Genomic DNA, 576716 nt, shown 5'->3' with positions numbered 1-576716 from the left:
CCAACCTGTCCAAACCCGTCAGAATTTTAAACGTTTCTATGAGGTCTCCTCTCACTCTTCTGAACTCCAGTGAATACAAGCCCAGTTGATCCAGTCTTTCTTGATAGGCCAGTCCCACCATCCCGGGAATCAGTCTGGTGAATCTTCGCTGCACTCCCTCAATAGCAAGAATGTCCTTCCTCAAGTTAGGAGACCAAAACTGTACACAATACTCCAGGTGTGGCCTCACCAAGGCCCTGTACAACTGTAGCAACACCTCCCTGCCCTTGTACTCAAATCCCCTCGCTATGAAGGCCAACATGCCATTTGCTTTCTTAACCGCCTGCTGTACCTGCATGCCAACCTTCAATGACTGATGTACCATGACACCCAGGTCTCGTTGCACCTTCCCTTTTCCTAATCTGTCACCATTCAGATAATAGTCTGTCTCTCTGTTTTTACCACCAAAGTGGATAACCTCACATTTATCCACATTATACTTCATCTGCCACACATTTGCCCACTCACCTAACCTATCCAAGTCACTCTGCAGCCTCATAGCATCCTCCTCGCAGCTCACACTGCCACCCAACTTAGTGTCATCCGCAAATTTGGAGATACATTTAATCCCCTCATCTAAATCATTAATGTATAATGTAAACAGCTGGGGCCCCAGCACAGAACCTTGCGGTACCCCACTAGTCACTGCCTGCCATTCTGAAAAGTACCCATTTACTCCTACTCTTTGCTTCCTGTCTGACAACCAGTTCTCAATCCACGTCAGCACACTACCCCCAATCCCATGTGCTTTAACTTTGCACATTAATCTCCTGTGTGGGACCTTGTCGAAAGCCTTCTGAAAGTCCAAATATACCACATCAACTGGTTCTCCTTTGTCCACCCTACTGGAAACATCCTCAAAAAATTCCAGAAGATTTGTCAAGCATGATCTCCCTTTCACAAATCCATGCTGACTTGGACCTATCATGTCACCATTTTCCAAATGCGCTGCTATGACATCCTTAATAATTGATTCCATCATTTTACCCACTACTGAGGTCAGGCTGACCGGTCAATAATTCCCTGCTTTCTCTCTCCCTCATTTTTTAAAAAGTGGGGTTACATTGGCTACCCTCCACTCCATAGGAACTGATCCAGAGTCAATGGAATGTTGGAAAACGACTGTCAATGCATCCGCTATTTCCAAGGCCACCTCCTTAAGTACTCTGGGATGCAGTCCATCAGGCCCTGGGGATTTATCGGCCTTCAATCCCATCAATTTCCCCAACACAATTTCCCGACTAATAAAGATTTCCCTCAGTTCCTCCTCCTTACTAGACCCTCTGACCCCTTTTATATCTGGAAGGTTGTTTGTGTCCTCCTTAGTGAATACTGAACCAAAGTACTTGTTCAATTGGTCTGCCATTTCTGATAACTTATATATACCCATGAGATTTTACGTATGCAAGAATCGTGAGGGAACAATATTGGGGAATGATGTAATGAGGGAATTTAAGGCCCTGATTGATTGCGGCAAGGGGAAACTGACATGGCCAAAGGCGGAGGGCAGTAAGGGAGATATAGGACAGATAGCCCACCATGTGGAAAGTATAGGTGTAGCTACAGCCACAAAAACTGACTGGCTTATTGGGACTGGAGGGTATGGAGGCATATGTGCCTCTGTGCCCGGGGTCTGGGCACAGACAAAATTGGATACTGGAAAGGCGAAGATGGATCCTATTAAAGTCCCTGGACCACCTCATAAACCACACCGACAATACCCTATAAGACCTGAAGCTAGAACAGCGGTTGTAGAAATAGTGAAAGGGCTAATGGAAAAGGGTATCTTAAAAGAAACAGTTAGCACCACTAACTCCCCAACAAGGCCCAGGTAGGGAAATCCCAGGTCCTGTACCTAGGGTACTGCCTCTCAAAGGAGCTGAAAGAAATGCCCTCGAATAGGAAAAAGGCTGTCAAGTAATGGTAAGGGGGGTGAGGAAGGTACTGGGCCTCTTTAATTACAGCCGAAACTTTATCCTTGATTTTGCAAAAATTGCTGAGCCAATACAAAGATTAGTGAAAGGGGGGAAACCGGCCCTAGACCTCAGAGTGGGGCCCTGAACAAGAACAGGCGTATAGTAAACTCAAGTCAGAACTAGTCTCCGCACCTGGATTGGGACTGCCTGACATAGGTAAGGATTTCCACATCCACTGTAACAATGAAGGTGGGTTCTATATGGCCATGGTCACCCAAGATCACGGGGATAAAAGGAGACCTATAGCCTATTACTCTACCACCGAAAGCTCGGTGGTGACTGGGTTATCCAGATGTATAGCCGCGCTAGATTGCGCAGCTTGGGCGGTAAAAATGAAGCGAGCCTGTGGTGATGACTGGAAACATCATTCTCCACACTAAACACACATTGGTAGAAATGTTAAACACAGGAAAACTGAGAACCGTATCTAATATGAGACGGGCAAAGTAGGAAGCAGACCCAACAAAGCGGTAACCATAATTAGGGATGTAGGAAACAATCCCGCAGAAGGTATGATGGGTGAAGGGGAACCCCACTTTTGCGAAGAGGTATGTGAGGATATGGAAGAGGATAGAATAAAAGACACCCCCCTTCAAACCGCAGAACAAACCTTGTTTGTGGACGGCTCACGAAAATACGTAGAGGGACTACCTCGTACCGGATGGGCCGTAGTTAACCAGAGACAGTTGAATCAGGGCGAATTAATGGGGGGTCGTCAGCTCAAGTGGCAGAACTGGTAGCCCTTACCCAGGCACTGGAATTATCGGAAAATAAGATTGTTAATATCTATACGGACAGTAAATATGCATTTGGGGTAGTACACGATTATATGACAGCATGGGGGAGAAGGGGTGTTTGCGATGGATAAAGACATAACTTACTAAATACCAGTTGATATCAGCTGTGAAAAAGATATTGGTTTAATTGGAAAAAAAAAAGAATTTGAAGAGGTAAAAAAAACACTCTCCATTGATAATGATTTTAAATTATTAAAATTAAGTCAGTGCCGCTGGGGCCCCGAGACGAACAGGTAGGTATTGAGAAACTACACCAGGACACTTCCGAGGAAGAAATAGGTATGTGGACAAAGCAGGGAGCAACGCAAGGGAAGGATAACGTTTGGAGACGAAACGACAAGGTAATGGCGCCTGAATGCATACAGAATACCTTATTGGAGTTGCATCATGGCCTGTCTCATTCAGGACAAGAGGCCATGACCGGGAGTCTTGGGAGAGATTGGTGGTGGAAAGGGATGGCGAGAGATATTGCCAAATATTGCCATCGATGCATTACGTGCGCACAATATAATCCAGGCAGGCCCATTAAAATTAAAATGGGACACCAGCCCCGTCCACGGGGGCCATGGGAACACGTACAAATTGATTTCACAGGTCCTTTGCCCCCATCCCATGGAAAAATATACTGCCTAGTGATTATAGATCAATTTACCCGGTGGGTGGAAGCTTTCCCCACACGTGATTGCACTGCCTCAACAGTGGCAAGGATATTCTGACCAAGGCACCTACTTCACCGGAAAAATTGTAAAAACAATATGCCAGCTGATGGGCATAAAACAAAAATTCCACATCCCCTACCACCCGCAGAGTTCTGGGATGGTAGAGCGCATGAACCATACCCTCAAGAACGCCCTGGCAAAGGCCATGCAAACGTCAGGAAAAACGTGGACAGAAGTATTACCCATTATATTGATGAAGTTAAGAGCCACGACAAACCGGACAACCGGATTAACTCCTTATGAACTAATGACAGGAAGGGCGATGCAATTACCAGAGAACATCATAACAGGGGGGGCAGATGTAGGCCCATTAAAAGACAAAATAAAACGGTATGTTTTGGAATTAAGTACTCAATTAAAAGGGATGCGTAAATTAGTTAGGGACAATCAGGAAGAAAGAGACGCGGAAGCAGAGCTTACAAAGCTCCCTGAAGTTCCGTTGGCGGGAAGTCGCGTTATGGTAAGGGTCCTCCCGGGAAAACCGGGGTTTGCCCCAAAAATGGATAGGACCATATGAGGTTATAATCAGCAGGGACACTTGTGCCTGCATCGATGTTAAAGGGAACGGACAATGGAAGCATTGGACCCAGCTTAAAGTTTTTGAACCAGCCGTTTAGCACACGTATTAGTTGTTGTTGTTTGTCTATTTACAGATTGACAGCGAGAGATTCTTCAAGCAAGCCATACGGCCATTTTGCCTTTGACTATTTGTTAATTATAGAGTAATAAGATGAAACTATATATTGTGATCGGTGCGATTATCACAGTTCGTGTTCAGTCCGGCCTGCTAGCTAGACCGAAACGAGAGTTACATGTGAATACCTTTTTGTACATGTCTTATGTTTATGCGGAAAATGAGAACTTTTCTAGTTGCTGGGTATGTTCGCACATCCCCATACATATCAAAGGAGGCATCCCTTTGAGGTCAATCTCCCTTAACATCTCGGAAGTAGCAGAGTGGGTAATGCGACAAAACGGTACAGGGGAAGTAAATGATACTTGGAACCAGAGTGGGGATAAAGAAACGTGGAGATCGGGGGGTTACCTTTTGGATGCATTTGACGGATGGTACCAGCCGGAATACAATAGGTCGGTACGACCCCCGTTCCTGGTTTTGACCAATACCTCAGGAGTTGGAAGGCCCACCGATGACATTTGTTTCACTAGAAACATGACCGGTGAGGAAACCGGTTTTGTAGCAGGATACTTTAACCTCGCCAGGTGGAACATAATAGCCAGCGAAACAACAAACCAGGGGTTCTTTGAAATAGAGGGTTTGAAGAATCAGACAAGTAGCCAGGACTGGGACCCTAAGATTAGGTGGCGACGGGGGCTGAGAGAGAGATTGGGATCGAATCTAACAGCATACAATGGCACTTATTTTGTGTGCGGGCATAAGGCCTACCCGTGGTTGCCACAGGACTGGAGGGGGTCCTGTTATTTGGGATATGTGGTCCCCTTTTGTCAGATGGGTACGTACTTTAGCAGAAGTATAGACACCAGGTCGACTAAGACGAGATCTTACCCCGGTAGAGAGGCTATTTGGGGTCATGATGCTCCCATTCGGGATAGGACACACCATGGATGAATTACGTAACCTAGAGAGGGTACTGGAACAGATAGTTAATGACACTGCTGAAGCAATGGAGGGCATAACGGCTGAAATGGTAGCCATACGCACAATGTGCCTTAATTGGAGCTGAATGTTGCACTTACATTCCCGATAATTCAGAAAACATAACCAACCTCGCTGATCACATAAGAAGGGAGGTAAAGAAGTTATCCACAACAGCAGGAGGATCTGGCTGGTTTGACTGGCTGTTAGGGGGATCCTGGGGGTCCTATCGTATGCATGGAGTAATTATTCTGGTTGTAATAATTACTTGCTGCCTGATTATCGGGCGTTTTGATATCTGCTGTAAAGTTATGATGGCTCGACTGAGACAAGTAGCCAGTGTAATCGCCGAAGAAGAAGCACACCTGATGGAAATACCTGAAGACACCAAGGATGAAGAAACAGACGACGTTGACATCGACCACTATCTTTGAAGGGTAGCCTAGAGCTACAGGCAAGGTGGACATACGGAACATCAGGGAAGTAACATACCCCAAAGGATGAATATATGACAATATGATACTATCATTGTGGTCATCTGGATTTCGTGAACATCATCCAGGACCAAAAGGGGGAATATTGTTGGAGCGGATTTTTGGACATATACTTGATTAGTATATGGGACCAAACATTTGTTTTATTTTCCCCTTTAATGAACTTTGTCAGGGACAATACTGATGCATTATGTTTTATATAAAAAACACAGTTAGACTTCAAGGTATGCTGGCCTTGAGTTATGGAGATAGGAAAGTGAGATAATGAACACTGGAGAGTTAAGTGCTGGGTATGTTTGTTTATACCGGTGCCAAAAGCCTGCACTTGTTTATACTGCCCTGTCACAATGCAGGATGGTTTATATCAAAAGCTTAGCCTGCGATAGTAAAAGCTTTGTAGTGTTAAAGCATGTGTTGTAAAGTGACGTAATTTGTAAGATAAAAGAACCTCACTGAAGATACCAATTTGAGAATTGGTTCAAAGACCCCTGTCTTTAACACTTCTCCCAAAGCTTTGTCTCCGATTTAATAAACCTCTCTTTATATATTATACAGTCTCGGAAATATTTTTCCACAACAACACTAAACTGGGTGGCGGTGTGAGCTGTGAGGGGGATGCTAAGAGGCTGCAGGGTGACTTGGACAGGGTAGGTGATTGGGCAAATGCACAGTAGATGCAGTATAATGTGGATAAATGTGAGGTTATCCATTTTGGGGGCAAAAACACGGGCAGATTATTATCTGAATGGTGGCAGATTAGGAAAAGGGGAGGTGCAATGAGATCTAGGTGTCATGGTTCATCAGTCATTGAAAGTTGGCATGCAGGTACAGCAGGCAGTGAAGAAAGCAAATGGTATGTTGGCCTTCATAGCTAGGGGATTTGAGTATAGGAGCAGGGAGGTCTTACTGCAGTTGTACAGGGCCTTAGTGATGCTCACCTGGAATATTGTGTTCAGTTTTGGTCTCCAAATCTGAGGAAGGACGTTCTTGCTATTGAGGGAGTGCAGCGAAGATTCACCAGACTAATTCCAAGGATGGCTGGACTGTCATATGAGGAGAGACTGGATCAACTGGGCCTTTATTCACTGGAGTTTAGAAAGATGAGAGGGAATCTCACAGAAACGTATAAGATTCTGATGGGACTGGACAGGTTAGATGTGGGAAGAATGTTCCCGATGTTGGGGAAGTCCAGAACCAGGAGACACAGTCTTAGGATAAGGGGTAGGCCATTTAGGACTGAGATGAGGAGAAACTTCTTCACTCAGAGTTTTTAACCAGTGGAATTCCCTGCCGCAGAGTGTTGTTGATGCCAGTTCATTGGATATATTCAAGAGGGAGTTAGATATGGCCCTTATGGCTAAGGGGATCAAGGGATATGGAGAGAAAGCAGGAATGGGGTACTGAGGTGAATGATCAGCCATGATCTTATTGAATGGCGGTGCAGGCTCGAAGGGCCGAATGGCCTACTCCTGCACCTATTTTCTATGTATATATTTTGATCCTCACATAAGTCAATAAATTTTAAGCCACCAATCTGCAAACGATATTTTGTAGGGTGGGGGGGCAGGCAGAGGGAAATAAATACAGATGATCAAGTAACTCAATGGTTCCTATAGCATTGGGATCACAGAAATGTCACCTGTAGAAACAAACGCTGAGGGATGCATAATGTAGGTTGCAAGAGAAGCCTGATATTCTAGGCTTTTGGTTGACTACCTTCAGAGGTGGGGATTTTTTTTCAGAACCATTCCATCAGAAAATTAAATATGTTTGGTAGTGTCCCAAAAGCCTTTTCACGCCATGCTTTGCATTCTAATTGTGATCTGGCTACTTTTGGGCTGTACAATGGCATTGCACATTTGACCTGCACAAGTGCAGCTGAATATACCAAATAGGCTGACTTACAACTCTGTTGACCTTCCTTTCTCAACTAGATAGTGCGAGTGGAAATAGGATCAACTACGTCTCCACCAGACTGCAACTGTACTCCTGGTAACAAACTAAGAGGCATTGGATTAGCCCATTCCCCTTTATTAAAGATTTCTCAGAGAAAAATGGGATGAAGATGGCTGATGCCCTTATTAATGATCATATACCATGGGGAAAATACACACACAGAACAAACCTGGCGTTGCATTCAGATTTTGCACCAAACGATCATCTGATGAGATGTTGTCTGTTCTTAGGAAAGAGGTTGGGATATTGGCACTCAGTGTTGTTAACCGTGACTGTGTTCTTGTCGAATTCAGAATGTCTTCATAGGACCTGCGCAGATGGACTGAAGGAAAAAAGGTATTTTAAATACGGTTTAACAGAATTTCTGCGTATACATGAGACAGTACCTGCAAGTTATTTTGCTTCCATTATTTAAAAGACAAAAGTATATGCCATAGGCAGCCAACCAAGCTTCCTGGCAGTCTTGTACTGCAGCAAATGTGTGATCCTGGGTGGATAAAAGAAAACTAGTTGTTGAAGATTTTTTTTTAAGTGAATACCTGTATTACTCACTATGGCATATGCTACATATGCACTTGAACCATGCACTTCATCATAAGCAATAGTTGTGTTTTAAGTGACTTTTGCACAAATGGCAAAACACGTTTCCCCCTAGAGGCACTAGTTCAAGATGATCACCAAAAAAAAACACAGGGAGGTTAGAATATTTTTAGTTGTTAGTACGTTTAATACCCTATCAAAAGCAGAGGTGGAACAAAATCCACAATAATTTATAAAATAAAAAAGACAAATTAAAAATGTACAGGAAGGACAAGAGATTGGAATTAAGCAATAATCTTTCAGAAAGCAAGCAGAAACATGATGGGCCTCCTCCCATGTGGTAAAATTTTGTGCGCGTTGCCATCGAGGATGATAAACTGGATGTTCAATTTACAATTTCCTTGTAGGCCGTCAGTCGGAATATTGCCTGCTGAAGCTTAAAACCCATTGTAAATGTGACTTTAATCAATCATTTATTTATTTAATCAGGTAGGCAATGAAGACCTACCAACAGGGGTCTCACGATTTGTCTAAAAGGTTAGCTTTAAGGATTAGAAAAAAAAACTAAATCATATAAAATTCACACTCAAGGTTTAAAAAATAAATCTATTTCTCCGTACTTCACGTTTTTGTACCCAAAATGTCTCGATCAGATCATACCTAGTCATTATTGGCTATGCATTACACTATAAGATAATACATTATATTGGTCAATATAAACAAACAATCAATACAGTATACATTTAAATAGCTGTCACAGAACAAAAGTTATTTTTTTAAATCATGATGATATTTAAATAGTGACACCCTTAAATTGCTGGCTCACGTTTGGCGCCTACTGGACCTTCTATTTCCTCCAATAGTGAACAACACCCTCAAATTATTTCAATTGATCAACCAACGTTATAGATTAGATTTGTTTACTTGGTTTATATCTACAATATTTTCTATTTTTAAGTTTAAAGAGAGATATATTTTGTATGAATATGCAGGATGGTGAAAACCGCTTTCTCATCTGCCCGCCAATATCACAGCAGAACAACTCTCCGTTTAAAAGCATGTAACTTATATTTTTCTTACAAGATCGGCACAGATCGATAGTTTAACTTCACAGACACAATACTTTGTGTATATTACCACTGTATTGACTTCCAACAATGTTTGAAACTGGCAAACGACAGCAGTCTCCTTCCCTCCCCCATCACCTCGTCTCAGTTCAGCGCCTTATTTTTTCCGCGTCTATTTAAAAATGGGTTTCTACTCACCAGCAATTTTCGGCTGCGGATTTGGAATTTCCACTAGAACTCGCCTTAGGTTTACAGCAGGAGCCATTAACAATATAGAGGAACCCGACCTAAATTGCCCAATTTTGGGGGGGGGGGGGAACTAAAAATTCTTGAACTATTAAAAAGCTCCTGGATCCGAGCTCAGTTTTTCTGCTAAATAAGTGCTTGCTTCGATGTGAACAGCACTGGATAAAAGAGGATGCACTTTTTTTTATATACCGTAAATGTTCACTGACTGATTTTTGAAATTTGGTGGTATTTCCCCCCTCCCCTTTCCCCTTTCCCCTTCCCCCAGCCCTCTTTCTTACTGTCCAGCTGACTGCCCTGCACTAAATGACTGATTCACTAAAATCTTCCCGTCCTCTGGCTGCAATGTAACAAAGTGGAAATTGCCGCGCGGGCGGGGCTTCGACAATTTCACCCAATAGCATCGGCGCACCGTACCCCACCGTATCCTATTGGATACTCGTCAGTCCTTTTAACCGGAACTCATTTGCCTGTATAATACTGTTGCAAACAAGGAAGACTTTATGATCACCTTGGGCTAAAGATATACGTACACTTCGAAAATTGTCGATTTATGAATTAATTATACACGGGCAGACACTGAGAAAGGTGATCATGACTTTTCAGGAAATAGATTAAAATTTAGGATTGAAGCACATTTGCTTCATACAGGACTGTGGATTCATACAGGAGGAGCAAACTCAAGTCATTTTTGCTCATATCGCGCCTGACCCGAACACACGAATTTAAAGTATTTTCAGAGAAAGCTTGTATTTATAACAACACAAGTAGAGAGTAGCACAAGAAAAATCACATTGCGCATGCTTAGAAATCTGAACTAGAAACAGAAAATGCTGGAAACACACAGCAATCTGAGGAAAGAGAAACAAGAGTTAACACGTTGCAGGTCGATGACCTGTCGTCAGAACTGGAAGATGTTCGAGTTGAACAGCTTTTAAGCAATTGCAGAGTCTGGGGAAAGAACAAAAGGGAAATGTCTATGATAAAGTGGAGGACAGAAGTAATTAAATGACAAAAGGAATGATGGCGCAAGGCAAAAGGGGACGATAATTGGATAAGTAAAGAAACAAAAGATGGATTCAGAGGAGCTGTAGATGGTAATAGCAGAATAGTCTCTGAGGCAATCCCTTGGAGTCGAGGATGGTTAGATGCAGGAAGAATGTTCCCGATGTTGGGGAAGTCCAGTACCAGGGGTCATAGTCTAAGGATAAGGGGTAAGCCATATGGGACCAAGATGAGGAGAAACTTTTTCACCCAGAGAATTGTGAACCTATGGAATTCTCTACCACAGAAAGTTGTTGAGTCTATTTCGTTGAATATATTCAAAAAGGAATTATATGTGGCCCTTACGGCTAAAGGGATCAGAGGGTATGGAGAGAAGGCAGGAGTGGCGTACTGAAGTTGCATGATCAGCCATCATAGGCAGTCCCTCAGAGCGAGAATGGCTTGCTTCCACGCCAAAAAGGAATGAGTTCACGGGTGTTTCAATGAAAGACCTAATATTCCAGATCCCGATCTTGGCGGGTGGAAGATGCCTGTGCTTGGATTTTTTTAACACGTGGTGGCCGTTGCACACCAGCCATGATCATATTGAATGGTGGTGCAGACTCGAAGGGCCGAATGTCCTGTTCCTGCACCTATTTTCTCTGTTTCTATGACTTGCTTCCACATTAAAAATGAGTTCTCAGGTGACTGAAGAGTCCAATGGGGGACCTTCAGTCTCTGTCACAGGTGGGGCAGACGGTGGTTGGAGGAACTGGAGGTTGGGGTGCCTGGGTTGCCGCGCACTCCTTCCGTTGTCGATGCTTGTGAATAGTAGAGGGGGAGGGTAGCATGGAAAACCTGACAAAGCGAAGAGGCTCCCGTGGCCCAAGAGAGACTCCAAAGATGCAGACCATCCTGCTGGCCATGTGCTGATAGGAGATCCTCACCCCAAGCACCAGCCCACACTTCCACTCCAGTGGCTCATAAGAACATAAGAAATGGGAGCAGGAGTAGGCCCTATGGCCCCTCGAGCCTGCTCCGCCATTCAATAAGATCATGGCTGATCATCAACCTCAACTCCAATTTCCCGCCCAATCTCCATATCCCTTGATTACCTTAGACATCAAAAATCTACCTATCTCAGCCTTGAATACATTCAGAGACTCCGCATCCACAGCCCTCTAGGGCAGAGAATTCCAAAGATTCACAACCCTTTGAGTGAAGCAGTTCCTTCTCATCTCTGTCATAAATGGCCTACCCCTTATCCTGAGGCTGTGCTCCCTAGTTCCAGACACTCCAGTCAGCGGAAACAACCTCTCAACATCTACCCTGTCAATCCCCTTCAGAATCTTGTATGTTTCAATGAAATCACTTCTCATTCTTCTAAACTCCAGAGAGTATAGGCCCATTCTACACACCTCCAATCACCAGATGGCTCTGGTGAAGCCATCCTCTGACTTCGACTGACAATGGTCTGAGAGAAAATGGGAGCAGTGGTTAAGATCTAAAGTTAACAAACTCAATGTTAAGGCTGTAAAGTGCCTCATGGAAAGATGAGATGCTTTTCCTCAAGCTTGCATTGAGCTTTATTGAAACAGTGCAGGAGACCAAAGGCAGAGATATCAGTGTGCAAGTAGGACGAAGATTTAAAGTGGCAAGCGACATAAGCTCAGGGCCACGCAAGCGGACTGAATGGAGGTGGTCAGCAAAGCAATCACCCAATCAGCTTTTGGTCTCTCCTATGTAGAGGAGTCTACACCCTGAACAGCGAATACAGTATACTAAGTTGGATGAAGTACAAGTAAATCGCTGTTTCATCCGTAATGAGTGTTTAGGACCCTGGACAGTGGGAAGAGAGGAGTTGAAAAGGCAGGTGTTGCATCTCCTGCACTTACATGGAAAGGTGCAGGGGGAAAGGGAGCAGGTGTTGGGGTGATAGCAGAGTAGACCAGAGTATGTTGTGGAAGGAACGGTACCTTTGGAATGCTGATAGGGGAGGGGAAGATGTGTTTGGTGGTGACATCGTGCGGGAGGTGGTAAAAATGATGGAAGAATTAGCCGTTGAATGGGAAGGCTGGCAGGGTGGAAGATGAGGACTTCGGGGATCCTATTATGGTTTCGGTAAAAAGGGAAGGGGTGAGGACAGAAGTGCGGGAAATGGGATGGACACAGTCAACGGCCCTATTATTTATGGTGGAGGGGAAACTTTGGTCAAGGAAAAAGATGACATTTCGGAAGCACTGGTATGGAAGATGGCATCGTCAGAACAGATCCAACGGAACCAGAGAAACCAGGAGTAATGAGTAGTGTCCTTACAGGGAGCGGGGTGGGAGGAAGTATAATCAAGATAGCCGTGGGAGTCAGTGGGCTTATGCAGACATTGGTGGACAGCCTATCCCAAGAAATGGAGATAGTGAAGTCAAAGAAGGGAAGAGAAGAATCGGAGATGGAAGATAAAGGAAGAGTGGAAGTTAGAAGCAAAGTTGATTACATTTTCCAAATCAGGATGAGAGCAGAAAGTGTCACCAACACATTCATCAACATACAGGGAAAAGAGATCAGCGATGGGACCTAAGTACGACTGGAACAAAGAATGTTCCACCTATTCCACGAAAAGGCAGGCATAGCTCGGACCACTACTGGTTCTCATGGTAACAACATTTATTTGGAGGAAGTGAGTAGAGGTAAAGGAAAAGTTGTTCAATGCGAGAACAAATTCAGCCAGGCGGAGGAAGATAGTGGTGGATGGGGACTGTTTGGGCCTCGGTTCAAGGAGAAAGCGGAGGGTCCACAGGCCATTCTGGTGGGGGACAGAGGTGTAGAGGAATTGGACGTTCATGGTGAAAAGGAGATGGTTAGGGCCAGGAACTGGAAGTGGCGGAGCATGTCAGAAGACTTGTGGATGGAGGTCAGAAGAGACTGGACGAAGGGCGAAAACATAGAGTTGAGATAAGAAGCAATAAGTTCCCTGGGGCAGGCTGAAACAACGGGCATAAACGGACAGTCCTGTTTGTGGAAATTGGGAAGGAGGTCAAGCGGTCTGTGCGAGGTTGGGGACTGCGAGGTTGGAGGCCATTGCAGAAAGATCTTCAGAGGAGATGAGGTCAGCAATGGTCTGGGCAATGATTGTTTGATGTTTGGCAATGGAGTCATGGTGTAGGAGGAGGAAATGTCAGAGTGTTGATGTTCAACCTCCGCGAGGTAGAGATCTTTTCACCAAACAACAACAGCACCTCCCTTGTCAGCAGGTTTAATGGCAATGTCAGGGTTGGACCTGAAAGAAGGAATGCTGCAAGTTCAGAGGAGGTAGAGTGAGGGGAGGAGAGAAATTAAGACAGCTGATGTCATGACAGCCATTCCCAATGAAAGGATCAGGAGGGTAAGAGACTAGAGGAAGTGGTTCAGGTGTAATTAGAATCCTGAAGACAGGAGAATTCCCCACATTGTGCAGGGAGAAGCGAAGGTGGCGGAAAAAGAGCTTGGTATTATGCCAGGCTCGAAATTCATTGAGGTGGCGGCGTAATGGAACGAAGCTGAGGGCTTTGTTGAGGACTAAGTATTCAGGATCAGAGAGGGGATGGTCAGAGGGATAGAGAAAACATGACAAAGGGTAAGATAGGAATGATGGATGGGGTCATAAAAAAAAGTTAAAGGAAAGAAGGATCTGGAAGGGCACTGGTATCTAAAAGTCATTGAAGCTTGCGATCCTTGAAAGGAAGAAAAAACGTTTTTGTTAAACCACCAGATGAGGCGAAGGATGAAATGGATCTGAGTACTAGGACAGCTCTGAAATAAAGAGAGTTAGTGCTGTGAAGTGAAAGTTCGAGAGCGTGCATGTGGCAGCACATGGAGTTAAGCATGGATCTCAGAATGCGGCGAGAGCAGTGCTTAAAGGAATGCTGAATATCTGTGATTAAGGGTGGATCCGAAACATATTTATACATGCAGTACTAATATTATTTAGCAGCTGACTAGATTAATTATGGGCTTTCTGAAAATGTTCTCCTTTCTCTCCCTTCCACCCAAGGGCACTGACCTTAGCTGGTGTATGGTTCCATAGGTGTCTGCAGCCTCGAGTATGTCGCTCAAGTGGCGATTCATGTATTAGCCCAGTCAGTGAGTAGTGACTGTTGTGTATCTGTAAAGCATGCACTCCCATGTTCCGCCACCAGCGAGCTCATCCCCTGAAGTCCCAAGGGATCCCAGCATCCCTTTGGAGCAAGGTATATAAGCCGGCCCCTAAGGCCTGTTCCTCATTCTGGAGTGTCTTATTAAAGACTGAGGTCACTGTTACTTTAACCTCCCTGTGTGCAGCCTCATCAATGTTAGGAGTTTGATGGCTACCTGGAGCAAATGCTCAGAGACTTTTTTGTACTGGGCATTGGCCACGAGACCATCTGACAAAAACATTTGACTGTAGAGACACTGACTCTCAGTAGGACCATTGCAATAACACAGGCATTTATGTCCACCAGTGATAACACCAAACAAATCTCTCAGCACACAAGTGCTAGCAATGTTCATAAATTAACTGGAACTGTGTTTGCGAGCAGAAATGTACAGGGCAGAACCCACAAGTCTGCAACTGCCAGCAGGCCTCAGGTGACCCAGATGACTCAGAGTCCCCAACAAAGGATGAATGCAAGGCAATTCGCACCTTGTTGGCGTTGTGGAGGCTTCCATTCAGCCTATTCATGCTGCTTCAAAGGGTATGTTTGCAAGAGCTGTGGAACAATGGGGCACCTCCAACGAGTTTGCAAACGAGCTGCAAGCTCTGCAAAACCTGCTAACCACCACGTGGCATAGGAAGATCGGTCCATGGTGGATCAAAGCAATTTCGAGCCTCAGAGAGAGGAGGCAGATGCTGAAGTACACAGGGTGCACACATTTTCGACGAAATGTCCACCTATAATGCTAAACGTAAAATGGAATGGCTTACCCATAGCCATGGAACTGGACACTGGTGCTAGCCAATCCATCATGAGTAAAAAGATGTTTGAGAGACTGTGGTGCAACAAGGAATTCAGAACAGCCCTGAGCCCCATCCACACGAAACTGAGAACGTACACCAAAGAGTTTATCACTGTCCTGGGCAGCGCCATGGTCAAGGTCACCTACGAGGGCACGGTGCATGAACTGCCACTCTGGATTGTCCCGGGCGATGGCCCCACACTGCTTGGAAGGAGCTAGCTGGGCAAAATCCGCTGGAACTGGGATGACATCCGAGCGCTATCACATGTCGATGAGGCCTCATGTACCCAGGTTCTTAACAAATTTCCTTCCCTTTTTGAGCCAAGCATTGGAAACTTTTCCGGGGCAAAAGTGCGGATCCACTTGGTCCCAGAGGCACGACCCATTCACCACAAGGCGCGAGTGGTACCTCACATGATGAGGGAGAGAGTGGAAATCGAGCTGGACAGGCTGCAACATGAGGGCATCATCCCCCCAGTGGAATTCAGTGAGTGGGCCAGCCCGATTGTTCCAGTACTCAAAAGTGATGGTACGGTCAGAATTTGCGGCGATTATAAAGTAACTATTAATCGTTTCTCGCTACAGGACCAATACCCGCTACCTAAGGCAGACGACCTATTTGCGACGCTGGCAGGAGGCAAGACATTCACCAAGCTCGACCTGACTTCGGCCTACATGACACAGGAGCTGGAGGAGTCTTCGAAGGGCCTCACCTGCTCAACACGCACAAGGAGCTGTTCATCTACAACAGTTGCCTGTTTAGAATTCGGTCAGCTGCAGCGATCTTCCAGAGAAACATGGAGAGCCTATTCAAGTCGGTACCACACAAAGTGGTCTTTCAGGACGACATAATGGTCGCGGGTCGGGACACCGCCGAGCACCTACAAAACCTGGAGGAGGTCCTTCAGCGACTGGATCACGTAGGGCTGCGGCTGAAGAGGTCGAAATGCGTCTTCGTGGCAACAGAAGTGGAGTTTTTGGGGAGAAAGATCGCGGTGGGCGGCATTTGGCCCACAGGCGCCAAGACAGAGGTATCAGGAATGTGCCCAGGCCACAGAACGTCACGGAGTTGCGGTCGTTCCTGGGACTCCTCAACTATTTTGGTAACTTCCTACCGGGGTTAAGCACGCTCTTAGAGCCCCTACATGTGTTATTGTGCAAAGGTGAGAACTGGGTATGGGGAAAAAACCAAGTAATTGCTTTTGAGAAAGCCAGAAACATTTTATGCTCCAACAAGCTGCTTGTCTTGTATAACCCGTGTAAAAGACTTGTGCTCGCATGTGACACGTCGTCGTACAGAGTCGGGTGTGTATTACAACAAGCTAACGTTGCAGGGAAGTTGCAACCTGTCGCCTATGCTTCCAGGAGCTTGTCTAAGGCCGAGAGGGCCTACAGCATGATTGAGAAAGAGGCATTAGCGTGTGTGTTCGGGGTAAAGAAAATGCATCAGTACCTGTTTGGCCTCAAATTTGAGCTGGAAACCGATCACAAACCCCTCACATCCCTGTTCGCTGAAAACAAGGGGATAAATACTAATGCCTCAGCCCACATACAAAGGTGGGCACTTGCGCTATCAAAGTATAACTATACCATCCGCCACAGGCCAGGCACGGAGAACTGTGTGGATGCTCTCAGTCGGCTTCCATTGCCCACCACGGGGGTGGAAATGGTGCAGCCTGCAAATTTGTTGATGGTGGCGCAGCCCACAGACTTGTTGATGGTCATAGAATGATAAATGATAAATCACCTGTCACGGCCTGCCAGATTAGGACTTGGACCAGCCAAGATCCTCTGCAGTCCCTAGTAAAAAACTGTGTACTGCTTGGGAGCTGGGCCAGCATCCCCATTGAAATGCAAGAGCTAATCAAACCATTCCAGAGGCGAAAGGACGAGCTGTCCATTTAGGCAGACTGCCTTTTGTGGGGTAACCGTGTAGTGCTACCAAAAAAGGGCAGGGAGACATTCATCTTGGATCTCCGGGTATAGTAATGATGAAAGCAATAGCCAGGTCCCACGTGTGGTAGCCCGGCATCGACTCTGACTTAGAGTGTGTACGGCAATGCAGCGTATGTGCTCAGTTGAGCAATGCGCCCAGAGAGGCACCACTAAGTTTGTGGTCCTGGCCCTCCAGACCATGGTCGAGGATCCATGTTGACTATCCGGGCCCGTTTCTAGGTAAAATGTTCCTGGTGGTGGTGGATGCTTTTTCAAAATGGATTGAATGTGAAATAATGTCGGGAAGCACCGCCACCGACACCATTGAAAGCCTGAGGGCCATGTTTGCCACCCACGGCCAGCCTGACATACTGGTCAGTGACAACGGGCCATATTTCACCAGTGCCAAATTTAAAGAATTCATGACCCGCAATGGGATCAAACATGTCACCTCGGCTCTGTTTAAACTAGCCTCCAACGGGCAGGCAGAGCGGGCAGTACAAACAATCAAATAGAGCCTTAAACGAGTCACAGAAGGCTCACTCCAAACCCGCCTGTCCCGAGTACTGCTCAGCTACCGCACGAGACCCCATTCGCTCACAGGGGTGAAAAGGACACTTAAAGCCAGACTGCGCTGGTTCACCCCAACCTGCATGATCAGATAGAGAGCAGGCGGCAGCAACAAAATGTAAATGATGGTCGTGCCACTGTGTCACGGGAAATTGATCTGAATGACCCTGTGTATGTGATAAACTATGGACATGGTCCCAAGCGGATCGCGGGCATGGTGATAGCTAAAGAAGGGAATAGGGTGTTTGTAGTCAAATTAGACAATGGACAAATTTGCAGAAAGCACCTGGACCAAACGAAGCTGCGGTTCACAGACTGCCCTGAACAACCCACAGCCTACAACACACACCCAAAGGATCAACGACACCACGCCAGACCAGGAAATCGAACCTATCATGCCCAAAAGCCCAGCAAGGCCATGTTCACCCAGCAGCCCTGCAGGGCCAACAACACGCCAGCCCAGCGAGGGCATAACCAACACACCAGAACAGACATTTGTACCGAGGCGGTCCACCAGGGAAAGAAAGGCTCCCGACCGCCTCACCTTGTAAATAGTTTTCACTTTGACTTTGGGGGGGGCGGGTGATGTTGTGTATCTGTAAAGCATGCACTCCCATGTTCCGCCACCAGGGAGCTCATCCCCTGAAGTCCCAGGGATCCCAGCATCCCTTGGGAGCACTGTATATAAGCCGGCCCCTAAGGCCTGTTCCTCACTCTGGAGTGACTTATTAAAGACTGAGGTCACTGTTACTTTAACCTTCCTGTGTGCAGCCTCATCTGTGTTAGGAACACAGTAGTGACCAGTTATGCAACCAGGAAGTGTATCACAGCCAAGCCCAACCCAACTCAGTCCTGCCTTAATGTCCAGACATGCACTTTTCAGCAGTGATCAGAAGAGGGTATCTTGCTGATTTTTTTCATCACTAACAGGTTCACTAGGTTGATTCCGGAGGTGAGGGGGTTGACTTATGAGGATAGGTTGAGTAGGTTGCGCCTGTACACATTGGAATTCAGAAGAATGAGAGGTGATCTTATTGAAACTTATAAGATAATGAGGGGGCTCGACAAGGTGGCTGCAGAGAGGATATTTCCACTCATAGAGGAAACTAAAACTAGGGGACATAGTCTCAGAATAAGGGGCCATCCATTTAAAACTGAGATGAGGAGAAATTTCTTCTCTCAGAGGGTTGTAATTATGTGGAATTCTTCGCCCCAGAGAGCTGTGGAGGCTGTGTGTTAGATCTCTTAATTTCCAATGAAATACGAACTCCGATGGTAGTTTTAACTTTTTAATACTGGCAGAGAGCAACAAACTGCTTGGCTTCAAGCCAGGTCTTTGTTCTTACTGAGACACATGGTCAAAATGGCTGTACTTTATACCTGGATCAATTTACAGAAAAGAACTCACCTTCTTTGACCTTATTGGCTCAATTGAAAATCTTTTAACGTTTTTATTGGCTCGCTACCCAAGGTCCGAAAATGTCAAGTTGATTGATGAGTTAATGCAACATGCTGAGCAGCACATAGCAGCCTTGACTTGGGGGTCTGTGAATTTTCACAGTCTGTCTAAATGAGCCTGTTTGACTACTCTATCAATCCCCCCTTTGAGTCTTTCACAAACTGAATCATAAAACTTCAGGTATCAATGGTTATACTTTCTACAAAATAATTGCATACATGTTAATAGAGTTTCCTTCCAAAATTTGTTGATGTGTTTCGCCACATGTCCGGACTAGTAGCTTCCACACAAATTTACACCAACCCGAGTTCCATCGTGGCCACAATGGAAGTCTGGTTTTAGTAGGTTAATTAACCTTATTCCAATTTAATCCAAATCAATATCTTAATTCAACCAGTAAACCACCTTTCCTTAAGCATAACATAAACAAGCAATTTCCCTTTGGTGCAGAGGGTTGGCTAGTAAGAAGTAGGCCTATGCCTAGAATACCTACAATCAATACTACAGTAAATTTATACATTTTCGCAAAATGTTATTGTCCTTATTAGATTTCAGCTTCAGTTACGGGTGCTCGTTTAACGTGTGAAGCGTGGATCCAGGCTTTCTTTCCTTGGACTTTAACAGCTGCCTGGGTGGTCAATAACACTTGATAAGGTCCCTCCCACTTGGCACCCAAAGGTTCTTTATGCAACTTTTTCACATAGACCCAGACTCCCGGGATGATGTCGTGTCCTCCTTCGGGTGGATTACCCCAAGCTGCCAATACCTGTCGGGAAACAGAACTAATAGCATTGGTTAGGTTCTGACAGTATGATAACAAAGTGTCACTCATTAAGTGAACATCAGCTTTCCGTAAATCGATAGTTCCTGGCAGCGACATGGGTCTTCCTGTTATAATTTCAAATGGGCTTAGACCTGTAGTTCTGTTCGGGGTTGCCCTAATGCTACATAGCACTATTGGTAGTGCCTGGGGCCATGGTGTTTCTTCTTGGTGATATTTGGCAAGCCGTTGTTTCAGAGTTCGATTCATTCACTCTACTTGTCCTGATGATTGTGGATGATAAGGACAGTGTAAATCCCACGTAATGTTCAGTAACCTACAGACTTCTTGGCAGACAGCACCTGTGAAGTGTGTTCCCTGATCTGAGTCAATGCTACTCGGAACTCCCCATCGGGGAATGTAATCCTTACACAAGACCTTTGCAGTGTGATTGTCTGTGGCTCTTTTAGTTGGGACAGCTTCTACCCATCTAGAGAATCTGTCGACCATGACAAGAATGTTAGTGTATCCTTGGCATGAAGGAAGAGATATATAATCAACCTGCAGATGCTGGAATGGTCCGACAGGGGCAGGGGGCCTCAGTTGAGGCATTACCGTGATGGGTCCAGAATTATTTTTCTGGCAGACCACACAGCGGTCTGTTACCAGCTGGGCATGTTTTTTTAAATCCCCGACCCCACCAGCTTTTCTGGAACCGTGCCGTCATCTGTTGTGAGGCCAAGTGTCCCCACGAGTGGATCTGTTGGGCTAAAAAAGGCATAAGCACTTGTGGCGCGACTGGCTTGTCGGTAACTCTTTGTCTCCAGACACCATCTTCGTATAGCTTAATTCCTGCCTCGATCCATGTCCATTTTTCCTCTCGGGAGCACTCGCCTTGCATTGTTTGAAGGTCTCGTGTCAGAGTCCTGAGTGCTTTCAATCTGCACATCTGTGTTGGTTCTTCTGGAGGAACGCCCTGTGAGGCGGCATCTTTAGCTGCCTGGTCGGCTAGGGCATTTCCCTGTGCTTCTGTGGTATTTTCCTTGGTATGGGCCTTACACTTCAGGATGGACACTTCCTGAGGTAATTGTATGGCCTCCAGTAAGTCTTGAACTTCTTTTCCATTTCGGATAGGTGGACCAGCAGCAGTGAGGAATCCTCTTTTTCGCCATAACATACCAAAGTCGTGAGCGACTCCAAAAGCATAACGCGAATCTGTGTAGACGTTAGCTGTCTGTCCTTCTGCTATTTGACATGCTTCTGACAGGGCCCGTAACTCGGCCTGTTGTGCTGACGTTCCTGAGGGTAAACGTCCTTTTGCCACTACCTCATATAAGGTTGTAACTGCCCATCCTGCTTTTCTGGTACCATTGTCAACAAAGGAGGAACCATCTGTAAACAGGATGAGGTCTGGGTTGTGCAGAGGCTCCTCTGCTGCTAAGGCTGCTTCTTCTGTTTCTTTTAAAATCTCCACGCAGTCATGCTCTTCACATTCTCCCCCCTCTTGCTCCCTCGATTCTGACATCGGGAGCATAGTTGCGGGATTAACCGGGCTGACCCGGACGATATGGAGATTAGGAGCTTCCAAAACTGCTGTCCAGCGGGTCCATCTTGCTGCTGTCACCTGAGACATTCTATTCATAGACAGCAAAGCGTGTACGGTGTGGGGACACTTGACAATCAGCTTTTGGTCGAGGACTAGACCCGCAATGATCATTACCGCTCGACATGTAGCTTCCATGGCCCTTAGGCAACTTCCCCATCCGAGGGCTACCGCATCCATTTTGCCGAATAATAGCCAATAGGTCTTTGCCGATCCCCATGTTCTTGTGTCAGTATAGCTTTCATATATCCTTCTTTCTCATGAACAAACAGGGTAAATGGCTTACCACTGTCGGGGATTCCCAGAGCCGGTGACGAATACAAACCCTTTTTCAAACTCAGGAAGGCCTCTTGCTGTTCTTTAGTGAGGGTGATGGCTTCTTTAGAGGCACGTTTCCCCTTTAAAATATCATTCAGTGGCTGAGCAAGCTGTGTGAAGGAGTCAATCCAATTTCTGTTAAAGTTACACAATCCCAAAAAAAGACCTTAGTTCCTGAATAGTGGTGGGTTTTTTTAGCAGCCCAAATGGCTGCAGTTCTATCCTGGGTAAGTTCTCTCTTTCCTTGTGAAATCTTTTGTCCCAGGTATACAACCTCTTCTTGGGATATTTGTGCTTTGTCGATTTTATGTCCTTTCAGCCGAAGGTGATCCAGCAAAGCTCGTAAATCATGTTCATGCTGTTCTTCCGTGTTTGAAGCTAGCAGGATATCGTCTACATATTGGATGACTGTGGATGACAGGGGAGGTAATTCTTGCAAATGGCTTTGTAAAGCCATGTGGAATACCGTAGGGCTGTTGTGGAAACCCTGCGGTAACCGGGTCCAAGTATACTGTTGTCCTTGGACCGTGAAAGCAAACCACTATCGAACCTCCGGTGCCAGAGGCACCGACCAAAATTGTTGCAACTACACCCATCCAGGCAAGTGAAGACTAATCCATCACACCCCTGACTTGTCCCTTGTAGGAGTTGGAGAGGCTTTGGGGAGTCAAGAGGTACAGAACACCTAGCCTCTGACCTACTCTCGCAGTCACAGTGTTTATGTGGCTGGTCCAATTGAGTTTATGGTCAATGATGGGGGATTTGGTGATGGTAATGCCATTGAATGTCAAGGGGAGGTGTTTAGGCTCTCTCTTTGGAGATGATCACTGCCTGTCACTTGTGTTACTTGCCACTTATCAGCATAAGTCTGAATTTTATCCAGTTCTTGCTGCCTGGGGGCATGGACTGCTTCATTATATGAAGAATTGCAAATAGAATTATACACTGCAATCACCAGCGAACAGCCCCACTTCTGATATTATGATGAACAACTGGTCATTGATGAAACAGCTGAAGATAATTGGGCCTGGGATGCTGCCCTGAAAAACTCCTGCAGCAATATCTTGGGGCTGAGATGATTGACCTCCAACCAGCACAGCCATCTTCCTTTATGCCAGGTGTGACCCCAGCCAGTGGATAGTTTCCCCCTCTGAATCCCATTGACTTCAGTTTAATTAGGGTTCCTTGGTGCCACAATTGGTTGAATGCTGTCTTGATGTTAATGACAGTCACTCTCAACTCATCTCTAGATTTCAGGACTTATGTCCATGCATAACTTAGTGCTATATCAGACGGCCTTTTTGCACTAGATCATTGGGGAAGCTACCTGAATTTTTAAAACAAATTTTGAAAAAAAATGTGTGGGTACTTTAAGTAATAGGGTGCAAGATTCACCCTTACAATTAACTACATGACTGAGTCCTAACTTTGGTTGGGGTCATCCTTGAATGAAGGGGTTAAACTGGGGGGCAAGTTAATCAACTGGCCTATTCAAAATGGGATTGGAAGAAGGCAGAGGACATGTTAGCTGTCCACTTATGTTTTTTCAACAGTTTGGTTTTCACATTTTTAACAATTTTTTGTACACCTCTCTTGAAGGCACTGATGCATGCTGGTATTTGGTTTCACAACAGCAACAGTCTTCCCTACCACCTTGTGTCTGGGGGAGGTGGGAGGCCCCAATGGAGGACTCTCTACATGGGAGTCCACCCCTCCACTATTGAGGATGTGAGTGGAGAGTTTTACATGAAGCAGTCCTGACAAATAACATTTTAAATCACTTCATGGACTCTCAGGCCATCTGCAACTTTTGCGATCTAGTTGAGTCCATGTTTCATGTGTATATGGTGTGTGAGAGGTTGCAGCTCCTGTTCCATTGTTTGAAGAGGCTGCTCCTCAACTTCTGGCTCCACTTCAGTCCCACGCTTCTGATCTTTGGCCACCTGGTGTGGAGGGGGTGGGCAAGTCGAAGGACCTCCTGGTGTGTCTGCTCCTGGGCCTGGGCAAGGTGGTCATCCACAGGTCCAGGATGGTCGATCCGGCTGCCTGCCTCTTCCTGTGGCCAGGTGGCCATGGAGAAGGAGCTCGCAGTGTCTGTTGAGGCCTTCCGCAACCGGTGGTCATCGCAGGGAGTGGAGTGGATAAGGGAAATAATGTTATTATTTCATTTGTTAAGTTTTCTTTCTTTTGTATGATTTGGATTGTATTATTTATGCCCCTCTAAAAAGAGGGCACATTTGTTAGATTTCTTGTATTTCGATGGCTGACACTGGGGCAACCCAGTCTCTCCTTATGGGTAGATCAAAAGAGACAAAAGTCTTCCCATGAGTGTTGGCATGGTAATCAACCATGGGAGCTTATCACATCCCAGCCCAATCCTGTTCTTAATTAACATTCACACATGCATATATTGTAGCAGGAGTCACTGAATATCAAGCAGGAATGTGACCCTGTATGATTTATCATCCCCATAACCTTTGAGAGCTGAGACCAACCCTCGTACCCTTACCATCATGATGATCTAATCTAATGCTGAACGGAAATTGAGACTAGAGCCTCCTTCGTCTCCACTCTTTCATTCTAAACATCGGTATGGATCAACCTTCCCCAAATTTATTGCTGAATAGCACCATCTCTATAGCTGCTGATATCATTACCTTGTCCACCTCATACACTGTCTGATTTCATTCCAAGGGTTTGAGCAACCATACTCTTCTTTTCCATTTCTCAAACCTGTTCATTAGCAATCCTTCCCTCATACTCCTTCAGCTACTTCTCCTCAGTTTGATCGAACAGTCTTGAGCAACCAAAAAATAAACCACAAACCATAATCCTGGTAGGGCCAGCCCCTGAGCTTACTTGGTCCATGCACCAGGTCCCCTGAGATTGCATTGTCTCTGCACCAGATGCCATTGAGATTACATTGTCCCCTCAGATTACAATGTCCCTGCATCAGCCACCACTGTCCCTGCATCAGCCACCACCATCAACCCCCCTCACCCCACCCACAAACCCCCATGTTCAGGGAGATGAAATTGTGGCTGATTTGAGACTGGATGCCAGCCATAATCATTGAGTTGAGAGAGGTGGTGGAGAGGTAGAGGTGGGTCTCATCGGTGTATGTGTGCATGTCCGGCATTCTGTCAGTTGATCTTGCAGCTCTGTTATCACGTCATCCAAAAACGGGATGGAGATATCCATCTTGTAGCAGTATGCTGAATTTGATAGTGTTGTTGCTTATTTGTCTTTCACAGATTGTTCTATGAATGCAATCTGCCAATCATTTTACTTCTCCATTTATTGAACCAAAGCTTGGACTATCATTCTCTGCCACGCTTTTAAGAGTTTGGATAATAATTGTTGCTTAATCAGATGCCTAAAGCAAGTCAATGTCGACACAATAAGAAACATAAGAAACATAAGAAATAGGAGCAGGAGTAGGTCATTTGGCCCCTCGAGCCTGTTCCGCCATTCAATAAGATCATGGCTGATCTGATCCTGGGCTCAGCTCCACATACCTGCCCGCTCCCCAAAGCCCTTTACTCCCTTATCGCTCAAAAATCTGACTATCTCTGCCTTAAATATTTTCAATGACCCAGTCTCCACAGCTCTCTGAGGCAGTGAATTCCACAGATTTACAACCCTCTGAGAGAAGAAATTTCTCATCTCAGTTTTAAATAGGCGGGTTCTTATTCTAAGACTATGTCCCCTAGTTTCAGTTTCCCCTATGAGTGGAAATATGCTTTCTGCATCCACCTTGTCAAGTCCCCTCATTATCTTATATGTTTTGATAAGATGACCTCTCATTCTTCTGAACTCCAATATGTATAGATGCAACCTACTCAACCTATCTTCATAAGTCAACCTCTTCATCTCAGGAATCAACCTAGTGAACCTTCTCTGAACAGCCTCCTTAAATATGGAGACCAAAACTGTATGCAGTACTCTAGGTGTGGCCTCACCAATACCCTGTACAGTTGTAGCAGGACTTCTCTGCTTTTATACTCTATCTCCCTTGCAATAAAGGCCAACATTCCATTTGCCTTCCTGATTACTTGCTGTACCTGCGCACTAACTTTTTGTGTTTCATGCACATGGACCCCCAAGTACCTCTGTATTGGAACACTTTGCAATTTTTCTCCATTTAAATTATAATTTGCTTTTCTATTTTTTTTGCCAAAGTGGATAACCTCACATTTTTCCACATTATACTCCATCTGCCAGATTTTTGCCCACTCACTCAGCCTGTCTATATCCCTCTGCAGATTTTTTGCGCCCTCCTCACAATTTGCTTTCCCATCCATTTTTGTATCATCAGCAAACTTGGCTACGTTACACTCGGTCCCTTTATCCAAGTCATTAATATAGATTGTAAATAGTTGAGGACCCAGCAGTGTTCCCTGCGGCACCCCACTAATTACTGTTTGCCAACCCGAGAGTGAACCATTTATCCCGACTCTCTGTTTTCTGTTAGTTAGCCAATCCTCTCTCCATGCTAATATATTACACCCAACCCCATGAGCTTTTATCTTGTGCAGTAACCTTTATGTGGCACCTTATCAAATACCTTCTGGAAAACCAAATACACCACATCCACTGGTTCCTCCTTATCCACCCTGCTCGTTACATCCTCAAAGAACAACAGCAAATTTGTCAAAGATGATTTCTCTTTCATAAAACCATGCTGACTCTGCTTGATTGAATTATGCTTTTCCAAATGACCTGTTACTGTTTCCTTAATAATGGACTCTAGCATTTTCCCAACAACAGATGTTAGGCTAACTGGTCTAAGGTTTCCTGCTTTTAGTCTGCCTCCTTTTTGAAATAGGGGTGTTACATTTGCGATTTTCCAATCTGCTGGGACCTCCCCAGAATGCAGGCTAATTTTGGTAGATTACAACTAATGCATCCCACCATCATAGGCAGTCCCTCGAAACGAGGGTGACTTGCTTCCACGCCAAAAAGGGATGAGTTCACATGTGTTTCAATGAAGGATCTAATATTCCCGATCTCGAACTACATGTTGAAGGGCGGAAGATGCCTGTGCTTCGATTTTTTTAACGTGTGGTGGCTGTTGCACACCAGCTACCACACGGGCTTGACAGAGCTAGGTCTTGGGCCAGTGGCAAGGATTACCCAAGACTAACTGGAGACCAGCTCTGCTGCACAGATCGAGCGGCACACATATCGCAGTGTGGGCTGGCTCGTGCTGCCCCTGGGCTCTCGCCTCTTCTGCACCCTAGATTCACGCCTCTCCTGGGCACCGGTCACTTCCCTCTTGCCATTCCTTCGCCCCTCCTGCTGTGCCTGCCTGCACTGTAATCAGCGACCTGGCTCCGTAGTCGTCCCCTCCTGCAGCAGCACGCGCTGCTCCCTGCGGTCACACACACACACACACACTGTCTCTCAAACCCTCCCCCTCACACACACACACTGTCTCTCTGACATACTGAGACACAGTCACACACACTGAGACACTCACTCACACAATGTGTCAGTCACATTAACACACTCACTCACAAAAAATCTCTCAGTCTCTGACAAACATAACTCACTCTCACATGGTCATACAAACTCTCTTCCTCACACACACACACACGCACACACACACACACACATACACACACTGTCTCTCCGACAGTCTCTGCAGCCACCTCTTTTAAGATGTAAGCCATCAGATCCAGGGGTCTTGTCCGCCTTTAGTCCCATTATTTTCCCGAGTACTACTTCATTGTGATAGTGATTGCATTAAGTTCCTCCCTCCCTATAGCCCCTTGATTATCCACTATTGTGATGTTTTTAGTGTCTTCTACTATGAAGACTGATACAAAATATTTGTTCAACATCTCTGTCATTTCCCTGTTCTCCATTATTAATTCCTCAGTCTCATCCTCCAGGGGACCAACACTTACTTTAGCCACTCTTTCGCTTTTTATGTACCTGTAGAAACTCTTACTATCTGTTTTTATATTTCATGCTAGTTTACTCTCATAATCTATCTTCCTTCTCTTTATCATATTTTTTGTCGTTCTTTGCTGGCATTTAAAAGTTTCCCAATCTTCTGACCTCACCCTTTGCCACATTGTATGCTCTTGTTTTCAATTTGATACCTTCCCTTATTTCCTTAGTTAGCCATGGATGGTTATCTCTTCTCTTACAGTCTTTCCTTATCATTGGGATATATTTATGTTGCGAGTTATGGAATATCTCCTTAAATGACTGCCACTGCTCATCAACCGTCTCACACTTTAATCTATTTTCCCAGTCCACTTTAGCCAACTCTGCCCTCATACCTTTGTAATCTCCTTTATTTAAGCGTAGGACCCTGGTTTGAGAACTAACTTTCTCACCCTCCAACTGAGTTTGAAATTCAACCATGTTATGGTCACTCATTTCTAGAGGATCCTTTACTATGAGATAATTTATTAATCCTATCTCATTACACAGTACGTGATCCAAGATAGCTTGCTCCCTGGTTGGTTCCGCAACATACGCAACATATGGATCAACCTTCCCCAAATTTATTACTGAATAGCACCATCTCTACAGCTGCTGATATCATTACCTCATCCACCTCATGCATTGTCTGATCTCATTCCAAGGGCTTGAGCAACCATACTCTTCTATTCCATTTCTCAAACCTGTTTGTTAGCAATCCTTCCCTCACACTCCTTCAGCTACTTCTCCTCAGTTTGATTAAACTATACATCAACAGTCTTGAGCAACAAAAAAATAAACCACAGACCAGTATCCTGGCAGGGCCAGTCCCTGAGCTTACTTGGTCCATGCACCAGGTCCCCTGAGATTGCTTTGTCTCTGCACCAGGTGCCATTGACATTACATTGTCCCCTCAGATTACACTGTCCCTGCATCAGCCACCACCACCAACCCCCCTCACCCCACCCGCAAACCCCCATGTCCAGGGAGGTGAAATTGTGGCTGATTTGAGACTGGATGTCAGCCATAATCATTGAGTTGAGAGAGGTAGTGGAGAGGTAGAGGTGGGTCTCATCAGTGTATGTGTGGAAGTTGACCCTATGTCCGGCATTCTGTCAGTTGATCTTGCAGCTTTGTTATCACGTCGTCCAAAAACGGGATGGAGATATCCGTCTTGTAGCAGTATGCTGAATTTGATAGTGTTGTTGCTTATTTGTTCCACAGATTGTTCTATGAATGCAATCTGCCAATCATTTTACTTCTCCATTTATTGAATCAAAGCTAGGACTATCATTCTCCACCACGCTTTTGAGAGTTTGGATAATAATTGTTGCTTAATCAAATGCCTAAAGCAAGTCAATATCTACATAATGTAGGTACAAATGGAGAGGATACGTGAAAATAATGGGATACTCCGAAAATACTAAAAAACATAGGATTACGTTACAAAGGATTTACATCACAGAAACAGGCCATTCGGCCCAACCAGTGCATGCCAGCGTTTATGCTCCAGTCGAGCCTCATCCTGTCTTTCCTCATCTAAATCTATCAGCATAACCCTCTATTCCTTTCTTCCTCATATGCTTGTCTCGCCTCCCTTTAAATACATCTCATTTATACTATTCACTTCAACCACTCCCTGTGGTAGCGGGTTCCACATTCTCACCACTTTTTGGGCAAAGACGTTTCTTCTGAATTCTCTATTGGGTTTCTTGGTGACTATCTTATATTGATGGCCTATAGTTATACTCTTTCTCACAAGTGGAAACATTCTCACTGTATACACACCATCAAAACCATTCTTCTACTGTGAAGACCGATACAAAATATTTGTTCAACATCTCTGCCATTTCCCTGTTCTCCATTATTAATTCCCCAGTCTCATCCTCTAGGGGACCAACATTTTCTTTAGCCACTCTTTTCCTTTTTATGTAGCTGTAGAAACTCTTAATATCTCTTTTTATATTTCGTGCTAGTTGACGCTCATAATCTATCTTCCTTCTCTTTATCATTTTTTTTAGTCGTTCTTTGTTGACTTATAAAAGTTTCCCAATCCTCTGGCCTCCCACTAGTCTTGGCCACATTGTATGCTCCTGTTTTCAATTTGATACCTTCCCTTATTTCCTTAATTAGCCATGGATGGTTATCCCTTCTCTTACAGTCTTTTCTTCTCATTGGGATATATTTATGTTTCGAGTTATGGAATATCTCCTTAAATGACTGCCACTACTCATCAACCGTCTCACACTTTAATCTATTTTCCCAGTCCACTTTAGCCAACTCTGCCCTCATACCTTTGTAATCTCCTTTATTTAAGCGTAGGACCCTGGTTTGAGAACCAACTTTCTCACCCTCCAACTGAGTTTGAAATTCAACCATGCTATGGTCACTCATTTCTAGAGGATCCTTTACTATGAGATAATTTATTAATCCTATCTCATTACACAGTACGAGATCCAAGATAGCTTGCTCCCTGGTTGGTTCCGCAACGTACGCAACATATGGATCAACCTTCCCCAAATTTATTGCTGAATAGCACCATCTCTACAGTTGCTGATATCATTACCTCATCCACCTCATGCATTGTCTGATCTCATTCCATTTCTCAAACCTGTTTGTTAGCAATCCTTCCCTCACACTCCTTCAGCTACTTCTCCTCAGTTTGATCAAACTATACATCAACAGTCTTGAGCAACAAAAAAATAAACCACAGACCAGTATCCTGGCAGGGCCAGTCCCTGAGCTTACTTGGTCCATGCACCAGGTCCCCTGAGATTGCTTTGTCTCTGCATCAGGTGCCATTGAGATTACATTGTCCCCTCAGATTACACTGTCCCTGCATCAGCCACCACCACCAATCCCCCTCACCCCACCCACAAACCCCCATGTCCAGGGAGGTGAAATTGTGGCTGATTTGAGACTGGATGTCAGCCATAATCATTGAGTTGAGAGAAGTGGTGGAGAGGTAGAGGTGGGTCTCATCAGTGTATGTGTGGAAGTTGACCCTACGTCCGGCATTCTGTCAGTTGATCTTGCAGCTCTGTTATCACGTCGTCCAAAAACGGGATGGAGATATCCGTCTTGTAGCAGTATGCTGAATTTGATAGTGTTGTTGCTTATTTGTTCCACAGATTGTTCTATGAATGCAATCTGCCAATCATTTTACTTCTCCATTTATTGAACCAAAGCTTGGACTATCATTCTCCGCCACGCTTTTGAGAGTTTGGATAATAATTGTTGCTTAATCAAATGCCTAAAGCAAGTCAATGTCGACACAATGTAGATACAAATGGAGAGGATACGTGAAAATAATGGGATACTCCGAAAATACTAAAAAACATAGGATTACATTACAAAGGATTTACGTCACAGAAACAGGCCATTCGGCCCAACCAGTGCATGCCAGCGTTTATGCTCCAGTCGAGCCTCATCCTGTCTTTCCTCATCTAAATCTATCAGCATAACCCTCTATTCCTTTTTCCCTCATATGCTTGTCTAGCCTCCCTTTAAATACACCTATACTATTCATTTGAATCACTCTCTGTGGTAGCGAGTTCCACATTCTCACCACTTTTTGGGCAAATAAGTTTCTTCTGAATTCTCTATTGCGCTTCTCGGTGACTATCTTATATTGATGGCCTATAATTATACTCTTTTCCACAAGTGGAAACATTCTCAATGTATACACTCTATCAAAACCTTTCATGATTTTAAAGAACTCGATTAGAACACCCCTCAGGCTTCGATTTCCAAGAGAAAAGAGACACCTAGCCTGGTCATCCTTTCCTTTGTATACCCTCTCATCTCTGGTGTCATCAAACAAACAAATTGATGTTGGAATGGGAAAACAAAAACATCTCTGCTTCAGAGAAATCTTCTTTCTTGAAGGTTTCAAGAGTGTTTTTTTCCAATCAGCTGACAAAATGATATTTCTGGTCTTGAGTGCACATTGCGAGGCTGCTTGGCTCCGACCTTTGGGGGCCGAAATTGCTCCCCACTTTAAGGTCCATTACCGCATCTAAGAGGGGCGGTAATGCCTTTCCAACGGGGGGCAGACATATGAGCATGACCCATGTGAAATTGCCTCTGGAATGGGGGCGGCAGAAACGGGTTTGCACCCCGCCCGTGTTCCCGCCCTGTCGGGCACTCGTCGACTCCTTTCCACCCTGTGAGGGAAATTGCCCCGCGGGAGCGGAGCCGCTGCCGCTCGGTGCCCCCGACAGCTTTTCCCGGCTGGAAGCTGCCAGTGGCTGGGCAGCGTGTTCGCCCTTAAAGGGGAGGATGGACTGCCACGGCCACCATTTTATTTTAATTGTTGGATGACTCTGAAGTCTGCCCGACAATAGTGGCCACGGATTCAGCCAGGCCGCCCACAGGCAGCCCGGCACTACCTCTTGGCCGCTCGCCTGGCCGAAACCCTCCCTGGTGGCCCAGTGGGCGCCACTAAAGTTTAACTGAAGGGGAGGGACGTTGCTACGCCCGCCTTCTGCCCCGCTTCCCAAGCACTTCGGCTCCTCAGCTGCCCCAAACACCGCCCGGATAAATAAAAAAAATTTAAAGATGCCAATTTCCACCATTCCCCAGCCCATGGATTGGGGCGCAGAATAATCATTTAATTCGAATTGTGCGCCCCGTTTGGGGTAGACGGAGATTTCAGCACCTGAGTGTTTTCTGCTACAGGTAAGGAAGTATTCCTGTCTTCTACCTCATCATTATATCCCTGGGAATAATTATCAAATCTTTCAGTTGAGCAAGATAAATATTGCATAACATTGATGAAGATTTCAGTACTATTATATTAGCTTTCTGGAGGGTGGGAACATTTTTGCCTTCTGCAGCAATACACATCAGTGCACAATTGCAGTGTTCAGGTCGTGAGCTTTACAGATGCAGGATATTACTTCAGGAACAACTACATGGATAAGTGTCTGAATACCACTGAGCCTTTATCACAGATTTGTCCTCCAACAAACTGTCAATGCCTCTTACTGTCAACCGCGGTAGAAAAAGTTCTGCAAGATGTCTCCTTATTGTATTAAAAGCTCCTGCAAATTCCAAAAATCTTTATAATTTTTTGCCTGCCCATTTTCATTCTCATGTACATAATGCACAGCAAATGTAACTTGCGCTTTGATGCCAATGTCTGTAGTGCCATCTGATATTAAAATGAACATTGAAGCTCTTACTCTCTATAAAACTTTCTGTTGCATCTGTTGTGATATTATCCTAATTGGTTCATTGAATCTGTGGTGATGTGTACTGTTAATTATGTGGTGTCAATTTTAAATACTCCATCAGCAAGGGATCCATGTTGGCAGTATAATGAACATTGAAGTATACAGCATAAAAGATCCTTTTAATTGATAAGTTTTGTTTGCCACCAAAGCAAATACTTTGAAAATTCTGTAATTACTTTGAGAATTCTTCTCAGTGAATTCTTAGTGTGTTCTGTAAGCTGTCTATCAGACTTGGACAATGCCTAGGATGCTGTCTCCATTCTTTCTTTACAGATATCTGCAGAAGCATCTTTGTTTGCAACTGAATTACATGCTCTTTCAATTTAAGATGTTTCTCGGCATTTGACCAGTCTGTTATAGACTGACACCAACATAGACTTTTTGCTGTTATTAAAAATAAAGCAATTACTACAAAATATGCACCTAGGTACTTAGAATACAAGTACAAAGTTAGCTGGGTTTCCTGATCTGCTACCATAACTTCAGCAGGAGTTTGACGGAAAGCCTAGAGGAATGGCCTTTTACATCATGTCTCCTGTGTTTCTATAAATGTTCTAGTGGGAGATCAGGAGAACCTCATGGAAATTCTACCCCATTTTTTTTTTATTGTCCACAGTGATTGCTCTTGAATTCTGTAAAACGTCACTAAGAGTTATGGTCAAATGATCAGTATTAGGTGACATTAATAGAAGATGAGGCTCAAGAGGTGGTGTGTTATAAGTAGCTATTAGAATGCACATGAGAGAGGCTGAGGAAATTCTAGAATATTAACAATTTCACAATTTTTGCCTTTGAATTTGAGAGACAATATTTTAAATCCAGTCAAAAAACTCCAAGCAATAAATCAGGTCTGGTATGGGTGAGATACTAAGAGCTGTGGCGGAGAAAAGGGAATTAGGTGTCTATGTACATAGAAACATAGAAACATAGAAAATAGGTGCAGGAGTCGGCCATTCGGCCCTTCGAGCCTGCACCATCATTGAATAAGATCATGGCTGATCATTCACCTCAGTACCCCTTTCCTGCTTTCTCTCCATACCCCTTGATCCCTTTAGCCGTAAGGGCCATATGCCTCTTGAATATATCCAATGAACTTGCATCAACAACTCTGCGGTAGGGAATTCCACAGGTTAACAACTCTCTGAGTGAAGAAGTTTCTCCTCATCTTAGTCCTAAATGGCTTACCCCTTATCCTTAAACTGTGTCCCCTGGTTCTGGACTTCCCCAACATCGGGAACATTCTTCCTGCATCTAACCTGTCCAGTCCTGTCAGAATTTTATATGTTTCTATGAGATCCCCTCTCATCCTTCTAAACTCCAGTGAATATAGGCCCAGTTGATCCTGTCTCTCCTCATATTTCAGTTCTGCTATCCCGGGAATCAGTCTGGTGAACCTTCACTGCACTCCCTCAGTACATAAATCACTGAATGGTCGTGCACCAGATTTTTAAAAAAGTAATCAAAAAAGCTATTGAAATGGTGGCCTTTATCTCAAGAGGATTGGAATTCAAAAGTGAGGAAGACATTACAAGTGATGTTTCAATTGTACAGAGCCTTGGTTAGACCCCTATCTGGAGTATTGCATTCAGTTTTAGGTACCGAGCCTCAAGAAAAATATATTAGCATTGGAAGAGGTACAGCGTTGATTCACCAAAATTATACCAGGGTTTAATTGGTTAATTTATGAGGACAGGTTGCATAAACATATTTCTTTGAGATTAGAAGGATGAGGGGAAATCTAATGATGTTATTTAAAATTAGATAAGGTAGATACAGGGAAATGATTTGCTCTGGTGACGGAATAAGAACATAAGAATTAGGAGCAAGAGTAGGTCATACTTTCACGGAGATAAGGGGGTGAGGTTAAAGGTAAGACCACTGACTAACTAGGCCTTTAGAGACTGTGGGAAGCTGTCATACACATTAACAAACCACTTTTACAGCAGAGAGAGAATGGAAAACGACCAGCAGCTTGATTGGCCAGTGAGAACCATATAAAACCAGCCATTTTAGTAAGTTTGGGGATACAGTCCAGAACCCCAGAAGGATATCCATGGAGAATTAAGCCCTCAGTCTCCTGAAGCAGGACTTCAACCATTCTGAGCTTCGAGCTATACTTCTAACTAAGGTTGTAAGCTTCTCTCCCTGTAAAACTATTGTTTTTTAAAGTTAATAAAACCAATTGTTAGAAAAGTTTAGAGCCTTGGTTGATCTTCCTGCTGAGTTACCCAAAAGAATAAAGAGAGAGTTAAAATAAACCCAACAGAACCTAAGACTCTGGTCCATTTGGGTCTTGGGAGACACTTCAGGCAGAGTGGCATGGTGCTCCTCCTCCGTACCAGGGCAGATTGGTCTGGGCAAGGCTACGCATCACTGATGCCACCTTGCCGGTGCCAGCGGCCCACCTTTCTATCAAATGACCCTGTCCCCAGGAATTATGGTCTTGAGCTGGCCTCACGAATTTCTGGTCATTATTATCACTGCTCTGAAAAGCAAACCATTCACACTTAGCAAGAAGCAAAATAACTGCAAATGCTGCAAATCTGAAAACAGAACTAGAAAAAGCCGAAAACACTCAGCATTGTAAAGCTTTTAATTGTAAAGAATGGTATCTGTGGCTCAGTGCGTAGGATGCTCGCCTCTAGGTCAGAAGGACGTGGGTTCAAGTCCCACTCCAGAGGCTTGAGCACAAAATCTAGGCTGACACTCCAGAGGTGTTGGAGGTGCCATTTTTCGGATGAGATGTTAAACCGAGGCCCCATCTGCCCTCAGATGGATGTAAAAGTCCCATGCCACTATTTCAAAGAAGAGCAGGGGAGTTCTCCCCAGTGTCCTGGCTAATATTTATCCCTCAACCAACATCACTAAAAATCAGATTATCTGGTCAGTATCGCATTGCTGCTTGTGGGAGCTTGCTGTGCGCAAACTGGCTGCTACGTTTCCTGCATTAAGACAGTGATTACATTTCAAAAAAGTACTTAATTCACTGTAAAGTGCTTTTGGATATATTTCCAAGTTAGGATGGTGTGTGACTTGGAGGGGAATTTGGAAGTGGTGGTGTTCCCATGCGCCTGCTGCCCTTGTCCTTCTAGGTAGAAGGCACAGCTTTGAGAGGTGCTGCCGAAGAAGTCTTGGGGCTAGAGCCTCCACTTTTGAGCTTATCACCCAAAAATGGGCGTTATTTCCGGCGTGGGTGGTAAAAAAGGGTTTTCAGATCGCCAGCTTCTCGCCCATTCTCAGTTTACATTTTTGAAAATGGGTGTTACCGCAAGCGATATCAAATGGGCGGTAGCGTTAAATTTTTTTGACCTTCTGCCGTAAACGATTCCCGCGATTCTGGAGGTCAAGGGTGTAATGTATGTACATAAGGTCTGCCCACCACCAGGGGGCACTACCATCGGAATTCCTAGGGTCATAGGTACACTCGTGCTAGGCTTGGTATATAACTTGAACTTCACCTTTGTATCTTCACTTCTGGAAGTTGTGATGTATTTGCAGCCATGCTCTGTACCATGCATTGTACCATGTAATTACATGTAACAGCCAACAGATGGGGAAAGCCCGGGAGGCACACATTATTGCACCTCGTGCTGCCTCCCTATATAAAGCAGGCTCCTCCTGCAGGTTTGACTTTTGGAGTTTACATTAAACCGAAAAGTCACAAGGTGATCAGATCCAGCAATGGGCCATGTGTGATTTATTATAGTGATAAGCATATGTATCAACTGGCGATGAGGCTGGGATGCTAACATGCAGCTATGGCCACCATTGACTACATCGAGTGATATTGTGTCGGGGAAGATTGGGATGACTTAATTGACCGGCTGGATCAATGCTTTGTCGCAAAATACTTAAAGGGAGGCACAAATGCCAGCAAACGCAGGGCCGTCCTCCTCACGGTCTGCGGATCATGGACATACGCATTGATCAAGAACCTACTGCCCCTGATGAAATCTGCTGAGAAAAGTTACAAAGAACTGTGCAAGCTAGTGTTGAAATCACCTAAAGCCGAAAAGCAGTGCGCTCATGGCGAGGTATTGTTTCTACACCCACCAGCACGGGGTAGGCCAAGACGTGGCAGCGTTCATCGCTGAGCTAAGGCTTCTTGCTGGGCCATGCAAATTCAGGACAGTTCTTGAAGAAATGTTAAGAGACTTCTTTGTTTTGGGAATCGGACACGAAGGGATTTTCCACAAATTGCTGGCGGAGGAAGACTTGGACTTAGCCAAAGCCACCCTGATTGCTCAGGCATACATGGCCAGAGAGGAAGAAACAAAGCTACTCTACTCACAACTTCGGAATCACCCAGGGCCAAACACTGTGAATAAGCTAAATTCATCGGCAGACAAGAGAAGTGACCCCAGCTGGGCTAATGTGACCTCTGCTTGAACTGAGATGACTCACTCACCACAACAATGGACTAATGCGAAGAGATCAGTACCTGTGAATGCAAGTCCATCAGCAAGCTGTTGGCACTGTGGAGGAGCTCATCGCGCAAATCAGTGCAGGTTCAAACAATATGTCTGCAAGAGTTGCTCAATGATGGGGCACCTCCAACGAATGTTTAAACGTGCTCCAACTCGATATGAAGCGGAGGATGGGTGGTCAAGCGTAGATCCTGAGGATCGTGCAAAGATGACTAAGGAGGAAGAGGTACATGGGGTGCACGTGCATACTTTTGCCAACAAGAGTCCCCCGATTATGATGAACGTTAAACTGAACAGCATACCGGTACCGATGGAACTGGACACGGGTGCGAGCCAATCGATCATGAGCCAGAAGGCCTTCGAGAAGTTATGGGCAAAGAAGACACACAGGCCCAAGCTGAGTCCGATCGACGCGAAGCTGCGCACCTACACCAAAGAGATTATCCCAGTCCTCGGAAATGCAATGGTTCAGGTGCTGTATGATAGTTCTGTGCATAAATTGCCTCTATGGATTGTTCCCGGTAATGGACCCACGCTGCTTGGCCGAAGCTGGCTACAGAATTTTAACTGGAAATGGGGTGATGTAAAAGCATTATCGTAGGTGGAGAAAGTCACGAGTGCGCAGGTCTTAGACAAGTTTCTGTCACTGTTCCAGCCTGGCATCGGCAGCTTCACAGGGGCCAAGGTGACAATTCACCTCAGCCCAGATGCGAGACCCGTTCACCACAAGTCCAGAGAGGTCCCTTACATGATGCGGGAGAAAGTAGAAGTCGAGCTAGATCGGCTTCAGCGCAAAGGCATTATATTGCCAGTGGAATTTAATGACTGGGCCAGTCCCATTGTCCCAGTTCTTAAAAGTGATGGGACAATTAGAATCTGTGGGGATTATAAAGTAACCATAAGGATAAGGGGTAAGCCATTTAGGACCGAGATGAGGAGGAACTTCTTCACTCAGAGAGTTGTTAACCTGTGGAATTCGCTAACGCAGAGAGTTGTTGACGCCAGTTCGTTAGATATATTCAAGAAGGGAGTTAGATATCGCCCTGAGGGCTAAAGGGATTAAGCGGTATGGAGAGAAAGCAGGAAAGGGATACTGAGGTGAATGATCAGCTATGATCGCATTGAATGTTGGTGCAGGCTCGAAGGGCCGAACGCCTACTCCTGCACCTATTTTCTATGTTTCTATGTTTCTATAAACCGAGTAGTGTTACAGGACCAGTACCCGCTACCCAAGGCGGAGGATTTGTTCGCAGCCCTGTCGGGCGGAACGCTGTTTTCGAAATTGGACCTCACCTCGGCGTACATGACCCAGGAGCTGGTAGAATCGTCCAAAAAGCTGACGTGCATAAACACACACAAGGGGCTGTTCGTATACAATCGGTGCCCCTTTGGGATCCATTCAGCAGCTGTGATCATCCAATGAAACATGGAGAGCCTGCTGAAATCTGTCCCGAGAACGGTTGTCTTCCAAGAAACTATCTTGATCACCGGACACGACACCGATGAATACCTCCATATCCTGGAAGAGGTGCTAAGCCGACTAAATCGAGTAGGTCTAAGATTGAAATGAACCAAATGCATCTTCTTGGCATCAGAGGTGGAATTCCTGGGAAGGAGAATCGCAGCAGATGGCATCAGACCCTCAGACTCCAAGATGGAGGCGATCCAGAAGGCCCCGAGACCACGCAACACGACGGAGCTGCACTCGTTCCTAGGAGTACTGAACTACTTTGGTAACTTTCTGCTTGGGCTGAGCACTTTGCTTGAACCATTACATGTACTGCTCCGTAAGGGTGATAACTGGGTCTGGGGTAAAAATCAAGAAACTACCTTCGAGAAGGCCAGAAACTTATTGTGTTCAAACAAACTACTGGCCCTTTATGATCCCTGTAGGCATCTTGTTTCAGCGTGCGATGCGTCATCCTACAGGATAGGGTGTGTGCTTCACCAAGCGAACGTGTCGGGTAAGCTGCAACCTGTAGCATATGCGTCCCGCGGCCTTTCTAAGGCTGAAAGGGGGTACAGCATGGTTGAAAAGGAGGCCCTAGCTTGTGTGTACCTGGTAAAAAAAGATGCACAAGTACCTATTTGGTCGACGATTCGAACTAGAAACTGACCACAAGCCGCTCACATTGTTATTCTCTGAGAGCAAAGGCATTAATACCAATGCGTCAGCTCACATTCAGAGGTGGGCATTAACGCTGTCCGCTTACGACTACGTGATCTGTCACAGACCAGGCACCAATAACTGCGCAGATACGCTTAGCCGGCTCCCGCTCGCCACCACCGAGGGTGAAGCGGAGCAGCCCACGGAACTAGTCATGGCCATGGAAGCCTTTGAGGGCGTAGGGTCACCCGTCACGGCACGCCAGATAAGAATCAGGACCAGCCAAGACCAACTGCTGTCCCAGGTAAAAAACTGTATATTAAGTGGAAATTGGGCAACCACGTATGGAGAGATGCATGCTGATTTTAAGCCGTTTCACCGGCCCAAGGATGAGTTATCCGTTCAGACCGACTGCATTTTGTGGGGAAATTGTGTAGTCCTGACCAAGAAGAGCAGAGATTTATTTGTCAAGGATCTCCATAGCACACACCCGGGCATCGTAATGATGAAAGCCATTGCGAGATCGCATGTGTGGTGGCCCAGCATCGTACGCCGGTGCAACACGTGCGCGCAACTCAGCAACACACCCAGGGAAGCCCCCCTGAGCCTCTGGTCCTGGCCCTCCACATAGACTCCGCGGGTCCCTTTCAAGGAAAAATGTTCCTGGTTGTAATTGATGCTTATTCTAAATGGATCGAATGAGTTATAATGTTGTCCAGCACATCCACCACCACAATAGAGAGCCTTTGGACAATGATCGCCACCCATGGCCTGCCCGACGTCCTTGTTAGTGACAATGGACCATGCTTTACGAGTTCCGAATTTCACGAATTTATGTGCTGTAACGGCATAAAGCATGTCAGGTCGGCTCCGTTCAAACCAGCCTCCGATGACCAAGCTGAACGGGTAGTACAGATCATAAAGCAGGGCATGCAGCGAGTGACGGAAGGCCCCTTGCAAACCCGTCTGTCTCACGTGCTGCTTACATATCGGACGAGGCTCCACTCACTCAAAGGGGTTCCGCCCACCGAACTCCTCATGAAGAGGACCCTCAAAACAAGGTTGTCCCTCGTGCACCCGGTTTTAAGTGAGATTGTTGAAAATTGGCGTCTTAAGCAATGTACATATCATGACCACAACGCTGCGGTGTATCAACGTCGATGATCCTGTTTTCGTGCTGAACTTTAGTACGAGCCCCAAGTGGCTCGGAGGCACTGTCGTAGCTAAAGAGAGGAGCAGGGGATTCGTGGTAAGACTCACTAATGGCCAAACCTGCAAGAAGCACATCGATCAAACCAAATTGAGGTTCACCGATGATTCAGAACCACTGGATGACGACAGTGACATCGACTTCCAACCACAAGCAACAGAACCGGCAGTTCACCAAGAGACAGAACCCGTCGCACCGGACAGTCCGACCAGAGCTGCAGCACCGCAAGGCAGCGACACTCCAGTCAGGCCGCCCACACCCAGCGTCCAACTCAGACGTTCAACCAGAAAGCGCAGACTCCCAGCCAGGCTCGACCTGTAAACCGCATCTAAGACTTGGGGGGAAGTGTTGTGATGTATTTGCAGCCATGCTCTGTATTGTACCATGTACCATGTAATTACATGTAACAGCCAACAGATGGGGAAAGCCCGGGAGGCACACATTACTGCACCTCATGCTGCCTCCCTATATAAAGCAGGCTACTCCTGCAGGTTTGACTGTTGGAATTTACATTAAGCCTAAAGGTCACAAGGTGATCAGCTCCAGCAATGGGCCACGTGTGATTTATTATAGTGATAAGCATATGTATCAGAAGTCATTAAAGACTGACCAGGTTACACCTAGCACTGGCTCACAGTGTGGAGTTCATTGTACCATTTCATACACCACAACTGGCGACGAAACAAATATGAACCCATGCAAAAGTATGGCGAGCACAGCACGATCGAGTATTGTTGTAAATCTTGAGAGATTCATTGAGGGAGAGGATTGGGAGATTTCACAGATAGTCTTGACCAGTATTTCGTGGCAAACGACCTAACCAAAGACGAGGATGCAGAGGAGTGCAGGGCAGTGATAATGGTCCTTGCTTCACCAGCGCAGAATTCCAAGATTTTATAGTTGATCACGGCATAAATCACGTTAAGACAGCACTGTTCAAGCCAGCCTCCAACAGCCAGGCGGAGCGAGCAATGCAAATCATTAAACAAGGCATGCTTAAAATCCAAGGTCCCACGCTGCAGGGCTGCCTGTCGCGACTGCTGCTGGCATACAGATCTCGTCCACATTCATTGACTGGGGTTCCCCCCACGCAACTGTTGATGAAATGGACCTTAAAGACAAGGCTCTCATTAATCCTCCCAGACATGCACGAAATCATCGAGGCAAAGCGCCGTAAGCTAACTGCGTACCATGACCGAAATTCGAGGGGGAGGTGGAATGAGATTGGGGACAAAGTGTTTGTGCTAAACTATGGCAGGGGTCCCAAATGGCTTGCAGGGACAGTAACAGGCAAGGAAGGAAACAGGCTACTGGTGGTGCAAATGGACAATGGCCAAACCTGCTGGAGGCATGTAGACCAAGCCAAAAGTAGATTCACCAACAACACTGCTGAACCAGAGGCAGACTACAATGTGGAACTCGCACCACACCTGGTGGACAGACAGAGGGAACAACCTGAGGAAAGGGCAATCTCAACAGACAGTCCAGGCGAGACACCAACAATCATACTGAATGAAACAGACAGCCCAGGCGAGATACCAGCAATCACACTGAAAGAAAAACAGGCACCAAGGCAAACAACTGAACCACAACTAAGATGCTCCACGCGAGAGCGTAGACCACCTGAGAGGCTGAACCTATAAAGACAATAAGACCTTGGGGGATGTCATGTATCTCACACTACTGTACATTACTGTATCTTACCATGCTATACATGATTGTAACGAGATATGACCTGTAACCACAAGCATACCTTACCACCATGGGTGCACTTGCAGGAGACACTGGATACCTGTTCCACACAGGTATATAAAGACAGGTCTCAGACAAGTGCAACATTCGAGAGCTGTGTAATAAAGGTGCAGGTCCTGAGTGACCTTGACTTCAGCATGTGCCTCGTGTGAGTCTGTACTGCAGGTACAGGACTTTACAGCAACAAAACAGGAACTCCACGGCAAGTACTGTGTACAAAATTGTATCGACGGCCGGCAGAGCTGCACATGGCAGGGCTTACTCGACTGCGTCTGCAAGACCAGGAGCCGATCAAAGTCCGCCATCGGGCGCAAATCCGAGCTCAACGTGTTGGCGTTGCGGGGCAATCACCGACCCCATCAGTGCCGCTTCAGACAGTATGTATGCAGAGGGTGTGCAAAGACGGGGCATCTTCAGCGCACATGTCCGCAACGGAGCAAGCGAGCCGCGACACATCATGTGGATGATGATCAATTCAGCGTGGATCTGGCGATGCAGCCCGAGGCATTTGAGAGCTCCGAGGAGGAATTGTATATCAAACATGCGTTCCTAACAAAGAGCCAACCGATAATGATGGTGGTAAAATTAAACGGCGTGCCGGTATCCATGGAATTAGACACGGGTGCGAGTCAATCGATAATGAGCCAGAGGACTTTCGAAAAGTTGTGGGAGACCAAGGCAGAGAGACCCAAGCTGAGTCCGATAAATGCGAAGTTGCGCATCTACACCAAAGAGCTCATACCAGTAGTGCAGCAGTAAGAGTGTCGTACGAGGGAGCGATTCATGATCTACTGTTATGGATTATCCCGGGCAACAGCTCATCATTATTTAGCAGGAGTTGGCTCGAGAAAATAAAATGGAAATGATACGATATCAAAGCTTTGTCATCAGCGGATGATGATTTGTGTGCTCAAGTGCTGAGCAAATTTCCCTCACTGTATGAACCGGGAATTGGCAGCTTCATGGGAGCCAAGGTGCAGATTCACCTAGGCCCAGACGCAAGGCCCATCCATCACAAAGCCAGGGCGGTCCTGCACATGATGAGAGAAAAGGTCGAGCTTGAATTGGACAGGCTACAACGCGAGGGGGTCATCTCACCGGTCGAATTTAATGAATGGGCCAGCTCCATTGTTCCGGTGTTAAAGAGCGATGGCACGGTTAGAATTTGTGGAGACCACAAAGTCATGATCAATCAAGTCTCGAAACAAGATCAGTACCCGCTACCGAAAGCTGATGAGCTGTTTGCAATGCTAGCCGGGGGAAAATCGTTCACCAAATTGGATCTAACGTTGACCTATATGACACAGGAACTGGTTGAATCATCAAAGAAACTTACGTGCATCAACACGCACAAAGAACCGTTTATTTACAACAGGTGCCCTTTTGGCATTCGTTCGGCGGCAGCCATATTTCAGAGAAACATGGACAACCTATTGAAATCCGTCCCCAGGACCGTGGTATTCCAAGACGACATTCTAGTCACAGGTTGTGACACTGCCAAACACCTGCACAATCTGCAAGAGGTTCTGCATCGTCTGGACAAAGTGGGACTCAGGTTGAAACATTTGAAGTACGTTTTCATGACACCAGAGATCGAATTCCTTGGACGAAAGATTGCTGCAGACGGAATCAGGCCTACAGACGCGAAAACAGAGGCCATCAAAAATTTGCCCAGGCCCCAGAATGTGACGGAGCTGCGTTCGTTCCTGGTTCTTCTCAACTACTTCAGTAACCTCTTACTCAAATTGAGCACAGTACTAGAGCCTTTGCACAAGCTGCTCAGGAAAGGAGATGACTGGGCGTGGGGTGAACTTCAAGACAGAGCCTTAGAGAAGGCGAGAAATCTGCTGTGTTCCCACAAGCTACTGGTACTGTATGACCCATGCAAGTGTCTAGTTTTGACCTGTGATGCGTCGTCCTATGGGGTTGACTGCATACTCCAGCAAGCCAATGAGTCAGGCAAACTACAACCATTTGCATATGCGTCTCGAAGCCTGTCCAAGGCGGAAAGAGCCTACGGCATGGTAGAGAAAGAGACTTTAGCATGTGTTTATGGGGTAATAAAAATGCACCAGTACCTGTTTGGGCTTCGCTTCGAGCTGGAAACCGATCATAAGCTGCTTATATCGTTGTTCTCGGAACATAAAGGTATCAATACCTATGCGTCATCCAGCATCCAAAGGTGGGCGCTGTCATTATCTGCCTATGATTATGTCATTCGCTATTGACCAGGCACCAACAACTGCGCTGATGCATTGAGCCGGTTACCGTTGTCCACGCCGGAGGTGGAAACGCCAATGCCCGCAGAGCTATTCATGGTCACGGATGCCTTTGAAAGTGAAGGGTCGCCTGTCACTGCAGACCAGCCAGAATCCAACCCTATAGGTTGTAAAATGTTGTGTTCTTAACGGGGACTGGTCGACCATTCCCAAGGAAATGGGTGATGAAACCAAACCATACAGTCATCGCAAAGATGAGCTTTTCATCCACTCCGACTGTTTACTGTGGGGTAATCATGTTGTAATGCCCAAGAAAGGCAGGGCGAGATTTATACGGGAGTTACTTAGTACGCATCCCGGTATTGGCATGATGAAAACCATCGGCAGATCCCATGTTTGGTGGCATCAGGATAGGAGTGGCTAATATCAATGCTTTTCCTATTCTGTTAATAACTGGTTAAATACTTTTATGGTTTGATCTTTTACTTGTTGACAATAAAATAGCCACTATAAACAATATAATGTGTCTTGAGCCATTCGTTCTTTCCTCTGCAAATTAAGGAACCACAGGTGACCCACAGGATGTTGATGGTAATGCCATTGAATGTTAACGGGAGGTGGTTAGATGCTCTCTTGTTGGAGATAGTCATTGCCTGGCACTTGCATGACACGAATGTTACTGACCACTTATCAGCCCAAGCCTGAATGTTGCCCTGTTATTGCTGCATGTGGGCACAGACAGCTTCATTATCTGAGGAGTTGCAAATGGAACTGAACACTGTGTAATCACCCCCACTTCTGATCTTATGATGAAGGGAATGTCATTGATGAAGCAGCTGAAGATGGTTGGGCCTAGCACACTGCCCTGAGGAACTCTTGCAGTGATGTCCTGGGGCTGAGGTGATTTGCTTCCAACATCCACAAAACATCTTCCATTGTGCTAGGTTGTTTCCCACATTACACCAGTGACTACACTCCAAAAGTATTTCATTGGCTGTAAAGCGCTTTGAGATGTCCGGTGGTCATGAAAGGCGCTATATAAATGCAAGTCTTTCTTTCTTAGGTTTGACTCTAGCCAGTGGACAGTTTTCTCCCTGATTTTACGAGGGCTCCTTTATGCCACACTCAGTCAAATACTGTCTTGATGTCAAGGGCAGTTACTCTCACCTCACCTCTGGAATTCAGCATGATTAAACCAAGGCAGCAATGAGGTTTGTAGCTGAGTGGTCCTGGCAGAACCCAAACTGAGCATCGGTGAGCAGGTTATTGGTGAGTAAGTGCCACTTAATAGCATTGTTAACAACACCATCCATCACTTTGCTATGATTGAGAGTAGGACCAAGATGTCTATGCTCCTCAAATTCTGCCCTCTTGAACATCCCTGATTATAACTGCTCAACCATTGGTGGCCGTGCCTTCAGCTGCCTTGGACCCAAGCCCTGGAACTCTGTCCCTAAACCTCTCTACCTCTCTTTCCTCCTTTAAGACGCTCCTTAAAACCTACCTCTTTGACCAAGCTTTTGGTCATCTGCTGTAATTTCTTCTTATGTGGCTCGGTGTCAAATTTATTTCTTTTGTCTTAAAACACTCCTGTGGGACGTTTTACTGTGTTAAAAGCAAAAAAAAATGCAAGTTGTTGTTGTTAGTCTGATGGGGCAACAATTGTTTGGATTGGATTTGTCCTGCGTTTTGTGGATAGGACATACGTTGGCAATTTTCCACTTTGTCAGGTAGATGCCAGTATTGTAGCTGTACTGGAACAGCTTGGCTAGAGGTGCAGCTAGTTCCAAAGCACAAGTCTTCTGCACTGCAGCCGAGTTGTTGTCGGGGCCCATAGCCTTTGCTATATCCAGTGCGCTCAGTTGTTTCTTAATATCACGTGGAGTGAATCGAATTGTTTGAAGACAGGCTTATGCGATAGTGGAGATCTCAGGAGGAGGCCGAGATGGATCATCCACTCGGCACTTCTGGCTGAAGATGGTTGCAAACGCTTCCACCTTCATTTTTGTACTCACGTGCTGGATAATTGGAAAAAAAGATATGAAGCAGAGGAAGATACAGGTTTATGGCCGGAGAGTGTGTGGCAGTGGTACCATTTCTATTCAAGAAAGCAGGAAGGGAGAAAACAGGAAACTACAGCTATTTAGCCTGACACGAGTCATCGGGAAAATGCTGGAATCCATTATTAAGGAAGTGGTAACAGAGCATTTAGAAAATCATACAATGCTGGAAATACTCAGCAGGTCAGGCAACATTTGAGGAGAGACTCTCCACAGATGCTGCCTGACTTGTTGAGTATTTCCAACATTTTCGGTATTTATTTCAGATTCCAGCATCTGTAGTATTTTAGCCCAGAATTTGAAGTTGGAGGCTTTCCGTGAGCGGAAAAAAGCAGTTTCTCCTCCCATTCTTGCTGGGGAACAGTTTTTCTGAACTCCCCACCAAATCATTAACCAAGAATGGAATCTCGTCCTCCCACATCTTCACTATTGCTGCATGAGTATTCAGGCTCATAGCCTGAGGTAGCCTCAGTGCAGCAGTACTGTGGTCTTTTCCCTCATAGGGACAATAAGCTATAACCAGAAGCCATGTCAGCAATGCCTGAGGTACAGGGAGATTCGCATTTTCTTTATAAATGAGGAAATACTTTATTGTGTTCCTAACACAGATGAGACTGCACACCGGGAGGTTAAAGTAACAGTGACCTCAGTCTTTATTAAGGCATTCCAGAGTGAGGAACAGGCCTTAGGTGCTGGCTTATATACAGTGCTCCCAAGGGATGCTGGGATCTCTTGGGACTTCAGGGGATGAGCTCCCTGGTGGCGGAACATGGGAGTGCATGCTTTACAGATACACAACATCACTCCCCCCCAAAGTCAAAGTGAAAACTATTTACAAGGTGAGTCGGTCGAGAGCCTTTCTTTCCCTGGTGGACCGCCTTGGTACAAATGTCTGTTCTGGTGTGTTGGCTGTGCCCTCGCTGGGCTGGCGTGTTGTTGGCCCTGCAGGGCTGTTGGGTGAGCCTGGCCTTGCTGGGCTGTTGGGAGTGATGGGTTTGATTTCCTGGTCTGGCGTGGTGTCATTGATCCTTTGGGTGTGTGTTGTGGGCTCGAAAAAGGTGGTGTCTGCTGTGGGTTGTTCAGGACAGTCTGTGAACCGCAACCTTGTTTGGTCCAGGTGCTTTCTGCAAATTTGTCCATTGTCAAGTTTGACTACAAACACCCTATTTCCTTCTTTAGCTATCACCGTGCTCGCGATCCACTTGGAACCATGTCCATAGTTTAGCACATACACAGGGTCATTCAGATCAATTTCCCGTGACACAGTGGCGCGACCATCGTTTACAATTTGTTGCTGCCTCCTGCTCTCTACCTGATCATTCAGGTTGGGGTGAACCAGCAAGAATATGGTTTTAAGTGTCCTTTTCATGAGTAGCTCAGCTGGGGGCACCCCTGTGAGTGAGTGGGGTCTTGTGCGGTAGCTGAGCAGTACTCGGAACAGGCGAGTTTGGAGTGAGCCTTCTGTGACTTGTTTAAGGCTCTGTTTGACTGTTTGCACTGCCTGCTCTGCCTGCCCATTGGAGGCTGGTTTAAACGGGGCCGAGGTGACATATTTGATTCCATTACGGGTAATTAATTCTTTAAATTCGGCACTGGTGAAACATGACCCGTTGTCATTGACCAGTATGTCAGGCAGGCCGTGGGTGGCAAAAATGGCCCTCAGACTTTCACTGGTGGCGGTGGCGGTGCTTCCTAACATTATTTCACATTCAATCCATTTTGAAAATGCATCCACCACCACCAGGAACATTTTACCGAGAAACGGGCCCGCATAGTTGACATGGATCCTCGACCATGGTCTGGAGGGCCAGGACCACAAACTTAGTGGTGCCTCTCTGGGCGCGTTGCTCAACTGAGCACACATGCTGCATTGCCGTACACAGGACTCTAAGTCAGAGTCAATACCGGGCCACCAGACGTGGGATCTGGCTATCGCTTTCATCATTGGTATACCCGGGTGTGTGTTGTGGAGATCCGAGATGAACGTCTCCCTGCCCTTTTTTGGGTAGCACTACGCGGTTACCCCACAACAGGCAGTCTGCCTGAATGGACAGCTCGTCCTTTCGCCTCTGCAACAGCTTGATTAGCTCTTACATTTCAATGGGGATGCTGGCCCAGCTCCCATGCAGTACACAGTTTTTTTACTAGGGACAGCAGAGGATCTTGGCTGGTCCAAGTCCTAATCTGGCGGGCCGTGACAGGTGATGTATCATTTTCAAATGCTTCCATGACCATCAACAAGTCTGCGGGCTGCGCCACCATCAACAAGTTTGCAGGCTGCGCTATTTCCACCCCCATGGTGGGCAATGAAAGCCAACTGAGAGCATCCGCACAGTTCATGGCACCCAATTGAGTAGGCTTTCCATGTTTCTCTGGAAGATCGCTGCAGCCGACCGAATTCCAAACGGGCATCTGTTGTAGATGAACAGTCCCTTGTGCGTGTTAATGCAGGTGAGGCCCTTCGAAGACTCCTCCAGCTCCTGTGTCATGTAGGCCGAAGTCAGGTCGAGTTTGGTGAACGTCTTGCCTCCTGCCAACGTCACAAATAGGTCGTCTGCCTTAGGTAGTGGGTATTGGTCCTGCAGCGAGAAACGATTAATAGTTACTTTATAATCACCACAAATCCTAACCGTGCCATCACTTTTGAGCACTGGAACAATCGGGCTGGCCCACTCGCTGAATTCCACTGGAGAGATGATATCCTCGTGTTGCATCATGTGAGGTACCGCTCACGCCTTGTGGTGAATGGGTCGTGCCTCTGGGATCAAGTGGATCCGCACCTTCGCCCCAGAAAAGTTTCCAATGCCTGGCTCAAAAAGGGAAGGAAATTTGTAAAGAACCTGGGTACATGAGGCCTCATCGACATGTAATAGTGCTCGGATGTCATCCCAGTTCCAGCGGCTTTTGCCCAGCCAGCTCATTCCAAGCAGTGTAGGGCCATTGCCTGGGACAATCCAAAGTGGCAGTTCATGCACAGTGCCCTCGTAGGTGACCTTGACCATTGCGCTGCCCAGGACAGTGATGAGCTCTTTGGTGTACGTTCTCAATTTCGTGTGGATGGGGCTCAGGGCTGGTCTGAGTACCTTGTTGTACCACAGTCTCTCAAACATCTTTTTACTCATGATGGATTGACTAGCGCCAGTGTCCAGTTCCATGGCTATGGGTAAGCCATTCAATTTTACATTTAGCATTATAGGTGGACATTTCATCGAAAATGTGTGCACCCCGTGTACTTCAGCATCTGCCTCCTCTCTCTGAGGCTCGAAATTGCTTTGATCCATCATGGACCGATCTTCCTCTGCCACGTGGTGGTTAGCAGGTTTTGCAGAGCTTGCAGCTCATCTGCAAGCTCATTGGAGGTGCCCCATTGTTCCACAGCTCTTGCAAACATACCCTTTGAAGCGGCATGAATAGGCTGAATGGAAGCCTCCACAACGCCAACAAGGTGTGAATTGCCTTGCATTCATCCTTTGTTGTGGACTCTGAATCATCTGGGTCACCTGAGGCCTGCTGGCAGTTGCAGACTCGTGGTTTCTGTCCTGTACATTTCTGCTCGCAGACACAGTTCCAGTTAATTTATGAACATTGCTAGCACTTGTGTGCTGAGAGATATGTTTGGTGCTATCACTGGTGGACATAAACGCCTGTGCTATCGCAATGGCCTTACTGAGGGTCGGTGTCTCTACAGTCAAAAGTTTTCATCGGATGGTCTCGTGGCCAGTGCCCAGTACAAAAAAGTATCTGAGCATTTGCTCCAGGTAACCATCAAACTCATATTGTCCTGCAAGTCGCCTTAGCTCGGCGACGTAGCTCGCCACTTCCTGACCTTCTGATCGCTGGTATGTATAGAACCGATACCTCGCCATCAGCACGCTCTCCCTCAGGTTAAGATGCTCCCGAACCAGTGTACCCAGCTGCTCATACAACTTATCTGTGGGTTTCACCGGAGCTAGAAGATTCTTCATGAGGCTGTAGGTCGGTGCCCCGCATGAGGAGGATCGCTCTCCTTTTTGCAGCGCTTCCTTCTCCGTCCAGCTCGTTGGCTGCAAAGTATTGGTCTAGCCATTCGACATAGGCTTCCCTGTCCTCACTCTCCGAGAACTTCTCCAGGATGCCACCTTTGTTGCATCTTTGCATTGGATTCGTGTACTCATCACCAGTTACTGTGTTCCTAACACAGATGAGACTGCACACAGGGAGGTTAAAGTAACAGTGACCTCAGTCTTTATTAAGACACTCCAGAGTGAGGAACAGGCCTTAGGGGTTGGCTTATATACAGTGCTCCCAAGGAATGCTGGGATCCCTTGGGACTTCAGGGGATGCGCTCCCTGGTGGCGGAACATGGGAATGCATGCTTTACAGATACACAACATACTTCTCATCCCAAGCTTGCAACTTCTTCTTTGCTAGTTCGCGTTAAAAATTGTTAGCACTTTGGTGCATTGAGTCAAGATTATGAAATGTAGTAAGAATAGCCAGAGTACATCCTCCATACTCTCCAGAGTTTCACATATTGGACCTAAGTTTTCATAAATAATCTGATCTATATCATTATCCAATGGGATTGGGTTCCCTGAGTCTGTGGTGAGAATGGACTATTTCATGATAAACTCCACCATTGTTCTTCCTCCCTCTAGATCTAGATATCTTTCATGGGCCAAGGTACCTATTGTCTCCACAATCAACTTCTTGACATTGTTGTTGTCTCGAAGCGTTGGTTTCAAACCAGCCACAATTTGGACTTTCCTCCTCTCCAATTGTGAAGGGACAGACCTGATAAGGAGCTTGAGAAAACTTAGGGGCCAAAATTGCCCCTTTCTGTAAGAGCTGTGGCCACCTGAGAGATGCGGCCACGGGTCGATGCCGACTGACCGCCCAGTTGGCGCAGAGTGTCTGATGCTCGCAACATTGACCTCGGTGTTTTTTCCAGGGTGTATGTCACTGCCCCGCTCCCCCCACCATTGTTTCACTCCTGCATATGCATCAGTAACAACGCAATCAAAGCACGCACTTTCTTGGCCCCGCCCCAGAAACCAAATTGCCCTGAGATCGGCAGGTTTTTGGGATGGAGCACAGTGTTGGATGAAGATCGCCAGCGTAACTTAAAGGCATGCTACGGTTCCCACCATTGTTGTCGGCCAAATTAATTTTGACGGCTACAAGTATTGAAAGTTGCGTCACTGAGAATGGATTTGTCAATTAGTGGGCCTGCCTTTTCATAGTTAGCAAGTGAGAATGCTTCTTGAGGAGGTTGTGCTTCAACAAGTTTAAGAAAAGGACTCAGTGCTGGCAGCGGAATGCCTCCTCCACATTGTGTGCGGCAGGGAGGCACGCAGAAGAAGGCGGCGCCAGCTACAACGGATGGCGAGGCAGTGGGCAACGGACCCAGATGTCTTGGGTCAGCAAGATGTAAAAGGCCATAGAGATGGCGACAGACCAAAAAATAGAGAGGTACACTAGAAAGGAACTCAAGAAGGGCATGCCGCCAGGAGGTGGGTCAGGCCCGCAGACCCCCAGCAGAATAGAGTGAGGTAGATGGAGAGGAGGCAGCATCAACAGGAGCCACATGTTTGTGAGCACCAGGCTGCAGAGTGTGAGGACCAACATGAGCAGGAGAGAGAAGGTAGGAAAGCAAATTATGAGGAGGACACAAAAAATCTGCAAAGGGATACAGACAGGCTAAGTGAGTGGGCAAAAATTTAGCATATGGAGTATAATGTGGGAAAATGTGAGGTTATTCACTTTGGCAGAAATAATAGAAAAGCAAATTATAATTTAAATGCAGAAAAATTGCAAAGTGCTACAGTCCAGAGGGACCTGGGGGTCCTTGTGCATGAAACACAAAAAGTTAGTATGGAGGTACAGCAAGTAATCAGGAAGGCAAATGGAATGTTAACCTTTATTGCAAGGGGGATAGAGTATAAAGGCAGAGAAGTCTTGCTACAGTTATACAGGGTATTGGTGAGGCCACACCTGGAGTATTGCGTACAGTTTTGGTCTCTATATTTAAGGAAGGATATCCTTGCATTGGAGGCTGTTCAGAGAAGGTTCACTAGGTTGATTCCAGAGATGAGGGGGTTGACTTATGAAGATCGGATGAGTAGGTTGGGCCTATATACAGAAGAATGAGAGGTGATCTTATCAAAACATATAAGATAATGAGGGGACTCAACAAGGTGGATGCAGAGAGGATATTTCCACTCATAGGGGAAACTAAAACTAGGGGCATAGTGTCAGAATAAGGGGCCGCCCATTTAAAACTGAGAAATTTCTTCTCTCAGAGGTTGTGAATCTATGGAATTCTCTGCCCCAGAGAGCTTTGGAGGCACGGTCATTGAATATATTTAAGGCAGTGATAGACAGATTTTTGAGCGATATGGGAGTAAAGAGTTATGGGGAGTGGGCAGGGAAGTGGAGCTGAGTCCATGATCAGATCAGCCATGATCTTATTGAATGGCGGAGCAGGCTCGAGGGGCCAAATGGCCTACTGCTCCTATTTCTTATGTTCTAAGGCAACGAGGTAGCTATCAGAGGAAGACGCCAACACAGACCTGGTGGAGAAGGCTCTATTTTCAAAGGGTCTACAAACAGCAGTTCTCCTACATGGACCTCACTGATGAACAGTGTCTCCGGAGACTGCGATTCTGCAATGACGTAGTAACGGAGCTGTGCAATCTATTGCAGCCAGACCTACAGCCTCAAACAAGCTTGAGGATAGCTCTATCAGTGGCATCAAAGGTCACCATTGCCATGAATTTATATGTCACTGGATCTTTTCAAGCTCCAACAGCAGACAACTCTAACATTTCACAATTTGCCACGCATTGCTCCATGCGTCAGGTCACAGATGCTCTTTATAAGAGGAGGATGGACAACATATCCTTTCCAATGACCAGGCAGCAGCAGTTGGAGCGGCACACTGGATTCGTAAGGATAGCGGGCTTCCCAGAGTTCAAGGCGCCATCGACTGCACACACGTCACTTCGAGGGCGTGGTAGAACAATCCCAAGTTGTTCTGTGACCCTCAATCTCCAGCTGGTGTGCGACCACAGACGCAAAATCATGGCAGTTGATGCCCGGTATCCTGGCAGCAGCCATGTGCTTTCATCCAGGTGTATTTGCTGCCCCAAATCAAGATTGCGGCTGGTTCTTTGGAGACAAGGGCTGCCCACTCTGCACTTGGCTGCTGACTCCCCTTCGCCACCCCAAGACTGCTGCGCAGCAATCGTACAGTGACTCTCATTCAGCCGCCAGGTGCATCATTGAGCAGACCATCGGAATTCTTAAACAGAGGTTCCGATGCCGAGATTGCTCGAGTGCTGCAGTACTCGCCTAAGCGGGTATCCCTATTCGTCATCGTCTGGTGCAAGCTTCACAACCTGGCAATCATGAGCACACAACCACTGGAGGATGAAGAAGCAGTAGCAGCTGAGGAGGAGGACCAGTAGGAGGAGGCGCAGGAGCATAACGCGCAGGAGGAGGAGAAGGAGGAGGAGAGGCACAGGAGGAGCAGGAGGAGGAGGCACAGGAGTTGGATGCAGCTCGGCGGCCAAGCAGGAGGCGGCGTTGCCATGCAGACCCTGCAAGGGAAGTCCTAAACTGTCTCATTGCTGCTTGATTCCGCTGAGTTCATCCACACTTTGACCTTCAACTGTGCATCTCCATGGGCAATCCAATGAGCCCTTTCATACATCATTCCCCACAGTGAAATGAGGGACCTGCAGAGATATTCAAAACCAAAATAAATATTTATTACACAATAATAGTGCCAAAAACCATGAACATTATGAATTCTCACCCTTGTGCAGTTCCTTATAACCCCTCTTACGCCTACCTGTTCGACAACTACGCCTCAGTGTCTCCCCAATGGCTGCACATGGCTCTGGGAAGACTGTTCTGTATGAGCTGTAGAAGCTACAGATGTCCTTCTGCGATGCCCTCGACCAACTCTGGCCCTGGAACGGCCAGCTGCAGATTGGGCTGCATAAGCCTCTGCGCCATCAGTCTGGATTGGCAGGGGCGAAGCCATGGTTGGCAGCAATGGTGGCGTGGGAAGGCTCGGCTCAGGACTGCTGTGATCGTGAGAGAGCACATCAGGATCCTGCTCCAATGACCCGGTGTCACTTCCTTGGGGCAGCACCTCAGCATCCCCACCAATCTGCTGGAGCACAGGTCGCTGGGGTAGGGTGACACCGGAAGATCCCCGGTGCACTGTGGTGGACCCAGCCGCGATGACAGCAGTCAGAGCTCACGAAGTATCCAGCTGTGATTACATGAGAGCAGACACAGTCTCGATGCCACCAGAGACGACAGCAGCAAGACGCCCCGTGGCCTATTGCTCAGAGTGCATGAGAGCATTCTGAGCTTCCAGGCCAGCAGCCATCCACTCCAATAAAGCACTGAGATGTTGGTTCTCTTCCGTCTGTGCTGTAATGGCAGCTGCTACATTGTCCATGGCACGCATCATCCCAGCTGGATCCGCACGGTCACTCTGGGAGTCCGCCATCATCTACACACTGGCAATGATGGGCTCCATGGTGAGCGCAAGCTGTCTGCAATGTGGGAGGCAGACTCCTCCATGATTCTGACCACTTGTGAGAGTCTCTCGGGCACTCTTGCCATTGCCCCCAGCATCTGCAAATGCATGGCCTGTGTTATGCATTAATGCTTGGGGGTCACCAGACACCAGAGGGTGCTGCGGTCGGAGGTCTTCGGGCTGTATGCATGTGGCATGTGTGCTTGGTCATCTGTATAGAAGCTGGGTGTCTTTGTCACGCAGGCACTCTCGGGCTGGAATAAAGATGGATCAGGTTGCACCTGAGTGAGTTTACAGTAACCAGACTCTTGAGTCATTATAGCCTGCATCCTTTTTTCAAAGGCCGCCACATCCGGAGATTTTGCTGCAGCCTGCTAGGCCCCGGTGCATCACCCAGTACAGACCTTTCTCCTAAATTTAACTGCAACGACCACGTACTCCCAGTATCTGAGCTGGCGCATGCGAGTGTAGGAAGCAGTGACGTGGTGCTCGCAGCAGTGTCCCCCTCTTCATCGCCCTCATCGGACATTTCGCCAATCTCTCCACTTGGCTCCAGGGTGACGGTCTGATTCTGGCTCACACTCAGGGTATCATCTACAAGCATAAATGGCACAAGGGTTCCGTGAGGGTGAGGTATCGATTTTGGGAGACACGAGGCCCTGGTGAGGCCTCACATATACCAGTTCTGATGTTGGGAATGCAGGATGCATGGGAGGCAGTGTTGGTGGAGAGAAAAGTAGGGTTGGTAAGTGCACGGCTTCTGTGTATCGATGGGTGGGTGAGTAGGTGGGGCAGAAAACAACTCTGCACAGGCAGGTGGGCCAGCTGTCAAGCACTTGGATGGGTGTGCAACAGCGTAGGAAGCATTTCTTCACATAAAGCATATTGGAAAGCTGTGAGGCCTGGTGCATTGCAACGTCCAGCAAGCAACATGCACACATTTATCACCAATTAACTGATAGGCTTTTGGACATTAAAAGCCTTCATTTACCGATGCTGCCCCAGCAGGATCCACATTGTCTACGGCCACTGGGCAGGCAACATATGGGTCCATTAGCCAATGCACCCTCTCCTCGGTGCCAGTCCTCACAGCTTTTTGGAAGAGTGTTCCAGATTTCCAATATGCTTTGTGTGAAGAAATCCTTCCTACCCTGTTGCACACCCATCCAAGTGCTTGACAGCTGGCCCACCTGCCTGTGCAGAGTTGTTTTCTGCCCCACCTACTCACCCACCCATCGACACACAGAACACGCACACTTACCAACCCTACTTGTCTCTCCACCAACACTGCCTCCCTGCATGCCCGACCTCAGAACTGGTATATGTGAGGCCTCACCAGGGCCTGGTGTCTCACAAAATTGATCTGCTGCACCTCTCATAAATGCTCTTAGTTTCCTAGTTTTAATCCCATTGCTTCTTTCCTTCCACCTTGAACCCCGAATTCGAATGGATATTCCTTTAATTAGGGCTCATTTTATGTGAACCTTCCATTATTGTACCTGCTTCCCTGTGCATCTCCTCTCTGGTTACTTTCAACAATGTCTTATAGATGCACTCTGGTGCATGTAAATTAAGGGGCTGATTCTCCCTGGCTGCTAATGATAGGAGGTAAGAAGGGAGATGATTAATATTGGGCCAGTGATCCATTTACATAACTCCAGAACGACCTGGGCCTTCCCCAAAGGGGCGGTGCTGGGCCTGGACCTCGGCCTCCAAGCGTTCCCATGAAAATGAGGCAGCAGGGAAGCAGTCCCGGCTCAGAAGTCCCATTTCACTTTCCTTGGTTTACTTATTATGACTATTCCTGTTCAATCTGAGGGGAAATATATTCTGCTAGAAGGAAAGAACAAATTACACACGAATGAGACCCCATGAATAAAGCCATAAGGGAACAATTGCGGGGAAGGAAAGAGGCATATATTAAGTACGTAGACAACAGCAGGGAATTGCATGATAAGGGAGAATACAAAGAGATTAGATGGCCAAAATTCCCCTCCGCCCAAAACGGGGCGCACCTACCGATTTTAAAGTGTTCCGTCGACAATCCGGCGATTATCAGCATATTGCTTCTTGTTTCCGGTTGGAGCGATGTTGGTGTTGGGAGAGGGTTGGAAGAGGGGGTGGGTCGGAGTGGCCGTCGCGAGAGGGGCGGAAGTGGGGGCGGGTCGGAGCAGCCGTCGCTCCGAGTCATCAGCGTGTTGCTGATGATGTCAGCATGACAGGGACGGCCGCGTCGTGCTGACACGTCACAACGTCCCACCCCTTCAGTTAAAGGGGAGCGCTGCTGCGAACTCTGCAGCCACTTTAGTGGCAAACACTGAGCTATCAGGGAGAGTTTCAGCCGGGCCAGCGGCCTGACACCCAAGAGGAGGTGCTGGGCTGCCTGTTGGTGGCCTGGCTGAACCCATGGCCACCATTGTCGGGCCGATCTGGCAGTCAGCCGACAATTAAAATAAAATGACGGCTGTGGCAGTGCACCCTCCACTTTAAGTGTGGACGCGCCACTCAGACACAAAAAAGGTCCCGCAGGGAAAAGTTGTCAGTGGCACCGATTGGTGGCTGATCCGCTACCGCGGGGCAATTTCCCATGCAGGGCGGAAACGGGGTCGCCGCTGGTCAGTAAGGGATTGACCGGGGCGGCAACACTGGCGGAACAGAGACGTTCTCCACTTGGAAAATCCACGAGGGCAATTTTCAAACACTTGCTGACCGAGCGGTGAGTGCTTACTGACCCATGGCTGCCTCTTTCAGGTGGCCACAGCTCTTATTGAAAGGGGCAATTTTGGCTCCTAAGAGAGAAGTCCAAAAAAAATTAGAAAGGCAAAGAGGAACTATAACATTAAATTATCAAGGAACATAAAACAAAATAGTACAATATTTCGCTGGCACATCAATCAACAAAGGAAGGTTGGATGGGAATATGGCCATTAAGGGATTAGACAGGATAATACCACAGGTAACGATAGAGCGATGGCAGAAATATTAAATAATTATTTTGCTTCAGTATTTACCAAGTGGACATGACATTAGATGATGAGATTAGTAATGAGATAAGTGCATTTAAAATAAAAAGAGGGGATATATTAAATGAACTTAATCAAATGCAAAGAGGATTAAAGGCCCTGATCTGGATGAATTGCATCCAAGCAGTTTTAAAGAATCTAGGGAAGAGATAGCAGAGGCATTACTATACATATTTAATAATTCATTCGAAAAAGGTATAGTGTCAAGAGGACTGGCAGATAGCTAAAATAATACCTATATTTAAGAAGGGGGATAGAACCTGTCCAGGGAATTATAGACCAGTCAGCTTAATATCAGTGGTAGGAAAAATAATGGAATCCTTATGAAAGGAGAAAATAGAACATCGAGAAACCAAAAATATAATCATGAATCACAAGCATGGATTTCAAAAGGGAAAGTCTTGCTTGACCAACCTCATTGAATTTTTTGAAGAGGTAACAAGAGAGCAGACATGGGTAATGCAGTAGATGTAATTTATCTAGATATTCAAAAGGCCCTCGATAAGGTACCCCATAATAGACTGATGAACAAGGTCAGAGAATGCGGAGTCAGGGGAGAAGTAGCAGAATGGATTGTGTGATAAATCCACAGAAGCACACACTGCACACAAGTCTTTAAAATGGCAGATCTTCCAGAACAGCTTGTGTAACTTCCTGCTTCTTGTCAGGTGACCTATCTTTTATTAAACCCTCGAGTTGCAGTAACACAATATGTACATTGTATGGAGCTACAGTATAGGACATTATACTTCTCTCTCCTTATTAAAGAAGTAATTATAACAACAATCATCATACATAACTTGCATGGTTATACATAACAAAGGATGTGGACTTATTTTGCCATATTTACAAATTAAACTTAACCACTTGTTTTCTGTTTTGATGAAGATACCTTCGCTCTTGAACAGAACCTTCCAAATATGGTGTTGAATTTAAACTCATTCGAAGCTGATCCTGAGGAAAGTTTTCCTCCAAGGCATTCCCTTGATTTCCATTTGAACTTAGTCTAACTTCAGACAGTTTGTTTTCCTGATCGGACTCAAACCTAAATTCTGATTTTCTCTTGGATTTTTTTCCAGTACATGCTACTGGTGTATCAAAATTATCTGATCAGTCAAGAGAACTTTTTTAGTCAGTATGTAGCAAGCCCAACATGAGAGGGAGCGGTCTTGTATTTCGTTTTGGGGAATGAAGCTGGTTGAAGGGGTATTAGTGGGAGAGCACATGGGTGCCAGCGACCATAATTCAGTCAGATTCAAGTTGGTTATGGATAAGGACAAGGATCGGCCTGAAATAAAAGTCCCGAATTGGGGAAAAGCTAAATTTGCTAAGTTAAGGAGTGATTTGGTCATAGTGGACTGGAAACAACTACTTTTGGGTAAATCAGTGTCGGAACAGTGGGAGGCATTCAAGGAGGAGATCCGGAAGGCACAGGCCAAACATGTGCCCTGGATGTCTAGGGACTAACAGAGGAGGATAAAAAAAAAAAGGGACGTTTATGTCAGATACCAATGGCTAAATACTATCGAATCTTCAGAGGAATATCGAAAGTTAAGAGGCAAAATTAAAAAGGATATTAGGAATGCTAACAGAGAACACGAGAAATGCTTGGCTAGTAAAATTAAGGAAAACCCTAAGATGTTCGACAAATATATCAAGAGTAAGAGGGTAACTAAAGAAAGGGTAAGGCCTATTAGAGACCATGAGGGTAATCTTATTGTGGAGGCGGAAGATGTTGGTAGGGTTCTTAACGAATACTTTGCATCTGCTTTCACAAAGGAAAGGGGCAATGCAGATACTGCTATCAAGGAGGATTGTGATATTCCGGATGAAATAAATATAGTGAGAGAGGAAGTATTAAGGGGATTAGCAGCTTTGAAAGTAGATAAGTCCCCAGGCCCGGATGAAATGCATCCCAGGCTGTTGAGCGAAGTAAAAGCCATGGATAACCAAGGAAATAAAGGAGAGTATCAAATTAAAAACCAATGCGTATAAGGTGGCCAAGGTTAGTGGGAAACTAGAAGATTGGGAAAATTTTAAACAACAGCAAAGAATGACTAAGAAAGCAATAAAGAAAGGAAAGATAGATTACGAAGGTAAACTTGTGCAAAACATAAAAACAGATAGTAAAAGCTTTTACAGATATATAAAACGGAAAAGAGTGATTAAAGTAAATGTTGGTCCCTTAGAAGATGAGAAGGGGGATTTAATAATGGGAAATGTGGAAATGGGTGAGACCTTAAATAATTGTTTTGCTTCGGTCTTCACAGTGGAAGACACAAAAACCATGCCAAAAATTGCTGGTCACAGGAAGGTGGGAAGGGAGGACCTTGAGACAATCACTATCACTAGGGGGGTAGTGCTGGACAGGCTAATGGGACTCAAGGTAGACAAGTCCCCTGGTCCTGATGAAATGCATCCCAGGGTATTAAAAGAGATGGCGGAAGTTATAGCAGATGCATTCGTTATAATCTACCAAAATTCTCTGGACTCTGGGGAGGTACCAGCGGAATGGAAAGTAGCTAATGTAACGCCTCTGTTTAAACAAGGGAGCAGACAAAAGGCAGGTAACTATAGGCCGGTTAGTTTAACATCTGTAGTGGGGAAAATGCATGAAACTATCATTAAGGAAAAAATAGCAGGACATCTAGATAGGAATAGTGCAATCAAGCAGATGCAACATGGATTCATGAAAGGGAAATCATGTTGAACTAATTTACTGGAATTCTTTGAGGATATAATGAGCATGGTGGATAGAGGTGTACCGATGGATGTGGTGTATTTAGATTTCCAAAAGGCATTCGATAAGGTGCCACACAAAAGGTTACTGCAGAAGATAAAAGTACGCGGAGTCAGAGGAAATGTATTAGCATGGATAGAGAATTGGCTGGCTAACAGAAAGCAGAGAGTCGGGATAAATGGGTCCTTTTCGGGTTGGAAATCGGTGGTTAGTGGTGTGCCACAGGGATCTGTGCTGGGACCACAACTGTTTACAATATACATAGATGACCTGGAAGAGGGGACAGAGTGTAGTGTAACAAAATTTGCAAGATTAGTGGGAAAGCGGGTTGTGTAGAGGACACAGAAAGGCTGCAAAGAGATTTAGATAGGTTAAGTGAATGGGCTAAGGTTTGGCAGATGGAATACAATGTCGGAAAGTGTGAGGTCATCCACCTTGGGAAAAAAAACAGTAAAAGGGAATATTATTTGAATGGGGAGCAATTACAACATGCTGCGGTGCAGAGGGACCTGGGGGGTCCTTGTGCATAAATCCCAAAAAGTTAGTTTTCAGGTGCAGCAGGTAATCAGAAAGGCGAATGGAATGTTGGCCTTCATTGCGAGAGGGATAGAGTACAAAAGCAGGGCGGTCCTGCTGCAATTATATAGGGTATTGGTGAGGCCGCACCTGGAGTACTGCGTGCAGTTTTGGTCATCTTACTTAAGGAAGGATATACTGGCTTTGGAGGGGGTACAGAAACGATTCACTAGGCTGATTCCGGAGATGAGGGGGTTACCTTATGATGATAGATTGAGTAGACTGGGTCTTTACTCATTGGAGTTCAGAAGGATGAGGACTGATCTTATAGAAACATTTAAAATAATGAAGGGGATAGCCAAGATAGAGGCAGAGAGGTTGTTTCCACTGGTCGGGGAGACGAGAACTAGGGGGCACAGCCACAAAATACGGGGGAGCCAATTTAAAACCGAGTTGAGAAGGAATTTCTTCTCCCAGAGGGTTGTGAATCTGTGGAATTCTCTGCTCAAGGAAGCAGTTGAGGCTAGCTCATTGAATGTATTGAAGTCACAGATAGATAGATTTTTAACCAATAAGGGAATTAAGGGTTACGGGGAGCGGGCGGGTAAGTGGAGCTGAGTCCACGGCCAGATCAGCCATGATCTTGTTGAATGGCGGAGCAGGCTCGAGGGGCTAGATGGCCTACTCCTGTTCCTAATTCTTATGTTCTTATGTTCTTATGTTAAAAGAGGAAATAGCAGAGGCCTTGACCATCATTTTCCAGTCCTCTTTGGATTTGGGCATGGTGCCAGAGGATTGGAGGACTGTTAATGTAGTACCCTTATTTAAGAAGGGAGAAAGGGACAGGCCGAGTAATTACAGGCCTGTCAGCCTAACATCACTAGTGGGAAAATTATTGGAAAAAATCATGAAAGACAGGATAAATCTACATTTGGAAAGGCAGGGATTAATTAGCGACAGTCAGCACAAATTTGTTAAGGGAAGATCATGTTTGATTAACCTGACTGAATTTTTTGAGGAGGTAACCAAGTGGGTCGATGAGGGTAGTGCATCTGATGTAGTGTATATGGACTTTAGCAAAGCTTTTGATAAGGTCCCACATGGTAGACTGGTCAAGAAGGTTAAAGCCCACAGGATCCAGGGCAAAGTGGCAAGTTGGATCCAAAATTGGCTTGGAGGTAGGAAGCAAAGGGTAATGGTTTATGGATGATTTTGTGACTGGAAGGATGTTTCCAGTGGGGTTCCGTGGGGCTCAGTACTGGGTCCCTTGCTTTTTATGGTATATATTAACGATTTAGATTTGAATATAGGGAGTATGATTAAGAAGTTTGCAGACGACACCAAAACTGGCTGTGTGGTTGATAATGAAGAAGAAAGTCATGGGTTGCAGGAGGATATCAATCTATTGGTCAGGTGGGCAGAGCAGTGGCAAATGGAATTTAATTCAGAGAAGTGTGAAGTGATGCACTTTGGGAGGGCTAATAAGGAAAGGGTATACACATTAAGCAGTAGGCCACTTAATAGTGTAGATGAACAAAGGGACCTTGGAGTGCTTGTCCACAGAACTCTTTTTGGGAGGAAACTAAAACATTAAATCATTAAATTGTGTCCCCCCGATCTGGGGGACACACCAAACATTTTCAAAGCCCTTTTTTTTTGTGTTTTTGATTTTTTTTTTTTAGTTTTTTTTTGGGCACTAAAATCATATTTTTTTTCTCCAAGTGCCCCCTATAAAAGGGGAGGGGGACAGTAAAAACACAGGCAATTAAAACAAATTAAACTTTAAAACATAAAATCAAATTAAAATTTGGTTGCCGGGCGTGATGATGCACTCCAGTCCCTCCGGTGCCCACCTCTCGCGGAAGGACATCCTGGCGTGGATGTACGCACGGAAGAGAGGCAGGCAGTCAGGTTGAACGACCCCCTCGACAGCCCGCTGCCTGGACCGGCTGATGGCACCCTTGGCCGAGCCCAGGAGCAGTCCTACGAGGAGACCCTCGGACTTACCCGCTCCCCTCCACACAGGGTGCCCAAAGATCAGGAGTGTGGGACTGAAGTGCAGCCAGAATTTCAGGAGCAGCCCCTTTAAATAATAAAACAGGGGCTGCAACCTCGCGCATTCAATAAAAACATGGAACACGGACTCTTCCAGACTGCAGAAATTGCAGGCGGCCTGGGAGCCCGTGAACCAGCTTAAAAATTTATTGCACGGCACTGCTCCGTGCACGACCCTCCAGGCCAAGTCCCCGATAAATAGTGGGAGGACTCCCGCATAGAGTGCCCTCCATCGGGGACCCCCGCCTCCTCCGGACGGCAAGATGGTACGCCATGGCGTGTCCGGACGGCAGGCGAGGATGGCAAAGTTGAGAGTGTGCAGGAGTAGCCCGTACAGGAAACCACTCTGCGCGGAACTGAAGGGCACAGAGGAGATTTCCTCGAGGCGGCTCAAGTTGTGAGGCGCCGGCTCCCAAGGGAGGTTCCGGGGTTTGGCGCCGATGAGGAATTCCGTCCGGACGGAGGTCAGTTTGGACGGGATTTCCCCACGTGCTTGAGCCTCCTCGACACACCTAACGGAGTCGTGGCCCAGAGCTGTTTTTAGCGACTTGATGGCATCGGCCGCGCGGCGGACGTTGGCAGAATTTAGGCGCCGCGCCAGCACGTCTGGCACCATCCAGCCCGCTCCTCCGCCATCGAGCAGGTCCCTGACCCTGGTCACCTCACCAGCCACAGCCCTCTCGTCCGACTGCCACCTAAAACCTCGGTCGTGGAGGTACGGATTCCCGAGCAGCGGCTCCTGCAGGACAGCCGCCACTCCAGCCGGTGGAGAGCTGCGCTTGGTGGAGACTTTGTTCCAGACCCTGATGAGTTCCTTGTAAAAGACAGGCAGCTCCTGGAAGGCAGTCCTGATGCCCCCCGAGCTCACAAACAGGAGCTGCGTGTCATAGTTGAGGCCGTGCTGCTGGCGGAATAAATACGTCGCCAGAGCACGCCACCTGGGAGGGGGCTCGACGTAAAGGTATCTCTGCAGGGTCTGAAGATGGAAAGTCGCGAGCTGGGTGCTGACGCACACCAACGACTGACCGCCCTCCCCAAGCGGGAGACTCAAGACCGCGGCAGAGACCCAGTGCTTCCTGTTGTTCCAGAAGAAGTCCACCAGCTTCTTCTGTATCTTGGTGACAAACGCAGGGGGAGGGGTCAAAGTGACCAGCCGGTACCACAACATGGCGGCCACCAGCTGGTTTATGACTAGCGCTCGACCTCTGTAGGACAGCACTCGGAGCAGTCCTGTCCAGCGCCCTAGGCAAGCGGCGACCTTGGCCTCCAGCTCTTGCCAGTTCGCCGGCCAGGCTTCCTCGTCGGGGCTAAGGTAGACTCCCAGGTAGAGGAGATGGGTCGTGCTCCAGGCAAAAGGCCTGAGCTCCTCCGGCAGGGAGTCCACCTGCCACTGACCCACCAGGAGTCCGGAACATTTCTCCCAGTTGATCCTGGCAGAGGATGCGGCCGAGTAAATCTCCTGGCACTCACGCATCCTCCGCAGGTCAGCGGGATCCTCTACTGCGAGGAGCACGTCATCGGCGTAAGCCGAGAGGACGACCTCCACGCCCGGCCCTTGCAGAGCCAGTCCCGTCAACCTCGTCCGCAGGAGGCGCAGCAAAGGCTCCACGCAGATGGCATATAAATGACATGGGGCATCCCTGGTGCACCCCTCTCCCAAAGCGAAGGGGCGCCGTCAAGGACCCGTTAACCTTTATCAGACACTCCGCGGCGGCGTACAAAAGTCGGATCCGGGCGACGAAATGCGTCCCGAACCCGAAAGCGCGCAGAGTCCCGAACAGATAGTCGTGATCCACCCTGTCGAACGCCTTCTCTTGGTCGAGAGATAGGAAGGCGACCGACAGACCAGCCTCCTGGGAATGATGGATGAGGTCCCGGACCAGATGGATGTTATCGTGGATTGTCCGGCCCGGGTCCGTGTAGGACTGGTCGGGGTGGATCATGTGGTCCGGCACGGCGCCAAGGTGAGCAGACATCGCCCTGGCGAAGATTTTGTAGTCCGTGTTGAAGAGGGAGACCGAGCGCCAGTTCTTAAGGAGGCGGAGATCGCCCTTCTTAGGCAGCAGGACGATGACTGCCCTGCGCCAAGAGAGGGGCATCTCCCTGGTCGCCAGACTTTCCCCCAGGACCCGCGCGTAGTCGTCCCCCAGGACGTTCCAGAACGCCCTGTGGAACTCCACGGTCAGCCCGTCCAGCCCCGGGGCTTTTCCCCTCGAGAGCCGGTCGAGGCCAGCGGTCAGCTCCGCCAGGCTTAGCGGAGCTTCCAGATTTTCGGCGCCCTCCGGGCCGACCTTCGGCAGGTCCTCCCACAAAACTCTACGCGCTTCCTCGCTGGACGGCTCCAGAGAGAACAAAACCCCGTAATATTCACGGGCCCTGTTGTTGCCGCCCTCTGGATCCGAGACGAGAGAGCCATCGTCGGCCAGCAGCGTCAAGAGCTGCTCACGGACACTCTGTCTTTTTTCCAGCGAGTAGAAGAAGGGGAAGCTGCGGTCCAGATCCCGCAGGAACCGGATCCGCGACCTCACGAACGCACCTCGGGACCCGACGAGCTGCAGGTCCTTCAGCGCGGCCTTCTTCGCTTCGTACACCATCCACAGGGCCGGGTCCTCGACGACTTGACCGAGACGGGACTCCAGGTCGAGCACCTTTTTTTCTAGGCGCCCGACCCTGGCCGCCCGCCTCTTGGTCGACCTCCTCGCGTACTCTTGACAGAAGACGCAGACGTGAGCCTTGCCCACGTCCCACCATAGCCTCAAGGAGGGTAAGCCCCTCTGCTTCCTTCTCCAGTCGGCCCAGAAATGACGGAACCGCATGTCCTCCAGCAGCTGGTTGTTAAAATGCCAGGAAGTGGACCCCATCCTCGCGCGGAGCGAAGCGAGCTCCGCCCACAACAGGTGGTGGTCCGAACACGGCACCGGCCGCATGGAGGCCGCCGGGACGCAGGAAACGTACGGCCGAGACACGTAAAGGCGGTCGACTCTGGACCATCCTACTCCAGGCCTCACCCAAGTAAAGGCGCTGGAGTCGGGATGGAGATTTCGCCAGACGTCCACCAAGTCGAAGGACCCGACGAGGTCCCTCAACTTCTCCATCGCCGTCATGCTCTGCGGGGCACCGGAGCGGTCCCTCGCCTCGAGGGTGCAGTTAAAATCCCCCCCGAGGACAATGCAGTCGCCGACGGCGGACACTTCGAAGAAGCGCGTTTGCTACGGGCCCGGCTGAGGCGCGTACACGTTCACGAGATGGAGCGGCACGTCCCCCAGGCGAACCGTGACGTGCAGCAAGCGGCCTGGCACGGGCTTCTCGACCCCCAAGATCTCCGGCTGAAAATGCGGGGCCAACAAGATGGCCACCCCACAAGAAGTGGTAGTGAGGTGGCTCATGCGGACCTCTCCTTGCCATTCCAGGAGCCACGTGGCTTCGTCTCCCAGATCGGTGTGGGTTTCTTGCAGGAAGCACACCACATATTTCCTCTCCCGCAGGAGCGAAAATTTGTTAAATCTACGGCGTGCCCCTCTGCCGCCGTTGCTGTTGAGGCTGGCTATGGTTATCTTCATGACAAAAGCATAGTGCAACCTCTACCTTAACCTATTGTGGCGGGGGGGGGAGTGGAGTCGTTTGTTGACCTCCACTCCTTCAGCAGCCCAGCGAGGAACCCTTTGAGCTGGCGCAGCTCAAGGCCTTGCGCCTTTGATAAGGGCCCACCCGCAGCCATGGTTTTAGCGGCGGCGCGGACGGACGCGACGAGCAGCCCCGGCTCGGACCATCTTTCCAGGGCCAGATGGGCTCGGTTGCGGCGACCCTGGCTCTGGACCAAAAAGTCCCGGCGTTCCTTTGCAGGAATGAGGGGGGACTCAGCGGCGGGCACGAGGAGATCCACCGCCTCACTGGCGATGGACTCGAGATCTTCTCCCTCGTCCCCCACCGAGTCCCCGTCCCCCTCCGGGAGGTCGCCGCCAGCAGCCGGCCCGTCGACCGCACGAGGTACGGCAAACGGCCCGGCCGCTCCATCCGACCATGGCTCCGCTCCGATCCCACCCCCAGGATCGTCGGCAGAGAATTCTCCACTGGGCTCTTTTAAAAGCGGTGCTGGGTCAGGAAGCGACAGCGGAAGGGGTTCCTCCTCCGCCCCAGGAACCGGGGAGCTCGGAGAGACCTGGTCAAAGAAAAGTTCCAGGTCCTCCAAGTACCCGAGCTCCAAAGTAGGGGGCGAGGGTTGCTTTTCTTCCCCCTCCCCGCCGCCACTCCCCGGCCCAGCGTGTACAGAATCATTAAAATTGTTAACATGTTTTGTTTCTTCCGGGTCGAGCGACTCCCGGGGGGAGTTGGTTAATAGCTGGGAGGGGTCAGGTGCAGCCTTTTCGGCCCCGCCCGCCTCAGTCCCCGGGACGCTCGACCCGGCGGCTACGCATTCCTCCGCTGGCCCCACGCCCCCCACGACAGGCAGATCTTCCACGCCATCCCCGGCAGGCAGAGGCTGGGCAGCCTCGACTCTCTCACCCTCCCCGGGGACAGACTCCTCTCGCCTACGGCGCAGTTTGGGGGCGCTGGTGGGGGATGCGGGACACGCGGCGGGCACCGACTCCTCCGCGGAGGGATGTTGTTCCCCCTCCGCCTCATTGGACTGGCGCCTCCTTTTGTTCCTGGGTGGGCGCGGAGGCAGGGAGACCTCCATGTCTGCCGAGGCCTCCTGCTCCACTCCCCCCTTTTTCTTATCTTGCCCGCGCCCGAGCCCCTCTGTGATATTGGTCAAGGGCTCGGGCACGGGCTCAGGGCACCACGCGCTCGCCGGTGACAGGGTTGGGTTGAGCGCGGTGATCAAATTGTCTGGCGCACTGAGGGGACCCGCCTCGAGATGTTTCGCCTTCCTCCGCGCCTTCTTTCCAATCGGACGCTCTCCCTCCCCCCCGCCGGAGGCCGTGAAAACAAAGGCCCCCGACGATGCCCGAGCACCTACGGCTCCCGTCACGCGGACGCAACTAGGGGGAGGGGTGGCGGCGGCACCAGCCTTGGCTGCCCTCGGTGGTTTGGCGGCCTTGGAGGCGGGGCAGTTCTTACGAACGTGCCCCACCCCCCTACAGGCATGGCACTGCACGCGTCCGACATCCAGAAGACGTGGTAGGCAGTCTCCTCGTGCACCACTTAAAACTATCCTCCATCGTCTCCTCCCGTGCCAGCCGGACAAAGAGCTGGTGGCGGAAGGAGAACACGTGGCGCAGGCTGTTCTCCCTGAGGCCGAGCGGTATGGGGTTGATCCCTGACCTTACCTCCCCCAGTTGGTGTAGGTGAGGGAGGAGGAGCCCAGCGGGAACAAAGGGCGGGACATTAGAAAGGATGACCCTCTGCGCGGTGTACTCGAATGTGTCCACCGGCAGAAACGTCCTGCCCACCGTGAGCCCCTTTTCAAGGGCCAGGGACACCGCCCGCTCCGGCCCCAGGAAGAATACAGCCTTCCCAGACATCTTGGAGGCTGCGACAATGGCCGAGGGGTCGACTACTGCAGCCATCGCCCGCACGCACTCCTCGATGCTCATTGTGGGGAGAGTGTAGCTCTTCACCCCGTGTTTCTTTGTTATTAGTCTGAAAGGTGGCAGGGCAGCAGGAGGCACAGGAGGCGCTGTGGATGTGGACGCCGCCTGCGCATATGTCTTTGCTGGCCCTGCCACCGGCGTGGATGGGGTCGCCATCACGGGGTCCCTTTAAGGGCTACACCCACCCCAAAGTCACAGGCCTTCATGTTCTTAAGTTGGCCTCGTTTAAGTGTATGAGCAGAGGAGCTCTCAATGAGGCACACCTCTCCCCTACTTGAGAATTTGGGAGGGGCCTTGCTCCCTCTACTCAGTTGTCTTAATTGGTTTTTCAATTAGGAGGAAAGGGGCTCTCAGAGAGAGAGGGGAGAGACAGAGAGAGAGAGAAAGAGTGTAGGGGCGGGGGGGTGGGAAAGAGGGAAGCTGCGTGGGCAGCTCTCCCCTCACAGCGATGGGTGGGTGTTTCTTGGGGTGCACCCCCCAGATGGCAAAAAAAACACAGTCTTTGTAGATGGTCTTTGGGTGGGGGGAGAAGATGTCTTCACCTGAGGTAGCTGGAGCCACCCAGGCACACACGCCCAAGCGATGTTAAATCGGGTAATTAATCCATTTTCAGCCAGGTAGCTCCAGCTATCCCAGGCTAGGCAATGGGGGAGCGGTGCCTCAGTGGTGTGTGGGGCCTAGTTATTTAGCAAGACCCCCACACACACTTCCACACACACACACACCCCCCGCGATGTTCCGGCCCTCTAGCAAGTCTTCTTTCCTCCCCCCACCGATATAACAAAGTCTTTAGGGGAATGCACCAAAACACACCCACCTTTGGTTGATGAAGTTTCTCCCTCCTTCCACACTGGATAGTTGTTGTTCTTTTTCCCCCTCTCTCCAACTCTCTGCAGCAGTATTAAAGGTTGTTGAATTTTCTGCTCTCCCCCTCTCCCTCTGGAAGAATTGGAATGTAGAAAGCCCCTTCCTCCTCTTCCTGGGCTGTTTCACAGGTCTCACAAAGGCTTTCCAGGCAGGAGCAACAGCAGGTAGCTCCTTCTCTCACTGCTGCACAGCTCCAAATGATTAGGCCACGCCTCCAACAGCTGTCCACAGAACTCTTTTTTGGAGGAAACTAAAACATTAAATCGTGGCCCCCCGATCTGGGGGACGCACCAAACATTTACAAGGCCCTTTTTTTGTTTTTTTCTTTGTGTTTTTTTTTGTTTTTTTTGGGGCACTAAAATCATATTTTTTTATCCTAGTGCCCCCTATAAAAGAGGAGGGGGACACTAAAAACACCGGCAATTAAAACAAATTAAACTTTAAAACTTAAAATCAAATTAAAATTTGGTTGCCGGGGGTGACGGTGCACTCCAGTCCCTCCGGTGCCCACCTCTCGCGGAAGGCCGCGAGCGTACCGGTGGACACCGCGTGCTCCATTTCCAAGGACACCCTGGCGCGGATGTACGCACGGAAGAGAGGCAGGCAGTCAGGCTGAACAACTACCCTCGACCGCCCGCTGCCTGGACCGGCTGATGGCACCCTTGGCCGTGCCCAGGAGCAGTCCTACGAGGAGGCCCTCGGACCTACCCGCTCCCCTCCGCACAGGGTGCCCAAAGATCAGGAGAGTGGGACTGAAGTGCAGCCAGAATTTCAGGAGCAGCCCCTTTAAATAATAAAACAGGGGCTGCAACCTCGTGCATTCAATAAAAACATGGAACATGGACTCTTCCAGACCGCAGAAATTGCAGGCGGCCTGGGAGCCCGTGAACCGGCTTAATAATTTATTGCACGGCACTGCTCCGTGCACCACCCTCCAGGCCAAGTCCCCGATAAATAGTGGGAGGACTCCCGCGTAGACTGCCCTCCATCGGGGACCCCCGCCTCCTCCGGACGGCAAGATGGTATGCCATGGCGTGTCCGGATGGCAGGCGAGGATGGCAAAGCTGAGAGTGTGCAGGAGCAGCCCGTACAGGAAACCCCTCCGCGCGGAACTGAAAGGCACGGAGGGGATTTCCTCGAGGCGGCTCAAGTTGTGAGGGGCCGGCTCCCGAGGGAGGTTCCGGGGTTTGGCGCCGATGAGGAATTCCGTCCGGACGGGGGTCAGTTCGGACGGGATTTCCCCACGTGCTTGAGCCTCCTCGATGCACCTAACGGAGTCAGGGCCCAGAGCTGTTTTTAGCGACTCGATGGCATTGGCCGCGCGGCGGACGTTGGCCGAATTTAGGCGCCGCGCCAGCGTGTCTGGCGCCATCCAGCCCGCTCCTCCGCCATCGAGCAGGTCCCTGACCCTGGTCACCTCACCAGCCACAGCCCTCTCGTCCGACCACCACCTAAAACCTCGGTCGTGGAGGTACGGATTCCCGAGCAGCGGCTCCTGCAGGACAGCCGCCACTCCAGCTGGTGGAGAGCTGCGCTTGGTTGAGACTTTGTTCCAGACCCTGATGAGTTCCTTGTAAAAGACAGGCAGCTCCTGGAAGGCGGTCCTGAAGCCCCCCGAGCTCACAAACAGGAGCTGCGTGTCGTAGTTGAGGCCGTGCTGCTGGCAGAAGAAATGCGTCGCTAGAGCACGCCACCTAGGAGGGGGCTCGACGTAAAGGTATCTCTGCAGGGTCTGAAGATGGAAAGTCGCGAGCTGGGTGCTGACGCACACCAACGACTGACCGCCCTCCCCAAGCGGGAGACTCAAGACCGCGGCAGAGACCCAGTGCTTCCTGTTGTTCCAGAAGAAGTCCACCAGCTTCTTCTGTATCTTGGTGACAAACGCAGGGGGAGGGGTCAAAGTGGCCAGCCGGTACCACAACATGGCGGCCACCAGCTTGTTTATGACTTGCGCTCGACCCCTGTAGGAAAGCACTCGGAGCAGTCCTGTCCAGCGCCCTAGGCGAGCGGCGACCTTGGCACTCACGCATCCTCTGCAGGTCAGTGGGATCCTCTAAAGCGAGGAGCATGTCATCGGCGTAAGCCGAGAGTACGACCTCCACGCCCGGCCCTTGCAGAGCCAGTCCCATCAACCTCGTCCGCAGGAGGCGCAGGAAAGGCTCCACGCAGATGGCATATAACTGGCCGGACATGGGGCATCCCTGGCGCACTCCTCTCCCAAAGCGAAGGGGCGCCGTCAAGGACCCGTTAACCTTTATCAGACACTCCGCCGTGGCGTACAAAAGTCGGATCTGGGCGACGAAATGCGTCCCGAACCCGAAAGCGCGCAGAGTCCCGAACAGATAGTTGTGATCCACCCTGTCGAACGCCTTCTCTTGGTCGAGAGATAGGAAGGCGACCGACAGACCAGCCTCCTGGGAATGATGGATGAGGTCCCGGACCAGATGGATGTTATCGTGGATTGTCCAGCCCGGGACCGTGTAGGACTGGTCGGGGTGGATCATGTGGTCCAGCACGGCGCCAACGCGAGCAGACATCGCCCTGGCGAAGATTTTGTAGTCCATGCTGAGGAGGGAGACCGGGCGCCAGTTCTTAAGGAGGCGGAGATCGCCCTTCTTAGGCAGCAGGACGATGACTGCCCTGCGCCAAGAGAGGGGCATCTCCCCGGTCGCCAGACTTTCCCCCAGGACCCATGCATACTCGCCCCCCAGGACGTCCAAGAACGCCCTGTGGAACTCCACGGTCAGCCCGTCCAGCCCCGGGGCTTTTCCCCTCGAGAGCCGGTCGAGGGCGCCGGTCAGCTCCGCCAGGATTAGCGGAGCTTCCAGATTTTCGGCGCCCTCCGGGCCGACCTTCGGCAGGTCCTCCCACAAATCTCTACGCGCTTCCTCGCTGGACAGCTCTGGAGAGAACAGAGCCCTGTAATATTCACGGGCCCTGTTGTTGACGCCCTCCGGATCTGAGATGAGAGAGCCATCGTCGGCCAGCAGCGTCAAGAGCTGCTTACGGACACTCTCTTTTTTCCAGCGAATAGAAGAAGGGGGAGCCGCGGTCCAGATCCCGCAGGAACCGGATCCGCGACCTCACGAACGCGCCTCGGGACCCGACGAGCTGCAGGTCCTTCAGCGCGGCCTTCTTCGCTTCGTAGTCCTGGACCCACGCATACTCGCCCCCCAGGACGTCCTGGAACCGCACGTCCTCCAGCAGCTGGTTGGTAAAATGTCAGTACGCGGACCCCGTCCTCGCGCGGAGCGAAGCGAGCTCCGCCCACACCAGGTGGTGGTCCGAACACGGCACCGGCCGCATGGAGGCCGCCGGGACGCAGGAAACGTACGCCCGAGACACGTAAAGGCGGTCGACTCTGGACCATCCTACGCCAGGCCTCACCCAAATAAAGGCGCTGGAGTCGGGATTAAGATTTCGCTAGACGTCCACCACGTCGAAGGACCCGACGAGGTCCCTCAACTTCTCCATCGCCATCATGCACTGCAGGGCACCGGAGCGGTCCCTCGCCTCGAGGGTGCAGTTAAAATCCCCCCCGAGGACAATGCAGTCGCCGACGTCGACGGAGCGAAGAAGAGCGGACACTTATTTGAAGAAGCGCGTTTGCTGCGGGCCGGGCTGAGGGGCGTACACGTTCACGAGATGGAGCGGCACGTCCCCCAGGCGAACCATGATGTGCAGCAAGCGGCCTTGCACGGGCTCCTCGACCCCCAAGATCTCCGGCTGAAAATGCGGGGCCAACAAGATGGCCACCCCACAAGAAGTGGTAGTGAAGTGGCTCATGCGAACCTCTCCTTGCCATTCCAGGAGCCACGTGGCTTCGTCTCCCGGAACGGTGTGGGTTTCTTGCAGGAAGCACACCGCATATTTCCCCTCCCGCAGGAGCGAAAAATTGTTAAATCTACGGCGTGCCTCTCTGCCGCCGTTGATGTTGAGGCTGGCTATGGTTATCTTCATGGCAAAAGCATAGTGCAACCTCTACCTAACCTATTGTGGGGGCGGGTGTGGAGTCGTTTGTTGACCTCCACTCCTCCAGCAGCCCAGCGAGGAAACTTTTGAGCCGGCGCAGCTCAAGGCCTTGCGCCTTTGATAAGGGCCCGCCCGTGGCCATGGTTTTAGCGGCGGCGCGGACGGACGCGACGAGCAGCCCCGGCTCGGACCATCTTTCCAGGGCCAGATGGGCTCGGTTGCGGCGACCCTGGCTCTGGACCAAAAAGTCCCAGAGTTCCTCTACAGGAATGAGGGGGGACTCAGCGGCGGGTACGAGGAGATCCACCGCCTCACTGGCGATGGACTCGAGATCTTCTCCCGAGTCCTCCACCGAGTCCCCGTCCTCCTCCGGGAGGTCGCCGCCAGCAGCCGGCCCGTCGACCGTACGAGGTACGGCAAACGGCCCGGCCGCTCCATCCGACCCTGGCTCTGCCCCGATCCCACCCCCAGGATCGTCGGCAGAGGAGTCCCCACTGGGCTCTTTTAAAAGCGGTGCTGGGTCGGGAAGCGACAGCGGAAGGGGTTCCTCCTCCGCCCCAGGAGCCGGGGAACACGGAGAGACCCGGCCAAAGAAATTCTCCAGGTCCTCCAAGTACCCCAGCTCCAAAGTAGGGGGCGAGGGTTGTTGTTCTTCCCCCTCCCCGCCGCAAACCCCGGCCCAGCGTGTACAGAATCATTAAAATTGTTAACATTTTTTGTTTCTTCCGGGTCGAGCGACTCCCGGGGGAAGTTGGTTAATAGCTTGGCGTGCTCAGGTTCAGCCTTTTCGGCCCCGCCCACCTCAGTCCCCGGGACGCTCGACCCGGCGGCTACGCATTCCTCTGCTGGCCCCCCGCCCCCCACGGCAGGCAGATCTTCCACACCATCCCCGGGGGGCAGAGGCTGGGCAGCCTCGACTGTCTCACCCGCCCGGGGGACAGACTCCTCTCGCCTATGGCGCAGTTTGGGGGCGCTGGTGGGAGACGCGGGACACGCGGCAGGCACCGACTCCTCCGCGGAGGGATGTTGTTCTCCCTCCGCCTCATTGGAGCGGCGCCTCCTTTTGTTCCTGGGGGGGCGCGGAGGCAGGGAGACCTCCATGTCTGCCGAGGCCTCCTGCTCCACTCCCCTCTTTTTCTTATCTTGCCCGCGCCCGAGCCCCTCTGTGATATTGGTCAAGGGCTCGGGCACGGGCTCAGGGCGCCCCGCGCTCGCCGGTGACAGGGTTGGGCTGAGCGCGGTGATCAAATTGTCTGGCGCACTGAGGGGACCCGCCTCGAGATGTTTCGCCTTCCTCCGCGCCTTCCTTCCGTTCGGACGCTCTCGCTCCCCCCCGCCGGAGGCCGTGAAAACAAAGGCCCCCGACGATGCCCGCGCACCTACGGCTCCCGGCACGCGGACGCAACTAGGGGGAGGGGTGGCGGCGGCGCCAGCCTTGGCCGCCTTCAGTGGTTTGGCGTCCTTGGAGGCGGGGCAGTTCTTGCGAACATGCCCCACCTCCCTACAGGCATGGCACCGCACGCCGTCCGACGTCCAGAAGACGCGGTAGGCAGTCCCTTCGTGCACCATATTAAAATTACCCTCTGTCGTCTCCTCCCGCGCCAGCCGGACAAAAATCTGGCGGCGGAAGGAGAACACATGGCGCAGGCTGTTCTCCCTGAGGCCGAGCGGTATGGGGTTTATCCCTGACCTTATCTCCCCCAGTTGGTGTAGGTGAGGGAGGAGGAGCCCAGCGGGAACAAAGGGCGGGACGTTTGAAAGGATGACCCTCTGTGCGACGGCCTCGAGAGGGTCCACCGGCAGAAACGTCCCGCCCACCATGAGCCCCTTTTCAAGGGCCAGGGACACCGCCCGCTCCGACCCCAGGAAGAACACCGCCTTCCCAGACATCTTGGAGGCTGCAACAATGGCCGAGGGGCCGACTACCCCAGCCATCGCCCGCACGCACTCCTCAATGCTCATTGTGGGGTGAGTGTAGCTCTTGACCCCGTGTTTCTTTGTTATTAGTCTGAACGGTGGCGGGGCAGCAGGATGCGCTGCCACCGGCGTGGATGGGGTCGCCATCACGGGGTCACTTTAAGGGCTACACCCACCCCAAAGTCACAGGCCTTAATGTTCTTAATTGGCCTCGTTTAAGTGTGTGAGCAGAGGAGCTCTCAATGAGACACACCTCTCCCCTGGTTGACAATTGGGGAGGGGCCTTGCTCCCTCTGCTCAGTTGTCTTAATTGTTTTTTCAATTAGGATAAAGGGGCTCTCAGAGAGAGAGGGGAGAGACAGAGAGTGACGGAGAAAGAGAGAGGGGGTGGGAAAGAGGGAAGCTGCGAGGGCAGGTCTCCCCTCACAGCGATGGGTGGGTGTTTTTTGGGGTGCACTCCCCAGATGATGGAAAGGCAAAAAACACAGTCTTTGTAGATGGTCTTTGGGTGGGGGGAGAAGATGTCTTCACCTGGGGCAGCTGGAGCCACCCAGGCACACACTCCAAACGATATTAAATAGGGTAATTAATAGTTCTTCAGCCAGGTCGCTCCAGCTATCCCAGGCTAGGCAATGGGGGGAGGGTGCTTCAGTGGTGTGTGGGGCCTAGTTGTGGGCCAGACCCCCACACACACTTCCACACACACTTCCCGTGATGTTCCGGCCCTCGAAATGGTCTTCTTTCCTCCCCCCACCGATACAACACAGTCTTTAGGTGAATGCACCAAAATACACCCACCTCTTGATGATGAAGTCTTTCCCTCCTTCCACACTGGATAGTTGTTGTTCTTTTTCCCCCTCTCTCCAACTCTTTGTAGCAGTATTAAAGGTTGTTGAATTTTCTGCAGCTCCTCCTCTCCCTCTGGATGAATTGGAATTGTAGAAAGCCCTTTCTCCTCTTCCTGGGCTGTTTCACAGGGCTCACTCCAGGCTTTCCAGGCAGGAGCAACAGCAGGGAGTTCCTTCTCTCACAGCAACAGAGCTCCAACTGAATAGGCCACGCCTCCAAAGCTCCACCATTGGTCCACAGAACTCTTTTGGGAGGAAACTAAAACATTAATCCTTAAATCATGTCCCCCGATCTGGGGGGCACACCAACCATTTACAAGGTCCTTTTTTTTGGTGGTTTTTTTTGTGTTTTTGTTTTTTTTAAAGTTTTTTTGGGCACTAAAATCATATATTTTTTTTCTCTCCAAGTGCCCCCTATAAAAGGGGAGGGGGACACTAAAAACACTGGCATTTAAAACAAATGAAACTTTAAAACATAAAATCAAATTAAAATTTGGTTGCCGGGCGTGATGATGCACTCCAGTCCCTCCGGTGCCCACCTCTCGCGGAAGGCCGCGGGCGTACCGGTGGACACCGCGTGCTCCATCTCCGAGGACACCCTGGACCGGATGTAAGAGCGGAAGAGAGGCAGGCAGTCAGGTTGAACGACCCCCTCGACCGCCCGCTGCCTGGACCGGCTGATGGCACCCTTGGCCGTGCCCAGGAGCAGTCCTACGAGGAGGCCTTCGGACCTACCCGCTCCCCTCCGCACAGGGTGCCCAAAGATCAGGAGAGTGGGACTGAAGTGCAGCCAGAATTTCAGGAGCAGCCCCTTCAAATAGTGGAACAGGGGCTGCAACCTTGTGCACTCCATAAAAACATGGAACACGGACTCCTCCAGACCGCAGAAATTGCAGGCGGCCTGGGAGTCCGTGAACCGGCTTAAAAATTTGTTGCACGGCACTGCTCCGTGCACCACCCTCCAGGCCAAGTCCCCTATATATAGTGGGAGGACTCCCGCATAGAGTGCCCTCCATCGGGGACCCCCGCCTCCTCCGGACGGCAAGATGGTACGCCATGGCGTGTCCGGATGGCAGGCGAGGATGGCAAAGCTGAGAGTGTGCAGGAGCAGCCCGTACAGGAAACCCCTCCACGCGGAACTGAAAGGCACGGAGGAGATTTCCTCGAGGCGGCTCAAGTTGTGAGGCGCGGGCTCCCGAGGGAGGTTCCGGGGTTTGGCGCCGATGAGGAATTCCGTCCGGACGGGGGTCAGTTCGGACGGGATCTCCCCACGTGCTTGAGCCTCCTTGACACACCTAACGGAGTCGGGGCCCAGAGCTGTTTTTAGCGACTCGATGGCATCGGCCGCATGGCGGACGTTGGCAGAATTTAGGCACCGCGCCAGCGTGTCTGGCGCCATCCAGCCCGCTCCTCCGCCATTGAGCAGGTCCCTGACCCTGGTCACCTCACCAGCCACAGCCCTCTCGTCCGACCGCCACCTAAAACCTCGGTCGTGGAGGTACGGATTCCCGAGCAGCGGTTCCTGCAGGACGGCCGCCACTCCAGCCAGTGGAGAGCTGCGCTTGGTGGAGACTTTGTTCCAGACCCTGGTGAGTTCCTTGTAAAAGACAGGCAGCTCCTGGAAGGCGGTCCTGACACCCCCCAAGCTCACAAACAGGAGCTGCGTGTCGTAGTTGAGGCCGTGCTGCTGGCAGAAGAAATACGTCGCCAGAGCACGCTGCCTAGGAGGGGGCTCGACGTAAAGGTATCTCTGCAGGGTCTGAAGACGGAAAGTCGCGAGCTGGGTGCTGACGCACACCAACGACTGACCGCCCTTCCCAAGCGGGAGACTCAAGACCGCGGCAGAGACCCAGTGCTTCCTGTTGTTCCAGAAGAAGTCCACCAGCTTCTTCTGTATCTTGGTGACAAACGCAGGGGGAGGGGACAAACTGACCAGCCGGTACCACAACATGGCGGCCACCAGCTGGTTTATGACTAGCGCTCGACCCCTGTAGGACAGCACTCGGAGCAGTCCTGTCCAGCGCCCTAGGCGAGCGGCGACCTTGGCCTCCAGCTCTTGCCAGTTCGCCGGCCAGGCTTCCTCGTCGGGGCTAAGGTAGACTCCCAGATAGAGGAGATGGTTCGTGCTCCAGTCAAAAGGCCTGAGCTCCTCCGGCAGGGAGTCCACACGCCACTGACCCACCAGGAGTCCGGAACATTTCTCCCAGTTGATCCTGGCAGAGGATGCGGCCGAGTAAATCTCCTGGCACTCATGCATCCTCCGCAGGTCAGCGGGATCCTCTACCGCGAGGAGCACGTCACCGGCGTAAGCAGAGAGGACGACCTCCACGCCCGGCCCTTCCAGAGTCAGTCCCATCAACCTCATCCGCAGGAGGCGCAGGAAAGGCTCCACGCAGATGGCATATAACTGGCCGGACATGGGGCATCCCTGGCGCACCCCTCTCCCAAAGCGAAGGGGCGCCGTCAAGGACCCGTTAACCTTTATCAGACACTCCGCGGCGGCGTACAAAAGTCGGATCTGGGCGACGAAATGCATCCCGAACCCGAAAACGCGCAGAGTTCCGAACAGATAGTCGTGGTCCACCCTGTCGAATGCCTTCTCTTGGTCGAAAGATAGAAAGGCGACCGACAGACCAGCCTCCTGGGAATGATGGATGAGGTCCCGGACCAGATGGATTTATCGTGGATTGTCCGGCCCGGGTCCGTGCAGGACTGGTCGGGGTGGATCATGTGGTCCAACACGGCACCAAGGTGAGCAGACATCGCCCTGGCGAAGATTTTGTAGTCCGTGCTGAGGAGGGAGACCGGGCGCCAGTTCTTAACGAGGCGGAGATCGCCCTTCTTAGGCAGCAGGACGATGACTGCCCTGCGCCAAGAGAGGGGCATCTCCCCGGTCGCCAGACTTTCCCCCAGGACCCGCGCGTAGTCGCCCCCCAGGACGTCCCAGAACGCCCTGTGGAACTCCACGGTCAGCCCGTCCAGCCCCGGGGCTTTTCTCCTCGAGAGCCGGTCGAGGGCGCCGGTCAGCTCCGCCAGGCTTAGCGGAGCTTCCAGATTTTCGGCGCCCTCCGGGCCGACCTTCGGCAGGTCCTCCCACAAAACTCTACGCGCTTCCTCGCTGGACGGCTCCGGAGAGAACAAAGCCCCGTAATATTCACGGGCCCTGTTGTTGATGCCCTCCGGATCCGAGACGAGAGAGCCGTCGTCGGCCAGCAGTGTCAAGAGCTGCTTACGGACACTCTGTCTTTTTTCAAGCGTGTAGAAGAAGGGGGAGCCGCGGTCCAGATCCCGCAGGAACCGGATCCGCGACCTCACGAACGCGCCTCGGGACCCGACGAGCTGCAGGTCCTTCAGCGCGGCCTTCTTCGCTTCGTACACCATCCGCAGGGCCGGGTCCTCGATGACTTGACCGAGACGGGACTCCAGGTCGAGCACCTCTTTTTCTAGGCGCCCGACACTGGCCGCCCGCCTCTTGGTCCACCCCTTCGCGTACTCTTGACAGAAGACGCGGACGTGAGCCTTGCCCACGTCCCACCATAGCCTCAAGGAGGGGAAGCCCCCCTGCTTCCTTCTCCAGTCGGCCCAGAAATGACGGAACGAGTCCTGGAACCGCACGTCCTCGAGCAGCTGGTTGTTAAAATGTCAGTACGCGGACCCCGTCCTCGCGCGGAGCAAAGCGAGCTCCGCCCACACCAGGTGGTGGTCCGAACATGGCACCGGCCTCATGGAGGCCGCCGGGATGCAGGAAACGTATGCCCGAGACCGTAAAGGCGGTCGACTCTGGACCATCCTACGCCAGGCCTCACCCAAGTAAAGGCGCTGGAGTCGGATGGAGATTTCGCCAGACGTCCACCACGTCGAAGGACCCGACCAGGTCCCTCAACTTCTCCATCGCCGTCATGCTCTGCGGGGCACCGGAGCGGTCCCTCGCCTCGAGGGTGCAGTTAAAATCCCCCCCGAGGACAATGCAGTCGCCGACGTCGACGGAGCGAAGAAGAGCGGACACTTATTTGAAGAAGCGCGTTTGCTGCGGGCCGGGCTGAGGGGCGTACACGTTCACGAGATGGAGCGGCACGTCCCCCAGGCGAACCATGATGTGCAGCAAGCGGCCTGGCACGGGCTCCTCGACCCCCAAGATCTCCGGCTGAAAATGCGGGGCCAACAAGATGGCCACCCCACAAGAAGTGGTAGTGAAGTGGCTCATGCGAACCTCTCCTTGCCATTCCAGGAGCCACGTGGCTTCGTCTCCCGGAACGGTGTGGGTTTCTTGCAGGAAGCACACCGCATATTTCCCCTCCCGCAGGAGCGAAAAATTGTTAAATCTACGGCGTGCCTCTCTGCCGCCGTTGCTGTTGAGGCTGGCTATGGTTATCTTCATGACAAAAGCATCGTGCAACCTCTACCTAACCTATTGTGGGGGGGGGTGTGGAGTCGTTTGTTGACCTCCACTCCTCCAGCAGCCCAGCGAGGAAACTTTTGAGCCGGCGCAGCTCAAGGCCTTGCGCCTTTTATAAGGGCCCGCCCGCGGCCATGGTTTTAGCGGCGGCGCGGACGGACGCGACGAGCAGCCCCGGCTCGGACCATCTTTCCAGGGCCAGATGGGCTCGGTTGCGGCGACCCTGGCTCTGGACCAAAAAGTCCCGGAGTTCCTCTACAGGAATGAGGGGGGACTCAGCGGCGGGTACGAGGAGATCCACCGCCTCACTGGCGATGGACTCGAGATCTTCTCCCTCGTCCCCCACCGAGTCCCCGTCCTCCTCCTGGAGGTCGCCGCCAGCAGCCGGCCCGTCGACCGCACGAGGTACGGCAAACGGCCCGGCCGCTCCATCCGGCCCTGGCTCTGCCCCGATCCCACCCCCAGGATCGTCGGCAGAGGAGTCCCCACTGGGCTCTTTTAAAAGCGGTGCTGGGTCGGGAAGCGACAGCGGAAGGGGTTCCTCCTCCACCCCAGGAGCCGGGGAACACGGAGAGACCCGGTCAAAGAAATTCTCCAGGTCCTCCAAGTACCCCAGCTCCAAAGTAGGGGGCGAGGGTTGTTGTTCTTCCCCCTCCCCGCCGCAAACCCCGGCCCAGCGTGTACAGAATCATTAAAATTGTTAACATTTTTTGTTTCTTCCGGGTCGAGCGACTCCCGGGGGAAGTTGGTTAATAGCTTGGCGTGCTCAGGTTCGGCCTTTTCAGCCCCGCCCACCTCAGTCCCCGGGACGCTCGACCCGGCGGCTACGCATTTCTCTGCTGGCCCCCCGCCCCCCACGGCAGGCAGATCTTCCACGCCATCCCCGGGGGGCAGAGGCTGGGCAGCCTCGACTGTCTCACCCGCCCGGGGGACAGACTCCTCTCGCCTATGGCGCAGTTTGGGGGCGCTGGTGGGAGACGCGGGACACGCGGCAGGCACCGACTCCTCCGCGGAGGGATGTTGTTCTCCCTCCGCCTCATTGGAGCGGCGCCTCCTTTTGTTCCTGGGGGGGCGCGGAGGCAGGGAGACCTCCATGTCTGCCGAGGCCTCCTGCTCCACTCCCCTCTTTTTCTTATCTTGCCCGCGCCCGAGCCCCTCTGTGATATTGGTCAAGGGCTCGGGAACGGGCTCAGGGCGCCCCACGCTCGCCGGTGACAGGGTTGGGCTGAGCGCGGTGATCAAATTGTCTGGCGCACTGAGGGGACCCGCCTCGAGATGTTTCACCTTCCTCCGCGCCTTCCTTCCGTTCGGACGCTCTTGCTCCCCCCCGCCGGAGGCCGTGAAAACAAAGGCCCCCGACGATGCCCGCGCACCTACGGCTCCCAGCACGCGGACGCAACTAGGGGGAGGGGTGGCGGCGGCGCCAGCCTTGGCCGCCTTCAGTGGTTTGGCGTCCTTGGAGGCGGGGCAGTTCTTGCGAACATGCCCCACCTCCCTACAGGCATGGCACCGCACGCCGTCCGACGTCCAGAAGACGCGGTGGGCAGTCCCTTCGTGCACCATATTAAAATTACCCTCTGTCGTCTCCTCCCGCGCCAGCCGGACAAAAATCTGGCGGCGGAAGGAGAACACATGGCGCAGGCTGTTCTCCCTGAGGCCGAGCGGTATGGGGTTTATCCCTGACCTTACCTCCCCCAGTTGGTGTAGGTGAGGGAGGAGGAGCCCAGCGGGAACAAAGGGCGGGACGTTTGAAAGGATGACCCTCTGTGCGACGGCCTCGAGAGGGTCCACCGGCAGGAACGCCCCGCCCACCATGAGCCCCTTTTCAAGGGCCAGGGACACCGCCCGCTCCGACCCCAGGAAGAACACCGCCTTCCCAGACATCTTGGAGGCTGCAACAATGGCCGAGGGGCCGACTACCCGAGCCATCGCCCGCACGCACTCCTCAATGCTCATTGTGGGGTGAGTGTAGCTCTTGACCCCGTGTTTCTTTGTTATTAGTCTGAACGGTGGCGGGGCAGCAGGATGTGCTGCTACCGGCGTGGAAGGGGTCGCCATCACGGGGTCACTTTAAGGGCTACACCCACCCCAAAGTCACAGGCCTTAATGTTCTTAATTGGCCTCGTTTATTGTGAGCAGAGGAGCTCTCAATGAGACACACCTCTCCCCTGGTTGACAATTGGGGAGGGGTCTTGCTCCCTCTGCTCAGTTGTCTTAATTGTTTTTTCAATTCGGATAAAGGGGCTCTCAGAGAGAGAGGGGAGAGACAGAGAGTGACGGAGAAAGAGAGAGGGGGGTGGGAAAGAGGGAAGCTGCGAGGGCAGGTCTCCCCTCACAGCGATGTGTGGGTGTTTCTTGGGGTGCACTCCCTAGATGATGGAAAGGCAAAAAACAGTCTTTGTAGATGGTCTTTGGGTCGGGGGAGAAGATGTCTTCACCTGGGGCAGCTGGAGCCACCCAGGCACACACTCCAAACGATATTAAATAGGGTAATTAATAGTTCTTCAGCCAGGTCGCTCCAGCTATCCCAGGCTAGGCAATGGGGGAAGGGTGCTTCAGTGGTGTGTGGGGCCTAGTTGTGGGCCAGACCCCCACACACACTTCCACACACACTTCCCGTGATGTTCCGGCCCTCGAAATGGTCTTCTTTCCTCCCCCCACCGATACAACAAAGTCTTTAGGTGAATGCACCAAAATACACCCACCTCTTGATGATGAAGTCTTTCCCTCCTTCCACACTGGATAGTTGTTGTTCTTTTTCCCCCTCTCTCCAACTCTTTGTAGCAGTATTAAAGGTTGTTGAATTTTCTGCAGCTCCTCCTCTCCCTCTGGATGAATTGGAATTGTAGAAAGCCCCTTCCTCCTCTTCCTGGGCTGTTTCACAGGGCTCACTCCAGGCTTTCCAGGCAGGAGCAACAGCAGGGAGTTCCTTCTCTCACAGCAACAGAGCTCCAACTGAATAGGCCACGCCTCCAAAGCTCCACCATTGGTCCACAGAACTCTTTTGGGAGGAAACTAAAACATTAATCCTTAAATCATGTCCCCCGATCTGGGGGGCACACCAACCATTTACAGGGTCCTTTTTTTTGGTGTTTTTTTTTGTGTTTTTGTTTTTTTTAAAGTTTTTTTGGGCACTAAAATCATATATTTTTTTTCTCCAAGTGCCCCCTATAAAAGGGGAGGAGGACACTAAAAACACTGGCATTTAAAACAAATGAAACTTTAAAACATAAAATCAAATTAAAATTTGGTTGCCGGGCGTGATGATGCACTCCAGTCCCTCCGGTGCCCACCTCTCGCGGAAGGCCGCGGGCGTACCGGTGGACACCGCGTGCTCCATCTCCGAGGACACCCTGGCGCGGATGTACGCGCGGAAGAGAGGCAGGCAGTCAGGTTGAACGACCCTCTTGACCGCCCGCTGCCTGGACCGGCTGATGGCACCCTTGGCCGTGCCCAGGAGCAGTCCTACGAGGAGGCCATCGGACCTACCCGCTCCCCTCCGCACAGGGTTCCCAAAGATCAGGAGTGTGGGACTGAAGTACAGCCAAAATTTCAGGAGCAGCCCCTTTAAATAATAAAACAGGGGCGGCAACCTCTTGCATTCAATAAAAACTCTTCCAGACTGCAGAAATTGCAGGCGGTCTGGGAGTCCGTGAACCGGCTTAAAAATTTATTGCACGGCACTGCTCCGTGCACCACCCTCCAGGCCAAGTCCCCTATATATAGTGGGAGGACTCTCCCATAGAGTGCCCTCCATCGGGGACCCCCGCCTCCTCCGGACGGCAAGATGGTACGCCATGGCGTGTCCGGATGGCAGGCGAGGATGGCAAAGCTGAGAGTGTGCAGGAGCAGCCCGTACAAGAAACCCCTCCACGCGGAACTGAAAGGCACGGAGGAGATTTCCTCGAGGCGGCTCAAGTTGTGAGGCGCGGGCTCCCGAGGGAGGTTCCGGGGTTTGGCGCCGATGAGGAATTCCGTCCGGACGGGGGTCAGTTTGGATGGGATTTCCCCACATGCTTGAGCCTCCTTGACACACCTAACGGAGTCGGGGCCCAGAGCTGTTTTTAGCGACTCGATGGCATCGGCCGCGTGGCGGACGTTGGCAGAATTTAGGCACCGCGCCAGCGTGTCTGGCGCCATCCAGCCCGCTCCTCCGCCATCGAGCAGGTCCCTGACCCTGGTCACCTCACCAGCCACAGCCCTCTCGTCCGACTGCCACCTAAAACCTCGGTCGTGGAGGTACGGATTCCCGAGCAGCGGTTCCTGCAGGACGGCCGCCACTCCAGCCAGTGGAGAGCTGCGCTTGGTGGAGACTTTGTTCCAGACCCTGGTGAGTTCCTTGTAAAAGACAGGCAGCTCCTGGAAGGCGGTCCTGATGCCCCCCAAGCTCACAAACAGGAGCTGCGTGTCGTAGTTGAGGCCGTGCTGCTGGCGGAAGAAATACTTCGCCAGAGCACGCCACCTGGGAGGGGCTCGACGTAAAGGTATCTCTGCAGGGTCTGAAGACGGAAAGTCGCGAGCTGGGTGCTGACGCACACCAATGACTGACCGCCCTTCCCAAGCGGGAGACTCAAGACCGCGGCAGAGACCCAGTGCTTCCTGTTGTTCCAGAAGAAGTCCACCAGCTTCTTCTGTATCTTGGTGACAAACGCAGGGGGAGGGGACAAAGTGATCAGCCGGTACCACAACATGGCGGCCACCAGCTGGTTTATGACTAGCGCTCGACCCCTGTAGGACAGCACTCGGAGCAGTCCTGTCCAGCGCCCTAGGCGAGCGGCGACCTTGGCCTCCAGCTCTTGCCAGTTCGCCGGCCAGGCTTCCTCGTCGGGGCTAAGGTAGACTCCCAGATAGAGGAGATGGGTCGTGCTCCAGTCAAAAGGCCTGAGCTCCTCCGGCAGGGAGTCCACACGCCACTGACCCACCAGGAGTCCGGAACATTTCTCCCAGTTGATCCTGGCAGAGGATGCGGCCGAGTAAATCTCCTGGCACTCATGCATCCTCCGTAGGTCAGCGGGATCCTCTACCGCGAGGAGCACGTCACCGGCGTAAGCAGAGAGGACGACCTCCACGCCCGGCCCTTGCAGAGCCAGTCCCATCAACCTCATCCGCAGGAGGCGCAGGAAAGGCTCCACGCAGATGGCATATAACTGGCCGGACATGGGGCATCCCTGGCGCACCCCTCTCCCAAAGCGAAGGGGCGCCGTCAAGGACCCGTTAACCTTTATCAGACACTCCGCGGCGGCGTACAAAAGTCGGATCTGGGCGACGAAATGCATCCCGAACCCGAAAACGCGCAGAGTTCCGAACAGATAGTCGTGGTCCACCCTGTCGAATGCCTTCTCTTGGTCGAGAGATAGGAAGGCAACCGATAGACCAGCCTCCTGGGAATGATGGATGAGGTCCCGGACCAGATGGATGTTATCGTGGATTGTCCGGCCCGGGTCCGTGCAGGACTGGTCGGGGTGGATCATGTGGTCCAACACGGCGCCAAGGTGAGCAGACATCGCCCTGGCGAAGATTTTGTAGTCCGTGCTGAGGAGGGAGACCGGGCGCCAGTTCTTAACGAGGCGGAGATCGCCCTTCTTAGGCAGCAGGACGATGACTGCCCTGCGCCAAGAGAGGGGCACCTCCCCGGTCGCCAGACTTTCCCCCAGGACCCGCGCGTAGTCGCCCCCCAGGACGTCCCAGAACGCCCTGTGGAACTCCACGGTCAGCCCGTCCAGCCCCGGGGCTTTTCCCCTCGAGAGCCGGTCGAGGGCGCCGGTCAGCTCCGCCAGGCTTAGCGGAGCTTCCAGATTTTCGGCGCACTCCGGGCCGACCTTCGGCAAGACCTCCCACAAAACTCTACGCGCTTCCTCGCTGGACGGCTCCGGAGAGAACAAAGCCCCGTAATATTCACGGGCCCTGTTGTTGATGCCCTCCGGATCCGAGACGAGAGAGCCGTCGTCGGCCAGCAGTGTCAAGAGCTGCTTACGGACACTCTGTCTTTTTTCAAGCGAGTAGAAGAAGGGGGAGCCGCGGTCCAGATCCCGCAGGAACCGGATCCGCGACCTCACAAACGCGCCTCGGGACCCGACGAGCTGCAGGTCCTTCAGCGCGGCCTTCTTCGCTTCGTACACCATCCGCAGGGCCGGGTCCTCGACGACTTGACCGAGACGGGACTCCAGGTCGAGCACCTCTTTTTCTAGGCGCCCGACCCTGGCCGCCCGCCTCTTGGTCGACCCCCTCGCGTACTCTTGACAGAAGACGCGGACGTGAGCCTTGCCCACGTCCCACCATAGCCTCAAGGAGGGGAAGCCCCCCTGCTTCCTTCTCCAGTCGGCCCAGAAATGACGGAACGAGTCCTGGAACCGCACGTCCTCCAGCAGCTGGTTGTTAAAATGCCAGTACGTGGACCCCGTCCTCGCGCGGAGCGAAGCGAGCTCCGCCCACACGAGGTGGTGGTCCGAACACGGCACCGGCCTCATGGAGGCCGCCGGGATGCAGGAAACGTATGCCCGAGACACGTAAAGGCGGTCGACTCTGGACCATCCTACGCCAGGCCTCACCCAAGTAAAGGCGCTGGAGTCGGGATGGAGATTTCGCCAGACATCCACCACGTCGAAGGTCCTGACCAGGTCCCTCAACTTCTCCATCGCCGTCATGCTCTGCGGGGCACCGGAGCGGTCCCTCGCCTCGAGGGTGCAGTTAAAATCCCCCCCGAGGACAATGCAGTCGCCGACGCCGACGGATCCAAGAAGAGCGGACACTTCTTCGAAGAAGCGCATTTGCTGCGGGCCGGGCTGAGGGGCATACACGTTCACGAGATGGAGCGGCACATCCCCCAGGCGAACCGTTACGTGCAGCAAGCGGCCTGGCACGGGCTCCTCGACGCCCAAGATCTCTGGCTGAAAATGCGGGGCCAACAAGATGGCCACCCCACAAGAAGTGGTAGTGAGGTGGCTCATGCGGACCTCTCCTTGCCATTCCAGGAGCCACGTGGCTTCGTCTCCCGGAACGGTGTGGGTTTCTTGCAGGAAGCACACCGCATATTTCCCCTCCCGCAGGAGTGAAAAATTGTTAAATCTACGGCGTGCCTCTCTGCCGCCGTTGATGTTGAGGCTGGCTATGGTTATCTTCATGACAAAAGCATAGTGCAACCTCTACCTAACCTATTGTGGCGGGGGAGTGGAGTCGTTTGTTGACCTCCACTCCTTCAGCAGCCCAGCGAGGAACCTTTTGAGCCGGCGCAGCTCAAGGCCTTGCGCCTTTGATAAGGGCCCGCCCGCGGCCATGGTTTTAGCGGCAGCGCGGACGGACGCGACGAGCAGCCCCGGATCGGACCATCTTTCCAGGGCCAGATGGGCTCGGTTGCGGCGACCCTGGCTCTGGACCAAAAAGTCCCAGAGTTCCTCGACAGGAATGAGGGGGGACTCAGCGGCGGGCACGAGGAGATCCACCGCCTCACTGGCGATGGACTCGAGATCTGCTCCCTCGTCCCCCACCGAGTCCCCGTCCCCCTCCGGGAGGTCGCCGCCAGCAGCCGGCCCGTCGACCGTACGAGGTATGGCAAACGGCCCGGCCGCTCCATCCGACCCTGGCTCTGCCCCGATCCCACCCCCAGGATCGTCGGCAGAGGAGTCCCCACTGGGCTCTTTTAAAGGCGGTGCTGGGTCAGGAAGCGACAGCGGAAGGGGTTCCTCCTCCGCCCCAGGAGCCGGGGAACACGGAGAGACTCGGCCAAAGAAATTCTCCAGGTCCTCCAAGTACCCCAGCTCCAAAGTATGGGGCGAGGGTTGTTGTTCTTCCCTCTCCCCGCCGCCACCCACCGGCCCAGCATGTACAGAATCATTAAAATTGTGAACATTTTTTGTTTCTTCCGGGTCGAGCGACTCCCGGGGGAAGTTGGTTAATAGCTGGGCGGGCTCAGGTTCAGCCTTTTCGGCCCCGCCCACCTCAGTCCCCGGGACAATCGACCCGGCGGCTACACATTCCTCCGCTGGCCCCCCGCCCCCCACGGCAGTCTGATCTTCCACGCCATCCCCGGGAGGCAGAGGCTGGGCAGCCTCGACTGTCTCACCCTCCCCGGGGACAGACTCCTCTCGCTACGGCGCAGTTTGGGGGCGCTGGTGGGGGACGCGGGACACGCAGCGGGCACCGACTCCTCCGCGGAGGGATGTTGTTCCCCCTCCGCCTCATTGGAGCGGCGCCTCCTTTTGTTCCTGGGGGGGCGCGGAGGCAAGGAGACCTCCATGTCTGCCGAGGCCTCCCGCTCCACTCCCCCCTTTTTCTTATCTTGCCCGCGCCCGAGCCCCTCTGTGATATTGGTCAAGGGCTCGGGCACGGGCTCAGGGCACCCCGCGCTCGCCGGTGACAGGGTTGGGCTGAGCGCGGTGATCAAATTGTCTGGCGCACTGAGGGGACCCGCCTCGAGATGTTTCGCTTTCCTCCGCGCCTTCTTTCCGATCGGACGCTCTCCATCCCCACTGCCGGAGGCTGTGAAAACAAAGGCCCCCAACGATGCCCGCGCACCTACGGCTCCCGGCATGCGGACGCAACTAGGGGGAGGGGTGGCGGCGGCGCCAGCCTTGGCCGCCTTCGGTGGTTTGGCGGCCTTGGAGGCAGTGCAGTTCTTGCGAACGTGCCCCACCTCCCTACAGGCATGGCACCGCACGCCGTCCGACGTCCAGAAGACGCGGTAGGCAGTCCCCTCGTGCACCACATTAAAACTACCCTCCGTCGTCTCCTCCCGCGCCAGCCGGACAAAAAGCTGGAGGCGGAAGGAGAACACATGGCGCAGGCTGCTCTCTCTGAGGCCAAGCGGTATAGGGTTTATCCCTGTCCTTACCTCCCCCAGTTGGTGTAGGTGAGGGAGGAGGAGCTCAGCGGGTAAAAAGAGCGGGACGTTTGAAAGGATGACCCTCTGCGCAGCGGCCTCGAGAGGGTCCACCAGCAGGAACGTCCCGCCCACCGTGAGCCCCTTTTCAAGGGCCAGGGACACTGCCCGCTCCGACCCCAGGAAGAACACCGCCTTCCCAGACATCTTGGAGGCTGCGACAATGGCCGAGGGGCCGACTACTCCAGCCATTGCCCACACGCACTCCTCAATGCTCATTGTGGGGTGAGTGTAGCTCTTGACCCCGTGTTTCTTTGTTATTAGTCTGAAAGATGGCAGGGCAGCAGGAGGCGCAGTGGATGTGGACACCGCCTGCGCATATGTCTTTGCTGGCCCTGCCACCGGCGTGGATGGGGTCGCCATCACGGGGTCCCTTTAAGGGCTACACCCACCCCAAAGTCACAGGCCTTAATCTTCTTAAATTGGCCTCGTTTAAGTATATGAGCAGAGGAGCTCTCAATGAGGCACACCTCTCCCCTGGTTGACAATTGGGGAGGGGCCTTGCTCCCTCTGTTCAGTTGTCTTAATTGGTTTTTCAATTAGGAGGAAAGGGGCTCTCAGAGAGAGAGGGGAGAGACAGAGAGAGAGAGAAAGAGGGGGGGTGGGAAAGAGGGAAGCTGCGAGGGCAGGTCTCCCCTCACAGCGATGGGTGGGTGTTTTTCTTGGGGTGCACTACCCAGATGATGGAAAAACAAACACATTCTTTGTAGATGGTCTTCGGGTGGGGTGAGAAGATGTCTTCACCTGGGACAGCTGGAGCCACCCAGGCACACACTCCCAACGATGTTAAATAGGTGATTAATAGTTTTGCAGCCAGGTTTCTCCAGCTATCCCAGGCTAGGCAATGGGGGAGGGGTGCTTCAGTGGTGTGTGGGGCCTAGCTGTAAGCAAGACCCCCACACACGCTTCCACACACACACACCCACCGCGATGTTCTGGCCCTCTAGCAAGTCTTCTTTCCTCCCCCCACCGATATAACAAAGTCTTTAGGGGAATGCACCAAAACACACCCACCTTTGGTTGATGAAGTTTCTCCCTCCTTCCACACTGGATAGTTGTTGTTCTTTTTCCCCCTCTCTCCAACTCTCTGCAGCAGTAATAAAGTTGTTGAATTTTCTGCTCTCCTCCTCTCCCTCTGGATGAATTGGAATTGTAGTAAGCACCTTCCTCCTCTTCCTGGGCTGTTTCACAGGTCTCACAAAGGCTTTCCAGGCAGGAGCAACAGCAGGTAGCTCCTTCTCTCACTGCTCCAGGCTCCAAATGATCAGGCCACGCCTCCAAAGCTCCACCATTGGTCCACAGATTGCCTGAAAGTAGCAGGCCAGGTGGATAAGGTGGTTAAGAAGGCATACGGAATGCTTGCCTTTATTGGCCGAAGCATATAAGAGCAGGGAGGTTATGCTTAAATTGTACAATACTTTGGTTAGGCCACAGCTAGAGTACTGCATGCAGTTCTGGTCGCCATATTATAGGAAGGATGTGATTGTACGAGAGAGGGTGCAGAGGAGATTTACTAGGATGCTGCTGGAATGGAGAATCTTAGTTATGAGGACAGATTGGATAGGCTAGGTTTGTTCTCATTGGAACAGAAGAGGTTGAGAGGAGACCTCATTGAGGTGTACAAAATATTGTTGGGCCTGGACATAGTGGATAGTAAGGACCTATTTCCATTGGTGGAGGGGTGTATTATGAGGGGGCATAGTTTTAAGATGGGTGGTGGAAGGTTTAGAGGGGATTTGAGGGGTTGTTTCTTTACACAGAGGGTTGTGGGGATCTGGAACTCGCTGCCTGGAAGAGTGGTGGGTGCAGAAACCCTCACCACTTTTAAAAGATGGTTGGATGGGCACTTAAAGTGCAATAACCTGCAGGGTTACGGACCTAGAGCTGGTAATTGGGATTAGACTGGCTGACCTTTTGTTGGATGGTGCAGTATTACTGGTAAGTACTGCAGGGAATCGAATACGGCCAGGGTGATCTCCTGGACTAGTTTTGATCATCTGGATGGGTTGGAGAGGAATTTTTCCCAGATTTTTTTTCGCCCTGAATTGGCCTGAGTTTTTATCTGGTTTGTGCCTCTCTGGTTGGAGTGGAGTGTAGAATGTTTCAGTATCAGGGGTGTCGCAGTTGTGTGAGGCGGACTGGTTGGGCTGGGTGCTCTTTGCCTTTCTGTCATTGTTCATAGGTTTATATGTAACCTTCAGGGCTGCTGACCAAGGGCTGTGCGGCTCTTTGTCGGCCAGCGTGGACACGATGGGCCGAAATGGCCTCCTTCTGCGCTGTAAATTTCTATGGCCCCAAGTTTCCACATGATTTTTAGGAGCAACTGCTGTCGAACGGAGTATCTTAGAAATCGGAATTCTCGTCATTTAGTTTGCTCCAGTTCTAGTCAGTTAGAACAGTTTCACTTTGGAACAGAATTTTTTTTTCAAAAGGGGGCGTGTCCGGCCACTTACGCCTGTTTTCAAAGTTTCGTCAGTGAAAACTTACTCCAAACTAACTTAGAATGGAGTAAGTGAAGATTTTTGTACGCTCGAAAAAACCTTGTCTACACTTTAGAAAATCAGGTGTAAGTTACAAATTAGGCGTAGGGAATGGTAGGGCGGGGTGTTTAAAGGGAAGTTTACAAACATTAAACACTTCAGTTTTACAAATAAAGAGCCATCATCAATAATAAATGATAAATAAATCAATAAATCAACCAATAAATCAATCAAAAAAAAATTAATAACAAATAATTTTTTTTTTTTAAATCAATAAATAAAACAATTTCTACTTACCGACTGCAGCACCGAGAGCCCTCCAACAGCGTGCTGGGATGCCCCCCTCAGTGTGTCTCTGTCAGTGTCTCTATCTCTCTGTCTGTCTGTGTGTCTCTCATTCTCTGTCTGTCAGTGTCTGTGTTTCTGACAGCGAGGGGAAGGGGAGGAGGGGGGTAGAGGGAGAGAAGGGGGGAGCAGAGGGAGGGAAAGGGGAGAAGAAGGGGGAGGGGGGAGAAGGGGGAGGGATGGGGGAGAAGGGGGAGGGGAGCAGAAGGGGATAAAGGGGAGAAGGGGGAGAAAGGAAATGGGGGAAAGGAGATGGAGGGGGGGAAAGGAGATGGGGGGAAGGAGATTGGGGGGGGAAGGAGATTGGGGGGGTGGGGGGGGAGGAGAAGGGGGAGGGAGGCTGAACGGGCCGGGCCCGAGACTTTGGGCAGGGCCTGTCCCCAGTACCAGATTTACAGGTAGGTGGCGTTGGGTCGGGTCGGAGGGCGGGTGGTGGGAGGGAGGTTGGTTCGGTTCGGGTCGAGGGGAGGGAGGGAGGGAGAGGGAGGTCAGGTCGGGGGGAGGGAGGTCAGGTCTGATCCAGTCCGGGGGCGGGGGGGGGGGGGCGCGGGAGTCGGGTCCGGTCCGGGGGCGGGGGGGGGGAGCGGGTGTCGGGTCCGGTCCGCGGGCGGGGGGGATAGCGGGTGTCGGGTCCGGTCCGGGGGCGGGGGGCGGGGGGGGAGCGGGTGTCGGGTCCAGTCCGGAGGCGGGAAGCGGGAGTCGAGTCGGGTCGGGAGGAAGCAGCCCCAGTGAGGTCATTCGGCCAGGGCTAGGGGCTGTGTGCTTCGGGCCCCTCCCACACAGTTTCGGGCACCTGGAGCTTCTGCACTTGCGTGCCCACTGTAGCGCGCATGTGCAGAGGTCCCGGCACTGTTTCCAGCACAGGGACCTGGCTCCGCCCCCTACAGCTCTTGCTGCGCTGCGCCGAGGGCCAGAGGACCTGCAGGGAGGTGGAGAATCTGGAGGTTTTTTTTAGGCGCACTTTGTGGCGCGAAAAACGGGCGTCCAGGTCGGGACTGCGCTGTTCTAGGCGCGGCTCGAAACTTGGGCCCTATGTTTCTATGTTTCTATTATGTCTGTAGTGTACTGATGAATGACTCCACGAGGCAATGTGTTCTACTCAAACTGTAGTGATTTTACTCATAACTCCAGAGTGAGGGAGCCGCATGGTGGCTCCACTTTTATACAGCCCCTGCCACCAGGGCAGGAACCCACGGTCTCCATCAGTTACAACCTCTAGTGATGCCAGCATGTACATACACAGTGTAAACATAGAAACATAGAAAATAGGTGCAGGAGTAGGCCATTCGGCCCTTCGAGCCTGCACTACCATTCAATATGATCATAGCTGATCATGCAACTTCAGTACCCCATTCCTGCTTTCTCTCCATACCCCTTTGATCCCTTTAGCCGTAAGGGTCACATCTAACTCCCTTTTGAATATATCTAACAAACTGGCCTCAACAACTTTCTGTGGTAGAGAATTTCACAGGTTCACAATTGTGAAGAAGTTTCTCCTCATCTCAGTCCTAAATGGCTTACCCCTTATCCTTAGACTGTGACCCCTGCTTCTGGACTTCCCCAACATCGGGAACATTCTTCCTGCATCTAATCTGTCCAATCCCGTCAGAATTTTATGTTTCTATGAGATCCCCTCTCATTCTTCTAAATTCCAGTGAATACAAGCCTAATCGTTCCAGTCTTTCTTCATATGTCAGTCCTGCCATCCCGAGAATCAGTCTGGTGAACCTTCTCTGCACTCCCTCAATAACAAGAATGTCCTTCCTCAGATTAGGATACCAAAACTGTACGCAATATTCAAGGTGTGGCCTCACCAAGGCTCTGTACAACTGCAGTAAGACCTGTCTGCTCCTATACTCAAATTCTCTAGCTATGAAGGCCAACATGCCACTTGCCTTCTTCACCTCCTGCTGTACCTGCATGCCAACTTTCAATGACTGATGTACCACGACACCCAGATCTCGTTGCATCTCCCCTTTTCCTAATCTGTCACCATTCAGATAATATTCTGCCTTCCTGTTTTTGCTACCAAAGTGAATAACCTCACATTTATCTACATTATACTGCATCTGCCATGCATTTGCCCACTCATCTAACCTGTCCAAGTCACTCTGCAGCCTCTTAGCATCCTTCTCACAGCTCACACCGCCACCCAGCTTAGTGTCATCTGCAAACTTGGAGATATTACATTCAATTCCTTCATCTAAATCATTAATGTATATTGTTAAATAGCTGGGGTTCCAGCACTGAACCTTGCGGTACCCCATTAGTCACTGCCTGCCATTCTGAAAAGGACCCGTTTATTCCTAATCTTTGCTTCCTGTCTGCCAACCAGTTCTCTATCCACGTCAATACATTACCCCCAATACCATCTGCTATACTTTGGCACACTAATGTCTTGTGTGGGACCTTGTCAAAAGCCTTTTGAAAGTCCAAATACACCACAACCACTGGTTCTCCCTTGTCCACTCTACTAGTTATATCCTCAAAAAATTCCAGAAGATTTGTCAAGCATGATTTCCCTTTCATAAATCCATGCTGACTTGGGCTGATCCTGTCACTGCTTTCCAAATGCATCTTTAATAATTGATTCCAACATTTTCCCCACTACCAATGCCAGGCTAACCGGTCTATAATTCCCTGTTTTTTCTCTCCCTCCTTTTTTAAAAAGTGGGTTTACATTAGCTATCTTCCAATCCATAGGAACTGATCAAGAGTCTATAGAATGTTAGAAAATGATCATCAATGCATCTACTATTTCTAGGGGCACTTCCTTAAGTACTCTGGGATGCAGACTATCAGGCCCTGGGGATTTATTGGCATTCATTCCCATCAATTTCCTGAATACAATTTCCTGACTGATAAAGATTTCCTTCAGTTCCTCCTTCTCGCTAGACCCTCAGTCCCCTATTATTTTCGGGAGGTTATTTGTGTCTTCCTTAGTGAACCAAACTATTTGTTCAATTGGTCTGCCATTTCCTTGTTCCCCAATATGAATTCACCTGATTCTGACTGCAAGGGACCTACATTAGTCTTCACTAATCTTTTTCTCTTCACATATCTATAGAATCTTTTGCAGTCAGTTTTTATTTTTCCTGCAAGCTTACCCTCATACTCTATTTTCCCCCTCCTAATTAAACCCTTAGTCCTCCTCTGCTGGATTCTAAATTTCTCCCAGTCCTCAGGTTTGCTGCTTTTTCTGGCCAATTTACGTCTCTTCCTTGGATTTAACACTATCCCTAATTTCACTTGTTAGCCACGGTTGAGCCACCTTCCTCTTTTTATTTTTACGCCAGACAGAGATGGACAATTGTTGTAGTTCATCCATGTGATCTTTAAATGTCTGCCATTGCCTATCCACCATCAGCCCTTTAAATAATCATTCACCAGTCTATCCTAGCCAATTCACGTCTCATACCATCAAAGTTACCTTTCTTTAAGTTCAGGACCTTAGTCTCTGAATTATCTGTGTCACTCTCCATCTTAATGAAGAATTCTACCATATTATGGTCACTCTTCCCCAAGGGTCCTCGCACGACCAGATTGCTAATTAATCCTCTCTCATTACACAAGACCCAGTCTAGGATGGCCAGCTCTCTAGTTGGTTCCTCGACATATTGGTCTGGAAAACCATCCCTTATACACTCCAGGAAATCCTCCTTCACAATACTGCTACCAGTTTGGTTAGCCCAATCTACATGTAGATTAAAGTCACCCATGATAACTGCTGTACTCTTATTGCACGCATCTCTAATTTCCTGTTTGATGCCATCCCCAACCTCCCTACAACTTTTGGTGGTCTGTACACAACTCCCACTAACGTTTTCTGCCCTTTGGTGTTTCGCAGCTCTACCCATCTAGATTCCACATCATCCAAGCTAATGTCCTTCCTTACTATTGTGTTAATCTCCTCTTTAACCAGTAACGCTACCCCACTTCCTTTTCCTTCCTGTCCATCCTTCCTGAATATTGAATACCCCTGGATGTTGAGTTCTCAGCCTTGGTTAGACTGGAGCCATGTCTCCGTAATCCCAATTACATCATATCCGTTAACAGCTATCTGCACAGTTAATTCATCCACCTTATTACGAATGCTCCTTGCATTGAGACACACAGCCTTCAGGCTTGTTTTTTTTAACACTCTTTGTCCTTTTAGAATTATGTTGTAATGTGGCCCTTTTTGATTCTTGCCCTTGATTTCTCTGCCCTCCACTCTTGTTTTTCTCCTTCCTTTTGCTTCTGCCCCCTTTTTACTTCCCTCTGCCTCCCTGCATAGATTCCCATCCCCCTGCCATATTAGTTTAAACCCTCCCCAACAGCACTAGCAAACACTCTGCCTAGGACATGGGTTCTGATCCCACCCAGGTGGAGACCGTCCAGTCTGTACTGGTCCCACCTCCCCCAGCACTGGTTCCAATGCTCCAGGAATTTGAATCCTTCCTCCTTGCACCACTCCTCAAGCCACGTATTCATCTGAACTATCTTGCTATTCCTACTCTGACTAGGACGTGACTCTGGTAGCAATCCTGAGATTACTATCTTTGAGGTCCTACTTTTTAATTTAACTTCGAGCTCCCTAAATTCAGCTTGTAGCACCTCATCCCATTTTTTACCAATGTCGTTAGTACCTATATGTACCATGACAGCTGGCTGTTCACCCTCCCCCTCCAGAATGCCCTGCAGCAGCTCAGAGACATCCTTGACCCTTGCACCAGGGAGGCAACATACCATCCTGGAGTCTCGCTGCAGCCACAGAAACGTCTATCGATTCCCCTTACAATAGAATCCCCTTACACTATAGCTCTCCCATTCTTTTTCCTGCTGTCCTGTGCAGCAGAGCCACCCATGATGCCATGAACTTGGCTGCTGCTGCCTTTACTTGATGAACCATCTCCCCCAACAGTACCCAAAACAGTATATCTGTTTTGGAGGGAGATGACCGCAGGGGACCCCTGCACTACCTCCCTTCCCCTGCTCTTCCTGCTGGTCACCCATTCCCTATCTGCCTTTGTAAACTTTACCTGTGATATAACCAACTCACTAAATGTGCTATTCATGACATCTTCAGCATCGTGGGTGCTCCAGAGTGAATCCATGCGCAGCTCCAGTGCCGTAATTCGGTCTGTCAGGAGCTGCAACTGGACACATTTCCTGCACACATAGTAGTCAGGGACACTGGAAGCATCCCTCATTTCCCACATAGTACAGGAGGAGCATGACACGGGTCTGGGCTCTCCTGCCATGACTTAACCTTATTGATAGTGCATCAGATAAACAAGTATCCATCTTATGCAACTATACAGTGACTACACAGAGAGTATATTTATAGTCTGCATATATAACATCACTCTCCCCCAAGTCCTTTGTGCCAATTACCTTTCCACTATGTGCTCTAGCTTAGCTCTCCCCAGACTTAAGTGCCAATAGCCCTTGCACCTTGGCTGTGCTTGGGTTGGCTCTCTCCTTGTTAACCCCCAAATCCTTTTGCCACAACGTTGGGTAGTGGTTTCCAGTTTGGATGGTTCGATGATGCAACGGAGGTTCCAGTGGGTTCTGGGTGTGATCCATGTGTGTGTCCATGGCTACATACATCCATTTACCTCCCGCCCCCACAGTGATATCATGCAGCTGGCCCGTTACATTAACATACAGGATCAGACACAGTGCCAATACAAAGGAAGAAAAAAATTTTTTTTTCAGTTTGTATCGTGACACCTTGGTTCATTGACTTACATTCGTTATGCTTTATGGTCGTGCACCAAGATTGGGTAGATTGCATTCATGATTCAGTCATGGTCAGTATGGAGGTAGCAGTACAGGTATGCGAGGACGCTAGTTCCAGAGCAACCGGACGGGGTCCTAGTCATCTGATGGCAGCGCTGCGCCCCCTGCTAGCGAGGTGGGCTTGGTTCACTGACCTTGCCAGGACTCAGGGCCTTTGCCATTGCCTAGTGGTGGGCAGAGCCACAGATGTGTGTGGCGTCCCTGTCCTCCTTTGAGGGCTGCAGAATCTTCTGCCTGCTCTCCAATGGCGTTTTCATTTCCAGGTCCGTGGCGAATAGTACCATCGGGTGCCTGCAGCGTGGGATAGACCTGGGGCAGGGTATCAGGATCAGTGCCTTCACCCTCCTGAATTCGCTCGCTTGCTACTTTTGGGGACACTTGATTCCTGTCATCTCACTTCATTTTGTTCTTTACATTCTTAATCGGTTCGTTACATTGATTGCCATGCATACAATGTCTCTTTAAGTTCAGTTGGTTGCAGGTCGCCTTTAAAAGAACCCTGCCACACCACGCTGCACCTCGCTGCAACAGGGACGCCATCTTGCCTCTGTCCTCGAGGTTGACTGCCTTGATCCTTCTCTCCCGCGATTCTGCCACAAAAGCTGGAAGAGTGCCTGTGAATTCGATCTTCCTCCCCAGGAGCCCTGCCACTGGAGCCGGGAAGGTACTTTTAGATCATTCCGGTCGGATCATTGCCAAGCAGTCTTGATGGACGGTCTGTGCCTCAGGTGCTGTGCTGGTCTGTTCTCCGGTGCCTGGCCCAAGCGAAGGTGAGGTTTTGCTCTGCCTGAGCACGGGGGACATCGATTGCTGGAGTGAAGCGATCTTCCCATTTCCACTGGATCTTCCCCATCCACCTTCTTCCAAGTAGCGTTGGACCATCACCTGCAACAATCCACAGAGGCAACTTGTGCACCACGCCATTAAGGATTACACTTACATCCGCACTACCAAGGACTGGGATCAGATCCTTGGTGTAGATGCGCAACTTTTCCTGTACTGGAACCAGCTCGGGTCGTTTTTCATTCCATAGCCTCTCAAAGGCATCCTGGCTCATCACTGACTGGCTCGCTCCTGTGTCCGCTTCCATGAAGACTGGAACGGCGTTTATCTCGACTTCCATCTTCACTGGAGGACAATCGGTGATGCAGGTATGCACTCCATACACTTCTTCTTGGAGCTGAGCTGCCTCTTTAGCCAAATCATCATACTCCCCACTGGATTCAAAGTAATCTACCGACTCCTCTGCTAGAGGCGAGTTGTATTTCTTTTACACATACGCTGGAGGTGGCCCTTAGTGTTACAGGCTTTGCATACGTACTCAGCAAACTGACACTGGTGAGCCCTATGGTTTCCTCGGCAATGCCAGCATGGTGCTACTCGATTAGCACCCTTCGGCGGACTCTGAGTTCTGGAACCCTGAGGTCTGTGCTCTCTGCCCTCGGCAGAGCCATGTTCTAGTTTTGCCTGTGAAATGCAGTACTTGCCGGGTTTGAGTCCACTGGATGAATAATTTGCTTGGTGCTGCAGGTCGAGGTCATGAATGCCTGACTGATGCTGATGGCCTTCTGCAGGTTGACTGTGGTGTCGGCAGATAATAGCTTGTGAAGGAGGCCCTCATGGCTAATTCCTATAACAAAGATGTCTTGCAATGCTTCGTTGAGGTGCGTGCCAAAATCACACGGTGCCGCAAGTCTCCTGAGGTCGGCAGCATATTTTGCAATCTCCTGGCCCTCAGGTCTGCGATGAGTGTAGAATCTGTGCCTGGCCATGAGGATGCACTCTTTTGGTTTAAATTGGTCGCAAATTAGTTCAGTCAGCTCATCATATGTCTTATCCTTGGCCTTCGTGGGTGCCAGCATGTCCCTGACGAGGCGGTAGACCTTGGGCTCACAACTGGTCAGCAGTATAGCCTTGCGCTTCTCCGCCAATGTGTCCTTCTCCCCTGCCAGGTTGTTTGCCACAAAATATTGCTCGAGCCTTTCTGTGAAGGCATCCCAATCATCACCTTGTGCAAAGTCTTTTAGTGTGCCAAAGGTAGCCATAATCACGTGAAAGTCCATATTCTCATCGCCAGTTATTATGTCTGTAGTGTACTTATGAATGACTCCACGAGGCAATGTGTTGTACTCAAACTGTCGTGACCTTGGTCCTTTACTCGTAACTCCAGAGTGAGGCAGCCGCATGGTTGCTCCCCTTTTATACAGCCCCTGCCACCAGGGCAGGAAACCTCGGTCTCCACCAGTTGCACCCTCTAGTGGTGCCAACATGTATATACACAGTGTAAACCTTATTGATATTACATCAGGTAAACAAATCTCCATCTTATGCAACTATACAGTGACTGCACAGAGAGTATATCTATCGTCTGCATATATAACAGTTTCTAAGCATTTGAGGGAGAAGTAAATAAACTGTTATGCTGATAGATTTAGATGAGGAAAGACAGAAGGAGGCTCGAGTGGAGCATAAATGCCAGCATGGATTGATTGGGCCATATGGACTGTTTCTGTGCCGTAGATCCTATGTAATCCTATGAAGTCTCACTGTTAAACCATTTAAATTTGGGTAATTCTCAAATAAGGATTCCTTCTTTCGTTTACTCACAGTCTGAAGTCAATCTTTGTCCCCTCAATGACTTTTGCCCGATATTGTGGAGAGTAATTGGTTATAATTTGATAAATTTAAAAATTGAATTCGGTAAACGGTTTTTTATCTCCACAGAATTGGATCAATTTACGAACTGTATTCTGGAAACAAATGGTTTTGAGTACCAGAGGTCCTGATGAGTTTCTAAACACAGTTGCGTTACCAAACAAGTTTGATCTCCACAGATTCTGACAACTTTGGAAAGCTTTAAACAAATGTTCCCCTTACTTGTTGAGAGCTTTTAGCATCTGCACATCAGCGACTGGTAAAATAAACTTCCCTGTGTGTTGCCATGGTTTTTTCACTGTGATGTCATGCGACATAACCTCCTCAGTTATAATGTGTTGGGAAACTGGTGTGATCCGATTGGCCACCAGAGGTTGTGGAGGTGAGTGGGGAAGAATTTGACAGTGACTGGGGAATGGGTTGTGTTGAGTGGGGAAGGAGTTGTGGTGAGGGGGGAAGGAGTTATGGTGAGTGGTGAAGGCATTGTATTCAGTGGGGAAGGGATTGTGGTGGTGCGTGGGTGCAGAAAACTCGACTAAGTGTTGAAGAGTCTTAGAACTAAAAGGTTGTGTGGTGGAGTGGGGTCTTCAGCATTTGGTGAGTGGGGTGCATGGACAAAGCTATTGTGAAGAGCTTTGAGTAAGGGAGAGAACGACTTAGAGCACTTACAATTCAGATAATGGTGAGGGAAATGGTAGTAGGTTAGGAATGTAAAATGAAAGACATCACATGTCAGATCTCGTCGGTCTGGCCATCTCCCGGTTCCAGTTTGGCTCTTGCCCTCCACTGCCGATGGCCAACCAAAACATGAAATGTACCCTTCAAGGTTTAGTGCAGGAAACGTAGGCAGCGGTGGCTTTAAGTCTGAGCCATTCAGTTTGGGCTGGATTTTCGGCTTTTTGCGTTTTCGCCCATTTCCCGGCGCAATTCGCGGCAGAGCCAAAAGTTTAGCGCCGGGTTAGTGTTAGCACCAGAGTGAGGAACTTTCACTGAATTAAAGCTCACGATGAGCTTTTGCATTAACTTTGACGTTGCACCACTGACTTTGGGCGCCGGAGCCGAAAGTTCCGTCGCTGAAAAAATCGTCTATTTATTACTTCAATTATAAATCTGACACAGAGGGCTAGAACCTCCACGTTTTTTGCATGCTTAACACCCAATTAACACCCATTTTACCGCTGAAATGACGTAAAACGCCCATATATCGCTCATTTTGGCACAAAATGGAAACTGACGGGCATTTTTCGGAAACTTATCACCGAGTGTTACTTTCCCCATGTGCTTAACACCAGAAAAAAATATTCCCGCCCATTCACTTTTTTGGGGCGGAATCATCAGAATGGGCGAAATCAATGCCCATTATATCGCCCAGCGTTAATTTCTGCACTGATTTAACGGCGAGATTCAATAATACCACCCGCCCACTTTTTTTTGTCATAAAGAGCATATTTACCGAAACTAGCGGCCATGAGATCGCCCAGCATCACTTTCACCACCTCGCACACATATCGCCCACAATATCGCTCGCCCAAAAAACCACCCAGAAAAAGTGGAATTAACCGGAACTAATCACAACGTTATAGACGCCATGGTCTAGATCATATGTCGCATCCTTTAAAAGGCTGCTGTGTTTCAACCTCGGCGGAGTTCGGATGTACTCTGCAGTTCATTGGAGTTGATGTGAACATCTCTACAAACATCTTGACCATACTGTGACCGATTAGAATTGAATAGGTGTCTTCGTCAGGACATTTCTTGTTTGTGACCAATCGGTGGAAAACAGAGAGCTACTGCAATGGAGCCTATCCTTTCTCACCCTCTCTTGATGACCAATTACATGCAGCAGACTCGAAATCGCCAAAGGTACGTTCCACTGCATTATGTGCCCAATGTACGACGTGACAGACTGATGAAGAGGACCAGACGTTACACTCCCCTCAAGTACAGGGAGAAGCGGTCTTATCTCAACTTGCTCGACACCACCTGCCTTCAGAGACTGAGCTTCCACAAAGAGGTTATCACTGAGGTATGCCAGCTGATAAAGGGAGATCTGAAGGCTGCCAGCACCATCAGTACTGCACTGTCCGTCGAGGTTAAAGTCACCACGGCACTGTCGTTCTACGCCTCGGGTTCTTTTCAGGCCACAGCTGGAGACATTTGCGGACTTTCTCAGCATGCCACACATCACTGCATTAGATAGGTCACTGAAGCCCTGTACGCACACAGGAAGGACTTGATCAGCTTCCCTATGACCAGGGAGGCACAGAGTGAGAGGGCTCTAGGATTTTGCAGAATAGCGAACTTCCCCAAGGTGCAGAGAGCAATAGACTGTATGCACATCGCGATGCGGGCACCTTTTCAAGATGCAGAGGTTTTCAGGAACCGCAAGGGATTCCACTCCCTGAATGTCCAACTGGTTGTCAACCACCAACAAATTATACTGGCAGTGAATGCTCAATTTCCGGGCAGCATCCATAATGCTCACATCCTGCATGAGAGCACTGTATGTGACTTGTTTAACAATCAGCCACAAGGTCAATGCTGGATGCTTGGTGACAAAAGATATGGCCTCGCCACTTGGATGATGACCCCCCTGCGTGACACCAACACCGAAGCCGAGAGGCGATTCGAGAGCCACAGAGCAACTTGCAATATTGTGGAGAAAACCATTGGAGTGCTGAAGCAGTGCTTTAGATGCATGGACCACACAGGAGGCGAGCTCCAATATCACCCTGAGCTGGTAGCTCAATTCGTGGTGGTGTGCTCCATGCTGCACAACTTGGCTATCAGGAAGAGACAAGAATTGCCTGCTGGGTCTGACAGTCCACCTCACCAGAGAGAGGAAGAGAAGGACGAGGAGGTGGACGCTGACATCGGCCCAGACAATCAGGCTGATGCTGAAGCCATGCCCCCGCCCCCCTGTAGACCGCATGAAAGGGCCCGTGGTGGCATGATAGCTGCAAGAGCCTTACGTCAGGAGCTCATCAATGAGCGCTTTGCCTGAAAGAACATTGGTGTTATTTACAAGGCTGACACATTGCTGGGTGTGCAAGTCATACATTAATGGTGGGCATCACCTTGGTGACAGTTAAAGTTTAAGTTGATTGAAGTTAAGTGTAATTATACCCTTTGATGTTAAGGAATCAGCAGCGTGTAACGGTGCAGCTATCTGAGCCAATGCGCTACAAGGTTTTGTTAAATAAAAAACATTTAAACCGAACATTTGTCTGAAATCATCAGTATTTCTGAAAAACCAACCCTTCCCTCACCCCCCCCCCCCCACCCCTGCTTCTCCTCCCCACCTCTACCCCTTCCCCTTCCCTTCCTGACTCCAAGCTGCCTGGCCGAGGAGGTCCTCAGGTGATGCTTCATTGGGGGTCAGGAGGTGGGGGCGGGGGCGGCGGGAGATGTCAGCCAAAACGCTGCTTGGACAAATACGGGAGAGGATGGACCCGAGGTGGGAACGTGCTCCGAGTCAGAAGCAAGATGTTGCTGCTGGCTCTCATGTGTGGTTGGTAATAGGGCGTGCGGCACCTTGGGCTGCAGTGTTGCGCTCCGGGACCACAGGGAGCCCTCTGCCACCAATGTTCCTGGCTACCAGCTCCAGGGCCTCCTCCATTCCTTCCATGTTATATCTTATTTGTTGGACAAAAACTCGGTGCCAACTATGTTCTTGGTGCTTAGAAGGCTTTTTGCTGCTGGTGAATCTTCCTCGTGCCTCCCACAACAGCCAAACAAGCACACACCACAGCCATACACGCTTTCAGTGCCTCTGAGCTCCCTCTTTCTGCGCATGCCATAATGACCTTGACCTCCTGAATCGCGGGAATCGAGTGTTGCCATGCCATCGCTAAGGATGGCAAAACTTTATGACAGAAGGTCAAAACAAATTAAGATAATGCCCATTTCATATCGCTCGCGGTAACGCCCATTTTCAAAAATGGAAACTAGGTGCTTTGAGAATGGGCGAGAAGCCGGCGATCTGAAATCCCTTTTCTACCATCCATGCCGGAAATATCGCCCAACAAAAGTGGAGCTTCTAGCCCTATGTGTTCTCATGCTGTTGGTGCCTCTCAGCACTCTGTGGGTTGCCTCTAAAAATGCATGACACATAGCTAGGCTTAGTTCGGCACCCTATTTGCCATGAATGATCTTTACACATTATTAAGATTGCTTTCTGAGATCTCATAAGATTGCTCCCCACTTCAATGACCTCCTGGTGAACCACGTGCAACTTCCGACGCCATTAAACAGAGGACTGTATTACATTCAGACAGTACGGTATAAGTGCTTTGGTGGCTATCTGTGCCACAAGAGCAGATGGACCCTCTTGTAACCATTTCCATTTTCATCTTTGCAGGCCAAGAAGTCTCATAATCGCTGCGAGCAGGTGCGGACAGGTGGCAGTCCATCTCAGACCCAGCCACTCACGGACATTGAGGACAGAGCGGCAGGCCTCAGTGTTGTCTCAGGTCAGGCAGCTGCCACTGGGGGTGCTGACCCTCGTTCGGATACTGAGGGTAAGTCCTGCACACTCTCTGGGATAGGTTGGGGCAATGTCCTGCAGTGCCTCTGGACTAGATATAATGGAGTAGCGGCAGTCCTTCAAATGAGCCTGTGTTATGCGACCTTCCTCATGTCACCCTGCCTCCTCCCCTGCTAACCACTCGTCTGTTGATTTCTACTTCCAGATGACCAGCCACAGACTCCGCATCCCTCGAGGGACCACTCCACGTCAGGCCATCGTCTGGAGGAGGAGGAAGAGGAGGATACTGATGAGCCGACTCTGGTGCAGCATCAATCGACCCCTGCTCCACCACCGACACTCCGCTCCTCTGAGGACGAATTGATGTTCTCAGGGTTCGACAAAATAGAGGCTCCTGGGACCAGGGGCATGCAGCAACGCAGTGCTGGGGTTGACTCCCGCAGGCCATCTCTCTGGAGTGTGAGTCGGCAATGTCGGTCTGCTGACAGACAGGCAGATGTGGAACTGGACATGGTGGGAATGTCCAGGGAGAGAGCATCCAGGTCAGCCGTCAGCTCTTTGATGTCTTGGGTAGGATTCCCACGAGCATTCACAGTCTGAAAGCGACCATTACGGAGGTAGGGTCGCATATTGGCAGTGCGAGCCATGATACCAGCGAGGCCATCAATGCCCATACGAGGCTGGTGGCCTCCAGCAGTGACAGTGGAGTCCCGGAGTGTGTGGTGCAAACCCTTGCAGAATATGGCTCCTCACAGGCACAAGCTCCGCTTCAGCTTGGGAAGGTGATGCAGTCCATTCCTGCCGCCATACTCTCTGCATTTCCCATTGTCACACCCAAACCACCCGTGACTGGCAAAGCCGATGAAGAGGCTAGCCAGTCAGAAGCCAGGCTTTCCATGCCATGAGCTGTTCCAGTGTGTCCCCAGACGGCATCTCTATTGTCTCTCCCCCCAACACAGCAGTACTCTGGCAACATTGATGTACGCCATTTTGAGAAGGAGCAGCAGGCAAGGGAGGGTGGTAAGGGGAAGGGGGGCAAAAACCGGTGGGAAAAAGTAGTGGGGCAGGAAATTATGTTGCTGCATTATGTTGTTGATGCTGGATGTATCATATGTTTTATGTTACAGTATTATTGTTATAGATTATGTTAAAGTATCACACCGGATTATGTTGTTGATAATGTTGTTCAATTGTCACACTGCTGGATGCAGTTCATCTTAATTCATTTAATTTTATTTAAATCTCACAATTAAGGTTACAAAGTTTACAATGTTAAAATGTTTAATACATTTTTTTGTTCACCGTAACCGTTCCTGTGTAGTGTCTCATTTGCAGAATAAGAGGGGGAATAGTCAACATGGTGGGATAGAGTGACCAGGCAATGCTCAAACGTGGCGTACATTCTGCAAGCAAAGCCTGCCGATGTAAGGCTTTCGCAGCGGTGAAATCTCCACGATGCCTCCCTGTAGTTGTGGTGGTGGCATGGGTTCCTCGCCAGGCTCCTCTTCCTCGTCTTCCTCCTACTCCTCCTCCTCCCACCCCTCTCTCCTGAGGTGGTCCTGCAATCCCCATTAGCAATTCCTGTCCTCTCATGATGGCTAAGTTGTGTAGCTTGCAGCACACCACAATGAACTCAGGGACCTGCTGAGGGGAGTATTGCAGGCAGCCTCCAGAGTGACCCAGGCATCGGAAGCACTACTTGAGCACTTCAATTATCTGTTCGACGACGTTGTGTGTGGCTGCATGGCTCTCATTATAGAGATGCTCAGCTTTTATCTGAGGGTCCTAGAGTGGGGGTCATGAGCCAGGTGGCGAGGCCATAACCTTTGTACCCAAGCATCCAGCTCTGGTCTTGTGGTTGACTCTGAAACATGCATGAGACACTGCTCTCATGTAAGATGAAAGCATCATCTTGGTTGGCAATCAGTAACTAGTAGGTGCTGCAAGGATCAGTGCTGGGACCCCAACTATTTACAATCTATATTAACGACTGGAAGAACGGACTGAGTGTAACGTAGCCAAGTTTGCTGATGATACAAAAATGGGAGAAAACCAATGTGTGAGGAGGACACAAAAAAATCTGCAAAAGGACACAGACAGGCTAAGTGAATGGGCAAAAATTTGGCAGATGGAGTATAATGTTGGAAAGTGTGAGGTCATGCACTTTGGCAGAAAAAAATCAAAGAGCAAGTTATTATTTAAATGGCGAAAGATTGCAAAGTGCTGCAGTACAATGGGACCTGGGGGGTCCTTGTGCATGAAACACAAAAGGATAGTATGCAGGTGCAGCAAGTGATCAAGAAGGCCAATGGAATCTTGGCCTTTATTGCAAAGGGGATGGAGTATAAAAGCAGGGAAGTCTTGCTACAGCTATATAAGATATTGGTGAGGCCACACCTGGAATATGTGCAGTTTTGGTTTCCATATTGACAAAAGGATATACTTGCTTTGGAGGCAGTTCAGAGAAGGTTCACAAGGTTGATTCCGGAGATGAGAGGGTTGACTTATGAGGAAAGGTTGAGTAGGTTATGCCTCTACTCATTGTAATTCAGAAGAATAAGAGGTGATCTTATCGAAACGTATAAGATTATGAGGAGGCTTGACAAGGTGGATGCAGAGAGGATGTTTCCACTGATGGGGGAGACCAGAACTAGGGGGCATGATCTTAGAATAAGAGGCCGCCCATTTAAAACTGAGATGAGGAGAAATTTATTTTCTCAGAGGGTTGTAAATCTGTGGAATTTGCTGTCTCAGAGAGCTGTGGAAGCTGGGTCATTGAATAAATTTAAGACAGAATTAGACAGTTTCTTAACTGATAAAGCTTTATGGGGAGCAGGCAGGGAAGTGCAGCTGAGTCCATGATCGGATCAGCCATTGAATGGCAGAGCAGGCTCGAGGGGCCATATGGCCTACTTCCTGCTCCTATTTCTTATGGAGCATACATATGTTCTTATGTTCTTATCATGGATGCTCCATGGATATTGGGCATTGACTGCCATGATGCATTGAGTATGCTCACAGACAATCTGTACATTCATGGAGTGGAATCCTTTTCGGTTTTGGTAAATCTCTGCATTCTGTAATGGTGCTCGCAGGGCGATGTGCGTACAGTCAAGGGCATCCTGAACCTTGGGGAAGCCAGCAAATTGTCCAAAACCTACAGCCCTCTCATTTTGGGTCTCCCTGGTCATTGGGAAGTTTATGAAGTCCATCCTGCGTGCCGACAGTGCAGCAGTCACCTAGCGAATGCAGCAATGCGTAGCATGCTGCGAGATGGAACATATCTCCTCTGCTGGTGCCTGAAAGGAGCCGGAGGAATAGAAGGCAAGTGCCGCAGTCACCTTCAGGTGGATGGGCAGTGCAGTCCTGTTGCCGCTGGTAGGCTGTGGTTCTGCCTGTATAAGCTGGAATATCTCTGTAACCACCTCTTTTCGAAAGCGCAGCCTTCTAACGCACTGTGCCTCAGAGAGCTGGAGGTATGAGCGATGTTCCCTGTAAACTCGTGGAGTGTACGGCCTCCTCCCCATACATTAATGACCTCTTCGATTACGTTGCAAATGATCAACAATAAGCTTTCTTCCAATTTGAAGCCGTATGGCAATAGCAGCCAGAATAGCAGCTAGCATGGCCCCCAACTTTTAAAATGTCCTTAAATATCCTTTATAAACTCACATAAACTTCACAATCAAAAGTATGCAGTAATGTAGTGTTCTTCTCCCAATCCTTTTAATCACTCACAACTGCACCTTTCTCCTCCACTTTCAACATGGCGCCGTTAGCGCCTGGTGTGCCCTGGGTCCGTCTGGTTTTTCTGGGTGGGTTCTCGGGCAGATAATAAATCGGGCGAAATGCTCAAAAATTCTGCCCACGGCACTAGTGCAGCGATGCATGACGATTTACATCATCCAAACAGTCAAAACAATGGCAAGGTGATAAGTTTTAGTATCGCCGCAAAACCGTTGGCGAAAATTCTGCCTGGCCGCAAAATCTTGTGCGCCTCATTTCACATCCAAAAAATCATTTTTGTGCCCCGCCGAAGTGCTAAATGGGGTGCAAATGTAACCCATTTGATGGGGCTCCGTTCCAATCATGGTCCCCGAGTAGATTCAGTAGTAGGCCAGTTATAAAACGAGAATGGCTGATCCCTGATCATTTAATGAACTATTTTTGTATAACTAAGGAACATAGGAGCTGGAGTAGGCCACTCAGCTCCTCGAGCCTATTCCACCATTCAAATAGATCAGGGCTGACCTGCTTGTCAACTGAATAATTCCGCTTTGGTTCCGTAACCCTGAATACCCTTGCCCAACAAAAATCTATCAATCTTAGTTTTGAAATTTTCTATTGACCCTCAGCTTCAACAGCTCTTTGTGCGAGAGTTCCAGATCTCCACTGCCCTTTGTGAGAATAAGTGCTTCCTACCCTGTTGTGTACCCATCCAAGTGCTTGACAGCTTGCCCATGCTGAGGTGTTTTCTGCCCTACCTAGTCGCCCACCCTTCGACATGCAGAGGTTGGGTGAGTAGGTAGGGTAGAAACCACTTATCTTCGCCACTTGTCTCTCCACCCATACTGCCTCCCAACCTCCCTGCATGCCCGACCCCAGAGCTATGTTCCACTGGTATATGTGAGGCATCACCAGGGCCTGTGGTCTCCCAAAATCGATCTGTGGTACCTCTCATAAATGCTCTTAGTTTCATAGTTTTTAAATCCCATTCCTTCTTTTTTTTTCTGCCTTCTATCCTGAATTCCAATGGATATTTGTTTAATTAGGGCTCATTTTATATGAACCATCCATTACTGTACCTGCTTCCCTGTGCACCTCATCTCTGGTTACTTTCAACAATGTCTTATTGATGCCCTCTGACTCATGGAGATTAAGGAGCTGATTCTCCCTGACTACTAATGATAGGAAGTAAGAGTGGAGACGATTAACACTGGGCCAATTACACATTTACATCATTCCAGTATTACGTACGCCTTCCCCAAAGGGGCGGACCTGGGACTGGGACGTGGCCTTCAAGCGTTCCCATGGAAACGAGGCAGCAGGGAGGAAGTCCTGGCTCAGAAGCCCCATTTCACTTTTGTTATGTATGTTAACTGGGTTTTACCTGCCACCGGAGGGCATGACTGTCGGAGTCCTAATGATCACTGGCAGACACGTGCAAGCCATATATATAATGTTGGCAGCCATGTTGAATCCTCACTTTGAGAATAAATAAACTGGAGTAAGGTCATGCCTGAACTAGCTCATCGTACTTAACCTCATAGAGTTATTCGATACTTAACAATTGGCGACGAGTTAAAAATATGAACTTTCACGCAACCATGTCTGTTGGAATTTTGGAGAGATTCGTGGAAGACTGGGAGGATTTCACTGATTGCCTCAACCAGTACTTCGTAGCCAACGGATTGGAAGGAACTGATAACGCAATTAAGCGCAGGGCGGTTCTCCTCACCGTTTGTGGGTCAAAAATTTGTGGCCGTATCAAGAATCTACTCTCACCGACTCGATCAATGGATAAGACCTACGATGAATTTTGTACATTGGTTCGGAACCACTTTAAACCGAAGGAAAGCATCATTATGATGAGGTATCGTTTCTATACGCACAATCGCTCCGAGGGCCAGGATATGGCGGATTTGTCGCCGACCTGAGACGTCTCGCTGGGCCATGCAACTTTGGAGCTGCATTGGAGGAAATGCTGCAGGACTTTTTCATGCTTGGCCTCGGCCACGAAGTTATCCTTCGAAAGCTGTTGGCTGCTGAATCTTGAGACCTGAGCAGGGCCATCACGATCGCCTAGGCATGCATGTCCACGGACAAAAACTCGAAACAGATATCTTCCCAGCATCGAAACTCACCGGCAAGTACTGTGCATAAAATAATATTGTCGGCAGACAGAGCTGCACATGGTAGGGCCTACTTGTCCGGGTTCATACGACCTGCAACTGCTCAAAGTACGCTATCGGAGGTGAATCAAGTCTCGCCTTGTTGGCATTGTGAGGGCTATCATCGGGCCCATCAATGCCGATTCAAGCAATATGTGTGCAAAGGCTGTGCAACAATGGGGCACCTTCAGCAAATGTGTCTGCAACCGAGCAAGTGTGCTGCGACACACCACGTGGCTGAGGATGATCGATCCGCTGTGGATCAAGCGGCACAGGCTACTCAACCTGAGGTACAGGACGAAGAAGTGTATGGGGTACATTCTTTTACCAAAAGTCCTCCGATAATACTGGAAGTGAAATTAAATGGGGTTCCAGTATTCATGGAATTGGACACAAGTGCGAGTCAATCAATAATGAGCCAGGGGGCTTTCGAAAAGCTATGAGACACTAAGGCAAAAAGACCCAAACTGAGCCCAATCAATACGAAGCTGTGTACCTACACCAAAGAGCTCATACCAGTCATTAGCAGCGCGGCAGTAAAGGTATCGTACAATGGAGCTGTGCATGATTTATTGTTATGGATCGTTCCAGGCAATGGCCCAATGCTGTTCGGCAGGAGTTGGCTTGAGCAAATTAAAGGGAACTGGAACGATCGTAAAGCCTTATCATCAGTGGATGACGCTTCATGTGCTCAAGTGCTGAGCAAGTTTCCCTCGTTGTTCGAACCAGGCATCGGCAACTTCACGGGAGCCAAGGTGCAGATCCAGCTAGGCCCGGATGCAAGACCCATCCATCACAAGGCTCAGGCGGTTCCGTACATGATGAGGGAGAAGGTCGAGATTGAACTGGACAGACTTCAACAGGAATGAATCATATCACCAGTCGAGTTCAGCGAATGGGCCAGTCCAATTGTCCCGGTGTTGAAAAGTGATAGCACGGTCAGGATCTGCAGCGACTACAAGGTAACGATCAACCGAGTCTCGATATAGGATCAGTACCCGTTACCCAAGGCAGATGACCTGTTTGCAATGCTAGCAGGGGGGGGGCGGGGGGAAGTCGTTCACCAAATTGGACCTGTCCTCCACTTACATGACACAGGAGGTGGTCAAATCTTCGAAAAAACTGACATGCATCAACGCGCACAAAGGACTGTTTATATACCACAGGTGCTCTTTTGGAATTTGCTCGGCAGCAGTCACATTTCAGAGAAACATGGAGAGTTTGCTGAAGTCCGTCCCGAGAACCCTCGTATTCCAAGATGACATCCTGATCACCGGTCGTGATGCCACCGAACACATGCACAACGTGGAAGAGGTTCTATGTCGTCTGGACAGAGTGGGACTCAGGCTAAAACGCTCCAAGTGCATTTTCATGACACCAGAAGTCGAATTCCTGGGGAGAAAGATTGCAGCAGACGACATTAGGCCTACAGACTCGAAGACAGAGGCCATCAAGAATGCACCCAAACCCCAGAGTGTGATGGAACTGCGTTCATTCCTGGGTCTTCTCAACTATTTTGGTAACTTTCTACCAAGTTTGAGCACATTACTAGAGCTCTTGCACATGTTGCTGAAAAAGGGTAATGACTGGGTTTGGGGCAAATCTCAAGACAGAGCCTTTAAGAGGGCCAGGAGCCTGCTATGTTCCAATAAATTACTGGTGCACTATGACCCATGTAAGCAGTTAGTGCTGGCCTGCGACGCCTCATCATATGGGGTCAGTTGTGTGCTCCAGCAAGCCAATGTATCAGGCAAACTCCAACCAGTTGCATATGCGTTCAGAAGTCTGTCTAAGGCTGAAAGAGCTTATAGAATGGTAGAGAAAGAGGCTTTAGCATGCATATAGGAAAATGCACCAATACCTGTTTGGGCATCGGTTTGAGCTTGAAACAGACCACAAGCCGCTCCGTTCATTGATTTCTGAGTGCAAAGATATAATGCCTCATCCCGCATCCAAAGATGGGCACTGACATTATCCATTTATGATTGTCATCCGCCACGGACCAGGCACTGAAAACTGTGCTGATGCGCTTAGCCGGCTATCATTGCCCATAACCGGGGAGGAAATGGCGCAGCCCGCAGACTTACTACTGGTCATGGATGCCTTCGAGAGCGAGGGGTCACTCCTCATGGCGCGCCAAATTAGGACCTGGACCAGCCAGGATCCTGTTCTGTCAAGCGTAAAAAGGTGTGTTCTAAATGGAAATTGGTCTGCCATTCCCAGGGAAATGCAGGATGAAATTAAGCCTTATAGCTGCTGCAAAGATGAATTGTCTATTCAGTCTGATTGTCTGTTATGGAGTAATCGTGTTGTTATGCCAAAGAAAGTCAGGGAAACATTTGTGCGAGATTTACACAGTACCTAAACAGGCATTGTCATGAAGAAGGCCATTGCCAGGTCTCACGTTTGGTGGCCCGGCATTGACTCGGACTTGGAGTCATGCATGCATCAGTGCAACACTTGCATGCAACTGAGTAACGCACCTTTGGAGGCTCCACTGAGTCTGTGGTCATGGCCATCCAAACCGTGGTCAAGGATCCACATAGACTTTGCTGGTCCCTTTCTTGGCAAACTGTTTTTAGTGGTAGTGGACGCTTACTCCAAATGGATTGAATGCGTAATCATGTTATCCAGCACGTCCACAGCCGCTATTGAAAGCCTCTGGGCCATGTTCGCCGCCAATAGCCTGCCTGACGTCCTTGTCAGTGACACCAGACCGTGTTTCAACAGTTCAGAGTTCCACGAGTTTATGACCCGTAATGGCATCAACATATCAGGTCTGCCCCTTTCAAACCCGCGTCTAATGGTCAAGCGGAGCAGGCTGTCCAAACCATTAAGCAGAGCTGAAAATGCGTGACTCACGACTCCCTACAGACCCGCCTTTCCTGCATTTTGCTCAGTTACCAGACGAGACTCCACTTGTTCACTGGGGGTCCCTCCTGCCGAGCTGTTAATGAAGAGAGACCTCAAAACCAGGCTCTCCCTTGTACACCCGGATCACAATGATCACGTCAAAACCAGAAGGCAACGGCAGCAATGGTACCACAATCACGCGGCCGTATCACGTGACATTGCTGTTCATGACCCTGTGTTTGTCCTGAATTATGGTCATGGTCCAAAGTGGGTTGCTGGCGCGGTTTTGGCCAAGGAGGGGAACAGGGTGTTTGTAATCAAACTGTTAAATGGCCAAACCTGCAAGAAGCACATCGACCAAACCAAACTGCGATTCACAGACAACCCAGAACAAATTGAAGATGACATCATCATCGACCAACCAACACACATCCAACCATCAGTTGACCCTTGTGTCATTCACGAAGACGAACCTACCATCCCCGACAGTCCTGTCAGACTGACTGCTCCGCAATGCAGCAATGGTCCTATTAACTCACCCATGCTTGGGTTCGAACTGAGAAGATCAACTAGGGAACGGGAAGGCCCCGGACCGTCTCAACTTGTAAATACAACCTGTACCAAGGACTTTGGGGGGAATGATGTTATGTATGTTAAATAGGTTTTACCTGCCACCAGAGGGCGCGACTGTCGAAGTCCTAATGGTCACTGGCAGACACGTGCAAGCCGTGTATATAATGTTGGCAGCCATGTTGAATCCTCACTTTGAGAATAAATAAACTGGAGTAAGGTCATGCCTGAACTAGCTCACCGTACTTAGCCCCATGGAGTTATTCGTTACTTAACAACTTTCCTTGTTTTACTTGCTGTGACTATTTCTGTTCAATCTGGAATAATTCTCAACTAAGGATTCCTTCTTTTGTTTACTCACAGTGTGAAGTCACTCTTTGTCTCCTCGATGAGTTTCCCTGATATATTTTGAAGTATTATCTCTTTGGTTATAATTTGATGAATTGAAGAATTGAATTCTGTAAACAAACATTTTGTGATCTCCACAGACTCGTATCAGTCTACAAACTGAATTCTGTAAACAAATGGTTTTGTGCACCACAGATCCTGCTGAGGTTCAAAACAGAGTTGCGTAAACAAACAATTTTGATTTGGCAGATGGAGTATCATGTTGGAAAGTGTGAGGTCATGCACTTTGGCAGAAAAATATCAAAGAGCAAGTTATTATTTAAATGGAGAAAGATTGCAAAGTGCTGCAGTACAGCACTGGGGGTACTTGTGCATGAAACACTAAAGGATATTATGCAGGTACAGCAAGTGATCAGGAAGGCCAATGGAATCTTGGCCTTTATTGCAAAGGGGATGGACTATAAAAGCAGGGAAGTCTTGCTACAGCTATACAGGGTATTGGTGAGGCCACACCTGGAATACTGCGTGCAGTTTTGGTTTCCATATTTACGAAAGGATATACTTGCTTTGGAGGCAGTTCAGAGAAGGTTCACTAGGTTGATTCTGGAGATGAGGGGGTTGACATGAGGAAAGGTTGAGGAGGTTGGGCTTCTACTCATTGGAATTCAGAAGAATGAGAGGTAATCTTAGTGAAACATATAAGATTATGAGGGAGCTTGACAAGGTGGATGCAGAGAGGATGTTTCCACTGATGGGGGAGACGAGAACTAGAGGGCATGATCTTAGAATAAGGGGCTGCCCATTTAAAACAGAGATGAGGAGAAATTTATTTTCTCAGAGGATTGTAAATCTGTGGAATTCACTGCCTCAGAGAGCTGTGGAAGCTGGGACATTGAATAAATTTAAGACTGAAATAGACAGTTTCTTAAATGATAAGGGGACAAGGGGTTATGGGGAACAGGAAAGGAAGTGGACCTGAGTCCATGATCTGATCAGCCATGATCGTATTGAATAGCAGAGCAGGCTCGAGGGGCCGCATGGCCTACTCCTGCTCCTATTTAAACAAACTTGCCTCTTACTTGTCGAGAGCTTTTCAGCATCTGCACTTCAGCTACGAGTGAACCCCACTTCCCTCTGTGTTGCCATGGTTTTCACTGTGATGTCATGTGACATAACCTTCTCTGTTATAATGTGGAGGGGTGATGCACGCCCCTTGTTGAGCGCCCATATAAGGACTGAACGCTGTTGGAGGCTGACTGGGGTTGAGCACAGACCTGAGACAGATTGTGGACAATATTAATCCCACTCTGGTTTTGCACCCCGACAATCTCACTTTTGACTGAAGTCAGTGGGGCCAAAATTCAGGGTCCGGATAAGGTCCGTTACCACTGTTTTGCGGCAGCAGCCATGCGGCGGAGTCGAGTGGCCGTCATGTTGCAGTTGATTGGCCGCCACGACCCAAATTCAGCTCGGGGATTTTTCGGCCTGTCCCCACTTCCACCCCACCGCTGCCGACCGCCAAAAGTGCATGAGCAAAGCGCGCACCGCCGATCCCCCGCACCTCTAGCACACTCTGCCCCAAATTTACCTGCAAAAATCTTTTCTCCACTGCGCGGTGTTCCTGACAATTTTTTCTGTCGGTGCACCTTGTTCTGTGTGTGTGCGGCATGGCAGTGTGGCGGCCCTTCAAGGAGAGGGCACGATGCCGTGGCCGCCATGTTTCTATTTTTGCCGGCCAACTTCCCGAGTAGCTGGCCAATTATTGCCCTGGGTTCGGCCGGGCTGCCAACAGGCAGCCTCGCATCCCCATTTGGGTGCCAGGCCGCTGTCCCGGCCAAAACCCTCCCGGTGGTCCAGTGGCCGAACTTACAGAATCGACGATTCTCTCCCCTTTAGATGATGGGAGAAACGTGGTGGCACACACGTGCAGTGACATCAGCACCGCTCCACCGCTGAATGACAGCGGCAGAGACTCGGTCCCGCCCCTTACCAGGACATACCGCCGCACTTCCGCCCCCATTATGACCGACTTACAGTCTTGTCAAAAAAAAAACGATAAAGACCTGAATATCGGTCAGGAGGCGACCTCTTCCCATGCGGCGGTAAAACCAGGTTTCTGGCATGCTTGAATTTCGGCTCCAGTATGTGGAGCATAAAACACCAGCATAGACTTGATGGGCTGAGTGTCCTGTTTCTGTGCTGTAAATTCTACATAATTTGATGTAAATGTTGATTCATTTCCCCACATCATGGACTCTGGAGTAGCCCATTTTGTGAAACTGATGATGTGGAGGAGGGAATGGTGAGCTGTTAGCGCAAATCTGGCTAAAGGGGAATTAAGCTGATTGCCCACAGTCTGCCGTGTCAACTCATTTCAAAAATTACCATAAGATCCTGGCATCGTTTTGGGTTTGTGACAGAACCTGGTGTAATGTGGAATGCGAGAAAGTAAGCTTTAGCTCAAATTTAAAGGGGTGCACCTCCTGAATGGCAGGTGATCTTTACGGGAAGGGGGTAATTTTAACCTCACCCTCCCATTGAGAAACTGATGTGATCCGATTGGCCACCAGAGGCTGTGCTGGTGAGTGGGGAAGCTATTGATGGTAAGTGGGGAATAAGGTTGCTGGTGACTGGGGAATGGGTTGTGGTGAGTGTGGAAGGGGACGTGATGAGTGGTGAACAGGTTGTGTTGAGTGGGGAAGAGGTTGCGTTGAGTGGTGAAGGGGTTCTGTTGAGTGGGGAAATATTTGTGCTGAGTGGAGAAGGGATTGTGTTCTGTGGGGAAAGGATTGTGGTGGTGTGTGAGTGCTGAAAACTCGATTAAATGTTGTGAAGTCTCAGAACTAAAAGGTTGTGTGGTAGAATAGGGGCTTCAGCCTTTGGTGAGTGGGGAGCATGAACAAGGAGCTTTGAGTAAGGAAGAGAGCGACTTAGAGAAGTTACGGTGAAGAAAATGGTGAGGGAAAAGCTTCAGGAAATTGAAATAAAACACATCACATACCGGATCCCGTCGGACTGGCCATCTCCTGGTTGGAGCTTGGCTTGTGCCCGCCAGTGCCGAACGCCATCCAAAACGGAAAAAGTACCCTTAAGGTTTAGTGCAGGAAATTTAGGCAGTGGTGGCTTGAGGACCGAGCAATTGGATGGGCTCCGAGCCAATCATGGACCCCGAGTAGATCCAGCAGTAGGACGGTTATGAAATGGGAGTGGCTGATCCCTGATCATTTTGTCAACTATTTTTATATTACCTATTAGGAAGGAACATATGAGCAGGAGTAGACCATTCAGACACTCGAGCCTATTCCACCATTCAATTGGATTGTGACTGACCTGTTTGTCAACTGAATAAACCCGCTTTGGTTCCATAACCCTGAATTCTCCCCCAAAATATGTCAATCTTAGTTTTTAAATTTTCAATTGACCCTCAGCCTCAACAGCTTTTTGTGCGAGGGTTCCATATTTCCACTACCCTTTGTGAGACGTGATTCCTACCCTGTTGCACACCCATCCAAGTGCTTGACAGCTGGCCCACCTGCCTGTGCAGAGTTGTTTTCTGCCCCACCTACTCGCCCACCCATCGACACACAGAAGCCATGCACTTACCAATCCCACTTGTCTCTCCACCAACACTGCCTCCCAACCTCCCTGCATGCCCGACCCCAGAGCTTTGTTCTATGTGTGAGGCCTCACCAGGGCCTGGTGTCTCCCAAAATCGATCTGCTGCACCTCTCATAAAGGCTCTTAGTTTCCTAGTTTTTAATCCCATTCCTTCTTTCTTGCTACCTTCTACCCTGAATTCCAATGGATATTCCTTTAATTAGATATCATTTTATGTGAACCTTCCATTACATTACCTGCCTCCCTGTACACCTCCTCCCTGGTTACTTTCAATAATGTCTTATCAATGCCCTCTGACGCATGGAGATTAAGAGCCGAAATTGCTCCTCTCAGAAAGGCCTGTTAGCGCCTCTGAGAAGGTTTTCGCCAGGTGCGGCAGCCAATGACACCCCCCAAAACTGGCCCCGGGGTTCCGGCAGCAAAAAGTGGTTTGCGCTGCTCTCCGCGATTAATGTGCCAATGCGGTCCACGCATGGCGATGACATCATCGCCGTACCCGCTGACCCCTTATCGCCCAGCGCCGACCTCGGGGGAAATTGGCCAGCGGGACGCGAGCTCGGCATGAGGCAATGCCACCGACAGCTTCTTGGTGTGAAAAGCTTTGGTGGCTGGGATGCCCCGAACTCCCTTTAAGGGGAGATGGTAGTTCCAGGCCCACCATCTTTTTTCTGTCAGACAACTTTTCAGTCGGCCAGACGATGGTGGCCGCTGGTGTGGATGGGTTGCCAACATGCAGTCTGGCACCCCCTCTTGGGTTCCAGGCTGCTGGCCCAGCCAACACCCTCCCTGGTGGCTCAGTGGGCTCCACAAAAGAGGCTGTGGAGTTCGCAGCGGCCCTTCCCTTTAAAAGAATGGGTGAGAAGCTGTGACATGTCCCGCGACTGTCCTGTGAATGTCTGGTTAATGCCCCACACATTAAGTGGCCAATTCCGCGCCGGGGCCAGCGCTTCCCGCCCTGGCGCTAAAATATCACTTAATTCAAAGTGACAGCCCCAAATCCAGTGTGGGGCAATTTTAACCTGCAAGGGGCTGATTCTTCCTGGCTGTGAATGATAGGAAGTGTCATGTATTCAACTGTCATTGTAATCCATGTATAAACTGACCTAAGTTGTACACCGTGAGAACACTGACTACTAGGTGGTGAACTTGTGGGAGATACTCCTAATCTGGACTTTCAGGTATAAAAGGGGAAGCTCCACCCACCTTCTACACTTCAGTGCTGGAATAAAGGTTACTGGTCACAGAGTGACCTTCTCTCAAGTATGGGCCTCGAGTGCATTTGTACTGTATAGTAAGGACATATCATTGGCGACGAGAAACTGGGATTTAAACCACACGAGCATGGCCACTAGCAGCACAGGCGAGAGGTACTGTGTTGGTGATGATTGGAATGACTTTATTGAGAGACTACAGCAAAGTTTTGTCACTAAGGAATGGCTGGGACAGGATACGGCCGACAAACGCAGGGCTCATCTCCTGATGGTTTGTGGATCCAGGACATACTCCCAGATGAAGGATCTTTTAGCGCCAGAGAAGCCGGCGGACAAGACTTTTGAAGAGCTCAGTAAGTTGATCGGGGAACACTTTAAACTGGCAAGCAGCATGCACATGGCGAGACATGGTTTTACATGCACCGGCGGCGAGAAGTGCAAAGCGTTCTAGACTTTGTGGCAGACCTCCGGCGACTGGTGAGCCTATGTAAGTTCCCAGATGCATGCAGAGCGGAGATGCTGCAAGACTTTTTTATTGTGGGCATCAGGCACGCTGGGGTTTTCAGGAAACTGATTGAGACCAAAGACTTGACCCTGGAAACGGCGGCATTGATGGCCCAGACATTCATCTCAGGGGAGGAAGAGACCAGAATGATGTTTGAAAAAAATCTTGGTTTAAATGCAGCAAATCGACAGGGAGACAACACTGTTCTCCAGGCAGACAAGGGCAATCGGACATGCCCGAGCATGTAGTCGAACCCAAAGGGGGAATTCAACAGAAACAATGGCTAGCTGAACGGCGATTCATGCCATCGCAAGGGACAATGCGGCCAGTAATGGGGCCATCAACACCTGTCAATGGTGTGTTTAAGGACAGTCAGAGACGATCGACTGGTAATGGACCTTTTGTTTCCAACAACGGCTCATGTTGGAGGTGTGGAGGCAAACACACAGCCAGAGCTTGCAGGTATCAGCAATATACCTGCAGAAATTGCAACGTCAGCGGTCACTTGGCGCGTATGTGCAGGAAGCCTGCAGCCAGGTTGATGTACAAGGAGGACGGGCCCGATGTAAGCCCTACGAGGCCAAATGGACTTGGGGGAAATCGTTGGAAGCTGAAGTTCAGCGAGTTCATGTGGAGCACATATACAGTTCATACACCAGGACGCCACCGATAATGATGAAAGTGCTCCTCAATGGCATCCCAGTATCAATGGAGCTAGACACGGGGCCAGCCAGTCCCTGATGAGTATCAAACAGTTCAACAAGTTGTGGGTGTCCAAGGTCAGGAGGCCAAAATTATTGCCAACTGACGCACAGCTACGGACATACACAAAGGAGATCATTCCGGTGCTAGGCAGCGCCACGGTCGTCGTGACCCACAAAGATTTGGAGAACAGGTTGCCACTCTGGATTGTCCCGGAGGACGGTCCAGCATTGCTGGGGAGGGGTTGGCTTGCTGTCATGAACTGGAAATGGGGTGATGTCAATGCAATTTCTTCCGTGGAGCGAATATCACGTTCACAGGTTCTGGACAAATTTGACTCACTATTTCAACCCGACATTGGCACTTTCATGGGGACCAAAGTAGTGATTCAGATAAACCCGGACGCTAGGCCAGTACACCATAAGGCCAGGGCGGTGCCATACGTGATGCGGGAAAAGATAGAAGGCAAATTGGACCGCCTGCTGAGGGAAGGCATCGTCTCACCAGTCGAATTCAGTGACTGGGCGAGCCCGATTGTGTCGGTGCTCAAGGCGGATGGGTCAGTCAGGATATGTGGTGATTACAAGGCCACCCTCAATCGGGTGTCACTCCAAGACCAGTACCCGCTACCGAGAGCAGAGGACCTCTTTGCGACGCTATCCGGTAGAAAACTTTTTTCAAAATTGGACCTGACCTCAGCTTACATGACCCAGGAGCTGGCGAGTGAGCCGAAGAAGCTGACCACCATCACGACACACAAGGGGTTGTTTGAGTATAACAAATGTCCGTTCGGGATTCGCTCGGCCGCTGCGATCTTTCAACGAAACATGGAAAGTCTCCTCAAGTCGATTCCAAGGACGGTGGTTTTTCAAGACGACATCCTCATCACGGGTTGCAATACTGAAGAACACCTCCACAACCTGGAGGAGGTGCTACGCAGACTGGACCGGGTAGGTCTGCAACTGAAAAAAGGCGAAGTGCGTCTTCCTAGCTCCAGAGGTAGAATTCCTGGGGATGAGGGTAGCAGCAAATGGGATCAGACCTACTGAGTCCAAAATGGAAGCGATCCAGAGAGCATCCAGACCCCGTAACACAACGGAGCTGCGTTCGTTCCTGGGGCTCCTGAACTATTTTGGTAACTTTCTTCCGAATTTGAGCACGCTGTTAGAGCCGCTACACATGCTCCTACGCAAAGGTCACGAATGGGTCTGGGAAGACAGCCAGGAAAGGGCTTTTGATAGAGCACGCAATTTGTTATGCTCCAACAATCTGTTAACGCTATATGACCCATGTAAGAAACTTGTTTTAACGTGTGATGCGTCGTCCTATGGTGTCGGGTGTGTGTTGCAGCATGTCAATGCCAAGGGTCAGTTACAGCCGGTAGCTTATGCCTCCAGAAGTCTGTCCCAGGCAGAAAGGGGCTACGGGATGGTAGAAAAGGAAGTGCTTGCATGTGTATATGCAGTAAAAAAATGCACCAGTACCCGCTTGGCAGGAAATCTGAGCTGGAGACAGATCACAAACCCCTTACGTCCCTTTTGGCCGACAACAAGGCCATAAATGCAAATGCGTCGGCCCACATACAGAGGTGGGCACTCACGTTAGCCGCCTATGACTATACAATTCGGCACGGACCGGGCATTGAAAATTGCGCCGATGCACTCAGCAGGCTCCCACTAGCCACCACCGAGGGGGCAACCGAGCATGCTGCTGAGATGGTCATGGCTGTTGAAGCTTTCGAAAGCGAAGGCTCACCTGTGACAGCCCGTCAGATCTGGACTAATAGAGACCCGCTACTGTCTTAAGTCAAGAAACGTGTCCTGAATGGGGACTGGGCAGCCACATACGGGGCATGCCCTGAGGAATTTAAACCATTTCACAGGCGCAAGGATGAACTCTCGATTCAGGCCGATTGTCTACTATGGGGGAACCGAGTAGTCATGCCCCAGATGGGCAGAGAGGCATTCATCCGAGAACTCCACAAGGAGCACCCGGGCATTGTCATGATGAAGGCAATTGCCAGGTCACACGTTTGGTGGCCAGGGATAGATGCGGACCTGGAACTTTGTGTTCGCAGGTGCAACATGTGTGCCCAGCTGGGCAATGCGCCCAGGGGAGCTCCCCTTAGTCCCTGGTCCTGTCCCGCCAAGCCATGGTCACACATCCATGTGCACTACGCAGGTCCCTTCATGGGAAAAATGTTTTTGGTTGTTGTAGACGCCTACTCCAAATGGATCGAGTGTGACATTCTCAATTCAAGCACATCCTCTGCCACGGTAGAAAGTCTACGGGCAATGTTCGCCACCCATGGTCTACCGGATGTCTTGGTCAGCGACAATAGCCCGTGCTTTACAAGCATTGAGTTCCAGAACTTCATGGCAGGAAATGGTATCAACCATGTCAGAACGGCACCGTTCAAGCCGGCCTCAAACGGCCAGGAGAACGAGCAGTGCAGATAATCAAACTGGGAGTGCTCAGAATCCAAGGGGGTTCCCTACAAAGCCGCTTATCATGCCTCCTGTTGGCCAATAGATCCCAACCACACTTGCTCACAGAGGTTCCACCCGCAGAGCTGGTAATGAAAAGGACGCTCAAAACCAGGTTATCCCTCATACACCCCACCATGAAAGAAATTGTTGAGAGCAGGCGCCGGTCACAATGTGACTACCATGACAGGAATGCGAGGGCACGATGTATTGATGTCAATGATCCTGTCTTTGTCCTCAACTACGCTGCAGGGCCCAAATGGCTCGCAGGCACTGTGATTGCCAAAGAGGGGAATAGGATTCTGGTAGTTAAACTTACCAATGGACAAATCTGCCGCAAACACGTGGATCAAACACAAAGGAGGTTAAGCAACCCCATAGCAGAAGCAGAGGAAGAACATGATGTAGAGTTCACTCCACCACAGGTGACCGAACACAGGAACCAAGTGGAGGAGAGCCCAATCACTGTGGGCAGTCTGGACAGGCCTGAGGCACCGCAAACAGCAGACACTCAGGCCAGCGCCCAACAACCGGAGCCCCAACTCAGGCGCTCTACAAGGGAGCTTAAACCACCAGAGAGACTTAACCTGTGATCCCAATAAGACTTTGTGGGGGAGGTGATGTCATGTATTCAACTGTCATTGTAATCCATGTATAAACTGACCTAAGTTGTACACCGTGAAAACACTGACCACTCGGTGATGAACTTGTGGGAGACACTCCTAACCTCGACTTTCAGGTGTAAAACGGTAAGCTCCACCTACCTTCTGCACTTCAGTGCTGGAATAAAGGTTACTGGTCACAGAGTGACCTTCTCTCAAGTATGGGCCTCGTGTGCATTTGTACTGTATAGTAAGGATATATCAGGAAGTAAGAGGGGAGATGATTAACACTGGGCCAATGATACATTTACATCACTCCAGGATTACTTGGGCCTGGGCCTTGGCCTTCAAGCATTTCCATGGAAACGAGGCAGCAGGAAAGCAGTCCTGGCTCATCAGTCCCATTTCACATTCATTGCTGTAACTATTCCTGTTCAGTCTGAAGGGAAATCTAACTGTCAAACCATTGAAATTCTTTGGAAAATTCTCAACTAAGGATTCCTTCTTTTGTTTACTCACATTCTGAAGTCACTCTTTGTCAACTCGATGACTTTTCCTTGATATTGTGAAGAATTATCTCTTTGGTTATCATTTGATGAATTGAAGAAGTGATTTCTGTAAACAAACAGTTTTTGATCTGCACAGACTCGGAGCAATTTACACATTGAATTGTGGAACCAAATGGTTTTGAGCACAACAAATCCTGATGAGTTTCAAAACAGAGTTGCGTTAACAAACAATTTTGATCTGAAGACTTTGGTAAGCTTAAAACAACCTTACCCCTTACTTAATGAGAGCTTTTCAGCATCTGCACTTCAGCTATTCATGATACCCACTTCCCTCAGTGTTGCCATGTTTTTCACTGTGATGTCATGTGACATCACCTCCTCAGTTATAATGTGGAGGGGTGATATAAGGACTGCAAGCTGTTTGAGGCTGGCTGGGCTTAAGCACAGATCTGAGATGAATTGTGGACAATTTAATCCAATGCGGGTTTTGCACCCAGCCCAATCTCACTCTAAACTGAAGTCATCATGTGGAGCATAAAACACTGGCATATACTTGATGGGCTGAATGGCCTGCTTGTTGTGCTGTAAATTCTATGTAATTTGATGTAAATGTTGATTCATTTCCACATATCCTTGGCCCTGGCGTGGCCCATTTTCTGAAACTGATGAAGTGGAGGAGGGAATGGCAAGCTGCTAGCGCAAAGCTGGCTAAAGCAGCATTAAACCGATTGCCCACGGTCTGCCGTGTCAGCTCATTTAAAAAATTCCATAAGATTCTGACGTTGTTTTGGGTTTGTGATAGTAGCTGGTGTAATGCGGAATGCGAGAAAGTTGGCTTCAGCTCAAATTTAAAGGGCTGCACCTCCTTACTCGTAGGTGATCTTACTGGAAGAGGAGGTAATTTTAACCTCATCCTTCCAGTGGGAAACTGATGCAATCCAATTATCCACCAGAGGTTGAGGTGGTGAGTAGGGAGGAGATTGATGGTGAGTGGAGAATGAGGTTGCTGGTGACTGGGGAATGGGTTATGCTGAGTGGGGAAGGAGTCGTGATGAGTGGGGAAGGGGTTGTGGTGAATGTGGAAAGATTTGTGATGAGTGGGGAAGGGGTTGTGGTGAGTATGGAAGGGATTGGACTGTGTTCAGTGGGGACGGGATTCTGCTGGTGGGTGGGTGGTAAAAACTCGATTAAATCTTGAAGAGTCTCAGAACTAAAAGGTTGTGTGGCGGAGTGGGGTCTTCAGACATTGGTAAGTGGGATGCATGGACAAGGCTATTGTGATGAGCTTTGAAACACATCGCATGCCAGAACCTGTTGGACTGGCCATCTCCCTGCTCTCGGAGAGGCAGTCGGGACTTCGGCGAGAGGCCAAAAAAGGCACAGCAGGGAGTCCGGGGCCCAGCGACGAGGAGATGTGTGGAGAGGCAGTCGGGACTTCGGCGAGAGGCCTATAAAAGGCACAGCAGGGAGTCCGGGGCCCAGCGTCGAAGAGGTGTGTGGAGAGCAGTCGGGACTTCGGCGAGAGGCCAAAAAAGGCACAGCAGGGAGTCCGGGGCCCAGCGACGAGGAGGTGTGTGGAGAGGCAGTCGGGACTTCAGTGAGAGGCCAAAAAAGGCACAGCAGGGAGTCCGGGGCCCAGCGTCGAGGAGGTGTGTGGAGAGGCAGTCGGGACTTCAGCGAGAGGCCAAAAAAGGCACAGCAGGGAGTCCGGGGCCCAGCGACGAGGAGGTGTGTGGAGAGGCAGTCGGGACTTCGGCGAGAGGCCTACAAAAGGCACAGCAGGGAGTCCAGGGCCCAGCGTCGCGGAGGTGTGTGGAGAGGCAGTCGGGACTTCGGTGAGAGGCCTATAAAAGGCACAGCAGGGAGTCCGGGGCCCAGCGACGAGGAGGTGCGTGGAGAGGCAGTCGGGACTTCGGTGAGAGGCCTATAAAAGGCACAGCAGGGAGTCCGGGCCCAGCGACGAGGAGGTGCGTGGAGAGGCCTGGCTTGTGCAGCTTACAGGGAGAAGGCAAAAAAGAAGTAGAAAGAAATAAGAAGGTGACATCACAGCCAAGGGGGTAAGTGATTGGCTGGTGTTTGGTGAGTAGTTTTTCTTTTTTCTCTTCTATAACAGCGAGTAAACTTTAGCATTGTTGTTGCCAATTTAAGTGTATCTAAGGGTTAAGTCATGGCAGGAGAGCTCGGTCATGTGATATGCTCCTCCTGTACCATGTGGGAACTCAGGGACGCCTCTGGTGTCCCTGACAACTACGTGTGTGGGAAGTGTATCCGCCTCCAGCTCCTGACGGTCCACGTTGTGGAATTGGAGCTGAGGGTGGATTTACTCTGGAGCATCCACGATGCTGAGAATGACGTGTGTAGCACGTGTAGCGAGTTGGTCTTACCGCAAGTGAAGTGTCCACAGCTATATAGGGAATGGAAGACCAGCAGGAAGAGCTGTGCAAGGAAGGTAGTGCAGGGGTCCCTTGCGGTCATCCCCCTGCAAAACAGATACACCGCTTTGGATACTGTTGAGGGGGATGACTCATCGGGGAGGGCAGCAGCAGCCAAGTTCATGGCACCGTGGCTGGCTCTGCTGCACAGGAGGGCAGGAAAAAGAGTGGGAGAGCGATAGTGATAGGGTATTCAATTATAAGGGGAATAGATAGGCGTTTCTGGGCCGCAACCGAGACTCCAGGATGGTATGTTGCCTCCCTGGTGAAAGGATCAAGGATGTCTCGGAGCGGGTGCAGGGCATTCTGAAAAGGGAGGGTGAACAGCCAGTTGTCGTGGTGCACATTGGTACCAACGATATCGGTAAAAAAAGGGATGAGGTCCTACGAGACGAATTTAAGGAGCTAGGAGCTAAATTAAAACGTAGGACCTCAAAAGTAGTAATCTCGGGATTGCTACCAGTGCCACGAGCTCGTCAGAATAGGAATCGCAGGATAGCTCAGATGAATACGTGGCTTGAGCAGTGGTGCAGCAGGGAGGGATTCAAATTCCTGGGGCATTGGAACCGGTTCTGGGGGAGGTGGGACCAGTACAAACCGGATGGTCTGCACCTGGGCAGGACCGGAACCAATGTCCGAGGGAGAGTGTTTGCTAGTGCTGTTGGGGAGGAGTTAAACTAATATGGCAGGGGGATGGGAACCAATGCAGGGAGACAGAGGGAAACAAAATTGTGACAAAAGCAAAAGACAGAAAGGAGATGAGTAAAAGTGGAGGGCAGAGAAACCCAAGGCAAAAAACAAAGGGTCAAAGTGTAATAAAAAGGCAAGCATGAAAGCTCGGTACCTCAATGCAAGGAGTATTCGGAACCCAGGAGAGGGCTCTGAGCTAGTTAGAGTGGGTGAGAGCTCAGATGAACAGGACCCCAAGAAAGAATGCAAAAGGCAGGAGGCAACAGAGCAGAGTAGCACTGGGGTAAGTGTAAACCACAAGGTGATAGGAAGGGACAATATGTCTGAATATAAAGGGGCTGCAGGAGGGGTCAAAACTAAAAATCATGGTTTAAAAACTAGTATTAAAACACTCTACCTAAACGCACGCAGCATTCGAAATAAAGTAAATGAGTTGACGGCACAAATCATTACAAATGGGTATGATTTGGTGGCCATTGCAGAAACGTGGTTGCAGGGTGACCAAGACTGGAAATTAAACATACAGGGGTATCTGACAATTCGGAAAGATAGACAAGAAGGGAAAGGAGGTGGGGGTAGCTCTGTTAATAAAGGATGATATCAGGGCAGTTGTGAGAGACGATATTGGCTCTAGTGAACAAAATGTTGAATCATTGTGGGTGGAGATTAGAGATAGTAAGGGGAAAAAGTCACTGGTGGGCATAGTTTATAGGCCCCCAAATAATAACTTCACAGTGGGGCGGACAATAATCAAGGGAATAATGGAGGCATGTGAAAAAGGAACGGCAGTAATCATGGGGGATTTTAAACTACATATCGATTGGTCAAATCAAATCGCACAGGATAGCCTTGAGGAGGAATTCATAGAATGCATACGGAATTGTTTCTTAGAACAGTATGTTACAGAACCTACAAGGGAGCAAGCTATCTTAGATCTGGTCCGGTGTAATGAGACAGGAATAATAAATGATCTCCGAGTAAAAGATGCTCTCGGATTGAGTGATCACAGTATGGTTGAATTTGTAATACAGATTGAGGGTGAGGAAGTAGTGTCTCAAACGAGCGTACTATGCTTAAACAAAGGGGACTACAGTGGGATGAGAGCAGAGTTGGCTAAACTAGACTGGGAACACAGACTAAACGGTGGCACAATTGAGGAACAGTGAAGGACTTTTAAGGAGCTCTTTCATAGTGCTCAACAAAAATATATTCCAGTGAAAAAGAAGGGCACTAAGAGAAGGGATAACCAGCTGTGGATAACCAAGGAAATAAAGGAGAGTATCAAATTAAAAACCAATGCGTATAAGGTGGCCAAGGTTAGTGGGAAACTAGACGATTGGGAAAATTTTAAACGACAGCAAAGAATGACTAAGAAAGCAATAAAGAAAGGAAAGATAGATTACGAAAGTAAACTTGCGCAAAACATAAAAACAGATAGTAAAAGCTTTTACCGATATATAAAATGGAAAAGAGTGATTAAAGTAAATGTTGGTCCCTTAGAAGATGAGAAGGGGGATTTAATAATGGGAAATGTGGAAATGGCTGAGACCTTAAACAATTATTTTGCTTCGGTCTTCACAGTGGAAGACACAAAAACCATGCCAAAAATTGCTGGTCACGGGAATGTGGGAAGGGAGGACCTTGAGATAATCACTATCACTAGAAGGGTAGTGCTGGACAGGCTAATGGGACTCAAGGTAGACAAGTCCCCTGGTACTGATGAAATGCATCCCAGGGTATTAAAAGAGATGGCGGAAGTTATAGCAGATGCATTCGTTATGATCTACCAAAATTCTCTGGACTCTGGGGAGGTACCAGCGGATTGAAAAACAGCTAATGTAACGCCTCTGTTTAAACAAGGGGGCAGACAAAAGGCAGGTAACTATAGGCCGGTTAGTTTAACATCTGTAGTGGGGAAAATGCTTGAAGCTATCATTAAGGAAGAAATAGCGGGGCATCTAGATAGGAATAGTGCAATCAAGCAGACGCAACATGGATTCAAGAAGGGGAAATCATGTTGAACTAATTTACTGGAATTCTTTGAGGATATCACGAGCATGGTGGATAGAGATGTACCGATGGATGTGGTGTATTTAGATTTCCAAAAGGCATTCGATAAGGTGCCACACAAAAGGTTACTGCAGAAGATAAAGGTACGCGGAGTCAGAGGAAATGTATTAGCATGGATAGAAAATTGGCTGGCTCACAGAAAGCAGAGAGTTGGGATAAATGGGTCCTTTTCGGGTTGGAAATCGGTGGTTAGTGGTGTGCCACAGGGATCGGTACTGAGACCACAACTGTTTATAATATACATAGATGACCTGGAAGAGGGGACAGAGTGTAGTGTAACAAAATTTTCAGATGGCACAAAGATTAGTGGGAAAGCGGGTTGTGTAGAGGACACAGAGTGGCTGCAAAGAGATTTAGATAGGTTAAGCGAATGGGCTAAGGTTTGGCAGATGGAGTACAATGTCAGAAAATGTGAAGTCATCCACCTTGGAAAAAAAAAACAGTAAAAGTGAATATTATTTGAATGGGGAGAAATTACAAATGCTGCGGTGCAGAGGGACCTGGGGATCCTTGTGCATGAAACTCTTTTGAATCCCAAAAAGTTAGTTTGCAGGTGCAGCAGGTAATCAGAAAGGCGAATGGAATGTTGGCCTTCATTGCGAGAGGGATGGAGTACAAAAGCAGGGAGGTCCTGCTGCAACTGTATAGGATATTAGTAAGGCTGCACCTGGAGTACTGCATGCAGTTTTGGTCACCTTACTTAAGGAAGGATATACTAGTTTTGGAGAGGGTACAGAGACGATTCACTAGGCCGATTCCGGAGATGAGGGGGTTACCTTATGATGATAGATTGAGTAGATTGGGTCTTTACTCGTTGGAGTTCAGATGGATGAGTGGTGATCTTATAGAAACATTTAAAATAATGAAAGGGATATACAAGATAGAGGCAGAGAGGTTGTTTCCACTGGTCGGGGAGACTAGAACGAGGGGGCACAACCTCAAAATACGGGGGAGCCTATTTAAAACCGAGTTGAGAAGGAATTTCTTCTCCCAGAGGGTTATGAATCTGTGGAATTCTCTGCCCAAGGAAACAGTTGAGGCTAGCTCATTGAATGTATTCAAATCACAGATAGATAGATTTTTAATCAATAAGGTAATTAAGGGTTACGGGGAGCGGACGGGTAAGTGGAGCTGAGTCCACGGCCAGATCAGCCATGATCTTGTTGAATGACGGAGCAGGCTCGAGAGGCTAGATGGCATACTCCTGTTCCTAATTCTTATGTTCTTATGTTCTAGTTTGACTCGTGCCCTCCACTGCTGATCGCCATCCAGAATGGAAAATCTACCCTTAAGGTTTCATGCAGGAAATTTAGGCAGTGGTGGCTTTAGGACCAAGCAATTGGATGGGGCTCTGAGCCAATCATGGACCCCAAGTAGATCTAATGGGACAGTTATGAAATGGGAATGGTTGATCCCTGATCATTTAGCCAACTATTTTTATATTACGCTTTATGAATGAACATATGAGCAGAAGTAGGCCATTTAGCCCCTCGAGCCCGTATCACCATTTAATTATATCATGGCTGACTTCTTTTTCAACTCAAACAACCCTCTTTGGTTCTGTAATCATTAATACCCTTGACCATGAAAAATCTGTCAATCTTAATTTTTAAATTTTCAATTGAGCCCCAACCTAAACAGCTTTTTGGCCGAGAGAGTTCCAGATTTACACAACCTTTTGTGTAAAGAAGTGTTTCCTACACCATTGCGCACCCATCCGAAGTGCATGCAGGAGTGGCGAGAGGAACGGGATCAGCGGCGCTATAAAGAGCCTTCAAAGAGAAAGATCAAGGAGTGACATCGCCAGGCAGCAGATAGCTGTTTGGTTGGTGAGTACTACAGTTTTTTGAGTCTCTATGCTAGCTAAGAATCTGTAAATTGCCGTAACTTTCCTTTATTGAATTAGTAACAAAACTAGATGAACCAATCAAGTCATAAAACAAAAATAATTGGAAGAATAATAATGAATGAATGAATCAAATAAACAAAGAAGGTTCGATAGACATGGCAGGGCAGGTGGTGTGCCGTAACTGCAGCATGCGGGAGTTTGTGGAGACTAGCGAGATCCCGAGCCACCACACCTGCGGTAAGTGTCTGCAGTTCGAGGAACTTCGGCTCAGAGTTGTTGAGTTGGATTATGAGGTGCAGACATTGCGGGGCATCAGGGATTGGGAGCGTTACCTCGATACTTTGTTCCAGGAGACAGTCACACCTCTTAGGTTAAGTCGTACTTTAGAGTTCGTCAATGGTCATGAACAGGAGGGTGTGACAGGAAGGTATGGGCACCCAGGATATTGTGATAGAGGAGCCTCAGCCCTTGACCTTGTCCAACAGGTACGAGGTACTTGCTGCCTCTATGGATGAGAACAAGGGATGCAGGGAGGATGGGCAAACTGACCATGGCACCATGGTACAGGAGGCCATTCAAGTGGGGGAAGTAAAAAGGAATGTGATCATGGTAGGTGGCCGTATTGTCAGGGGGATAAACATTGTTCTCTGCAGCCATGACAGGGAGTTCTTGCCCGGTGCCAGAGTTAAAGATACCTCCTCACGACTGAAGAAGAACTTGGAGTGGGAGGGGGAGGATACCGTTGTCATGGTCCATGTAGGAACCAATGACACAGGTAGAACTAGGAATGAGGTTCTGCTGAGGGAGTTTGAGGAGCTAAGATCTAAATTAAAAAGCAGAACCTCAAGGGTAATAATCTCTGGATTGTTACCTGAGCAATGCCCAAATTGGCATAGGGACCTCACAGATTAGAGGTTTAAATGTGTGCCTCAAAGAATGGTGTGGGAGGAAGGGGTTTCAATTCATGGGGCACTGGTACCAGTACTGGGGAAAGAGGGAGCTGTTCTGTTGGGATGGGCACCGCTTAAACCGGGCTGGGATCAATGGCCTGGAAAATCGAATAAATAGGGCAGAAGACAGGGCTTTAAGCTAATGAAGGAGGTGGGGGCATGGGAGGATTCAGGAAGGAGTAAATTTTAAGAGCAGCATGAAAAATGTCAAGGCTTTAGAGCAGAGTTTTGAGTAAAAATAAGCAGAATGGGTCAGGAAGGGACAGAGTGAATAACAAAGATAATACGGCATCAGTGACTAAAGAGACATCATGGAAAAATAGAAATAAGTCAAAGCTAGCGGCGCCAAAATTGAGCCCCGCCCCAAACGGGGCGCACTCACCGTTTTTAAAAGCTTTTCTAACAGAAATTCAAGTTTTAGAAATTTTTTCTCCAGTGGGACGGTGTTCCGGACGGGTGTGGGGCGGAAGTAATTCAGTCGGGTCGGTCGCCCTGCCCAGTCATCTGCGCTGCGCCGCATCACACTGATGCGTCACAATGTCCCTCACCTTTAGTTAAACAGGAGGGCCGATGCGAACTCTGCATGGGGTTTAGTTAGGTCCACTGAGCCACCAGGTTTTGGACGGGCCAACGGCCTTGGCACCCAAGAGGGGACGGCAGGCTGCCTGTTGGCGGCCCGGCCGAACCCATGGGCACCATCGACAGTCTGACCTGGCAGCCGGATGAAAAATAAGATAAAATGGCGTCCATGGCAGTGCGCCTCCCCTTTAAGGGTGGACGCGCTGTCCAGGCACACAAAGCTTCCCACTGGGAAAAGCTATCAGGGGCCGATCTGCTCCCACAGGGCAATTTCCCGTGGGGCAGTTTCCCACGCGGAACGGAAAGGGGGTCGCCGCCGGTCGGTGGGGTTTCCGCGTGTGCCCGATGGGGCGGGAGCACGGGCGATGTGGTCACAATTTTTTTTTTCAAACAAATACTTTATTCATATAAAATTTTCACAATACACTGGAAAATAGCTCAGTACATTGCAGTCAGCAATTCCATACAATTCGTTTGGATGCTGACAGCAGTTCTGTGATGTTATGTATTGATGTGTGTATCGTCCTGGTACTTTAAATGTAATATAAGCACAATGGTACACCACAGAGGGCACTGTGGTGGGAAACCTGGAAGTACCTGCAACAGGCACTATAAAAGGCTGACCACCACACCTGAGAGGCACTCTGGAGCTAAACAATAAAGGACGAAGGTCACAGCAGTTAGATTAACACCAGACCGTGTGGAGTCAGTGATTTGTGTGCTACATACACCACACATACAATGCACTAGCATGCATTTCATTTCAAGGTACAGTTTAGTACATTCTGGTAAATCACATTACATGTAGTACTGTGCAAATAAGAGCATTACATGCAGCAGATGAGAACTGGTTTACATTACATTCCAGGATACATTTCAATACCGATCATGATTCACGTTACATGTAGCACTATGCAGATGAAAGCAGTACACGGAACAGATGGGGGTACATTTACATTTTCTTTACAAGTTACTAAACAGTGCAGAGACTTTCATTATACATGGCACAATACAGGTGTTTTTCTGTACATGGTGCTCTATGTATACAAGCAGCTTAACAAGTACAGCCCGAGGCGGGTCTGATTTCATCCCCTGGATTTACCGTGGCGGAAGGGCCTTAAATTGTGCCTTTGCGGCAACTGCACCAATCCTTAGTGCGTCCCTCAGCATGTACTCCTGGACCTTGGATTGCGCCAGTCTGCAACACTCGGCCATGGACACCTCCTTGCTCTGGAAGACCAGCAAGTTTTGGGAAGACCAAAGTGCGTCTTTCACCGAGTTAATGGCTCTCCAGCAGCAAATGATGTCTGTCTCGGTGTGCGTCCCTGGGAACAATCCGCAGAGCACCGAGTTCTGTGTTACGGAGCTGCTTGGGATGAACCTCGACAGCAACCACTGCATCTCCTTCCAGACCTGCCTTGCAAAGGGGCAATCCCGAAAGAGATGGATGACAGTCTCGTCCGCACCACAGCCAACTCAGGGGCAGAGTGCCGTGTCTCTGAAACCCCGGCTGTGCATGTAGGATCTGACGGGTAGGGCCCTTCTCACTGCCAACCAAGCTACGTCTTGGTGCTTGTGTGAAAGCTCTGGTGATGAGACATTCTGCCAAACGAGTTCGACAGTCGGCTTGGGGAACCGTCCGACAGGATCCATCATCTCCTTCTTTTGTCGGGCGTCCAGGACCTTGCGTACCGACCACTACTTTATGGCCTTGTGGTCAAAGGTGTTTTTCTTGAAAAACTTTTCCACTAAGGTCAGGTGCTGAGGCATGGTCCAACTGGTTGGAGCGTTCCGCGGCAGCCTGGCCAGACCCATCCTTTGCAACACCGGGGACAGATAGAATCTCAGCACGTACTGATACTTGGTGTTTGCGTACGAAGGATCTATGCACAGCTTGATGCAGCCGCACACAAAGGTGGCCATCAGGATGAGGGCCACGTTTGGAACGTCCTTTCCCCCCTTGTCCAGAGATTTGTACATTGTGTCTCTGCAGACACGGTCCATTTTCGATCTCCAGATGAAGTGGAAGACGGTTCGGGTGACTGCCACGGCACAGGAGCAGGGTATGGGCCAGACCTGCGCCACGTACAACAACACCGAGAGCACCTCACTCCTGATGACCAGGTTCTTTCCTGCAATGGAAAGTGAGCACAGCTTCCACCACCCCAGTTTATTTTTGGCTTTAGCGATATGCTCCTTTCAGTTTTTGACGCATGCCCTGTCCGCTCCAAACCATATCCCCAACACGTTCAGATAATCTGACTTCACGGTGAAGAAAATAAATGATCGGTCGGTCCAGCTTCCAAAGAACATGGCCTCGCTTTTGCTGCAATTTACCTTCGCCCCTGAGGCCAGTTCAAACTGGTCACAGATTGTAAGCAATCCGCGGACTGACTGCGGATCCGATGTCACGCCGGTGTTCTTCTCTGACCACTGTCTCCTACTGGCCAACTGCCTCCCACAGGAAGACCAGAAAGTTGGCAGGGGGATATGGAAGCTCAACGTGAAACTGTTGACCCCGGAAAACGTTGAAGAACTCAAGAGGGATTACAAAGGTTGGAGAACCGTAAAACCCCTCTGTGATTCCCCGATGCACTGGTGGGAAACAATCAAGACAACATCAAGAGGTTCTTCATCCTCAAAGGTGTTCAGGAAGCGAGAGGGAGACAGAGGGAATTGTCGCAACTCCAGGAGAGTATGCAAAACCTGCTCCTGCTGCAGTCGATGGGGGTCAATGTCGCGGAGGAACTCCAAGAGGTGAAGGGCCAGCATGCCTCGCTCTTTGCTGCAGGGTCCTCCAAAATCATCTTCCGCTCCAGAGTCCGCTCCGTCGAGCAGGATGAGACGTGTTCGCGTTTCTTCTTCCAAAAGGTACACAGGGGGAGCTCTGTGATCACCAGCCTAAAGGAAGAAGACGGTTCTGCGCCGTCTTCGCAGCCTGACATGCTGAGGATCAGCAAATCCTTCTATGCCGGGCTGTACGACGTCAAGCCCACAGACCGCGCGGCCTCCCAGTTTTTCCTGTCATCTATCTCAGAGGTCTTAGACAACAGCGAACGGGAGAGTCTAGACCACCCGCTAACTCTGGACGAGCTGACAAAGGCCATCCGGTCCCTCGCGATGAGTAAAACTCCTGGAAGCGACGGCTTACTGGTCGAATTGTATTCGGCTCTGTGGGACTGGATGGGCCCAGACCTGCTGTACGGGGGTATGCTTCTGGCCGGCAGCATGTCAGAATCAATGAGGAAAGGCATCATCGCCCTCATCTACAAGCAGAAGAGGGAAAGGGAGGAAATCAAAAACTGGCGGCCTATTTCGCTGCTCAATGTGGACTACAAGATCCTGTCGAAGGTCATCGCAAACAAGGTCAAGTCTGCTCTGGAGCTGGTGATCCACCCGGAACAGACCTGCGCTGTCCCCGGCAGGAAGATCTCTGATAGCCTCACGCTACACAGGGATATGATTGCCTATGTGCGGGACAGGAGGGGGGACACCTGTTTAATCAGCTTGGACCAGGAGAAGGCCTTTGATAGGATATCGCACACGTACCTGATGGACGTGCTCTCCAAGATGGGGTTTGGGGAGGGTATCCGCAATTGGATCCAACTGCTCTACACAGACATCAGTAGCACAGTACTAACTAACGGGTGGGAAACTGAAAGCTTTCCGATCAGGTCTGGAGTCAGCAAGGCTGTCCCCTCTCCTCTGTCTTGTTTGTGTGCTGTATCAAGCCCTTTGCCGAGTCCATCAGGAAGGATGCGGGCATTAGTGGGGTGACAATCCCAGGCAGCGGAGGCGCTCAGGTCAAGACCTCCCTGTACATGGACGACGTCACCGTCTTTTGCTCGGATCCGCAGTCGGTCTGTGGATTGCTCACAATCTGTGACCGGTGTGATAGCAATTACCACTGCAAAACCCCGGTAAGGCAATTTAAAAAGTGCTCCTTACTGCCTACTGACTAGGCAGAGAGTCATTACCGACCCATGGCCGTCTGTTTGAGGCGGTAGTAGCTCTTAAAGAAAGGGACAATTTTGGCCCCTATATCTGAATGCGCAAAGCATTCGCAACAAAATAGATGAACTAATAGCGTAGGTAGAAATTAATAGGTTTTATCCAATAGCCATTACGAAGCCGTGGTTGCAAAGTGACCAAGGTTGGGAACTAAATATTCCAGGATACTTAACTTTTAGAAGAGATAGGTCAAATGGAAAAGGAGGAGGGGTAGCCCTGATAATAAAGGATGGGATAAAGACAATAGAGAGAAAGGCCCTTAACTCTGAAAATCAAGAAGTAAAATCAGTTTGGGTGGAGCTAAGAAACAGCAAGGGGCAGAAAACATTGGTGTGAGTTGTTTATAGGCCCCCAAACAATAGTTGTAATATAAGGCAGAGTATGAATCAGGAAATTAGCAGCGCATGTAACAAGGGTAATACAGTAATCATGGGGGACTTTAATCTACAAATAGACTGGGGAAACCAAACTTGCAGTAATAGTGTGGAGGATGTATACAAGATAGTTTTCCAGATCAGTATGTTGAGGAACCAACTAGGGAACAGGCTATTTTAGATTTAGTGTTATGCAATGAGAAACGGTTAATCATGAGGGGTCTGGACAGAATAGATCGAGAGAAACAGTTCCCATTGGTGGAAGGATCAAGGACCAGAGAACACAGATTTAAGGTGATTGACAAAAGAACCAAATGCGCGCAAGAAAAACGTTTTTACACAGCAAATGGTTAGGATCTGGAATGCACTGCCGGAAAGGGTGTTGAAGACAGACTCAATCACTGCTTTCAAAAGGGAGTTGGACCTGAAAGAAAAACATTTTCAGGGCTACAGGGAAAGTGCAGGGGAATGAGACTAGCTGAGGTGCTTGTGCAGAGAGCCAGCACAGGCCTGATAGGCCAAATGTCCTTCTTCTGTGCTGTAACCATTTTATAATTCTATGATTCTAATTAATAACCTTTTAGTAAAGGGGTCTTTAGGGAAGAGTGAACATAATATGATTGAATATTAAATTGAGTTTGAAAGTGATTTAGCTAAATCCGAAACTAAGGTATTAAATCTAAACAAAGGAAACTACTGAGGTATATGGGATGAGTTGGCTCAGGTAGATTGTGAAACTACATTAAAAGGTATGACCGTAGAGTAGCACTTAAAGCATCAATACATAATTTGCAACAAATATACATTCATTTAAGGCACAAAAACTCCACAGGAGAAGTGGTCCAACCATAGCTAACAAGAGAAGTTAAAGGTAGTATTAGATCAAAGGAGGCGAGTTATAATATTGCTAAAAAGAGCAGTAAGCATAAAAATTGGGAGAATTTTAGAATTCAGCAAAGAGGAACCAAGAAATTGATTAAGAAAGGGAAAATAGAATATGAAAGTAAATTAGCAAGAGACATAAAAACAGACTGTAAAAGCTTCTATAAGTATGTAAAAAGGAAAAGATTAGTGAAAGTAAATGTGGGTCCCTTAAAGGCTGAGACAGGAGAAATTATAATGGGGAATAAGGAAATGGCAGAGAAATGGAACAAATACTTTGCGTCTGTCTTCATGGAAGAAGATGCAAACGATTTCCCAGAAGTAGTGGAGAACCAAGGGTCTAGCAAGAATGAGGAACTGAAAGAAATTAGTATTAGTAAAAATATAGTACTAGAGAAATGAATGGGACTGAAAGCCAATAAATCCCCTGGACCTGATGGCCTACACCCTCGGCCTTTGAAAGAGTTGGCTATAGAGATAGTGGATGCATTGCTTATCATCTTCCAAAATTCCATAGATTCTAGAACGGTTCCCACAGATTGGAAAGTAGCAAATGTAACCCCTTTATTTAAGAAAGATGGGAGAAAGAAAACAGGGAGCTACAGATCAGTTAGCCTGACATCAGTAGTGGGGAAAATGCTAGAATCTATTATTAAGGATGTGGTAACAGGGCATTTACAAAATAATAATAGGATTGAGCAGAGTCAACATGGATTTATGAAAGGGAAATCGTGTTTGAAAAATCTGTTATAGAGTTTTTTGAGGTTGTAACTAGCAGGATAGATAAGGGGGAACCAGTGGATGTTGTGTATTTGGATTTTCAGAAGGCATTTAATAAGGTGCCACACAAGAGGTTATTAAATAAAATTAGGGCTCATGGGATTTGGGGTAATACTAGCATGGATTGAGGATTGGTTAATAGACAGAAAACAGAGTGTCGGAATAAATGAGTCATTTTCGAGTTGGCAGGTTGTAGGATACCGCAAGGATCAGTGCTTGGGCCCCAGCTATTCACAGTCGATATCAAAAGTCATCTGACCTCGATACAGTTTAAAAAGAGGCAGCTCGTGCAGAGCACGGAGTGCAGCAGCATAGAGTGGCATTCGTGAGTTTGGTAAGTGGGTGAGTTCGGGCAAGTGGGTGGCAGGTGCTGCTTTGACTTGTTTTTTCTACCAGTGCTGACACTAGAGCAGCTGATAAGGAGTGCGAGAGTAGGAGACAGAGGCCCAGAGACCAGCCCAACCAGCTGCAGACAAAGATAGAGGGATGCGAAATCGAGAGGTGATGTCACAGCCAAGCTGGTAAGTGGTAAGTATAACTCTCTTTTAGACTGACTTTTAGATTGGTTTAATTGGCAGCAAACTACTAAGTAGCTGTTTGGTGTTTAAGTAAATTTTAGTAAGTAAATTAATTTAAGGGTTAAGTCATGGCAGGAGAGCTCGGACCCGTGTCATGCTCCTCCTGTGCTATGTGGGAAATCAGGGACACCTCCAGTGTCACTGACTACTATGTGTGCAGGAAGTGTGTCCAGCTGTAGCTCCTGACAGACCGCATGACGGCACTGGAGCTGCGGATGGACTCACTCTGGAGCATGCGCGATGCTGAGAATGTTGTGGATAGCACATTTAGTGAGTTGGTCACACCGCAGGTAAGGGTTAGGACAGATAGTGAATGGGTGACCAAGAGACAAGACAAGAGAAGGAAGGTAGTGCAGGAGTCCCCTGTGGTCATCTCCCCCCAAAACAGATATATCATTTTGGATACTGTTGGGGGAGATGACTTACCAGGGGAAGGCACCAGCAGCCAGGTTCATGGCACGATGGCTGGCTCTGCTGCACAGAAGGCGGGAAAAAGAGTGGGAGAGCTATAGTGATAGGGGGCTCTATTGTAAGGGGAATAGATAGGAGTTTCTGCGGCCGCAACCGAGACTCCAGGATGGTATGTTGCCTCCCTGGTGCAAGGGTCAAGGATGTCTCGGAGCGGCTGCAGAGCATTCTGGAGAGGGAGGGCGAACAGCCAGTTGTCGTGGTACATGTAGGTACCAACGATATAGGTAAGAAGCGGGAAGAGGTCCTACAAGCTGAATTTAGGGAACTAGGAGTTAAATTAAAAAGTAGGACCTCAAAGGTAGTAATCTCTGGATTGCTACCAGTGCCACGTGCTAATCAGAGTAGAGGGAGCAGGATAGTTAGAATAAATACGTGGCTTGAGCAGTGGTGCAAGAGGGAGGGATTCAAATTTCTGGGACATTGGAACCAGTTCTGGGGGAAGTGGGACATGTACAAAAGGGATGGTTTGCACTTGGGGCAGGACTGGAACTGATGTCCTGGGGGTCACATTTGCAAATGCAGTTCGGGAGTGTTTAAACTAATATGGCAGGGGGATAGGAACCTATGCAGTGAGACAGGGCAAAGTAATATGGAGTCAGAAACAGATGGTAGAAAGGTAAAAAGCAACAGTAGAAGGCCAAGTAAACAAAGGCAAGAAACAAAAAGGGCCACACTACATCATAATTCCAAAAGGACAAAGGGTGTTAAAAAAACAAGCCTGAAGGCTTTGTGTCTTAATGCAAGGAGTATCCGTAATAAGGTGGATGAATTAACTGTGCAAATAGATGTCAACAGATATGATGTGATTGGGATTACAGAGACGTGGCTCCAGGATGATCAGGGCTGGGAACTCAACATTCAAGGGTATTCAACATTCAGGAAGGATAGAATAAAAGGAAAAGGAGGTGGGGTAGCATTGCTGGTTAAAGAGGAGATTAATGCAATAGTTAGGAAGGACATTAGCTTGGATGATGTGGAATCTATATGGGTAGAGCTGCAGAACACCAAAGGGCAAAAAACGTTAGTGGGAGCTGTGTACAGACTTCCAAACAGTAGTAGTGATGTTGGGGAGGGCATCAAACAGGAAATTAGGGATGCATGCAATAAAGGTGTAACAGTTATCATGGGTGACTTTAATATGCATATAGATTGGGCTAACCAAACTGGAAGCAATACGGTGGAGGAGGATTTCCTGGAGTGCATAAGGGATGGTTTTCTAGACCAATATGTCGAGGAACCAACTATGGGGAAGGCCATCTTAGACTGGGTGTTGTGTAATGAGAGAGGATTAATTAGCAATCTCATTGTGCAAGGCCCCTTGGGGAAGAGTGACCATAATATGGTGGAATTCTACATTAGGATGGAGAATGAAACAGTTAATTCAGAGACCATGGTCCAGAACTTAAAGAAGAGTAACTTTGAAGGTATGAGGCGTGAATTGGCTAGAATAGATTGGCAAATGATACTTAAGGGGTTGACAGTGGATGGGCAATGGCAGACATTTAGAGACCGCATGGATGAACTACAACAATTGTACATCCCTCTCTGGTGTAAAAATAAAAAAGGGAAGGTGGCTCAACCGTGGCTATCAAGGGAAATCAGGGATAATATTAAAGCCAAGGAAGTGGCATACAAATTGGCCAGCGAACCCGGGGACTGGGAGAAATTTAGAACTCAGCAGAGGAGGACAAAGGGTTTGATTAGGGCAGGGAAAATAGAGTACGAGAGGAAGCTTGCAGGAACATTAAGACGGACTGCAAAAGCTTCTATAGATATGTAAAGAGAAAAAGGTTAATAAAGACAAACGTAGGTCCCCTGCAGTCAGAATCAGGGAAGTCATAACGGGGAACAAAGAAATGGCAGACCAATTGAACAACTGCTTTGGCTCAGTATTCACTAAGGAGGACAAAAACAACCTTCCGGATATAAAAGGGGTCAGAGTGTCGAGTAAGAAGGAGGAACTGAGGGAAATCCTTATTCGTCGAGAAATTGTGTTGGGGAAATTGATGGGATTGAAGGCCGATAAATCTTCAGGGCCTGATGGTCTGCATCCCAGAGTGCTTAAGGAGGTGGCCTTGGAAATAGCGGATGCATTGACAGTCATTTTCCAACATTCCATAGACTCTGCATCAGTTCCTATGGAGTGGAGGGTAGCCAATGTAACCTCACTTTTTAAAAAAGGAGGGAGAGAGAAAAACAGGTCAGCCTGACATCGGTAGTGGGTAAAATGATGGAATCAATTATTAAGGATGTCATAGCAATGCATTTGGAAAGAGGTGACATGATAGGTCCAAGTCAGCATGGATTTGTGAAAGGGAAATCATGCTTGACAAATCTTCTGGAATTTTTTGAGGATGTTTCCAGTAGAGTAGACAAGGACGAATCAGTTGATGTGGTGTATTTGGACTTTCAGAAGGCTTTCGACAAGGTCCCACATAAGAGATTAATGTGCAAAGTTAAAGCACATGGGATTGGAGGTAGTGTGCTGACGTGGATTGAGAACTGGTTGGCAGACAGGAAGCAAAGAGTAGGAGTAAATGGGTACTTTTCAGAATGGCAGGCAGTGACTAGTGGGGTACCGCAAGGTTCTGTGCTGGGGCCCCAGCTGTTTACATTGTACATTAATGATTTAGACGAGGGGATTAAATGTAGTATCTCCAAATTTGAGGATGACACTAAGTTGGGTGGCAGTGTGAGCTGCGAGGAGGATGCTATGAGGCTGCAGAGTGACTTGGATAGGTTAGGTGAGTGGGCAAATGCATGGCAGATGAAGTATAATGTGGATAAATGTGAGATTATCCACTTTGGTGGTAAGAACAGAGAGACAGACTATTATCTGAATGGTGACAGATTAGGAAAAGGGGAGTTGCAACGAGACCTGGGTGTCTTGGTACATCAGTCATTGAAGGTTGGCATGCAGGTACAGCAGGCGGTTAAGAAAGCAAATGGCATGTTGGCCTTCATAGTGAGGGGATTTGAGTACAGGGGCAGGGAGGTGTTACTACAGTTGTACAGGGCATTGGTGAGGCCACACCTGGAGTATTGTGTACAGTTTTGGTCTCCTAACTTGAGGAAGGACATTCTTGCTATTGAGGGAGTGCAGCGAAGGTTCACCAGACTGATTCCCGGGATGGCGGGACTGACCTATCAAGAAAGACTGGATCAACTGGGCTTGTATTCACTGGAGTTCAGAAGAATGAGAGGGGATCTCATAGAAACGTTTAAAATTCTGACGGGTTTAGACAGGTTAGATGCAGGAAGAATGTTCCCAATGTTGGGGAATTCCAGAACCAGGTGTCACAGTCTAAGGATAAGGGGTAAGCCATTTAGGACCGCGATGAGGAGAAACTTCTTCACCCAGAGAGTGGTGAACCTGTGGAATTCGCTATCACAGAAAGTTGTTGAGGCCAATTCACTAAATATATTCAAAAGGAGTTAGATGTAGTCCTTACTACTCGGGGGATCAAGGGGTATGGCGAGAAAGCAGGAATGGGGTACTGAAGTTGCATGTTCAGCCCTGAACTCATTGAATGGCGGTGCAGGCTAGAAGGGCCGAATGGCCTACTCCTGCACCTATTTTCTATGTTTCTATGTTTCTATATCAATGATTTGGATGAGGGGACCAAATGTAATGTATCCAAGCTTGCTGCTGATACAAACCTAAGTGGGAATGTAAGTTGTGAGGAGGATGCAAAGAGGCTTCAAGGGGATATAGACAGGCTAAGTGAGTGGGCAAGAACATGGCAAATCGAATATAATGTGGAGAAATGTGATGTTATGCACTTTGGTAGGAAAAATAGCAGAGCAGAGTATTTTTGAAATGGTGAGAAATTGGGAAATGTTGGTGTTGAGAGGGACCTGGATGCCCTTGTACACAAATCACTGAAAGTTAACATGCAGGTACAGCAAGCAATTAAGAAAGCGAATGGTATGTTGGCCTTCATTCGAAGAGGTTTTCAGTATAAGAGTAAAGACATCTCTCTGCAATTATATAGGGCCCTGGTCAGACCATACCTGGAGTATTGTGTACAGTTTTGGTCTCCTTATCTAAGGAAGGATATACTTGCCATAGAGGAAGTGCAACAAAGGTTCACCAGACTGATTCCTGGGATGGGGGGATTGTCCTATGAGAAGAGATTGAGTAGACTAGGCCTATATTCTCGCGTTTAGAAGAATGAGAGGTGATTGCATTGAAACATACAAAATTCTTACAGGGCTTGACAGGGTGGATGCAGGGAGGATGTTTTGTCCTGGTTGGGGATTCCAGAACCAGGGGTCACAATCTCAGAATAAGGGGTTGGCCATTTAGGACTGAGATGAGAAGAAATGTCTTCACTCAGGGGGTGGTGAAACTTTGGAAGTCTCTACCCCAGAAGGCTGTGGAGCTCAGCTGTTGAGTATATTCAAGACAGAGATCAATAGATTTTTGGATATTAAGGGAATCAAGGGATATGGGGATAATGCAGGCAAGTGGAGTTGAGGTACATCAGCCATGATCTTATTTAACCTTGAACTTATTGAAGCACTGACCACACTAGATCAGCTCCGCTGGGCAGGCCACATATTTCGCATGCCAGACACGAGACGCCCAAAGCAAGTACTCTACTCAGAACTCCTTCACAGCAAACGAGCCAAAGGTGGGCAGCAGAAACGTTACAAGGACACCCTAAAAGCCTCATGGATGAAGTGCAACATCCCCACTGAAACCTGGGAGTCCCTGGCCAAAGACCACCCTAAGTGGAGGAAGTGCATCCGGGGGGGCGCTGAGCACCTCGAGTCTCGTCGCCGAGAGCATGCAGAAATCAGGCGCAGGCAGCGGAAAGATCGTGCGGCAAACCAGTCCCACCCACCCCTTACCTTCAATGACTATCTGTCCCACCGGTGACAGAGACTGTGGTTCTCCTATTGGACTGTTCAGCCACCTAAGAACTCATTTTAAGAGTGGAAGCAAGTCTTCCTCGATTACGAGGGACTGCCTATGAAGATGATGATGATGATAATAATGGGGAGCAGGCCTGAGGGATCGAATGGCCTATTACTGCAGCTATTTCTTATATTCTTATGTTGCCAGCTAGCCTGCCTGCCTGTGCAGAGTTGTTTTCTGCCCCACCTACTCACCCACCCATTGAATCACAGAAACTGTGAACTTACCAACCCCAATTGTCTCTCCATCCACATTGCTTCCTAACCTCTCTGAATGCCCAACCCCAGAGCTTTGTTCCACTGCCTGTATGTGAGGCCTCACCAGGGCCTGGGATCTCCCAAAATCGACCTGCTGCACCTCTCATAAATACTCTTAGTTTCCTAGTTTTTAATCCCATTCCTTCTTTCCTTCTGCCTTCCACCCAGCATTCCAATGGATATTCCTTTAATTATGGCTCATTTTATGTGAACCTTCCATTACTCTACCTGCTGCCCTGTACGACTCCTCTCTGGTTACTTTCAACAATGTCTTATAGATTCCCTCTGATGCATGGAGATTAAGGGGCTGTTTCTTCGCTAATGACAGCGAGTAAGTGGGGAGACAATTAACACTGGGCCAATGATACAGTTACATCACTCCAGGATTAATTGGGCCTTCCCCAAAGGGGCGGACCTGGACCTCGGCCTGCAAGCATACCTATGGAAATGAGGCAGCAGGGAGGCATTCTTGGCTCATCAGTTCTACTTCCCTTTCCGTGTTTTACTTGCTGTGACTATTGCTGTTCAATCTGCAGGGAAATCTCACTGTTAAACCTTCAAATTTGGGGGATAATTCTCAACTAAGGATTCCTTCTCACATTTACTCACAAGGCTGGCGTCACTCTGTCTCCTCGTTGACTTTTCCCTGATATTGTGAAGAATTATATCTTCAGGTACAATTTGATGATTTTAAGAACTGAACTGTGTAAACAAAGAGTTTTTGATCTCCACAGATTCGGATCAATTTACAAACTGAATTCTAGAAGCAAATGGTTTTGAGCACCACAGATCCTGATGAATTTTGAAACTGAGATGCATTAACAAATAATTTTGCTCTCCACAAATTATGACGACTTTGCTAAGCTTTAAGCAAACTTGCCTTTTACTTGTCAAGAGATTTACAGCATCTGCACTTCAGCTACTGGTGATAGCAGGAATGGGGTACTGAAGTTGCATGTTCAGCCATGAACTCATTGAATGGTGGTGCAGGCTAAAAGGACCGAATGGCCTACTCCTGCACCTATTTTCTATGTTTCTATGTTTCTATACCCACTTCCCTCTGTGTTTCCATGGTTTTCAGTGTGATGTCATATGACATCACTTCCTCAATTTCAAATGTGGAGGCGTGATGCAGGGACTAGGTTGAGAGCCTATATAAGGATTGTACGCTGTCTGAGGCTGGCTGGGGTTAAGCACAGACCTGAGATAGATTGCAGACAATATTAATCCAACACTGGTTTTGCACACCGCCCGATCTCATTCTAGATTGAAGTCATCATGCGGAGCATAAAACATCGGCATAGACTTGATGGGCTGAATGGCCTGTTTCTGTGCTGTAAGTTCTATGTAATTCTAAGTGAATGTTAATTCATTTTCCCATATCCTGAACTCTGGAGTGGCCCATTTTATGAACCTAATGATGTGGAGGAGGGAATGGTGAGCTGTTAGCAATATTAAGCTGATTGTCCACAGTATGCCATGTCAGCTCATTTCACGAATTATCATAAGATCCTGACATCGTTTTGGGTTTGACAGTAGCTGGTGAAATACACATGTAAGAAAGTTGGCTGCAGCTCAAATTTAAAGGATTCTCTTTCTTAATGGCAGGTGATCTTTTATGGGAAGAGGGGATCATTTTAACCTCATCCTTCCTTTGGCAAACTGATGGGACTGGATTGTCCACCAGAGGTTGTGGTGGCAAATGGGGAAGGGATTGATGATGAGTGGGAATGATGTTGGTGGTTGTAGAGAATGGGTTGTGGTGAGTAGGGAAGGGATTGTGGTGAGTGGGGAAAGGGTTGTGGGGAGTGGGGAAGGGGTTGTGGTGAGTGATATCGGGGTTGTGGTGAGTGGGGAAAGGGTTGTGATGAGTGGGGAAGAGGTTGTGGTGAGTGATAATGGGGTTGTGGTGAATGGGGAAAGGGTTGTGGTGAGTGGGGAATGGGTTGTGGTGAGTATGTTGTGATGAGTGGGAAATGGGTTGTGGTGAGTGGGGAAGGGGTTGTGGTGATTTGGTTGTAGTGAGTGGGGAAGGGGTTGCGGTGAGTGGGGAATGGATTGTGGTGAGTGGGGAATGGGTTGTGGTGATTTGGTTGTGGTGAGTGGGGAAGGTGATTGTGGTGAGTGAGGAAGGGGTTGTGGTGAGTGGGGAAGGGATTGTGGCAAGTGAATGGTGAAAACTTGATGAAGTGTTGAAAAGGCTTAGAACTGGGGCGGGCTGGGACCTTCAGAATTTGCAGAATTTGATAAGTGGCAACCACGGACAAGGCTAATGGGATGAGCTTTGAGTAAGGAAGAGAGAGATTTAGAGCAGATACGAAGAAGAGAATGGCGAGGGAATATGTAGTCATTCAGGAAATTGAAATGAAACTCATCGTATGTCAGATCCTACTAGACTGGCCAGCTCCTGTGAATCTTTAACTGTCCAACCAAAATGTTCCATATAAAGTCAATCACATTTGAACAAAAACCTATTAAAAATAGTCTGACCTGAAATTGCAATTTTGGCAATTTTTGGGCCAGGCCCAATTTTGACCACCTGCTGCAGAGTGTGTCTAGAACACAACAGCTCGTGCAGAATTCATAACAGGAACTGAGGAAGGCCAATCATTCCAACTACTGAAATCACTAATCTTGGAAGGACTTCCAGACACATAGAAGTTGAAATTCCCAGCACCCCTCTTTGGGACAGGCTTAATAGGCCCAGATTTGGTGGGCTGGTGCCAATTGAATGCCTGTCATACCCCCTCATTGCCGACCCGCCGCCTGGCAGGGCTGGGCACTTGGAAATGGGGAGGCTTACCGCAGGGGCAATGGCTGCCATGGTCAGGGCCTTCTGGCTTCTGTGCAGATCCATGCTCGATGTCCCTTTAGGGCTGTTATATCCCCCATCCTGCAATCGGAGAAGGCCTGCACATCCCTCCTCATCGTTACTTGACTAACGAGGGAAGGAGAAAATATTGTAGCATGGTCAGGATTATCCCCTCCCTTTTTTAAATGATTGTCCCCTGTCAGCCTATTGCAGGTAGGGGTGGACTGTCCTAAAATTGGGAGGAAATAGCCAATTTTTCAGCTGAGAAGAAACGTCCAAACAGAGCCAATATCGAGCAAGCATGGCAGGAGGTGACCGATGAAGGTGGTCCGTGAGAGAAAGAAGTTCTCTGGACTGAGGAAAAGTGCCAAGGTATGGTTGACTAATGTCTGCTCAATCAAGGGAAAGAAATGCCTGTACGAGTGGATGTAATAAGCATGGAAAGAAAGAAAATAAAGAATATGCATTTATATGGCGCCTTTCATAACCTCACGACATCCTGAGGCGCTTTACACCTAATTAGTACTTTTTGAAGCATGGTCACTGTTGTGTGGGAAGTGACGATGTGTGGGAAGATGCCTCATTACGTCATTACTCAGATGTTTCCACTGATAGGGGAGATTAGAACTAAGGGGCATAATCTTAGAATAAGGGGCTGTCCATTCAAAACTGAGATGAGGAGGAATTTCTTCTCTCAGAGGGTTGTATATCTGTGGAATTCGCTGCCTCAGAGAGCTGTGGAAGCTTGGTCATTGAATATATTTAAGACAGAGATTGACAGTTTCTTAACCAATAAGGGAATAAGGGGTTATGGGGAGCGGGTGGGGAAGTGGACCTGAGTCCATGATCAGATCAGCCATGATTTTATTGAATGGTGGAGCAGGCTCGAGGGGCCATATGGCCTACTCCTGCTCCTATTTCTTATGTTCTTATGTTCTTATGTAAGTGTGGCAGCCAGGTTGTGCACGGCGAGCTCCTACGGGCAGTGGTCTGATAATGACCAGATAATCTGTTTTTTGGTGATTTTTGTTGAGGAGTAAATATTGGCCAGGACACCGAGAAGAACTCCCCTGCTCTTCTTCGATATAGTGCCATGGGGATCTTTAATGTCCACCAAAATTCCCATGACTCTAGAATGGTACCAGCGGATTGGATGGTAGCAAATGTAACCCCGCTATTCAAGAAAGGAAGGAGAAAACAGGAACTACAGACTAGTGAACCTGAGGTCTGGAATCCATTATTAAGTAAGGGTAACAGGGCACTTAAAAAATAATGATATGATTAGGCAGAGTCAAGATGGCTTTGTGAAAGGGAAATCATCTTTAACAAATGTATTTGATTTTTTGGAGAATGTAACTGGCAAGGTAGATAAAGGGAAACCAGTCAATGCAGTATATTTACATTTCCAAAGGGCATTCAATAAGGTGCCACATAAAAGGTTGCTATGCAAGAAAAGGGCTCATGGGGTTGGAGGTAATATATTAGCACGGATAGAGGACTGGTTAACAGACATAAAACAGAGAGTAAGGATAAACAGGCCATTTTCCGGTTGGCAGGCTATAACTAGGTGGGTGCTTCAAGGATCAGTACTTGGCCTCAGCTATTTACAATTTACATTAATGACTTAGATGAAGGCACGAGTGCAATGTATCCAAGTTTGCCGACGATACAAAGCTCGGTAGGAAAGTAAGCTGTGAGGAGGACACAAAGCCTGCATATAGACAGGTTAAGTGAGTGGGCAAGAAGATGGCAGATGGAGTATAATGTGGGGAAATGTGAGGTTATTCAATTTTGTAGGAAGATTATAAAAACAGAATATTTTTAAATGGTGAGAAATTATTAAATGTTGATGTCCAGAGAGATTTAGGTGACCTCATACAGGAACCACTGAAAGTTAGCATGCAGGTACAGCCAGCAATTAGGAAGGCAAATGGCATGTTGGCCTTTATTGCAAGGGGTTGAAGAGTAAGGAAGTCTTACTGCAATTGTACAGGGCTTTGGTGAGACTACACCTAGAGTACTGTGCACAGTTTTGGTCTCCTTATATGAGGAAGGACATATTTGTGTTAGTGGCAGTGCAACAAAGGTTCACTAGATTGATCCCTGTGAATGAGAGGGCTATCCTATGAGGAGAGCTTGAATTAGATCATGCCTGATCTGTACCTCAAAAACATTTACCCATTTTATATTCTCTGGACTTTAGAATGAGAGGTGATCTCATTGAAACACATACGCGATACTAAAGGGCAGTGACTGGGTAGATGCCGAGAGGTCATTTCCCCTGGTTGGAGGGTCTAGAACTATGGGGTATAGTCTCAGGATAAGGGGTCAGCCATTGAAGACTGAGATGAGGTGCAAATTCTTCACTCAGAGGGTTGTACATCTTTAGAACTCTCTACCCCAAAGGGCTGTGGATGCTGAGTCATTGAGTATATTCAAGGCTGAGATAGATAGATTTTTGGACTCTCGGGGAATCAACGGATATGCGGATTGGGCAGGAAAGTAGAGTTGAGGTCGAAGATCAGCTATGATCTTTTAGAATGGTGGAGCAAGTTCGAAGGGCCGCATGCCCTACTCTTGTTCCTAATTCTTATGCCCTTATGTTCTTATGTGGCCCCTCGAGCCTGCTCTGCTATTCAATATCATGGCTGATCTTCAACCTCAACTCCACTTTCCCACCCGATCCCCATATCCCTTGATTCCTCCAGAGTTCAAAAATCTAGAATCCAGAACAAGAGGGCGTAATCTTAAGATTAGAGCTCAGTCATTTAGGAGTAAAATTAGGGAGCACTTTTTACACAAAGTATAGTGGAAATATGCAACTGGCTCTCCGAAAAGAAGTGGATGCTGAGTCAATTGAAATTTTTAAGTCTGAGATCGATACCTTTCTCAGGAGAGAATATCAAAGGATATGGATTAAAGGTGGGTAAATGATTTTGAAGTACAGATCAGCCATGATCTAATTTAATGGTGGATCAGGCTCAAGGGGCTGAATTGCCTATTCCTGTTCCAAATTCTTATGTAACTACTAGTGGCGCATATGTGTCATTACACATGGGGAGTCAAAACACAGAGCAATTTTTACATCAAGCAGGGTTAGATCATAGCGGGAAGAGGAAAGGTTGATGACTGTAGGGAAGGGGCAGTAGTGGAATGGGGAGAGTCAAAAGAATGTCAGATGGGTGGATGGGGAGAGGAGTGCTAGTCAGGGGTAGGAGGAGTAGAAGAGTGGCAGCATGGACTAGGAAGGATAAGGAAAATACTGTGGATGCTAGAAATCTGAAATAAAAGCAGAGAATGCTGGAAATGGTCAGCACGTCAGGCAACATATGTGGGGAGAGAAAGAAAGCTTACATTTCAGGTCGATGACCTTTCACCAGCATAAACTAGGAGAAGTGTGGTCTTGTACCTGTGATAACTGTGGAAACAATGTGCTTTAACAGGAGAACCAGCATCTACAATCTTCCTCGAAAAATATGGTTTAAAAAATTCTTGCTATTGCTCACACATGTGAGCCTGCAGCTGCATTGGATGGAACAATGCTGGAGGTGTGAGCAGAGTGGGGCTCAGGGTTTGGCCATGTGCGCAGAGCCAGAGCACAGCACCCCCCTCTGGCCGCTCACTTCCTGCGTCCTCCCGTTCCCCTGGAAATTACTCGTTTCATGTTTAGCGTAGCAGTTTCAACATTGATGGCAGGCGAGGGGACTTCGAATACATTCAAAAAAAAAATCAATCGGTCTCAGGATGGTGTCAGCGAGACTCGGAGCTTTGCGGTTGGCCTCTTTGCACTTGCCCGCGAATTATAAAGTTAAAGTTAGAGCGCTGGCCGGGTTTGCGCGGAATGTGCTGCCGGGTGGAGTGTGGGCGCCGCGCTGTCCGGAGAAAGAGAGAGAGAGAGAGAGAGGAGAAGGACCCCGGGACTGGCACTGGCACTGGCACTGAGACTGAGGTACCGAGGGGGGAAGAGAGAGCGGTACCGGGACACGGTGCCGGGGAGGAAAGGGTCACACTCAGCGACCTAGAAGCTACCGTCCCGTGTCTCGGGGAGTGTGTTGTGTTTAACTCTCCTGCCCACGATGTGTGTCAGAAGCGCGGTTCCTGAGCGTCTGCCTGTATCTGGCCGGGGCCCGGGACCAGCCCAGGTGCTGCCCTGAACCTGATGTTCAGAGATTACACCTGTGTGTGTGTGTGTGTGTGTGGGACCCCGCGCCAGGTTAACCGGCACCTTCCATCTCCGCTCCGGCTATTGCAATGTTTAAAAACATGTGCTGGCCGTGGAGGCGGCTAGCTCTCTTTTTTGAACGGACCAATGGTTACAGGGATGAGATGGAACAGACTGCCCATCTGAACTGTTACTGGGATAACTGTGGCGAGGAGTCCGCCCACTTCGACTGCACAGCCAATCCCTCCTATGGCAACAAAAGGAATTGTGAAGGCTGCGACCGGTGTGTGTATTAGTCTGGTATTGTAATCTTGCGCTGTAATAGACCTCAAAAGTTGCAGATGACACGAGAACAGCTGAATCCAAGTGCGGAGTTTCTTTCCACGCTTGTGGTTGATTTTGGTCTACTATTGCAATACTGATACAACTGGTTTAAAATAAATCAAAATTCAACGCTGTTATTTTTGCATTTGTTGTATGCATGTTGTTGAAATACAAAAGCCTCTGGTGACTGTTCAAACCTTGTCTTCGTGGTAGATATTAACCTTCCCAGTAAAAGCCATGTCCCGCACACTGTCGGAAGTTCGTTTTAAACCTGGAATCTTCTATCAGGAAAGTGATGTCCTGGAGGTGCGTAGAAAACTCAGGCATAAATCACAGAAAACAATAGGGCATGTAATTTCCATGTATAACAACACAAGAAAGCAAGCTTTTCTAGTGTCTATTGGTCAAGATGTGTATAAGTGAGCAATGTATACCAGAAGGCCACCAGGTTTGATTCTTGCTCAGTGACTCTCCGATCATCACTGTATTCACTCCTGGCAGGTGCTGCTCTCTCCAAGCTCATCTCTTCCATAAGTTCCAGCTCCTGATCTCTTGATTCCTCTGAACTCAACTCCTGATGACTTAACTATCCCTCTGGCTGACAATGTTAATGGCTCCGTTTACACTGTACATTAATGATTTAGATGAGGGGATTAAATGTAGTATCTCCAAATTTGCGGATGACACTAAGTTGGGTGGCAGTGTGAGCTGCGAGGAGGATGCTGTGAGGCTGCAGAGCGACTTGGATAGGTTAGGTGAGTGGGCAAATGCATGGCAGATGAAGTATAATGTGGATAAATGTGAGGTTATCCACTTTGGTGGTAAAAACAGAGAGACAGACTATTATCTGAATGGTGACAGATTAGGAAAAGGGGAGGTGCAAAGAGACCTGGGTGTCATGGTACATCAGTCATTGAAGGTTGGCATGCAGGTGCAGCAGGCGGTTAAGAAAGCAAATGGCATGTTGGCCTTCATAGCAAGGGGATTTGAGTACAGGGGCAGGGAGGTGTTGCTACAGTTGTACAGGGCATTGGTGAGGCCACACCTGGAGTATTGTGTACAGTTTTGGTCTCCTAACCTGAGGAAGGACATTCTTGCTATTGAGGGAGTGCAGCGAAGGTTCACCAGACTGATTCCCGGGATGGCTGGACTGACCTATCAAGAAAGACTGGATCAACTGGGCTTGTATTCACTGGAGTTCAGAAGAATGAGAGGGGACCTCATAGAAACATTTAAAATTCTGACGGGTTTAGACAGGTTAGATGCAGGAAGAATGTTCCCAATGTTGGGGAAGTCCAGAACCAGAGGTCACAGTCTAAGGATAAGGGGTAAGCCATTTAGGACCGAGATGCGGAGCAACTTCTTCACCCAGAGAGTGGTGAACCTGTGGAATTCTCTACCACAGAAAGTTGTTGAGGCCAATTCACTAAATATATTCAAAAAGAGTTAGATGAGGTCCTTACTACTAGGGGGATCAAGGGGTATGGTGAGAAAGCAGGAATGGGGTACTGAAGTTGAATGTTCAGCCATGAACTCATTGAATGGCGGTGCAGGCTAGAAGGGCCGAATGGCCTACTCCTGCACCTATTTTCTATGTTTCTATGTTTGCTCTGGTACCATTTCAAAACTGCCATAATCACTCCCCTCCTCAAAAGGTTTCTGTTGTGTATCTGTAAAGGATGCACTCCCATGTTCCGCCACCATGGAGCTCATCCCCTGAAGTAAGCACAGTATATAAGCCGGCCCCTCTCAGGCCTGTTCCTCACTCTGCAGTGTCTTATTAAAGACTGAGGTCACTGTTACTTGACCCTCCCTGTGGTCGGAACAGAATAGTTTCAGCTCACCTAATCACAAGCTACCACCTTTCTCCATCCTCTTATTCGTTTCTAAGGTCTTTGAATATGTTATTGCCTCCAATGTGTGTCCATCTTCCTTAAAACTAATCCTTTCAGTTCAGCTTCCACCTTGCTCATAGTACTGAAATTGCTCTGGCCAAAATCATAAATGACATCTGTCAGCAGCTGCTGCAGTGAGTATCCCTCTTTGTTCTTGACTTTTTTGCAGTGTTTGAGATGGTCGACTACACCATTGACCTCCATTGTCACTCCTTCATTACCCAGAAGATATGTAAAGTTTAGCATTTTTATATTACTTAGTTGTTTCCCTTCTGTTTCAGGAGAGTGCGTTCTCGTATTTTGAATTTGGGTATCAGTAGTGCTGGACTTTGCTGTGGAATGTGGATAATCCATTGCTTTATCAGAAATATGGGGACAAGCTCCTTGCGTTTACTCAATTGAACCAAGCATCCTAAATCCAACAGCATATCTGTAGAGCCATATTTTTGATGATGTTTGTTCCATGATGCGGAGAGTGTTTATACTTCTAGAATGCAGCTGGCCTGTTTATGTCCTTTTGGGCACATTCCTATAATATAAATGTACCGGAGAGTGGACTGTGCCAGATTTATGAAGATGAGGACAGAAATGCTATAAAATTGAGAAATTTCTTTCCAGAGTTTCTTTCCACACTTGCAGTTGATTTTGGTCTAGTATTGCATTACTGCTCTACTATTTACATTACTGGCCAGATTCATGAAGACGAGGACAGAAATGCTATAAAATTGAGACATTTCTTGTAAAAGGAAGCTTGAAAGCACTTGAAAGCATAGGATATAGTTCCATGGACACAAGCAGCCCTCCACTGTTCCCTGCGTTTAGGACACATACCTGCTGCACTTCATCTCCCCTAAGTAAGTCAAGTAGCTTCCTTCCACGCTGGAATAGCAACATATTGGAACTAACCATATCATTTAAAAAAAACTTCCATTTCTCATTAGAGATTTCACTATCCCAGTCTATTTTTGGATAAGTTAAATTTCCTATGATTGAGATTTATTGTTAATATACATCTCTAATTTGTCTACAAGTTAAATCCTCAATTTCTGTCAAGAGTATTGTGGCTTATTCTACCATGTGTTGGCCATGGCTCCATGTTAGCACTCTTGCCTCTATGAGCACAAAATCTAGGCAGATACTCCAGTGCAGTACTGAGGGAGTGCTTCACTGTCATTGGTGTCATATTTTAAATGAAACATTCTGGCCAATATTTAATCCCTCAACCAACATCACCAAAACAGATTATCTGGTCATTATCACATTGCTGTTTGTGGGACCTTGCTGTGTGCAAATTGGCTTTCACGTTACCTATAATACAACAGCGACTGTAAGCAGCAAAAGTATTTAATTGGCTGTAAAGCACTTTGGGACATCCTGAGGTTGTGAAAGGCGCTATATATATAAATGCAAGTCTTTCTTTCTCTTTACCCGAATTTAGAGTCAACTTCCTCTACAGTCTCTCCCTCTGATCTGTTTTCGTTAGTTTATGCATAGTTGTCAAATACTCGCTTTTTGAAAGAGCGATCTGTGTTTTGGCTCTCCGTCAATGTGACTCGCATGAGGTTCTTTTCACCCACTTATTCTGGGCGCTTTAAAAACCACTCACAGCACTTTGCAAATGATCTCTTCTGCACATGTGTGATGTTTCAACACCTGCAGAAAAGAGAATGCGCAGTCCATTATGTAATTGTTGCCTCCCCCCCCCCCCATGAAATTAGATCCATTATGTCCTGCTTCAGAGCAGATATGGGAGTGATTAAAAAGCTTGGAAGAGGATTAGTTGAGACATGACATGAGAATGGTGGAGCGAGACATGTTTGTCAGAGTCTGAACAAAGGCAATGTTTGGGATGCAGATCCTTTCTTAGAATCTATACGACTGATACTTTTAAAATAAATATATAACTTTATTCACTAAATTAGCTTCTGGAGAGTATCTGACAAGCTCCAATTTGCACGCAGCAAGCTCCCACAAACAGCAATGAGATAAATGACCTGATTATCTATTTTAGTGATGTTGGTTGAGGGATAAATGTTGGTCAGAACACAAGGAAACTCCCCTGCCATGAGATGTTTTCGGTCCACCTGAGAGGGTAGATCAGTTTAACATCTCATCTGAAAGACGGCATCTCTGACAGTGCCGCACTCCCTGAAGTGTCAGCGTAGATTATGTGCTCAAGTGTCTGGAGTGGGGCTTGAGCCCACAACCTTCTGACTGAGGTAAGTGCTATCTCTGAGTCAAGGCTGACTGATTTTGATTCGGAATGTGCACTGCTGTTGATCCAACTTGGAAGTGCACATATATTTTTAATCATTTGTGCTGTACTGACTTTTTTCTCGCTTGTATTACCTTAATCTGGGAATATGCTGAAGGAATTAGTATCCTACATAATTTTAAAGAAAGAGCAATTTGACATACAATCAAATGAATAGCAGAGAAAATCATTGAAATATTTGCTACTCAAAGACTTACTGGAGGTGCAATTATTCAACAGCAGTAGTGCAAAACAGGTTGATAGAGAATTGGTAGCCTGTTTTACACCGCGCTCAATTCTCTTTTCTATTGACTTGGCCCTTGTCTGAGAGCAGCTAAGCTAGCACAGACCAGGACCTTCCTGCTCTGTAAGGTGTGCAGTGAGCCATACTGGTGTTCTGATCAGGTGTATTTGCATGCATTTCTAGTTAGTCAGAAATAACCTTCATCCTCCAATTCTCTACCCTTCAAATAGCTTCTGGATTTCATTTGCCTGCTACACCTGTCTCCCACTTGGACAGCAGTTCGTCGATGCTCCATGCCGATTCCATCCTACCTATATCAACTTTTACCCTCCATGGGACCTCTGACTTCCTGCTATTGTCTCCAACCTATTCCCTGCTACTACCAGGAAATATGTATCCCGGCCTAGGCCTATGGATCCTGAGTTTGTCCTTGTGTCGATTCGCATGCACTTTGGCTGCTGCCCCGGACCCGAGCCATTCACTTCTATTTTCCACTTTTTTCTCCCCCCTTTTCCTTTTCTCTCTATCCCTCCCTGACAGCTCTCTCCTGTTGTCATGCCTCCTTTCATCTGTCCTCTCTCGGATACACTGCCCTCCCAAATCCCTATCCCTTCATTTCTCTTCGACCGTCTTACTCTTCTGCTGCCATCCCTGGTTTGTCTCCCTCTTAGATAAGCCTACAGCTTTCCTCTGTGCCTCTCTTGGCAGTCTCCAAAAGGCCCACCATGGCACTCATCGCTGCCTCCTCACAAGCAGCAACCCCAACTGTCCCAACATACTCTTTCGCCAACCTTCTCGCCCAACGCACCCACTGGGGGCAAATCTTGCCAATCTCCTCCCCGTTCAACTTGCCCCTCCCAGCACTGACCCTGTGGACGCTGGCAGTGGGGCAGCTATCACCGACCCTCTCCGCATCTCCCTCCAGAATGTCTGTTCATTTGCAAACCAGTTCCTTGCCATTCATGAGCTTATTATGGATGATTGCATTGACATCGAGGCCCTGATGGAAACCTGACTGAGGGGTGATGACACCTTACTCTTAAATGATGCCTTCCTGCCTGGCTATATCTTCCACCACTTGTCCCGCTCAGACCGCCGTGGTGGCGATGTGGCTCTTATTACTAAATCACACCTTGGTCTGTCCCCCTTCAATCTCCATTTCAATTCATTATGCTCTCCTTTGTGTTCACTACCCTCCTATCCCCCCCCTTAATCTCTCCCTCCAAGTAAACTCCCCAACCCATATTCACGGACACCTCCTTGACCTTGCCATCTCTTGTGGCCTCGCTACTCCCATCGTGTCAATCGCAGATACGGCCATCTCTGACTGCTTCCTCATATCGCTCTCCACGCCCCCCCCCCCCCCCCCCCCCCCAACCTACTTCCTTCTGTGTGTGCCCCGGAAAAAAAACTCTCCCAACTCTCTTGCAACTACACTTATCAAATCCCAACTGTCCAGCCTTTGGCCCTCCATTTACCACGACATTTCTGCAGCTACTGACCTGCCCAACCACACCCTCACCACCACTTTTGATACCATAGTCCTTATTTTTTTTTTTAAATTGCCCTCTCTCACCCTGGCCGATCCCCCTGGGTACGGCCCTCACCTTCGCTCCTTTAAGTCTAAGGGACGCAAACTTGAATGGATATGGCAGACATCCTGTTTAGTCATTCACTGCCAGATCTGGCTGGACCACATAAAGCATTGTCGGATCCTGTTCTCGTCTGCCAAAATTGCTCATTATTCCAGGATCATTCTGGAATGCAAAGATAAACCGTGGTTTCTATTCTCTACTGCTAGCCGTCTTCTTAAACACTTCTCCACTGTCTCCTCCACACTCCGCTCCAACAATAAGTGTGAGGAGCTCATGGACTTGTTTGTCTCTAAGATTGAGGCCATCCATTCAGCTGCCTCTGCCACTTCCGTTCCTTCTCCTAGTCCACCGGACCAAACTTCCTCTGAGGTTCCCACCTGCCCTAGCCCTGAACTCACATCTTTCTCCAGTTTCTCTCCAATCTCTCCTCATGAACTCTCTGTCCTCATCTTGTCCATGAGACCCACTTCCTGCTCCTTCGACCCTATTCCCACCAAACTGCTGACTACCCAACTTCCTTAATGTTAGCTGACATTGTTAACGATTCTCTCTCCTCAGGTACTGTCCCCCTCTCCCTCAAATCTGCCGTCATCACCTCTCCTCAACAAAAAAAAAACAACTCTTAACCTCTCCATCCATGCAAACTACCGCTTCATCTCCAACCTCCTTTTTGCCTCCAAACTGCTTGAACGTGCCCATCTTTTCCACAACACCATGTTTGAATCCCTCCATTCAGGTTTCCTCTCCTGCCACAGTACCAAAACGGCGCTCATCAAAGTCATAAATGATATAAAAACAGAAGATGCTGGCAATCTCAACAGGTCGGACAGCATCTGTGGAGAGAAAAACAAAGTTAACGTTTCGGGTCGATGACCCTTAGTCAGAACTGGCGAATGTTCGAAAAGAACAGATTCTTAAGGTGCACTGAAAGGGGCAGGGAAAGAAAGAACAAAGGGAAGATCTGTGATAGGGTGGAAGGCAGGAGAGATTAGAGAGACAAAAGGGATGATGGGCCGAGTTGAAATGGTAATGGTAGAAGTTAGAAAAAGGTTAGTCTAGATAGTGTTTAAATGGCGGAATAATGACCAGCTGCCATTGGAGACAAAGAGGAAAAAAAACATCAGATTGGTCGGGGGTGGTGGGAGGTGGAGGGAAGGGATATTATCTGAAATTGTTGAACTCTATGTTGAGTCCAGAAGGCTGTAAAGTACCTAAACAAAAGATGAGGTGCTGTTCCTCGAGCTTGCGTGAGCTTGATTGGAACAGTGTAGGAGGCTGAGGACAGAGATGTCGGAGTGGGAGTGGAGCGGGGAATTAAAGTGACAGGCGACCGGAAGCTCAGGGTTACACCTACAGACTAAATGGAGGTGCTCCGCAAAGCGGTCACCCAATCTGCATTTGGTCTCCCCAATGTAGGGGAGACTACATCGTGAGCAGTGAATACAGTATACGAAATTGAAAGAAGTACAAGCAAATCGCTGTTTCACCTGGAAATAGTATTGGGGGCCTTGGATAGTGGGAAGGGAGGAGGTAAAAGGGCAAGTGTTGCATCTCCTGCGCTTGCACGGGAAGGTGCCGTGGGAAGGGGAGGGGGTGCTGGGGGTGTCATCCTTTGTGACTGTGACAAAGGTAAAATATCCCTCCTCATCCTTCTCAACTTGCCTGCAGCCTTTGACACGATTGACCACTCCATCCACTCTAACTCCTTTCCACCGCCGTCCAGCTGGGTGGGACTGCACTCGCTTGGTTCCATTCTTATCTATCCAATCGTAGCCAGAGAATCACTGCAATGGCTTCTCTTCCCGCTCCCGCATCATTACCTCTGATGTTTCCCAAGGATCTATCCTTGGCCCCCTCTTATTTCTCATCTATGTGCTCAACCTTGGTGACATCATCCAAAAACTCTATCACGCTCGACCTCACCACTACTTCTCTCAACTCCTCCACGTTCTCTAAATTGTCAGACTGCTTGTCCGACATCCAGTACTGGATGAGCAGGAATATTCTGCAATTAAATATTAAGACCAAAGCCATTGTGGTGGAAATTGCAGTTGGAGGCTTGCCATGGGCGAACGCCTCCTACCGCGAAAAGGTATGCACCTACCTGATTTCTCCGGACCATCAAAGACTTGCTCTCCATGGCCTGCAGATGTACGCATGCGTAAAGGCCCACGTATCCCAGGGGCGCATGCGGATCGCAATCGTCCCTGGGATCACGTGGGCCTGCCCAACCAGTCACAAAGGGGGATTCCATTTACGTACGGAATCCCCATAAGCATAATATGAATCCCTTAAAAACACACTTTCACAGCACTTAAATAAAAATAAATTGTCGTGTTCAAAATTAATTAAAATACAATTTAATTAAACATTTAAAACAAAAATTAAATGTTTTGAAAAATAAATGTAAACATTTTTAAAGGAGCCAAAAATAACCTAAACTAATTGTAATGGTTCTTGAATGTTTAAATTATTTAAAGAATGTTATTTTAATATTTATTTAAACACTTGCATGGTCAAAAAAGCCCTATGCCTGCTTTCACCAGGCTAAAGAATTTCGTGGGTATCGCTGGGCAGTAGTTGGGCAAATATCCAACCCTGCACCAGCGAATGTCCATTTCTTGCGGATGCGGATGATCCGTTGAGCAGAATCTTGACAGGTCGCAGGTTCTGGGTTTCTGTGCATATGCCTCGCGTGGGGAAACACGGAACTTGCAGGGCACTTGTGACCGTGTACGCTGTTGTTTCGGGTCATTGTTTTCAGTTCTTGCCACAAACTCCATTCCCTAGTTACTGACTCCATCCCTCTCCCTAACATCTGTCTGAGGCTGAACCAGACTGTTCGCAACCATGGCATCATATTTGACCCCGAAATGAGCTTCCGACCACATACCTGTGCCATAACTAAGACCACCTAATTCCACCTTCATTACATTGCCCCTCTCTACCCCTGCCTGAGCTCATCCGCTGCTAAAACCCTCATCCATGCCTTTGTTACCTCTAGACTTGACTATTCCAACCCACTTCTAGCTGGCCTCCACGTTCTACCCTGCGTAAACTTGAGGTTATCCAAAACTTGGCTGCCCATGTCCTAACTTGCACCAAGTCCCGCTGCGCTTGCTGAACTACATTGGCTACCGGTTAAGCAAAGCCTCAATTTCAAAATGTTCATCCTTGTTTTCAAATCCCTCCATGGCCTCGCCCTTCCCTATCTATGTAATCTCCTCCAGCACCACAACCCCCCTGAGATATCTGCGCTCCTCTAATTCTGCCCACTTGAGCATCCCTGATTATAATCGCTCAACCATTAGTGGCCGTGCCTTCAGTTGCCTCGACCCTAAGCCCTAGAACTCCCACCCTAAACCTGTCCACCTCTACCTCTCTTTCCTCCTTTAAGACACCCCTTAAAACTTATCTCTTTGCCCAAGCTTTTGGTCATTTGCCCAATTTCTCGTTATGTGGCTCGGTGTCAAATTGTTTGTCTTGTAAAACTCCTATATAAATACAAGTTGTTAGCTGTTTAAATGCAATCTAAGCAAATTGTGCAGATATGACAGTTTCTGGGAAGCTCAGCCTTATTTAGCTTTGATGTCCTGTGGGTGTTTGACAGCAGTCATGAGAGATCAAGTTTGATTTATTTTATTCCAGATGGAATAAGATACTGTGAAATATATATTGGGAAGACATGCCCCAATTTTTCAGTCTCTCTTATGCCAGGAGACTCCGTGGGGAATCATGAAATAAACTACATATAAAGCTCTTGTTGATGGTCTTTATCAGATCCAGTTTTACAATGTGTTTTAGTGAAGGAACCATGACTCTTTGTTATTTCCTATCTTCTGTGGCATAATAGTTGTGTTCTGTATATATTACTGTAAATCTGCTGTTTTGCTTTGCTGCTTGTTGTCTTAGCTATATTATGAATACATTCCAGTCTTGTTGTGCGAGGCCCCTTGGGGAAGAGTGGCCATAATATGGTAGAATTCTTCATTTAAGATGAAGAGTGACACAGTTAATTCAGAGAATAGGGTCCTGAACTTAAACAAAGGTAACTTCGATGGTATGAGACGTGAATTGACTAGGATAGATTGGTGAATGATATTTAAAGGGCTGACGGTGGATAGGCAATGGCAGACATTTAAAGATCATGTATATCCCTGTCTGGCGTAAAAATAAAACTGGGAAGGTGGCTCAACCGTGGCTAACAAGGGAAATTAGGGATAGTGTTAAATCCAAGGAAGAGGCATATAAATTGGCCAGAAAAAGCACCAAACCTGAGTACTGGGAGAAATTTAGAATTCAGCAGAGGAGGACAAAGGGTTCAATTAGGAGGGGGGAAATAGAGTATGAGAGTTAGCTTGCAGGGAACATAAAAACTGACTGCAAAAGCTTCTATAGATATGTGAAGAGAAAAAGATTAGTGAAGACAAATGTAGGTCCCTTGCAGTCAGAATCAAGTGAATTTATAATGGGGAACAAAGAAATGGCAGACCAATTGAACAAATACTTTGGTTCTGTCTTCACGAAGGAAGACATAAATAACCTTCCGGAAATACTAGGGGACCGAGGGTCTAGCGAGAAGGAGGAACTGAAGGAAATCCTTTAGTCAGGAAATTGTGTTAGGGAAATTGATGGGATTGAAGGCCGATAAATCCCCAGGGCCTGATAGTCTGCATCCCAGAGTACTTAAGGAAGTGGCCCTAGAAATAGTGGATGCATTGGTGGTCATTTTCCAACATTCCATGGACTCTGGTTCAGTTCCTATGGATTGGAAGGCAGCTAATGTAACCTCACTTTTTAAAAAAGGAGGGAGAGAGAAAATAGGAAATTATAGACTGGTTAGCTTGACATCGGTCGTGGGGAAAATGTTGGAATCAATTATTAAAGATGTAATAGCAGAGCATTTGGAAAGCAGTGACAGTATCGGTCCAAGTCAGCATGGATTTATGAAAGGGAAATCATGCTTGACAAATCTTCTAGAATTTTTTGAGGATGTAATGAGTAGAGTGGACAAGGGAGAACCAGTGGATGTGGTGTATTTGGACTTTCAAAAGGCTTTTGACAAGGTCTCACACAAGAGATTAGTTTGCAAAATTAAAGTATATGGTATTGGGGGTAATGTATTGATGTGGATAGAGAACTGGTTGGCAGACAGGAAGCAGAGAGTCGGGATAAACGGGTCCTTTTCAGAATGGTAGGCAGTGACTAGTGGGGTACCGCAGGGTTCAGTGCTGGGCTCCCAGCTAGTTACAATATACATTAATGATTTAGACAAAGAAATTGAATGTAATATCTCCAAATTTGCAGATGACACTAAGCTGGGTGGCAGTGTGAGCTGTGAGGAGGATGCTAAGAGGTGACTTGGACAGGTTATGTGAGTGGGCAAATGCATGGCAGATGCAGTATAATGTAGATAAATGTGAGGTTATCCACTTTGGTGGCAAAAACAGGAAGACAGAATATTATCTGAATAGTGACAGATTAGGAAAAGGGGAGGTGCAACGAGACCCGGGTGTCATGGTACATCAGTCATTGAAAGTTGGCATGCAAGTACAGCAGGCGGTGAAGAAGGCAAATGGCATGTTGGCCTTCATAGTGAGAGGATTTGAGTATCGGAGCAGTTGTACAGGGCCTTGGTAAGGCCACACCTTGAATATTGTGTACAGTTTTGGTCTCCTAATGTGAGGAAGGACATTCTTGCTATTGAGGGAGTGCAGCGAAGGTTCACCAGACTGATTCCTGGGATGGCAGGACTGATATGAAGAAAGACTGGATCGACTAGACTTATATTCACTGGAATTTAGAAGAACGAGAGGGGATCTCATAGAAACATATAAAATTCTGACGGGATTGGACAGGTTAGATGCAGGAAGAATGTTCCCGATGTTGGGGAAGTCCAGAACCAGGGGTCACAGTCTAAGGATAAGGGGTAAGCCATTTAGGATCAAGATGAGGAGAAGCTTCTTCATTCAGAGAATTGTGAACCTGTGGAATTCTCTACCACAGAAAGTTGTTGAGGCCAGTTTGTTAAATATATTCAAAAGGGAGTTAGATGTGACCCTTACGGCTAAAGGGATCAAGGGGTATGGAGAGAAAGCAGGAGTGGGGTACTGAAGTGGCATGATCAGCCATGATCATCTTGAATGGTAGTGCAGGCTCGAAGGGCCGAATGGCCTACTCCTGCACCTATTTGCTATGGTTCTGACGTAGTTCATAGCCTTAGTCACATTCAGATTAAAATTAATGGAAATGATTGTGCTCATGTCAGATGTGTGCTAACACTAGAGACCATTCTGGGGACGAAAAGAACAACATGTAGTCAAAGAAAAAGCTGTTTTTGTCCTGAATGTGTACCACTATAAAAGTTATGCAGTAATATTTAGTTGCCAAAAGGTGGTGGTGTTGTACTACATTTGGAAAGTGTGTTGTAGCCAAGTACTCTCAGAACATTGGTACTATAACTTTAATAAATGTGGAGAAAGATTATCTTGAGGATTTATGTGCAGGCAGTAATTCATATTTTCTGATTTAATCTCTTGCTAAATTGGCAAATGTTGTTTTCAGAAGTCAAATATTGTTTGCAGCTGATGCAGTTTATTACAATCTGAAGTGATGCTAGAGGGTGTGACTCAATGCCCATATATCCACGTTAACTTTTCAATCGTAGCTGTGCCATTGTGGAGAAGCAAGGAGCATGGGTGAGTGGATTCCAAAGTGGATAGCACCGATATCAAAAGAAATATTATCTGTCCATTCATAGACCTGTTAGGGTCTGATTTAAGAAACAAATTGATGTGGTCATGGTGGCGTATCACTACAGCCCTGTAGACCACAAGCTTGGTGCTAGATTTGAGGGCCTGGTCTTCAAACACTCTCTTCCTCAGGCGACCGAAGGCTGTGCTGGCGCACTAGAGGCGGTGTTGGACCTCGTCGTCGATTTCTGCCCTTGCTGATAGTAGGTTCCCAAGGTATGGAAAGTGGTCCATGTTGTCCAAGGCCACGGTGTGGGTTTTGATGACCGATGGTCAGTGCTGTGTGGTGGGGTGAAGTTGGTGGAGGACCGTTGTCTTGTGGATGTTTAGTATAAGGCCCATGCTTTCATACGCCTCGGTGAAGGTGTTGATGATGGCTTGGAGTTCAGCCATCCACCATCCACCTTATCAGCGATGGATGGGGTGTGGTAAGAGGAGGCTAATAGAAATGAAATGTTTTGCCAGTGGCTCAGCATTTTTGCACGTCTTTTACAGATTGTTGTGATGAACAACAATTTGGCTGAGAAACTGGTGAGCTGCCACCAGTTTAATATGAATTGCTAGTTTCTGGAAAGGAGTGTCAAGGAGAAAATAATTGAGAAAAAATTGTATCTAGAAAAAGAGATGGCTGTTGCAAAGTAACTGGGAGTTAAAATTCAGCCCAATTTGTACGGAAAAGGAAGAAACTGAAAAGACTCAATGGGCGAACTGGCCTCCTGCCGTGCTGTAAACTTCTATGATTCAATGAGTCGGAAGTCATTGTTTAATTTATCAACAACAAATATTAAAATGTGAAGTGAAAGTAACATAACATTTGGAAACTTTCTTTTTAACTTAAAGTACATTACAGTTGTGCAAACAGACCCATAGGTATGAATTGAGTCACAAACAGAATTTTTTGTAATCTACAGTACATGATAATTTTAGAACCTTATTTGCTGCCTGCCATTTTGTCTGTTCCCTCCCACAGTGATTTATCGTGCCCATGATGTCTAATAACCATCTTCAATTTGAGTTATCCAGTGCATTTTCACCTCTGCATTATTTGATAAATCCACATTTCCATAGTTGCTTTTTGTGCTTAAATACATTTGTCTGTGAATTCCCTTTTTCAGGATTTTACATTGGAAAAACTTCCCACTTTGACGCAAAGGGCCTCTATTCAATAACAGATTAATTCCTAGTGGCAGTCTGCTATACTGCTGCATTGAGAGTGGCTGCCTGAATTTCTTTCAGTTTTAAGATCTTGTCTGAGTTGGTTTACTTGGAACCATCTGCTAAATTTACACTGGAACTAGAATGAAGAGGTCAATGATGTAATGATTTCATATATTCATCATGGTACTATATCCTTTCTTTGGGACAGTTTCTAAAGCCAGAATGCTACAGTTCAGTTCTTTTCAGCATGAACATTGCCAACCTAACTCCAGGGAGATTTCAGCCTGGCACCACATCATTTTAGGAGCAGGTCTGGAATTTAGCATGGTCATAAGAGATTAGCAGATAACTCCTTTGATCTAATTTCTCTGCGAGGTTATCACCTCTTGATAAACTGTGTGCACTGTAAGATTATGCAGAATGATCATTTATCAAGTTGATTTTTCAGGCTGGCGACAAACTGTTGCAGCTTTCTTCACACATTGTGGAAAACTCAAACTCACATCCATTGCAGATTCAAGTGAATACAAAGGACTGTGCAGCCTATAGCACCTTGTTATCTATTCATTCTTTGCAAAAAGAAAAGCATTTTACATTTTGCCAAAAGCAGCTTGCATATTGAAGTTGGCTGTAATGCTTGTTGCCTGTTTTCTTGCAGCTTGTGTTTCTGATTGTAGCTCAGATTTGGAGATGAGTCCTTCAGGCATCTTAAACAACTTTATTGTACTGGACCTTGGTTTTGGGATGCGAGTTGGAAATGAACGTCGGACTACATTCTCCTGTGCAACCTGAAGGAAAAATGTGCAGAACAAAAATTAGGATTGAGAGATAGCAGCAGTATTTATGTGTAACTTAGTTGGAAACGGTTTGAAATGAACCCTCTTGAGTACTTGGTTTCCTTTGAATATCTGATGCTGAGCTGCAGGGGAAATAATGGGAGGGATACCAAATAAAGCTTTTTGTGGTGATGTGCAATCTGAACTGTTGATTCACAGTTTCATTGTATTGCGACAATTCAGATTACACTTCACCACTGGCAATATATGAAACTTGTTGACGGGTATTGTCGTTTTTATGGGAATGGATGGCAGGTTGTAATTTTTCTGGTGACATCACTGAAGAGGAGTGTTGTTTTGTGTTCACCAGTGTCTCCATTGCAAACCATGAGGAACCTGACTTCATTTTGATTTGAGGGCAGCTATAGGACAATCTAACAGAGATTATGGTACAAGTTGATCTTCATATTAACAATAAATGTTACTTTTACTTTCTTAAAAAGTTAAAAAAAATGCTGATTCTTATTTTCTTCTGTAAAAGGAGAAGCACTTGGAAAAAATAATTCCCCCAGACCTTACTTTCATTTTTAACAATATAACTTCAAAATGTTTGTTCTTTCACAGTAGCTTGCTATTTCTTTGTTTTAATCAGGCACTGCGTCTCTTGGAAAAATAAAACTGCTATAAATGACTCGTGCCTGTCTTGTGTACCTATCAACAGTGCATTTTATATAATTTTCCTTGAGGGTGATACTTTATTTTAAGTAATTTTCTCCCCTTATCAGTTTTGGACACCCCCATAACATTCATCACCTAGGGCTCCACCAGTGTCATTGTGAAACCAGCTGCTTGGCACACAAGAATGGCATTAGGAGGCATCTTCCAATTCTATGCCCTTCCCTTGAGGAAATTTGCACAATTCACTTTGCTCAGTAGGGCTTGTTTGACTGAGATTAGGGCTGTGATGCATTAAAGAGTGACCTTTACTTTTGCCTCCTACTTGGATAAATTTGAGAAAACCTCAGTACTGACATTTAATTTTTCAAAATTATAAATTTTAACGACCCCAAATCAGTTACTGTGAAGCATATATTTTTCACACTCTGCTCGGGTCTATCCTTGGGGCCCCTTCTATTTCTCATCTACATGCTGCCCCGCAGCGACATCATCCAAAAACTCAACCCCTCCACTGTCTCTAAATTGTCAGACTGTGACATCCAGTACTAGATGAATTCTCATCTCTCCATGGCCTCTAATTTCCTCCAGCCCCAGAACCCTCCGTGATATCTACGCTCCTTTAATTCTGGCCTCTTGAGCATCCCCAATTTCAATCGCTTTACCGTTGGCGGCCGTGCCTTCAGCTGCCAAGGCCCTAAACTCTGGAATTTCCCTCCCTAAACCTCTCTACCTCTCTTTTCTCCTTTAAGACACTCCTTAAAACCATCCTCTTTGGTCAAGTGTTTCGTCATCTGCCTTAATATCTCCTTATGTGGCTCGGTGTCAAATTGTATTTGATGTTGCTCCTGTGAAGCACTATGGGATGTTTTACTACATTACATTCAAGTTGTTGTTGAGTGGCTCTGAAGATCTTATCAGTAACTTTGAATTGCTATCTTGAATGTACTAGCACACATTTCCTATTTCTTTGTAGTTAAAAAAAATATTGTGTTAAATGCAGTAGAGATGGTACAGTATAACATAAAAGGAAAATTATTTTGACAGCTGTATATTATGGTATCACATATCTGGTACAATGCCAATATTTTTTCTAGCAGAATATAGGTACTGTACTGTGCACTACATTAAAACATATCACTGTTGATTGGCTTACAATTAATTGCAAGAATCCAAATTAAGACTATTGTGAAAGGTACAGTTAATGTATTTGAGATTTACGGTACATTGACCCATTCAACTGCTTGATGAGTATACTACCAATGCTATTAATAGGCCCGATATATCAATGGCCCTGAATTTGCGTTTGGTATGATGGCGTACTCAGTACGCTACCATGCCGCTGTTGAAATTGACCGAGAGTTCGAACACATGCGCTAAATTCCTTGTGCATTGGTTTTGCTGCACGTTTCACCTACCCATTCAAATCAACATGCTGCCGAAAATTTGGGCTAATTGCCCACCTCCTGCGCATTAATTACCCTGAACATTTTTACGTCTGGTGCAAACAGTCACAGGAGCCCGTTGTACAGTGTAAGGAGAGGGGGATGAGAAAATTGTATTCATTTCTGCTACAGCCCATAACAATGAGGCACTGGTTTGTGTCTGAGCCGATACAAACTTTGAAATAAATTTTAATTTGTTCACGTTTGAAAACAAGACCTTTTTGTGTCACGTCTCTGCTGCCCAAAAGCCTTTTGTAGTTTCGGTTTAATTCCAAACTTCTATTTAAATACGATTTACCGTATATACTCGCGTATCATGCGACTTTTGAAGACCTAAATTGTAACCTAAATTTGGGGGGTAGCATGATACGCGAGATACAAAATTTGCGGGTGTGAAGTGCTGGCCAAGATTAGGCTGTTAAGCAGACCGTATCCACGCTGAATCTCGGCAGGTATCTCCTGGGCTGGATTGCAGCCTCTATTGTCACTTGTACTGTATCTTTGCTGTGGTCTAGAGATCGCCACCCACAACTCCCTCTGAAGTTTGCTGCATTATTAGAGGCTTTAACAATCAAATCTCCATCTATCTCAGCCCATGCTTCTTTTACCCGCAAACACAGTAGAGGCAAATCCGGAACCTTCATATTCCCTCCCTTCGTAAATGATTTCTCTCCTTCCATCATCCAGTCATTCCATTTCTTTCTTATATTGTCTTTAAATGGCTTATTATTGGATACGTCAAGTGGCTGAACGACGCTAGTCAAGCCAGCTGGAATGATTGCTATATCGGTGTTCGATTCGCGAACAGCTTTCACAACAGAATCCACTCGATGTTTCATGATTCGGTTGTTAAGGTCTGTATTCGATCGTTGTTATGTGTTAGGGTACTTGTTACGTGTTGGGTACTTGTTAAACATGTTTGAAAGCCTAGCCTAGTGGCATCTGGTATCTCAAAAAAGTGACTCGCATGATACATGAGATATATGATAAAACCATGTTTTGGGGACGAAAATTTAGGGGTCGCATAATACATGAGATCGTAGGATACGCGAGTATATACGGTAATTCACTTTCACGATTTCCTCATGTTATCAGATATTTAAACTCGATTTTTGATTGTTTAAATTAATCAAAAGTTAATCTAAAAGAGGAGAAACTAATTGGATAGGACTGTAATTATAGGTTTGTGTATTATAATCTTGGTTTGTCTATGAAATACTATTGGAATGACTGTAATTTATTAATAAAATAGCATTTCTGGTTTCCATATTAATTAAAATGAATTGTAGGCAAATCAGCAATCTCCTCTGTTTCCTGATTGGCTAAGAGTCAGGAAGTGAAACGAGCACCCCCACACGTGATCCCAGGTTTGCGCACACACAACGGTGCGCCCCTGGGATCCATGGATCACTATGCTGCGCACAACTCTGTAGCGTTTGAAAGCAGCTTTTCAAAGGGGGGTTCACACAAGGCAAATGTGGATTTCCTTCAGATGTTGGTGGCATACTCCTTAGCTAAGCTGCTGACCGCAAATTCAGGGCCAATGTTTTATTCATAAGTGGTTATAGCTTAATGTCACAAAGAGTGGAGTGTATTTTGTTCAAATCTATTTGTAGGTTGTGTTCATGAATGGTAATAATTGTGTTGGTATGCACATTGACTTGGCAACTTCCAGGTCAGTTGTCCAACTGCTTTTGTTCTTCTGAAATTTTAATGGCATCTGTGAAAGATGGTACACAAATTAACCGGGACCAGTAGTAGACTGTCAGTAATGTAAGTGCTTAGTTTTAACTCGCTGCACTTCGTGTTATGACTGCCAAATTGGTATGTGTTTCAGTTGACTAGTTGCCTTTCTTCTTCATGACTTCACAGAGAGGAAAAAGCTCAAAGTTTATTAAAAAATCCGGCTGTCTGCCTTAAACTTACAAAGTTTACTTATAGATCCAGCTGTGATACATCAAACAAAAAGAAAGTATTTATTGGGTTTCTAATTATGATGTCATTTGACTTTGTGGTTATTTCTCCAGGGCACGACTGCTGCACTTCATGTAATTCTAGAAAGACTGAGACTTCAGCACAATGATGTCACAGTCTCAATTTCTTTCACTCTTCCTCCCGATTTGAAGATTGTGTTGATTATGATCCAGTTACATGATTTTCATGCAACTCCGATTCAAAGTATTCACTCCAGAGTTTAGATTATAGGACCCCAAGGCTAATTGATGTCAACTGTAGGAGCCCAAATCTTTAAAAAAAAGTTATTGTGTGGAAGACTCAGCCTGTGCACGACTTACAGCTATTATATACGTATCATATAAATGTAGCACGTGGTTGCGTTCCTATGTTTTTGTAAGTTTGTGCGAGCAAAAAAGGAAGTTGGGGAGATGTTTTCCACTTTTAGAAGCTGGATTGCCAATCTTGCTATGCTTTCTTCCTTTCAGTAAAATTTACAAATGTTGATTACTTTTCCATTTGGTAACTTATTCTACAGGATTTTATTTGTCTTACTGGCAGAAACCTGATCAATGAGGACATTCCTGCAATAATATGCATTTCAAGTCTCTTAAATGACTTAACCACTTAACTCTGGCAAAATCACTGGTCAACATGGATCTTGTTGCAATTGATATATTAACTGGTTCCATTAATGAGAACAGGGTGCTGCGTACTGCAGGCTCCATAGGAGAGGAACCCACCTGCTCCCACCAGCTTTTTAAACAGTTTACTTTAGACTTTAGTTGCACTAATTGGTGCATTAATTAGCAAAGCAGCACCTGACCCAGGGGCACTTTAAACAACTACTGAACAGAAAACTGGTTACAGGTCTGTGAGCTGTACTGGGAGTAATTTGAGGTGATGTTCGAAGAGTAAATGCATAAGAGACAAAGGGCCACAGCATTAAGGATTGATTTGAAGTGCGATTTTTTTTTCCTTTACTGTTTAGTACCAATATGCTAAATAAGCCAATTGACAAAAATATCTTTGGTGATAATGTCATGGAAGAAAATCCTGTTTAATTTTAAATCAAACAGTCTATATTTTGAGATTGGTGCTGATAGTGAAGACTCACGATTCAGAGTTAATGTCAGTATTTTTTGTTTTGACATTGTATTTCGTAATAAACCTGTGCTTTGGCTCTCTCGAAGGTAAAGGCTCCATTCATAAATGTAGGAGTACAAGCTCAATCTATAAATGGTAAATTTCGGACCAATGTCAAGAAATACTACACACACAAATCAAGAATTAGAATGGACTTTGCATAGAGTAGTGGAGCAATAATTCTGGAATCATTTAAGAAGTACCTGGAGGCCCTGATGAGGTACTGTACTGTAGATTTTTTTTCTAGATGGATGAGCCTGGATAAGTCAAATGCCTTCTTCATCTATCTTTCTTATGTGCGAGCAAAGATGAAAACAGAAAATCAAGATGCATGGCTTGATGGATGCCACAACATCCCAGGATTGTTTACATTTTGACATTCTGATTAATTAGGCCTAGTTTTACTTGGGTAAGATATTTGTTGGTGACTATAGGCATTAACAAAAATATACTAATTGTCAAAAATAACGCTAATACCTTTAACAAATTAAGGGATTCAGATAATATGAAACTGCAGGAATGAAGCTAAAGTGGCTAATTTCCCTCACCTCTGTCCTGAGATGTGTTATCAGTTTTATTGGAAGACTGCAGCCACTGGCAAATGTGTGGTTTTGCTGCCATTGACTGAATTTATAAATATAAATTACCAAATCTGTATTGTAGCAGCACTTTTGCAAGCTGCCACCAGATTGACTGGTTTCATTTCTGGCTCAGTTGGTTAATTATACCTGATGTCATGATGATAACTCCAATCCGGCCAATTACCTCCCCATCAGCCTACTCTCAATCATCAGCAAAATGATGGAAGGAGTCGTCGACAGTGCTATCAAGCGGCACTTACCAATAACCCGCTCACCAATGCTGAGTTTGGGTTCTGCCACGACCATTGGGCTCTAGACCTCATTGCAGCCTTGCTCCAAACATGGACAAAAGAGCTGAATTCTAGATGTGCGGTGAGAGTGACTGCCCTTGACATCAAGGCAGCATTTGACTGTGGCATCAACGGGCCCCAGTAAAATTGAAGTCAATGGGAATCGACTGGAGTCATACCTAGCACAAAGGAAGATAATTGTGATTGTTCGAGGTCAATCATCTCAGCCCCAGGACATTGCTGCAGGAGTTTGTCAGGGCAGTGTCCTTGGCCCAACCATCGTCAACTGCTTCATCAATGACCTTCCCTCTGTCATATGGTCAGAAGTGGGTATGTTTGCTGATGATTGCACAGTGTTCAGTTCCATTTGCTACTCCTCAGATAATGAAGCAGTCCATGTCCACATGCAGCAAGACCTGGACAACATTCAGGCTTGGGCTGATGAGTAACACCTCGCCACACAAGTGCCAGGTAATGACTATCTCACGAGAGAGTCTAAGCACCATCCCTTGACATTCAATGGCATTACCATTGCCGAATTCCCACCATCAACATCCTGGGGATCATCATTGACCAAAAACATGTCTGGACCAGTCACAAAAATACTGTGGCGACAAGAGCAGGTCAGAGGCTGGGTATTCTGTGGCAAGTGTCTCACCTCCTGACAACCTAAAGCCTTTTCACCATCTACAAGGCACAAGTCAGGAGTGTATGGAATACTCTCCACTTGCCTGGATGAGTGCAGCTCCAACAATACTCAAGAAACTTAGCACCATCCAGGACAAAGCAGCCCGCCTGATCGGCAGCCCATCCACCACCGTAAACATTCACTCCCTCTATCATAGCGCATTGTGGCTGTAGTGTGTACCATCTGCAAGTTGCATTGCAGCAACACGCCAAGGCTTTTTCGGCAGCATCTCCCAAACCCATGAACTGTACCGCTTTAGAAGGACAAGGGTAGCAGGTGCATGGGAACACCATTATCTGCAAGTTCCCCATCCAAGTTACAAACCATCTTTTCTTGGAAATATATCACCATTTCTTCATCAAAATTCTGGAACTCCCTCCCTAACCACATTGGGAGTACCTTCACCACAAGAACTGCAGCGGTTCAAGAAGGCGGCTCACCACCACCTTTTCAAGCGCAATTAGGGATGGGCAAAAAATACTGCCCTTGCCAGTGGCGCCCACATTCCAGGAACGAGTAAAAAAAAAAAAGTGTTATGGTGCAAAACTGTTGATTGGAACAGAGACCCACAATGATGTGTTGTGCACATGTGGTAAAAAACATTGGCTGCGACTTTGCTGACCTTGGCGGGTCCATGGTAGGCGACGTCGGTGGCGGGTCCTGACCCCGCTGCTGTCTCAATCCCTGCCTCTGAAATGGATTTACTTTAATGGGGCTTGTTAAGCCCGCCAGCGCATTTCCCGGCCAATTAGAGGAAGTGGGCCTGGTGACATCATTTGATGACACGTCATCAGCCGGTTTCCTTAAAGGGATCATGGCCAACTTTATCTTGATATTTGCTCTGTCAGTGTTTTACAGCTTGGAGATGATGCAGACACTGACAATCACTGCAGGGCTGCACCCTGGCTCTCCCATGACTCCCTCCATATTCTAATGAGACATCCCCAGGAGACCAACACAGCCAGGATGCACCTTCCTGAGGAGGGCACAAGCAGTGATGTGGTAGGGAGGACCTGGGTGCAGTGCTGAAAACGTTTCAATGATCTCAGTAGATCACTAAACATTGGTACAAAGCCACACTCACCCTCATCCTGCTGTGCCTCTCGTCACATCCCCATCACTCTGCCTTCCCTACCTTACTACTGCACATCCTTACTAACACCAACTTACCTTGCACCTCCACCCATCCCTCTCTATCTACATTATTACATCCCCATCTCACTAGCCATCCATCACACTCACCCACATCCTAGTGCAACCATACCAACTAACCACACAAGGGTAGGCACTTGGGTGTTTTATGCAATGTTCATGTAAAGTTTCTGTTAATGTGGTGTCAAGCATTGAAACCTTATTTTTAACACTTTGCGCTATTGACCAGATTTGTGTGCACGTTTGGACGGGGCTTAGTGAGTTGCAGTGAATGGTGAGACTTAATAGTGATGACTGTGAAAGGAATGGCTTGGGCATTATAGGGATGCTTTATGGAGTTGGTGTGTGGTGGTGCCAACCTGCTGCATCATGTGGCAGCCAGGGTACATAGCGTCAAGTGAAGTAAATGTGGCTAGTGGTGAGGCCATCTCTGGCCTCCCGGGCAGCAATATGCTCAGGTGCTGATGTCCTTTGTTCTGTGCAGCATCAGTTAATTGCGGAGATCAGACTAGATGGAGACTTGTGTAAAGACTTTCAGCATGGTGAATCTGTTGTGGAAATGCAGTGAGGAAGAGCTTGTGGCTGAGGAAAGATATCTCTGTGTAAGGGGTAAGCTTTTACTGTACATTTGAAGCTGTCAACTCAACAGCTGATTTAATGGCCACTGAACTCCCGCCTCCACTTGATGGATGTGGTCCACGACCAGTGTGGACCCTGTGGGCGAGCTGCCAAATGCAGAAGGTGAGCTCAAATCCATTCTTAAGTGGCTTTAAACAAGCCACTAATTATCTGAATTTGATCCTACGCTGTGAACTCGCCGCTGCATGTTGGGTCTGCTCAGCGCTGTCAGATCTGACACCGGGGAAAGGCGCACGGCGGCAGGTTCACAGCGGGGTCCCCACCCGCTGGGCAAAAAAAAAAACACTTTCCAACTCAATCCGCCACCGATCGTGCCAACTGACCTCCCCACCCCCGCGAAAAATCCAGTCCATTGTGTATTCCCAAAAGCATCAGTAATGCAAAAGCATGCTTGAAAGTTTATATATAATTTACCAGAACTTAGCAAATTCTTATTATTTCAAGAATCCTCTTTTTCTTTGCAAGGTGGGGTGTCTTGCAGATGACCTGATTGAATCATGTGGTTTGACGAGCTGTGTTCAGAGGATTTATTTTCATCACCATTACATGGTATATAATATTTGCATAAAGAAAAAAGCTGCATTTATGTAGTTCCTTAGGATGTTCCATGCGCTTCACATATAATTAATTACTTTTGAAGTTTAGTCACTGTTATGTAGGTAAATATGACAACTACTTTGTAAACTTCATTATCCCATAATGAGCATATGAAAAATGATCCATTACTCTGTATATATTATATATCTGTTATGCATAATTGCAGATTCACCAGAATTAAACTCCGAGTTAAATTATGAGGACTGGTTGCATAAACTTGGCATGTATTCCCTTGAGTTTAGAAGATTGAGGAGTGATCTAATCGGATATTTAAAATGATAAAAGGGATTCGATAGGGTAGATACAGAGAAATTATTTCCTCTGGTAGAGCAATCGAGAACAAGAAAGCATAATCTTAAAATTAGAGCGAGACTATTTTAGAAGTGAAATTTGAAACGCAATGGGTGGTTGAAATCTGGAACACGCCTCCCCAAAAGGCTATGGTTGATGAACCAATTGACATTTTCAAGACTGAGAACAATAGATTTTTGTTAGCTGAGGCAACCAAGTGATATGGAGCAAAGGTGGGTAAATGGAGTTGAGGTACAGATCAGCCATGATAATTGAATGGTGGAACAGGCTCCAGGCGCTGAATGGCCTACTACTGTTCCTATATATTTTTTCTTCTCTTCAATAGAATGTTAAACTTTGAAAAAAAAATTAAATGTTATACTTGTTTGTATGTTTTCATTTTTACCGTTGCATAAAATGAAATGTAATTCTCCAAATCTTAATGTCCATGGTTTGATCACTTTGACTTGTTTTTTTTAAACTATGATTACGTTGATTAATTATTTTATGTATTTGCTTGTGTAAGCAGGAATATTGTAATACTTTAGACAACATTGTCTTGTTTTTTATTGTCATTGTGGTTAACCACTATTAATTTTATGTAACTAATAACAGAATGAAAATGTAAGTTATTTATACCACTTCATATCTAATTGGGACAGAAATGGATATTTATCAGAAAGTGGGGAGATAAGAAGTGCTCCGTAGCATTATACTGTGATGGAGTCGAGCCATTATTTTTTCACTTTGTGGTTCTTGTTGCAATGGACAAGTAAATCATGGTCGTTGGGGAAGGTACTAGTTTTGGACTGAATGTGAAAGTGAGATGTAGAAATAGGCTACACTAGAACTTCTAAGTAGAATTGTTCGTTTCAGAAACCAATAGAACGGATGATCATCAGATGTTCAAAGTTTTGCTGCCTATATGGGGGATAGAAACAATAAAAAATTTGCTTCAGTTAGGCTGTTGGTGCAGTTTACCCAATCGCAGCATACAGAAGTATTTAAACCCAACCACCACCAGATTATAGTTAGGCTGTATGTCATTCATTGTCCAATTTGTACTTTACGTGTATCATAGAATCATACAGCGCAGGAGGCCATTCAACCCATCGTGCCTGTGCTGGCTCTTTGGAAGAGCTATCCAATTAGTCCCATTCCCCTGCTCTTTCCCCATAGCCCTTTCTGCACATTTTTCTCCTTCAAGTATTTATCCAATTCCCTTTTGAAATTTAGTGGCCCAGAAATTCGGAGGCGGATACCTCCGACCTGAAAAATGTCTACGAATCTACCTGGTGGTACGGGAGGTTCGGAGGCTTGTGGTCCCGGGCCTCTAAGTAGAGTCCCACGTCTTCCAGGGCCATAGGCACATTGTAAGCATCCCTGGGATCATGTGGGTCAGCCCAACTAATCCAAGTAGGGGTATTCCGATTCATACTTGTGGTGAGCTCCATTTGTACGGAATCACCATAAGTATGAATGGGAATACCCACAAAAACACACAAACACTGAAAATATATATTTCTTAAAAACATCAAATATTTGAAATTAAACAAAATGGGATTTAACTAATTATTTAAAACAAACATTACATTTTTTGAAAAATAAATTTACATATTTTAAAGGGTCTAAAAATAAACTTAACAGGATTTTAAATGTTTAAATTATTGAAAAAAATGTCTTTTCTGTGCTTTAAAATTCTTGAGCTGATAAAAGCAGGCCTTATGCGAGATTAACGCTACTGCTATGTATGGAAATACTAAAGACACATTAAAGCAGCAATCATAGAAAGATAGAAATTTACAGCGCAGAAGGAGGCCATTTCGGCTCATCGTGTCCGCGCCGGCCGACAAAGAGCCACACGGTCCTCGGTCAGCAGCCCTGAAGGTTACATATAAACCAATGAACAATGGTGGACAGGTAATGAGCATCCGGCCCAACCAGTCCGTCCCACACAACTGCAATGCCCCATGTATTGCAACATTTTACACTCCACCCCACTCGTAGCCATGCGATCTCCTTGGAGAGGCAAAAAACCAGATAAAACTCCAGGCCAATTGGGGGAAAAAAACTTGGGAAAATTCCTCTCATACCCATCCAGGCGATCGAAATTAGTCCAGGAGATCACTCCAGCCATATTAGATTCCATGATGTACTTACCATCGTGTCTGCGCCAGCCTACAAGAGATTATCCAGTCTAATCCCACTTACCAGCTCGAGGTCCATAACCCTGCAGGTTACGGCACTTCAAGTACACATCCAAGCACCTTTTTTAAATGTGGTGAGGGTTTCTGCCTCCACCACCCTTCCAGGCAGCGAGTTCAAGACCCCCACAACCCTCTGCGTGAAGAAGCCCCCCTCAAATCCCCTCTAAACCTCCCACCAACCACCTTACCCTATGTCCCCTCATAATTGACCTCCTCACCAAGAGAAATAGGCCCTTGCTATCCACTATATCCATACACCTCAATGAGGTCACCCCTCGGCCTCCTCTGTTCCAAGGAGAACAAACCCAGCCTATCCAATCTGTCCTCATAGCTAAGATTCTCCATTCCAGGCAGTACCCTCATAAATCTCCTCTGCACCCTCTCCAGTGCAATCACGTCCTTCCTATAATACGGCGACCAGAACTGCACGCAGTATTCCAGCTGTAGCCAAATCAGTGTATTATACAATTTGAGCATAACCTCCCTGCTCTTGTATTCTATGCCTCAGCCTATAAAGGCAAGCATTCCATATGCCTTCTTAACCATCTTATCCACCTGGCGTGCTACTTTCAGGGATCTGTGGAAAAGCACTCCAAGGCCCTTTTGTTCATCTACACTATTAAGTGGCCTACCGCTTAATTGATACAAGAGTTTTCTTCAACTTCAGTAAAGACAGGTAATTTTCATGATTTAAAAATGCTAGCTTAGAAATTACTGGTTGAAAGCTTAACATGCTTGTATAATATTCCCCGTCTGCTGTTTTACCCTTCTAAAATAAACAAATTAATAACTATGTTAAAATCGTGGACAGAGAAATGCTTGTCCACCAATATTGCTAACTGTCATTTTTAAACTACTGTTTTTTTTATTGTTAAATTTGTGTTAGATTTGGAACAGTGAAATAGAAATAGCCCAACAAAAAGTGCTGAGTAGGGCATAGGTCCTTCCAAGGTTTCAGCCATGGCAGTGGTAGCACTCTGGCCTCCAAATAGAAAAGTCATGGGTTTAAGCCCCTCTCTGGCCGTGAGCACATAATTGAGTGCAGTACTGAGGGAGTGCTGCATTGCCAGGGGTTTCATCTCTCAGATGAGATGTGAAACCAAGGCCACATCTACTTGTTCAGGTGGATGTAAAAGAATATTGCGGCACTCTTCAAAGAAGAGCAGGAGTGGTTTCCCGGTTTCCTCTAACATTTATTTCTCAATCAACACCACCGGAACAGATTAAGTGATCATTTATCTCATTGCTTTATGTGCGACTTTGTTGTATACAAATAGCCCACTGCATATGCCGATAATGAAATGCTTTGGCATATCATAGGATGTGAAAGATGCTATATAAGTACAAGTTATACAAGAGCTGGATCTTTACACTTTAGAGAAGCTTAGATTTAGCAGTGATTAGATAGAGGTTTATAAGATGATGTAGGGACTAGATTATGTTTGGGTAGATAGTTTATTTCAACTAAATAGGTTAGGGAGGACCACGATAAGCTCAAGTTATGTAAAGACAGAAATAGGTTGGATGTTAGGAGGTGGTTCTTTTCCCAGAGAATAGTGGACTTGTGGAACAGTCTGCTGGATGGTGTGATGAACATTGATTTACTGAGTTTCTTCAAGCGAGAGCTAGACCTGTTTCTGGCTGGGGCAGAGATCACCTCGTGTAAGAGGTAAGTACTGTATAACATGAATCAGGGCCAGTGTGGTCACCTAGTCTAGTTTTGATTGCTTAAAGGGGTCAGGGAGGAATTTTCCAGATTTGTTTCCCTAATTATCCTGCGTTTTTTTTCCGCCTCGGGTGGGGAGTGTATGTATTGTGATGCACAAGACATCACATTAATGTGGGACAGGCTGACTTTACCAGAGGGTCTTTTCCTGTCTGCCATTTTTCATTTTATATTCAATTTCTTTTACATTGGGAATCATCAGTAAAAATAAACTTCTAAACTAAACGAATGGACTAATTTTAAAAATAGGCATTTAAAACATTTCATAAAAATGTCACATAGTGCATATATGAAAGAAGAACTTAACTTTTAGGGTGGTAGCTCTCTATCCTATGGATTTTTTGACAGCATCCTTTCTTTTCGAGGTACCGCCTTGCATTTTGATCATAAGCTATTTATTTGAGGTCACATAATATTTACAGCTCAACAGCAAGAATTACGCAAAAAAGGAAATACATTTAAATAGAGTAATTGTTTCCTAGACATGTAATTAAGTCCATTTTTCAAATGGAGTAATAACCTTGGTAACAGGATGTTAAAACCCATGCATAGGGAATACTGCAAAAATGATTAAAAGGATTATTTGAATTGCATATCCTTTATTCTTTCCCATTTTACTCCCAGGTTAGTCAAGTAACCACAGTATTATCTTTCACAGCAGGATACCATCCTTCTGTTTCTGAATATCTTTACTAATATTTTCAAAGGGTTTCTCCCAATCTGACCAGTTTTACCTCTCTAAGCTTGAAAATATGATTGCTGTAAGCTGAAAATCTGTAAGATACTTTAAACTCTGAAAGTACAACTGTACAGATTTATTTTCAGTTCATAAATGTTGATTGAGGTTGTCTCTTGCGCCTGTAGTTCCTTAAGTTTCTTCTTCGCTTCTGAAGGAATATAATTCCACGGATGCTGGCAACTCTGTGGTACTTCGCCAAATACTCATTCTCCACAGTTAAGCTGAGATGAAAAATGTTGGCAAGCTGTTTTATAGGATGTTCCTGACCTCCATAAATGCACTTTCCAGCAGGAGAATCTGCATAGAGATGAGGAGTAAGAACACTAACTGGTATTCACCCTCCCATCTTCGCTAACCTAGGAACATTGAGGCCAGTTGCAATGCTCCTACTGCTATCCTGGCACAGATCAGGATCTAACCTAGGATAATTTTGGTTGATGTGGTCCCATACTACACCACATGGTGCATTTGCTTCCGATGGTACCACAAAAGCAACTATACTTGTGCGTGGATTAAAATTGATACAGACAGTGGATTTGAATTGGTTTCAAAAGGATCGATTTGAATTGTTGCTCATCTTTATTCTCTACATACATCACACTAGCACTCATCATAGGCAGTCCCTCGAAATCGAGAAAGACTTGCTTCCACTCTAAAAGTGAGTTCTTGGGTGACTGAACAGTCCAATACGGGAATTACAGTCTCTGTCACAGGTGGGACAGACAGTTGTTGAAGGAAAGGATGGGTGGGACTGGTTTGCTGCATGCTCCTTCCGCAGCCTGCACTTGCTTTCTGCATGCTCTCGGCGACGAGACTTGAGGTGCTCAGCGCCCTCCCGGATGCTTTTCCTCCACTTAGGGCGATCTTTGGCCAGGGACTCCCAAGTGTAGGTGGGGATGCTGCATTTTATCAAGGAGGCTTTGAGGGTGGTCTTGAAACGTTTCTTCTGCCCACTTTGGGCTCGCTTGCCGTGTAGGAGTTCCGAGTAGAGCGCTTCCTTTGGGAGTCTTGTGTCAGGCATGCGAACAATGTGGCCCACCCAGCGGAGCTGATCAAGTGTGGTCAGTGCTTCGATGTTGGCCTGATCGAGAACGCGAACGTTGGTGCGTCTGTCCTCCCAGGGGATTTGCAGGATCTTGCAGAAACATCGTTTGTGGTCTTTCTCCAGCGATTTGAGGTGTCTACTGTATATGGTCCACGTCTCTGAGCCACACAGAAGGGCGGGTAACATTACAGCCCTGTAAACCATGATCTTAGTGCCAGATTTGAGGGCCTGATCTTCGAACACTTTCTTCCTCAGGTGGCAGAAGGCTGCGCTGGCGCCCTGGAGGCAGTGTTGAACCTCGTTGTCGATGTCTGCCCTTTCTGATAATAGGCTCCCGAGGTATGGATATTTGCAGATGACACTAAGATTAGTGGGAAAGCGGGTTGTGTAGAGGACACAGAGGCTGCAAAGAGATTTGATAGGTTAAGCGAATGGGCTAAGGTTTGGCAGATGGAATACAATGTCGGAAAGTGTGAGGTCATCCACCTTGGGGAAAAAAAACAGTAAAAAGGAATATTATTTGAATGGGGAGAAATTACAACATGCTGCGGTGCAGAGGGACCTGGGGGGTCCTTGTGCATGAAACTCTTTTGAGTTTACCTGCAAAACATAAAAACATTAAACGGTGCCACCCGACCTGGGTGACACTCCAGACATTTACAAGGCCCTTTTTTTTCCCCCCCTTTTTTTTTGTGTTTTTCTTTTTTTTTTTTTTTTTGGGCACTAAATTCACAATTTTCCCCAGTGCCCCCTATAAAAGGGAAGGGGGACACTAAAAGCACCGGCAATTAAAACAAATTAAACTTAAAAAACGTAAAATCAAATTAAAATTTGGTTGCCGGGCGTGATGATGCACTCCAGTCCCTCCGGTGCCCACCTCTCGCGGAAGGCCGCGAGCGTACCGGTGGACACCGCGTGCTCCATCTCCAAGGACACCCTGGACCGGATGTAAGAGCGGAAGAGAGGCAGGCAGTCAGGTTGAACGACCCCCTCGACCGCCCGTTGCCTGGACCGGCTGATGGCACCCTTGGCCGTGCCCAGGAGCAGTCCTACGAGGAGGCCTTCGGACCTACCCGCTCCCCTCCGCACAGGGTGCCCAAAGATCAGGAGAGTGGGACTGAAGTGCAGCCAGAATTTCAGGAGCAGCCCCTTCAAATAGTGGTCCTTGTGCATGAATCCCAAAAAGTTAGTTTGCAGGTGCAGCAGGTAATCAGGAAGGCGAATGGAATGTCGACCTTCATTGTGAGAGGGATGGAGTACAAAAGCAGGGAGGTCCTGCTGCAACTGTATAGGGTATTGGTAAGGCCGCACCTGGAGTACTGCGTGCAGTTTTGGTCACCTTACTTAAGGAAGGATATACTGGCTTTGAAGGGGGTACAGAGACGATTCACTAGGCTGATTCCGGAGATGAGGGGGTGACCTTATGATGATAGATTGAGTAGACTGGGTCTTTACTCGTTGGAGTTCAGAAGGATGAGGGATGATCTTATAGAAACATTTAAAATCATGAAAGGGATAGACAAGATAGAGGCAGAGAGGTTGTTTCCACTGGTAGGGGAGACTAGAACTAGGGGGCACAGCCTCAAAATACAGGGAAGCCAATTTAAAACCGAGTTGAGAAGGAATTTCTTCTCCCAGAGGGTTGTGAATCTGTGGAATTCTCTGCCCAAGGAAGCAGTTGAGGCTAGCTCATTGAATGTATTCAAGTCACAGATAGATAGATTTTTAACCAATAAGGGAATTAAGGGTTACGGGGAGAGGGCGGGTAAGTGGAGCTGAGTCCACGGCCAGATCAGCCATGATCTTATTGAATGGCGGAGCAGGCTCGAGGGGCTAGATGGCCTACTCCTGTTCCTAATTCTTATGTTCTTATGTTCTATTGGTCCACGTTGTCCAGGGCCGCGCCATGGTTCTTGATGACTGAGGGGCAGTGCTATGTGGTAGGGTCAGGTTGGTGGAGGACCTTTGTCTTACGGATGTTTAGTGTAAGGCCCATGCTTTCTTATGCCTCAGTGAAGATGTTGACTATGACTTAGAGTTCAGTCTCTGTGTACGCAGACGCAAACGTTGTCCGCGTACTGTAGCTTGACGAGAGATTGGGACACTCAGACTGCCAGGAGGACCAGGAAACTGACTCCCTTCGTTGCTGAAATAAAAACTAATATAATATTAAAGGTATCCAAATGTTTGGTGTATCTTTGATTTTTAAACATTTTTTCCTGGGCAGTGGGCATCACTGGCAAGGCCAGCAATTATTGCCCAGTCCTAATTGTCCTTGAGAAGGTGGTGGTGAGCTGCCTCTGGAACCGCTGCAGTCCCAGTGGTGAAGGTACTCCCATAGTCCTGGATGGTGTCGAGCTTCTTAAGTGTTGTTGGAGCTGCACTCATCCAGGCAAGTGGAGAGTATTCCATCACACTCCTGACTTGTGCATTGTAGATGGTGGAAAGGCTTTGGGGAGTCAGGAAGTGAGACACTCGCCTCAGAATGCCCAGCCTCTGACCTGCTCTTTTAGTCACAGTATTTATGTGGCTGGTCTAATTAAATTCTGATCAGTGGTGATCCCCCTCAGGATGTTGATGGTGGGGGATTCGGCGATGGTAATGCCGTTGAATGTCAAGTGGAGGTGGTTTGACTCTCTCTTGTTGGATATAGATAGTCATTGCTTGGCACTTGCGTGGTGTGAATGTTACTTACCACTTATCAGCCAAAGCTTAAATGTCATCCAGGTCTTGCTGCATAAGGGCACGGACTGCTTCATTATCTGAAGAATTGCAAATGGAATTAAACGCTGTGTAATCATCAGCGAACATCCCCATTTCTGAACTTATGATGGAGGGATAGTCATTGATGGAGCAACTGAAGATGGTTGAGTCTGGGGCACTGCCCTGAGGAACTCCTGCGATGTCCTGGCGCTTTGATGATTGGCCTCCAACAACCACAACCATCTTCCTTTGTACTAGGCATGACTCCAGCCAGTGGAGAGTTTTCCCCCTGATTCCCATTGACTTCAATTTTATTAGGGCTCCTTGATGTCACACTCGGTCAATGCTGCCTTGATGTCAAGGGCAGTCACTCTCACTTCACCTCCTGGAATTCAGCTCTTTTGTCCATGTTTGGACCAAAGCTGTAATGAGGTCTGGAGCCAAGTGAGCAGGTTATTGGTGATCAAGTGCCGCTCGATAGCATTGTCGACGATAGCTTCCATCACTTTGTTGATGATTGAGAATAGATTGATGGGGTGGTAATCGGCCAGATTGGATTTGTCGTACTTTTTGTGAAAAGGACTTACCTGGGCAGTTTGAACAGCTTGGCTAGAGGCGCAGATAGTTCTGGAGTGCAAGTCTTCAGTGTGACAGCTGGGATGTTGTCCGGGCCCACAGCTGTATCCAGTAAGCTCAGCCATTTCTTGATATCAGGTGGAGTGAATCGAATTGGCTGAAGACTGGCTTCTGTGATGGTGCGGACCTCAGGAGGAGGCCGAGATGGATCATCCACTTGGCACTTCTGGTTGAAATTGATTCAGCCTTGTCTTTTGCACTTGTGTGTTGGACTCCTCCATCATGAAGGATGGGCATGATCATGGAGCCTCCTCCTTCTGTTGGTTGTTTAATTGCCCACCTCCATTCACGATTGCATGTGGCAGGACTGCAGAGGTTTGATCTGATCCGTTGATTGTGGAATCGCTTAGTTATGTTTATAGCATGTTGCTTTGTACTGTTTGCAACCTTGGTGTCATATTTGACCCTGAAATGAGCTTCCAGCCAGATATCTGCGGCATAATTAAGACCACCTCCATAACATCGCCCGTCTCTTTCTCCCCCCATGCCTCAGCTCATCTGCTGAAGCCCTCATCTCTAGACTTGACTCCTGGTTGGCCTCCCATGTTCTACCCTACGTAAACTTGACGTCATCCAAAACTCGGCTGCCCGTGTCCTAACTCGCACCAAGTCCTATTCACCCACCCCTGTGCTCGCTGACTTATATTGGCTCAGAGTTAAGCAATGCCTCAATTTCAAAATTCTCATCCGTTTTCAAATCCCGCCATGGCCTCGACCCTCCCTATCTCTGTAAATCTCCTACTGCCCTACAAGCCTCCGAGATATCTCTGCTCCTCTAATTTTGCAATCCCCAAAATCCCTCCCTTCCATATCATCCAGCTTTTCCCATTTAAAGGATAATTTTTTTATATATATCAAAATATCTCCCTTGCATTCATTGCCATTGAATTCCATCTGCCATTTTGTTGTCCATTCCACCAACTAATCAATATGCAGCCTCCTTTGGTTCTCAATCATTTACTATGACTCCTTTTTTCATATCATATGCAAATTTGGACATCATTCCCTATAGCCTTGTATCAGATCGTTGATGTACACTGTGAACAGAAATGGTTCTCGAACGGGATCCTGTGGGAGGAAATAGAGTAGGGCATTTTCTCAGCTACCCATTTCTAGCCATGCTGAGATTCTGCCTCAACACTTGCTCTGTTTCCTCCCTTCTAAATAGTTTTAAATGAAATTTGCTACCCGTCGCCTAATTTGATACCCCTTTATCTTCTACAGTAGTCTCCTGTCTGGTACTTAAATAACTTAGATGAGGGGACCTAGAGTAATGTATCCCAAGTTTACTGACGATACAAAGTTAAGTAGGAAAATAAGTTGTGAGGAGGACACAAAGAGGCTCAAAGGGTTGTGAATCTTTGGAATTCTCTACCCATTGGAGCTGTGGATGCTCAGTCGTTGAGTACATTGAAGACAGAGATCGATAGATTTTTGGATACTGAGGGAATCAAGGGATATGGAAATAGTGCAGGAAGGTGGTGTTGAGGTAGATCAGCCGTGATCTTATTGAATACAGGATCGAAGGGCCGATTGGCCTCCTGCTTCTATTTCTTATGATCTTATGTACCTTGTCAAAGGCTTTCTCAAATCAATGGAAGTGAAAATTGAGTGATTTCTGTAATGGGTGGTTGATTCACAACATCTATTTTAAGTCTGTATGGCAAGTTGAAAATCTATACCTATGTTTGATTCAGAGTTCCAGTCTGCTTTGATCTAAAATTAATCAAATTACAGGTTTTTTGGAATTACCAAAAGTATTTTAAATGCTAATAATAACAAAAAAAGCTGAAAATACTCATCAGGTCAGGCAACAACTATGGAAAAACAGCAATCTATATTTCAAGCCTTTGCTCATTCCTCTAGTCTTGAGCCTTTGCTCCATATCCTTTGATACCCTTGCCTAACACAAATCTATCGAGTTTGATCTTGAAAATTTAAATTGACCCAGCTTCCCATATCTTCTGGGGAGACAATTCCAGATTTCCACCACGCTTTTTGTGAAAAACTGCTTATTAATTTCCCTCTTAAATAGCCAAGTTCTAATTTTAAAATTGTGCCCCTTGTTCTGGATTCCTGTACTAGAGGAAATCATGGCCGCGATTTCGCCAATGGGTGTGAGTTGGGTGTGGGTGGCATCGGCAGCCCGCCCTCGAACAGCAATCTTCCGTGGCTGGGGCTTGTTAAGCCCACCCTGCGGGTTTCCCGACCAATTAACTGGAAGCGGGTTTGATAATGTTATCTGATGACTGGGTATCAGCCGGTTTCCGTAAAGGGACCATGCCCAACTATTTTTTGACATTTTATCTGTCAGTTTTTCGCAGCATTGAGCTACTGCAAAAACTGACAAACACTGCATAAAGGTGCATGGCTGCACCGAGGCTCTCCCATGACTCCCTCCAGATGCTTATGGAGGGAATCACAGAGGTTTTCTTCCATTCCTGAGGCTCTGACTCTCTTTCCCCCCCCCCCCTCGGCCGGCATGGGGCCACGGCTGTGGGGAGAGGGAGGTTGGCTGCGGGGAAAGGGAGAGGGGCTGCGGGGAGAGAGTGTGAGAGTGGGTGCAGGGAGACGGAAAGTGAGAGTGGCTACAGGGAGAGTGAGAGAGACACTGGAGTGGGTGGGAGCGGGCGAAGAGAGACACGGGTCAGGGGAAAGATGGATCACGTTCTTCCAACCCCCTACAAGGGACATCGTTGGAGTGGATGATATCCAGAAGTCACAACACTGTCACTATTCACTTCATAAACCTGTTAACAATCCGTACACAATGCCTGCCCCATCTATGGTATGGGGGGGGGGGGAGGTGGGGAGGATGCACTTGCGATGGGGTAAGGCATTTCGGCTGGGAGAGGCATACACTTGGACTGGGGTAAGGCACTTATCTGGGGGAGGCATGCACTTGGACTGGGGTAAGGCACTTTGGCTGGGGAAGGCATACACTTGGACTGGGGTAAGGCACTTTGGCTGACCCTTGCTGTCTTCTGGGGAGCTCTATCATCTCGCTTCAGGAAGTCAAAGTGGATCGACTTTGCAAAGTCAGTGAGACCTTGGGATGGGCGGTTTCAGTTACACATTCCAGTGAAACTTCAGGGTGTGGCTTATCTTCCAAGGGGACCAATCGTAGACAAAGAGTGGAGCTTGGCAGCCATTTTGGCAGTACAAATAAGCACATCTATAAATATTAACTAGGACACTGATGTAACTCACCTGCTCTTCTTCGAAATAATGCTATGGGATTTTTATGTCCACCTGATAAAGCAGACAGGGACTCGGTTTAACGTCATATCTGAAAGACAGCACCTCTGACAGTTCAGCACTCCCTCAGCACTGCACTGGAGTGTCAGCCTCGATTTTTGTGCTCAAGTCTCTGCAGTGGGACTTGAACCCACAACCTTCTGACTCAGAGGCGGGAATGTTACCCACTGAGCCACAGCTAACACTGTAATGTGATTTATGTAATACCTTTGGAAAATTGAAACATATCATAGTGATCCACACAACAGTTTACTTTTGTTGTGTCCCTTGTTAAATCAGCAAATACGTCAGCCAGCGACATCCCACAAGTGTGCAATGAATGGTCAGTTAACCATTGCTTTTGATGATGTAGGTTGCGGGAAGAATGTTGACCAGGACACTGGTAGACCTCCTTAATGCATCCAATGACATTATATCACTAAGGCATGAATAAGGCTCTTAGAATCACAATGTTACTGCATAGAACAAGTCATTCAGCCCAAGGCAGTGCTGATGTTTTTTTTCTCTGTGAGCTACCTAGCCTAATCCCCCTCTCCTGCTCAGTTTCTAAAACCTTTAATATTCCTTTTTTTTCCCCAAAGAAAATCTAATTCCTTTTAAAAATAATGGATGAACTCTGCTTCAGCAATGTTTAGTGAAAGAAAATGTAACATTTTAACTACCCTCTATGAAATGATTTATTTTCCCCTAACTTTTTGTACAGCGTCTGAAATTTGTAACGTCTTGTTGCCATTACACTGACCAGTGGGAACAATTTAACCTATAATACTCCCTCATAATCTTGAAATAGTTCATCAAATTACCCCTTAACCTTCTCGACTCTAGTGAAAAAAAACCCTCAATCCTGAGTAATACCCCAGTAAATCTACATTGCACTTCTATTGCTGTTCTATCCTTTCCATAATAGGGTGCCTAAACTCTACATAATACTCCAGCTGCAGCCTAATTAAAGTCTTGTACAAGGTCAACGCTATCTCCTTGCTTTTGCACTCTGTACTACTAGTTACAAAACTAAGCATTCTAATTGCTTTTTTATAACTTTATTACTTGAACTGTCTTTTATGAACTGTGTATCTGCAAAGTCCCACTGCTCCTGTACGCAATTTGAAATCTTACCATTTACAGTATGTTTCCTTGCCCTATTCTTACTACCAAAATGCAGCTATCTGCCCATCCTCCCAGTGTACTTATGTTCTGCAATCTTGCTATTTGGGAAAAGTGCAGTACCCTCCTGCTGTTGATGATTTATCCATGGGAAGGGCGGTGTAGTTACTTGCTCGGGGAACAATGAATGCATCTGTCACCTGCTTGATACATTTGTGCACTAAAGATTGATTGATGTCTTCTGTAGAAACCGGAATGAATCTGACGCAGAGAGTTCAGAACTAAAGTGACCTTGAAAAGCCACAGACGATATTGTGCTTTGGTGAGAGTTTTGGCTGTATGTCCGATTGCAGCATGTAACCTAACACTGTCATAGCTTTCCGAATGATTATTCGCTTATGCCGAGTTCCTTGACAAATCAAGGTAACGAACGTTCTGCCTGTATATACGGTTTTAAGGGATCATGATGAGTATCACAGTTAGAAACATAAAAAATAGGAGCAGCAGTCGACCATACTGCCCCTCGAGCCTGCTCCGCCATTAAAATAGATTATGGCTGATCCTCGACCTCCACTCCACTTTCTTGCCCATATCCCTTGATTTCCTTAAAGCTCAAAGATCTATCTGTCAGCCTTGAATATACTCTACAACTGAGCATCTGCGGCTCTCTGGGATAGAGAATTCCAAAGATTCACAATGAATGAAGAAATATCTCTTTATCTCATTCCTCAGCCCTTCCCATGTACAATCATCAACAACATGAGGGTACTGCACTTTTCCCAAATAACAAGATTGCAGAACAAATGTCCGACCCCTTATCCTGAGACTATGATCCCTAGATCTAGACTCTCCAGCCAGGGGAACAGCATCTCGCCAACTACCCTGTCCAGCCCTCTGAACCTTATGTTTCGATAAGATCACCTCTCATTCTTCTAAACTCCAGAGTGTATAGGCCCATTCTACTAAATCTTTCCTCATAGGATAGCCCTCCCATCCCAGGGATCAATCTAGTGAATCTTTGTTGGACCATCTCGCAGGCAAGTATATTCTTCCTCTCAGGCAAGTACATATTGCCTATTTCCACCTCCGTAACTTTGCCTGTGTCCGCCCCTGCCTCAGCTCATCTGCTGCTGAAACCCTCATCCATGCCTTTGTAACCTCTAGACTTGACTACTCCAACACATTCCTGGCTGGCCTCCCACATTCTACCCCACGTAAACTAGAGGTCATCCAAAACTCGGCAGCCCGTGTCCTAACTCTCACCAAGTCCCGCTCACCCATCACCCCTGTGCACGCTGGCCTAAATTGGCTCCTGGTTAAGCAACGCCTCAATTTCAAAATTCTCATCCTTGTTTGCAAATCCCTCCATGGTCTCTCCCCTCCCTAGCTCTGTAATCTTCTTCAGCCTCACAACCCCCCGAGATGTCTGCAATCCTCAAATTCTGCCCTCTTGAGCATCCCTGATTATAATCGCTCAACCATTGGTGGCCATGCTTTCAGCTGCCTGGGCACTAAGCTCTGGAACTCCCTCACTAAACCTCTTCACTTCTCTATCGTTCCTCCTTTAGGATGCTCCTTAAAACCTTCCTCTTTGACCAAGCTTTTGGTCATCTGCCTCAATTTCCTCATTTGGCTCGGTATCAAATTTATTTGTTTTGTTTCTTAACACTCCTGTGAAGTGCTTCGGGATGTTTTACTACATTAAAGGTGCTATATAAATACAAGTTGTTGTTGTTGTTCCTTGGGTAAGGAGACCCAAACAGTACACAGTACTCCAAGTATGGTCTCACCAAAGCCCTGTACAATTGCAGCAAGACATCCTTGCTCTTGTAGTCCAACCCCCTTGCAATAAAGGCCAACATTTGCCTTCCTAATTGCTTGATGTACATGAATGTTAACTTTGTGTTTTGTGAACAAAGTCACCCAAATTCCTCAACACCAATATTTAATAGTTTTTCATCATTTAAAAAATATTCTGTTATTTTACTCTTCATACCAAAGTGAATAACCTCATGGGCCCAAGTTTCCACATGATTTGCGCCTGATTTTTAGGAGCAACTGGTGGAGAACGGACTATCTTAGAAATCGCAATTCTCCACATTTTTTTTTCTGCAGTTCTAGTCAGGTAGAACAGTTCTACTTTGGAACAGAATTTTTTCTTCAAAAGGGGGCGTGTCCAGCCACTGACGCCTGATTTGAAAGTTTCCACAGTGAAAACGTACTCCAAACTAAAGTAGAATGGAGCAAGTGAAGATTTTTGTAGAACTGAAAAAACCTGTTCTACACATTAAAAAATCAGGCGCAGGTTACAAATTAGGCGTCCAGAACGAGGTGGGGGGAAGGGAACTCATTAAATTCTATAATAAATCCTTATTTATACTTCTACAAATATTATACAAATAAATCCAACCTGAATAAAAATTTATAAGCAAAGAAAAGATTAAATAAACCATCTTCCTACCTGTGTGAAAGTGCTTCGGGCACAGAGAATTTTGCAGGCGTTCGTTCCCGCGGAGGGGAGGGGGAGGGAATTGAACAGCCGCTTCGTTCCCGCGGAGGGGGGGGAAGGGAACAGCCGTTTCGTTCCCGCGGTGGGGGGGGGGAAGGAGACAGTGAGAAGGCTGCAAGTGCTAATGTGCTTTTATTTAAAAAATGTTAAAAAATTAAACAGCTACAAAGAACTACAAAAATGGCCGAGTGCCAATGTTTTTTTCACACTGAGCATGCGCGAATGCTCCAACGCGCACGCGCAGCGTTGCCGGCAGGAAAAAAAACTAATTTAAATAGTACTCACCCCCTCCCACAAAATCCGCGCGAGTGTAGGCTCCGCCCCCCTGGGCGCCGCGCCAGGCAGACAAGGAGCTGCAGAACGCTCCAGAATTGCGAGTTTTTTTTTAGGCGCCGTTTTAGGCACGAAAAACGGGCGCCCAGCTTGGAGGGGCGCACGTTTTTTATCCTGTGGAAACTTGGGCCCCATGTTTCCCACTTTATACTCCATCTGCCATCTTACTGCCCACTCACATAACCTATCTATATCCCTTTGCAGTCTCTTTGCATCCTCATCACAACTTACTTTGTATCATCAGCAAACTTGGATGCTGCAAGCTTAAATAAAGGAGACTACAAAGGAATGAAGGCAGAGTTGACTAAAGTGGAATGGGAAAACAGATTGAAGTGTAAGACGGTTGATGAGCAGTGGTGGACATTTAAGGAGATATTTCATAACTTTCAACAAAAATATATTCCAATGAGAAGGAAAGACTGTGAGAAGGGATAAATATCCGTGGCTAACTAAGGAAATAAAAGATGGTATCAAATTGAAAACAATGGCATACAAAGTGGCCAAGCTTAGTGGGAGGCCAGAGGATTGGGAAGCTTTTTAAAAACCAGCCAAGAATGACTAAAAAAAATAATGAGAGAGAAGATAGATTATGAAAGTAAACTAGCAAGAAATATAAAAACAGATAGTAAGAGTTCCTACAGGTATGTAAAAAGGAAGAGAGTGGCCAAAGTAAATGATGGTCCCTTAGAGGATAAGACTCTGGAATTAATAATGGGGAACAGGGAAATGGCAGAGCTTTGAACAAATATTTTGTATCGGTCTTCACGGTAGAAGACACTAAAAACATCCCAATAATGGATAATCAAGGGGCTATTGGGAGGGAGGAACTTAAAACTATCACGAAAGAAGAAGTATTCGGTAAAATAATGGGACGAAAGGTAGACAAGTACCCTGGATCTGATGGCTTACATCCTAGGGTCTTAAAATAAGTGGCTGCAGAGATAGTGGATGCATTGGTTGCAATCTACCAAAATTCCCTGGATTCTGGGGAGGTCCCAGTGGAATGGAAAACCGCAAATGTAACCCCTATTCAAAAAAAAGGAGGTAGACAGAAAGCAGGAAACTATAGACCAGTTAGCCTAACATCTGTCGTTGGGAAAATGCTGGAGTTCATTATTAAGGAAGTAGTAGCAGGACATTTGGAAAAGCATAATTTTAGTCAAGCAGAGTCAGCATGATTTTATGAAAGGGAAGTAGTGTTTGACAAATTGGCTGAAGTATTTGAGGATGTAACAAGCAGGGTGGATAAGGGGGAACCAGTGGATGTAGTGTATTTGGATTTCCAGAAGGCATTTGAGAAGGTTAAAAGGTTATTGCACAAGATAAAAGTTCACGGGGTTGGGGGTAATGTATTAGCATGGATAGAGGATTGGCTAACTAACAGAAAACAGAGAGTTGGGATAAGTGGGTAATTTTCCGGTTGGCAAATAGTAATTAGTGGGGTGCCACAGAGATTGGTGCCTGGGCCTCAACTATTTACAATCTATATTAATGATTTGGATGAAAGGACCGAGTGTAATGTAGCCAAGTTTGCTGATGATACAAAGATGGGTGGGAAAGGAAGTTGTGAAGAGGACACAAAAAATCTGCAAAGGGATATAGACAGGCTAAGTGAGTCGGCAAAAATTTGGCAAATGGGGTATAATGTGGGAAAATGTGAGGTTATCAACTTTGGCAGAAAAAAATAAAAAAGCAAATCATTATTTAAATGGAGAAAAATTACAAAATGGTGGAGTACAGAGGGACCTGGGGGTCCTTGTGCATGAAACACAAAAAGTTAGTATGCAGGTACAGCAAGTAATCAGGAAAGCAAATTTAATGTTGACGTTTATTGCAAAGGGGATGGAGTATAAAAGCAGAGAAGTCCTGCTACAACTGTACAGGGTATTGGTGAGGCAACACCTAGAGTACTGCGTACAATTTTGGTCTCATTATTTAAGGAGGGATATACTTGCATTGGAGGCAGTTCAGAGAAGGTTCACTCGGTTCATTCCTGAGATGAAGGGGTTGACTTATGAAGAAAGGTTGAGCAGGTTGGGCCTGTACTCATTGGAGTTCAGAAGAATGAGAGGTGATCTTAAGATATATAAGATAATGAGGGGGCTCGACAAGGTAGATGCAGAGAGGATGTTTGCACATGGGGGAATCTAGAACTAGGGTGCATAGTTTTAGAATAAGGGGTCACCCATTTAAAACTGAGATGAGGAGGAATTTCTTCTCTCAAAGGATTATAAATCTGTGGAATTTTCTGCCCCAAAGAGCTGTGGAGGCTTGGTCATTGAATATATTTAAAGCGGAGATAGACAGATTTTTGAGTGATAAGGGTTATGGGCACGGAAGTGGAGCTGAGCCCATGATCAGATCTTATTGAATGTCGGAGCAGGCTCGAGGGGCCAAGTGGCCTACTCCTGCTCCTATTTCTTATGTTCTTGTACATTCGACTTGGTCCCTTCATCTAAGTCATTAATATAAATTGTAAGTAGCTGAGGCCCCAGCACTGATCCTTTCGGCACCCCACTATTAACAGCCTGCCAACCTGAAAATGATCTGTTTATTCCTACTCTATTGTTTTCTGTCCCTTTAACCAATCCTCTATCCATGCTAATATATTACCCCCAACCCCATGAGCCCTTACCTTGTGCAACAATCTTTCATATGGCACCTTATTGAATGCCTTTTTGAAAATCCAAATATACTACATCCACTGGTTCTCCTTTATCCACCCTGCTAGTTACATCCTCAAAAAACTCTCAGAAATTTGTCAATCACGTTTTCCCTTTCATAAAACCATGTTGACTCTGCCTAATCTTCTTATGATTTTCTAAGTACCCAGTTACCACTTCCTTAATAATGGATTGCTGCATTTTCCTGACAACTGATGTCGGTTTCCTCTGATGCAGTCTCACCTGCCTAATGTCCCTCTGTTATTCCTCCTTTTTCTTTTTTTAGAAAACATAAATAAAGTGGGATTCCCACCTGGTTTGGAATAAAATCAGTTGGCGGGATACGAGTGGGTTTCCAGCGGGTAAGTAACCTGGGGTAATTTAACTGCCCAGTTTCTGCCAGGTGGGCAGGGTTCAAAGCACTCCCATATTCTAGCTTTGGCTATATTGTCCAGTATTCTATTCACTTTGTTGATTGCTGTTCTGCATTAGGCATGTTGAGCATCTAGTCTACTAAGACTCCTAGGTCTCTCTCAACTTCATCCGTAGCTATTTCAACCTCACTCATGTGTTGACCTTTTGTCCTTGATATGTACTTCACACTAGTCTGCATGAAATTTCAAATGCTATTCTACCTACTTGCATATTTTATCGAACTCATTGTGTAATTTCTGAGCTTCCTCCTCCGAATCTATTATTCCTTGTTCTGTCATATTATCTGCAAACTTCATTTGTCTTTACAAATAGTGGATATATAGGTGTAAATTCAAAGCAGCAAACTCATCTCGGGATTCACTTTTACAATCTAACTGATTTTAACTTTATGATACTGTTTTATTCACAATTGAAATGACATTTAAACTTCCATGCAAAGAGGTAACCATGTGTAAGGAGTGGGAGGAAACATTCGAGACAATTCTGAGATTTGGAATGAAAGGTGACTTAACCTATGAAAAAATAGAGGGATTCGAGTCCTCTTTATAGTTGTCCAGTAGTTTCACATTTGGCTGCAAATAAAGTGTTTTGCAACGTGAAGGATGGGTTGATGGCAAAAGGGCGCTGCAGAAATGTATTTGTATGGATCATTGGATGTGATTTGTAGTATGTTATAGAAACTTAGTAATAACATTACATTTATTAGTGCTGTAAGACTTGTGTGGGCTTTGAGGTTATATCAACGTCATGTTAAAATTAGTAGATTACTACTTAATATTTGCTGGCATTTCTTGAAACTCCATATTGATTATAATTGTTTATTAACAAAAGGCCGATATTAGAAGCTGTTTCAAAATAAAATCGCATTAACTTTCAGTTAAACTACTTTTGTAATTTTACCAAATGATTATAAATAACCACAGAGCTCTAAATTAACACATCCACCAAACAAAATACTTTTATTTACACAGATGCATACCAGTAGAAATCCACTTGGTTAAGTGGGCTGGTTGACCTAAATTTGTTGTCTTGTGTTCATTTCTAAACTGAAGTAAAGCTTTTGGCAAATACTTGAATGTCATGGGAAGCGTATTTTTTTTTTTATAATGTTGCACGAAAGGTGGTGTTTATTTCATTCGTATTGCTGCAGACCTGTGACTGTTGGAATCTACCAGCACTGATAGTCAGTGGTCCTGGAGCCTTGCAAAGGGAATATTATTAAAAGGGAATATTATTTGAATGGGGAGAAATTACAACATGCTGCGGTGCAGAGGAACCTGGGGGTTCTTGAGCATGAAACTCTTTTAGAGTCTACCTGCAAAACATAAAACATTTATCCGTGCCACCCGACCTGGATGACACACCAGACATTTACAAGGCCCTTTTTTTCTTTCTTTTTTTTTTGGGCACTAAAATCAAATTTTTTCCTTTTTCCAGTGCCCCCTATAAAAGGAGAGGGGGACACTAAAAGCACCGGCAATTAAAACAAATTAAACTTTAAAACGTAAAATCAAATTAAAATTTGGTTGCCGGGCGTGATGATGCACTCCAGTCCCTCCGGTGCCCACCTCTCGCGGAAGGCCGCGAGCGTACCGGTGGACACCGCGTGCTCCATCTCCAGGGACACCCTGGCTCGGATGTAAGAGCGGAAGAGAGGCAGGCAGTCAGGTTGAACGACCCCCTCGACCGCCCGCTGCCTGGACCGGCTGATGGCACCCTTGGCCGTGCCCAGGAGCAGTCCTACGAGGAGGCCTTCGGAATCCCAAAAAGTTAGTTTGCAGGTGCAGCAGGTAATCAGGAAGGCGAATGGAATGTCGGCCTTCATTGCGAGAGGGATGGAGTACAAAAGCAGGGAGGTCCTGCTGCAACTGTATAGGGTATTGGTGAGGCCGCACCTGGAGTATGCGTGCAGTTTTGGTCACCTTACTTAAGGAAGGATATACTAGCTTTGGAGGGGGTACAGAGATGATTCACTAGGCTGATTCCGGAGATGAGGGGGTTACCTTATTATGATAGATTGAGTAGACTGGGTCTTTACTCGTTGGAGTTCAGAAGGATGAGGGGTGATCTTATAGAAACATTTAAAATAATGAAGGGGATAGACAAGATAGAGGCAGAGAGGTTGTTTCCACTGGTCGGGGAGACTAGAACTAGGGGGCACAACCTCAAAATACGGGGGAGCCAATTTAAAACCGAGTTGAGAAGGAATTTCTTCTCCCAGAGGGTTGTGAATCTGTGGAATTCTCTGCCCAAGGAAGCAGTTGAGGCTAGCTCATTGAATGTATTCAAGTCACAGATAGATAGATTTTTAACCAATAAGGGAATTAATGGTTACGGGGAGTGGGCGGGTAAGTGGAACTGAGTCCACGGCCAGATCAGCCATGATCTTATTGAATGGCGGAGCAGGCTCGAGGGGCTAGATGGCCTACTCCTGTTCCTAATTCTTATGTTCTTATGTTTGCAAGCTATTTAAACCACTTGAGATTATGCTTCTATTAGTGTGCAGATATTGTGATGGTGTTACCTAATTCTTGCTCAAACCCTGTTGATTCTGTTCTTTGATGTGCTATTTTGTTTTCCGCTATCTTTACGTTCCATTGAACCCGTTTTATTTTGCATATCTAATTTTTCTGCAGGGCGAATAGATGGTAACTTACAGGATTAATTAATTTCTTTTTGTGTTACAACAAAGGAAATAAGTCTGCTTCCCCTATGGGGAACGTCTTTTGTGAGATTCTGTGATTGTCGAGCTTCATTCTCTAGCAAATATATTTTGTTCACTTTATTAGGTAATGGATTTTTCATTATTGAATTCTGATCTGCTCAGTCCTAGAATTTTAAGTGGCTACTTTTCTGGTGAAGTTTGCACTCTGTGGGATGTTAACATTAGAAATTGGAACACTTTCTCTATTCTTGTGCAAATAGCGAGAGCACCAATCTCTCCCGGCTTAAATGACAAGCACATCTTTTACTCTGTCCCAAGATGTGCCTTAACCTCAATATCAAAAGACCATGCATTCTGCACCAGTTTGAATTTTTCATTCTCTCACTAATTGCTCTTACGGCTATCTGAGTGATATTGCTTGTTTGTCTTGAATTGTTGACAGTTTTGTGCTGTGAGCCGTCAATTACGAGAGCCTTGAATTTACACCGAGATAATGGTATGAATGCTTAATGCATTTGTTTGAATTTCCTCTGTTATTTTAATTGAGGCATTAAGCCGTTTAAAATAAATTGGTTAATACTTCGACTAAAATAGCAGAGAGGAATTTCAGACGAATATGTTGAGTTGAGAAGCTCATCACCGACAAAAAGGCACTTTAATGTTGACAGCGATATGTAATGGGTAGAAGGTGCATTCTTGACAAGCCAGAGGGGGTAGGCCTTTATTTGCCATAAGTATCAGACGTAGTACTTGTTTCGCTTAATCTATGCTGAGACTTTCACTCTTTTTAAAAAAAAAATATAAGTATCAGACTCAGCATTTGTAAAGGAGCACTATACATTGTGTTGTTATTTAAAAAAAAATTAATTGTGTTATTTCAATGTGCCATTTGTATTCTTAAGAATTACTTCAAATTTTATTTTGTCAGGGTTGTGTTACATCAGTTAATGATGCAATTACTCCTGTTCTTGTCGACCTGCATTGGCTCCCTAACCTCTAGCACAATTTAAAAATTGTTCTCCTTTACTGCTCCTCCCATGGATTTGTTCCATGCTACCTCCGCGATCTCCAACAGCTCTTCCTTCCAGAATCCATCTTCTGCTTTTCTCACTTTAGTTTGCTGTGTGTCGTCCCACTCTACATTACCATCAGTGGCAGAGCATTCAGCCACCATGCTACTGCTGTCTTGGATTCTCTCCCTAAACTCTTCGACCTCATTGCCTATTTATGTACTTTCAAAAGCTTCAGCCCAGCACTGACTTTGCCTTTGAGCACTTACAATGACTTCTCACTTAGTTCCTGCCCAACATTCCCAGATTTCCTGTAAAACACATTGGAACAATAGTTGCCTAAAATGAACTATGTACGGTGGTAAGTGAAGTTGAAAGCGAGAATTGGTTCAATCTAGTGTACAATTTGACAATTAGCTGATGTAGCATGAGTGGATGACTGAGCTGGTCTCTTGTGTACCTAAAGCATTGGCTGTGGAATGGTTGTGAAGGAAGATTTTGCAGGGGGAAAATGTTAATTTTTATTGTAACGGCCAAATGCGTTTCCTGTCTGGGAGTTTATATAAGAACGTAAGAAATAGGAACAGGAGTAGGCCATACGGCCCCTCTAGCCTGCTCCACCATTCAATAAGATCATGGCTGATCTGAACATGGACTCAGCTCCACTTCCCTGCCCGCTCCCCATAACCCCTTATCCCCTTATCGTTTAAGAAACTGTCCATTTCTGTCTTAAATTTATTCAATGTCCCAGCTTCCACAGCTCTCTGAGGCAGTGAATTCCACAGATTTACAACCCTCTGAGAGAAGAAATTTCTCCTCATCTCTATTTTAAATGGACAGCCCCTTATTTTAAGATCATGCCCTCTAGTTCTAGTCTCCCCCATCAGTGGAAACATCCTCTCTGCATCCACCTTGTCAAGCCCCCTCATAATCTTATACGTTTCGATAAGATCACCTCTCATTCTTCTGAACTCCAATGAGTAGAGGCCCAACCTACTCAACCTTTCCTCATAAGTCAACCCCCTCATCCCTGGAATCAACCTAGTGAACCTTCTCTGAACTGCCTCCAAAGCAAGTATATCCTTTCGTAAATATGGAAACCAAAACTGCACACAGTATTCCAGGTGTGGCCTCACCAATACCTTATATAGCTGTTGCAAGACTTCCCTGTTTTTATACTCCATCCCCTTTGCAATAAAGGCCAAGATACCATTGGCCTTCTTGATCACTTGCTGTACCTGCATACTATCCTTTCGTGTTTCATGCACAAATACCTCCAGGTCCCGCTGTACCAAGGCACTTTGCAATCTTTCTCCATTTAAATAATAACTTGCTCTTTGATTTTTTTTCTGCCAAAGTGCATGACCTCACACTTTCCAATATTATACTCCATCTGCCAAATTTTTGCCCAGTCACTTAGCCTGTCTATGTCTTTTTGCAGATTTTTTGTGTCCTCCTCACACATTGCTTTTCCTCCCATCTGTGTATTGTCAGCAAACTTGGCTATGTTACACTCAGTCCCTTCTTCCAAGTCGTTAATATAGATTGTAAATAATTGGGATCCCAGCACTGATTGCCAACCAGAGAATGAACCGTTTATTCCGACTCTCTGTTTTCTGTTAGTTAGCCGATCCTCTATCCATGCTAATATATTACCCCCAACCCCATGAACTTTTATCTTGTGCAGAAACCTTTTATGTGGCACCTTGTCAAATGCCTTCTGGAAGTCCAAATACACCACATCCACTGGTTCCCCTTTATCCACCCTATTCGTTACATCCTCAAAGAATTCCAGCAAATTTGTCAAACATGACTTCTCCTTCATAAATCCATGCTGACTCTGCCTGACTGAATTATGCTTTTCCAAATGTCCTGCTACTGCTTCTTTAACAATGGACTTCAACATTTTCCCAATTACAGATGTTAGGCTAACTGTTCTATAGTTTCCTGCTTTTTGTCTGCCTCCTTTTTTAAATGGGGGCGTTACATTTGCAGTTTTCCAATCTGCTGGGATCTCCCCAGAATCCAGGGAGTTTGTCTCAAGATTTATGATATGGTGGGGTTGGCATGACTGAGAAGATCAGCCACGATCTTATTGAATGGCAGAGCAGGCTCGAAGGGCCAAATGTCCGACTCATTCTCCTATTTCTTAAGTTCTTATGTAATATACTTGTGCTATGTGCTATTATTCCACAATATAATTTCAAGGTCTAAGAATTGGAGAGGATTCTTACAGTCGACAGAGGGAGGAAACTTTAATTCCATCAGCACAACTGAATTTGAACTTGGATCCCAGAGGTGAAACAATCTGTTGTAGCTCCCATTTCAATAACATTTGAGACAGTTTAAGCAGAGCTCTTATTATACGAAGACAATTTCAGAACAGCACATCTCCAAAATACTTTTTCCAGTGATAAAATATATTGTAAACATGCAAAAGAGAAAAAAAGAAACTCAACAAACAAACTCATTCTAATGTTTACTGCTACTTTTGAGTTGTTTTTCTCTTACAATTTGTGTCTGAAAATCTTTTTTGTCCTTTAATATTTGAAGCAAATACAGTTTTTTGTTTTTATACAGGTGCAGATTAAATGGTGATTGACCTTTTAATACAAGTCTTTAATGTTGTGGAGTTACAGTTTATAATATGTACACACAGTATTGCTAAACACACAAATCCAGAAGGATATTGATTAGGTGCAGGGTTTATACATAACATGCACAAACCACTCTCAAATTAAAACAAAAGATGCGGGTAATGTAGGTGGATCTTCTAGTACTGAAATTAAGAGCGCTGTTATTTTCAATGGGGTTTGGGTTGGGGAAGGGAGGTTAATGATAGACATTACTTACTGTAATTTGTGAATGGCGTGGGGCAGGAGTGGCTGTTGGTGTAATAGTAATACTGCTGGTGATTTTATTGGTTGACTTATTTGGTGTCCCATTAGTTATAGCTGGAGTTCTGATCTCCTGGATTGAGCTGCAGGGGCTCATTGGTCTTGAGACAGGTGTAGCTGTTTGGATGTGGGGATTACCTAAGTGGATATGGATTTTATTGTCTTCTGTGGTAATTACATTAGGACTTGTGTTTGACTTTTGTATCTGACGCCCTTGTATCCTTTCAGGTGATACTCTAAAGATTGTATGAGCTGTAGCAGCTTCCATTGGCTCAGGGGACAGGACTCTTTCCGGTGAGCTTGTGGAGCTTGCAGTTACAGCAACGATTTGAATTGGTGACATTGTCCGTTCTGGAGTCATTGAACCACAAGAGTCTGGAGTTCTGGATCTCGACATTGTAGTCCTGGTAAGGGGTGACCGGGCAGGCTCTGGTGTGGAGTATCCATCCAATAACTTCGATTTTACAGGTGTGATAGAGGCATTCTGAATAATGGTGATTCTTTGCTTTGGAACACCACAGTTGGGGATAACTGCTGTGCTGGTGTAGGAGAATGAATTTTCTAAAGTGGGGCTAGTGATTTCAAGAGTAGCTGTGCTGTGCCCATGGTCTGGTGTTACTTTTATGTGAAGAGGTTGGCCTTGTTTCTGAGTAAGCACCATTTCGCCTGGCTGCACCAGATTTCCATTTTGCTTGGATATGGCTTTTCCATTTTGTCTACAACTTTCCTTACTCTTCATCCACGGTATCCATGACCTCTTATTATTATTGACACTGTTTACAGTTAATGAGTTGTAGTTTACTTGCAAGGATTGATCATCATCTTGAGTACTGTAATCAGCCTCTTCACTTTCTATGCATATTTTTCCATTCACGACTGCTTTTTCTAGAGGGATAAGGCTTCTGTAATCAGGTGGTTCACTGTCTAATGCATCAGTCTGGATCTCTTTTGAGCAGAGCTGTAATTCACCAAATCTCCTGCCATTCATGCCAGGCCGAAGGCTCTTGCTGAATCGTCTGTACCTCTCCAGTTCTTTGGTAAGATTTTCTGTTTCCCTTGCTAGTTCTTTGTTTCGGTTTTCCTGTTGAGTTAACTTTTTTTGCAGTGATGTCTGCTCTGCTTTAAAATGACATAATAAGTCTTCTGTTGCCATATATTCATGAATTTTGTCTTTGAGGGCTTCCACTTCCCTTGTAAGATGGCTTGATTTTGCCTGTTCCTCACTGAGTCTGTCAAACAGGATTTGTTCATGGGTTGATTCAACCTTTTCTGCTAGCTTATATCCGGCCAGTTCCTTCTTCACAGCCTCAAGCTCCCCTGACAATAATTTCAACTGTTGTTGCTCATCGTAGTACCTATGCTCCAGCGAATCAAAGTCACCTTCTGTCTTCATTAGATCATCCTCTACAACCTGCATATCTTTTAATTTGCGTTTAAGCCGTTCAACCTCATGAGTTAATTCTCTGACTTTATTGTCATCCTGTTGTAAACATGCAGGGGCTTTGCCATACTCTTGTTTTCCTTTGTTTTTGAGGTACTCCTTTTCTACTGCTTCAAGGGATTGGAGTCTCTTCTTCAGCAGGTTAGACTTGGACAAAAGGTCACTTCCTTGCTCTTCCTCTGCTTTTAGCTTCTTTTTAAGTTCATCTCTTTCCTTAGTCAAGATGTATGTTTTCTCTTCCAATTCTGCTTTGGACTTCAGTGCCTTTTTACTTTCCTCAATTAGTTTTTCTGTCACAACAGTAACTTTATTTTCCTCGATTTGAAGTTGGACATTTGCATTTTGAAATTTGCCCTCTGTCTGTCTCATTCTCTCTGCCATATTTTTTCTTTCATCAACCAACATCACGGTTAATGTTTTAAGCTTGCTTAGGTCCTCCTTCATGGCCAATTCTGTTTTCTCCAGTTTGTTTTCAATGGCTTCAAGCTCCTTTACTCTCACTTTTAAGGTTTCCAATTCATTTGCTAATTGCTTAGTTAGAGTTTTCTCTTTCTCCAGATTACATTTAAGCACATAACATTCCTGTTTACTTTTACTGAAGGCATCCTCTAATTTTTCCAATTCCATTATCCTCCTCTTCAATTTCTCTACCTCAGTTTTTAGGTTCCTACTGTGGCTTTCTTCCTTTTCTAATTTTCTATTGAGATCCCTGCACTGGTCCTCCATTTTTAGGAGCTCCTCATCTTTTCCTTCCATTTCCAACACGCGTTTCCGCAGGTCTTCCACCTCTGCCATCAAGCTGGAATTCCCACACTCGCCTCGGTTTATTTTTTCCCTCAAATCTTGTAGTTCCTCTTCCGCTTTTTTCAATGATTTATTAGTCTCCTCCAATTCATCTATCTGTCGGCTGAGTGTGGCCAGTTTTAGACGGAGCTGTCGATTCTGGCTTTCTTCATTGGTCAATTTGGCCATCGTTGTTTCCTGTTCCTGATAAAATCTACTGGCTTGTGCCTGCAGTTCAATCTCGAGAGCGAACACTTTATGTTCTTCTTCTATTGTCCTTTCCTCAAAGGCTGTTAATTTCTCCTGAGCTTGCTGTGCAGTGACTGACAGCACTTGGGCTTTTTGACTCTGTTGGTTAAGCTGCTCTGAAAGCCGTTGCTGTTCATCTACAAGTATCAGTGCAAATGATTTCAGCTTGGTAAGCTCTTCCTTCAGCTTTGTAATTTTTTTGACATTTTCTTGTTCTTTTTTCACCTGGTAGGCCTTTTCTTGGTCAATTAGCTTTTTCAACCTGAAGGGGGGAAAAAAGCACTAAATAAGAAATGCAGCTTGACTCAAAGGAGAGCAATTGGTCTGTTTGTTTAATCACATTAATTTCTCTGATGCACGTATTAAAATTTGAAGTACTTGGAATAAAATTATCCGGTCAGTTGCATAAGCAAAAGTAATTTTGAGTGCTCAACATTTAAACTTTAACAGCAGTGTTGGAAATCTGAAACATAAACAGAAAATGCTGGAAACATAGCAGTTTAGTCCGCATTTATGGAGAGAACAGATTAGTTAATGTTTCAGGTGTAGACCCTTCTGTTCTCTCTATAGATGCTGATTGAGCTGCTGAATGTTCTCAGAATTTTGAGCTTTTATTTAAACTTTAATGTTTGGCTGTACTCTGAAAACGGTTTCATTCATAATCTTGGCAAAAAAGCGATTAGCTCTAAAATATGCAAGTTGAATTAGAAAGGAGAATATAACACGTGTGAGGACCCACAGAACTGTTCCTAATTTGCAGCAGTTCCTTGAATTAAAATCTGTAACTCTACTATATTTTTCTATAGGGATCAACAGAAATATCCAAAAGTATTTATTATGCACAATGTGCCAAATTTTCCTGTAGGTGCAAAAGTATAGATATTACCACGTATTAATTTGGCCTCACACCCTTTTGTTCAGCCCACTGATTTTCTTGCATCATGAAGCTCATTAAAGGGAAAGAAAATCTGATGGGTACTCGCAAAGTGATCCACTATCTTTAAATAAATGATTATTATACCTGGGAAGAAATTGAGATCTGTACTGTCAATTTCGAGCCTCAGAGACTTGCCATTTCAGTCTTATTCCCTCCAATTCACATTTGTTGACCTATACATGATATGGGAAGCCTGCCTGCATACAGTGTGGTTTCATTGATTTCAGTGAGAACCAGCACTTCACACCCACCTGAGCTGCCTGATTCTGGCACGTCCTTCAACAGACAGTACCAGTATATCGCAATTAGCTTTTAAACAATCATCTCAATCCATTTTCTGCATTAGTACAGCAATATCGTTGTTGTTCTCCAAGTATTTGACATATTAGGTACCCTTAATATACTTATACTTATTTAATATGCAATCTGACATATTAAATAAGAGCCTGAACCTCTGGAAATTCGGTTATTTGTAACCACTAATCTCAGGTGGGAGTATTGTCCTGCCGGAATTGCTCTGGAATTTCCTCCATACACCTCTCCGCCTCTCTACCTTGCTTGACAAATCTTCTAGAATTTTTTGAGGATGTAACTAGTAGAGTGGTCAAGGGAGAACCAGTGGATGTGGTGTATTTGGATTTTCCAAAGGCTTTTGACAAGGTCCCACACAAGAGATTAGTGTGCAAAATCAAAGCACATGGTATTGGGGCTAATGTACTGTTGTGGATAGAGAACTGGTTGGCAGACCGGAAGCAAAGAGTCGGGATACATGGGTCCTTTTCAGAATGGCAGACAGTAACTGGTGGGGTGCCGCGGGGCTCAGTGCTGGGACCCCAGCTATTTACAATATACATCAATGATTTAGATGAAGGAATTGAGTGTAATATCTTCAAGTTTGCAGATGACAAGCTGGGCGGCGGTGTGAGCTGTGAGGAGGATGCTAAGAGGCTGCAGGATGACTTGGGCAGATTAGGTGAGTGGGCGAACGCATGGCAGATGCAGATAATGTGGATAAATGTGAGGTTATATACTTTGATGGCAAAAACACAAAGGCAGAATATTATCTGAATGGTGGCAGATTAGGAAAAAGGGAGGTGCAACGAGACCTGGGTGTACATCATGGTACATCAGTCATTGAAAGTTGGCATGCAGGTACAGCAGGCGGTGAAGAAGGCAAATGGTATGTTGGCCTTCATAGCTAGGGGATTTGAGTATAGGAGCAGGGAGGTCTTACTGCAGTTGTACAGGGCCTTAGTGAGGCCTCACCTGGAATATTGTGTTGAGTTTTGGTCTCCTAATCTGAGGAAGGACGTTCTTGCTATTGAGGGAGTGCAGCGAAGGTTCACCAGACTGATTCCCGGGATGGCAGGACTGACATACGAGGAGAGATTGGATCAACTGGGCCTGTATTCCCTGGAGTTTAGAAGGATGAGAGGGGATCTCATAGAAACATATAAAATTCTGACGGGACTGGACAGGTTAGATGCTGGAAGAATGTTCCCGGTGTTGGGGAAGTCCAGGACCAGGCGACATAGTCTTAGGATAGGGGGTAAGCCATTTAGGACTGAGATGAGGAGAAACTTCTTCACTCAGAGAGTTGTTAACCTGTGGAATTCCCCACCGCAGACAGTTGTTGATACCAGTTCATTGGATATATTCAAGAGGGAGTTAGATATGGCCCTTACGGCTAAAGGGATAAAGGGGTATGGAGAGAAAGCAAGAAAGGGGTACTGAGGGAATGATCAGCCATGATCTTATTGAATGGTGGTGCAGGCTCGAAGGGCCAAATGGCCTACTCCTGCACCTATTTTCTATGTTTCTATGTTTACCTCTCCTGCTTTAAGACACTCTTTAAAACCTACCTCTTTAACCTGTCCTAATATCTCCTTATGTGGCTTGGTGTCAAATGTTACTTCTATGAAGCACCTTGGGATGTTTTACGACTTAAAAAAGCAAGATGCTGTTGAGATGGATGTTATATTGGGCATTTTTTTAACAACACTTGGAAAAAAAACCAGAATTATGTTGACCCCAGAGAGTTGTATTATCAATGCTCTCTAATGGTACATCTTTTTGTACATGGTTTTGATGAAGTATGTTTTGTCCTGTGTAGACGAACAGCTGAAGCACTGACAGCCACAGTACCCAGAAATAGTCCTGAATGTGGCTTATCAGTTAATGCCCAGATGTAACAATTTGAAATGAACTATCCTTTACAAGGTTTAATTAATTTATTATCCAGTAGATCCATGCATCTGTTACCTGTAGACTTGACTATTCCAAAGCACACTTGGCCGGCCTCCCATGTTCTACCCGTCATAAACTTGAGGTCATCCAAAACTCTGCTGCCCGTGTCCTAACTCGCAACAAGTCCCGTTCACCCATCACCCTTGTGCTCACTGACCTACACTGGCTCCCAGTTAAGCAACGCCTTGATTTTAAAATTCCCATCCTTGTTTTCAGTTCCCTCCATGGCCTCGCTCCTCCCTATCTTGGTAATCTCCTCCAATCCTACGACCCTCCGAGATATCTGCGCTCGTCCAATTCTGGCTTCTTGAGCATCCCCGATTTTAATCGCTCCACCACTGGCGACCATGCTTTCAGCTGCCAAGGCTCTAAGCTCTGGAATTCCCTCCCTAAATCTCTCTGCCACTCTATGGGGCCGATTTTCATCAAGGCCTCCGCCCACCCAAAGTGCCGCCGATGGCCCGGATGGTACTTTGAGCGGGATATTCATCGCCGGGGTCCCTCGAAGATCGGCGGGCGGCAAATGGACGATATACACCGCCAATCTGGGCGGCAGCGGGCGGGAGGTCTCATTCTCGGCGGCAGAGGCGCTTGCCACCCAAGTGCCGCCGAGGATGGAGTCGGGCCCACGGAGGGTCGAAGACCTGAAAAAAAACAGTAAAAAATAAAAAAACTATCTGAAGACCTTCACGGTCCATCCGAAGACCATCCAGGTAAGTCGCTGTTGAAATTTTTTTTACAAGGTTCACATAGCTTTTTTTTCGGGTTCTTCAAACTTACCGTCGGGGACAGACCAGCCTCCAGCCAGCGGTCCACCCCTGTTCTGCCGCCGACTCCCGCCCTGTGAAATCTGGGAGCTTGGCGGGCAGGAGCTCAGTTGCGCCACGAGGCCGTCCGCTGACATCAGCGGGCGGTTCTCGGCAGCTCTCTCCTCCTGCCCGCTCCAACCCGCATCCAAAGTGGCACTGGGCTGATCTTCAGGAGGAATTTCGGTGGCAGCGGGAGGTGAGTGATGAATTTTGACTTTTATCTCTCTTTCCTCCTTTAAGAGGCTCTTTAAAACCTACCTCATTATCTGTCCTAATATCTCCTTATTTGGCTCGGTGTCAAATTTTGTTTGATAATGCTCCTGTGAAGCACTTGGGATGTTTTATATGTTAAAGACGTTCTATAAATACAAGTTATTGTTGTAGGTCCAACTATTCAAAGTAAGAATGAAAGTTGCTACTTGTTATTACATGCTCCTCTATTGCAGTGCTGTACTAGACACAAGGGCCCCAAGTTTCCACATGATTTGCTCCTGATTTTTAGGAGCAACTGGTGGAGAACGGAGTATCTTAGAAATCGCAATTCTCCACATTAAAGTTTTCTGCAGTTCTAGTCAGTTAGAACAGTTTCACTTTTGAACAGAATTTTTTTTTCAAAAGGGGGCGTGTCCGGCCACTGACGTCTGATTTGAAAGTTTCCACAGTGAAAACGTACTCCAAACTAACTTAGAATGGAGCAAGTGAAGATTTTTGTAGGCCTGAAAAAAACTTGTCTATACATTAAAAAATCAGGCGCAGGTTACAAATTAGGCGTCGGGAACGAGGGGGGGAGGGGGGAGGGGGGGAAGGGAAGTCATTACATTCTACAATAAATCCTTAGTTATACTTATACAAATATTATACAAATAATTCCAACCTGAATAAAAATTTATAAGCAAAGAAAAGATTAAATAAACCATGTTCCTACCTGTGTGAAAGTGCTTCAGGCAGGGAGAAGGCTGCAGGAAGCCTCACAAATTGAGGCAGCCGTTCCCGACGGCAGGGCGGGGGGGGGGAGGCAGTAAGGGCCCGACCGACCGCAGCGGGGGGCAGGCAGGGAGGAGGCAGCCGTTCCCGACGGCATTGGGGGGGGGGGGGGGGGAGGCAGTAAGGGCCCGACCGACGGCAGCAGCCGTTCCCGACGGCGGGGGGGGGGGGGGAGGCAGTAAGGGCCCGACCGACGGCAGCGGGGGGAGGCAGGGAGGAGGCAGCCGTTCTCGACGGCAGGGGGAGGGGGAGGCAGCGGGGGGGAGGCAGTGAGAAGGCTGCAGGAAGCCTCAGAAGTTGAGGCAGCCATTCCCGATGGCAGGGGGGGGGAAGGCCCCCCTGCCATCGGTCGGGCCCGTCGGGAAACGGCTGCCTCAAATTCTGAGGCTTCCTGCAGCCTTCTCACTGCTGCAAGGAGCCCCAGTGCTGATCATGGAAGGGCAATGTGGTTTTATTAAAAAATGTTAAAAATTGAACAGCTACAAAGAACTACAAAAATGGCCGAGTGCCAATGTTTCCTTCACACTGCGCGTGTGCGAACGCTCCAACGCGCACGCGCAGGGTTGCCGGCACGCAAAAAACTCATTTAAATGGTACCCGCCCCATCCTACTTACAAAAGCGGCGCGAGTGGTAGGCTCCGCCCCCTAGGCGCTGCGCCAAGCTGACATCGAGCTGCAAAGCGCTCGAGAATAGCGCGGTTTTTTTTCAGGCGCCGTTTTCGGCGCGAAAAACGGGCGCCCAGCTCGGAGGGGCGCCTGTTTTGCCGCGTGTGGAAACTTGGGGCCAAGGAGACGCAAGTTTGATTCACATTGTGGACTTGCATCTATTGTTTTGACTTTGTTAGTCTCAAACAAGGCAGAGAAAATGTAAACTTGTGTACGCAAGAATTCCTACAAATTTGAATTTAGTGATATTGGCAACACCCATGTAAGATTACTGACCATAATGTTTCTGAATACCGATATGAAGAATAAGGGAAACAAAATGCCCTTGGAGGACCATAGTTATTGCATTACCATGTAACAAGACAACTGCTTCGCCAGGCAAATAAACACTGTGGGGAAAGAGAAGATTATTAAACAATGTAAAAAAAAAATGGAGATTACGTCACTATTCAATGAAAACCGAGCCAATACACAAAAGCTACCACTATGACTTTAATCAGTAGTACATATTGTTCTCCAGGCCGGCTGCATAACATAATCATAATATTTAACAAATATTGTCTGTTGGATCAGTTACCGTATTGGCCATTTGAGTTTTTACTGTTTGCCAGTTGTTATTTTAAGTGAATTCCTAAGCTAACCACGTGAGTTTCTAAAAAAATTCTGACTTATATTTCATATTAAAACAATGATTTTTAAACCTTTATTGAATGACCTTTGAAGTTGTTGAAATGTGTAAAGTTTTTTTTAACGTGCAGAAAGGTATCACTGCAGCAAAATAAGTTTTTTAATTAACCATGTATCTGAAATATAAAATGATGCATCACTTTCACCTGCAGAAGGGCGAAATTGCAACCAGTGAACATTGTCGTATTTATTTTTTAGTAATATATTGAAACAGTTTAAACTGGATGGAGAATGTGGTCAAAATGGACTCACTACCTTACCACTTGTGTGTTATTAGGTCTAATGTTCATTGTGTGTTTTATGGGGGAGATTAAGCAATCTTTAACTAGCTCAAGCAGTATTGCAAAACTACCAATACACAACCTCAACATAGCATCTAAATAGTATTGTCAAATTGGTGATTGATGTTCTTTTCTGTTGCTGCTAACTATAATGACTTGAATGAACATAAATTCCCATTTATATCAAATATTTCTATCTGGACAAGAAAATGGTTTATCCTCTGGCACAAGCTGTGTGCACCATGTACCAGATTTACTCTATGTTTTTAAACATTCTGTTTTATTTCTGTCACCTTGTATAGCTTCCTCTCCTTTGCCTCCTATAGACATTCTTTGTTACCTAATTATAATCTGCATTTGCCCAATAATGTCAAATGTAAGTAACCAGCTTCATTGTCCTTATTTAATGCATATATACAGTAGGCACATTACAACCATAATTCAATGACTGAAGTGCTTTGGACGTCCCAAGATCATGAAAGGCACTTTATCACATTGCTGTTTGTGGGAGCTTGCTGTGTTGAAATTGCCTGCCGCGTTCCCTATATTACAACAGGGACTACATTTCAACCGTACTTAACTGGCTGTAAAGCACTTTGGGTTGTCGTGAAAGGCACTATATAAATGCAAGTTTTTCTTTAACATTGACTAGGTAGGCTTATACATATACAGGGATCTTCTGGTCACCCTGGAACTGTACTTAAGCAACAGTCAGTGCATTTAGGAGAAAAGGAGGAGAAATATGGGCAGAAAGTTGATTCACCCAACCTTCTTGTAAATAGCATCATTATGAAAGACTTGTAATATATGACCCCTGGGATTTTGAGTTAATCGATATTGCATACATTCTCAAAATAAAAAGCTTTCATTTTTCTTCCTTATGATTTTGGTACAGAAATGTTGCTGTGCTCCAGGTGGCTGTGAGAAATGTGGCTGATGTTGCATTGCTAATCACTTGAAGTTAATTTACAAGTAAAATGCCACTCATTATTCCAGTTGCAGTGTCAGGATGCATAGATTGAGGAATCAGAGGGGAACAGAACAACAAAAGGTAGATCCATGCAGAAAATAAATTTACAGGGAAAAGCAAGAGCGTTTGGGAAGAAAGTGGTTAACAGTCATGTGGCAAACTCAGCTGGAGGAGATTGTTGAATTAATAGTTAGGTTATTGGCCTTTATTGCAAAGGGGATGGAGTATAAAAGCAGGGAAGTCTTGCTACAGTTGTACAGGGTACTGGTGAGGCCACACCTGGAAAATTGCGTGCAGTTTTGGTTTCCATATTTGCAAATGAATATACTCTGTTGATTCCGGAGATGAGGGGGTTGATTTATGAGGAAAGGTTGAGTAGGTTGGGCCTCTACTCATTGGAATTCAGAAGAATGAGAGGTGATCTTATCGAAACGTATAAGATTAAGAGGGGGCTTGACAAGGTGGATGCAGAGAGGATGTTTCCACTGATTGGGGAGACTAGAACTAGATCTTAGAATAAGGGGCCACCCATTTAAAACTGAGATGAGGATAAATTTCTTCTCAGAGGGTTGTGGCTCTGTGGAATTCACTGCCTCAGAAAGCTGTGGAAGCTGGGACATTGAATAAATTTAAGACAGTAATAGACAGTTTCTTGAATGATAAGGGAATAAGGGATTATGGAGAACGGGCAGGGAAGTAGACCTGAGTCCATGATTGGATCAGCCATGATCTTATTGAATGGCGGAGCAGGCTCGAGGGGCCGTATGGCCTACTCCTGCTCCGATTTCTTATGTTCTTATGTTACAGTAATGTAGTTATGGTACGGGACTAACAATTCACAGCTTGTGATTTCAAATCCCAACAATTCAGTATGTGAAATTAAATGTGTGGGTTGGCATCAAATTGATAAGGAAAGCTGATGTTTTGTTGCAAAACCCAACTAGAGCAGGGAACCTGCCACTCCAGCTGGACTGTCATATAATCCTCAAAAGGCTGCTGGTCCATCACCACCTAATCAGGGCAACAAGGGATGGGCAATGAATGTAGCCTTGCCATTGTTGCCCACATCCGGAAAAAATAATAATTCTAAGCCTCTGCTGTGTAAACCTTACATGTGCAGTATAAAATACAGTACAGGTTGAACCTGCCTTATCCAGGGCTCCCTTATCCAGCACCAACCCTCGTCCGGCACCATTCCCGGCCACCGGGTGGTGCATGCGCAGAACTCCGACATGAACAAATTGAAGTCCTTCTTCGCTGCCGACTCCCGCAATTGCTTACCTGACCCCGCGATTCACCCCCTCCCCCCCCCCCCCCCCCCACACACGATCACTCTGCTGCACTCCAGCCCCAAGCCAGCCCCGATATCCCCTTGCTCAGTACCTATACCATCCAATTTAACGTGACCATTCCTCATCCGGCAAAATCCCTTCTTCGATACAGGCTAAGTCCCGAGGGTGCCGGATAAAAGGGGTTCAACCTGTATGTAGTTAACTAGCAAGGGCGTTGCATGTCATGTAATCTTTCAACTGATCTGCAAACATTATAAAATTACATAGGCAATCCTTCAAGTTTTTTTTTGTCCCTCCAGTTTTTTCTCCTCTCCTGTAGACGCGGACTCACATTGAGATAAGATTCCACGGGCACAGGCTGCTCTCTGGTACCTAGTCTAAGTGACCATGTTTTTGTGCATGGGCCTAGTCAGTGAATGCTAGCAGCGCATTCACTGTTGCCTGACATCCACGCACTCTTACTTTCCAACAGGTGCCGCTGGATAATGGTTAGAATTAGTCTTTTGCCCCTCTCCTCTCTCTAGCTCATGGACACAGAGAATAATTGTATTGCTATTGTGTTGATATTCCAGCTGAGATCCATAACAACAATTAAGGGCTAGACCTGGGACTTTCTTGGTCTACATGGTATGGTTACATACTGGGCAGTAAATTTACCGACATCCATTGGCGGGGGGGGGAGGGGGCAGTTATCATAGAAGTTTTTAAATTATAAAAAATGAATGGAATATCCGCAATTTAAAATATATACAGGCTTTTTAAAATTATTCGTACCTGGGATGTAGGTGTCGCTGGCAAGACCAGCATTTATGCCCATCCCTAATTGCCTTTGAGAAGGTGATGGTAAGCCACCGCCTTGAACCACGGCAGTCAGTGTGATGAAGGTACTCCCACTGTGCTGTTAGAGTGGGAATTCCAGGATTTTGACCCAATGACGATGAAGGAATGGTGATCTATTTTCAGGCTAAAATATTGAACTATGTGTAAAGAATAATGAACTAATATTAATTTTGATTGCCTAGAAATATGACATGAATATGACACAATTAATTCTTAATCCGTGGTTTCATGCATAATTTCTGTATTTAATTGTTGAAAATTGTATCCTACAGTGTGATGTTTCTCCACTAAGAGCATTTTATCACAAGTGGCATCCGCTTCAGTATATATTTGTGGCAGTGTGAGAACATGGACAATACTGTGATACCTTATTTTACTCATGCATTTTGACTATTTTTCTGTCCTCCATGTATTTTGTTACTTGTCAGAAAACATTTGTTAAATAATACAGTTCCACTTCACATTTCCACTTCACTCTTGATCTTCAAAGAAGTTGGCTGTAATGCACGGGAGTAATTATTTCACAGTTAATGAAAATATTGTAGCCAAATTATTCCAACCGTAATCGATAAGGTAAATTGGATGGTTGGAGAAAAATTGCTAAATATAACTAATTGTTATTCATTTTAAGTAGGAATTTTCCTTACCTCAGTATTTATGTAAAAACATTTTCTGATTCTGTTTTCTTTGGAGTTATGGAAGGTGTAAATAATTTTGTTTGTGTAGAGTCTGCACTTCAGTTAAACGTGCATTGTATGTATGAAAGAAAATGAAGATTAGTGTTCAATTTCAATGTGGTGCAGAAATATTGTAATTATCAAAGAGTTAATTATTTCAGTCAAGGGTCTGATTAGAAATATGGAATGTACAGGACTCGAAGAGACCATTGTAATCCATCTGGCTGGATCCAAAGATTGAACGCTGCCATATATTCTCTTTTTTCTCTCTCTTTCTCTCTCTCTCTCTCTCATATTCCTCAATTACTTTCTCTGCCAATTATTTACCATCTTGAATTTGCTGGCACTATTCACTTCTGCTGGGTTGTCTGTTCCAAATATTCACCACCCTCCTATGTAATGTAGTTTAAATCTGGACAGCGTATTTACCTTCTCTTTTCCAACATTCAGTCCATGTCCTCCTCTTGTAGAGTTTCTGTTTGGAGTGAACATAGTCCAATCTATCTGTTTCTTACAATCGTAAACACATCAATAAGGTCCTTGAGCCTTTTCTCTGAAGCGTAAAGGTTCCTAGTTTCTGTAGCTTCTCCTTTTGGTACCAATGTCGAATCCAAATATCAATTTAGTTACCCTTGTCTGTACTCTCTGCACTGCTATGATGTCTCCTCTTTAGTACTCCAGGTAAGGCCTGATCTGTGTTTTGCCCAAATTGATTATCACTACATGAAACTTTTGTTTTATTCAATGTTGCTACATACCCTGCAGTTTTGTGTACTTTTCATACAGTGTAGGGTTTCAGTGCTGTTCACAAGTACCTTCAGAGCTCCCTCTCTTTGTGTCTGGTAGACTAACACAATTTATCTTGTATTCCCACTGCATTTTGCCCTGTCCAACATTAAACAACATCTAACACACACCAGCTCAGCTTCCTGCCCCTCCTTCCAAATTGTTTCTAACTGATCTTATCCACATCCCTCTGTATTTGGCGTACTTGTTCTGTTATTTGCAATCTCCAGTATCATCAGCAAATTTAGACAGCCTTATTTCTACACCCACTTGAAAAATCATTTATATAATTGCACATAGCCAGTGCAGTGCTGAGGGAGCGCTGCATTGTTGGAGGTGCCGTCTTTCGGATGAGACGTTAAACCGAGGCCCCGTCTGTTCTCCAAAGTGGACATAAAAGATCCCATTGTACTATTTCGAAGAAGAGCAGGGACTAATCCCTGGTGTCCTGGCCAATATTTATCCCTCAATCAACATAACAAACAGATTATCTGGTCATTATCACATTGCTGTTTGTGGGAGTTTGCTCTTTGCAAATTGGTTGTCGGGTTTCCGACATTACAACAGTGACTATACTCCAAAAGTACTTCATTGGCTGTAAAGCGTTTTGAGATGACAGGTGGTCGTGAAAGGCGCAATATAAATGCTTTTTTACATTTTTTACATTTCATACTGCCATAGCACACATCTTTGAAGCACCCCGTTAGTCACCTCCTTCCATTATAATACACCATGTACAACTCTCCTTTTGTTTCCTCTAATAATCCCATCTCTGCCTAATGTATTAATGAATATTCAGTTAGGAATACTTTTTTGATTTCAGTTAGTATGTTTTGAAAATAGATTTGTATATTAAATGTACATTATCCAAGTATTACTGTAATCCATGAACTCCTGTGTCCAAGGTGACGTTCCAGTGATAGAAAAACATGTTTTTAGAACTACCTATTCTTCAAAATTGCAAACTGAAATGTGTACCTGTGTACCAGTTGTTTACGAACATATTATAGAAGCATATAATCTTACAGCACAGAAGGAGGCTATACGGCCCATTGTGCCTGTGCCAGCTCTTTGAAAGAGCTATCCAGTTAGTCTCACTCCCCTGCTCTTTCTTCTGCAAGTATATATCCAATTCCCTTTTGAAAGTTACTATTGCGTCTGCTTTTGTTTCGAGCAATGCATTCCAGATCATAATAGCTCAGTGCATAAAAAAAATTCACCTCACCTCTTGTTCTTTTGCCAGTTACCTTAAATCTGTGCTCTTTGGTTACCGACCCTTCTTACAGTGGAAACAGTTTCTCCTCATGTACTCTATCAAAATGCTTCATGATTTTGAACACCTATGTTAAATCTCCCCCTAACCTCCTCTGCTCTAAGGAGAACAATCCCAGCTTCTCTAGTCTCTCTATGTAACTGAAGTCCCTCACCTCTGGTATCATTCTACCACACTGCAAGGCCTTGACATCCTTCCTAAAGTGTGGTGCCCAGAATTGGACACAATACTTAGCTGAGGCCTAACCAGTGAATTATAAAGATTTAGCATAGCTTCCTTATTTCTATGCCTCTATGAAGGAAAGAGTCCAATAGTAAGTAATCAGAATTTGGCAAGCTCACTACGTGGGAAGCACACAGCCTTCTTATCTTGTCAGTAATAGCTGAATCATGATAACTGGCTAGTTTTCACAACTCAAAATAAAAAGGTTCTGTCCTTTCCATCCATATTTTGTGGTGGGTGTGCACAGAAGGTTGAAATTTACTTCAGCCATTCCTTATATTAAAATATGACCAGAGCTTCAAGAGGCCAGAAATATCCAGACGTGCTTGCTACAAGAGACACATGAAACTGAATTTTGAGGACTGAAGTTGAAATCTTTTAAATTAGATATTTTCTTGCTTTATATACTTGTAAACTTTATGCCCAAACTCCAGAATAAATTAACTGAATTTAAGAGCAAACAATAGAAAAAAGTGATCTGGCTACAATAACAAACCACACAGATATTTATTTTGATGAGGGGTAATCATAGGATACTTTTGTTTTCAAATAAAAACACAAAATGCTAGAAATACTCGGCAGGTCAGGCAGCATCTGTGGTGAGAGAAAGAGTTAACTTTTCAGATCGATGACCCTTCGTCAGAACTGGAAAAAGTTAGAGATGTAACAGGTTTCTAAACAATTGTAGTGGCAGGGAAAGGGGGAGGGGAGGAAAGAACAAAAGAGAAGTACTGTGATAAGGTGGAAGGCAGAAGAGATTAAGAGACAAAAGGGATGATGGTGCAAGGCAAAAGGAGATGGTAATGGGACAAGTTAAGAAACAAAAGATGAGTCTAGAAAGGGTGTAAATGGAAATGGCAGAATCATCAACAGCTGTCTTGGGAAAGAGTGAAAAAACACAGAAAAAAAGAGAAAATAAAATAGGGGCAGGGGTTACGGTCAGAAATTGTTGAACTCGATGTTGAGTCCAGAAGGCTGTAAAGTGCCTAAACGAAAGATGAGGTTACGTTGAGCTTCATTGGAACAGTGTAAGAGGCCGAGGATGGAGAGATCAGAGTGGGAGTGGAGCGGAGAATTCAAGTGACAGGAACTGGAAGCTCAGGGTCACACTATAACGCATTCTTCCCCTCTCTCCTTTCCCTGCCCCTATACTTGCTTAAAAACTTGTTACATCTTTAAACTCTTTCCAGTTCTGATGAAGGGTCATCGAGCTGAAACATTAACTCTGTTTTTCTCTCCACAAATGCTGCTTGACTTGCTGAGTATTTCCAACATGTTATGTTTTTATACCTGATTTTCAGCATCTGCAGTATTTTACTTTTACATACTTTTGTTTACAGTTAGCATGGAGCTTAAAAAACTTATTGCCCAGGCTAAGTGACAGTAATATTTTAATGATTAGCCACAAAAACTCCTTGTTTTTTCCCTTGAGAATGTTTAGAACATGGCAATTGCAGCATACATTTTGTACAGTTGTCCGCATTCTGTTTCTAAAAGAGAAGCCCAATTTTAACTAAGCTGGACAGCAAACCGTCCTGACATTGGCAACCAAGGGTCCCTCCCAAAACTGGTGAGATGACAGCTAGCCAGTGGTCAGGAGCGAAATGTTGAGGACCAGGAGGCCACTGCTGGGACCGAAGGAATCGTCCTCTGCATTTTGAAGTGGTTTTGGAGAGCCTCACAGTCGGAGCAGGGGTGAATCCCGGGCTTGGGAGGCCTAAATTTTCCCTGTGGGGCCCGGAGGAGCACTCTTACTCCTGGCCTCATAGGGAAAGTTTTATTTTATTTTTTTAAAAAGGAAAAGCACTTCTGACCCCGCCTTCTCTTCCCGCTGGTTATCTGGTGGGGAAGGCACAATGGCTTCCCTGCGCAGCTCTCTGGTTTAAAATTGCAGTCGGGCCCCAATTACTTTCAGAGCCTAGTTTGCATTTTTATTCGAATGTCACTGCTGTCTTCTGGCGGGTGTCCCTCTCGCCTATTCAGGAGCAGGTTAAAATTTCAACCAGCGAGACACTGTCGGGTAAATCTCATGAGCGGTATACACTGGGCAGGTAGCATTAAAATCAGACCTAACGTGTTGTGGACAGTCTAGACTTTATATATAGGTTCTTTTTTGTTTCCTAAATTTTATATCTTTGCTGTAAGGATTGTATTTGTCCTAGAAATTTATTTTTAAAAATTGCTTCCTATATAATGCTTATCCAACTTTCATGCAGATTTTTAGATCTTTATCTTTGCAGTTTGTAAACTTGTCTTATCAATGAAAGATATAAATAAACTTTAAACTCAATAGACTGACATCAATGACTATAACAATTTCTGAACTTTGCAGAAACTTTGTTTTAAACCTTGTTTCAAATATTTCCTCACTGAATGCTTTGTAACAACAAATGGTTTAAAACTATAGCATTTATCTGTACCTTACTGCATGTTCTTCAGAAAGCACAAATATTAATAGAAGGACAAAATAGAACTAATTGTACTTGGTATAACTGTTACTGAGAACGAGCAACTTTTGAAGTGCTGGATACATTTTTCGTGTTATTGTACAAAATTAGAAGAGAAAAACCTACTGTCAGAAGAATGTTCCCAGTGAATGGAGTAATTGCAGCTTATTGGCTGTAAGTGATGTCATGCTTTCAGTAGATGGTTGTAGCCTGGTTCACATTACAGTTATTTTACTAACGTTCTGGGGTCAATTAGCAATTTAACCTCAGAACATTGGGGAAGAAATTTCCAAAGTGAACAGGGCTTTTACAGGGAATGATAGGGGAGGAAAATAAACGTAATGTGAATGAGATGTGTGGGAAAACACAAGTTTGGTTCCCATTTATAATTAACATGTTAAAAGCTCGGAAAAGTCATTGCAACAAAACCTGGGTGATTTTGCCTGACATTGGAATTTGCAAGATGAATGTTGTAATGGTAGGCAAAATCTGAGGTTTTGCTTACTGATTTTCCTGACTTTGTGCCGGGTTTAAATTGTAATGTAAATGAGGCATATATGCTATTTCCCTCTTGCCAGATTACTGTTATTTGATGTATCCCCAAACTAATACTGTTATGATTTAGTCTAAGAGGTAATGGGCTGGCTTCCCAACCAGATGATTACAGCTTTAAATCCCAGGACTGCTTGTGTGTTATGATTTTGTCTTGTGCATTTCGGAATCGTTATGTCTTCATGATCAGACTGCAAAAGTTGTTGATTGTGAAGCCCACTACTTAAATGGGAGGAAAATCACACGCACTTGGTTTGATTTGTCTCATTTAAAAGTACAAATTCCTAAACATCAGCCGTGGCCATCAGAACATTTCCGAAAAAGAACTTCTTTGCCATCCCATTTAATATGTTTGTGTGGAGACTAGTTTGTCATTTCGGAATTCTTCCCCTCTTTAAAAACCACTGGAGCATTTTATTTTTAATAGTTGTATTTGTAAATTACTGCTGAAACCATAATTTAAATTTGGTTTCATGTGAGTTTTATTATTCCAGGAGAAATATATGTGGCAACTTTGAAATACAGTAATAAAAAGTCATAACAGCCTTATCTGCTCATAATCTGTTGGTTATATTGACAATTGATTACTAACATGGTTTTTTATATGTGCATATGCTTCCCATTTGTTGCTTTTTTCTGATGCTATTTTTTTCTGTTTTTTAAGTGTGATAATAGCCTTGATAAACCATGATATTTTATGTGAAGTCGAGTACTTATACAAGCTTGTCTTGAAATGTTGTGTGAGTAATGTCAAAAAGCTATGGCAGTATTAAAAAAACCATGTGCACCATTTAAGGCTGCTCTTTTTGTGATTTAAGTAACTCAAATGGACAAGGCTTTAGAAATCCAGGCAATTGGATCTTTAGCGAGTATTTGTTTTGTTGAAAGTTAATTCCCTGAAAATGAATTGCACAACGAGGAACTGCACAATCTGGCTCAAATACCATTAAGTAGCACTAATGGTTAGAAAATATCTGCAGTATTATGATTTGTAAAAAAATAATCTAAAAAGAATGAAGAAAATTGAGTGTCCAATAGTGGAATTCAAAAGCTTAATTTGGTAGCCCTAATTTAAGCCACTAGTTGCTTACTGTAGTTGACAACCAGACACTTTACAGCATTTAGTACACTGAAGTAAGTACACGTTTGTCAAAGGTGAGAACAATTGGTCGCTTAGTATATATTATTGTTTATTTAAAAAAATAAACAGTTCCATAGAAAACAGGGGAAATTGATATAAAGTTTAGATTCATTACATTATTACTTTTATGTAGTCCAAAAGTTTTGATGTCATTTTTTAATATTTCATGCTTTATTCTGCAAACATAAAAGTGTGGTGTCATCTAGGTTTGATGGATTGATAAGTCGCATGAGATACTAATGTCGATAAAGCGACTGCGAATTGCACGTAAAATGAGTCTTTTCGGATTTAAGATGCTGTGAGGCAGGATGTGAAATGTTGTTTTATCTTGTTTTATATGATATTCCTTTTGATGAGAGCGGTATATCTGTATAGTTTCCTACATGGATTAATAGGGTTCTGGTTTAATATTTTGATTGTTGAATTTTTTTGGCAGATTTTGTCTTCTCTCATCAGCAGGAATGATTTGTTTTTTGTATTTCTGAACCAGATGCTTATAATTAGAGGAATACATAAAATTACAAAAGATTGCTTAGTTCATAGCCTGCTTTGAACAATGTGAAGCTTTCAGCCTCTTATTAGAATTTTAATACAAGTATAATTAATGCTTCTGAGGATTGAAGTTAGCATAATTGAGCTACCTTGTGACTTTTTACAAGTGCTAACATGGTTTTTATTGATTTGAAAATGGTTTGGGAAATGTTGTTTTATAGTATGGATGGACTTGGTTATTAAACTCACCTAAACTGGGAGAGGGTAGTCTTTTAGTATGCATGTATTATTCCAAGTGCTAACACTAAATATTTGGAAATATTTTCTTAACTATGCTAATTCTGTGTCCGACTCCATGATTGGTGAATGTTTGTTTGTCTAGACCTGGGAAGAAGCACACAAAAGTGCACATTTAAAAAAAAAAAGAAAACTTTAAACACCCTTAGTGGAGTAACCTGTGTCTTCCCGTCTTTTAGTAACTCTCCTGATTTTCATGGAACTTAGTATGTAGCGGCACAAGAACAAGACCATGTATGAATGCAGCCAAAATGTTAAAAGAAAATCTGAATCTGGTCTACACTATTAGTAGCCTACCATCCACATGTAATGTACTTACCAAGATCACAAAGAGAAAGATTATCACTTGTAATTCAACTGCATGATAAATAACTAACTTTGATTTACTTTGCATTATTAAAATAAACTTATTTTATATTTCTCAACTATCCGTTTCCAATTGATCTTTATTGTAGTTTTTGTGAATTCAGTATTTTTTTTATTATTGCAGCTCTATGCACATGACATATATAGTTTTGGTTTCCCCCTAGCTGGTCACTTGCTAAATATACTTTGAATGAGCCTTAATTGTCCCCGCCCATTCCAGTTGAAATCCAACATAAGTTTTGAACTTTTTTTTTCTAAAGATTTTTAAAGCCTTGACTCGGAAGTCTGTAATATTCCTTACCACAATGATTGGGGGGGAAATGGTAGCTTCAAAAATGTACTTGTAGGAGTTCAAATCTGTTAGAATTATAGCTCTGAAGACTGAATTAATTGCAAACTGGCTCGGGTGCTGTTTCTACCCAGAATGGGACCAGTGCACAAAGGAGATCGAGAGCGTCGGGTACACTTCTGCTGAAAGTCCACTTTGAACTTTTGGCGCGAGGCTTTAACCTCATTTACATTTGATGGTATCTTTGCAGATGTGTATTTAATAAAATAAAGTATGAAATCGCAGAAGGAGATTCTATTACTGACCTTTGCTGATTAATTTATACCATGTACTGATAGGGAGTTGCTTGGTAAGGTTGCCATGTGTTTACTCCTTATGTACTGTTCCGTGGTGTTGTTAGGATCATTTTCAGATGGTAAATGCCAGTTTTACTAAGTTAGTATTTTATTCTGGGTATCCTTCCCCTTTGACTTTGGGATTTTCTTGCTGCATAATGTTTTCCATTTTTATGTAAGGTATGGATCAGTAGCAGTAGATGGAAAATCATTATCTTGGTCACTAGAATTAAACCACACACAAAGCACATGCTTACTGAGAACAGTTGAAACGTATAACTTTAAGAATGACTACTGAAAGTGTTTTGAAAACCATGTTGCCTTCTCAAGAAGTGACTCCTTTTTACATTTTATTGTTTATCCTATATAGTTTTGTACATTGATATTTCTAAAACCAGATGACACTACAGTCAATATATTCTGTTAGTGTAGCCTTTGGAAGCACTTACAAAATAACTACAGAAGTATTTTTTACTGCTGAGAAATTGTGCCAAAAACCTTCTCTTGTATGTGTAAGATGTTTTTTCAAAAATGATGAGCAATTAGGAGAAACATTTCAAATTTGTGCTGCCAAGACACTATATAAATTAAAAATTTAATTGTTTCAAAACAGGACATATGAAATGTGAGTTTTCTTGATATATTGCCCAGGCTAATGAGCATGATATTTAAAAAATATATATTTTTAATACATATGTATGTGCTTTGCAGGAAGGAAATGAGTTTTAACTCTTGGGGATGGACTTTTTGTTGAACAAATCCGTAAGGAAAAAAGTGCTGTTCTAAAAAGAATTATGGAACATATCTGTTATAAAAAGAATTATGGAACATATCTAACATTTTAATTAAGAACATGCATAAGAGGAGTTGCGACAAAATATTCTGTGTGTTATGAGAACTCTAACCTTCAGAGTTCAACGTCATTCTTAGCTAATTAGACCATATGGCACACTGTCATGATACTAATATATAGGAGCTGACTTGTTTTCTAAAATTAATATACTTTATATTACAAAAGGTTTGGTGCACAGTAACTCACTATGCTTAATTTAAAAAGAGTTTAGTGCACTGTACTAAGTTTATATCACTTAACAACACACTATACTAAGTATGCTGCTGCTTAGTAACACACTGTGCTAAAAAATGTCAAGGACCTGAGTGCTCACAGGTGAAAATTGAACAGCACATTACTGATCAATTAACATTAAAACAGAAAATGGATGACTTCCATCATTAGTTAACATTCACAACATTCTCTAGTGAGTTCTGTAAGTTTGCATGCTTTTGAAAAGCAGTCAAATCTACAACTTCATGAATAAAATTATTCATGAACGAGTTGAATTCAATGTATTTTTTGGATGTTTCCAACTTTTTAAATAAATAATTTCATATACTGCTAAGATCATATACCGCCCCCCCCCCCCCCCCCCCCCATCACTTTCTTTTCATAAGCTAAGTTGGTTTTAACAGGGTTTGACTGTAGAACAAAAACGATTTTGTCAGTTGTAATTCTGGTTTTACTGTAAGTTTAAAATTTAGAGAATCATTTTGAGAATAAAAGTTTATCACTCATAACATTGTTTCTCCCCTACCTGAAGCCTGCAGCTTGTGAAGTTCCATTTCTTGTCTGTGGGAATAAGAGCACTGAGGGAATAAGATGTTGCGATTCAGCCTTTCACTCATCAGCGATGTGAACATTCCAACAGTAACACCAAACAATGAGAGATGTGCTCTTTGCATCCTCTAGCCAATGGCCCATTACGTCAGATCATTGCCATATATGGTGCTCTGTTGTGCAGACCTGGAGTGTCTGACTGCAGCTCTCTGATAGCCAGAACTAGGAAGCTTATTACTGCACTTTGGCTCCAGCTGACGTTCAAGCCTCTGTGAAATAATGTGTTTGTCTACCCAGTTCTCAGCCAAGAAGAATGTGCGGAAGGCTTTAGGTTACAGAATTTCCTTCTTGTCATTGATTGCTGTGTCATTATTGGAACTGTTGTTAATGGTTTTACTAGTTTCTTTGGCTTTTTTTTCTAGCCTAAAAAGACATTCTGATGTTGAACGAAGGATTTATCATATGGTTATGAATTTAATTTAGTCGTTTTTTCAGTTCACTGTGGCTAAGTAGGAAGGCTGCAGTGCACTGTCAAAGTTGCACTGTTTAGGCTTCAAATTAGTTATAATTCAACAATAATTTCAGAAACAGAACTATATGCTATCAGTTGTGAATCTGGGACTGCATGATTTCAGAGGAAGCAGATTTTAAATGCCAAAAAAGCAGAGCTTGCCTTTTTAAGGAGGGTCATTTTTTTTAAAAAAGTGTTCCATATCAAAATGCGTGAGCGAGAAAATATATAGAAATTCCTCTGACATCATTTTAACCCACAGGCAAAATGATGTTATGGTGGAAGAAATTCTGGTGTGAGCAACAGCCTATGTTTTGCACCTTTCCCAAAATTCCTCCTTCATGTCTAGAATAATATTGTAGATTCTGTGGTTAGCTGCAGTTGAGCTTGTAAAAAGGTCAGTTAAGGGGACATGCACAAAATGTCTCTTTCACTTTCCACTGAATCTGGATAGTTACTGTCTATTCAGTGCTGGAAATAGAACAGTGGAAGTAATAGGAAGGTATATAAGATGAGCTGAAACATTTAAAGAATGGGACAGCGGAGCAGTGAGACAAATGCATACAGTGGCACAGAACAAAAGCCAAATGGGAATGTGCCCCAAATATCTTGTGGGTTACTAGGGCATATTGTTATCATTAGTCAAGTCCATTGGTTATGTTTCTGTGATACTTGCATTCCTTTACCTGAGAAGGCAGAGATAAAGAGTCAAGGACACAATTCCATATATATATCGGGATTAGTGTGTTTCCAACTGGACTACAGAAATGCTCTAGATCTGCTGACATTTAACCTTCATTGCAGTGTGATTGCATTCTAATTTTCCACAAGAAGCAGGCATTCAAATTCAGAGGTCATAAAGGATGCCTGAATTTGCGATGTGTCAAAATAACACTTTCCAAAGTGGACGCAGAAATTGGCTTCTGCTAATGTAACTACCATTGCACCAGCCTCTAACAGTAAACAGTTGTTCAAACTGTGTAGTGGTTAGCATATATAGGTATTATTCTGTAATGACAGCTTTTTAATGTGAGCTATGTTGATCTTCAATGATGTAATTGTGTTTTATGAAATGCGTAGAGGAAGATATTACAGGAGTCAGGGAAAGTTGTACAGGAGCTAAACTTATCAAATAGACAGCAAGGACTGTGCACCTAAGCAATCATTTTAACTTGGGCAGTAATTTATTTTATTTGTGAAAAGCAGAAGGGGATTACCCTTAAGAGGCCGAGCGAGTGGAGGGCTTTTTGGAGACATCAGATTTGCCACGCTTTCAGCTAAAGTAATTGGAATAAAAAGCACCAGAGGCACAGCAGCATCAGCAAAGTTTTGCAGATTTCAGCTCTTTTAGGGCATCGTTAGCATCTAACTAGTGGCTCAGCATCATTGTTGAAGACATAATATGAGTGGCTGTTTACTTGTGCACCCATGACCGTGCATTCAAACTTTCATGAGCACAAAAGAGTATGATAACCAATTGAAGTTTGTAATGTCAAACTTATGAAAATCAAAAGTAACCCAACATTTACCCATATGCGGCAGAAATACTCGACAAACTTTTCACGTGTTCATACTTAGTTGGTTATATTTGATTTTTGCTTATGGAACTGGCGATCCAAAGTTAATTTTTCAATTTAAATAATTGAAGACCTAGAATTGTTTGCTTTTGTCTTAATTAATCTTATGTCACTGACAGATATTGGAAAAAAAGTCAAAAGGGGAACTGGTTAAAAATGGACACCCTCAAACTAAGTACAGACATTTTACTGGACATTGTTATTGAGTGATGATTCATTACAAAGAGCTTGCTCTCATAGGATTTTATTATTGGACGATCAAGATGAACGCAGCCGCTATAGATTTTGAACCTTTTAGTTTTAGTAAGGGTGTGAGTCCATGGAGAATAGTCATTTTTCCTTTCCAGATTATATGATTTCCAGAAAGATTAGATTTGGATGGTCAGATAATAAATTGATGCGTCTTGCATTTGTCAAAATGTTGTACGCTATTAAGAGTACAGTGTGTAACACTTTGTTGTGACAGAAACTCAGTTCTTTGGTGCCTTATACTTCTAGGTTTGACCTATTACACAAGTTAACTGTAGTAAGAGCTTCTTAATGTATTTACACTATTAAATTTGAACAGGATTAATAATAAAGCAATTCAAGACATTCTTGCCAGAGCTACTTTGGAGTATATTTGATGTCAAAACTTGACATAAAGCCAAGTAGGAGCATAAATGTTTCAAATATACTATCTTTCCATAGATCTTGAGGAATGGGGGAGGGAGGATTGATATATTTTACTTTACTTAACAAATAAATACCAAAGTTTTCATGATCTCTCAGTGGAGAGTCAAAGTTTGAATCAACTCCCAATGGGAACATTAAGTTTCCATTTTTCTTCTATTTGTTTAACTTGATTCTTTTCTTCGTATAGATATATACTAAAGGGATGATGTAGATTACTGGTGATGGTTTAATGTTGCTCCTTGTTTATTTATTTTTCCTCCCCAGTGTCTGAACATAGCTGTCCTTCTGTATTACACAAGATTTCTGACCTTTTAAAGGTTGTAAAAATGTGTTCTTTTAAAATGGGATCACAATGCATTCTTGTGAAGAAACTACAATACTTGTACAGTGCAGTACCTGTACTTTAAGATGTATGTGGTCTGTAATTCCTGGGTCCCCGCTCCACTGCCAGAACTGCTGTGGGGTCAGACTGTCGGACACCAGTTTATAGTGCCCCGATCCCTATTTTAAATTCTGGGGTCAAGGTCATTTACATAGTTTGCGGACATCCGATCCATTTCCACCATTACTGGGGTGTCCCAATACAGTAATTCTAAGTTGCAGTTTTCCAAATGGCAATCGATTGCTCTGCGATCAATTGCCATTGGGGAAACTAGCATTTCAGGCAGCTGCAAGCTTTATTTCTTCCATGATCTGATCCCAGTGTAGATTTACTTGGCATTGGAAGCAAGTCAAGTGGAACTGTTAGGATATCTGGCAACTGATCATTCTGCCTTTTCAAGAGATGTCCATGCGGGTTGAGGGTTGGACAAGTGGGCACAAGAAGCACCTGCTCATTTCTTAAATTTTGAACGTTAAAATAAAAGTGGAGACCTGTCATCTGCCACAATGTATTTGCAGGCTCTAGCCAGTAGGTGGCTTTGTGGAACGAATTTCTAAGGTCTGTCTCCCAACTTTGTAATCATCTTGTATATATAAAAGACTTGTATTCATCAAATGACTTTTGGCAACTTCCTCCTTTCCCTATATGTTTCTTCACATTTTTATCTCGTCCCATCTTAAATCCTGTGATTGACTTAGCTTCAACAGCTACTTTTGATAACGCATTCCAAATCTTTGTTCCAATGTTTTCTTTTTCCTAATACTTTTCATTCATGCTCAACACAAAAATCAGCATTTATAGCTAAGTAGGTGCTTCCTATGAACCAAAACCCAACACATGTAAGTACTGCACATAGGAATGAAAAAAATAAATGATTAGAGTTAATGGAAACGAAAAAGCTCAGGATGAAGGTGAAAGAGATCTTGAAGGCTTAGTAGACTCCATGCTCAACATGTCCAATCAATGCAGAGCAACCACCAGTAGAGTCAACAGCATGTTGAACTACATAGTCAAAACAGTAGGTTACAAGTCAGAGGAAGTTATAACCAAACTGCATAGTTCCCTGGTCAGACCACTTGTTGAGTATTGCGTCCTGTTTTGGTTGCCGAGGCAGGGGGACAATCAAGCTTTGGAGGCAGTACAGAAAAGTACCACAAGACTGGTTCCTGGTATCGATGGTCTGAGTTATGAGGAAAGACTGGAGAAATGTTGGCTTTTTAGCCTGGAAAGGAGACCGCAATGATCATCTAGAGATATACAAGCTATTAAAGGAATGGAAAAGGTAAACCCAGAATATTACTTCAAGTTAAATAACAAGCATAGAATAAGGAGACACAGATTCAAACTATTAAAAGGTCAATTTAGGATTGATATCAGGAAACACAAGACACTGATCGAGTGTGTAGTTCATGTTTAAAGACTACTGATTCACCTTTAATAAAAGTGGAATCAGAGAAACAAGAATAAATCACATTTTTAAAAACTGTTGATACAGTCCTTCTGCATCAGTTGCTTTACAATAGTTTTTCTCAAAGTAAAATAGTAATGATTTCTGGAGGGGCTTTTATGTCAGTGCGCACTGTTGTGCCAATAGGAGTCCTACCTCAGCTCGGCAAACTGCACGTGGGATGGAATGCATGAACTGATCTAAAGAACTGGATAAAGCTTGCCATAATATTTCCCAAATTCTGGTAGTTTTTGGTTGCAGAAATGTCAATCGAGAATCAGTGCCAGGGCCCATCATCAGGTGATGACTTTCATAATGTACTGATTGGCAGCAACATCCGGCAGCTTTTTAACCAGGAGAAATTGTTTCTGATAATATGCACCTGACCAGCTTTTGAAAAATAGATGGTTCTAACATTGAGGATAACAGCTCTTGAAGTGGTAGCCTTAACTATATTAACATATCACAAGCCTGAGGTGTTTGGACAAGTATTCTAAGGTTGATGGGGACTGTTATAAACAGAGGTAAACCGATTAGCTCACACTTCAGTGCCGACCCCAGGGCAAGTTGTGCATTCCCTTCGTCCCAAAGACAACAGAAATCACCTTCTGAAAGAAGTATATAATGTGACATCGTGGGCCGCCCCGATCTGTGTGAGAACATCACCCGCAGGTTGGGGCTATAAATAGAACTGGAGCGCCAGGCCCTGGAACATCGTGGCGGAGGTGCGGCGAATGAGGGTACGGGGTCCAGAAGAGCCGAGGACCTAGGGGCAGCATGGACCTGCCCACACTGCGATATGTGCGCGCACTAGGTCCGTGTAGCAGAGCAGGTCTTCAGTCATCCTGGTTAATCCTTGCCACTGGATAAAGGCCTAGCTCTGTCAAGCCCGTGTGGTGGCTGATTTGCAACGGTCACCACACGTTTAAAAAAAAAAAAAATTCACGTACAGGAATCTTCCACCCCGCCAACTGGAGTTCAGGACTGGAACATCGGGTTCTTCATTGAAACATCTATGAACTCTCGTGGAAGCAAGTCATCCTCGTTCGAGGGACCTCCTATGATGATATATATAATATAGATTCTTATGATCTGAAATTGGACAGATCTTAAGGCACATCATAATCTGATGACCATTTGTGTAGAAAAAATCCTTTTAACTTCTATTTCGGGAATCTAGTAGCAATTCTATGTTCCTTTCACCAATCGGTGGAAATAATCTTGTAATATAAACTTTTTCAAACTTTAAATGTTTTGAACAGTTCTGTTGGATCCCTCCCTAGCCTTCTCATCAGCAAGTATCATTGAACGTTGTTAAAGTTTTTCAGCATAACTGTCCACTCATTTGTGGTAACATTCTAGTAAATTTCCATTGCTCCTATTCAGTGGCTCTTATTCCATGGCTCCAGTATCCTTTCTCTAATGTGCTATCCAAAATACTGTAGCTGCATCCTAATCTATGTCTTTTCCACATTCATCATCATAAATTCAATGCTCTTGTATTCAAAACTCTCGTATATAAAACACAGACTCTCATTTGCCCTTTTGGGCTTTTTCTATCCGCAATCCTTCCTTTGAAGATTTTCTTTTAGTCAGCTATGTGTCAACATACACAGATACCCATTACCAAATGTCTCCAAATCAAGTTGCTGAGAAATCCACACACAAGTATAGTTTTTGTTTATCTGATATTGCAGGGACATATTTCCACCATCTACAAGGCACAAGTCAGGAGTGTGATGGAATACTCTCGACTTGCCTGGATGAGTGCAGCTTCAACAACACTCAAGAAGCTTGACACCACCTGTTATATATGTAAACCTGTAAATACCTTGTTTAATGGCCAGAGGGCTCATCCCCTGGAGTCCCAAGGGATCCCACAATCCCTTGGGAGCACCTGTACATAAGGAGGCCTCACAGGGTGGAGAGGCACTCTGGCGACCTGTAATAAAGGACTACGGTCACACCTTACTTTGAGCTCACAGTATCTGGTCAGACTCTTCATTCAATACATAACAACTGGTGACAAGATACAGATGATGAACTCTACCGCAACGATGCAGAGAACAGTGGGCATTCTGGAGAAATTTTCGGAGGGAGATGATTGGGAAACATTCGTGGAGCAATTCGACCAATACGTTGTGGCCAACGAGCTGGAAGGAGAAGCGAACACTGCCAAACGAAGGGCGATCCTCCTCACCGTTTGCGGGGCACCAACATATGGCCTCATGAAAAATCTGCTTGCTCCAGCGAAACCCACAGAGAAGTCGTATGATGATTTGTGCACAATGGTCCGGGAGCATCTAAACCCAAAGGAAAGCGTTCTGATGGCGAGGTACCGGTTCTACACGTACAAGAGGTCTGAAGGCCTTAAGTTGCAAACTATGTCGCTGAGCTAAGGCGCCTTGCAGGACATTGCGAATTTGAAGGACGCTTGGAGCACATATTCGGGGACTTCTTTGTACTTGGCGTTGGCCATGAAGTAATACTTCACAAACTGTTGACTGTAGAGATCCCAACCTTGAGTAAAGCCATAGCGATAGCCCAGACGTTCATCGCCACCAGTGACAATACCAAACAAATCTCTCCGCATACGAGTGCTGCTGCAAGTACTGTGAACAAAGTAATATTGTTTTCGAATTGTAACCTACAAGGCTGGAGCTGCACGTCCACAGAGAATGCAAGGCCATTAACACCTTGTTGGCGCTGCAGGGGTGATCATCGTTTCCATTCATGCAGCTCCAAAGGATATGTTTGCAAGGGCTGTGGAACAATGGGACATCTCCAACGTATGTGCAGATGAGCTGCAAACCCCGCTAATCCTGCAAACCACCATGTTGCAGAGGAGGACAGATCCACGGTGGATCACGACGAACCAGAGCCTCAGACCGAGGAGGCAGAGGTATATGGGGTGCACACATCTACCACAAAGTGTCCCCCGATAATGCTGAAGGTTGAATTAAATGGACTCCCGGTGTCAATGGAGCTGGACATGGGTGTGAGCCAGACTATTATGAGCAAAATGATTTTCGATAAGTTGTGGTGCAGCAAGGCCTCAAAGCCAGTCCTGACTCCCATTCGGACTAAACTGAGAACATACACAAAGGAACTGAGTCCCGTAATCGGCAGTGCTACTGTAAAGGTCTCCTACGATGGAGCAGCGCACAAGCTACCACTCTGGGTGGTACCGGGCGATGGCCCCACGCTGCTCGGCAGGAGCTGGCTGGGGAAGATACGCTGGAACTGGGACAACGTCCGAGCGCTCTCGTACGTCGATGACACTTCATGTGCCCAGGTCCGAAAGACGTTCCCCTCGCTGTTTGAACTAGGCATCGGGAAGCTCCAAGGAGCAAAAGTGCAGATCGACCTGATTCCGGGGGCGTGACCCATGCATCACAAGGCGAGAGTGGTACTGTACATGATGAGAAAGAGGGTGGGGATCGAGCTAGTGCATCATTTCGCCAATCGAATTCAACGAGTGGGCCTGTCCGATTGTTCCAGTCCTCAAGGAAGACAGCACCGTCAGAATCTGTGGTGATTCCAAAGTAACTATCAATCGTTTCTCCCTGCAGGATCAGTACCCACTACCAAAGGCAGACGACCTATTTGTGACGCTGGCGGAAGGAAAAACGTTCACGAAGCTGGACTTGACCTCGGCCTACATGACACAGGAGCTGGAGGAATCATTGAAGGGCCTCACCTGCATCAACACGCACAAGGGTCTCTTCATTTACAACAGTTGTGCGTTTGGGATTTGATCAGCCGCGGCGATATTCCAGAGAAACATGGAAAGCTTACTGAAGGTGGTCCCACGCACCGTGGTCTTCCTGGACGACATCTTGGTTACAGGCCGGGACACCATCGAGCATCTGCAGAACCTGAAAGAGGTTCTTAGTCAGCTTAATCGCGTGGGGCTCAGGTTAAAATGCTCTAAGTGCGTTTTCCTGGCGCCTGAAGTGGCGTACCTTGGGAGAAGAATCGCGGCGGACGACATCAGTCCCACTGGTTCGAAGACTGAGGCAATCGAGAACGCACCGAGACCACAAAACATGACGGAGCTGCGGTCGTTTCGAGGACTCCTGAGCTACTTTGATAACTTCTTACCAGGTCTTAGCACACTGTTGGAACCACTGCACTCTTTACTGCGTAAAGGAGATGAATGGGTATCTGGTAAAAGCCAAGAAAATGCCTTTGTAAAAGCTTGAAAACTGTTATGCTCAAACAAATTGCTTGTGTTGTATGATCCATGTAAGCGTTTGGTACTAGCATGTGATGCATCGTCATACGCTGTCGGATGTGTATTGCAACAAGCTAATGAATCTGGGAAATTGCAACTGGTTGCTTATGCATCCAGAAGTTTGTCTAAGGCTGAGAGGGCCTACAGCATGATCGAAAAAGAAGCATTAGAGTGTGTTTATGGGGTAAAGAAAATGCATCAATATCTGTTTGGGCTCAGATTTGAATTGGAAACCGACCATAAGCCACTGATGTCCCTCTTTTCTGAAAATAAGGGGATAAATACGATTTCATCGGCCCGCATCCAGAGATGGGCGCTCACGTCCGCATACAACTACGCCATCCGCTACAGGCCTGGCACAGAAAACTGTGCCGATGCTCTCAGTAGGCTGCTATTGCCCACCACACGGGTGGAGATGGCACAGCCCGCAGATTTAGTTATGGTAATGGAAGCATTCAAGAGTGAGCAATCACCTGTTACCGCCAGATTAGAACCTGGATGAGCCAGGACCCCTTACTGTCCTTAGTAAAAAAAACTGTGTGCTCCATGGGAGTTGGTCCAGTGTCCCATTAGAAATGCAGGAAGAAATAAAGCCGTACCAGCGGCGCAAAGATGAAATGTCTATACAGGCAGACTGCCTCCTAGGGGGTAATCGGGTATTGGTACCAAAAAAGGGCAGGAACACTTTCATTAGTGATCTCCATAGTACCCACCCAGGCATTGTAATGATGAAAACGATAGCCAGATCCCACGTGTGGTGGCCTGGTATCAATGCAGACTTATAGTCCTGCATGTACAAATGTAACACATGTTCCCAGTTAAGCAATGCACCCAGGGAGGTGCCACTAATTTTATGGTCTTGGCCTTCCAAACCGTGGTCTAGGGTCCATGTCGACTATGCAGCTCCGTTCTTGTGAAAAATGTTCCTAGTGGTTGTAGATGCGCACTCCAAATGGATTGAATGTGAGATAATGTCGGCAAGCACGTTCGCTGCCACCATTGAAAGCCTGACGTCCTTGTGAGTAATAATGGGCCATGCTTCACCAGTGCCGAGTTCAAAGAGTTCATGACCCGTAATGGGATCAAACATGTTACATCTGCCCTGTTTAAACCAGCGTCCAATTGTCAGGCAGAGAGAGCAGTGCAAACAGTCAAGCAGAGCTTGAAGAGGATAACTGAAGGCTCACTGGAGACTCGCCAATCCCGAGTCCTGTTTAGTTACCGCACAAGACCCCACTCGCTCACTGGGATTCCCCCCCGCTGAACTCATGAAAAGGGCACTGGGGGAGGTGGGACCAGAACAAACCGGATGGTCTGCACCTGGCCAGGACCGGAACCAATGTCCTAGGGGGAGTGTTTGCTAGGAGTTAAACTAATATGGCAGGGGAAGCTATGCAGGGAGACAGAGGGAAGTAGAATGGGGGCAGAAGCAAAAGCTAGAAAGAAGAAAAGTAAAAATGGAGGGCAGAGAAACCCAAGGCAAAAAGGACCACATTACAGCAAAATTCTAAAGGGGCAAAGTGTGTTCAGAAGACAAGCAATAGTAAGGAAGGACATTAGCTTGGATGATGTGGAATCAGTATGGGTGGAGCTACGGAATACCAAAGGGCAGAAAACGCTAGTGGGAGTTGTGTACAGACCACCAAACAGTAGTAGTGAGGTTGGGGACAGCATCAAACAAGAAATTAGGGATGCGTGCAATAAAGGTACAGCAATCATCATGGGCGACTTTAATCTACATATTGATTGGGCTAACCAAACTGGTAGCAATGCGGTGGAGGAGGATTTCGTGGAGTGTATTAGGGATGGTTTTCTGGACCAATATGTCGAGGAACCAACTAGAGGGCTGGCCATCCTGGACTGGATGATGTGTAATGAGAAAGGACTAAATAGCAATCTTGTTCTGCGAGGCCCCTTTGGGAAGAGTGACCATAATATGGTAGAATTCTTTATTAAGATGGTGAGCAACAGTTAATTCAGAGACTAGGTTCCTGAACTTAAGGAAAGGTAACTTCGATGGTATGAGACATGAATTATCTAGAATACACTGGCGAGTGATACTTAAAGGGTTGACAGTCGATAGGCAATGACAAACATTTAAAGATCACATGGATGAACTTCAGCAATTGTACATCCCTGTCTGGAGTGAAAATAAAACGAGAAAGGTGGCTCAACCGTGGCTAAGAAGGGAAATTAGGGAAAGTGTTAAATCCAAGGAAAAGGCATATAAATTGGCCAGAAAAAGCAGCAAACCTGAGGACGGGGAGAATTTTATAATACAGCAGAGGAGGACAAAGGGTTTAATTAGGAGGAGGAAAATAGAGTATGAGAGGAAGTTTGCTGGGAGCATAAAAACTGACTGCAAAAGCTTCTATAGATATGTGAAGAGAAAAAGATTAGTGAAGACAATCGTAGGCCCCTTGCAGTCAGATTCAGGTGAATTGAGAATGGGGAACAAACAAATGGCGGACCAGTTAAAGAAATACTTTGGTTCTGTCTTCACGAAGGAAGACACAAATAACCTTCCGGAAATACTAGGGGACCGAGGGTCTAGTGAGAAGGAGGAACTGAAGGAAATCCTTATTAGGCCGTAAATTGTGTTAGGGAAATTGATGGGATTGACGGCCGATAAAACCCCGGGACCTAATGGTCTGCATCCTAGAGTACTTAAGGAAGTAGCCCTAGAAATAGTGGATGCATTGGTGATCATTTTCCAACAGTCTATCGACTCTGGATCAATTCCTATGGATTGGAGGGTAGCTAATGTAGCACCACTTTTTAAGAAAGGAGGGAGAGAGAAAATGGGTAATTATAGACCGGTTAGCCTGACATCGGTAGTGGGGAAAATGTTGGAATCAATTATTAAAGATGAAATAGCAGCACATTTGGAAAGCAGTGACGGGATCGGTCCAAATCAGCATGGATTTATGAAAGGGAAATCCTGCTTGACAAATCTTCTAGAATTTTTTGAGGATGTAACTGGTAGAGTGGACAAGGGGGAACCAGTGGATGTGGTGTATTTGGACTTTCAAAAGGCTTTTGACAAGATCCCACACGAGATTGGTGTGCAAAATTAAAGCACATGGTATTAGGGGTCGTGTACTGAAGAGGATAGAGAACTGGTCGGCAGACAGGAAGCAGAGAGTCGGAATAAACGGGTCCTTTTCAGAATGGCAGGCAGTGACTAGTGGGGTGCCGCAGGGCTCAGTGCTGGGACCCCAGCTCTTTACAATATACATTAATGATTTGGGTGAGGGAATTGAGTGTAATATATCCAAGTTTGCAGATGACACTAAGCTGGGTGGTGGTGCGAGCTGTGAGGAGGACGCTAAAAGGCTGCAGGATGACTTGGACAGGTTAGGTGAGTGGGCAAACGCGTGGCAGATGCAATATAATGTGGATAAATGTGAGGTTATCCACTTTGGTGGCAAAAACACGAAGGCAGAATATTATCTGAATGGCAGCAGATTAGGAAAATAGGAGGTGCAACGAGACCTGGGTGTACATCATGGTACATCAGTCATTGAAAGTTGGCATGCAGGTACAGCAGGTGGTGAAGAAGGCATATGGTATGTTGGCCTTTATAGCTAGGGGATTTGAGTATAGGAGCAGGGAGGTCTTACTGCAGTTGTACAGGGCCTTAGTGAGGCCTCACCTGGAATATTGTGTTCAATTTTGGTCTCCTAATCTGAGGAAGGACGTTCTTGCTATTGAGGGAGTGCAGCAAAGGTTCACCAGACTGATTCCCGGGATGGCAGGACTGACCTATGAGGAGAGACTGGATTGACTGGGCCTGTATTCACTGGAGTTTAGAAGAATGAGAGGGGATCTCATAGAAACATAAAATTCTGACTGGACTGGACAGGTTAGATGCAGGAAGAATGTTCCCGATGTTGGGGAAATCCAGAACCAGGAGACATAATCTAAGGATAAGGGATAAGCCATTTATGACTGAGAAGAGGAGAAACTTCTTCACTCAGAGTTGTCAGCCTGTGGAATTCCCTACCGCAGAGAGTTGTTGATGCCAGTTCATTGGATATATTCAGGAGGGAGTTAGATATGGCCCTTATGGCTAAAGGGATCAAGGGGTATGGAGAGAAAGCAGGAAAGGTGTGCTGAGGTGAATGATCAGCCATGATATTGAATGGTAGTGCAGGTTCGAAGGGCCGAATGGCCTACACCTGCACCTATTTTCTATGTTTTAAGACAAGGCTCTTGTTAGTCCACCCTCATCTACACAAACAGGTAGTGAGCAGGCGGCTTCAACAGAATACATATCATGATCACGCAAATGTGTCACGCGAAATCGAAATTAATTATCCTGTATTTGTGTTGAACTATGGACAAGGTCCCAAGTGGCTTCCCGGCACTGTCGTGGCCAAATATGGGAGTTGGGTGTTTCTGTTCAAACTTTCAAATGGACTCACCTTCAAGAAACACTTGGACCAAACCAAACTCAGATTCACGGACTATCTTGAGCAACCCACAATAGACTCTACCTTTTTTGACCCTCCAACACACACATCGGTGGCAACCGACCCAGCGGTTGACCACGAAACAGAACCCATCACCCGCAGAAGCCCAGCAGGACTCCCCACGCCAGGCAGACCAGCAAAACCAGCTGCACAGCAACCCAGCAGGGGCCCAACAAACGACTCACCAAAACCAGCATTTGCACCGAGACGATCAACCAGGTAAAGAAAGGCCCCAGATCGACTCACATTGTAAATAGTTACACTATTGACTTTGGCGGGGGTGAGGGAGGGGGCGGGGTGTTGTTATATATGTAAACTTGTAGATAACCTTGTTTAACCACCAGAGGGCTCATCCCCTGGAGTCCCAAGGGATCTCTCAATCCCTTGGGAGAACCTGTACATAAGGAGGCCTCACAGGCTGGAGAGGCACTCTGGAGACCTGTAATAAAGGACTACGGTCACACCTTACTTTGAGCTCACAGTATCTCGTCAGACTCTTTATTCACTACATAACATCACCCAGGACAAAACAGCCCGCTTGATTGGCACCCCATCTACCACCTTCATCATTTATTCCTTCCACCACCGGTGCACCGTGCCTGTCCACTGCAGCAACTCGCCACGGCTTCTTCGGCAGCACCTCCCAAACCCGTGACCTCTACCACCTCGAAGAACAAGGGCAGCAGGCGCACGGAAACACCATCACCTTCAAGTTCCCCTCCAAGTCACACGCCATCCTGACTTGGAAATATATCGCCGTTTCTTCATCATCGTGGGTCAAAATCCTGGAAGTCCCTCCCTAACAGCACTGTGGGAGTACCTTCACCACAAGGACTGTAGCGGTTCAAGAAGGCGGCTTACCACCACCTCGAGGGCACCACTCTTGAGGGCAATTAGGGGTGGGCAATAAATGCTGGCCTGTCAGGAACGGGAAAAAAAAATCCATTTACTTAAATCCAAAGAGTTTTAAGTACAGATTGATAATGTGCTATATATTCAGAGCTGGGTGCACATCCTCATTGGGTTGCAGAAAGGTACTGATAATAATTGACCATCCAGCCTGACTCATTAATGCGACCTGCAAGGTGAGATTGGGAGTGGTGTTCTTCCAGTGTGTATTTCAGTGTGATAGACCTGCACGTATCGATTGATTTCTGTCGTTGTTTTGCAGTACTACAATACTTAAAGCATTATTCCTGATTGTTGAAATCAGTTAATTTTTTTTTAAGGTATCACAGGAAACCTTGTTCTCCTTTATAGGCTCTAACTTAGCCATGGCTCTTGGTTGCAGTGTACTTTTACCAACTGTTCAGCCAATTAGATATGGGGTAGGCCATTTAGGACTGAGATGAGGAGAAACTTCTTCACTCAGAGAGTTGTTAACCTGTGGAATTCCCTGCCGCAGAGAGTTGTTGATGCCATACATTGGATATATTCAAGAGGGAGTTACATATGGCCCTTAAGGTTAAAGGGATCAAGGGGTATGGAGAGAAAGCAGGAAAGGGGTACTGAGGTGAATGATCAGCCATGATCTTATTGAATGGTGTGGTGCAGGCTCGAAGTGCCAAATGGCCTACTTCTGCACCTATTTTCTATGTTTCTGTGTTTCTATGTTTCTATGACAAATTGGGTCTAGTTCCAGAAATGGGGAGATGAGAGATTGATTTTCCATTTATAGTAGCAAACAGAAGCTAAATGAATTAATTGCTTGGTCCCCAAACTATTAATGGAGCAAATTCCAAAACATCTCTTTGCAAACCAACATGGATGTCTTATCTAAGCTCTCCTGACCTTCCTGTAGAAACATAGAAACATAGAAAATAGGTGCAGGAGCAGGCCATTCAGCCCTTCTAGCCTGCACCGCCATTCAATGAGTTCATGGCTGAACATGAAACTTCAGTACCCCCTTCCTGCTTTCTCGCCATACCCCTTGATCCCCCGAGTAGTAAGGACTTCATCTAACTCCCTTTTGAATATATTTAGTGAATTGGCCTCAACTACTTTCTGTGGTAGAGAATTCCACAGGTTCACCACTCTCTGGGTGAAGAAGTTTCTCCTCATCTCGGTCCTAAATGGCTTACCCCTTATCCTCAGACTGTGACCCCTGGTTCTGGACTTCCCCAACATTGGGAACATTCTTCCTGCATCTAACCTGTCTAAACCCGTCAGAATTTTAAACGTTTCTATGAGGTCCCCTCTCATTCTTCTGAACTCCAGTGAATACAAGCCCAGTTGATCCAGTCTTTCTTGATAGGTCAGTCCCGCCATCCCGGGAATCAGTCTGGTGAATCTTCGCTGCACTCCCTCAATAGCAAGAATGTCCTTCCTCAAGTTAGGAGACCAAAACTGTACACAATACTCCAGGTGTGGCCTCACCAAGGCCCTGTACAACTGTAGCAACACCTCCCTGCCCCTGTATTCAAATCCCCTCGCTATGAAGGCCAACATGCCATTTGCTTTCTTAACCGCCTGCTGTACCTGCATGCCAACCTTCCAACCTTCAACGACTGATGTACCATGACACCCAGGTCTCGTTGCACCTTCCCTTTTCCTAATCTGTCACCATTTAGATAATAGTCTGTCTCTCTGTTTTTACCACCAAAGTGGATAACCTCACATTTATCCACATTATACTTCATCTGCCATGCATTTGCCCACTCACCTAACCTATCCAAGTCACTCTGCAGCCTAATAGCATCCTCCTCGCAGCTCACACTGCCACCCAACTTAGTGTCATCCGCAAATTTGGAGATACTGCATTTAATCCCCTCGTCTAAATCATTAATGTACAATGTAAACAGCTGGGGCCCCAGCACAGAACCTTGCGGCACCCCACTAGTCACTGCCTGCCATTCTGAAAAGTACCCGTTTACTCCTACTCTTTGCTTCCTGTCTGACAACCAGTTCTCAATCCACGTTAGCACACTACCCCCAATCCCATGTGCTTTAACTTTGCACATTAATCTCTTGTGTGGGACCTTGTCGAAAGCCTTCTGAAAGTCCAAATATACCACATCAACTGGTTCTCCTTTGTCCACTTTACTGGAAACATCCTCAAAAAATTCCAGAAGATTTGTCAAGCATGATTTCCCTTTCACAAATCCATGCTGACTTGGACCTATCATGTCACCATTTTCCAGATGCACTGCTATGACATCCTTAATAATTGATTCCATCATTTTACCCACTACTGAGGTCAGGCTGACCGGTCTATAATTCCCTGTTTTCTCTCTCCCTCCTTTTTTAAAAAGTGGGGTTACATTGGCTACCCTCCACTCCATAGGAACTGATCCAGAGTCAATGGAATGTTGGAAAATGACTGTCAATGCATCCGCTATTTCCAAGGCCACCTCCTTAAGTATTCTGGGATGCAGTCCATCAGGCCCTGGGGATTTATCGGCCTTCAATCCCATCAATTTCCCCAACACAATTTCCCGACTAATAAAGATTTCCCTCAGTTCCCCCTCCTTACTAGACCCTCTGACCCCTTTTATATCCGGAAGGTTGTTTGTATCCTCCTTAGTGAATACCGAACCAAAGTACTTGTTCAATTGGTCTGCCATTTCTTTGTTCCCCGTTATGACTTCCCCTGATTCTGACTGCAGGGGACCTATGTTTGTCTTTACTAACCTTTTTCTCTTTACATACCTATAGAAACTTTTGCAATCCACCTTAATGTTCCCTGCAAGCTTCTTCTCGTACTCCATTTTCCCTGCCCTAATCAAACCCTTTGTCCTCCTCTGCTGAGTTCTAAATTTCTCCCAGTCCCCAGGTTCGCTGCTATTTCTGGCCAATTTGTATGCCACTTCCTTGGCTTTAATACTATCCCTGATTTCCCTAGATAGCCACGGTTGAGTCACCTTCCCTTTTTTATTTTTACGCCAGACAGGAATGTACAATTGTTGTAATTCATCCATGCGGTCTCTAAATGTCTGCCATTGCCCATCCACAGTCAACCCTCTAAGTATCATTCGCCAATCTATCCTAGCCAATTCACGCCTCATACCTTCAAAGTTACCCTTCTTTAAGTTCTGGACCATGGTCTCTGAATTTACTGTTTCATTCTCCATCCTAATGCAGAATTCCACCATATTATGGTCACTCTTCCCCAAGGGGCCTCGCACAATGAGACTGCTAATTAATCCTCTCTCATTACACAACACCCAGTCTAAGATGGCCTCCCCCCTAGTTGGTTCCTCAACATATTGGTCTAGAAAACCATCCCTTATGCACTCCAGGAAATCCTCCTCCACCGTATTGCTTCCAGTTAGGCTAGCCCAATCTATGTGCATATTAAAGTCACCCATTATAACTGCTACACCTTTATTGCATGCACCCCTAATTTCCTGTTTGATGCCCTCCCCAACATCCCTATTACTGTTTGGAGGTCTGTACACAACTCCTACTAATGTTTTTTGCCCTTTGGTGTTCTGCAGCTCTACCCATATAGATTCCACATCATCCAAGCTAATGTCTTTCCTAACTATTGTAGAATTTACTGGTGTGGTTCTTCCTTCCAGGTCAGGAAGCATGTCGCATGCGTGCCCATATAGTTCGTGCACAGTGGCCCATGTGCAGCTTAAAAAAAAAACTTGTTAAATTTCACAACTTTCTATAGTTCCTGAGAAAGTACTATGCTGAGAAGAGCTCATAATATGACTACACTGTTGGTATACCTTTTGACTTTGTGCACTACACACCGTCGGCTTGGGGAGCTGAATTTAAGCTCGTGACAGTCGGAATGTTTGGCTACCATTTTTACCCTCCTGCTGATGAAACCGTCCTGCACTGTAAATAGTGTGGTTTCACTAACAGGAGGGTTTTGTATTGTAAATTGGATTTTAGAATGCCGTCAATAGGAACAAAGCAAAAAAAAAGTAAAATTAGTCATGGACACATTTTTACTCTAAAGCTTGAAATCCAGATATTTGAAGACACCATCACTGACTTGCAATAGAGGACATTGTTATATGCTGAATGTTATTAAATTGTATCGATGTAGTATATAAGCCAGTAAAATCACACAAGTTATTAAAACACAACTGCTATTTACTATACACAATTGAAATGATTACAATAATGGGAGAATCTGAAGGCCCTCTCACAGCATTGGTTAGGTAGCACTTCCACCAGGGGCAGTAAATGGAAGCTTTCAGAAGCTCAGACATTTCTTTCTCCCAACTGCACTTCCATAAAAACATATATGGTTGATATTGTGTGGTGCAATATGAGCACATCAGCATATTAATTTGTTTACATGAGATTAGAAGAAATTGGTTAATATCTTCATTAAAATAGTGAATAGATGAATTTCATACAAATGCATTGACATGTTTATATATCAATATTGCACATTGCAATTTCATCTTGATAGTATTGCAAAGATGTATTTCATTTCAAATTAAATAGATTTTATTTCTAATATCTATTAAGTATGTTCATTCCTATGCATGTAAATAAATTATTATGCTTTGCCTATACTCTACTCTATGAAAAACCTGTAACAATTTACTGGTGTTATTTCAGCTCAGCAATTAACTCACTTAATACTCAAATTGAAATAAATTACTGGATGTGTTTCAATCAGCAAGTCCAAAGAAGTGAAACAAATTATTTCAACTCGACCATAAATGTTTACTCTGTTGTCAAATTAAAAAATACACTAGACTAACTAACTTTAAAAACAAGTACAGTAATCCAGTGAGCCTGCAGGTGTTAATGTGCATCAAAGAATGGGTTCATGTACATTGAATTTAATTTAGAATAATAAAATCCTACCAATGCTATAAAGTTGTCTGGTTGCCTCATAAGTTTCTTCTGACTTTTTAAATATGTTTCCCTGAATACCATTTGAGAGCCTAATTCAACATTGTTTGGTGGTAACCAAATGATGCAACCAAAAATATTTTAAGCAGTGAAAGTAGCTACTCCAGTCTATCAATGTAACTGAAGTCCCTCGTTCCTGGAATCATTCTTGTAAATCGTTTCTGCACCTTCTCTAAGGCCTTCACTTCCTTCCTAAAGTGTGGTGCCCAGAAAATTGACACAGTGCTCCAGTTGGGTCTGAACCAGTGTTTTATAACACTGGTTCAGCCCCAGTGTTTCATCATAATTTCCACATTTTTGTACTCTGCCTCTATCTATGAAGCCTAGGATCCTGTAAGCCTTTTTAACTGCTTTCTCAACCTGCCCTGCCACCTTCAACAATTTGTGCACATATACTCCCAGGTCTCTCTGTTCGTGCACCCACTTTAGTATTGTACCATATACTCCTTCCAAGTGAAACAGCAATTTACTTATACTTCTTTCAATTTAGTATACTGTATTCGCTGCTCACGATGTGGTAGTCTCTACCTTGGGGAGACCAAGCGTAGATTTGGTGACTGCTTTGTGGAGCACCTCCGTTCAGTCCACAAATGTGACTCTGAGCTTCCAGTCGCCTGTCACTTTAATTCTCCAATGCATTCGCACTCTGACCTCTCTGTCCTCAGTCTCCTACACTGTTCCAACGAAGCTCAACGCAAGCTCGAGGAACAGCACCTCAACTTTCGTTTAGGCATTTTACAGCCTTCTGAACTCAACATTGAGTTCAAAAATTTCAGAGCATAACCGCAGCCAATCTTTGGCTCCCTTTCCCTCTCCCGCACCCCTCAGAACCTGTTTCTTTCTTTTTTTTTCCTCCTTGTCTCAAATGGAAGTTGGTCATTATCTCACCATTCACACCCTATCTTGACTAATATGTTTCTAATTCCTGGCATTACCATTTGAATTTGGGCCGTCATCCCTTTTTTGTCTCCTATCTTCCAACCTATCACAGACCTTCCCTTTTGTTCTTTCTTCCTCTCCTCCTTTCAGTGCTTGTTAAGAATCTATTCTTTTCGAACACACTCCAGTTCTGACAAAGGGTCATCGACCCGAAACGTTAACTCTGCTTCCTCTCCACAGAATGCTGCCTGACCTGCTGAGATTTCCAGCATTTTCTGTTTTTATTCCAGATTCCAGCATCCGCAGTATTTTGCTTTTGTATTAGAATTGTACCATTTAGTTTCTATATCCTCTCCTCACATTTTGGCAGAAAGAATATCACCACACTTTTCTGCGTTAAATTTCATCTGGCACTTGTCCGCTCATTTCACCAGCCTGTCTTTGTCTTCCTGAAATCTATCACTCTCCTCATTGTTCACTATATTTCCAAGTTTTGTGTCATTTGCAAATTTTGAATTTGTGTCCTGTACACCCACGTTCAAGTCTTTAATATATATTAAGAAAAGCAGTGGTCCGAGAACTGACCCCTGGGGAACACCTTCTTCAACCATTCACCACTACTCTCTGTTTCCTGTCTCTTAGCCAATTTCGTAATCATTCTGTCACTGTTGGAGCAGGGAAGATTGAGAGGAGATTTGATAGAGATTTGATAGAGATGTTCAAAATCATGAAGGTCTGGGCAGAGTAGATAGAAACTGTTCCTATTGGGAGAAGGATGGAGAACCAGTGGACACAGATTTAAGGTGATTGGCAAAAGAACCAAAGACGATGTAAGAAAAAACTTTTTTACGCAGCAAATGGTTGGGTTCTGGAATGCACTGCCTGAAAGGATGGTGGAGGCAGACTCAATCTTATCTTTTAAAAGGGAGTTGGCTAAGTATCTCAAAGAAAATAAATTACAGGGCTACGGGGAAAGGGCAGGGGAGTGGGACTAGCTGAAAGTCAGTACGGGCTCGATGGGCCAAATGACCGCCTTCTGTGCTGTAACCATTCTATGATTCCTCCTTCTCTGAAGAGGCTCTGTGCCTTGCTCTTCCTGCAGTTCCAATCCTTGTCGCTGCGCTTTGTTGTGCAGTCTGCAGCAAACGATGATTCTGGAGACCCTGGCTGGCCCATACTGAAAGGCTCCTCCAGATCTGTCAAAACATCTGAAGTGCATCTTCAGCATGCCTATTGCTTGCTCTGTGGCACATCTGGTAGACATGTGGCTCTCATTATAATGTTCCATGGCCTCAGCACTTGGCGTCCTCAAGGATGTCATGAGCCACGTCTTCAGTGGATAGCCCATGTCTCCAAGCAGCCAGTCAGTAAGTCTGTTTGGAGGTACGAAGAGCTGAGGGAGGGTGGACTGGCGCAGTACGAAAGAGTCGTGACAGTTGCCAGGGAATCTGGCATGCATGCATGATTATCTTTTTATGGTTGCAGACGAGCTGCACATTGAGGGAGTGTAAGCTCTTGCGGTGCACAAACACTCCTTGGTGATGACAGGGTGCCTTCATGGTCACGTGTGCAGTCAGTGACGCCCTGCACCTGTGGGAAGCCAGCCAGAGCCGTAAAGCCGAGACACCCGCTCATGGCTTCATCAGTGGCATAATTGGCTGACTTGTCAAACTTGTGTGGTGCATCTGTGGGTGGCCGACTGTGATATCCCGCAAATGTCTGCTGCAGTGACGTGGAGGGAGTCTGAGACGAAGATGGTGAGGGCGGTGGTGACTTTTGACAGCCATTGATAAGGCATGTCCACCAGGTCCTCTGGGCAGCTGGTCTTGTTCTAGCAAGCTACAAATGTCTGCAACAACCTGGCATCATAGCCTGAGCCTCCTGAAGCACTGCTGCTGAGTCATGTCCAGGAAGCTCATCCTCTGCCTGTATATCCTGTGTTGGGTGTATCTCCTCATGCGTGCTGCAGCCCTATGGTGCTCACCCCCCACCCCTCCTGTGGAGCATCAGGTCGTTGAGGAGAAGGCTGCTGTTGTGGTTGATGTGGCTGGAGTTGTTGGTGGTTGGGCTCATTTTGATCTGATTCTGAGGTCCAAAGTGAGAGAGCATAAGCGGCACCCATGTCGATTTACTAGATGGCAGGTAAAGTGGAGACAAGAGGCCCAATCCCTCAATGTTGTGATAGTGACTGGCAATATGGTGAGAGTGGCTTCTGAGGTTGAAGAAATTACCTGCAAACTACGAACAGCTAATTCTCTGCATAAAATGGAGTCAGCAAGAGCCTTTCCATTAGCCAAGTAATCAGGTTTAATGTGGGAGTATTTATGTGTTTTCCTTAGCTCTTAATTAATGCACTTGCACAATAGCAACTGAGCTTCCGCCTCCCCTTCACAGGCGAGGTTCCCAAGGTGGAAGTTGCCCTCGCTCCTGAAGTTGAAGTCAAAAGCTGCTGTTAAAAACCCTCTTAAGGGTCTTTCAAAAAGCAGCTTTTGACTTCAACTTGAATGAAGTCCTTGCCTTTGCCGAGCGGGTTCGTGGCACGCTGGGACATGCGCCTGAGTTAAATGCGGATGTCGGTGGGATGACAGCGGATTCTAATTACGCTGGCAATTTCGGCGATTTTTATTGCCAACCTGTCCCCAAACCCCCACACTCGGCAACGGGACAATTCCAGCCAAGAACTTCCTTTCCTGCCCACCATTTGTAAACATAAGCTTATTAATTAATTTCTGAACTTTCACTTCCTCTTTCTGAGAAACAAATATGCTGTATCACATGCTCTTGTTCCTCCTTGTATCCTTGTTGTATTGCAATCATAACTCATTGCACTGTCTCTTTCTCGAACTCATTCTTTCAAGACCTTAAAACTGGAACTCTTTATTTCCCTCTGCCTTTCCTCCTGTTCAACAGTCTTTAGACTTTTAAAACCCAAACTTGGCCTAACCTAGTACAGGTTGAACCTCTCTTATCCGGCACCACCCCTTGTCCGGCACCATTCCCGGGTGGCGCATGCGCAGAATACAGCTGATCAAAATCCTACTCACCAATATAATCTTTCTCCTTGATCGGCTGCCTCCTCCTCGCCGCCCTGCTGGAACTCCTACAGCCACAGTCCTTGGGCCGGCCGCTCCTCCCTACAGCACTCCTTCCGGGGGGTCAGGCCAACACTTTGAGGCCTGCCAACACTTTGGGCCCTGCCGACTCTTTGGGGCCCATGCAGGCCGTTGACCTTTTCCCCTCCCACCCCCCCCACCCCCACCCCCACTGACCTCAGAAAAGTAACCAAGGAAAAGTAGTGTTTAAATAGAATCATAGAATGGTTACAGCATCATGCTCATGCCAGCTCGCTGCAGGAGCACTTCAGCGAGCCGCACTCCCCTGCCCTTCCCCTGTTGCCCTGCAATTTTTTTTCCTGCAGATATTTATCCAACTCCATTTTCAAAACCACAATTGAAACTGCCTCCACCACCCTTTCAGACAGTGCATTCCAGATCATAACCACTCTGCATAAAAAAGTTTTTCCTCATGTCGTCTTTGGTTCTTCTGCCAATCACTTTAAATCTGTGTCCTCTGGTTCTCGACCATTCCACCAATGGAACACAGTTCCTATCTACTCTTTCTAGACCCTTCATGGTTTTGAGCATCTCTATCAAATCTCCTCTCAACCTTCTCTGCTCTAAGGAGAACAACCCCAGCTTCTCCATTCTATCCACGTAACTGTAGTCCCTCATCCCTAGAATCATTCTTGTAAATCTTTTCTGCACCCTCTCCAAGCCCTTCACATCCTTCCTAAAGTGTGGTGCCCAGAATTGGATACAATACTCCAGTTGAGGCCAAACCAGTGTTTTATAAAGGTTCAGAACTTCCTTGCTTTTGTACTCTATGGGCTGGAAATTCGGCAATTTTGTGACTGGGTTTTTGGTGCTATTTCAGCTTTTTTGGCAAAAACACGGTCGGCGGAAATTTCGGTGACGTTTTGCGGTGGCGGTTTTCAAATACCGCTGGAGAGAGACCGTCGCCGTACAAGACTCAAACTATCGCTTTCGCCAAAAATTTGGCTCTGTGTGCACCAGTATTTTGCACAAAAAAGACCAACAGAAAAAGCTGCATTGCAGTCCTTGGAGCAGCGGCATGTATGAAGACCTGCAAAAATGGTAAGTTAAAGTTTTTATTAATTCTTTTGCAGCGATTCGCCAGATAAATGTCTTGGAAATGTTTTGTGAATTTTTTTCCAAATTATTTTTAGGTGTTTTCTGCTCCCCCTAGGCCCAACTCGCAGTGGTATCGGCCTCGGACTAAAGTTGCCGAAATTCGCAGTTTACACCACGAATCCTCGTGCAACACTTATTTTTACTGCTGCGCAAATTAAACCTTGAACTTACGGCCTCATAGCGATAATGGTAATCATGGCGAAAAAATACTGTTATCGCTGAGAACTGAATTTCTAGCCCTATGCCTCTATTTATGAAGCCCAGGATCCTGTATGCTTTTTAAATTGCTTTTTCAACCTGCTCTGCCACCTTCAACAAATTGTGCACATATACAGCCAGGTCTCTCTGCACCCCCTTTAGGATTGTACCCTTTAGTTTATATTGACTCTCCTCGTTCTTCCTACCAAAATGTATCACTTCACACTTTTCTGCATTAAATTTCATCTGCCACATGCCTGCCCATTCCACCAGCCTGTCTATGTCTTCTTGAAGTCGATCACTATCCTCCTCATGGTTCACTATACTTCCAGGTTTTGTGTCCTCTGCAAATTTTGAAATTGAAAACCATTTCTGTGATATTTCTACAGTATTGATCACAATGATCGCAAAAAAAGGTTATTCAGTCATTATCTCATTGCTGTTTGTGGGAGCTAGCTGTGCTGCCACATTTCCTACATTATAACAGTAAACTACTCTCTCCCTCCCTCAGTTTGTGTTGCTCTCTGAGGACACTTGAAATTTCCAGGCGATTTTTGTTGGCTCCGATATCATCATCCCCACAACCAGCAATGAAGCGGGGATACCAGGAGAGAAAGGGAGAATAAGGAGGGAAATGTTCTGGAATACATCTCCTCTTGTGGGAATCAACCTATTTATTGCTTTTCCTCATTTTATTATGTGCTGTACAATGTAGGTACTGGCAGTGTAAAGCCTATCACTATCCAGAACTGCCCAATGTTGGATGTGTTGTACTGTCTGTGGTTGAGAATTTGTCTCAACTTGTATACCACTTCCTGCATTGGTGCCTTATACGGACGTTCCATGTTCTTGTCCATTTAAATGAAGTTGCCTTACATTAGATCATTTCCTTTATTCTTAGAGAAACTATTAGCTGACTAGTTATTTTTCCTATTTAATATTTGTTTCAGGAAGGTACAAATGGTGTAATGTATGTACAGCTTTTTCCTTTCACTTTACTACTCCCTCAGGAAAACCACAAATGAGAACGTTTTGTAAAATCTTGGAGCTTCTAGGTACTGTGGAACTGCAGATAAAAATGTTCTATTAGTTGAGACAAAGACTTGAATTTATTTTGTAAATACAAGAAACAGTTGTTGGGAATCAATTTGTACTCCCATCTAAATGTTGGATCACAATCGCTTGTGCAATTCGCACACACTAAGTGGTTGTATTGAGTTGGTTCATTCGGAATGCTTCGAGCATAGCAAATCCTCCGGTTTCACATATAATTTGCAAAGCTCTGATGCTGGTTTCACACTAACTTCTAAAGTCTGATTTAGATCCCTTTTGGGTCAGATTGGCTGTGTTAACTCCTGTAGTATAGTAGTTACTGCCAGTCTGATTTCACCTTATGATTATTTTACCCAGACCAGAAGCTCCTTTAATTGTGCGAGGACAAGAAATGAGACTAGGGTTTTTTTCCACTTCAACATTATCAAGCCCTTATCCACTTAGCAAGGTGGAGTCATTTATCCAAGTAAGAGTCTACACGAATGGGTGTAGCATAAGGAATAAAACAAGTGAGTTTGAAGCACAAATTCAACTTAAAGGGTATGATGTAATAATCATTACAGAGACCTGACTACAAGATGGGCATGACTGGGATATAAGATCTTTTGAAAGGACAGGAACATTGGGAAAGGAGGAGTAGTAGCAATATTAATAAACGACACATTTACAGCAGTAGAAAAAAGGGATTTCAGTAGGGTGAGTAGACAGTGGAAACCGTTTGGGTAGAATTAAGGAACAGCAAAGGATGTGGTGGAAATTGCCTCTAGTAATGATGTAGTGATGGGATGTATAAGTACAGAAATCAGAGAAGCATGTAGCAAAAACGATGCGTTGGAGGGTGATTTTAATTTGCACATAGATGGGGAGAAGCAGAACAGCAAGTTGTAAAGGCAGCAAATTTCTAGAGTGTATTCGCGACAGTTTTCTGGATCAATATGTTTTTAGCACCGACAAGGGAACATGCCATACTAGATTTAGTGATGAGTAACAAAACCAAAATAATTAACAATCTGAGGTAAGGGAACATCTTGTGAATAGTGACCATAATATGATCGACTTTGATACCGAGAAGGGATAGTCATAAACCAAAGTTTTATATTTAAGTAAGGCAATCTTCGAAGGGATGAGACCTAAAGTGATCAAAGTGAACTCGGCTGACTGTTAACTGGTAAATCTACAAACAGTGGGAAGTATTCAAAGAAGTATTTGGTACAATACAAAACCAGTAGATAACCCTAAAAGGAAAAAGCTCCACTTGTGCAGTTAAGCAACCATGGTCAACAAATGAGGCTTACACAAATGCAAAGAAATCCAGCAGACTGGGAGAGCCTATTAAAAGCAACAAATGGAAACAAAGAAAGTATTAAGAGCAAAAAGTGAATATGAAAAAATCCTTGCAAAGGATATCAAAGCTAATGGTAAAAGTGTTTATAAATGTATTAATCGCACACTCTGAGGCCGATCTCCAAACTATCGTCAACATCTTCACCGTAAGATAAGAGAGCATGGGCCTTACTCTAAACATCTGTAAAACAAAGGTCCTCTATCAACCTGCCCCCGTCACACAGTTCTGCCCCCGATTATCAAAATCCACGATGAGGCCTTGGATAACGTGGACCAATTTCCATACCTCAGGAGCGTACTGTCAACAAGGGCAGATGTCGATGACAAGGTCCACACCGCCTTCAGTATACCAGCGCAGCCTTTGGTCGCCTGAGGAAGAGCGTGTTTGAAGACCAGGACCTCCAACTTGGCACCAGGCTCATGGTCTACAGAGCAGTAGTGATACCCGCCCTTCTATATGCTTCAGGGACATGGACTATTTACAGCAGGCACATCAAAGCACTGGAGCAGTACCATCAACGCTGCCTCCGCAAGATCCTGCAAATCAATTGGCAGGATAGGTGCACCAACGAGGTGTTCTCGCTCAGGCCAACATCCTCAGCATCGAAGCATTGACAATGCTCGATCAGCTTGGATGGATGGGCCACATCGTCCGTATGCCCGATACGAGATTCCCAAAACAAGCACTCTACTCAGAACTCCGACATGGCAAACGAGCCCCAGATGGGCAGAGGAAACATTTCGGGGACACCCTCAAGGCCTTGAAAAAGTGCAACATTCCCACCAACACCTAGGAATCCCTGGCCCAAGACTGCTCAGAGTGGAAGAAAAGCATTCGGGAAGGCGCCGAACACCTCGAGTCTCTTCGCTGGGAGCAAGCAGAAGGAGTGCACGACAACCCAAGCACCCCAACCAACTGGCTCTTCAACCAACATCCCCTCAATCACCTTCTGGCCCACCTGTGACAGAGACTGTCGGTCCCGCATCGGACTCATCAGTCACCTGAGAACTCAATTTTAATGTGGAAGCAAATCATCCTTGACTCCGAGGGACTGCCGAAGAAGAAGAAGAAAGAGGAGAATGGGGAATTTGGGTCAATTAAAGGGACACAAGTGATACTGTAATCAAAAATAAGGAAATAGCAAACATATTGACTGAGTACTTTGTACTCATTGTCTTCACAGTAGAGGAAGAGGATAAAACAAGGGAAACTAAAATGGTCATTTCTGAAAAGTCCTGGAGTGTGATGTGTGACCAGTGAGACCAATATACTGAATTTTGCAGCACTTAAATAATTTGGTATGCACGCTACACCAGGATCACCCTGGAATGCAAAGATAACCTTGGGCTTCTTTTCTCCTTTACTAACCGTCACCTTAAACCCCTCTCCCTGCCTCCCTCCACACTCACCTCCCAGGAGCTTGGATTTATCTGTCACTAAATTGAAACCATCTATTCAGCTGCCACATCTCTCCCTTCCTCTTGACCACCTTTCTCCAAGGGTCCCCCCCTTACCTAACTGTGAACTTGCATCTTTCTATAGTTTCCCTCCTATCTTGACTATTGCAGTGTTCTCCTAACCGGCCTCCAATCTTCCATCCTCCATAAAAGTTCATCAAAAACTTTGCTGCCAGTATCCTAACATGCACTAAGTCCCATTCCATCATACCAATGCTCGCTGTCCTACATTGGCTCCCGGTGCATCAGTGCCTCAATTTTAAAATGTTTATCTTCACTTACAGGAAAGACGTGCTTGCACTTGAGAGGGTACAGAGGAGATTTAGGAGGATGTTGCCTGGATTGGAGAATTTTAGCTATGAGAAAAGATTGGATAGGCTGAGTTTGTTTTCTTTGGAACAGAGGAGGCTGAGGGAAGACCTTATTGAGTGTATTAAATTATGAGAGGCCTAGATAGGTCCATCCTACCCACTCTTGTTTCCTTAGCAGAGGGGTCAATAACCAGGGGGCATAGATTTAAAGTAATTGGTAGAAGGTTTAGAGGAGATTGGAGGGAAAATTTCTTCACCCAAAGGGTGGTGGGGGTCTGGAACTCTCTGCCTGAGGCCGAAACCCTCACCACATTTAAAAAATATTTGGATGTGCACTTGGAGGTGCCGTAACCTACCCAGGGCTACGGACCAAGAGCTGGAAAGTGGGATTAGGCTGGATAGCTCTTTGTTGGCAGGCATAGACATGATGGGCCGAAATGGCCTTCTTCCGTGCTGTAAATTTCTATGATTCTATAATTCAAATTCTTCCATGGCCTCACCTCTCGCTATCTCTAACTTCCTCCAGCCCTACAACCCTCTGAGAACTGCATTCCTCCAAATTGGGTCTCTTGTGCATCCTCCCATTTGTTCACCCCATCCGCCGTGCCTTCAGCCGTCTAAGCTTAAAGCACTGAAATTCCTTCCCTAAACCTCTCCGCCTCCACCTCTCTCATCTTAAAACCTACCTCTTTGATGAAACTTTTAGTCACCTATTTCTAATATCTCCTCTTTTGGCTCAGAGTCAATGTTTGTCTTGATTATCTTCCTGTGAAGCACCTTGACATGTTTAACTACGTTAAAGGTGCTATATAAATGGAAGTTGCATAGATAGAGACGATTGATTGTCATGTGGAACATGGTTAGAATCATAGAAACTATGGTACAGAAAGAGACCATTCAGCCCATCGTGTCTGTGTCAGCCAAAAAAGAATTAAGCTGCCTAATCTCACAGGTTCTTGAGCTGCTGGGAAATGTCCTATCTTGTAAAATAGCTAGTCAAAGTTGAATTGTGCAGTCTCTTAAGTTCAGATAAATATTATAGAGTTTCATTGAATTACCTGTGAAAGGCAGAGCAATACTTTGCCAATCCTATCTCAGGAGTTTAAATACATTCAGTCGGGTCAATGATGAGACAGAGGATGTACCTGGATTGTAGACTGAACAAGCTTGATGCAGCAAATGAATGTTTCTTCTTCTGTGTAAGTGATCTTAAGTTTATGGATGAGGCCGCGTTGCCCAATATCTAACTCTATGATGTGTAACAATAGGACCCCCTTGTGTTACTAACCAGATAGCAGGTTTTTCACAAGATGGACTGAAATAGATACGAAAAGGCCAGATACGAATCGACAGACAAGAAGTGAACATGCAGAGTAACAAAGTAAATTCCAATTTCTTAGCTCAGTTTCGCTTCTCTCCTTGAGAATATGGAGAAATTAATAAACGTCACGCACTGTCCCATCTATCGGCTGACTTGTTTTTGGCATTACCTTTCTTTCAGACTACTTCCAACTGATCTCTTGCATTTTATTTAGCTTCCAACTCGAGGCCTAGGGTTTTGTACCACAATCTCTTCCTTAAAACCTGTCTGCCCATATGGCCCTTTGTGTCCACAGCCAAGGGGTGGTAGATACCAACTTCCTGTACTGATTTGCTAGTAGGCCTGTTGATGAAATCAACTACTTCTCCAATCCCCAAGGGGTATGAATTTTAAAAAGGATATTTTCCACAATTCTCAATGAATGGAGGTCGCCCTGGCTAACAGGTCTGAAATGAGACAATTGACTCGTATTGCATCATTTTGAAGCAGACAGCCTAGCGATTTCACAAATTCACATGTCTGGTTTCAGTACACATCGTAAACGCTTGTAGTCTATGGCTTTCCCTTTTTAAACCTGTGCAAATTCATTGTGTTTCAAAACACAGCCCTTTAAACATAAACCAATTCCAAAATCTTTTCCGTGAAGAAAAAAATGAATTGAAATCACTAAATGTGACGGGCAGGAAGGGCTTCCATTCTCTAGTAATCCAGACTTTACTCTAGCTAAGGGTAATTAGATCAGCCAATGAAGAGGCCTACCAGTGAACAAAATCTGGGACTGCACAAGCCACTTTGGGGAGACAGAGGGACATTTTTCCAGTGAATGCTGTTAGTCCACTTATTGCTTGGTGTCAGCAATACATGATCTGCCTCCTGTCACCAAACATATACACATTCTGGTGTACTCACTCAGTAATATAGTTTAAAGTTTGTTCACATTTTAGAATACCGTCAACATTTGGTAACAGCAGTTTTAAAGCTAAGTTGTATTCAAGGAAATGTAACCATGGCAACCTTCTCAATATCTTCAAACAAGGGTCTCTGGGAAAACGTTTTGTATCCTGTTTCGTAAAACGGGTTTGTAAGTTTAATCTCTGCTTGGGACCTAAATCGAGTACTGCATAAGCTTATGTTTCTCCTTTTGAATTCATGCACTGTTATGAACTTTTTTCACAAAGAAACATCTCTCCAGTTGGAGCTGGTTTTAGCTGGACAATTTGGCAAACTTCAGGTGCTCATTATTAAGCAGCCGTATCTAATATGGCATGAGAGTTGTGTGGTCCCTCAACTATATTCAAAATTCCTGCCTGAGGTACTCCCTGATTTCATTTTCAGCAGGAAATTACTGTTCCTTCCTCCACATGAGTCTGATCAGAAACAAAAGTTCTATTATGTGGATGCTGAAAGAGCTCTCACCAGTTGTATTGACAGAACAAAAGTGTTTCTTAAACCTCAACAATGCTTTTGTGTCTAATGGGACATGTGCATCTGGTAATGCCATGTCTAAGCAAAACTTAGTGCACTTACATCTGTTAATACGTTATCTAAATAATCTTCGAAAAATGGGTATTGGAATGCATTTTACATAGTAGGCAAACAAATTGCAGGTGAAGCAAGAGATGTTCTTCAAAGTAAACTTTGAGGGATACTGTAAGACAGCATCTCCATTGCTGTTTGGATTAATCAGTCAAACTTGAACCACAGCTTGGAACCTCTGTTTTATGAGGTGTTTCATGTAGTGTATGGCCTTCCTTATCCTTCCAGGTTATGTTCAGTCAGTCTCTTATGCTGTAGAAATCTGAATGGAAACATTCTATTCAAAGACATTTGTTGTAATTAGTTATTACTGTATAATATTTATTATGGTTTAAGTCGGCTTTTTGTTCATTGAATGTGTAGGGTATTAAAGTACATTTGTCTTTCTTCTAACATAGCCCCACCCATCCAGCTGTGAGTTCATTTTTTGTGAAACTTCTCTGAATAGCTGTGCAATTGCTAGTTATTATTAGTTTGTTTTTCTGCTTAGTTTTTACCTAATAAAAACGCACCACTGTTGCATCATCCCAGAAAAGGTGTCCACGTGGAATGGGAAGGGAAGGTCATGTGGATAACGTTGAAATGTCATCTGTATCAAATTGTCTTAAGAGTTAACATCTTGTCATCTGGGTTTAATTCTTCAATATGTGGGGGGTGTTTTCATTCAAAGAAGGAAGATTACCCTACAGATTAGGCAAACATTATACATATTTGGGAATGGAAAAATGCTGGAATTAATTGGAGTTGAACTTAGATTAGCCTTGAGAATGACTCTCTTGTGGTATATGGATAACCTCTGAATGTCAAAATTAAGTTGCAGTACCATGATTCATACTTACTAAAATCTATTATAATCTCAGTTAAATGAAAACCATGTTAATAATTAAACAAAAAAGTGGCAAAATTGCATCAAAGAAGCTGTGTGTCATCACCATAGAATAATAGTCATCCCTTTCACAATAAGTTACGCTGTTGCTGAAAATCAAAATTTTAAAAACTTTTTAAGACCATAATTGAAGTATTATGCAAGTACTAACTGAAACAAATGAATATCAATGGAATTTTCCAGTTGTGTACATCCCATTTGAATTTTGCTAATGTAAAGATTTTGAGAGATGAGCGTTTATGTGAACGAGTGGGTGAGGCAATATTGTTCTCCTCCTGTCATAGTTTTGTTTCTAAAATTTCAAAGTGTTGGGAACCAGATGTGCGTCTGCAAATTCAGCAAAGCTCTGATAACCCAGACCTAATGGTAATGTGCAGTTCTTTAAAAGGAAATAATCAAGATAGAGGTCTCCTGGTGACTCAGTAGATAAAGACATGATAGAATCAAGGGGTTTTGCAGCCTGTAAGAGCCATTCGACCAGATGCACCTAGCCAATTTTCCTGCCCTTTAAATTTTCTCTCTTTCAAATATTTATCCACTTCCCTTTTATAAGCTATTCTGCTTCCATCACTGTTTGTGAGAGGACATCCTAACAACCTTCTGTATAAAAAGGTTCTGACAAATTCTCACTTCATTTATTTGGCGGTGATCTTAAATTTATTGATTCTGACCAATGAAAGTAGTTTTACCCTATGTTACAAGTTTTAGTTTTGGGTCCATTTTATTCTGTAGGCTAATGCAGTGCTAGTTACTCCTGTCTCCAAGTGTCTTAAGTTCAAGAGTATACCTGTACTGCCTAACATCTAGTTAAACAATAGCGTATCCCAGGGGTTTCGCAGTAGGACCCCTTCCCCACCGTGATCTGAACTGGATGTTGTGGTTTTTTTTGTATGTGCTTCATGTGCACTCTTCCAATCTTTACGAAAGCAGACTGAAAAACACTTAGTGGGCCAAGGCCAGACCAATGTCTCATTATACTTTAGCAGCACTTGTTGATGTTCCGGTGTTTTGCCCCACTCTCATTCTCCGCCATTTGCTTCATGTGATTCGATTCTGTGAAAGTAATGTTTATATTTTCAGACTGATGATGGTAACAGGAAGAAAGATTCTGCTCTGCCACACAGCAACAAAAAAAATATACTGCATGAATTGACCATATTTAATTGGGGAATAATTTCCAATGCTGCAATATTTTTAGAATCTGTTTGAACATGCAGACTCAATACTGGGATATTGAGCCAACATGTACAAGTTAATTCCAAAAATAGCACTGAAATGTGGAACATGGAGTATCTCTGAAATGTAGCCAGTTTGTGATCTTAAATAGGAAATGATTATTTGTGGCCCGTGACAACTATTAAAGGAAAAATAGTCTCATTATTTTCGGTTATGTTTGTGCATATTTAATTTCCATCCATGGGGTAATGTTATAAGTATTGTTAGAATTTTTTAATGTTTGTAGTCCCTTTTAGCACATTGGATTTATGCTCTTGGGAGGTCTGTACAAAAAACCTAATTGGAGCGATTGCATAAATGACAGTTGGAGCTTGTAACATTGAATTATTGTTTGTCCAAACACTTTAAATCCTTATGTTCTAAGGTTCCTATTATACCCTGTCTTGCTGACAAAGCTTCATTATTCATATAGTTTTGTTTTCAGTTTGGTTTCCCTTGACTAACTAATTCAATTTGTCAAAGATTCATTCTCCTGTTATTTATCATCTAGACAAAGGACATAGAATATTAAATATCGTGCCTTATCATGTTGCCAGTGTGTCAAAGTACACAAAGCATTACAATTAAAAAGAAAATTGTCACTCAGATGTCAATTATATGCCGGTAGGAATGTAACTGTCACAAGAGTATTAAAGCACAGAAAAAGAACATATAATTTCTTAGCAAAACAGTTGCTTCCTATCCAACACCAATATCTAGCATGTTCCTCCAGTGGCTCAACACATTTTCATCATGGACTATATACAGCAGACATCTCAAAGCGCTGGAGAAGTACCACCAGCGCTGCCTCCGCAAGATCCTGCAAATGCACTGGGAGGAAAACGCACCAATGTCAGTGTTCTCGATTAGGCCACCGTTCCCAGCATCGAAGCGCTGACCACACTTGATCAGCTCCGTTAGGCAGGTCACATCGTCCTCATGCCCGACAGGAGACTCCCTAAGCAAATGCTCTACTCTGAACTCCTGCATGGCAAGCGAGCCCCAGGTGGACAGAGGAAATGCTTCAAGGACACCCTGAAAGCCTCCTTGATAAAAGTGTAACATCCCCATCGGCACCTGGGAATCCTTGGCCCAAGACCGCCCAAAGTGGAGGAAGAGCATCCGGGAGGGCGCTGAGCACCTCGAGTCTCGTTGTCGAGAGCATGCAGATACCAAGCATAGACAGTGGAAGGAGCGTGTGGCAAACCAGGCTCCCCACCCACCCTTTCCTTTAACCACTGTCTGTCCCACCTGTTTCAGAGACTGTAATTCCCACATTGGACTGCACAGCCACCTGAGAACTCACTTTTAGAGTGGACGCTAGTCTTCCTTGATTTCGAGGGAATGCCTATGATAAGCATTTGAAGAATTAATACATAATTTACAACAAACATATATTCCTTTTAAGGCTCAAAAACCTCACAAGTAAAGTGATCCAACCATGGCTAACGAGAAGTTAAAGGTAGTATTAGATCAAAGGAAGAGGCTTAATATGTTGCCAAAAAGAGCAGTCAGCATGAAAATTGAGAGAATTTTAGAATTCAGCAAAGGAGGACCAAGAAATTAATGAAGAAAGTGAAAATAGAATAGGAGAGTAAACTAGAGAGAGAAACATTAAAAACAGACTGTAAAAGCTTCTATAGGTATGTAAAAAGAAAAAGATTAGCAAAAGTAAATGTGGGTCCCCTCCAGGCTGAGACAAGAGAAATTATAATGGGGAATAAGGAAATGGCAGAGAATTTAAACCAATACTTTGACTGTCTTCACGGAGGAAGACACAGAAAAACCTCCTGGAAGTAGTGAAGTATCAGGGGTCGAGCGAGAATGAGGAACTAAAAGAAATTAATATTAGTAAACAAAAGTACTGGAGAAATTAATGGGACTGAAAGCCGATAAATCCCCTGGACCTGAAAGACTACATCCTCAGGTTTTGAAAGAGGTGGCTTTAGAGATAGTGGATGCGTTGGTTGTCATTTTCCAAAATTCCATAGATTCTAGAATGTTTCCCGCAGATTAGAAGGTAGCTAATGTAACCCCGCTTTTTAAGAAAGGAGGGAGGGAGAAATCTGGAAACTACAGACCAGTTAGCTTGATATCAGTAGTAAAGAAAATGCTGGATTCTACTATTAAGAATGTGGTAACAGGGCACTGAGAAAATAATAATAGGATTGGGCAGAGTCAACATGGATTTATGAAAGGGAAATCATGTTTGACGAATTCGTTAAGAGTTTTTTGAGGTTGTAAAAGCAGAATAGATAAGGGGGGGACCAGTGGATGTGGTGTACTTGGATTTTCAGAAGACATTCAATAAGGTGCCATACAAGAGGCTATTGAACAAAATTAGGGCTCATGGGATTGAGGGTAATATACGAGCATGAATTGAGGATTGGTTAATGGACAGAAAACAGAGTAGGAATAAACAGGTCATTTTCAGGTTGGCAGACTGTAACTAGTGGGGTGCCGCAAGGATCGGTGCTTGGGCCTCAGCTATTCACAATCTATATCAATGATTGGGATAAGGGGACCAAATGTAATATATCCAAGTTTGCTGATGATACAAAGCTAGGTGGGAATGTGAGGAGGATGCAAAGAGACTTCAAGAGGATATAGACAGGCTAAGTGAGTGGGCAAATAGAATATAATGTTAAGAAATGTGAAGTTATCCTTTTTGGTAGGGAAAATAGAAAAGCAGTGTATTTTGTAAATGGTGAGAGATTGAGAAATGTTGGTGTTCAGAGGGACCTGGGTGCCCTTGTACATGAATCACTGAAAGTTAATATGCAGGTACAGCAAGCAAATAAGAAAGCAAATGGTACGTTGGCCGTTGTTACAAGAGGATTTGAGTATAAGAGTAAAGACGACTTGATACAATTATATAGGGCCTTAGTGAGAACGCATCTGGAGTATTGTGTACAGTTTTGCTATCATTATTTAAGGAATGATATACTTGCTATTGAGGATGTGCAACGAACATTCACCAGACTGATTCCTGGGCTGGGGGGATTGTCCTATGACGAGAGATTGAGTAGACCCGGCCCTTTTCTCAAGAGTTTAGAAGAATGAGAGGTGATCTCATTGAAACATACAAAATTCTTAAAGGGCTTGACGGGGTAGGTGCAGGGAGAATGTTTCCTCTGGCTGGGGAGTCTAGAACCAGGGGTCACAATCTCAGAATAAGGGGTCGGCCATTTAGGACTGAGATGAAGAGAAACTTCTTCACTCAGAGGATGGTGAATCTCTGGAATTCTCTACCCCAGAGGGCTGTGAAGGCTCAGCCTTTGAGTATATTCAAAACTGAGATTGATAAATTTTTGGATATTAAGGGAATCAAGGGAGATGGGGATAGTGAAGTTGCGGTAGAAGATCAGCCATGATCTCATTGAATGGTGGAGCAGGCTCGAGGGGCCGAATAGCCTACTCCTGCTCCTAATTCTTATGTTCTTCGGTTCTTATATTCTTAGTAGAGGAAAAAAGAAACTGGGCATTCAGTCAGTTAGGTAGTTCTAGCGAGGAAGCCTGGCCTAGTAAAGGGAAGGTCATTCATCTCAAGCCCATTGCTGGTTAGCATCAAAAGATGGACCAGCAAAAATTAAGTGAGCCTGCTAATGGGGATAGTCGGGGTATTTTTTAAATTATTTTTCTTGTATTCTTGGAGGGTTCTGTAGTTAGTTGAGTCAAGGTAAGATTTAATTACATCTGTTACTATATGTTCATTTGCTGTTTATAAAATAAACTAGCTTAACAATTCTGGCCTCATTTTAAAGTATTTCAGCAGGAAGATTTAAGGAGTGTATGCGAAGGCCAATATTTCCCTTACTTTTTGGATAAGTGACCATTCAAATTTCCGCGCGTGTACCATTTTTCCACTTTACAAGCCAGTAAGTCTTGCGTGGGACCGGCTGCGCAGGTTAATGGGAACGTTGGTGAATGCCTATGCAAAAGACGTGATATCCGGTTCGGATCACCCCTAGGTTGCGCTATCATATAATTAGGTATTGGATAGTACGAGCACACTCTTGAATATAAGATGCTCAGAACAGGTTTGTAGGGCTGGAGGATTATTGAGGGGCAAAGCCATGAAAGGATTTAAACAGAAGATAAAAATGATAAATTTGAGGCATTGTGACTGGGAGCGAATGTAGGTCAACAAGCATAGGTGAGATGGACTTGGTGCAGAACAGGATGCAAGCAGCAGAGTTTTGGATGAAGCTGAAGTTCACGGAGAGTGAAGGATGGGAGGCTGGCAAGGAGAGCATTGAAATAGTCATGTCTGGAGTTGACAACGGCATGGATGAGGATTTCAGCAGCAGATGGGCTGAGGCGCAAGTGGAGATATGTGATGATACCGATGTGGAAGTAGGTGGTCTTGGTCATAGAGAGAATGCAGTGTCGGAACTTCAGTTCAGGGAGAAATAGGATGCTGAATCTGAAGAATAAAACAAATAGGAATATGTTTTGAGCATGTAATGCATATTTGCATTGATAAACTGCTGAGTGATGTTATCTAACTTGCTCAATATCATATTTCTTTATAAAACATGATGATCTGTGTGTTATCACATATTAATATGGAGAGTGACCAAAAGCTTGGAGATCAAAATATGTATTTTGAGGTTTTTAGAGGAGGAGAGAGAGCGGTAGAGAAGTGGCGGGGCTTTGGGAGGGAGCTCCAGAGAACCGGTCGCTGAGGCCTTTGCCACTTATCTTGGGATGAAAGGAGGGGAGAATTCACAAGAGGCCAGAGCCAGAAGACCGAAGGCTATGAGAATGGGAATAAGTCTGGAGGAGGTTGTATAGGCAGGATGGAGTAAGATCGTCGAAGGATGAAATTTTAAATTTAATTGGGGAATAGGGCGCTAGAATGTAATAGATGGTTATTCTGTTTATTTCTATTGTAAGTGAATTGGGAATGTGTTTTTTTTTCACTGTAATCCAATTTTAGTATTATCGTATATTGATTTGAACAATGAAATGCTGCTCTTGTGTACATTTACAGAAATTGCATGACAATCGCATTACATTATTTTAAAGAAACCAATTTTACAGGCAAGTCATTTGCAGCAGTTAAGTTTTTGAAGGAAAATGTCTTAAAGAATTTAACAATAAACCGAAAAATGCATTGCTAGTACATAAATTAGACCCAGGGATTGTCAAACTAGTGCGTGTCTGAACAGAGTGTTTCACAGAACAGTTCTGTCATCCCAAAGACTTGAAGAGTTTTTATCTGGTGAGCATCTGCAACCAGAAGGTACAAGCATGTCTAGAGCATGACTCATTGACTGCAGTTTGTTGGAGGCCTCACTTACTGGGAGTGACCTTCATTTGGAATGGGGTGGGGGGGGTGGGGGGGAAATACTTGGAAGTGAACTCTATATTTCTTTGTGAGAAATATAGAACATAGTTTGAACAGTTCCCACAGCAACACAGAACACGTGACTTTGGTTTGAGAAAGCAAAAAAAGTGTCTAGGGTACAATTTTGTTTGTAATAATGCCTAGAGACTGCTGAATTTTTATATGTTTCTTGTTGCCAATAGCTGACTATTAAGGGAACAGCACAGTTACATCAGTCCAGGAAGGAGGAAGAGAAACTGAGATCTGCCAATTTTGCTAACTCCAGCTATTTAAGAATAATAAAAAAGTGGTTCTGAAAATCCACGGACCCACCATCCAGGTGTAAGTGCCAGAATGCACCTAGCGTTGACCCCAACAAAGTATATAAGGTCAGCGGGAGGTCACAGAATTGTATTATATGTGATGGGCTCCTGCACCACAAGGTGTGCTGTTACAAATTTTGGGTCTGCCTTTATGTATTCTCTCAAGCACACTCGCTCTTGTAAATGGTTCGAGTGTGCTCATACTGCATAATTTTTTTTTTGATTTGCCCACAGCTCCAAACTCTAAACTTCTCCTCTGACTGTCCCACGAAGTCGGGCTTTTTTTGATTTGAAATTTGAAAAAAATCCTGACTTCATGGGACAGTCAGAGGAGCATTTTGGAGCATGAGGCTGGAGCTGTGGACAAATCAAAATAAAACTAGCTACTGCAGCAACAGAACCAACAACAATCTCGAGAGGCGACAAAACCAAAGTGAGCGACAAAATTAGATGTCATCAGAATGCAGATAGATGATTGGTGGCATCTCTTGAAGCGTGGTGGAGCCTAGTGGAGGGGTCGGGACCCAGGAGCAGGAGTGGGAGAAGCAGAGGTTGGAAGTGGCGAGGAGCGGAGGTTGGAAGTGGCGAGGAGCGGAGGTTGGAAGTGGCGAGGAGCGGAGGTTGGAAGCGGCGAGGAGCGGAGGTTGGAAGTGGCGAGGAGCGGAGGTTGGAAGTGGCGAGGAGCGGAGGTTGGGACCGGCGAGGAGCGGAGGTTGGAAGTGGCGAGGAGCGGAGGTTGGAAGTGGCGAGGAGCGGAGGTTGGGACCGGCGAGGAGCGGAGGTTGGAAGTGGCGAGGAGCGGAGGTTGGAAGTGGCGAGGAGCGGAGGTTGGAAGCGGCGAGGAGTGGAGGTTGGGACCGGCGAGGAGCGGAGGTTGGAAGTGGCGAGGAGCGGAGGTTGGAAGTGGCGAGGAGCGGAGGTTGGAAGTGGCGAGGAGCGGAGGTTGGAAGTGGCGAGGAGCGGAGGTTGGAAGTGGCGAGGAGCGGAGGTTGGAAGTGGCGAGGAGCGGAGGTTGGAAGTGGCGAGGAGCGGAGGTTGGAAGTGGCGAGGAGCGGAGGTTGGAAGTGGCGAGGAGCGGAGGTTGGAAGTGGCGAGGAGCGGAGGTTGGAAGTGGCGAGGAGCGGAGGTTGGAAGTGGCGAGGAGCGGAGGTTGGAAGCGGCGAGGAGTGGAGGTTGGAAGTGGTAGTATATAATTACATTATAGAAAAACTCAGAAATATAACAAACAACTAGTTTGTGCTCTGAACTGGCTATTCTTCGCATGTCCTTCACATGTGCCCTGTGCATCTCGCCAATCTTTCCGTAGGCGGACAGAAACACAGCGAGAACCAGGCAGATATGAATCGTTGAGCTTTATTTTACAGATAGCAAGTGAAGTTGCAGAGTAACAGATGTAATGAAATCTCAGCTTGATGAAACTAACTACAGAACCCTCTTTGTGAACTAGAAAATTAATTAAAAAAAATACAACACCTTATCCCTATTAACAGGCCCTGAACTTTTCCCGGTCAACCTTCTGATCCTAACTGGCTCTGGCTTTGAAAATAGTAAGGACCTCCCAAGGATAGGCTTCTTTCCCAGACCTAGTTGACTGACTGCCCATGTCTCTCTTTGCCCTTTTCTCCACGTACTTAATCAGTGGTAAGGGTGATTCCTTCCCAATTACTGATTTGTCAGTAAAACTGGCTACCTCTTTTTTTTATTTGTTCATTGGATGTGGGCATCGCTAGCAAGGCCAGCATTTATTCCTCATCCCTAATTGCCCTTGAGAGGTGGTGATGAGCCGTCTTCTTGAATCGTTGTAGTCCTTGAAGGTGAAGGTACTCCCACTGCTGTTCGGGAAGAGTTCCAGGATTTTGACCCAGCGATGATGAAGGATCCAGGATCAAGTCAGGATGATGTGTGATTTGGAGGGGAGCTTTGAGGTAGTGGTGTTTCCATGCGCCTGCTACCCTTGTCCTTCTAGCTGGTAGAGTTCGCGGATTTGGGAGATGTTGCCGAAGAAGTCTTGGCGAGTTGCTGCAGTGCAACCTGTAGATGGTGTACACTGCAGCCACGGTACGCCGGTGGTGGAGGGAGTGAATATTTAAGGTGGTGGATGGGGTGCCAATCTAGTGGGCTGCTTTGTCCTGGATGGTGTCGAGCTTCTTGTGTTGTTGGACCTGCACTCATCCAGGCAAGTGGAGAGTATTCCACCACACTCCTGACTTGTACCTTGTAAATGGTGAAAAGGCGCTGGGGAGCCTGGAGGTAAGATACTGGCCACAGAATGCCCAGCCTCTGACCTGCTCTTATAGCCACAGTATTTATGTGGCTGGTCCAGTTAAGTTTCTGATCAATAGTGACCCCCAGGATGTTGATGGTGGGGGATTTGGCGATGGTAATGCTGTTGAATGTCAAGGGGTGGTAGTTAGACTCTCGCTTGTTGGAGATAGTCATTGCTTGGCACCTGTGTGGCGCGAATGTTACATGTCACTTATCAGCCCAAGCCTGAATGTCGACCAGCTCTTGCTGCATGCGGACATGAACTGCTTCATTATCTGAGGAATTGTGAATGGCGCTGAACACTATGCAGTCATCAGCGAACATCCCCACTTGTGACCTTATGATTGAGGGAAGGTCATTGATGAAGCAGTTGAAGATGGTTGAGCCTCGGACACTGCCCTGAGGAACACTTGCAGCGATGTCCTGGGGCTGTGATGATTGACCTCCAACCACACAACCATCTTCCTTTGTGCTAGGTATGACTCCAGCCAGTGGAGAGTTTTCCCCCTGATTCCCATTGGTTTCAGTTTTACTAGGCTTCCTTGATGCCAAGGGCAGTCACTCACACCTCACCTCCTGGAAGTAAACTATTTTGTCCATGTTTGGACTAAGGCTGTAATGAAGTTTGGAGGCGCGTGGTCCTGGCCGAACCCAAACTGGACAGTGGTGAGCAGGATATTGGTGAGTAAGTGCCACTTGATAGCACTGTCGATGACGCCTTCCATCACTTTGCTGATGATTGAGAGTAGACTGATTGGACGATAATTGTCCAGATTGGATTTGTCCTGCTTTTTGTGGACAGGACATACCTGGGCAGTTTTCCACATTGTCAGAGAGATGCCAGTGTAGTAGAAATCCTGGAACAGCTTAGCCAGAGGCGCGGCTAATTTCGGAGCACAAATCTTCAGCACGACAGCCGGGATGTTGTCCGGGCCCATAACTTTTACTGTATCCAGTGCATTCAGCCGTTTCTTGATATCACGTGGAGTTGGTTGAAGACGGCTTCTGTGATGGTGGGGACCTCAGGTGGAGGCTGATATGGGTCATCCACTCAGCACTTCTGGCTGAAGATGGTTGCAAAGCTTCAGCCTTGTCTTTTGTACTCATGTGCTGAGCTAAAGTGGGGGGGAGGGTTTAGGTGAGCGAAAATTTAAAAAGTCAGAGAAAGGAGAAGGCAATAGCCAGGGTAGCGAAGGGAAATGGTAACCAGAGTGTGGCGGGAAGGGACAGAATGTATAAAAATAAGAGTGCATTAGAAAGTGGGGTCAAAGCAGGGAAAAATGGTAAAAAGACAAAATTGAAAGCTCTTTATCTAAATGCACGCAGCATTCGTAACAAGATAGATGAGTTGATGGCACAAATTGATATAAATGGGTATAATCAGAGACGTGGTTGCAAAGGTGACCAAGGCTGGCAACTGAATATTCAGGGGTTATATTTGACAATTCGGAAGGATAGACAGAAAGGAAAAGGAGGTTGGGTAGCTCTGTTAATAAAGGATGAGATCAGTGCAGTAGTGAGAAATGATATTGGCTCAGATGATCAAGATGTAGAATCAGTTTGGGTGGAGATAAGAAATAATAAGGGGAAGAAGTCACTGGTGGGCATAGTCCCCTAACAATAGCCACTGGTGGGTGTAGTCTATAGGCACCCTGACAGTAGCTACACTGTTTGTACAGGTCATTTGAAAACAATGCATTGTAGCCCTTTTTTCTTTACCCTCAAGAGACCATTCAACACTGAACAAATGCTTCAGAATGAAATTAATTGAGCGGCTTCAAATTACATACCTAGTGGGTATTTACTAGTACTGGTCACAGGGGTCCAGAGCATCACAGCAATGAGTGGTGTAATGTATTTTGACAATTATATTGCATGGTTTATAATGTCAAAACAACAACTTCATAAGCCCTTTAATATGGTGCATACCACAGGCCAGATAAAAAAGTTATAGCTAATCATTATTCACTACTCATATGCGCTGAAACCCTGCTGCATGACTGTTTTATGAACTTGTATTGCCAACTTGCTTCCTAAGCTTAGTGGTAAAGTTAATATTTTCATTGAACAAAAATACCTCTCCAACAGGCATTTTTATTACATTCCTTTGTCTGCTATTTTAGCAGAGGCGTTAATCAATTTAAAAGAAACAGCTTAATGTCTGCATTTGACAGAGGATTCCCATACAAATCTGTTGTTTTTCTGCTACTATCATTAATCAGCATCTCTGGGTTTACATAACGTGTTGCAAAATGACTGTTTTGTAGGGTAGCTTAAGGAGTGTTGAACTTTGAGGAGCAACTCTTAATCTGAGGTCTGTAAATTCACATCATATTCTTATTTTCTCACTCAAATTTTTGTGGTCATGATCAGGGATGTTAATCCTGAGAATGAACAAATCCTATTCAGGCGTTCATTGTCAGTACCGAGCACTCCCAGGTCAGATATGGCACATTAAGATGCAAAGTAAAGCAACTCTGCCCCAACCACTGGAGAGCACCACAACTGTTTTGCATCAGTGTGACAGTATTTTTCAATTTGCACAGCACAGTGCGATCTTTGAGTGAGACTGGCAATTAGTGCCAAATTAGCGATAGTATTGTGTTGTAAACCCATGCTCACAATGGCAACTGGATTAAATTTGGCCAAACCCATTTCACATCGGATCTTTACAGCCACCAAACACAAGAGACAGGTCTCGGTGGTAAGGACCAGTGATCAATGCTCTGCATCACTCCGTTCCTATGCAAGGCATATTTTGACTGACATTTGTACTTGGCTGTCTATTTTGGGTTAGCTTCACCTAATTCAGTGTCTCTTTCTGTTCAAAAAAAATATGTACAGGTATTGGAAAACATCTGGAGAAAAACTGATGCCAGGTATCAACAGGATAAGCTGTGACGATAGATTGGAGAAGTTCAGGCTTTACAGTAATGAAGACACTTAAGAGAAGATCTCATCAAGGTATACAAACATATTAAATGGTGAATCCAGCAAATTATTTCATAGTCAGGAAAGGAGCATCACAGGAAAGACATTTCAAATTAATGAAAAGCAAACATATATTTAAGAGAATACATTTAAGTGTGATAAATTGTTGTAATAATCTGCTAGTTAGGGTAGTAGAAACAAAAACATTTGAATCGTTCAAAATCCAGTTGGATGCGAAGTTGGATGAACTAATGTAATTGGGGCAAGAGTTTTCCAGTGGTGGACTGTCGTCCATTTCCAAACCTCATAATCATTTTCTGTGAACTGTACAGGATTTTGAAGCATAAGGGAACACACTCGTGGACCTATCAGCTGGTCAGCTTTTGCTCTATCCTTGGAGCTGTTTCGCATCTGGCTGATCAGGGTAGTGCAGGGGTCCCCTGTGGTCATCCCCCTGCAAAACAGATACACCGCTTTGAGTACTGCTGAGGGGGATGACTCATCAGGAGAGAGCAGCAGCAACCAAGTTCATGGCATTGTGGCTGGCTGGCTCTGCTGCACAGGAGGGCAGGAAAAAGAGTGGGAGAGTGATAGTGATAGGGGATTCAATTGTAAGGGGAATAGATAGGCGTTTCTGCGGCCGCAACCGAGACTCCAGGATGGTATGTTGCCTCCCTGGTGCAAGGGTTAAGGATGTCTCGGAGCGGGTGCAGGACATTCTGAAAAGGGAGGGTGAACAGCCAGTTGTCGTCGTGCATATAGGTACCAATGATATAGGTAAAAACCGGGATGAGGTCCTACGAGACGAATTTAGGGAGCTAGGAGTTAAATTAAAAAGTAGGACCTCAAAAGTAGTAATCTCAGGATTGCTACCAGTGCCACGTGTTAGTCAGAATAGGAATCGCAGGATAGCTCAGATGAATACGTGGCTTGAGCAATGGTGCCTAAGGGAGGGATTCAAATTCCTGGGGCATTGGAACCGGTTTTGGGGGAGGTGGGACCAGTACAAACCAGACGTTCTGCACCTGGGCAGGACCGGAACCAATGTTCTAGGGGGAGTGTTTGCTGGTGCTGTTGGGGAGGAGTTAAACTAATATGGCAGGGGGATGGGAACCAATGCAGGGAGACACAGGGAAATAAAATGGAGGCAGAAGCAAAAAAGATAGAAAGGAGAATAGTAAAAGTGGAGGGCAGAGAAACCCAAGGCAAAAACCAAAAAGGACCACATTACAGCAAAATTCTAAAGGGGCAAAGTGTTTTAAAAAGACAAGCCTGAAGGCTCTGTGCTCAATGCGAGGGGTATTCGGAATAAGATGGATGAATTAACTGCGCAGATAGCAGTTAACGGATATGATGTGATTGGCATCACGGAGACATGGCTCCAGGGGACCAAGGCATGGAACTCAACATCCAAGGGTATTCAGCATTTAGGGAGGAGAGACAGAAAGGAAAAGGAGGCGGGGTGGCGTTGCTGGTTAAAGATGAAATCAATGCAATTGTAAGGAAGGACATTAGAATGGATGATGTGGAATCGGTATGGGTGGAGCTACGGAATACCAAAGGCAGAAAACGCAAGTGGGAGTTGTGTACAGGCCACCAAATAGTAGTAGTGAGGTTGGGGACAGCATCAAACAAGAAATAAGAGAGGTGTGCAATAAAGGTACAACAGTAATCATGGGCGACTTTAATCTACATATTGATTGGACTAACCTAACTGGTAGCAATGCGGTGGAGGAGGATTTCGTGGAGTGTATTAGGGATGGTTTTCTAGACCAATATGTCGAGGAACCAACCAGAGAGCTGGCCATCCTAGACTGGGTGATGTGTAATGAGAAGGGACTAATTAGCAATCTTGTTGTGCGAGGCCCCTTGGGAAAGAGTGACCATAATATGGTAGAATTCCTGATTAAGATGGAGAGTGACAAAGTTAATTCGGAAACTAGGGCCCTGAATTTAAGGAATGGTAACTTCAACGATATGAGGCGTGAATTGGCTAGAATAGACTGGCAACGGATACTTAAAGGGTTGACGGTAGATAAGCAATGGCAAACATTTAAACATCACCTGGATGAACTTCAGCAATTGTACATCCCTGTCTGGAGTAAAAATAAAATGGGGAAGGTGGCTCAACCATGGCTAACAAGGGAAATTAAGGATAGTGTTAAAGCCAAGGAAGAGGCATATAAGTTGGCTAAAAAAAGCAACAAACTTGAGGACTGGGAGAAATTTAGAATTCAACAGAGGAGGACTAAGGGTTTAATTAAGAGGGGGAAAATAGAGTACGAGAGGAAGCTTGCAGGGAACATAAAAACTGACTGCAAAAGCTTCTATAGATATGTGAAGAGAAAAAGATTAGTGAAGACAAATGTAGGTCCCTTGCAGTCGGATTCAGGTGAATTTATAATGATGAACAAAGAAATGGCAGACCAATTGAACAAATACTTCGGTTCTGTCTTCACAAAGGAAGACACAAATAACCTTCCAAATGTACGAGGGGACAGTGGGTCTAGTGAGAAGGAGGAACTGAAGGATATCCTTATTAGGTGGGAAATTGTGTTAGGGAAATTGATGGAATTGAAGGCCGATAAATCCCCAGTGTCTGATAGTCTACATCCCAGAGTACTTAAGGAAGTAGCCCTAGAAATAGTGGATGCATGGGTGATCATTTTTCAACAGTCTTTTGACTCTGGATCAGTTCCTATGGACTGGAGGGTAGCTAATGTAACACCACTTTTTAAAAAAGGAGGGAGAGAGAAAACAGGTAATTATAGACGGGTTAGCCTAACATCAATAGCGGGGAAAATGTTGGAATCAATCATTAAGGATGAAATAGCAGCGCATTTGGAAAGCAGTGATAGGATCGGACCAAGTCAGCATGGATTTATGAAAGGGAAATCATGCTTGACGAATCTTCTGGAATTTTTTGAGGATGTAACTAGTAGAATGGACAAGGGAGAACCAGTGGATGTGGTGTATTTGGACTTTCAAAAGGCTTTTGACAAGGTCTCACATAAGAGATTGGTGTGCACAATCAAAGTGCATGGTATTGGGGGTAATGTACTGACATAGAAATATAGAAAATAGGTGCAGGAGTAGGCCATTCGGCCCTTCGAGCCTGCACCACCATTCAATAAGATCATGGCTGATCATTCACCTCAGTACCCCTTTCCTGCTTTCTCTTCATACCCCTTGATCCATTTTAACCGTAAGGGCCATATCTAACTCCCTCTTGAATATATGCAATGAACTGGCATCAACAACTCTCTGCGGCAGGGAATTCCACAGGTTAACAACTCTCTGTGTGAAGATGTTTCTCCTCATCTCAGTCCTAAATTACCTAGTCCGTATCCTTAGACTGTGTCCCCTGGTTCTGGACTTCCCCAACATCGGGAACATTCTTCCCGCATCTAACCTGTCCCGTCTCGTCAGAATCTTATACGTTTCTATGAGATCCCCTCTCATCCTTCTAAACTCCAGTGTATAAAGTCCCAGTTGATCCAGTCTCTCCTCATATGTCAGTCCAGCCATCCCTGGAATCAGTCTGGTGAACCTTCGCTGCACTCCCTCAATAGCAAGAATGTCCTTCCTCAGATTAGGAGATCAAAACTGTACACAATATTCCAGGTGAGGCCTCACCAAGGCCCTGTACAACTGCAGTAAGACTTCCCTGCTCCTATACTCAAATCCCCGAGCTATGAAGGCCAACATGCCATTGGCCTTCTTCATTACCTGCTGTACCTGCATGCCAACTTTCAGTGACACCCAGGTCCCGTTGCACCTCACCTTTTCTTAATTTGCCACCATTTAGATAATAATCTGTCTTTGTGTTTTTGGCACCAAAGTGGATAACCTCACATTTATCCACATTATACTGCATCTGCCATGCATTTGCCCATTCACCTAACCTGTCCAAATCACCCTGCAGCCTCTTGGCATCCTCCTCACAGCTCACACCGCCACCCAGTTTAGTGTCATCCGCAAACTTGGAGATATTACACTCAATTCCTTCATCCAAATCATTAATGTATATTGTAAAGAGCTGGGGTCCCAGCACTGAGTCCTGCGGCACTCCACTAGTCACTGCCTCCCATTCTGAAAAGGACCCGTTTATCCCAACTCTCTGCTTCCTGTCTGCCAACCAATTCTCTATCCACGCCAGTACATTACCCCCAATACCATGTGCTTTGATTTTGCACACCAATCTGTTATGTGGGACCTTGTCAAAGGCCTTTTGAAAGTCCAAATACACCACCTGCACTGGTTCTCCCTTGTCCACTCTACTAGTTGCATCCTCAAAAAAATTCCAGAAGTTTTGTCACGCATGATTTCCCTTTCATAAATCCATGCTGACTTGGACCGATCCTGTCACCGCTTTCCAAATGCGCTGCTATTTCATCCTTAATAATTGATTCCAATATTTTTCCCACTACTGATGTCAGGCTAACCGGTCTATAATTACCCACCTTCAATCTCCCTCCTTTTTAAAAAAAAAAGTGGTGTGACATTAGCTACCCTCCAATCCATAGGAACTGATCCAGAGTCGATAGACTGTTGGAAAATGATCACCAATGCATCCACTATTTCTCGGGCCACTTCCTTAAGTACTCTGGGATGCAGACAATCAGACCCCGGGGATTTATCGGCCTTCAATCCCATCAATTTCTCCAACACAATTTTCCGCCTAATAACGATATCCTTCAGTTCCTCCTTTTCACTAGACCCTCGGTCCCCTGACGTGGATAGAGAACTGGTTGGCAGACAGGAAGCAGAGATTCAGGATAAACGGGTCCTTTTCAGAATGGGAGGCAGTGACTAGTGGAGTGCCGCAGGGCTCAGTGCTGGGACCCCAGCTCTTTACAATATACATTAATGATTTGCGGATGACACTAAACTGGGTGGCGGTGTGAGCTGTGAGGAGGTCGCTAAGAGGCTGCAGGGTGACTTGGACAGGTTAGGTGAATGGGCAAATGTATGGCAGATGCAGTATAATGTGGATAAATGTGAGGTTATCCATTTTGGGGGCAAAAACACGAAGGCAGAATATTATCTGAATGGCGGCAGATTAGGAAAAGGGGAGGTGCAACGAGACCTCGGTGTCATGGTTCATCAGTCACTGAAAGTGGGCATGCAGGTACAGCAGACGGTAAAGAAGGCAAATGGTATGTTGGCCTTCATAGCTCGGGGATTTGAGTATAGGAGCAGGGAGGTCTTACTGCAGTTGTACAGGGCCTTGGTGAGGCCTCACCTGGTGTATTGTGTTCAGTTTTGGTGGTCTAATCTGAGGAAGGACGTTCTTGCTATTGAGGGAGTGCAGCGAAGGTTCACCAGACTGATTCCAGGGATGGCTGGACTGTCATATGAAGAGAAACTGGATCATCTGGGCCTTTATTCACTGGAATTTCGAAGGATGAGAGGGGTTCTCATAAAAACGTATAAGATTCTGATGGGACTGGAAAGGTTAGATGCGGGAAGAATGTTCCCGATGTTGGGGAAATCCAGAACCAGGGGACATAGTCTTATGATAAGGGGTAGGCCATTTAGGACTGAGATGAGGAGAAACTTCTTCACTCAGAGTTGTTAACTTGTGGAATTCCCTGCCGCAGAGAGTTGTTGATGCCAGTTTATTGGATATATTTAAAAGGGAGTTAGGTATGGCCCTTACGGCTAAGGGGTCAAGGGGTATGGAGAAAAAGCAGGAAAGGGGTACTGAAGGAATGATCAGCCATGATCTTATTGAATGGCTGTGCAGACTCGAAGGGCTGAATGGCCTGCTCCTGCACCTATTTTCTATGTTTCTATGTTTCCTGAGCAGAAGTTCACAATTGACTAGCTCGAAATGAAAGAACTTTGAGAACAGGAGAAAAGTTAATTGTGGTTAAGTACTTTTGAACAGAACAGTATGGAGGATTGTGATCACTGGTTAGATTTTCTTCAGGAACATAAAAGGAGAAAATTCAAACTAATATATTTGAATCTGTATCACATAAAATATTTTTAATGTGCACGCAAAACTAAGGGAAAAAAATTAAATTAATTGTGATTTGCAATTTTTGTTTATGAATTATAGAATGAAGAAACACAAGCATTAAAATAATAGATAGCTAAATATCCGAGGACATGTCTCTCCTAATCTTTGCCATGCCAATGTAACCTGAATTCCCTCTTGAACCCATTCATGTGTGCACTTTGGCTGCTCCTGTCAGGCTTGAATAACCACTGGAGAAACTCACAATTGCCCTCTGTGCCAATCTTAGCTTTCATTGAAGTGCCCATTAAGGCACTCCTTATTGCCTCCTTATGAGCAACAGCTCATCCTTCTCTCCAGTTCTTTCTACCCTGTGCACCACCCTGAATTGCCACTCTTCCGCCTCCCTTTGCATTTTTTTTCAGACTGGCCCATTTGTTCATAAGCAAGGTCCTTGCAATCCGCAACCACCTTGTGGATGATTGCATTGACATCATGGTTTTGAAGGAAACTTAGTTCGTTGTTGGCAACACATTTGCCCATACTGAAGCCTCTCTGCCTGGTTATGTTTTCCACCAGCTGCCTTGCTCAAACCCCCATGGTGACAATATAGCTCTTAGTACTAAATCATTCATGATCTCATGACTCAGTGGGTAGCAATCTGGCCTCTGAGTCAGAAGGTTGTTGGTTCAAGTCCCACTTCAGAGACTTGAGCATGAAAGCCTAGGCTGACACTCGAGTGCAGTGCTGAGGGAGTGCTGCACTGTCGGAGGTGCTGTCTTTCGGATGAGATGTTAAAACGACGCCCTGTCTGCTCTCTTGGCTGGACATAGACGATCCTATTGCACTATTTCAAAGAAGAGCTGGGGAGGTATCCCTGATGTCCTAGCTAATATTTATCCTTCAATCAACTTAACAGAAACAGTTTATCTGGTCATCATATTGCTGTTTGTGGAAGCTTGCTGTGTGCAAATTGGCTGCCGAGTTTCCTACTTAACAACAGTGACTACACTTCAAAAGTTTTTCATTTGCTGTAAAGCGCTTTGGGATGTCTGGTGGTTGTGAAAGGCGCTATATAAATGCAAGTCGTTTTTATTTTTGCTGCTTCTCTGGTACCTGTTCTTCCTTTTGAGCACCTCACTTGTTCCACCCTCTCGCCTCCTTCAACCTCTCGCCTCTTTACAATCCTTGCCGAAGCAACACCCCAAGTTTCTCATCCAAGATAATCTCCCTCCTTTCCTCCCTCAGCCTTTGCACTGAGCGACTCATCATGCTCAGTGATTTCCAACTCCACCTCAACTACCCTTGATTTCATTGCCTTCCTGTACTCCCTGAACCTCTCCTTCCATACCTCATACCTATATTCATACCTCATACCTATATTCACGCTCCACCCCTCCTCGACCGTGCCATCTCGGGTGGCCTCTCTACTCTCATCGTCTTGATCACACACAAGGCCGTCTAACACCACCCACAACTCGGGATGAATGAAATATAAGGGAATAGAGCTGCGGAGGAACAGATGACAAGGAGTTTGCTGGGGAATGGAACGGAAGTAACAAAATAAAGAATGATGACATTGATTTGAAAGAAACAGAACTAAGTCATGAAAAATAGTGATGACTCGTGGAAGATTGGATACTCAAAATTGTAATAAAGGCACATGGAAATCACCTTCACGTTATAAACTTTGGCAATTTTCAATACGTAAAGTTTTTATTTTAGAACAAAAAGAAGTGAAATATATAGTTTCTTTGGCAAATCACATTAGCCTTAGTTAGGCAAGGTCAAAGTGCGGAAAAAAAAAGTATTTGTTGAATAACCTCTTAACTATTTCATGTTTCTAATTACACGATTTCTCTGGTGTTCTTCAGGGACTCATTGGGAATGATATGATGCAGCTCAATGTATTGCTCCAGTGAAGTACTTGCAGCAAACAAAAACAGATGTTTCCTGTGATGGACATAATTGAATATCATACCATGCTTTCTGTTGTGAAATGCTGCAGAATATAGTTTGCTCTATTCCATGAAATTCTATATAAGGCAACATTTTCATAAACCAGACTTGCACTTCAAAGTTGTAATCTGTGGTCCATTTGTTGGAGCATTCCGTAACTACTATGTAAACTTATTGCAATATTGTGCAATTAGAATGGAAAGAAATGAGAAACTTACATAATTAGAATGGAATTCAGTTTTGACTTTTTATCACAAAACTAAACTAGTGCAGTGGGGTTCTAGCCAAGGTCTTATAAAATTTAGAAATGTGTTGATAAAGAGGAAAAGAATCTGAATATGAATGTGTCATGACTTTTAATTTACTTACAAATCTTTTTTTTTTCCATATACATCTTTTTTTCTTTGCACTGTGAAGCTATTTCCTTTTGCTAAGACAATGGACAGTTTGCCAAATTCTCTATGGCTGTTGATGTCACTGTTGCTGCACACATGGATGAATGGAAATATGCGTGCTGCAGTATGAGGTGGCTCAACTCCCCAAATTGTGGTTGTATAATATTGTAATGTACTCTTATCAAGACCACAGCTAAAAATTGATAGCAGAGCAGCTGGTGTTTTCAGTTACTCTGGTCATTCCAGGTTTCAAACCCTTGGCAATGTAGTGTTTTAGTCTCAATATTTCCATATTTATTGCAAGATGCTATATTCTGGTATTCCTGGTAAATATTTTAGTTACCAAACTAATTCGAAAGACTAACAGAGTTGAGTTGACAGTAATAAAAAAAATAACTGTACATGTGGGAACTATATACTATGTGGGAATGGTAGGATAGTGGTACTGTTACTGGACTAGTAATCCAGAGGCCTGGACTAATGATCCAGAGACATGAGTTCAAATCCCACCACAGCAGCTGGGGAATTTAAATGTAGTTAATTAAATAAATTTGGAATTTAAAAAAAAACTATTATCAGTAATGATGACCATGAAACTATCGGATTGTCGTAAAAATGGGTTCACTAATGTCCTTTAGGGAAGGAAATCTGCCATCCGTACCTCATCTGGCCCATATGTGATTCCAGACCCACAGCAATGTGGTTAACTCTTAACTGCCCTTTGAAATGGCCCAGCAAGCCACTCAGTTGTAACAAACCGCTATGAGAAATAATAATAAGAATAACACTGGACGGACCACCCGGCATTGATCTCGGCTCCGGCTATGGACACAACAATGGCACACCCAGCCCAGTCAACCTTGCAAAGTCCTCCTCACCAACATCTGGGGACTTGTGCCAAAATTGGGAGAGCTGTCCCATAGACCAGTCAAGAAACAGCCTGACATAGTCAAACTCATAGAATCGTACCTTTCAGCCAATGTTCCAGACTCCTCCATCACCATCCCTGGGTATGTGCTGTCCCACCGGCAGGACAGACCCACCAGTGGTCGCGGCACAGTGGTATACAGTCAGGAGTGAGTGGCCCTGGGAGTCCTCAACATTGACTCCAGACCCCATGAAGTCTCATGGTTTCAGGTCAAGCACAGGCAAGGAAACCTCCTGCTGATTGCCACCTACTGCCCTCCCTCAGTTGATAAATCCACTTGGAAGAAGCACTGAGGACTAGCAAGGGCACAGAATGTACTCTGGGTAGGACCTCCACTGAGTGGGCTGGCAGAATTCTGAAGAACATAGCTGCCAGACTGGGCCTGGAGCTGATGGTGAGAGAACCAACACAAGGGAAAAACCTACTTCACCTCGTCCTTACCAATCTACCTGTCGCAGAGGCATGACAGCATTGGTAGCAGTGACCACTGCACAGTCATTGTGAAGACGAAGTCCTGTCTTCACACTGAGGACACCTCCATAGTGTTGTGTGGCACTATCACCATGCTAAATAAGATAGATTCATAACATATCTAGTAGCTCAAAACTGGGTATTCATGAGGCGCTGTGAGCCATCAGCAGCAGCAGAATTGTATTCAACCACAATCTCTAACCTTATGGCCCGGCATACCTTATGGCTCACTCTACCATTACCATTAAGCCAGGGGACCAACCCTGGTTTAATGAGGATTATAGAAGAGCATGCCAGGAGCAACACTGGGCATACCAAAAAATGAGTGACAACCTGTGGAAATTGCAACACAGGACTACATGCATGCAAAAAAGCAGAAGCAGCATGCCATAGACAGGACTAAGCGATCCCACAATCAACAGATCACATCTAATCTCTGCAGTCCTGCCACATCCAGTCGTGAATGGTGGTGGACCATTAAACGACTAACTGGAGGAAGAGGCTCCATGAATATTTACATTCTTGATGGCGGAGCCCAGCATGTGAATGCAAGAGACGAGGCTGAAGTATTTGCAACCATCTTCAGCCAGGAATGCTGAGTGGATGATCCATATCTGCATCCTCCTGAGGTCCCTACCGTCACAGAAGCCAATCTTCAGCCAATTCGATTCACTCTACATGATATCAAGAAACGGCTGAGCATACTGGATACAGCAAAGGCTATGGGCACTGGCTGTCGTGCTGAAGACTTGTGTGCCAAAACTAGCTGTGCCTCTAGCCAAGCTGCTCGAGTACAGCAACAACACTGGCATCTATCCAACAATGTGAAAAACTGCACAGGCACGTCCTGTCCACAAAAAGCAGGACAAATCCAAATCGGCCAATTAGCGCTATCAGTCTACTCTCAATCATCAGCAAAGTGATAGAAGGTGTCATCAGCAATGCTATCAAGCAGTACTTACCCACCAATAACCTGCTCATCGATGTCCAATTTGACCACTCAGCTCCAGACCTCATTACAGCTGTGGTCCAAACATGGACAAAGGAGTTGACTTCCAGAGGTGAGGTGTGAGTGACTGCCCTTGGCATCAAGGAGCCCTAGTAAAACTGCAATCAATGGGAATAAGGGGGAAAACTCTCCACTGGCTGGAGTCATACCTAGCACAAAGGAAAATGGTTGTGGTGGTTGGAGGTCAATCATCACAGCCCAGGACATCACTGTAGGAGTTTCTCAGGGCAGTGTCCTAGGCCCAACCATCTTCAGCTGCTTCATCAATGACCTTCCCTCCATCATAAGGTCAGAAGTGGGTCTGTTCACTGAAGACTGCACAGTGTTCAGTGCCATTCGCAACTCCTCAAATAATGCAGCAATCCATCCCCACATGCAGCAAGACCTAGATGACATTCAGGCTTGGGCTGATAAGTGGTAAATAATATTCGTGCCACACAATGACTATCTCCAACAAGCGAGAGTCTAACCACCTCCCCTTGATGTTCAACAGCATTATCATCGCCGAATTCCCCATCATCAACATCCTGGGGGTCACCAGAAACTTAACTGGACCAGCCACATAAATACTGTGCCAACAGGAGCAGGTCAGAGGCTGGGTATTCTGCGGTGAGTGTCTCCGTCAGACTCCTGACTTGTGCCTTTCCACCATTTACAAGGCACAAGTCAGGAATTTGATGGAATACTCTTCACTTGCCTGGATGAGTGTGGTTCTAATAACACTCAAGAAGCTCAACAGCATCCAGGACAAAGCAGCCGGCTTGCTTGGCACCCGATCTACCACCTTAAACATTTAACTCTTTCCACCACCGGCGTACCGTGGCTGCAATGTATGCCATCTACAAGATGCATTTCAACAACTCGCCAAGCCTTATTCAGCATCACCTCCCAAACCCACGACCTGTACCACCTCGAAGAACAAGGGTAGCTGGCGCATGGGAACACCAGCACCTCCACGTTCCCCTCCAAGTCACAGACCATCCTGACTTGGAAGCATGTCGCTGTTCCTTTATCGCTGGGTCAAAATCCTGGAACTCCCTCCCTAAAAGAACTGTGGGAGCACCTTCACCACACGGACTGCAGCGGTTCAAGAAGGCGGCACACCACCATCTTCTCGAGGCTAATTAGGGATGGGCAATAAATGCTGGCCTTGCCAGTGACGCCCATATTACCATGAACGAATAAAAAAAAATGTTTAACACTTCAGCATCAAGATGGGAGGCTTTTTGTGCCCTAGGCCGCCATTTTCATTTATCGGCTGACTCTTGCCTCGGCCCGACAATGGCGGCCCTCACATCGACCGGGATGCCATTGTGCAGCGCGGCACTCCCTTTCGAGTGGCCTGCAGAGTGCGTAGTGGCCCTCCCCTTTAATTGAAGGGGAGAGGTATTGTCGCGCATTGGCGCTACGCAGAGCATCCGTGTAGCACTGGCCTGCTCTGCGCTGCCGCCACAGGAACATTTCTCAAAGGAGGTGGGGTGCCAGAGACAGCGCTCCGCTTTCTTTGAAGGGCGCATGGCCCAATTCCGTGACGGGGGCTGGGCGCAGGAGGTCCTGGCCCCGGAAGGTTACCATCCCAAATTGGGGCGATGGGCAATTTCGGGTTCCAGAATCTATTTGGTTGGAGTTAAGAAACAATAGAGGAGCTTTTACACTATTTATAGACCACCAAATAGTGGAAAGGAGATATCGGAGCAAATTTGCAGGGAAATTGCGAAGAGGTGCTTGAACAACAGAGTAGTTATAATGGGAGAAGTTATGCCAATATTGAATGGGGCAACGATTGTGTTAAGGGTAGAGAGGGGGGTGTAATTTCAGAAGTGTGTTCTGGAAAAATTTCTTGATTAGTACATTTCCTGCCAAATGAGGAAGGAGGCTTTGCTGGATCTAGTCCTGGGTAATGAAGTGGGTCAAGTGGAGAATGCCACTGTGGGGAGCATCTTGGTAATAATATCCTAAAGATTAGATTAGTAACGGTGAAGGATCAGGAGTAATCTAGAATAAAAATACTTAATTGGAGGAGGGCTAATTTTAGTGAATTGAGGAGGGATCTGGCTGGGTAAATTGGAGTCAAAGACTGGCAGGTAGAAATGTACTGGAACAATGGCGGCCTTTAAAGAGGAGATGCTCCAGGTACACTCTAGCTACATTCCCACAAAGGGAAAGTGAGGGCGACCAAAACCAGATTCCCTGGATGACAAAGGAGTTGGGGAGGAGGATGAAGCAGACAAAGGGGACGTTTGACAGATGTCAACCTTTGGTCGCCTATTCCAATATCTCCTTATGTGGCTTGGTGTCAAATTTTGTTAATCGCTCCTGTGAAGTGACTTGGGGCTAGAAATTCACCACCGTAGCGTGCATTTAATGTGATTTTTTTCAAGTTAAAACAAAATTTTTGACCTACAAATAAACAGCTTAATATTCCACAAAACTTAAGGATGGCCTTGTCAAAATATCACCATTTTTAGTAACGCCATACTTAAAAATACGTACGGCCGAGGTTTGGCTGTTTGGCACCGCCGTACTCGCTTCGCAAAATGCCGTTTTGAAAAACCTGGCATTGCAGCTTCAAAAATGCCGGTAAGTAAGAAGACCTACAAAAAAGGTAAGTTGAATTTAAAACAATTTTTTTTCCCAGCGATTTGGTTGTTAATGTTTTCTCAATTTTTATTTTTCTATTTTTTGAAAATATTTTTTGGTGTTTTTTCCCCTCTATTCTTTGCGATATCGGACTCGCGGTAAGGTTGGAGAGGACAGCGGTTTCCAAAGTGATTCCTCCAGCAACACAGTTTTTTTTTAAAGGACGGGGGTATTTTTTGGCCAAACTTACCTCATTAAAAAATGGTAAATTTTTCTTATTTTTTCACTAAAATTGAGTTATTTGTCAAATAACAACAGTCTGGCAAAATTCTAGTCCATGGGATGTTCTACTACATCAATGCAAGTTGCAGTCGTTGTAAATTGTTTCTATTTATTTCTAGCAAAATTCCAAATCTTGGCAAATTGTTGCCTACTTTAGTGGTTGTACTAAATAATTCAGGTTTTTTTCTCAAAGATGTTAAGAGCAGACTGCTATGTGAGTGGTGAGACTTGCTGGATGTGATGCACATGGTCTCTTGATGCCAAAGTACGGTCAGTTAGCCCAGTGGTGACCCAGGAGTTATCACATCATTACTCCTTAATGAGATGTTGAGTGAGAATATTAGAATGTCAGGCAATGACCAGATTGGAACTAAGCGTCCCCAGTATCCTAAGAAATAAAAAATACCATTCTACATCTCAGATGAATTTACTTCTGTCATGGACTGAACATTATATATGCATACATATACATGTTTTTTAAACCTAAAGGGACAGACACTTGTCTTTTAATGATAACATGAAAAAGTTCACTTAGAGTAATTAATGAACTTTGAATGAAATTGCAGAAAGGCACAGCGTTGAAATGTGTGATGTAAAATTCTAGCAGACAAGCACAAAGGGCTCCAAAAAAGATGCTTTAATGCATCTCAAGCAGCTAATTAGCCACTTCCTCAGCGAAATGAAGGAAAATTTTGTTAATCCAGCTATGGCGAGTGTAATGATGGCTAATAATGGCTGAACAACTAAGAAAACCATGTAGCTGTTGTTGATTTATTTTGGTCGGGGAGTTGAGATTGACAGTGGCGATTGGAAGGATCTACAGATTAGTTTATACCATATTAATTATATATTCAGTGATTTACAAGATGTCTTGCATCAATGTATCCACGCACTGATTATGCCAATGCATACAGTAGTAGATGTAAAAGCAATACACCATATAAGTGGATAAGTGTGCTTTTGTACTTAATGTTTCCCATCTGCTGTCTTCACTAAGTATGGAGAATCCTGTGGAATGATATAGCACCACCTCCACTTGAAGCTGGCATGACGAACACAACAGCAACAACTTGTATTTATATAGTGCCTTTAATGTAATAAAATGTCCCAAGGTGCTTCACAGGAGTATTATGAGACAAAAAAATTTGACACCAAGCCACATAAGGAAAAGTTAGGGCAGGTGACCATCAGCTTGATCAAAGAGATCAATTTTAAGGAGCGTCTTAAAGTAAGAAAAAAAGAGGCGGAGAGGTTTAGGCAGGGAATTCCAGAGCTTAGGGCCTAGGCAGCAGAAGGCACGGCCACCAATGGTTGAGCGATTATAATCAGGGATGCTCAAGAGGGCAGAATTAGAGAAGCGCAGATATCTCCGGGGTTTTGGGGCTCAAGGAGATTACAGAGATAGAGAGGATCGGGCCATGGAGGGATTTGAAAACAAGGATCAGAATTTTGAAATTGAGGCATTGCTTAACTGTGAGCGAGCACAGAGGTGATGAGTGAGCAGGACCTGTTGCGAGTTAGGACACCGGCAGCCGAGTTTGAATCACCTCTAGTTTACGTGGGGTAGAATGTGGGAGGCCAGCCCGTAGTGCGTTGGAATAGTCAAGTCTAGAGGTAACAAATGCATGGATGAAGGTTTCAGCAGCGGATGAGCTGAGGCAAGAGCGGAGACAGGTGATGTTACCGAGATAGAAATAGGCAGTCTTAGTTATGATGCGAATATTTGGTTGAAAGCTTATTTCAGGGTCAAATATGAAACTGAGGTTGCGAACAGTGTAGTTCAGTCTCAGACAGAAATTGGGGAGATGGTTGGAGTCAGTGGCTAGGCTATGGAGTTTGTGGCGGGGACTGAAAACAATGCCTTCGGTCTTACCAATATTTCCCAATACACTATAGGAAAAGTATATAATAATGAAGATGAAGAAGCATACACTAAGCACTTGTGATCAAGATGTAGTAGTGGTTTATGAGCAGCTGGTTGGTAAATAGCAGAGGTATGCTTAGTGTCCCTAATGAGTTATCTGGGGATATAGATCTTCCTCGCCGCAATGCTCCACCTCACACTCAACAAGCTCCCCCGCTGGAGTGGAACTAAACTACAGAACCAGTGGGAACCTGTTCAACCGTTGTCGCCTCCATGCTAGATCCAAGACCGTCCCAACCTCTGTTGTCGAACTACAGTACGCGGATGACGCATGCGTCTGTGCACATTTCAGAGACTGAACTCCAAATCATAGTCAACATCTTCACTGAGGCGTACGAAAGCATGGGCTTTACACTAAACATCCGTAAGACAAAGGTCTTCCACCAGCCTGACCCCGCCACACAGCACTATCCTCCAGTTATCAAGATCCACGGAATGGCCCTGGACAATGTGGACCACCTTCCATACCTTGGGAGCCTATTATCAACAAGGGCAGACATCGACGACGAGATGCAACACCGTCTCCAGTGCGGCAGCGCCGCCTGAGGAAAAGAGTGTTCGAAGATCAGGCCCTCAAATCTGCCACCAAGCTCATGGTCCACAGGGATGTAGTGATACCCGCCCTCCTGTATGGCTCACAGACCTGGACCATATACAGCAGACACCTCAAATCGCTGGAGAAATACCACCAACGATGTCTCCGCAAGATCCTGCAAATCCCCTGGGAGGACAGACTCACCAAGATTAGCATCCTGTACCAGGCCAGCATCGAAGCACTGACCAGCTGGGTGGGCCACATTGTTCACATGCCTGACACAAGACTCCCAATGCAAGCGCTCTACTCGGAATTCCTACACTGCAAGTGAGGATGCCAAGGTGGGCAGAGGAAACGTTTCAAAGACTCCCTCAAAGCTTCCTTGATAAAATGCAACATCCCCACTGACACCTGGGAGTCCCTGGCCAAAGACCGCCCTAAGTGGAGGAAGTGCATCCGGAAGGGAGCTGAGCACCTCTCGTATCGTTGACGAGAGCATGCAGAAACTAAGCGCAGGCAGCAGAAGGAGCGTGCAGCAAACCAGTCCCACCCACCCTTTCCTTCAATGACTGTCTGTCTCACCTGTGACAGAGACTGTAATTCCCGTATTGGACTGTACAGTCACCTAAGAACTCCGTTTTAGAGTGGAAGCAAGTCTTCCTCGATTTCGAGGGACTGCCTGTGATGGAGATGATCTGGGGATATAGATGTTAGTGGAACTGTTTTCAAGTAGAGGCTGTCACAGCAGATGCACTGTTTTGAAGAGTCGTCTGCCTGGACACAAAGTAAATTTAAGATGGTTGAGTATTTATGGACAAGTCCAAAGTGCGTTAGGATTTACAATTAGAACATCTCTCAGGAATGTTTCCATTGTTGCTATGCATGCTGCTTCAAACTTGAAGGTCCAGTCATGCCCAGTTTCAACTTCTTTGAAAAACAGTTACAGATAGCCATTGTGATGGGATTCCAAAACTTCATAGGTAACTACTGTGTTGTGCTCCTACAGCCACTGAGTATCATGAGGGGCTGCTGTTCACCAGTGGGATACATGGAGCAGCACAGCAAGAGTCAAGTAATTCTGAGTCCTATACAGATGACTGTAAGTATCATCTCTGAAAGTGATTATAACAAAGATACCCTTGCATTGAGAGTTGCAGATACAGATGTAGGATCCTCTGTATCGCATGGACCTTGTGAGTTAGCTATGCAGCCAACCACCAATGTTTTATTCACCTAGGAAGCACTTAACAGTAGTACACATTCAGAAACAACATGGATAAGCATATGACATTCAGGGGCAAATACAGCAACCAAAGACATTAAACATTTACACAACTAGCATTGCAGAACTGATAAAAGTGAATTCACTTTTCATGCATTGAGCAATGTGATTCTTAATTATGCAGGAAATAAAGCATCAATTGTACAAAAATCAAACAATGCGAGTCTTGTGCCATCCTCTGTGGGTCTGTGGAATCTCATAAAAACTTAAGGCAGGGTGGTAATGCACGCCAGATGGTTGACTGGATCTGGTTGCACATCTTAATCACAGCTTCTCTGATGAACCAATTCCTCCCCATGCACTGCTCTTCCACTATACTTGGGTAGGTAACCCTGTTGTGGGTCACCTTCTGACTGAGGCAGCATCTGCTATTGAAAGGCATCACAGGATGTGGGAGCAGCACCAAGCTCTGGGATAACATGGGTGACTGTTTGGAATTCAGGAGGATCTGAAAGGAGTAGGGGGGCTGTATTTAAAATGGTTATACTGTAATTGATTACTGTATGTCAACAATTATAGTATAAGCGCACTAAATGCTTTAAATAACTCCAAATAGCTCCAAGCTCAGTGGTGGGTCAGTTGTTTGTAGGAACCCACCCCTGAAAAAAACCACAAAGTTGCCATAGCTGTGTTTGTAACTTTGACATAGGGCCTGACTTTAAGTTATTTAAAGTGCTTATTCTGCTTTAACTAAGTTAGCCAATGTGCATTCAGTGTGTTAAAGAACTTGATAGTTTCCGGGTCATGGCTAAGCACGTGTCACAGGGCTTTTCTTGAGTGTTTTGGCATTGCTGGATGTGCTTGGGATGGCAAGTATTGTGGCCAGAGGGAACGAGAGGCAAAGACAATGAAAATTCTCAGTCTTCATGAATTCTCCTCGCTTTCCCCAGAAATATGATAATATTACTTTCTTAGCACGGAGCTGGGGAGCCTACTTCAGTTATTTATGTGCTGAGTGCACTTATATCATAATGGCCAATTGTATGCCAGTAATTACAGTATAAGTGCTCTATGCAACATAAATAACTAAAACAGCCTCCCCAGCTCAATGTTGAGAAAACCCATTTAGGAATCCCAGCTCCTACCCCCAGAAAAGGTTTCCTTAGCCACAGCTTTACGTTGTCTAAAACACTTGCTGCATCTTCACTATCTAATTCTAAAATGGTTCCTGTTCCAGAAATATAGCTTATAGGCTTTTACCTTGGCATGGGAATGGGGTGGGGGAAGTGACATATGAGGGAAATGGGGTGGGGGAGGGAAGTGTGCAACTATACCATTGCTCAAGGCAAAGGATGAGGGGGCCGGGGTTGCTGGGATGAGTGAAACAGCAAGAGTTGTCAACAAATACACAATAAATGCAATAAGCATTTTGAAATATAAATGGCCAGTTTCCCAGCTCAGTACTAAGAAACAGGTGCTGAGGAGGCAGTAAACCACTGGGAAAGGGGGTGAACACATGGCTGGTGGCTGATACCCAAGATTGGGGAGAAAAAATGGCCAGGAACGGTGTGAGCAGTCTGTGACTAAGAATTGGCAAGCAGTTGTGAAAACAGCGAGGAGGCCCTGTTTAAAATTAATTTTACTTTTTGCATTTTTTAAATTAAGTTTAAAAACCAATGCAAAAGCTGTACAAGCTTCAGGTAGGTGGCAACAGCAACACCCAAGTTAGAACAAGCATGGAGGACTGAATCAGAGGCAAGTAAAATTAAGAATGTACTACCCTCTCTCCTTTCTTCCCCTCTTCCCTCGCTTCCCTTCTACCTCCACTCTCCTCCCCTGCCTTCATCTCTTAATTTTTGTTTTATAAGTACAGCATACATTTGTCAGATAATAAAGCAGTCCGTGCTCGCATACAGAAAGACCTGGACTCCAGACTTGGGTTGATAAATGGCAAGTAACATTTGCACCACTCAAGTACCAGGCAATGACCATTTTCAGCATGAGAGAGCCTAACCACCTCCATTGACATTCAATGGAATTATCATCACCAAGATGCCACCAACAACATCCTTGGAGGTCACCAATGACCAGAAACTCAACTGGGTCAGCTACATAATGCTGTGGCTACTAGGATAGGTCAGAGGCTGGGTAATCTGTTGCATGCCTCACTTCCTGACTCCCCAACGTATCTTCACCCAAATGTAAGGCACAAGCCAGGCGTGTGATAGAATGCTTTCCAGTTGCCTGGATGGGTAAAGCTGCACAAGCTGTACACAATACAGGACAAAGTGGTCCTCTTGATTGGCACCTCATTCACTTTCCTAAACATCCACCACCAATGCACCATGGCTGCAGTGTGTATTTTCTACAGGATGCACTGCAGCAACTTGCCAAGGAGTCTTCGGCAGTATGTCTCAAACCCGCGACCTCCACCACCGAGAAGGTCAAGGGCAGCAGATGTGTGGGAACACCATCAACTCCTAAGTTGTACACCATTCTGAATTTGACATTAATCGTCATTCCTTCATTGTCGCTGATCAAAATCCTGGTACTGCCTATCCAACAGCATTGTTGGAGCACTTTCACGACACAGACTGCAGTGCTAAGAGAAAAAGGCACACCACCACATTCTCAGGGCAAATGGGGATGGCCAATTAATGCGATGCCCACATTCTGAGAATGAATTAAAAAAATGCAATGCATTCTTTTGATGCTACAGTAGAGCTGTGTCTTTAAGGCTGCAACGTTTACTTGTTAATTAACTAACCAGAGGCTCAGGGCATTCAAAGTTTAATTGATGTTTGGTCAGTGTACTTTGCAGAGTATAATGTGCTTGTCAGTTTCAGGTTGCAAGGTACTAGTGCAGGATGGAAACATACAGTGTTTTAAGATTGTTTTACATATGTAACAAAGTGTAAAGTTTGCAGTCTGATATCTGAACATTTAAAAAGTTCAAAGGGGAAGAAATTCGGATTGTTTGCCCTCCTTTTAGTGCCCCTGGGGGGGGGGGTGATGGGGGGCAGTACTAATCGGTAGTGCCCCGGACCGCTGCACTAGCGATGACCATGTCATCGCCGTGCGCAGCGACCTGTTTTCGCCCCAGAGCAAAAATTTGGCATCGCCCAGTGAGGCTGCCGCGGGCATAGCTTCGCAGGGCGTGTACCGGGCTTTAGGCCGCTCGCGGGGCAAAAATTAAACGGGAGGTGCGGCGCTGACATTTTTTTAAATGGCCGACTTGCCAGTCGCGGCCTTGCCATCTTAAAATTGCAGGGTCCGCTTCTGTGCCTGCCATGACTCCCCGCTCCGCTGTGGTGTAGTGGGGGCCCCTTCTCCCTAATGCCAGGTCCACAGCGTGCCCTCTCCTATACTGGTAGGGAGGGCCCTGTGTTCCCGCCAGCGCCATGTGTCTCTCCGATTAGTGCTAGAAAATTCCCGAAGGTTAGTGCCCCGGTCCCACCCCCGAGAGGAAGTGGAGCGTGAGACTTTGTGCTCTTCTTCCTCTCAGCGGCGGTACACCCAATTTAGCTGCCGGGGCAGTACTTCTACGTCTAGTGCAGGAAGTCCTGCCTCGCAGCTGTTACCGCCCCCTACCGGAGTGGTACGCAATTTCGCCCCCAAAGTATTTACAGCACAGCAACAGGCAATTCGGCACAACCGGTCCATGCCAGTGTTGATGCTCCACACGAGCCTCCTCCCACCCTTCTAAATTCCTCAACATTCCCTAGTATTCCTTTCTCCCTCGTGCTTATTGAGCTTCCCCATAAATCCATCTGTTATTTGCCTCAATTGCTCCTCATATTGGAATTTCCACATTGTAACCACTCTCTGCGTAAAGAAGTTTTTCCTGAATTCACTATTGGATTTGTTAGTGACTGTCTTGTATTTATGGCCCCTAGTTCTGGTCTCGCCTGCAAGTGTAAATATCTTCTCTATGTCTACCCTATCAAATCCTTATCATAATCTTAAAGGCCTCGATCAGGTCATCCCTCAGTCTTCTAAAGAAAAGAGCCTCAGCCTGTTCAATTTTTCCTGATAGCTTTCTGTTCTGATATTATTCCAGTAATCTTTTTTGCACCACCTTCATTGTCTTTATATCCTACTTATATTATATTGACAAGAACTGTTCACAGTATAAGTGTGGTCTAACCAAAGTTCTATACATAACTTTTCAATTCTATCCCTCCAGAAATTAACCCCAGTGCTTTGTTTGATTTTTTTTTAATGGCCTTATTAACCTGCATCGCTACTTTTAGTGATTTGTGTATCTGTACCCTCAGATCCCTCTGTTCTGCTACCACATTTAGATATTTATTTTCTAAGGAGTATGTGGCCTCCTTATTCTTGCTACCAAAACATACTACCTCACACTTCTCTATATTGAAGTTTATTTGGCAATTACACACCATTCTGCAAGTTTATTAATGCCTTCCTGTATTTTATCACAATCGTCTTCTGTATTAACTACACCCCCCCAATTTGGTGTCATTCGGAAATTTTGAAATTGTGCTTCCAATTCCCAAATTCAAGTTATTTATGTAAATATTAAACAACGGTGATCCCAGCACCGATCCTTGTGGAGCACCAGTTCCCACTATTTACCAATCTGAGTACCAACTTTAACACCTACTTTCTTTTTACTTTGTAGCCAACTTGTTTTTTATTCTGCTACTTGTCCCCTGACGCCACATGTTCTGACATTAGTCATGAGTCTACTATGCTGTACCTTATCGAAGGAATTTTGGAAATCCAAATATATTACATCTAATGTATTTCCCTTATCCATCCTTTCTGTTATTTCTTCAAAGAATTCAATAAGGTTGGACCCTTTTGAACTTCCCTTTTGGAATCTGTGCTGACTTCTCTTGATTATATTTTCAGTTTCTAGATATTTTTCTATTACATCTTTTTGAATAAGGATTCCATTATCTTTCCTACCACCGATGTTAAGCTAATTGTTCTATAGTTCCCTGGATAAGCTCAAGCTCTCGTTTTATATATAGGAATCACATTAGCTGGCACTATTCCTTTTTCTGATGGATTTTCATATATACGCAGTAATGCCTCTGCTATCCCTTACATAAGAACATAAGAAATAGGAGCTGGAGTAGCGCATTTGGCCCTTCGAGCCTGCTCCACCATTCAACAAGATCATGGCTGATCTTCTACCTCAACTCCACCTTCCCGCACTATCCCCATAATCCCTTAATTCCCTTAGTTCCCAAAAAATTATTGACCTCTGTCTTGAATATACTTTAACTGAGAATCCACAGCTCTCCAGGGTAGAGAATTCCAAAGATTCACAAGCCTTTGAGTGAAGAAATTTCTCCTCATATCAGTCCTAAATAGCCGACCCATTATTCTGAGACTGTGACTTGTGTTCTAGATTTCTCAGCCAGGAGAAACATTTTGTCAGCATTAACTCTGTCAAGCCCCTTGAGAATGTTATATGTTTCAATTCGATCACCTCTTATTCTTCTAAACTCTAGGGATTATAGATCGCGTCGACTCAATCTCTCCTCATACCAGTTCAACAATTTCAGATAACCTCTGCACATATTTGACTCCCTTCTCCACTCCCCCCACACCCGTCCCCGATCTTATGTTTTTTTCTCTTTGTCTCCAATGGAAGCTGCCATTCTGCTATTCACACCCTATCTAGACTAACCTTTTTTCTAACTTCTGCCATGAAACCATGTTGACTCTGCGGAATCAGATTACCATTTTCTAAATGCCTTGTTACCACATCCCTAATAATAGATTCTAGCATTTTGCCTACTACTGATATCAGGCTAACTGGCTTATAGTTCTGCGTCCCTAACTTTTAACATGTGCGGATGCAGTCCATCCGGACCAGGTTTTATCCCCTCAAGTTTTATTAGTTTATCAATTATCACATGCTAAGTGTATCATTTTATATTTTAAAAATAGATAAGAACATGCATAAGAACATAAGAAATAGGAGCCTGCTCCGCCATTTAATAAGATCATGGCTGATCTGATCTTGGGCTCAGCTCCACTTCATTGCCTGCTCCCCATAACCCTTCACTCCCTTATCGCTCAAAAATCTGTCTATCTCCACCTTAAATATATTCATTGACCCAGCCTCGACAGCTCTCTGGGGCAGAGAATTCCACAGATTTACAACCCTCAATTCCTCCTCATCTCAGTTTTAAATGGGCGACCCCTTATTCTGAAACTATGCCCCCTAGTTCTAGATTCCCCCACGAGGGGAAACATCCTCTCTGCATCTACCTTGTCGAGCCCCCTCAGTATCTTATGTTTCAATAAGAACATCTCTCATTCTTCTAAACTCCAATGAGTATAGGCCCAACCTATTCAACCTTTCTTCAGAAGTCAACCCCTTCATCTCAGGAATCAACCTAGTGAACCTTCTCTGAACTGCCTCCAATGCAAGTATATCCCTGCTGTTGACTCGGAGGTGCGGCGACCCGGTAACAGCATGGAGGCCCCAACCTGCGAGAAACCAGCAGCCGCAGGTTGGGCCCACAAAAGGAGCGGCACAGTGGTGGCCTGGGAGCAGTGTGGAGGCCCTGACCTGCGAGAAACCACCAGCCGCAGATCGGGCCAATAAAAGGTGTAGCGGCCTGGGAGCAGCGTGGAGGCATGCCACTACAGGGAGCACCATGAGCTGGTGCAGGAGAGTGATGACTTCGAGAATGGCGACTCGATTGGACGTCACCAAAATCAAGGTCACTGATTGGAGCGTGAGCAGGTACAGCAGGAGAGGCGGCAAGCAGCAGAGGAGCAGCAAGGTCGGAGCGAAGGAGCAGTGAGAGATTGTAGAGTGACGTGATCAGGGCCCAGGAGAGGCCAGGGCCCAGGGGCAGCACAGGCCAGCCCACAGTGCAATATGTATGCGCACTGGGTCTGTGCAGCAGAGCTGGTCTCCAGTCGTCTTAGTTAATCCTTGTCACCGGACCAAGACTTAACTCTGTCAAGCCCATGTGGTGGCTGGTGTGCAACGGCCAACACACGTTAAAAAAATCCATGCACATGCATCTTGCACCCTTCAATATGTAGTTCGGGACCTGGAATGTCAGGTCCTTCATTGAAATACCTGTGAACTCATCCCTATGTGGTGTGGAAGCAAGACATCTTCGATACAAGGGACCGCCTAAGAAGAAGAAGATCCCTCCTTAAATAAGGAGCTGAAAACTGTACGCAGTACTCCAGGAATGGCATCACCGATACCCTGTACAGTTGTAGCAGGACTTGTCTGCTTTTATACTCCATCCCCTTTGCAATAAAGGCCAACATTCCATTTGCCTTCCTGATTACTTGCTGTACCTGCATACTAACTTTTTGTGTTTCATGCACAAGGACCCCCAGGTCCCTCTGTACTGCAGCATTTTGTAATTTCTCTCCATTTAAATAATAATTTGCTTTTTTATTTTTCCTGCCAAAGTGGATAACCTCACACTTTCCCACATTATACTCCATCTGCCAGATATTTGCCCACTCACTTAGTCTGTCTCTATCCCTTTGCAGATCTTTTGTGTCCTCCTCACAATTGGCTTTCCCACCCATCTTTGTATCATCAGCAAACTTGGCTACATTACACTTGGTCCCTTCATCCATGTCATTAATAGAGATTGTAAGTAGCTGAGGCCCCAGCACCGATCCCTGTGGCACACCACTAGTTACCATTTGCCAACTAGAAAATGATCCATTTATCCCGACTCTGTATTTTCTGTTAGTTAGCCAATCCTCTCTCCATGCTAATATATTACCCCAATCCCATGAACTTTTATCTTGTGCAGTAACCTTTTATGTGGCACCTTATCGAATGCCTTCTGGAAAGCTAAATACACCACATCCACTGGTTCCCCCTTATCCACCCTGCTCATTACATCCTCAAAGAACTCCAGCAAATTTGTCAAACATGATTTCCCTTTCATAAAACCATGTTGACAACTTGACTACATTATGCTTTTCCAAATGTCCTGCTACTGCTTCCTTAATAATGGACTCCAGCATTTTCCCAACCATAGATGCTAGGCTAACTGGTCTATAGTTTCCTGCTTTCTGCCTGCCTCCTTTTTTAAATAGGGACGTTACATTTGTGGTTTTCCAATCTGCTGAGACCTCACCAAAATTCAGGTAATTTTGGTAGATTACAACCAATGCATCCACTATCTCTGTAGCCACTTCTTTTAAGACTCTAGGATGCAAGCCATCAGGTCCAGGGGACTTGTCCACCTTTAGTCTCATTATTTTACCGAGTACTTTTTCTTTAGTGATGGTGATTGTTTTAAGATCCCCCCCCTCCCTGTAGCCCCTTGATTATCCATTATTGGGATGGTTTTCGTGTCTTCTACCATGAAGACTGATACAAAATATTTGTTCAAAGTCTCTGCTATTTCCCTGTTTCCCATTATTAATTCCCCTGTCTCATTCTCTAAGGGACCAACGTTTACTTTAGCTATTCTTTTTTTTATATACCTCTGGAAGCTCTTACTATCTGTTTTTATATTTCTTGCTAATTTACTCCCATAATCTATCTTCCCCCTATTATTTTTTTAGTTGTTCTTTGTTGGTTTTTAAAAGTTTCCCAATCCTCTGGCCTCTCACTAATCTTGGCAACTTTGTATGTCATTGTTTTCAATTTGATACCATCCTTTACTTAGTTAGCCACAAATGGTTTCCCCTTCTCTCGAAGTCTTTCCTTCTCACTGGATTATATTTTTGTTGAGCATTATGAAATATATCCTTAAATGCCTGCCACTGCTTATCAACCATCTTACACTTTAATCTATTTTCCCAGTCCACTTTAGCCAATTCTGCCTTCATACCTTTTTAATCTCCTTTATTTAAAATCAGGACGCTGGTTTGAGATCCAATTTTCTCACCCTCCAACTGAATTTGAAATTCAACCATGCTATGATCATTCTTTCCTAGAGGATCCTTTACTATGAGGTCATTTATTAATCCTGTCTCATTACACAGTACCAGATCTAAGATAGCCTGCTCCCTGGTTGGTTCCGCAACGTATGTTCAAGGAAACCATCCCGGATGCACTCTATGAACTCTTCCTCAAGGCGACCTTGGCCAATTTGATATGTCCAATCAATATAAAGATTAAAATCGCCCATGATTATTGCTGTTCCTTTCTTACAAGCCTCCATTATTTATTGATTTATACTCCATCCAATAGTGTAGCTACTGTCAGGGTGCCTATAGACCACACCCACCAGTGACTTTTTCCCCTTACTGTTTCTTATCTCCACCCAAACTGATTGAACATCTTGATCTTCTGAGCCAATATCATTTATCACTACTGCACTGATCTCTTCCTTTATTAACAGAGTTACCCTAACCTCTTTTTCCTTTCTGTCTATCCTTCTGAATTGTCAAATACCCCATAATATTCAGTTTCCAGCCTTGGTCACCTTGCAACCATGTCTCTCTAATAGCTATCAGATCATACCCATTTATATCTATTTGTGTTGTCAACTCATCTATCATGAATGCTGCATGCATTCAGATAAAGAGCTTTTAATTTTGTTTTTACCATTTATACCCTGATTTTGAGATATATTTAGCTGATTAGCTTGACCAGGTTGCTTGGAGGCACTTCAAAAAGGGCTACAGTTAAGCATCCTCTACCTGACTGGCCATTGAGTAGCATTAGTAAAGGCCAAGGGGATTTACACTGGTCACTTGCTCAGAGTCTAGGGATCCATGGCTGTGATCATCCTGACCTTCCATACTGAACTCCAGTGGTCCGCTGACCCTCTCAATGCCTGCCCCGAGCCAAGCCTCGGACCACCTACCATCAAGGGCACTACTCAGCACCAAGCATGTGGTCAACGTCTTGTCGTAGGCAACTAGGCTCATACAGCAGTGCCTGGTCTCCAGTCGTCTTGGACCCCCTTGCCACTGGACCGTGACCTTGCTCAGCTAAGCCCGGTGTGGTAGCTGGTGTGCAACGGCCACCCCATGTTAAAAGAACTCACGCACAGGCAACTTCCATTCCTTCAACGTGAAGTTCGGAACCAGGAACTTCGGGGCCCTCATGGACAACTCCAACAGCGACAGGCCAGAACACCACACTGCCATAGTTGCCCGGGAACCTCGACGCTTTGATGTCGACATCGCCGTCCAAAGCGAGACCCGGCGGGCAGGGGAAGGCCAGCTCAAGGAACAAAGTGGAGGTTACACCTTCTTCTGGAAAGGGAAACCAGAGGAAGAACGCTGCCTCCACAGAGTCGGTTTTGCCATCAAAAATGAGCTGGCGACCTCCTCAAAGACTCCTCCTGCGGGGTTAACGAACGTCTCATGATTCTCCGACTCACCCTATCCCGGAATCAATGCACCACAGTCATCAGTGCGTATGCCCCAACACTTGATGCGACAGATGAGAACAAAGAGGGTTTTTACTCCAACCTCTCAAAATCCCTGTCCCACGTCCCTGCGGACGACAAACTGATCCTCCTCGGTGACTTCAACGCTAGGGTCGGCAAGGACACAGCCCTCTGGGGAGGCGTGATCGGCAGAGAGGGGGTAGGGAAAACCAACTCTTCTGACAAAATGTCCAGAATATGACCGTGTCATCACCAACACCTTGTTCCGCCAGAGGGACAAGTACAAGGCATCGTGGCAACACCCTCCCTCCAAACACTGGCACCTGCTCGACTATGTCATCGTCTGAACCAGGGATCGCAAAGATGTGTGCATCACCTGCACCATGACAGGAGCTGACGACTGTTGGACGGACCACCGCCTAATCCGATCCATCATCAACATCAACATAGCTCCAAAGCGGCGAGGGCAGCAGAAGCAGTGCCGCAAAAAAGTCAATGCTGGGGCACTCAAAGACCCAGCTAAGAGAGCCCTATACAGTCAGCACCTCACAGCTAACCTGGTGTGCCTTGATGACCCTGAGGCGCAGAATGCCCACAGTGCTTGGTCTATCCTCCAAGCCTCCAAAACCACTGCCTGCGAAGAGACGGGCACATACAGAGGCTGAACTCCAGGACATAGTCAACATATTCACTGAGGCGTATGAAAGCATGGACCATACGCTAAACATCCGTAAGACAAAGGTCCTCCATCAGCGTGTCCCCGCCACACAGCACTGCCCCCCAAGTCATCAAGATCCACGGCGCGGCCCTGGACAACGCGGACCATGTCCCATACCTCGGGAGCCTCTTATCAACAAGAGCAGACATTGACGACGAGATTCAACACCGTCTCCAGTGCGCCAGTGCAGCCTTCTGCCACCTGAGGAAAAGTGTGTTTGAAGACCAGGCCCTCAAATCTGTCTCCAAGTTCATGGTCTACAGGGATGTAGTAATACCCGCCCTCCTGGCTCAGAGACATGGACCATGTACAGTAGACACCTCAAGTCGCTGGAGAAATACCACCAATGATGGCTCTGCAAGATCCTGAAAATCCCCTGGGAGGACAGACACACCAATGTTGGCGTCCTCGACCAGGCCAACATCACCAGCATTGAAGCACTGACCACACTTGATCAGCTCCGCTGGGCAGGCCACATTGTTCGCATGCCAGACACAAGACTCCCAAAGCAAGTGCTCTGATCGGAACTCCTTCACGGCAAACAAGCCAAAGGTGGGCAGAGGAAAAGTTACAAGGACACCCTCAAAGCCTCCCTGATAAAGTGCAACATCCCCACTGATGCCTCTCATTTTTAGAATGCAAGCCAGTCTTCCTCAATTCCGAGGGGCTGCCTATGACGATGAGGAATCCAAAACTACTGAACTTTTGTTCCTTTTTGTTATTGTGGTTGCGCCAAGATGTCAGGTACTAAATCTGAGCTCACAAAGGTGGCAAGAGGCTTAAATGCTTTAAAAGCCGAAAACACTAACAGCCACACCTCAAGTAGATAAGGCCATTAAAAAAAAAGTTAACAGAATACTCAATTTTATGGAAAGTGGTACAGAATATAGAAGTCAAGATGTACTGGTGAATTTAAATGAATCCTTCGGAGGACAACATTTGAAAGCTAAGAGGAGATTTAATAGAGGCTTTAAAAATTATAAAGACCTTTGATCGACTGAGTGCGTAAGGGGTAGGACTATTTTCTTTGCTTGGGTGTCAGTGATGAAGAAGCATTAATTTTAAATTATGATAAGAGAATGAGTAGAGATGTTAGAAGAAATTTGTTGTTGCAACATTTGAGGGTGGAAATTCGGTCTCTTGCCGTCGCTGTTCGCGCTTCGGAAGGGCAGTAATGGAGGTGGAAATCATTTCTGGGCAGGCGGCCAGTTTTCAGCACCCCGCCGGGACATTCGGTGCCGGTTTAGCGGGGGCATGGAGCAGTACCGCCCGGGAGAGGTGAGCCGGTGTGCAAACCCCTGATTGTGACACCTAATGGGACCGCCTGGAAAAGCGGGCGGTCCGAGCTGTACTGGAGGCAGTGAGGGTAGGAATGTCTGCCTGAGGTAAGTGTGATTGTTTTTAATTTTTTTATTTTTGCGATTTATGTTTATGTGGCGTCAGTAAGGTATTGGGAATGCTTTTTTGCCAATTTTTTTATTTCCCCAGGGAAGCCTTTCTTAGGGTTCTCTGAGGCCAGCTCTTTAGCTCGGGATTTTCAGTTGCTCAGCCAGCCTAGCACCCTAAAAGATGTGTAGACCCGCCTCCCTTAGCGCTCCCCTCCACACTTGGCCCAGCTGATGAATTTTGTGGCTGCAGATGCAAACCATTTCCCAGCGCAAAATTTACCACCCACTGCCATTAGCGCCTCAAAATGGGCGGTACCGAATTTCCACCCCATAATGCTTTGCCACGGGGCTGAGAGCATTGCATCTTTTAAAGAAAGTTGAACAAATACTTGAAGCACAGGAAGATACACTGCTATGGGGAGAAAGGGGTAGTGGGATTAATTTTAGATGTCGCCTGAAAAAAGTTGGCACAAACATAATGAATCAAATGGGTTCATTCAGTTCTGTAAACTTTATGTTTGAGGAGGAAATCTGTTTCAAGATCTGAACATTCTGCGAGATCAAATTCACAATGTCCCTATTGGCCAAGCATAAACCTGAAGGATATTATGCACAGTATATGAAGGGCACTGAGACAATGGCCAGGTTACATGTTAGTACAGTTTATGATAGTGGATAATTAGCTGGAGGGTTATGTCCTGGTCTATTGTTTTATTAAAATTAGCAAATGACAGCAAATACTCTCCAAAATGCTTTCAAACAATTTGGTGGGTATGGAGGGATATATATTTTTGTAAAAAAAACCTGTTGTATAGCAGTTAAGTGAGTGAACTCAAATGAAGACAAGCACAAGGTAAGAAAAATGCAATCAATAGCACTGTAAATAGTCTCTAGCTACAGAACATACTGCTGTCTGCAAATCTTATCCAGCATCTGTTAACTATTACAGTGCATAATTATTTAGTCCTCAGGTGAAATATTTTGTGTATCATTTCTTTACACAAAAAATATTACTTAAGCTCCACTGGATCAATAGGTCATTTAATGTTATCTGTGGTGGGTCTTAGCTCATAGTGTTGAATACCATGAAATGTGGTCGAAGTATACAGCAGTCTGGCGTCAATTTTGAGCTTTTAACACATAGTCGCAAGCATATGTAATCTCTAAATGTGATGCCAACAACCGAAAAGGAAATGATTACATTGAATTATAATGCCACGTACAGAATTAGATTAGTGAACATTGTCAAACCATTGTGGAGTAAATTAGAAACTGATGGTAAACATAGAAATGTTTACATAATGATAAACTGTTATGATTGAGTGCAGCACAGTAGATTTAATGGGTATATTCCTTTGAAGTAAGTACCATATTTTCCCAAAAATAGTTCAAACTGTACTCTAAGCTTTAATAAACTTTTTTCCCCAATACTGCAGCACATTATCACTTATGGTCTAACTACTGTCCTGCTGTGGCAATGGGATTGAAGGAATGGGAGAGGGGTCTTGTGGGCAAGATGAGCTCAGAGAGGAGATGTGAACCAGACAGAGATGGGAGTTCTGGGCCAGGATAGTGTGGGGCCTAGGGGATATTTGGCTTGATGGGCAAGGGAGTGGAGGGAGGGATGTGGCAGAGGCAACTGAACGGATGGTTTCTATCTTGATCCGAGCTTCTCACACTAGTTGTACAAGGTGAGGGTGTAAGGGGCAGCGTTGAGGTGTTTAAAGAGATGGCTGATAGTGAAGGAAAAAAGCCAGGGGTTATCTTTGCTCTCCAAGTTGATCCTGGAGTTGTGAGCGGTTTTGGCAGAGGAGAGTGGGGCCCAGTAGAGGTTGATGTGGTTCAGCCAGATCTGTTGATGGATGTTCAAATAAGGTCTTTAAAATTTATGTCTAAAATGATTTTCAGCCCATTCACATGACATCATCATGCATGTCAGTTAGCAGCCTGCCATGAAAATCTACGCTGGTTGAATTTTAAAAAATCATCTTTCTTGAATAAATAAAATGTGCATCAGGGTTGATGACTTAGAAAAAATAAACCATCAAGTCTGCTGCACAGTTGTTGTGTCAGACACGATGTGTTTCTCTGGTGGCTTGATGGAAGCATAAATCATATTTGTTACATGAAAGATGATATATATATTGTATAAAAGGCACTTACTTTATCCTGGGGCTAAACAATTTACCAACACGGTGATGTCGAATTAGTATCAATATATCAATGCAATCTGGAACTAGCTATTGTTCAAATGAACAGGAAATAAAATTTTGTCAATCATTACTTGCTGGTGGCATACGAGTTGCAGTAATATGCTTTATTTACCACAACCTTTCATGTCTTGCACCTTATTTAGTTTTGACAAGCTAAGTTTCCTCAGCAAACATTGTGCTTCTATTGATATTCCAAGATAGGCTGAACTTTAGATGATAAACCAGTCTATTAAACCAGAAGTAATTTTGTTTAAGAACAATCATTAAATGTGTATGAAGTGATGAATAATATGTTTCTATTCCTAACCAGTTGAAATGTATGGGTCACACATTTGCTTACAGATTTGATCAGTTGCGTCTTATTGTCTGTTTGATGTACAGGCAACTCTCGATTATCCGTACACGGATCCAACCGAAAACCATTGTAACGGGATTTTAAATTCTGTTGCTAACAAGTGAAAAGACAGCCCCAAATAATTTGGAAAAATCACCTTCCAAACACTGTGCTCATTTGTATTTGCTCATTCGCTCTCTCACATAATCTCTCTCTCACACTCGCACATTCTCTCTCCCTGGCCGAAGGGACCCCGAACCGGCCGCTTCTGTCCTGGGCCGAAGGGACCCCGTACCGGCTGCTTCTGTCCAAGGCCGAAGGGACCCCATAACGGCCGCTTCTGTCCCGGGCTGAAAGGACTCTGCACCGGATTCGGGGGGACTCCGGGATGACCTGCCAAATGATCTTTCTCACACATTCTCACTCTCTCTTTCACACTCTCACACACCTTAAAAATCACCCTCCTCTGCCCTTGCTTTGCTGGTGTTTGTGTTTGTGCGCGCTGCTGCAGCCGCTGTCTCTCGCGGCCGCTGCTGATGTTGGGAACGGGGGCAGTGTCAGCATTGGGTTCCAGGCACAGACTTTAATCAGAAGACTGCTAACTTCACCAGCGTACCAGCAAACCAGACACAGAACCTGTACATGCATGCTGGTAATGTCCATCTTTTGTTACTGTTTGTAGCTGATTGTATTGATTCATTAAAGTTTTAACTTACAATCGTTAGGGCGAGAATACATTATATTTATTCATTAACGTTTTAACTTTAAAATATAGACTCACCCTAACGGAAAAATCGTTTACCCGGAATAGCCCAATCCCCGAGGGACCCAGATAATCGAGAGTTACCTGTACTTATAAAACGTCCCAATAAAACTGTTCTTCTGTTCATACTTCAGTTTTCATTCCTATTAGCCACATATGGAGGAAGTACTTTGTCATCTAGATAGAGAAACTGCCCATTGGCGGAAGGGCCGAGAACCAGAGATTTAAGGTGATTGGTAGAAGAACCAAAGGCAACATGAGGGAAAGCTTTTTTACGCAACGAGTGGTTAGGATCTGGAATGCACGGCCTGAAAGGGTGGTGGAGGCAGATTCAATTGTGGCTTTCAAAAGGGAATTGGATAAGTACCTGAAGGAAAAGATTTTGCAGGGATTCAGGGAAAGGGCAGGGAAGTGGGACTAGCTGAAATGCTCTTGCAGAGAGCCGGCACAGGGTCGACAGGCTGAATGGCCTTCTACTGTGCTGCAACGATTCTGCGATTCTATGATTGATCAGTGTTTTATGAGCTTGCTGAGCGGCGTAGTACTGAGAAGTACTGTATTCCTATTTTGTCAGAAAGCATTTTTGCACATTTTCAAATGAATACAACGTCTGCAAATCTTTGTGAAGAACAAGTTTGCAGCGAGTGGTTAGGATATGGAATGTACTGCCTGAAAGGGTGGTGGAGGCAGATTCAATCATGGCTTTCAAAAGGGAAGTGGATAAGTACCTGAAGGAAAAACATTTGCCGGGCTATGAGGAACGGACGGGGGAGTGGGACGAGCTGAAGTGCTCTTGCAAAGAACCGGCAGAGGCTCGATGGGCCAATTGGCCTCCTTCTGTGTTGTAAAGGGTGCAAATTTCCCCAGGAGTTGCTCTGTTTTTTTTGGAGCAACTTGATTTTTCTGGAGTATCTTTTTAGTTGCAATTCTGGCCATTTAATTTGCACCAGTGTAAGTGAGTTAGTTAGGTTATTTTTTTGTTTCATTTTTTTTTTCAAAAGGGGGCGTTACCAGCCACTTACATCTGTTTTGGCCATTTAAGCAAGTTTAGCCAGGTAAAAGTTACTCCAAACTAGTGGGCACTCTTGTACATTCAGAAAAACCTTGCGGTGACTTAAAAAATCAGCGCAGGCAGCCAGAGATAGGTGGGGGGGAAGGGGACCTTGCAAAGCACTAAACACCTTCACAACAACTTTAAAGAAGCATAAATACATTTAAAGCACCGAGCACTAAACAAAGCAGTACATTTGCACCAAGCACTAAAAGTAATAAGCAATTAATTAACAAATAAAAAATAGAAGGAACCCTGCACCTAAAGCACCAAGACCAAAGTAATAAGCAATCAATCAATCAATAAATAACAAATAAAAAATAGATGTCCTACCTTAGGGAACACAGCGGGTCGCCGATGAGGGAGCCCATTCGGCCAGGGCTGGGGAGGGCGTGCTTCAGGCCCCTCCCACACAGCCTGCAGCGCACGCTCACACATTCGGCCTGCCAGGAGCTACTGCACATGCGCGCAGACTCTAGCGCACATGTGCAGAGGTCCCGGCACTGTTTTCAGTTCCGGAACCTGGCTCCACCCCCAATCCACTGGGCCACGCTACGCCATCACCGAGGAGGGGCTGGGGAGCGGCCAGAATCGGGAGGAAGATTTTTGGCGCGCTTGGAGGTGAACAAAAACTTGACCATGACAAGTGGGAGAAAGTATTGGGGTGGGGGGGGCTGATAAAAAAAAATGGGGAATGCATCCCCAACCCATGGTGTAAGTGCTTGCCGCGATTTCACGGCAGCGGGTTTCTGGCGTGCGCAGGCCACTTCATTAACATATTTAAATCAGGCACACACTGCACAATTAGGAGCCTGATTTAAATTTAGCAATTGCCCAGGCTTCCCAGGATACAGGAAACCCGGCAATAAAAAGGGAGGCGGGAGCTACCAGCCGGAGAAGGTAAGTGCCTTTAACAGCACTCCTTGTGGGCCAGAAGGAGCAGGAGTGCTCTCTCTGGTCCCTCAAAGAAGCGTTCGGCCTCACCTCTGCAGCTCATTTTCCCTCTTTCCGCAATAGCCGACTTCTCTCATCCCCTAAGCACTGACGTTCTCTCCATGCATCAATTGCAGCCAACATTCCCCCCCCCCCACCCCAAGCACCGATGTTCAGCCTTCTCTTTCCCCCCCCACCCCACCCCACGTGAAGGACTCTTTCTTGACTGTCCCAAGGTCCTCTTGCAGCCTCTTGCCACCCAGCAGCGGGTCAGTCTGTGAATTTGGCCAGCTGCTGGGTGGGAAACAGAAGAAAATAATTATAATTAGGTTCTGCCGTTAAAATCGGCAGGACCTCCACATCCCCGGCCGTTTGCACCCTCCCCATAAATATCGGCGCTGGTGTTTCCTCACTGATGCAGTATTTTTCACAATGCGCAGAAAAATGATAAACTCATAACCAAGAATTTCTAAAATGGGAATTGTTGTGTTCCTGACACAGATGAGACTGCACACAGGGAGGTTAAAGTAACAGTGACCTCAGTCTTTATTAAGACACTCCAGAGTGAGGAACAGGCCTGAGGGGCTGGCTTATATACAGTGCTCCCAAGAGATACTGGGATCCTTTGGGACTTCAGGGGATGCACTGCCTGGTGGCGGAACATGGGAGTGCATGCTTTACAAATACACAACATCACTCCCTCCCAAAGTCAAAGTGAAAACTATTTTCAAGGTGAGGAGGTCTGGAGCCTTTCTTTCCCTGGTGGACTGCCTCGGTACAAATGTCTATTCTGATGTGTTGGCTGTGCCCTCGCTGGGCTGATGTGTTGTTGGCCCTGCAGGGCTGCTGGGTGAGCCTGTCCTTGCTGGGCTGTAGGGCGTGATGGGTTCGATTTCCTGGTCCGGGGTGGTGTCGTTGATCCTTGGTGTGTTGTGGGCTCGAAAAAGGTGGTGTCTGCTGTGGGTTGTTCAGGGCAGTCTGTGAACCGCAGCCTCATTTGGTCCAGGTGCTTTCTGCAAATTTGTCCATTGTCTAGTTTGACTACAAACACCCTACTCCCTTCTTCAGCTATCACCGTGCCTGCGATCCACTTGGGACCATATCCATAGTTTAGCACACACAGAGGGTCATTCAGATCAATTTCCCGTGACACAGTGGCGCGACCATCGTTTACATTTTGTTGCTGCCGCCTGCTCTCTACCTGATCATGCAGTTTGGGGTGAACCAGCGAGAGTCTGGTTTTAAGTGTCCTTTTCATGAGTAGCTCAGCCGTGGGCGCCCCTGTGAGCGAGTGGGGTCTCGTGCGGTAGCTGAGCAGTACTCGGGACAGGCGGGTTTGGAGTGAGCCTTCTGTGACTCGTTTCAGGCTCTGTTTGATGGTTTGTACTGCCCGCTCTGCCTGCTCGTTGGAGGCTGGTTTAAACGGGGCCGAGGTGACATGTTTGATCCCATTGCAGGTCATGAATTCTTTAAATTTGGCACTGCTGAAACATGGCCCGTTGTCACTGACCAGTATGTCAGGCAGGCCTTGGGTGGCAAACATGGCCCTCAGGCTTTCAATGGTGGCGGTGGCGGTGCTTCCCGACATTATTTCACATTCAATCCATTTTGAAAAAGCATCCACCACCACCAGGAACATTTTACCGAGAAACAGGCCCGCATAGTCGACATGGATCCTTGACCATGGTCTGGAGGGCCAGGACCACAAACTTAGTGGTGCCTCTCTGGGCGCGTTGCTCAACTGAGCACACACACTGCATGGCCGTACACAGGACTCTAAGTCAGAGTCGATACCGGGCCACCACATGTGGGATCTGGCTATCGCTTTCATCATTACAATACCCGGGTGTGTGCTGTGGAGATCCGAGATGAACGTCTCCCTGCCCTTTTTTGGGCAACACTATGCGGTTACCCCACAACAGGCAGTCTGCTTGAATGGACAGCTCGTCCTTTCGCCGCTGGAACAGCTTGAACAGATCTTGCATTTCAACGGGGATGCTGGCCCAGCTCCCATGCAGTACACAGTTTTTTACTAGGGACAGCAGAGGATCTTGGCTGTTCCAAGTCCTAATCTGGCGGGCTGTGACAGGTGATGTATCATTTTCAAACACTTCCATGACCATCAACAAGTTTGCGGGCTGCGCCATTTCCACCCCCGTAGCTGACTGAGAGCATCCACACAGTTCTCGGTGCCTGGCCTGTGGCGGATGGTATAGTTATACATTGACAGCGTGAGTGCCCACCTTTGTATGCGGGCTGAGGCATTAGTATTTATCCCCTTGTTTTCAGCGAACAGGGATATGAGGGGCTTGTGATCGGTTTCCAGCTCAAATTTAAGGCCAAACAGGTACTGATGCATTTTCTTTATCCCAAACTCACACGCTAATGACTCTTTCTCAATCATGCTGTCGGCCCTCTCGGCCTTAGACAAGCTCCTGGAGCCATAGGTGACAGGTTGCAACTTCCCCGCAACCTTAGCTTGTTGTAATACACACCCGACTCCGTACGACGATGTATCACATGCTAGTACAAGTCTTTTACGCGGGTTATGCGATACAAGTAGCTTGTTGGAGCATAAAATGTTTCTGGCTTTCTCAAAAGCAATTACTTGGTTTTATCTCCATACCCAGTTCTCACCTTTACGCAATAACACATGTAGGGGCTCTAAGAGGGTACTTAACACCGGTAGAAAGTTACCAAAATAGTTGAGGAGCCCCAGGAACGACTGCAGTTCCGTGACGTTCTGTGGCCTGGGCGCGTTCCTGATAGCCTCTGTCTTGGCGTCTGTGGGCCGAATGTCATCCGCTGCGATCCTTCTCCCCAAAAACTCCACTTTTGTTGCCATGAAGACGCATTTCGACCTCTTCAGCCGCAGCCCTACGCGATCCAGTCACTGGAGGGCCTCCTCCAGGTTTTGTAGGTGCTCGACAGTGTCCCGACCCGTGACCAATATGTTGTCCTGAAAAACCACTGTGCGTGGTACCGACTTGAGTAGGCTCTCCATGTTTCTCTGGAAGATCGCTGCAGCCGACCGAATTCCAAACGGGCATCTGTTGTAGATGAACAGTTCCTTGTGCGTGTTGATGCAGGTGAGGCCCTTCGAAGACTCTTCCAGCTCCTGTGTCATGTAGGCCGAAGTCAAGTCGAGCTTGGTGAACATCTTGCCTCCTGCCAGCGTCGCAAATAGGTCGTCTGCCTTAGGTAGCGGGTATTGGCCCTGTAGCGAGAAAAGATTAATAGTTACTTTATAATCGCTGCAAATCCTGACCGTGCCATCACTTTTGTATACTGGAACAATCGGGCTGGCCCACTCGCTGAATTGCACTGGGGAGATGATGCCCTCGCATTGCAGCCTGTCCAGCTCGATTTCCACACTCTCCCTCATCATGTGAGGTACTGCTCGCGCCTTGTGGTGAATGGGTCGTGCCTCTGGGACCAAGTGGATCCGCACCTTCGCCCCGGAAAAGTTTCCAATGCCTGGCTCAAAAAGGGAAGGAAATTTGTTTAGAACCTGGGTACATGAGGCCTCATCGACATGTGATAGCGCTCGGATGTCATCCCAGTTCCAGCGGATTTTGCCCAGTCAGCTTCTTCCAAGCAGTGTGGGACCATCGTCCGGGACAATCCAGAGTGGTAGTTCGTGCACCTTGCCCTCGTAGGTGACCTTGACCATGGCGCTGCCCAGGACAGTGATAAGCTCTTTGGTGTACGTTTTCAGTTTCGTGTGGATGGGACTCAGGGCTGGTCTGAGTGCCTTGTTGCACCACAGTCTCTTAAACATCTTTTTACTCATGATGGATTGGCTAGCGCCAGTGCCCAGTTCCATGGCTACGGGTAAGCCATTCAATTTTACATTTCGTATTATAGGTGGATATTTCGTCGAAAATGTGTGCACCCCATGTACCTCAGCATCTGCCTCCTGTCTCTGAGGCTCGAAATTGCTTTGATCCACCATGGACCGATCTTCCTCTGCCACGTGGTGGTTTGCAGGTTTTGCAGAGCTTGCAGCTCGTCTGAGGTGCCCCATTGTTCCACAGCTCTTGCAAACATACCCTTTGAAGTGGCATGAATAGGCTGAATGGAAGCCTCCACAATGCCAACAAGGTGTGAATTGCCTCGCATTCATCCTTTGTTACGGACACTGAGTCATCTGGGTCACCTGAGGCCTGCTGGCAGTTGCAGATTCATGGTTTCTGCCCTGTACATTTCTGCTCGCAAACACAGTTCCAGTTAACTTATGAACATTGCTAGCACTTGTGTGCTGAGAGATTTGTTTGGTGTTATCACTGGTGGACATAAACGCCTGTGCTTTCGCAATGGCCTTACTGAGGGTCGGTGTCTCTACAGTCAAAAGTTTTCGTCGGATGGTCTCGTGGCCAATGCCCAGTACAAAAAAGTCTCTGAGTATTTGCTCTCGGTCGCCATCAAGCTCACATTGTCCTGCAAGTCGCCTTAGCTCGGCAACGTAGCTCGCCACTTCCTGACCTTCAGATCGCCTGCACGTGTAGAACCGATACCTTGCCATCAGCACGCTCTCCCTCGGGTTAAGATGCTCCCGAAACAGTGTACCCAGCTCCTCATACGACTTATCTGTGGGTTTCACTGGAGCCAGAAGATTCTTCATGAGGCTGTCAGTCAGTGCCCCGCAGACCATGAGGAGGACCGCTCTCCTTTTTGCAGCGCTTCCTTCTCCGTCCAGCTCGTTGGCTACAAAGTACTGATCTAGCCGTTCGACATAGGCTTCCCAGTCCTCACTCTCCGAGAACTTCTCCAGGATGCCCACAGTTTGCTGCATATTTGCGTTGGATTCGTATACTCGTTGCCAGTTGTTGTGTTCCTGACACAGATGAGGCTGCACACAGGGAGGTTAAAGTAACAGACCTCAGTCTTAAGACACTCCAGAGTGAGGAACAGGCCTTAGCGGCCGGCTTATATACAGTGCTCCCAAGAGATACTGGGATCCTTTGGGACTTCAGGGGATGCACTCCCTGGTGGCGGAACATGGGAGTGCATGCTTTACAGAAACACAACAGGAATTACTGACTTCAACAAAGATTCAATGGAGGAGTCATATTACAACCACAAAGGGGAGATATGCCTCAGAATGCTTGTCTTTGCAATCGAACAGAGATTATGGACTGAAAAATTGTTATGAGTGATAGTTGAAGTTAAAGTAGATCATTGGATAAGTTAAGTTAAATTTAATATATATGTTGGAATTGGGGGAAAGTAAAATGGAGTTGTTTTAAAAAGCATACCCGCAACCCCCCTGTCCTCCAACTTTTGTCCCATTTCTAACCTATCTTCTCAGTTTTGGAATGTGTCAACACCATCCAATTTTGTGTCCATCGAGTCTCATCGCCGAGAGCATGCAGAAATCAAGCGCAGGGAGCAGAAAGAGCGTGCGGCAAAGCAGTCCCACCCACCTTTTCCCTCAACGACTGCCTGTCCCAACCTGTGACAGGGACAGTGATTCTTGTATTGGACTGTTCAGTCACCTAAGAACTCATTTTTAGAGTGGAAGCAAGTCTTCCTCAATTCAGAGGGACTGCTTATGATGATGATGATTGTGTCCACCACTTACTGTTAACATCCTTTCAGTCTGGGATTTGTCCTGCGCACACTACCAAGGCCATTCTGGTGAAAGTCGCCAATAATCTGTATGATTGTAACTGCAATACATTATCCCTCCTCATCCTCCCTGACTTTTCTGTGGCTTTTGGCTCAGTGGATCACACCATCCTCCACCACCGCTTCTCCTCAATGATCCAGCTCTGCTGTATTACCCTCTCATGGGTCAGTTCCTAATTGTCCCAATATAACCAGAATATCTTGTTCAGTTACTTCTCTTCCCATGCCTATTTGGTTGCCTCGAGTGTGCACCAAGGCTCCATCCTTAGCCCTCTTCCTATTCCTCATACATATGTTTATCCCTCGGGTACATTATCTGTAAGCATGGGGGTCAGTTTTCTACATGCGACAATGATATCTAGCTCTACCTCTCCGCCATCACATTTGATTCTATAACTATCACAGTGCTATCTGAGTAGCTGTCTGACATCAAAATACATGCGGATCAGCCAGAATTACCTGCAGCTCAATATTGGCGACATTAAGTTATCTCGTTTATCACCTTCCAGAAACTCTGTGATCTCGTCCCCAATCCCCTATTTCATCCTGAATATCTACCTAAACGCAATCCAACAGTATGCAACATTAGTGTTCTGGTCAAAGGTTAAAGCTTTAAACCACACATTCAATCCGTCACTAAGACTACCTGTTTTCATTGCCTAAACATTGCCCATCTCAGTTCCTGGCTCAGCCCTGTTGACTTTATCTCATCCATGCCTTTTTCACCGATAGACTCAACTTTTCCAATGCCTTCTTTACTTGACTCCAAGAGGCCGAAATTGCCCCTTTTTTTAAGGCCAGTTGCTGCCTCTAAGAAACGGTAATGGGGTGAGAAAACCTTTCCGAAAGGGGGCAGGCGGATGGTGCGATCCACGTGTTTCTACCCCATTGTCGGCTGACCCCTTTTCCGCCCTGCAGGGAAATTGCCCCGCGGGAGGGCAGCCGCCGCCGGTCGATGCCAACGACAGCTTCGCGCGGCCAGTGGCTGGCCGGTGCATCCGACTTAAAGGGAAGGGCGCACTGCCGCGGCCACCATTTTGTTTTATTTGTCAACCGACTTAACAGTCGGCCCGACAATGGCAGCCGGTGGTTCGGGTGGGCCCACCAACCGGCAGCCCAGCACCCCCTCTTGGATGCAGGGCTGCTGGCCTAGCCGAAGCCCTTCCAGTGGACACCAAGGAGGCCTCGCAGCATCCTTCCCCTTTAAGGGAAGAGGAGGGACATTGCTACGCGGCGCTCTGCCACCCCCACCACCACCCCGTTTATTTTAGCCGTCAAAAGTGCCAATTTTCCTTTTATTTCCCGCCCCATCTGTACTGGCCCATTTATTTCGAATTATCCACCCGAAACGGGGAGGAGGGCAATTTCGCCCCCAAGATTCCATGCTATATAAACTGCAATTGATCCAAATCTCTGGCACCTGCGCTCCATTTTGCACCAGCTCCTGCTTAACTATCCTGACCAGCTTCCATTTCCTCAGTGCATTGATCTCACAATGCTCATCCTCAAATCTCACTGCTCCCTATCTCTGCAACCTCCTCCAGCTCTACACTCCTGCCTGCATCCTTTTTTCTGACTGTGGGCTACTTTGTGTTTCACTATCCCTCTATTCTACCATCAGTGGCTGTGCATTCAGCTACAATATCTCCACACTCTGGAACTGCTTTCCTAAATCCCTCCACCTTGTTAGCTCTCTTGCTACCTTCTAAACTCTCCTTAAAAGCCTAACTCTTTGCACTTTCTGCCACCTTCCCATATCTTCTCTATTCTTGCTCGCATCTGAGTTCCAATTCTCAAGTATTTTGGGACGTTTGCTATGTTAATCACACTATATTAATGCAAGTTGCTGTTAATTTTATTCGTTCATGTGATGTGGGTGTCGTCGCAAGGCCAGCATTTATTGCCCATCCCTAATTTCTCGTGAGAAGATGGTGGTGAGCCGCCATTTCAGAGGGCAGTTAAGGGTCAACCATATTGTTGTGAGTCTGGAGTCACATATAGGATATTAGTGAACCAAATGGGTTTTTACAACAATTTTTATGAGTTTCACGGTCACCATTACTAATAAATTTGCCCTGTTAGTCCAAATATCTTCTACCATCATGATTAACATAAGGTTTAAAAACTAGTAGAGATAAGATAAAGCCATCATAGAAGCTTCACCATGAGTTTTCCGTTTCATGAAGAATACAGTCTGAGATTTTCAAGCAGGCCAGCAGTGTCAATTTCACCTTTGGTTACATAAGAAATAGGAGCAGGAGTAGGCCATACGGCCCCTCGAGCCTGCTCCGCCATTCAATAAGATCATGGCTGATCCGATCATGGACTCAGCTCCACTTCCCCGCCCGCTCCCCATAACCCCTTATCCCCTTATCGTTTAAGAAACTGTCTATTTCTGTCTTAAATTTATTCGCTGTCCCAGCTTCCACGGCTCTCTGAGGCAGCGAATTCCACAGATTTACAACCCTCAGAGAAGAAATTTCTCCTCATCTCTGTTTTAAATGGGCGGCCCTTATTCTAAGATCGTGCCCCTGAGTTCGAGTCTCCCCTATCAGTGGAAACATCCTCTCTGCATCCACCTTGTCAAGCCCCCTCATAATCTTATACGTTTCGATAAGATCACCTCTTATTCTTCTGAATTCCAATGAGTAGAGGCCCAACCTACTCAACCTTTCCTCATAAGTCAACCCCCTCATTCCCGGAATCAACCTAGTCAACCTTCTCTGAACTGCTTCCAAAGCAAGTATATCCTTTCGTAAATATGGAAACCAAAACTGCATGAGTGTTCCAGGCGTGGCCTCACCAATACCTTTATATAGTTGTAGCAAGACTTCCCTGCTTTTATACTCCATCCCCTTTGCAATAAAGGCCAAGATACCATTGGCCTTCCTGATCACTTGCTGTACCTGTGTTTCATGCACAATACCCCTAGGTCCTGCTTACTGCGGCACTTTGCAATCTTTCTCCATTTAAATAATAACTTGCTCTTTGATTTTTTTCTGCTAAAGTGCATGACCTCACACTTTCCAACATTATACTCCATCTGCCAAATTTTTGCCCACTGACTTAGCCTGTCTGTGTCCTTTTGCAGATTTTTTGTGTCCTCCTCACACATTGTTTTTCCTCCCATCTTTGTATTGTCAGCAAACTTGGCTATGTTACACTCAGTCCCTTCTTCCAAGTCATTAATATAGATTGTAAATAGTTGGGGTCCCAGCACTGATCCCTGCGGTACCCCACTAGTTACTGGTTGCCAACCAGAGAATGAACCATTTATCCCAACTCTCTGTTTTCTGTTAGTTAGCCAATCCTCTATTCATGTTAATATATTACCTCAACCCTGTGAACTTTTATCTTGTGCAGTAACTTTTTATATGGCACCTTGTCAAATGCAGATAGCTGTTAACGGATATGATGTAATTGGGATTACGGAGACATGGCTCCAAGGTAACCAAGGCTGGGAACTCCACATCCAGGGACATTCAATATTCAGGAAGGATAGACAGGAAGGAAAAGGAGGTGATTAAAGAGGAGATTAACGCAACAGTAAGGACATTAGCATGGATGATGTGGAATCTATGGGGTCAAATTTCGGCCGCCCGCTAGAACGGCGCACATCGGAGAGGCCTACCTAATTTATAGAACAAAAATTGTGCCGAATACTTCCCGATTCTCCGATAGCTGTAGGTCCATTTCCACCTCGGCGCTGCGCAGCAGGAGCTACTGGGGGCGGAACCACAGCCCTGCGCTGAAAACAGTGCCGGCAGCTGCACGCGTGTGCAGTAGCTGCCGGCGTCCTGTCTCCCGGGCAACTACCCTATCCCAGACCGAAGGGACGTCGCCCCTATCACCGGCGGAGTGGCCTGCGCATCTTACCTCGGCGGCGGAGCCTGCCCGCCCGGCCTCTCCCTGGGGGCGGGCCCCGCCCAAAGAGTCGGCGGCATCGGCAGCCCAGCATCGGCTGCGTGCGGCCCCAGCCCGAAGTCCTCAGCGGGGTCCGGCTTCTTTGTTGGCGGCGGGGCCCGCCCGCCCGCCCTGCATCTCGCTGGGGCGGGCCCCGCCCGAAGAGCCGTCGTCAGCCCGGCATCAGCTGCTTGCGGACCCCGCCCAAAGTCCTCGGTGGGGCCCGGCTTCTTGTTCGTCGTCTTCTCCCCCCCACCCCCCATCATCTTCTCTTCTCCCCCCACCCCCCATCTTCTCTTCTCCCCCCAATCTTCTTCTCCCCCCCCATCTTCTTCTCTTCTCCCCCCCCCCATCTTCTTCTCTTCTCCTCCTCCCACCTTCTTCTCTTCTCCCCCCCCAATCGTCTTCTCCCCCCCACCCCCCCATCATCTTCTCTTCTCCTCCCCCGCAATCTTCTTCTTTTCTCGTTCCATCTTCTTTTCCTCCCCCCCATCTTCTTCTCTTCTCCTCCCCCCCCATCATCTTCTCATTACCCCCCCACCATCATCTTTTTTACCCCCCCCATCATCTTCTCTCTTCCCCCCCCCCCCCCCCATCAACGCAGAGGGTTGTGGGGGTCTGGAGCTCACTGCCTGGAAGGGTGGTGGATGCAGAAATCCTCACCACGTTTGGAGGGTGCTTGGATGGGCACTTAAAGTGCCGTAATCTGCAGGGTTGTGGTCCTAGAGCTGGTGAGTGGGATTAGGCTGGATAACCGCTTGTTGACTGATGCAGATACGATGGTAATACTGCAGGGAATCGAATACGGCCAGGGTGATCTGGACTAGTTTCGATCGCCTGGATGAGTCGGAGAGGAATTTCCTCAGATTTATTTTCTCCAATTGGCCTGGGTTTTTATCTGGTTTTTGCCTCTCCCAGGAGATCACATGACTCCGGTTGGGGTGGAGTGTAGAATCTTGTGGTGCAGGGGGTGTCGAGGTTGTGTGGGGCGGACTGGTTGGGCCGGGTGCTTTTTACCTTTCCGCCATTGTTCATTGTTCATCGGTTTATATGTAACCTTCAGGGCTGCTCACCGAGGGCCGTGTGGCTCTTTGTCGGCCGGCGCGGACACGATGGGCCGAATTGGCCTCCTCCTGCGCTGTAAATTTCTATGTTTTCTCTTTCCCCCCATCTTCTTCTTCCCCACCCCATCATCTTCTCTTCCCACACCCCCCCCCCCCTCTTCTCCCTGGTGCTGCAATAGGTGAGTAGAAATAATTTTTTATTTATTGAGTGATTTAAAAAAAAAAAATTATTTTTAAGTTTTTAATTTATTTGGATTGATTTATTGGTTTATTTATTGATTTATTCATCATTTATTATTGACAATGGCTCTTTATTTGTAAAAGTGAAGTGTTTAATGTTTGTAAACCCCCTCCCCCCCCCCACCCCATCTTTCGTTCCATACGCCTGATTTCCAAGTGTCGGCGAGTTTTTCTGAGCGTACAAAAATCTAAGTTAGTTTGGAGTAAGTTTTCGCTGGCTAAACTTGCAAAATAGGCGTAAGTGGCTGGACACGCCCCCTTTTGAAAAAAAAATCTGTTCTAAAATGAAACTGTTCTAACTCACTAGAACTGGAGCAAACTAAAGGCCAACAATTGCAATTTCTAAGATACTCCATTCTAAACTAGTTGCTCCAAAAAAATTGGAGCAACTCAGGCCGAAACTTGACCCCTATATGGGTAGAGTGCGAAACACCAAAGGGAGAAAAACGTTAGTGGGAGTTGTGTACAAACCACCAAACAGTAGTAGGGAGGTTGGGGATGGCATCAAACAGGAAATTAGGGACGCATGCAATAAGGGTACAGCAGTTATCATGGGTGACTTTAATCTGCATATTGATTGGGCTAACCAAACTAGTAGCAATACTGTGGAGGAGGATTTTCTGGCGTGTATAAGGGATGGTTTTCGAGACCAATATGTCGAGAAACCAACTAGAGAGCAGGCCATCCTAGACTGGGTGTTGTGTAATGAGAGAGGATTAATTAGCAATCAGGTCATGCGGGGCCCCTTGGGGAAGAGTGACCATAATATGGTAGAATTCTTCTTTAAGATGGCGAGTGACACAGTTAATAGAGACTAGGGGCCTGAACTTAAAGAAAGGAAACTTCGACGGTATGAGACGTGAATTGGCTAGGATAGATTGGAGAATGATACTTAAAAGGTTGACGGTGGATAGGCAATGGCAGACATTTAAATATCACATGGATGAACTACAACAATTGTACATCCCTGTGTGGCGTAAGAATACAAAAGGGAAGGTGGCTCAACTGTGGCTAACAAGGGAAATGAGGGAAAGTGTTAAATCCAAGGAAGAGGCATATAAATTGGCCAGAAAAAGAGGCAAACTTAAGGACTGGGAGAAATTTAGAATTCAGCAGAGGAGGACTAAGGGTTTAATTAGGAGTGGGAAAATAGAGTGTAAGATTAAGCTTACAGGGAATATAAAAACTAACTACATAAGCTTCCACAGATATGTGAAGAGAAAAAGATTAATGAAGACTAATGTAAGTCCCTTGCAGTCAGAATCAGGGGAATTCATAAGAATATAAGAACATAAGAATTAGGAACAGGAGTAGGCCATCTAGCCCCTCGAGTCTGCTCCGCCATTCAACAAGATCATGGCTGATCTGGCCGTGGACTCAGCTTCACTTATCCGCCCGCTCCCCATAATCCTTAATTCCCTTATTGGTTAAAAATCTATCTATCTGTGACTTGAATACATTCTATGAGCCTGCCTCAACTGTTTCCTTGGGCAGAGAATTCCACAGATTCACAACCCTCTGGGAGAAAAAATTCCTTCTCAACTCGGTTTTAAATTGGCTCCCCCGTATTTTGAGGCTGTGTCCCCTAGTTCTAGTCTCCCCGACCAGTGGAAACAACCTCTCTGCCTCAATCTTGTCTATCCCTTTCATTATTTTAAATGTTTCTATAAGATCACCCCTCATCCTTCTGAACTTCAACGAGTAAAGACCCAGTCTACTCAATCCATCATCATAAGGTAACCCCCTCATCTCCGGAATCAGCCTAGTGAATCGTCTCTGTACCCCCTCCAAAGCTAGTATATCCTTCCTTAAGTAAGGTGACCAAAACTGCACGCAGTACTCCAGGTGCGGCCTCACCAATACCCTATACAGTTGCAGAAGGACCTCCCTGCTTTTGTACTCCATCCCTCTCGCAATGAAGGCCAACATTCCATTTGCCTTTCTGATTATCTGCTGCACCTGCAGACTAACTTTTTGGGATTCATACACAAGGGGGGTCGAGCGCTAGTCATAAACCAGCTGGTGGCCGCAATGCTGTGGTACCGGCTGGTCACTTTGACCCCTCCCCCTGCGTTTGTCGCCAAGATACAGAAGAAGCTGGTGGACTTCTTCTGGAACAACAGGAAGCACTGGGTCTCTGCCGCGGTCTTGAGTCTCCCGCTTGAGGAGGGCGGTCAGTCGTTGGTGTGCGTCAGCGCCCAGCTCGCGACTTTCCGTCTTCAGACCCTGCAGAGATACCTTTACGTCGAGCCCCCTCCTAGGTGGTGCGCTCTGGCGAGGTATTTCTTCCGCCAGCAGCTCGACCTCAATTATGACACGCAGCTCCTGTTTGTGAACTTGGGGGGTGCCAGGACCGCCCTCCGGGAGCTGCCTGTCTTTTACAGGGAACTCATCAGGGTCTGGAACAAAGTCTCCACCAAGCGCAGCTCTCCGCCGGCTGGAGTGGCGGCCGTCCTGCAGGAGCCGCTGCTCGGGAATCCGTACCTCCACGGCCGAGGCTTCATGTGGCGGTCGGAAGAGAGGGCTGTGTCTGGTGAGGTGACCAGGGTCAGGGACCTGCTCGATGGCGGAGGAGCGGGCTGGATGGCGCCAGACACGCTGGCGCGGCGCCTAAACTCTGCCAACGTCCGCCACGCGGCCGATGCCATCGAGTCGCTAAAAACAGCTCTGGGCCCTGACTCCGTTAGGTGCATCGAGGAGGCTCAAGCACGTGGGGAGATCCCGTCCGAACTGACCCCCGTCCGGACGGAATTCCTCATCGGCGCCAAACCCCGGAACCTCCCTCGGGGGCCGGCGCCTCACAACTTGAGCCGCCTCGGGGAAATCCCCTCCGTGCCTTTCAGTTCCGCGCGGAGGGGTTTCCTGTACGGGCTGCTCCTGCACACCCTCAACTTTGCCATCCTCGCCGGCCGTCCGGACACGCCATGGCGTACCATCTTGCCGTCCGGAGGAGGCGGGGGTCCCCGATGGAGGGCACTCTACGCAGGGGTCCTCCCACTATTCATCGGGGACTTGGCCTGGAGGGTGGTGCACGGAGCAGTGCCGTGCAACAAATTTTTAAGCCGGTTCACGGACTCCCAGGCCGCCTGCAATTTCTGCGGTCTGGAGGAGTCCGTGTTCCATGTTTTTATTGAATGCACAAGGTTGCAGCCCCTGTTCCACTATTTGAAGGGGCTGCTCCTGAAATTCTGGCTGCACTTCAGTCCCACTCTCCTGATCTTTGGGCACCCTGTGCGGAGGGGAGCGGGTAGGTCCGAAGGCCTCCTCGTAGGACTGCTCCTGGGCACGGCCAAGGGTGCCATCAGCCGGTCCAGGCAGCGGGCGGTCGAGGGGGTCGTTTAACCTGACTGCCTGCCTCTCTTCCGCTCTTACATCCGGTCCAGGGTGTCCTTGGAGATGGAGCACGCGGTGTCCACCGGTACGCTCGCGGCCTTCCGCGAGAGGTGGGCACCGGAGGGACTGGAGTGCATCATCACGCCCGGCAACCAAATTTTAATTTGATTTTACGTTTTTTAAGTTTAATTTGTTTTAATTGCCGGTGCTTTTAGTGTCCCCCTCTCCTTTTATAGGGGGCACTGGACAAAGGAAAAATTTTTGATTTTAGTGCCCAAAAAAAAAAAAAAAAAAAAAAAGGGCCTTGTAAATGTCTTGTGTGTGTCACCCAGGTCGGGTGGCACGGATACATGTTTTATGTTTTCGCAGGTAAACTCAAAAGAGTTTCATACACAAGGGGGGTCGAGCGCTAGTCATAAACCAGCTGGTGGCCGCAATGCTGTGGTACCGGCTGGTCACTTTGACCCCTCCCCCTGCGTTTGTCGCCAAGATACAGAAGAAGCTGGTGGACTTCTTCTGGAACAACAGGAAGCACTGGGTCTCTGCCGCGGTCTTGAGTCTCCTGCTTGAGGAGGGCGGTCAGTCGTTGGTGTGCGTCAGCGCCCAGCTCGCGACTTTCCGTCTTCAGACCCTGCAGAGATACCTTTACGTCGAGCCCCCTCCTAGGTGGTGCGCTCTGGCGAGGTATTTCTTCCGCCAGCAGCGCGACCTCAATTATGACACGCAGCTCCTGTTTGTGAACCTGGGGGGTGCCAGGACCGCCCTCCGGGAGCTGCCTGTCTTTTACAGGGAACTCATCAGGGTCTGGAACAAAGTCTCCACCAAGCGCAGCTCTCCGCCGGCTGGAGTGGCGGCTGTCCTGCAGGAGCCGCTGCTCGGGAATCCGTACCTCCACGACCGAGGTTTTATGTGGCGGTCGGAAGAGAGGGCTGTGGCTGGTGAGGTGACCAGGGTCAGGGACCTGCTCGATGGCGGAGGAGCGGGCTGGATGGCGCCAGACACGCTGGCGCGGCGCCTAAACTCTGCCAACGTCCGCCGCGCGGCCGATGCCATCGAGTCGCTAAAAACAGCTCTGGGCCCTGACTCCGTTAGGTGCATCGAGGAGGCTCAAGCACGTGGGGAGATCCCGTCCGAACTGACCCCCGTCCGGACGGAATTCCTCATCGGCGCCAAACCCCGGAACCTCCCTCGGGGGCCGGCGCCTCACAACTTGAGCCGCCTCGGGGAAATCCCCTCCGTGCCTTTCAGTTCCGCGCGGAGGGGTTTCCTGTACGGGCTGCTCCTGCACACTCTCAACTTTGCCATCCTCGCCGGCCGTCCGGACACGCCATGGCGTACCATCTTGCCGTCCGGAGGAGGCGGGGGTCCCCGATGGAGGGCACTCTACGCAGGGGTCCTCCCACTATTCATCGGGGACTTGGCCTGGAGGGTGGTGCACGGAGCAGTGCCGTGCAATAAATTTTTAAGCCGGTTCACGGACTCCCAGGCCGCCTGCAATTTCTGCGGTCTGGAGGAGTCCGTGTTCCATGTTTTTATTGAGTGCACGAGGTTGCAGCCCCTGTTCCATTATTTGAAGGGGCTGCTCCTGAAATTCTGGCTGCACTTCAGTCCCACTCTCCTGATCTTTGGGCACCCTGTGCGGAGGGGAGCGGGTAGGTCCGAAGGCCTCCTCGTAGGACTGCTCCTGGGCACGGCCAAGGGTGCCATCAGCCGGTCCAGGCAGCGGGCGGTCGAGGGGGTCGTTCAACCTGACTGCCTGCCTCTCTTCCGCTCTTACATCCGGTCCAGGGTGTCCTTGGAGATGGAGCACGCGGTGTCCACCGGTACGCTCGCGGCCTTCCGCGAGAGGTGGGCACCGGAGGGACTGGAGTGCATCATCACGCCCGGCAACCAAATTTTAATTTGATTTTACGTTTTTAAGTTTAATTTGTTTTAATTGCCAGTGCTTTTAGTGTCCCCCTTCCCTTTTATAGTGGGCACTGGGGAAAATTGTGATTTTAGTGCCCAAAAAAAAACCAAAAAAAGAAAAACACAAAAAAAAAGGGGGGAAAAAAAAAAGGGGCCTTGTAAATGTCTGGTGTGTCACCCAGGTCGGGTGGCACCGTTTAATGTTTTTTGTTTTGCAGATGAACTCCAAAAAGAGTTTCATACACAAGGACCCCCAGGTCCCTCTGCACTGCAGCATGTTATAATTTCTCCCCATTCAAATAATATTCCCTTTTCCTGTTTTTTTTCCCCAAGGTGGATGACCTCACACTTTCCGATATTGTATTCCATCTGCCAAACCTTAGCCCATTCGCTTAACCTATCTAAATCTCTTTGCAGCCTCTCTGTGTCCTCTACACAACCCGCTTTCCCACTAATCTTTGTGTCATCTGCAAATTTTGTTACACTACACTCTGTCCCCTCTTCCAGGTCATCTATGTATATTGTAAACAGTTGTGGTCCCAGCACCGATCCCTGTGGCTCACCACTAACCACTGATTTCCAACCCGAAAAGGACCCATTTATCCCGACTCTCTGCTTTCTGTTCGCCAGCCAATTCTCGATCCATGCTAATACATTTCCACTGACTCCGCTTACCTTTATCTTCTGCAGTAACCTTTTGTGTGGCACCTTATCGAATACCTTTTGAAAATCTAAATACACCACATCCATCGGTACACCTCTATCCACCATGCTCGTTATATCCTCAAAGAATTCCAGTAAATTAGTTAAACATGATTTCTCCTTCATGAATCCATGCTGCGTCTGCTTGATTGCACTATTCCTATCCAGATGTCTCGCTATTTCTTCCTTAATGATAGTTTCAAGCATTTTCCCCACTACAGATGTTAAACTAACCGGCCTATAGTTACCTGCCTTTTGTCTGCCTCCTTTTTTAAACAGAGGCGTTACATTAGCTGCTTTCCAATCCGCTGGTACCTCCCCAGAGTCCAGAGAATTTTGGTAGATCATAACGAATGCATCTGCTATAACTTCCGCCATCTCTTTTAATACCCTGGGATGCATTTCATCAGGACCAGGGGACTTGTCTACCTTGAGTCCCATTAGTCTGTCCAGCACTACCCCCTTAGTGATAGTGATTGTCTCAAGGTCCTCCCTTCCCACATTGCTGTGACCAGCAATTTCTGGCATGGTTTCTGTGTCTTCCACTGTGAAGACCGAAGCAAAATAATTGTTTAAGGTCTCAGCCATTTCCACATTTTCACATTTCCCATTATTAAATCCCCCTTCTCATCTTCGAAGGGACCAACATTTACTTTAGTCACTCTTTTCCGTTTTATATATCTGTAAAAGCTTTTACTATCCGTTTTTATGTTTTGTGCAAGTTTACCTTCGTAATCTATCTTTCCTTTCTTTATTGCTTTCTTAGTCATTCTTTGCTGTCATTTAAAATTTTCCCAATCTTCTATTTTTCCACTAACCTTGGCCACCTTATACGCATTGGTTTTTAATTTGATACTCTCCTTTATTTCGGGGAACAAGGAAATGGCAGACCAATTGAACAAATACTTTGGTTCTGTCTTCACTAAGGAAGACACGAATACCCTCCCGAAAATACTATGGGACCGAGGGTCTAGCGAGAGGGGGGATCTGAGGGAAATCCTTATTAATCAGGAAATGGTGTTAAGGAAATGGAAGGGACTGAAGGCCGATAAATCCCCAGGGCCTGATAGTCTGCATCCCAGAGTACTTAAGGAGGTGGCCCTAGAAATAGTAGATGCATCGGTGATCATTTTCCAACATTCCATGGACTCTGGTTCAGTTCCTATGGATTGGAGGGTAGCTAATGTAACCCCACTTTTTAAAAACGGAGGGAGAGAGAAAACCGGGAATTATAGACCAGTTAGCCTGACATCGGTGGTGGGGAAAATGCTAGAATCAATTATTAAAGATGTAATAGTAACGCATTTGGAAAGCAGTGACAGGATCGGTCCAAGTCAGCATGGATTTATGAAAGGGAAATCATGCTTGACAAATCTAGAGTTTTTTGAGGATGTAACTAGTAGAGAGAACCAGTGAATGTGGTGTATTTGGACTTTTCAAAAGGCTTTTGACAAGGTCCCACACAAGAGATTAGTGTGCAAAATTAGGGCACATGGTATTGGGGGTAATATATTGATGTGGATAGAGAACTGGTTGGCAGACAAGAAGCAAAGAGGGAATAAACAGGTCCTTTTCAGAATGGCAGGCAGTGATTAGTGGGGTGCCGCAAGGTTCAGTGCTGGGACTGCTATTTACAATATACATCAATGATGTAGATGAAGGAATTGAGTGTAATATCTCCAAGTTTGCAGATGACACTAAGCTGGGTGGCAGTGCGAGTTGCTAAGAGGCTGCAGGGGGATTTGGACAGGTTAGGTGAATGGGCAAATGCATGGCAGATGCAGTATAATGTGGCTAAGTGTGAGGTTATCCACTTTGGTGTCAAAAACAGGAAGGCAGATTATTATCTGAATGGTGACAGATTAGTAAAAGGGGAGGTGCAATGAGACCTGGGTGTCATGGTACATCAGTCATTGAAGTAGGCATGCAGGTACAGCAGGCAGTAAAGAAAGCAAATGGCATGCTGGCCTTCATAACGAGGGGATTTGAGTATAGGAGCAGGGAGGTCGTACAGCAGTTGTACAGGGCCTTGGTGAGACCATATCTTGAGTATTGTGTGCAGTTTTGGTCTCCTAATCTGAGGAAGGACATTCTTGCTATTGAGGGAGTGCAGTGAAGGTTCACCAGATTGATTCCTGGGATAGCAGGACTGACATATGAAGAAAGACTGGATCGACTAGGCTTATATTCACTGGAATTTAGAAGAATGAGAGGGGATCTCTTAGAAACATATAAAATTCTGACAGGATTGGACAGGTTAGATGCATGAAAAATGTTCCCGATGTTGGGGAAGTCCAGAACCAGGCGTCACAGTCTAAGGATAAGGGGTAAGCCATGGACTGAAATGAGGAGAAACTTCTTCACTCAGAGAATTGTGAACCTGTGGAATTCTCTACCACAGAAAGTTGTTGAAGCCAGTTTGTTTGATATATTCAAAAGGGAGATTGATGTGGCCCTTATGGCTAAAGGGATCAAAGGGTATGGAGAGAAAGCAGGAATGGGGTACTGAAGTTGCATGATCAGCCATGATCATATTGAATGGTGGTGCAGGCTCGAAGGGCCGACTGGCTTACTCCTGCACCTACTTTTTATGATTCTGTGCCTTCTGGAAGTCCAAATACACCACATCCAATGGTTCCCCTTTATCCACCCTGTTCGTTACATCTTCAAAGAACTCCAGCAAATTTGTCAAACATGACTTCCCCTTCATAAATCCATGCTGACTCTGCTTGACCGAATTTTGCTTTTCCAAATGTCCTGCTACTGCTTCTTTAATAATGGACTCCAACATTTTCCCAACCACAGATGTTAGGCTAACTGGTCTGTAGTTTCTTGCTTTTTGTCTGCCTTCTTTTTTTAAATAGGGGCATTACATTTGCAGTTTTCCAATCTGCTGGGACCTCCCCAGAATCCAGGGAATTTTGGTAAATTACAACCAATGCATCCATAATCCCTGCCGTTACTTCTCTTAAGACCCTAGGATGCAAGCCATCAGGTCCAGAGTAGTTTCAGACTCCCTATTCCCAAATAGGAATGTGAATATGTCAATTGGCGACATTTTAGGGTTGTGAATATAATAATAAAATTGTGCATGCCCATCAGTGTATTTCTTCATGCTCCTGAATGTTTTCTGCATACAAAAGGATTGGGTAGAATGCCATAATTTAATTTTTTAAGTTTGGTCTACTGGTGATGCCTAGTTTCTCATAGCAGCATCAATGTTAAGTAAGATCTCTTCAAAACAAAAGTGAGGAAATAATCAGCCATTGCCATTAATGTCCGAGCATTTCAATTTCTGTGAAGGAAAAACTTTATCTCCAAGAGTATTCTATCCTTGTGGGCCAACTGTAAACTGTCAAAACTTGACTGAGCTGTGATCAGTCGGCTGAAATGACAAGCTACTTAGGATGATATTCACATGAGGGCTTTTTGGGAAACGAGCACTCGGCTACAATGCTACTTAATCTGGCATCTTTTTTCTTATTTATTTTATTCAATCTTTTGAGGGGGGAAAAAGCAGGTGATTCTTCAAATTGCAGAACATAGAATAATACAATTTCAAAATTTTAACACAGGAAACATTCTGTAATAATTTGTAAGCTCACAATTGTAAGCAGAATATCTACATCTTGACAGATTTAGAAGAGCCTATGGCAGGAAGGGTGACAGCTGCTAGTGATGCCAAAATACACTGTGTGATGTTAGACAGAGGAACTAAAAGAAGTATCATCAGATATATTGGCATGGATTTAGTGCTACCTCAACATTCTCACACCCAGCTTTTTCCATCTGGTGGTTGTTTTAGGACTGGAAGGAAACAGCAACTACCTTTTCTAATCATCAAGGCAACATTACTCATAACACATGATAAACACTGACAGATTTTCTTGCCATGTATATGTCTCCTGGAGAACTTGTCAAGTTTTCACCATGGCTTCTGCTGTCAAAGGATTTTTGCATACATGTATTTGTTGGTAGCATGGAAGTATGAAAGGAATTGTATCAACCCTTATTGATTTACAGAAGTTGGATTTTTAACACTCATTGCCATTCAACTCACCATTTTTGTACTTCAGACATCACGCTGCAATAGCCCATATTGCTTTCATAGCGTATTGCCCGTCATGTTAATTCTCCGCTCTGCACTCACCCTGACTTCTCGGTCCTCGACCTCCTCCACTGTTCCAATGAAACTCAAGGAACAGCACCTCAATTTTGGATTGGGTATTTTACAGCCTTTCAGACTTAGCATTGAGTTCAACAATTTCAGATTATAACCACTGCCGCCATTTTTTTGGACTGCAGCTGCAGGTAATGTTTCTGCTATTCTCATTTACATCTCCTCAGGGACCCATCTTTTGTTTCTTTACTTGCCCCATTACCATCCCTTTTTTGCCTTGCACCATCATTACTTTTGACACTTTGGGGCTGAAATTGTCCTTTCCTTAAGGCCTGTTACCACCGCAAATCAGCGGCCACGCTGCAGAGTGGAGTGGCCGTCAACTTTTAGTGGAATGGCCGCTGCTAGCTCAATTGTCCTCCTGGGTTTTCCCGGCGGTGCCCTGATTACCCCCTTACCTCTCCGCTGCTGCCTGTCGGTGTTAAGCACATCATCACCGTGCGTACCGCCAATCTAACTCCCTGACGACGACATTCCCCTCGGAAAATCTTGGGCCCACCCGGCGATGCCAAAACGAGCTTTTCCCTGGTGGTCCAGTGAGGCTGTGGCCTTCTGCAGCAGCGGTGTGGCTTCCCTTAAAGGGGAGGATGCACTGCAGCTGCCGCCATGTTTTTTTTTGTTGGCCGACTGCCATTTACACCCGACAATTATGCCCCTGGGTTCAGCCAGGTTGCCAACAGCAGCCTGGCACCCCCTCTTGGGTGCCAGGCTGCTGGCCCGGCCGAAACCCTCCCTGGTGGCCCGATGGGCCAAAGTTTAAAAATTGCAAAAGCTCTCCCCTTTAAGTGAAGGGGAGAACCGTGGTGACGTGGTGACGTCATTGCAGCAGTGACTCCACACCCGCCCCCAACTTCCGCCCCTCTGTTGCTGTCACCACCGCGTCTTTGCCCCTCAGGTGTAGTCACTGCCCCCATTTACACTTCCGGATCAAACCAAAAAAAAAACCACCGAAACGGGGTGAGAGCTCCCCATTTTGGGCGGGGGTTAATTTGTACCCCTTAACGTCTCCTGCCTTTCACTCCATCATAGACCTTCCCTTTTGTTCTTACTCCTCTCCCCCCTTTTCCCTGCCTCTGTATTTGCTTAAAACCTGTTACATCTCTAACTTTTTCCCATTCTGATGAAGGTCATCAGCCTAAAACGTTAACTTTGTTTCTCTCTCTACAGATGCTACCTGACCTGCTGATTATTTCCAGCATTTCCTGTTTTTATTTCAGATTTCCAGCATCTCCAGTAGTTTGCTTCAGTATCTTACTTCTGATGTCCCAATGGCACTCTTTTTAAAGCTATCATTGAAGTTAATTAATCTGTTTTTAGTGATTGACGATTGGGTGCATTTTTCATCATTCACTACGTTACAACATTCCTACATTATAGGACTTCAAAAAGTACTTCATTGTCTAAAGCGCTTTGGGACGTCAGGTGGTCATGAAAGGCGCTATATAAATGCGAGTCTTCTTTCGAATTAAAACCAAAAAGTAGGTATGAGGAACAGTGGGACGACACAGCCACTTTTTTTTTTAACTAAAATTTGAAATTACCTGTATAACCCTTTGGTGTCTTGGTGTGATCTGAATATTCAGTTCCTGAATGGAGAAGGTTACAGATTCTAATTGTTTTTCACTCTGGTTTTCAATCCATATGATGGAACAACTCCAAGGCACCACGGGTGGCTCAGCTGCACAGGGGGGAGAGACGAAGAACAAAAAAGCCCTCGTGATAGGGGATTCTATATTTAGGGGAACAGACAGGCATTTCTGTGGCTGTAGACATGACTGCAGAATGGTTTTGTGCCTCCCTGGTGCCAGGGTCAAGGATATCACTGAGCGGATGCAGGGCATCCTGGGGGCGGTGAGGGTAAACAGCTAGAGGTCGTGGTCCATATTGGGACCAACGACATAGGTAAAATGAGGGATGAGGTTCTACAGGAAGAATTTAGGGAACTAGGAAGAAAATTAAAGGGTAGGACCTCAAAGGTAGTAATCTCCAGGTTACTACCGGTGACACGTACGAATGAGTATAAGAATAGAAGGATAGAGAGGATGAACACATGGCTGGAAAATTGGTGTAAGAGGGAGGGTTTTAAATTCTTGCATTGGGACGGCTTCTGGGGGAGATGGGATCTGTACAAACCGGACGGGTTGCTCCTCAACAGCGCCGAGTCCAATATTCTCGCGGGGAGTTTTGCGAGTGCTGTTGGGGAGAGTTTAAACTAGCTTGGCAGGGAGATGGGAACCTGAGAACGAATTCAGAAGGGAGGGAAGTAAAGCAGAAGTTGGATAGCAAGAATCTAGAAAGCAAATCTCTAAGACAGAGGAAACAGGGCTTAGTATGTAGTAAGCAAGGAGGTCTTCCTGTGCTGAATGATATATACTTTAATGCAAGGAGTATAGTGAATAAGGCGAATGAGCTAAGAGCACAGATAGACACTTAGGAGTATGACATTATAGCCATTACATAAACATGGCTGAAAGAGGGGCAGGTTTGGCAGATCAATATTCCTGGCTACAGGATTTTTAGAGAAGATAGAGAGTGGGGTAAAAAGGGGGGCGGTTCTGATTAAAGAAACTATTACAGTGGTGAGAAGGGATGATATGTTCGAGGGATCATCAAATGAGGCCATATGGGTCGAATTGAAAAATAAAAATGGGGTGATCACACTGCTGGGCATGTATTACAGGCCCCCAAACAGTGGGAGGGAGATAGAGGAGCAAATATGTAGGCAAATTGCTGTGAAGTCTAAAAACCATAGGGTAGTAATAGGGGATTTTAACGATCCAAATATTGATTGGGACAAATTTAGTGTGAAGGGTATAGAGGGTGTTGAATTCTTGAGATGCATTCAAGAGAATATTTTTAGTCAGTATGTAGTACGCCCAACACGAGAGGGGGCGGTCTTGGATTTAGTTTTGGGGAATGAAGCTGGGCAGGTTGAAGGGGTATTAGTGGGGGAGAACTTGGGTGCCAGTGACCATAATTCAGTCAGATTCAAGTTGGTTATGGATAAGGACAAGAATAGGCCTGGAATAAAAGTTCCGAATTGGGGAAAAGCTAATTTTGCTAAGTTAAGGAGTTATTTGGCCATAGTGGACTGGAAACAGCTACTTGTGGGTAAATCAGTGTCGGAACAGTGGGAGGCATTTAAGGAGGAGATCCGGAACGCTCAGGCCAAACATGTGCCCTTAAAGAAAAAGGCTGGGAAAAATAATTCTAGATCCCCCTGGAGGTCTAGGGACTTACAGGGGAGGATTAAGAAAAAAGGGCCGCTTATGTCATATATCAACGGCTAAATACTTTAGAATCTTTAGAGGAATATAGAAAGTTAAGAGACAAAATTAAAAAGGATATTAGGAATGCTAAGAGAGAGCACGAGAAATTCTTGGCCAGTAAAATTAAGGAAAACCCTAAGATGTTCTATAAATATATTAAGAGTAAGAGGATAACTAAGGAAAGGGTAGGGCCTATTAGAGACCATGAGGATAATCTTTGTGTGAAGGTGGAAGATGTTGGTAGGGTTCTTAATGAATACTTTGCATCTGTTATCACAAAGGAAAGAGGTAATGCAGATACTGCTTTAGAGGAGGAGTGTGATATTCTGGATGAAATAAATATAGTGAGAGAGGAAGTATTAAGGGGTTCAGCATCTTTGAAAATAGATAAGTCCCCAGGCCCGGATGAAATGCATCCCAGGCTGTTGAGCGAAGTGAATGAGGAAATAGTAGAGGGCTTGACCATCATTTTCCAGTCCTCTTTGGATCTGGGCATGGTGCCGGAGGAATGGAGGACTGCTAATGTAGTACCCTTGTTTAAGAAGGGAAAAAGGGATAGGCCGAGTAATGACAGGCCTGTCAGCCTAACCTCAGTGGTGGGTAATCTATTGGAAAAAATCCTTTTAGATAGGCAAGGATTAATTAGGGACAGTCAGCACGGATTTGTTAAGGGAAGATCGTGTTTGACTAACCTGATTGAATTTTTTGAGGAGGTAACCAAGAGGGTCGATGAGGGTAGTGCGTACGATGTATATATGGTCATTAGCAAGGCTTTTGATAAGGTCCCGCATGGTAGACTGGTCATGAAGGTTAAAGCTAATGGGATCCAGGGCAAAGTGGCAAGTTGGATCCAAAATTGGCTCGGAGGTAGGAAGCAAAGGGTAATGATTGATGGATGTTTTTGTGACTGGAAGGATGTTTCCAGTGGGGTTCTGCAGGGCTCAGTTTTGGGTCCCTTGCTTTTTGTGATTACATATCAACGATTTAGATTTGAATATAGGGAGTATGATTAAGAAGTTTACAGATGACACTAAAATTGGCTGTGCAGTTGATAATGAAGAGGAAAGTCATGGGCTGCAGGAGGATATCAATCTACTGGGCAGAGCAGTGGCAAATGGAATTTAATTCAGAGAAGTGTGAGGTTCTTTGGGAGGGCTAGTAAGGAAAAGGTATACACATTAAGCGGGAGGCTACTTAATAGTGTAGATGAACAAAGGGACCTTGGAATGCTTGTCTGAAAGTAGCAGGCCAGGTGGATAAGGTGGTTAAGAAGGCATATGGAATGCTTGCCTTTATTGGCTGAGGCATAGAATATAAGAGCATGGAGGTTATGCTTAAATTGTATAATACTTTGGTTAGGCCACAGCTAGAGTACTGCGTGCAGTTCTGGTCGCTGTATTATAAGAAGGACGTGATTGCACTCGAGAGGATGCAGAGGAGATTTACTAGGATGCTGCCTGGAATGGAGAATCTTAGTTATGAGGACAGATTGGATAGGCTGGGTTTGTTCTCATTGGAACAGAGGAGGTTGAGAGGAGACCTCATTGAGGTGTACAAAATATTGAGGGGCCTGGACACAGTGGATAGTAAGGATCTATTTCCATTGGTGGAGCGGTCTATTACGAGGCGGCATAGTTTTAAGGTGATTGGTGGAAGGTTTAGAGGGGATTTGAGGGGGGACTTCTTTACACAGAGGGTTGTGGGGATCTGGAACTCGCTGCCTGGAAGAGTGGTGGATGCAGAAACCGTCACCACTTTTAAGAGATGGTTGGATGGGCACTTGAAGTTCCGTAACCTGCAGGGTTATGGACCTAGAGATGATAATTGGGATTAGACTGCATGACCTTTTGGACGGCGCAGATATAATGGTAAGTACTGCAGGGAATAGAATACAGCCAGGGTGATCTCCTGGACTAGTTTTGATCGCCTGGATGGGTCGGAGAGGAATTTTCCCAGATTTTTTTTCTCCCTAAATTGGCTTGGGTTTTAATCTGGTTTTTGCCTCTCCTAGGAGATCACATGGCTCCGGTTGGGGTGGAGTGCAGATGTTTTCAGTATAAGGGATGTTGCAGTTGTGTGAGGCAGACTGGTTGGGCTGGGTGCTCTTTGTCTTTTCGTCATTGTTCATAGGTTTATATGTAACCTTCAGGGCTGCTGACCCAGGGCTGTGCGGCTCTTTGTCGGCCGGCGTGGACACGATAGGCCGAAATGGCCTCCTTCTGCGCTGTAAATTTCTATGTTTCTATATATATATATAATTGAAGAGGGGAGATTTAATTTTACGTTTTTGTGACATCAAACTTGGTTTCGAAGTATAGTATGATTTTATATTTTGTATCAGAAATGCCAACTAAAATGACTGGATGATGCAGTGGGCTCGACACAAGTCGGTCCCCTCTGGAACTTGGGATTAAAATTCTGTCAGACTGATGGGCTAAAAGTCTCTGCTGGCTGCAAAGTTCCTATGAGAAATAAGTTTGAGTTGCCTCAATTGGGTTTCTAATGGGTAGTACTAGTAAAGCTATCCCTAAGTTGACACTGAGCTGGCAATCACACAGCGAGGCCACAGGGGGACTAGTGTGTAGGAAATGGTAAATATCACCTGGATGCTCTTCTGAGGTTGGGCCTGAGGCACATTATTGAAAGAGTAGAGGACACTGCATTTCATGACCTGGGAGTGCATGATACTGATACTGGGCGTGTTCCTTTTCCCAGAATAACTTATTTCTCCTTAAGCACAGGATTTATATATAAAAAAGTTACTTTTAGATTTTATATGTCACATTTTGTATCTTGTATGATTATAAAGGAACCTGCTGTACTTGAATGCTGTACTTTTATTTTTTTTCTTCTGTTTATCCAAACTTTCCAAGGCTAGTTTTCAAAAAATGTTTGAAGAAGATTTGATTTAACAGAAAAAATAAATTGTGATTCCAACACAAATATAGTTCTCTGATACTTTCTGGATCATTCTTTAGAGAATGCAGTCAAATAATCACCATAAATAAGACTGAAGCTGTAATAAATTACGTGTTGGACACAGCACATTTCATGGAATTAAACAGCAAATAATATCTATGTTTCCATTTATTCTCGTTGAGAAAAGTATAGTTAATTTTATGAAAGTGGAAGCAGGTATAATGGAAAGAGGTTTCATACTTTGAATTTCATCTCCTATATGACCCTTCCAAGCTTGTCACCTGAATGCTAAATGCTTAGACTTACTGAAGCTTTTTCATGGTATTTGGAAGTAAAATATAAAAACAAAATCATGTTTAGACTGATAACTGATAGGAGTCGATGTGGGATTATTGGGAGGGTAGAAGGGGGCTAGAAGACTTTGAGTGCAATCAGGGGAAAGAGGTGGGAGGAGGCAGCTGATAGGGAAGTTGGAATTTGCTTTGTCTTCCAGACTAATTCTAAAGTAATAAGATGTTTTAGCTGTACAAATGGAGAGGCAATATTTCTTCAAGTGGTCAAGCCAGATTTAGGAATGCAGCATGTGCACTTTCGCCAGCTGCCTTCATATTTGAGACTGTGAAGGTGGATGCTGTACCAAAGGAGTGGCAAGATTGGGGGAAGGATATAATTGGAATGTGGAAGCAAAGTGCTGCTGCTGTCACCGGCAAAAATGTCATGGCAGTTGGAGGGACAGAATATATCTAGTTGGAAATTTGAGATGACACAGGGGGATAGTTTTTCCACGGAAGTGTTGGATATGACTAGAGATGTATGGATAACGAGGGAAACAAAGAAATGGTTGGAAAGCATCTTATCAATGATAGAAACCTTCAAGATGGTAAGGCCTCGAGTACTGGCAGAGTTGATGGAATTGCTGTGGGTATGGGTGAGAGAGTTATTTCAAAGAGTGAGGTTGATTATGGAAAGGAGAACAGAGAAGCTGGAGAAAAGGAGGTTGAGGACTGTGTCTCAGATGGGTGTTCACTTCAAGAGCAGAGGATGGTATGATGAGGTGTTTCTCGGCCTTGACCTTTTTGCTATTTTCCCTGCTGGCAGAAAGGCAGTAAGCCTTTGAGTGTGACAGTTCTTAATTATTATGTTTTTGCCAAGTTTAACATAGTTCATTACTAAATCATGCTAAATCATCAAAGAAGTCAGAAATGGAAAAAAAAGACTTGCATTTAGAAAGTGTCTTTCACGATCACCAGACATCCCAGAGCGCTTTACAGTCAACATTGTTATTTTTGAAATGTAGTCACTGTTGTAATGTAGGAAACGCGTCAGTTGATTTTCGCACAGCAACTCCCACAAACAGCAATGTGATAATGACCAGATAATCTGTTTTTTTTTAAGCGATGTTGTTGAGGTCTATGCATTGGCCAAGATGCCGGGGATAACTCTCCTGCTCTTCTTTGAAATAGTGCCATGGGATCTTTTAAGCCCATCTGAGAGAGCAGACGGGGCCTCGGTTTAACATCTCATCCGAAAGACGGCACCTTTAACAGTGCAGCACTCCTTCAGTACAAAAATTCTGCTTTTGTTCCTCAGCACTGCACTGGTGTGTCAGCCTAGATTTTCGTGTTCAAGTCTCTGGAGTGGGACTTGAACCCACAACCTTCTTACTCCGAGGTGCTATCCACTGAGCCACCACTGACACAGGTGTAAAACAATATGGCCAGCTGATGTCTAATATTGCTGTTGGATCGTTAATGCAAGTTAAAACAATAGTCCGGGTCCCAGACGGATTTTTTGGACCATAGAAAACTATTCAGTTGTTTGAAAGCACAGTCGAGGCTTAGAAGAAAACCTCGGTAAAAAAACCCATAGAAAATAGGTGCAGGAGTAAGCCATTTGGCCCTTCAAGCCTGCAGCACCATTCAATAAGATCACGGCTGATCATTCACCTCAATACCCCTTTCCTGCTTTCTCTCAATACCCCTTGATCCCTTTAGCCATAAGGTCCATATCTTACTCCCTCTTATATGCAATATATATTATATCATTCTCTTATATCACTGATATCTTCAAAGAGTAGCAGTTGGGTCACCGCATGATGATTTTCACCAATAGTGGAGCAAGAGAAATACAGGTAATGTTTTTCATAGAGCATGTTGCACAGACTACAGGATGTATCTCAAGCCTCCATATAAGTAAGACGAAGTAAGACCAGAGAACAGAAATGAAAGGGTGAAAAGCAGATACTAGGAAGAACTACTATTACTCAAGAGTAAAATGATGGCGGAGCCCAGCACGTGAGTGCAAAAGACAAGGCTAAAGCATTCGGAACCATCTTCAGCCAGAAGTGCCGAGTGGGTGATCCATCTTGGCCTCCTCCTGTGGTCCCCACCATCACAGAAGCCAGTCTTCAGCCAATTCGATTCACTCCACATAATATCAAGAAACGGCTGAGCACATTTGACACAGCCAAGCTTATGGGCCTGACAAGATCCCGGCTGTAGTGCTGAAGATTTGTGCTCCAATACTAGCCGTGCCTCTAGCCAAGCTGTTCCAATACAGCTACAACACTAGCATCTACCCGACAAAGTGAAAAATTGGACAAATATGTCTTGTCCAAAAAAAAGCAGGACAAATCCAATCCTGCCAGTTACCACCCAATCAGTCAACTCTCAATCATTAGCAAAGTGTTGGAAGGTGTCATCGAGAGTGTTATCAAGTGACTCTTACCAATAACCTTCTCATCAATGCTCAGTTTGGGTTCGTCTGGACCACTCAGCTCCAGACCTCATTACAACCTTGGTCCAAACATGGACAAAGGAGCTGAATTCCAGAAGTGAGGTGAGAGTGACTGCCCTTGACATCAAGTCAGCATTTGACTGAGTGTGGCATTAAGGAGCCCTAAAAAGTAAACTTGAAGTCAAAGGGAATCAGGGGGGAAATCATACTTAGCAAAAAGGAAGAAAGTTGTGATTGTTGGAGGCCAATCATCTCAACCCTAGATCATGGCTGCAGGAGTTCCTCAGGGCAGTGGCCTGGGCCCAACCATCTTCAGTTGCATCATCAATGACCTTCCCTCCATCATAAGGTCAGAAGTGGGGATTACACAGTGTTCATTTCCATTCGCAACTCTTCGGATAATGAAGTAGTCCGTGCCCGCATGCAGCAAGACATTCAGGCTTGGTCTGATAAATGGCAAGTGAAATTTGCGCCACACAAGTGCCAGGCACTGACCATCTCCAACAAGCGAGAGTCCCTCTCCCTATGACATTCAGCAGCATTACCATTGTCGAATCCCCACCATCAACATCCTGGGGGTAACCATTGACCATAAACTTAATTGGACCAGCTACTTAAATACTGTGACTGCAAGAGCAGGTCAGAAGCTGGTATTCTGTGGCGCGTATTCACCTCATGACTTCCAAAAGCCATTGAATCATCTACAAAGTACAAGTCAGGATGGAATACCCACCACTTGCCTGGATGAGTGCAACTCCAACAATACTCGAAGCAGCACTAAAGTAAATGTTGGTCCCTTAGAAGATGAGAAGGGAGATTTAATAATGGGAAATGTGGAAATGGCTGAGACCTTAAACAATTATTTTGCTTCGGTCTTCACAGTGGAAGACACAAAAACCATGCCAAAAATTGCTGGTCATGGGAATGTGGGAAGGGAGGACCTTGAGATAATCACTATCACTAGAGGGGTAGTGCTGGATAGGCTAATGGGACTCAAGGTAGACAAGTCCCCTGGTCCAGATGAAATGCATCCCAGGGTATTAAAAGAGATGGCGGAAGTTATAGCAGATGCATTCGTTATAATCTACCAAAATTCTCTGGATTCTGGGGAGGTACCAGCGCATTGGAAAGCAGCTAATGTAACGCCTCTGTTTAAAAAAAGGAGGCAGATAAAAGGCAGGTAACTATAGGCCGGTTAGTTTAACATCTGTAGTGGGGAAACTGCTTGAAGCTATCATTAAGGAAGAAATAGCGGGACATCTAGATAGGAAAAGTGCAATCAAGCAGACGCAACATGGATTCATGAAGGGGAAATCATGTTTAACTAATTTACTGGAATTCTTTGAGGATATAACGAGCATGGTGGATAGAGGTGTATCGATGGATGTGATGTATTTAGATTTCCAAAAGGCATTCGATAAGGTGTCACACAAAAGGTTACAGCAGAAGATAAAGGTACGCGGAGTCAGAGGAAATGTATTAGCATGGATAGAGAATTGGCTGGCTAACAGAAAGCAGAGAGTCGGGATAAGTGGGTCCTTTTCGGGTTGGAAATCGGTGGTTAGTGGTGTGCCACAGGATCGGTGCTGGGACCACAACTGTTTACAATATACATAGATGACCTGGAAGAGGAGACAGAGTGTAGTGTAACAAAATTTGCAGATGACACAAAGATTAGTGGGAAAGCGGGTTGTGTAGAGGACACAGAGAGGCTGCAAAGAGATTTGGATAGGTTAAGCGAATGGGCTAAGGTTTGGCAGATGGAATACAATGTCGGAAAATGTGAGGTCATCCACTTTGGGGAAAAAAAACAGTAAAAGGGAATATTATTTGAATGGGGAGAAATTACAACATGCTGCGGTGCAGAGGGACCTGGGGGTCCTTGTGCATGAATCCCAAAAATTTAGTTTGCAGGTGCAGCAGATAATCAGGAAGGCGAATGGAATGTTGGCCTTCATTGCGAGAGGGATGGAGTACAAAAGCAGGGAGGTCCTGCTGCAACTGTATAGGGTATTGGTGAGGCTGCACCTGGAGTACTGCGTGCAGTTTTGGTCACCTTACTTAAGGAAGGATATACTAGCTTTGGAGGGGGTACAGAGCCGATTCACTAGGCTGATTCCGGAGATGAGGGGGTTACCTTATGATGATAGATTGAGTAGACTGGGTCTTTACTCATTGGAGTTCAGAGGATGAGAGGTGATCTTCTAGAAACATTTAAAATAATGAAAGGGATAGACAAGATCGAGGCAGAGAGGTTGTTTCCACTGGTTGGGGAGACTAGAACTAGGGGGCACAGCCTCAATATACCGGGGAGCCAATTTAAAACCGAGTTGAGAAGGAATTTCTTCTCCCAGAGGATTGTGAATCAGTGAAATTCTCTGCCCAGGGAAGCAATTGAGGCTAGCTCATTGAATGTATTCAAATCACAGATAGATAGATTTTTAACCAATAAGGGAATTAAGGGTTACGGGTAGTGGGCAGGTAAGTGGAGCTGAGTCCACGGCCAGATCAGCCATGATCTTGTTGAATGGCGGAGCAGGCTCGAGGGGCTAGATGGCCTACTCCTGTTCCTAATTCTTATGTTCTTATTATGTACGCTTGATTGGCACCCCATCCACCACCTTAAACATTCACTCCCTCCACCACTGGCACATCGTGGCTGCAGTGTGTACCATCTACAAAATGCACTGCAGCCAAGGCTTCTTCGACAGCACCTCCCAAACCCATAACCTCTACCACCTAGAAGGACGAGGGCAGCAGGCACATGGGAACAGCATCATCTCCAAGTTCCACTCCAAGCCACACACCATCCTGCCTTGGAAATCCTGTTCTTTCATCGACGCTGGGTCAAAATCCTGGAACACCCTACCTAACAGCAATGTGAGAGGATCTTCACCCCATGGACTGCAGCAGTTCCAGAAGGTGGATCACCACCATCTCAAGGCAATTAGGGATGGGCAATAAATGCTGGCGTTGCCTGCAACGCCCACATCCCATGAATGAATAAAAAGAAGTATTCGGAATGGGCTGCCATATAGGGTAGTCGAGGTAAAAATATTGAGGTTGTTCAAAATACAGTTTAATGCTGTGATGAGTGAATTACAGTGTTACTGTAATTGAACTTCAGTTGGACAAATTACCTTTTCTCACCCCTTACTTTTCTTATATTACATTTGTACAAGTTGAAGACAATGTAGAAAGGAAGGGTGAGTTCCAATTTGCAGTGCATGATGGGAAATAAATGAGTGTCGAGAGACTTTCTAGCAGTCTCATTGCAATCAGTTTCCTCACAAACTAGTCACACACCATTTAAAACAAATTACATTTTTTTTTAAACTTCACATAAATTGAGTCAGACCACTTCGGGAAGTGTACAATGTGTTTATAATGTAATTTTTGAACCAGATTGTGCCAGAAATGAGACACACTGTGGTTTGCAAAGGACACTATAAATGGCGCATAAGTTAATACTGTGCTGTAGATTTTGTTTTTACAGTTAGATATCATGCCAATTCAGCAAGTCATCTCATTCGTGCTATTCATTTCTGTCTGTGACCACAAGCATGACACCAAGATTAAATAGAACATTTTTGAATTCATGGTGTCCTTAAAATCAACTGGAAAACTGTACTGAGTTTGTATTTCTTGTGCAGATAACTGATGCTCAGAGTTCAATCTTTCTATCCTTGACAGACAAAAACAAATTTTAATAGAAATGTTTTCATCTTAAATATTTTTGAAACTTTTAAAAATGAAAACTGAACACAAGTGTGTCTAAAATGTTATGATAAAATTATATAAATGGCTGCCATTCTGATCTCTTGAAGTTTATTCTGGAAAATGTTCAGAGTTGTGAAGGGAAGAACACACTTACTTAACTCTTGCATGTCTGCAGTAGCATTTCTGCGCAATGTCCAACAATAATAGACGAATAAAATCTTGTGTTTTTTTTCAGATTAAAGACAGGGTTGTATTCCATGCATTCAACGAGTAAAAATCAATGAATTGGCACAGAGAGTTATAGGAATGTTCATACAGTGGGCACATTAAGCCTGCCATTGATTGCAATCCCTATATAGCCTAATGAAAAAAATACGGCTTTGGTATTTAGCAGTTTAGCCCTTGGGTTGCTAGTCATTGTGCATGATACTTAGTGCTGTACTATTGCTTTACGTATTTAAAAACAAAAGTAAATAACTGATCCTTGGGCACTTGCTGTGATAGGATTCGACCCAGATAGTGCCTTTGGCTTAATAGGAAGAACTGATACAAAGAAAAAAAACTGTAATGGCTTATTTTCCCTTTTTCCTTCTTACTCTTCTCTGCAGCTAACAGTCCACATGACCATAAAGGTGGCTATATTGTGCATTTTACTGTGATATTCCACATACAGGAACACCATGACAAAATCACCCACCCAAGATACTCAGACTGGCAAATGATGGGCAGTGGTGTTTCACAAGGATCAGTGCTGGAACCACTGTTGTTCACCATTTACATAAATGATTTGGACTTGGGAATCAGAAGTACAATTTCAAAATTTGCAGAAGACGCCAAACTGGGGGGTGCAGCTAATACAGAGGAGGACTGCGACAAAATAAAGGAAGTCATTAATAAACATGCAGAATGGGTGTGTAATTGGCAAATTAACTTCATTATGGATAAGTGTGGGATAGTACATTTTGGCAGTGAGAATAAGGAGGCCACATACTCCTTGGAAAATAAGTGTCTAAATGGGGTAGAGGAACAGAGGAATCTGGGGGTACAGATACACAAATCACAAAGTACACAGGTTAATAAGGCCAAAACAGCAAACAAAGCACTGGGGTTCATTTAAGAGGGATAGAATTGAAAGGTGTGTTAACTTGCATAAAACCTTGGTTGTACCACACTTGGAGTACAGTGAACAGTTCTAGTCTCCGTATTGTAAAAAGGATTTCGAGGCACTGAAGGTGCAAAAAAATTACTAAAATAATATCTGGGCTAAGAGGTTATACCCATCAGGAAAGATTGAACAAGCTGGGTCTCTTTTCTCTAGAAAAGATTAAGTCTGAGGGGTGAAGAGGTCACCTCTCTAAGATTATCAAAGGATAGGCGTAGAGAAGATGTTTCCACTTGAGGACAAGACCAGAACTATGGGCCATAAATATAAGATAGTCACTAATAAATCCAATAGGGAATTCCGGAGAAACTTCTTTACCCAAAGAGTGGTTAGAATATGGAACTCACTGCCACAAGTAGTTGAGGCGATTAGCATAGATGCATTTAAGGAGAAGCTAGATAAGCACATGAGGAAGAAAAGAACAGAAAGATATGTTGATGGGGTTCGATGAAGACGGGTGGGAGGAAGCATAAACACTGGCATGGATCTGTTGGGCCGACTGACATGTTTCTGTGCTGTAAATGCTCTGTAATACTACATGCTACGTAACTATGGAAGAGAGGAAAATTAATTTATTGATAAGTAGACAAATAAGCTGTCCACTTGAGTGCAGAGAATGTTTGCTTAATGTAACTCCAGATGAGGATTCTGACTTATCAAACATGAGAATTAAGAGCAGGAGTCGACCATATGGCCTCTCTTGTATGCTCCGCCATCCAATAGCTTCATGGTTGCTCTTCTACTTTTTCCTGTCCGATATCCATATCCCTTGATTCCCCTAGAGTCCAAAAATCTATGTATCTCAGCCTGGAATATACTCAATGATTCAGCAGCCACAGTCCTTTGGGATAGAGAATGTCAAAGATTCACAACCCTCTGAGTGAAGAAATTCCATCTCATCTCAGTCTTAAAGGGCCGACCCCTTATCCTGAGATGATGCCCCTAGATCTCGACTCTCCAGCCAGGGGAAGCAACCTCTCAGCATCTACCCAGTTAATCCCCCTCAGAATCTTGTGTTTCAATGAGATCGCTTTTCATTCTTCTAAACTCTGGAGAGTATAGGTCTGATCTCTCCTCATAAGATAACCCACTCATCCCAGGAATAAATCTAGTTTACTTCCGTTGCACTGCCTCTCAGGAGACCAAAACTGTGCACGGTAAGCCAGGTGTGGTCTCACCAAAGCCATGTGCAATTGCAGCAAAACTTCCTTACTTACTGTACTCCAACCCCCTTGCAATAAATGCTATTTGCCGCCTTAATTGCTTGCTATACCTTCGTGCTAACTCTGTTTCCTGTACTAATTCACCCAAATCTTTCTCAACACCAACATTTAATAGTTTCTCACCATTTAAAAAATATTCTGTTTTTCGATTCTTCCTACCAAAGTGAATAACCTCACATTTCCCCACATTATTACTCCATCTGCCACCTTTTTGCCCACTCACTTAACCTGTCTATATCTCTTTACAGGAATCTTTGTGTCGTCACAGCTTACTTTCCCATCTAGCTTTTTATCGTCAGAAAACTTGGATACATTGTCTAAGTCTTTAATATAGATTGTAAATAACTGAGGCCCAAGTACTGATCCTTGTAACTTTCCCATCTAGCTTTGTATCATCAGCAAACTTGGATACATTGCTTCAAGTTTACCCACTGGCAACTGAAGCAAGATAATGAAGCTGTCAACCAGATGCCTCTGTCAGTGATGGCACACCTGCCTATGGGGATAATACCAAGCACACTGCAATACTGTTGCAACAATCCAGTCGATGCTCTTGGCAGTGGGTTGCAATGATCAGCCTCACATTTATTCTTCTATAGCGATGCCTGGTTTTGAGTTTCACATTCTTTTTTGATCTATTTCATGGTGTACTCTTGATACCTCAGCAAATTGATCCTGTGAGTCGCTGAGCAATATGGTCTAAGGAGACCAGCAAGAATTGAACAATAGCATCACCACCTTCATGCATTACCACACGGTATACTACTGCTATTTTATAGCATCTTATAACATCACAGAAACTGACTTATCAGCCTGACTCTCACTGGATGCAGTGCGCTCATCTGCTCCTGAAAGATGCATGAAGAGATCTCCAAGTTCTGCCACTTATGTCCTTATACCAACAAACTTGTCAGTGGCTGATGAAATCTGACATTTTATAGATGAGTACAGATGCATATCTTCGCATCCAAAAATTTGAATGAACAAGTTTGTTGTGGAATATTATGCTAATTTACCAAATGATCAATGCACAGTTCAGGACAATTAGAGAGTGTTCCAATGAAGGAACTGTTGACTTCAGGATATTCCAAAGTGCTTCACAGCCAGTGAACTATTTTTGAAGTGTAGTCAAATGCGTCAGCCAATCTGTGCGTAGCAAGGCCCAATAAAGCTTAATGGGATAAATAACCATTTATCTATTTGTTGGTTAAATGTTGGTTTTTAGATGTGTTGAAGTTTCTGCTAGCTCTGATCATAGGAACTGTTGTAGTAAACTGCTGTGTTCTCCTGCTACTTTGCCCACAAGATGGTGTGAGGTTTTCACCCATGCTGGACCATAAGATTGAATTTCTTCATTTTTAATGAAAAGCTCAAGATGTAAAATGCTATTAGCAATAAAATTATATAATTTTGAAAACCCAGCATCCAATGACTCATCCTTTTACAGACACTCACATCCAAACTATTAGCTCACCAAACATTATTGGCGGTGTTGCTGATCTGTTAAAGAAGGGCTTAACCTTCTTTTCATTCAGCACATTACTGTTTTTCCAAGCGCTCTAGTGGTACTAATTATAGATAAGCATCATTTATGTAAGCTTTCCTGTCAATCCCAGTCAGAGGGCCACCTATGTTTAAAAATTGTATAATATCAAATTTTAACATAGTTTGAGCAACTCATTAAAGTAACAAACATCATAAAAATTGCTGTATTTTAATTTTGAAGCTATATGTTTTAAAATAAGATTATTTGAGTTCATTGATCTTCACCCTTCATAGCTAACTGCAAGACTGCCTAATTCTACATATGGGTATATGGATCAGGGAGCTTATTAAGTGGAGTAAGATTTCTTGCGTTGAAGTGATCTTTCAACACATAATCATCATTTCTCCACAGTTAGCTCCTGATACAGAAATATCAATGTTGGGTTCAGTTGGGGAACCTTAATTTTGGAGACTGCATTACATGTGTCTTGCTCTGAATTTTAAAAATATTGAATTTCAATATCTTATGTAAAGTACCATTTCCAAAATATTTGTGCAGGCCAAATGTAAGTATCGTACTTCTGTTCCGACATTCCGATCGGCAATTCAAGTATCAACGCTTAACACACCTACACTGTATCCCTGTTTAAACAGCGGTTAAACAATTTAAAACAAATGGGATAATACTTAATGTGAAAATTGTATGCACAGTAAAGGATCTCTACATGCCAAACAGAATTTCTATTGTACCATTTATTTTTGTCCCAGAAATGGAATTCTTTGGAAATTTAGTGAAGCATGACCCAGGTTTGCCTGAATTTTTGAAAATACATTTTGATAAAATATGACTTCTCTTCTGCAAAAAGCCTTTCCTTGGTTCTGTTGTTGAATTTACTTATAGCACCCACAAATGGGATAAAAATGGTTCAAATCGATGCTAGAAGGTTTCTTAGCAATGGCTCTAAGATCCTATTCAATATTTTGAAAACTTCCTACAGTTGTCCTGTATTAGGATATTTTCCAGCACATGCAGACATTTAGATATTTGTATTTGACACGGGGGTTGAGTATACATTTCCTAACGTACCGTTCACGTTCTTGTTCAAGGAGGTTGGTGAATTCATCACTCTTTTCCATGTAGTCCACATGCTTCTTTTTCTCATCCACCAATTCATCTACTGTCTGTTTGTGAGATCTTTCTACCAGGAGAAGTTGCTCTAACATCCGTCTGTGAGTCTCTTTCTGTTTTTCAACTAGTTTGTCAAGCTGCATAGAGAGCAAAATTATGTTCTATTATGTGCCTTAAAAACATAATTAGTGAAAAATAAATAATTGCGGCCAAAATTTCCTTGGGGGTTCCACTGGAATCCTGCCATAACTGCCAGTAAAGAGCAGAAACCCAGTTCTGCTGGGTCACCAACAATTCTGGTATTTCTTGAGTGGCTTTGATTGGGTGCCACTTACAAGGCCACTAATGTCGGGCAGAGACTCCTGCTTCCCATTTCCCCAACTTAATCAAGATCCTGTGTAGGACTGGAGGTTTCCACACTGAGAACAATGAGGTGTTAGTCCAGAGGAACCACAGGATCTAACAAATGGTCCTCTGAAGACTGGGATTGCGTAGAGGCTCAAATGAGCACTCAATGGACTCTTGGTAAAAGCCTGTTGTCCCCATGGAGATTGTGCCCTTCTACTGACTCACTCAAGGTCAGAGCTGAAGAGCATCAGTGAGTGTGTCACCAGTGTAACTGCTGGGATCACAGCCCATGGATTTTTGGGGCTATATTTTTAAACATTTCAAGAAATTTATTGCAGTGGAGAAGGGATTTTTGCTGAGCTGCAGTTCCTTCTAGATAGACAAACACTCCAATCCCAAAGCCTTTGACTGCCTACTCATTATTTGTGATTGCATTCTGTGGCAGGTTTCGGAATTAATTTTGCAACCTGCCTCAGAAACTTCCAAAGCTTTTGGAGATTTGGATTCCCAACTGCCATGAGGGGATTTAAAAAAATATATATAAATAAGATTCAGTTATTTCAAAAATAGTATTAAGGCTATTTCTATTCAGATTTATTTTCAAATGCAAGTTAGTAATTTGTAAAAAACTTATCTGTTATTTAAAATAAATAAGTTCCCTAATCGTAAATGGGGATTTAAACCCAGATGGCCTCAATGTCATCTGCAAAGAGAATCAACCCGTAGCCCTGGAACATCGGGATATGTGAAGAAAATAACTGACCCCAAGCAGCCAGTTGATTCCAAAGTTTCTCTTCTCACTTTGATAAACTTCAGTGATTGGATTTAAAAATTATGAGGTTGGCCTAGGGAGGAGCAAATCAGCCAAGTTTTGTGCTCCTGATTGTTGTATAATGGCCTTCGCTGGAAATTATACATGATGGTCACATGAGGACATTACCAGGCCTGGCTGTTATGTCCCCCTTTGGTCAAATAGTCAACAGTAATTGCCTCGGCTCCTACATGAGGAATAACCCTTTGGGTGAGATACCGACGAGCTGCCAGCATCCATTGAAACTGTGGCCTTTAAGAAAAGAAGGAAGAAAATTGTAACCAAACGTAACATGCACAGCTTGTGCACTAATAAGAGAAGTATTCTGAGTATTTCGAATGACCAAGTCATTATAATGGAAAGTTAAGGAATATCTCCTAATCTCAATGCAGACTGGATTTATTTCTGGTGTCCCATTTGAAAACTCAGTTTTGAATTGAATTTTATTTACATCTCAAATTAAACAGAAGGTTTCCTTGAAAATAGGTGTGTCTGTGATATCTGGGAGCTCAGTGTTGGAATATGTTACAGTCTGGCCCAAAAAGGACCAGTTGTTCTTGGAATAATTTATCTTAACTTAATCCAATACCCTCAAGATGTATCCCAGAACTTGATTAACCTTGTTGTTAATAACTTAATAAAAGGAAGATCTTTAGCTAAATTAGTAAGTCTGAGAAGTGCACTACAATGTAATCTTCCTCAATAGAAATCTGTCCTTGAAGCTACTGCAGAATATAATGAAATATATACAGTACTTTTGCTGTTGGTTTTGCAGCTCTCTTTTTAAAAAAAAACATAATAAAAATTTAATAGAGCCAAATATTAGAATAGGTACTTACTTCTAAGCTCATGAGCAAGGATCAAATTGAAAGTAATACCTCTTTTTCAAAGCTCTGATTCCAAAATCTTCTACCTTCCTAGATTTATTATACAAAATATATATTGTACGAATTAGAAATGATCCATGCCCACATTGAAGTAGGCTGTAGCAAAACATGGTATGTATGCCTATTTGGGACATGAATCTTGCAGCTTCTAGACATTATAGAAAATATGCAGTGTATTTCTCTTGTAGAAACATTCCACACTATTGCACGACACTTTTATTTTGGTGCTTATTCTAGTTCTTGTTACAGCTATACTATCCATAATAGAAAAAGAAACACTGGCAAGATAGAGGGCCATAGTGGGTATTGGGAAAAAAAAACTAATGTTCTCTCCAGTGATGTCATTCGCTACCTACACCACAAGCATAGGGTGGTCTGGCTTTCGACTTCTAGTTTGAATTATGCTCCATGATTGGCAGGAAACACCATTTAATGGGGTGGTGTCTGTTATTTTCTATGTCCCTGTAGATGGAGTACTTCACTTCCACTTTATACAATTGCGAGGCCAAGAGTTGATGGGATTTGCCAATGAAAATAGCAACCTGGCATGTAGCGGACACAAAATCCATGGTCCCTGGTTGGGATTCAAGTGCTTCACTTATTTGGTTAGGAGAGAGGAAGAGATTACAAAGTTTCATTTTAAATTTTCGAGCAGTGAAAGTACTGGCCTTCTGCTTATAATTTGGCGTCTAATTTGAGATTACTAACAAAACTTTATAGCTTGTTTTGCATAAATCACGTACCTCGACCATTGGTTTTTCATAGATGTCCTCCTGCAGTGAGTCTGTTTTTGTTTGGATTGTGTCCCGTTGGAGAGCTTGTAGCACCTTCTTTGGCATAACAAAGCCATACTGTGCTTCCAGAAGTGCCAAGTCAATTTTCTCCGCTTTCAGCACAGTTATAACTTCATCTCTGGCCTAGAACAAATCCACACAACATGACGCACTAGCATACTATGTCACCTGTTGATTTATGGAGAATACTGTATATCGAAAAAGATTTTCTTGCATGCTCACATGTATTGGGGATTAGCTAAATAAATTCTCTCCCATTATAATGTAAAATTAAGCATGACTGTGTCCAATGGAATGAAAGCTGTGGATTTTCGTCATTTGAAATACCTTCAGAAATTGTGCTTATTTCTCATTTTGCGGAGTGGGATAGGCCAATGCAAATTTGGACTAAATGTTGAACACTCTAACTGTCCCATGGTTGCAAAATCTTTTTGAGCTGTCCAAAACATAAAGGGTCAGCGTGCATCCCAGTGCAACTGATACATTTGCTCTATTGATCCTGTTAGCCTTTTTTCTTTTATCATTTTTTTTTCTTAACCCTGTGGTTTGGAATTTCTGGTTTAAATTTAGTTTTGTTCCCTGTAGGAAACTGACCAGAATTGAAAACAGTTTTTCTGCAGAGCAGATTGTTGTACAACTTACTTAGGCTTTGTTCATGGACACAAGGTGACAGAAATTGTCAAGAAAATAATACACAAAATGGGCTCAATTTTCCCCAATTATCTGCGCAGTTTTTTTGGCATGCACTGTTTTTTTTTGGAGTAAATAAAAATCTCCAAGTCCTAGTTGCCCCAAAGTTTCTATGCCAGTGTAATTCGCTTGGGTACGATTTTTTTTTAGGTTACGATTTTTTTGCATCATAGGGAACATAATCTGATGTCTGCGCCAGTTTTTCAGATTTAAGCAAGTTTGGCCAACTTACATTTTTCCTAAGACAACGTATTTGACCACTCCCAAAAAACCTTCTGGGCAATTAAGAAAAACCAGCGCACATTACAAAATCGGCGCAGAAAGACGCCATTGTTTTTAGCCGAAGTTTTGGAGGGAGTCAAGAAGGCAGAGAATATGCATCATGAATCTTAATTCTTTCAAAGTCAAAAGGGAGAAATTGGAAGTCTAATGCAATTCTTGAATTTTTGATTTTTTTCAAAGTACCACCACACCACTGAATGTCTCCGTCGGCCGGCAGAACCGTTCCCTCACCCGGACGCGGGTTCGGGGCTCGGCTTCAAAAGAAGCTCGGAGGTGGCGGGGGGGCGGGGGCGGAGGAGGAGAGTGTTAGAAACAGAGCCCCTGTGTCCGGGTAAGGGAGCGATTCTGCTGACCGACTCTCGAGCCCGGTGAAGAGATGTTTGGTGGTGGGATGGTACTTTGAAAAAAATCAAAAATCCAAGAATTGCATTAGACTTTGCTGCCCCAAATGAATGCCTAGCTCCCCGTTCTAAGCACGCCTATTGCGCATGCGCAGACCAGGGTGTGGTCCATACTAGGGCGTGCACCTTGGAGAGGGAGAGGAAAGAAGAGGTGTGAGTGCTTTGTCCTGCTGTTTTGAGTTTTAATTATGGGGCAATATTGACGATGCCATACCTCGTGCAAGCCTTCTACATGATTGTGCTGCGGAGGAGAAGATTGATTAGGCAGTATCACCTGAGGAACCTCAAAGCACGTATGATGATGGGCAGGAGGCCTTACCCACATCGGGTACATCGAGACAGGCGTTCGTACCTGCACCTGAGAGAGGCAGACTGAGAATGCTGCGTTTCCGCAAAGAAATTGTAACCGAGATCTGAGAGTTAATAAAAACAGACCTGCAACCTAGAAGCGTCAGGAGCACTGCTTTGTCAGTTGAAGTAAAGGTTACAGCTGCACTTTCATTTTATACATCTGGATCATTCCAGGCTACAACTGGGGATGTGTGTGCCATTTCTCAAAATGGAACACATATCTGCATTTGGCAGGTGACTGCTGCACTATATGCCTGGAGGAATGACTACATAAAGTTCCCCATGACCGCCCAGGCAATGCGTGACAGGGCTACGAGCTTCTCCAAGATTGCTGGCTTCCCCAAGGTTCAATGCTGCATTGATTGTACCCACATCACCTTACGAGCACCTTTGGAGGATTCTGAGATGTACAGAAACAGAAAAGGCTTCCACTCCATTAACTTGCAGCTCGTCTGTGACGACATGCATCGCATCATGGCAGTTGATGCGAGATACCCTGGGAGCACCCATAATGCGTTCATCCTACACAAGAGCACTATATCTGCCATGTTTCAGCAGCAGCCGAAGGGCAGAACAGGCTGCTGGACGATAAAGGGTATGGCCTCGTCACCTGGAACATGACGCCCCTACATATAACCCAGATGGAAGTTGACCGGGAATACAACGTGTCGCACATTGCGACGTGCAGCATCATAGAGAAGACTATTGGCATCTTGAAGCAGCGTTTCGATGCGTGGACCATTACGGAGGCTACTTGCATTACTCCCCTGAGATTGTTGGTCAGTTCACTGTTGTGTGCTGCATGCTGCACAACTTAGCCATCATGAGGCAGCAGCAGCTGGTAGTAGAAGACCCAGCTGAGGTGAGAGTGGCTGATGATGAGGAGGAAGATGCAGATGACAAGGAGGAGGAGGACGAGGAAGCCATGCAACTACCTGAACCCGGAGCACGATGGCAGAGGAGGGCAGGCTGTTGTGTCTCTTTAACGATTGCTCGAGCCAGCAGCTCATTCGTGAACGCTTTGCTGCCTGAAGGCTCAGCGGCAACTATTCCAAATGGACCATGTGTACTGTTTGGATTTGTTCCGTAATGTTGTGTTGTGTTAATGGAACAAATAATGTAAATGATTCAGTTATAATTTAAAATATATTTTATTCAAAATTTTAACACTTGTTTGTACTTAACTTTTATAAAAATATTCTTGTATCAAACTGTTAACTATTCAGTTAAGATCACTTACAAACTTTTAAACTTGTAAATTTATATCTCTTACAAAAAACTTTGAATTTGAGAACAGTTACAACAGTAACAACAATAATAATAACAGCAGCAGCAAACAAAGGCTGCACCCATCTCTCTTCCATTTTATTCTAAGACCGCCCGCTGCGCTTGGTCTTGTTGACTCCACCTCTGCCCGCTGATGGTGGCGCAGCATTTTTCGGGTTGGTACCAAGCTTATTCTTTCGAGCATCTCGGGTAATGCTTGCGCACTTGCAGTTGTTGGGCATGAGCAGGCGGTAATGTGGAAGGCCCGGCTTGGGCTTCTTCAGAGGCTGGTCTGGGGATTGGATTGGGAGTGGGAGTTGATTCCGTCAATGGCTGCGTGGTTTGGGCGTGTTCCCTTATTGTAGCAGCTACCTCCGACATTCCCTTCTTTGTGCTCCGCCAGCGTCTCAGCTACCTGCGACATTCCCTCCCTCATGTGCACCGACAGTGTTCCCATTTCTCACGAGAGTGTTGTTACTTCTCCTGACATTCCTGATACCTCATCACCCACCCCACCGATGGGGTCCAGGAGTGATCACATAAGGTCAATGCTCTCCCCACTCATTGCCATCAACTGAACCACATCTGTTAGATCCTGCACCTCAAGAGAGTGCTGTCGAGCTCTCTTTCCACTCCTCACCCTGGGAGTGGCTCGCTGCACCCCACTGGAACCCACAGCCTCGGACAGTGGGGCCCTGGTTGAGGCTTGCTGGACCCGCAGCCTCCGACAGTGTGAAACTATGAAATGTCCCAACACTTGCACCACTCAGGAAATGGGCTGGCACTGCAATGGGCACTCCTCCAGAGTGAGTGCAAGAGTGGGGGCTTTATCCTCCCCCACATGCTCTTAGTCTGGAAGGTGGGAATGGAAAATGTTTTCTTCAGCTCGTCCATGTCTGAATCTTCTTCTGCATCGGCTTCAGCCTCGTCAGGGTTGGCCTCAAGTTCTTCAAAATCTAACAGAACAGACAAATGGTTAGCAGCAGAGGAGGGGACAGGGTGGCATGAGTAGGTACACACAGCGCAGGCAGCAGGCTCATTTGAAGGACCATGATGAATGATAGCACATTGCATCAACCGAAACGTAGCAGACGGAGACATCCCTATGAACTGAAGCATGGCTAGCCCGCGCAGTACTTAACATTTAGCAAAGCCAGAGTCTGGAATTTGCAGGACTTGCCCTCTCCCTCAAGTGTGGGCCCAGCTTGTGCAGTGGTGGTTGCTTTTCTCCAGACAGGACCCATCAAAGCAGCGACCCTGTCTTCCAAGGGTGTCGGAGGGTGCAGATTTTCCGGGCCTCCTGTTAGAGTTCTCTCTGTCTTGTTGTGGGCCACCTTCGTCTGCAAAGCTGAAAATATAAGTTTTTAGAGAGGGTGTCTTTCTGCTGGGTGGGACATACAGATGGTCACATTTTTAATTGCAATTCCAGTGAATAAATGAAAATATTACTTACACCAAGTGTTTGACCAAGGTCCTGCCACTTTTTGCACTTTTCTCCAGACCTCAGGGTGGTCACCATTTCTAAGTAATCTTGTGAAATCTTGGTTCCAGTGTTTCTTCATTTCTTTTGATTAAACTTTTATGTGACCTCTGCTGGTGTCCAGCTTGTGCCATCTGGCCTCAATTACAGTAACCAGAGCCTCCACTTCGTCCTGTGAGAGTTTCTTGGTCCTTGAGCTGTATTGCATATTGTAGCTCCGATTTTTTTCCACTCAGAATTAAAGTTCTCACACACAACTGGCTGTTTAAAAATGGCTGAATGCAGACTGGGAGGTGTACTGGGCATGCGCGCCCATACCAGTCACATAAAAAACATCATTTTTTTTGTGCATGCATAGAAGGGGGGATATCCTTTTTTTGCCGCAGATCTTAGGCTCCACCCCCCCCAGGCTGCACAGTGCCAATTTCATAAGTTAGAACGGGGAAACTTTAACAGTTTTTTTTGGCGTAGTCGGACCCCCAAAAAATGGGCGTAACTCTTCAAATACACCAAAAAACGGCATTGGGGAAAATTGAGCCCATAATCTTTTTTTAAAACGCAGCAACTGAGGAAAGCAGAAATGAATGAGGCATAGACACTGTTAAATGAAGACTGAAACAATCAACCAAAGCTCCAAAAACTACCAGAAAAGTAGTTAATCCTGTGTCGATCAATACTTTCAAAAAGATTAGCACCAGTTGAGAAGGAAGCTTTATATTTACAGCGATATTAATAAATATATTTAATTCACAGGGGTTAGAAAGAAGAATAGAGATCTCTGGTGGGGAGAGTTTGTGATGGAGAAAATCTCCTGTGTACTGTGGAAGCGCTAGGTTTGATCGACCAATTGGCTCTTTCTCATTCAAATCAATTTTATTTTCTGTAATGGGTGGATATGTTCTAAATTATGCTGATGTAGACATTGCAGGCTGATTATAAAGCAAATGACCAGTTTAATCTTGCTGGGAGAAATATCTAATCGAATGCTGATATCAAATAAAACTGCAAAAAAGGAAGCCTAATTTTGGTACAAGTATTTTTGAAATCTCAAATTTAATGGGAAATTTGCATTTTTTTTAAACTAGCTGTGGTTGTGACTTGTACACAAAGCAAGTTCTGCCCTGAAGCTTTGTGACACAGTCCTAAGAAGGAACTCATAAATAACATTTTAATATATCCTGTGTATGCGAAAGTATATACTGAAGAAACTACAGGTACCTGTAGAAATGTCTTTCCACTAAAAATAATTACCCCAAATTTGTTGAAATAAATAATAATAAATAGCTTTTGACAAAAAGCTTGTAAATTATTGTTGTTCTTGAGCTATTACATGGAAAGCTTGATGAGTTTTAATTTCAACAGCCCTTCCATGCTGTTCACACTTCAGTCTGTCAATACAATATTGTAGCAGTAATCTTTTACTGTGAGCATTTTCACCTATCAACTGAATTGTGTGTTCTGCCTTGCAGCATTGACCATCACACCAACCAGTGTGGAGAGAAGCAGTCTACAGACAACAGCTCAGAAGCTGAAGGCAACAGCAGGTGAGACTTCATTTTCAACATTCCAATTGACATAGCTGCTTAGATGTTTAAATGTGTAGATGGAAGTGATCGCACTGAAAATAGTGTCAAATTCTGGGGTTCTGATGTTGATAAGCATGCATGAGCTTTGCTCTTGTGGTTTCATCTAAACCCACAATGGAATTATTCTCATTTACTCACTGACTCAACTTAGCCTTAATCTTGCTTTTCTTTTTACACTACTCAATCAAATCCGTGACAAAGAAAGCATTTATTCTCATCAAACATTTTGAAATGTTATAGTTAATGCAGATTACCAACCTCTAATTCACCTTCAAGAACACTGAGCAGGAACAACAGATCATCTCGTGAAAGATCTTCATGTTTTTTGGATGATGTCTTTGTTTTATGATTTCGCAACACAGTCCCTGTCTCTTCCATATAGTCTCTTTCTCTTTGATTGTTCATTTTAATTGCTCCTGAGTATAACTCGTCCCTTTCAGAATTTCGATGACATGACCTTGCTCTTTGATGCAACCTATTTTTGGATGAGCTTTCCAGGCTGTTGCTTCTTGAGCGCATTTCCAACTGAAACAGTTTAAAACACAGTTTTTTTTAAATGAAGTTATTTAAATCATCAATATTCTAATTGCAACAATTAGCAGGATCTAAACTCTAAATGTATCACTGCCAGTAAATAGAGCAGTCTCAATTTAAGGCAATTAAATAGTTTTACTATTTAAAAACTATTGACATGCAAAGCAGAAACCGAATAGGAAAGGTTGTGACCACCACTACAAATCAAATTGACAGTCCAACCTTTTTTCAATTGGGATCTGGATAACAGTGTGGTGCCCAGAAGTGATCACTACAAGCTTCCGGAGTTAGATGTATTCCATCCCACACCCCAATCTCCAAGTATGAATGTGAGACATTTACATCTCTGCTACATATAGGTTGGATGACATATTTCATGAAGTCACATCCACTAAATGGCATTTACAACTTAATAAATTCCCTTAGTTTTCACAATATATACTATCCATAAGGATCAAGTAACTTCGAGTGTCCTTTTGCTTCCACCCCACCCCTCCAACCTTTCTTAAATCAAAATAAAGTTTGTTGGACTGTCAAAAGATGTGCCAATTGCTTCCCACAGCAAAGCGCCAGAATAAAAATTATTTAGAGTGCTTACTTTATTAAATATAACATTGGATAAAAGAAAATTGTTCTAATTTTTCAGACTGTTTCAAACCAAATAATGATGTTGAAATCAATCCTGGTATCTTTGGCCATTTCCAGTAGTCTCAAGTTTATGTAGATATTTTATTCTGAATTCAGTCCATTCTTGTGCCAGATGGCATCAACTGTACCTGTGCTTCAAGTTTTGATAACGTGTAACATTTGAAAACATTCATCGGTGATTGTTGTGCTTTACTTCAGATTTATTAGGAAATAGTTCATATTATTTTGGACATGAAATGGTTCCTTTCTCCATTGTTTTAAACCTTGGGCATTCATAAGTTTCATTGTTTCCTGTTTTTAATGAATAACTTTATGACTTTTTAATGACTCATATCTATCAAGATGTGGGATATTAGTGATAGGGAATGGAGTAGTTTCCATTTTGGACGTTAGCATTATTTAGGTATAAGATAGTTAGATGTAGGGTAATACTCTCTCTAATTTCCTCCAAACTGATGTCTCAGCCCTGGTTATTTTTTATTGCTAAATTTCTGGATCAATTTTGTAATTATTTTAAAAAATATATATTTTCACCACAATATTAATAGACTTGTTTCTGGAAAATGTAGCATTGATCTCCCCTCCCACCACCACCCCCCCCCCCCCCACCTTCCACTCCCATTGCTGAATTTTTCCTTAATTTGAGGGTTTAAATTACAAAAAAAAATGAGTTGAAAATTAAGAATACTAAGCACTTAACAATCGCCGATAACTTCACAGTTTGTTCAAATGGGCAAAGGTTAAAATTGTATAATTGTACAAAGTTGCCTAAGCCAATTGAAGACCTCCAAATATACGAGCAGAGAATGCATTGGTGTCAGTTCAGTTTTATAATCAGTTCAATTTCTTCCACTGCGGCAACTAAAATGATCGAAGATATGGTTGAAAACCTTAATTCCCGAATTGGATGACTCATCCAGAATAAACGTGTAATGTTAGCATCTTTATTTGGGTTTGGCACATTTCTTACTTTAGTTTATATTTATTGTTATGGCTTTAATCTTAATCCATAGCTAATAATCTTAATCCATAGCTAATATAGACCATTTTTATTTTGGCGGGAAAAAAACATTCGGCCCATTTCAGTATAGTCAGTATTAACGGCATGCACATTTTAACAGTTAATACAAACAAAAAGAAGAAATAGTGCTACTTTTTCGGTTCCCCAAACTCTGTCACTCTGACTCTGTCCAGTTCATCAAAATTCTCATCCTTGTTTTCAAATCCCTCCATGGCCTCGCCCCTCCATATCTCTGTAATCTATTTCAGCCTTAAAACCCCACAAAATATCTGCGCTTCTCAAATTCTGCCTTCTTGAGCATCCCTGATTATGACTGCTCAACCATCGGTACCGTGCCTTCAGCTCCCTAGGCCCTAAGCTCTGGAATTTCTTCCTTAAATCTTTCTGCCTCTCTACCTCTCTTTCCTCCTTTCAGATACTCCTTAAAACCTGCCTCTAACAAAGCATTTGGTCATCTGCTGTAATTTCTTATTATATGACTGTGTCAAATTTATCTGTTTTGTCTTGTAATACTGCTGTGAAGTGCCTTGGGACGTTTTACTATGTTAAAGGCACTATATAAATAAAAGTTGTTGTTGTTGTTTAATACACTCCTTAAAACCTACCTATTTGACCAAGCTTTTGGTTATTTGGCCTAATTTTTTCTTATGTGGCGCGGTGTCAAATTTTTGTCATAACATGCCCCGTGAAGTGATTTGGAACGTTTTAATTCGTTAAAGGCGCTATATAAATACAAATTGTTTTAATTTAGTTCATTGGATGATATCTCTACTGTGTGTAAATACTCCACAAAGTATGATATTGGCACAGCCCAGGAAAGTCAAGGAAAAGGGTTGAAGGTATAGATGTGATGAGAAAGAACTATTTCCTCGCATGCAGGGTAAACACTGACATGGTTGGACCGAATTATCTATTTCTTTGTTGTATCTTTTATGAATTTGTACATCACAGATCTATACTGAATTTGTTAATCTCAACTTGGGTAACTAATTGGTTTAAATGTTCTGGGATGAAGAACGTCAGCTTGTATTTTATGTTCCTGACCATTATGTATTGACCCTGATAGCAATGGATCTGTGTGGACACACAAGGAGAACAAAATTAGTCTGGCTGTGATGCTCCCACAGGTAAATAGCTTTCTAACATTCACTATTCAAAGACATAAATGAGGAATAGTCAGTGCCAATGAAATTACATCTTGAGCTGTTGCCCACTTAGGAAAAAAGTGAAGAATAAAATACCAAACCTGACAGATAGGGTTACTGGAGTTTTTACAGTTGGCTTGATACCTCAGGTGATGAGCACTTTAGTACACTCCCAGCCAATCTGATGATGTAAGTTCCTCAGAATTATGCGGCCAATTTTGTACTACCATAGTATGCTTCTATTTATATATGAAGGTTGAACAATGACAAATTATATTATAGCATCGTTAATCTGCTGAAAATACCCCGAGGTATTTACACAGGAGAGCACTACAGAGTAGGAGTGATGAGTTGTAAAGTTAGATTTTGATGTGGATTTTCATGACTTTAAGAGAGCAATAACAAAGCAAAGATGTTCAGTGAGGGAATTCCAGAGAATTCTACTGAGATGGATGAAGGCTCTGCTTCCAAAAGACGAGTGTTGGAAGTTGGAATTGCACAGAATGCCTAGTGAGAGGATAGCAGGCCTGGACGTGACTGGGGAGGGCAAGACCGTGGAGAGATTTGTATACATGGGGCAAAGTTTTAACTTCAGTGCATTGGGAATTAGGAAGTCAATTAAGGTTGGCAAGGACAGTGATGATGGAAAAAGCTGATATTAATGTGGGACAGGATGTGAGCAAAGAAAGGACAATGTTGCAGACGTTACTGATAGATTGAAAATGGGATTTGAAACTTAGCTCACGGTTGAACAAGATATTGAGTTTGCTTCTTGTCTTCATCAGCTTCAGCTAGCAGTTAGAAATGTGGATGGATTTGCGAGAACATTTTTAATAGGAGCCAAAGAAGATGACAGTGATTTTCCTTATGCTCAGTTAGAAAAAGTTCTGGCTTATCCATGGCTTTATGTCAGATAGGCAATCTGACAGCATGGAATCAAAGGTGTGATGGAAAGGTAGAATGGCGTGTCAACAGCATGCATATGGAAACTGTCCCATGTGTGTGGATATTATCTTTAAGAGGCAGCAACTGGACAAGAAATAAGTGGATAGTTCTTTCAGAGAATCTGAGATGGTCCGAATGGTCACAAGGCCTGCAAAAATTCTTGATTCTATAATAAAAGGAGGAGAACAAGGGTGGAACCTTATGACACTTTGGAGATGACCCATGTAGGGGCGAGATGCATAGCTTTTGCTGGAGATGGACTGGCTATGTAAGAATAGGTAAAACTGGAATCATGTGAGGATGGATCACAGTAGAAATGGTGAATGTGGATGGAGGTAAGCCATTTTGAACATCACAGAGAGGTGGGGAACAAATGTGCCATGACTCATCATCATCATCATAGGCAGTCCCTTGGAATCGAGGAAGACTTGCTTCCACTTCTGAAGTGAGACCTTTGGTGGCTGAACAGTCCAATACGAGAGCCACAGACTCTGTCACGGGTGGGACAGATAGTCGTTGAGGGAAGGGGTGGGTGGGACTGGTTTGCCACATGCTCTTTCCGCTGCCTGCGCTTGATTTCTGCATGCTCTCGGCTTTGAGACTCGAGGTGCTCAGCGCCCTCTCGGATGCACTTCCTCCACTTAGGGCCGTCTTGGGCCAGGGACTCCCAGGTGTCAGTGGGGATGTTGCACTTTATCAGGGAGGCTTTGAGAGTGTCCTTGTAACGTTTCTGCTGCACATCTTTGGCTCGTTTGCTGTGGAGGAGCTCAGAGTAGAGCACTTGTTTTGGGAGTCTTGTGTCTGGCATGCGGACTATGTGGCCTGCCCAGCGGAGCTGATCGAGTGTGGTCAGTGCTTCAATGCTGGGGATGTTAGCCTGAATGAGGACGCTGATGTTGGTGCGCCTGTCCTCCCAGGGGATTTGTAGGATCTTGCGGAGACATCGTTGGTGATATTTCTCCAGCAACTTGAGGTGTCTGCTGCCATGATTACATTCACAGAGGATGTCATTGATGATCTTGTTTAGGGTGGATTGAACAAATGAGGAAGATTGTTAAAACAATTTTTTTTTAAAATTTAATCGTAGCCAATCTTTCCAATTCTTTGTCAGATCACAAACGCCAGAGGTCACCTTGCACACATCAAGGATCACCCTGCGCTAATGCTCTTAGCCAAAAGGCCTAGAGCCCAAGCACCGTTCCTGGAAGTACTGCAATACCAGGTTCGTGCCATGGAGGTGGATGGGTCAAGCCACCCCATCCACCACCTATTTCCAAAAAGCATAGGAGAACCACCTTCCTGATCCAGGGAGAACCACGTTGGGGTCATGGTTACTCCCCTGTCAGGTCAGTTATGCATGATCTTAGCCAAAAGGCCGAGAAACGATGATTGTTAAAACAATTTTTTTTTTTTAATTTTTCGTTGCCAATCTTTCCAATTCTTTGTCAAATCACAAACGCACATCAAGGATCACTCTGCGCCAATGCTCTTAGCCAAAAGGCCTAGAGCCACTGCACCGTTCCTGGAAGTACTGCAATACCAGGTTCGTGCCATGGAGGTGGATGGGTCAGGCCCCCCACACACCTCCGTGGAGGTGGATGGGTCAAGCCACCCCACCCACCTCCTTAACAATTGCTGCAAGCATGGTCTTCCTCATTTTTTAAAGAAGTTTAAGCACCTCATGTAAAGTTCACAACCAGCTCATCCCTTTTTACCTCTTTCTGACCGAGTGTGGTCAGAGTTACTTTAATGTTCACTGTTGTTTCCTTGCCTTTATTTGAGGTGAAATTTCCTCCTGTTGATAAATTTACCAAAAATTATCAAACATGATACTAAAAATATTGTTTGGAAACAAAACAGGATTTTGCATTTTGTATTCATGTTAGCTTTTTTCGATAATTGGATGACACTTCCTGCGATCTGCATATTTTACAATATGTGTATTTGGGGTGTCTGTTGACACCTCTGGGCAAATAATTAAGGGTGTACCCCAGAAAGAGGTCTGAATTCCAGCAGAATGGGAGATTATAGGGTGCAGATTTCTTCAAGGAAGGTGTCTCAGGTGAATTCCCTGCCAGCCCACTGTGAGATTACATTAATGTCCTATTTGTTTAAAGAGAGTGAATGTCTTTTAAAGAATGTGGAAGACCATGTCTATATTAGGCAGTCCAATAATTCTTGTAATTTTGCAGGAGCTTTCTGAAGACTTGGACTAATGTTAACATAGGGGTTTTTGCAAATGCATTCACTGAAGTAGACTGTAGAACCCCTGAAGTAATGCTTTTGTGGTACAGTAGAGAGCCGAAACTTGATGCTTTACAGTTTTTAGGACCTATTGACCTCATTTTGATTATTCTGCAGTCACAGTGGTTTGCATTCTGGATCATTTCTCCTCCTTGACATAAACAATGTGACATATTAATTAGTTATAGTTTGAACTTGTTCTGTTTGTGGAATGACTTCATATTCAATAGAATGCACAGCATCCAAATCACACTAGGAGATTTTCCATTTCAAGCTGCTTAGTTGATTGTTTTACTGTTTGGTGAATTGCAACATTACTAGTTACTGGTGAATTTGTTTTAATGTTGCATAGGTATATAGTTTTGTGCATGCAGATTTTCCCCTTTGTTGCTGCAAAATTAACTGCCATTGGCTAACTTTGCTACATTGGACATCCTCTAATATTATCATAGGCTGTAAGTCAGAGGTATGGTATTACACATATTTATAATTAAAGAAAACAGGCCAGTCACTAATTCAGGAAAATGAGAAAAAAGGCAATTTTTTGTGAAAATAAATAAACAAATTGCAAAATAGATAGGGAAAAATTAAAGGATTAACTCAAAAGCTAAGCATAACATCAGTCACATGGCATTTAACATTTAGCTAGCCATGTAAAAGTTTACACTTCCTTGCATGGAAGAAGAAAAAATTAGACTTGGGAACATAGGAACAAAAGTAGGCCATTCAGGCTCTTGAGCCTGTTCCGCCATTCAATTAGATCATGGCTGATAGTGTATCTGAACTCCATTTACCCACCTTGGTTCCATATCCCTTAGTACCTGTGCCTAACAAGAACTATCAATCTCAGTTATGAAATTTGCAATTGACCTAACGTCAACAGCTTTTTGGGGCTGAGAGTTCCAGATTTTCATTACTCTTTGTGTGGAAAAAGTGCGTCCTGACATCATCCCTCAACGGCCTAGCTCTAATTTTAAAGTTAGGGTCGCTTGTTCTGGACTCCCCCAACAAAGAAAATAGTCTATCGAGCCTATCCGATCCTTTAATCGTCTTAAACACCTCCATTAGATCACCCCTTAATCTTATAAACTCAATATAAACTTATGGTGATTTGGTAAAACACCAGATCTCATTAATTGGGATGGTTTAAAATCTAGCATATACTAATACAACGAAAGTCTTAAGGAAATGGAAATATTATTGCTGCAGGAGATGCTGTTTCTTGGAAGTTGGAGTGAAGCTAAATTTAAAAAAAAATAATTCTCAGGATGTGGGCATCGCTGTCAAGGTTGGCATTTATTGCCCTCCCCGAGGTGGTGGGCCGCCTTTCTTGAACCTCTGCAGTCTGTGTGCTTGCAGCCAAGTTGTCCATCCAGTTTTTATTTTTGTTCTTTTGTAGCAGTTTGATACAACTGTGTGACTTGCAGAGGGAAATTAAAGTGTAGTGTATGGAGAAGGAGTCAGACTGAACACTGAGCTCAAAGTAAAGTGTGACCGTAGTCTTTTATTGCAGGTCTCCAGAGTGCCTCTCCAACCTGTGAAGCCTTCTTAAATACCTGTGCTCCCAGGGGATTATGGGATCCTTTGGGACTCCAGTGGATGAGCCCTCTGGTGGCTGTACAGAGTAAATGCAAGTATACATATATAACAACACTCCCCCTCAAAATCAATAGTGTAACTATTTACAATGTGAGTCGATCTGGGGCCCTTCTTGCCCTGGTTGATCATCTCGGTGTGAAAGCTGGTGTTGTTGAATCATTTGTTGGGCCCTCGCTGGGCTGCTGTGCAACTGGCCATGCTGGGCTGCCTGGTGTGTTGGGCCCTGCAGGGCTGCTGTGGATGATGGGTTCTGCTTCGTGGTCAACCGTAGTGCCGGTTGCCACTGGTGTGTATGTTGGGGGATCAAAAAAGGTAGGGTCCAAGGTGGGTTGCTCAGGATAGTCTGTAAATCTGAGTTTGATTTGGTCCAAGTGTTTCCGGTGAATAAGTCCATTTGAAAGTTTGACCCAAAACATCCTGCTCCCCTCTTTGGCCACGACAGTGCCAGGAAGTTACTTGGGACCTTGTCCATAATTTAAAACAAATACGGGATCATTGATTTCAATCTCGTGTGACACATTTTTGCTATCATGGTATGCACTTTGCTGAAGCCGCATGCTCTCTACCTGTTCATGTAGATCATAGTGAACTAACGAGAGCCTTGTCTTAAGTGCTCTTTTCATGAGCAGTTCAGCAGGTGGGATCCAGTGAGTGAGTGAGTCTCGTGCGGTAGCTAAACAGGACTCGGGATAGGCGAGTCTGCAGTGAGCCTTCACTTACCCTCTTAAAGCCTTGCTTGATGGTTTTCACTGCTCTCTCTGCGTGACCATTGGACGCTGGTTTAAACAGGGCAGATGTGACATGTTTGATCCCGTTACGGGTCATGAATTCTTTGAACTCAGCACTGGTGAAACATGGCCCGTTGTCGCTCACCAGGACATCAGGTAAGCCGTGTGTGGTAAACATGGCCCGCAGGCTTTCAGCGGTGGCAGCGGACGTGCTAGCCGATACTATCTCACATTCAATCCACTTGGAGTACGCTTCTACAGCCACAAGGAACATTTTACCCAAGAACGGGCCTGCATAGTCGATGTGTACCCTAGACCACGGTTTGGAGGGCCAAGACCATAAACTTAGCGGCGCCTCCCTGGGTACATTGCTTAACTGTAAGCATGTATTACATCTGTGAACGCAGGTCTCTAAGTCCGCATCAATACCGGGCCACCACACGTGGGATCTGGCTATCGCTTTCATCATTACGATGCCTGGGTGGGTACTGTGGAGGTCATTGATGAAGGTGTCTCTGCCCTTCTTGGGGACCACTACTCGATTGCCCCACAGAAGGCAGTCTGGCTGTATCGACATTTCATCTTTGCGCCGCTGCAACGGCTTTATCTCTTCCTACATTTCCACTGGGACACTGGACCAGCTCCCGTGAAGCACACAGCTTTTGACTAGAGATAATAAGGGGTCCTGGCTTGTCCAGGTTTTGATCTGCCGGGCAGTGACGGGTGATTGCTCACTCTCAAATGCTTCTATAACTATGGCTAGATCTGCGGGCTGTGCCATTTCCACCCCCATGGTGGGCACTGGCAGCCTGCTGAGAGCATCGCCGCAGTTTTCTGTGCCTGGCCTGTGGTGGATAGCATAGTTGTATGCGGACAACGTGAGCTCCCATCTCTGGATGCGGGCCGGTGTGTTGGGATTTATCCCTTTACTCTCAGAAAACTGGAATAAAAGTGGCTTATGGTCAGTTTCCAATTTGAATTTTAGCCCAAACAGGTATTGATGCATTTTCTTTACCTCATAGACATACGCTAATGCTTCTTTTTCAGTCATGTTGTAAGCTCTCTCAGCCTTGGACAGACTCCTGGATGCATAAGCAACCGGTTGCAGTTTCCCGATATCATTAGCTTGTTGCAATACACACCTGACGCCATATGACGACACATCACATGCTAGTACCAAACGCTTACATGGATCGTACAACACAAGCAATTTGTTTGAGCATAACAATTTTCTCACTTTTACAAAGGCATTTTCTTGGCATTCGCCCCCTTTTCGTAGTAAGACATGTAGTGGTTTTAGCAGTGTGCTGAGACCCGGTAAGAAGTTATAATTCAAGAGTTCCAGAAATGACTGCAGCTCCGTTACGTTCTGTGGCCTCGATTGCCTCCGTCTTCGCATTGGTGGGCCTGAGGCCGTCCGCCGCAATCCTCCTCCAAACCGGACGGTCTGCACCTGGGCAGGACCGGAACCAATGCCCTAGGGGGAGTGTTTGCTCGTGCTGTTGGGGAGGAGTTAAACGAACATGGCAGGGGGATGGGAACCTATGCAGGGAGACAGAGGGAAATAAAATGGAGGCAGAAGCAAAAGATAGAAAGGAGAATAGTAAAGGTGGAGGGCAGAGAAACCCAAGGCAAAAAAATAAAAAGGGCCACATTACAGTAAAATTCTAAAGGGGCAAAGTGTGTTAAAAAGACAAGCGCGAAGGCTTTGTGCCTCAATGCGAGGAGTATTCGGAATAAGGTGGAAGAATTAACTGCGCAGACAGCAGTTAACGGATATGATGTAAATTATATCACGGAGACATGGCTCCAGGGTGACCAAGGCTGGGAACTCAACATCCAGGGGTATTCAACATTTTGGAAGGATAGGCAGAGAGGAAAAGGAGGCAGGGTGGCGTTGCTGGTTAAAGAGGAAAATAATGCAATAGTAGGGAGGGACATTAGCCTGGATGATGTGGAATCGGTATGGGTGGAGCTGCGGAATACCAAAGGGCCGAAAACACTAGTGGGAGTTGTGTACAGACCACCAAACAGTAGTAGTGAGGTTGGGGACAGCATCAAACAAGAAATAAGGGATGTGTGCAATAAAGGTACAGCAGTAATCATGGGCGACTTTAATCTACATATTGATTGGGCTAACGTAACTGGTAGCACTGTGGTGGAGGAGGATTTCCTGGAGTGTATTTGGGATGGTTTTCTGGACCAATATGTCGAGGAACCAACGAGAGAGCTGGCCATTCTAGACTGGGTGATATGTAATGAGAAAGGACTAATTAGCAATCTTGTTGTGCAAGGCCCTTTGGGGAAGAGTGACCATAATATGGTAGAATTCTTTATTAAGATGGAGACTGACACAGTTAATTCATAAAATAGGGTCCTGAACTTAAGGAAAGGTTACTTTGATGGTATGAGGGGTGAATTGGCTAGAATAGACTGGCAAAGGATACTTAAAGGGTTGACGGTGGATAAGCAATGACAAACATTTAAAGATCACATGGATGAACTTCAGCAATTGGACATCCCTGTCTGGAGTAAAAATAAAACGGGGAAGGTGGCTCAACCGCGGCTAACAAGGGAAGTTAAGAATAGTGTTAAAACCAAGGAAGAGGCATATAAATTGGCTAGAAAAAGCAACAAACTTGAGGACTGGGAGAAATTTAGAATTCAACAGAGGAGGACTAAGGGTTTAATTAAGAGGGGGAAAATAGAGTATGAGAGGAAGCTTGTAGGGAACATAAAAACTGACTTCAAAAGCTTCTATAAATATGTGAAGAGAAAAAGATTAGTGAAGCCAAACGTAGGTCCCTTGCAGTCGGATTCAGGTGAATTTATAATGGGGAATAAAGAAATGGCAGACCAATTGAACCAATACTTCGGTTCTGTCTTCACGAAGGAAGACACAAATAACCTTCCGAATATACTAGGGGACAGTGGGTCTAGTGAGAAGCAGGAACTGAAGGATATCCTTATTAGGTGGGAAATTGTGTCAGGGAAATTGATGGGATTGAAGGCCGATAAATCCCCGGGGCTTGATAGTCTGCATCCCAGAGTACTTCAGGAAGCGGCCCTAGAAATAGTGGATGCATTGGTGATCATTTTCCAACAGTCCATCGACTCTTGATCAGTTCCTATGGACTGGAGGGTAGCTAATGCAACACCACTTTTTAAAAAAGGAGAGAGAGAGAGAACAGGTAATTATAGACCGGTTAGCCTGACATCAGTAGTGGGGAAAATGTTGGAATCAATCATTAAGGTTGAAATAGCAGCGCATTTGGAAAGCAGTGACAGGATTGGTCCAATTCAGCATGGATTTATGAAAGGGAAATCCTGCTTGACGAATCTTCTGGAATTTTTTGAGGATATAACTTGCAGAGTGGACAAGGGAGAACTAGTGGATGTGGTGTATTTGGACTTTCAAAAGGCTTTTGACAAGGTCCCGCACAAGAGATTGGTGTGCAAACTCAAAACGCATGGTATTGGGGGTAATATATTGACATGGATAGAGAACTGGTTGGTAGACAGGAAGCAGAGAGTCGGGATAAACGGGTCCTTTTCAGAATGGCAGGCAGTGACTAGTGGAGTGCCGCAGGGCTCAGTGCTGGGACCCCAGCTCTTTACAATATACATTAACGATTTAGATGAAGGAATTGAGTGTAATATCTCCAAGTTTGCAGATGACACTAAACTGGGTGACGGTGTGAGCTGTGAGGAGGACGCTAAGAGGCTGCAGGGTGACTTGGACAGGTTAGGTAAGTGGGCAAATGTATGGCAGATGCAGTATAATGTGGATAAATGTGAGGTTATCCATTTTGGGGGCAAAAACACGAAGGCAGAATATTATCTGAATGGGGCAGATTAGGAAAAGGGGAGGTGCAACGAGACCTTGGTGCCATGGTTCATCATTCATTGAAAGTTGGCATACAGGTACAGCAGGCAGTGAAGAAGGCAAATGATATGTTGGCCTTAATAGCTAGGGAATTTGAGTATAGAAGCAGGGAGGTCTTAATGCAGTTGTACAGGGCCTTAATGAGGCCTCACCTGGAATATTGTTTTCAGTTTTGGTCTCCAAATCTGAGGAAAGACGTTCTTGCTATTGAAGGAGTGCAGCGAAGTTTCACCAGACTGATTCCAGGGATGGCTGGACTGACATATGAGGAGAGACTGGATCAACTGGGCCTTTATTCACTGGAGTTTAGAAGGATGAGAGGGGATCTCATAGAAACGTATAAGATTCTGACAGGACTGGACAGATTAGATGCGGGAATAATGTCCCCGATGTTGGGGAAGTCCAGAACCAGAGGACATAGTCTTAGGATAAGGGGTATGCCATTTAGGACTGCGATGAGGAGAAACTTCTTCACTCAGGGAGTTGTTAACCTGTGGAATTCCCTGCCACAGAGAGTTGTTGATGCCAGTTCATTGGATGTATTCAAGAGGGAGTTAAATATGGACCTTACAGCTAAGGGGATCAAGGGGTACGGAGAGAAAGCAGGAAAGGGGTACTGAGTGAATGATTAGCCATGATCTTATTGAATGGCGGTGCAGGCTCGAAGGGTCAAATGGCCTACTCCTACCCCTATTTTCTATGTTTCTATGAACTCCATTTGAGGCGCCAGGAAAACGCACTTCGAGAGTTTTAACCTGAGCCTCATGCGATTGAGTCGACTAAGAACCTTCTCCAGGTTCTGCAGATGCTCGGCTGTGTTCCGACCTGTGACCAAGATGTCGTCCTGGAAGACCACGGTGTTCGAGACCAACTTCAGTAAACTTTCCATGTTTCTCTGGAATATAGCCGCAGCTGATCGGATTCCAAACAGACATCTGTTATAAACAAAAAGACCTTTGTGCGTGTTGATGCAGGTGAGGGCCTTCGATGATTCCTCCAGTTCCTGCGTCATATAGGCTGAAGTCAGATCCAGCTTTGTGAATGTCTTTCTTCCCGCCAGAGTTGCAAAGAGGTCGTCGGCTTCTGGTAGTGGGTATTGGTCCTGCAGGGAGAAACGATTGATAGTTACTTTGTAATCGCCACAGATTCTGACGGTGCCGTCTCCCTTGAGGACTGGGACAATAGGGCTGGCCCACTCGCTGAACTCGATCGGTGAAATGATGCCCTCTTGTTGCAGCCGGTCTAGCTCGATCTCTACGCTTTCTCTCATCATGTACGGTACTGCTCTCGCCATGTGATGGATGGGTCGCGCCCCCGGAGTTAGGTGGATTTGCACTTTTGCTCCTTGGAATTTCCCGATGCCTGGTTCGAACAGCGAAGGAAATTTGTTTAAGACCTAGGCACACGAAGTGTTGTCAGTGGGCGATAGCGCTCGGACGTCGTCCCAGTTCCAGCGTATCTGTCCCAGCCAGCTCCTGCCGAGTAGCGTGGGACCATCGCCTGGTACCACCCAGAGTGTTAGTTTGTGCACTGCTCCATCGTAAGAGACCTTTACGGTAGCACTGCCAATTACAGGAATCAGTTCTTTAGTGTAAGTTCTTAGTCTCGTGCAAACTGGAGTTAAGACTGGCCTTGAGGCCTTGTTGCACAACAACCTTTCGAAAGTCTTTTTGCCCATGATGGACTGGCTTGTGCCCGTGTCCAGCTCCATTGAGATGGGGAGTCCATTTAGTTCAACATTCAGCATTATCGGGGGACAATTTGTGGTGAATGTGTGCACCCCATGTACCTCTGCCTCCTTGGTCTGAGGCTCTGGTTCGTAATGATCCTCCGTGGATCTGTCCTCCTCTGCAACGCGGTGGTTTTCAGGTTTAACAGGCTTAGCAGCTTGCCTACACACTCATTGGAGGTGTCCCATTGTTCCACAGCCTTTGCAAACGTATCCTTTAAATCGGCATGAATGGAAACGATGATCACCCCCACAGCACCAGCAAGGTGTTAATGGTCTTGTATTCATCACCCTTGATGGTGGACTCTGAGACATCTGCGGACGCGTAGCTGCAGGTATGTGTGACCTGCCCTGTACGTTATGATTCGAAAACAACATCACTTTGTTCACAGTACTTGTAGCAGCACTTGCTGAGAGATTTGCTTAGTATTGTCACTGGTGGCCATGAACGCCTGGGCTATCGCTATGGCCTTACTCAAGGTTGGGGTCTCTGCAGTTAAAAGCTTACGAAGTATGGTTTCATGGCCACTGCCAAATACGAAAAAGTCTCTGAGCATGTGCTCCAAATGTCCTTCAAATTCACAATGTCTTGCAAGGCATCTGAGCTTGGCGACATAACTCGCCACTTCCTGGCCTTCAGACCTTTTGTAGGTGTAGAACCGGTACCTCGCCATCAGAACGTTTTCCTTCGGGTTCAGTTGCTCTCGGACCAGTGTGCACAAATCGTCGTACGATTTCTCCGTGGGTTTCGCTGGAGTGAGCAGATTCTTCATGAAGCCATACGTCGGTGCCCCACAGACGGTGAGGAGGATCGCTTTACGTTTGGCAGTGCTCTGTTGCCCGATCTGGCTCGTTGGCCACGAACTATTGGTCGAGTCGCTCCATAAATGTTTCCCAATCATCTCCCTCCGAGAATTTCTCCAGGATGCCCACTGTTCTCTGCATCTTTGGGTTTGTTATCTGTATCTCGTCGCCAGTTTTAGTTTATGGAGAAGGAGTCAGACTGAACACTGTGAGCTCAAAGTAAAGTGTGACCGTAGTCTTTTATTGCAGGTCTCCAGAGTGCCTCTCCAACCTGTGAAGACTCTTTGTATACCTGTGCTCCCAAGGGATTATGGGATCCCTTGGGACTCCAGTGGATGAGCCCTCTGGTGGCTATACAGAGTAAGTACAAGTATACATATATAACATAAAGGTCAATCACCTTGATGTGGGACTGGAGCCCCATACAGATTACGTCGGGCAGGTACGGTAGATTTTTTTGCCCTAATGAACGTTAGTGAACCAGTTGAGTTTTTATGACAATCCAATAGCTTCATGGTCACTTTTTGCTAGCTTTTAAATTATCAGATTTTTAAAAACTTAATTCAAATTCACCAGCTGCCATGGTGAGATTTTAACTCGTGTTCCCTGGATTCTTAGCCCAGCTTCTGCCTAAACCATTACACTTCGTTACCCTATATTCATTGTTTTTATAGAGCACAAGACCTGTGCAAGTGAAGCCAGTTCCTGATGCAGAGACCTGCGAAGTCTATTCCAAACCAAAAGTAAACTTTCTTCGATTTGCTAAGGAGGGCAGCAGGGACAACCTGGAAAACATATTAAAAGCACTTACATACAATGAATGAACGACTTTAAAGGGCAGTGACTGACTGCATTTAGGCAATGTACTCGAGGTCCTTCACCATATTCCAGCATATGTCTTCAGGAGAGGAAAGATAAGAGGGAGGGGGCTAAATTTTATTTTCGGTTTGAGTGCTTCATAATTCTGGTCTGTTTACCAGTATGGACCTTGTATAAATAATATAAAAGCTGTTATTTTTTAGCGCTGTGTGTTTTTTTCTTTTTTCTCCTCCAATTTTCCTTCCAGTTACTTTCCTTATCTCTCCATTACTCAAGCCAGCAGTGGCTTATGCTGTAGTATGGTGATGTTTCTCTGGTATATTGCTCAAATGTGACTTCAATGCCATTCATAATATGAATGCATTTTAAGACGTTTTCCAAGAGATGAGACATTTTAATAAATACAAGTCTTGTTTTCCTTATACGTGAACCTGAACAGTCAGCAGACTATTCACCCACAGGATCCCTCACAGCTGAGCCACACAATGTCGTCACTCAGCATCCACACAAACATGCACTCCCAGAAGGAATCACTTAATAGTGATGAGGAATACAAACTCTACTTTTTCTTGTAATTTTCTATTTGTGGGAAAGGATGAACTGTGATCAACTCTGGCTACAATTGGCTGATTCAGCACTGCCACGTTTTGGAATTTTTGACTGTTTTTTTTTTAAATTCGTAGCCAATCGTTCCAATTCTTTGTCAGATCACAAACGCCAGAGGTCACCTTGCACACGCCAAGGATCACTCTGCGCCAATGCTCTTAGCCAAAAGGCCTAGAGCCACTGCACCGTTCCTGGAAGTACTGCAATACCAGGTTCGTGCCATGGAGGTGGATGGGTCAGGTCCCCCACACACCTCCGTGGAGGTGGATGGGTCAAGCCACCCCACCCACCTCCAAGGAATTTCAGGTGATTCATATTAAGAAATGACGATTAGGTTAAATTTAATTGATTGGCAGCTTGACAGACCAATCCCTTGGCTCAGAGAGAGGGTCAGAGGTCAAGCTTTTTTTCAGCACGTCCAGCTACGAAAGTATTTACATGGTCTGCAAGAGCTGGTCAGATTAGCAAGAGAAAACTTTCTCCTTAAACTGAGTCCTGACCTGTTTCAGAGAAACTACAAGACAAGAACATTTGGCTTTGCTAGCAGGGACATTGTGGCATTCAAAATTGTTATTTTCGATGTTATTTGGTGTGTTATGAAAGAGGTTAAGTTTCACTGTAAATGTTATTCTCTTCGTTGATACATTATTTGTAAAATAACTTGGCTTGTTTATTTACAATTGGCCTTCTATCACTCGAGTATTTATCAGTATGCGCTTTGGAAAGTAGGAGAAACGCACATGGTGGCACGTGCAAGATTACAGTATCTCATTCACATAACAAGGGGTTTTCATTATTATGGTCGTGCTGTCATATCACGAGACATTGGGCAGCAAAGGTAAACTCCCCGTTGTAAGGGGATATAGGATCTGCTTACGGGGGTAGACCGGTCATACTGAACCCGAGAGAATATCTGGTGCAGATCTGAATTTATAGTAAACACGTTACCAGAGCTTAAACCTGGTCTGAATGGCTCAGAACCTACATAGTGTGGCCCATTTATTCACTGAGCCACAGGGAGAGAGTGTTCAATGTAGAAGGAGCTTCAACACTAAGCTTGATTTCGGTGTTCTCAATACAGATATTCATTTCATGAAATGGAATGATACATTCCCTTTGTCTGAATGAACAAAAAATTCATCTAAACTTAAAGTATGCTTGCATGTTCAATCAGATGAACTAAAAGTTAAATGAGCTGTTTAACACCAGAAAATAGGATTTTAAACAGTCTGTTATTATTAAATAAATTGCATAGCAAGCATAATTGTCAGATGCTGTCTAAATTGTGGATCAGAGACAAATGCGATAAGAAATACGTGTGGGTCTGATTAAGATGCAAGAGTGTGTGAGAGAGAATGACTGTTTTTCCAAACTCTCTGTGTTTTCCCAAGTTCTTTGTGATTTCCCCTGACCTGAAATTTCTGTCGTCTTATTGTCTGTCCAACAGATATGCTTAACAGTTTTATGAAGATCAACACATTTAAAACTTTTTATAGTTATTGGCATGTTGTAACTTTTACAATTTGCTCGCTGGTGATGTTTGATGTCTGACAGACCCAGCGCTTTACTTAAGCTGTTCTCAGTATTCAAGCTTTTGCTCAAAGACTGTCAGCGAAAGCATTTAATGAAGTGTTCATTAACTCCTTCAAGAAAAGAGTTGGACAGATATCTGGTTAGGAATGGGATTGAAGGTTATAGGGATAAGTATGGACAGAGACAATTAAATCCTCCATGGAACACTATGGTTTCTGTGCTGCTGTGATCAAAGAACTATTACCTGCCAGCAACTAGCCAGGATTAAATCTTTGAGACCACAGAATGTTACGGCACAAAAAAAGACCATCAGACCCATCAAATGTATGCCGGTGTTTTTATTTAGTTGAGCCATCAAGTCGAATTTCACTCTCCTGCTTGCTCCCCATTTCCTTTAATATTTTTCTTTTTCAACCATCTATCTCAACTTGTAAAATAATTTAGGAACTCTGCTTTAATAATGCTTTGTGGCAGAGGATTCCACCTGCTAACCATTCTTTGTGCAAATCATTTTTTCTAACCATTTATTTCTTCTTGTGATTATCTTAAACTTGCACCATCTCATTACCATCTCACTGACCAATAGAAGCAATCTATCACTATCTAGCGCACGAGAGCAATAGCACTTTGGCAGAATGATCATAGTTTGATGTGGTCAGTTTATAATAGAACTGGGACATTACTGCATTAAAACAAATTTTATATTTGAAATGGAGCAACTTCATTCCAATATATCTGGAACTCTTTCCTCAATAACAAATTCAAGGCCCATTCCTTGTTATAAGTGGGCTATCTGACGAGCAACAGCGATCTCATGAGAACTCTATTATCTGTGCCTCTTGTTAAATAACTGTAGTATATCATGTCATACTTGTGACTATGCTTTGTTTATCTTCATCCCGAGGAATGGTTCATTTCCGTACTTTTGGCACACCATGACGATGTCAAGTATGATGATGTGAGATAGAAGGCTAGTTTGATGAAGTGCAAAGCTACATTTACTCTGCTTCAAGCTCAGCACCTTTAGCTGCAACAGTATAGTATTTGTATCTCCCACATAAGTCATCATTATGATTTCACACACTGTAGGAGCTGGGCTGATACTATCCAAACCTCATTTCACTTCGCCCATCAATCCAGACAGGACTTGAAATCAGCTCCCAGAGATGAAAGGGCATGTGCGATATGAAACCTAGATTTGCCAGCAGTATTTTTACTTTTACAGCCAGTTTTTTTTCCACTATTGCTTTAGCTTTTTTGACCGAAATCCCCAAGTGGCAGCCAAACATTTTGAAGAGATGTGAAAACTGGCTCATAAACCTAAGCATGATTGTACCTTTCAAGTTTAGAATGATTACATTAAAATGAAAGAAAAGTATTATTGTTATGTCAGACAAATGGAGGATACTAAATGAGTTACTGGAATACTATCAATTTAATTCTGAGTGAGGAAGATATTTGTACCAGCTATTAGTACTTTAGGTGTGACTTTATTTGTTAGTTTTATATGCACTTGTGGGATTGAAATAGTATTCAACTGTAATATATTGAATATTCTTTATTCCTCTCCCAAGCCAGTATAAGTAACAGACTGGTCTTTAAATAAACGACAATTCATGTAAAATAACACTTCCTTTATGGTGCTGCAATAGCTAATATCACATAAACTTCTTTGAGATGTTCAGTGCCATTTGCAACTCCCCAGATAATGAAGCAGTCCATGCCCGCATGTAGCAAGACCTGGATGACATTCAGGCTTGGGCTGATAAGTGGCAAGTAACATTTGTGCCACACAAGTGCCAGACAATGACCATCTCCAACCACCACCCCTTGATAGTCAACAGCATTACCATCATCGAATCCCCCACCATCAACATCCTGAGGGGTTACCATTGACCAGAAACTTAACTTTACCAGTCATATAAATACTGTGCCAACAAGAGCAGGTCAGAGGCTGGGTATTCTGCAGCAAGTGTCTCATCTCCTGATTCCCTAAAGCCTTTCCACCATCTACACGGCACAAGTCAGGAGTGTGATGTAATACTCTCCACTTGCCGAGCTGAATGCAGCTCCAACAACACTCAAGAAGCTCGACACCCTCCAGGACAAAGCAGCCCACTTGATTGGCACCCCATCCACCACCTTAAACAGTCACTCCCTCCACCACCGGCACACCTTGGCTGCAGCGTGTACCATCTACAAAATGCACTGCAGCAACTCACCAAGGCTTCTTCGGCAGCACCTCGCAAACCTGTGACCTTCGACCATCTAGAAGGACAAGGGCAACAGGCGCATGGGAACACCATCATCTGCAAGTTCTCCTCCAAGTTCCACACCATCCTGACTTGGAAGTATATCGCCGTTCCTTAATTGTCGATTGGTCAAAATCCTGGAACTGTCCATAACAACACTGTGGGAGTACCTTCACCACAAGGACTGCAGTGGTTCAAGGAGGCGGCTCACCACTACCTTCTCAAGGGCAATTAGGGATGGGCAATAAAAGCTAGCCTTGCCAGCGGTGCACACATCCCATGAATGAATTTCGAAAAATCACAAGGCAGTCTATATTTAATTTTAAGCAGACCAAAAATTGAACTTTACATTGCATTTAGAATAGGTCTGTCTGCCATTTTACTTGTTATCCAAACAGAACATTGAGCTGAAAATGGCACTCATGAGTTAGGTCGTTATGGAATAAACTTGATATTCCAGTGCTCATAGTGTGTCCTCTTCATAATATTTGTGATTATAGGTTGAGCGTCCGAAATCCAGAGTTCTGAAATTAGGAATGTTCCGGAATCTGGACACTGGGCCCATCCGTGGTGGTGTCGTCCGGAAACCGAAAAATGTTCCGGAATCCAGACTCCCGACCGCCCGACCTCTCTGCGCCTCAACCCCCTACCTCCCCCCGCATGACCTCCTGACCTCCCCCCCCCCCCCCCCCGCTTCGGCCGCCCGACACCCCCATTCCCCCCCCCCCCCCCACCTTGGCTGCCTGACCTCCCCAGGCCTCGGCCCCCCGCCTGAGCTGCTCGAACTCCAACCTCACCTGACCTCCGGCCACCAGACCCCCCAACCCCCCTGCCTACCTTGGCCCGGGCGTTTGCAAATTCGGGAGGTTGGAAAGACGTTCCGAAATCTGGAAATACCTGCAAATCCGAAACGGCCTCAGTCCCGAGATTTCCGGATTTCGGATGCTCCACCTGTACTAATTACTGCTGGGATGATTTTTATTACAATTAAGGGTAAAGAGTTCAGAATACAATCAATTGCGATATCATCATCATGCTTGTAATCAGAAAATTATTAAGCATTAGTAAGTAATATATAACAGGTATAATGTTGAAAAACAAACTGTCCCATAAGTCTGTTTTCAAGTGTATGCATACTTTTTAAAGCTCTTCGACAGTCTATGAATGAGGAATATAGGATGGCATTGACTAAAATTTTTGTGATTGAAGTATTTTCGTCCCCATGCTACTGTCGAGATCAGTAAATTGGAGCACCAGGGCTCAAAGACAAGAGGGTGGTAGGTTTTGGATCTGCACTCACATTTTCACATACCTGTACCATGGATTCCCAATCTCAGTCCAATAATGGTCGGAGGAGTGGAGTGCACTTCCCCTACAGCAGCCTAACTAGTTTGAAAAAGGTGTCAAGCCCAACCTGGTGTCTGAGAGCGATCGAGTGAGTGAGCTAGCGTAAAATGGGGAATCAAAGGGTAAAAGGGAGAAAATAAAACAATGAAGTCTAGTTCCATTTCTGCAGTAAAGATCTTTTAATGAAATGTTGTTAATGTATTCCTTAATTATTGTGAATTAAAGAACTACTTAATTATTCATTATGTTCTGTAATTTGATTTTACACTATTCAGAATTGCAGATGTTATATATTGTACCAGAGAATTTCATGTTTGGTTTTGAGCAGGTGGCACAGTGCCAATTTATATTTAAGCCCTAAATAGTTTCTAATCAAGATCATGTCATAATCCATTAAGGCTGTCATGAATCGTAACCTTTTTATTAAAAACATTTATTTAAAGATTTTCTTAAGTCAAAATAAGTTTCAAATTATTGAAACCAAAACAATAAAGGGGGGAAAAATTGTCATATCAACAATTCCAAAAATGATGATGACATTCATGCTTACAAAACATCCAGTATTGGCAATACAAACATGAGATGGCATCGAAAGCAAATTTATTCTCAAATAAATAAGGTCTTCTGCACCACAAGGACCTGAAGAAGTGCCCAAGCAAATTTGAGTCAAGATATGCCTGAGAATGATGGGTTTTAACCATTTCCAAAATTAGTATTCTCTGACATCTAACATTACTTATTTTATTTGTGTTGATATATATTGTCATTATTTAACAGGAAAGCCATTTGTCCAGTTAATTACCATCTGAGAACTTTAAAAAAAATATTCTACCAAATAGTACTCTGGATGGGAGAAGAGGGAAACTAACCAAATTATTCCATGTTTGTGAAGCAAACCCACAGGAAGGACATCTCTTCCTTCAGCAACAACAACAACTTGCATTTATATAGCGCCTTTAACATAGTAAAACGTCCCAATGCTCTTTACAGGAGGACGTTACAGAGCTAGGGAGGGGCAAGGCCATGGAAGGATTTGAAAACAAGGATGAGAATTTTAAAGTTGAGGCATTGCCGGACCGGAAGCCAATGTACAGAAGAGACCTATAAATCAAGATGAACGCAAATGGAGGAAACAAATTCAGAGACTAATGAAGGGAACCTAATGAATAAGTACTTGTCCACAGTTAACAACTTCTTTTGTACATATGGCAATGTTATATATAGGCAAGATTGATGTCCCAAAGTGCTTCTGAGTGTAGCACTTGCTTTGTCAACCTTTACCAACTAATTGATGAATGTGTTTATCAGTTCATTTTTGCTTACTGCAAAGTAGAACTAGTGTGTTGTTTGGTGCTGTTAATAGACATTTTACATTTTGGTAGAGCAAAACAAAAAAAGCTGGCTGGTCAGCATCTTAAAAGAAAGACTTTTTCCAGATGCTGACTATTTGCTATGTATTTCCAGCATTCATGATTTTTCTCTAACATTTTACTGTTGCTGGTGTATAAGTAGCACTTTCATATATGGTGATAGTTCTCTCAATATATAGGCATAATATCTATAGTGGTAAGAGTTATGTGCCAACAAATTGCTGTTGGTGATATTCGTCAACAAATGCTGAACGTTTTCATATGAAATTCCTCTTTATTTTAACAGGGGCACTAACCCATTTAAAATGAGTTGATGCTTGCATTAAAGTAATGGACAAAGGAATGTTCTGTGACATTAAACATTTTTTGACTAATGTTGGTGATAATTTTGAGGTTATAATACTTTACCTATGTGATGATTGTAAAATTGAGGAGCAACTTCTACATTAGATTTTACGGTAGCTGTAGCCCTGGATTTGCCTTGTGGTTATTCACATGTGCAATTGCTTTTCAGATTATGGTATTTAAAAGTGACATCATTTTTAAGCATATAGATTTTCTGAAAGGAAGTTTTGTTCGTGGCATGCAATCCATTAATGGGAAAAACAGTTTTATAAGGCAGCCATTAAATATATGTGAATGAGGAGAGAATTAACTGTTTTCAGTTTCTTTGGATTTATTGCTTCTGCGCCTGCTAATCCATTTCCTTTTTTTTTTAAAAACTACATCCTTGGCACAGAGCTATACAATTGGAGGTTTGAACTAAATGCTTCCAGGACAACATAAATGATCGTGCTAGTTTGCACTGTAGCTTTGCAAGGTAACATCTGTGTGATATTCTATTTGTAGAGTATGTATAGAAAGTACAATTCATTATAACAAAATTTGAATGAGCTATTACAGTAAGATGGGCAACAAAGTCAGATCCTTGTTAAAACTGAAGTGTCTGACAAGGGAAGAAAAAGTCCATTGATATAATGGAGCTGATATACCTTATTTCTACACTAAAGGCCACAGTTCTAACATGATTAGTTTGGAAGATGTATGCTTCTTGGTTGCTGACATTAAGGACTAGAAGCATGAATTCTGGTAAGTATAGTGCACAACTGATATATGTTCTTTGATACTGGTTCTTGCCACTCACAGAGCCATAAATTGGAGTGAAGAGTGACATATATTTTCTTTTAAATAACTGTTGTTTTCCACAATGTTTTTTTAATAGTGAACAGTTACGTGTGTGAATTTTTATATCTGCCTTATCACAGTAAAATAGAATAATATCACAGCTTTGTGAAAGTTCCATTCCTGTGAGCAGTAACTTTGGTAGCATGGATTTGATTGGAATTGATTTGATCATGGCTTCACTCACCTATCTTTGGAAACCATTAATTCAGATTGTCATAAGGATGTCATTATCCATATATATACATTATAGAGTACATATACACTACAGCTGTGTATGAAGTGGTTTCATTACACATCAGCATTCATTTATAGTGTAAATGCAGCCTAAATCTAGAATTAATGTTTGACATGGGAGCAAACAGGAATGAAACTTTTTGCGGGAGCAGGTTTAAGTCCACTTCACTACAGAGTCCCAGTTTGAACCTTAACATCCTATTTACCCAAGAAAGAAAGACAGATTTGCATTTATATAATTACCTTACACGACCACCGGATGTCTCAAGGTGCTTTACAGCCAATGAAATACTTTTGGAGTGTAGTCACTGTTGTAATGTGGGAAACGCAGCAGGCAATTTGCTCACAGCATGCTCCCACAAACTGCAATACAGTGCCCTACACAAGTTTAGTGTTGGTGTGAAGTCAAAACTGCTTTACGCCAATAGTAAACTTATAATATGAATGCACCCATAAACATCATGCTGTTTGAGATTGGGTGGTGCAGCGGACTAAGACTTATTACTTAGACTTGAATTTAGCCCAGATTGATGGAATGAAGGTCTCCTTTTCTGGCTGTAAAGGTGCTAATTGAATTGAGTCTCGAGTAAGCATGAGTTCACAGCACATACTGTCCATAATTCAGCACTAATTGGCACTAAATTGGCAATTTTATTCAGAGAGGCCAGAAGGATGGCTGGGGTGGGCAATAATAAATTCACACTAGTGCCGGCAGCGCACACATAAATGTTAATGAGGCTCGAGACCCTATTTCAGGTTGGCCCTGGGCCTCTCAGTTGGAGCACACCTTACGCAGCAGATGAATTTCTACCCATTTTATTCTGCATCTGTCTTATGTCATGCCTGACATTTATACTGATAAATTGAAAAAAACTGTTCCATTCCCCAGTATAAGAATTCACTAATTATATAGAATCATTTTGCCATCACTTTTTTGTTAATTTTTAAAACAAGAACATACCTGTACTTTATTTAAACAATATGTTCATCAAGGTAACTGAGCGTAACATTAAGCCTGATCGTTCAAACAGTTTAAATGAGATAAATTAATACACTCAAATTAATACACTCAAAACGACTGCTAAAGTACTGAAGATTACTGTTCTACCTTCAAAGTGCTGAATTTAGCTCCTGAAATTCTATGGGCCACAATCCGAGCATTTGTGATGGGATTATGCTCGCTGGTGACCTCCAGCACTGATCCTTCTTGGAAAAAATACCTTATTAGCATGGGGCCAACAGGCACACGCACGATTGAGGTATCATCTCAACTGCCAACATTGCCCCACAGTCTGAAAATTCTGGTGCAACTTGTCTATTTCAGGACGGTTGGGTACTGAATCTCCCCGCAGAAAACACTTGGGTGCCCTCCCGTAGCTATCGTAGCGCCCTTTGTAATTGGGCTGGATTCTTCAGGCCACAATCCCAGTCTGAATCTCTCTCCCTGCCCCCAAGTGAGGCCCCTTCTGTTCTTCAATAGGCAAACATGCTTCTTTTTCCTTGGCATACCAGCGTCCAAAATTACACCAGGTCCTGTGAGCCAGGTTGCAGGAACTTAGAGAGAGTTCCCTCCCTTTTAGTTTGATGTAAGGACAAGCAGAGACTCCATCCCAGAAACTTTGCCTTGTGGCTGAGATCCTGTGTATCTGGGTCTCAGCGAAGTTTTCAGTAATTCCAGTAGACTCTCACTGAAGTAACAGTGACAGGCCATCTGAATCGCTGAGGAATTTTGGCTTCATAGAGATAGAAAATAAGACTCCGTTAAAGCTCATTTGGATAATGGCAGATCGCATTTTCTTAACTAGATTCAACTTAAAGGTAAATGCTAACTACTAATGGATTGAAAAAAAACAATTGGGAGCAAGTGCTATTTTCAATACTTATAAAAACCTAACACTTGAGCTACAAGTCAAAGTGGAATCGGGATTTAATAGCACCGTGGGATCATAGAAATACATAAGTTACAATACAAAAATAGTCCACCCAGCCCAATCAGATGCACGATTAAATGTAAGAGATCATCCTCCACGGGAGCAACAGTTCTAATCACATTTACTGCTCACATATCCCTTCAGCCCCTTTTCCATCATCCACCTATCCAAACTAATCGCAAATGTTGACATAGTTTCTGTCTCAAGCACTAACCCAGGAAGTGAATTCCACAGCCTCACAAGAAATTTCTCCTGCCCTCATCACTTAGGTTCATCAGTGCCTCTTGTCCTGTTGAGATAAAACCTAAAATCCTATCGGCTTTTTCTACAGCTGTATCAACCTGAGGTGCTGCCTTTAATGTTCTATAAACATGTATCTCTGCAAATCCCTCTGTTCTTCCACAGCACCGAGCTTGCTTCCATTCACAATATAATTACTGTATAATGTTTTTGCAAGATCATGCAGTATCTCACACTTACTGACATTTTAGCTCAATTCCCCATCTTATCAATATCCCTTTGTATTTTCTTTTGGTCTCCTAAAGAATTCACTATACCTCATATTTTGGTATCATCTGCAAATTTCGCCACCCTCCCTCAAGGCCTTTATCCAAATCATTGACATAAATATTGCACATAAGTGGCCCAGAACTGAACCCTGAGGGACACCACGACCCACTTCCAACCAAACTGCCCTTAACTCCTACTTTCTGTTTTCTCCTTTCTAACCAATTTTAAAAAATGTAACTTTTATTCATGTTAAGTAAGTGAGACATCTGGTTTATAGGGGCCGAAATTGCCCCTTTTTATAGCCCCGTTAGCGCCTCGAGTGGGTACTAATGGGGCGCAATTAGGTTTTAGCCCGGGCAAGGGGGGTGATTGTGCCTCCAGGGAAATTGCCCTAGAAGTTTGGTGGGTGATGTGTCGGCAGCGCAACGTCCTGCGATTTGCGCCCTGGGCCGACACTCGCATGGCGATGACGTCATCACCGTGCGCGCAACCCCTTTGCGCCCTGTGGGGCTGGCATCAGTGGATGTCACCGCCAGCTTCATGAGGCACAAAGCTAACGGACATCCACTGCCCCTTAAAGGGGAGGCCTTTTATGCTGGCCCGACAATGACGGCCCTCACATCGACCGGACCACCATCATGCAGCCCATCTCTGTGTTATGGGTGCCGGGCTGCTGGCCCGGTCGATTGCTTCCCTGGTTTCCCAGTGGCAGCCACCAAAGGTCTTGCCGAATGTGCAGCGGCCCTCCCCTTTAACGTTTCAGGTCTCTGACCCTTCATCACAACTTCGACAGAGTTCTATTGAAGGGTCACAGACCTGAAAACTTAACTCTGTTTCTCTCCACAGATGCTGCCTGACCTGCTGAGATTTCCAGCATTTTCTGTTTTTATTTATGGCTTCTACTATGTTGTTTGCAAAATCTCATCAGTTGCCATAATATCTGCACATATTACAGGCACATGTACTGTAATCTAATAGAGGTGAAATATTTTTCCAACATTTCCCCATCATCCATAACTTGGACCAACTTTTATTCCCATATGGAAAAAAGCAGTTAGCAACAAGGTGCACAACTGTAATTGTCAAATCATTTGGCATAAATTGAGATATCTATTTTTAGTTTTCAGAGTTTGAAACTTGGGAGCAAGAAGGGATCAACAGCATTCTCCAGACATGACGCACCAAGTGGTTTGAGCCATCTAAGTGGAGGGAGCATGTCCTCTGCTGAAAAGGGGACATATATATTATGATGACAGTATAGTATAGAATTAGGCAGTCCCTCGTATTGAGGATGACCTGTTTCTACACCAAAAATGGATGAGTTCACAGCTGTTTCAATGAGGGACCTAACATTCTAGATCCCGAACTACATACTGAATGATGATAGTGGGGCACTTAGCATTCCGAACAAAGAATGGGGGGAAAACTGCCAGGTTTCTCAATCCTAGTACTATCTGGTGACTCCTCCTGGAAGTTTGGCTTGGATGTAAGCATTCACTTGCTACTTCAGACTGAGGGCTGCCTGCTTTCCATAGAGCCTTACTCCAACAGGAGTCACAAGAACGGGATGAACATAAGAACATAAGAAATAGGAGCAGGAGTAGACCATACGGCCCCTCGAGCCTGCTCCACCATTTAATAAGATCATGGCTGATCCGATCATGGACTCAGCTCCACTTCCCTGCCCGCTCTCCATAACCCCTTATTCCCTTATCGTTTAAGAAATTGTCTATTTCTGTCGTAAATTTATTCAATGACCCAGCTTCCAGAGCTCTCTGAGGCAGCGAATTCCACAGATCCACAACGCTCTGAGAGAAGAAATTTCTCATCTCAGTTTTAAATGGGCGGTCCCTTATTCTAAGATTATGCCCTCTAGTTCTAGTCTCCCCCACCAGTGGAAACAACCTCTCTGCATCCACCTTGTCAAGCCCCCTCATAATCTTATGCATTTCGATAAGATCACCTCTCATTCTTCTGAATTCCAATGAGTAGAGGTCCAACCTACTCAACCTTTTCTCAGAAGTCAACCCCCTCATCTCTGGAATCAACCTTGTGAACCTTCTCTGAACTGCCTCCAAAGCAAGTATATCCTTTCGTAAATATGGAAACCAAAGCTGCACACAGTATTCCAGGTGTGGCCTCACTAATACCCTGTACAACTGTAGCGAGAAGGTTGAGGGGAGAAAAATTGACACAAAACGGGTGGTGTTGTGGCACACTATGTTGGAGTACTAACATATACTGTGCATGTACTTGTGGGATGTGGGTATGTCGCCACAGGAATAAAGGTAGAGTCACTTCTCAAATCAATTTTAGAGTGGCATAGACTGATACCTGGGCAGATGCTGGAGACTTACTGATTTTTCTACATTTGACTAGTCTGCTGACACTCGCTGTCAAGGCTCATGATTAAGTAATGGCCGCTTGAATGATGTAATTTGGCTGCCTGTGGAACTTTACCCCAGAGAGGACTCAATGGGATCGAAATTGTCCTGCGTGGTCAATTTGAATGATCTGATCTTTTAGCGCGGAATTCGCCTCTTTGAATAAAAAAAATGTTGTTTGCGGTAACGAGGCGTTGCGCAGCGCTCGCAGAGCGTGTTAGCATGACGCTCAGCGCCATGCTGACATGTCACAATGTCCCTCCCCTTTTAAAGGGGAGGGTCGCTGTGAGCTCTGCAGGCACTTTAGTGGCGGCCACCAGGGAGGATGTGGGCTACGTGTTGGTGGCCCTGGTATGGTTGCTATTGTCTGGCTGACAGAAAAAGGATGGTGGCCACCATACTACCACCTCCCCTTTAAGGGTGGCAGGGGCGTCCCAGCCGTCGGTGGCATCTCCCCCGCCGACTTCGCGTCCTGCGGGGCAGTTTCCCTCACTGGGCGCTAAGGGTTGGCGTGCATGGCGATTGCGTAATTGCCGTGCGTGCACCACGCCAGTGCGCTAATCACAGGGCATAGCGCAAGCCACTTTTCGCTGGCAGAGCCGCGGGGCAGTTCCGGAGGTCGGGGGGTGCTCTGTCCGCCGTGCCTAAGCGAAAACCCTTTAGCGTCACCCAGGGGCGCTAACGGGCCTTTCTGAGAGGGCCAATTTTGACCCCAATGCCTCTGAACTGAAGGGGTGAAGAAAACTTGGCGAGCGCTAGAAAAATGGTAATTTTTAAATAAGGTCTACTAATTCTTAAAGTACAAAGAACATTATAGGGTTAAAACAGTCTATTTAAAAAAAAAAAATTCTTCGCTAGACCTGGCAGGATGTGCCAATGATGTCATGATGGAAAACCCAATCGGTGCAATTTTAAACCTCTCTCCAAACAGTTCAACCAAATTTTTGTACTGGAAATCATTTGTGAGTGTGTTTATTCTAGACTGTCTAAACATGTCACAGTACTGAGAACTAAGTATAACTGACTTAATAGTGACGTCAAGGAGGGTAAAACAGAAGGATGGATAGTTTTAATTAGTAGAGATTGACTCCTTCATTCCTAGTAACTCATGAAAAAATCCATTTATAAATGAGTCTAAAATTAACAAGCTGGGTTCTCAGCACTCTTGTTACTGTTTTACATTTATAAGTGGATCATTACTTAAGACAATGGAAGTTGCACTGTTTGTTTTGGTAACCTTAGAAATGACCTTGATTGTGAGCCACAGCTTCCCTTTTTAGCTACATTAAAGCCTGGTCCAGAAATGCAAACACTAATTTCATGCCAATCACCATTCACTCCTTAAAGAAGGTCAACATATTCATTTTTTCCTGCTGGCGTCTAAAGTAAGTAATTACAAGAAGCTTTTTTTTGTTTTTCTTTTCAAAAGTGGAGGGTGTAAGAGACAGCAGAGTGAAGCCCTGTTAGAAGATCATTCTTATAGTCAAGTGTTCTTAATGTAGTGCTTTAACTACTGGAAAAGCAGGATAAAGGGACTAATGTGTTAAAACCATTTTTAGAAATGGGATGTTTTTAAAACTTTAGGACAAGCCTGCCTTCAATGTATCTCAAAATTAACATATTAAAATCTTGCTTATAGCGCGTATTTCCTGCAAATGTAAAATTTACTTCGACTAATGTCATTGTCAGCTGATGAAGGTTGAATTTAAAGGGACCATCATAACCAAAATAGTTTTGCTTGACATTCTTGTCTCTGCTTTGATTTCATTTGTTTGAGAGCTGCTGACTCTGACTTTACCCTTCCCCTTTGATGACTTCTCAGTGGGCCAAATAATTTAACACGGTAAACCACTGTGAACGATAATTGGGACATTGACTGATGTGCTGTGCCTATAGAGGAGAATAGCTGGAGGTATGTGTTACATTTTGGGGGGTTTATTCTAGATAGTTTCCTTGATGCAGCACCTCATTCCACTCAGATGAGCCTTTTCTCTCTCTGATCTGGAGTGTGCTTTTACCTGCCCGATATCTGGGTAATTTATACCAAGTCCAGGAGATGCATAGAAAAGTCTTGTCACTGTGTATTTTAGTGGTGTGGTTTTATTACCTGGCCTCACATGATATTCCTTGACTTCATAAGGTGGTAGAATAGATACTCTACTGGATGATGGCTTCGGCTATAAACTGCCAAACAAATTTATTAAACAGTAGTAAATAATACAATGCCACTGCAGATGTACAGTAGCCACAGGCTTAACTATCCCTCCTCAGAATATAGAAAATTACATATTGTAATGTCTGTTGTGCTAAACCTCAAGCTAAACTGGACCTGGTATAGGTCCCTGGCTATATAAAAAAAAATAGAAGCTGGAAATCGGAACTGGAAACAGAAATAGAAAATGATGAAAACAGTTATCATGTCAGTCAGCATCTATAAAGGTTACATTAATGTTTCAGATGTAGACCTTTCCTTTGTTCTGATGAAAGGACTGTGCCTGAAATGTTAACTTACCTGTTTCTCCATGGATACTGATTGGCCTGTTAAGTGTCACCAATATTTTCTGTTTTTGTCCCTCATCTGTGGCATCTGTCTCTGATGGTTTCAGAGATGGTGCCTGTAATGGTACTTAAGGACTACGCAATTGGGACAATTGGCTGAGATTTACTTCCAAAATTTGACTGGGTCAAAGTAAATGTAAACATCCATTTCTTAACCTCAAAAATAGCTATCAATCGGGCATATATTCAAACAAAACCCACATTTGGCTATATTTGAATTGAATGGCTTGGCTCCTTTATATACTTGTAACATACATAATGTTTGTTCTTGGCCTATTATTTATCAAAACAAGCTGAGCCATTTTCTGAGAATAATCTGACATGTAACGCCTTAACTACCATCACAGACACCACCTCTCAGCCACAAAACTCGAACGGTCTCTGACGTGTGATGCAAATGTATTTCAGTCTGGCCAACAGTCAGGGAGCCACAGTTACTTTTAGTCTTTCTGTGTTACAGAAGAAAGAAAATGAACCTGGTTCCTGCCCTTGACAACTGTTCAATGACTTCTGCTGCAAGTACATGCGTCAATGTTGGATGAGGTCAGGATTAGGCTTAGCTGTGTTAATGCCCAGAGTTGGGTAACCTTGCAGCACTTGCTTGACCGAGATATGAAGGCTGCCACTGCTTGTGGAAACTCAGCTAGGTTGACTGATCGTAGACTTTTATGTATGGCAGCCTTTATTTGCTTAGGGTTTGTACAAAAGATGCCCTCATGGAGTTGCCCTTCCTTTCTCCTTTTCTTACTTACAAGGTCTTGTTTTCAAATTACCAAATATCTTAATACTGAATTATTGGCATATTCATAAAATTGTAAACTACTACTGTGCTTTGATATCTGCTGGTGGGAGGGGGGAAGGGAGTTACAATAACTTGGAAAGAAAGCAATGGTGCAGATAACCAGCTGTTACAGTTTCCTTTCTTGACAAATTTAGTGGATGAATGCTGCTTTTTCCATAGGAAACTTAAATGGATAGTAACATGTTACTGCTGCTTTTCCAAAGTACAAATAAAAGATGTTTGACGTGCTATGCCTTTCCTTCGTCTGTGTAATTTTGTAAAATTTAGTACCCTCCAGAATTATAAAATGTATTTCCTGCTTACATGACCCACCACCCCATTTGTAGAGCATATGACATTAGAAACCACACCATATATTTTCCGACCTAACCCTCTATTACTTTCACTTAATGACAGACTAACATCCCTCATTTGCAAAATAAATGGCACCAGTTAGTCTGCGCTAGCTCATGTATTTTGGATAACATTTCAATGAACTCCAAAACTTGTGAAATTCGACCATAACTTGTAGACTTCTCACCACATTAATGTGAAGAATTGGCCAGTTCCCTATCTAATGACAGACTGCTCTCATTCCTCTGTATCTTCTTGTTAACAAACTGTGCGCGTACAATTTCAAACGGATTAGTCATTAATTTCATATTGTTTTAATTTTATGTTTTGTTAGCTTTAATGAAATTGTTTGACAATAATAATAAACACAATATGGAATGTGAAAGTTGAATTCAGATTACTTGTAAAACAGGAAAAGCAAAGTATTTTTATTGTATTGTGTGACCAAAGCTTAGCTGAAAACTGGAGTAGTCCAGTTGGAATATGAGCTTTCCCCACCGGGTCTTTCCAGTGGTCGGTCTTCACAAGTTTGTATTCGTGTTGCCGCCAGCTGAGTGAGACTTGGACTTTTGAATCTGGCGATGCAAGTTGCCCTCAAACCATGTGAAAGCAGTTTTAGTTATCTGACAGAACATACACTTATTGCAGAGTATGATTGAGATGCTGAGAAAAATGGTTGTCATATTTGACTGTCAGTCACTTGCTGAGCCTCCTTGTATTTTAAAAGAGTATTTTAAACACACAATACCAAGCTTTTGTGACGAAGGATAAAGAAAACAATGGGGCAGATTTCCGCCTGTGTAGTCATCTGGTGAGGCAGATTATGCAACCCTTATATAACTTGCTTGATTTTCATTCCATTGAAATCAATGGAATAAAAATCTGACAGGTTCTATAAAGAGCGTGTGATTACTACCCGATGAAAATCTACTCCAACATCAGGAGTTCTTTGTTGTGGTCGGACTTCTGCACTTCTTCAAATATCTTCCTTGTGTGGGTAGTTATTAAGTGGAGGTTGTGGACACAGAGTTGCTAAAACCAAGACCAAAAGGATATTAAAATGATACACTTTTATTTGTTTTAAATAATAACATGCTGGTAAAAAGACTGATGAGAATCTAGGAGGAATTGCTCTGGACAAGATCAGTTGTTGGAAATGTGAACTTGATTAGAAAAGGTGGAAAAAGTTGATGTCACCATGTAAACTTCAAAATAATGACAAACAATCTGGAGTTTTGCCACAATCGGGGCCCTTTTGTAGGAAAATAGTTTCATTAATTTTTAATTTGAATTTAAAGTGCAATAAGTTGTATTCATTATTTTGGCTCCGTTAAACCTCCTGAGTGCTGCTCAGAGGTTTTGACAGACTTTTGTAGAACTTTCAGGTCTGACTGTGTAGTGGAGGCCTGTAGGCCTCATTGTGGGCTGCAAAGACTTGCTTGGCAGGGTTCAACCTGAGAGAGGGCGACATCTCGTACACCTGGTGAGAAGCAGGGCGACACGAAGGAGAAGGTAGGCGCAAGGGAGGCAGCAGCCATGGCTGCACATCAGAGAGAAGGGCATGCAGATGTGCGCAGACCTGCAGCTAGAGAGGGTGGCCAGGAGGAAGATGGCATCAGAAGGAGAGGGATACTGCCCGACCCCCCCCCCCCCCTCCAAATACTGGGAGAGGAGCCATTCCAGCAAGAGCCTCCACAGGAGCCCAAGAATGAGGAGGACCAGGGAGATGGCCAGCAGGCAGCTGCGAGAGGAGGTGGCCAACGCAGATGTGGAGGAAGGAGGCCACACCCTCAAAGAGTCTACAGACCTCAGTTCTCCTTCCTCTAGTTCAGTGATGAGTAATGCCTGCGAAGGCTATGATTTCGGACACAAGTACTCCGGGAGCTCTGCACTGTCCTGCGAGAAGATCTGCAGCCTCAAACAAGGCTCAGGACCACCCTCGCTGGAGACCAAGGTCACCATTGCCTTGAAATTTTACGCCACGGGGTCTGCAGTGGCAGACTGGAAACATCTCCCAATTCTCGGCACATCGGTGCATCTGACAGGTCACAGATGCGCACTGTACAGGAAAAGGGTCCAGTACATCTCCTTCCCGATGACAAGGGACAAACAGGTGGAGCGGCAGGCCAGATTTGCCCGAATGGCAGGCATCCCGAGGGTACAGGGTGCCGCTGACTGCACACACGTTGGGCTGAGGGTGCCACATCATCACCCCGAGATCTTTGTGAACTGCAAAGGCTTCCACTCGCTGAAGGTGCAGCTCATACGTGACCACCAGTGTCGGATCCTGGCAGTTGATGCGAGGTACCCAAGCAGCAGCCATGATTCACTCATTCTGCACCAGACCAGTGTGCCTGTTGTCTTCACCAGGCCAAATCAGGATTGCGGTTGGCTGCTTGGGGACAAGGGATGTCCCCTATCCACTTGGCTGCTCACTCCACTGCGGAACTCCAGGACAGCACCAGAGCATGCATACAATGATGCTCATTGTGCAACTAGATGCATCATCGAGCAGTGCATAGGCATCTTTAACTCTCCTCAACGGGTCTCCATAATCGTTGTGGTCTACTGCATGTTGCACAACCTGTCCATCATGAGGGGACAGCCGCTGGAGGTTGAGCCACCAGTATCACTTGAGGAGGAGGAGGCGCAAAGGGGAGGAGGATCCCTGTCGTCCCAGAGCTAGGAGGCGTCGACCCATCGCAACCCTGGAAGGGAGATGCAGCTACATCTCATAGCTGCTCGCTTCATATAATCCCATCCACACATGACTCTTCAGGTCCCACTTTCAATGGCCATAGCAATGACTGCCTTAACGCAGAATTGCCCATTGCCCATTGCCAAATGAAACACCTGGCCAGAAATATGTGCCAAAAATAAAGATTTATCCAATTATCCAAAATCACTTCAAAAACAGAACATAAAGAACAATACAGGTTGAGCGTCTGAAATCCGGAAACCTCGGGACCGAGGCCGTTCCGGATTGCAGATATTTCCGGATTTTGGAACGTCTTTGCCTGGGCCGAAGGTAGGGGAGTTCGGGCAGGTGGGATAAAGCGGGGGGTGGGGAAGCAAGGTCAGGCCACCGAGGGCCGGGGCGAGGTCGGGCCGCCGAGGCGGGGGAGTTCGGGCCGCCGAGGGCCGGGGCGAGGTCGGGCCGCCGAGGGCCGGGGCGAGGTCGGGCCGCTGAGGGAAGGGGCGAGGCCGGGCCGCCAAGGCGGGGGAGTTTGGGCCGGCGAGGGCCGGGGCGAGGTCGGGCCGCCGAGGGCCGGGGCTAGGTCGGGCCGCCGAGGGCCGGGGTGAGCTCGGGCCGCCGAGGGCCGGGGCGAGGCCGGGCCGCCGAGGGCCGGGGCGAGGTCGGGCCGCCAAGGCGGGGAAGTTCGGGCCGCCGAGGGCCGGGGCGAGTTCGGGCCGCCAAGGCGGGGGAGTTCGGGTCGCCGAGGGCCGGGGCGAGGTCGGGCCGCCAAGGCGGGGGAGTTCAGATTTCGGAACATTTTCCAGTTTCCGGACGACCCCACCATGGATCGGCCTGGTGTCCGGAATCCGGAACATTCTGAATTTTGGAACTCTGGATTCGACGCTCAACCTGTATAATAATACTGTAATCATTTTTACCCGTGTGCATCTCCCGATAACGCCTGTTACGCGTGACTACCCTAACAGCCTAACTGTCACCCCTGTGGCTGCATCATGGGTCAGGGAAGGCTGCTGTGGTTGTTATCTGGGACCTACAGCTGTCCTCCTAGGAAGCCCTGCAACACTTCTGCGCCTGGAAGGGCCGGGTGCAGACTGGCAAGCACCCTCCTGGGAGGCTGCGTCCTCACATATATGGAGATGCTTGACACCTCCCCTGCAATCTCCCTCCATGCATTATGTACTGGCGGTCTGCCAGGTCTCCTCACGTCAGGAAACAGTATTCTTCTTCTGTCTTCTACACCGTCCATCAGTGTATCCAGCTCCATATCCGTGAACCTGTTGGCTCTCCTTGTACCTCTTACACCAGCCATCCTTCCAAACTCCTTCCCCCTCCCCCTCCCCTCTCCCCTTCCCCCTCCCCCTCCCCTCTCCCCCTCCCCCTCCCCTCTCCCCTCCCCTCTCCCCTCCCCCTCCCCTCCCCTTCCCCCTCCCCCTCCCCTCCCCCCTCCCCCTCCCCTCCCCTTCCCCCCTCCCCCTCCCCTCCCCCTTCCCCCTCCCCCTCCCTCCCCTTCCCCCCTCCCCCTCCCCTCCCCTTCCCCCCTCCCCTTCCCCCCTCCCCTTTCCCCCCTCCCCCTCCCCCCTCCCCTCCCCCCTCCCCTCCCCCCTCCCCCTCCCCTCCCCTTCCCCCTCTCCTTCCCCCCTTCCCTTCCCCCCTCCCCTTCCCCCCTTCCCCCCTCCCCTCCCCTTCCCCCCTCCCCCTCCCCTTCCCCCCTCCCCTTCCCCCTCCCCCTCCCCTTCCCCCCTCCCCCTCCCCTTCCCCCCTCCCCCTCCCCTCTCTCCCCCTCCCCCCCTCCCCCCCTCCCCCCCCTCCCCCCCTCCCCTCTCCCCCCTCCCCTCTCCCCCCCTTTCCCCCCCTCCCTCCCCCTCTTCCCCCCTCTCCCTCCCCCTCTTCCCCCCTTCCCCCCCTCCCCCCCTTCCCCCCCTCCCCCTTCCCCCCCTCCCCCCTCCCCCTTCCCCCCCTCCCCCTCCCCTTCCCCTTCCTCCCCCCTCCCCTTCCCCTTCCTCCCCTTCCCCCCTTCTTCCTCCCCCTCCCCCTCCCCTTCCCCCCTTCCCCCCTTCCCCCTCCCCTTCCCCCCTCCCCCTCCTTCCCCCCTCCCCTCCCCCCTTCCCCCGCCTCAGGGCCTCGCTGCAATCTCTGGCCTTTAAAAAGGCCAGGGAGCAGCTGGCTCGTTAGAAATCCTTACCTGCATGCTGAATTTCTCAGTGGTGATAACGCTCAAATTAAGACAGCTCACCACTGAAAAATCCACTTGGGAAGGGTTCCTTCGCACTGGAACACATTTTTCCACTTTTGAAGCTGAATATGAGGTGGCCCAACCACTCAAATACATTGGCACTAATGGCCCATAAAAAGGTGTGGGGAACACCAGCTTTCCAGCGGTACTGAATTTCGCGCCCTGTCTCTCTCTTCCTTTAAAGCTGTCTCTGTCTCTCCTCCTTCACTTCTGTCTCTGTCTCTCCTCCTTCACTTCTGTCTCTGTCTCTCCTCCTTCACTTCTGTCTCTGTCTCTCCTCCTTCACTTTTGCCTCGAACTGCCAATTCTGTTTCTTTCCCTTTCCTTTTCTGCTTCTTAACTTTTTTTTTCACCTTTTATTTTTCTGTTCCTTTTTTTATTAATCTATTTTACCTTTCTCCTGAGAGCTCAACATTGGCATTCAGGCTGATTAGAAGCAGTCACAGCAATACTCATATTGGCAAGCAAGTTAGAGACAGCACTATTGGCAGCTGTATTTGAGATTGGATGGAAAGGGAAGGTAGAGATGGAGAGAGGTCTGACAGTCTTCTAGTTGTGGGTTTTCTGTAGCCTGTTGGGGACAAGAACGCTGACTTACTCAGATTCAGCAGCCTTGTGTGAGACTTTTCAAGGACTCCTGGGTTGCTTTAAGGTGGGCTCTTGAAAAACCTGACTATCACCAACCCGAGTGAGGTGAATATAGATGAGAAACAATCACTTGATTAATTCTGTCAGTGTATTTTTTTATCAGCGATCGAGGAATGAAACAATCTAATAAAGCTTTAGGTTCCCTCAGTGGGAACACCACAACTTACATTCACCTTCCACTGCCAGCAGTCTGTCTCCTCTCCAGTCAGGACTTGTCTCAGTAACCCATGGCACTGAGTATCCCAACAGGATGTATCGAGCAGTGCTGCTGGGAAAAAAAGGTAAATATAAGCCTACAGCGCTCTCTGTTTTAGTGTCCATCAGCAAATCAGCTGTTTTTGCTGACTGTTTTTTCACAGTCACGCCTAGAAATCAGAAAAGCTGCTTCTCGGTTTTGAAGTTGGGAAGCAGGGCAGATCTGGCTTGCATACCACGGATTGAGTACTCCTGGAATAAAATAACAAAACCCATATAATTATTTGACTTGGAGGTCCTTTTTTAATACTAGAGTTACCGCAAAGCTCATTAGTGGTAAGGTCAGTCAGTATTAAGTAGACCCTTCCTCTCTGCGGTCCCATTTAACATTTACAAAATCTGCAGATTTTGCCTTGAATATTGGATGATCTAGAAAAACATTGAAGAATTGGCAGATATAACAAGCTGGAAACAAACACTGGTTTAAATAGATAGCAGAGCAGGCCATTGAATGATCTTTCCTAATTTCACCATAAATCATGTGTAGATGGTGGTAGAAATCCCTAATGCCACAAGTACTTACAATTGTAGCCCCTTTATTTTCTGAGAAGTGAAAAATGTTTTAAAGTTGAACAAGTAAAGAGCATCAAATTGGTATCGTCTTCAAATGTCATGTATTAATTCAACATAGGAGAAGAATTTGCTGTTGACATCACTTTGTATAGGCAAGTTCTTGACTGCTTTGATTTGCCCCAATTGTTTAATCAGCAAAATGTATTTTTAATAGTGTACGTGAATTGCTTACTAACCCAATTATGGAACAGCTGCAGTGTGCTACAAAATTAACCATTCCAATTTTAATCTTTGTTTTTGAGAGAAGAAGCTAAGATTTTATCCACGCTGTTGGTCTCTAACATGGAAATACTTTCCGTCTTCAGAATTCCCCTTTAAAAAAAATGCAGTAGATAATGAAAATATCTGGTATTTATGTTAATGCGTTTAATTATTTCTAACATTAGCATGGAGTTCCTCACAAAGTCTCAAGTCTGAAGCATGATTATTAACCTGACCTGTGCTTTTAAGGCTACTAGTACAAATCGACAAATCCAGATAATTGTATCTAGTTAGAAACTGCTGAGAATGCAGCCACTGATTTATGGTAATTAAATAAGTTAAATTCTGTCATTCCATGATTCTTTCCATTTTTGTTTGAAAACTGTAAGTTAGTGGCCTTGATTATTATCATATTCTCCTTTACCTGTGTACAGGTATTTAATTGGCATATTTACAAAATAAATATTGTGCAATTTTTGAAACTTTTAAAAACAATACCCCGAAACGATGCACTTAATGTACATCACATGGGCCTTTTTTAGTGTACAATGTCATCAATCATTTAAAATTTTGTAAAAAAAAATCCCTTACTTTGAGTGCAGGTGGCAGTAATACTGTGCAAGGGGAACCTCGCAGAACCGGGGGAATGTTGAGTAATAGATTTGATGATTCTCCGGGTTTGGCAGTAATCGGGGGGGAGGGGGTTGGTTTACAGGGTTTGGCAGCAGTAGGGCATCCCTGCTCTTGGCAGGGGAGGTTATGGGGTCTGGCAGGATTCAGAAATATGTTGGCGTCTATTAGCAACCTTGGCAGTGAGGTGTGTCATTGGAGAGTGCCAGGCATACCTATACCACTCCTTGTTCATAGTTGGTTCAAAGATTAATGGGATTACCTCATATTGCATGTTACTTACTGCTGCTTCGTGGTTTCTTCTCTCAAGACTGTACCAGTCAGTTTTTCTGATCCCATAGCAACCCATGATTTGTCATCGGTTACCAGTTACCTTTTTTTCTAACAGATAATGTCTGCTATTGTTGCTCTATGTTCCTGTTTCTCAGCTTGTCGTTAATGCGGTTTTGACATCATTAAAGTTCTTGTTCGGGATGTTTTAAACAGATTTTTCCTTAAGGGGTACCAGAGAGTGGAAGCTCTGGAAGGGGCTTGGAGCACAGGCTGCAACACTTGTTGGATAAGACTTTGGCACCCAAGTATAAAAAATATCCTTAGTTTTATATTGTACTGTCCTATCAATATAACCTAAAACCCTATTTCACTTATTGATCACTATATCTGTACTTTGTTATTTCAAAATATGAGCAAGCACAAGAATTTTATAAACAGCTTTTCTGTACAGTGGTTTAAGTAAGCTGCATGAATCCAGTATGAATGCATTTATGCAAGCAAGTTGAACAGTTTTGTTAGTTTTCAAAAAAAAATTCAAAGACAATGGGAATCTTTCTCATTTCCCTGAATTCCTCTTGGTCTCGCTGGGCAGCACATTTCTTGCAGTCAAGATGGCTGCAAAAGATGTGCTGCCCAGTGACCCAATCTTGTGCTTCCACCAATGTCGCTAGAAGGCACACAACAGTGGCCTAGCAACCACTTTTTCTCTGATTCTACCTCCTTCCTGTAGGAGGTATCTAGCTTCTGTTCGTTGCCCCTGCACATTAGCAAAGCTGAAATCAAGTCCTCAGCAATTTGGATCAAGGCAGAATTCAAATCTGTGCCTTTCCATGGCAATATGGCGACCACAGCTTAAGAAATGGTAAGTAGACACTCTTGGCTTCAAAATTCCTCGTGGAGTCCATCGATCACCTGCCGCAAGTCTGGGATCTCCCGTAAATGGCCAGGGGGCAGAGCCTGTGGTGGGGAGTCTCTAAGCTGGGCGTTCCACTCCTGAGCCTGGAATAGGACCTGGCATTTCTGTGGAGTTCAATACGCCAGGTGAGTGGAGGCGTACTAGACTTAATAGGGGCACAGCTTGGGGTCCAGGACTGGCAAGACCCCTGAAGAAAGTTAGATTTTTTTTTAATTTTGAAAGATGAGCCCTTTGCTATTGGAACTGAAGGGAATGTGGTCGGGGGGGGCTGAGGAACCCTCCAGGGTGGACAAATAGCTGGGCATGGAATCAGCAGGCACCAGAGGTGCAACTCTAGTGATACTTGCACTCACCTACCCTAGGCTAATTAAAGGCCCTCCCACTGACCCCACAAACGCCAGCAGGATCAGCACTGAAGGGAATCAGTGGCCACAATCCTGGCCCAATTGTCCCACTGATATTAGGCCCCAAACACTTCTTGTTGAGCTATTGATCCATTAATATACGTCAGTCTGCTAAATTGCTTAAGAAGTTTGCTCCTCGCCTATGTATGTATTTCTGTTACAGCAATTATAATTCTACAGTTTTTGTGGCTTGCATTATTTCTGTTTGTTTTATTTCTCTTAATGGTGTCATGTAAAAGCCCAATTCAGTACTATATATACTTCAGAGCATTGTAATGATTTAAACAAGTTTAAAGAGATTTAGAAAAGTAATCAAATGTTTATTTAAATCCCTCATAAATTAGAATAAACTGTTTCTTAATGCTGCACATTAAATTTAGATAAACCTCATTTTTCATTTAGTGGGGCATAGACTCGATCAACTAATTCCTTTTTCAGTGAAGCTTTTCAAAGTAGTTCTTAGCCTTTTAAAGAGATTGTAGTGGGCTGATCCTGGTGAATCAGACATTCCTCTTCAGTTGCATCAGTGTTCATATAGCATGATTGATGTTACAAGGTTTGTGGGGTGACGTAGTGACTAAAGCTAAGTTTACCTGACAATTATTTGTTCCGCTATGCTTCTCTGCTTAACATCTGAGTGTAAGGAAGCAATGCGTTTCCTTAGACTTCAGTATGATGTATCACACATTCTTCTTCTGATTAAAGCCAGTGTCACCCCTCGATTTCAGATATTTCTCCTTTCACCCAGGCTTCGTGTTAGAGCCAAGTGCCACAAAGACTGTATAGTACCACTGTTTGTATTATATTACATGTACTGCCTTGTCTGAAAAATGAAAACTCATTGCCCTTAGGTGCATACTGCGCCTTAATATGATTCATTCCATTTAAGTGTGTATATATGTTACTGTTAGATTATACTTTTTTGAAATGAATGGATTTTTAAAAGCCGAAACTTCCTGCTTTCCCTCGAGCAGTTTCTTTGGTATTTTCAGCTTCATCACTTTGTACAATATAACATTTATAAAACATGTCTGTGTGAATTTTAAGGGCTGAATAATTGAATGTACCAATGCTGTGAAACTTCCACATTTAATTTGCAACATGTTATAAAACTTGCCAATCGCAATCCCGCTGCTGTGTGTGTAAATATGTGACTTATTAGCCAGTTTTGGATGTCTCCCTAGTTTGCTTTATTTAAGTTGAGAGTCCTCAGTTTGCTTGGCCGCCTTCTTTTTTGGAGCTCCATTTAAACTGAGGGTCTGCTACACATTCGGCTCCTCTCCCTACATGGTTTGCTGCTTGCACAATACAATATACTTCCAATTTTGAAACGGACTTTTATGTACTGCCAGACATCAGCCAAACATGCAGTGATATTTACCATTATCTTTCAGCAAATCCTTGGTGAAAACATTGAACACTGCAATACTGATACCAGAACCACATAAACCAAAACAGTAAAAGGAAAAGAAATACATTGGCAACAATTCGCTGGGAGAGGGAGCTGAAGTGCAGGGCTTTCTATGTTTGGATGAAGGGAAAGGAGACTGTACAAGAGGCCAGAGTATGAGGAACAAATAGTTCAGGGAGGGGTGATTGTATGGCCATATCTACAGATATAAAAGTCATTCTCAATGGAGCAAGATTCATGGATCCCTCTGTACCAAGAGCACATTAAGGGCTCAAATTTCCCCAGGAGTTGCCCTGTTTTTTTTGGAGTCAGTAGCTTTTTTGGAGTAACTTAAAAATTGCAAATTTCCCCATTTAACTTACTCCAGTGAAAGCCAGTTAGTTAGGTTTTTTTCTAGTTTAGTTTTTTCTCTCCAAAAGGGGGCGTGACCAGCCACTTACACCTCTTTTGGCCATAGAAGCAAATTTGGCCAGCTAAAAGTTACTCCAAACTAACTTAGGCCAGCAGCCACTTTTGTAGACACAGAAAAACCTTACCTACATTTAAGAAATCAGCGCAGGTAGCCAGAGATGGCGGGGGGGGGGAGGTGGCGGCGGCAGGGAAGGTGAGTTAGAGGATTCTAAAGCACTAAACACCTTCACACCATCAGCACAACATCTTCAGCACAACATCATCAAAAATAAATGAAAGATAAGTCAGCTACTGAAAATAGAGCAGTTCCACCTTGCTGACTGCAGAACGCACCGGCTAGCCCTCCCGTCAAGGATAGGGGCGGCAGGCACACATGACTGTAGGGGTGAGGGATTTTTACTTTTTACAGTTGTCCCTAAATGTTGTGTGGTCCTAATGGAACATGATTCAGTCTTAATGCAAAATATCTTTTATTGGATATTTTACAGTGCACTTCAACAACAACAACAACAACAACAACAACAGCAAAGAAAGGCTGCACCCATCCCTCACCCACATCTCGGGGAAAGTGCACTTCTTCATAGGGTCAGTGGAGGGGGACGGGGGGGGGGGCCCGGCTTGGGTCTCACCGGTGGCTGGTGCGTGGATTGAAGTCGGAGTGACCTTTGTGCCCTTATTGCAGAAGCTAGCTCCCTCATGACATCTGCCATCGTTTGCACACCCTCTGAAATGCCCGCACTCAGTTCCCGTCTCAGTGCTGATATTTCTCCCAACAGTGTCGCTACCTCATCACGCACCCCACTGACAGTCGCCACGAGTGATCTTGTAAAGGAATTGGTCTCCTCACCCAATGACAGAACCTGATTAACATCTGCTGAAGGCTGCATCTCAGGAGAGACTGGTCGGCTTCTCCTTCCCCTTGCCGTGGGTCTGCCTAGTGGCACCCCTCAAGTGCGAGGCGCAGGCAGGGACGGTGGGGCACTGGGTGTTCCAACATGCATTTCACCACCGCCACTGGGACCCGCAACCTCGGAAGGTGTGAAACCATGGAATGTCGCCGAGGAGCTCATGGAGGTTTCTGGCAGTGTGATGCCCTGTACTATGGACTGATCCACATTGTGATCAGCATTCTCCCGTGAACACATTTCCATGGGTCCCTCCTCCCCCCACACGCCTTGGTCTCGAGCGCACGCATCTGGATCTTCTGATGGATCTTCAGCATGTTGAGGAGTGTTGTCGTCTTCTGCAAAATACAACAGAACAGTCAAATGGTTGGCAGCACAGGAGGGGGCAGGATAGGTGGCATTGAGTAGTCTGACGCGTAGCAGGCCAGTCAGCAGGTTGACTTGAAGGACGACGGTGCATTTTAATGACTCACCCTCACCCTCGCGTGTGGGTCCAGCTTGTGCAGAGCTGATTCTTTTTCTGCAGGTGCGACTCAGCAAGGCAGCAACCTTCTGTTCCGGGGGTGATAGTTGGTGCAGATTTGGCGGCCCTCCTCCTGTTCTAAGTCTTTCCCTTTTGTTGTGGGCCAATTTCTTCTGCAAAGATGAAAATATAACTTTTCACACATGGTGCGCTTCTGATGGGTGGGACATATACAGAAGGTCACACTTTCAATTGCAATTCCATTTAAAGATGAAGATATTACTTGCACTTGCACTCACTACTTGACCAACGTCCTGCCATTTCTTTTTGCACAGGTTTCCAGATCTTGCGGTATTCACCCCTGCGGAGTATTCTTCTGCAACTACGTTCCATTTTCTTCTCATTTCCTTGGGACCACTCTTACTGATATCCAGCTCCAGCCATTTCTCCTCAATGACAGTGACTAGTTTCTCCACTTCCTCATGGAGGAAATTCTTTGACACAAGAGCATGCAACAAGAACATTCATGTATTGGATTTACACTCAGGTAATGTTTAAAAATCACAGTTCTCACCTTCCACCTATCCAGCACTCCTTTCCACTCCCTCAGCCACCCAAAAATCACTATTCACACCTTACCTTTATATCTGGTCCATTGCCAATGATGCTGAGGCACTGAGGACGCTCTCCCTTTAATTGGCCGATTGCTAAGTTTCCTGCTCCACTGCGCATGCGCGCGCACTGCGCATGCTCAAACATAGAAACATAGAAAATAGGTGCAGGGGTAGGCCATTCGGCCCTTTGAGCCTGCACCACCATTCAATATGATCATGGCTGATCATGCAACTTCAGTACCCCATTCCTGCTTTCTCTCCATACCCCTTGATCCCTTTATCCGTAAGGGCCACATCTAACTCCCTTTTAAATATATCGAACGAACTGGCCTCAACAACTTTCTGTGGTAGAGAATTCCACAAGTTCACAATTCTCTGAGTGAAGAAGTTTCTCCTCACCTAAATGGCTTATTCCTTATCCTTAGACTGTGACCCCTGGTTCTGGACTTCCGCAACATCGGGAACATTATCCCTGCATCTAACCTGTCCAATCCCGTCAGAATTTTATATGTTTCTATGAGATCCCCTCTCATTCTTCTAAATTCCAGTGAATATAAGCCTAGTCGATCCAGCCTTTCTTCATTTGTCAGTCCTGCCATCCCAGGAATCAATCTAGTGAACCTTCGCTGCACTCCCTCAATAGCAAGAATGTCCTTTCTCAGATGAGGAGACCAAAATTGCACACAATATTCAAGGTGTGACCTCACCAAGGCCCTGTACAACTGCAATAAGACCTCCCTGCTCCTGTACTCAAATCCTCTAGCTATGAAGGTCAACATGCCCTTTACCTTCTTCACTGCCTGCTGTACCTGCATGCCAACTTTCAATGACTGATGTAGCATGACACCCATGTCCCGTTGCACCTCATTTCCTAATCTGTCACCATTCAGTTAATATTCTTCCTTCCTGTTTTTGCCACCAAAATAGATAACCTCACATTTAGCTACATTATACTGCATTTGCCCACTCACCTAAGCTGTGCAAGTCACCCTGCAGCCTCTTAGCATCCTCCTCACAGCTCACACTGCCACCCAGCTTCGTGTCATCTGCAAACTTGGAGATATTACATTCAATTCCTTCGTCTAAATCATTAATGTATATTGTAAATAGCTGGTGTCCCAGCACAGAGCCCTGCGGTACCCCACTCGTCACTGCCTGCCATTCTGAAAAGGACCCGTTTATCCCTGCTTCCTGTCTGCCAACCAGTTCTCTATCCACGTCAATAAATTACCCTCAATATCATGTGCTTTAATTTTGCACACTAATCTCTTGTGTGGGACCTTGTCATGCATCCCCCTGCTGGCACTCCACGAGACGCTGGGCCCAAGCCCCGCCCTGCTGCCGGCTGCGCTGAGCAAACACGGCCGAAACTCCGCCCCCCGCAGGCTCTGCAGCGCCACGACACTGGAACCGGACGACGAGGGAGCGGCCAAAGTGGAAGGTAAATTTTCCACGCTTTTTTTGGCTCACAAAGTCGGCGTGCCATCCCTAACTACGCCGCTCGAGGCGGCTGGGAAAATTTGGGCCCTATGAAAGTAGGGTGGTCTGGTACCAAACTGCAAAATCGAACAATTTAGGTCAGAACCAACCAGAAAGTATCATTAGTAAGTTCCGAACAATCAGTGTGTTCTAATATACTTCTACAGTGTATGAAATGCTACTATTTAAACATAGCTAGTAACGTGGAATCTCAAATATCTTAGCTTTGAGCCCTCTATATAAGTGTTTCCTATCCTAATCCTGGTGTGGTATTGAAGCTGGTACCCAATTATGCACTTTTTTCTGGGTATGTGATGTTAATTTGGAACATTAAACTATTATAAATATCTTAAAGTATGTCAATAATATTCATGCTAAGTCAATATAATTACATAATGTATTTTGAGATGGTCTGAGAGTTGGATTTTATTTTGCATTAGATCATAAGCTGTATTTGCAAAATGACCCATGATTCCTTCTTAGAAAACCTTGTGAATATATCTTGTACCACACTGAAGAATGTAATTAATATATTTCTATGAAATAAAATGTGAACCAGAAAATGCAGAAAATGGACTTCATACTTGAGAGAGTTTGCTAATTATTCTTGTTTGCTGTAAACCTTATTTGACAAGTGTTCCACTTCATTCAATTTTTCTACTGTGTAACTGGTAGAATTAGTAAATCAAAGTGTACCTGTCACACTTTTGACGAACGAACAACGGTAGCAGATGAAAACCCAGACTGTTATTACTTCACACTTTAAAAAAAACTAAAACAGATTCCAGAAGTTTTATGATTATAATTCCAGTGCTTTAAAAGAATACCTTTCACTGGAGGATCTGGCAGTGGCAGTAGTGGCATTGTGAAGGGAACAAATCAAAAGCTCATAATTTCAGTGAGACCAATTCCCAAACCCTCCTTGAGGAGAGAGGGAGAGACTGGCACTAAATGCCAACTCTCTCACCCCCCAGAACAACTGATCTGTGTGCAAGACGAGGGCAGGCAAAGTAATACACTAGCCACTGTTCCTTTTCTTCCTTGGACACCAGCACACTGTCTCCCCCCTCACCCCCCCCCCCCTCTAATATTAAGAGCTGTACACTTCACACTTCTGGCTAAGAGGTGGAGGGTCACTAACTCACAATCTTACATTTTGTGTTGCTATCTCCCAGCATGTAATCAGAGAAGGTTGGTAAAGATAATTAGGAATTTAAATCTCTGCCTTTACCTCAATCCCTCTATCCTCACCCATCACTAACCTTCCTTTCCTCGCCAAGGTCTTCCTATGTATTATTATCTTTGAGATCCGTGCCCATCTCTCCCGCAACTCCCTGTTTGAATCCCTCCAATTAAGTTTCTCCACCTCCCACAGCGCTAACCAAAGTAACAAACGGCATCTCTGTGACTGTGACCATGGTACATTATCCTTTCTTGTCTCCTCAAGTTCTCTGCAGCTTTCGACAAGATCCTCCTCCAGTGCCTCTCTGTTGTCCAGCTTGGTGGGCTGCCCTCACTCGGTTCAATTCTTACCTATCTGATTGTGGTTAGAGAATCTCCCACACATACCTTCCTTTCCCACCACTGCATCTCTGAAGTCCTAAGTACCTATCATTGGCTCCATTGCTCTTCCTCATTTCCATGCTACCCCTTGAAGACATGGTCTGCGGACATAGCTTCAACATGTACACTGATCACACTCAGCTCTACCCCTCCAGCTTTTCTCTTGAACCCTCCACTGCCTCAATGCTGTCCGACATCCAGTCTTGGATGAGCCATAATTTCCTCCGTCTTGGTATTGCGAAGACCAATGCCATTGTCCTCGGCCCTTGCTCCAACTTTGTATCCTGGCCAACATCTTCATCCTCCTCCCTAGCCACTGTCGGAGGCTGAACCAGACTATTCAGAACCTTGTTGTGTATTTGACCCAAACTGAGCTTCAGAACCCATATGCTCATTATCACAAAGACTACTTACTTCCATCTCTATGATACAGGTATTGGCCACCTTCGCCCCTCAGTCTATCTGTTGTAGAAACCTTCAATCATGTCATTGTCAGTTCCAGTGAATGAAAACATGCTTTCCTGGACAGCCTCCAATATTCCATCTTCATCTCATACAAAACTCTGCCGCCTGTATCCTATGCAACACCAAGTTCTGCTCATCCACCATCCCTGTCCTTGTTGATCTACATGGGCTTCCAGACACCCAACATCTCAAATTTGAAGTTCTCAACCTTGTGTTTAAATTGCCTCTCCCTGTTTCTGCAACCTCCTCGACTCCTACAACCTGTCATTCCCCCAACCCCCCTCCTTTCTGCTCCCCCAAACACTTTTTCATTCCCTGACTCTCTGCATCCCCTCACCCTTTGCCCAGCTGTTGACAGTCATATCTTCTGCTGCCAAGGGTACACACTCTGGTATTATCTTCCTAAACCCCTTTGCCTCCCTCTCTTCCTTTAAGCCCTCTTTAAAACCCACCTCTGACCAAGCTTTTGGTCATCCTCCTAATCTGTACTTTTTAGGCTGTGTGCCTTTTTCCTTACACCTCTGAGGACAGTTTTCTATGTTAAAGGCATTATAAGTGAAAATTTGTTGCTTTTATAAGCAGTAGCACATATAATTCAAGTTGTTTTCGTTCAAAATGAAGATTGAATGAGAATATGATCCAGGTCAAAATGTTGAAAGGTATAGATAGTGTAAATGTAAACCGTTGATTTAACTTGGGTTGTTTGCACAGAACTTGAACATACCAGTGCAGAATTTACACACCTAAAGCTTGATAGGTTTTGCCCCACAGAGTGGTAAATATATGTTTTTAACTCTCATCAAAAGCAGTCATTGTTGTGTCAGTTAACCCCTTTAAGTAAGGATCTGGATGAATATGAAGTAAAGAATGGAACTGAGTATGCTATTAGTGTTGGTGTAGACTTAAAGGGGTAGATTTTCTGGTCCTTTGTGCTCTGTTTTTTTGACCCCGAGAGGCGGCAATGGCGGCAGTGAGGTCTTCTGGGTGGGCGGTCAGCCTCCAGCGCCTCATGAGGGTTTTCAGGGCTGGTTTTGCGGCAGCGGGGAGTTGCAGTGTGCAACGCCCCTGGTTGCGACACCGGCGCGCTTTTTAACTCCCGTACGCCCCGCAGTGACCGCCTGGGAAAACGGGTGGTCCAACCTATACCGACTGCAGAGAGGTAAGTGTGACTGTTTTTCTTTTAATTTTTTTTGCGATATATTTTGTGGTGGCGTGGGTTATGTATTGGGAATGTTTTTGTGGGGGTTTTTTCAGGGTTTTTTTTTCTCCCCAGGTGTCTCTCGGAGCACTCCCGGGCCAGCTCTTTAGCTCTGGATTTTCTCATGCTAACGCCCTGAGAGAGGTGTCCAACGCCTCCCTTAGCACTGCACCCAAAACTCTTGACCCAGCTGCCCAATTTTGATGACTGAGACACAAACTGTTTCCCGGCGTAAACTTTACCGCCCCCACTGCCATTACAGCCCTGAAATCATCAAAGCTGAAAATCCAGCCCAAAAGCTTGAATACAAATAATTAAAGCTGGAATATAATTATTGCATTTAAGTTGGATCCATAGACGTGACACCTGTGGATTCAACCAGTCACAGTCAAATAATGCAGATTGCAGTTTTAGATCAATATCTTGCTCAATTACTTTCTAAGGTAGGGAGAAATTTCACAGATTCTTAACTTGGGGAGTATAATATATGGTTATTTGTCTCCTTTGGAAAAGTAAATAAGTTGAGAGTCAATGTTCTGTTGGGAAGGAGCAGGCGCAAAAGGTCATGGAGTCTTTTCTTTTGCCGTTCTTTCTTAATGCTTTTTTAAATTAAGAGACAGATTTAGATATAAAATATTTGCTATTAACTAGTATAAGGTACTTTTTAAAATATTAAATTTATTTGAGAATTAAAGGAAAGAATCCTGTTGCATACAATAAACGCAGGCAAATCAGAAACATGCGTGTGAACAGACTTGCTGTAACAAGACTGGTTATGTCGATGCTTCTTAAATGAGAAACAAATCGTGACTTTCTAACAAGTTAAGTGCTACTTATAAATGTTAAAGTACTCATAAACAATGAGGACTTTGCTAGGAATTAGCTTACATGATATCAGATTTTCATAGAAGTGGCGCTGACTACTAACAATTTAGCTAACTACTTAGTATTTTTCCATTGAATTCATAAGTTTCAGAACACAGTTCACATACTTGCGTGTGTATCTAACTTGTACAAATGAAGTTTAGCTTTTAAAATTACATTTCAGATAAACTTTGTGTGCATCCCCAAAGTAGTTAAGATCATGATTCAAAATTAGGAGTACTCAACAAAGAACAACTATTTGAAAGTAAACTTGTAGTACACATCTCTCTGAGTCTCTGGGCATGGGCATGTCGATCACAAAGTTATTAAAAAAATAAAAATATCCCACAAAAGCAAAACAGATGTGTCAACTATACTTTTATACTAATATTTTAGCTGTTCCAGTACAGGCTAATAAGGACTAGTCACTGAACATTGCCATTAAAAATTGTGCAGAATCTTCCTGCAGAAATGCAAGTCTTTCTTTCAGATTAACTGGAGAACTATGTGAAAATCTAGTCATCTGCTTCAATAATATTAGTTAATTGCAGATTACTTGTTGATGTAGCAATGGAAATCCCCAAATGTGACAAGAAAATATTAAAACACAATTTAAAAGTAAGATAATTGCTTAAGACAGCTCCATGGTGGTGAAGGAAATCTGCTGCGTTTTTCTTGACTGCTTTTAGATTTTCTTCCTACACATGGGGTTTGCTTGTAACAATGCAAGATAGTCACCAAGAAATTAAATAGGGAATTCAGAAGAGACTTCTTTATCCAGAGAGTAGGGAGACAGTGGAACTCGCTATCACAGGGAGTAGTTTAGGTGAATAGTATAGATGCATTTAAGGGAAAGCTAGATAAGCATATGAGGGAAAAGCAAATAGAGGGTGATGCTGATAGTTAGATGAGGAAGGTTGGGAGGAAGCTCGAGTGGAGCATAAATGCTCCATAATAGTTAGGCCAAATGGTCTGTTTCTGTACTGTATATTTTATGTAATTGTATGCAACATCTTAATGGACTTGTTGTTTTTGCAAGTGTTGCTTGTATTTGAAATTTCTTTACTAGAATTGTATCACTCTGTGGGAACTGTGGGGTGAATTTCTGCAGAATTTTTCCGCTTGTCTGCTATAACGTTGGTGGAAGCTGCTACCGGAACTCTCATCAGAATATCTTATTAGAATCTATCTGATTGGATGCTGGATAAATGAATAACTGGTGACATAATCAGAATTGCAATCCAAGTGTTCAATTAGATAATTAGGCCTAGAAATTCGCACCACCGGCCTTGCGGCGCCGCTAAATACTCCTGCTAAATTCGGCGAGTGTTTGGCGGCAGCGATAACACGTAGCACCCCGCTCTGCTGCACCGGCGATGCTAACACCATCACTGTGCAGAGCGCCCCAGACCCTAAATTGGGTATCGCCCCCTGAAGCTGCGCTGGCCGATGACAGCAACAGCTTCAGGGGACATGTACCGACCGGGCAGCCGTCTGCTCGTGGGGCGAAAGTTAAAGCGGAGCTACGCTGCTGCTTGAGTGCCGGGCTGTTGGTCCAGGTAGGACCCTTTTTGGCTGCAGAGTATGCAGCTTGGGCCCTTCCCTTCAATTAAGGAACGAGCCCCTCCTACCCGGCAGTGTTACATGGCCCAGAGCCTCGCTCCCCACGCACCTGCCCTGCTGCAGCCCCAGAAAGTAGTGCTTTATTTTGCTCTCCACTTCCTTTCGGGGGTGGTAGTCCCAATTTCGCCCCCATACCTAATCTTTCCCCGTTAGAATTCTATTCTTCTGATGAAAGGTCATCGACCTGAAAAGTTAACTCTGTTTCTCTCTCCACAGATGCTGCCTGACCTGCTGAATATTTCCAGCATTTTCTGTTTTCATTTTATCATTCTAATTGTAGACTAATTACTGCCAAGTTAAGCTGTTGCAAGGTTCACAAGCTAAAACTAAAGATAACTCGTGTTCTTGCTCAGTGTCGAAACAGTATAGTACTGAGACTTTCCTGTCCGTAGTCGTGAAGCATCTGCTACAACACAGGGGAAAACTTATCTCTGTTGTGACATGTATATTCAAATATTATTACAGTTACGTGTTCTGCCAAATTTTCAATGTTTATGGAAATCATTTTTTTAGGAAATCCTTTATAATGCCACGGTTGCATAATGCATGTATGAGATAAAATCTGATTATTTGTTACACGCCACAGTTTATTGCGCAATCTTAGGGCACTTTACCGTGGTCCCATGGTCCAATACTAATTTCTGAAATATGGCCTGTCTTTTTTCAGCAATTCCCGTTTATAATGTAATGTCCATGGCCAGTTATATAGGAAGAAAAGCGGTCATTGGCGCTGAGATTGTATAAAAAAAACACAAATTGTCGTAATTGTTAGATCTCCATTTTACTCCACATAAAAATAAATGAATTCTTGTGGGGTGAAGTAAAGCTGAAATGAAAGCAGGGCCTATAATTTACCCAACTGGAAAAGGTCTGAGAGTATTAGTGGAGCTTCAAGAATGTGAAGATTGCATGTTCTGAAGCTGCCTGGCTTAGATCAGGCTGTATTTTGTTTTATAGCCCTTTATAATGATGCTGTTTTTTACAAGCATCTTTAATTGGTTAACGTTTGATTGACATAATAAGCTGATAATAGTCAATGATGTAATGCTGTATCATATCGCATGAAGATGCGGCTTGTCTGGTTCAAAACTGCCACTTTTAAAAATGTCATGGTCCAATTAGTTCCTGCCTGTATATTTTCTGGTTTTGAACTGCCAGATGCAACCAGATGATACTAAAAGCCCTTCACTAGTTGGAAGCCACCACGGGGAGCTGTAACTACAAGAAATATTTACGAATTTAAACTTAAGATGTAAACAGCACTGTTCCAAAAATGAACACTGGTCATTATCCTATTATTCGTTTCAATACTAATAATTTTTTCCCCACCAAAATGAATGCAAAAGCAAAAGTCAGGCATCAGTCCTGCATTTATTTCCTCATACAATGCTCAGTCTTATTTCATTATCATACCATTGTGGCTTTTCTCCAATGAATAAAATGTTTAAAATTTCACACACACAGACTTTCACGTTGCAAATACTGTTGTATTGATAGCCTTAGGGATGACTACCATTTTTCCATCAATTTCTTGTTAAGTATCAACCTTCATTGTCTGCATTTCTAGAAAACCTGCAATTACTGTATTGAATCACAGAAATTACAACACAAAAGAAGGCCATTTGGCCCATCCCCTATGCCAGGTCTTCAACTAAAGATCCATTTTCTAATTCCATTTCCTTACCCTTTGCCCATATCCTTTTATATTCTAAATTTTCAAATACTTATCCAATTGCCTTTTAAATGACTTCCTAGACTTTCTCCACTTCACTGGCGATAAAGCATACTCCACCCTAATAAACCTTTCTGTGCAAAATTTCTTCTAACTTCAGCTATTACTTTTCAGTTGAGTCTATGCCCCTTTAGTATCAATTCTGCAACAAGTGTAACAGTCATTTACTATTTACCCTATTAAAACCATTCATTTTGAAAATCTCTATGATATCCCCTTTCTCTGTTCAAACAAAACCATTTTTCTTTGTAACTATTGCTTCTTGTTCCAGTAATTATCTGGTCCCTTTTCTTTAAACCTTTTGATGATGCTATTAGTCGTCCCATAATAGAATACCCTGAATTGCAAACAATACTGTGGCCTAATATATTCCAGTAAGGAGGATAGGGTGCAAGAGAAAAGAAAGCCATCCATGGCTAACTAAAGAAATAAAGGACATTATCCAATTAAAAACAAGGGCATACAAAATGGCCAAAACTAGTGGGGGGACAGAAGATTGGGAAGCTTTTAAATGCCAGCAAAGAATGACACAAAAAATGATTAAGAAAGGGAAGATAGACTATGAAAGTAAACTGGCACAAAATATAAAAACAGGTAGTACGAGTTTCTATAGGTGTATAAAAAGGAAAAGGGTGGCTAAAGTAAATGTTGGTCCCTTAGAGGATGTGACCGGGAAATTAGTAATGGGGAACATGGAGATGGCAGAAACTCTGAACAAATATTTTGTATCAGTCTTTACGGTTGAGGACACTAACAATATTCCAACAGTGGATAGTCAAGGGGCTATAGGGGGCCAAAAGAGGCGAGGGCCCAGGGGCAGCACGGGCCAGCCCACACTGCGATATGTGTGCGCGCTAGGTCCGTGCAGCAGAGCTGGTCTCCAGTCATCTTGGTTAATCCTTGCCACTGGACCAAGACCTAGCTCTGTCAAGCACCAGCCACCACACGTTAAAAAAATCCACGCACAGGCATCTTCCACCCTTTAACATGTAGTTCGGGATCTTGAATATTAGGTCCTTCATTGAACCACCTGTAAACTCATCCCTTTTTGGCGTGGAAGCAAGTCATCCTCTCTTCGAGGGACTGCCTATGATGATGATGGGGGGAAGGAACTTAACACAATCACAATCACTAAGGCGGCGGTGCTCAGTAAGCTAATGGGACTAAAGGCAGATAAATCCCCTGGACCTGATGACTTGCATCTTAGGGTCTTAAGAGAAGTAGCGGCAGGGATTGTGGATGCATTGGTTGTAATTTACCAAAATTCCCTGGATTCTGGAGAGTCCCAGAAGATTGGAAAACTGCAAATGTAACACCCCTATTCAAAAAAGGAGGCAGATAAAAAGCAGGAAACTATAGACCAGTTAGTGGTTGGGAAAATGTTGGAGTCCATTATTAAAGAAGCAGTAACAGGACATTTGGAAAAGAAAAATTTGGTCAGGCAAAATCAGCATGGATTTATCAAGGGGAAGTCATGGTTGACAAATTTGCTGGAATTCTTTGAGGATGTAAAGAACAGGATGGATAAAGGGGAACCAGTGAATGTGGTGTATTTGGACTTCCAGAAGGCATTTGACAAGATGCCACACAAAAGATTACTGCACAGGTAAAAGTTTACGGGGTTGGGGGTAATATGGATAGAAAATTGGCTGACAAACAGAAAACAGAGAGTTGGGATAAATGGTTCTTTCTCTGGTTGGCAATCAGTAACGAGTGGGATGCCGCAGGGATCAGTGCTGGGACCCCAACTATTTACAATCTATATTAATGACTTGGAAGAGGGGACTGAGTGTAACGTAGCCAAGTTTGCTGACGATACAAAGATGGGAGGAAGGGCAATGTGTGAGGAGGAGATAATGAGGCTGCAGGAGGACATAGACAGGCTAAGTGAGTGGGCAAGAATTTGGCAGATGGAGTATAATGTTGGAAAATGTGAGGTCATGCACTTTGGCAGAAAAAAAATCAAAGAGCAAGTTATTATTTAAATAGAGAAAGATTGCAAAGTGCTGCAGTATAGCGGGACCTAAGGGTACTTGTGCATGAAACACAAAAGGATAGTATGCAGGTACAGCAAGTGATCAGGAAGGCCAATGGAATCTTGGCCTTTATTGCAAAGGGGATGGGGCATAAAAGCAAGGAAGTCTTGCTACAGCTGTTCAGGGTATTGGTGAGGCCACACCTGGAATACTGCATGCAGTTTTGGTTTCCATATTTACGAAAGGATATACTTACTTTGGAGGCAGTAGAGAAAAGGCTTACGAGTTTGATCCCGGGGATGAGTGGGTTGACTTATGAGGAAAGATTGAGTAGGTTGGGCCTCGACATTGAAATTCAGAAGAATAATAGGTGATCTTATAGAAACGTATAAGATTATGAGGGGGCTTGACAAGGTGGATGCAGAGAGGATGTTTCCACTGGTGGGGAAGACTAGGACTCGAGGGCGTGATCTTAGGATAAGGGGCTGCCCATTTAGAACTGAGATGAGGAGAAATTTTTTCTTCTCAGAGGGTTGTGAATCTATGGAATTCGCTGCTTCAGAGAGCTGTGGAAGCTGGGACATTAAATAAATTTAAGACAGAAATAGACAGTTTCTTAAACGATAAGGGGTTATGGGGAGCAGGCAGGAAAGTGGAACTAAGTCCATGTTCAGATCAGCCATGATCTTATTGAATGGCGGAGCAGGCTCGAGGGGCCTTATGACCTACTCCTGCTCCTATGTCTTATGTTCTTATGTTCTAACCACTGCCTCGTACAAATTCAACATCTCTTCCTTTTATTTACATTCAATATCCCTATGTATAAAAGCCAGAAACCAATTTGCCCTCTTATAGCCTTTCATCTTTAAGGACCGAAGGGCCGATTGTACCTGTTCCCGTTGGGCGGGAAACGGGCAACAGAAGATTGACCTCGATGGAAGGGAAAATCAGGCAGCATGTAAAATGGCCGACTGAACCATTGCCGCCTCTTTCTTGCTCAGCTGAAACAGTTAAAATCGGCCTCCTATATGTATATATCTGCAGCCCTGAATCTCTGCTCTGCCATTCTTAAGAATCCCATCATTTAGGGTATGCTTCCTTTCACTGTTCTTTTTCCCAAAATGTACCTTATCGGCCACCTTCTCAAATTCCATATATACAACAGCTACCGCATTCCCTTTATTTATGAAGTGTGATTTCCTCAAAACATAGCCGTTAAGCTAGTCATACGTGGCCTGCCCTTCACAAACCCATGCTGACTGGACTCAAAAGTTCATCCATAGCCAAGGAATGACTGCCACCTTCCAGTCCTTTACCAAAATTGCCATTTCCATACATTTCAAAAAATTATGGTTCGTACCTCTGCTATCTCATTCCCAACCTCCTTCGGTATTCTGGAATGCATTCCATCTGAGCCTGCTGATTTTTGTACTTTCAGTCCAGTTAACATTTTAATAGTTTCCTTTTGAATATTTATCTCCAACAAGTGGCTTTTCCACATCTTTCTCAGGTACTCCCACATAGCTACATTCCGTTTTCAATGTAAAAACTGAAGCGAACAATATAAAAATTAGCGGCGCGAAATTGCCTACCAGCCCGGTTGGGGGCGGTAACAGCTGCGAGGCAGGACTTCCTGCACCTGGCGCAGAAGTCCCACCCTGCGAACTACATTGGACTTACCGCCCCCGAGAGGAAGTAGAGCGCAAAAACTCGCATTCCACTTCCTCTCGGGGATGGGACCAGGATGCTAACCAACATGGCGGAGTGGCGCGCAGCGTTGGCGGGAAGACAGGGTCCTCCCCTTCCATTAAAGGGGAGGGTCAAGCTGCTGATTCTGCAGGAGGGAGAAGGGGCCACCGCTAGAAGCACTAGGAAGTGGTTGCCATGGCAGCAGCCCGGCGCACGAGCGGAGTGCCGGGTTGCAACATCGCGCACGGACCCAAAGATCAAAAAATTTGCAGCGTCGCACCTCCCCTATAATTTTCGCCCCATGAGCGGCCTACAGCCCAGTCATGGGATCGCCCACGGCAGCTTCGTGGGTCACTACCGAATTTCTGCTCCGGGGCAAAAACGGGTCACTGGACACAGTGATGACATTGTCATCAGCGGCCCGGGGAACTACCGGTAGGAATGGGGCGCTACCGATTAGCGCCGCCACTAAACCCCCACTGAATGTCACAGAAGTCAGTAGCAGCCCGTGCCTGGCAAAAAGACATTTGCACTCCGTTAGTACCCCTGGGAGCACTAACAGGAGGCGCAAACGACCCGAATTTTCCTCCCAATTTTTCTCTACAACTATTAGTTAGTTTTGAGCTGTACAAAATGGGGTCAGAATTATTTGTGTACATGATCTGACTGACTTGTAAGTAAGTATTTAACAGGCTGAAACAGACTAAGGGGCTTGGTTTACAACATATTGCTTGATCTTCATAGAATGGTAGGTTCATGGCCACAATTCTCCATGAGGTGAGTTACTGTGTCGGACAGCAAGAAAAATTGATACCCTTCAGAGAAAGGGAAAACTGTTGGGTGAGACACTACTCATGAGCATCGTCGGAGCTGTTTACAATGTGGTACTGCTAGAGTAACTTCTCCAGTTCTTTTGACTATGATAGGGTGATTGGTACAATACTGCAATACCTAAAAGAAGAGGAGTAAATACAATTGCCTTTTACTGTTAACAAATAAAACATTTGTGCACAAAGACTTTGGCAAAAAATCTAGGATGGGATACAATTTTTTTTTACGCAGTGAGTAATTACGATCTGGCATGTACTACCTTGAATAGCTGGTGGAAGCCAGTTCAATAGTAACTTTAAAATGGATTTGGATATATGCTTGAATGGGAGAAATTTGCAGGGCTATAGCCAAAGAGGTGAGGAATGGGACTTATTGGATATCCCTTTAAAAGAACTGGCACAGACATGATGGACTGAATGGCCTCTTTCTGTGCTGTATGTTTATCTTATAATAATCTTATACTCTACATTATCTTAAGTGAATATCTTGGAAAGAGGACAAATCCTGCTAAAGTATGGCTGTTTGATTAGGGAGTGGACTCGACCAATATCAATTACATTACAACAGTGGCCACACTTCAAAAGTACTTCTTTGGCTGTAAAGCGTTTTGGACATCCTGAGATTGTGAAAGGCACTATATAAATGCAAGTTTTTTCTTTTATAGGGATATCCTGTTAAAAATAACTTTGGAACTGCCACTGGTACAGGACCATTTTGATTATGATTTAAAGCTGTTGCAAATTTAGGAAATAGCCCCTATATACAAAGTGTTTGCTGATCTTCTAAAATTCAATATTCTGCAAGTAATCAATGACTGAAACAAAAGAAAAACTCAGTTTCAGTACTGGTGCGGTATTCGTTCTGGTCTGTCCCATATTGAGAGGGTTTTGTTTGGATTTGGTAAGGTAATGAGTTAAAGAGGTTGTTTCAAGTGTGCTGTCATCCTTCTTATACGTTTATAAATCCTGATGTCATCCCCCACCAATTAAATTGATGCATTCCATATGTAAGATTTCATCTTACTCAGTCAATGGCCTCACATACCCAGAAGGATAGTTATCAATAGAATAGACTGCTGGCAAAATGAAACATGTGCTGACAAGGTTGTTTTACACACCATGCATCATTGACTCTATTTTTATTAATATAATTTGATAAAGCACAAATTCATAAAATGTGAACTTAAAGAGTGCATGTTATAGACAGCACCTTTTTAAAATAAATTACGAATAATATCAATTTAATTTCTATTGGTATTTTTGAATATTTATTTACAAATAGTAAGCACTGGTAACATTGGGTGTAGCAGTTACCACCCATTCTCAGAAATCCCACCCAAACCTCTGTCCTTGTAAATTCTCGCCCCATCTCCAACATCCCTTTCCTCTTTAAAGTTTGTGAATGTGTTGTCTCCCAAATCCATGTTCATCTTCTTGCAACTCAATCAGTTTTTGGACCCTACCATAGTACTTAAATGGCCTTAATCAAAGTCGCAAATAACATGCGTTGTGACTCTGACCATGGTCCACTACAATAAATCTGCCTTCCTCCTCATCCTCTATGAAGCCTTTGATGCGGTTAACTACACCATCCTCCTCGAACGCCTCTCCTCTGTTGTCCAGTTCAATGGGACTGTGCTCACTTCGTTCCACTCTTATCTAATCGCAGCCAGAGCATCGTCAGAAATGTATTTGCTTCACGTTCCCGCGCCATTACCTCTGGAGGGCCCCAAGCGTATATCCTTGGCCTCCTCCTCTTCCGGCTCTACAGGCTGCCCCTTGACATTATCCGAAGACTTTGGGGATCAGGGTCTACATGCACAGTGAAGACTCGTAGCTCCAACTCTCCACCACCTCTCTCCACCTCACCACTGCCTCTGCTGGCAAACTGCTTGCCCAACATCTGGATGAGCTGCAATTTCACCCATTTACATATTGGGAAGACTAAATTCAGCATCTTTGGCCCCTGCCACAAACTCTGCATACTTGTCATCGATTTAACGCCCCTCGCTGGCCACTGTCCCAGGTTGAATCTATCTGTTCACAGCCTCGGTATCCTATTTGACCCCAAGCTGAGTTTCTGGTTATATCTTCTCCATCACAAAGACTGCCCATATCAACCTCTGTAATATCACCATTCCTTTCCTCTGCCTCAGCCCATCTTCGTTTGTCACCTTTAAACTTTAACTATTTCAATGTTCTCCTGGTTGGCCTCCACCCTCCATAAACCAACTCATCCAAATTTCTGCTGCGTGTATTCTACTCTGCACCAAATGCTGCTCATTAGTCACCCATGTGTTCTCTAACCTACATTGGCTCCCAGCAGCCCCCCCGCCCCTCCCCCCACGCCTCAAATTTAAAATGATCATCTTTACGTTCAAATCACTTCATGGCCTCACTACTCCTGATCTGTAACTGTTTCAGCCCTACAGCCCCACAAAAACTCTGCATTTCTCCAATTCAGGCCTCTTGTGCATTTACCATTCCCCTTTCCCCCTCCATTGGCGGACACACCTTCAGCTGTCTAGGTTCTAAGCTGGAATCCCCCCCACCCAAAAAAAAACCTCTGCCTCGTTACCACTCTCTCTTCCTTTAAGACTCTTATTAAAACCCACCAATTTGACCAAGCTTTTAGTCACCTCTCTAAATAGCTCCTTGGGCAGTATCAGTTTTTGTCTGGTTACAGTTCTGTGATATGTTGGGATATTTGACTACGTTATAGGTGCTATATAAATGCAAGTTGTTGCTGAATTGACTTGAGCTCTCTGGCCTAAGGGAATAAAGATAATAAATCTGTTTTTTTTCTGGTTGACTTATGATGGGTTACTGTCAGAGATAAATCTGCCTATTTATCAAATGGTCGATTTTCTTCTGCCGCTCTTAACTGCCACATTTTTAATATGCTCGGTACTACATTTTGGCAGCACAAATGCCAGAAATTATGGGAAATGTGGCTAAGTGGCTTAGTGGAAGGGTTGCAACAGAGAAATTTCTGTGTTTTATGGAAGGCGAAGTAGAAACATGCATCCAGTATCTGTTCAAACTAGTATATCTTATTCCTCTTGGCAACAACAAAATATATAACTAATGACCTCACTCTAGACCAATCTGGATAATCCATCATCGGCATTAAAAATCATTGGTATTTGCCAATAAAAATGAGGTACGCAAAATTGTACAATTGCCGCAGTGGAATATAATCAAACTGCTTGTGGAACAATCATTTTCATCTTCATTGTTCAGTGACCCCTGCTACATATCAAGAACCATAGAACTACAGACATCTACAGCAGAGGGAGGCCAGTCAGCCCATTGAGTCTGGAGGCTGTTTGCTAGAGCAGTCCAAAACGAATCCCACTCCCACTGCCCCGCTCTCTCTATAGCCTTGTATCTTCCTCTGCTTCAAATATTTATCCCCTTTTCCCTTAAGACAGGCAATAGTCTCTGCCCCAACCACTCCCTGTGGCAAAGCATTCTATATTATTATAATAATCACCTGCTCAAAGAAATTTCTCCTCAACGCTCTCCGCACTCTTAGGCCACGATTTCCCCTATCTCGGCGGGTCTGGTGCGGCCGGGGTCGGTGGTGGTCCTGACCTCGCTGCTGACTCCAGCCCATTGTGTAGAAATGATTTTCCGTTGATCAGGCTTGTTAAGCCCACCCAATGCGTTTCCCGGGCCAGTTGAAGGAAGCAGGTATGATAATGTCATCAGCCGATTTCCTTAAAGGGACCACACGCAAATTGATATTTACCATTGTGCCGTTAGTGTTCTATGACATTGACGTTCTGCGAGCACTGCACAGAGGTGCAGGGCTGCGCTCAGGCTCTCCCATGACTCCCTCCATATGCTTATGGAAGAGTCACAGTACACAGGGAGGTTCTGTTCCCTTCCAATGGGCGGAAGAAACCTCCCCAAGGGATCAACGCAGCCTGGTTGCACATTTCACAGAAGGACACAAGCAGGGATGTTGTCAGGAGTACCAGGCTGCAGTGGCGCAAACCTTTCAATGATCTCAGTGGATCATGAAATGTTACTGCAAAGCCACACTCAACCTCATCCTGCTATGCCACTCATCACATCCCCATCACTCTGCCTTCCCTACCCTATTCCTGCACATCCTTACTCACACCAACTTACCTTCCACTTCCACCCATCCCTCTCTATCTACATTATCATATCCCCATCTTATTAGCCACCCCTCAAACTCACCCTCCTCCTAGTCCAGTCACACCAACTGACAACACACAAGAGTAGGCACTGGGTGTTTTAGCTAATATTCATACAAAGTTTCTGTTAAACATTGAAATCTTTATTTTCAACACTTTGCCTTTTTGGACAGATTTGTGTGTATCTTTGGAAGTGGCTTAGTGAGGTGCAATGAATGATGAGACGTTATAGTACCCTTGCAATGACGATAAGTCTGAAAGGAATGGCTAGGGTATTGTAGGGATGCTTTATGGTATTGGTGTGGGGTGGTGCCAACCTGGCGCATCATGTAGCAGCCAGGGTGTATAGCGTCAAGTGAAGTAAATCTGGCCATGATGAGGGCATCCCTGGTGTCTCGGGTTGCAATGTGGTCGGGTGCTGATGCCCTGTGTCTTGTGCGGCATCAGTTGATTGCGGATAAGGTTGATGTTGGTGCTGCTGGTGTGCCTGGTGCTTCTGGTGGCGGTGCTGATAGTGGTGGGATTTTTGAGGACCAAGGTGAGATAATTTCAAGGGCACAGATGCTAATGTAATAGATGGCAAGTAATCTTGAGATGACAGAAGCGATCTGTCAATGGTGAGAGAAGTTGTTCCAATGAGGTGACACTGGATAGAGAGATTGCTCCAAACACTTGCAACCTCCATAAAGCTCAATGTGCCTTCCAAATGCAGTAAGCAAGAGCTTTAGAACTTGGAAAGTGAACAGCTGTGAGATGGGAGTTTTTATAGCACATTTGCAGCTGTCAAGTAAAGAAATGAATTCCTGGTCACACAACCCCTGACGTTCTTACCTCACGTGATCCCCAACCTTGGTGACAATTTTAAATTGATGCCATCTCGTCACTGACTCTCCAACTGGAAAAATAGCGTCCCTTATTCACTTTATCAAAACCCTTAATGCATTTTAAAACCTCTGTTAAGTCTCCTTTAAGCTTTCTCCGTTCAAGCAAAAATAGTCTCAGTATCTTTGGCGTCTCCTCATAACTATAGCTTCCCATCCCTGGCATCATCCTGTGAATCCTGCTGAATGCTGTCTACGGCCTTAGCCCTTTCTATAATGAGGCACCCAAAGCTACACATGGTTGAAAAAGTGAAGAATGGCCAAGGTAGCTGGAGGGTTGCCAGTGGTCATTGAATTGAAATGCTCGGCGATGCATGAAACTTTGGCTTCAGCCTGCCTCTCGGAATTCATAGGTTCAGTTGCACCCACATGAGAAAGTCTGCTTCAGATAAAGGAGAATTCTATGAATAATGTATACTAACGGTAGTGCATATTTTCTGTTTCAGGACCTTATACGCCTGTTTCCATTTCATAGTAGAAGCGTCCCATTTAAGTTTGAATTTTATGCCACTCTGACTGCTTGGCCAACTATGAATACATATGGTAGTTTGTTACAGCTTTTTTTTGCCATTTCAGGAAAGCAACTAAAGTTGATAATTGACAATTTGACACGATGCCTAACAGTTTTGAATGCAAATTTAATCTTTGTAAATTAAAGGAATCTTTCTGGGGAAATTCATATTGGGAGAATCTCTATACAAAATACCTCCTCTCAGATTCCTTCTGACAATACTGTTGAAGCATGAAACAAAATTCAAATGGATGATTGAGACATAGGCACCGAAATGGCCCCATGCTGGGTTTGGGGTGATCAGTTCAAATTCATGTTTTTTTCATCTGCCAGCGCAGAATGGACTCTTTGAGAGAAAAAATGTTTGTTACGCTAATGGAGCGTTCGGGATGCGCTTGCGGGACAAGACACTCAGCACATCAGTGCCGCGCCACGCTGATAGCGCGACGTGGACTGGTCGCTTCACGCTGACTCATCACAACGTCCCTCCCCTTTTACAGGGAAGGGCTGCTGCGAACCCTGCAGCCTCATAGTGGCGCCCACTGGGCCTCCAGGGAGGGTGGCGGCCTGGCACCCAAGAGGGGGTGCCGGTCTACATGTTGGCAGCCAGGCCACACCAGCGATGCCATTGTCGGGCTGACTGAAAAGTCGGCTGACATTAAAAAAAATGGCGGCGGCCACGCGACCAGCTCCCCTTTAAGGGCGGCCGGGCCCCACAACCACCACAACTTCTTGCACCGAGAAACTGTCGATGGCATTGCACCATGCCGACCTTGCGTCCCGCGGGGCAATTTTCCCCGAGGGGCGCAAAGGGGTTGGAGCGCACGGCGATTACATCATTGCCGTGTGTACGCCATGCCAGTGCGCTAATCGCAGGGCCCGGCGCAAACCACTTGTCGTTAGTGGAGCCACAGGGGGCAATTCCGGAGGGGGTGCTCTGGCCTCCGCACTGGGCGAAAATCCTTTAGCGCCCCGTTAGCGCTTCCCGGAGACACTAACGGACCTTTCTGAGAGGGGCAATTTCAGCCTCATAAGGTTAGGGAGTATTGGAAAAATTGGTAGAATAGACAGATGTATACAGGTAATTTTTAGACTAAGAGGCAAAGTGCTTGTTTTGAAGGATCATTCATCACCACAGGTACTAAATTGATCTCAACCACCCTTCCTGATAACTCAGTCCAGATGTTGGACTGGTTAACTCCTTCATGCATGTTCTAAATTTGCCCTGGACCTGTGTTCCCTTATCCTGTTGCCTTAGCACATCTGATAGCCTGGTTTCAGGTTCATTTTCTCTGTTCGGTTAATTTTATTGGACTTTTAAAAGGCTCCCTCTGAGATGTCTCTTTTACAAGGCTGGAGAGCCTTGGTTTATTAAATTGTTTAACATAATTCTCCCTATGCTGGGGATTAGTCCCTTTGCTCTGCACTTCACTACCTCTGAAAGGTACCTGAGCTCTTGAATTTGTGGCTGTGTTAGTTAAACCTGACCTGGCAGTCAGCCGACAATAAAAAATAAAATGGTGTCGCCCGCAGCGCCACCTCCCCTTTAAGGGCGGCTGCACCGCCAACCAACAAGAAGTGCACCGACAGAAAAAGCTGTCGGGGGCACCGACCGGCGGTGGCGGCACTCCCGTGCGGCAATTTGGCAAAAGGGATATTTCCCGTGGGGCAATTTTGTGAATGAGTCACTGCCGGTCGGTAAGGGGGCGGTGCGTGCACGCCGCAGCGGCAAAACGGGTGGAGCAGTCCAGGACACCGCTCCAATCCTGAGGACGGGCACTTTAAAAAAGGGCGGCCCCTCCGCAGAGACTCGCCGGCCATTCGGAAGGGGCAATTTCGGCCCCCTAGAATCTATTCCGTTGGTCTCCAGACCAGCAGAAAATATTCCATTGATTTGATGGCCCAATCGCAATAGTTTATTTTGGTGTGCTTTTTCACAAAAAAAATCTGCTCAGCTGGTTTTGGTTTGAATTATAGTTGAGTCTTGAAGTCACAATTCAAGTAGGATTTAAAAAAAAAATTTGATGTTTATCTGTATAATTTCTTTTTGCTGCACATAGCCAGTGATGCCTGGCAGAAATATGTGGCCTTTACTTGTGATCCTATCAAGTTAAGTTGATAGAAGCTTAGTATTTTTCAGCTGTTATCATTGAGCAAGAAGAGCAGTAGTTTTGGATCAGGATCAATTGGCAATTTGGTGTCTTTCTCCTTTAAGCTTTGTAGTAAAAGTATCGATAATTTTATTTGGTCAACATCATTTTTATATCTCCAGTAGGCAAACCTGGGTTGACATCTATACCATACGCAAAGTACTACCAAAACATCTATTGCCATAACTTGAAGTACAGTCAACCCTGTGATAGTGTCACCTGGTAATAGACAGTCCATTTTATTTGCTGTTGATATGAAAATCTTGATGGCAAATTATTTCTAATTTTGCAATGTAACATGATAGTTTGTAATAAAACCCCAAAACGTTGGAAATACACAGCAGATTCATTGGTATCTGAACTAATAGGTTAATATTTCAGGTTGAGAACCTTCGTCACAACTCAGAACTGTTCTGTCAAAGAGGCTACACCTGGAGTATTAACCTATGCTTTCACTTTTCAGATTGTCAGACCTGAAGTGCATTTCCAGTATTTTTAAATTTGTATTTCCAATTTATAGCAATTATTTTCATTTTATGATCGACAGTTTGTATTTTACACAGTAATCTAGCTACATCTAGTGGCAGGAATTGAATATTGTGACAGTAACAGCAGTTTAGTAAAATTGTTTGAGTATATTAATGTTCAAAATTCTAAGATATTCAGGCCCTGAATGAAAATCTATGCAATGTCATAAAAATGTTGCATCAATATAAAGGTCATATATGCACTTTTGTACTGGGCGGGTAGGGAGTAAAAGTTAAATTGCCTGGATTTTAATGTAGGGCATTATGTAGTAACACATGTGACATAATAAATTGGTTTAATTAGTTAACTGTGCCCGAGTATGATTTTAGGCTCTGAAAATGGTTAATTAAATGGGTTGAAAAGCTGAGAGTACTTTTGTTCAAAGTGTTTTCCCACCAAGAAACCCATCTAATAAAGCAAAAATACCTCATGATAGGAAAATAGGAAAGAGAAATGCTCCCGGCCTTCCACAAGGGTCTCCTAATATACAATTAGTGGTATTAGAATCAGATTGTCCATCTACTTTCTTGGCTGTCGAATATTGTGTATATAATGGCAAGTTCTTAAAGTATGCAAAAGAGAAATTATGTACACATTAATATTCTCCTTTCCTCCTCAATAAAATCTCAGGGTTGACTCGTATTAGGTTGCAGTTAAGTCTACATAATTCAGAGTAGCTGTCTGAATTCCCAAGCTCCATCTGCAGTGCAGTGAGTAATGTTTTCACTGGAGAATGTTTTCCAGTTCTCTCCATCTTCAAGTTGAATTAATGTCAGAATTAATAGCATAATAACTACAAAGACAAATATTCAGGAGGAAATAATTACAGGAGTACAAATAACCCAGAAAAGGAAATGCTGTAAGAAAATCACAAATTCCCTAAGAGTGCCATTTTGGAAAGAAAAATGATACAAGAATGTTAACTTATAGGGTTTATTATTGTTCTTTCTCAAAAGCACTTGTTTCACATGTCTTTTAGAAACATAGAAACATAGAAAATAGGTGCAGGAGTAGGCCATTCGGCCCTTCTAGCCTGCACCGCCATTCAATGAGTTCATGGCTGAACATTCAACTTCAGTACCCCATTCCTGCTTTCTCACCATACCCCTTGATCCCCCTAGCAGTAAGGACTTCATCTAACTCCTTTTTGAATATATTTAGTGAATTGGCCTCAACAACTTTCTGTGGTAGAGAATTCCACAGGTTCACCACTCTCTGGGTGAAGAAGTTCCTCCGCATCTCGGTCCTAAATGGCTTACCCCTTATCCTTAGACTGTGACCCCTGGTTCTGGACTTCCCCAACATTGGGAACATTCTTCCTGCATCTAACCTGTCTAACCCCGTCAGAATTTTATATGTTTCTATGAGGTCCCCTCTCATTCTTCTGAACTCCAGTGAATACAAGCCCAGTTGATCCAGTCTTTCTTGATAGGTCAGTCCCGCCATCCCGGGAATCAGTCTGGTGAACCTTCGCTGCACTCCCTCAATAGCAAGAATGTCCTTCCTCAGGTTAGGAGACCAAAACTGTACACAATACTCCAGGTGTGGCCTCACCAATGCCCTGTACAACTGTAGCAACACCTCCCTGCCCCTGTACTCAAATCCTCTTGCTATGAAGGCCAACATGCCATTTGCTTTCTTAACCGCCTGCTGCACCTGCATGCCAACCTTCAATGACTGATGTACCATGACACCCAGGTCTCTTTGCACCTCCCCTTTTCCTAATCTGTCACCATTCAGATAATAGTCTGTCTCTCTGTTTTTACCACCAAAGTGGATAACCTCACATTTATCCACATTATACTTCATCTGCCATGCATTTGCCCACTCACCTAACCTATCCAAGTCGCTCTGCAGCCTCACAGCATCCTCCTCGCAGCTCACACTGCCACCCAACTTAGTGTCATCCGCAAATTTGGAGATACTACATTTAATCCCCTCATCTAAATCATTAATGTACAGTGTAAACAGCTGGGGCCCCAGCACAGAACCTTGCGGTACCCCACTAGTCACTGCCTGCCATTCTGAAAAGTACCCATTTACTCCTACTCTTTGCTTCCTGTCTGACAACCAGTTCTCAATCCATGTCAGTACACTACCCCCAATCCCATGTGCTCTAACTTTGCACATTAATCTCTTGTGTGGGACCTTGTCGAACGCCTTCTGAAAGTCCAAATATACCACATCAACTGGTTCTCCCTTATCCACTCTACTGGAAACATCCTCAAAAAATTCCAGAAGATTTGTCAAGCATGATTTCCCTTTCACAAATCCATGCTGACTTGGACCTATCATGTCACCTCTTTCCAAATGCACTGCTATGACATCCCTAATAATTGATTCCATATTTTACCCACTACCGATGTCAGGCTGACCGGTCTATAATTCCCTGTTTTCTCTCTCCCTCCTTTTTTAAAAAGTGGGGTTACATTGGCTACCCTCCACTCCATAGGAACTGATCCAGAGTCAATGGAATGTTGGAAAATGACTGTCAACGCATCCACTATTTCCAAGGCCACCTCCTTAAGTACTCTGGGATGCAGTCCATCAGGCCCTGGGGATTTATCGGCCTTCAATCCCATCAATTTCCCCAACACAATTTCCCGGCTAATAAGGATTTCCCTCAGTTCCTCCTCCTTACTAGACCCCCCGACCCCTTTTATAACCGGAAGGTTGTTCGTGTCCTCCTTCGTGAATACCGAACCAAAGTACTTGTTCAATTGGTCCGCCATTTCTTTGTTCCCCGTTATGACTTCCCCTGATTCTGACTGCAGGGGACCTACGTTTGTCTTTACTAACCTTTTTCTCTTTACATACCTATAGAAACTTTTGCAATCCGTCTTAATGTTCCCTGCAAGCTTCTTCTCATACTCCATTTTCCCTGCCCTAATCAAACCCTTTGTCCTCCTCTGCTGAGTTCTAAATTTCTCCCAGTCCCCAGGTTCGCTGCTATTTCTGGCCAATTTGTATGCCACTTCCTTGGCTTTAATACTATCCCTGATTTCCCTTGATAGCCACGGTTGAGCCACCTTCCCTTTTTTATTTCTATGCCAGACAGGAATGTACAATTGTTGTAGTTCATCCATGCGGTCTCTAAATGTCTGCCATTGCCCATCCACAGTCAACCCCTTAAGTATCATTCGCCAATCCATCTCAGCCAATTCACGCCTCATACCTTCAAAGTTAGCCTTCTTTAAGTTCTGGACCATGGTCTCTGAATTAACTGTTTCATTCTCCATCCTAATGCAGAATTCCACCATATTATGGTCACTCTTCCCCAAGGGGCCTCGCACAACGAGATTGCTAATTAATCCTTTCTCATTACATAACACCCAGTCTAAGATGGCCTCCCCCCTAGTTGGTTCCTCGACATATTGGTCTAAAAAACCATCCCTTATGCACTCCAGAAAATCCTCCTCCACCGTATTGCTTCCAGTTTGGTTAGCCCAATCTATGTGCATATTAAAGTCACCCATTATAACTGCTGCACCTTTATTGCACGCACCCCTAATTTCCTGTTTGATGCCCTCCCCAACATCACTACTACTGTTTGGAGGTCTGTACACAACTCCCACTAACGTTTTTTGCCCTTTGGTGTTCTGCAGCTCTACCCATATAGATTCCACATCATCCAAGCTAATGTCCTTCCTAACTATTGCCTTAATCTCCTCCTTAACCAGCAATGCTACCCCACCTCCTTTTCCTTTTATTCTATCCTTCCTGAATGTTGAATACCCCTGGATGTTGAGTTCCCAGCCCTGCTCATCCTGGAGCCACGTCTCCGTAATCCCAATCACATCATATTTGTTAACATCTATTTGCACAGTTAATTCATCCACCTTATTGCGGATACTCCTTGCATTAAGACACAAAGCCTTTAGGCTTGTTTTTTTAACACCCTCTGTCCTTTTAGAATTTTAAAAAGTAACTCTGATTTTTTTGATGAAGAGAGGGAAACAGAAATTAATTTAAAAAAAAAAGACAAAGCCACAAAGAGAAAGTATTCAAATGGAGAATCTTTTAACTTAATGTCTGCAATATATGTCCGAGATCGCTCGCCATCTGCTCTACTAGTATTGAAAAGGTCAAGCTGAATCCTATCATGCAGTACAGTCTTCAGCATTACCAGCTTCCACCTGGCCATACTAATGTTAATAGCTAAAATGTTCTTGTTGAATTAATTTGTCTGCTGTGTTTTGCTTCCTAAGTGGCTTTTAAACGCATCATTTATCAGTCAGGAACCATACATCCATCAACTAATAACCTTGGTGGAGACAACAATTCACATGTGAACAACATGCAAATATTGATTCTAACGTGCATGTCTGAGTTCAGATTTTAAAAAATCTACTAATTTGCTAGTTGCAAAGTGCCTATTTTTAAAAATATTTATTCTTGGGATATGAGCGTCGCCGGCAATGCCAGCATTTATTGCCCATCCATAATTGCCCTTGCAAGAATGGTGGTGGGCGTTCTTTTTGAACCATTGCAGTTCATGTGGTGAAGGTACTCCCACAGTGATATTCAGTAGGGCGATCTAAAATGTTGACCCAATGACAATATATGTCTTAAGTCTACATAAACCAGATAATTCCTGCCTCACAGAAACAAAAACATTTTCAGGTTAGACCAGTAATGTATTTAATATCAGGGTCTTGTGATCGTGTGTTTAAATCCTGGGGCCGGATTTTCGGCTTTCGGGGTCTTTCGGCGAAAACGGTAGCTAGACATGAAACTTACCTTTACGTCTGTGCCGGGGCGCATTCGTAAGGGAGGCGTTGCACAAGCATTCGCGGCGCAAACCGTGAGTTTCGGCAACTTTAGTCTGGGGCTGGGAGCGCTGCGAGAGAGACCTTAGGAGGGGGGGAAAACAAAAAGAAATTGTAAAAAACATTCCAAAAACATTACAAGACCCTTATCTATCGAATCGTTGAAAAAAATTCAAAAATAAAAACTTGAACGTACTTTTTTTTTGCAGGTTTTCATACTTACCGCTGCTGGCAAGGCTGCACCGACACTATTCTGTCACTATTCTGGGCGTGGCGTACGGGTTGGGAGAGTGCCGATAGTCCAACGCAATCCGCGTCGTTGCACGTCAGCGCACCTCTCCCCAGCGGTACTTGGAAGCGCCGCCGCAAACAGGCGACCGGGTTTTCGCTGTGGAGGGTCAAATCACGGCAAAAACCCGGTCGCAAACCTGCCGAAAATCTGGCTCCTGGGGTTGCTTTACCTGCATACAAAGATAAGCTTCCATGTACTCAAAGCCCATTCACCTTTTTTTATAAAAAAACCTTGCATGAACCCATTGATTAGATGGTTGCTCAGGTGTACATTTACAAATTGTGTAGTGAGTGTCCTTGTTGCTGTTGTCCTTTTATGTAATAACTATTTATGTTTGGGTTTTCTCATCCAGCTGCGTTCTTCTCATAAGTCCATGATAATAACTGACAGGAATCTGAATATTGGAGACTTTAACATTTAAAGAAAGCCTTAAAGGGAAGTGGAAAGAGTCCTCAGATCTGAGGTCCAGCATTGCGAATTATAGGGTCAGAATTTCACAGCACATAAAGAACTGGTTTGTCTATCACACCTGTGCCAGCTCTCTGAAAGAGCAATCCACTTAGTCTCATTCAGCCTCTTTCCATGTGCCCTTTTGAAATTTTACTTTTTCAGCCATTTATATACTGCACATCTCTGGCCACTTCCTTGTACTCCTCACCACACACATCCCCATGCCCCTTTCCAATCCCACTTCTGTGTTTGTCCATGGAAAAAATTCTTCCCTCCCAAGTCACTTACAATTCCACTTTTAAAATCCCATCTGCCTAGCCTATGGCCCTTGAGTCACCACAATACTTCTGCTGCCGTCTATCTGCTTAATCACTCTTACATCCACCTTTGATGCCCTTGACCCCAGCAAGACATTTACTATCTCCCATCCCTGACAATCCCCTGGTAGCCCCCATCTGTGCTCCCTCAAATTCATAGGGTGCAGACTTGAATGTATCTGGTTTAACCACATCAAGCATCACTCTCTTCTGCACATTTACTTACACCATTCTCCTCCGTAGCCTTTCCTCTGTTGTCCAATTCAGTGGGGTTTCCCTCTCTTTGTTCCACTCTTAGCTATCTGATCGTAGCCAGCACATCTCCAGCAGTGACTACTATTCCCGCCCCCACATCATTATCTCTGTAGTCCACCAAAGATCTGTCCTTGGTCCCTTCCACTTTCTCATCTACTTGGCAGCATCATCTGGTACATGGGGTCAGCATCTGCATATGTGCTGACAACATCCATTATGTATTAAGATTCTTTTAAAAAGATTATGCTGCATAATATCCCTACCATTGCATTGATCATTATTATGCCAGCTTTGCCAGCTCAAGCAGATCTTAATACTCCTTGTTCTGTCTGTTTGACAGCTTTCATTTTAACACGTTTATAAAGCCAAATGCCAATCAATGTTTAGTTTGTATCTCATACCTAAATATAATTTATTTAACGCTTTCCTCACATTATACCCCACATAGTCAATACTAAAGCAAAAGCAAGCAAGAATGACCAGCATTTAAACGGCCATTTTAAAATAAGTTGAAGTAACCCTCAAGCCTGTTTTTATTTTTCGCAAAGATGCAACATTATACTTAGTTTTTGAATTTGGATACATTAACAGAAATGTAGCAGTCTCCGTACAGTGTTTTACTTTTAGAGAAATGAAACAAATACTCTGTGTGTGTCTTCATGGAAAAAGACATAAAAAACCTGCCGGAGATAGTGGAGAACCAAAGGTCTAGCGAGAATAAGGAACTGAAAGAAATTAGTATTGTAAAAAAATACTGGAGAAATTAATGGGATTGAAAGCCGATAAATCCCCTGAACTTGATGACCTACATCCTAGGGGTTTGAAAGAGGTGGAGATAGTGGATGCATTGGTTGTCATATTCCAAAATTCCATAGATTCTAGAACAGTTACCGCAGATTGGAAGGTAGCTAATGTAACCCTGCTATTTAAGAAAGGAGAGAGAGAGAGAGAGAAAACGGGGAACAGTTAGCCTGACATCAGTCATAGGGAAAATGCCAGAATCTATTATTAAGGACATGGTAAAAGGGCACTTAGAAAATAATAATAGGATTGGGCAGAGTCAACATGGATTTATGAAGGCAAAATCTATTTTGACATCTGTTAAGAGTTTTTTGAGGTTGTAACTAGTAGAATAGATAAGGGGGAACCAGTGGATGTGGTGTATTTGGATTTTTAGAAGGCATTCGATAAGATGCCCCACAAGAGGTTATTAAACAATATTAGGGCTCATAGAATTGGGGGTAATATACTAGCATAGATTGAGAATTGGCTAATGTACAGAAATCAGAGAGTAGAAATGAACGTGTCATTTTCAGGTTGGCAGACTGTAACTAGTGGGGTGCCGCAAGGATCGGTGCTTGGGCCTCAGCTATTCACAATCTATATCAATGATTTGGATAAGAGGACCAAATGTAATATATCCAAGTTTGCTGATGATACAAAGCTAGATGGGAATGTAAGTTGTGAGGAGGATGCAAAGAAGCTTCAAGGGGATAGGACAGGCTAAGTGAATGGGCAAGAACATGGCATGAGGCGTTAAACCAAAGCCCTGCCTGCTCTCTCAGGTGGACATAAAAGATCCCGTGGCACTATTTTGAAGAAGAGCAGGGGAGTTATCCCTGGTGTGCTGGCCAATATTTATCCCTCAATCAACATAACAAAAACATATTGGACCCAAGTTTCCACATGATTTGCGCCTGATTTTTAGGAGCAACTGGTGGAGAACGGAGTATCTTAGAAATCGCAATTCTCCACTTTTATTTTCTGCAGTTCTAGTCAGGTAGAACAGTTCTACTTTGGAACAGAATTTTTTCTTCAAAAGGGGGCGTATCCGGCCACTGACGCCTGATTTCAAAGTTTCCACAGTGAAAACGTACTCCAAACTAACTTAGAATGGAGCAAGTGAAGATTTTTGTAGAACTGAAAAAACCTGTTCTACACATTAAAAAATCAGGCGCAGGTTACAAATTAGGCGTCCAGAACGAGGTGGGGGGGGGGGAAGGGAACTCATTAAATTCGACAATAAATCCTTATTTATACTTCTACAAATATTATACAAATAAATCCAACCTGAATAAAAATTTATAAGCAAAGAAAAGATTAAATAAACCATCTTCCTACCTGTGTGAAAGTGCTTCAGCCAGCCACACAAGTTCGTTCGTTCGTTCCCGACGGCAGGAGGGGAGGAGAAAGCCGTTCCCGACGGCGGGCGGGCGGGAGGGAGGGAGTGCGGGACCGACCGACCGCCCGACCGCAGCGGGGGGGAGGAAGACGTTCCAGACAGCGGGTGGGCGGGAGTGCGGGCCCGATCGACTGAACGCCGTGGGGGGGGGGGGGGGAAGGGACGAAGCCGTTCCAGATGGCGGGCGGGAAGGAGACAGTGAGAAGGCTGCAAGAAGCCTCAGTGCTGATGTGCTGATGGCAATGTGCTTTTATTAAAAAATGTTCAAAAATTAAACAGCTACAAAGAACTACAAAAATGGCCGAGTGCCAATGTTTCCTTCACACTGCGCGTGCGCGAACGCTCCAACGCGCACGCGCAGGGTTGCCGGCAGGAAAAAAACTAATTAAAATAGTACCCGCCCCCTCCCACTTACAAAATCGGCGCGAGTGTAAGCTCCGCCCCCCTGGGCGCCCGCCAAACAGACAAGGAGCTGCAGGGCTCTCCAGAATCGCGAGTTTCTTTTCCGGCGCCGTTTTAGGCGCGAAAAACGGGCGCCCAGCTCAGAGGGGCGCCCGTTTTTTATCGTGTGGAAACTTGGGCCCATTATCTGGTAATTATTATGTTGCTGTTTGTGGGAGCTTGCTTGTGCGCAAATTTGCTGCCGCGTTTTCCACATTGCAAAAGTGACTACCCTCCAAAATGTACTTAATTGGCTGTAAAGCGCTTTGAGACGTCTGGTGGCCTTGAAAGGCGCTATATAAATCCAAGTCTTTCTTTCTTTCAAATGGAATATAATATAGAGAAATGTGAAGCCATCCACTTTCGTAGGAAAAATAGAAAAGCAGAGTATTTTTTAAATGGTGAGAGATTAGGAAATCTTGGTGTTCAGAGCGACCTGCGTGTCCTTGCACAAATCACTGCAAGTTAACATGCAGGTACAGCAAGTAATTAAGAAAGCAAATGGTATGTTAACCTTTATTACAGGATTTGAGTATAAGAGTAAAGCCATCTTACTGCAATTATATAGAGCCCTGGTGAGACCGCACCTGGAGTATTGTGTGCAGCTTTGCGGCTGGATTTTTGGCTAATTTGCAATTGTTTAGTGCCTGTGTGTGAGGCGCAAAACGAGGTGCACAACATTTTGCGCCTGGACAGAACTTTCGGCTGGTTTAGCGCAGTGGCACTAAAACTTAGCGCTTGCTCGATGTTTTCACCGTTTAGATGACGTCAATTGGCGTGCAACACTGCACTAGCGCTCTGGGCCGAACTTTCGCCGATATCGTCCAATTTACCGTCCACCCGGGAACTCACCAGCAAAAAATGGTCGGACCCAGGGTGCACCCGGTGCTAACGGCACCATCCTGAAAACTGCGGAGAAGTTGAGTGCATAAAAGGTTTGGGAGAAGGTGACTGCATTTTTCATAGTGAAGTTTTATGTGAGTTTATAGTTCGTTTTAAAGGACATTTAAGGACATTTTAAAAGATGGGGCTATATTATGTCAACCATTATTCCTGGCTGCTGTATTTATACGGTGTCGAGCTACAAGAAGGCTTATTGATGATCATTTTCACGTAATCAAAGAGGTCGCAGACGTATGGGGAGGAGGCCTAAGCCCCAACGACTTTACAGGGAACAGCGCTCATACCTGCAGCTCTCTGAGGCACAGTGTGTTAGAAGGCTGCGCTTCCAAAAGGAAGTGCTGACAGAGATATGCCAGCTCATAAAGGCAGACCTACAGCATACCAGCGGCATCAGGACTGCACTGTGTGTCGAGGTGAAGGTGACTGCAGCACTTGCCTTCTATACCTCCGGCTCCTTTCATGCATCATCGGGGGTCGTATGTTCCAAATCGCAGCATGTTACATATTGCAGCATTCGCCAGGTGACTACTGCACTGTGTGCACGCAGGATGGACTTCATAAACTTCCCAATGCCCAAGGAGGCCCAAAATGAGAGGGCTGTAGGTTTTGGACGATTTGCTGGCTTCCCCAAGGTTCAAGGGGCCCCTGACTATATGCACATCGCCCTGTGAGCACCTTTAGAGAATCCAGAGGTTTTCTGAAACCGAAAGGGATTTCACTCCATGAACGTACAGATCGTCTGCGACCATACTCAGCGCATCATGGTAGTCAATGCCCAATATCCAGGGAGCATCCATGATGCTTTCATCTTGCGTGAGAGCACTGCCTCAGGCCTGTTCCAGCTTCAACCACAAGGCCAGAGCTGGATGCTGGGGGACAAAGTTTACGGCCTTGCCACCTGGCTCATGACCCCCCTCCGGAAGCCTCAGACACAAGTCGAGCATCACTGTAATGAGAGACATGGAGCCACACGCAACATCATCGAACAGACAATTGGAGTGCACAAGCAGCGCTTCCGATGCCTGGACCACTCTGGAGGCTGCCTCCAATACTCCCCTCAGCAGATCTCTGGGCTCATTGTGGTGTGCTGCATGCTGCACAACTTAACCATCATGAGGGGACAGGATTTGCCAATGGGGACTGCAGGACCACCTCAGGAGAGAGGGGAGGAGGATGAGGAAGAAGAGCCTGGCGAGGAACCCATGCCACCACCACTCCCACCACAACCACAGTGGAGGCATCGTGCAAATTTTGCCGCTGCAAAAGCCTTACGTCAGCAGCTCATAATTCAACGCTTTGCTTGAAGAGTGAACGGCACGTTTAATAACACGTTGCCTGGCCACTCTATCTCACCATATTGATTTTCCCCCTCTTATTCTGCAAATGAGACACTACACAGGAATGGTTAAGGTGAACAAAAGAATTTATCAAACATTGTAACATTTTAAAACTTTGTGAACATAATTTGAAATGTTGAAACTTTAATAAAATAACACAAATTGTGATCAAACCGTGATTATACTACAACAAAAACAACAACAACATAACAAACACCCCTGCCTCACGGTCTTTTACCACCGGCTTTCCCCTCCCACCTTACCCTTGGCCCCCTCCCGCGCCTGCTCCTTATAACCAAAGTGGTGCCACAATAGCGTGCAGCACGTTGTCAGAACGCTGCTATGTTGTGGGGGTGGGGGGGAGAGACATTGGACATTGGAGACGCCTCCTGGGGATACACTGGACCAGCTTGTGACGTGGAAGGCCCGGCGTGTGACTGGTGAGCTTCTTCATTGGCGTCGCCAGTCACAGATGGTGTGGATATGTGTCTGGGTGTCACACTGGGGAACTCGGAAAGGCTGCTCGCCACATTTCCGGGACTCCAGTGTGACTGGTGGAGGCCACCAGCCTCGTGTGGGCAGTGATGGCCTCGCAGGTATCACGGCTCGCACCGACGATCTGCGACCCTACCTCCGTTATAGTCACTTTCAGACTGTCAATGCTCGCGGGAATCCTACCCAGGACTTCAAGGAGCCTGATGCTCTCCCTGGACAGATCCACCATGTCCAGTTCTGCGTCTGCCTGTCTGTCAGCAGACCGGCTTTACCGACTCTCCCTCCGGAGAGATGGCATACAAGATTCTACCGGAGAACTGCGTTGCTGCAGGTTGTTAGTCCCAGGAGCCTCAGAGATCACAAAGCCTGGGAATATTTGATCATCCTCAGACGAGGCGTTTGCCAGTGTTAAAAGAGGCGTAGACTGCATCTGCACACACCCCCCTGGGGTCAGCTGATCGGTCTCTGTCAACACCTCTTCGTCAAATTCCTCCTCCACATGTTGGGCTGACGTGGAGTGTTGATCCCAAGGATTCGGCGCCTCTGACTAGTCATCTGGCAGTCATCATCATAGGCAGTCCCTCGGAGTCGAGGATGACTTACTTCCACTCTAAAAATGAGTTCTCAGGTGACTGTACAGTCAAATGCGGGACCTATAGTCTCTGTCACAGGTGGGGCAGACAGTGGTTGAAGGAAAGGGTGGGTGGGGAGCCTGGTTTGCCGCACGCTCCTTCCACTGTCTGCGCTTGGTTTCTGCTTCCTCTCGCCGATTAGACTCAAGGTTGTCAGCGTCCTCCTGGATGCTCTTCCTCTGCTTTAGGCGGTCTTGGGCCAGGGATCCTCAGGTGTCGGTGGGGATGTTGCACTTTATCAAGGAGTCTTTGAGGGTGTCCTTGAAGCGTTTCCTCTGCCCACCTGGGGCTCGCTTGCCATGTTGAAGCTCCGAGTAGAGCGCTTGCTTTGGGAGTCTCGTGTCGGGCCTGCGGACGATGTGGCCCGCCCAACCGAGCTGATCAAGCGTGGTCAATGCTTCAATACTGGGGATGTTGGCTTGAGCAAGAACACCATGTTGGTGTGTCTATCCTGCCAGTGGATTTGCAGGATCTTGGAGAGACAGCGCTGGTGATATCTCTCCTGCGTTTTGAGATGCCTGTTGTATATAGTCCACATCTGAGCCAAATGGGAGAACGGGTATCGCTACTGTCTTGTAGACCATAAGCTTGGTGCCAAATTTGAAGTCCTGGTCTTCAAACACTCTCTTCCTCGGGCAACCAAAGGCTGCGCTGGCACACTGAAGGTGGTGTTGGACCTTGTCATCGATATCTGCCCTTGCTGACAGTAGGCTCCTGAGATATGGAAAATGGTCGATGTTGTCCAAGGTCTCGTCGTGGATTTTGATAACCGGGGGGAGGGGCAGTGCTGTGTGGCGGGATCAGGTTGGTAGAGGATCTTTGTCTTACGGATGTTTAGTGTAAAGCCCATGCTCTCGTATGCCTCGGTGAAGCTGTTGACGATGGCTTGGAGTTTGGCCTCCGTGTGTGCGCAGGACGCAAGCGTCGTCTGTGTACTGTAGTTCAATGACAGAGGATAGGATGACCTTGGATTTGGCCTGGAGGTAGCGGAAGTTGAACAGATTCCCATTTGTTCTATAACTTAGCTTCACTCCAGCGTTGGTGTGATGAAGCAGCCTTGCTTGACCCAGGTCCAGACGTGGATTGGGTCTGGTGGATCCATTGGTCAGGATCACGGCTTGTATGTCATCGTGGAGCAGACGGAGGATGGTGACAAACTTTTGAGTAGAAAGCAACAGACGAGTGGTTAGCAGCAGGGGAGGGGGCAGGGTGACATGAGGAAGGTCACATAGCACAGGCTCATTTGAAGGACTGCCGAGACTCCATTATATCTAGTCCAGAGACACTGCATCACATTGCCCCAACCTTATTCCACAGACACTGCACCACATTGCCCAACCCAGCCCAGGGAGTGTGCAGGATTTACCCTCTGGACACAAGGGAGGGTCAGCGCCACCAGTGACAGTGCCTGACCTGAGATGCCGATGACCTGAGGCCTGCCACTCACTCCTCCAGGTCCATAAGTGGCAGGGTCTGAGGTGGACCGCTGCCTGTCTGTACCATTCCCGGCGGTTGTGGGACTTCTTTGCCTGCAAAGATTAAAATGGGAATGGTTACTAGAGTGTCCATCTGCTCTTGTGGCACACAAAGATAGCCATCAAAGCACTTATACCATACTGTCTGAATGGAATAGAGTCCTCTGTTTAATGGCCTTGGAAGTTCTTCAGGAGGACATTGAAGTGTGGAAACATCTTATCAGATCTCCGAAAGCAATCCTAATAATGTGTAAAGATCAATCATGGCAAATAGGGTGCCAAACTAACAAATAGTGTGTCAGATTTATAATTTAAGTAATAAAGGAGTGCATGAATAAAAATTGTACTCACTCTTCCAACCCTCGAAAGATTGTTAAACTTTTTCCGGCACTGTGTTGCAGTCCTTATTACTGTATCTGAGGCAGAGACGTCTTCAGCTATCTCCCTACAGATCTTGTTAAAAATCGCTGGCAGGGGTCTAGATCCACCCCTCCCTATGGAGTTCCTGCCATCTCCACTCCATAGCCCCCACAAGAGCTTTGTTCGCCTCCTGTGTGGATCTTCGCGCATGCTGCCTGTTGTCCTCCTCCATCATCATGAAAATTGAATAATAAAATGGATGATTCAGCCCTGGGTGTACTGCGCATGCGCACGACGGCCGCGCCCTGCATTAGCGTTTACGATCGGACAGCAGACCAGAAGTGCGGCAAAAAAAATTAGAAAAGTGAGAGATGATCTCATTGAAACATACAAAATTCTTACATGGCTTGACAGGGTGGATGCAGGATGTTTCCCCAGGCTGAGAAGTCTAGAACCAGGGGACACAGTCTCAGAATAAGGGTTCGGCCGTTTAGGACTGAGATGAGGAGAAATTTCTTCACTCAGAGGGTGGTGAATCTTTAGAATTCTCTACCCCAGAGAGCTGTGGATGCTCAGTCTTTGAGTATTTTCAAGACAGAGATCAATAGATTTTTGGATAAGGGAATTAAGGGATATGGAAATAGTGCAGGAAAGTGGAGTTGAGGTAGAAGATCAGCCATGATCTTATTGAATGGTGGAGCAAGCTCGAGGGGTTGAATGGCCTACTCCTGCTCCTAATTAATATGTTCTTATATTCTCCAAAGGTGCTTAGCGTGAACAGATCTGCCTTGCTGAAGTTGGTGATATCATAGACTTTTAGCTGAATAAATTGTATATAAATTGTGTCTGTACTTATTTCAATATTTAGCATGAAGATAAACAAAGGCATGAATCTGTCTGTGGTTAATTCAATTTGATGCTTTTAGTTTGTTTTACATTTGGAAAACCTTCCTACTTGTGGCATAATGATGGGGTAAAATGATTGTGCCTTACTATGGCAATGCCGTCTGCTGTTAACCTCTAGGGTTAACCTTGGCTTAACCCTAGATCATCTAGTCTAGCTAGTAGAATAACAATTATGAGATTTGGATACAGTTAGGACAAGAGAGTGTGGTACCTTTAAGAGATGTCCTGAAAGTAAAATTAATTATGAGGACCATTATCTTGGTATTATCATAAATTATGCTGTGTCAGATATTTTCCATCATTTTCAGTGTTTTTGTTTTACATTGCTTGTATTTTGTCAGACAATTTCATGTCTCCATACTCTAAACACCATTTGTTAGTAAAATGGCAGCTTGCTCACCGGTCTCTGTGTAAGCTATTTCTAGTCTGGCTGCCAGCAGATGAACAGGACTGCAGCACAGATTGACTTGCCTTCTGACATTGTTTTAACATTCCTTCATACATCTGTTCACCACCTCCATCTGACAGTCCAAATGGGATCAGGAGCTTGCCATGTGGGAAGATTCATAAGCTACTGTTTTTTGGCTCATTACCTTAGTACACGAGTTGGATAAGCAATTGGGCATTCATTCAGTAGAATGACCACAGAAACAAAAGTCAATTTGACTCTCATACTAAAATGACAGTAGCTTTTCCATTAATCAAAGAAAGGCGTGACCAACAGTGGGCCTAAAATTGCGGCCTCACCGGGTCCGTACAAAGTGCGCACTGACCCGGCGAGGCCTCGCAAAAGCCAGTTTTCGGGGCGCGATGCACATGCGCCGAAAACCAACTTTTCCAATCTTGTCAAAGATTTCTCTTGACAAATCCTCCGCATCCCCGGGAGAAGGACATCCGCACAGGAGAAATTGGGCTATTTGCCCAACTCATGCCCAGCAAATGTCCTTCAAACTTTTACATCTGGTGAAAGCAGGTGCATAGCCTACTTTTACTCGCGTAAGAGTTTTAAAACATATAAAAATTATATTTAAATACACATTTTATAGTTAAAAACACTGTCCATTAAGGTAAGTTTATTTTTAACACTATTGAAACACGTTAAAAAAAAAATCCAAAAAATATTTTTATTTTCTAAAACATTTAATTTCATTTAATTTCAATTAATTTTAAATATGTGAGGTGTTTTATTTATTTATTATGCTGTGTTTAGGTGTTTTATGGGTTTTTCTCAATAATAATAGGAACTCATACATAGTTCCCATTCTTATCATTGAGAATACTGCATCGTGATTGGTTGTCTAGGCCCACGTGACTCCAGCTTGGACTTGGGTACCTCGAAGGCAGGTCCCCATGTGCTGCACAGTGAATCTAGGCCTCCGACCGGGATCTTGCGTTTCGCTGGGACCAGCAGGTAGATTCATAGATTTCTTTCGGGTCGGAGGTGTTCGTACAAAGGAAGCCTCCTACCTCAATTTTAGTAAGTTTTAAAGAGCTGGCCCAAATCAAGTCTGATTTGTCTGTAAACATAATTAAACTGAACGGAAGCAGAGAATGTACAACTCTGTTTACAAAGAAACAAAATTAGATCATCCAAAGATTTTTTTTTGTAGCAGATTGTATAATTTTCTGTTGGTGTCAGCTGTGCCTCAGTAGGTACAACTCTCACCTTTGCATCGGAAGGTTGTGGGTTCAATTCCCACTGCAGAGACTTGAGGACATAACCTAGGCTGACACTTCAGTGCAGTACTGAGGTGTGTGCTGCACTGTTGGAGGTGCCACCTTTTGGCTAAGACGTTAAACTGAGGCCCCGTCACCGTCTTAGGTGGACATAAAAGATCCCATGAAACTATTCCCTGTCCAACAGTTTTCTCTCAACTAACATCATATAAAAACATTATCTGGTCATTATCCCATTTCTCTTTATGGGACCTTGCTGTCTGCAAATTGGCTGCTGCGTTTCCTACAGTGCAACAGTGACATCACTTCAAAAGTACTTCATTTCCTGTAAAGCGCTTCAGGACAACGTGAGGTCGTATAAAATGCAAGTCTTTCCACTTTAGTTTAAAAAAAAAACAATGGTGAAGGTGGGGAGATGGATTCTAGGCCAACTCTGAGGAAAGAAGAGTTTGGTATTGATTTCAGAAGACATTACAAAAATGGGAAGTGCAGGCACGTGAACGGATTTAAGCATGATGGTGATTTTAAATTTGAGGTATTGGGGGACCAGAATGTAGGTTTGTGAGGATGGGATAATGGGCAAGTGGGACCTATTGGGGAATAGAATATTGGCTGCAGAGTTGATTTATGTAGCGTGGAGAATTGAAGGTTGGCTTGGAGAGCATTGGAATAGGAGTGACAAAGGATTGGATGATGGTTCCTACGGTAGATGGTCTGAGGTGGAGGTAGGCAATCTTTGTGATGGAAAGTATATGGAGCCAGAAGTTCAGTTTGGGGTCAAATAGGGCCCTGAGTTTATGAATGGTCTTGTTTAGACTAAGATAGTGGCCACTGGCAAGGGTATAGAGTTTATGGCTTTGGTCTTCCGAATATTTGGCTGGAGAAAATCTTGGCTCACCCAAGACTGAATGCCGGACAAGCGATATAACAGCACAGAGGCAGTGGAGAGGCCAAGAGAAAAAGGACAGCATGCAGATGAGGATTAGAAGGAGGCTTAATAGTTCAATTGGGGATTTTGGAGTTAATGGTGCGAGGGTTGAAAGAAAAGCCATTGCTGAACATGCTCTGGCTACAATGGATAGGTGAGCGTGAAACTGAGCAGTGCAGTCCCAGAAGAGGATGGTGTCAAAGTCTGCAGAGAGTGTAGGAGGACGAGGAAGGATGGTCACAGTCTCAGAGAATGCCATTTGTAACTTTGGTTTGGGCAGTTTCAGGCAACGCAAATAAAAAACATTATTTTAAAAAAAGTGTGTGGTAACTGTGATGAAATATTACTAGTTTAAATAAATTGTTTAGTCCCTATCCATATTGTAGAAACTGACAAATTCATGCTATACTAAATTCAGGCTTGTAACCTGCACAGTTCAAAGGCTGAAATTTGAGCTGAACAGGAATATGCTTCCAGCTTTCATGGTACTCTTGTAATTCAATTGACAGTAAAGCACAGAGAAATCATTAATGAGCAAATATATTTCATCAAAAAAAATCAGTTCTATTTCTGATGCTGCCATAGTGTTAATATTGTCAAGCTTAGTCTATGATATTTTGTTGTGGATGTTAATTTGGATTGACATCAACAAACCGTTATACAGTTGGATATACTTAAGAATGACTGATGAAACTATCATGTAATTAACTGTTTCTCATGAAATAAATATCAGTCTCAAATTTCTCAGCTATTAGTTCCTGGAGCAAAGTAGAGTGTGACCTATAGATATATTTTTGTACATACATTTAATATTAATATTTGTTATATATAATAGATCTGATTTGGCAGCAATTAAAGATGGTTTGTTATGACTGACTAAAGCACATCATAGAAACATAGAAAATAGGTGCAGGAGTAGGCCATTCGGCCCTTCGAGCCTGCACCACCATTCAATAAGATCATGGCCGATCATTCACCTCAGTACCCCTTTCATGCTTTCTCTCCATACCCCTTGATCCCTTTAGCCGTAAGGGCCATATCTAACTCCCACTTGAAACGAACTGGCATCAACAACTCTCTGCGGTAGAGAATTCCACAGGTTAACAACTCTCTGAGTGAAGAAGTTTCTCCTCATCTCTGTCCTAAATGGCTTACCCCTTATCCTTACACTGTGACCCCTGGTTCTGGACTTCCCCAACATCAGAAACATTCTTCTTGCATCTAACCTGTCCAGTCCTGTCAGAATTTTATATGTTTCTATGAGATCCCCTCTCATTCTTCTAAACTCCAATGAATACAGGCCCAGTCGATCCAGTCTCTCCTCATATGTCAGTCCTGCCATCCCGGGAATCAGTCTGGTGAACCTTCGCTGCACTCCCTCAATAGCAAGAAAGTCCTTCCTCAGATTAGGAGACCAAAACTGAACACAATATTCCAGATGAGGCCTCACCAAGGCTCTGTACAACTGCAGTAAGACCTCCCTGCTCCTATACTCAAATCCCCTAAATATGAAGGCCAACATGCCATTTGCCGCCTTCACCGCCTGCTGTATCTGCATGCTAACTTTCAATGACTGATGTACCATGACACCCAGGTCTCGTTGCACCTCCCCTTTTCCTAATCTGCCGCCATTCAGATAATATTCTGCCTTCGTGTTTTTGCCCCCAAAGTGGATAACCTCACATTTATCCACATTATACTGCATCTGCCATGCATTTGCCCACTCACCTCACTGTCCAAGTCACCCTGCAGCCTCTTAGCATCCTCCTTATAGCTCACACTGCCACCCAGCTTAGTGTCATCTGCAAACTGGAACCATTCTTGTAAATCTTTTCTGCACCCTCCCTAAGGCCTTCACATCCTTCCTAAAGTGCTGTCCGCAGAATTGGACACAATACTCTGGTGTTTTATGCAGGTTCATCTTAATTTCCACGCGTTTGTACTCTATGTTGCTCTTTATGAACCACACGATCCCTGATGCTTTTTTAATCGCTTTCTCCACCTGCCCTGCTACCAACAGCGATTTGTGCACATATACTCCCAGGTCTCTCGGGTCATGCACCCACATTAGGATTATACCCTTTAGCTTATATTACATATCCTCATTTTTCCTACCAAAATGTATCACTTTGCACCTTTCTGCCTTAAACTGCGTCTGCCACGTGGCCACCCGTCCCACCAGCCTACCTCTATCTTTTTGAAATCTATCACTATCCAACTCATTCTTCACTATACTTCCAAGTTTTGTGTCAGCTGCAACTTTTGAAATTGACTGTGGTGAAAGGTGATCTCTGATGCACAAAATGAATGGCAGAATAACAGGGCGCCACACAGAAACATAGAAAATAGGTGCAGGAGTAGACCATTCGGCCCTTCGAGCCTGCACCACCATTCAATATGATGAACCCCAGCTCGACACTGCACCGTCACATATTCTGGCAGGAGTCATTGCTGGTCCAAACTGCGGGAGTCAAGCTGTTCAGGGGAGCATGAGATTAAGTGCTGGTGTACAATTAAATGAACCTTGAGTGGCGAAGCTGTGGGAGAGCATTTAAGGAAGGGACGTTCATCTTTCTGCCGATAGTTTTCGTGCAGTTGGTGCTTGGGATTGAACGGAGGACGTGATATATGGGAATCATGGCATTTACCAGTGTATTTCCCGCTTTGTATCTCCCAAGCAACCATCGGTCCCGTGTGCTCAGAGTGTTCACCCGCGGTTCCTGCTGCTCTTGACGTCGACCATTCCCAATAACCATCTGAGTCTGACCAATTGCTGAGGTTCCGTGACCAGGCCGAAACCGTTCGCTGGCTCGGAAAGTGAGGCTGCACGAGTTACAGGGCATCAAATAACAGACTTCTAGCTTGGCATTGCCCCACAACACACTCCAGACATGACCCAGCTGCTCTGATAAAGTGCAACATCCCCACTGATACCTGGGAGTCCTTGGCCATAGAGCGCCTTAAGTGGAGGAAGTGCATCCGGGAGGGCGCTGAGCATCTCGAGTCTCGTCGCCGAGAGCATGGAGAAATCAAGCGCGGGCAGCGGAAGGAGCATGCGGCTAACCAGGCTCCCTGCCCATCCTTTTCCTCAACCACTGTCTGTCCCACCTTTGATAGAGACTGTGGTTCTTGTATTGGACTGTTCAGCCACCTAAGGACTCATTCTAAGAGTGGAAGCAAGTCTTCCTCAATTCCGAAGGACTGCCTATGATGGTGCTCTGAGCTGAGCTGCTGAGATGACTGCGAGATAAAGTTTCGCCACCGCCACAGTTACCTGTGCCTCTGGCAACTTGGGCTAGAGACCGTAGAACATGGCCTCAGCGTCATGGAGCCACTAACTCACGTTGGTGCTGTAAATCTGCAGCGCAGCACTAACTTACCGCGCTGGCGTTAGTGGAAACTGTTATGTCTCAAATAAAGCAATGTAACTGAGTACTATCGACGTGAGTAAGTGTGACCTTAGTCTCTTTATTCTAACTCCAGAGTGTTGGTACAGCATGGGAGGCCTGCTTATATACAGTGCTCCCAAGGGATGCTGGGATCCCTTGGAACGCCAACAGATACACCCCCTGGTGACAGTAGAAGGCTGGTTACATAGTGTTGCATATATAACAGAACCATTTGACCCGAAGTTCCCTTCCAGGAGCGTCGTTGCAACCTCCTACAGCCTGGGCAATTAAAAGGCTATTAATTAAAGAGGCAATGCGTTCAAAACTAATTCAAATTAAAATCAAGCGAAAAATGACTTTTATCAACCCTCATTGCCTGTCAAAAAAACCTGAACAGTAAAAATAAGTTCAAAATGACAGTGTTCTGCTCTTAAAGCGGAATTTCCTTCTGAACCTAAAACAATTGGTTAAATTGCTTCAGCACTTACGCAAATGGCACAGCAAGCCAGTGAAATGGCACTCAGGCTCTCAAACGCAGCGCTCCAGCTTTGGGGAGTGGGGGGAACTGAAAGAGAGGTACTCTAAGAACAGGGGCAAAGATGCCCTCCAAACAAAATGAACAGATCACAAGAGGCCGTCTCAGCCAGCAGTGTCACCTCCACCATCTGGTTCCATTGCCCAAAGAAGCTTCATAGGAACATAGAAAATAGGTGCAGGAGTAGGCCATTCGGCCCTTCGAGCCTGCACCACCATTCAATATGATCATGGCTGATCATTCACCTCAGTACCCCTTTCCTGCTTTCTCTCCATACCCTTTGATCCCCTTAGCCGTAAGGGCCATATCTAACTCCCTCTTGAATATATCCAATGAACTGGCATCAGCAACTCTCTGCGGTAGGGAATTCCACAGGTTAACAACTCTCTGAGTGAAGAAGTTTCTCCTCATCTCAATCCTAAATGGCCTACCCCTTATCCTAAGACTGTGTCCCCTGGTTCTGGACTTCCCCATCATCGGGAACATTCTTCCTGCATCTAACTTGTCCAGTCCCAAAAATAGAATCATAGAAGTTTACAGCAGGGAAGGAGGCCATTTCGGCCCATCGTGTCTGTGCTGGCCAACAAGAGGCTATCCAGCCTAATCCCACTTTCCAGCTCTAGGTCCGTAACCCTGCAGGTTACAATACTTCAAGTGCACACCCAAGTACTTTTTAAATGTGGTGAAGGTTTCTGCTCTACCACCCTTTCAGGCAGTGAGTTCCAGACCTCCACAACCCTCTGGGTGAAGAAATTTCCCCTCAAATCCCCTCTAAACCTTCTACCAGTTACTTTAAATTTTTGCCCCCTGGTTGTTGACCCCACTGCTAAAGGAAATATGCCCTTTCTATCCACTATAACTAGGCCCCTCATAATTTTATAAACCTCAGCCTCCTTTGTTCCAAGGAAAACAAACCCAGCCTATCCAATCTGTCTTCATAGCTAATATTCTCCACTCCCGGCAACATCCTCGTAAATCTCCTCTGTACCCGATCCAGTGCAATCACATCTTTCCTGTAATGCGGTGACCAGAACTGCACACAGTACTCCAGCTGTGGCCTAACCAGTGCTTTATACAGTTCAAGCATAATCCCCCCTGCTCTTGTATTCTATGCCTCGGCTAATAAAGGCAAGCATTCTGTATGCCTTCTTAACCACCTTATCTACCTGGAGTGCTACCTTCAGGGATCTGTCGACATGCACTCCAAAGCCCCTTTGTCATTCTACACTTCTCAGTGTCCTACCATTTAATGTGTACAGGTTAAATCTCCCTTATCCGGAACTCACTTATCCGGAACCACCCCTCGTCCGGAACTATTCCCGGCCACTGAGTGGTGCATGTGGAGAACTCCGACAGAAACAAATTGAAGCCCTTCCTCGCTGCCGACTCCCGCAATTGCTGGCCTGACCCCACGATCCACTGCCGCCGCCCCCCCACACCCAATGATTTCTCGATCACACTCCCAGCCTCAAGCCAGCCAGCCCCAATATCCCCTTTCTCATTACCTATACCATGCAATTTAACGTGCCCACCCCTCGTCCGGAAAAATCCCTTATCTGGAACAGGCCAGATCCCAAGGGTTCCGGATAAGGGGGGTTCAACCTGTATTCCCTTTCCTTGTTAGCCCTCCCCAAATACATTACCGTACACTTCTCCAGATTAAATTCCATTTACCACTGTCTGCCCACCTGACCCGTACATTGATATATTCCTGCAGTCCGCAGCTTTCTTCTTCAGTATTAACCACACAGCCAATTTTAGTATCATCTGCAAACTTCTTAATCATACCCCCTATATTCAAGTCTAGATCATTGATGTATACCACAAAAAGCAAGGGACCTGGTACTAAGCCCTGCAGAACCCCACTGGAAACATCCTTCTAGTCACAAAAACACCCATCAACCGTTACCCTTTGCTTCCTGCCTCTGAGCCAATTTTGGATCCAACTTGCCACTTTGCCCTGGATCCCATGGGCTTTTACTTTCGTGACCAGTCTGCCAAGTGGGACCTTATCAAACACCTTGCTGAAATCCAGATACACGACATCAAACGCACTGCCCTGATCGACCCTCTTCAAAAAAATTCAATAAAGTTAGTCAGAGACGACCTTCCCTTAACAAATCCATGTTGACTATCCTTGATTAATCCTTATCTTTCTAAATTAAGATTTATCCTGTCCTTCAGAATTTTTCCAATAATTTTCCCACCACCGAGGTTAGGCTGACTGGCCTGTAATTACTTGGTCTGTCCGTTTCTCCCTTCTTAAACAAAGGTACCACATTAGCAGGCCTCCAGTCCTCTGGCACTACACCTGAAGCTAGAGAGGATTGGAAAATGATGGTCAAGGCCTCTGCTATTTCCTCTTTTGCTTCGCTTAACAGCCTGGGATACATTTCATCCGGGCCTGGGGACTTATCCACTTTCAAAGCTACTAAACTCCTTAATATCTCCTTTCTCACTATGTTTATTTCATCTAATATTTCACACTCCTCCTCCTCGATAGCAGTGTCTGCATCACCCCATATTTGAGCAAACTTTCCAATCATGTCAATATTCAGTTCAAGTTATTTGGCAGCATTCTGATTTTTGTTCTGATCAATGGTAAGATGCCGATGCATGCAAACCAAGTTATAAATAGTGCAATTAACTGTTCTCCTTATATTTTAATTTAGTTAAGAGTTCTCATTTTTATGCATAAATGACCAACAATGAGAAGCCTTCCTAGAAATGTCAAACAAAAAGAAAAGACGTGATGACATATTAATCCTGCTGATTGGTAGTAATCAATTTACCCTGATGAATACGGTACTAAAAAAAAGACTGACTTATATAGCTCCATTCACAGCCACCGGACGTCTCAAAGCACTTTCCTTTTGGATTGTAGTCACTGTTGTAATGTAAGAAACGCGGCAGCCAATTCGCGCACAAACAACTCTCACAACCAGCAATGTGATAACCAGATAATCTGTTTTTGTCATGTTGATTGAGGGATAAATATTGACACCAGGGATAACTCCTCTCCTCTTCTTCGAAATAGTGCCACGGGATCTTTTACGTCCGGTTTCACGTCTTATTCGAAAGACGGCACCTCCAACAGTGCAGCACTGCAAACCTATCCCACCTGTGACAGGGACTGTGGTTCTCGTATTGGACTGTTCAGCCACCTAAGGACTCATTTTAAGAGTGAAAGCAAGTCTTCCTCGATTCCGAGGCACTGCCTATGATGATGATGACTCCCTCAGTACTGTACTGAAGTGTAAACCTAGATTTTTGTGCTCCTGTCCCTGGAGTGGGACTTCTAACCCACAACCTTCTGACTGAGAGGGGAGAGTGCTACCCACTGAGCCACAGATGATACTAAGTCAGTTGGTACTTTGAATTGGCACAGGAAAAGTGCCATGTTCACAATCAAGCAGCAGCCGTTTAAAAGAAAGCTGAATCTCTATCTTGCCAAAGTCCTATCTTCACCATGTCTGGTATCATCCAATCCATAAACCTTTTTAACACAGGCCTGGTAATGTCATTTAGAGTCATAATATGACACACACTTGCTATATTGGTTTCAATTTTCACCTGGTACAGTTCAAGCTTTTAGCAGCCAGTAAAACATTACCATGTCCCATGTTTCAGTTATACTGTACATTTGGCATTCGTACAGTGATCTTTTTGATTATAGCATTGCCAGACGTGCAGTCCTAACACAGAAATTGGCGGTTGGTGACCAGTGCTGTTTGTATAAGTGCACATGTTAAATACGACTGCTTATTCATATTGCTCTTTAAAATGTTGCAAATACTGCAACATGCAATATAATTGGAACATTTATTTCTGCCAGTTGAATATAATGTTAGATTGAGTTACTTGTCAATACACTCTTATAAAATTACTTCGACAAAACAAAGAACCATTCATCACCCGTTTGATAGTGTCAGTCGGCAACACATGCTCACACGTGATCAGATTTGAGCAAGAAATACTGTTGATGCATAAGATAAGTATAACAAATGGCCATTCAAAGTGGAAGCTTTTTTGATCGTCTGCAAATAGTTTGTTATTCCTTGAAGCAATAGGTCCAAAACATACAGCACTGTACTCTGTTCTGAGTGACATTTACATAAATGAGTTTTTGATAAAGGATTACTAGTATTTCAAATCGTTTTTAATGTTTTTTTCTCATAAACTAAAGCCGTACAGCAATAAATTTCCAGCTCACAACTCATTTTGTAATAAACTTTAGTTATTTACCAAACTGATGTGCATGTAGTTTATATTAAAGTTTATCGTAAAATATACTTTGCTTCAAATTATTCATAGTTGGAACCAACAGTCAAGTCAGTTATCACTCATTTGTCCTAATGCTAATTTGGCTTTACAGGTAATCTAAAGCTGGAGGTCTGTTGAAACATCTGACTCTGGGGACTTGGGCATTACGTACAATCCCAGCAATTATGTCTGAAGAGACTAGAGCAGTGCTGTACAGTAACTTGCATTCAGCTCCCCCAACGGATATGCATTCATTATAATACCGGACATTTGTATAGATGTTTTTTTTTTAAGCATTAATAGATTTTAGGAAGAAAATATGTATTTTAAGCTAATGATTTGTACAATGCCAATTAATATGAGTCATGTTTCAGGAAAATGCACTACAGATTTATTAATCTTTGATGTAACTGGTAATTTACTTGACAAAGGTGGATTGTTTTTACTTTCAATGCTTTCTAGCAACATCATTGAAATTCAGTATCCACTTTGTTTCAATCCAGATTTCAAGATGCTACTCTTTAAATGCCCAGATTTGCTGCCATTAAGATTGGACAACTACAACGTGTTTAAAGCATGCCAAGGAAAAAATTCTAACAATTTTAATTTGAAGTGTAGCAACGCTTCAGTACGCAACTAATGGAAGCCTTATTCATTTGCCCCATCCACCCTCGCCTTTAACAGTGAGACTGAGGAGCTGATGGATTTTTTCATCGTCTATATAGAGACCATTCATTCAGTGGCCTTGGCACGTTAAGTGAACCCCCCATCCCCTCCTACTCAGTTCACTAAGCACCTGACCACACAACGCCCCCATTATAGCTGACATTGTAAATAGCTCCCTCTCCTCGGGCATTCTGCCCCTCCTTTTTCAAAATCTTAATCATCACCCACTCCTTTAAAAACCCACCCTCTACCCCTCTGTCCTAACTACTGTTCCAACTTCAATCTCCCTTTCCTCTCCAAGGTCCTTGAACACGTTGTTGCCTTTGTGCCCATGTCTTCCACAAGTCCCTATTTATGTAAGAACATAAGAAATAGGAGCTGGAGTAGGCCATTTCTTATGTTTGAATTTGAATCCCTCGACTTCTGCCCCTCCAACAGCACCAAACCGCCTAACCAAAGTCATGAATGACATTTCCTGGGATGATGATGCATTATCCCTTTGGTCCTCCTCAACCTCTCTGCAGTCCTGCTCCTCCTGGCCCCTTTTTTCCCCCTTTTTTTGTTGAAAATAACATACTGGACTGCCAACTAGGCCTTCCAATGCCTGGAAAAATGGGAGTGATGAGCCGTGTATGCTTCACACATTTCTCCTTGAAGGATGGAATTGGGGTCTTACAATAGGGGACATAATTTGCATATCAACACAGCTTTCCACTGTTTTGGTCAGGAATGCTGGCCTCCCATTTAAAGGCCTACGTGAAAGTTGATTCAGGGGACAATGTCCCTACCAGACTTTCAACTGACATTTACACAGGCTAGAAACAGGTGGCCAGCGGCGCAAAATCTCCCCCACTATCTGAAGCTGAACCAGTCTGTTTGCAAACTCGGCACCCAGTCCAACCCTCAGCTGAGCTTCTGACTTCGATTCACAAAAAACACCTACTTCCACCCCCACAGCATTGCTCACCTCTGCTCTTACCTCAGCCACCCTCTGCTGAAACCCTCGTAAATGCTTTCATCATGTCTGCCCATCTTAGTTTTTCCTTCCAGAAGAGATCCAACACTCCCTCACTGTATCATCCAATTGTTTATTTTAAGTAATTCTGGGGGTTTTCTTGCTTCCACTACTCTGCTGGTGGTTCATTAACTGTCTTGATCACTCGTGTGAATAACTTTGATATACGTCCTAAATTTGCCTTTTACTAACTTAAATCTGTACCCCCTTGTCCTACTCTCATAATTTAGCTTAAAGTTGTTTTCTGGATTTATCCTTTCCATATTGTTGGCTATACCAAAGGATCATTGGGTGCTTACTATATATCAGGCTGCTTGGGATCAACCACAAACATTTTGGTGTATGGTAAATGAGGTAATGAGAGGTTAAGCATTAAGGAAAAGGAAAGCATCTCTAGCTTTGAGTTTCGAGCCACACTTGTTGATGATCATAAGGATAGAGCATGGAAAATTGTGGCTACATTAAATATAAGGACATTTTAGATCAATTTGAGCTCCAAATTTGATTCAATGCTCATCCCTAAACTTTAAATAAAACTTTCAATTTATTACTAACCTAGTCATGCTTTTAGATGCACGATCCTACAGTATAATTGAAATGGGTTTTTTTGTTTATAAAACTACGTGTTCTTTTTTCAAAATTTCTTTGCACTAATACAAATATTTTTTTCTAATTTGTTATAATGCTGAATATTACAAAATAGCACTAAAATGCATGCTTACTTATTATTTCTTCATTAGCAGTGTTAAACGCATGTCTTGTAATTTAGTTGCAAGTGTTGCCATAGTCCTCATGTATTTTTATGACCCAGAAATTAGGACCAGTTGAACATGGCACCTTCTGACCACTTTTTTTTTTTAAAAAGAGTTGATCTGTGCCACAACCACATGTGGATACACTAGCCAATCGCTGTGCGTTCAATGATGTTTTACATGCAACCTTTGCAGTTTTCCATTGCTATACTTAGGGCTGTCAGATCCTAAAGAGAAAAAGAACATTTTATTGCTGTATGCTATATTAGACAAAGTACGTCATGTGCTAAGAAATGTTGTTTGGTTATGTTTGCCTAATGAACTGTTGCCTAGTAGCTGTCCACGATGTGGAAAGAAGATTAAAATGACAGAGATGTAGTTGTCATATTAAAAGCCATCACTGGAGTTTTTCACAGTAACGGGTTTCTTTACATATATAAATAGATTGATTCTAGAAGAGATTCAGTGTATTCTGATAGCTTCAGAAACTGGATACGTGTTATGCAAGATCATCTACATGAATGGATAAGGCATTTGCATTAATCTCACCTTTAGAGACTGAATCAGCTTTCTCAGCAAGCTGAAATACATCTTACACTTTCCTGGAATAGTCCAGTAGGTTTCAACCAGTGCCTTTTGCTCCATTACAAATATACCACATATGGATCAAATGGCAAATGAATTAGGGGACAGTCACAGACCCTGACTCCTTGCCCACAAATCCTGATCCCACCCTCAAATTATTACAATATCCTAAGATCCCATTCCAGCATTGAAAGACTCCAGTCTTCCTACCCAGTGGTCCCAGATCCCAGGGCTGCCCCGTACTAATAATATCTTCATAATATTACTTTGGCATAACAGCCCTGTTCCTATAAAATATCTAACCTACACTGAACAAAACAGCAGGAGATGTCAAAATAAATACTTCTTGTAAATGTAACACCTTTTTCCTGTAGCATTTTTCCTGGCCAATTATTATAAAACAAGGTGCCCTCAGTGATTAAAGCCATGGGAGAACTGCTGGCTAAATAATTCAGAGATAACTGAAAATAGCATCTTCATCTTTTTCTTTGATGATAGCCAAATCTGTGCAGATCAACTCTTGCTTGATCATTTTTTGCTTGTCAATGAAAGTTGATAATAAATAGGATTCCTTTGTATTCCAAGTCTTGAGTTTGCAATTGCCCCACCTTTTTTTTAAACCCCTGTCAGGACCTATCCCTAATATGCATCATTGTGACCAAAGAAAGATGGGGGCCGAAATTGACCAGAGTCGGAAACGAAGTGCACCTACCGTTTTCTATGTGTTCTGGCTGCCCCATGCATTGAGGCGGCCTAACCGCTGAAATTTAGCACTTCGGGGATTTTTTATGAACAGTGCGGAAGTGTCATCATGACGTCCCTCGCCATCAGTTAAAGGGGAGGGCCGCTGCGATTTCTGGAGCCACTTTAGTGGCAAAAACTAGACCACCAGGGAGGGTTTCGGCCGAGCCAGCGACCTGGCACCCAAGATGGGGTGCTAAGCTGCCTGTTGGCGGCCTGGCCGAACCCGCAGCCATAATTGTGGGACCGACCTGGCAGTCGGCTGACAAAAAAAATAATGTGGCAGCCCTTTGAGGCCGGCCGAGCCGCCATACTACAGAGAGTGTACCGACAGTAAAGCTGTCGGGGGCACCGATCGGCGGCGGGACCGCTTCCACGGGGCAATACCGGGAAAGCAGCAATTTCCAGAGGGGCAATTTCACGAGGGGATCCCAGCCAGTCGGTAAGGGGTCGGCGTGTGCTCGCCGCGGCGGGAAAACTGGCGGAGCAATCCCGAGCTCCACTCCAAAACTCACGAAGAGCAATTTGCAAAATGGCGGCCCTCTGCAGAGAGTCGGCGGCCATTCCATGCCGCCTTGTGGCCGCCGCTTTCAAGCGGCCAGAGGCCTTATCTGAAGGGGCAATTTTAGCCTCGTGATCTACTGTCAGGGCCAGTCTAACGGCTTTGCTTCCAGGTTGTAAAGTGCCTATTCAATATAGCTGAGATTGAAAAATTGTTGTGTGGGGACTGAATTCACCAGATTTTACTTGCAAAATTAAATATACAGGATCAAACCTGAGTAATGCATAAAGTATAAAGAATTCAAGGGGGTAGAACTTGAACTTGGCTGTAGATAGGACTTTAAACTAAATAGTGGGGAGGAGTGATTAGGTGAGCAGAAAGTTTAAAAAAGTCAAAGAGAAAGGAAAAAGCAATAGTGCTAGGTAGCGATAGGGGTAATGATACCAGAGTGGGACAGGAAGGGACAGAACATATAAACATAAGAGTGCATCAGAAAGTGGGGTCAAAGCAGGGAAAAATGGTAAAAAGACAAAATTGAAAGCTCTTTATCTGAATGCATGCAGCATTCGTAACAAGATAGATGAGTTGACAGCACAAATAGAAATAAATGGGTATGATCTGATAGCCATTACAGAGACGTGGTTGCAAAGTGACCAAGACTGGGAATTGAATATTATGGGGTATTTGCCATTTTGGAAGAATCGACAGAAAAGAAAAGGAGGTGGGGTAGCTCTGTTAAAAAGGAAAAGATCAGTGCAACAGTGAGAAATTATATTGGCTCAGAAGATCAAGATGTAGAATCAGTTTGGGTGGAGATAAGAAATAATAAGGGAAAGAAGTCTCTGGTATGAGTGGCCCCTAACAGTAGCTACACCGTAGGACAGAGTATAAATCAAGAAATAATGGAGGCTTGTAAGAAAGGTACGGCAATAATCATGGGCGATTTTAATCTTCATATTGATTGGGCAAATCAAATTGGCAAAAGTAGCCTTGAGGAAGAGTTCATAGAGTGTATTCGGGATGGTTTCTTAGAACAATACATTGCGAAACCAACCAGGGAGCAGGCTAGTTTAGATCTGGTAATGTGTAATGAGACTGGATTAATTAATGATCTCATAGTCAAGGATCCTCTTGGGAAGAGTGATCATAGTACGGTAGAATTTCAAATTCAGTTTGAGGATGAGAAAGTTAGATCTCAAACTATTGTCCTGAACTTTAATAAAGGCAACTACAACGGTAGGAAGGCAGAGTTGGCTAAAGTGGACTGGGAAAATAGATTAAATAGAGTAAGACGGTAGATAAGCAGTGACAAACATTTAAGGAGATAGTCCATAACTCACAGCAAAGATATATTCCAGTGAGAAAGAAAGACTCTAAAAGAAGGATGAACCATCCGTGGATAACTAAGGAAGTAAAGGATGGTAACAAATTGAGAACAAAGGCATACAATGTTGCGAAGATTAGTGGTTGGCCAGAGGATTGGGGAATGTTTAGAAACTATCAAAGAACTAAAAAAAATAAAGAGAAAGAAGATAGATTATGAGAGTAAACTAGCAAGAAATATAAAAACAGACAATAAAAGCTTCTACATGTATATAAAAAGGAAGAGAGTAGCTAAAGTAAACGTTGGTCCCTTAGAGGATGAGACTGGAGAATTAATAATGGAAAACAGGGAAATGGCAGTGACTTTGAACAAATATTTTGTATTGGTCTTCACAGTAGAAGACACTAAAAACATCCCAATAATTGATAATCAAGGGGCTATTGGGAGGGGGAACTTAAAACAATCACTATCACTGAAGAAAAAGTACTTGGCAAACGAATGGGACTAAAGGTGGGCAAGCTCCCTGGACCTGATGGCCTGCATCCTAGGAGTTCAAAGCCATCCTAAACTTCCACATGGAAAATACTTTAGAAAGAAAAAAACAAGAAACTCTTGCATTTATATAGTGCCTTTCAAAACCACCGGACGTCTCAAAGCACTTTGCAGCCAATGAAGTAGTTTTTGAAGAGTAGTCACTGTTGTAATGTGGGAAACAGGGCACAGTTTGCGCACAGCCAGCTCCCAGAAACAGCAATGTGATAATGACCAGATAGTCTGTTTTTGTTGCATTGATTGAGGGCTAAATATTGGCCAGGACACCGGGGATAACTCTCTTGCTCTTCTTTGAAATAGTGCCGTGGGATCTTTTCCAACCACTTGAGAGCGCAGACGGGTCTCGGTTTAACGTCTCATCTGAAAGACGGCATCTTTGATAGTGCAGCACTCCCTCAGCACTGCACTGGAGTGTTAACCTAGATTCATGTGCTCAGGTCCCAGGAGTGGGACTTGATCGCACAACCTTCTGATTCAGAGGCAAGTGTGCTACCCACTGAGCCACAGCTGACACAGTGAGGTGAAGGAGGGGGGAGAGAACATCTGTCATGATATATACTCATCACAGAATCAATCCTTTAATGTGACATTAGGAAAAGGTCATCTTGCCCTACTCACCATTCCCGATTTTGCAGCACCTGTCACATGGTGCTGCGGGCTATTTTTGTGCACTAGTAGAACAAATGACACCTGGCTCGTAAACATCAGATCAATAAAATCCATGTTCTTGTATTTTGCTTTTGGACAGAGTGCTAGCCCTTTATCACTGCACAGCAGGTGTTAAGTACATCACAGCACTTGGTCTGAAATCTGAGTCAAGTACTCAGCTGCTAATACTGTACAGGGGACATTTGAGAGCATGGGGGTTAATTCAGGGTGGACGTTATGCATGTCAAGATATTTGTTCAGTCTAAATTATGCTATTCAGTATGTGAGCATTTAGGTAAGAGCCGAGGTTTAAGTCAGTAGCTCCATATTGTATGTTTTTTTTTAAACCAATGGTATAATTGGTAAACCTGCTCAATTTTATCTAGCCGTTGGTACCTTATGGCTTTGGGTTTCAAAACTGATTTCACTTCTTGAACAACATAATAACTTATTAATTTGTTTTCTGCTACATGCTGTTAAGCTATTCTAACCAAGAAGGCTTTCAGGACATCTGTATCCTAAGAGTACATTATATTAATAGCCTGTTTCAAAATATAGTCTCTTTGCTGTATCCCCTCATTTTTTCCCCTCTCTCTATTTCTCACATTTAGGCTTACACTGCATCTATGATTATGTGAGAGAAACTTTTGTCATACCATGACTATTTTTGGCCTGTGGATTTGAGTGTCCTAATATTTTCTTAGATATTTTACATTCATGGTAAGACCTGGCTGTAAAAACACTAAGTGCTGGCTGTGAGGTTTCTGTGAATTACATGAATATTTTCTTGTCTCTGACATGACCTCCACAAGTGAATTCCATCAAAGGTTCTAAGGAAGGTTAAATAAAGCATTGCTGCTTCAAAGTTTGAATGGCATCATAAAATCCCATTTGGCTGACACAGTGATGCCTGACAGCCCTCAGGCCGCCAAGCTGTTAGTTATCTCATTTCTTCTTCCCCTCCACCATCCACACATGGGAATATCAAACATGGGAAAGAACAAGCCAAATTGGAATGATTTCTGCTTCAGCCACCATAAGCAAAAAACAAATCTCTTGTAGGGGAATTCCATTCTTGATCTAATCATGTTGCCCAAAGCTTTGAAAATAACTGTGAGACAGGTAGACAGGGTAATTTTCACACAATGCCAAACAATATTGTTTGAGCATAACTGTAACTGGGAGCAATGATATTTAATAGCGCTGTTCTGGTTCTGACTCCTGATTAAACGGGCCTTTCCTCCACCCTAAGTATTTCTGCAAAGAAAACAGTGCAAGTTGCGCTGGTATATATGTTATATAGATATATATAGATAGATATGTTGGTAGGAAGAATTAAAAAATTATTACTTTTTAAATGCTGAGAAACTGTTAAATGTTGGTGTTCAGAGAGATTTAGATGTTCTCATACAGGAAACACTGAGGGGTAGAAATTGCCCTCTGCTGGAAACGGGGGCCACCTACCATTTTTGAAGTGTTCTGGTCACCGCAATGGGTGCGGCGGCCTATCCGGAGAAATTCAGCTCCTCGAGGTTTTTTTCCAGCGGGGCGGAAGTGGGTCATCATGGGGGCAGAAGTGGGAGCGAAGAGGAGTGCCCGTCACTAGCGAGGCGGAAGTGGGGGCGGGACGTAGTGACTGCCGCTGTCAGTCATCAGTGCCGCGCTGATGACATCATTGCACTGCCACGTCACAATGCCTCTCCCCTTCAGTTAAAGGGGAGGGGTGCTGCGAACTCTGCGTTGTTAGGTCCACTGGGCCACCAGGCAGTTTTCAGCCGGGCCAGCAGGCTGATTGTTGGCGGCCCGGCCGAATCCAATTGTCGGCCCGACTTTGCATTTAAAAATAAATGATGGCTGTGGCAGTGCACCCTCCTCTTTAAGAGCGGCCACGCTCTTGGTGCACTACCAGTATGGCAATTTCGCAAGGGGGTCCCTGCCAGACAGCATGTGTACGCCGTGGTAGGAAAATGGGCGGAGCTCCTGAGGAAGGGCAATTTCTAAAATGGTGGCCCCTCCACGGAGAGTCGGCAGCCATTCCGTGCCGCCCTGTGGCCGCCGCTTTCCTGTGGCCATAGGCCTTATCGGGAGGGGCAATTTCGGCCCCAGAAAGTTAGCATTTAGGTACAGTAAGCAATTAGGAAGGCAAATGGCATGTTGGCCTTTATTGCAAGGGGGTTGGAGTACAAGAGTAGGAAGTCTTAGTATGATTGCACAAGGCTTTGATGAGACCACACCTGGAGTACTGTGCACAGTGCTTCTGAGGAAATACATACTTGCCTTGGAGGCGGTGCAACAAAGATTCACTAGATTGATCCCTGGGATGAAAAGATTGCTCTATGAGGAGAGATTGAGTAGATTGGGCCTATGCTCTCTGGAGTATGGCTCCTAATTGTTAAATTCTTACGCATCTGTATTTTTTTATATTTTCAGGACATGTGGCTTCTTATCAGAAGATTCATAGATCATATAAAACTGTGAATATGTGACTAATACACTGAGTTTTATATGGGTAAAGATAGCCAGGAGTGCCAGGTTCTTATGCATATGGTGGAAAGGAGGGAGATTACCTCCAAAACACATTGCGGAAGCTTGGAAGCAGACAGTGCATAGCGTGATGAAACTAGAATGGGAGTAAATCAAGGAAATAATTAGAGGATAAGTTACTCTTGGAGAAAAAAAGTAGATAGAAACTGGATTTGAGAGTGGGTCATTATACTGTGCTGTAATACTGAGCTGAAAGGGAGAAAGATTCCAGGATCAATCCTTGGTTGTGCTGAATTATTTGATTTCAGCCAAACACTGGGAGTGCTCCAACATCCCAAGGCTAAAAGGGTGGGAGGGGGAAATCAGCCAGGGTTCCTGCTCCTGATTGCTATGCAACGATCATGTTGAATTTGTGTGTGTCAGATGTTGGTTTGAAAGCAGAATCGACTTAGCTGTGAGAAACCTGCCAACACTCCCTATTCCAGAACCTGTAGGCATGAATAGTGTCAGTTGGATGTGGCGCTGGAAGGCAGTTAACTCTCACAAATTTGTACCTTCAAAAGAAGGATAAGAGAAAAATCAGAGAGCATTTGGAGATGAGAGAATAGGCTTGGGTTTTTAATTTTAATTAACTCATCATGAATGTTAATTTATCAGGCATGAACTTGAGTGCTACAAAGCACATTGCTAGTTTTGCTCCCTTTGTATCTTTAACATTTTTTAAAAAACAGTAATTAATATCCACTCAATTTTATGTCTGGGATACATACCAGAAGTTTAAAAACTCGATTTGCTGTAGTTCTTGTATTGGTCGTGACTTAGAATTTGAGACCGATCTCAGCTGAAGTAGTGGGTGACAGAAATTCAATTGCCTAGAAATTTGGGGGGTGTGCCGATGTTTGGGCCCTTACCCTGCGCACAAATGTTGAGGTCTGAGGATCCCTGGATGTTGGGCCTCGAACCTCATTCCAATACAGACAGCGGTGTAGACGGAGCCCCAAGCAGGTAAGTGGTAGAAGTTTGGGCCGCTGCAAGTGCAAAGGTAAGTGACACCCTCGCGGGGTGATCGCGGGTCCGTGGGGGGTGGCGGGAGGGGTGATCACGGGTCTCATAAGGGGAGGCGTTCGTGGGTCTCGCTAGGGGTGGGATGATTGCGGGTCTCAGTTGAGACAGTTGTGAGTCTGGGTGGGATGATTGCGGGTCTCGGAAGGTGCCTGGAGGTTGTGGATTTCGGAGTGGGGGGGTGGTGACGAGGGTCTGGCGGTGGGTAGGAGGAAGATCGGAGATTAAGGCCTGGGCCTAGAAATTGGGGCTGAAGGGGCTGGGAGCAGCAGCAATTTGGAGGGTGGTTTACAGGGAAGTAACTTATCTTTTTTTCTGCAGGCAATTTTTGGAGTTGGTTTCCCTGAGGCAACAGCATTGGCAATGGGTCTAACGCCTGCTTCTGGCATGGACAAAGGACGTCTCTTGTTTGCTCTTGCCCAATTTGGTGGGTGGCACACTTCCCGTCTGGCCTTTTGGGGACTTGGGAAGCCTATAGTACTTGTAAAACCGACAAATGTCTTGGCCATTATATCTCTAATAGCTAAAACTTTATTGGAGCACAAGTACCATCCTGCATTAGTTTCCCTCCGAACCTAATAATAAAGCTGATTTGATTAAAGCCCAACTGCCCACCCTTCCAAGTGAAGGAGGAAGTATGACAGCAGTGTAAATCTTTAATGGAGAAAATGTATTGAAAAAATGTAAATTAAATACTATGGTTCAGCCTCCAAGGTCACTTAGAGGTTGGCATCTGTTCAAAAACGTAATATCATATCCCTTTAGCAGTTGCCCAGTGCACTCATCATCATGCTCCTTTAATGAGTGATGTGTTTTACATATAGTACAAGACCGACTTATTTAGGACATATACCCATCATATCACTTAATCGCCCCGAAGGAAGCATACTTGTACAGATTTATGCTGGAAACTGGATACAGTACGACAGTAGTCTACGTCAGTCTATAAGTATTATGAAAATTGACTTCTTGCAGAAATATTTGCTGACAGTAAAGTGCACCTTTAACAGCTATATTTACTGAAGGGGCGACATCTTTTCAGAGCTTTCAACACAGATAATGGTGTCACAATCGGCAACGGGCGGAACCTGGTAGTGCACAAAACAGAAAATTCATCTTCCGCTATAGCAACTGGTTTTGATGTGAAAGAATTCGGGCATATTTTGGGGAAAATAAAGTATATTAATTGTAGGTCTTGGTGTTTCCCACTTAATTTAAGGTTTCTTGTATTAGAGTAGAATTCTTTAATTTGACATCACTTTGGAAAAGCAATTGTTTTATTTTTTGGGGGGAGATAGCAAGTAGTAACATTAATCGTCAGGCTGCCGTTGATACCCTAATTGTGAGAATGTGAATGTTTGAATATTAAGGAGTAGTTCCAAGGGAGAAATAGGCCAGTTCTGGGGTCACTGGGATGGAATGGATCAATGCATTCAACGGAAAGGCTCTTGAGCTTGCTGTAGGAACTGGTGTCCACTCAGTTCCTTGTACACTTTATTATTTTTTGATGGCAGTTACAAAAAAAGAGAATGATTACTTCTTTTCCACTGGCGACCAAAGTAGTTGTTTTGTCTACAAGTTATGCGATAGTGGTGTTGAGATTTACCTGAACTATATGATTAGAACATATTTGGGGAAATCTTCCGGCATTCTCTGCCTGGGCTCAACAAATATTATTGAATCAGGCAGGTCAGAGCGCATACCTGTACAAGGTACTTGCCCAAAGCGCCTTCCTTTTAAATTAACCCACTTGATTTTCCGACATTCACTGCACTCAGGCAATCCAGGAAAATTTCCTTTTAGTGTGTAAATTTAGATTAGTATTGCTGGACAAGAAACTTTGAATTAGGTCTATGGATTGACGGTATTGGTGTGAATAATGATAAACTGAAAAATTGGAGGATGTTATTTCTTTGTTCTAATTTCTTAAAGCATAAAGGGTTATGGGGAACGGGCGGGCAGGGAAGTGGAGCTGAGTCCATGATCAGATCAGATCAACCATGACCTTATTGAATGGTGGAGCAGGCTCGAGGGGCCATATGGCCTACTCCTGTTCGTATTTCTTATGTTCTTATTAATGCAGCCTTCATTTGACAAAGATCATGCCTTGATTTCATTATTTGTGATTGGAAATTTAATTTACACATACTATCATCATCATAACAGGCAGTCCCTCAAAATCGAGGAAAATTGCTTCCACTCAGTGAGTTCTCAAGTGACTGTACAGTCCAATACGGGAATTACAGTCTCTGTCACAGCTGGGACAGACAGTCGTTGAAGGAAAGGGTGGGTGGGGAGTCTGGTTTGCCGCACGCTCCTTCCGCTGTCTGCACTTGGTTTCTGCATGCTCTCGGCGACGAGACTCGAGGTGCTCAGCACCCTCCCGGATGCCGACCCGGATGTACACAGATTATAACACCCCACAAAACTTCACCTGGAAAATTTACTGCAACTGCTCTCTTCCATCTGTGTATATAATACTGACATTGCTTGTCTGGCAGTAAATGTCAAGCATTAAAGAAAGGGAAATACAGAAAATTCTCAGTAGCTTGACAATTTACTGCTTTTGCTTGACAACATTTACAAACCAGCTACATGTATCTTGTGTTCATTCCGCAGCTAAAAATGTGAAATATGTTTAGGGAAGCAGGAAAATCTCACTGTTTTCTCAAAATTTCAGTTTGATTGCTTTTGTTTCTGTTAAAGACAGAGCAATGTTAGTTTAGTGAACTGGCAAATTAATAGCCTTTGCTATTAGATACTTTAAGCATAAATGCAGCAGCCATAACCAAGTGCCTTACTGAGTTTTTCACAAAACCCAGCCTAGAAGTGAAGGGTTAACATCACCGAGAGCAGATGGACATCTGAGAACATAATTCACGTTGCACTGTAAATCAAGTAGCTTTTTAAAATAATTACAGTACAGTATATTTGTAACATAATTTCAGCTCGACACAAATATAATCACTCAGCCACTTTTTCTCATTTGTTCCTTTACTGTGACAATTTCAGACAAATGTTTATATTCACAGTACTAAGCAGAATATTTGCTTTGCCCTGTGTTACATTAACTTAGCGATAAATTTCCATAGTAACATATTTTAGACACGAGAAATTTGGACCACCTTACCTGCCCATTCAATTATCCTCTTTCTTTCTTCTGACATATATCTATTATTTATAAAATGTAATAAACTTGGATACCAGGTATTTGTCTATTTCTCATTAAAATCCTTAAAGTTTCCTGATCAACCACATCCAGCAACAACAACTTGCATTTATATAGTGCCTTTACCAATTTGCTCCATATGCTGACAACTCTTTTGCTAAAGAAATATTGTCTTAGTTACCTATTTAGTTTCCTTTAAGTTGTCTCTGGAAATCTATATTTACAGCAGTAAAACTTTTTCTTTCAAATTTATCAAACTGGTCACAATCCTAAATTTGTATCCAGTTTCCCCTTAATATTCTGTGTAAACAATATTTGTGATAGAATACTAAACTTTTTCTATCCATTAATATTAAAATAATGCTATTCTCTAAGAAAATAGATAACGAAAATAGTCATGAATTATTGGCTATACTGGGAAATAAAGATTAATTCAGATACATTTTACTTTGACAAATACAAGTCATTCTGACATTTCCTGGTGTCATTTCCTTAAAAAAGTCACTTTTAGTCGAATGTGTTTAAATATATATCGGTTCTGTCTACTCCTCTCACACAAAGGATTTAATTACTAATCGAACCAATATTTGAATGGTCCAGCCTTTTGGAAAACAAAGTCCATTGTAGAACACCACCCCCCCCCCCTTTTATAAATACACCTCTAACTGAATGTAGAACAGGTTTCTTTAAAATTGATCCCATATGTTATTTTGTGCAGGTATCCAAGTAGGAGGCAAGTAATGCTAGTCACATCTCCCAATCTAAAAAGTCAGGTGAAATACACAACAACGCAGTCAGCAAAATAACCATTATTACAACTGTTCTGTCCAAAAAACAATATTTTAGTCAGGTTGAAGACGTAATGCTATTATTTTGAAATTTCAAACATCAATATACAGTCATTAATTTTAACTAATTTTTATTCTTGTGCATCTCCTGTTAATCTGTTATCACAACATTTTATTAGCAAAATGATTACTGACAAAATAACACTAACCACAATCAATATAGTGGGCTTACTGTTGGACTGCAAGTGGAATTTTCTCCTCCTCCTTTGGACCTATGATTGCAGCTCTGACCCAAAATCCAGCGATCTGTTACAATAAGTCCCGTGTATCATAGATATCCAGTCTTCAGAAAAGAAGACAATGCGTTGGACACGTTTATGCTGGCTTCCTTTTCTTACTCCAGTTTTCGTTGAAGACATTGCACAGGAAGTATGTTTGACTGAACATAGAACATAGGTTTTATTTTGTCTGTTTAAGGATTGGAGGAGTGTGCAAGGATCTATCTGTGTCTGTAGACTTGGGCAGTGGGGAGGACCTGGCATGGAGTGGAATGATCCTCTATATTTATCTCCCACATTCAGTGGAGCTATGCACAATAAAGGCAGATGGCTCTGTCAGAAAGCTGACCTAGTCTCTCCATAGAGAGATGTAACAAGACAGGGCTTCAGGGCTTGGAAAGAGCTAACCATATGTTTCTGTTGCTAATGAAGTAGAATAGTACACTTTTTATGTTAATCCTAATCCTTTTAGTATCCAATTGTGTTTATCAAAAAGATCTTTTAAATGTTTTTTTTAATTACTTAAATTACTTTCATTGTTTGAATATCTTTAGTGTCGTTTAAAGTACTTGCATGATTTCCATGCTATTTAGCAACATTTTTCTTACAATTTTGAATGCTTAGTGTTATAAAGTTAAAATAGTCAACATATCAAAAATTAGTTTTTAACACAGAAGAATATAGGTGCAAACCGAAATGTATTTCAGTCTAGATGGGTTTTATTCAGAGTTAAATCTATAGTCTGATAAAATGATTATGTTTGAAAAAATGTTAAAAGCGAACATGATTCTGTCACACAAAACTGTCTTGTTTAAAATAGCAATGTAAAGATAGTTCTGTTTTTTTAGGAATATATAACCTGAGATTATAAGTAGTCTCCATTGCACAGTCCCTTTTCCCCTCCCCCAATACATTTGTGGGACATGAGTCACATAGTAGAATGTGATACCTTTTAGATAATGAATATAATAATAAAATGTCTTATCATTTCATTGAATACATTGCCCCAATCTCTGCTTCATATCGTGACAAACTGTGAATGATGTATCATTTCATGATTAATTTACCATTACACTTCTTAAATCACCATTATCTCGCATCAATATTTTAATGTCAGATATTTAGCATTAAAACGCCTTCTTTATCCAAAACTATGTTTCAAAGGCAATATTTTTGTAGGTAAGATTAAATTCTGCAACTGTAGTTTGTTTACTAATGGTGGTGACCTCCAATCTTCACCCCCTATCTTTTGTCCGAGATCAGCTCCTGGAGTGAAGAGTAGAGGTAGGCAGTCATTATTAATTAACCATGAGGCTGGTAAGTCTTGAACCCATTGCATTTCAAACTCAGTTTTTTTGTTACAAACAGGCTATTTTAATGTTGTTTAAGCATTTTTTTAAAAAAACAGTGCAACCTTAAGAAAATTGTTCAATAGGATTGTGTCCAATTAATGCACCTTTTATTCAAACTATAACATCAGATCCTTACAAAAAGTCAAGTTTAGAGGCAAGAGGACTATTTGAGGAAATAGGGGAATTGCCCTTCGTCCTGGCAGCATGTTACTGTATGGTGGTTCAGCCTATAAATTGCACAACGAAAGCATGGACAAAATTCACTCGTAGACTTTTGTTGGCTGAATCATATGAAAATCATTTCCTTACATTGCAGTACCCATTTTTTTAAATGAATTTAATTGAGGCAGCCCATTGTCACAGCAAGTTGGTCTATTAGTGGGCATGAACTGTTTGGACATTGCAACTAATACAATGGCCTGTTTCTATGTTATAACTTCCAGTATATGGTAATAGAAGGGAGCCCACTGAAATTCAAAACTTGCAAAATGAAGATTATTTTTTTTTAATAGTTTATCCGTACTTTCAGTGTGCTACTAATTCAATTCTTTGAAAACTTAGAAGCATCGCTACCATTCACGGCTGTGTAATCTCTTTTTTCTGCGACATTTAACTAGGGACTTTAAAGCATGCACACAGTTTGCCCTGGAGTGGTGTTTCCAGTGTAAATATGGCTTACATTTCAACAACTGTGTTACTGATATTAGCTATGGTCTCACTTTTCAATAAGTGACAGTGAGCCTGTATATCTACTATATGACAGCTTGCATCTGCAAGTCGGCCTACAACGTTGCACTGAGTGACTGTTAAATGGTGGCAAAGTCCATGACCACAGTTGTTCTATCCATGAAGGTAGATGATGTGGAAATGATGATTGAAGGCATAGGGGGAGACATGAGAAAATAATCTGTTAATCAAATCAAATCAAATCTCTTTCCAATTTTCAGGAAAATGTAGAATATATAGAGATCAGAGGAGAGAGATATATCTATTACAAAATTAAATCACTTGTTTTTTTTAAATACTGCATTTTCCTTTATATTTAGACATTTATGAGAGATGTGCTACTTCCCAGAAATTTATGATTCAGCATTATTCCCTCCTAACTACCTTTATTCAGTGCTCAGTATGGTTAAAGATAGCTGTGAGCATTGCTAGATGGCCTATATCATGCAGGGCATGCAAGCTATGTAGTTGATGTCGCACAGAAACAGCTGATGCAGCATATGCTCAGAGAGGAGCTGAAATATTATGGGCTGCTGGTGGTGGCAGAGCCAAGTTGGCAAGATTTCACATGTGAACCTTTTTTCAGATTTTCCATTACTTTCCTTTTTGGGCGAAGCAAAGTAGTCACTACATTTATTGGTAGAGTTTTCCATTCCCCTACTAAAATGTGTGTTTAGAGAGCATGTATTGCATGTTTTAGAGTGAGGTATGGAAAAATCTTTTGAGAGCGAGCAATCTCATAACTCATGAGCGACTGAAAAGTACAGCATTCTATTTCTGCTGCATTGGTTTTAATAATCTCAACTACTTCTTCACCATAATCATATTTTCCATGTGATAGAATTTTTCAAAATGGGTATGTAACTGCACGAAGAGCACAAGACTGCATCAACCTCATGTTACGCATGTGCTTCAGATAGCTTGGTTGTCCACGTCTATGGATGTTGCTAGATGAGTATTGTTTGACGTAGAGAAAATGTTCCATCAGCTCAGGTATGAGAGGTGACATTATTTGTGTATTATTTGGTTTGCTTTATGGTAGAAAGAAGTGTTTAGAAATTATTCCGCTCAATAATTACATGCGTATGGCAAATAAGGGCGAGCATGGTGTCGGGTGCATTAGCAAAGTCGTTTCACCAAAGTGAAATCCTCCTTATGACCAAACCTGTCACGAGAGCAAATGAAATAATGCTGATGTTTAACAAATGCATTTCTTGACATTTTTAGGATATTAGTAATCCAACCTTCAAACAATATTGTATTAAACAGTGGCTATAATTACAAAGACAGTTCCATCTAGGGTTTATTTTTGAAAGGGTTTACTCGAGAACAAGATGAATTACCTGAGTTTGTTAATGAATGTCTGGATTACTAAGAAATTAAATCACTGTCTGAGTTTACATTTACAACGCCTTTAGATCTATTCAAAAAAAGTATTTTAACTTTTATGCTGATCTTATCTTCATTTTTTTGCAAGTATTGTGCTTTCTTTATCATACTACATCTCACTGCTTCTATATCTTAATTTACCAGTAAATAAACCCACTAGTTTTAGCCTGATGATGTGGTATTGTCCACATTTCAAAAAAGATAAAAGGACATGGTAGGGATCCCATGTCATCTCGAGTGGTTAGTAACTCCCTTCAGGAGTAATTGTTAATCTGTGGCACACTAACTCATACATATATGGCATATATAAGGGCACAGGTTTCAATTCAAAGGAGACTTGGGTCTGCCTATGGAAATTACCTTTTTATCATGGGCACAAAACAAACTGAAAATAAAAACAAAATACTGCGGAAGCTGGAAATTTGAAATAAAAACAGAAAATGCTGCAAAGACTCAGCAGGTCAGGCAGCATCTGTGGAGAGAGAAACAGAGTTAACGTTTCAGGTCAATGACCTTTCATCAGAACTGGTTGATGTTGGCGATGAACAGCTTTTAAGCAAGTACAGAACTGGGTGGGGGCCTGGGTGTTGGTGGGGTGCAAGAAAAGAATAAAAGGGAGAAAGAAGTCTGATAATATGGGGGGCAGGAGTGATTAAATGACAAAAGTGGTGATGGTGACAGTGAAACAAGTATAGAAATAAAAGATGGATCCCAGAGGAGGTGTAAATGGTTACAGTACAATAGCAGAGGAGATGAGTAGCATGGCAAATCTGGCAATGATAGGAAGACTCATCTGAGGTCGAACAGCCTTCCGCCACACTCCCAACTGACATGGACTGGTTGGGCCGAATGGCCTGTTTCTGTGCCGTATATCCTATGTAATCTGATGTAATCCTATCTTTTCGTTACCACTGATTATTTCTGCATTGGCAAGCTTTCACATGTTGATTCACATCATATGCCTGGTTGTGGCCATGTAGGAGAAAATAAATATGCTGTCTTGTACAGAAAATGGCCAGTTTGTTGAGTAAACAATAACTCCTACAGTGCAAAATGTCTCAGTCATATGGGGCCAACCCAATTGGCCATAACACACGGGTGGTTGATCTATAAGGTTGGCCTGTCTATAACAAAAAAAAGTGCAATCATGATAGAATGAACAGTGAAAAGCAATCACACTAAAACATGTTTATTAACAACAACAACATATTTTATTTATATAGCGCCTTTAACGTAGTAAAACGTCCTAAAGCGCTTCACAACAGTGTTATAGGACAAAACAGATAAATTTGACACCAAGACACATAAGAAGAAATTACGGCAGATGGCCAAAAGCTTGGTTAAAGAGGTAGATTTTATAGATCGTCTTACAGGAGGAAAGAGAGGTGGAGAGGTTTAGGGAGAACATAAGAACATAAGAAATAGGAGCAGGAGTAGGCCCCTCAAGCCTGCTCCACTATTTAATAAGATCATGGACCCAACTCCACTTCCCTGCCCGCACCTTTAGAGGTGCAGCATCCAAAATCCGGAGTTACGGAATGTTCCGGACTCCGGACCGATTGGTGGCAGGGTCATCCAGAATCCGTAAAATGTTCCGGAATCCTGACCCGCCGACCTCGAAGTCCCACCGCTGCCCGACCTTGGGGCTCGCCTCCACTCGTCTCGCCGCTGCTGCCCTTACCTCGGGGCCCTGCCGCTGCCCGACCTCGGGCCTCACCTTGCCGTTGCTGCCCTTACGTCCTCGGCGGGGCCCCGCCCGAATAACTCCACGGCAGTGGGGCCCACCCGAACAGCTCCACGGCCGTGGGGCCCCCCGGAACAGCTCCACGGCGCAGGGCCCACCCAAACAGCTCCATGGCAGTGGGGCCCACCCAAACAGCTCCACGGCAGTGGGGCCCACCCGAACAGCTCCACGGCAGTGGGGCCCCCCGGAACAGCTCCACGGCGCAGGGCCCACCCAAACAGCTCCACGGCGCGGGGCCCACCCAAACAGCTCCACGGCGCGGGGCCCACCCAAACAGCTCCACGGCAGTGGGGCCCACCTGAACAGCTCCACGGCGCAGGGCCCACCCAAACAGCTCCACGGCGCGGGGCCCTGCCCAAACAGCTCCACGACGCGGGGCCCACCCAAACAGCTCCACGGCGCAGGGCCCACCCAAACAACTCCACGGCGCGGGGCCCTGCCCAAACAGCTCCACGGCGCGGGGCCCACCAAAACAGCTCCACGGCGCGGGGCCCACCCGAACAGCTCCACGGCAGTGGGGCCCACCTGAACAGCTCCACGGTACAGGGCCCACCCAAACAACTCCACGGCGCGGGGCCCTGCCCAAACAGCTCCACGGCGCAGGGCCCACCCAAACAGCTCCACGGCGCGGGGCCCACCCAAACAGCTCCACGGCAGTGGGGCCCACCTGAACAGCTCCACGGCGCAGGGCCCACCCAAACAACTCCACGGCGCGGGGCCCTGCCCAAACAGCTCCACGGCGCGGGGCCCACCCAAACAGCTCCACGGCGCAGGGCCCACCCAAACAACTCCACGGCGCGGGGCCCACCCAAACAGCTCCACGGCGCGGGGGCCACCCAAACAGCTCCACGGCAGTGGGGGCCACCCAAACAGCTCCATGGCGCGGGGGCCACCCAAACAGCTCCATGGCGCGGGGGCCACCCAAACAGCTCCACGGCAGTGGGGGCCACCCGAACAGCTCCACGGCAGTGGGGTCCACCCAAACAGCTCCACGGCGCGGGGGCCACCCAAACAGCTCCACGGCGCGGGGCCCACCCAAACAGCTCCACGGCAGTGGGGCCCACCCAAACAGCTCCACGGCAGTGGGGCCCACCCAAACAGCTCCATGGCGTGGGGCCCACCCAAACAGCTCCACGGCGTGGGGCCCACCCAAACAGCTCCACGGCAGTGGGGCCCACCCGAACAGCTCCACGGCAGTGGGGTCCACCCAAACAGCTCCATGGCGTGGGGCCCACCCAAACAGCTCCACGGCAGTGGGGCCCACCCAAACAGCTCCACGGCAGTGGGGCCCACCCAAACAGCTCCACGGCAGTGGGGCCCACCCAAACAGCTCCACGGCGCAGGGCCCACCCAAACAGCTCCACGGCGCGGGGGCCCTGCCCGAACAGCTCCATGGCAGTGGGGCCCACCCAAACAGCTCCACGGCAGTGGGGCCCACCCAAACAGCTCCACGGCAGTGGGGCCCACCCAAACAGCTCCACAGCAGTGGGGCCCACCCAAACAGCTCCACGGCGCAGGGCCCACCCAAACAGCTCCACGGCGTGGGGCCCACCCGAACAGCTCCATGGCAGTGGGGCCCACCCAAACAGCTCCACGGCGCGGGGCCCTGCCCAAACAGCTCCATGGCAGTGGGGTCCACCCAAACAGCTCCACGGCGCGGGGCCCTGCCCAAACAGCTCCACAGCAATGGGGCCCTGCCCGAACAGCTCCACGGCGTGGGGCCCTGCCCGAACAGCTCCACGGCAATGGGGCCCTGCCCGAACAGCTCCACGGCGTGGGGCCCTGCCCGAACAGCTCCACGGCAATGGGGCCCTGCCCGAACAGCTCCACGGCGTGGGGCCCACCCAAACAGCTCCTGGATGGCGTGATGTCCAATCCTTGTCTCCCTTACCAGATCTCACACAAAAGTGCCTTTATCAAATGTGAGTTTATGTTATCATCCTCCTCTTCCCCTGTTCCAGTTACATGCACTAATTGTAGTAGAAAGTGCCTTACACAATGCAGGTAAAGTATATTTACATAACAAACGTTTACCACCAGCATTCAGTAGCCAAGGATATAAAGCACTCTGAACAATCAAAAAAATACTCTTGCACACTACTTTTCTTCTTGCCATTTTAACAACAAACACACACAAAGATTAAATACACTTGCATATGCAGGCGAAAACGAATGTTGATAGCCTATGCCCAACGACATTAGCATTATTTGCTCATCAGACATGTAATTAGTCACACCTGGATTCCCATTTAGCCACATGTGGCTGGTGGCTCCACCGGTACGCTCGCGGCCTTCCGCGAGAGGTGGGCGCCGGAGGGACTGGAGTGCATCATCACCCCCGGCAACCAAATTTTAATTTGATTTTATATGTTTTAAAGTTTAATTTGTTTTAATTGCCAGTGTTTTTAGTGTCCCCCTTCCCTTTTATAGGGGGCACTTGGAAAAAAAATGATTTTAGTGCCCAAAAAAAACCCCCAAAAAATACAAAAGAACCACAAAAAAATGGCCTTGAAAATGTTTTGTGTGTCCCCCAGATCGGGGGGCACGATTTAATGTTTTTCTCCCAAAAAAGTTGTGGCTGGTGGCTCCACCGGTACGCTCGCGGCCTTCCGCGAGAGGTGGGCGCCGGAGGGACTGGAGTGCATCATCACCCCCGGCAACCAAATTTTAATTTGGTTTTATGTTTTAAAGTTTAATTTGTTTTAATTGCCGGGTTTTAGTGTCCACCTCCCCTTTTATAGGGGACACTTGTAATTATATGATTTTAATGCCCCCCCAAAAAAAAATCACAAACAAAAAACAAAAAAAATTAAAAAAAAGACGGCAGTTAAAAGTGTCTGGAGTGTCTCCCAGATCGGGGGGCACTCGATCTAATGTTTATTTTGTCCCCCCCCCAAAAGAGTTGTGGCTGGTGGCTCCACCGGTACGCTCGCGGCCTTCCGCGAGAGGTGGGCGCCGGAGGGACTGGAGTGCATTATCATCCCCGGCAAACAAATTTTAATTTGATTTTACATATTTTAAAGTTTAATTTGTTTTAGTGTCCCCCTCCCCTTTTATAGGGAGCACTTGTAAAATATATAATTTTAATGCCCCCAAAAAAATCACAAAAAACCCACAAAAAAACAAAAAATATCTTTTAAAAAGAGGGCAGTTAAAAGTGTCTGGAGTGTCCCCCAGATCGGGGGGGGGCACTTGATCTAATGTTTATTTTGTCCCCCCCAAAAGAGTTGTGGCTGGTGGCAAACATATTGCCCAACACTACATTAAGGCTGCCAGTTAAACTGGCTACCTCCCACTGAAGAGTGGATTCCTGGCAGACACCTCATTCTTGTGCTCAAATGAATCGGATCATTCCAACAATAATAGTGATGGATGTTTGCTCGAAATCTGAAATAAAATAGCAAATTATTGTCCCAGGTCCTTGTGGAACACTGTCAATGCCTGGCTCATTAACATATTAGTTCCTCTCTATCTTAGCAGCTACAGTATATGCCTGTAAGGAGCATAAGCCCAGTTTAATTTAAAACACACCACTTAATCGTGACTCATTTCTAAATTATTTTTGTGAAAAAAGGGCAAAAATCCCAAAATGCAGCAGTAACTCTGGTTTTGATCTAATTATAGCAGTGGATACAGTTCAAACTCGACATGTACTGAAGAATTGTCCTAAGTCAAATTTACCAATTGTTTACAGTAATTAGACAGATCAGTTTTAGCTATTGAAAATATCAGAGTTTTAATCCTTTAAATGATGTCAGCTTTTTTTGTTCCATGAGGCAAATACCTTCCATTGATCGGTGATAAATTAGACACCGTTATAAATAATTTTAATGTGCCTCTAGGAAAGCTCAGCTCATAGCATATTTTTAATAAAAAGGATTGTTACCATCACTGTTCCAATACAAACATCTGGGTGAATAGCTATCCCGGAGTCCTCTTGGCATGTAATACAGACTGTTAATAATTTTAAATTGAACATTGTAAGATGTAGCATGCATCATTTTGCCAGTATTGCCAGAAGCATTGAGAGAACTAGATACACAGGCCATTACCCTATACTTGAACTGAAGACTGCTGGAAATCATCACCGGCATCGAGGATCAAGAACATACATCCGAGATACAATGTGTGATTTGTTGTGACACTTGTTAGGCCAAGCTTAGAAGCCTGAATGTACAACGGTTGGAGGCAGACCACGGTTACTCAGGTCAATTTCAGTTTCCTGTGCCGACAAGCAAGCCTGGAGCCAATGCAGGTCTCAGCCAGGTCCTCCAAAGGACGAAAATGTCAATGATCTTTTAATAGGATAAGATATTAAGTCTATACTTGTCATTTCCCACAAAGGATAAAAAAAGCAAATAAGATCCCTATTCTCATCACACAATCTGACACAGCAACAAAATAGAAAAAGACTTCTGTTCTCTGTTAAGATAAAGAATAGAATCAAGCTGTGTAAAACAAATTGAGATTGTTCAAACTATAGTTAGAACTGTACTACAAGTTGTAGGTTTGGGATAAAGATACTATAGCCCCGGCCTGCAAAGTATTAATAATAAAGCCTAATTTATATCAAATCCCCTGGTATTCCCCTCCTTCCAAAATCAGACAGTCCTACTAAAGACATAGAAAGGGCTAAAATGTTGAGTTCCACAAATTGATGTATGAGCTGAGAGAAAGAGGCCAGATGAGATAATAGTGGAGCACGAAGGAATATGTGGGCATTGAGGCCTACTGCCTCCTCACCACCAAACCTGTATCTCCCTCCTCTATCCCCGCTGGGACCACTGATAGCCTCTCCTTTGCCACTCGCTGTAATGTAAATTGGGGTGGGTCCTCAGTAGATTTTCCTCCCATCCATTTGTGTGTCCTCTGCTTCCTATGGACACAGTGGGGAAGATGGCAGTAGGCCCTGGGGAGCAGCAATAATGAGGTGCCACCCCCCACCCCCCCATGGAGGGAGAGGGCCTTGTAATCCCCAACACGTAACCTGTTGAAATCCCCGATCTTAGCCGAAGCATTCAGTGGAACATCACGTACAATTTGAGGTTCTTTTGCCACTTTCACATCCCTCACTGGCTCTTCTGGTGCAGTAATGGCATCCCCAGGCTCCTGCCATACATCACAAATGATTCCCAACCCAGCAAATTGAGTCGGGGGTGTGGCAGATTCAGAGGGTCAGCTGGACGTCTGTTCCAATGAAATTCTCCCCCAAAGAAAATAATTCTAATAAGAGACTCAAATTCCATCTCGAAAAGCCTATTTTTTATGGTGGGGTTCAGGGGGAGAGATAGTAACGACAAGAAAATATATATCACTTCTAACTTGGCCTGAATGATTTTCTAACTGGGTAGTTTTCTAAGTCTCGGCAATCCCTAAACCATGAGGAACAGATGTGGTCAGATCATGCATAAACAACAGAATACCATCTGTGCATAGTGACATTCTGTGCTTTACGTCTGCATACTTTACTCACACCCTTCACCCCCACAAACATTTGGATGGATTTAGGTTTTGGCTACAAAAGGTTGTTCTTCCCCTTGCTCTTACAAGTGATAAAGGATGGCTATCCTTCTCGAGGGAAAAAGACCCTCACTTAACACTGGCGGACTGCCAGATTCTTCACACAATTCTTATGGGAATAGTTTTTGGGGGTGCCAATTTTGTTTAATTGTTAACTATTCCTTTCCTTCTCCTTTACAGCTTTCAGATCTTATTTTGAGGCATTTGCAGCCTTTATTCCAGTCCATCAGATCTTTGTAGACTATAGGGCTAGAACCTGCACTTTTTTTGCATGCTTAATGCCCACTTAAAGCCTATTTTACTGCTGAAATGACGTATACCGCCCAGATATCCCCCATTTAGACACAAAATGGAAACTGACGCCCATTTTTAGGAAACTTATCGCCGACTTATCATTTTTAGGAAACTTATCATTTTTAGGAAACTTACTTTCCTCATGCGCTTAACGGCGGGAAAAAAATATTACCGTCCGGCCACTTTTTTGGGGCGGAATCATCAGAATTGACGAAATCATCGCCCATAATATCGCCCAAAGTTAATTTCCGCACTGATTTAACACCAAGATTCAATATTAATGCCCGCCCACTTTTTTTTGTCGTGAAGAGCATATTTACCAAAACTAACGTCCAGCAGAGCGCCCAGCGTCAATTTCACCACCTCGCACACATATCGCCCACAATATCGCTCGCCCACACAATGTGGAAATGTTCTGAACGAACGGCAGCAGTGTGGCTGGCATTTTTTAAATCCCACTCTTGTGTGAGGAGCTGATATCTGAACGATTTGCCTGAAAGAGCGTTGATGTGAGCGACAACGCTAAGACACTGCTGTGTGTATGCAGTTCAGACATCAATGGTGCCCATCACCTTGGTGCCAGTTAAAGTTTACGTTCATTGATGTTAAGTTGTATTTAACCCTTTCATGTTAAGGAATCACCAGTGTGTAACGGTACAGTTATCTGAGACAATGCGCAACAATTTTATACCAACGTTAGGCTGAAATCATAAGCATCACAGGCAATAACACCCAACCCCTGCCCACACCTCACTTTTTCCACCATTGATATAAATCACATGTTCACCATGTCCAACAACACAGAATGCAAAGGCAAAGCAAGAGCATCGTCCCCAGCCCCCCATACAGTGCAACAAATTGCATACACCCAGATGGAGATAAAGCACAGCCATCAACTGTGGACATGCACCTCACTTTCCTTACCCCCTCCCCTTCTTCTCCTCAACCTCTATCCCTTACCCTCCTGGCTCCACGGCGCCTGGCCGAGAAGCTCCTCAGGTGGTGCCTCATTGGGGGGGATGAAGACAGATGCGGTCGTTGGACAGATATGGGAGCGGGAGGTGCCGAGGGGGCAACATTCTCTGATGGAGAAGCAGGATCTTGGTCCTTGCTCTCATCTGTCGTTCGCAGTGGTGGTGCGGAACCTAGGGGTGGAGTGTCGCGCTCGGGGACCACTGGGAGGCCTGTGGCAGCAGTGTTCCTGGCTATCGAATCCAGAGACTCCGCCATCCAGAGAATGTACTCGGTCCTGGTGCCGGAGATGGTGGCCAGCTGTCGGGATATGCCCCCCAATGCTTCGATGAGTTGGTCACCAATGTCTACAGTCCTCCTGGACAACTGTACCATCTCTCCGCTGTCATGTGGCACAGATCTGCCGCATCCACGAGACCTCCGCAGGGCTGGGGACAAATGGGGTGCTCTGTGGCAAGGTACTTGGGCTCGGTTACCTCCAGAGTGGAGGCGGGAATGACCGGAGGATCACTAGATGGCCTTGGGTTGGAATGGCTTCTGGAGCGTGGCGATGCAGGTGCCTCGAAGTCCGTGCTCTCATCTGTGGAGAACAGACCCAACGAGTTGACGGGCAAGAATCGGATCTCCTCAGCACCAGATGTAGGCGGATCGTCTGCTGACTCCTCCACCTTCTGACCTCTGTAGTCTTGCCTTGGGACGCGCTGCTGGCTGAGCTGCAAAACACAAATTAGGTTATTAGAAGAGAAGGGGGTGCTAGGGTGACCAGGTGAGTCCAGCGCGACACACAACATATGCACAACAAAACCAGCACCACTCTCAAAATCATCACAGACGTCACATTTCATGACCATCAACACGTTTGCATGCCAATAATTTTCATTATTTATATGACAATTTTAGAAATCATCTGTCATATATGATTGTTCGGATATGAGTGGCTGTGGCATGTATTGACTTTACATTACGCAATGGTGTAAACTTTACTCACGTGGCATCACTTCAGGCTCTGCAGATGCATCCGTGGCTGTCTGGGTGTGCTTCGCCACGAGTGCGAGCACACGCTCCTCCATGTCAGTGATGTCGCTGGGGACTGGTGGCCCCCCACCTGTTCGCCTCTGCATGGACCTCATCGTCAATAGCTTCTTCTGTAAAAGGTGACAGGACGACATGGCATGAGATCATTGCGTGATATCATTGCTAGGTACTGTCACAGACACTGATACAACACATAACCGACAGATGTAATCATGCTTATTGTGATCATTATTATTCTTTACCTAAAGACGTACACCGTGACCGCAGGCTTTGAGTAAAACATTCCCTGTAAAAGTGAAAGACCTCACATCTGTTGATAGTCACTCATGACAGTTACAAATCAAATCATATAAATACATAAGCACATGGAACTCAATGTAATACTTACTCTTGCGGATCCCACAAGGTCGTTCCATCGTTTGTGGCATTGGTTGCCCTCACGCAACTCGTTGGTTGCCGACGAGATCACCTCTGCTATCTCGGTCCATATCTTATGGTATGCCTTTGGGTTGGGCCTCCCAGGCCCTCCCTGTGTCAACTCACCCCAGCGTAACTCGACCTCCTGCAGGAGGGAGGCATTTGCCTCATCCGAGAACCTCCTGGCTCTTTTCCGCCCTCCAGTATGCTCCCCTCCCACCTCACTGCTCTCTCCAGCGTCAGCCTCCACAGCTTGCTGTGATGCCTCCTCTTCTCTCCATTATAGGCCAAATTCGGTCAAATATGTGGCTGGTAACAGCTACTTTTTGTTTTGACTACTTGCTGTGCAGCTCTAAAGTCTCCCTCCTTCCTCCCAAAGCAGCCACATCACAACCAGCCACACCTTCAGCCCCTCTGAGCTCCCTCTCTCTCTGTCTCCTTTTCTGCGCATGTCATGATGACCCTTGACTCCAGAATCGCAGGAATCGAACATTGCCATGCCGTTGCTAAGAACGGCCAAACTTTACTGCAGAAGGTCAAAAAAATGTAATGCTACCGCCCATTTTATATCGCTCGCGGTAACGCCCATTTTCAAAAGTGGAAACTAGGTGCTTTGAGAATGGGCGAGAAGCCGGCGATCTGAAAACCCTTTTTGAACGCCCATTTTTGGGCGATAGCCATAAAAGTGCAGGTTCTAGCCCATAGAACCTTTGTCATCAACACTTTTCCAAATGTTGTTAACTTTGGCTGCGACATCTACAACAAAAACAGCTTGCATTCATATAGCATCTTTAACATAGTAAAACGTACCAAGGTGCTTCACAGGAGCGTTATCAAACAATATTTGACCTTGGCGATATTAGAACAGGTGTGAGGTAGATTTTAAGGAGCATCTAAAAGGAGGTAGTGAGTGGCGGAGAAGTATAGGGAGGAAATTCCAGAGCTTGGGGGCCAAGGCAGCTGAAGGCACGGCTGCCAATGGTGGAACGATGAAAACCGGGCTTGCGCAAAAGGCTAGAATTGGAGGAGCGCAGAGATCTCGGAGGATTGTAGAGTAATTCCTCTGAAACAATTTTAATCGCAGCTGATTTGTGCCTTTTCAGATGTTAAATTTGCCAACTTGTAATGTGTGTTCTTTTTTCTTGATACCTGTGCAGCTCAGCAAAGTTGGCTGTACCAATAAATTACAGTAAACACCAAGAAAATGAATTTTTGGGTTCAGAGAAAAATTAGTTCACGTAACCTCCACCTTCCTGTTAGTAATATGTCTTCTTCCTCCTCCTCCTCCCCGCCCCACCCCCACCACCACTCCCAATAGTTAATTATTAATCAATTTAACTTTTACCCTTTGACATACTGGGTAATGGTCTGAGCTCAATATAGAAAGTATTTGTGAAGGAGAAAGGAGAGCTAACTTGGTAATATTTTGCCCAACAGGCTTATGAATCGTGTTTATGGTCAGCAAAATGCTCTGTTGTTGCTTTTAATAATATCATCTAGTTCCTGAGAGCATCTACTTGGATTCCCGGAAAGGATCGTAAATTCTGTTTGCTGTTTCCTTTTTTATGTGGCCTCATAGGGTTCATAAATTGGCAGCACTTTGACCCTTTGTTCAGTCTTCAATTCCCCGAGTACAAGCCTGAAAATGGTTTGTTGTGCATTTGGGTGGAATTATCCTGTGTTGCTCAATTTTGAATTTCTGCATAATTTCTGGATATTTGTGAATTTATGTAGTTATAGGTACTCTCTACAAAGTGTTATTTCCCCTCATAAAAATATCACTTGTTGTATACAGATGATATCATTCAAACTTATATAGCACTATGTAACATTGATGCCCTTTGCACATAAACTGTTGAATGTTTGATCGAATCATGCAGTATATACACTATGTAGTCTATAGTATCTTCTGACACATTATGTACTATGTAAAGTAAGTAGCGTTGAACAATGTGAAAAATGTAATTTGTTACTGAGATAATGGCCTGTTTTCATCTCAACCATGGTGGGGAAAATGCTGTAAAACTATAAACTCCTAATTGTTCTCATTAATCCAAATGCTAGATGTCACCAGCATATGACCAAAGATAATGAGGAAATATTGATTGGGAGCATTTCTACCAAAATGGCACCTGGTGATTGCAGGTTTCATCATTCTGATACCTGTACTTGAATACTCCAATCACAAGTGAAATATGTCCATTTCAACTCAACCTTACAATAGCATCACAATAGGATCATCTTACAATAGCATCACATCTCCGGGTGAGGAAAGACTAACAAAATGCATCTTGCCTCACATGTTGGTACTCCCAATTCCTTGACAAGGAACTGCATACGCGTCAGTGGGATCAGCTATACCAAATGTTCTGTTGAGGGCCTTCGAGTAGAAAACAGGTGTAAAGGATAGTGAGATAAACCAAGGTGCCAGAGAACATTTACAAGACCTTCAAAGTTGAAAGAAAGCAAACTATCATATGTTAATGACTACACATATTAGGTTGCCAGAAGCTAGATAGTGACATTTGTGGGTGAGTTTTAGTCCTGGTAATTTAGTGCCACGTCGAATAAGCACTTTGAGAGTTATAATTATTGGTACTAAATACTTCTCAATTATTAATTTTCACAACATATTTTACAGCACAAAGTATCAAAACTACATGGGTAAATATAAACGTATTTTAATAGATTTAGCTAGCTGTAGAAAGTTTATGGCTTAATGATAGTACTTATTAATTTCAGTTTGGTAACCATTAACATTTTTATATTAACCTCAATGTTTTGTAATTTTAATCAATACTGTTGGATAGTTATCAGATTAACATATTATATCTGATATTGATAGTGATTTTATATCATTTAAAATGTCTTTATCAATATTTTGGACATCCCTTGGGTATTAAGGGATATGGGGCAAAGGCGGGTCATTGGAGTTAGGTCACAGATCAGCCATGATCTCATTGAATGGCGGAACAGGCTCGAGGGGCTAAATGACCTATTCCAGTTCCTATATCCTGTTCATAATTTTTACAAAAATTCCATTTCACATTGTAATTTTAAGTTTAATTGTGACAGAAATCAATTAATTTTTGTGAAGTTACTTCTGAGGAGTATTTAAGCTCCTCAGAATTGACTTCCCAAAAAATAATTTCTGCATTTACTTGTTAAATGAAACTGCATTGGAAAGAATAGACATTTACACATCGGTTTATGTAGAATTTGTTATCATTTTCATGTGGGTTCTACATTTTAAAATGTTTTTGTTGCAAAGATATTTATAAAAATATTGTGAAGTAGGTTGTGATATTCCTCTGTGGCATACAGTGAAATAAATCCCAATATCAAGGCTCCTCCAGTCACATTTGTAAGAATTTTTTCTTACAGCAAGGAACAGATGTTAAACTTCAGTCTTCCAAACTGTATATGCTTTGCAATCTTTCAATACATCTCCAGACTACTGCCAATCTAAGTTAAAGGAGTCACAGATGGAGTGGCTTATTCACAGGATAGTCTATTTGTAGAGAAAGGGGAAATAAACTAGCTTAGTTACCTTGTCCCACTACAAGTACACATCCTGTAGACTGTCAAGAGAGCACTAGGTCAGATTATTCCACTCTCTAAGCTGAAGGAAACGGAATGGTAACAAATAGCTCCCATGGGAAAATATCGGAAAGTGAGGGTAATTGTAAAATAAAATCAAACAAAGTCAGTTTGAGTTTTATTAATTGAGTGTATTATACTTGGCTCTGGCTAGGCTCTGACTATTAATGAGCTGAAGTTTTATTTGTGATATATTTTTGGAATAAATACAACATCAATATATTTTTTATTTAAAGTCTATCATGTTTGAAAATACTGTAAATAGTGCAATCATTGTGACTTCATATATATAGGCTATGCCCGGAGAATTTTTCCCAGTCAGTATTATGAGAGAGTCAGTCTTAAACTATCAACAAATAACAGAAATGGAGTTGCAGGGAATAGGAATTGGAGGTATTACCCTTTTTAGATGCCATGCCAGGAGACACATTTGAGCAGACTAGTTGGCTTGTCCTCTGATATTTTCCTTACTTTGCTTAAAACAGGCATTCCATTATATGTGGAATTTACAATGATTTAAATTAGGATATAAAAGTGTTTTAGACAGTAAAAGCAATTGCACTACAACTAGATATAATAGCCACTGAGCTGTTTAATTCCTCTTCATGGCTGTGATTAGTTTAGTTCATTGTTCGCCAAGACCACAGAAGAAGCATCTCAAAGCAGCCAAATGTTCTTAATAAAAGGGAGGAATAATAGACACAACTGCCTTGTCCTTACTTTTGGTCCAAAATTAACACCAGTAAGACAAAGAATTACATATTTAAGAATAGACTAATGGGAGTGGATTTTAAACGTGAAGCTTTATTTTTTAATAAATTGTCAGTAGAAACCACATTTGTTTATATGAGGTAAATTTTGAGTTCCTCTTGTATTAGTGGGCAACTATTATTTTGCAATAATTACATTTATATAGTGCCTTCAGCATAGAAAAACATTCCAAGGCACTTCAAAGAAACATAATCAGACAAAAATTGATCTTTGTGATGCAGAGGATATGAGATCAGAAGTTCAACTTGGGGTCAAATAGGATGCGAATTGTTAGTATCAACCTAAGACAGTGGCTGGGAAGAGGGGTGGAATCAGTGACAAGTGAACGGAGTGTGTGAGGTAGAAGCTAAGACAGTGGCTTTGGTCTTTCCAATGTTTTACTGGAGGAAATTACGGCTCATTCAAGACTGCATGTCGGACAAGCAGACTGACAATACAAAGGTAGTGGAGGAGTTAAGAGAGGTGGTGGACATGTTGTCAGCATACGTGTTCCTCACTGACTGCCGGACCTCCCGCTGCCGAGTGTGTTGCACCCCGCTGAGTTCAGATTCAGCTCCAAACTGTGTTTCCGAACTCTGCCCGCTCATGGCCCTCATCCGGGTAGGTAAGTGATTGGCTGTTTGATGGTAAGTATCTCCCTTTCTCTTTTATAATCAGCTAAGTTTAATTAGAGGGACAGCAGGGCAGCTCATTCCTGTGGAGTGCATGTCCTGCGGCATGTGGGTAATCCTGGACTCTTCGTGCAGCCTAGACAACCATGTGTGCAGGAGGTGTCTCTAGCTTCAACTACTTGAGCTCCGCGTTTTGGAGCTTGAGCAGCAGCTGGAATCACTATGGTGCAGCCGCGAGGCTGAGAGCTACATGGCTAGCACATTTCAGGAGCTGGTCACCCCGCAGCTTAAAAGCATGCAGGTAGAAGGAAAGTGGGTGAACACCAGACAGAGGAAGAATGTTAGGCAGATAGTGCAGGAGTCCGTTCCCTCCCCCCCGCCTGTCCATCTCGCTTTCCCACCGATGTTCTCTTTTGAGCACCGGTGAGAACATAAGAACATAAGAATTAGGAACAGGAGTAGGCCATCTAGCCCCTCGAGTCTGCTCCGCCATTCAACAAGATCATGGCTGATCTGGCCGTGGACTCAGCTCCACTTACCCGCCCGCTCCCCGTAACCCTTAACTCCCCTATTGGTCAAAAATCAATCTATCTGTGACTTGAATACATTTAATGCGCTAGCCTCAACTGCTTCCTTGGCTCCCCCGCATTTTGAGGCTGTGCCCCCTAGTTCTAGTCTCCCCGACCAGTGGAAACAACTTCTCTGCCTCTATCTTGTCTATCCCTTTCATTATTTTAAATGTTTCTATAAGATCCCCCCTCATCCTTCTGAACTCCAACGAGTAAAGACCCAGTCTACTCAATCTATCATCATAAGGTAACCCCCTCATCTCCGGAATCAGCCTAGTGAATTGTCTCTGCACCCCCACCAAAGCTAGTATATCCTTCCGTAAGTAAGGTGACCAAAACTGCACGCAGTACTCCAGGTGCGGCCTCACCAATACCCTATACAGTTGCAGCAGGACCTCCCTGCTTCTGTACTCCATCCCTCTTGCAATGAAGGCCAACATTCCATTCGCCTTCCTGATTACCTGCAAACTAACATTTTGGGATTCATGCACAAGGACCCCCAGGTCCCGCTGCACCGCAGCATGTTGTAATTTCTCCCCATTCAAATAATATGCCCTTTTACTGTTTTTTTTCCAAGGTGGATGACCTCACACTTTCCGACATTGTATTCCATCTGCCAAACCTTAGCCCATTCGCTTAACCTATCTAAATATCTTTGCAGCCTCTCTAAGTCCTCTACACAACCCGCTTTCCCACTAATCTTTGTGTCATCTGCAAATTTTGTTACACTACACTCTGTCCCCTCTTCCAGGTCATCTATGTATATTGTAAACAGTTGTGGTCCCAGCACTGATCTCTGTGGCACACCACTAACCACCGATTTCCAACCCGAAAAGGACCCATTTATCCCGACCCTCTGCTTTCTGTTAGCCAGCCAATTCTCTATCCATGCTAATACATTTCCTCTGACTCCGCGTACCTTTATCTTCTGCAGTAAACTTTTGTGTGGCACCTTATCGAATGCCTTTTGGAAATCTAAATACACCACATCCATCGGTACACCTCTATCCACCATGCTCGTTATATCCTCAAAGAATTCCAGTAAATTAGTTAAACATGATTTCCCCTTCATGAGGGCGATGGTAAATTAGTTAAACATGATTTCCCCTTCGTGAGGGCGATGGTGCCTCTGGGGCGTGCAGCCAGAGCCAAGTCCAAGGCACCACAGATGGCTCAGCTGCACAGGGGGAGGGACAAAGAATAAAAGAGCATTAGTGGTAGGGGATTCAACAGTTAGGGGAATAGAGAGGCGTGTCTGCGGCCATTGACGTGATTCCAGGATGGTATGGTGCTTCCCTGGTGCCAGGGTCAAGGATGTCACAGAGCGGACGCAGGGCATTCTGGGGGGAGAGGATGAACAGCGAGAGGTCATGGTCCATATTGGGACCAATGACATTGGTAGAAAGAGAGATGAGGTCCCGCTGGCAGAATTTAGGGTGCTTGGAGAAAAATTAAGGGATTAGACCTCAAAGGTAGTAATCTCCGGGTTACTACTGGTGCCACGTGCTAATGAGTACAAGAATAGAAGGATAGAGAGGATGAACACGTGGCTGGAGAGTTGGTGCAGGAGGGAGGGCTTTAATTTCCTGAGTCCATAGGGACTGCTTCTGGGGGAGATGGGACCTGTACAAACCGGATGGGTTGCACCTAAACAGCGCCAGGACCAATATCCTTGCGGGAAGTTTTGCTAGTGCAGTTGGGGATAGTTTAAACTAGCTTGGCAGAGGATGGGAACCTGAGAACAAATTCAATAGGGAAGGAAGTAAAGCTGAAATTGCAAAGCAAGAATGTAGAAAGTGAATTTGTAAGACAGAGGAAACCAGGGTAAGTAAGTAGTAATCAAGGAGGTCTTCCTGTGCTAAATGGTTATATACCTGTACTTCATTGCAAGGAGTATAGCGAATAAGGCGGATGAGCTGAAAGCACAGGTAGATATTTGGGAGTATGACATTATAGCCATTACAGAGACATGGCTGAAAGAGGGGCAGGTTTGGCAGCTCAATATCCTGGTTACAGGATTTTTAGACAGAGAGGGGAGTAAAAAGGTGGAGGGGGGGATCACGGTATTGATTAAAGAAATTATTACAGCTGTGAGGAGGGATGATATGTTGGAGGGATCATCAAATGAGGCCATATGGGTCGAACTGAAAAATAAAAAAGAGGTGATCGAACTGCTAGGTGTGTATTATAGATCCCCAAACAGTGGGAGGGAGATAGAAGAGCAAATATGTCGGCAAATTTATGTGAAGTCCAAAAACCATAGGGCAGTAATAGTAGGGGATTTTAACTATCCTAATATTGATTGAGGCAAATTTAGTGTGAAGGGTATAGAGGGTGTGGAATTCCTAAAATGCATTGAAGAGAACTTTTTTAGTCAGTATGTAACAAGCCCAACATGGGAGGGTGCAGTTCTGGATTTAGTTTTGGGGAATGAAGCTGGGCAGGTGGAAGGGGCATCAGTGCGAGAGCACTTGGGTGCCAGTGACCATAATTCAGTCAGATTCAAGGTGGTTATGGATAAGGACAAGGATCGACCAGGAATAAAAGTCCCAAATTGTGGAAAAACTAACTTTGCTAAGTTGAGAAGTGATTTGGCCACAGTGGAATGGAAACAGCCACTTGTGGGTAAATCAGTGTCGGAACAGTGGGAGGCATTCAAGGAGGAGATCTAAAGGGCTCAGGCCAAACATGTGCCCTTAAAGAAAAAAGGTGGGAATAACAATTCTAGAGCCCCCTGGATGTCTTGGGACTTAAAGGGAAGATAAAGGAAAAAAAGGGAAGCTTTGTCATATACCAACAGCTAAATACTGTAGAATCTCTGGAGGAATATAGAAAGTTCAGAGGTGAAATTAAAAAGGATATTAGGAATGCAAAGAGAGCATGAAAAACTTTTGGCAAGTAAAATCAAGGAAAACCCAAAGATGTTCTAGAAAGATATTAAGAGCAAGAGGATAACTAAAGAAAAGGTAGGGCTTATTAGAGACCTTGAGGGTAATCTGTATGTGGAGGCAGAAGATGTGGGTATGCTTCTTAATGAATACTTTGCGTCTGTTTTCACAAAGGAAAGGGGCAATGCAGATACTGCTATTGAGGAGGAGTGTGAAATTCTGGACGAAATAGATATAGTGAGAGAGGAGGTATTGCGGGGTTTGGCAACTTTGAAAGTGGATAAGTCCTCAGGCCCAGATGAAATGCATCCCAAGCTGCTGAGCGAAGCAAGAGAGGAAATAGCAGTGGCCTTGACCATAATTTTCCAGTCCTCTTTGGATTCGGGCATGGTGCCAGAGGACTGGAGGATTGCTAATATGGTACCCTTGTTTAAGAAGAGAGAAAGGAATAGGCCAAGTAATTACAGATCTGTCAATCTAACCTCTGGTGGAAAATTTTATTGGAAAAAGTCCTGAAGGGCAGGATAAATCTATATTTAGAAAGGCAAGGATTAATCAGGGACAGCCAGCACAGATTTGTTAAGGGAAGATCGTGTTTGACTAACGATTGAATTTTTCGAGGAGGTAACCAGGAGGGTCGATGAGGGTAGTGCGTACGATGTAGTGTTTATGGACTTTAGCAAAGCTTTTGATCAGTCCCACATGGCAGACTGGTCACAAATCCCACGGGATCCAGGGCAAAGTGGCAAGTTGGATCCAAAATTGGCTTCGAGGTAGGAAGCAAAGGGTAATGGTTGATGGATGTTTTTGTGACTGGAAGGATGTTTTCAGTGGGGTTCTGCAGGATTCAATACTGGGTCCCTTGTTTTCTGTGGTATACATCAATGATCTAGATTTGAATATAGTGGGTATGATTATAAAGTTTGCAGATGTCACCAAAATTGGCTGTGTGGTTAATGATTAAGAGGTCAGTCATGGACTGTAGGAGGATATCAATCTACTGGTCAGGTGGGCAAATGGAATTTAATTTGGAGAAGTGTAAGGTAATGCACTTAGGGAGGGCTAATAAAGAAAGGGTATGCACATTAAATGGTAGGCCACTTAGAAGTGTAGATGAACAAAGGGACCTTGGAGTGCTTGTCCACAGATCCCTGAAAGTAGCAGGCCAGGTGGATAAGGTGGTTAAGAAAGCATACAGAATGCTTACCTTTATTGGCTGAGGCATGGAATAGAAGAGCAGGGAGGTTATGCTTAAATTGTATAATACACTGGTTAGGCCACAGCTGAAATACTGCATGCAGTTCTGGTTGCCGTATTCTAGGAAGGCCATGATTGCACTGGAAAGAGTGCAGAGGAGATTTACGACGATGCTGCCTGGAATGGAGAATCTTAGCTATGAGGACAGATTGGATAGGCTGGGTTTGATCTCCTTGAAACAGAGGAGGCTGAGGAGAGACCTCATTGAGGTGTATAACATTTTAAGGGGCCTGGATATAGTAGATAGCAAGGGACTATTTCCCTTGATGGAGGGGTCAATTATGAGGGGGCATAGGTTTAAGGTGGTTGGGGGGAGGTTTAGAGGGGATTTGAAGGGAAGCTTCTTCACGCAGAGGGTTGTGGGAGTCTGGAACTCACTGCCTGGAAGGGTGGTAGAGGCAGAATCCCTCACCACATTTAAAAGGTGCTTGGATGGGCACTTGAAGTGCCGTAACCTGCAGGGTTACGGACCTCGAACTGGTAAGTGGGATTAGACTGGATGATCTCTTGTTGGCTGGCGCAGACACGATGGTAAGTTCATCATGGAATCTAATACAGCCAAAGTGATCTCCTGGACTAATTTCGATCGCCTGGATGGGTCGGAGAGGAATTTTCTAGATTTTTTTCCCCCAATTGGCCTGGGTTTTTACCTGTTTTTTTTGTCACTCCCAGGAGATCGCATGACTCCGGGGGGGTGGGGGGAGAGGGGCGGGTGGTGTGTAAAATGTGGCGATACATGAGGTATCGCAGTTGTGTGGGGTGGACTAGTTGGGCTGGATGCTCTATTTGTCCGCCGTTGCTCATTGTTCATAGGTTTATATGTAACCTTCAGGGCTGTTGACCGAGGGCTGTGTGGCTCTTTGTCGGTTGGCATGGACACAATGGGCCAAAATGGCCTGCTTCTGCACTGTAAATTCCTATGTTTCTATGTGGAGCCTGATGCCATGTTTTAGGATGATGTCGCCAAGTGGCATCATGTAGATGAGAGGCCCAAGAATAGATTCTTGTGAGACTTCAGGGGTAACGCTAAGGGAGTGGGAAGAGAAGCCATTGCTGGAGGTGCTTTGGCTATGATTGGATAGGTTAGAGTGGAACCAAGCAAAGGCAGTGCCACACAGCTGGACGTCGGAGAAAGAAGATGTGGTTGACCATGTCAAATGCTGCAGACAAGTCAAGAAAGGACGAAAAGCGGTAGTGCACTATGGTCACAGTGACAGAGAATGTCATTTGTGACTTTGATTAGCACCATTTCAGTGCTGTGGCAGGAACGGAAACCTGTTTTGGAGAGGTTCAAACATGGAGTTGCAGGAAAGAAGGGCATGGATTTGGAAGGCAACAACATGTTCAAGGACTTTGGATCGGAAAGAGAAGTTGGGGATGGGCAGTAATTTGTCACGATAGAGGAGGGGGCTTATGACAGTGGTTTTGACAGGGGGGAGGACAGCTGATGTGGCGATGGATAGCTAAATTAATTGTACTGCAGATATGTTCAAGTCTGTAACCCTTGGACTTGATAGAACGAAGATAGAAACCTAGAAAATAGATGCAGGAGTAGGCCATTCGGCCCTTCAAGCCTGCACCACCATTCAATATGATCACGGCTGATCATGCAACTTTAGTACTCCATTCCTGCTTTTTCTCCATACCCCTTGATCCCTTTAGCCGTAAGGGCCACATCTAACTCCCTTTTGAATATATCTAACGAACTGGCCTCAACTACTTTCTGTGGTAGAGAATTCCACAGGTTCACAGTTTCTCCTCATCTCGGTCCTAAATGGCTTGCCAATTAGCCTTAGACTGTGACCCCTGGTTCTGGACTTCTCCAACATCGGGAACATTCTTCCTGCATCTAACCTGTCCAATCCCGTCAGAATTTTATATGTTTCTATGAGATCCCCTCTCATTCTTCTAAATTCCAGTGAATATAAGCCTAGTCGATCCAGTCTTTCTTCATTTGTCAGTCCTGCCATCCCGGGAATCAGTCTGGTGAACCTTCGCTGCACTCCCTCAATAACAAGAATGTCCTTCCTCAGATTAGGAGACCAATACTGTACACAATATTCAAGGTGTGGCCTCATCAAGGCCCTGTAGAACTGCAATAAGACCTCCCTGCTCCTATTCTCAAATCCTCTCACTATGAAGGCCAACATGCCATTTGCCTTCTTCACCGCCTGCTGTACCTGCATGCCAACTTTCAATGACTGATGTACTATGACACCCAGGTATCGTTGCATCTCCCCATTTCCTAATCTGTCACCATTCAGATAATATTCTGCCTTCCTGTTTTTGCCACCAAAGTGGATAACCTCACATTTATCTACATTATACTACATCTGCCATGCATTTGTCCATTCATCTAATCTGTCCAAGTCACCCTGCAGCCTCTTTGCATCCTCTTCACAGCTCACACTGCCACTCAGCTTAGTGTCATCTGCAAACTTGGAGATATTACACTAAATTCCTTCGTCTAAATCATTAATGTATATTGTAAATAGCTGGGGTCCCAGCACTTGAACCTTGCGATGCCCCACTAGTCACTGCCTGCCATTCTGAAAAGGATCCATTTATTCCTATTCTTTGCTTCCTGTCTGCCAACCAGTTCTCTATCCACGCCAATACATTACCCCTAATACCATGCACTTTAATTTTGCATCGAGACCATACCGAGCGGAACAACCAGGGTGGGAGAGAGTAACGGTTTTAATTGGGATATGACAGAGATGAGGGAGTGATTAAGCAGATCGATGGCAGCAGAAATATTGTGGTGAATGTAGGGCCAAAGGCCAGGCAGTTGGGAGTTTGAAAGCATTGTTGGTGACGGAAGAGAGTTTCTAAAACAGTGGACAAGTGGCTTGTGTTAGCATCTGCTTGTGCTACCTTCATTTCAGACTCAGCACACTACAAGTGGCTGTTGTTCTGGCTGACCAGGGAGTGGTAGGGGAGTCAAGCCTGTGCCCTGTGCTACTCGTCTATTCCATCTGGAGTCATGAGACTTTTACATGGAGAAATGGGGGAAAACCTTGTTTTGTAACACCCAACACCGAATCCACATTATTCAGGAAGATATTTTGGCTCCAGCACTATTTATTGAAAATTGTGAGTGAGTTTCAAAGGGCCCAAGTTTCCACAAGAAAAAAAACGGGGGCCCCTCCGAGCTGGGCGCCCGTTTTTCGCGCCTAAAACGGCGCCTAAAAAAATCCTTGGTATTCTCCACCGACTTACAGGTCCTGTGGCACTCGGCGCAGCCGGCACGAGCTGTGGGGGGGCGGAGCCAGGTCCCGGCGCTGAAAACAGTGCCGGGACCTCTGCACATGCGCGCTACAGTCGGCACGCAAGTGCAGTAGCTCCAGGCGCCGAACTGTGTGGGAGGGGCCCGAAGCACGCAGCCCCTAGCCCTGGCCCAATGGCCTCACTGGGGCTGCGTGAATGAGGCTCCTCCCACGGTCAGTTCTTGCTCCCCACCCGACCAGACCCGACACTCACTCCCCCCGCCGACCAGACCCGACTCGACACCCGCTCCCCCCCCCCGACACCCGAGACCCGCTCCCCCCCCCCCCCCCCGACCCGACACCCGCTCTCCCCCCCCGCCCCGACCCGAGACCCGCTCCGCCCCGACCGAGACCAGAGACCCGCTCTTCCCCCCGCCCCGAGACCCGCTCCCCGACCCGACACCCGCTCCCCCCCGACCCGACACCCGCTCCCCCCCGCTCCTGTTCCCCGACCCCCCCCCCCCCTCTCTTCTCTCCCTCTCCCTCCCCTCTCTCCCTCCCTCCCTCGCTCAGCGGCACGAATAGCTGCAGAATTCTCCCTGGCTGAAGCACTTTCACACAGGTAGGAAGATGGTTTATTTAATCTTTTCTTGGCTTATAAATGTTTATTCAGGTTGGATTTATTTGTATAATATTTGTAGAAGTATAAATAAGGATTTATTGTCGAATTTAATGAGTTCCCTTCCCCCCCACCTCGTTCTGGACGCCTAATTTGTAGCCTGCGCCTGATTTTTTAATGTGTAGAACAGGTTTTTTCAGTTCTACAAAAATCTTCACTGGCGCCATTCTACTTTAGTTTGGAGTACGTTTTCACTGTGGAAACTTTCAAATCAGGTGTCAGTGGCCGGACACGCCCCCTTTTGAAGAAAAAATTCTGTTCTAAACTAGAACTGTTCTACCTAACTAGAACTGCAGAAAAAAAAATGTGGAGAATTGCGATTTCTAAAATAGTCCGTTCTCCACCAGTTGCTCCTAAAAAATCAGGCGCGAATCATGTGGAAACTTGGGCCCATAGTATCTGCTTTTATTTATTTTAGACACACCTAAAGCCGAGATGAGTAAAGATCCATCTGAGCATAACATCAAGAGGAAAAGAAAGAAAGGAGATGGGACTGCACAGTCTGCCAAGATCAAGAAAAGTAAAAAGGTGATGCAAGAAGATTGATATATGTGTATTTTGTGTGTTGCATTATTTGATAGTGTCTTATTTAATCAGTATTTATCCTCTAGTGGTAGGGAAGGGAGAACAGGTGCTGAGTACAGTGGAAGCCATTTTATAAGGACCATCCTCGCAATCAGAATATTTATTTTATCCAGTCCTTCCTATTGAGCAAAAGCTTTTCTAGTTTCTGTATGTGCACCAGCCTGACTGCATTTCCTGAAAATGCCCAAATTACTAACCAATTTACAATACAAGGTTTGGATTAGGTGTTTGTAAATAATATTCAATATTAGAAACATAGAAACATAGAAAATAGGTGCAGGAATAGGCCATTCGGCCCTTCGAGCCTGCACCACCATTCAACAAGATCATGGCTGATCACCCACGCCCCCTCCACACCCTCCGACCCCCCCAGCCACAAGGATAACATCCAACTCCCTCCCGAACACATCCAATGAACTGACATCAACAACTCTCCGCGGCAGGGAACCCCACAGGCCAACAACTTCCCGAGTGAAGAAGTCTCTCCCAATCCCAGCCCCAAACAGCCCACCCCCCATCCCAAGAGCGTTCCCCGCTCCTCCCCGCCCCCCCCTGGCTCCGGACCCACCCAACACCGGGAACACTCCCCCCGCACCCAACTCGCCCCGTCCCGTCAGAACCCTTCCCAAATGCCAAACACCCCCGGATGTCGAGCCCCCAGCCCCGGCCACCCCGGAGCCACGCCCCCACGACGCCAACCACACCACATCCACCAACCGCCATCTGCGCAGTCAACCCGTCCACCCCACTCTGAACACTCCCCGCACCGAGGCACAGAGCCCCCAGCCCGCCCCTCCAACACACTTCGCCCCCCAAGACCTCCGTTGCAATGTGGCCCCTCCTGTCCCTCGCCTTGGGTTTCTCTGCCCCCCACCTCCACCACTCTCCCCTCCATCCCCCGCCCCCGTATTGAATAAAGTTAGTCAGTAAATTTAAATGATCCATGAATAAAATTAAGGCATGTACTCCAACACTATCATCAGAGTCCTAGCTGCAAAGTCATTCACCCTCTAATCCAGCAGTGGGCAACAGAAGAAAATGGCCTATAAATTGGATCGCACTGTGCCCAGTTACAGATGGAAAAGGAGTGCCTAAAATTCCAAGATGATGGACAGCCAGAAATGCACCATTCGTCACATTAGTAAATGGTCCTCTGTAGGTGTCCATGGCGTATGCCTGAAACGGGCATCAAGCAATTTGTATATGCAAGTAGGGGATCAAGCGCCTGTTTGAGTCCACTTTCCAAAATTCGATTGCGCATGCCTGCGGCATGTGCTGTGCATGCTTCAGTCAGCTTCTTGGGCACATAGCAGCCAAACCAACGGTCCTTAATGGGAAGCTTGAACTTTTTTTTTTACTTACCTTGTTGTTGAGCCAGGAGGAACCGGAGTGCCCCGAACTCTCCTAACTGTCTTGGCCAGCAGACCAAATTGCCATGATCCTGCTAACCGTTCATTAGGTGCATGCAGCGGGTGCTGCACTGGGACAACGATCCAATTTCTAAGCCAGAAAGTTTTGCCCTCGTAAGCAACAAAATCCCGCAAGAGGACTGTTGAGCTTCTTAGAATTAGATGTGTTACATGACAATAACAAGTTATCCCAAATCTTTTCAAACATGTAAACTCTATGTAGTTAGTTAATACAACACTGAATATGCTCTGATTATGAATGATCCCAGTACTTGGTTAAATGCGTGTATACGGATTTTTTTAAGATAAAATTCACATTTACATTCTTTTGACACATGATGTATTCATTTTTCTTACAATGTTAATTTACTATTGGAATAGTTGCATTATTGGATAAGAATCAGGATTGCAAATTTAAAATGGATTAGAGTATAACATAGTAAACCAATCGAGATTGTTTTTGTACAGCGCCATTTAATATGGTGATGAATTATTGTTTGAGCAAACATTCCCAATGACTACAGGGATTTCAGGCTACAACTTCCAATGGTAATATGACATTTCTAATCATTCTTGCTACTTTTGAGGCAACACTGTACGTGGGATGAGAATTTGAAGAATAATGTGGTAATTAGATTAGTCAGCTTCATAATTGGAACTTTGGGACATTCTGCAGTTATGAAAGAGCAATATAAATGCAAGTTCTTTCTTTCTTGGCTGACCTCAAACATTGGCAAACTCAGCACAGACAATTTGCAAATTAAACTGAGTCTACATACAGTGGGCCCAAGTTTCCACATGATAAAAAACGGGCGCCCCTCCGAGCTGGGCGCCCGTTTTTCGCGCCTAAAACGGCGGCAGAAAAAAAATGCGCTATTCTCGAGCGCTCTGCAGCTCCTTGTCTGTTTGGCGTGGCGCCCAGGGAGCCGGAGCCTACACTCGCGCCGATTTTGTAAGTGGGAGGGGGCGGGTACTATTTAAATTAGTTTTTTTTCCTGCCGGCAATGCTGCGCGTGCGCGTTGGAGCGTTCGCGCATGCTCAGTGTGAAAAAAAACATTGGCACTCGGCCATTTTTGTAGTTCTTTGTAGCTGTTTAATTTTTGAACGTTTTTTAATAAAACCACATTGTCATCAGCACATCAACACTGAGGCTTCCCTTCTCACTGTCTCCTTCCCCTCCCTCCCCTCCGCGGCAACAAACCGCTGTCTCCTTCCCCTCCCTCCCCTGCGCAGCAACAAGCCAGTGTCTCCTTCCCCTCCCTCCCCTCCCTCCACGGCAACAAGCGGCTGTCTCCTTCCCCTCCCTCCCCTGCGCGGCAACAAGCCGCTGTCTCCTTCCCCTCCCTCCCCTGCGCGGCAACAAGCCGCTGTCTCCTTCCCCTCCCTCCCCTCCGCGGCAACAAACGGCGGTTTCCTTCGAACGATGGCTGAAGCACTTTCACACAGGTAGGAAGATGGTTTATTTAATCTTTTCTTTGCTTATAAATATTTATTCAGGTTGGATTTATTTGTATAATATTTATAGAAGTATAAATAAGGATTGATTGTAGAATTTAATGAGTTCCTTTTCCCCCCCTCCCGCCCCCACCTCGTTCTGGACGCCTAATTTGTAACCTGCGCCTGATTTTTTAATATGTAGAACAGGTTTTTTCAGTTCTACAAAAATCTTCACTTGCTCCATTCTACTTTAGTTTGGAGTACGTTTTCACTGTGGAAACTTTGAAATCAGGCGTCAGTGGCCAGACACGCCCCCTTTTGAAGAAAAAATTCTGTTCTAAAGTAGAACTGTTCTACCTCACTAGAACTGCAGAAAAAAAAATGTGGAGAATTGCGATTTCTAAGATAGTCCGTTCTCCACCAGTTGCTCCTAAAGATCAGGCGCAAATCATGTGGAAACTTGGGCCCAGTATGTTGCAATCTACTTTTTTTAAGCACAGAGCATCTGATAGTCAAACAACGACAGCATTTATAAAAAAGGATGTTTTTGACGAGATTGCTATGGGCGCGCATGCCCAGTACAGCTCCAGGTCGGCATTCGGCCATTTTTAAAGAGCCAGTTGTGTGTGAGAATTTTAATTCTCATTGGAAAAATCGGAGCTACAATACAATATGCAACACAGCTCAAGGACCAAGGATTTCTTACACGATGAAGTGGAGGCACTGGTTACTGTAATTGAGGCCAGATGGCACGAGCTGGACACCAGCAGAGGTCACATAAAAGTTTCACCAAAAGAAATGAAGAAACGCTGGAACCAACTTGCAGAAGATTACTGTGCAATGGTGACCACCCCGCGGTCTGGAGGCCAGTGCAAAAAGAAATGGCAGGACCTTGGTCAAGTATTTAGTGTAAGTAATATTTTCATTTATTCAATGCAATTTCAATTGTAAATGTGACCATCTGTATATGTCCCATCCAGCAGAAAGTCACCCTCTCTAAAAAGTTATATTTTCATCTTTGCAGAGGAAGGTGGCACACAACAAAAGGGAAAGAACTCGAACAGGAGGAGGCCCAGCAAATCTACACTCACTGACACCTGTGGATGACAGGGTCGCTGCTTTGATGGGCCCTGCTTGAAGAAAAGCAATCACCACTGCACAAGCTGGGCCCACACTCGAGGGAGAGGGTAAGTCCTGCAAATTCCACAGTCTGGCTTTGCTAAATGTTAAGTACTGCGCGGGCTAGCCATGCTTCGGTTCATGGGGATGTCTCCATCAGCTACGCTTCGGTTGATGCAATGTGCTATCATTCATCGTGGTCCTTCAAATCAGCCTGCTGCCTGCGCTGTGTGAGCCTACTCATACCACCCTACCCCCTCCTCTGCGGCTAACCATTTGTCCGTTCTGTTAGATTTTGCAGAACTTGAGGCCAACCCTGACTAGGCTGAAGCCGATGCAAAAGAAGATTCAGACATGGACGAGGCTGAAGAAGCGAACCTCTTCCAATCCCACCTTCCAGACCAAGAGCATGGATGGGGAGGGGAAAGGGTAAGGGGAGGTGATACATGAAACCTCCACTGTTGTACTCACTCTAGAGGAGGTGCTACTGCCGCCCACTGAGGTGCCAGGCCCTTTCCTGAGTGGTACAAGTGTTGGGACATTCGATAGTTTCTCACAGTCCGAGGCTGGGGATTCCAGTAAGGTGCAGCAAGGCATACGCAGGGCACCACCGTCCGAGGCTGCAGGTCCCAGTGGGATGCAGCGAGGCACACCCAGGGCCTCACCGTCCGAGGCTGCGGGTCCCTGTGGGATGCAGCGAGGCACACCCAAGGTGAGGAAAGGAAGGAGAGCTCGACAGTGCTCTCCTAAGATGTGGTTCACATGATGGCAATGAGTGCGGAGAGCATTGACCTTACATGGTCACTCCTGGACATCATTAGTGGGGTGGGTGATGAGGTATTGGGACTGTCGGGAGAAGTAACAACACTCTCATGAGAAATGGGAACACTGTCCGGGCACATGAGGGTGGGAATGTTGCAGGCAGCTGATACAATGTCGGTGCACATGAGGGAGGGAATATCGAGGGTAGCTGATACACTGTTGGTGAATATGAGGAAGGGAATGTTATAGGTAGTTAACACACAGCTTTTGAACGTGAGGGAGGGAATGTTGCAGGTAGTTGATGCACTGTCAGGGCACATGAGGGAGGGAATGTCGGAGTTAGCTGTTGCAATAAGGGAAGTGCCCATGGACAGAATCAATCCCCAGACGATCCTCTGAAGAGGCCCAAGCTGGTCCTTCCACATTCCCGCCTACCCCCACCGCCATCAAGAAGTGCGCATTACCTGAGATGTTCGAAAGAATAAGCTTGGTACCAACCCGAGAAACACTGCGCCACCACCTGTGGACAGGGCTGGAGTCAACAAGACCAAGAGCAGCGGGCGGTCTTAGAATAAGGTGAACGAGAAATGAGTGCAACCTTTCTTTGCTGCTGTTGTTGTTGTTATTGTTGTTACTGTTGTAACTGTTCTCAAATTAAAAGTTTTACAAGTTTAAAAGTTTGTAAGTAAATTTAAAGTGTGCAAGTGATCTTAACTGAATACTTTAAAGTTTGATACAAGAATATTTTTATGTAATCTTTTGAATAAAATAAATTTAAAATTATAACTAAATCATTTCCATTATTTGTTCCATTAACACAACACAACATTATGGAACCGGTCCAAACAGTAAACATGCTCCATTTGGAATAGTTGCCGCTGAGCCTTCAGGCAGCAAAGCGTTCATGGATGAGCTGGTGGCGTAAGGCCCGAGCAATGAAAGGGGCATGATGGCCGGCCCGCCCTCCTCCTCTGCCGTGCTCCAGATTCATGTAGTTACATGGCTTTCTTCTCCTCCTCCTCCTCGTCTTCTGAATGTTCCTCCTCATCATCAGCCATTCTCACCTCAGGTGGGTCTTCTACTACCAGCTGCTGCTGCCTCATGATGGCTAAGTTATGCAGCATGCAGCAGACAACAGTGAATTGACCGACAATCTCAGGGGAGTATTGCAAGTAGCCTCCGGAATGGGCCAGGCATCGAAACGCTGTTTTAAAATGCCAATGGTCCTCTCTATTATGCTGCGTGTAGCAATGTGCGACATGTTGTATTCCCGGTCAGCTTCCGTCCAGGTTATGCATAGGGGCCAGATGGCGAGGCCGTCTCCCAGCAGCCAGCTCTGCCCTTCTGGCTGATGCCGAAACATGGCAGATATAGCGCTCTCGCGTAGGATGAACGCGTCATGGGTGCTCCCAGGGTATCTCGCATCAACTGACATATGCGATGCATGTCGTCACACACGAGCTGCACATATAACGGAATGGAAGCCTTTTCTGTTCCTGTACATCTCGGAATCCTCCAAAGGTGCTCGCAAAGCAATGTGGGTACAATCAATGCAGCCCTGTACCTTTGGAATGCTAGCAATCCTGGAGAAGCCCACAGCCCTTTCGTGCATTGCCTGGGCAGTTATGGAGAACTTTATGGGATCATTCTTGTGGGCACATAGTGCAGCAGTCACCTGCCGAATGCAGATATGTGTTACATGTTGAGAAATGGCACACACATCCCCAGTTGTGGCCTAGAATGATCCAGAGGCATAGAATGAAGTGCAGCTGTAACCTTCACTTCAACTGACAAAGCAATCCTCCTGACACTTCTTGGGTGCAGGTCTGCTTTTACTAAATCACAGATCTCGGTTACAACTTCTTTGCGAAATCGCACTCTTCTCACACAGTCTCCATCACTCAGGTATAGGTGTGAATGCCTGTCTCGATATACCCGACGTGGGTATGGCCTCTTGCCCATCATCCTATGTGCTCTAAGGTTCTTTATGCGATGACATCGAATCAATCGTCTCCTCTGCAGCACCATCATGCAGAAGGTTTGCACGAGGTATGGCATTGTCAATATTGCCCCCATAATTAAATTGTACCTTTGCAAGAAGCTTAAAGCAGCAGGACAAGGAGTTAAAGCTTCTTTGTTCTCTATCTCCCCAAGGTCGATGCCCTAGTACGGACCACACCCAGGTCTGCGCATGTGAAATAGGCTTGCTTAGAACGGGAAGCTAGGCATTCCAATGAGGACATTTGGGACAACGAAGTCTCATGCAATTCTTTAATTTTAGATTTTTTTTCAAAGTACGACCCCACCACTGACCGAACGTCTCCTCACCGGGCTCGAGGGTCGGCCGGCAGAATTGCTCCCCGCCTGGATACAGGGGCTCGGCTTCACCACCCCAACCCCCCGGGCTTCTTTTGATGCTGCTGCATAGTGTAAGGCTTCTCATGCTTTCAGTTCGGCTTCCACCCCCCACTCCACGGGCTTTTTTTGAAGCCGAGCCCCTGTATCCGGGATTGGGACCGATTCTGTCAACCAACACTCCGACCCTCGAGCCCGGTGAGGAGACGAGACGTTTGGTGGTGGCATGACACTTTGGGGGAAAAAAAATCCAAAATTAAAGAATTGCATTAGACTTCCATTTTCTGCGTTTCAAGTTTGAAAAAAATTAAGCTTCATGATATATATTTAATGTGTTCTTGACTCCCTCCAAAACTTCGCATAAAAACAATGGCGTCTTTCTGCGCCGATTTTTTAATGTGCGCTGGTTTTTCTTAAGTGCCCAGAAGGTTTTTTCGGAGTGGTCACATACGCCTTCCTAGGAGAAATGTACGTTGGCCAAACTTGCATAAATGTGAAAAACTGGCACAGACATCAGAATACTAACCTAAAAAAAAATCGTAACTGAGTTACACTGATGCACAAACTTTGGGGAAACTTGGATATTTTAATTTAGCCCAAAATAATCGGCGCACATGCTAAAAAAAGGCGCAGATAACTGTGGAAAATTGAGCCCATAGTGGCAAGCAGTTGAATGATTGATTGAACTCAGGAACCAATATTCTGTTAATTGCCCACTATTCTGTTAATTGTTCAAACTATCATATAAAGGTCACTTCTGTAACCTGAAAAACACAGTTTTAGATGTACCTCCTCAATTTTGTTGAACTTGAGATCATTTTCAAAAGTGGGACAGTGTTTCCATTCCATTTTGATGACTGTTTCAGCCCGCTATGTCTTTTTGATGTCCCGAGGCATTACCCACTGATAGCACTCACATGAATCTTTACCTTGTACAGGCAGTCGAATAATAGTCATAATATTTATTTTTACTCTCCAGCAAACAGAATGTTTTTTAGACCCAAAAGTGGAGGAAAAACCTGTCACATGTCCACCCAAGAAGAAGAGACGAAGAAAGGTAAAAGCCTCTAAGCAGAAGAACAAAAAGATGAAGGAAAATTAGTTACTGCAAACATTTGTAGATTGAATAAGGTTCCATGAGACCCACCTCCTGCTTACTCGATCCCCTCCTCACATAACTCCTGACATCTCAACTACCCTTTCTAGCACCCATGCTTGCCAACATTGTTAATAACTCCTTTTCCTCAGGTATTATTTCTTTTCCTTTTAAAGCTACCATCATCATCATCTTCAAAAAGTTCGCCATGTGACCTTCCATCTACTGCCCCAACGTTAATCTTTTTCTCTCTCGTGTCCTCAAATATGTCCTTGATGCCCATCTCTCTCAAAGCGCTCTGTATGAATCCCTTCCCCGCTCACAGCATCAAAACCAAAATTACCCTGGCCAAGTTACAAATTACATCTTCCAGGAATGTGACCACAATGTGTTATTCCTGTTTTACCTCTTTGTGCTGTTAAGTACAATCGACCGCACATTCTCTTCCATCACCTCGCCTCTGTCTTACAGCTTCATGGGATTGCTCGTGCATGGTTCAACTTCGACCTGCTTGGATGCAGCCAATGCATTCTGGCAATGGCTTCTCTTCCTACCGAGGCACATTACCTTTGGAGTCCTCCAAGGATATGACCTTGGTCCCCTATTCTTTGCCCATATGCTGCCTCTCAATGATATCATCCACAGGCACAGAATTACGTTCCATATCTATGCTGACAGTGCCCAACTCTACCTCTCCAATAATTCCAGTGACCTCAAGACCACCTCCCTGCTGTCAGACTGCCTGTCTGAAGTCCAGTCATGAATACGTCACAATTTTCTTGAACTGACATCAGAAAGACCAAATCCATCATTTTTGGCTCCTGCTAAAAACCTGTTGCCTTGCCACTGATTCCATCCTCTCTCCAAAATGTACTTCCTTACAATTTTGTGGATTTCTCACTCTATATCTGGTGATGTTGCTACAGCAGGGTGAGGCAACTAGTTTTCTTTATTGATGAAGAAATTAGACTGTTCCAAGGCAAGTACCTTCATATAGCTGCCCCGCCATGAACTTTCAAAACTCATTTCTAATGCTGGCAGAAGGGTTCAAAGTGACACTGACTTGTAGCCACATGTTTGTGAGACAAACACTACAACATATTTGTTGCCAAACTAGTGATAAGAACATAAGAAATAGGAACAGGAGTAGGCCATACGGCCCCTCGAGCCTGCTCCGCCACTCAATAAAATCATGGTTGATCTGATCATGGACTCAGCTCCACTTCCCTGCCCGCTCCCCATAATCCCTTATCCCCCTATCTTTTAAGAAACTGTCTAGTTCTGTCTTAAATGTATTCAATGTCCCAGCTTCCACAGCTCTCTAGGCAGCGAATTCCACAGATTTTACAACCCTCTGAGAAGAAATTCCTCCTCATCTCTATTTTAAATGGGCGGTCCTTTATTCTAAGATCATGTCCTCTAGTTCTAGTCTCCCTCATTAGTGGAAACATCCTCTCTGCATCCACCTTGTCAAGCCGCCTCATAATCTTATACATTTCGATAAGATCACCTCTCATTCTTCTGAATTCCAATGAGTAGAGGCCCAACCTACTCAACCTTTCCTCATAAGTTAACCCCCTAATCCCCGGAATCAACCTAGTGAACCTTCTCTGAACTGTCTCCAAAGCAAGTATATCCTTTCATAAATATGGAAACCAAAACTGCATGCAGTATTCCAGGTGTGGCCTCACTAATACCTTGTATAGCTGTAGCAAGACTTCCCTGCTTTTATATTCCATCCCCTTTGCAATAAAAACCAAGATACCATTGGCCTTCCTGATCACTCCATCCTTTTGTGTTTCATGCACAAGTACCCCCAGGTCCTGCTGTACTGCGGCACTTTGCAATCTTTCTCCATTTAAATAATAACTTGCTCTTTGATTTTTTTCTGCCAAAGTGCATGACCTCACACTTTCCACCATTATACTCCATCTGCCAAATTTTTGCCCACTCACTTAGCCTGTCTATGTCCTTTTGCAGATTTGTTGTGTCCTCCTCACGCATTGCTTTTCCTCCCATCTTTGGATTGTCAGCAATCTTGGCTACGTTACACTCAGTCCCTTCTTCCAAGCCGTTAATGTAGCGAGATGATCATTATATTTGATGTGTGTGTGTGTCTTTTTATTTTGCTATAAAGTGTCTGTTCTAAACTTGGTAATCTGTTTGGTTTGTAAATATAGAAGATCTCCGATATTCTAGTAAGCTCTGCTCCAAAACCTGCTGCACCGGCTGATTTGCAGAATATGATCATCCAGCACTTCAAAAATGAACGCTCTGTAATAGAACTTGAGGAACTGAAACTGCCAGGTATGGAACGCATTTTCTCGAATAGAAACTGAGGCTCACACCCATTGAGGACTACAAGAGTATTTATGAATAAAAATTGTATTTTACTTCTGTTAGTCCAGTCAGGACATATTTGAAATGCTCTGTGCATGCAATACATTCTTCTGATTCTACTCCATAATTTCAGCCACAGAAAATACGGAATATCATTCTAGTAGGCCTTTACGGCCTTCTAGACTCAACATCGAGTTCAACAATTTCACACCGTAACCTCTGCCTCGATTTATTTCAGATGGCAGCTGTTGATGATTCTGCTGTACCCATTCTCACATTCTAGACGCATTATTTGTTCCTTTACTTGTCCCATTACCATCTCCTTTTGCCTTGTATAATCATACTTTTTGTCATTTAATCTCTCCTGCCTTCCACCATATCACAGACCTTCTCTCTTGTTCTTCCCTCCCCTTTCCCTGCCTCTGCACTTACTTAAATCCTATTATATCTCGAACATTTTCCACTTCTGTCAAAAGGACATCGACCTGAAGCATTAACTCTGTTTCTCTCTCCACAGATGCTGCCTGACCTGCTGAGTATTTCCAGCATTTTCTGTTTTTGTTTCAGGTTTCCTGCATCCGCAGCATTTTGCTTTTGGAGTATCATTTGTTAGATTGCTGAAATATGAATATAATTTAAAGCAAAAGCATTCAGTTACATGATTTAAGCCAGTTTATGCATTATGTGGTAGAAAATCCATATTTGTTTTGATAGTCATGGGGGTTTTATTTGTGTGTTTTTTCAGATTCTTGTTTTCTTCAGAGCAATGACCTCACTCATACTCTGTCCTCCTACCTGAAGCAAGGTAAGTGGGTTACATACAGCGCTATAATCAATGCATGTTATACCACAAGTTTGGCCTTGGGGGTGAAAAACATGTTTTTTGTCACATCTCCCTACTTGTAATTGTTTGGAAACTTGAAATCTGTAAGAGAAAATGTAGACTACTGTACAGAACTGCCAGTATGAATAGAATGTGTCTAGGTCACCAGTGAAATATAATGGAAAATCTTCACCGCACTAACTATAAACCATTCGTGACTTGTCACTTGTGAATTATCAAAGGCTACAATAGTCTAGTGGTTATGGTAGTGGACTAGCAACCCAGAGGTAGTAAATTCAAATCCCCTCATGGAAAGTTATGAGATTGAATTCAGTAAATCTGGTATAGGTACAACGTTCGGAAACTAGGCCGTTCCGGTTTTTCCAGATTTCGGAGAAGAAAATCCGACGTCCTGAATCCGGAAACCCTTGGGCCGACTTTCAGGTATTTCTGGATTTCAGAGCAGAAAATCCAACAGTCCCAATCCGGCAACTTCGAGGCCGGGCCGTGCCGGATTGCGTATTTTTCTGGATTTATCTTTGAAAAGGTATGTATAGTTTAAAAGTCTGGTTTCCGGGAAATATTTCCGGATTCCAGACGATGACTCCTGTGATCTGCACAATGTCCGGTTTTCGGACAATTCCGGTTTTTAGAATTCCAGATTTGGGATGTTGCACCTGTACTTAGGGAGCACCAGAAAATAGACTGATTCAAAAACCCAAATGGTTTACTCGTGTCCTTCAGGGAAGGGAGCCTACTGCCCTCTCTGGTCTGATTTGCAAGTGACTGTAGCCCCACATTATATAGTTGACTATTAATGTCTTCAAGGCAGCCAAGAATGGGCAATAAATGCTGCCTCCCATATCCCAAAAACAAATAAAAATAGACCCAAACAAAGGCAAAATACTGGAAATCTAAAATAAAAACAGAAAATACTGGAAATACTTAGCAGGTCAGGCAGCATCTGTGGAGAGAGAAACAGAGTTAACATTTCAGGTCGATGACCTTTCGTCAGAAAATACCCAGTCAGCCGTACGTGTGAAATGTTTATCACCGCTCATAATTGGTCCTGGCGTACATTTAATATTATTAGGCTCAAAATTGACGCACTCACCGGAGATGCGCCGCTTTTCTGCGTTGAAAAGTACTCTGAAAAAATCGCTCCCCACTTTGACTGCTGTCCAGCCTCTCCCTGGTCTTCATGCAGCATGGCCAGTCAGGTCGGGGGCGGAGCCAGCGTCCCACGCTGAAAACAGTTCCAGGACGTCTGCACATGCATGTTGGAGTGTGCGCATATGTACAGTAGCTCCTCGCCCCCAGCCTCTCAGTGTGTTGCTGCAGAGTGGGACCTGATTATTATCATTATCATACCGGCGGTTGGTGTGTCCCGCCCCTATCCCAGGCCGAGTGGCCTACTGCACAGGCTGGCCCGTTGCCTCCCCGGGCTGAAGATGAAGGTAGGGTAGGACTTACTTCTATTTTTTATTTGGATATTTTGAAAAAATTATGTAACTATGGTTTGTCTCTTGTGAATAGTGGTGACCATTTGTCAAGCCTATTCACCTGGTGCTATTGTGAAAGAAGAACATAATTGACGGAGGAACACTAAGAGAATGTCTTATTTATTGAAGTAGACTTTATTTAGATAATATGGGCTCAATTTTGGCCCAGTATAATCATTGCAAACAAATAGTTGTTTAAATTAGTTGTGAAATTAGGGCAATTTAATTCAACTATCTTTTACTTCTTTTATTTTTATAGTTTAAGCTTCCATGAATGCTTCTGTTGTATAGTAAATTAACTTTGCGAAGTTTGTCATATGATGTCGTGTATAACTGTTTGATCCTATTCACATTCTTTAGTCAAGTCATTAATTTCTTCTGGCCTCCGATGTAGCTACCTGCACTGATTTCTTAACTCTCCACAAGGATTTTCTGAAGTGGCCACATACGCTGGCCTAAGTAGATTTGGAATAGCTATTAGCTGGCCAAAGTGGCCTAAATGGCCAAAACTGGCGTAGGTGGCTGATAACGCCTCCTTTTGAGAAAAACTTAAAAAATCATAACTAACTCACTCACACTGGCGCAAATTGAATGTGAAAAATGGGGATTTTTAAGGTACTCCAGAAAAGTTGCTTCAAAAAAACGGAGCAGCTCCTGGCCAATTTTGAGCCCATTATTACAGACAATGGGCCCAAATTTGCCCAGGAGTTGCTCTGTTTTATTTTGGAGCAACTTGATTTTTCAAAATCTGGAGTATCTTAAAGATCCCCATTCTGCACGTTTAATTTGCGCCAGTGTGAGTGAGTTAGTTAGGATTTTTTTTAGTTTAGTCTTTTTTTCAAAAGGGTGCGTTACCAGCCACCTACTCCTGTTTTGGCCATTTAAGCCAGTTTGGGCAGCTAATAGTTGCTCCAAACTAACTTGTGGCCGCACAGAAAACCCTTGTGGAGAGTTAAGAAATCAGCGCAGGTAGCCAGAGATAGGGGGGGAAGGGAAGCGGAGAGGACATTGCAAAGCACTAAACACAACAACATTCAAGAAGCATAAAAACCATCAATAATAAATAAAAAAATAAAACTTAAGTCCTACCTTCCTAACTCGGCCTGGGAGGTCAGCGGGCCGACTCCTCTCCGACTCCGATTCTCCGAGGACTTCTCGCCGAGAGCTTCCAGGACTTCTCTCCGAGGACTTCCAGGACTTCTCTCCGAGGACTTCCAGGACTTCTCTCCGACGACTTCCAGGACTTCTTTCCGCGGTCTGACCTTCTCTCTCCGAGGACTGACCTTTTCTCTCCGTGGACTGACTGCTCTCTCCGAGGGACTGACTGCTCTCTCCGAGGGACTGACTGCTTTCTCCGAGGGACTGACTGCTCTCTCCGAGGGACTGACTGCTCTCTCCGAGGGACTGACTGCTCTCTCCGAGGGACTTGACTTCTCTCTCCGAGGGACTTGACTTCTCTCCGGACTGGACTTCTCTCTGAGGGAAAGCAGCGACCGGCAGACCACTCAGCCCGGGATAGGGGTGGGACGTGTTGGGTCCCATGCTGCAGGCATGCATCATCACAATCATGGGAGGAGCTACTGCGCATGCGCGAACGCTCTACTGCGCATGCGAACAGCTGCCGGCATTCTTTTAGGCGCAGGGCCATAGCTCCGCCACCCAATGGACTCTCCACGCCACGCCAGGTCCCGGGAGAGTCGGCAGAGGGGCCAGAATCCCGGGACATCTTTTTGCCGCCGTTTGAATTGTGAAAAAATAGGAGAGTCAAATTTGGATCAATATTCTACTCCTAAATTATCTCAAAACTATTGTAATGAGAGCACACTGCCAATTTCTGGCTTGTAGTGGTATCTTCTCATTTAAATTCTTACTAAGAACAATGTACATGTAAATAGTTATGACTGTTTATCGGAATTTTAAGTTAGTAAAGTTTTCTTTCAGTCATTTCGGTTTGGAGACAGATCAGATGTAGAACAAAAATCCAGCTATTCCACTACTTATGAAAGGAAGCATTTGCTTCACCATAATTAATAATCAAATGAAGTGTATTTTTATATACTACTCAACTTTATTATAATGTTTGAACTCTCAAGACTAAATTCCATTATTTATTTCACACTAGTCTCATAGATATTAGCTGGACTTTATTTAGTACAGATAAAGGAATAACTAAGGGCACAGTTATACTCCACATTCTGACACTGAAAATTGGCAGTAAAACTCAGGTTCCAAACACTGATCTAATCCTGGCTGCACAAAAGCTAATTCATGCGGAACCATTACACAGCACTCAAGTTCATATCAGCTGCAGTATATCTGTATAGCCTAGTCCAAAACCACATTTTAAAAGTGTCCAGGCAGGGACAATTTTGCCATTCAACCTCCTGGAAAGTTTTAAATCTTTGTTTTGGAATCATTTAAAGTTGGGCCAAAGCAGATGCTCCCGCCTGCGCCCTCCTCACATTGAAATTATGAGGAAGCAGAGCTCTGCACAAGCATCGAAAGATCTGTTGTTTCTTCCCTCAATGTCAATCAGACTGAGGTCATCCTTCAGTTTAATTAGGGTTGCAGCTGTCATACAGTGCTCTGGGCTCAGTAGCTGCAGCATAGGCACAGCCTAATCTGATAGAATTGGACAGGTTTGCTGTGATTTTATACTGGGTTACGCATCATTCTTTTACTACAGGTTTTTCAGAAATAAGAATCAAATGCCTCTTCACAGTGTCCTTTACTTGTTTTATGTTGCCCAGTTTCAGTTTAAAATTGTACTTTGTGGAATTTTAAAGTTGGAAACGCAAATTGTTGGCTTGTGAAGGATGATGCTCATATCCATCTAAACCTTCACATTCAGTCACCTTTTAGTGTAGCTCAATCCTGACCGTCTTAAGTTTCGCATTACTGTAACAAATAAAATATCTATTCGGATCCTCTGGAGATTCACATATTTCTGTGTTTCAGTAGAGAATTAATTTTGGAAATGTACTGCAGTAAATGTTTGCAGACCCACCACATAACTGAAACATGCAGCTTGTTTGAAGGCTACAGAAGCCACTCAGCATTTTAAAATGCTAAACGCCTTATCAGATTTGTAATCCCTTGAATTTAGAATATTGATGATCTAATCGGGGTCTTTAAAACGATTACGGGATTTGAGTGTAATCTGAAAAATAATAAGCATCAAAGTGTGCATTTATGAGGGTTTAAATATCTTTAGAATTTTCTTCATCTCATTTTTTGTTCATTTAAATAGATTTTTTTGAAATCCTGTACTTGAGTTGATAGGTATTTACCGTGAATTTAAGAAAACTTTTGGCCATGTTTGAAATTTCTTTCCATATAGTATAGATTTGATAAATATACTAAATGTCTGCTATTTAAAAAGATTGTTTAAGAGGGTGTCTGTCTATCTACAGTTTGTCCCAAGTGGGTGAAGTTGTGCAAGAACCACACAGAGAACAAATCTGTGCTGATGTTGATAATATGCAGCTCTGCCCTTCGAGCCCTTGAAATGATCAGGTAAAGAAAGAACTTTCATGACCTCAGGACATCCAAAGCACCTCACAGCCAACTAATTACTTTTTTTTCCTGAAGTGCAGTAACATTGTTATGTATGAAAAGGCAGCAACTAATTTGCAGATAATAAGGTTCCACATAGCATTGTATGGGGTATATGGCACAAAAACAGGCCATTCAGCCCAACCAGTTCATTACCCACTTGAGCCTCCTCCTGTCTTTTCTCATCTTAATCTATCAGCATAACCCTCTATTCCCTTCTTGCTTGTCTAGCCTCCCCTTAAATGCATCTATACTATTCACTAATTAATCTGTTTTGATGGTGTTGAGTGAGGAATAAAACTTGGTAAAGACACCAGGAGAACTGCCGTCCTCCTATCAAGTAGCACTGTGGGCTCTTATATGTCCACTGAATAGGGAGACGGGACCTCAATTTAATGTCTCACCCAAAAGAGGGCACCTCCATCAATAAAACACTTCTCAGTACTGCACTGAAATGTCAGTCTTAAATATGTATTCAAGTCCTGGATTGGAGATTGATCCCACAGCCTTCTGGCTCAGAGACAGGCGTGCTACCACTAAGCTAAGCTTTTACAAAATTTCACCTAGAAGCATTTTTACATTAATACAAAAGCAAAATGCTGCGGATGCTGAAAATCTGAAATAAAAACAGAAAATGCTGGCTATGCGCAGCAGGTCAGACAGCAACTGTGGAGAGAGAAACAGAGTTAATGTTTCGGGTCGAAGACCTTTTGTCAGAATCACTTTTTATTTCAGCATTTTTACATTACTGTAGGCTATTTTTGGAAGTGCAGTACAATTGTTACTGTAGTGCTGTCAACTTCTTACACACACTTCCATGCAAAATTATACTTGCCAGCTATTACTTTTTTGGGTTTTTTTCCCTAACACTTCACAGCTAAATGGCGGTTTCCATAAGCAGACTGAATTGTCTCTGAACCCAGACTCGGATCTTTATTCACTACTGTGAATGAGTCAGCTTGACCAGCTTCAGCCTAATTGCCTCTTTGGTGCCAGCAGCGTGCTGGTGGCATTTAAATGAGGTCTGAAGTTGAATTTCACTTGGGCCTCAGGTCTGCATGTGGAGTTGTTGCCCCATTCATTTTACCCACATTGTGGCACGACTTGAATTTCCGGCCCTAGTACCATCTTGTTGTCTTGCTCTGTATCCTGTCAACGTAATAATATCTTTCCTATAATCAGCGAAGATAATGGGTGTGGTGGGCTAAATAGCCCCATGAGCAGTTGATATTCAACTCTTATAGACCAGGTTCTGATGTGAGGATCTGTCACCTGGTCATAGTACTGATGGGTCATTTCTAACCAAGGAGCTGAAGCCCAGGATGAGCTGCTGGTTTCTGGAAGGGGGTTGGTAATGGGAGAAAACTGGAGGAGAAGAAATGGTCAATTGTGTTTGGATGGAAAGAATGTTTACTTCACACAGTGCAAATTTCTCTGTTATAATAACATGCGGTATATCATCCACCCAATTTTGCTCCTGTACACTTAACATGCTCATACAACATTCCTCTCTGAGCTTATTAAATGCAGGCTTTAACCCAATTAAAGTAAACAGGCCATGACTGCAGCGATTTTATCTTATTTGTTTTGGCAGACTGATTACAGCTTTTAAAGGTGACTGTAAGACTCTAAAATTGTTTGCAAAACATATAAAGGTAAGCATGAATCTCATTAGAATTTGCATTATTTCAGCTAACTTTTAATCGGTGATAGATGATCATGAGGGTTCATTTTACTTTTATCTGATGGACTGAATGTGAACTGGTAAAATAATTTGGCAGCAATTACTTCTCGTGTGCATTTAATGGCCACTACCAAAAGAAGCCGTTGCATGTTTTTAACAAAATGTAGTAGAACTTTACTATCACAAACATTTCCTCCACTCCATTATAGTCTATAGAGGAGCCCAGCCCTCGCTTCAATGAACACTTGATAACAAACTATTTTGCCTGGTCCAATCAGCTAACAATAAACAAAGTGACTGCACAAAATGCAATATTTTCAGTCCATATTTGGTTCAGCTTTGTATCCCAGTTTCATTTGAAAAGTGAGATAAATGTTGCAGAATCCTCGAGACACGTAAAAGTAAATCTGTCAGCAGTCACAGAGAATTTAGGAAATATTCGCCCTAAACGAATTCTTTTCACTTTTTCAAAGTAGCAGCAGATGAATAATTTAATGAGAAAATAGCGTGAAAACTTTACTTGAAACAGTGGGAGAGAAATTGGTTCCAGTCACGATTGGGCGGAAAATAGCTAGGGGGACCAATTTCCAGGCATGATTCCCCGTGTCCAATCTTATCCGGAGTATACCAGCTGCCAAATTAGAAGCCAGCAACATCCAAATGTTCAGGACACCTGCCTGAAACATCCACCCCCATTCTCCTTTGCCTCCACATCCACCCCAGAATTTAACCTGTGGGCTGATTTGGCATTGGAACCAGCCAATTTTCACAATTCGGCAAGCTGCACTATATTGCCCAATTGGCACCCGCAGCTCGCTTGTTTTATGGAAATGAGTTCCAAGGCCAAATTTCCAGTGCGCCTCAGGCTGATCTCTTCAAGCGTGTCACCTGTTTTGCACTGGTTTCCAGTGCTAACCGAATTTCTCCGCCATTGTTTGTATCGGCACAATAAGGATTCCAAGTACAGGTATTTGTTCCATTTTGCTGCTAATCTCGCTTACTTGCCAGTATTTGTGACATCAGTGGCATGTCAGTTACTCCTTGGTCACTGACAAGTGAAACAAGATCATTTTTTGAATCACTTGTCTGTCTAGATTTTTACAATCCATATCTACTTTGTAGTGTTACAGTTTATTACAGTAACTAATCCTGTTCACTTTCTCATCCAGGTAGAAGAACAGATAAAATGGCTCGCGAAGGGGGTCATACATCTAGGTGTAGGAACACCAGGAAGGATTAGAAACCTGATAGAGCGAGGTAGAAAGTCCTATGCTGTGTAATTCAGTCTATTTTTGCCTCTTCAGTCTATTCAGAGAGTTAATCGGTAGTTATTTTGCATACAATTGCGGGATGATTTTAACCCTTCCGGTCCTGTGGACATTACATTTAAAATCGCCCGTGGGACTCACCCGCCAACATACCATACCGATCCCTCGGGCTGCAATTTTAACCTGCTCTTCTGAGTAGACGAGAAGGACACCCACTGGAAACTAGTGGGCTCATTCTTTATGCAAACCAGCCCCAACTGCTATCTTAACTGAAGGTCTGAGTGTGGAATTGTTTGCATTTTTCCACCAGACCAACCTAGCAGGCTAAAAAGGAAAGTTTAAAATTTTTTTAAATAATCTTACTTGTGGGACCAGGAGAAGCAGGAGTGCTCTTTCGAGCCCCACTGCCCCAGTCTTTCCTCTCACCTCCCTCTCCCCCCTCATTCCCCATCGTAAACCTCTCCCGAAATCCCATCCCTTACCAGCTGCCACCTGCTGACTGGCATTGCGCTCTTGCCTGCTGGCCAGTTATGGCTTCCTGCCAGTTTCAAGCCGAAAATCTCCCGGGCCTCACACTACTGCATTCTTCTTGCACCAATTCCCACCTATAGTATACAGAGGCCAGAATTAACATGAGGAGAGGTTTTGAGGAGAAAGGGTCCTCTGTCTGATCCATTAATAGCCCCATCGAAGCAGGAATGATCTGAGGAAAGGGCAAGGGAGGAAATGAATGGTCAATAAAGGGCAGAGGAATGGATGGCAATGAAGGAGGAAATAGATGATAATGAAGGAGCGGGAAAGCGGAGAGGAAAATGAACGACTATGAAAGCGAGAGGAAACTGGATGGCAATGTGGGGGGAAGAGAATGGAGCAGAAGGCCGGACCTATGCTTTGTGATGGGGGAGGATGGAGAATGCTACCATTAACTGGTGGGGAGGGAGAATGGGGTAGAAGCTGGGAGGTTTGGCCCGGGGTGGTGATTTTGGAGAATGCGACCATTAACTGATGGAAGTAGGGAAGGAGAGTGCCAGAATCAGCTGGGGTTGAGGTGGAAGAGTGCCAACCTGAACAGAAGATAGAGGATAAGAAGAATGGTAGCTTTGCGGGGAGTGGAAGATGTGTAATAGTTTGAATGGGGTTGGAAGATGAGAAGAGTCCCAGGTTGAATTGAGGAAGGAGAAAAATGCCAATATGAATTGGGGTACGTGGAAGAGGAGAGTGTCTCTCTGAAAGATTAGCGAGTTAAATTTTCATTTGTCTTTGTCCCTTCAGGCTTACATATATTTCTTTTTGCATCCAATACAAGTGAAAGAATATTGGCACATCTACAGTTAAAATTGCAATCCCTGTAGCTATTTGTTTTCGCACATCTTGGGTTTAGAAATTAAGTCTTATTCTTGGGTGTTGTGCCAGAATTGAAGCATAAACTGACTGAAATAGACAAGGCAAAATTAAGTCATGTCTATGTTTCAGTGTCAAGACTGTACACACAAAGTCTGGTTTATTATTATATAATTATACCTTAAATTATATGTTTTATTTTAATTTGAATTCCATGTAGACTGAATTGTTGTCATTATACATCACCACCTTAGGCAGTCCTTCGGAATCGAGGAAGACTTGCTTCCACTCTTAGCATGAGTTCTTAGGTGGCTGTACAGTCCAATACGAGGACCACAGTCTCTGTCACAGGTGGGACAGATAGTCGTTGAGGGAAAGGGTGGGCAGGGAGCCTGGTTTGCCGCACACTCCTTCCACTGCCTGTGCTTGATCTCTGCATGCTCTCGGCGACAATACTCGAGGAGCTCAGCGTCCTCCCGAATGCACTTCCTCCACTTAGGGCGGTGTATGGCCAGGGACTCCCAGGTGTCAGTGGGGATGTCGCACTTTATCAGGGAGGCTTTGAGGGTGTCCTTGTAACGTTTTCTCTGCCCGCCTTTTGCTCGTTTGCCGTGGACGAGTTCCGAATAGAGCGCTTGCTTTGGAAGTCTCGTGTCTGGCATGTGAATTATGTGACCTGCCCAGCGGAGCTGATCAAGTGTGGTCAGTGCTTCAGTGCTGGGGATGTTGGCCTGGATAACGGCGCTAATGTTTGTGCATCTGTTCTCCCAGGTGATTTGTAGGATTTTGCGGAGACATCGCTGGTGGTATTTCTCCAGCGACTTGAGGTATCTACTGTACATGGTCCACGTCTCTGAGCCATACAGGAGGGTGGGTATTACTACGGCCCTGTCGACTATGAGCTTGGTGACAGTTTTGAGGGCCTGGTCTTCAAACACTCTTTTTTCCTCAGGCGGCCGAAGGCTGCACTGGTGCACTGGAGGTGGTGTTGGATCTCGTCGTCAATGCCTGCTCTTGTTGATAGGAGGCTCCCGAGATAGGGGAAGTGGTCTATATTGTCTAGGACCACGCCGTGGATCTTGATGTCTGGGGGGCAGTGCTGTGTTGCGAGGACAGGTTGGTGGAGGACCTTTGTCTTACTAATGTTTAGCGTAAGGCCCATGCTTTCATACGTCTTGGTAAATACGTCGACTATGTCCTGGAGTTCAGCTTCTGTGTGTGCACAGACACAGGCGTCGTCCGCGTACTGTAGCTCGACGACAGAGGTTGGGGTGGTCTTGGATCTGGCCTGGAGACGGCGAAGGTTGAACAGCTTCCCACTGGTTCTGTAGTTTAGTTCCACTCCAGCGGGGAACTTATCAACTGTGAGGTGGACCGTGGCAGCGAGCAAGATTGAGAAGAGGGTTGGGACGATGACGCAGCCCTGCTTGACCCCAGTCCGGACGTGGATTGGGTCTGTGATGGATCCGTTGGTAGGGATCACGGCCTGCATGTCGTCGTGGAGCAGGTGGAGGATGGTGACGTACTTTTGGGGACATCCGAAACGGAGGATGCTCCATAGAACCTTGCGGTTGACAGTGTCAAAGGCCTTTGTAAGGTCGAAGAAGGCCATGTATAAGAGCTGGCGCTGTTCCCTGCATTTTTCCTGCAGCTGTCGCGCTGCAAAACTCATAAGCGTTGTGCCCCGGAGGGGACGAAATCCGGACTGCGACTCCGGGAGGAGCTCCTCGGCCACGGGGAGAAGACGGTCGAGGAGGAATCTAGCGCCGACTTTCCCAGTGGTTGATAGCAGGGGGATTCCTCTGTAGTTGCTGCAGTCGGATTTGTCCCCTTTTTTTAAAGATGGTCACGATCACTGCATCTCTAAGATCTCCAGGCATGCTCTCCTCCCTCCAGATGAGAGAGATGAGGTCGTGTATTCGCGCCAGTAGAGCCTCTCCGCCATACTTCAGTGTCTCAACAGGGATTCCATCCTATCCCGCAGCCTTGTTGTTTTTTAGCTGTCTTATGGCCTTTTCTACCTCGTGCAATGTTGGGGTCTCACTGAGGTGGTGGTGGGTGGCATGCTGCAGAATGGAGTCGAGAACACTCGAGTCAAAGGCAGAGTCTCGATTGAGGAGATCTTCGAAGTGTTCCTTCCAGCGGGCCCTGACTGCCTCGGTGTCCTTGATGAGTGTTTCCCCGTTCTTGGCCAGGAGTGGGGTGGGGCCTTGGGTGTTTGGACCGTATGTGGCCTTGACTGCGGTGAAGAATCCTCGCACATCATGGCTGTCGGCCAGCTGCTGTATCTCCAGTGCTTTCTCCATCCACCACCTGTTCTTTAGGTCCCAGGTTTTTTGTTGTACCTTAGCCTTTAGCCGTCTGTAATGCTGCTTTGCTGCTCCCGAGTTGGGTTGCTGTTTAAGGCTCAGAAATGCCCTACGCTTGCAATCTATTAGTTCTTGAATCTCCAGATCATTCTCATCAAATCAGTCCTGGTGTTTCCTGGTTGAGTTTCCGAACGTCTCTTTACAGACACTGGTAATGGAGGCCTGGAGGGCAGACCAAGCACTGTGGACATTCTGCATCTCGGGGTCATCAAGGCACGCCAGGTTAGCTGTGAGGCGCTGATTGTAAAGGGCTCTCTTAGCTGGTCCTTAAGTGCCCCGGCATTGATTTTTTTGCGACACTGCTTCTGCTGCCCCCTTCGCTTTGGGGTTATGTTAATGTCGATGATGGATCGGATTAGGCGGTGGTCCGTCCAGCAGGCGTCAGCTCCTGTCATGGCACGGGTGATGCGCACATCCTTGCGATCCCTGGCTCGGACGATGACATAGTCGAGCAGGTGCAAGTGTTTGGAGCGAAGGTGCTGCCACGCTGCCTTGTATTTGTCCCACTGGCGGAACAAGGTGTTGGTGATGACAAGTTCATGCTCTAGACACTTTGTCAGACACAACCTGTGATAGAATTTATTTTAAAGGGGAAACAGATGCACCTAAATTTCCCCAAACCCCAAAATGTTATAAAGGACAATTACTGTACTGGTACTTGTGTCTCTCATTTGTCCCTTGTAACAGGTTGTGTACTTCAGAATTGCTGCTTAGTGAGAGTCTGGAAGAGGACATTTTGTAACCATCTCTCCGACTGTCATGACATCACAGTATTCCACATCAGTGACATTATGAATAGAAATAGTGGGGTTCAGGGCAGTCTTTCCCATTTATTATGTCGCTGGACAGGAACTGCACACTTACATAAAGGACGATTTTATTAAAATTAATCTGCTCCCAAGACGACTTGTAATTAGCAGTTCAAAACTGAAGTGATGACAATCAGCATAACTAATGATTGTGAACTCTTTCCTATTGTCCAGACGGACTCAGTCTGCAGTCTCTGAAGTATGTAATCCTTGATTGGAATTGGCGTGATCAGAAGTTCAGAAGATTAATGGATATTCCAGAGGTATGTATAACTTACCAAAGTACCCATGAACGGACATGTTTATATACAAGTGTGAATAAAATACCTGCTTCCAATATGTACGGTATCTAATGAAAGTATCACATTCATGTATCATCCTGCACAGACTGCACATTAATTGGATCCAGTTCAGTAAGTTGTCTAACTTGAAAAAGTTAGTCATTTTATAACCATAAGTAGATCTGAAATATAATTTAACATCTGGCATAATTTACAGCTGTAGAAATAATTATTCAGCAAGCACAACTGGCTAATGAAGCCCCAAATCATGATTTGTTTCATAGTTCTGTGCAGCTAATAAATCTATCCATTGGCAAATAAAAGTAAATTGAGATGTCGAAGATTTGTTTTGTTACAAGAATAATATGGTGGCTCTTACTAACGTGTTAAGTTAAAAGCCTTTGTCAAGAGTCACCAATTTAAGTTTAGTCATTTTAACACAGAATACTATACAAAGGAAATGCTCCATTGAGTTAATCTGTCATTTTTTTAATGGAATGGAATGAAAATTGGGCAGGTTCTACAATGGGTCAGGGGTCTGCCCAGGAGACGAAGCTGAAAATCTAATATAAACTTATAAATCACAACACCACTCCTGACAATTTAGGGGGAATGGTTGCTGATGTCATTTGGCAGGTATCAAAGAAGAGGTTTACATTTAATCCATAAACCCAGGGACCATCTCAGAATCAATATATTTGAAATGGATGGTGTTTGTGCCGGGGGAAGGTACTTGGTAGAGAGGCTTTTTTTAAAAATTAAGCAAACTGAGTCAGGTGGAGGACAAAAGTTTATAGCATTTGTTCTCTGTTTCAAAGCATTGCTCGTCAATTTCCTGGTTCATAACAAATCTGCTCAGGAGTATCTGAGTTAGATTTCAAAAACGGAGGTAACTCCCCCAATATATATCTAATACAAGCTTTCTTTATAGATATATGTATATATTATATGAACTAAAAATTTCCTGCATACATTATGAGCTAATCATGCTCTTGATAGAATACACATGTATATAAAAAAAAGGGGGCAGACAAAAGGCAGGTAACTATAGGCCGGTTAGTTTAACATGCTTGAAGCTATCATTAAGGAAGAAATAGCGGGATATCTAGATAGGAATAATGCAATCAAGCAGACGCAACATGGATTCATGAAGAGGAAATCATGTTTAACTAATTTACTGGAATTCTTTGAGGATATAACGAGCATGGTGGATAGAGGTGTACCGATGAATGTGGTGTATTTAGGTTTCCAAAAGGCATTCGAAAAAGTGCCACACAAAAGGTTACTGCAGAAGATAAAGGTACGCGGAGTCAGAGGAAATGTATTAGCATGGATAGAGAATTGGCTGGCTAACAGAAAGCAGAGAGTCGGGATAAATGGGTCCTTTTCGAGTTGGAAATCAGTGGTTAGTGGTGTGCCACAGGGATCGGTGCTGGGACCACAACTGTTTACAATATACATAGATGACCTGGAAGAGGGGACAGAGTGTAGTGTAACAAAATTTGCAGATGACACAAAGATTAGTGGGAAAGCGGGTTGTGTAGAGGACACAGAGAGGCTGCAAAGAGATTTGGATAGGTTAAGCGAATGGGCTAAGGTTTGGCAGATGGAATACAATGTCGGAAAGTGTGAGGTCATCCACCTTGGAAAAAAAAACAGTAAAAGGGAATATTATTTGAATGGGGAAAAATTACAACATGCTGAGGTGCAGAGGGACCTGGGGGTCCTTGTGCATGAATCCCAAAAAGTTAGTTTGCAGGTGCAGCAGGTAATCAGGAAGGCGAATGGAATGTTGGCCTTCATTGCGAGAGGGATGGAGTACAAAAGCAGGGAGGTCCTGCTGCAACTGTATAGGGTATTGGTGAGGCCGCACCTGGAGTACTGCGTGCAGTTTTGGTCGCCTTACTTAAGGAAGGATATACTAGCTTTGGAGGGGGTTCAGAGACGATTCACTAGGCTGATACCGGAGATGAGAGGGTTACCTTATGATGATAGATTGAGCAGACTGGGTCTTTACTCGTTGGAGTTCAGAAGGATGAGGGGTGATCTTATAGAAACATTTAAAATAATGAAAGGGATAGACAAGATAGAGGCAGAGAAGTTGTTTCCACTGGTTGGGGAGACTAGAACTAACGGGCACAGCCTCAAAATACAGGGGAGCCAATTTAAAACCGAGTTGAGAAGGAATTTCTTCTCCCAGAGGATTGTGAATCTGTGGAATTCTCTGCCCAAGGAAGCAGTTGAGGCTAGCTCATTGAATGTATTCAAATCACAGATAGATACATTTTTAACCAATAAGGGAATTAAGGGTTACGGGGAGCGGGCGGGTAAGTGGAGCTGAGTCCACGGCCAGACCAGCCATGATCTTGTTGAATGGCGGAGCAGGCTTGAGGGGCTAGATGGTCTACTCCTGTTCCTAATTCTTATGTTCTTATGTAATTATAATTTGAACTAATCATTCACTGTATATATTAGATCAGTTCTCTTAATATAATAAATTAGCTAGTCATTTTCTGCATTTGGCTGACCTGTATTTTATAGAAGCTAATTTTCTGTATAAGATTGGAAGCCAATACTCTGTATATAATTTAGAACTTAATCATATTCTATATACTTTAGGTGAAACAGGAAACACTGAAGCTGCTGGAGACGAGTGTCGTACCTGTCTGTAAAAGTGGATCTGTGAAACTGGGCCTCTTCTAATATCAACTATTCTCTGCCAAAGATAGACCTTGTTTGTTGATTTACTACTATTTGCAAGCAGACAATATGACATTTTGTTATTTTAAATCCTGAATTTAATAAAATGTATAACATTTTTAATAGCTTGTCTGATTTTATAGCTTTTTACACGTTGTAACAATGCATTTCATTTTATCTTCATGCCATATTCTGATATCAACATTTTAAAGTAATGTTTTACCGCTCACAATTGAGTTCACATTTAAATACTTGCTCGTAAATTCAGGCACATAAAATTAGAAATCGAAGTATTTAGAACCAGCTCCAGTATATTCCTAGTCTAGATGAAGTCGTCAAAAGAGTCACGTAAGTTAATATATAACTTTGAAAGTATCAAAGATTTTTATATTCCAAAGCAGAGCAGAAAGTGTTGTGAATCATTGGGCCTATCACATTCATCTGTGAAACGATGAAAAACGATGTTTCAGTATAAAGTAGTCACTTGGAAAAAACGGATAATATAGCTTTCAAACAGCAACAACTTGCTGCATGAATCCCTTGCCCTGCCAATTCGATTCATAATTGGACTGATCTGCATTAGTATTGGAATATTCCTGCTTTTAATAGCTAGTACTGTAAAAGAATTTAAGATTTGTGCAGTAATTGCATTTTAGGAAGTCTTTCCCACTAGAAAAGTATTTTTAAAATAAATGTGTCCAAGTGAATGCTTAGAATTTGGATTTTATGTATATACCTGCTTGAATGGGCAGAATGGTCTTGTCATTCTTGCTGGGTAATGTGGTCAAGGCTAAGACTGGGAAATACGCACCTTAAAACAGACTGCTGAGGCCAGTTTCAGGGAAAAAAATGGTGGCCAACTCGCTTCTGCCCACTTCCAGTGGGTCCCGCAGCAGTTGCCCTTTTGGGCAGGTTGGCAGCACGGCCATTGCTGGCACTCGCTAGAGAAATGGTAATGAGGCACATCGTGATGTCAATCAGTGTGAAATGCTGATTTGATGCACGATCTGCAATTTTCAATATCGCAACTCTATTCAATTTCCTCTCCAAATCACGAATAGCTGAACATTCGTTCAGCAGCAGGAAGGACCCACCACTAGCGGTATTTAAAGCAATCAGCAACAACTTGCAGCTGATTTACTTTTTAATTTGTACTGGCTCTGTGTACGTTTCTGCAACTGAAGTTACCGGGGTGACAGGGAGTGGTGTTGCAAGTGGAGAACTCCTTGCTTCTGATTTAAAGGGTTCTGCTCACACCACTTGCTCCCAGTCATGGGGGCTCTACTTGCAGTCGCCCTCGTAGTGGAATAGGACAGGAAGATGGAACAGAGGCAGCGAAGAGGCTGCTCGCAGAGGAGAGGCAGGAGGGCTTTCAGTAGGATGCCTTACCCACCTAGGATCTTCCAAGAGCACTTCTCCTACCTGCACTTAACTCAGGAGCAATGTATTAGGAGGCTCTGCTTCACCAAGAAGGTAATCACAGAACTCTGCCACTTCCTGGAACCAGACGTGCAGCCTCCAAACAGGACGCTGGCAGTGACCCTCAATTTTTTTTGGCCACCAGGTCCTTCCAATCTGGAGGAGGTGACGTAGCTAACATATCCCAGTTCACCATACTTTGCTGCATCTGGGAGGCCACACAGGCTCTGCACTCCAGGAGAAAGAGACTTCATTGTCCTCTCTTTGAACAGAGAGAAGCAGGAGGCGCGCGCGTGTGGCTTTTCCAGGATATCGAGGTTCCCTATGGTGCAGGGTGCCATTGACTGCAGACACGTGGCTTTGCGGGCAACACATACCAATCATGAGATGTATCACAACCGCAAAGGCTACCACTCACTTAATGTGAAGTTGGTGTGTGACCACGCCCGACACATCATGCTGGTGAATGCCCAGTATCCTGGCAGCAATTCTGCACCAGTCCCGTGCCAGCAATTTTCCAGCAACCACGTCAAACCCGAGAGTGGCTGCTTGGAGACTCGGGCTATCCGCTGTTCATCTGGCTGCTGATTCCTCTCCGCAACCCCACCATTCGTGTCCAGCCCTTATACTGAGAGTCACGCTACCTCAAGGAACCTCATCGAGCAAACCATCGAGATACTGAAGCAACGGTTCTACTGCCTTCACAGTACACGCTGGGACGGATGTCCCATTTTTAGGTGCATACTTCACAACTGAACCATCATGAGGATGCAGCCCTTGCCACCACGGTTTCCGTGACCGCCTCAGGAAGAGGAACGGAGCAAGCAGACAGCAGATCCCCGTTCCGGATGCCTCATCAGAATCCTATTTCTCTGTATGAAATCTCAGATCCCCTTTGCTCACCACTTCCCCACTTTACCATCCCTCTGTCACAGAACATCATAGGGTACTCTTGGGCACAAAGTTGAAATGAGAGCTACCACAAAACAAACACCCCAAACATAATTTATAAATGAATCAATACAAAACTGCACAATAACATCCACTAATCACCCTTGTGCATTCCCTTAGTGTCTGTCTTTCGTGTTCCTTTGCCTACTCTAGTGTTCCTGCGCAGTGGTACCCCAGTAGCTGTAGGAGGAAGGCTGCTGACTTTCCGTGGGGGAGACTGCAAATGGCCTTGCAGGATGACCTCGAGAAGCTCTAGGCCTAGAAGGCCAAGCTGTAGACTGCAGCACCTCGGCATGGGCGGCAGCAGTTTGGCTGACGGGCAACAGCAAGGGCACTGGCAGAGTGGGAGTAGGAATGCTGTCATCCTGAGAGAGGACAGCAGGTTCTTGCTCCACGGAGCCACTACCACTCCTGGGGTGGCGCCTCGGCATTCCTAGCCATCTGTTGGAGCACATATTGCTGGATTGCTGTAAGACCCTGCAAGCCCCTTTCTACACTTATAAACCCAGCCATGGTGGCATCAGTCTGAGTTTGCATGGCAGCAAGCTAAGACTGCATGAGAGCAGTCTGAGCTTCCGTTGCAGCACTGAGATGTTGGGCCGCTTCCACTTGTGCTGCAATGGAAGCTGTGACATCGCCCGTCACACCCAGCATCATGGTTGGGTCCACAAGTGTCCTATTGGAGTTGCCCAGCATTTCCATATTGGTATTAATGCGCTCCAAGCTTCACGCAAAGCCCATGCAAAGCTGGAGTTGGACTCCTCCATGCTCTGACACCGACCAAAAGGCTTTCTGGCAGGCTTGCCATTGCATCAAGTATTTCCGTGTGCATGCCCATCATCCTTCTTCTGAAGGCTGCCCCTTCAAAGTCATCATATAAGTCCTATGCAGCAGAAGTTGTGAGCGAATTCATGCTTCGGTACCGCTGGCACCCAAGCTACTCATTCCCGCAGTAGATGTGATTTATCTAGATTTTCAAAAGGCCTTCGATAAGACAAGATAAGCCGCAGAGAGTTGTTGATGCCAGTTCATTGGATATATTCAAGAGGGAGTTAGATATGGCCCTTACGGCTAAGGGGATCAAGGGGTATGTAGAGAAAGCAGGAAAGGGGTACTGAGGGAATGATCAGTCATGATCTTATTGAATGGTGGTGCAGGCTCGAAGGGCCGAATGGCCTACTCCTGCACCTATTTTCTATGTTTGCCCCATAACAGATTGATGAACAAGGCCAGAGATTGTGCAGTCAGGGGACAAGTAGCAGAATGGATTGCTAGCTGGCTTCAAGACAGAAAGCAGAGAGTAGGGATAAAGGGTAACTATTCACAGTGGCAGAAGGTGGGTAGTGGTGTTCCACAAGAATCAGTGCTAGGACCAATGTTGTTCACAATTTATATTAATGATTTAAACTTTGGAAGCGAGCACAATTTCTAAATTTGCGGATGACACCAAATTGGCGGGCGGAGGGATAGTCAGTGCTGAGGAGGACTGCAACAAATTACAGGAGGACATTAATAAACTTACAGAATGGACATATAATTGGCAATTGAAGTTCAACACAGATAAATGTGAGGTATTACATTTTGGTAGGAAGAATAGGGAGGTCACTTATTACTTGGAGGGTGTGAGTCTAGGTGGGGTAAGGGAACAAAGGGCTCTCTTGAATACAAATACACAAATCACAAAGTCGGGACACAGGTTAGCAAAGCCATAAAAAAGCAAACCAAGCACTAGAGTTTATTTCTAGATGGATAGAATTGAAAAGTAAAGAAGTTATGCTAAACCTGTATTGAACCTTGGTTAGAGAGGCACCGGAGAGAGTGCAAAGAAGATTTACAAGGATGATACTAGAAATGCGAGGGTATACATATCCAGAAATGATGAACAGGCTGGGTCTCTTTCCGCTTGAAAAAAGAAGGCCGACAGGTGACCTAATAGAGATCTTTAAAATTATATAAAGTTTTGATAGATACAGAGAGAATGTTTCCACTTGTGGGGAAGAACATAATCAGAGACCATCAATAAAAGATAGTCACCAAGAAATCCAAAAGGGAATTCAGAAGAAACTTCTTCACCCAAATAGTGGTGAGAATGTGGAACTCGCTACCACAGGGAGTGGTTGAAGCGAATAGTATAGATGCATTTAAGGGGAGGCGAGACAAGCATATGGGAAGGGAATAGAAGGTTATGCCGGTAGATTTAGATGAGGAAAGACGGGAGGAGGCTCGAGTGGAGCATAAACGCCAGCATGGACTGGTTGGGCAGAATGGCCTGTTTCTGTGCCATATATCCTATGTAATCACATCATCCTTCTGAAGGCCGTCCCATCGAAATCATCATCTGAGTCCTGTGCAGCAGAACTCGTGTGCGAATTCACGCTTCGGGGCACTGGCACACAAACTACCCTTTCCCCCTAGCCTGGCTGCAGGCCATGTGCCTGGTGACTCACTATGTACAGATCCTGCCTCTATACTGCCCGCCAAAGTACGCGCAGTGCCATTTTCTGAGCTGGTGCCTAGGAGTGTCAGATCGCATGACGATGCCTCTTCTTCACTCTCCTCTACAACATCAGGGACAGCTGAGTTGGTGGAAGTTCTTAGGTATCTGAAAGGGGAAACACATAAGGGTCAGATTGTGGTGAGGGGAAGGGGGCAAAGCAAGATGTGCATGGTTACACCATCAGCAGCTTGTAAGTGAGAAGAGATTGAGGAATGAGGGGGAAGTGGGATATGAGAAGAAGGATTAGGTATGAACATAACTTTGATCAGCAATGCTTTCAACCTCGCTGCTCACCACGGTCTCAGTGACAGCCCCTCCAATGATCTCAAGCACTGTCTCCTGCACAGTCAGGATTCCCCTCCACCCATCTGCTGCAGCTCACGGCGGTTGTGTGCCACCTTTATCTGCAAGAGAAAGGGAAGTGTGTCATTGAGTGTGGTGTAATGTGTTTGGGTTATGTGCCTGCCATGGTTGAATAGCTGGCAGTGTGAGGGTACGTTGAAACTATGACTGTGAGGTACGAGTCATGATTGCTAGAGATTGTTGGTAGGTGACTGATGGGGGTATGGTGCATTGAGCAGTGTGCGAATCTGCTGGTGCAGTTGGTGGATATGGCATTTGAAAATACATTCACTCACCTTGACCACTCGTGAGGTCATTAAACTTCTTGCGGCACTGAATCCAGGTCCTGGGGGCAACACACATGGCACTGACGGCTTGTGCTATTTCCTCGCTCTGCCTTCTGGGGTGCTGCTGAGAAGGCCTCCAGCCCCCCTGCGGGTAAAGGACCTGTCGTCTTCTGTGCACCCCCAGGACCAAGGCCTCCAGTGCCTCGTCTGAAAACCCCCTTGGCCACTCTTCCCAGCTGAGCCATGGTTTCAGAGTGACAATGTGGAGTTTCTGCAACAAAGCACTTCCCCTTTCAGTAGTGCAGAGAGCCGAGGCAAAACATTATTCGTCAGTACCTGATATTGCCCCCCCCTGTCAAGCCCTAAGCAAACCAGCTGCATGTTTAGCGTTGTGCTCAGCGCTCCAATAATAATAATGAGCAGGCAACACGACATCTGCATGCTGCCTGCACCACCTTGAACGATCGCGCTTCGCGCTCCCCTTGCCCGTTTTTGAGCTTGATCCAATTTCATCCCCTAGTTTTGTATTTGTGAGATTGTTGAGTCTTCTTAGACAGTCACCCGGAGTCAAAGATGACTTGCTTCCAACTAATGAGGTCTAAGGTAACTAATGAGTCCTATGTGGGATCTATAGACTCTGTCACAGGTGGGACAGATGGTGGATGAAGGGACGGGTGGGTGGGGTGCTTGGTGTGTCATATGCTCCTTCCGCTGTTTGTACTTGGCTTCCACATGCTCCCGACAAAGTGTTCAACGCCTTCTCGAATGCTTCTCTTCTACTTTGAGCGGTCTTGGGCCAGGGATTCCCAAGAGTCAGTGGGGTAGTTACATTTTTTCAAGGAGGCTTTGAGGGCGTCCTTGAAGCATTTTCTCTTCCCTCCTGGGATTCACTTGCCGTGATGTAGCTCGGAGTAGAGTGCTTGTTTCAGGAGTCTTGTATCAGGCATGCGGACAATGTGGTCCATCCATCGGAGCTGATTGTGCGTGATCAATGCCTTGATGCTTGGGATGTTGGCCTGATGTTGGTAATGTTGGGGTAAAAAGGAGGCTTCTCTCCTTCAAGGTGGACTAACTGATATAGTTAATCGACACCTACCCATCTGTTGGGGTAAAAAGGAGGCTTCTCTCCCTCAAGGTGGACTAACTGATATAGTTAATTGACACCTCGCCCAGCTCCCACTGTATAACGATCACGGAAGTAAACAAACAAAACCTCAGGTTTACCTGTTTTATTACGAGCAATGCACGGGAAGGTTGAGTCGTCGAACCTCCGAAATACAAGCGCTTTCAAGTACAATTTATACAGGTTTTGGAGAGGAGCACCCTTCTACAAAATCCTCGATCGGTCTAATTCTATCAGCGAAGTTACATTGATTTGTCGACTCTTATCAAACTGTCTCTGAGTGGTATATGCAATTGCCCATCTTCTATGGTGATGTTCCATGACTTGCACTTTGCCACAGTATAATAGATACCTAAACTGGCTTCCTTATCTCTTCCTCAGAGACTTCTGATCAACAACTGCTGATTTTGCTGTTTAAGTATTACAGAGGTCACGGATTCAGTTTAATGCGTTATACATTTGTGCTATACCTACATAAGCAAGTGTTACATAGGCAATTATACAGACCCTCCTAATACTGATAAGTTCACTGCCTTCAGCATAATTCTGACCACCTATTTGCAACTTTTACAATTTATCCCTTGCAGTACAGGTACAACGTTCCAAATCCAGAATTCCGAAAACTGGAATGGTCCGAAAACTGGACATTTTTGAGGCGGCCAAGATAGCGACATCGGGCAGCGAGGGACGATAAACAGGTTAAAAAACGCGACGGGAATCAGCGGGCGGCAAGGAGCGAAGGAGCAGCGTGAATCGGCGAGTGGAGGAGTGGCGTGAATCAGTGAGGAGCGGAAGATTGGCGGGCAGCAAGGTCAGAAATCCGTCAAAATCTGAAATGCGGCACGGATTCGGCCCCAAGGATTCCGGATTTCAGACTATTGATTTTCTTGTCCAAAATCTGGCAAAACTCAAAAGCCAGCATGGACTCGATCCCAAGGATTCCACATTTCAGACGTACCTGAACACCTATCCTGCCAATGGGTTTGTAGGATTTTGCAGAGGCAGGGTTGGTGGTCCTTCTCCAGTGCTGAGAGGTGCCTACTGTACATAGTCCATGTCTTTGAAGCATATAGGAGGGAGGGTATCACTCTGTAGACCATGAGCATGGTGCCGGGTTTGAGATCTTGGTCTTCAAACACTTTTCCTCAGGTGACTGAAGGCTGCACTGGCACACTGAAGGCGGTGTTGGATTTTGTCATCGATGTCTGCTCTCACTGACAGAATGGCAGATGTGTGGAAAGTGGCCCACGCTGTCCAAGGTCTCGTCATGAATCTTGATCGGGGGGCAGTACTGTGTGGCAGGGGCAGGTTCGTAGAGAACCTTTGTCTTACAGATGTTTAATGTAAGGCCCAGTCTCTCGTATGCTTCAGTGATGGTGTCAACAATGGTTTGGAGTTCGGCCTTCGAGTGTGCACAAACGCAAGCGTTGCCTGCATACTGTAATTCAATGAAAGAGGTTGGAACAACCTTGGTTCTGGACTAGAGGCGATGGAGATTGAACAATTTCCCATTCGTAGATTAGCTCCACTCCAGCAGAGAGCTTGTTAAAGGTGAGATTGAAGTACTGCAGCGAGAAAGATTGAGAAGAGTGTTGGTGCAATGACACAACCTTGCTTGACCCTAGTCTGCACTTACATTCGCGCTCCCTGTGCCTGTTTTTGAGCTTTATCCAATTGCACCTCCTGGGTATTTTGTATTTGTGCGATTGTGTGAGTACAAATAGTGAGCTTGACTGTCTTTTCAATGTTCTTCAAGTGTAGCAAGTGGGATAGTTATATGTAAACAAGCTAAATCTAAATGAGCAAGAATTAACAGGCCCAGCTATAGACAAAGATAAAGACACACATGTTATTTCAACTGGATTTTTTAACATTAAAAAAGAACAGTTTTCTTGGCTTAACCAATATAACATGAACATTGGTACAGTCTCCAGAGAAGATAAAAAGAAATCAGAATGGAGACAAAACTATCAAACGCTGCCAGTGACTCCAAGGTGTGAGGGGGTTTTCAAACAGTCAAGAGCATGTTGATCAGGTGCAGAAGGATCGAGATAGATCGCGAAGCTAGACTGAGAAATGCTACATGGAATTCAGTGTCAACAAATGCACAGTGATGAGACTAAGAAAAGACAATAAAAATTGAACTTTAACCTCAATGTTAGTCTATTGGATAAAGCACAGGATACCAATTTGGGGTATTGGTGGCGAGATCATTGAAACAGCACAGTGTGCGGCAGCAATAATTAAGGCAAATAGGATCTTGGGTTATATGTTGCATGGGATAGAACACAAATTACAGGCTGTGATGCTGAACCTACACAGGGTATTGGTTTGTCCCCATCTGCAGTACTGTGGGCAGTTCTGGCCACCATATTGCAGGAAGGGCTGGGGAAAGTGCCTCAATAGGATACCTAGCATGAGACACCTAAGCTACAAGAAGAGACCAAAGAATCTGAGTTTGTTTACACTAAAGGGAAGACTGAAAGAGAATTGTTTTGAGTTACGCAAAATCTTTAAGGGGATCGACAAATTCAATAGTGAGGAACAGTTTGCCATGGCCCAAAGAATGACAAGAAGCGGGTGCGAGATGAAGCTCAGAGGAGGGAAGGTGAATGAACAGATCAGATAAGCATTTCACACCGGTTTTGTTGAATGTTTAGAAGGGATTGCCAAGTTTGATAACATCAGTAATTTAAGAAGGAGTTGGACAAACATTTGGCAAGAAAATAAATTAAAGGATAGAGGTAGTGTTTTTGAAGTCTAGGGCCAGCTGGACCAAATGGTCTTTTCCTATCCTGTGCATTCCTATGTTCCTATGACTCGGGGCCATTTGATAGCCTAAATAGGGAGCAGGATCTAAATCTGTTGAGAAGGGAGATTGGGATTGCAGAGCGGTGTTTTATTTTTTTCAGCAAAGTTGGAGAAAATAAGTTAATGCCACACATTTTGCGATAGAAATAATGGTGAGGCCATCAGTGGTCACCATTATTATGCCATAAATCAGAGAGCAACTTCCGGCAACCGCCCATGCGCAGATAAACGCGGAAATCAGTAAGTTGCTGACCAAGTTGCCCTGCTCCTCCAGAAGCTTCGTTCTAACAGTATCTCGCCCAGAGACACAGTATTCAAATAAATGCAAGAATGTGAAGTTAAGGTACTTGCCCATTAGATACCCACTAAACAGGACATAGACAAGCTAAGTGAGTGAGCAAAAATTTGGCAGATGGAGTATAATGTTGGAAAGTGTGAGGTTATGCACTTTGGCAGAAAAAATCGAAGAGCAAGTTATTATTTAAATGGAGAAAGATTGCAAAGTGCTGCAGTACAGCGGGACCTGGGGGTTCTTGTGCATAAAACACAAAAGGATAGTATGCAGGATCAGGAAGGCCAATGGTATCTTGGCCTTTATTGCAAAGGGGATGGAGTATAAAAGCAAGGAAGTCTTGCTACAGCTACATAAGGTATTGGTGAGGCCACTCCTGGAATACTGCGTGCAGTTTTGGTTTCCATATTTACGAAAGGATACACTTCCTTTGGAGGCAGTTCAGAGAAGGTTCACGAGGTTGATTCCGGGGATGAGGGGGTTGACTAATGAGGAAAGGTTGAGTAGGTTGGGCCTCTACTCATTGGAGTTCAGAAGAATGAGAGGCGATCTTATCGAAACGTATAAGATTATGAGGGGGCTTGACAAGGTGGATGCAGAGAGGATGTTTCCACTGATGGCGGGGGATTAGAACTAGAGGGTATGATCTTAGAATAAGGGACCGCCCATTTAAAACAGATGAGGAGAAATTTCTTCTCTCAGAGGGTTGCAAATCTGTGGAATTCGCTGCCTCAGAAAGCTGTGGAAGCTGGGACATTGAATAAATTTAAGACAGAAATAGACAGTTTCTTAAACGATAAGGTGATAAGGGGTTATGGGGAGCAGGTGGGGAAGTGGAGCTGAGTCCAAGATCAGATCAGCCATGATCTTATTGAATGGCGGAGCAGGCTCGGGCTGTATGGCCTACTCCTGTTCCTATTTCTTATGTTCTTATGTTAAACATGCCAGAAAAAAGTACGGCTTGTCTATTCAAGCATAAATGAATTTTTAACAGTGTGATAAATCTTAATTACTGCCAAACAAACTTTTATCTCTCTCAATCTCATCTTTTTTTCTGCCTCTAATTCACTTTCTGTACATGATTTTTGTAATGTTTTATCGATGTAGTTTAGTATGAGTATGCTCAGTTCACTCTGGCCTAGTAAAGCAAGCACACATACTAGCAACTCATCGTATCTCTCCTTTATTTGTTCTACCCACATATATTACATTTTGGTGACGAGAATGGGATTCCAGAGCCATTTTTAGGGATCATGGAAGGACACAGTATTCAACATTCGAGTGGACAAGTTTAAGGTGAATTTGTGACACCGAAACTGATTTTTGGCGATGTTTTAATGCTCATCCAGAATCATCTGTGCTTCGCCTTCACATGTGTGTATGCACAGCAACAGCAGCGTTGATTCTCACAGGTACACGGATAGCGTGCTGACTCATTGTTCGACAGGATCGAACAATCATGTCCACACCTACAGGATTCTTCGGAAGCCTCGGCATGTATGACCAAGCTCGCGAACCATTCAGTTCTTACATTGAGCGGATGGAGATGCTTATTAGGGCCAATAACATTATTGAGGCCGAAGATACAGATGAGAATGTTCAAGCTCAAAATCAAGTAATTCGTGATTGGAAAAAAGCAATTTTTCTTACAGAGAATATGGTCAGATGTCTACGGAACATTGACAAAACTACTCGAAAGCGAAAGATGCGTTGTTGAAAGACTTTGTCGAGAAACCAGAGGACCATTTCGATCCAAAGCAATTAGAAACAGAGAGAGCTATAAGTTCGGTATCAGACACCAAAATCAAAGTGAAACCATTAGTGCAGTACATTGTAGCTCTTAAGAACCTGTCTTTGCATTGTAACTTCAGCATATTTTTGGATCATGTGTTGTGAGACAAGTTTGCGTGTGGACTGGTGGTTGAGCGTACACAGTTTAAGTTACTGAACACTCAAAACCTAGGGGCCGAAATTGCCCGTTGCCCCGATTGGGGACGGTAACCTTCCGGGCCAGGACTTCCTGCGCCCGACCCAGAGGTCCCGCCCCCGATGCAGAATTGGACCGTGCGCCTCAAAGGAAGCGGAGCGCAGTCTCCGGCACTCCATTTCCTTGGAGGGCCGCTCCTGGGGTGGCAGCTGAGTTCAGCACTGTGCGGAGGAAGCCAGCGCTACACTGATCTCTGCGTAGCGCTGACGCGCTACAACGCCCCTCCCCTTCAATTAAAAGGGAGGGCCGCTGCGCACTGTGCAGGCCCTTTGGTGGCTGCCACTGGGACGCAATCGACCGGGGTGCTAATGGCCTCCCCTTTAAGGGATGCAGTTAGCAACTCGCAAAGCTGTCGCAGACATCCACCCGCGCCAGCCGTGCGACCCGCAACGTGCAAAGGAGTTGGTGTGGAGCGGCAAGAGGTTGGCGCACATAGCGTGCGCACAGGCCCAAGGCGCTAATCGCGTGGTGCGGTGCTGCTGGGACAGTGCCCCCCAAACCTCTGGGGCAATTTCCCTGGAGGTGCCCGCCCCCGGGCGATGACACCATTGCACCCCATTAACGTCCCAAGGAGGCGCAAATGAGGCCATAAAAAGGGGCAATTCCGGCCCCCTAATGTTTGACATAGCATGCAAAATTGCCCTATCTGTGGAGATAGCATCTAAGAATGCTGGGAGCTCCGCCCAACTCAAGTGACTGGTGCAGCTGAGGTCGACAGTCACAAAGCCACCGCCTGACCTAAAGCAGTGAGACTGAGTCACAGCATGTCGGTGAAAGCAGTTCAATGAATTGTTATCACTGCCATGCAAATCACTCACCACAATCCTGCCAATATAGAAATGTTTTCACTGCCAGAAGCAAGGCCATATTTCAACAGCTTGCAGAGCTAGATCTAAAGCAGGAAGTAAGTGTCATGTATTCAACCAGCATTGTAACCCATTTATAAACTGACAAGTTGTACACTGTGAGAACAATGATCATTAGGTGGTGAACTTTTGAGAGACACTCCTAACCTGGACCTTCAGGTATAAAAGGGGAAGTTCCACTCACCTTCATCACTTGAGTGCTATGGAATAAAGGACAGGTCACAGACTGATCTTCTCTCAAGCATGGGCCTTGTGTGCTTTTATACTGTATAGTAAGGATGTATCAATGGCGACGAGAAACTGGGATTTAAACCACGCGAGCATGGCCACTAGCAGAACAGACGAGAGGTACTATGTTAAGGAATGGTTGGGACAGAGAATCAACATTGTTAAAGCAGCACGCAGTTCTCCAGGCAGATAAAGGCAATTGGGCATGCCCCAACATGTAGTTGAGCCCAGAGGGGGAGTTCGACAGAGACAATGGCTAGCCGAGCAGCGATTCACGCCATTGCAAGGGACAATGCGGCCAGTAATGGGGCCATCAACACCTGTTAATGGCACATTTAAGGACAGTCACAGAGGCAGTCAGAGACGATCGACTGGCAAGGGGCCTTTTGTTTCAAACAACAGTTCATGTTGGAGGTGTGGAGGCACACACTCAGCTGGAGTTTGCAGAGATGAGCAAAATACCTGCAGAAATTGCAGAAATGAACGCTGGGGGAAATCGCTGGAAGCTGAAGTTCAGCGAATTCATGTGGAGCACGTATACAGTTCATACACCAGGACGCCACCGATAATGATGAAAATGCTCCTCAATGGCATCCCAGTATCAATGGAGCTAGACACGGGGGCCAACCAGTCCCTGATGAGTATCAAACAGTTCGGAAAGTTGTGGCCGTCCAAGGCCAGGAGGCCAAAATTAGCGCCGATTGACGCACAGCTACGGATTTACACAAAGGAGATCATTCCTGTGCTAGGCAGCACCACGGTAGTCGTGACCCGCAAAGGTTCAGAGAACAGGTTGCCACTCTGGATTGTCCCGGGGGACGGTCCCGCACTACTGGGGAGGAATTGGCTTGCTGTCATGAACTGGAAATGGGGCGATGTCAATGCAATTTCCTCTGTGGAGCGAGTATCATGCTCACAGGTCCTGGACAAATTTGACTCACTGTTTCAACCCGGCATCGGCACTTTCATGGGGGCCAAGGTAGTGATTCACATAAACCCAGAGACCAGGCCAGTACACCACAAGGCCAGAGCGATGCCGTACGTGATGCGGGAAAAGATAGAAGGCGAATTGGACCGCCTGCTGAGGGAAGGCATCATCTCGCCAGTCGAATTCAGTGACTGGGCGAGCCTGATTGTGCCGGTGCTCAAGGCGGATGGGTCGCTCAGGATATGTGGTGATTACAAGGTCACCATCAATCGGGTGTCACTCCGAGACCAGTCCCCGCTACCGAGAGCGGAGGACCTCTTTGCGACGCTATCCGGTGGCAAACTTTTTTCAAAATTGGACCTGACCTCAGCTTACATGACCCAGGAGCTGGCGAGTGAGTCGAAGAAGCTGACCACCATCACGACACACAAGGGGTTGTTTGAGTACAACAGATGTCCGTTCGGGATTCGCTCCGCCGCCACGATCTTCCAACGAAATATGGAAAGCCTCCTCAAGTCGATTCCAGGGAAGGTGGTTTTTCAAGTCGACATCTTCATCACGGGTTGCGATACTGAAGAACACCTCCACAACCTGGAGGAGGTGCTATGCAGACTGAACCGGGTAGGGCTGCAACTGAAAAAGGCGAAGTGCGTCTTCCTAGCTCCAGAGGTGGAATTCCTGGGGATGAGGGTAGCAGCAGACGGGATCAGCCCTACTGCATCCAAGACGGAAGCGATCCAGAGAGCACCCAGACCCCGTAACACGACGGAGCTGCGTTCGTTCCTGGGGCTCCTGAACTATTTTGGTAACTTTCTTTCCAAATTGAGCACGCTGCTAGAGCCGCTACACGTGCTCCTACGCAAAGGTCGTGAATGGGTCGAGGGGGACAGCCAGGAAAGGGCTTTTAATAGAGCATGCAATTTGTTATGTTCCAACAATCTGTTAACACTATATGACCCGTGTAAGAAACTTGTGTTAATGTGCGATGCGTCGTCCTATGGTGTCGGGTGTGTGTTTTACCAGCATGTCAATGCCAAGGGTCAGTTACAGCCGCTAGCTTATGCCTCCAGATGTCTGTCCCAAGCCAAAAGGGGCTACGGGATGGTATAAAAGGAGGCGCTTGCATGTGTATATGCGGTAAAGAAAATGCATCAGTACCTGTTTGGCAGGAAATTTGAGCTGGAGACAGATCACAAACCCATAATGTCCCTTTTGGCCGACAACAAGGCCATAAATGCAAAAGCATCGGACCGCATACAGAGGTGGACACTCACATTAGCCGCCTATGACTACACAATTCGGCACAGACCGGGCACCAAAAACTGCGCCGATGCACTCAGCAGGCTCCCACTAGCCACCACTGAGGGGGCTACCGAGCATGCTGCTGAGATGGTCATGGCTGTTGAAGCTATCGTAGGCGAAAGCTCACCCGTGACAGCCCGTCAAATTAAAGTCTGGACAAATAGAGACCCGCTATTGTCTTTAGTCAAGAAATGTGTCCTGAATGGGGACTGGGCAGCCACGTACAGGGCATGCCCTGAGGAATTTAAACCATTTCACAGGCGCAGGGATGAACTCTCGATTCAGGCCGATTGCCTACTGTGGGGAAACCGCGTAGTCATGCCCCAGATGGGCAGAGAGGTGTTCATCAGAGAAATCCACAATGAGCACCCGGGCATTGTCATGATGAAGGCAATTGCCAGGTCACACATTTGGTGGCCAGGGATAGACGCAGATCTGGAACTTTGTGTTCGCAGGTGCAACACGTGTGCCCAGCTGGGCATTGTGCCCAGGGAAGCCCCCCTTAGCCCCTGGTCCTGGCCCGCCAAGCCTTGGTCACGCATCCATGTGGACTACACAGGTCCTTTCATGGGAAAAATGTTTTTGGTTGTAGTAGACGCCTACTCCAAATGGATCGAGTGTGACATTTTAAATTCAAGCACATCCTCTGCCACGGTAGAAAGTCTACAGGCAATGTTTGCCACCCATGGACTACCAGATATCTTGGTCAGCGACAATGGTCCGTGCTTCACAAGCACTGAATTCCAGGACTTCATGGTAGGCAATGGAATTAACCATGTCAGAACGGCACCGTTCAAGCCGGCCTCAAACGGCCAGGCAGAACGAGCAGTGCAGATAATCAAACAGGGTATGCTCAGAATCCAAGGGGGTTCCCTACAAAGCCGCTTATCACGCTTCCTGTTGGCCTACAGATCCCGACCACACTCGTTCACAGGGGTTCCACCCGCAGAGCTGCTAATGAAAAGGACGCTCAAAACCAGGTTATCCCTTATACACCCCACCATGAAAGAAATTGTCGAGAGCAGGCGCCAGTCACAATGTGACAGGAATGCGAGGGCGTGATGTATTGATGTAAATGACCCTGTCTTTGTCCTCAACTACGCTGCAGGGCCCAAATGGCTCGCAGGCACCGTGATTGCAAAAGAGGGGAATAGGATTCTGGTAGTTAAACTTACCAATGGACAAATCTGCTGCAAACACGTGGATCAAACAAAAAGGAAGTTCAGCAACCTGGTAGAAGAAGCAGAGGAAGAACACGATATAGAGTTCACTCCACCACAGGTGACCGAACACCGGAACCAAAGGGAGGAGAGCCCAGTCACTGTGGGCAGTCCGGACAGGCCTGAGGCACTGCAAACAGCAGACACTCAGGCCAGCGCCCAACAACCGGAGCCCCAACTCAGGTGCTCTACAAGAGAGCGTAAACCACCAGAGAGACTCAACCTGAGATCCCAATAAGACTTTGCGGGGGGAGGTGGTGTCATGTATTCAACCAGCATTGTAACCCATGTATAAACTGATAAGTTGTACACTGTGAGAACAATGACCACTAGGTGATGAACTTTTGGGAGGCACACCGAACCAGGTATAAAAGGGGAAGCTCCACCCACCTTCATCACTTGAGTGCTATGGAATAAAGGACAGGTCACAGACTGACCTCTCAAGCATGGGCCTTGTGTGCATTTACACTGTATAGTGAGGATGTATCAGTAAGAACCATTCTAGTGGTAATGCAAAGCAGCAACAGCAAAAGGGAGGAGTTCACATATTGAAGTGAACACACCTGATGTTGAAGAACTAGGTATCGACTGTATCTGTGCCACTAGCGGCAACACAAGCAGTCGGGAGAACGATTTTCATACATAGCTTTTGACCAACAAGCAATATATTGATATGTATATCGATACGGCAGTGGCCTGCTCTGCCATGAGAACACACATGAGAGTAAGTTTAATCAAATACCACTTACAAAGAGTACCGTAGAGTTAAAAACCTACTCCGGAGAAATCCGAGAGACATGTGGGCAAATGGAATGTACAGTTGAACACAATGGCCAGTCAGTAAAACTACCTATCATTATAGCGAGCTACAACAACAGGCCAACTCTCATGGGCAAAGCCTGGTTGACAAAGTTAAAACTAAACTGAAAAACATCATCAATGTAGGTGCTGCAAAGAAGCGACTACACAATGCTGAACAAGTACGAAGGCATGTTCACAGTTATGAGGCATCACTGGGTAATGACGCACACATCTGCATCAAGCCCAGTGCGAAGCCTATCTTGTCAGGCAAGGCCGGTCCTCTATGTGTTGAAAAGTCAGGTGGAGGAAGAGCTAGTGAAGCTCAGAGAATGGATTGCTAGTAAAAACTGACAAAAATGAATGGGCTACCCCGATTGTGGAAGTGCCCAAAGCAGACAAAGCTGTATGCTTGTGCTGTGACTACAAAGTTACTATCAACCAAGCATTTGATGATGAGCAGTACCCATTAGCTACATCACAAGATTCATGTGCAGCAGTCTGGGTCAAAGGTTTTCTCCAAGCTTGACCTGTCGCATGCTTCCTCTCAGCTGAATGGTGACAGAGAAAGTCAACAGTATCTCACCATCAACACACACAAGGGACTGTACTCATACACCAAGCTAACATATGGTGTAAAATTCTCCCCTAAAATCTTCCAGGCTACAATGGATAAGATTTTACAAGGAGTTCCAAATTGTTTATGCAATCCAAGATGATGTAATGATTGCAACAAGCAGCGATGAAGAAAATCTAGAAGTGTTCGATATAGTGCTTCAAAGGTTGAATGCCCACAATGTCAAATTGAAAAGGAGCAAATGTGTTTTTGTACAACCCGAGGTTGTGTACCCTGGTCTGAAAGTTAATTCAAATAGCTTGCAACCAGTGAAGGAAAAGGTTGATGCTGTCATCAATGCTCCAAAGCCACAGAACATGTCTGAGTTAGCTCCATTGCACGAGCTCCTCAGCAAGGATGTCCAGTGGAAGTGGACCAAAGCGCAACAGGAAGCTTACGACGCTTGTAAGAGACGTATCTCTAGCGAAGCTCTACCTATGCACTACAACATGTGATGCTTCCAGCTGCGGCTTGGGAGCTGTTATAAGCCACGTAATGGATGACGACCAAGAGAAACCATTCGTGTTCGCATTGTGAACCCTCACAAAAAGTGAAAGAAACTACGCACAAATTGAAAAGGAAGTACTTGTCATAGTGGTTGAATCAACAAATTCCATTAGTTCCTGATCGGCAGAACGTTTACCCTGATAACCGATCACAACCCCCTTATTGGGGCCAAATTTGCCATCCCTGCAATGGCTACATCAAGAATGCAATGTTGGGCAGTGTTGTCACAATATGACTACACAATTGAATATCGCACTTCATAGCAGAACGCAATCACAGATGCCTTGTCCAGGTTTCCACATGAGTGAAGGTGAGATTTTCACGCTAGGTGCAGTTGACAAAGACTTTCCTGTGAATGTAATTGAGATTGCAGATAAGACTCAAAGTTTCAAAACTGAAAAGAGTGTATGAAAACTCCTTGAATGGGATCGACTGATCAGTGTATTGGCACAGAATTGAAACCATTTCATAATTGTCGTACTGAATTGTCTTGTGATACCTACTTCTTTGCGAGATAGAATTCTGGCCGAACTTCATTCTGACCATCCAGGGATCGTCCATATGAAATCAATTGCAAGACTCTTTGTTTACTGCTTGAATCACTTGTCAACAAATGCAGCATTTTCCAAAATTGCAGAAACAAAGCACCCAAAACTCCACTACAAGCCTGGTCATGGACAAGTAGACCTTTTCAAAAAATACATGTCCACTTCTGTAAGAAAGCAAATGATTATTTCCTAGTACTTGCAGAGAGTCACTCAAAATGGATTGAAGTAAAACATATAGGTTCAAACAAGTCTGAGATAGAAACAGGATCATCCTTGAGTTCATAACCAAAGCAAAACAGCCTGAAAATTGGTTCAACATCAAAACCTTCTGTAAGGAGATCGGGAAGGCTTCGCAATCCTGTTGTTAAACTAGATTTGTAGTTAATTTAAAAGAAAAAAAAATGCCAGAAATATGTTATGTGGAACATGTAATGCTGGGAAAGGTGGGACCATAGTTTTGTTGTATTTGAGAGCGGAATATATACATTTTTTTTAAGGAGAAAGCAGTGTAATGTATTATCACATGGTTTGGTATGAGCATTCTCCGTTCGCTCTGGCCTAGTAAAGCAAGCACATGGACTAACAACGCAGCCTGTCTCTGTCCTTCATTTGTTCTACCCTCATATATTACAATTTTACATTTAATTAAATATTCTAACTTACACTTCCTGGTTTAGACTCTTTGGGCCAGAAATTCAGTAGTGTCCATTTCGGTAGTTCGCCCCGACAGCAAAATTCAGGCTAATATTTTGTGGAGTAGAACATCAATAGGTGTGGGTTGGCATGAGAATCCAAGAAAGAATGAATACATAGATTCTGATGGAGCCAACTTGATTCGCTGAATGGTAGGTTTCTCAATCCAGTCTTTCTAATATTCTAAATTTAACAAATGTTTCTTTTCCATATCTAGACCCTGTTGCCTCTCGACATCGAGGAGCAATATTATTTGCCATTTGGAGTGTATAGCCTGATAAATATGTTTACATTAATCTCTATATGGAATAGTGTAATTTTCAATGTTCAATGTTTTTATAATCATCTCTTTTTAAAAGTTAAAATATTTTGTAGAAATTCTTTATATCATAAGCATCTGTCAAAGTTTATCTTTTATTATGGTGAATGGATGCTGAGGTAACCAAATATTTACCTGATTTATAACATAGAATTCAAAAAAAATTATGGGCAGAACATCAGCTACAATGCTGACAACTCAGACAATTGAGGGGTGAAGAGAGGTAAAGCTGGGTGTCATCAGCATACTTTAGGAAGTTGACCTGTCTCTCTGGATGATGTCACCAAGGGGAAGGATGTAGGTAAGGAAAAGGAGGGAGCCAAAGATAGAGTCTTAGGGGGCAGTGCAGGAGCAGGAAGAGGAGTCTTTGCTTGGAGATGTTCCAGTTACAACCGGATAGAGGAATGTGGAACCAAACAAAGGTGGTCCAACTGAGTTGGACAAAAGAAAAGAGGCATTGGAGAAGGACTGTGTCAAATATTGTAGGGAAGACGAGGAAGGATAATGCACCATGGTTATAGTCACAGATTATGTCACTTGTGATTTTGGCTAGGACTGTTTCCTGCTATGGCAGAGGCGGAAACATTCTTGCAAAGATTCAAACAGAGTTGTCCGAGAGGTGGGTACAAATTTGGTAGGCGTAAACATGTTCGAGGAGTAGAGAGGAAAGGGAGGTTGGAGATGAGGCAGACAGAGGGTTTCTTTTTTAATTTTGCCTCCTTTTTGTCTTACAACATCATCACTTCTGTCATTTAATCATCTCCTGTCCTCCACCTAACTACAAACTATTTTTGTTCCTCCCCGCCCTATTCGCTGGCTGTTCCTCCTTAAAAGCTCATCTGTATCATCTCCCGGTTCTGCCGAAAGATCATCAACCTGAAATGTTAACCTTGCCTTCCTCTGTCATCAGATGCTGTCTGACCTGCTGCTTTACAACAATTTCTGTTATTTCAGATTTCTAGCATTGGCAGTATTTTGCTTTTTATTGCACCATTGTGGGGACTAGGAAGAGGAGGACATAAAATAAAGAGGTTAATGAGTTTTTTTATTTGGCTAGTTGTAATATAACTAGAATGACATCACCACTAAACAATCCTCCAAGGTCTAATTTTCTAAGAAAAGGTATCCTCTTTACAGTTATTACTTTCATTTAAGCATAACAATCCTAATGCACCTTATTTTCCTGTCTGACTCTGTGCTGTTTGACAAGTATAATGACGTGCACTACAATGTATTATTACAAAAAATGACATTTGTGTGAATTGTGTTGAATTTGCAGGCAAAACTACCATCTGTTTTTTATTCGTGACAATCATCAGCAAATACAAGTATAATTTGTCAATGCTGCCAATTCTAATTATTTCGCAGGGCTTTAATTTGATGAGAAATTATTTGCACACTTGTTCTTATCTCACAATGAACAAATCTGTACCGGGCCCAGTTCATGCTTATCATGGCCGGCCAGGAGAGTATTGCAACAGTCGTGTCTGGAGCTAACAAAAGCATGGATGAGGGTTTCAGCAACAGATGGGCTGAGGCAGGGATGGAGACGGGTGATATTACAGGACAAAGAAAAAATCCGAAACTTTTGTCAAAATATTTGGGTTCTACTGCCAGCAGCATGGAGCCTGCCACAGCAAAACTGCATCCTAAATCCAGTGCCACTCCCCAGTGCAGGTTGGGGAGCCCACCTCCAATATTTAAATGAATCCTAGACCAGAGGATTAACCAGATTCAAGTGCACATCACTGCGGCAGGGAAAAGTGCCATCCCTCATTCTAGTGATGCATTCCAATGCAGCAGCAGCCGAATATCCAGACAAGCAATGCCCCTTTGTAACTGGGCACTAGGGCTAGATTTGCCACCCACTTCTAGCACCTAAAAATCTATGAGTGACCTGTGTTGATTTGATCTCTTTTTCTTCTCTCTCTGTTGCTCTCTGCCTTTCCTCTCATGTCCTTGGCTGAGATTGGGATCTCTCCATGAAAGGAATCACTGGCATAAGTTCGCACCCAACCACTCAGTAGCACAGGATATTAATATCCATTAATGTGCTTGTGACAAATGACCTTGCTGCCTGTACCACTCATTTCCAAGTTAATTCAATGTCAAATCTTGACTAGAAATGATTATATTCAGTAATTTGGTAGATAAAAATAAACTCCCAGAAATCCAATGAACTTTCTGCAAGTACCAAAAACTCAAAGAGCAGCTGTCAATGCTGGAGGTGTTATCTTTACCTGACTGTTCGCTGAAAAGGTATGTCGTGAAGTTCAGACTTGTGAATGTTGCTGCCACATGCTGTTGACATCTTTTTGGCTTCAATTGAAAACATTGTCAACAGGACACAAATATCGGATTTTTGAACTGGCCCTGTTTCAGAAAGTAAGCTCCCTGGAGCCAAGCTATTCATCCAACTCCGAGCTGAAGCCACTCAGAGTCTTTTTATCACCTCGCCTCTTGTGAGTAAAAGATCAACAAGTGGAGCACTGTGATACTTGCATGAGTAATCACTGTGGGTGCAAATCGCTACATTGAAAATGTATAGGACACTATATCAATCATTTTTAATACTGCAAAGTAAAAGTAACTTAAAAACCAAGAAGTTTAGATTTAGTTTCAGAGCACTTTGTATTCACAAAAGCCAAAGCAGATCTAGACATGAAGCCAATCTGCATTCTGATTGCTGATTCTTGCAGGCCACCTAAAAGAAAATATTCTGTTTCTAAACAGCAACAATGACTCCAAAGTGAAACGTGGTTAATTTTGTAACTTTGGTAGGTACTCAATTGACCCTTTTCATCGAATCACATCCACAGTTACTGAACAGATGATTTCAATGGCAAATTGAGATTATTCATACTTCATCATCACAGGCAGTCCTTCGGAATCGAGAAAGATTTGCTTCCATTTTTAAAATAAGTTCCTCGGTGGCTGAACAGTCCAATACAAGAGCCACAGTCCCTGTCACAGGTGGGACAGATAGTCGTTGAGGGTAAGGGAGGGTGGGACTGGTTTGCCGCACACTCTGCTGCCTGCGCTTGATTTCTGCATGCTCCCGGATGCACTTCCTCCATTTAGGGCGGTCTTTGGCCAGGGACTCCCAGGTGTCGGTGGGGATGTTGCACTTTATCAGGGAGGTTTTGAGGGTGTCCTTGTAACGTTTCCTCTGGCTTTGGCTCGTTTGCCAAGAAGGAGTTACGAGTACAGCAATTGTTTTGGGAGTCTCGTGTCTGGCATGCAGACAATGTGGCCTGCCCAGCGGAGCTGATCAAGTGTCGTCAGTGCTTCAATGCTGGGGATGTTGGCCTGGTCGAGGACGCTAACATTGGTGCATCTGTCCTCCAGGGGATTTGTAGGATCATGCGGAGACATCGTTGGTGGTATTTTTCCAGCGACTTGAAATGTCTACTGTACATGGCCCATGTCTCTGAGCCATACAGGAGGGCGGGTATTACTACAGCCCTGTAGACCATGAGCTTGGTGGTAGATTTGAGGGCCTGGTCTTCTTCAGGTGGCTGAAGGCTGCACTGGCACACTGGAGGCGGTGTTGAATCTTGTCATCAATGTCTGCTTTTGTTGATAAGAGGCTCCCAAGGTATGGGAAATGGTCCACATTGTCCAGGGCCGCGCCGTGCATCTTGATGACTGGGGGGGGGCAGTGCTGTGCGGCGAGGGCAGGCTGGTGGAGGACCACCTATTCATACTTAAACATCCAGTCTTGAATGAAACTAAATTTGCTTCAGCTAACTATTGGAAAGACCAAAGCCATAGTCTTCATCTCCCGCCACAAACTCTACCCATTGACTTTATCTTCCTCCTTGGTCACAATCTTAGGTTGCATCAAACTTGCAAATTCGCCATCCAATTCGCCCTGTATCTTCTCCAAAGCAAATCTGTCTACTTCCACCTTGGTGGCACCTCCCAAAGCTGTCCCTAACTCAGCCCATCTGCCACTGAAACCCTCATCCATGGCTTTGTCAGCTCCAGACTCGACTGTTCCATTGCTCTCCTGACTCGCCTCCTATAAATTTCAGCTCAATCAAATCTCTGTGGCCCATATCCCATCCCATACCGAGACCTGCTGACCCATCACCCCTATCCTTGCTGACCTATATTGGCTCCTGGTCCCCCAATGCCTCAAATAAAAATTCTTCCTGTGTTTAAATCCCTCCTTGGTTTCCATTTCTCTGTAACCTCTTCCAGCATTTTCCTCCCCCCAAAAAAACTCTTTGCTCCTCTGACTCTAGCTTCTTGTGCATTTCCCCTCCCTTAACCCCATCATAGACAGCTATGCCTTCAGCAATAGAGTCCCTACGATCTGGAATTCCATCCTTAAGCCCTCTGTCTCTCCACCTCCCTCTCCTCCTTGAAGACTGTCCTTAAAATGCACCTCTTTGACCAAACTATAAGTATCCTTTCCTCGTATCCCCTTTGGCTTGGGATTTTTTTTCTACATTTAAAGTACTTTATAAATAAAAGTTGTTCTTGTTAAATTATTTTGAGCATGTGTGTTGCTTTATAGGTTTAGTGTCCCGATTTAAATAGCAAATTTACTCTGCAATTGAAAGCAATAATCACTGGAACCACAAAGCCTGCAAAATAATAGCATCATCAGGAGCTGAAATCAGTTTTAAGGAACCCAGATTCCAGTGTAACCATGGTTATACTGGAATCTGGGATAGTTGTAGCTCCACAAGAAGCAGATTCGTAAACTTGCAGCAACTTCCCAAGTGATTTGATGAGGATTTGGAAAGGATTTGACACCTTCTTACGTCAAGTACAGCAGGAGAGTCTTTGGAACTGTGAGGACCATGTGACATTTCTAATTTCCAGATTATTTTGTCTTCTGAGGAAGTTGCCAAATCTGCTGTGTCAATTCAAGTGGATTAGACTTTCTGGATCGAGAAACCAGAAGGACAGCAGTAGATGCGATCTACACAATGGAGAAAGTTCGAACAACTAAAGACAAGGTCGGAAGGAAAACATTTGTCCAAATGAGCTAAAACGAAAGATGACTGAGGATAGAAACAGATTATTATTGATTAATCTCTGCCATTGCCAAATGCTTAATCTCAGCTTTGCCAAATGTTAAAATTGGATGCAAATTCAATTTATAAATTCTTGTCAATATCATCATCAGAGGCAGTCCCTCGAAATCGAGGAAGACTTGCTTCCACTCTAAAAGTGAGTTCTCAGGTGACTGTACAGTCCAATGCTGGAATTACAGTCACTGTCACAGGTGGAGCAGACAGTGGTTGAAGGAAAGGGTGGGTGGGGAGCCTGGTTTGCCGCACGCTCCTTCCACTGCCTGCGCTTGCTTTCTGAATGTTCTCAGCGATGAGACTCGAAGTGCTCAGCGCTCTCCCAGATGCTCTTCCTTCACTTAAATAAAAAGTGCATCTAAATACAGTGTGAAAAATGCTTCACTCTTATTTTGATGCATACCTTAATTTTGCTGTGATTTTATGTTTGTTTTATACTCATTGTTATTACTATTTCTTTGTTATTTGTGTAATTCAGCATTGTTTACTGAAAGAAAAATCTTTACATAATTTAACTTGAAGAAGTTATGCTTTTTATGAGCACTCAAATTCATGGATTCCAAAATAAATCACTGCTGATGCACTCAGGTGGTAACCTCATCACAATGATGTGATAATTTAATTGTGTTAGTTCTGTCAGACTGCTCCGTATTTTGAAGTGCAATTTGCAAGAGTGATTGATTGGCTTACATATGTACTCAAATTTGTTTCTGGGCAAACTAGACTATAAGTTTCTCCATATTGTTCTGCTAGGATTTGGCCAGTTTCTGAACCGCTAGAGTTCCTGATTTGCACTGTAACTTGGCATTACACATTAGCTCACCTTTCTTCCTCAAACCATCTCTGCAAAATGAAACTGGACATAGCTGCAGGGGATGTCTTTGATTTCTGAATATTCTTTCCCTTTGTCAAGTACCTTGCCTTGTTTATTATTCCTCACCAGGATGATGTCTTCATTTATTATGGATTAATAAACTTCCACCAGAATACATGGACACCAGGAATGATGCGCAGTTAGGAAGAGATCAAAATTTAAGGGTATTCCAATTTCCGCTGATGATTAATTTTTTTTCTTAATTAAAAAAAATTAATTCACGGGATATGGACGTCGTTGGCAAGTCCCGCATTTATTTCCTGTTCCTAATTGCCCTTGAGTGGCTTGCGAGGCCATTTCAGAGGTGATTTAAGAGTCAACCACATTGCTGTGTGTCTGGAGTCACATATCGGCCAGACCGGGTAAGGACGGCAGATTTCCTTCCCTAAAGGAAATTAGTGCACCAGATTGTTTTTTACGACAATCCAGTAGTTTTATGGTCATCATTACTGATACTAGCTTTTTTTTAATATTCCGGATTGATTTAAGTGAATTTAAATTCCCCAGCTACCATGGTGGGATTTGAACTCGCGTCTCTCGATTATTAGTCTAGGACTCTGGATTACTGTTCCAGTAGCATTACCACTATGCTACCCTTCCCCCAAATGTCTTAAAATTGCAACCTCTAAAATTGTTTATGACAAATAATGTAACTAATTTAGTGATGATTTCTTAGATCCGGCTCTTAGGCATCTTGAGAAGCAAAAGAACATATTTTAAAATTATGGTAGTATGTTACTATTTGAAACAGATCAGATGACCACTTTTGTGGCAAAAACAGGAAGTCAGATTATTATCTGAATGGTGACAGATTAGTAAAAGAGGAGGTGCAACGAGACCTGGGTGTCATGGTACATCAGTCACTGAAGGTAGGCATGCAGGTACAGAAAGCAAATGGCATGCTGGCCTTCATAGCGAGAGGATTTGAGTATAGGAGCAGGGAGGTCTTATTGCAGTTGTACAGGGCCTTGGTGAGACCACACCTTGAGTATTGTGTGCAGTTTTGGTCTCCTAATCTGAGGAAGAACATGCTTGCTATTGAGGGAGTGCAGCAAAGGTTCACTAGACTAATTCCCGGGATGGTAGGACTGACATATGAAGAAAGACTGGATCGGCTAGGCTTATACTCACTGGAATTTAGAAGAGTGAGAGGGGATCTCATAGAAACATATAAAATTATGACGGGACTGGACAGGTTAGGTGCAGGAAGAATGTTCCCGATGTTGGGGAAGTCCAGAACCAAGGGTCACAGTCTAAAGATAAGGGGTAAGCCATATAGGACCGAGATGAGGAGAAACTTTTTCACCCAGAGAATTGTGAACCTGTGGAATTCTCTACCACAGAAAGTTGTTGAGTCCAGTTCATTGGATATATTCAAAAGGGAGTTAGATGTGGCCCTTGCAGCTTAGGGGATATGGAGAGAAGGTGGGAGTGAGGTACTGAAGTTGCATGATGAGCCATGATCATATTGAATGGAGGTGCAGGCTTGAAGGGCCGAATGGCCTCCCCCTGCACCTATTTTCTATACCTCTATGACAAGGCATTCCAGTGTGTTTTACTGCAGTGCTTCAGTGCAAGCCTGTTTGTGAGAGTATACATGAACTGGTGAGTAAAGAGATGGAAAATGAGCTTGATGGAGGACTCCAACCTTCCTTCCCCTTCCTTCATTCCTTCCATTACATCCACACTCAGGCCCTCCAGTGTCCCCTTGTAAGGAGTTAATGGTCACTGCAAAGGTGATCCCCTCCTACCTGCTCGTGTTGCAAATCAGGCTTGTGTCATGTGAGGCCTTCTCCTATAAGCACATTGAACACAGACATATGTTGGAAAGAGGAATCTATGAGAAAATGTATGCAATCAAGTGGCCAGCCTTTGTGAATCTTGAACATGCAGCATGCAACAAAAGCAACTGGCATTTATATAGCACGTTTAACATTAAAAAAAACAAAGACATGTCACAGAAATATAAGGGAAAAAAGGACACAGAAGCAAAGAAGGAGATAGCGAATTCAGAAGCAACTTCTTTACCCAAGGAGTGGTGAGAATGTGGAACTCGCTACCACAGGGAATGGTTGAAGCGAATAGTATAGATACATTTAAGGGGAGGCTAGATAAGCATATGAGGGAGAAGGGAATAGAGGGTTATGCTGATAGATTTAGATGAGGAAAGACGGGAGGAGGCTTGAGTGGAGCATAAACGCCGGCATGGATTGGTTGGGCCGAATGGGCTGTTTCTCTGCCGTAGATCCTATGTAATCCTGTGAGATAATAGGAGACCAAAAGCTTGGTCAAAGAGGTGGGTTTTAAGGAGGGTCTTAAAGGAGGAGAGGGAGGAGGCTAGTTTGAGTGGGGGGGTGGGGGGGGGGAGGATTCCAGAGCATGGGATCCTGAGCTTGACAGCATGCTTAGTGATTGTTCCCTGCCATATTTCATGGGCCACAGGGTAAACGGTGACAGGCAGCAATACACAGAGCCTTCATAAAACATGAGCATATCTGTGCATTTTGAAATTACTTTTAAAAGTCAACAAACTGCTATGTATTCTTCCCCTGCGATGCTGCCCCACTCTTAAACAGCAGTCCTGTTAAGATGCCTGTTTGGCCACATTATAAAATTAACCATCATGAAAGCAGAACTTACCATGACCAGCAAAATGTTTCTTCGCCTCCTAGTGTCAGTACAAAACTGAAACACCATTGACTATTTCTGCCACCTTGATGCAGGTTGCTATGGTGCTGATGTTCACTTAAGGGTAAACAGGAGCACCAAGAAGGATATTTTCCAGCAACTCCATCATATCTTCTTCAATAAATGGAATTATTCTAGCACCTGGCTTATTTACAATCATTTCTTCAGGAACAGCACAACTTTTCGGGCTACCTTTTAAGACCTGCTAGTGCTGGATAACCCGTTCCTTAACCTTGGGCCATTCCTAGTGCATTAGGTGATATGTGTCAGTGCACTGAAAATGTATTTGAAGGAGCTGACCTTGCTTTGTAGTGCAGTATTATCTTTCTGCCCTACACGCACATGCAATGCCCAAAGACAAATAGCCTCGGTACCTCAGCGCCAAAGCTGCAATCAGCTCCATTGAGTAACACTGCCACATACAGTGTTTGAATGATATAGAGATTTTTCTAATTCTATTCTGGCTGCAGTCTGTCCCAGAACAATGAATCTTCATTCACCGATGGGCATGTGATGTTTGTTTGATGAAATCTGTCACAGGAGAATGATTTACACTGAAAGGTTGATCAACAAACATAATGGCAGGAAAATTATTGTTAATATATAAATTATTCCCCAGACATACCTTTAACCAATCAATGAAGGAACATTTTTTTTGAAAAGAAGTCAGAAAATAGTGAGAAGTTACACTGGCAGCGATTTCAGGTTTGTCCCAATTATTGCACTTCTGTCAAAGCATATACTGATTAAATAGCAATGTATATCCATTTATTAGTAAACTGTACACCCAGCCTCAGGATTTTCTTTTGTTAAATTCAGTAAGACTGATGTTGAAAAAGCATCTTTATCCAGCATTATCTATAAATAGCCTCAGAGACATGTACTTACCCTCTTATGTACCACACAGGCTTCTTGCTTAATGGCCTTTTTGGATAATCCTTCGTTGAAGGTTTATCCTGTAGAGCCCTGGGTACTGACATTTCATTCAACCAGAAACCGACGTGCTGCACTGAGATTGCTCGTGGAGATTTACAGTGAATTCTTTCACTTGTCATAATTGATTATAGCATAGTTGGACCCGGGCACGAACGTCTCTGAGCCATTAGGATATTTTAATTCCAGTTCATAAAAATGGGCCTTAACTTTCTTTCAAATGCCTATGTGCCAGGTATTCAAGACCATCTGGAGAACTTAAGCTATACTGACCCCAATACAGAGACCCAGTGCACTGCTAAAATCACATTCCTTTGAATGAGATGTTAACCAAAGACCTAACCTGCTTGCATAGTAGACAACAGAAAATACACAATTATTGTGAAAGGAAAAGGTTATCCCTACACTGTAGTCTATTTAGAAAATTCTCTGTACACATATTTCCATCCAGTGCAAATGAGGGAGGAAGATTTCCTCTCTTTGGTATTGCAAAAAAAACTGTAAATGCATCCTTTATTCTTGTGTCTATGACTTTGCTACAAGTAGCTGACAGAGAAAAAGTTCTTGAGATGTGTAATCTCACTGGAGTGATTACGACTCTCAAAATAAATACAAAATGATATTACAGAAGTATTGGCATTCTCTAACAACATTTATTCTGAATTTAATTATTTTTATTTTTCCTGTTTCATTCCTCTTTCCCACCATGCACCTTTCCGCAGAGGAGGGGACAGACAAGTAAGCTGCTCACAAGCCTCTGCCAGCGATACTTGAACAAGCCTGCCAATGCTACTTGTGCCAACCATTGAGAAATGCACAACAGTTGCCTCTGAGAGCACAAGTGACCTGCCCTCTGCTATTATTCTCCCTTCCTCCTCCTTTAATTCTTCCCCTTTCCTTTGCAGAGAAGTGCCTGGCCTCTGTTCAACAACTATCCCGGATTTGACCCTGTGGATGTGCCTGAAAACTCATAGGGGTAGATTTTGATCTGGGTCCATTTTCGGACAAGCGAATGCCCGATCGATGGAAATTGGTCCTCGGGCCTCATCAGCATACTCTGCCCCGCTCATCATTGATAAATTTCTTGATGGGGCCCTTCAACAGGTGTTAGGCCCCTAATTTATATATTTAAGGGACGTAGTGAATGTGTTAGGTGTCTGCCAGGGACGTCTAAAAAAGGGCCCCACAAACTTACAGTTTGGGTGCAGGCGGTCCCACTGCTAAATTGGCATGCTTTGTATCTGTTTTATGCATAAAATATGGGCGCCATGCATACCAATTTCTACCCCATTCTACTTCATGGCGCATTAATATATGTCCATACAAGGAACAATTTTTGGGGGAACAGGAAGAGGCCATTATGTTCAAACAAGAAGCTATCTGTTTTTCAAATGTCAACTCTACCAAACTTCTTTATCATATCTTCCGATCTCTTCTCTCTCCAGAAACACATGAAATTGTCTCTTCATCTCATATTGTTGTTCTTTTCAATGGCCTTTGGTGGTAACATATTCTACAACTTCATTACCCTTAAAGTGAAAAAGATCTGTCTGACTTTCCCTCATGCTCCCATCTTTCATAATTTTTAACTTGTATCTTCTGGCCTTTGAATCCTTTGCCACAGTGAACAATTTGCCTGGATCAACTTTTATCAATTCATTTAAAAGCTTCACAAACTACCTTCAAATTTTAATTTCCTCACGTTCTCCATCAGCTTTCTTACTTGCCGTTGTCATCATCATAGGCAGACTCTCAAAATCGAGGAAGACTTGCTTCCACTCTAAAAGTGAGTTCTCAGGTGACTGTACAGTCCAATACGGGAATTACAGTCTCTGTCAAAGGTGGGACAGACAGTCGTTGAAGGAAAAGGTGGACGGGGAGTCTGGTTTGCCACATGCTCCTTCCGCTGCCTGCGCTTGTTTTCTGTATGCTCTCAGTGACGAGACTCAAGGTGTTCAGCACCCTCCCAGTTGGTCTTCCTCCACTTAGGGCGATCTTGGGCCAGGGATTCCCAGGTGCCGGTGGGGATCTTGCATTTTATCAATGAGGCTTTGAGGGTGTCTTTGAAATGTTTCCTCTGCCCACCTGGGGCTCGCTTGCCGTATAGGAGTTCCAAATAGAGCGCTTGCTTTGGGAGTCTCGTGTCAGGCATGCGGACGATGTGGCCTGCCCAACAAAGCTGGTCGAGTGTGGTCAGTGCTTCGATGCTGGGGATGTTGGTGCGTCTATCCTCCCAGTGCATTTGCAGGATCTTGCGGAGGCAGCGTTGGTAGTATTTCTCCAGCGATTTGAGATGTCTGACGTTTCTGAGCCATATAGGAGGGCGGGTATCACTACAGCCCTGTAGACCAAAAGCTTGCTGCCAGATTTGAGGTCCTGGTCTTTGAGCACTCTCTTCCTCAGGCGACCGAAGGCTGCACTGGCGAACGAGGCGGTGTTGGACCTCGTCGTCAACGTCTACCCTTGCTGAGTCATCGCTAGAATCCTCCTCAACCGTCTTCAACCTGTGGCTGAAGAGCTCCTCCCAGAGTCACAAAGCGGATTCTGTCCACTAAGGGGTACAACGGACATGATCTTCACCGCGCAACAACTACAAGAGAAATGCAGGGATCAGCACCAACCCTTTCTTTGACACTGTCACCCACGAGGGACCACGGAGCGTCCTCCTCCGTTTCGGCTTCCCCCAAAAGTTTGTCACCATCCTCTGTCTGCTCCACGACAACATGCAAGCTGTGATCCTGACCAACGGATCCACCACAGACCCAATTCACGTCCGAACCAGAGTCAAGCAGGGCTGCGTCATCGTGCCAACGCTCTTCTCGATTTTCCTCACTGCAGTGCTCCATTTCACGCTGGAGTGGAACTAAATTATAGAACCAATGGGAACCTGTTCAACTTTCGTCACCTCCAGGCTAGATCCAAGGTCTTCCCATCTTCTGTCATCGAACTACAGTACGCGGACGACACTTGCATCTGCGCACGTTCAGAGGTTGAACTCCAAGCTATCGTCAACATCTTCACCAAGGCGTACGAAAGCATAGGCCTTACAGTAAACATCGTAAGACAAAGGTCATCCGCCAGCCTGACCCCACCACACAGCACTGCCCCCCAGTCATCAAAATCCATGGTGCGCCCTTGGACAACGTGGACCATTTTCTGTATCTCGGGAGTTGCCCTTGTACCCTTTCGAGGACAATAATATCCTTTCAACAATAATGTAAAAGTTACTAAACGATTGCATTTGATTTATTTTAAAAGCCACTTATTACCTGTGCACGCAACAACAGATAGAATGGAGTTCCCATTGTTTTATGCAGTGCTGTAGCCAACAGTATGTTTAATGATTAGTTGTAAAGTCTTACTTTACACTTTCAGTCTGCCTTTCCCTTTGATTTTTCCAGTGCTGCTTTCTGCCACCATACTTCCTCCAGCTGGCATTGGTGAATGACAAGGTCAAACTCGATGGCCCACTGAAACCTAACATTGGGGAGGATATTGAATATGACCTCTGAGTTTTCTGGTATTATTGGTTTTTCCCTAATGGTTTTCAGTGCCAACCTTTGCTCCCAGGATGGTATTATGGACAAGGTCAGACAGTTTTCCATAGCCACCATCATTATGCAGCTTCAATTTTATTTCAGCCAGTGGCTCAGTCGGTAGCACACTCACCTCTGAGTCAGAAGGTTGTGAGTTCGAGTCCCACTCCAGAGACTAAAGCACCAAAATCTAGGCTGACACTCCAGTGCAGTACTGAAGGAGTGCTTTCAGATGAGACGCCAAACTGCCCGCTCAGGTGGACGTAAAAGATCCCATGGCACCATTTTGAAGAAGAGTAGGGGAGTTACCCCCAATGTCCCAGCCAATATTTACCTCTCAATCAACATCACTAAAACAGATTATCTGGTCATTACCACATTGCTGTTTGTGAGAACTTGCTGTGTGCAAATTGGCTGCTGCGTTTCCGACATTTATAACAGTGACAGCACTTCATTGACATCCGATGGTCGTGAAAGGTGCTATAAAAATGCAAGTCTTTCTTTCTTTCAATTTTATTTGCATAATTTTAACAACAAATTCCCCTTCTCCTGAGGTGAGATATTTTAAAGCTGGTTCCATTAGTGATAAATTTATTTTCACCATTGTCCCACAAAATATTTTTTTACATGAACATTATTTGCTGGTTAGGCAGAAATAGATGGTGCACATCTTGTTATTTTTAATCTTAAGAGCAAGCATGCAATGGAAGCACACTGTTGTGTCACAACACAAAAAGAGTCAGATTACTTTGGCATTTTTATTACAAATTATACCAGCCACAGCAAAGTCATTTATACATTCCTCCTTGCTAAGCTTCAGCTAATAGCTGACAGATACACGCGATGTTTACTTAGATAATTGTGCAGCCCCAGCAGACTGAATCGGATGTGAAATTTCCAAATTTTTCCCATTTTGTCTTTTCTTCTATGATAGTGTATAGATTTATTTTGTGCTCTTCATACAAGGACGGCAGGTTGTGAAAGATGTACTGTGTGTGAACATAACCCATTTTATAGTACTTTCCTATCTCCACTGAGCAATTGTACTCAGAGCTAATGACACTTACTGTGGTTTTAAGGCTGTTAGGTTGCACCATTGGTAGCCTTATGACTACAAACTATAGTGGCTTTACCGTTGCGCAGTCCTTGATTAACAGAAGCAAATACCAGCATACAATTATACTTATAGACTGCATAATGCTGACTGCAATCTACTAAAATAATCTCCCTGAAAGAGTTTGTGACCTGCCATTGATAATATACTGCAGTATTTCAACAAGACTAACCCAGTACTGACCCTGCACACTGCTTTAATATTTCACAGAACTTTTAACAATTTTTCTTTTCATGTTCCAATTTTCTCTCCTAAATGCACTGACTTGTGTTGGAGTACAGTTCTGTAGATTGCAGCTTCCCTCTGGTACCTTACCTAAATCAGTAAGTTTGGGGAACTCTATCTTGGGGAACATGACAGCCAAGCCCAAAACCCAATCCTGATCTCACACAATGTCCACACAAGCACTTTTTGGGCAGAAATCACTGGATAGTGATCAGGATTGGGTATTCTGACTGATTTATTCCTTCTGTAGCCCAGTGTATTGAGGCCAAGTGTACTGCTTCCCTGGGTGCAAGCTAATTTCACAGAATTTTATCTGGAAATCGGGAGTCAGTGATGCGGTGTATGTGATTTAAATCTATTGTAGCATTATGGAATATTCACTTGCCTTTTTGTTCCAGTTTCCTGATATTTTATGAAACCCAAGGCAAATTTAAAAAAATTTATTTTTAAGCTGCACCCACAGCTGACTGGACCCAAAATGGCTCCAAATGTCATAATAAGATGGAAATTCATTATTTAACTTTTCTTTCAACAAATCTAGGTTCCACTAATGCTCTGTTTAAGAGTCTGTAAACAAAGTAGCTGACAGCTCCGGTGCCCGACTGGCCAAGGCTGTGCCTGAACGCACAGAAACCAAAACTCTGCTCTAACAAATACAAATTGTATTGAACAATTTCCAACAAATCCTGGCGGTGAGGCTCCTGTTCTGCCAGATTACATCCTTCGGAGCTTAGAAAACATGATGTAATCAGACTGAAGACATTCCTTAACTGATAAGGAGGTTTAAGTTGATTTAATATGCAACTAGATTAAATAAATGTCCAACCACAATCGCAAATAATGGAGCAAAACAACATCTGGAGTGCAGTGTGGGAGAGTAATGACTCTCTGGAGTCAGCCAGGATTAAAACTGTTGAGCAGAATGATGTGATTAGAATTATGACTGTTAAGTGACCGTTTTACAAAAAAAATGAGATTTTTGTTATTAAGGTCACCACCTGAGAAAAGTCCAGGTTGTCTGAGCAGATGCAACAGGAACTAGACAATTATAGATCCAACTTGAATCTTTCGAAAACTGTTTGTATGAGGACTTGGGGTGACCCCCAAGTCACTAAAATGTATGTTGCATCTTTTTCTGGCAGTAACAAGTTAGGATGAGCAAACTGTTCAAATATGACATGTCTCTTGGGTAAATTCTTTGAAGCACTTCTTTGGGGACTTTGAATTGTTTCTCAGGCCAGTAATAGATTTTTTGCCCTGTTAATCTCGAGCAGCTAATCATTTAACATTGATTTATTCATGTGAAAGTATGTTAATCTCCAGAAGGTTTTTTTTTTCTAAGTGTATTAAAATCTTACAAAGCGATGATACCTCAGTGGTTGTTGCGTGGCCCAGTTTTCAACACAACAAGTTTTCCATCCCAACTCATTCTTTCGCAATACCTCAAAACTGTTGAATTCCTTACCTCCCTCAGTCTCAGCTTCCTGCTATAATCTACAAGTTTTGAAAACCCACGCTTGCCATTGATTTTCTTATTTACTTTGTTTTGTCTCCTGAAACCTGGAATGTATCCTGCTCTAAGAGCCTTGGCCTTTCATCTGGGTTTCTTAAAAGAAATCTTCATTCAATTATTATTTGCAAATGTCTAGTTACGACAAATTCTTTGATTTTGGATGTGTTCATTCCAAGTACTTTTCTGAATTGCCAGACAATACGTGTTAAATTATTTCTTTTGTTTGCAAGTTGATTTCTCCTCTGATTACTACTGCTTAAGATTCTCTCTGCCAAAAAAATGGCAATAAGAACTACATCACAAGCCAAGTAAACTGTTTTTGGTTAAAAAAAAAGGCCTGTAATTTGTTACTCTATGTCTGATAGATGCAGCTCATTTCAAACATTCATTGTACAACCACAGGTATTATAGGGCGACACCTCTGCAATGCGTTAGTGTGTGTGTTGTTGGCATATTTCATAGTTTATTAGCATTAGAGAGTTTAAGAAAATATATTTTTCCTGTAGTTACCTGTGAGCTCTCACCCAGCTGGTGTAAGCTCCAAGCGTGGGGTAGAGCTGGCAGATAAACTCTGTTAGAATTCCAGTAGCAGCCTGAAATAAATGCAGAAAATGCCAGAAATATAATAGTTTGCTAATCTAATTCTGATATAGGGTCACACCTGAAATGTGAATCTTTCTTAGTCCTTCAGTTGCTGACTGAACTGTGTATTTCCAGTGTTTTGTGGGTTTTTTAGCGTCGGGTTAGCATCAGCGCTAGTGCGTACAACTTTCGCTAATTGAAAGTTGCCGACAAGTGTTAGTGCTAACTCCGGCATTGCACAATAGATTTTGTGCGCCGGAGCCAAAACTTCCGCCCCGAAAAAAATCTGCCGTTCTGCGCAAGTGCAAAATTTTTTTCTTGTTTCTTCCCGCGCTTTTGGTCTGCTGTCCGATCGCAAACGCTATTGCAGGGTGCACATGCACACTACACCCCGGGCTGAATCAGCCATTTTACTTTTGGATTTTGATGATGGAGGATGAGGAGTCGAGACAGCATGCGAGGCGATTCAGCCCAGAGGCTAATGAAGCTCTAGTGGGGGTTGTGGAGCAGAGATGGCCTGAATTGTACAGGATCTTGACCCCTCCCATTAATTTTTAATGGAATCTGGAGACAAATTGCAGAGGAGATTTCTGCCAAGACACTGGAAAGGACTGCAACACAGTGCTGGAAAAAATTCAGCGATCGTTCAAGAGTCGTTGGAGTGAGTACAATTTTTATTGATGCACTCCTTCATTACTTAAATTATAAATCTGACACACTATTTGTTAGTTTGGCACCCTATTTGCTATGAATGATCTTTACACATTATTAAGATTGATTTCTGAGATCTCAAAAAATGTTTTCCGCACTTCGATGTCCTCCTGATGAACCATGTGCAACTTCCAAGGCCATTAAACAGAGTATTACTTTCACACAGTATGGTATAAGTGCTTTGGTGGCTATCTGTGTGTTCCACAAGAGCAGATGGACCCTCTTGTAAGCATTCCCATTTTCATCTTTGCAGGCAAAGAAGTCACACAATCGCCAGGAGCAGTAGCGGACAGGCGGTGGTCCACCTCAGACCCTGCCATTCACCAAGCTAGAGGAGCAAGTGGCATCGGCGTCTCAGGTTGGGCAACTGCCCGTGGGGGTGCTGACCCCTGCTTGAATACTGAGGGTAAGTCCTGCACATGCCCTGGGCTGGGTTGGAACAATGTGATGCAGTGTCTGTGGACTACGGTTGGGGCAATGTGATGCTGTGTCTGGACTCGGGTTGGGGCAATGTATAATGGAGTAGCGGTGGTCCTTCAAATGAACCTGTGCTATGTGACCTTCCTCATGTCACCATGCCCCCTCGTCTTTTGCTTTCTACTTCCAGATGACCAGTCACAGGCACCGCATCCCTCACATCAACCTTCCACGTCAGGCCATCATGTGGAGGAGGAAGAGGAGTTTAGCGATTAGCAGATGCACTCAACACTTCTTTTGCCACTGGCAAGCACCTCATCCAAGAATGATCTTACATTCCTGGGCTTTGAGATCTCCGAGGCTCCTGGTACTAGTGGAGTGCAGCAAAGCAATTCTGGGGTCGAATCCCGTATGCCATCTCTCTGGAGGGTGAGTCGGCAAAGTTGGTCTGCTGCCAGACAGGCAGATGCGGAACTGGACATGGAAGGACTGTCCAGGGAGAGCATCCAGCTCACTGTCAGCTCCTTGATGTCCTAGGTAGGATTCCCACGAGCATCGAGAAACTCACTGCGACTATAACGGAGGTAGGGTCGCAGATTGTCAGTGGGAGCCGCGAAACCTGCGAGGCCACCAGTGCCCACATGAGGCTGGTGGCCCCCACCAGTCACACTGGAGTCCCCAGTGTGACACCCAGATCCACAGCACCTGTGACTGGCGACACCAACCAAGAGGCTCACCAGTCAGACGCCGGGCCTTCCACGCCACGAGCTGATCCACTGCATCCCCAGACAGCGTCTCCTGTGCCTCTCCCAATCCAGCAGGACTCTGGCAGCCTTGCTGCATGAACTCTTGGTGGCACTTTGTGTAGCGGCATCAGGTGAGGGAGGGGGATAAGGGTAAGTGGGGCAGGGGGGGGTGGGGGAGCGGGAGCCAGTGGTAAAAGACAGTGGGGCAGGGGTGGTTGTTTTGTTATTTTATTAAAGTTTTCAAAGTTTCCCAATTCTGTTCATTGTAAAAGTTCACAATGTTTAATAAATTTTATTATAGTTTCACAATTACGTTTACAAAGTTTACAATGTTTAATAAATTCTCTTGTTCACCATAACTACCCCTGTGTCGGGTCTCATTTTGCAAAATAAGAGGGGGAGTAGTCAACATGGTGGGATAGAGTGGCCAGGCAATGGTCAAACGTGCCATACACTCTTCAAGCAAAGCATTCAATTTTGAGCTGCTGATGTAAGGCTTTTGCAGCGGCAAAATTTCCAGGATGCCTCCCCTGTGGTTGTGATGAGGGGGGTGGTGGTGGCATGGGTTCCTCGCCAGGCTCATCTTCCTCCTTCTCCTTCTTCTCCCCCACCCCCCCCCCCCCCCTCTCCTGAGGTGGTCCTGCAATCCCCATTGGTAAATCCTGTCCCCTCATGATGGCTAAGTTGTGCAGCATGCAGCACACCACAATGAACTCAGAGACCTGCTGAGGGGAGTATTGTCGGCAGCCTCCAGAGTGGTCCAGGCATCGGAAGCGCTGCTTGAGCACTCCAATTGTCTGTTCGATGGCGTTGCGTGCGGCTGCATGTCTCTCATTATAGCGATGCTCGGCTTCTGTCTGAGAGTTCCGAAGGCGGGTCATGAGCCAGGTAGTGAGGTGGTAACCTTTGTCCCCCAGCATCCAGTGCTGGCCTTGTGGTTGAAGCTGGAACAGGCCTAAGACAGTGATCTCACGCAAGATGAAAGCATCGTGGGTGCTCCCTGTATATTGGGCATTGACTGCCATGATGCGCTGAGTATGGTCGCAGACGATCTGTACGTTCAAGGAGTGGAATCCCTTTCAGTTTCGGTAAACCTCTGGATTGTGTAAAGCTACTCACAGGGCAATGTCCGTACAGTCAAGGGCACCTTGAACCTTGGGGAAGCCAGCAAATTATCCAAAACCTTCAGCCCTTTCATTCTGGGTCTCTTTGGTCATTGGGAAATTTATGAATTCCATCCTGCGTCCGTACAGTGCAGTAATCACCTGGCACCTGGCGAATACAGCAATGTGTAGCGTGCTGCCAGATGGACCATATGTCCCCCACTGATGCCTAAAAGGAGCTGGACACATAGAAGGCAAGTGCCGCAGTCACCTTCACCTCGACAGGCAGTGTAGTCCAGTTGGCGCTGGTAGGCTGTAGGCTTGCCTTTATTAGCTGGCATATCTCTGTCAGCACTTCTTTTCAGAAGCGCAGCTTTCTAACGCACAGTGCCTCAATGAGCTGCAGGTATTAGCGATATTCCCTGTAAACTTGTGGGGATAAGCCTCCTCCCCATATGTCTGCGACCTCTTCGATTATATTGAAAATGATCATCAATAAGCCTTCTTCCAGCTCAATTCCGTATAAATATGGCAGCCAGCATTAATGGCTGACATGGTATGGTCCCCATCTTTTTAAATGTCCTTTAAAACGAACTATAAACTCACTCAAAACTCCACTATGAAAAACGCAGCTGCCTTCTTCCAATCCTTTTATGCACTCAACTTCTCCGTTTTAAAGATGGCGCCGTTGGCCCTGGGTCCGACCTGGGTACGACTGCTTTTTGCTGGAGGGTTCCCAGGCGGGCGCTTAATCGAGCGATATGCTTGAAAGTTCTGTCCGGAGTGCTAACGCAGCGTTGCACGCCGATTGACGTCATCTAAACGGTGAAAACATTGGGCACACGCTAAATTTTAGCACCGTTGCAAAACCAATGCCGAAAGTTCCACCTGGGCACAAAATGTTGTGTGCCTCGTTTTGCACCAAAAAGAATTGTTTTTGCGCCCTGCCCAGGCGCTAAACGGGGTGCAAATAAGCTGAAAATCCAGCAATGGTTTTGATAATTAATTGCATTATGTGCAAGTCTAGTTGTAATAGTGCACAGATCACAATTCATGGTACCTGGAGTCTTTCCTTTCATTTTAATTGGGTTTGAACAATGCTTGAGAATTGAGTTATGTATATTTTACAACCAACTGTCGTTTCATTATGAAAAGACGAGCTAGATTCCACAAATCAAGAAATAGTTTTTCATATTTGAGAAGCTGGGGTTGTTCTCCTTGGAGCAAAGGAGGTTGAGGGGAGATTTGACAGAGGTGTACAAGATTATGATAGACAGAGAAAGGCTATTCCCATTAGCTGATGGTACGAGGACGAGGGGACACAGATTTAAGGTTTTGGGCAAGAGATACAAGGGGGGATGTGAGGAAGAACTTTTTTACGCAACGAGTAGTAATGACCTGGAACTCGCTGCTGATGAGGGTGGTGGAAGCTGAAATGATCAATAATTTCAAAAGCAAATTGGATAGGCACGAGGGAAATAAACTTGCAGGGCTAAGGGGATAGAGTGGAGGAATGGGACTGACTGCATTGCGCTACATGGACTCGATGGGCCGAATGACCTCCTCCTGTGCTGTTTTATTGGTAGTCTGTCGTATCCAACAAAGACGTTGATGTGCTCATCATCAATGGCATGTGTCTTCAAGTGGCTGTGTAGGCCAATTCTGGATGCACATAGTCTCTTGCACGTCGGACAAGGGAAGCTCGATGTGCCTGATGCTGACAGTACTGCCACCTGATGTCGTCTATTTCTAGTGTCCCGCAGGCGTTGACATCGACTTTCTTCGAAGGTCTGGCAGGCAGTCCCCATCAAGGTTCGCCACTGGATTTTATTAGCTGCTGTATTCTCGAGGTCCTTTGGTCGGATGCCACAGTACTGGAGGTTAGCCTTGATGCAATCTTTGTAGCGCTTGCGGGGGCGCCCCTGGTGTCTTTGACCTTGACAGAGCTCGCCGTGAAGAAGCTGACGAGGGATCCTTGACTCATCCATGCGGATGACATGTCCAACCCACCGGAACTTGGCTCGCATGATCATCAGCTCAATGCTAGTTGATTGTGCTCTCTCCAGAACCTCAAAGTTTGACACCTGGTCTTGCCAGCGTATGTGGAGTATAGATCTGAGACTGCGCATATGGAAAGCTTCCAACTTTTTGATGTGATGCCTGTAGGGTGTCCAGGTCTCACATCCATAAAGGAGAGATGAGAGAACGACTGCTCTATACACCAACTGTTTTGTTGACAGTCGGATGTGGTGGTGACTCAACACCTTAGTGCGCAAGCGACCAAGTGCCTGGCTGGCTTTACAGACCCTTGCATCAATTCCTTGTCCAAGGACCCGTCACTTGATATGGTGCTGCCAAGGTACTTGAAGCTGTCCACTGACTAGTTGTATACTGCCGATGAAGACTGTGGGAGCAGGTGCTGATTCAAATTTGCTGAGTATGAATTGTAGGTCGCTCTCCTTGTGTGCCATAAGGGTGCAGTCGTCAGCAAAGAGTGCCTCTAGGATGAGTCGTTTCCATACTTTGGTCTTTGCAGCAAGGCGGTGGAGGTCGAACAGTGAACCATCTAATCGATATTTCAGGCAAACCCCAAACTCCAAGTCTTTTATGGCATAGTTCAAGACACAGGTAAAGAATAGGTTGTAATGACTCTCTAACTCTATATCACAGAGCTGGTCACATAAAACTGTCTTTTTCAACAGGTCTTCTCTACCTAAATAGACCTAACCTATTAATGCTAGGAAATCGAAATACAAATTAGTGAAAGTATCCAGAAATCTCAGGCATTCCATCATTTTCAGTGGAAATTCACAGCCAGTTTCGGTGACCTGGGATAGTTGATATATTTTATAAATAAGTTGGAAGCTAAAATACACCTACTTATAATGTGTAAGGGCTGATATTATATCTGTGATGTTTCAAGTCCTGACTTTGCACTAGACTGCAACTTTGCAATCGTAATGCACAATTGGTGATCTTTATCTTAAACATTTATTTGTGTCTAAGAACTATAAAAGTTATTTTCTTCTTTAACTGTCCGACTTATTCTATTTGTCAAAAGGCACTGTTTAATGGAATATTCCGGGATGAGGCTTGGTATGACTATCGTCAAATTTGCTTCTTATAGCCATAGTATAAAAACAAAATAACATTCTTTATGCTCAAAAATTTTTCTAATTTTTCTAATTTCATGGAGATATATTGCTGCCTTTTCAATACCCAGTTGACATCCCCAAACTGCCACTTATATAGAGCATCACATGGGATAAAGTTTACAAAGCAGTCATTATAGTATTTGAAGACCCGCCAGAGTCTTACCTCTTCATGGAATTGAATCAAGGGGGCGTGAGCAGTCCTTCCGACCCATTGTGGTCTATTTCTGCCTCAACCCACACCAAATAATTAGCGCCACTATAAAAGTGATGGTAGAGGTGTAAACCTGTTTACAGGTGTCTTTGAGGTGGTTACAGCTTGTGAGCTCATACTGAAGGTTGGTGTTTACTTGCTTACGTAACATTCTTCAAAGTACTTTGGAGACTGAGTCAGGACTTTTTCTGTGACTTTTACTCATATCTTCTCAAAGTGCTTAGCACTCGGAACATAGATTATCCAATAGGATTTTTATTTTGTGTTAGGAGAAAGAGGATATTCAAGAGGCCAGATTAGAGGTTATTAAATTTAGGCATCAAAGAAGGTGATTCTTCCCTACATATGGACACAGTCACCGGGTTTTACAGAAGGTCTTAGATGTCGCTGTACGTCAGTGCCTCAGAATGCTGAGCTTTGCACAGAGGGTTTTGGGAAAATATATCAACTGCTGCCTGAAAATCTACAGCCCATTTCCACCAGGAGAACAACATTGTCTGTAGCAGTCTAGGTTACCAGTGCCTTAAATCTGTTTACATATGGATCCTTCCAGGCAACATCAGGTGACCTGTCTCACATTAGTCAGTCAGCAGCGCACCGCTACATCAACAAAGTCGCAGATTCTCTCTCCAGGAGGGCTGCACAATTTAGTTCCTTTCCAATGGAATCAGAGTAGCAAAGAAAGAGAACAATTCCGTTCTATGAGCTGGCTGGCTTCCCACAGTTGCAGGGACTAAATGAGGGAACTCAAATACCACTCAAAGTCCCCTTCTATTTTGTGACCAGAAAGGGTTTCCATTCCATCAATCTGCAGCTAGTTTGTGATGCTTTTCCTGATCCTACATGTCCATGCCAAATGTCCATGGAGCTGCCGCGACTCTTTTATCATTTGACAATCCATCTCACTGGCCCTCACAATTCAAAGCTGCATTTATTGCTCATCCCCAAATTGCCCTGAAAAGATGGCAGTTCTTGAACCACTGCAGTCCTTGTGGTAATAGTGCTCCCATGTTGGTATTAGGTCAGATATTCCGGCTCGGCAATACATGTCCAGTTAAGGATGGTGTGTGACTTGGATGGAGAACTTGGTGATGATATTCCTCCTACAACATTACTGCTCTTGTCCGTCTTAGTGGTAGTGGTTACAGGGGAGGGAGGTGCTGCAGTGCATCCCTGTAGATCGTACATACTGAGACCCCAGTACACTGGTGATGGAAGGGAAGGATATTGAATCCAGTAGCAGCAGCACTGATTACCGAACTGCTCTGTCCTGTATGGTGTTGAGTTTCTTGTTGCAGCTGCACCCATCCAGGTGAGTCGTGAGTATTCCATCACACGCTTGACTTGAGCCTTGTAAGTGGCGGTAAAGCTTTGAGGGGTCTGGATATGAGCCATTCATTGCAGACTACTCAACCTCTGCCCTGCTTTTGTAGCCACAGTGTTGATATAGCTGGTACAGCTAAACTTCTTTTTAAAGATTTCCACCCGAGATGTTGGTGGTGGAGAGCTTGGCAATTGTGGTGTCATTGAAGGCAAAGGAATGATAGCTGGGTGTTCTCTTGTTTGAGATCGTCATTAACATAGAAACATAGAAAATAGGTGCAGGAGTAGGCCATTCGGCCCTTCGAGCCTGCACCACCATTCAATATGATCATGGCTGATCATGCACTTCAGTACCCCATTCCTGCTTTCTCTCCATACCCCTTGATCCCTTTAGCCATAAGGTCCTCATTTAACTCCCTTTTGAATATATCTAACAAACTGGCCTCAACAACTTTCTGTGGTAGAGAATTCCACAGGTTCACAATTCTCTGAATGAAGAAGTTTCTCCTCATCTTGGTCCTAAATGGCTTACCCCTTATCCTTAGACTGTGACCCCTGGTTCTGGACTTCCCCAACATCAGGAACATTCTTCCTGCATCTAACCTGTCCAGTCCCGTCAGAATTTTATATGTTACTGTAAAAAGATTGGCAGACAGAACTAAGCTATCCACTGGATAATCTTCATCCATTAATTCCGTTATCTCCTCAGTTAATGAGACATGACTTATTGCTTCTAAAACCATGCTGCCTAATCCTTTGGCCTCAGTGTTCTTTATGTGAACGATAGCATTCTTTAAAATACTGTCAAACATTTCCCCTGTATTTATATTGGGTTAATATGAGCACAATTGCTGGATTTATGCTTCACACTTTTTGGAATATTGAATTGTTTCAGATGCTTTTAATAAAATAATTTAAACATGAGATTAACAACCAATTAACATGGGAATGATCTGAAGTGTACTATACCCAAATTCTTTATAATTTTAAATGTTTGTACTCTGTGTGTTCTCTGAAGAAACTTTCAGTATTTGTTTCGCAATGTTTTTACAATAACAGCAACTTGGATTAATGCTGATTACTGAGCCTAGTGAAATATCCCAAAATGCTTCACAGCAGTGAAAAAGACTCCAAGCACTAGTCGCGGACTAAGGGGAGAAAGGGTTAGGTTTTGAGGAGGATTTTGGAAGTGGGGGGGGGAGTGGTTAAAAAGTAACTGGGCAATGGGGAGATAATGGAGGTTAGGAAGGATAGGGGCGAGCGGGGAACTTAGTATGAATAGGATGTAAGCAGGGCAGCTTTGGATAAGTTGTATGTATGCATGATGGAACTCCGAAGCTAACATGAAGAACATTGGAGGTGATAATGACCTGGTTTCACTAGTGGTGGTGTGAGACAGGGCGTTGATAAATGTTGTTTCAGAAGTGGAAATAGATTTCAGAAATAAAATTTATCATATAAAGTATGGCACTTCATTCTGCCCACATTCTCCTTCACAAATCTATACACAATGTCTGAATTAATAGATGTATAAAATAATCTGAGAGACAGGACATGAAATTATGGCAGTTACTCACCTGACATTTTTTTCTTCTTTGTGCCATTTTAGCGACGGTTTTAACCCATGTAAATAGGTTCATGCCTATGTTAAAGCAATGGAAAAAGGAATTTCATTTTAACACATTGTGGATTCACCTGCAAGTTTCTCACACTGTAATTCCAGGGCTGATAAGTTTCTGGTCTCAGCTGTGCCAATGTGGCGAAGCAGTAAGTGAAGGCACAGTGCTTCTTGCAAAGGAAGAAAGGAGGGAAAATCAACAGGCCAGTCAGCCTGGTCCACTCACATCCACTTTATAATCACCAGTTCTCTGAGAGCAGACTTTCAACTCATCTTCACAACTGGGAAAGGTATATGGCCTGTGGGAGCTGCAGGATGAGAGAATAGGGAGAAAAAAATTATTGCAAGAACTGAAATGGTCTGACTTCCACATAAACCTAAATAAAAATCACAATGATAAATGATGTTATGGGTCACGTGTATATTTGTGGAGGAGATTGTATTGCGCGCAGTGATTTAGAACTTGGCATGCTCTGGAGTTAGAATTTGGAAAATTGTATGTTTACTACGGTCATTAATTACATGGTGTCACATCATGACATCATCAGACAGAAATATTTCTGCCTGTTTTCTTAACCCTCCCTATCCCCAATGAATTCAATGTTCAAAGATTACAATCTTTACAATAATATAACTTGGCTATAAATAAAGAGTATTGGTTCCGTTCCCTTTGAGCAAAACGAGGTAAAAATGCCTGCAGCCTCAAACCAGTTTAACATAGCACCAGAATTTTCCTGTCAAAAAATCACCAGTCTCCATTAAAGTCAGAAGGAAGCCCATCTTGCTGCACGTAAATGAGGCCAAATGAGCATGGCTAACTCATTTTCTCCAACTTTACCCCAAACTCACCCTGAATTATTACCGCCATTATATAAGTGGCAGTAGGAGCACTAGTCAGATCCCGAAAGTGGAATGCTGATTGTAGGAGGCCATGTTGTTTGGTGCAGCTGAAGATTGGTACTTCTTTGTCTGGATGTCAAACTATTTGGTACCTTGGAGCTCCTTGAGGTCGACCTGCAAGGCCATCTGCAGTCTGCCCCACTGAAAGTCAGCAACCTTCCAACAGAGATGCTCCAACCAATTGGGTAGTATTGCATAGGAGCACTAGGATAGACAAAGGCACATGCAAGACAGTCACCAAGGAAATGCACAAGGATGATTAACTGATTTTTTTGAAGTAATATTGGATGGATAGATGGATACAGTTTGAAATGTTTGCTTTGTGGTGGCTTTTATTTCAGCATTATGGCCAAGAGAGTGCTGTGATGGTCAGTAACAGAGGGAAGGTAAGGTGTGGGACAAATCATAGAAATCACAGAAATTTATGGCACAGAAGGAGGCCACGTGACCCATCGTGTCTGTGCTGGTCTAATAAAAGCCATGCAGCCTAATCCCTCTTTCCAGCTCTTGGTCCATAGCTTTGTAGGTAACTGCACTTCAAGTCCATAACCAAATCATTTTTTAATGTGATGAGCGTTTCTGCCTCTCCTACCCTTTCAGGTACTGAGTTCCAGACCTCCACCACATCTGGGTGAAAATAGGTCTCCACAACACCCCTTTATATGAATTGCTTTAACAACAACAACAACTTGTATTTATATAGCGCTCTTAACATAGTAAACCATCCCAAGGCGCCTCACAGGAGCATTATAAGATAAACAAATTGATACCAAGCCACTTAAGGGAAAATTAGAGTAGGTGACCAAAAGCTTGGTCAAAGAGGGGGGTTTTAAGGAGCATTTTAAATGAGGAAAGAGAGGCGGAGAGGTTTAGGGAGGGAATTCCAGAGCTTAGGGCCAAGGCAACAGAAGGCATGGCCACCAATGGATGAGAAATTATAACCAGGATGCTCAAGAGGGCAGAAATAGAGGTGCACAGATATCTCGGGGGTTGTGGGGCTGGAGGAGATTATAGAGATGGAGGGGGGGGAAGGGGGGCGGGTGAGGCCATGGAGGGATTTGAAAACAAGGATGAGAATTTTGAAATCGAGGCGTTGCTTATCCGGGAGCCAATGTAAGTCAGCGAATACAAGGGTAATGGATGAACGGGACTTGGTGCCAGTTGGGACACAGCCAGCCGAGTTTTGGATGACCTCAAATTTATGTACTGTAGAATGTGGGAGGCCAGCCAGTAGTGCGTAGGAATAGTCAAGTCTCTGCCCCCTGGTTAATGATCCCTCTGCTAGGGAAATAGGTCCTTCCCATCCATACTGTCCAGTCCCCACATAATTTTATACACCTCAGTCAAGTCTCCCTTCAGCCTCCTCTGTTCCAACGAAAACAAACCCTGCCTATCCAATCTTTCCTCATAGCTAAAATTCTCCTGCCCTGGCAACATCCTCGTAAATATCCTTTGTACCCTCTCTGGTGCAATCACATCTTTCATGTAATTTGGTGACGAGAACTGTACACTGTACTCTAGCTGTGGCCTACCTACTGTTTTGTACAGTTCAAGCATTATCACCCTGCTTTTATATACTAAGCCTCGGCTAATAAAGGAAATTATCCCGTATGCCTTCTTAACCACCTTATCTATCTGCCCTGCTACCTTCAGGGATCTGTCGACATGCACTCCAAGGGACATAAGAAATAGGAGCCAGAAGTAGGCCATTTGGCCCCTTGGGCCTGCTCCTCCATTCAATATGATCATGGCTGATCTTCTACCTCAACTCCATTTGTCTTCACTATCCCCATATCCCTTGATTCAATTAATATCCAAAAATCTATCGATCTCTGTCTCGACTGGGACTCCACAGCCCTCTGGGGTAGAGAATTCCAAAGATTCACCACCCTCTTAGTGATGAAGTTTCTCATTTCAGTCCTAAATGGCCGACCCCTTATTCTGAGACTGTGACTCCTGGTTCTAGATTCCCCAGCCAGAGAAAACATTCTTCCTGCATCTACCCTGTCAAGCCCAGTAAGAATTGTGTATGTTTCAATGAGATCACCTCTCATTCTTCTAAACTCCAAAGAATACAGGCCTAGTCTACTCAATCTGTCCTCATAGGACAATCCCCCCATCCCAGGAATCAGTCTGGTGAACCTTCGTTGCACTCCCTCTATGGCAAGTATATCCTTCCTTAGGTAAGGAGACCAAAACTGTACACAATACTCCAGGTATGGTCTCACCAGGGCCCTATATAATTGCAGTAAGAAGTGTTTACTCTTATACTCAAATCCTCTTGTATAATAAAGGCCAACATACCATTTGCTTTCTTAATTGCTTGCTGTGCCTGCATTTAACTTTTAGTGATTCATGTACAAGGACACCCAGGTCCCTCTGAACACCAACATTTCCCAATCACTCACCACTTTTAAAAAAAAACACTGTTTTTCTATTTTTCATACCAAAGTGGATAACTTCACATTTCTCCACATTATATTCCATTTGCCCACTCATTCAGCCTGTCTATATCCCCTTGAAGCTGTTGAAAGGGGAATTGGGTTTGCGTTCACTCATAACCACAGGTGGATGATTCGATCCCAGATTTCCCAGCCAGAAAGGGTCTGTCTGGGTTGCCTCCTTCCTTCCGCTTTCTCCTCTTCATCTTCTGCTTCCTCCTCTTCTGCCTCCTCTTCCTCTTCTTCCTCCACCTCCTGCTCCTGAGGTGGTGGCCGTATCCCTGGTGGCAAGGGCTGTGCCCTCATGTTCTGGAGGATACAGCAGATCACGACGAATTGGGACACATGTGAATACTTTCGGGCTCCTACAGAGTGGTCCAGGCAGCAGAAGCCTTGTTTCAGGATGCCTATAGTCTGCTCTATGATATTTCCTGTGGCAGCATGGCTCTCGTTTTACGCATGCTGGTCATGAGTGGTTGGGTTGCGGAGCAGAATCATGAGCCAAGTAGTCAAGGGGTAACCCTTGTCGCTCAGTAGCCACCCTCTGATTTGCCTTGGCGGCTCAAAGACTGAAGGGGTAGTGGACTGGCACGGAATAAAAACATCAGGATATTGGGCATTCATCATCATAATGTGCTGAGCATGGTTGCACACTAACTGCACATTCAGCAAGTAGTAATCTTTGTGGTTGCGGCACATCTCAGCATTTAGATACGGTGCCTGCAAAGCCACATGAGTGTAGTTGATGGTGCCCTGCACCGTGGGGAAGCCCGCTATCCTGACAAAGCCACGTGCTCGCTCCATCTGCTTCTCTCTGGTCAGAGAGAAGACAATGAAATCCCTCTCCAGGCATAAAGAGGGTCTGTCACCTCTCTAATGCAGCAGTGGATGGCGAACTAGGAGATGTTACAGATGTCGCTTGCTCCAGCCTGGAAGGATCCGACACACAGAAATTAAGGCCGTGGTCACATTCACAGCCACTGGCGGCGCTGTCCTTGTCCTGGTGTGAGTCTGGTTGCAAGAGGTGGTAGAGTTCTTTGAGCAACTCCTTTGTTAAGTGCAGACGCCTCACACACTGATCCTGGCAAAGGCTGAGGTAAGAGAATTGCTCTCGGAAGATGCTCGGTGGTTAAGGCCTCCTGCTGAGAGCCTTTCTCTCCCTCCTCCCCTCTGCGAGCAGCAAACCTCCCTGTCATGTTGCAGACTAAGGGGAATGATAACTAGAGCACCCAAGACTGGGAGTAAGTGGTCTGACCAGAACCCATGAAGTCAGAAGCAAGGCCTTCTCCACTCGCAGCACCACTCCCTGTCTCCTTGTCAACTTTAAATAACTCTTTATTTCAAACAATTCCACAAACTTAGAAAATCAAAAAGCATGTTACTTGAAAGTTGGTGATGATCCCTTTAAAGGTCGCTAGTGTAGGGGATTTTTTACTTCTACTGTTGCTTGTGACCGGGCGCAACCTTCAGACTATGGTGATTTGAGTTGCTATCACCAGTGGATCCCTTTTCTGCTTATACCCAATTACAGCTTAGTGATATGTTTGATACCACCAATAGGTCTGAGGCTGCTTATACCCAATTACAGCTTAGCGATATGTTTGATACCACCAATAGGTCTGAGGCTGCTTATACCCAATTACAGCTTAGCGATATGTTTGATACCACCAATATGTCTGAGGCTGCTTATACCCAATTACAGCTTAGTGATATGTTTGATACCACCAATAGGTCTGAGGCTGCTTATACCCAATTACAGCTTAGTGATATATTTGATACCACCAATAGGTCTGAGGCTGCTTATACCCAATTACAGCTTAGTGATATGTTTGATACCACCAATAGGTCTGAGGCTGCTTATACCCAATTACAGCTTAGTGATATATTTGATAAAACCAATAAGTCTGAGGCTGCTTATACCCAACCTTGACGTTTTGAGGCGTCCTGCACCCCTATCTGGTTCTGACCTCAGAATTTAGGTGGATAATGAGCTTCCCACAATAAAACACTCAGCGATGCAAAAGACAAGAAATGTTCCTGGAAAAGTCAGGTAAGTCCTACTTTATTAAAACCCAGGTGAGCGTTTAAACAAGGTTAAGTTGCTAAAGACGACACAAAACTAATACACACATAATAAAATTGGTGCGAGCCCCCAAAGTGTGGACCAAGTGAAATACAAGGTCGACGCACTGGCTTGTTGAACCACTTTGAACTAAGGGAAAAAAAGGTTTATGGGAGGAACGGACACAACAAAATTCTACACAAGTTTAAAATCCTTATACCCACTCTCACCCACCCCCTCCTTTACACCTAACTAGCCTAAGCTGACAGTTGGGAGAAGACTCCAGGGTGATACTCTCAGTTTCCTTTGACAGGTATAGTGGGTCCCACCTTAAATCGGATTTGCTCCAGTTATCCTCGGAGGTTGTATGGGCTCGCAGTTGTATTTCTTTTCGGCCGGGTGAGTTGTCGGTGTGGACTGGGGTAAATGTTGCCTTCCCCGGTCACCTCGGTCGTCGGTTGTCCAGTCGGTGGGCCTTGGAGCACGGTCCTGGTGTGCGGCTCGGTTGCTTAGGGCAAGGTTGGGGCCCCCCCCCCACTTTTTCTCTTCCTTGGTTTTCGGTCGCTGGTTCAGCACACGGATGGAGTCTAGGTCCACTGGTGGCAGTTGTCTTTGGCCGCTCCGAAGTTCTTTAGCCTGGGCCGTTCTTTTGCAAGGCTGAGTCCCTCTCTCTTCCTTCGAGGTGTCGTCAGGTTTTCTTCAAGTGCTGCCAGCTCTCACCTTTATACCCGGTTCGGTTCTGGCCTTTTTCGCGCCCAAACGGAATCAGTGTCTCATTGTTTGAGTTGCGGTGGGGATGAGGTGTTAAGGTAAAGCATTGTTTCTTGTGCACCTCGGTGACTCTTCGTCTGGCTGGCTATTGTGTCAGGGCCGGGATGCACCGAGGTGTTGGCCTTTCCTATTGTCTTTATGTACATGGATAATGGGCTGGTGATGGGCCCTTCTCCTTGATTAGATCCAGGTAAGCTGTCCTTTACAAAATGGGCCGGGTATTCCCCATTGGATGAGGATTTCCCTGCTTCTGGCCAAGCTTGATTCACTGATTGGCCGGCCCAGGATGCACTTTCCCGGGATTGGCTGGCTTCTCAGCCTGCCTGTGGCTCCTGAATTCACACAGTGTCTGGCCACAGACATTCTTCCCAGCCTGCCTTTCTTCCTGCGGCTTGCCTTGGCCAAAGTTCGATTAAAAGGGTGTATCGGATGATCCCATGCTCTGTTTCCTTGTTGCCGGGTGCCCTTTTTTTGTGTGTAGCACTGGATTTTCGACCCTTACACTAGTGGGGGATCCTTCCTGCTGCTGAACACAGTTTTAGGTGTGTGAGCTTAAGAGAGGGCGTTAGCTCCAGCGATTTGATGATGAAAGTGGCAGCGTAGTGTCAAATCAGCATTTTGCTCTGATTGACATCGCGATCTGCCGACTTACCATATTTCTAGCACACGCTCCGAACAGCCGCCCTGCTGTCCTCACCAAGATGGTGTATGGCGTGGCCCGTACCGGGAGACGAAATTGCCCCTTTCTTTAAAGCCTGTTACCACCGCAAATCGGCGGCCACACCGCGGAGTGGAGCGGCCATCAACCTTTCGTGGAATGGCCGCTGATAGCCCTATTGCCCTTCCGAGGTTTACCGGTGGTGCCCCGATTCCCCCCCCTCCCCCCCCCCCCCCCACCGCTCCACTGTTGCCGATCCGTGTTAAGTGCATCATCACCGTGCGCACCGCTGATCTAACCGCCCCCTCTTCCGACGGTGAAATTCCGCTCTGAAAATCTTCATCCTGTGCCCGGCGGAGCTAAAAACAAACTTTTCCCTGGTGGTCCAGTGAGGCTGTGGCCTTCTGCAATGGCGATGTAGCTTCCCTTTAAAGGGAGGATCTACTGCTGCCGTCGCCATGTTTTTTTTTGTCGGACGGCTGCCTGATCAGCCCGACAATTATGCCCCTAGGTTCGGCCGGGTCACCAACAGATGGCCTGGTACCCCCTCTTGTGTGCCAGGCCGCTGTCCCAGCCGAAACTCTGGTGGCCCTGTGGACCAAAGTTTTAAATCGCGAAGGCTCTCCCCTTTAATCGCGGCGGTCACTCCGCAACCCCCCCCCACAACTTCCACCCCTCAGGTGTTGCCACTGCCGTGTATTCACCCCTCTAGTGTACTCACCACCCCCATTAAGAGAGATTTCCAGATCCATGTAAAAAAAAACAACGCGGAATTTTGCTTATGAGGCGACCTCAACCACCGCGGCAGTGAAAACACACAAAACAGGGTGGGAGCGCCCCATTTCAGGCGGGGGACAATTTTGGCCCGCAGAAGTGTTCATACACTACTTGGATGCTATTTTGGTCTCAATTTGGCACCCGTAGCGCCCAAACAACCAAATTTCTAGGCCTAGGACTTTTGCTGTTAGTTTTAATAGGCTCTGTAAAAGTACAACTTGGGACTAGTGATATGGAATGCAGAAAACAAAGGGTTGAGATAAAGGAAGTTTCTTAGACTGGAAAGATGTGGTGAGTGACATTTGACACGGTTTGTATTGGGGCTACTCTTATTTACTATATACATAACCAATCTGGAGTTAGGAATTGAGGAAACAATATTGAAATTTGCTAATGACACCAAGGTGTGAGTACGGCAAATTGTGATGAGGATTCTGAACGTCTGAAGAACATAAGCTAGCAGGATGGGAAGATGGATAGCAAATGTAGAAAAGTGTGAAGTTACACATTTTTGTGGCAAGAAGCGGAAAAGTGGTGAAGCGGGTAGTAACAGATTTCAGGAGGATAGGCACAGGCTGGTGAAATGGGCAGACACATGGCAGATGAAATTTAACACAGAGAAGTGTGAAGTGATGCAGTTTGGAAGGAAGAATGAGGAGATACAATATAAAGTAAATGGTACAATTTTAAAGGGGTTGCAGGAACAGAGAGTACTGGGGGTTTGTGTACAGAAATCTTTGAAGCTGGCAGGACAAGTTGATACGACTGTTTAAAAAAAACTTAAGGGATCTTTGGCTTTATAAATAGAGGCATAGAATACAAAAACAAGGAAGTTGTGCTAAATCTTTATAAATCATTGGCTAGGCACCAGCTGAAGTATTGTGTCCAATTCTGGGCACCACACTATAGGAAGAATGCCAAGGCCTTGGAGAGACCAGAAAAGCTGGGATTGTTCTCCTTAGAGCAAAGAAGGTTAAGGGGAGCTTTAATAAAGGCATTCAAAATCATGAAGGGTTTTGATAGAGTAAATAAGGAGAAACTGTTTCCACTTGCAATAGGGTCGGTAACCAGAGGACACAGATTTAAGGTAATTGGCAAAAGAGCCAGAGGTATGATGATAATTTTTTAAAAACACAGCGCGGTACTATGGTCGGATTGAATGCCTTTATTAAAGCTCCCCTTAACCTTCTTTGCTCTAAGGAGAACAATCCCAGCTTTTCTGGTCTCTCCAAGGCCTTGGCATTCTTCCTATAGTGTGGTGCCCAGAATTGGACACAATACTTCAGCTGGTGCCTAGCCAATGATTTATAAAGATTTAGCACAACTTCCTTGTTTTTGTATTCTATGCCTCTACGGGTGGTGGAAGTAGATTCAATAACTTTCAAAAGGGAATTGGATAAATATTTGAAGGGAAGAAAATTGCAGGGTTATGGAAAAAAATCAGGCAGTGGGACTAATTGGATAGCTCTTTCAAAGAGCTGGCACAGGCATGATCAGCTGAATAGCCTCCTACTGTGCTTTTAGACTGTATGGGCCGAAATTGCCACTTTTTAAATCCCCATTATCGCCCCATGGAGGTGCTAATGGGATGTAATGTCGATTTTGCCCAGGGGAGGGGGGGCCCTATATGCTAAAGGGAAATTGCCCCTGAGGTTTGGGGGAATGCTATCCTGGCAGCGCCGTGCCCCGCGATAGGCACCCCGGGCTGGTGCACAGCCAGCGATTACATCATTAGTACGCGCGACGACCTCTCACCTCCCCGTGCCAACACCTTAACGCCCTGTGGGGGAAATTGCCCAATTCCGCATCAGGGGCGGGACTTCCGGATTTTGCGCAGGAAGTCTCGGCCCCGGAAGGTTACCGCCCCTAATCGGGCAAAGTCGCGTGCTCCACTTCCTCTTGGGGCAGTTTCTGGAGGTCTACAGGGGCACGTTGGTCAGCGCTGTGCGGCTGCTCTGGGAGCGCTGACGCCTTTCAATGCCCTTCCCTTCCAATTAAAGGGGAGGGCCGATGCGCACTCTGCCAGGCCTCTGATGGCCTCCACTGGGCCACCAGGGTGGTATGGTGCTGAGACCTCAAAAGGAATGCCGGGCTACACGATGGCGGCCCGGACCACGCAACGGAAGAAGTTGTCGGGTGGGCCGACTGATGAGTCGGAAAAACTGCCAAGATATCAGAGCAGGACGTTCCCGACCTTCCCTTTAACTTCCGCCTCGCAAGCAGATCAGCCCAGTTCGCGACCTGCGAGGATGGCGCTGACACCACTTGCAGCAGCCTCGTGAGGCGCTGGCTGATTTCCGCCGCGGGGTGGAAAAGTGTCAACGTACAGTGCGCGTCATTACCGGCGGGCGCGACGCTACTGTGGCAATGCCTCCGCTAACTCCAGTGCAATTTGGTGGGGATTGGTAGCGCCCCACCCCCGGGTGACAAGTGTTTTGTATCCCGTTAGAGCCCCCTGGAGACGCTACCGAGTGTCGCAAAACAGGGCAATTTCGATCCCTTTATATTTTCCAAGGGATATGGGGATAGTGCAGGAAGGTGGAGTTGAGGTAGAAGATCATTCTTGATCTTATTAAATGGTGGAGCAGGCTCGAAGGGCTGAATGGCCTACTCCTGCTTCTATTTCTTATTTTGTGTTCTTAAGTTGAAATGAGCACACTGATGACTAGAATCACACCCCTATCCAAAGCAAAATCACAGTTTTGTCTATTTCCAAATAATATTGTTCATGTACTTAAAAATTCCCCAGCTCCTTATACGTTTCTGATTTTTAAGTCCTGGAAACTAGAGAGTAATTTCTTTGTTCCTTTGAGGGTATGGGATATAAAGCATGTATAGTTTGAAAGCTGCACAGCATATTGCAATTGTGTTAGTGATTTCTTAGACCCATTAGCACCTGGCTCACATGTGCAGCCTCAGTGTCTGCGCTCACTGAAGTAAATAAAATGATTCATTATTTTTGTAAGAGGTCGGTCAGTATCTTTCTCCTGAGAGATAGGCACACGATTGTTTGATATTTCCCCAAACACAATGTGATGAAGGATATCCTATTTTATGATCTGAAATGCACATTTTATTAATTTAGTAACATGACTTAAACCAAAAGAAATGTTCACTATTATCCTGCATATAGCTCCATTTTCTTTCACTTCAAGGCCCCAAGTTTCCACATGATTTGCTCCTGATTTTTAGGAGCAACTGGTGTAGAACGGAGTATCTTAGAAATCGGAATTCTCCACATTTAGTTTGCTCCAGTTCTAGTCAGTTAGAACAGTTTCACTTTGGAACAGAATTTCTTTTTCAAAAGGGGGCGTGTCCGGCCACTTGCGCCTGTTTTCAAAGTTTCGGCAGTGAAAACTTACTCCAAACTAACTTAGAATGGAGTAAGTGAAGATTTTTGTACGCTCGAAAAAAACCTTGTCTACACTTTAGAAAATCGGGCGTAGGTTACAAATCAGGCGTAGGGAATGGTGGGGGGGGTGTTTAAAGGGAAGTTTACAAACATTAAACACTTCAGTTTTACAAATAAAGAGCCATCATCAATAATAAATGATAAATACATCAATAAATCAACCAATAAATCAATCAAACAAAATTAATAAATAATTTTTTTTTTAAATCAATAAATAAAAATTTTTCTACTTACCGACTGCAGCACCGGGAGCCCTCCAACAGCATGCTGGGATGCCCCCCCCCCCCCCCCCCCTCAGTGTGTCTCTGTCAGTGTCTCTATCTCTCTGTCTGTCTGTGTGTCTCTCATTCTCTGTCTGTCAGTGTCTGTGTTTCTGACAGCGAGGGGAGGGGGAGGAGGGGGGTAGAGGGAGAGAGGGGGGGGAGCAGAGGGAGGGAAAGGGGAGGGATGGGGGAGAAGGGGGAGGGATGGGGTAAGGGGGGAGGGGGGGAGAAGGGGATAAAGGAGATAAGGGGGGGAAGGAGATTGGGGGGGAAGGGGAAGATGGGGGGGGAAGGGGAAGATGGGGGGGGGGAAGGAGATGGGGGGGGGGGAAGGAGAAGGGGGAGGGAGGCTGAACGGGCCGGGCCCGAGACTTCGGGCAGGGCCCGTCCCCAGCATCAGATTTACAGGTAGGTGGCGTTGGGTTGGGTCGGGGGGGTGGTGGGAGGGAGGTCGGTTCGGTTCGGGTCAGGGGGAGGGAGGGAGAGGGAGGTCAGGTCGGGGGGAGGGAGGTCAGGTCGGATCCAGTTTGGGGGCGGGAGTCGGGTCGGGTCCAGTCGGGGGGGGGGGGGAGCGGGAGTCGGGTCGGGTCCAGTTGGGGGGGGGGGGGAGGGGAGGGGAGCGGGAGTCGGGTCGGGTCCAGTCGGGGGGGGGTGGGGGTGGGAGCGGGAGTCGGGTCGGGTCCAGTCGGGGGGGGGGGGGAGCGGGAATCGGAGTCCGGTCCGGGGGTGGGGGTGGGGGCAGCGGGAGTCGGGTCGGGTCGGGTCCAGTCGGCGGGGGGGGGCGGCGAGCAGGAGTCAGGTCGGTGTTGGGTCCGGTCCTGAGGCGGGAAGCGGGAGTCGAGTCGGGTCGGCAGGAAGCAGGAGCTGGCCGTGGGAGGAGCCTTATTCACGCAGCCCCAGTGAGGCCATTCGGCCAGGGCTTGGGGCTGCGTGCTTCGGGCCCCTCCCACACAGTTTCGGGCGCCTGGAGCTACTGCACTTGCGTGCCCACTGTAGCGCGCATGTACAGAGGTCCCGGCACTGTTTTCAGCGCAGGGACCTGGATCCGCCCCCTACAGCTCTTGCTGCGCTGCGCTGAGGGCCAGAGGACCTGCAGGGAGGTGGAGAATCTGGAGGATTTTTTTAGGCGCACTTTGTGGCGCGAAAAACGGGCGTCCAGGTCGGGACTGCGCCGTTCTAGGCGCGGCTCGAAACTTGGGCCCAAAATGTGTAAAGAGATAGGGTAGGCTTAGAAGGATCAGAAAAACTTGCTTTTAACTTTTAGTAACTTAATAAATATTATAGTGGTTTGATACTAATACTTCAGCAGTTGCTAGTACTAAAGTGGTTACTACCACTTCAGCAGAACAGCAGTCAGTAATACACTAGTGGAATTTATTATGCAAGTAGTTATTAGCACTGCCGTGGTCATTAGTACTTCAGTGGTCACTAGCGCTTCGGTGTAACCTAGTGCTACAGTAGTAACTAGTACTGTACTTGAACGGTTACTAGTATTTCAGCATTCATGAGTAATTGAATCAAGCCTAGTGTGTCAGTGATCACTAGGATTTCAGCAGTCACTTGCACTTAAGTGGAATTTCTGTTGCACCCCGCCGTTTTGAGGCTACGTTGATTGAGATAACAGAACGGATTAGGCAATGATCAGTCCAGCAATCGTCAGCTCCTGTCATGGCACGAGTGATGCGAGCAGTAACTAATACTTCCATTGGACTTAGTACTGCAGCAGTCAGTGGTATGTCAGTGCTCAGTAATATTTCAGTGTTCACTAGTATTTCTATGGAACTGACTACATCTTTAGTAATTCAGTGATCACTAGCAATTCAGTATGCTGCAGTCATCAGCGCGTACGCCCCAACATTGGAAGCTACGGATGAGGCCGAAGAGGAATTATACTCCAGCCTTGAACAATCCCTGTCCCGAGTCCCAATGGGCGACAAGCCGATCCTCCTCGCCAACTTTAATGTCAGAGTTGGAAAGGACACAGACATCTGGAGAAGGGTGATTGGCAGGGAAGGGGTAGGAAAAACCAACTCCAAAGCTATCCTCCTCCTGACTAAATGCTTAGAACATGGTCTTGGCATAACCAACACCTTGTTTTGTCAGAAAGACAAGTACAAGGCCTCTTGGCAACACCCTCGCTCCTGGCACTGACATCTGCGAGACTACTTCATCATCCGAGTGAGGGACCGCAAGGACGTCCGCATCACTCGCGCCATGACAGGAGCTGATGATTGCTGGACTGACTACTGCCTAATCCACTCTGTTATCTCCATCAATGTAGCCTCAAAACGGCAGGGACACCCACCCGTCCCTCCAACCACCACCTGCCTCATCTGCGACAGAGACTGTAGATCCTGCATTGGTATCATCAGTCATCTTAGAACTCATTTGAGTGTGGAAAGAAGTCATCCTTGACTCCGGGGGACTGACGAAGTAGAAGAGAAGCAACATAGTATAGTGGTAACTGATAGTTCATGAAACTTACGATTGGTAAATTATTGGTCACTATTACTCGGACAACAAAGTGCTCTTATGACTTGGACATGCTATTCTGACACTTCCTAATCATGCTGAATGCAAATAGGTGTGACCATGCCCTATGATCAATAGCATAGCTTTATGCACAAAATAATTTCTACATGGTTCACAGGACTTCCTTTACATTTTAAATGTTAATGAAGAGCTGACAGGACTGGAAGCAAGTCATCCTCGTTTCGAGGGACTGCCTATGATGATGATGATGACTTTTCATTAACATTGAAACTTTGACTAACATTTCAACATTTAAATATGTATACTTTTCAGTGCAAAGCTTTGTTCCAGTATGGGTAGTGTAAACAGGCTGTTAGACGGATGAATGATATAGAATTTGACATCTATTCTAAAGCTTTAATAAATACAAGTTGATATTTCATGGTGTTGCAGATATGGAGTCAGGACCAAGTGTAAGCTTCAGAAACAGAATTAGAGGGCAGATAAAGACCCCATTTTACAGTCATAGATTTTGTTCTTATTTTTATATAATGCTTTGATGATATTTATTGTTAAATAGCAAAGCTTGCTTGTCCTCCCTGGTATGCGAAAATGGTACATGGTGCAGGGAATAAAAGGAAAGAGAGAGGTGTAAATAAATAATGGGTTAGAAACTATTCAGAAAGTCAGGAACTCATCAATTTCTAATATTTTTATGATTATACTACTTTAGGTATAGCGAGGCATCCTAACTGGCAGAAGCCTGAGTATCAGCTGTTGCTCAGTGGGTAGCACACTCGCCTCTGAGTCAGACAGAGCTCCCACTCCAGGTACTTGAACACAAAAATCTAGGCTGACACTCCAGTGCAGTGCTGAGGGAGTGCTGCACTGTCGGAGGTGCTGTCTTTCAGATGAGATGTTAAACCAAGGCTCCATCTGCCCTCTCAGGTGGACGTAAAAGATCCTTGGTACTACTTCGAAGAAGAGCAGGAAAATTTCCTGTGCCAATATTTATCTCTCAATCAAGATAACAAAAATAGATTATCTGGTCATTACAACATTGCTATTTGTGGGAGTTTGCTGTGCGCAAGTTGGCTGCCGTGTTTCCCACATTACAACAGTAACTACACTCCAAAAGTACTTCATTAGCTGTAAAACACTTTGAGACGTCTGGTGGTTGTGAAAGGTGCTATATAAATGCAAGTCTTTCTTTTTCTTTACTTACTTGGGGGAGACTCCAGCAATAATGGCTTTGTGAATGAGGATTTTATTGTCGGGATGAGAGCTGCAGCATTCCCAACTTCCTGCAAACTTTACAGACATTTGAATTATACAAATTGCTGACAGCCTCCCTGCTAGAAACTAGTCTTACAATTAAATAGTGTCCTTTAGGCAATCCCATTAATCCATTCCTAAAGAGGTAGAAAATTGTGGTTAGTAATAGAAGTTTCTGTCTGTCAGCAAATATGTGGTAACTTTAGACACCTTCAGCAGATTTCAGCCCAAATCTGGTCAAGGGTTCAACAGGTTTAAAACACTGGATGAGTTCAGTAGTAGTCCAGCTCGAACTTTGCTTTACATATAATGTAACATTAGGACATGAGACATCCTAGTGAACTAGCAAAGTGACCTCTCACCAAGAAGATCTGGATGACATTGAACCCAAACCCAAATGGCCTCCTTCTGTGCCATAAATTTGTAAAATTTCTTTTAATTACCAGAAATAACTGAGGAATCCTCGCTGAATACAGCATGTGGGGCACTCACAATTGGAGAGTGACCAATAGGATATACTGAGCCATACAGTCGGTCCCAGGTTCGATGCCCAGTCCTGAGTCAGCCGATCTCAACTAGGGCAGCAATTGGACTGCTACAGTTGACCTTTGGCCCCTTGGCTAGGAGGAGAGAAAGCAGCCAAGGCTCCTGATGTTGATTATTCAACGAACCCCCTGTCTGGTGTGAGGTGCTTGCCTGTTGATATCAGGTGAGTCAGGATCTGGTTGAGTTGCATTGATATGTCAAGAGATTGAGGAGACTAGGCCTATATTCCTAGAGTTTAGAAGAATGAGAGGTGATCGCAGTGAAATATATAACATTTTTATAGAATTTGACAGGGTAGGGAGGAGTCTCAGAATAAGGGGTCGGCCATTTAGGACTGAGATGAGGATAAATTTCTTCACTCAGAATTCACTCTTTGGAATTTTCTATCCCAGAGGGCTGTGGCAGCTCAGTCGTTGAGTATATTCAAGTCAGAGA

General features: G+C 45.3%; 3 protein-coding genes and 1 pseudogene across 12 annotated transcripts in view; 1 reads left to right on the top strand and 3 right to left on the bottom strand.

Annotated features, from left to right (window-relative positions):
- Positions 1 to 9688, bottom strand: part of LOC139275791 (uncharacterized) — a 31168-nt gene extending 21480 nt beyond the window's left edge. For both annotated transcript variants that reach the window (XM_070892995.1, XM_070892996.1), the window contains exons 1-2: positions 9402 to 9688; positions 7766 to 7918 (exon numbers count right to left, since the gene is read on the bottom strand). In XM_070892995.1, coding sequence (XP_070749096.1) covers positions 7766 to 7918; positions 9402 to 9468 — 220 coding nt within the window. In that variant the 5' untranslated portion in view covers positions 9469 to 9688. The remainder of the gene's footprint in view (positions 1 to 7765; positions 7919 to 9401) is intronic.
- Positions 9689 to 152848: 143160 nt separating this feature from the next.
- On the top strand, positions 152849 to 515301 carry cmss1 (cms1 ribosomal small subunit homolog). Of its 6 annotated transcripts, none has more exons than XM_070893708.1 (13): positions 152849 to 152930; positions 270513 to 270632; positions 287654 to 287746; positions 352978 to 353052; positions 488159 to 488268; positions 496388 to 496465; positions 498685 to 498811; positions 499590 to 499649; positions 504583 to 504685; positions 506319 to 506379; positions 507578 to 507665; positions 512370 to 512458; positions 515096 to 515301. In XM_070893708.1, exons 2-13 carry the CDS (start codon positions 270602 to 270604, stop codon positions 515177 to 515179), a joined length of 999 nt encoding a protein of 332 aa, XP_070749809.1. In that variant the 5' UTR covers positions 152849 to 152930; positions 270513 to 270601; the 3' UTR covers positions 515180 to 515301. The 6 variants fall into 6 exon arrangements, with proteins under 6 accessions (XP_070749809.1, XP_070749812.1, XP_070749810.1 ...); XM_070893709.1 differs by lacking the exon at positions 152849 to 152930 and adding an exon at positions 196830 to 196883; XM_070893710.1 differs by lacking the exon at positions 152849 to 152930 and adding an exon at positions 212268 to 212288.
- Positions 167085 to 460934, bottom strand: filip1l (filamin A interacting protein 1-like). 4 transcript variants are annotated; one of them, XM_070893707.1, is made up of 6 exons: positions 425276 to 425336; positions 353353 to 353619; positions 346988 to 347161; positions 344157 to 344335; positions 203485 to 206263; positions 167085 to 168153 (listed from the first exon to the last, which is right to left on the bottom strand). In XM_070893707.1, the coding sequence occupies exons 1-6, from the start codon at positions 425297 to 425299 to the stop codon at positions 167956 to 167958; spliced, it is 3621 nt and encodes a 1206-aa protein (XP_070749808.1). In that variant the 5' UTR covers positions 425300 to 425336; the 3' UTR covers positions 167085 to 167955. The 4 variants fall into 4 exon arrangements, with proteins under 4 accessions (XP_070749808.1, XP_070749806.1, XP_070749805.1 ...); XM_070893705.1 differs by lacking the exons at positions 167085 to 168153; positions 425276 to 425336 and adding an exon at positions 460662 to 460934 and having other exon boundaries at positions 202909 to 206263; XM_070893704.1 differs by lacking the exon at positions 167085 to 168153 and having other exon boundaries at positions 202909 to 206263.
- LOC139276525 (U2 spliceosomal RNA) lies at positions 358573 to 358774 on the bottom strand (annotated as a pseudogene).
- Positions 515302 to 576716: the final 61415 nt, after the last annotated feature.

The sequence above is a fragment of the Pristiophorus japonicus genome, chromosome 11, assembly GCF_044704955.1.
Source record: "Pristiophorus japonicus isolate sPriJap1 chromosome 11, sPriJap1.hap1, whole genome shotgun sequence".
In the NCBI taxonomy this organism is placed as follows: domain Eukaryota; kingdom Metazoa; phylum Chordata; class Chondrichthyes; family Pristiophoridae; genus Pristiophorus; species Pristiophorus japonicus.
Note: the sequence above shows the minus strand (reverse complement) of the source record. Positions and strands in the feature narration are given on the sequence as shown.

What these genes read in the sequence shown, in the direction of transcription:
- cmss1 (XM_070893708.1), top strand. Translation starts at nt 270,602, where the DNA reads ATGAAGACACTTAAGAGAAGATCTCATCAAG. An exon ending in TGTTTGCAAAACATATAAAG is followed by an intron (nt 506,380 to 507,577) that starts GTAAGCATGAAT and finishes TTTCTCATCCAG; the next exon opens with GTAGAAGAACAGATAAAATG. An exon ending in GATTAATGGATATTCCAGAG is followed by an intron (nt 512,459 to 515,095) that starts GTATGTATAACT and finishes TATATACTTTAG; the next exon opens with GTGAAACAGGAAACACTGAA.
- filip1l (XM_070893707.1), bottom strand. Translation starts at nt 425,299, where the DNA reads ATGCGCCCCGGCACAGACGTAAAG. An exon ending in ATGAAAAACCAATGGTCGAG is followed by an intron (nt 344,336 to 346,987) that starts GTACGTGATTTA and finishes CTCTCTATGCAG; the next exon opens with CTTGACAAACTAGTTGAAAA. An exon ending in CTTGAACAAGAACGTGAACG is followed by an intron (nt 206,264 to 344,156) that starts GTACGTTAGGAA and finishes TCCCCCCTTCAG; the next exon opens with GTTGAAAAAGCTAATTGACC.